At 48.4% G+C, this 515,608-nt stretch overlaps 9 protein-coding genes and 2 long non-coding RNA genes across 26 annotated transcripts; 6 read left to right on the top strand and 5 right to left on the bottom strand.

Annotated features, from left to right (window-relative positions):
- Positions 1-6,668: 6,668 nt before the first annotated feature.
- SLC24A3 (solute carrier family 24 member 3) lies at positions 6,669-119,593 on the bottom strand. 2 transcript variants are annotated; one of them, XM_038133170.1, is made up of 17 exons: positions 119,456-119,593; positions 101,391-101,528; positions 64,131-64,207; positions 57,061-57,135; positions 52,963-53,047; positions 51,018-51,121; positions 39,919-39,993; positions 36,224-36,249; positions 34,572-34,625; positions 32,879-33,024; positions 30,208-30,368; positions 29,381-29,657; positions 27,918-28,084; positions 26,994-27,108; positions 26,032-26,144; positions 17,679-17,744; positions 6,669-16,742 (listed from the first exon to the last, which is right to left on the bottom strand). In XM_038133170.1, the coding sequence occupies exons 1-17, from the start codon at positions 119,589-119,591 to the stop codon at positions 16,593-16,595; spliced, it is 1,965 nt and encodes a 654-aa protein (XP_037989098.1). In that variant the 5' UTR covers positions 119,592-119,593; the 3' UTR covers positions 6,669-16,592. The 2 variants fall into 2 exon arrangements, with proteins under 2 accessions (XP_037989098.1, XP_037989099.1); XM_038133171.1 differs by having other exon boundaries at positions 16,593-16,742; positions 32,891-33,024.
- Positions 119,594-148,887: 29,294 nt separating this feature from the next.
- On the bottom strand, positions 148,888-159,257 carry CRNKL1 (crooked neck pre-mRNA splicing factor 1). Its single transcript, XM_038133762.1, has 14 exons — positions 159,117-159,257; positions 158,793-158,945; positions 158,164-158,255; positions 157,904-158,062; positions 157,396-157,562; positions 156,736-156,914; positions 155,936-156,106; positions 154,611-154,802; positions 153,868-153,927; positions 152,710-152,790; positions 150,962-151,201; positions 150,100-150,201; positions 149,350-149,598; positions 148,888-149,147 (listed from the first exon to the last, which is right to left on the bottom strand). Exons 1-14 carry the CDS (start codon positions 159,162-159,164, stop codon positions 148,980-148,982), a joined length of 2,061 nt encoding a protein of 686 aa, XP_037989690.1. The 5' UTR covers positions 159,165-159,257; the 3' UTR covers positions 148,888-148,979.
- Positions 159,258-159,346: 89 nt separating this feature from the next.
- Positions 159,347-253,807, top strand: CFAP61 (cilia and flagella associated protein 61). 3 transcript variants are annotated; one of them, XR_005256535.1, is made up of 31 exons: positions 159,347-159,381; positions 160,231-160,337; positions 160,960-161,029; positions 161,167-161,322; positions 161,974-162,124; positions 164,174-164,250; positions 164,656-164,723; positions 166,177-166,318; positions 170,160-170,292; positions 172,241-172,394; positions 177,784-177,875; positions 178,233-178,417; positions 181,499-181,538; positions 182,739-182,878; positions 185,914-186,040; positions 186,355-186,432; positions 187,560-187,766; positions 189,590-189,724; positions 202,055-202,182; positions 211,841-211,939; positions 215,515-215,683; positions 217,507-217,663; positions 222,566-222,855; positions 226,066-226,393; positions 226,618-226,712; positions 228,381-228,586; positions 240,109-240,199; positions 242,590-242,725; positions 250,055-250,157; positions 253,109-253,351; positions 253,696-253,807. XR_005256535.1 is itself a non-coding variant. In XM_038133760.1 (30 exons), exons 4-29 carry the CDS (start codon positions 161,180-161,182, stop codon positions 250,135-250,137), a joined length of 3,654 nt encoding a protein of 1,217 aa, XP_037989688.1. In that variant the 5' UTR covers positions 159,347-159,381; positions 160,231-160,337; positions 160,960-161,029; positions 161,167-161,179; the 3' UTR covers positions 250,138-250,157; positions 253,696-253,798. The 3 variants fall into 3 exon arrangements, 2 of the variants coding, with proteins under 2 accessions (XP_037989688.1, XP_037989689.1); XM_038133760.1 differs by lacking the exon at positions 253,109-253,351 and having other exon boundaries at positions 253,696-253,798; XM_038133761.1 differs by lacking the exon at positions 253,109-253,351 and having other exon boundaries at positions 250,058-250,157; positions 253,696-253,798.
- On the top strand, positions 244,133-246,321 carry INSM1 (INSM transcriptional repressor 1). Its single transcript, XM_038133763.1, is given in 2 exon segments — positions 244,133-244,175; positions 244,178-246,321. Coding segments are annotated over 2 exon segments (1,437 nt in total). The 3' UTR covers positions 245,572-246,321.
- On the bottom strand, positions 253,360-348,692 carry RALGAPA2 (Ral GTPase activating protein catalytic subunit alpha 2). Of its 4 annotated transcripts, none has more exons than XM_038133757.1 (41): positions 348,467-348,692; positions 343,683-343,793; positions 343,163-343,212; positions 336,105-336,162; positions 334,809-334,852; positions 334,209-334,383; positions 333,172-333,287; positions 331,829-331,967; positions 331,188-331,387; positions 329,534-329,764; positions 328,645-328,818; positions 327,667-327,804; positions 326,971-327,119; positions 326,683-326,794; positions 325,793-326,030; positions 325,128-325,292; positions 323,821-323,961; positions 322,414-322,551; positions 321,823-321,905; positions 320,902-320,992; positions 320,604-320,783; positions 318,691-318,884; positions 318,146-318,244; positions 317,757-317,912; positions 307,572-307,700; positions 306,172-306,300; positions 305,450-305,508; positions 305,051-305,159; positions 304,581-304,691; positions 304,198-304,266; positions 303,892-304,029; positions 303,273-303,459; positions 301,740-302,514; positions 301,392-301,463; positions 300,291-300,414; positions 299,315-299,470; positions 292,799-292,957; positions 288,621-288,748; positions 264,388-264,509; positions 257,356-257,393; positions 253,360-255,122 (listed from the first exon to the last, which is right to left on the bottom strand). In XM_038133757.1, exons 1-40 carry the CDS (start codon positions 348,570-348,572, stop codon positions 257,389-257,391), a joined length of 5,760 nt encoding a protein of 1,919 aa, XP_037989685.1. In that variant the 5' UTR covers positions 348,573-348,692; the 3' UTR covers positions 253,360-255,122; positions 257,356-257,388. The 4 variants fall into 4 exon arrangements, with proteins under 4 accessions (XP_037989685.1, XP_037989684.1, XP_037989687.1 ...); XM_038133756.1 differs by having other exon boundaries at positions 320,902-321,007; XM_038133759.1 differs by lacking the exon at positions 323,821-323,961.
- LOC119699797 lies at positions 255,142-257,348 on the top strand. Its single transcript, XR_005256543.1, has 4 exons — positions 255,142-255,396; positions 255,591-255,703; positions 256,057-256,272; positions 257,093-257,348. It is a non-coding gene; the product is annotated as an uncharacterized LOC119699797 (long non-coding RNA).
- A 5-nt stretch (positions 348,693-348,697) lies between the features above and the next one.
- Positions 348,698-417,262, top strand: LOC119699796. 7 transcript variants are annotated; one of them, XR_005256541.1, is made up of 8 exons: positions 348,698-348,914; positions 349,938-350,038; positions 358,593-358,710; positions 360,145-360,467; positions 378,820-378,915; positions 393,952-394,040; positions 415,467-415,650; positions 416,296-416,712. It is a non-coding gene; the product is annotated as an uncharacterized LOC119699796 (long non-coding RNA). The 7 variants fall into 7 exon arrangements; XR_005256542.1 differs by lacking the exon at positions 360,145-360,467 and having other exon boundaries at positions 348,705-348,914; XR_005256540.1 differs by lacking the exons at positions 358,593-358,710; positions 360,145-360,467 and adding an exon at positions 416,766-417,262 and having other exon boundaries at positions 348,714-348,914; positions 416,296-416,578.
- Positions 417,263-419,595: 2,333 nt separating this feature from the next.
- KIZ (kizuna centrosomal protein) lies at positions 419,596-448,321 on the top strand. 3 transcript variants are annotated; one of them, XM_038133203.1, is made up of 13 exons: positions 419,596-420,234; positions 421,422-421,484; positions 422,794-422,941; positions 424,758-424,850; positions 428,290-428,605; positions 429,331-429,529; positions 432,850-432,984; positions 433,467-433,631; positions 434,764-434,899; positions 435,609-435,753; positions 439,814-439,913; positions 446,513-446,556; positions 448,084-448,321. In XM_038133203.1, exons 1-13 carry the CDS (start codon positions 420,035-420,037, stop codon positions 448,185-448,187), a joined length of 1,848 nt encoding a protein of 615 aa, XP_037989131.1. In that variant the 5' UTR covers positions 419,596-420,034; the 3' UTR covers positions 448,188-448,321. The 3 variants fall into 3 exon arrangements, with proteins under 3 accessions (XP_037989131.1, XP_037989132.1, XP_037989133.1); XM_038133204.1 differs by having other exon boundaries at positions 422,794-422,938; XM_038133205.1 differs by lacking the exon at positions 419,596-420,234 and adding an exon at positions 420,248-420,862.
- Positions 448,322-451,917: 3,596 nt separating this feature from the next.
- On the top strand, positions 451,918-484,827 carry XRN2 (5'-3' exoribonuclease 2). 2 transcript variants are annotated; one of them, XM_038132814.1, is made up of 30 exons: positions 451,918-452,055; positions 455,947-456,074; positions 456,168-456,279; positions 456,561-456,672; positions 457,416-457,474; positions 457,554-457,643; positions 458,643-458,715; positions 458,813-458,863; positions 459,021-459,178; positions 459,565-459,639; positions 459,726-459,859; positions 459,946-460,003; positions 460,092-460,199; positions 460,877-460,921; positions 461,212-461,343; positions 462,349-462,467; positions 464,616-464,751; positions 466,882-466,989; positions 467,076-467,165; positions 467,639-467,711; positions 468,474-468,557; positions 469,137-469,234; positions 469,312-469,391; positions 470,514-470,570; positions 471,129-471,197; positions 471,296-471,430; positions 472,272-472,399; positions 476,651-476,711; positions 480,692-480,848; positions 484,056-484,827. In XM_038132814.1, the coding sequence occupies exons 1-30, from the start codon at positions 451,981-451,983 to the stop codon at positions 484,116-484,118; spliced, it is 2,868 nt and encodes a 955-aa protein (XP_037988742.1). In that variant the 5' UTR covers positions 451,918-451,980; the 3' UTR covers positions 484,119-484,827. The 2 variants fall into 2 exon arrangements, with proteins under 2 accessions (XP_037988742.1, XP_037988743.1); XM_038132815.1 differs by having other exon boundaries at positions 480,710-480,848.
- Positions 484,828-487,211: 2,384 nt separating this feature from the next.
- Positions 487,212-488,371, bottom strand: NKX2-4 (NK2 homeobox 4). Its single transcript, XM_038133063.1, has 2 exons — positions 487,996-488,371; positions 487,212-487,876 (listed from the first exon to the last, which is right to left on the bottom strand). The coding sequence occupies exons 1-2, from the start codon at positions 488,366-488,368 to the stop codon at positions 487,212-487,214; spliced, it is 1,038 nt and encodes a 345-aa protein (XP_037988991.1). The 5' UTR covers positions 488,369-488,371.
- Positions 488,372-509,485: 21,114 nt separating this feature from the next.
- On the bottom strand, positions 509,486-511,111 carry NKX2-2 (NK2 homeobox 2). Its single transcript, XM_038132397.1, has 2 exons — positions 510,505-511,111; positions 509,486-510,124 (listed from the first exon to the last, which is right to left on the bottom strand). Exons 1-2 carry the CDS (start codon positions 510,758-510,760, stop codon positions 509,562-509,564), a joined length of 819 nt encoding a protein of 272 aa, XP_037988325.1. The 5' UTR covers positions 510,761-511,111; the 3' UTR covers positions 509,486-509,561.
- Between the last annotated feature and the right edge of the window lie 4,497 nt (positions 511,112-515,608).

The raw sequence follows: 515,608 nt of genomic DNA on the forward strand, positions 1-515,608 counted from the left end.
CTGCAGAACAGCGGGGTTTGTTTGTTTTATTCCAAGCCCTGAACAGCTGGGCTGTATTTCCCATCATACAGGTGTGGGTCAGAGGCCAATTTGTAGGCAGAAGGATTTAAGGTGGGATGCCCCAGAGCACCTGACCAGTCTGGACAAGACTGGTATACAGCCTTCCCCAAGCTGCTGCTCTGCTCTGTTATAAACCATGGAGAGGTGAGGGAAGCTTTCCCATGGAATTGGGGGTTGACTGGGCCAGGGCAGTATGCACTTCAGCTATAAAAATCATGTCCCAAGTTCAAAGGAAAAGCATGTTACCAGGATGGATCTCCAGCGTCCTGAGAAGACGCCACAGGGATAGAACACAGACTTGCTTATCTATTGTCACACGGTGGCAGCTGCAACAAGGAGCAGAAACTGTTAATTCTTTTGGCTAGCTTCTCTCATGGCAGCCAAGATTCCTGCATCAAGACACTTCCCTCTTGCTCTGGCTCCTGCCCTAGACGCCTGTCACACTGCTGTGAGCTCTGCGGGAGTGAGAAGAGAAACCACAGCCCAGGAAAAGACAGAGGAGTCGCTTGGATCTCCCTCCTGCGAGCTGAACACATTGCTGCTGCACCACGGGAACAACTGTGCCATCTCCCAGCCACAGAGGTGCATCCACCCCAGCCTCCACAACCAGGTCATGTCCACCAATGACTTCAGAGTGACCTTTTCTCACCTGAAAACATGATGTGTGTTTCATTTTATAGCATGTGATAGCTATTACTTCAGTGCATTCCAAATCTGGCCCTTGGCAGCATTATGTGTATTATACTTTCGGCTTCAAGCTGGATTTCTTGTTCTGATTTGCACTCAGCTGTTCCTTATAGCAAGAGAGGAGGGAGATGGGAATCAAACTGCATGAAGTAGGCACAGCAAAAACTGCTTAGGAGCAAAACAGACTGAAATGTTTAGTACAGTTTTCCTGATTACTTTTTCATACACTGTGAACACATCAAAGGGGACGTAATTTCACACATACAAAGAAAATAAGCCACCAAAAACCCCCACTAACCAACAAGTGAACAAAGCCCCACAGAACTGAGCCAACTAGTTTTTCTGCAAGCCTAGTTTGTTGCAGCTAGGCTAGTACTGAGATCCTGAGTTGTTCTGTGCTCTGTTCTGTTGCCTCACAATGTACAGTGAGGCAGAATCTCTCCTTGTTCCACCTCTTTCCTTTCTCTCAGCCTTGTCCCATGAAGGTAGATCTGGCCAACAGCTTTCCAACACTGCCTCACATCAATTCAGATCTCCATGGTGGGTTCTGATGAGAGAGCTGACAGCAGCTAAACTTCCTGACCAGCCAGGAAATGAAAAAATGGAAAAGCTGCACAACTGCATTTCCAGCTGAACAGCACTTACTTTTTACCTTCCCTGTCATTTAATTTCAAGATTTTTTTTTGACAACAGTATTCAAAGAAAATGTATACTTATACGGGGATGCAAACACTTGGACATCTCAGTTCCCAGAGAAGGTGTGCAGCAGAAGCCCAAGTTTCTCAGCCCCTGCAGAGTCAGAGCAACACAGAAACACCACACGTCTCTGAGCACTGTGAAAGGAAGATGTGAGGGCCATGGCATCTGAGCCATCTCCTCACCAGCAACCTCACTAGCTCGGGGAGCAAGAAGGGAGGTGCAATAATGAGCCTCCAGCTGCCCATGCAAGCTCATTCCAGCTGTGTATCTGCCAAAAGCTATTCCTTTCTCTAAGCTGTTCCTTTCTCTATAGTCCGAGCCAAAGTAACATGGCAGCAGTGATGAGCCCTCTGTCAAGGGAGATGGTGACTGCCAGACACTTGCTGTGAATAATCCTCAGGAACTTGGGAATGATCTGAGCTGTATTCTGATCCCACTGCTGAACGTGTTATCTTTTTTTGGGTGACACAGTGTGGGTAGGAGAGAAGCAGTGGTAGGACCTGTGTTTGGGTAAGGACTTCCTCAGTGCACCCTAGTTCAGCATCCCTGATTCTGTCTCTGACCCACCACTGAAACACAGCAACTTGAGTTGATCCAAGTTTGGACTTGGAAATACCAGCTACTGAGTAAACCAGCCTCTGCCTTCACTATGGTGGATGGAGTCCTGGCAAAAGCCAGCATGCTCTCATCACCTTCAAAAAAACCAGGCTGATATTTCCAGTATTTCTCTCACAGCTGTCTTAACTTGCAGGAAAGTAATGATTGTGATTCATCCTTTTATCTTGACACTGAAGAGGGAAAAAGACAGTGGTTTTTACCTGGCTTTAAAATTGTTTTCTAAATAAAGTAATCTGTGCTCTAGATCTCCAGTTACAGTGAGGAGCCACATACACCATACCAATTTATGGGACAACAGATCATTAGGGACAACTGTGACAAACCAATTTGTCACTTCAGCATCATGTTTTGACAGTGCACTGTTCAACTAGACCCTACAAAAATTTAATTACTAATGTACTTTATGCTTCTTAATTAATACTGTTAATAGCTAATCCTTCCCCAGACTTGGAGTGCCCACAGACCATGCTGTTCTACGGCAGCAGCAGGCATTTGCTTTATTACCTCTTGGCAGCCAAACCAGACCACTACGAACCTGGAGGAGAATCAGGCCTCCTCTATTCTCAGATAGCAACAAGAATGCCATTATTCCAAGGGAGGAGAAAGAACTCCTGCAACTACATTAAAAGCTCTTGTGTTTATTAGTGAAAGTACTAACATTTCCCAGTATGCTTTCAAATTGTGGTCAAGTATTTTGCCTTTGGTTTGGAGCTGCCTGTAAAAACAACGAAGTCATACCCAGCCAGTAACTTGAGGATCATCAGCTGCAAATGTAACTCTCACAGAGGCAGGCAGAAGCTGGATGGTCTAGAACCTGGTGAGCAGCCTTGGGAGTTTGAAGAATGTCCTGAGACTGGTTTGCGAGCTAAAGCACTTGTTCTTCTCTAATGGGGAGCAAATTTGTGTACATAGAACAAAACCCATTGCAGAGACAAACAGTATTTGTCTAAAGTGCCACTAAATATTGCTACCATTCCCTAGAAAGGCCAAGCATTATGAATTCAAATGGCAGGAAGCAAGGAGATGGTACCAAAAATGTACTACCCGTGAGTCCAAGTTCATTAATCATTACTGCCACAGGCCTTCACAAAACCCAGCAGACTGTTACCTTGTATTTGGCATTTCCTCTTCAGCCTGGAGAGAGCTGCACCAGCCAGCAGGGAGGACAGGCTGTGACTGGGCCAGGTTCTTGGGGTGTGTTCAGCTAACACAGACCAGCACTCCAGAGGCAGCTTGGTTCAAACAGGAGAGCCTCAGCGACACATTAAATAGCTTTGAGTAAGGATGACAAGACCTGGCCTGTTAGGCTTAATATTTTAATCTACTGCCCGAGTGTACTGTGCCTCTAATCACAGCCAGGGCAGATTCCTCGAGTAGCTGAGGATTAGAGAGACCATCAATAATCCCTGCTGAGCTGCACGGATGAAAGCTACCAAGAGGATTTAAGGAGGAAATAAGATCTATCCAGAAATTCATTATGTTCCAGTTGAGACAAAACAATCCACTAATACCTAACAACTGAGCATAGTCCAGAAAACTGGAAACAGATATTGAAAATGAGCAAATTTCAACAGGCCTAATGCAAATGTGATGAACCAGTTATAAATATTCAATCCAGGAAACTCGGTCACTAAGGATGGATAGCATTCCTGTTGGTAACTGTAAGGCTCCATGCCCTAGATGGCATTGCTCTGCAACATTAGAAAATACACTTCTGAAATCCAAGCTCTCCCTGCAGTTAGCACAAAAGGATTTCAGGCAGGACAAGTGTTGATTTAAGTTCACACACAAAGCAGAGTTCTCTTTTTAAAATGTTACTTGAGACATTTGCACTGCAGCTGATATATTAATTATGCCACTTTTTTCTTTTCCCCAGTTATTTTTAAAATGCTCACTTGTAAAATCTTCTTGCGTGCACAGTTTGAAGCAGTTTCACTGCACCTGCTCTCTCCAGGCTGTGGCATTCAATTGTTTTTATTCTGTGCTACTCTTCTCTAGTGAGATGCTTGGCACTGTAAAGAGAGTGCTGTTTGTTCCCCGCAGTCAGAGGCTGAAGATCAGCCTCCTCCTCCTCCTCCTCTCTGAATGCTGCAGCCTGCTCAAGGCAGCTGGATGGGAAGTGGGCAGGAGCTCAGCTGTGCCCAGAGGGCTGATCACTGCTGCAGCAGGGAGGAAAACCACACAATACCAACATACCTGCAGCTCATCCCAAGTGCCATGTCTCCACACAGCTCTCCCCAAGGCCTGGCCACATGTTGCCTCTGCTTCAGGTTTCCAGCAAGCACAGCGTCCTGGGAGCACCTGAGTGCATCCACCTCCCAGCACCAGGGGTTGGGAGCTGCAATTCCAGGAGCTGTGCAGCCCAGCAGCAACCCGCAGGCTGCCCAGCTTTAGGCAGCAGAATAATTTGATTTTGGCATTAAAAGCTCTAACAATTAAAGCCCTTGTTTTCCAGGGTGTGGTTAGCATGTCTAGGATGTCCATGTCCTGGCATGCCTGTGCGAAGACAGGGAGAAGCTTCAGGTAGGAAGTCTCACCTGGAGCTGGGAGGTGTGCACGAGGGCTGTATGGAGATGCACCAGTGGAATGCTGTATGGAAATCCTACAGCGTAAAATCCCATTGCTTTGGGATGCCAAGCAGCCCCACGACCTGCCCAGCATGCACACACTCTTTCTGTTGGAATAAACAGGTCAAAATCAAGTGGGCAGAGCCTGGAGGGAGATTTTTATCTGCAATTTACAGAGAACAGATCTCTTATCTCTGCAAGTATTATTTCAAAGCAAATAACATCTGGGGTGGCAAAAACACAAGTCAGGCCTCTGTAAAGCAAGCTAGAAGTGACCTCCAAAGGGGAAAAAAAACAAATTTGTGTTCTAGTTTTGCATATTTAAGGTAGTCATGTGGGAGAGGAGGGTTAGTTTTCTTTTAACCAGTTTGTACTTTTGCTCTGATGCTTTTTTTTTTTTTTTTTTTTTTTTTTTTTGACCTGCACTAAGAATTCACATCTTTACTTAGGGTTTGTGATGGTTGAAGAATAACTGTAAAGGCAACACAGGAACAGCTTCTAAAGAAGCAGAAGTGAATACATGAATAGGAATACATGTTCATCCATATCTACTCCATTGAAAGCAATGATGGCTTGCCTTCCCACTCTGATTTTCCTAATTTCAATGAAAGTGATTAGAAATTCAAATACTCACCTGATCTCTGAAAACCAATTTCTAACTTTCTGGGCTGTAAGCTACATAAAAATTTTCAGAAGCGAAGCACACAAGGCAGAATCAGAAAAGATGCACGCTTGGCATATCACCATGGCACGGGGCAGGAAGTGAGAGTATCTTCAGAAACCAACAGCCAACTGGAGCTGCACCAAACTGTGACAAGAAGCAAGATTACCTTTGAACCAGAAAACCAGTCATGGGGAAATATCTAGAGAGATGGAACATCTGTATGGATTCCAACATATGCTTTGGGTTGCAAGCACACAGAGATGGAAAGCAAACAATCACACCAATGGAAAATATTTTCGAGACAACCGCTGGGCTGCCACTGATCAAAGCCATTTTCTGCATTAACATCAAAAGCTGCACCTGATCCCTGCGCTCGTGGACAGAGCTGTAGGATCAGCATGTGTAACATTTAAAGTAATTCATTCTGTTAAAACTTTTCTGCACTGCAGGACTCTTCTGTACCTGGAATGAGCTGTGGGTGTGTAAATAAGCTGCCCAAGACACAGCACTGCTTGTGGAGACACGGCGTGTGCTTCAGAAGGAACAGATCCTTCGGTCAGCGGATGTTACAGACACAAGAAAAGGTGGTTAAGGTGAGGCAGCCAGACCCAGTTACCTGCCAGGATCTCAAGCCCTTCCTTCAGGGAAAGTACAGTGGGAGGGAGGGCCTGCTGAAGTGTCCCATGGGATGAGGTAGGAGCATCCTCAGGGCAGGTTGAGCTGGGGTGGGGGGAACTGCAGCTCCCTAGCCGGTGCAGAGTGGAAAAGCAGCACAAGTATTTCCCTCTGAAAGCAGGGGCTTCTGACCAGCCCTGCCGCACTCCAAGGGAAGCTGCCCGCCCCCTCATTATTATTCCAAGCATTACTGAAAACATTACTCCAGGAACTGCTTCCGAGGGAGGACGGGCTCTCATCACCACGGCTTCAAAGGCTGAGCAGGCACAGGCACGGGCTCCTCCAGGTGGGAGAGTGACAATCAACACCTGCTTCCCTTTGCTAGGAGAGATTTAACTAACGCCAGTGCAATAATTTCAGACCTGTACTGTTGTAACAAGAGCAGAATTTGACTCTTTATGTAGTAACACATAAAGTTCCCAGAGTGTTTGTTTCTGTACAGATTCCTATGTGTACTGGATGATTTCTAAAGGAGCTGCTGTGGAGCACACACCTTTACAGCAAACACAGATTCAGTTGCACAGGTAATACAAAGTATAAAACCTCTTCTCTTCTTCCTTCACTCCCTAACCCAGTGTTCAGGTCAAACAAGGAGTATAAAGTACTCTCAAAATTAAGCCAAAAATTAATAAATCATTGGGATTGGAACCCAAAGGGGTGCTCTAGTCCTATGTCCAAGCACACCCTGAAATGTTAAGTTAGTACAAAGAGAGGATATTTTTATTGATAAACATTATATTGTCTTAGTGTAGATGTCTGACACATTATTAAATCAATTGACAAAACATTTAAAGTAATTCATTCTGATAAAACTTTTTGATATTCCATAGACAATAGTGCTGTGAATTTTGTTTATAGTATAACACATTAAAAACACAGAAATACAAGTTGCTAATTTCATAGGTTACCAGCAAACAGAGAAAAATGCATGCTTTCATTTCTGTTAGATTGTAACTTACACAGGCAAGTGGAACAGCTATGCATAGAAGACTACTCTACAGTAAGTTGTAAAACATACAGAAAAGGCTGACCTTATAACACTTGTACAAGTATGACAAAACCATTGCAACTAATTTCAAAAGGTAACAAATGTTTTGTCTGTGGCTCCACCATTTTAACACTTTCAAGCTGACTTAAGAGAAAGCTATTTTGAGTAGAATTGTATTACTAGAAACCACTGCTTGTTTTGCTTTCTGGCTGGTTGTAAATGAAGATACATTTGCATACAGTTCCACCTACATTTTCTTCCTTATGATTAGAAGCATCACAGAATTGCCCAGAGATAAGGGACCCAGACAGTGTTGTTTGATCCCCAATCAAACAGAAAGTGCTCCTATCAGTCACTTTTATTGCTGTGCTTCCTGCAGCTGGGATGCTGTGACTATATCACAGAGACCTCACCACGCCCACAATTCAGAGACTAGTACATTCTCAGCCCTCTGTTTTAGAACAACCCACAGCAGGGATCACATTCAGCAGCCTAACCCTTCAGCAACAGTACAAACCCAAATTTTCCATTATAGCTCTATGAAATTATCAGATCTCAGCTGACTCCTGGGCCCTGAAATGATTTAAACACCCCCCTCCTCACCCTCAGGACGGAGTGCTGGCCCTGGGGCTGTCCCTACATACCTTGGTGATGCCAGGCTGACTGCGGCTGCTGAGCTTGGCTGCCTTTGGCTTGGCACCCATGTATACACATCAGTTTGGGTTTGGCTTGGAAAAAACACTGGAAGGGGCTAAAAGTTGCACAGCATACTAGAGGATCGACAGGTCTGTCTGCTCACCTTTTTGTTCTCTGGAATCCCGATTTACCTGAGTCTCAGCTCCCAGTGCCAGGCCTGTGCCGGAGTGCTCGGCAGAAGTGCCCCTTCTGCTGCCAGCCACACACCCAGGAGAAGAGGCACTCCCACCCTCCCACACGTCCCACTGGCTGAAGCTCTGACGAGTGCACCAGCAAGAGGAACACCCAAACCATTGCCAGACCTTGCCAGGAGGGTTCATATTGCACAGGACTTTGACAGACAGCAAAAAAAATTTAAAAAAACCAAACCCAAACAAATCCCCCAAACTGTTACAAACATCTTCCGAGTAGTGTTTCAGTCTTGAAAGGAAAGATACGATGCAAGGATGAAGGTAACATTTCATCAGTAATCTCACACAATACTGCCTGCATAGTAGGGATTCTCAGCTTTACAAGGCGGGACAGTGAAGTCAATCACACTGCTCCTCAAGGGAACGCTAAATGAAATTCACCCCTAAATCTTCAATGCACACCAGAGAACTCTCAGGCGCACAGAGTGTGACTGGCACACTTGTGCAGCCAGGGTAAGAGTTGGAGACTTTGGGTTAGGCATCTCTCTCCCTTCTCCCTCAGAAAGGGACAAAGTACTTCTCACCTTTACTGACCAAAGACCAGGGGTTGCAAAGATCAAGTAGCATCCAGGAAAATCTTCATGTAAATGTGACCCTTGTGAAACTTGCCAGTATCTGAATTACAGACAAATTTTTGTGATGCCATACTACTTTCACCTGCACTTGCTCTCCACTGGTGCTGTATGATTAGATTCCCTCTGCGTCCTTTGCTCCTGGCACCCTTTTAAAAAAAAATACCTCAGAACAAAATTACTACACAAACATACTTGCTTTGGCTTCTTTTAAAAACCTGTTGTGGTTCAATCTCTGTGCTTGCTCACTTCACCTTTAAGCAATTTCACAAGGCAGTTCCATGATACAGAAATGCATGTCATGCTCAGAGGTCCTGACTGCAGTGAGAAACATGAGAGAAAAAGGTTGTTTCTGAGAACCAAGGATAAAAAAACTCAGCTTGACAGAGCTCTATGCTTGACAGAATATGGGAGGAGCTCACTCTATGCAAAACTTGACCATAATTACAAATCTTCATGAAAGACTGAGGCTGTACTTTGAACCAGGCTTTATCTTCCATTTTTTTAATTTCCTGATCTAAAATTGCCCCATGTCTTTAAAAGATGGCAAAATAAAGTCCCCTCCAATACACTGTCTGTAAAAGGACTCCATTGTTGCTGTTGTGTTTTCCCCAGGAAGCCCTACTGTATCCCCAGTGACAGTGATGATGTGACAGATTCCTCTACACTGGAGATGTGCTGACCCCCTGAAACCAGACCAGTGTGGTGGAAATAGGGGAGAGCTGTGTTTGTGACCAGTGGGACTGTTTTTACTGCAGGATTTCAAGGTGGGAGGTCCTTGCCTGCTGTAAATGGGAACGAGCCTGTCATAAAGCTGGGACAATAAATGCCAGCTTCCCCCAGGCATTAGCTGGCACATGACACCTGGTTTAGGGGGATCTTCACATTTAACCAGAGCCAGTCACTTACTGTTGAAAAGAATTGGGGAAAACAAGTCAAAGGAAGATTAATTCCTTAATGAGAAAGGGGGAACAAAAAAAAAAACCCTCTAAAAGTAATAATAAAAAAGTCTGCTTGTGGGTAGGTTATGAAATGTGGATTTTGGTTATTGCAAATGGTACCTCGTGACAGTGATATTACAAGTATTAAAAGTGCAAGGAGTATTTACTATTTACATATTTCTACTCTTACAGATCACCTGCAGCAGCATCTTTGGATCTCTCAGCATTTCTCACAGCTTCTCTACTAATAAAAGGTACAAGAACCATTTGAGAAGGTCTCACCCCTTTTTGTGGCCACTTAAAAGGACAGAATGATCCTTTAAATAGCTTCGTCTGCTTGGCCCCTGATCCAGGGGAACCTGGCATTAGCTTTACGAGGGGACCAAAATTAGGTTCCTAAATCTTCTGCCAGCATGGGGATGCGTTTTCTTGAACCAGGGGCTCAGCACTCTGTGTTTGATAAATAAATAAATAAATAAAATGCACAACTACTGCAGTGCAGGACTTTCTGACCTCCTCGGTGTCTCACATGTGCTCTTTTTTTCCTCCCCAAAGCTGAATTTATATTCAGCTAGAATAGAACTGGAATTTCAAATGACTAACAATAATTAGAAATATTACTCAATGTACACAGATGTATTACACAGATGCATGGCAACTGCCATGCACCACTCACAATACCTTGCTAAAATAAAAACTTTGCTTCAGTTTATAAATAGGCATGTGTAAGACTGTCTTAAATACCCATACACCTATAGCATCTTAGCACTTCTCATGGTAAGAATTTATTCCTATGCAGAAACAGCTGGTTACCACAGGGCTTCAATTTAACAACAGTTAACACATATACTTTACTAGGTAAAGTGTATATATATGTATAAATACTGTATTTTGCTTGAATACAAACCTATGTTCATACATTAAAAAAAAAAACCACTAAAAACCTGACAATGAATTATATAAACTTGTGACCAAGTCCCTCAGTAAAACTCCCATAGCATAATCTGGTTTCACAAAGTGTAAAAGGCCCAGGTCAGATCTAAAATCACTTAATTAGATCAATTATATTTATTGTATAATGGATGTCTTTGCACAGGGTGCAAAATTCCCTTAAGGGAGTCTCTGAAAACACACGGGAAGTGTTCCCATGTCCTATGCAGTGCCTGATTATCCCAGTGGCACTTTCCAGGCACTTTCCAGGCAGGCAGTTTGTGCTGTTTGGAGTCAGGTGCTCGGAGGCTGGCATGCCAAGCATGGATCTCCTTGCATTTTCTCCCATCAACTTACCAGATCAAAACCTGCACCCTATTTGTGCTAGTCCAATGCATTAATTCTGTGTTACAGAAAGCAGCACGTGGGCCAGAGGGATACAGCTTATGAGAAAGTGGAAGCAAAAATCTGAATCCTGGCAACACAAGGAGCAAGATGAAATAAGGAAGCAAAGTGGGTGGCTGCTGGGTGTACAGGGATATCTGCCCCTGGGAGAAATTTCATGGAACATCCCAATATTTATACAGGCTCCATCCAAAGCCCTCCTGTGGCACAGCATCTGCCACTCAACATCCTCCTCTACACACATAAAGTGAAAGGAGCCCTTGTTCCCTCCCCTGCTCCAGCATTTATCAGCCAAAAGCAACCTGACCAGAGCTAAGGAAAGACTTGGTCCTCAGGAAAACACATGCCCCTGCTCTGAAAAAGGAGCAAGTGTAATCCCAGGCTGGTAGCAGTAGCTAGTAGCCAAGGGGCCTGTGCCCCTGCAACCCTCTCCTCTCCTGACAGGACAAAGTGTTCAGCAGCAGGCATCGCTCCTCCGGGAACCCAAGGTCTCGCTTTGCTTGTCAGGCACGCCAATGGAAAACCTCAGTGACAAATGCACTGGGGAGGATCTGTAACCAACTACAAACATCCTCACAGGGTCAGGCATACAGTGGTGTGTTTTTCCTCAGCTGGCAGTAAAAATGTTATGTTGAATTGCTGCTGTAAAATTATCACGTTGACTTTTAGCACCATTCAAATCCTACCTGGCAGAGACAGATTACACTGACAAGATTTCTGTCAGGTTGTTCTGGTGTGAGGGGGTTTCAAACTTGTTCTGTAAGTCTATTAGAAAAACAGAAACCTATCTAAAAAATACCACAATCAAGTAAGTTTTGCTACATAAATATGTTTAAAAATGTGTTGCTTTTTTTGGAAGCCTTCCTGAAATTAGATGCTTCTACCCAAACTTGGATAACTTGGCCGAGATGTCAGACTGTTTCAGGCCAGCAAAGAATCAATTTCATAGCCAATTGACATCCCCAGGGCACAACAAAACAGACTTTTCTTATCCTATTGCTTTCCCAGAATAAAGTGAACTCCAAAAGGCAGGGATCAAATCCTCACCAGAGCTTGATTCTGCAGATTCAGCCAGACAAGTGCAAGCAGTTTGGGCAGAAGCTGATGCTTTTTGGAACTGTGCTTCAGATTTGAGGCCACTAAGTGGTAACAGAGTATTTATGTAAATTCCCTTAAAGGTGCTTGGTCTTATTAATTAAGTCATTTATCTATTCAGGTAAGAAAATAAAAAGGCCACTCACCCAAAAAAACGCAGCGTCCCCATCCCTTCCAGGGCTCACTGCTACAAACACATCACTGACCCTACAACAGTCACAGGGGTTCTGCCCCTGATTTCACAAAGGTCAGATTTCACTCAAGTCCCTGAACACTGAAAACTCTCTTCCTGAAACTAAGCCTGGCATTCTGCTTGGTACATCCATTCAGCACACTCTGCAGCTCCTTAAATCTGAAGTGGCTGAGGTCTTTCAAATGCTCAAACTTCCACTGCTTTCCTTAAAACCATGGTTTCAAACTGATTCACTTGAAGTTGCACCAATCTAAAAGGGGCATTCTTACCAGGATTTCTGTCTCTTTTAGAATAACTTGCAGTGGCTGCTGATCAAGTGAAACTTTGGAAGTGCAAGGCAGAATTAAATTCAGGTAAGCATGGTCCACTGAGATTGATTTTTAAAATATATTTTTAAACAAGTTTAAAGCTCCAGTGGTGTAACTTTGAAAGTGACAAACCTCACACTATTGCATCTCTGTGAACTTTAATTGAGAGGATTAGGGTTTCCAAAAATCTTGATGTAAGAAATATTTGTCAGTCAGCAGAAAGCTATGGTTTTCTAAAAAGTTATACAACAATACTAAATGTACATTTTATCTCACAAATATCAATTGGAAAAGACATAAAAATCCCTGTTCTGACAGCAGGGTATTTATTAAAAGTTACCTTCAGGTTACTTGACCTGCCTTGAACGTTGTTTTTTTCTAAAATATAACTGCTGCTCTACCTGATTTGTTTTGTCAAGAAAAAAAACCCAGTCCTGCACCTCATTCTCCACAAGCACCACCATCACAAATCCAAAGCTAATCAATTGATTTCAGTGACACAGCTGAGGACAGAGATCTGGAAACTAAGCATGCAAGTGGCATCACAGCAAAACCAACAAATTATGCAAATGAAAATCTCCTACACACACATTTCATATTGGTGTCCCTATCACAGAAAAAGTCTATTAAAAAGCGCAGCACATGAAAAACAAAAATTTAAAAAAAAGGGGGGGAGAAAAAAAAAGGCAAGTAAAAAGTTCACCTTTGGTAGGGACAAAAGCAGCTTTCCCAGCATGTCTTAAGACCATCTCTTATCATACCCTCTCCTGTCATTCTGCCTTTGAACCACTGTCCAAGGAAGGCCATCCATGTCAAGCAGATCTGAAGCCAGCCAAGGGTCACATATTTAAGTCAAAGTAAGAACTGCAGTGAAGCCTCTCCACGGAGAAAAAGGCTCTTTAATCTCCCTTTGAAATATTCACTGAAGATCATCTGAAATTGCTAGGAATGGAAACAAAAACAGTTGACTGGTCCAAGAACCAGAGCAGCCTCGGACGCGAAGGTGACCCTTGCTTTCAGAAGATGAAAACCGCCAACGAATCACAGTCATGCCAAAAATACCCAACACAACCCAGCTTCCCTGGTGGCTCCCTGCAGCCCCCCCAGCTCTGAGCCTCAGAGCCCCTCAGCTCCCTCTTCCCAACCCCAGTGGCTGTGCCAGCCCGGCTGGCTCCTGAGGCCCTGCCTCTGGTGACGGCTGGCAGCTCATGCAGCCACGGGCAAAGCAGAGCCTCCCACGGGGACACTGAAGCCAGGCACTGGCTGTCCTCCAGAGTCTGACCTCGGCAGGGGAGAACCCCCCTGGGAGGAGAGAACTCCTGGGAGACTCAGTCCTCTGCAAGGCCCAGTAAAGCTCTGAGTATGCCCTGCATTGGAAGAGAGCTGTCCGTGCCACTTTTGGAGACAGCGGACAGGAAGGATGCCAAAAATTGCCGGTTTTTTGCTCTGGGGCCTTCTACACAGGCCACGAGCGTGCTAACAAGAATGAGAGGCACACTCTCTCCTGGCACACTCAGTCTGCTCTGTTCCAAACCAGGCCTGGACCTGACGATTTCGCTGCAAATCAACAGCACACCTGGCAGAAAGCATTGCTTTAGGACGTGCTTATCGAGCCATCTACGGCACAGATAACGGCAGTTCAAGGTACCTTTTGCTTCTGCTTAGAACAAGCTGCTTGCAGAACATTCTGGCAACACACACAAGTATCAAAGCAAGGTATTTCAGGTTTTACACACAACACAAAACTACAATTACTACAGTATTTAACGCACACCAGTAGGAAAAGTTCCTAAGAAATACATGTGTAGTTTTTGTGCCATGGGATAGGTAATGGCTATTTCGCAGAAATAGATCCAACTGGCTCCATTGGAGCAGCAGTATAAATATTCAAAATAGAAGAAATAATAGGCCCTGATATGAAACTTCTTTTATTCCTTCTCCCTATCAGCAAGGGCACACTCTGCTTAGAAGCAACTGCATCTCGCTACGAAGTGAAGCTGTGTGTTTGTGGGGTGGCTTTAGTGACGCGTGCCACATCGTTGCAAACATCATTTGACTTATAGAAGTATTTTAGGCATTTTAGTGGTTGCTATTATTATTATTCATCTCATTAACAACAACAACAACAAAAGAAAAAAAACCCAACAACAGGAAAGTACAGTGGGCTTCCTAATGCAAGAAGATGTCCCGCGGGCACAGGTAGGAGAAGGCTGCTCAAACCTCAGCTGCAGACCTCAACAAGCAGCAACACAATTGCTTTCCAGGATGAAAACTGGCAATGCAGGCATGTCATCCACTCTCTCTGCTGTCTGTCCCTGGACCCTTTCCTCTTCTTCTTGCCAGAGATCCACCGGCACACGTTGTTCCCTGGGCGAGGCCAGCGGGACGTGGCTTTTTCCACAGGACTTTGCTGCCACGCGCGGTGCAAGAGCTGCCAGTGCCTCCACATGTTTGGTGTAACAAACAAAGAAAACCAGCTGCTGAGCTGAAGGGAAACCACAGGGTGTAAATATTTTCATTTACAACATTTTGCCCAAAGAAAATCAGATTGGAAAAAAATCAATTCCAAAAGTGCAAATTAGAAAAAAAAAAAAGGCTTTTCATCTGTGAACACAACGTGGCTCTCTTCTTTTTTCTTTTAAACCGGAGCGCTTTCTTTTCCTGCTGTAGTTTAGGGTTTGGTGTTTCGGGTTTTTTCCTTTCTTTCTGTTATGTAGGGTTCGCTGTACCTTTACTATTATTTGCCACTGTTTGTACCATAGACAAAAACATTCACCTAGCTGGTAGTCTCTTAATACATTTCATAGCAGAACATATACAAGAGGATCAGAAGTGATCAGTGCTTAAAGTAAATACAAGAGCCGCAGTGGCAAGAACGCACAGTATCAATACATACAAATGAAGCAGTGATGGTGTTTCTCAGGGGTGGAATCTGCCTGCATCTTAATACAGAATTATACAAAATCTAGCAGGGATATTGGAACAATGAATAGCAAAACTTTCACAATAACTTAAGATCCGTGAGCGAGTCTGCATTGAAGATATTCCACATTTTAAAATGTGCCATCTCTGTCTGTGTCTTCCTCCCTCCCAAAAGGAGAGGTGATGAATCCACATGATCTGTTATCAGATAAGTTCAACTGCTTAAGACGAAAAATATCTGGCCAGGTCCAGTGTATTCTTTAAAGAATGGCAAATTATGACTTCAGTAACTATGTCTGTGCAAAATATGCCTCTTTCCTCTTAAAGAAACCAGTGTCTGTAACTCATTTAGAAAAGTTTTCACATGTACTTATGTCCTTCTCAGAACGAATAAGACATGAACTATTGAATCCCCCCAAAACAAGAAATCTGATGAAGCAGAGAAAAGTTCTGACCTTCCATTTCCATGCGCAGACCATTAAAAACCAGGACACCTCCTTGGTGGCCCTTCTGGGCTGGCGATCAAACTATTGCTTGGAAATAACAAACACCCTAGTAATAAAACTCCAACATTCATAGTAAAATGGTAGCAGTGTTTACCCTTCGAATCCACATTTAGCTTGCATTCTTTAACAAACCTGTACAAGGTTAATTATTCATAGTAAAAAGTCATCAGTTTTTTTTTTCCTTGACAATCTTCTTTTATCCATTCTTATGCTGAGTACCTTGAATTGCATTTCCATTTTACACTGCCCTGTGGCCTTTGGATTGTTACAGGAGACCCAGCACTCAGGAGGAGAAGATGCAAGAGAGGACATTGATCTCTGGCAAGTAAAAAAACAAAGAACAAAAGCAGCACCCCCCCACCCCCAAACAAACAAAAAAAACCTGCAAACCCAAAACTAAAAGCTAAAAACAAACAAAAAAACCACTCCCCACAACCAAAAAAAAATTTCCCATGATTCTCCTCAAAAGTCAACCTCCATATGACGTACCCTCTCCTGCATTGTAGCAATAGTCTTAAGTCATAAATTAATTAGTCTTCCATCAAATAACTTAAAAAAAGAAGGAATTGTAGCAGACCAGTTTTGACTGGCTTAACGCCAGTTAGCAGCCAGTTCATCTTGAGTCTCAGTCACACTGTTCAAAAACTGAGCAAGGAAATCACATGGATGTTGAAAAAAGCTCTTCACATCGATGAAGGATTGTTCCAGGCTGTGGGGGCCAGGGAGAGGGCAAACCTAGACGGGGCCACGGGTCCTATGAACAGTGAACAGGATATAGGTCACGACTTGGAGGTGCACTGCATCCAGGAAATGCCAGCCGTGGCTTGTATTGCACAGGTAAAAAGGAAGCTCCTCCCGACAGTCTGCCACCTGGGTTAGTGATCTCTGCACATTGGCAAGTTCACAAAAGTGAAAACATTGAATTCTGTCATGATGGAGAAACACAGGAAGATGCCGTAAAGGGAAAGGCACACACACCCTAGCTTCTTATCCAGTTTCCATTTGTTCATGTGGACACCAAAAACCTACAATAAACACAGAGTAAGCCACCAGAGCAGGAACATTTTGAATAAAGTGGTAAATCCCCTCCTCAGCTACAGGAGCCAAAAGAGGGCTGTCCCCCTACTGATGATGATTAGTTGGAAGCAATCACAAACTGCACCAAGGGAGCTGAAAAGCACAGCTCAAGTAAATCAGAGCAGCAGTCACAAAAGCCACCCTGACTTCCACCACCTCACCTTAGGTTTCTGCAGTGAATTTAATTTTGGCAAGAACAATCCCATTTAATTCAATCAGAAATTGATTCAAAGGCCAGGTTCCTTTATTTTTTTTTAACTCAAAATGCTTCATGTGCTCCTCTGCATCCCAATCTAGAGCCACACAGTCTAAGACTGTTTGACTTTGCATAGTTTGCTCCCACCAAAGATTAACATCTTGTGTATGTGGGAATTGTGTTGGTGTGCATTGCACAGGACACTCCTCCCATCTCAAGATTTGGAAGATGTCACATCATTCCTCCTCTATCATTTCTGGGAAAGGTCAGGGAACACCAAGTACTGATTTCAACAGAAACACTGTCAGGCACTGTTTTTTTCTGGACTGTTGTTGTATTTCAGAAGGATCCTCGAGAAGGCCAAGCAACCTGCTCAGCATTTTGTCTGCTTGTCTCACAGGACAATGGATCCCACTGTGCTTTAAGGAACCTGCTTCAGCTCTAGCATAGAAATTCCTAATGATTACTAATGAAAACACACAGGCAGGAGTATCATCCTGCGGGAGTGACAGCTCCTGCAAAGAGCCGAATCAAGGCCTTGGGAAGCTTTTCAAGCAGGGAGCACCCCTATCCCATAACAACACACTTTGCAACCACTATTTCAGCTGGAGGTGAGAAAGGAGCAGGTGAAAAAATGTCTATAAAAATCCCTCTTTTGGAAAAGAAGAACAAAAGACTATATACATACTGTGACAAAAACTGATGCCAGCAGGAGACCAACAGAATATATAAGTCCTCTGCTGTTTAACCGAATCTGTAAAAGAAGGAAGTTTATCAAACCATCTCACAATTTCAAACAATATTCCTCTCTGCTTTTATTTCCATAATCCTAAACTGCTGAGCTGCTAAACAGTGGCTTGCAAGCTGCAAATGCCAAGTCAGACCAGCTTTGCAAGCTGCAAATGCCAAGTCAGACCATCACATCACAGAAAACTTTCCCTACTCCCTATTTTGCCAAAGAAGGAGTGTTATTAGAGGAGAGTCCTTAGGACCTGATAACATTTCACAGTGTTCCGCTTCCACGTGAGCTTTGCCACCCCTTGTACTATTATATCATGACAATTTCTAACTCTATGAGTCCTGTAAGAACCAACAGGGGAAAGGAAATTTTGCATTCAGTCACCAATTAATGCTTCACAGTGGGGGAAAATAAACAAGGAGACACACAAGCACCTGATTTCTTCCCCACGCTTACCTTATTTCTTCCCTATTCTTACTCCTCTTGGTGAAGGGAACAAGTCAGTAATCTCAAAACCAGAGCCTCAGGGGGTGAAAAATTGTCTGTATCAATGCATCATGGCACACTAACAGAGGCTGGACATGACCTAGCACCGAGGCAGATCAGACAAGGAGACAACTTACTGCCTGCAGGGCCGTGTACCAGGCACATCACAGGCTCTGGCGCAAGCTGTCTTCATGGCAGAGCCCCATTTACAGTCACTGTCCAAGAGCAGAACTGAGATGCAGGTCCACAAAGCTGGGAAGCCATTAAACTGCCACTTTTAGAGGCTTTGAGCCTAACCCAAGGAAGTCACCTGCATCTTCAACGCCCAAATACTTTTTAAAATGTGATTTTTTGTGAGACATAAACCTAATGTTCCAAAGGAAGGCTACAGGGAGTAAAGCCATCTCTCCAATCCTGCTCCTCAGCTAGGATCACGCTTCCCCTTGGTTTCCCATCCTTCTTTTGGGGAACTTAATGATTATCCTTTTGGGCATTTTTATATGACCTCAAACAGCATCACCTGCAGCATCATCAGGGCAGCACTCAGGGAAGTCTCTCAAGGCACTTCTCCAGGAGCTACTGTGTGGAGGGGATGCCCTTCTAGGAAAGGCTGGCTTCTCAGTGCTCCCATCCTTCTAGTTAGATTATAAAGACTCCCATTTGCAAGTGAAGTGGGTATTGCTAATGTGTCAAGCAGCACTACAATTTTAAGAATGCAGGAATACAGATACACTTGTATCATTTTGCACCGCAGCCAGCAAATCCTTTTAACCCCACTATTGCTCCTAAACCCAGAGTAATGACTTAGGTTCAATCCCCAGGGACCACTGAGGGGAGAGTCTGACCTGTAGAGTAAGGAAGGATGATCAGTCCTGACACTTAGGAACTCTCAGCCTGCACTGCTCTGTGCACACCCAGGACCTTTTATCCATGCTGCCCGAGCTTTGCTGTTCCCTTTGCAAATGCTAAAATACCAGCTCATACAAATGGCACACTTTCCTTCCTTACTGATTGTTGACACCATAAAAAAGGCTACAACCACGATGATCATTTTGTCTGAAAGGTACTGGAAGATTTCTTTGGGATGAACGTGCTGTAAGGGTATGGATGGACAGCAGGACCATTACATTCCTATGGCCATTACATGTTAAATACAATATTCTCATTAGACTGCTCAAAGAAATGGAGGATTTGGATTGCTTCAGGGCACGAACTCAGATTTTGGGACCGTCTGCATAACTGAAGATGAAAAATGTCATGATCCCACTGCTAATGTAAACTTCAGAGATGGACCAGCCTGCTTGGCTGTGTGCAGTCATTCCTGTGCATCCACTCCTCCCCTCTTGCTTTCACCCATCAGAATGGCCCACACGTAACAGTTAACCTGCATTTCCATTATTATCAAGTTCAAAAAAGCCCTACACTAACTCTGTGTACTAAAACTAAAATACACATTTAAAGCTGCCTTCCCTGCTATATCCCAAACGAACAGCAGCTGGCTAAGAAAGAGAAAATATTTTACAATAAATTCCTTTCTGGATTTTGGTCAGGAATTTCGTTTGACTAGTGCAAATATTTTTTAAAACTGCCAGTATAAAATGTATCAATTAGAAAGGGATCTACAGGAAAAGGAACCAAATGAAGACGATGGAACTATTTTACCACGGAAAATGTCTAAATTTAACCTAAAGTGCAAAAATTTAACCTTAATGCTGCTTCTCAGTTACAACTTCATGGTCCATAAAACCAGTAGAGCATTCCAAGGGCCTCTGTGTCTAATTTGCTGAGGACACTGCTTCAAAAAAGAGATGTTTGGTGCTGCTTTCTTCAGGCTATCTGCAGTGCTCTTCCTTGGAGGTCGTTCAGGGGAACAAAAGATGCTATTAGGGGTAATTCAAAAGCAGAAAATGTATGCTAATTATTACAGCATTCTGTTCCTATGTGGGCCAAGCAAATGTGGCAACCCCTTCTGCAGCTTGAGCACCAAGTTCCCCTCACAGGAGCAGGCTGACATCAATGTCCACTTGTTCCAACTGTCCTCCTGTAATTTCCTACTTGCTTCTCAGTTGTTTTATGGCCCTTTTCATATGTGGTTTCTGTCCTTTTCTGTCCTTTTCCTACCTGCTCCATGGCAGGGAGGTGCCATGCATACATCACCTCCTGAGCCTCAGAAGAAGCATCTGGAATTCTTCACATCTTTTCCAGTACTTTGAGCTCACCAGGAATAATTTTTTTACTCAGTTGCACTTTTTCTTCCAGAAATTCCAGCTGTAATGTGTATCTAGTTCAGCCAAATGAGCTTCCTGACAAACCCTTTCTTTTCCTGAATTTGACTCTGGACTACCCGCTGCTGTTTCACAAATCTCCCATGAGCCTACAGCTCTGGAAATACAGATTTAACTGATTCCACTCCTGTGGTAATCACCAGCCTACCCCATTTCTTATCATGACTTTTAACTATGAGCACAGAAGATTCTGAAATTTGAAACAGAAGCTTAAGAAAAATGTGTCCTTGATCTGTCAAATTAGGGCAGAAATAGTCAAGCAGCTCTCTCATGAGACGAGTGGCATTTCCTGCAAGAGGCAACAGAAAAAATTTCCTTGGGATATGTGAAAATGTGCAAGTTCAGGGAAAAAAAGGGCAGCAAATCATTCAAAAATCACAGTAAGGGAGGAGATAATTTCAGGTTTTGGCAAAGATCAGAAAAAGAGTCTCAGCTGGAGTCCTTTCAAGTGTATAAGGAAAAGTCCAGTCCCCTGTTAATTTAAGAATAGGAAATGCCTCTCCCCCAAGAGAAAACAGGCTGCAGAAGAAGCACTCCCTCACACTGCAAGGAGGAAAAATCAATATTCCCAAACTCCCCTTTGAGGACTGGCTTGTGTGTAGGGGCTGAAGCAAGGCAGAAGAATGCTGCTCTGGGTGATCATGCACAGAAGGTTTGCACATTCACAGCCTCCTCTGTCAGAGTTTGAGGGGGGCCACATCCCTGCTGCTTGTGCAGCAAATGCAAAGGGGCTGCCACCAGCTCCAGCCATTCCCATGCTGCTGTGGTAACCAAGGCTGAAGCCAAACAGCAGAGGAAAAACAATGGATATAAAAGTTATTCTATTCTTAAGTTCTTTTCTGGCAGCTGCTTAAGGGAAAACAAGGAGCTACTGCCAAAACCCACACTGGTTTTGCTTCAGGGTCTTAATATGACAGAAATTACCCCAGTAAGGAATTTCAGAAGGGCTATGCTTTGTTTCCAGTCCCTCAGCTGAAAAAGCTGCAGGTCTTCTGTATGTCTGGGTATCCTTCTCCTTCAGTGTCTCTGCCTGGCAGTGGAAATTTAGTCTAAATCCTGCACAGAGGTCTAAGCAAACTGGAACTTCAAACATGGACGCATTGCTGCATGTTTAAATGGAATTTCCTTCTTAAACCTGTTTTTAGACTCCTAAGAAAGTGTCCCCGTTTTTCTCTAGATCACAAAATTCATTTTGCAGAGGATATACACCTGGAGTGCTGCACATTCAAAAGACTATACTACTGCTCTGCTACTCAGAGTATCATGCAGGAGCTATAGCTGGAGAGAACTCCTGTAATACTAGGAGGATTGACAGGGACACTTCTGCTCTACTGCAGTATAATCATCCCAATAATCTCCCTGCCACAAAGCCAGGGAGCCAGCTTTGTCCTAGCAAACAGTGCCTTGGAATTTAACCAGGGGAAATCAACTGGTCAGCGAGGAGCAAAGCAGTGAGGCTTCCCCTCTCCATTGTGTGCTCTGCAAGCATTTGCTTCCCTCTGGATTCTCTGCTCAAATAAGATTGCACTGGGATTATTTCTGCTGTCTCAAGCTGCTTGTTTTGGTGGAAGGAATATCAGGTCTCTCAGACTTCTAATGTGCTGTCAAATTTTGCTGAAAGTGCCTGAATTTATCAGGCAAAGGAGCAAATTGGACTGACATGATGATAGTCCCAAATGCTGACGTGATCAAATCAACCTGGCTCTTTATCCTTAGGGTAAAATTCCTGTTCTCTAAAATACTGCTGGATGATGTCTGGTCTACATGCAAAAAAAAAAAATATTCCAGAGGAATGCAAGTGGATGGAAGATAAGGAGCAGAAATCCTTCCACTCTGCATATGCCAGGTGCACTGGGGAAAGATGCTTACTGGATTACAGAGTCAGCAACGTGTCCAACACTCAGTGCTGGAAGAGAGGAGAGAGTGAAGATGTCAAAGGACTCTCAAGGTCCAGAGGGATGCTGCTTTTCCTCCAAAAGCCCTGCTGGCCTGCCAGATTAGCTGTGTACACAACAGAAGGCAAGAGCTGCTGCAAGAGGGTGGCCAAGTGAGCAGTGGAGATGGAAGCTCCAGTGGGAAGCAGAGGAAGGCAGAGTTAGTACCTGGACATTAATGAGTGTTCAGAAACACTCGTTTATTTGAAATAATAAACATATGGTTGTGTTAAAAGACTTGGCATTTTAAAAACAGAAGGCATCTGATGTGGAAAGTTTAATCCTGCATTTTTTCATGGAAAAAGGGTGGGTGGCTTGGTCCAAGCCAGGAATTCTGGAACTGACACTTGAGCTGAAGGCAAAGGGTGAGGCACTTGCAGTGTAACCACATCCTAGGGGAAGATGTTTCATTTAAAGCAGGAACACAGAAGGAAAACCTCCTTCTCTAGACCAGGTAACAGATGCTTCCAAGATGCAGCCTGAGAATCATAAGACAGTTTTAATCTCCCTTCCTGTAATAAGAAAACCAGAATAAAATAAATACTAAGCTGAAGCATAAACTGACAATGGGGCTGGAGAAGCGGCAGTCAGAAGAGAGGCACTCAATCAAAATGCGATTTAGCAACCCAGCACCAGGACATTTTTCCAGGGATTCACAGCTTATTTCCAGTGCTGACATTCACCTACTGTGACTCCAGCAAGCCCATCTGTCTCTCTGACAGGTCGCCCTCTTGTTCTTTTCCTGACTCGTTCTGTTAAATCACAAAGCTGCCTTTTCCCCACTCAGACACTATCCCATGGAGTAAGCTTGTTTAAACAAGTCCCAGTTCCACGTGAAGCCACTTATAAAGACTGTTTTGAGCAGTTCCCCAGTTGGAGGAGATACTACAGAGACACATCTGGGTCCTGCCAAACACCAAAGGAGCAGCACTAAATCCTGGACTATTAGCTCAGAAATCACCTAGTACTTTTGACTCACAGTGACATCAGTGGACAACCAGGCTGGCCTGAGCCCACGAGCCCCAGGGCAGATAGCAGGGCCTGCTCATGCAAGCAGCCCAAGGCTCAGCCTGACAGACCTCAGGAGCTGGAGCTCCACTGTGCTGCCCCCCTCTGACCTGGGTGCCAGGGACAATGGCCACACTCCTGGAATAAGAACCAGCATCTTGGAGCTCTAGGCACTGTCACCAAGGTACACCTGACCCAGCTAATGCCAGCATTTGCTAGCAACGTAATACTTCAAAAATTAATTACTTATAACAGGGTGAGGAAAGGGGCCTTGCTTTGTTTTAAAGTTTAATTACCCAAGAATTTGGAGAGAAATCCAAACAGCAAGTGAAAACTGAGGAAACTCTTTTGCTAATTGTGGGGCAGTTTCCAAGACTGCCTTTTCTAACCATGTGATCACACTGTACAATGGACATTCTGGGTATGCAAAACAGTAGTGATACTGTTATGCCTCCATGAAAGTTGGCTGCTTCTGTTCAGCCACTCATTTTCATCCTTTTTCACAAAAATATAGACGAGCTACAGATAAATTGCTTGTTAAAGAAAGGGATTTTATTCCTACAGCATTGCTTCCTTGTGGCACTCCTATATTCAAGAAGAGGGAAGATGTGAGGAACTAAAGGCTGGTCAGCCTGACCTTGATCCCTGGGAAGATGACAGAGCACATGATCATGGGAACCACTTCTAAATACACAAAGGACAGAGATGTTAATTTATGGAGGGGAAATCCCGCTGACCCTGCCTGACAGCCTTGTAGGATGAGGGGGACTTGCAGGGTGAGGGGAGCACAACAGACATTGTTTATGTTGACTTTAGCAAGGCTTCCGGCATCCTCTCAAACATCCTCAGAGACAAACAGAGGAAGAACAGCCTAGAAAAGTGGCCAGTGGAATGGCCTGATAAGCAGCCAAAGCACTGTGCTCCAAGTCCAGCTGGGGGCCAGTCACTAGGGCCTTACCCCAGGGGTCAGGACTGCTCAGTGCCTTTTTTAATCAACTGGACGATGGGGAGAGAGCAGGCTCAGCAAGTTCACAGCCCAAACAAAACCAAGGAAGGTGGCTCATGCTCTGGAGGACTGTGCTGCCATACAGAGGGGGCTGGACAGGCTGGAAAAATGTGCAGGCAGCAAAATCAGTGATATCCACAAAGGGAAATGAAAAGCCCTGCACTTGGGGAGGAATATCTCCACATGTCAGCATGGGGTGACCAGCTGGAAAGCAGCATGGCCAAGAAAGACCTGATGATCCTGGTGGACACCAAGCTGAAGTCAGCAATGCACCTCTGTGCCATGGAGCACCAACAGCCTCCTGGGCTACATCAGGAGAAGTGTTGCCAGCAGGGAGAGGAAGATGATCCCTCTCTGCTCACACTAGTCCAGCTCTGGGCTCCCCATTACAAGGAAGATATGGACTTCTTGGAGCAAGTCCAGTGAAGGACCACAAGGAAGATTTAAGGGATGGCAGCATCTGACATACAGAGAGGCTGAAAGAGCTGTGACTGTTCAGCCTAGAGAAGAGAAGATTCAGGGGGATCTTAGCCATATGGATAAATACCTGATGGGAAAACACAGAGAAGGTGCAGCCAGACTCTTCTGAGTGATATCCATTGAAAGGACAAGAGGAACCTCACAATTTTAAATACAGAAACCCCATTATAATATAAGAATGCTTTTGACTGTTGAGTATGGTTAAAAAACAGAGCAGACTGCTGAGAGTGGCTGTGCAGAGGTACTCAAGACCCAACAGGACACAGTCCTAAGCAGGGAACTTAGCTGACCCAGCTTTGAGTAGAGGGCTGGGGACTAGACAATCTCCAGAGGTACTTGTCAAGCTCAGCAGTTCTGTCATTCTCCTGCCTTTTAACTTTGCATTCACGCCGTGACTGTTATCAACAGTCTTCTCTCTGCCCTACACTGCTGTCTGAGTGGTGTCCAGGTAACAGCAATAGCCACAGCCACTTCCCTCTAGAACTCTGTGGCATCTCCTGCTTTTACTTCTCAGAAGGAACCTTGTAGCAACTCTGGGGCAGAGGTTGGCTCTTTTATCACTTGGGAAGTAAAGGATAAGGTCATTGGTGTTTGGTAGTTTTGTCTTAAACAGGAAAGCTCTGCAGAGTTTCCTGCTGATGGTCACGCTCTGAAATATCCAATTATTTAACAGTTTCCTTTACTTTGCAGTGTGTTAACGGTTTAGTAATGCAAGAATTTTTCTTAGCAAGAGCCCTACAGAGCTCATCTACATTTTATATTTCACCTGTGTGTTTATTCCCTCTGCCTTATTAAAAACAGGGTCATTCCTGGAATATATTCAAGAGTATGAAAATTCAGTGCACTCTAATAAGCTAGCTTACTTCAGCACAGACTTCGGTCTTCAAGGAAGAAATGGAAGCACTTGTCCTCAAAAGGATGGGAAATGTCCAGTGAAAATTAATTTCTACTTCTCCCATAACAAAACGGAGAAAATTACTTGTTTTTTCAAATAAAATCCACAGAATTTTGGACTTTTTTTTTCCTACCTAGATCTGGCTTATTAAAAGTAAATAAATAAATAATAAATAAGTAACAATGATGTGAACAAATGTAGGACTTACGTATGATCCATAATTCACTGCTAGGGTCTGCAAAGCCCATGGAAGGCCTAGGCCAATTAAAATATCAAAAACATTGCTTCCGATGGAGTTGGATACGGCCATATCCCCCATACCTGCAGGAATGGAAACCACAAACACTCAGACATGTCTCAGAAAAGTCCTGCAGCTTTAATCTGAGGTAATCCAAGCAATTTCCCCTGATTAAGGCCAAGATTTATGGAAGATGCCCCTCACTCCCTCCCTTCACCCTCCCATCATACAAGGCTAGCAGGCTTAAAGGGGCTTAATCCACATTCCAGGATCATCTGAGAATTCCCCTCCACTAATCCTCTGCTGCTGAGGGGACCCACTGGGCTGGCTGTGACCTGCCAGTTCCCTGCTGCCATGCCCAGGGGGACTTTTGCCCCTTTACTGTGACCATGACACATGAGCTTCTGTACTGCACTAATTGCAAAAGGTCTTTGAGTCATCTCTTCAGTAGCTGCTTATTTCAGTGACAAGCCACTGGTTTTGCTCCCCAAAGCACTACTGGCTACTTGCTTTTCCTCTTTACACACCTGTTGCTCAAGCCACAAATATGTGGGAGCTGCTTTCCTTAAAAACAGTAGTATCTTCCAGTCCTTATGACTGTGAAGAAAAGCTGGAAGGTGGCCTGAAAGATTCTTATGCCATTAAATAATTCTATACCACTGATACTCAAATTAAGAAAATTACTGTGATTATTGAGGAAGGCTTGAAGTTGACAATACTGCCAGAACTTGTTCCACACTTCTGTTGAGAACCTGTAAACTGCTTTGCAATAGCAGCACAATTTATTTCCTTCTATGTTCTTGTTTTAAATTCCAGGCTTGTGGAAAGAGCTCTGTATATTCTCCTGTTGAGGAAACATCTGTGCTACCTGAAGAGGAGGAGAATGTCAGGACACAGTTCCACAGCAGGATGCCATCCCTGCAATTACCCACCTTGCCTGGCCACGATAAGGCTGGCCATGCAGTCTGGCACGCTGGTTCCTGCTGCCAAGAAAGTGATGCCCATGATGACGTCTGGGATTCCCAGTGTGTACCCAATGATTGTCACCTAAAGAGAGTATGAAATAAACTGTCAAGCTGCTTACAAGAATTAAGACCTGACACCAACTTGGCCCAAATCTGCAAGATGCTGTGAGACGGAGGTTATCTCTCAGTGCAAACTCACACTTCCTTTAAATAGAGGCAGTGACAGGCTTTTTTGGTACATTCATCAGCTGGCAGGGGATAGCACTCACCTGCTGTGTAGCCTCTCAGGTTAGTTGTTCCCTACATTTCATCCACAGTTTTCCTGATACTAATCTGGAAAAGAGACTATATGGTCGCTCCCTACCCTGGGTAACTTTCTCCTGATCTTGGATGGAGTTTGTAAACATTGTTATATACAAATACTAGCTAAGCAGACACAAAACCACCCTATGGCTCTAGTTCTGCAGGAATTTGACTGAATGCCATGCTGTTGTTCATGCTAAGTTCAAAGTGTTATCATTCACAACTCCATGTCTCTTGAGCTTGCTTGTTCCAAGAAAAGGAAAAATTGTTGTGGCCAGATTGTCACTCAGCACCCCTCACACTACCCTGCAGGACTAGGAGGTGTTCCACTGCTGCAACTGTAATTGTTGCCCAAGGTAAAGAATCTAGATGAAATGCCAGCCCTAAATCAAGCTCAAAGGCCATGGCTACGGGCCCCTAATTTTCTTCTCTGAGTGTGGACAGGTCCAAAAGAAACAGAAGCAAACCTAAGGTTTCTCACCTGAAAATTCAGGTGTGTAGAACTTCCTATGCTTTTCTCTAGACTGCCAAACCCCCTCCTGCTGCTGCTTCTCCCAGGCAGTGGTTTCTGGGTTAGTTGGTACGTACCATCCACACCATCATGTAAGAAAAAGCTGCAATCCACAGGGTAGAAGAAGCAAAGGTGACCATGAACCATTTTTCCAGGTGGGGTTTGTTACAGTTGGGCACTGTGAAGTACAGGACAAAACTCAAGGGCCATGTGAAGACCCACTTCAACATTTCTATCTTGCCAGCTGCCAAACAACAAAACAAAGGGAAACAATCACACTTCAGAATGCTGTTCTTTTGTTAGCATGTGCAAACAAGATGCCAGGGACACCTCAGCCTGTTATGCCAACATGCCATTCTTATTCAGAAGATAATGATGAGATGGTAGATAGGAGGGCAGAGACAGGCACAGGAGTATGAAGGGCCTCCCTGAGAGTTTAAGCAATGGGTCAGACCACATGTGCACCCCAGTCAAGTTCTTACAAAACCACATAAAATGCAAGCCCAAGAAAGAGATCTCAATCACCTAATGGGAGGGTACAGAAAAGATGGAGGCAGGTCCTTCACAAGGGAATTACAAAATTCCTTCCACAAGGGAATTACAAAAGCCAATGGACTCAACTTCCAACAAGGGGAATTCAGAACAGATAGCACATTAAGTTGTGCATTTTCTCTTTTTTTCCTGCTGAGGTGGGGGGAGCAGGGGGTTGGTCAAACATTGGAACAGGTACCCAAAAGTCTGTGGGATGTCCATCCTTAGAGATAATAAAACTCAACTGGACACAGGCTTGGAGGAGGAACTGCTCTGAGCAGGGGGTTGGAACCAGAGATCTCCAGAGGTCCAGCCTTTCACATACTATGGAAGTCCACAGGACATCTAAACTACTCTCTTTAAGGCTCAGGTCTTTTCCTCACTCAAACTACAGAAATGCTGTTTGAGTGAGACCAGAACAGGAGTTCCCAAAATTGTATCTTACCTGCAAAGGGCCAGACCACTCCCTACAGTATTCCAGCTCATCTGCAACACAGTAAATCTTGCCAGCTATGGCAACTGTGACTCAAAGGCAGGACAGGGATACATTATGGTCACCCCAGGACAAGAGCCCTGATGTGGTAAGAAGCACTAGGCTAAAAGGAGATCTCCATCCTGCAGGTGCAGTGCTCAGCAGCCTGAGGCACACGTGGGTCCTCACTCTGACCTTCACTCAGGCTCCTCACCAGCAGCCCAGCCACCCTCAGGCTTCCTCCAGAGTGAGCAGAGATCGATCTCTCCAGGGGGTGAGCCATGTTTTGGGGGCAGAACCCACGAGTGCTCCACAGCAGCACAGGGCCAACACAGGAGCTGCAGCAGAGGTGTGCCCAACCCCAGGAGTCTGCACCCTGAGAGGTTCTTGCTGCTTCCCAGTTCCCCATCTCTTTTACATGTGGCCAGGAGCCTCGCTGCAAAGTGAAAGCTGATGGAAGCTCTCAGAGACACTTCTACATCCATCCGCAATGCTTTCCAGCATATCCAAACAAACACCACACAAACGCTTACTTACTGGGGAGGTCAAAAGGTGTGTACGGCCCTTCATGGTCGTCATCGTCGTCGTCATCGTCATCATCTTCTTCCTCATCGTTTTCGTTGTTCTCGTTATCCTCGTTCTCATTCTCGTTCCTGGCCTCGGCCACGTCCTCGTCGCGCCGCGTGCCGTTCACGCCACGCTCAGCAGAGTTGCTGGGGCCTGTTCCATTCTCCACCACGTGCTTGATGGGGATTTTGATTGCTACTTCTGACTCACCGTTGGTGTAAGTCCTGCTGTTGATCAGCCTCTGTCTCTGTAAATAAAGGCAGCCTTGCTGAAAAGCAGGACTTTTCTAAATTTGAGGGTTTTTTAAGCAAAAGGGAGGAACAGAGAAAGAGAGGTGTGTAGAAGTCTTTAAAAATTTATCTTTAAAAGCAAAAAGAATGATTTTCAACAGGTACAATGTGATGCTTACTTGCAGACCACTAGAAAAATCTCACATGTACAACTTTTACAAGAGAAGGTCCAGTGGCTGTGGAATTGACTCCAGGAGTACTCCAAGACAAGTGACACACTAAGTGCAGTCTCGGAGTAGTACCATATTATTAAACAGATCTATGCAGGGGACACCTCCTGTGAGCAATAGATACATGTAACATAACTGCATAACCACCTCTGCTAAAATCTCCATGGGCACAGAGAGCAAGGGACGTTCAGTGAAGTCAGTGCCAGAAGGATAAAATCTGGGAGAGCGCTATCAGGGATCCAGAAGAAACACCAGAGGTGCATTTCAAGCTAAACACTGCCACAGGAAAATGCAGATTCGGGAGGAGAAGGGCAGGTGGGGGAGATAAAAGACACACCTCATTGATTAACATGCGGCTGGCCATGGAGAGACGTGTTTTGGGAGGGAAATGGCTGGTTATCATGATCCGGAGCCCAGCCTCGGAAAATGAAAGCTGGTGTGGGTAGGCAGAGAGCAGCTCATCAACCATGATCACTGAGGCTTTACGGTGGAAATTTCCTGCAGCCAAGGAACAAAAACAAATTGAGGCCGTCTTCCAGCAGTCTCTCCTTCTGCTCTATGTGGCTCTAAGAAGAATGAACCCAAGGGTTCCAGAATTTCTCTGTAAGAATCATTCCTTCAGCTATACCGTTCAAAATAGGCCTCATCTGTCCTTAATTTCTGCCTTCTACACACCTTACATTCCTGGTTTTAAATGAATTGTCAACATAGTATGACCACTCATGCTCCTTACAGAGAATTAAATTTGCTCTGCACACTTCATCACAGGTCTGTGTTAGCACACCACTGCTTCAACAGCAGCTATCCCACCAAGGCAGTGACTTTCAGTTGCAACCTGCACTTCTGTGGGGATACTGTCCTCATCCACTGCTGTGTTCCTGCAAGGTACCAACACAAATGAAAAGAACATTCCCGCACCCTGGGCTTGCAGCTCATGGCTGGGAACTGCCACTGCTTGTGCCAGAGCAATTCACAGTGTGGGAGCAAAGGGACAGGGAGACAGAGGCCGGTCCCTGGACTGTGCTCCACCTGGAGCACAGTGCCGATGCCCACTGCCTCTGGGGTTCATCCTTCCTTCACCTGGATGACACCTTGGGCTGTGATTTCTGTGCCAGGACTGCAGGGTAACCTGAGGCCTTATCCAATACACTTCTGCACAGGTTTATTAAAACCAGTGTTAAACACTGGCCAATGTTTTGTGGCATTACCATTTTTAACCATCACTGCTAGTCTTACAGAAGACTATCACCTCGGCCTTTATGTTACTTTCTTTTGCCTACTGAGGCTTCCATGGAGTAGGGTAGATATGTGAGCTCCTCCATATTAAAGAAATAAAAATGCAAACCAACAACAAAAACCAACTACACAGCTTACAGCTTTGCCTTGTGAGTTTTTCCACACTGGCACGTGTTGAATGGCACCTGGAAAAACTGCCAAACATAGAAATCTTTCTGTTTCAGACTTTCTGGTCCTCTGTTCAGAAAAGGTTTCAGAAAAGGCCTCAGAAGACAAACAGTGTCTGAAACCCCCAGGCACCCCATTGCAACAGGTGCTGTTGGTGGCCCTGTACCCCTGGCTGGGACACAAAGCAGCACCACTTGCCTCTCCAGGCCTCCTGTAGCCCAGTCCCCAAAAAATACAGGAACAATCTGCAAGAAGATGAAGCAACCCTTTCGTCTTCCTTCCTGGGCCAGTGTGAGTAACCACAAGTGCCCAAATCAAAAAGTTATCAGCAGAGTATGCAAAAAACCCATTGTGGGAACATTTAAACCAAATCCCACTGGGTAAAGTTGCATGTGCAAGGCCTGAGCTTGTGCTCACTGAGTTTTCCCAATCCAGCTTTCCTGGTACAGAATTGCCAGCAAAGTTCTGCTGTGGCGTGCTCCAAGCGACAGAGAGTTGTCCCCAAAAAAGCAGCTTCCTCAAATCAGAGTGCACAGCACTGCTGACAGCCTTCCCTCTGCAACAGGCCCATAACTGAGAGCTGGCAGACTCATCTGCTGCTGCAAATAAACCCCAATACATTTCATGTTTAACTGCTTGCTGTATACAGACTATGCCTCTCAAGCTCCATTTGCAGGAAAAGAGACCTATTTTTGGTTGGTTGGTTGGTTGGGGTTTATTGATAGACTAGCTAAACAAAAGAGGCAGCCCATCTGTGGTCAGAGGCCAGGACTGATTTTGACAAGATGGAGCTTCTTCTCAGGCTAAGTCAGTGCCTCAGGAAAAGGGGAAGTGTTATTCCTGAGAACGAGTACATATACATCCCAAGCAGATACAGCACATGCTTGTTGACTGTTTTAAAGACAAAATAAATCCACTGTGAATAGAGTTTTTAGGACATCCTTGCAAATGCAGACATTGAACAACTGCTGAGCTATGGGATGGGCGAATTTTTTTTTAAGCTGAAGGAATACAACCATTTTTTATACATGATCATGACTAAAGTCAAACTGGAACAGATTTCAGCCAAAGTCAAACACCCTTAAAGACCACTTACATGGAAAAGTTGGGCGTGGTAAAGCCGGCATGTGCAGTAAGAGCACAGTACCCAGGCCCACACAGAGTCCCCACCCTTCCTTCACTGGGGATAAGTGTACACTGGTCTAAGTAGGGCCTTTTTTCTTACTCAGTTGATGTCCCTTTGGAGTAGAGTTAAATTTAACTGGACGTGCTGTAAATGAGCAACTTCAGTGCAGAGTAACAGAACCCACAGGAGGAATTAAAATGGCTGTAACAGGCCAGATAAGCAGCCCCTGGGCTTGAAGGAGTCCTTGCAGCCAAGCAACTTGACCAGGCAGCAAGAATCAGCCACAGGAGGCCTCAGCCACCTCCAGTGGCATAGGCTGTGGTGGCTGGCATCACCACACCGTGTCCCCCATCTGGGAAAGGGGTTCCAAAAGGACCACCTGGCCCCTCCTATTTTGTGGCTTACAGAAGAGCAGCAGTTCCCACCGTGTGAGCAGGGAGAGAACACCCAGAATGATGCAAGCGATAGGGTGACTTACTGGAACAGTTACCTTTCTTTAGTAACACCACTGTGGCATCACAGTTGCTGTTGTCATCCATCTCTGCGTTACTTGCTAAGCCATTCACCATATTTGCAGAGTTTTTTGTCTTCCTCTCAAAGAACTGATGTATGGTTGAGTTGTACCTGCACAAATGAAACAAACTCAGGATGTACCTTTAATTATTGAGAGTCTTCTTTTCCTAGCCTTGTATCCTGTGCAATACAGCTAAGGGAGGGAAGTAAACTCCTCTGGATTTAAGGAGGATCCCAGAGCTCCAGCTAAATTGTACATCACACAATCTCTCTATACCCAGAAGGCTATGAAAGACAGAAGCCATGGATCTTGAATGACATGCATGTTTATGTGTTAGGTGTGATGAATATTCTGTATCATGAGTAATCTTCGCCTCCCATCATCCAAGTATATTTTTTTATCACACAATCACACCTGAGTATCAGCATTATTTTGCTGGGAGGACTCAACCCAGAAACACAACACCTTATGCTAAATTCATCTCAACTTTGACACGGGTGGGGAATGATTCTTGCTTCTTGGAGCATCTGGGAGCTGACACAAATATGAGCCAAGGCTCTCCCCACGACACTCAGAGGCAAGGGTAGACCCCTTTCAACACCTGGCAGAGGTCCCTAAATGGGCTGGCAACCTTTCAAGCTGTATCCAAATGGGTCTGAAAAGCCTGTTCACATTACAATTCTATTTTTAGGGAAAAAAATTGCACACATTACAACTGTCTTGCTGGTCAGTTAATTGTTCCAAGAGTAAAAAGCTACCCTCTATGTCAAAATTTCTAATTAATAGGTAAATTCTGACTTGTGTTCCCTTCAGCCAGCCTGAGTGTTTTGCTGTTCTCACTGAGAGCTGCTCTCACAATATTACCCTATTCATCATTTCAAAACAAATCTCTAGTCTTACTTGTGGAGACAAGACCACTGGTGTGTTTGGCAGCTGGAAGGTTTTGTTGAATGTTCCAGTTTGAATCTGGGTTTCCTTTCCACTGGCTTTTGAAAACAAGACAGGAGGAGGTGAACAAAACAGCAGAACAGACCAGTTTTACTGGCAAGAATTTGTGTGGAAGGAGTCACACAGGCCAGATGCTCAGAAAATCACTGCTGACAGTGCCGTAGTTTTACATGGATCTCCAGGCAAGCAAGAACTGCTGCAGAGCTTCACACCCATGAAAAGTGGACTGGAATCTCACTCCTGCTTATTTCTGAGTAGGGATGCTAAAGTGAAGTCAGAAGAGACTGTTTTGGTGGGACTTGAGGACAGATGCAGGTCTCTGCTCTACCACAGGTTTGCTGCATTAGCCTTGGTCAGGATGCGATCCGTAAAGCCCAGATTCACAGGACAATTTAGGTTGAAAAAAACCTCCACAATCATCAAGTCCAATGTTGATTCAGCACTGCAAGCCCACCGCTAAGCCATGTCCCTAAGCACCATATTTGCACATCTTTTAAACCCCTTCAGGGACAGTGATTCCACCACTGGCCTGGGCAGCCTGTGTCTGCACCTGACAACCCTTCTGGTGAAGAAATTTTCCCTAATAGCCAAGCTGAACCTCCTCTGGCAGAACTGGAGGCTGTTTTTTCTTCTTGTTGTAAGGGCTAGGTGAGACAAGGGGAGCAAGGAGCCTTTGAATTTAGAGAAGCTGAGGGCACATTTGACTTACTTCATTATAAAGATGTAGATGACATACATCAGCACCAAGACTAAGGACTCCCACCTGGAAACAAGAGCAACACAAACACATCAGAGCAGGGCATGACATCAGCAGCTCCTGTTCAGCCACTCCCTCATCTGACATACCACAAGCATTCAGAAAGGCTTGACCCTCCTGGGCTGCCTTAACATTCCTCTATAAAAAAGGGATGCACAAAGAAATGGCTCACACATCCATGCATGGTGCCTCCTTTGTTTTCCTGACTTCAGTGATTTTACTCGGCCAAACTGACCTGTCAGCTAAGAACACGTGACAAAACCCAGGAGAGTTCAGTGAGCAAATCGCACACCCAAGGACCACCAACACTTCCATAAGGACAATAACCATGGGATGTGGCCAAGGGAGAGGAGCAGCCACCCTGCTCTGCCTGCAGGAGTGTAGAGCAGGACGCTGGGCTTTGTAAAGCCAATTGTGCTGAGACAACCTGAGCGTTGGCTTTGGTGTCACTCCCAGCTGCTCTGCCACTACTGCTGCTGCATGAGTGCTGAGAATGCAGCAGGCAGCAGGTCAAACTGCTGATTAGATACTGATAGGTTTTTCCCCTCTGCTGTTTCTGTGCCAAACCAATGGAATAATGAAAATTGTGTGAAACAAATTACAATAGGACTTTTAGAACTTATTTCTAGGTGATCTTTTTCACTGTCCAAAATGCTGTATTCTGCTTAGTTCCCCATGGCAAACTGCTAGTCCTTGTGGAAATCATCCATTATCAAACTACGGTATGCTAAACTCATGGAACATTTTCTCCACAAGGATACTGAGATATTGCACTAACTATATCAATGTCTCATTCCCTGCTTCTTAAGATTCAACATTCAGCTTCTGTCTTGTGTTTTGGGCTTCTTTTTTAGACCACAGTTAAATACAACTGGCCTTTGAGTGAATTTCAGGTAAAAAAAAAAAAAACACAAAAAATCAACAAAGAAAACCAAGCCATTGTCAAGAATGGGTGTTTGAAACCTGCCTCTGAAATGGGCAAGAGTCAGTGAGAGAAAACACCAGCCCAAGCAGCCTGACGCTCCCTAGTGCTTGTAATCCAAATGACAGCAGCTGGGAGTGACACCAAAGCCAACGCTGTCACCTCCACTGTCACCTCCAGATGTCACCACATCACCTCTGGGATATGTCAGAAACAAAACCTTTGAGACCAAAGCAACTGAAAAGTATCTGCAGGCCTCCTAGACTACCATACCTACTGTGCTGGTCTTCAACACATTAATATGAAATTTTTTAAAAATTTCTTTTAACTGGCCATTCACTAAATTATGAAAAATCCAACTATACACTCATTTATGACTGCTTGACTGGCTCCTTCTTGCACACCCACAGCTCTGCTGAGCACACTGTCATCCCCAGACTGCTGCAGGGCATGCAGAGGGCACTGACTGCTGCCACTGTACCAGGAACAGTCTGATTCTCCTGGGCTTTCTTCTCTAGCTCAAAAAATTAGTTACTCTAGCCCATCTTGTGCTGACATTTCTCACACAGCAGCAAATAGCTGCCCTGCAGAACTTTTTAGCTTTCTCCTTCTCATAAACACTAATTATGGCAACTTTTGTGGTATAACCAGAAAAAAATGAAAAGAAAACGGATTCACTTACCAGGAAACTCTTTCATCATAAATAAACTGTGGAGAAAAGATTTTAAAATAGCACGTTATACACAAAACCACAGTTGAAAACAACACATCACCTGAGGCAGGGGACAGAGTAAAGCAAGCCAGGGCTCGTGGCAATGGCATCAAGCTCAGGTGTATTTTGGCACTGCCCTCCTGCCAAGCCTTTGAACTTCTTAACCCTTAGTTTCTCTCACCTAGTCAAGGCTAGCAGGTACTCCTTTCCCAAATGCTACTGGATCCTTGTGCAGCAGTTAGAGGGAAAGCAGTGGTGAGCCAGAGACAGGACTGCACCCCTCTGATCCACCCGGCCGTCTCACTGGACATGGCCTCCACCCTGCCAGCTCCTGGCTGGACACCAAGTGACCCACCAGCAGATCCACAGCAAGCTCTGCAGCTGCTGCTGTGTCCTGCTGGGCCCAGGGTGTTGTTCCCATTAGCTGAGGGTGACCATCACCCCAGCTGACTGAGGCTACTGACAGCCCCTTTGGCACCCTGTAGATGGACAGGCACTGTGGCTTCCCCAACAGTGCTGGGGATCCAACTCCTCCCTGAGGGAAGCACCAGCGCCATGCTGAGGTGTGTCAGGGAAGGACCAGAGCAATGGCGAAGGGTCATGAAGGAAGGGGTGTGAGGGAAGGACAAGCGCCATGCTGAGAAGTATGAGGGAAGGTGCATGAGGGAAGGACAAGCGCCATGATGAGGGATGTGAGGGAAGGTGCATGAGGGACGGAGAAGCACCATGCTAAGGGGTGTGACGGAAGGACCAGAGCAATGGCGAAGGGTCATGAAGGAAGGGGTGTGAGGGAAGGACAAGCGCCATGCTGAGAAGTATGAGGGAAGGTGCATGAGGGAAGGACAAGCGCCATGATGAGGGATGTGAGGGAAGGTGCATGAGGGACGGAGAAGCACCATGCTAAGGGGTGTGACGGAAGGACCAGAGCAATGGCGAAGGGTCATGAAGGAAGGAGTGTGAGGGAAGGACCAGTGCCACGCTGAGGGGCGGGAGGGAAAGGGTCTGAGGGAAGGACTAGCGCCATGCTGAGAAGTATGAGGGAAGGTGCATGAGGGAAGGACTAGCGCCATGCTGAGGGGTGTGAGGGAAGGTGCGTGAGGGAAGGACCAGCACCATGCTGAGGGGTGTGAGGGAAAGTGTGTGAGGGAAGGACCAATGTCATGCTGAGGGGTGTGAGGGAAGGTGCGTGAGGAAAGGATCAGAGCCATGGTGAAGGGGCATGAGGGGAGGACCAGTGCCTAGGTGAGGGGTGTCAAGGGAGAACCAGCGCCATGGTGAGGGTTGTGAAGGAAGCAGCAGCACCATGGCAGGGGGTGAGGGAAGGGCCCACATTGGCAGCAGCTTAAGGGCTGCACTGGCAATGGCTGAAGGCTCACACTGGCAATGCCTGAAGGCTCACAGGGGCAGTGGCTGCTGTGCTCTGTGATCAGGCCCTTCCCCTTGCCGTGCTCCGCCAGCCCTGCTACTCCCCGTGCCTCCAGTTCTGCTCCCGCCGCAGCAGGATGGATGCAGAGGGGGCCTGCGATGCCGCTGCCTCCACAGGAGGCTGGAGCTGGAATTGCATGCAGCCCTCTTGGCCTCAGTGACAGGCTGTGATCCATTCAGCCCTTCCAAAGCACCAGCAGGGAAACGCGTGCCCGCACCAGGGATCACAGATCCACGGCTGTGCCCCAGGGAAACAGGAGGGAAAAGGAACGAGGCCCCGAAAGCACACTGAACATTTCCCCTTGGCCATACAGCCATAAATAGCAACTCCTGTATGACAGCCGGCACGAGGCAACACTGGTTACTGGAAGAAAACATGACCACAAAACGTTGTAAATTACAGTTCCCCGTCACTGTGATCTAATCTGACAAGGCCTGTTTTAGGTTACAATGTTTTGGTGTGATGAGAGGTGAAAGAGTGTGCAGTGACTTCTGTGACTAAAAATAGCAGCCATCTCAATTTTGCCTCTAATGACTCTGCCCATGTCCCTTCAAGTTAAGATACACATGCATCTTTTTCCTTTCAAGAGAATAAGGAGTAAGTTTTGCCAAACTCTACTAGAAGACCAGGTAGCATTGTAATATTATTATTAAGTTAAAAAAAAATCATAGGGCTGAATCAAGATGAATTAAGTACAGTAAATATGGTTTATATCCACTTCTAAGCTCTGCGGTTCAGAGTTCACTCTCTCATTAAATGGCCTGGAGCAGCAAACAGGTGAGTCTATATTGCTCTGATTCTTACAACAGCTTTGTACTTCCTTTTCTGGTGCAAACAGAGACAAAGTCATATTGATTTACCCAGCACAGAATCAAGCTTTTTAAAGTTGCTGTATCTCAGCATTGGAAGGAATATTTATTTCCCCTCAGGTGTATTTATGATTAGTAAAGATACCAGTGGAGTGCAATTTTTAACACAGCACCACAGGCTGTTGTTTAAAACACCATGAGAACAAACTTCTACAAACAATATAATTCTTCAAGATTGATGACTCTATTCCAGCTGCAGAGAAGTTTCAATGCCCTCATATGGAAAAATTATCCCTGCATACAAAGCACGGAAGCATCTTCTAAGAGGTTAACCATCAAGCTGTCGAAACAAAACAAAACAAAAGCTTTTTGTTTTGCAGCTCATTGCTAGTAATTATCTAGAAGAGTTATTCTTCACCAGGTACAAAATGGGTGGCCTTGCAGTGCGGGGAATAAAAGTACAAACAGGTTGAGAAAGATCCCCTCCTTGGGATAAGGCAGAGAGAGGCCTTTGCAGCTACAGAGTATATCTGGAAACACGGGCTTGTTCAGCAGGAAACAAACCAAAACCCACTGCTGAAACACACTAACCAAAGTAACCCAGACTGCAAGCGACTCTCTTCTGACTCTAAAGTCCCCTTCTTGCTGACATAAGGAAGTCAACCTCCCAAAATCACTCTTCCTGTCTTAGGGAATCTAGGGTACTAGGCTAGAGTGGGGGGAAAAAAAAGATATGCACTGCTACCTGAAAACTCAATTTATACATTTCCTGGCACTGTTTGGTATTGGTTGCAAAGGTAATGCTAAAATGATAGCAGTGTCTTTATTTACCTCTTGTGCCAAAATTTTTTCACCAGATAGCCCAGTTCTGAGAGATTTGGAGCATCTTCTGAGCTTGATGAAAATCAGGATAGGCACAGCACTAAGAATTGCTGAAAGTGTAGCTTTTATTGAGGACTTGCTGTCAGCATGCACTGAACCTGCCCCTGGTATGTGTGGAAAACTAATCTAAACGTTTTGTAGTAGCTGTTCAGGATGTCTCTCCTCTGGGCACAAGTGCTTCCTCCTTACAGGTTAGTGACATGTATTTCAGGAAGTCCTGAAGGCCAGGAGAGCACTGGCCCACCCACTGCAGGGCTGCCGGAGGCTCAGAACGTGGGTTTAGCTCTGCACCCCATGTCTGCCTGGGGCAACCACATCCTGCCCCAGCTTTCCCTCTGGGCTCTCCAGACATTCCTCCATCTCCTGCCCTCGGGCCAAGCCTCCCAGCAGAACCAGGGAGACCACGAGCAGTTTTCCACAAACAGACATTCCCGTGAGCGCTCGAGCTGGGATCTTGTCAGCTACACGACTGTTACACCATGGCAGGTTCCCTTTAGAGGTGGCAGTAGATGTGGACTCCCTCAGATGAACAACCTCCAAAAACTTACCACGATGAGTGCAACAACAGACAGCGTGTAGTAGATCGAATCTCTCAGGAGACTCCACGACGACAGCGCAACAACCTGGAGAAACAGGCAAAGACAGGCTGTCAGCTGGGCTCCCTCCAGCACGACTGCCACACCAGCAGAGTGTGCCCAGGTGCCACCTGTCACTCTGTGGGAGCTGTCCCCACACACTCTGGGAACTGGAGGAAGAGGCCTAAGACAGGAAACACTTTCTGTGGCTGCTGGGGGAACAGCTGAAGGGAGACAGGAACCGCCACATCGGAACTACCTGCAGACTCAGCTGTCCCCCACGCTGGGCTGTGTGTCCCCATGCAGTCTGTGTGCATCTACACAGGTTTTGGGACAAACACTCAAGTCAACACTCCAGCAAAGTGTTACGAACAAAACCCAGTAATTTGTACGCAATGGAGAATAAAAAGGGATCACTGTGTAGTTCGTGTCACTTGACACTTTCCAAAGCCACAGAAATGAGGAAGAATTCTCCCTGCAGGCTGCACGAGCCTGCAACTCAGATCTTAGAAGAAAATACCAGTGAACAAGTAAATCTTTAATTTCATTAATACTTTTCAAAAGAACAGATTAAAAGCAGTTATGTGGAGGTAACATCTTCAATATGATTCTATTTTTTGCAGCTCTAGGAAGTCCCCTCAGTAGAAGCTTCTCCCCACATCTGTATTTCCCAGTTCTGGAGTGCATTTCAAACACTCTGGATCACATCCTTCAAAGGTGTAAAGTTGAAGGAGGAAGATGGGAGATGGTTAATTTTCACTGATTTGGATCTGAACATATACATTAATTTTCTGACTGTACCCTCCAGTCATACTTGTGCATGAATTCAGTCACATGAACAGTATCATTTTCAGTTCTATTTCAGTGTCAGCAAAAATAGTGTTCCAAATTTCTCTAATATTGAATTTTGCAAAACTGCTAATGAAACAAATGCTGTAAAAAGATACTGACCATTATACCTGAAAAAGCTCTACAGTCTCTTAGTAGCATGGTTTTCTAGAAAATTGATATATTTTATGCCCAGTGTAAAGTCTCTTTATGCAACCATTTACATGTTAAAAACACCTACATGAAGCAAAAAAGCAGGCTTTTAAAGCCCTTGGGTCAAACCAGATTTCTACCAGCTGACAATACATTTCAAGGCACACAGACATAGATAAATGGAGATGCTTTCTGATGGAAATTTCCAAATGCAGGAACATGGAGCTGGGTTCATAATTCTATTCCGAGATCCTCAGTTAAATCTCACATTTTTCATCAGTATGCCCCTTCATTCTGATTGAGTAAATTTTGCAAGAAAGCTTATAGAATGATTGGACATTATTCCACTCAGCTTTCAGGATGCTGCTTAAGGTCCTCTGCACTTGCCTCAGCATGGATGCTGATGGGGATTTTACAGCTGTGGCTTCAGCTCTGCACACAGAAGTCACGTTTCTGAAGCACAGGACAGCCCCCACAGGAAAAGGCTCTGTCTCATAACCTCTGTCCCTGGCCTAAGGGGTGTCACCATGCAGCACAGCACACCAGTGAAAGCAAGGTGCCTGGCTACAAGGAGTCAAGCTAGTCTTCCTCTTTGATATTCTACAATGATCCTGAAGGGGCAGGATAATATTTTCCCAAGGAATTTTCCTCAGGCACCTGAATGAGCACAGTGAGATCCAGATACCTAAATGCAGCTTTCTAGCAGGGACCTACAGCACAGAACTGATAGATCAAGATCCTGTGGGAATCACAAGGACCCTGGTGCTGATTCCAGATCAGATTGTAGGGGAATGTGCTCATGCCTGGCACCTGTACAGGCTGCTCACATTTCACAGACATCAGAGTGGGTCTCCCTGATGCAATAACTGTCAGGCAGTTAAATCTCAGACATCTTTAGGGCCCAAGTTACCTAGCTTTAGGGCCCAAGTCACCTCAGACATCTTTAGGGCCCAAGTCAAATGGTTGAAGTTTCTCAACCATTTGATCCATGTGAAAGGAGCTCATGAGCACTGAGAGCAATGGCAGCTCTCAGCCTGCTGGTCAGAACCACATCCTGAGGCAGAACTACCAAGCTCCTGAAGGCCTAAATTGTGCCTTGCAGGCACCAAGGACTCCACATAAATCTTGACATGCTGGAAATTACCGAAACTACAGATCAGCAAGGCAGAAAAGAAATCAGGAAAGGAATCAGCTTGGGTAAAAACATGATCAAATTTGAGTTTTAAATCAGCAATACTGTCATATTGTAACCCAGCAGCGAGCTGGTCCTGCAGGAGCTGAGCATAAGGAGGCATTTGTAGAGCCACTGATTGTCAGTGCAGTGACGTTTCCTGCTGTTGAAGTGAGTACCTGAAATCCAAACACCAGACAAGTGCCTCTTAGCTATCCCTTGACCACTTAGTGGGGACTGAACACAGTTCAGCTGAGCTGAAAAGAAGAGCTCTGAAGTCAAGGCTTGCACGAGAGCATCCCCTGATGGCTCCACACAAGCCTGCTCCCCTGCATGCTACAGCATCACTGCTAAGTGTAAACTTACCCACAACAGCTACTTGGTTTCTCACAGGTAAACTTTCACCCTGCAAAATCCTACATATAAAATTTACTACTCAGAATGCTTACTTCCCTTTTTGATGGGCTGGAGAGCAGAAAAATCAAGGTTTTCTCAGTTCTAGCTTGATTTCTGAGGTTTGTAACTCCTGAAGCCGTGGCCCTATGCAGCACACACCACCTCCTCCACTTGGCACACATGCAGAGATCAGCCACCAGAGGGAAAATCTCCCCTAAAATCAGACACTGGTGTCTGCTTTCTGTAGCACTGAAGTTGGCTCAAGGCAACCAACCAGGACCTCCATGGCAATATGCCCCACGCCTCATCCTAGGACTTCACCTTTTATCCTCTGTAAAACCGCCCCTTCTCTCTTCTGCTCATCCAAATTGTTTCTCTGCTCTTAGGAGCATGGAAGCTCTTCTCCCTCCCAGGAGATGTCCATCACCAGAGGCCACCCAGCTGGCTGTTTTCCAGCCTGCTCTGCCCACAGCAGCAACAGGCCCGAGACAAAGCACATGTGGCAGAACAGGGCTGCTGCTCCCTCAGCAAGGATGTCTGCACTCCTGCTGCAGGAGTCCAGAGGCATGTGCACTCCTGAGCATTCTGGCTGCTAAACTTCCAGGGGAAGCATGTTCTTCAGGGATCTTCTTCACTCTGAATTGTTTAGAGGGTTTTCCTCATCTCATGGCCGGTTCTTTGCTTGACATTCTCAAGCGCTGATCAGCTACTAACACTGCTGGGAAATGCTAGGCTTTGGAAGCAATCTCCCTAATCTTGTTTCTGTTACCCTCTGGCACAGAAGGTCTAGATTTTGAGGTATTAAGAGCTAATAACCTAATTTGCTGATATGGAGAGGCAGGAATGCTTGGACTAGGGTGTCAAAAGATTAAAGACAATCCCTGCAAGCGATTAGCCGTAAGAGTCTATGGAGGTCAACAGAGATGTGCCAGCAGTGAATCCACCACTGTCAAAAGGCATCCAGAAGCAGAGAATCTGGGTCAGTGCTCATGCTGCCCCTCTTTGATGTGGACTGCACAGAAGTGATTAGGGAAGCTCTTACACCACCCTAGCAGATGCAGGGATCTGGCCTTCGAGCGCTGGTCTGTGCTGCCTGAAAAGCTGCTGCTCGCCGTGATCCCTCGCAAGCCCCTGGCCCACAAGAGCCGTCTGGCAGCGCGCTGTGTCAGCCCTCTGGGTGAGCTGCAGCCAGCTGGGCTGGGGAACCTCCTCACGTGCTGCTCCTGGTTGGCAGGAGCTGCCCTCAGAGCCACGGAGGGGCCTTCTGAAGCCTACTGGGGTCCCCTCCAGAAAGGGCTGTGCTCCTGACACTCCTGTTCTGCAAACCCTCAATGCAATTTCAAATCAGTCCCGTGGTAACATAGCAGGATCTCATGCCAAAGCAAGAGAAACGACCAACTGCTGGCCACTGTTGCAGGAAGCAGTGAACTCAGGTGGAGATCTGGGACAGATTTTCAAGGAATCAGGCTGGCCATAGTTTGCAGTTAATCCATGTCTTATGGATTCAGAATTATACAGAAATAAAAACGGCTCTACCTCAGGTATCAGGGCACAAGCTCTGCCTTTACACTTTGCAGCTGATTATTTTGCTCAGCTCAGGTAATTCCAAGGACCTGGCCACCTGCCTGCTCATTCTCACTGGTCAAGGTATCAGTGAAGCATCACAGATTAATGGGAGAGTGTGACAGTGCCTTACTTGTATTCATCTTTACATTAAATTAGGCTGTAGATCCACCTGTGGCTGTCAGCAACAAGCCATTGTGGAGCCTCTGCATGTTTCCTGGGAGACACACAGAGGACTTGGTATGGTTTGGAGGGTGGTGGGTTCCTGGTGGCACTTTTGACACATCCATAATTCAGACAGAGAATCAGCCAAGCAGGTCCAAGAGGATCCTAGAGGTGCCATCTCCCAGCACAGCAGGAGTCCTGATCCCACATCCCCAGTCAGCATCAACCAGAGGGCCCTGTGCTGGGACTGACAGCACAGCAGGATGTCCTGGACTAAGTGACACTTCCTCTATACCCCATGGTCGTGTCCAAATATCCCAGGACATTACAAGTACCCAGCTCAGTCTCCAGACCATAATTTTGGCCAAAGGCCCCAGGGTCTCATGATGCAGCATTCGGGCTTGCTCAAGGCTTTGACCGATACTAACCAGAACTCCCAGCTTCAGCAAAGCACCAAATACAAGCACAGGTCAGGCCAAAGAAACATCCAGGCCTAATCCGTCTCTCTCAGGCAGTTAAAGCAGCCATGATCTAAGGGACCTGCTGTGAGGAAAGCCTCCTTCGAATTACCAGCCCCCTAACTCCACCTCTGGTTTGCCATTCTCTGCAGAGCTCAGTTGTCACTCTGGCTCCCAGTCTGTACACTGTGCACCAACTCCATCTATTCTCATTACTTCCCCAAGAATATTCGCTTTTTTAGGCCTCTCTTGATATTTTCATCACTGCTGCAGCAATCAGTCTATGTGACATTCTCAGAATGGAAACAGTGGACACTCTCCAAACCTCAGGACAAAGCCAGAAATATTTCCCTGCTCAACTGGTGGTTATAATCATCCATGAGTTATTTGGACCAGCATGTCTCTTTAGCTCAGATTCCCACAGTGCTGAGGCAGCAGGACCCCAAGGCCTCTGCTGGACCACAAGATCCACAGCAGAATTCAAGGATAGCTGTAGACAGGAAGACATGCACAGAGTAAACATCTCCTGGTCTCTTCAGACTGGCCAGTCCTTGCCAGAAGTAAAAACCAGATTTTATTATCTCCCTTGCTTTTACACTATAAGTGATTTGATAAAATATCCTACAAATGGTACATCCACAGTATTGATCTGCGTGTCAATTTTGACAGAGAAAAATTAACCGAAAATGGTGATGGTTTTTGTGACAATTAGGAAGTTGCCTTGGTTTGATGCTGACAGGAATCCATTTACAACTCTTCTGATTGCCTTGGGCAGCATCTCTGAATTAATGGCACCTCTCTATCCTGAAACTCCATCCACACCTCTCTGTCCTGGCTGCAGTCTTGGCACCTTACAGACCACCTGATGTTCCACAGCATCCTGCATCATCCCCTGCTTTCCCTGTACGTGGGCTTTGACACACCACAGCCATGCCAGCAGCTTTAGGTACCCAAGGACCACAGCCTTGGCTTCTGCACTGCTTTAGTCTGACCTATTAGTCTGTCCCACATCTGCAACACAGCCCTGTCAGTGAAAGACCAGGTCATGGTCGCTATAAAACGCTGCCAGCGCCAAACCCCAACGTGCCCTGAGCTCTGAGAGCAGTGAGCAGTCCCAACAGCTGGCACTAAGTTCTCCTTTAACTACTTCCCCAGAGTTTTACATGTTTTCCACCTATGTTCACAGACCAATGAAGAAAAAGCAACAGGATTCCAACTCTCACCTTTTAAAACTTCTCCACAGTCAAGGAGAAGAAAATAAAAAAGCTCATGAGTGCAATCATAAAGCCCAAAGTCAGTAATGGCTGCAGTCTGAGTTGTGAGTGAAATTAAAGCTTAAAAGATTAAGAGGCATGCAAGCTGGCTGAATGGCAGAAGTGGGGTAAAACAGATTACAGAAGTCCCAGTTGCTTCATTAAAAAAACATTCTACGAGGTTATTAAACTCTCTTTAGTGTCCTGGTCAACATGCCTAACACAGGCGTATTTTCCACTGACATAACCCATGGCAGCTGATTAATTCCTAGAGGCACCTCGGCTGGCACAAGGGTTCTGTGACCTGGACAAAGGAGAGCCTGCTGAATTAAGTTTAGTTCCTGAGGTAAAAGAATCCCACTGGAAAAGAAGAAGGCAGGTCAGGCAGTCACAGTCATCCTTTTCTGCTCCAGTATATTGAGGAATGATGCCTCGCCACCCACCAGACCCCTTGACAGAACCAGTAACTGGAAGAGCATCTGTGGCAGAAGCCAGCATTCCTGGTCCCCTGCTCCACCCAGAGAAGCCTGTCTATTTCTGGGGATAGATAAAATAGAGAAACTTGGACTCAACCGAAAAAACAGCAGTTAAATACTAATTAACAAATCAAGCCATGCACATTCAAAATTACATGGTAATGCTGGAGTGACTTGCAACTCATGGTTATACTGCTCTCACATCAGCCTCCTCTGCAACACTGCAAAACGCTGTGGGTCAGTGCTGGGAGGACAGGATGGAGAGGAGAGAGCAGCAGAGCTGTGAAAACAAGATGAATCTGGATGGGGGAAATGTCCAAAACCGAACAAACTCTGCTTGTGCTGGCCTGAATGAGAGCTGAATTAAGCAAGGACAGCTTCCGAGAATGCCGCGTCCTTGCCGCCAAGGACGGCGAGAGGGCAGGGGAAGGAGGGGAGAGCTTGAGAAGCACAAATATGAGCGTGAGAGAAGACAGGACAGCACAACCAAGGCCTGGAGGAGACCCCAGGCTAAGGTCAAGCTCCCCATACACAGCTGGCTTGCAAGCATGGAAAAAGCCCGATGCAATCCATCACAATGCAGACAGCAGCCTCCTCGCTGCTATCCAGCCTGTGTTCCCGTCAATGTTGCTGGACTACTGACTGAAGGGCTGCATCTGTTGCCATTTCGTTTTCCCTCAGTGTTCCCTGACCTCCTCTTTCCCCCTTTGCCAGAAGGAAGCAAAGCAGACACGGCAGCTAAAAAACAACAGCTGGGTTATGTGCCTTAGCAGCTGCCTACCTGCAAGGAGAAGTGCTGGTGTCCAAGGTGTAGGGACATAGGAGGAAACAGCTGCAGACACATCCAATCTGTACTGCACAGGCAAGTGGGGAATGAGAAGAGCTCCTAACATATTTCCATATACTGAAACCATCTACAGCTTAGAAGTTGCATCTACTGCCTGGATGAAATAAGAGAAATCCTCTGGGTGTGAATGCTATGCAGAATATTTCAACAGGCTGCAAGAAAAAAGCAGGAGGAGCTTCTAAGGCTCACTGCCACAGGCACATGGGCAGCATTCACTATCCACGGGGAAAACTTGAGCTCTCTCTCCAAACATGCCTTGGTCAAACACCTCAACACACACCAGACATGAAGTCCTTCTGCTTCTTCAGAGGTCCAGATTAAGCTATATTTGAAAGCTCTGATTTTCAGAGCATGGATGCTAATTTAGAAAATCCAGCCTTTAGGGGATGGTTCTTATCTGGCCATCAAAGACACGGGCAGCCTGCATCCACTGTCTCTTTTTTACTTCCTCCAATCTAAAATCTCTGGAGGAGATGAAAACAGTAGAAAATATAATTTCCCTGGCTGCAGAGCAGACTCCTGTATCTCAAGAGGTGCCTCCCTGGCATGGCTAACATTAGCCAGGAGAAGGAGACATAGAGCAGAAGACTGGAGAGAGGAAAAGGGATCAAAACCAATGGAAGAAAGCTGGATGCTCAGAAAGCAGCTATGGGTGGATCCATTACCCAAGGGAGGAATCTGATGAAAGCTTTCCTCTCAGGCATCCAGAGCTGGAGGGGGAGAGATGAGAAGGAACACCATCACCATCACACTGGCAAGAGCAACCACTAAATGTTAGGAGATGTAGTTAAGTCACTTGCTTAGCTCCAGACAAGAACAGCCCTAGGGATGAGGGCAGGGCTCAGGACAGAGGCATTCTGTGTGGTGCCCTGTGGAAGGAAGCAGGAGTGAGGAGAAGAGGGGCTCATATGGCTCAAGGAGCTGAATGCTCCCAAGGAGACCTGGGCTGTGTGGAGACCGACATGGCCACTCAAACCAAGGCTTTCCAGCACGGAGAGCCCTGTGGAGCAGCAGGAGCAGCACCTGGAGCCAAGACCCACGAGCATGCCACAGAATGCGATGCACCAGGGGAAAGAGCAGGCCTGTGCCAGCTCTAATTGGCCCCTAAAAAGACAAGTTATTCTTTTTTATTTAATCTTTCTGTGCTTTGTTTCCCCATCTTTAAAGCATCCCTTCATCTCACAGAGGTTTGGGGAAGATTAATTAACTGCTCATCAACTGCTCAGATACAATAGCGCCGAGATCGGCAGAAGTTCAAGAGGAAATTAATAATTCTGCTGCTGGAACAGGGCTTGAATAGAGCCTGGTAAATAAGGCAGAAGGGCAAGAGTGAACAATAAGAGAAAACAAAATCCTGAATATCTGCTCATTAAGTGAGCAAAGTCCATTCTGTGTGCAGAGGGAGGCAGGGAGCCCGTGGAGAACCCGGCAAGAGACTCCGTAATTAAAGCCTGGATAATAACGCACGCACACCGGGGGGGCAAATTAAGGGTGCACAGGGAACCCTCACACTGCTATTTTCTAACTTTACAGTGTTTGACTTTCAACCTTCACAATGCTCTTTCAATGCCTTTTTTAGGTGTGCAGTGTCGCACAGAGGCGTGGGCACGCTTCCCTTCTCCTGTTCCAGCAGTGGGATGCTTATTCTGATTTATTCTGAAAAGTGTGTGCATACAGCCAGTAAAGGCTTGGAAGAATAAACAATTAGGGCTGGTGCTCCAGCAAATGCATACCAGCTTTTTGGGGCTGTGCATTTGTTTCTTTTTCTAAACACGGTGCACATAACCAAACCCAGTTTTTTCTTAGGCCAAAGAAGAATACATCCAACACGGCACATACAAACTACAACCTAATTTAAAAATAAAACTTATCCTGGAGAGGGCTGGACAGTATTTAACAATTCAACTGTTTACCAGTCAAAAATAAAATTAAAACCAAACCCAAAGAAGGCTTTCAGAAACGAAGGAGAAGGCCCCTGCAGGTCTGACCTCTGGGATTCCCAGCCCGCGAGCAATACATCTGAAAATCTGAGGGCTCCAGCTGCTCAATCCACAGGTCTGAGCTCAAAGAAAAAATCCTGGAGCATAGCAAGCAGCTTTGACCAACAACCAGCCAGAACTCACTACTGAGATCCAGGTCCCCAGCAGAACAGAAATCTCACCAACAACCAAATTTACCACCTATGTTAGTGCCTCTGTAGAGACATTGTTGACAATAAAACCAAATTCCTTCTCATACTAACACAAAACAAATGATGAATCACACCACTAAGAGGGAATGACTTTTTGGTGAAAGGCTGGGAAACAATGAAAAGCATAAACTGATCCAGAGTTTTATCTAAAACATTGCAATTATCAACACTGAAATTTCTTCTTTGCTCACTAAAATCACAGTTCCACACAGTGACGTCAATCATTCCAGCAGCTCACCCACCCTCTGAGGGTCAGACTGCAGCAAAGAGAGCTTATGTGACTTGACAAAACCACACACAAATCATCAGCAGAGTCTCAAGGAAAACAAAGATGGGGCAAGGCAGTCAAAATCTCAATGCTTGGCTTGAAAGAAACTCACAGACTATGCTTAGGATGATTTGAACTTCTGAAAGCTACCAGGGCTGAAAGGCTGAAGACGTTTTACAAGAGCACTTTGGCTGTGATTTATCCTTCTGAAACAACGATCTCCCACCTGAACAAGGCCTCTCGAGAAGACTGACATTCTCTGTCAAGCCCCAAACTCTAGCAGGCCTTTTCCAAAGCTGTGGTTTGTAGCCATTTTTAGCAGGTTTGAAGCATGCAATCAATACTGTGGAGAGTAAAAATCAGAATTGGCTCCTCTGCCATCATTAACTGCTAGACAGTTAATCACCTTCATTTGCATGAAAAAAGCAGCCTGAGAAGAAGTCGTATTGATGACAGGAGAATACCTCTGGGGAGCAGAGCCTCATGCCCTGGGAAGGCTTTGGTCATTAAAAATTTACCTCAATTAAGTGGGTTTTTACGGCAGAACCACTGACACATTGAGCATCTGTAGCTGCCAGCTGCATGTTGCATGCAAATCAGGACACGTGGGTGGTTAAAAACTACTGCTGTGACCTTATCCTGAGGCCTCCTCACACCCAAAATGTTCACCTTCAGCCTGCAGAAGTTCCTTGATAATGAAAACAGAACCGGATCATAAGGAAAACCCCATCTCTCTGCATGCTTTCCTGACTAACCCAGGTCTCTTCTCCTCAGTTCTTCTCCCATTGCCCTGTGCTGGTACCATGACCCTGCTTCTCCTCTTTACAAATAAGTCTGCACAGTAACACACCAGAGAACATTTATGAGATTGTAAAAATACTTGGCATGTTGGCAAGTGCGAAGGTAAATGCAGATTCAGGTATTTAATTATACAGTCAATCACGTCTGCAATTCAGACAGCAGCTCACATCTCACAACATAATTGCTTTAATTTCAGATGAACAGCTTGTGTTGTCACGAGCGGTTTGACATGCTGGAGAGCAGTCACAAGCTACACGAGGAGCAAACAACCAACATTTATTCCTCTGCCACCCACACACCTTGAGCAGCTCAAAATGCCTGAGCCGACCTTTGCTGTTCTGTTTTTCATTTCATAAATGCAGGAGGAACAGCACAGGGCCCTATTAAAAACAGCAAAGCCGGAGAAATTTGTGGCGAGGTGGTGAACCTGGCGTCTGATTTTGCAGTACAGCCAAGGCACAGGGTGAAGCAAGAACTGTAAGGAATCATTAAATGCTCTTACCTGTCCTGCAAAAAGCCCACACACACCAATAATACAGAGGATGTTGAATACAGCCGAGCCCACGATGGTTCCAACGCCTACGTCTCCTTTTGTGATAAAAACACCTGAAAAACAAGTTCAAGGGAAGCTGTGTAAATGGGAAAGAGCTGACTTTTTCACATAGAATTGCAGACCTCACACACCCTATTAATGAATCTAAAGGCAGGTACTAGGCAAACTGCAGAGAGTTGCTTTCTGATGGGACCTGGATGGATTGTGTGATGGAAACCAAGCACCTCAGGCACATCCAAGTTACTGACTTCCTGGTATTGTGACCCAACATTATGGCAATACACACCACAAAACACTGCAAGCTCATGGTAGCAGCTGGTGGGACACAAATCCGCAGGAAACTGTCTCACATAAAATATTCCCAGAACAGTACTCTGGTCCTTCCCATATCCCCATCTCAACTGGCTTCAGTAGGGATGAAGCTTCAGTAAAAGCTGGAGATGATTCAGAGCTGTCTGGCCACAGCTACTCACAAGCCAAGTGATGCCTCTCAGGATGAGTTATGGGGCTATGCTACAAGCTTTTTTCAGAGCTCTTCTGTCAAATTTGGTTAAAATTGGCCAATGAGGTTAATGGTGAGGGAGATGAACTGACAGACACATGCATCACAGTGCTGCACAAAGTCCTTTCCTTAGGAAGCTGGCCTAAAAATAACACTCCATCTCCTGCTAGCTGTCAGTCTGTTTAAATTCACCTCTTGCTTTTAAGGTTCCAACACTATTTATCTGGCCATACGTAAACTGGCCAGTGCAGTTCACGTATTTTTTCCAACTTCATCCTTTTCTCAGAAACACAGAAGCACTCACCTGCCAACTGACACACGGCACCTGGCAGGTTACACCACAGCAGGAAAATGATCCTGATGACCATCAGGGCTTCTCTAAGTCACCTGAAGGAATCTGGTTTTATTTTCACCCTGGTACTGCATTACCCTTAACCAAAGGACAATTCCAACTTGGTCCAATTTAAGTTCCCAAATGATAAGGCTTTGCTCGTGCAATCAGACCTCTGCAGAGCACACAGCGTTGCGTGAATTAACTCGTGCTCTGCATCTGGTAGCTGTGACTGAAAGACAAGTGTCTCCTAGACAAAGTATCTGAGCTGAGAACTGATTCTGTTCAGTGATGGAGAGCCCCCGTACCCTCCCAGGTGCTGCCCTGACGATCCCCCACCAACAGAGATGTGGGTGAGTCAGACTGCAGGAATACTTCACCCTCCTAATGTGGTTAGGTAGAACATCACTTTGTAACACTGCAGTCCCCTTTCCTGCAGCCTGCAGTCCCCTTTCCCCACTGCTGTGGGGGCACTGAGAGTTTCCCAGGTTTTGCACACTTAAGAACAGCTGAATCACACTTCCCAAAAGCAGAGAGCTGCTTTGGAAATGTGATGCTCTGACCAACCTGTTGCTGTAAGAAAGCATTTCAAATCTTCTTCTCCTCCCCACTCTGGCTTTTCCAGGGAAAAGTGGCATTGGAAGACTAACCAGAGGGGAGGTGATGGCAGAGAAGCTGCCACTGAGGACATGAACAGTGTGCCAGGGTACCAGAGAGGGAAATCTAGGGGAAATCCTTTCCCACTGGGCCCTGGAGCTGGCGTAGCAGACAGGACAGGAAAGTGGACAGGAGAGGATAATGCTGTAGGTGAAGCCTGGCTAATGGGCAGCTATGGGTAAAGTGCCCACTGGTCCTGGCTTGGCAGGATCACATCCAGACCCTGCTGTGAGATAACAGTACTCCCAGAGTCACTTCACCTGGTGAGGACTCCCCACAGCCAGTGCCATGTGTGCCCAGGAAGAGTTATAACAAACCTCGCAGGCACACAGCAATCCCATTTCAGCTCTGAAAACAGCCAGGGAAGCGTGCAGGTTTTGGGAAGCAGCAGCAGGGCTCCTTACCTATGACAGATGTGAACAGCTCGGGAGCAGAGCTTCCTGCTGCCATGAAAGTTGCCCCAGCCACATCTTCGCTGAGATGCAAGCGCTGCAGAGAAACACAGAGTCACTGATTACCACACTGAGCAGCTGAAGGAATTCCCAACGTTAACCTGCCTGCCGAGAGCGGGTACCTGTAAAGTTTTGTGTAAACAAAGGTTAAGTATAGGGGAAAAGCCACTACAGGCACTGGCTACTGAAGTGAGCATCACCCGGCAGAGAGGGTAGGTTATGCCAGTGACACTTTTAGAGAGGAGGGAAAGGTCACCACTCCAGCCAACAGGGAAGGCAGCTTCACCACTCATGGGTCTGTCTGCTCCACAACCCCAGCAACACACACTTTATCTTTCCCATTTTCACCTGTAAAGGGCAGAGCCAGGGCTCAGGCTTCGTTCACCTCCAGTTACCTTCCCTGGTACAAGTTATGTCTTGATTTACCCTCTCCTTACCCCCCTTCTCCTGGACTACATCACTTACCTCCTGTACCTGTCCCTCAGCAGTACCCAGAGGCTTCTGGAAGGGAAAGGACCCACTGTTCTATGAAAACTTCATCAGCATATGCTGCTTCCGAAGATTTCCTTGGTTAATTACACCCTCTATGTTGTCTGCACTCCCACTGTTCCATCTGCACCAGCTCCCATGGACCCAGCACTCATCTGCATCTGCTCAGCAGATACCACAAGGCACCCTTCCCTGCTGAAGAGGAGCACCAGCTCCTGCCATATGGCCACCACCCCGAGCTGTTACTACACCAAGGCAGCAGCTGCCACTGTGGGAGCACAGGAAAGGCAGCCAGGAGCATGGGGAAAGCAGATCAGGGTGGTGGGAAGTGTCCCTGGCAGAGCTGGCTTTTGAGGCAGCCCCCCCAGCCTGGCAGGACACAGGAAACCTCCCTCTGTCTCCATTCCCCTGCAGCACTGAGGGCTCCTCTGCTGTTCAGCCTTGCCCAAGTACCTTTGCACAGAGACAAGAGAGCAGAGATCCTCACAGCAGCCTTTTCTGAAGATTCCACAATGGGTATTCCTCGCCCCTAAGGGAGGGTAACTCTACCCATTGCCCATACAGAGGTAACAACCCTTTGTACACAAATTATGGGGACAAGGGAAAAGGACAGGATGTGCCCTCACCAGGAGTGCCTTTGAAGCAGAAGACCACAGCATTGCTGGAGTGCTATAAAGCTTGTGGAACCTGATAAAATACAGATTTATGGAAAATGATTTTAAACAGGATTAAAACTATCGTGAAAGAAGTTCACAGGACCAGAAGCAGATGCCCGAAGGCCAGGTTCTTCTGCAGGATGCGCTATGAAACTATGGAGACATCCATCCTACAATAGCTGCTGGAACTCACGGTGCCTCCTGAAAGCAAAGCCACCAGCCAAGGCAACCAGCTGTGCTGACTTCCTGGAGGGGTGGATGAATTCAAAGCTACAGTAGGTGTCCTTGAGGACAGTTTCTAGAGAATTCACTAAAATGCACGTGATGATAAAGCTGATACAACAGAGCAGAAAACAGCACTCTGTGTAGACAGCAAAAATGTATTTGCAGACAAATGTTTGCCACTGACATAGTGTAAACTACCAGGAGTGGGGCAGCCAGGCAAGTGCAAGCAGAAACTGTTTTAGAAAACGAAATAAAATCAGGGTTTTTTTGTAAGTCTGAACTAACACAGAAAGTGGATGTCTACCATAGCGAGTGTTCTGGAGAAAATTCCCATGTCAGCACACATTTAGGAGTGAAAATGGCTTGCTGGTTCAACTCAACAACTGCTTCCCAAACTAGATGAAGCTAAGCCAGAAAAAGGACATTTGTTTTAGAATTAGAGCATCTAAACTGTGAGAAGATGTACAACTACAGGCAGATCTTCAAGGCCAAAAAAGCCTTCAGGCAGGAGGCCTGAATTCTCGGTGCGTAAGAATATTTGAATGTCTCCAAACATCACCTATGGGGTGAGAGAAGACATTTCTGGGAGAGAATCAAGCAGGAGCAATAGAACAGAAAAGTCTGATGCATTTATGTGGCCCATTTGGATAATCCCTAATGCCACAGCATCTTTCTCCTGCACAGCAACTTCTCAACACAAGCACTCCAGATCTGGTGTTCAGTTGCTAAGCTTTCTCTTCTACACACAGTTGAATAAAAATTGTTACTGTCATCTTATGGTGCTGGATAACAGAATGATTCAGAACCACTAAGGCACACGAGGAATTGCTGTGTACCATTGAGGAGACGACAAATAACAAAACAGCAAAGATCTAAGCAAGCAAAAACTGCCTTCTAGGGCCCAGGGCGTGCAAATACTGCAGTACATCACACAGAGAGGGTGTTTGCTTTTTAGACATCAGATGTCGGCACAACCCCAAGCACATCTGAGAATTTGTCAGAAGAACAAATGGCATTGTAGGGCTGGCACTTGTTAGACCAGCTTCTGGGAGAAGGTGGAGACACACAGATCCTGCATGTGCAGAGAGTTAGTGACCATAAAAGAGCCCCTCGCTTGTGACAACTAAGTTTACCACCAGTGAAGTTACAAACTGGTAACAACATGCGCAGTGTTTCTGACTGTCATCTGTAAACACAGTCAAGGATTAACTTTTCTACTGAGCAGTGCAGGAAACAGAGGCACAGGGAAGTGATGGAGCTTGTCCATGGCCTGTCAGAGCCCCAGGCAGAACTGCAACAGGAGCCAGTGCTCCACAGACCCAGGTCAGGCCTCTGGGCCACGAGTGGGGCTCAATCAAAACACACTCATGGGCGGCAATTAACGAGTGTGCAGACAAGAGAAATAACAATCTCCCTCCATCTCCCGTCTCCCTGTGTCCCTCTGGATTGCTGTCTTGCCCTTGGGCATATTGACAGCACCCCAAAATACTTTACCTGTCCTGGACACTGCTCACTCAGCTCAGGTTTTGCTCACCCACAGACACCTGAGCCAGCTTCTAGAGCCACACTTCCCAGTGAGGTTCATTTGCTCGGGAGAGGGGAGGTCCAAGAACTCAGCATGTCTACATCCCCCAGCATCTCCTATCCCCATGTCCACACCCATGTTCCCTCTCCTGAACTTTGCAATGGGGTTCCCCAGCTTTAGCCCCAAAAGGTGCAGCAACTTTGCAGGACAGAAGCTCCTGCCTTACGTTGCTACCTTTCAGTTATCTCTGTACTTAAGCACAAAAAGTGGAATTTCCTGGGGGCTTTTATCTTTGATGATGCAAAAAAGGCCTGCACAGCAGGGTGCTGGACTTCAAATATCAGCTGAGTTTAGAGACAGCTTCCTCAGTGCTGTCAGCACAAATGACTTGCCCTGTCAGCTTCCACACCTCTCCCAGGGCCAGCAGAGCCCACACCCTGATGGGTGACACTTGCTCCCAGGCACATGGACAGGTGTCTTCTACAAATGGCATAGACCTCTCACTGCCAAGACCAGCCGTATTCTCCCCACACAGAGATTTCACTGCCTGGAACTGACAGCAAATGTGGCTCGCAGTAATTTTGGGCACATGGTCTGTGTTCGCTCTGTGGCCGTCCAAACTGATTTAGGCAAAAATGTACTCCTTGTCTTCTAAAATTTAGGCATCCTGACCTTACCAAAGAGAAACAGAGTCCTTTGTCATTGCTGGAAGCATTCACAAGCTTCTTTACAGCTGACCTAGCTGTCCCTGCTGCTTTACAACTTACACCCACACAACACAAGGTCTGACAGTCATGACTGTGAGGGCAGGGTACAAGATCCACGGTTTCTACCGGGGTAAATCACCAGAGGTTTTAATTTCTGTCAGCTAAGGCTAGGGCCTGGTGTTTCTGCAGAGACATCTGCAAAGACACACAAACAAGAGGCAACAGCAGCCACCAGTGTGGCTCCAGTGTGAATGCCTGGAGCACCTGGAGAGCCTGTCCTGCGAGGAAGAACACGGAGCTGAGTCAATGCACACACCTCATGTTGAGCAACAAGACAAGCAGCACAGGCAACACTGCAGGACAACAGCAAATACACCATCACCACACCCCAGGGCTCTCCAGAGCTGCTGTGAAAGCAGCACAAGAGGAAGGAACATCTAACACTTACTTCACAGATCTTTTCCAGCGAAGGGACAAAGAAGTCATCGCAGACGATTGCCAAGGCGTAGAACATGTACACAGCCTGCAAGAGACAAGAAAAAAGGCTGAGTCTGGAGACTGTCACACAGCATCCCAACCCATCTCAGGTGTGATTTGGTACAGACTTTTCAAGAAAATAAAATGCTTCTGCAACAAGAATTCATAGAGCTGTCTTGGATTTAATTGAAAGATCGTGGAGTAGTCATCCAAAAGTTCTTCTAAACTATCAACAGCTGCCAACATTTTATTTTCACCATATTTTTTGCCTTTTTTTTTTTTTTTTTTTAATCTCTGGACATTGCTAAGCCACACTGAAGTATATTTGCCCTCCTTTCTTTCCCCGTTGGGCAGTGCAAGGCTTTTTTATCACTGTGTTCTGTGAACATCCAAACCCTGGAGGAGTAATTTTTGAAATCTAGTGTTCAGGAAAAGGGAAAAGGAGCTTGTTTTTCTGGACTGAAGTGCCCTGCCATGTCACCTGAGTCCGAGTGGTAAATCTTGCTGAACTTCACATAGGAACAAATAAAACCAAGGGGGAACACAGGACTCTAAATGACACTGGGCCAATCAGTTCTTCCATTTCATGCAAGAAGCATTTAATCTGGGTTTCTGTACTATTAAACAGAAGGTGCTGGGGCCCGATCTCTGCCCCCAGAGGCACACAGCACAGTGTGGCTCACATCCACACAGCAAAGCCCTGCAGGGCAACCTGGCCCATCCTGCCCACAGGGAAGAAGCTCACTCCTCACCTCAACACAAAGGCTGCCACGGGATGGGAAAATGCCCACTGGCAGAGGGGAAAACCAGGGTAAAACATGCCAGGCACTCGAAGAGCACACCCTCCCAGCCAGGCTGAGTCTGCCTCCCAGCCCACGCTGCGTTTCTGGCATGGACACATCCGAGACTTGCTGCAAGATTCAAAGACAGCCCCACCTTTCTGGTGACACCTGCCAAGCACCAGCACAGAGTTACTTCTAGAAGTAGTGCAGCTCCAGTGACTAACTACAGCTGAGAGAAGGGGCCCATATTTGTAGAAAAACAGCGTATTAATCCTAGGGAACCACAGTTCCAAGCATATCACCAACAGATCCTCTGGCTTTGCTTGTTGTTGAAGCCCTGCAGAAGCTCAGGCAATGCGAGGAGACCTGAGTATTTTTTTTCTGGAGAGAAAGCGGCAATAAAAATATCCTCCAGGTTTGGTTTTTTTTTGTTCTTGTTTTGATTTTCCTGGAACAGGTTTAAATCCCCCAGCCCCACCAAAAACACAGATTCTAATTTGCCAGAATTACAACTTTGCTGCAAAAAAACCAGTAATTACTGTACATCTCAGCCCATGAAAACTTTTTAAGCTCAAAAATAATTCAGGTGTATTTTTTTTTTCAGGATTAGAGATGGAAATTTCATCATAACAAATGATTTTGACACAATCTTGACATAACAGGTGCTAGAATGTCACTTGGAGAGTTTCTCTGCTTCATCAACATGAGTAAGTGTAACTCAGGCTTTTTGAAAATCTTACACTGCAAAACAGCCCCAAGGATCACAAGAGTAAGCAAAATTCCAGGTCTCCAACTCTGTTGGGTGCAGCAAAGAACTGATCTTGCAAACGGAGCACTGGCTGCTGACACAATACCAACTGTATCAACAGAGATAAAGGAAGATAGGAACAAGGATCAGAGAGGCCTCCAGAGAGTGATATGGCCAAATTCCATTGAAATACAACAGAGAGCAGGTACCCAACTTCAGCCTAGATTTTTGATCTGCTAATCATATTAATCTGCAGTGAGTCATGCCCTTGCTGCCCTGTCCAAACACACAGTAATGCCTCCCAAGAATGCTAATCTGTCCATCAGCATCATTCCTGTAAAGTGAGCATGTCCCCTCTGTTTGACACCATCCACGCCCACCTGGGCTTCCTGCACCTCCTGGAGGCAGGCAAGGGAACGGGGGCCAAGGGGAGGCAGCAGCCCACGCTCCAGAGCCCAGGCAGCTCACCCCAGATGCCCCCACACGCAGCACACATGCACTGCACTGCACTGTAGGTGTCCACAGATGATGCCAAGCTCCACAGGGCTCACAGAGGCACCGGGGGCAAGGCACCCACCAGTTTTTCAGTTTAGTCAATTCCTTCTCTGGATTTTTAGATGCGCATTCGAATGATCCCAGGGGAGGGCTTGCGTTGCTTCCAGTGCACGCAAGACTGCCAAAGCATCTCCACATCCCAGCACAGAAGTGGCATCTCATGGTGTCCAGGTTTTTAGAGGGCACAACAACAACCTTCAAGGCTGGCAAGGGAATTTGCTTTTGTCTACCTGTGCTTTCTCATTAGTAGGATCAGGTAGAAGACAAAAGGCAAAAAGGGCAATGAAATGAGTAAGGAACAGAAAAATAAATGTGAAGGAACTGCCCCTCTAGGCTCTTGCTCATCCCTGCCAGGAGTGGGGACTGACCCCCTGCTGCAGAAGCTGGAAGCACAAAGCCAAACCTGCTACACTCCTCGGGATGAGTGCTAGCACCAGGCTGACAGCACTGACCAGGCTGAGCCCACTTGACCTGCACACTCCAGCATTTACTTTAATGACCTCACTGCTGTCACCAATCTGGTGCTGGCTGTGAGTCTTCCCTAAGTTCATTCAAGTGGCTTGGGTGCAATAAAGTGCAAAGTGTCAGAATCGAAGGAGTACCTGGGGTACTTGTTCAGCCTTGTTCACAGACCAAATCACTGGAAGCTACCCACAGCCAGGGAACACATGAGTATAGTAACTGATACTTCCTTGGAAGTTCTTCGGGCTTTTTGGTGGGGCTTGTTTGTTTGTTTTTTAAACAAACAAAACAAAGCAATCCTTAGCGTTTGGGCCAGCAGGAACACAAGCAGGAGAGGGCTTCTTTATGCAAGAGGGAGGAAGGCAGGAGCATCAGGGAGGCCAGTCTGCACCCCATGTCCAGTGAGGAGAGGGCCAACAGCACAGCTGAGACACTCAGCACGATGAGGTGGAACCAACTCCCACCTAAGTCATCGCGAGATTCCACCAAGGAGTTGGATGGAGTTTTCCTTCAGCACATGGCCCCCTGTCTTCACAGGCAGCACGGGAGCAGCAGCTCTGGAAAGGAGCAGGGCAGCACAGACTGAAAGCTGCTCCACCTGAAAGTGCCACTGGGAATTAAGGAAGTGGTTGGGGGACACGGAATATGACCCGTGCAATGGCAGCAGAGTACAATGTGGAGGACTCAACGCACAAAATAAGGCTCAGCCTCAGCTTGACTCAGTTGTTTTCAGCTCCAAGTGATGATAAGGGAGTCTTTAGGCAGGCAACACACTTTAAAAAACACACTCACTCCTCCTTCCCCAAAGGACATTAAAAAATTAGGAAAATGAGATGGCCCTGCATAAAAGGATTACAAATGCCAGATTAAGTACCACATTAGGACTGATTTTAAAATGACAATTTTAACAAACAGAGATGCAATCTCTGCATCAAAGGTGATTAAATTTCTTACTCAAAATACCTGTTCCACTGCACAGCACAGAAATGGTCATTCTTCATGTTTGTCCAGCAGTCCTTGAGCTTCCTATGACAGTCTTCACATTCAAACTCACTTCACTGAGAGAATGAGGCTTTTCACAAGAGAGCAGAATGCCGTAGAAGCAGCAATCCCTACAGCCCTGCCTTCTTCCCAGGGAGCTGTGAAAGGCCCAGGTTGTTGCTGGCAGCAAAGCAGGGGTGGCTGCTGCTGCCCCACAGACCCCTGCTCTGGGGGCAGGACTAGCAAGGGGCCACCCTGAAACCACCTTAACCAAGCACAGGGCTTTTCTCAATTCTGACTGCGCTACAAACCCACCTAAAACTCCATTGTTGGAGGGAAATTCAAAACCCCAACCAAAGCAGGAAGCCACAGAGCCCGGGCTGACTCTGTCCAGCAGCTTGTGTACCATGATGTGCCCAGCAGTGCTCCACAGATGGCCAGGGCACCAGAGAAATCAACCCCCTAAGGAGAAACCCTGTGCTGCAGAAATGAGATGTGTCTGGGTATTGACCCGATGCAGAAATAGACAGAGACAGGACCTGTCCAGGGCGACCTACATTTCCCCAGTGCCTCGCAGGAGGGAGGCAGGGGCCTGTCAGAGCCCCCGTTCCCATGGCTACGGGAAGCAGTGGCAAGCCAGGAGCAGGAGGGATGGCTGAGCACAGACACTGCTCCTCCACCCTGCTCAGTGTGGAGAGCCCAGCTCTGCCCAGGGACAGGCTCAGCTCTGACCATGCACAGGCTCCTCACGCTGGCAAGCCAACATATCCTGGCACTGCACTCCAGATCTGCTGGAGGAGGCTGGGAAAAGAGGAAGCAACACTGTGCTGTCAGAAACACAGAGGTAACGCAGAGACCCAAACCCCCCATTCTCAGCTGCCAGCCAAAACCTTGGGAATTTCTCAGCAAAGCCATTTCCCTCCTGCCTCGAGGGGGTAACTGGTGCCAGTGCCCCTGAGTGTGGCAGGGCTGAAGATCGGCACGGGGACGTCAGCTGGAACAAAATATAAACAAGGCAAAAGCTAAGAGAGCACCTACACAGCCTTCCAGTACCCAAAGGGACTGCAGGAGAGCTGGAGAGGGACTTTGACAAGGGCTTGGAGTGACAGGACAAGGGGGAATGGCTTCATGTTGACAGAAGGCAGGGTAGATTGGGTATTGGGAAGAAATACTTCCCTGTGAGGGTAGTGAGGCTCAGGTTGCCCAGAAAAGCTGTGGCTGGCCGTGGATCCCTGGAAGTGTCCAAGGCCAGGCTGGACGAAACTTGGAGTAACCTGGGATAGCGGAAGGTGTCCCAGCCCATAGGAGAGGAGCTGGAACTGGATAATGTGTAAGGTTCCTTCCAATCCAACCCCCTCTATGATTCTACAAACAGTAATGATAAGATTGCAAAAAGAAGCCCTTGGGTGCTGGGGAGCTCCCAGGCTGCAGGAACAGCACCAGACTTCAAATCCAGACCCTGGCCCCTCCAAACTGAACATCCCAAACTAGTGACTTAGTGGGGAGTTACTCAGCAGCTCAGCCTCTTCTCAGAGTGGACATGGAAATAATGAACAGCAGTGAAGCAGTCAGCTGCTGAGCTCTGAAAAAGGATCCAGGAGAAATGAAACACCATGACTACAACCTGTAATATGCCCTCAGTAGCCCACTTCTCCTTCAAACCAAAGTATTTTCAGTTCAGACCTAAAACTATTGCTGGCCTGCCCAATTTTTCAAGTGTTTAGGGATTAACTTTCATCTTTGTGAAGCATCAGATCATGTTTAGTAATTCACACAGCCCCACTGTGAAGATTTGCTGGGGTCTTCTTTCCCTTTTTATTAAACAAAAGGGAGAAGATGCCCTGGGAAGACTCCTGCTCTTCCCCAAGGTCCCAGTGATAGCTTTTGTCCCATTCCTCTAGCTTCTGGTAAACCAGCTTTGCCTTGATGCCTTTCAGAGTTAAACATGAAACTGCGGGCAAAGGGCAGAGAACAGAGAACAACATTTTTACTGAAATGAACAGAAACTGCCGGGGAGTTTAAGGGGAGGTCACTAACATGAGAAGCATGGTGATGACCTCTAATCACCACTGCATTGTTCTCCCTACCATTACAGAGTTCCTTTTACAGTCCAGTTTCCTCAAACCCATGAAAAAACCTCAGTAGAGGCAAAAAAACTCTCTCTGTATCCTCTTTCCCCCAAAAGAGTGCATTTCTGCTTCTCCTCTGATTTCATCACACGTTTGGTAACTGTATTTCTGGGAGGTAAAAAACAGAACTGGAGGCCAGTACAAAGAGCACCCCTTCCAACCCAGGCTAGAGGCAGGTTGCTAAATGCTGACAGTTTTCTGTTTTCTCTGAGTATCATTTTTTTCTTTGAGGTTGTCTGCAGCTACCCCAGTACTAGAGAGGCTGAATCCAGCCAGGTCCTGCACCTCAGGGACTCCAAGACAAAGAGTGGTCAGTAAATTTTCCTAAGTCCACGGAACTGCTCCAGAGAACAATGGAGCACCCATGGAACAATGGATGGAGGGAGCTGCCTTGCTGTTTGCTAGCAGGGAAGAAACTGAGTACATTTCTGCTGGGACAGTGGATGCTTTTCTACTTCTCATTAAAAACAGATTTTTCTTTTTATTCTGAACTAGACAGTTCAGTCCTCCAGACTCCATTTTGGTACATGTTAAAGGCACATTCAGCACATTCAGAACTGAATTAATATATGAATTTTCAGGAGTATTCTTGTCGGTGATATAAAATCCAGCTCGGGTCCAGTGCTCAGTTTCCAAAACATTTCAAAGCTCAATGTTCCCATGGAAACTTGAGATTCTTGAACTTGCCAGGCACGGTCAATAGCAACGTTACTCAACAAATTTCTGCAGCTATTTAGTCAAAATAAAATCCTTACACAGAGAGCTCACATTAAAATATGCAATACAATCTAATTCATACTCAAGAAATCATGAATCACTTCTCACAGCTAATGGTGACTGCTCATTTAAGCTGACTAAAAATTGTTAAAAGCTTCTAAACATTCATTAGGAGCAGGTATTTTCTTGGCTGCTTAAGAATGCCTCTAATGTAACTCAAAGAGCTGATAAAGCAAACTTTCCAATCCACATAATGCCATGGATATTTCTATGTCAATTATTCTATCCCATAAACTTCAGAGTGTTCCAGAGTTACTTCTTGCAGAACTCTTGCATCTTTTAGCTCTCTGACATTTAGTTTTCATCTTAAAGATGACAAACTGTCCCATTTTCACAGACGATTTTCTCTTTCCTAAGGCCTGACATTCTGACGCTGTCTACAGAAAAAAAATGAAAACGGGAAGCGAGTTTAAACCATCCTTCCATTATTGACTCCTTTTTATCAGAAGATCCCAAGAACAAAAAAGCATCACATCCCTGACTTCACAGTCCATAGAGGAGATGAAAATGCACCGAAGAGAAAATAACTTCAATCGGAGCTCTTGAGCACACCAGGCCCTGTCCATGGCAGCAGGAGAAGAAAGGCAAAGTCACAAACAACACTTACACAGAGGACGTGCAGGACGACAGCTCCATGTCTCCTGTCCTCGTTCGTGAAGATGTCATTGGGGAATTCATGGAGAGCTGCAAAAAGCAGGGAGGGGGGAAAGAAAGCTCAGATGTTTAATCAGCTCCTCACACCCACCCCACGAGCTGGTCAGTAACACAGTGAGAGGCTGCCCAACCCAGCCTTGCAGCCTTCTGCCACAGGCTCTGCCTCACCTCCCTGTGGCTCAGCTTACCTTGTCCTCAGGCACCACCTTCCCCTAAAGTTTACTGTGCCATTTCCTTCTGTGGCCAGCACCACCCTGTGACCCACAGATGCCCCCCTCGAGCACAGCACGGCTCCTTCCTTGAGGAAAGCAGTCAGAGCTGTCCAGAGCAGGTGAAAGAACTCCTGGAGGGGCTGGCAGCTCTCTTCCCACTGCCCAACAATCCACAGAACCATCAAGAGGAGCACATCAAGCCCTTCACAGCCTTTGCTGCAAATGCACTGTCGCAAGTCACTGGAAGACAAATTCCCTCCATTTGCTCAAATGCCTTATTACTGCTCTGGATGTTAATTGGATTATAAAGCTCTTAAGAACAGCCTGCCAATTAGGCAGCAGGAATGGCTTTGGGTTATAAATCAAAAAGCCAGTGTGAAGACGATGCTCTAGCATTCAAGCACTTCTCAGTAATTCCAGATTTTGAAACAACATTTCTTCTAATGGTCAGTTATTCACATTCAGCCATCAGCTGGAAAACATCAAACTGCCTTTCACATCTTCAGCAGGCTTTTTCTGCCTTTCACATCTTTAGCATTAATAAAGCTCCAGCAATAGGGACTTAATTAGCAATTGCACAGAAGATTAAATGGAAAAACAATCCAGCTCACTCTCCTGGTTTTGCTGCCTCTGAAGCAATAACTGAGCAAAAGGCTCATTTTAATTTTGTTCCTCATGCAAGCAACAGCTCTACCCAGGCACTGCAGCAGAGGAGGAAACCACTCTTTTTTACATACAGTCTTTTCCCTAAAGGCTCAGGTTATTACTGTTAATTGTATTCCTATGGATTTGTAAATTCTACAAGGAGTCCTAACAAACTAGCAGGAGCTAGTGGAGCAGTACAGACAGCATTTTTAAAATATCCGTAACGGAGGAACACAGCAATACCCTTCTCCTTTATGAGAACCAGCAATGCCTGTGACTTTTTATCACCAGTCAGAACTCACCCACCAGGAGCTGTGACTATTTCCAAGAGCTGTGACTACTTCCAGGAGCTGTGACTACTTCCTTCCAAGGCAGAACTCGTCCTGCCAGGCTGCCTTCCCCTCCCACCCCAGCACATCTGCCGTGTTACAGCTGCCAAAGGTTGCCAGAAACACCCGTAGGTGGGCAGCCAGGGAGGTACCAGCACAAGGACAGGAGTGAGGAAAACCCCAACAAGCAACACAAAACACTATGGAAGCTGGGAGACAACGAAGGTACATCAGGTGGAAAGGATTCATCCTTCCTCAGCAAAACATCATTATGTGAAAATCCAGTGTTTCCCTCAAAGCTTTAAGTAACATTCCTGACCATTCCCCGTTCCACAAGCAAAGGAAACACGGGGAGGTCTGCCTGCAGCAATATGCAAAATGGTTTGCCAATACACGTGTGTGTGCTTCCCCTCCTCCTGCAGCTGCCTCTGAGATTTTACATTCATTACAGACAGATGATAAAAATACAATCCCTTTATCAAGAGTCTCCGGGAGGTTCAAGGAGCCTAAAGTGCACCTAAGGTAAAGGCATATGGGGAAAAAAACAGCACATAAATAGCATAAGCTGTCTCTAGTGTAGTGGCTGGGAATCTGGCCCTCTTTCCTGTGCACAGCAGAAATGCTCAGTGCTCCCTCAGGTTCAGGCTCCCGCCCCACACTGGCAGGAAATGCACCTGCTTTTCAGAGAAAATCCAAGATGTCCATCAGCACATCCAGCACAACATCGTCCGAACACAAGCGCATTTAGTGGGTTACACTTGGAAACATGCAATTATAAACTAATGTATGCAAATTTGAAATCTGCTGCATTTTTATTAGCTGCATCAGGTGCAGATGAGTACAGATAAGAGGAGAGCTTCGCAAAACACAGGAGCTCTATTCTAAGAAGAAATAAAGGGTGCTGCTGGAACACCACTCCAACAACAGCTGCCCTATTTAGTGGATTATAAAAGCTCAGACAGTTTGTTATTTCACTAAAAGAGTCCCCAGCCTTTGTCAGAAAATAGGTGCAGATTTTGCCAGGTTTATTTTGTTTGCACAGAAAAAACCCCAACCACCTGCCAACGAACCTAAACTCAAAGAATAAAAGACTTCTGCCTAATAATCCACTCTGGTCCTGCAGACTTGGCAGGTATCAGCCTGGAGCAGTGAAGGGTAGGATCTTCACAGGGTTTAGCACCTCCCCAGTTACCTCCTGCATTATGGGCACTAGGCATAATTCCAGGAGCAGTCCAGCCCCCAGCACATTCCCAGTGCATTTCCCATTTGCAGCCCTTGGACATACACAACTCAGTCTCAGCTTTCAGCTCCTGAGGGTCACATTCCCAGAAAAGCGAGGGCTGAAGCCTGCAGCTCAACACAACACTCCTTCCAGGGGTGCAGTTCTACCTTGCACTGGGGCAAATTGTAGAACTATGAATGAACATAAGGATTATTCACATTTAGAAGTAACTGGAATTAGATGGCCATTAGCAAGGTATGGACTGGAGTGGGAAAGGGAACTAAATATTGCAGGAACAGATGAGCATTAGGTGTGAGAAGCTGTGCTTTTTTGCACTTGACTCCAGGTGCTCTGACAGGCAGTGGCTGCTGTGCAGCACAGGGAGCCCACACCTTTTGGAGACACCATCAAAAGGGTACGGCCAGACTCCAAGGAAAAGTCTGGATCTACACCCGCCAAGAGAAAATTATTTTAGCCATAATACGAGCTGGAATTATTCCTGTCCTGTTATTCTCAATTAGTGTGCAATTCTGTAAAACTGGAACCCTATTCAGCCCAGGCCACAGGTGACTTAGAGAAGGTTCTGCATTGGCTGGCACAACACAAACCTGCCTCTGCCCAGGCCAGGTGTGCAGGCAAGGTGCTGCTGTACCATTCCTCAGGGGGTGGCACTTTTCACAACCCTCTTCCCAGCTCCTCCTTTCCCTCTCACATTTAATGTTCCCACCTCTCCGAAAGGATTACTTTTCAAAAAAATCCAGCACTGTACTGGATCAATAGTTCTAAATGCTGTGGCATCACTTATTTTTTTTAAGTAGTCTTTATATTGCTAGCCAGCTCTGGGGACAAGAAAACCCTTGGGAAATTCTTGTATTTGCTGGGTTCCCAGATGAAGGAAGGAATGATGAATCTGACTCCATGTTCTCAGAAGGCTAATTTATTATTTCATGATACTATATTATATTAAAGAATACTAAACTAAACTGTATTAAAGAATACTAAAGGATACTTACAGATACTTACAGATTATTATTCTTAGAAAGAATAATGATGAAAATTCGTGACTCTTGCCAGAACCTCGACACAGCTTGGCCCTGATTGGCCAGAGAGTCAAAACAATTCACACCTGAAATCAATGAAACACTCACCTGTTGGATAAACATTCTCCAAACACATTCCAAAGCAGCAAAACACAGGAGAAGCAAATCAAATAATTATTGTTTTCCTTTTTCTCTAAGGCCTCTCAGCTTCCCAGGAGAATAATCCTGGGCAAGGGGATTTTTCCAGAAAATATGACGGTGACAGGAAATCTCCCACAGCTTTAAGAAATAAAAGATGTTCAGCCTGGCCAATGAGTTACCAGCACAGAAAACTCACAAATTTACAGCCTTGGTTCATTTTCTCATGCTGTCCCCACAATTCTTTCCTTGAAAATTCTGCTGTTGTCACCTATGAGGGACAGATGTTAGTGGAACAGACCTTGTGATGTGAACCCAGACAACTGCATCCAGGCTGATAGCTTTTTACACAGGGAAACAGAAGTGAACTTCAAAGCACTTAGTTACCTTTCTCCCCATACACTCAGAATCATTGCTTGAAACTCAAGCTCAAAATTGCTGCTGGGTTCAGGATAAACAACAATACCACATTTACCACCTGTCTGCAGAGCGCTTCACCCAACTCCCTGACCTCCAGCAGCACCCCTGGACAGCACCAGATCTGCTCCCTGCTGTCTGTCCCTCACAGGGAGCAGGGACCAGCCAGGGTGAACCTGCAAGTGCAGGAGGCAAGAGGGCTCAGGAACTGCTGGATCTGTGCAGCATCAGAGCTCCCACTGGCTGGAGACCAGCTCAGGCACACAGAGCCCGGCAAACCCTGCTCCCAGGGGGAACAATGTTAAATCACAGAGCACGGGCAAGGGACTGTGAACATCTTTAGCTGCCTTCAAAATCAATGAGGTCAGTCAAATTCTCTCTGAAGGGAGGGCAAGTACCTTTCTATATATATATATATATATATATATATATATATATATATATATATATATATATATATATAATGTTTTACTGTCTACTAAGTGAAAATGGTGTTTGCATTGCAGTGGCATGAGCTAAAATGCAAAGAGAGCCAAACTATGGTGATATATCAATAATAGAACATTTTGCTAATGTTTCACTCCTGTCTCCACTTAACTGCTGCAAAGCAGCAGCTGAAGCAGCACAGGGCACAGAACCCACAGTAAATCATGCAGCATGCCCAGAGGCACCATCCCACACCTTGCAGGGGCTTTTCCAGGCTCTGCGCCTGGCCCCTGGGAGCAATCCCTGGGGGGACAGTCATGCAACAGAGGTGGCAGCAAGAGGCAGAGTGGTGGGAACACCCCTGCTGAAGCTACTGAGGCTGGCCAGGTACCTGTTCACAGGTGCCTCTTGGTGGGATGAGCCTGACAGAGTAGGTGTGGTGTGAACAGAATGGGAGAGGTCTGTGTTTCTACTGAGTAAGTTATGCATGGGCTGGGGGAAGAAAGGAGGGAGGAGATGGAGGAATATGAGATGGTGAACCCCGTGCACCACGGGGAATTCAGAACTGGCAGCTCATTTGCATGGGAAGTGAGAACAAACATTATTCCCTGCTACTCTGGAGGAAGCACTCGAGAGAAATGACAGCCTGCAAACAGCCGGCAGAGCAGCTCCCAAGGCCCTCCACGCGTGGATCAGCCAGCATTGCAGCTCCTGGGAAGCCCCACTGCTGCTTGGCAGCACCAATTCCAGGAAGGGCAGCTCTGGCCAGGCTTGTGGGATTGGGCTGCAGGGGTATTTTACCTGGGTGTAAACATGCACACAGCTACAGCCTGCATGGTTCTGTGGGTGTCCCCAATAGCTGAGCAGCTTGTCATTCCATACACATGTGGCTGACAATTCTCCAGAATTTCACATGTTCTGAGCTGTGCAGAAATTGCAAAATGCATTTCCTTTGAAAGAAGCACGTGAAAAGCCCAGCCCTGCACACTCCATACTGTGTGGTCCCTCTTTTCTCCACACTCTCCTGGCTGTGTGCTGGGTGACACTGTGCCCCAGACTCAAGTCCTGCTCCATCATGACGCTCTTTCTCTGTGCCAGCTGTACACACACACTCTCCTGACGCTTTCCTCTGCTGCAGGAAGTAGAACCTTGAAGGAACAAACCCCTGAACATAAGCAGAGCCCTTGTGAAGTCAAAAAGATTCTGCCTTGGCTTCAGTGCAAAAGAGTCACTTGCAAGGTCAGAGGTGCATCGAGATCCAAGGACAGCAAGCACATATATCCCAGCAAAAATGGGGGAGAAATCAGAAATAATAAATAATATGCAACAGCATATGGTTCAGAGAGAGTTTAAGTCAAATAACAGCAGCAAGTGACCTTTAAAGAGAAGGTTATACTTTCCTTTGTTCAGTACAGGAACTAATTTCTGTCACAGCAAGAAGCTGGCAGTTGTTCCCCAAGATCTTTGAGCTTTTATATTCCCATGTTTCACTTGACCATGCTATAGTTAAGCTGCCTAAATATATATACATAAAAAAATGTATGCTTAAACTGACAGAGGGCAGGGGTAGATTGGATACCAGGAAGAAATTCTTCCCTGTGAGGGGAGCCAGGCCCTGGAACGGGCTGCCCCATCCCTGCAAGTGTCCAAGGCCAGGTTAAATGGAGCTTGGAGCACCCTGGGATAGTGCAAGGTGTCCCTGTCCATGGCAGGGGGTGCCACTGTACAGGTATTAATGTCCCTTCCAACCCAAACCTTTCTGGGATTCTGCGGTAGATTTTGCTCTGCTCTGCGCCCCCGTGCCCCATCCTGAGCAGCAACTGCTCCCTGTGAGAGGCAGCACAAGCAGCTATCAGCAGAAATGCCAGTGGTACAACTTTTACAGACCTAAGCACAGTTGGTGTTGGATCAAGATGTTACCCTTGACAATGCTTCTGCAAAGTGATCCATTATCAGCCACGCACTCCGGTCAGAAATAGCTGGTACAAGGAAGGCTCTTAGCAAAACCAAACAAGAAGAACAAAAAAACCAAGCAAGAAAAGAACAAATCCCTGGCTGGTTCCTGTCCTCACACGAACTGCCAGAAATTCCTAATAATTTACTGGCTTAATTACAGCTATTCTGGAGTTCCCAGACTACTTCTGATTTGGAACAGAATACAGTCCCTCTTTCATTAGCTTTATTTTGGGTAACAAATATTTATATTGTGTTCATATCCATGGGCAGGCTAACCAAAAAAGGCAATTTTACAAGAAGCACTTCTATAAAGCTACCTGGAAAGGAAGAGATGCTGCTGTCACCTCTCTTCTTTTCTGGGGGGGGGGAGAAAAGGGAGGGACTTTTTAATCTCTCAGCATCCCAAGTACTGGGTGCAGGGATGCCATGAGTTCAGAGGAGGGGAGCAAATTCCTCTGTCTGCTTCAGTCTTAGCCCCATTATAGGGGTGGCTGGGAACCTGGATTGGAGCATACAAAAAAACCAAAAAAAACCAAAAAAAAACAAAAAAAACAAACAAACAAAAAAAAAAAAAGAAAAGAAAAACAAAAAAAACCACAACCTTCTGCAAAGAATTAAACTTTTGGATTTTGTCATAAACATGCTTAGTGTTGTGGCTTAAACACGTGGTCCAGGAATAAAGGCAGCAGGGAGATGCCCCTGTGAGCACCTGGAATGTGGCACAGGGACAGCACCTTGGGCCAGAGGAGGATGTGAGGGGCATAGAGACCCTAGAGTCACAGACCCCTTTAAAAGCCTCACAGGTCACAGAGCCCAGCCCCCAAGGCAGCACTGCCCTCCTGCCAAAGCAGGCTCTGCTCCAGGCCACCCCTGCCCTCCCAGCCTGGAGGCTGCCATGGGCTCTGCCTCCCACACGCCATCAGGGCAGGGATTTACTGCCTGCAAATGAATTTCAACATTTGAACTGTCCAGGCTCATCTGCAGAGCAGCTCTAATATGCTTTAAGCTCCATTGAATGTATAAATGCTTAAAGCTATTACAATCTCTGCTATTTTACATCAGGCATCCCATTAACTATTTTCTTACTTTGATATAATCAGTGTTTACCATTATTTGGAGATTAGTTCTGGATAATGAGGACACACGGCCTGTCTCCTCTAGAGGCCAAGAGTTGGTTGAAAAGGCAGGGCAGCCCTGCCATGACAGGGAGCCCCTGTTCTGACACCCTGGGGAGCACAGGACAGGACCCAGAGCATGTTAGGAGTTTCCATTTAAGCTTAAATGATACCCAGAGGATCTGGTCCCTTCCCCTCTCAGCCACAACAGAAGCAATTTTCCTTTCCCATTTCCACCCCAACACAAGGTGCCTAAAGTGCTCAGGCACTTAAATCTTATGAAAATTATATTTAGCAAATCAGAGAGAGTTCCATACTTCAGACATCCATCATTTGGCTCTTTGCATATAAAACTGGCAGGGAAAATTTCCATTCCAAGATTGCAAGGTTAAAATGCTACACCTACCTAAAGCATCTATAAAAGGAAATTAGAGCAATTCTTTACTTTGATGGAGCAATAAAAGTACATTAGGAGGGAATTCTTGAGGGTGTAAACATTAGCATGGGAGGGATTTTCAGGTGACAAAGCAGCACAGCTCTCAGGATGATAGCCAGCCTTATCCAAGGCATCCCAGCATCTCTGGCTTCAGTTTGGCTTGGGATCAGCCACAAGCCCAGCTCTTGAAGAGAGCTGCAGTCAGCTCTCTGCCTGGCTGAAACCCACAGCATAGGGGACTTCACTGCGCCCTTTCAGCACCATCACATCTTCTCGAGCTCCTTTTTCAGTTCATTGGTATTTCTGAACACCACTCTGCTCCTCCAAGCGTTCCTCAGACCCTCAGCTCACATCAGCTGCACACCTGACAGGTTCCCCAGAGCTCCCTGCTCATGGTCTGGGCATTATTTAATCCAATTCTTCACCTACTGCACTGTGAAGTTCATCGTGCACGGGTTCAACTGGGAGGTTTCTCAGCCTGCTTATTACCCTGCCACCAGCAATTCCCTTACTCCAGGCTGAGATTTCAACAATTTTCTCAGTGTTCCATGCATTCATCGTGCACTCAGCAATGACCATCTCAGAGAAGACTGAGACTGTCCCAAGAAATGGGATGAACCACGTTATTTCTAAAAAGAGTCCGGGCAACTGCACACCATTCTGCTGAGAGGAGTCAGATGGGAACTGAGGATGGCTGTGGAAAGAAGGGAATGCAGCAAGCAAGATCTTCCATGGATGGGAACCACCACAGCCCTGTCTAAACAAACTAATTGCTTTCCAGCAATTAGCACTGACTGAGGACCTCCAATTGACTTCAATCTGCTGCAATGTGACTCCCACAGCAAGGCAGTCACAACCCCCTTTGGAATCAGTGCCCTCAGAGGGCTGAGGTCAGTGAAACTGGGGCTTCTGGTCTCCAGCACAGGCCTGACATAGTGCACACTTTCTGTTCCCCACACCTCAGCCTCTGAACTGCACAGGAAGCTTGAGAGATTTTTGTCTCCTTTGTAATTATCTATATAGTGCCACTCTTCCTTCTTACTCTCATTTAGTCCAGGAGAGCATCCCTGATGGAGGAGCTCAGGGCTGCTCAGGGGACCAAGCCAGAGAGTGAGCACCATCAGGGTCCAGATCTTGGAAAAACCATACCCAGGCTTTGCTCTGTCCTGTGTCACATGGCAGAGCTGGGTCCTGCCCTTTCCTCTGGGGTCCCACTGACAGATTTCAGTTTTGCTTTCCTGTTTTCCTCCTAGCTGGTTCCTCCATGGAAGAAGACGTGGTTCAGTTTATTCTATGACTGTGGGGAAAAGTGAACACGCAGCACATGCAGATGAAGCAAAGTACACAGCAGGTCCCTCTGCAGTTATGCATTTTGTTTTATGGTGACAGGCAGGCTTAGAGCCCAATCTCCAGCATAAAAATCACGTCAATCAATGTCAACGTACTATTCATACATCAGAAAGACAATACTGGCTTAAAATAGGTACCAGTGGTTGCAGAAGACGAGGCGTTTCCAGAACTCCATCTCCAAAGCGCCTTTCATCTCACCCAGAAACTGAAAGCCCCTAAATATAGGACTACTGTTAAAAATTCATGAGCTTCAGCAGCTATTTATCAAAGTTAGGGGAATAGGATATTTTCGTGATGGTGAATGGCTTGACATTCATTACTAATAAGCAAATGTGCCCTTTATTACCATTTTAGAAGAGAACATCGCTACTGATACCCAAGGAACACTGCATTACCACTGGGCCTTAGCATTAGCTTTGCTACAATACACACATCATTCCTGCCATCTGGATGCCTCATGCTTATTAATTCCCAAATGATGATGTGCATGAGGCCAGATCCGTGGAGCTTGACCACACAAGGCTGCTGGGAAGGTCTGTCCCAAAGGTGAGACTCATCTCCATGAGCCGTACCCCAGACCACACCTATGCTGATCCCTCCTCCCTACAGGCCCCTGGATGACCTCAGCAGAGCCCGCTGGAGAGAGTCCCAGCTCCTCAGTGGCAGTGGCCACTGGACACAGGCAACACCCCCTGCTCAGGGCTGTAGATCAGCAGCAGCGACACTCACGTGGCCACAGCCCCATGGCAGGTGACAACGCTGACTGGGGCATCATCAATGGCAGCTCCTTTCACACCCTCCTGCCACAATCATTTGACCTTAAAGGATCGATCAGAATGCAGAAGTGAAAGAATAGGTCCTCTCTGTGATGGCTTACCTTTCTCATGTCTTTTACACATGCAAACATTTATACACTTTCTATGTTGACATGGAAAAAGCATCCATTGCTGTCTGCTGGAAGAAAGGAGAAGCAGAGAGGAAGGAGGAACCCCCTCACCTCCCTCACACGACAAGAGAAAGCTGGACACAAAAACAGTTTGATTTCAGTGGATCCCCAAGAATTTGTTCTTCCAGACAATCAGAGGGAGCTCCAAGGGCAGCTGTAATTACATCTAAATCCCCACGCAGGCAGAACTCTTTTCCATGCGGCTGGAGAAAGGACCATCTGTTTTACTAAGGTACTGCTAGGCTCTTCTTTAATTTTCTTTTTTATCCCAATTATATTCTTTTCCTCCCCTTCCTCCCTAAATGGAAGCATTGCATTGGTAATATCCAGAGTCTTAAAATAAGATTATGTTTTCAAATGAGGGAGTCTTTAAAGTCTTTAAATACCTTAAAACGGTGAACCAGTCTTTCAATCAATTCCAGAGGATACACTTACAAATTCATTACTCTGGAAGAGCCTACATTTACCAGGCAACAAATGAGAAGCATCCAGGGGAAGTGCCTCCCGCCTGTCTTCTGATGAGCACCCCAGAACTTCACTCTGGTGCTCCTCCAGAGCTTCAGACCTGCCAGAGGAGGAGGGAGGCTGTGGTCCTGGTTTCAGAGGTGCCCACAGCTAGCAGGAAGGGAACCATGACACAGCAATCTGTGGGGGCTTTTAAACTATTTCTCCTCTTGCAACCCCTCCTAGCTCTGTTTTCTACAGCAAAATCCTGTGTCATCAAAAGGTCAGCTTGTCAGGGTGGTGCTGGCATTGCTGGTGTTACAGCTACAGCTGCAGAGCACCCCAGAGACGTTCTCCCATCAATGCCATTTCATATTGTAAATTCACAGTCCAACTCCACTTCGTAACAATGCACATATGTGCTGCAGTAAGAAGTGGCCCAGAGCCCCTGAAAGCATTAATACAGAGAAAGCCCACTTGCACAACACGTGGCTTTTAGTTTTAATGGCTGCAAGGAGACAAAATACACTTAAAGCAAAGCTAGGGAGGATGGCAAGCATCTCCTTGCATTTCATCAGGCTACAGAAAAGCACTGTACCACTGACGATGCAGAGCCAGAGACCTAGCAAAGGCACAGGCAGCAGGAACAGCCAGGCAGCCCAGCAAAGGACACAAACCAGCTCGGGATGTGAGCAGGGACACAGAGGGGACGACATTCCAGGACGAGTTGCAGTGAGCCAGCCAGGCTGTGAGCTGCTCCCAGCGATTCATCCTGTCAAGAGGAGGCTTCCCTCAGCCACACAATGATCCAGGCTAATTTCCTCTGCTGACCTATACACTGCTGTGTCACACTCGGGGAACACATGCCAGACACTTCCAAAGAGCTTTGGGGAGGTTTAGCCAGAAGGGCAATGGATTTCAGTGGCAATCACACAGCTAAATACCACGTTTCCCTTGGTGGCATAACCTTTGCATAACTGTTACACTTCCCTGCCGTCAATAATCTGCAAACAGCCTTAAAAAGGCCTCTCATCTCCCTTGCATGAGCCATTTCAGGGGCACACCTGCTAAGGGACACTGTGCACCCCAATGCAGTCTCTGGGGGGGTTATTTCCAGGTGTCATTCCAGCCATGCAGAGACCCAAAGCACAGCACCTCTCTCTGCCTGGTTGCTGGTGAGAACCAGGGCGAAGATCCCGTGGAGCTCCAGAGATGGGTGTGCAGAGCAGCTGGAAGTCCTTTCAGCAGGGGAAACTCTGGGTGTGTGCAGAGACCGAGGGCACAACACAACACCATGCACTGCCAAGCTCTGGGCCACGTGGCTGTGTGCTGTGCCAACCTCGGGTCAGCGGGCACGAAACAGTGAATCCTGTGGCTGCTGTGGGCTGGGAAAAGGGGATTGCTGAGAGCCAGGCAAGGCATGCCCCTGCATGCTAACAACCTGCTGCATGGCAGGGCTCTCCAGAGCGCCCTGGTGCCCTGTGAGGAGAAGCACTGCTGGCACAGCAGCCAGCAGTTCCTCTGTGCCCTGCCCAGCCACACAGGCAGCAGGGGACTCTGCACAGCAGCACCTTTCTACTCACAGCTTCATAGCCAAGGCTCTTCCTTGGGCTGTACACCCCTCTCAGCCAAACCACAGCCAGCACAGCCATGAGATCCCACCCAGGAACAGAGCAGGTCCTGATTCAGGCTTTGCTGGTGGAGGAAGGAAAAGCTCTACAACATTTTAGCTACACGCTGCAGCTGGCATCTCTGTGACTAAACTGGACTTCCTAAAGCACAGGGGGCAGCAGCAGACTTCACTGTCACACAGGTGAGATGCAGGGACATCTCAGAGAAAACAAGATGACAACACCACGGTGCTTGGCAATCTCCTGCTCAATTCTCCAAAACAGCCTGAGATTTTAGAGGCTTTCAAAGCCAACAAGCTGGGACTACAGTACATCCAATGCATCTGGCTTGCCAGGAAGCAGACTGGATGCAGAGGGAAGGCAGAGGCAAGGAATCATGAGCAACAAGGCAGTTGTGCTCCTCTGTAAGCCCACTGAGGTGCCAGGGCACAAATCAGGCATGCAGAAAACAGGGCATGCACCAGCACCTTCCAGTGCTGCCTCCTTCAGCTCTTCCAGCTCTGCCTCCTTCAGCCCTGCTAATTCCATAGATGTCCCCCTGGGTTGATAGGCATCCCTTCTACTCTACACAAAAAATCTGGATGCAGGAGACATTCAAAATGCAGCTCATTTCCTCCCCCCCAGTGATGGTTCCACATCAATCAGACAGAAAGGATTGTTACAGGGTAACAGGGTTGAGAAGAGGGTCGCTGAGAAGGGGCATGGCAAACCAATCCCGTTGTTCTGCAGGAAGGGACAGCACAGTTTGCTCCTGCTCCTGTGTGCAGGTTAAAGCACAGCAGCCTGGGAGAGGGGGGTCAGCTCATGTCTGAGGGGCTCTGCTCAAGTCCAGGCAGCCTCTGTGACCCCTGTGCAGAGCCACAGCCCCCCCTGCCCTCAGCACAGCCCAAGCCTTGCCCTTCCTGCAACCCAGGCAGCAAACAAAACAAACAAACAAATAAAAGAATATCTCTTTTTCCTTTCTGCCTCCTGACACTCTCTTTCCTCTTTCTCACAACTCCAGGGTACGGATTCCACCACCAAGGCGCCTCTGCTGATGCCTGAGCAAGGAGAGTGTCCCCCCCAACCTCCCTCCTGCCCAGGGGTGCACAGCTGTCACTGCACACAGCATGGCAGGCTGAGAAAGGAAAAAGCCCCAACTAACAGAGGCAACAGCCACAACTCTGACCCCCTCCCCTGTGCTCAGAGCTGCCCTCAGAAAGTTCACGTGGTGAGGAACACTCCTCATGCCAAACACACTGCAAGGTGGGTTTGCAATGAAAGGCTTTGATAGAAGGGGCATCTCCTGCTGCCAGCAGCCCTTGCAGCAGGCAGGCTGTATGGCAAACACAACACGGAGAACCCCACAAGTGGAATTGGATCCGTGCTCCTGTAATCCAGGATGAGTGCAGAACTACTCACACAGGGCCCTGGTAAAGAAATAATTACTGGAATCAGTTGGGGGCAAGATCTGCAGGAAAGCTTTTCTCTAGTGACCCAAGGCTGCATTTTCTCTGGGCATATGGAAAGCCCTTGCACCTTCTCTCTAGATTCCTTCAGCATCAACTTCTGGAGATAACCAGAAACACCTCCAAACCAGGAACACCAGGAGCAGTATCACCCTTAGCAGGGTGCAAACATCAACAACAACAAACTGTAAGAAGGCTGTTGAAACAAACACAGCCCTAAATGACAGCAGAACCCCAGAGACCCTTGAAACAGCCCCAGCACCACTGCTGGCCATCCCTGGGCTCTGCTGGAACCACAGCACAGTTGAACAGGAGGAGATCCATGACAGGAATGACAGCTGTCCCACAGGGTGGCACAGCCCTAAATCTGGCACCAACCCTCAATAACCAGCCACATGAAAGTGCTTCTTCTGGCCTGGTCAAAAAGTGAAATATTGCACAGATATTGCCAGGCACTAGGGATTGACAGTACCTCTGCTACAGGCCCTGACAGAACAACCATAGCCACCTTTCCAAGGAAGGTTTAGCAAAGCAAAATATCACCAAAGAGCAGCTGAATATTAATTAATGAGACTGGAAGCCACAGATCTTCACCCAGGAAAATCCTCCCAACTATTTTGTGGAACATGACAAACACAGCCAGGAACAGTATCTGCTCTATTTCCCAGCACTGTTCATTCCCAGCAGCAAACGGGAGAGGAAAGCACCCCTGGGTAGAGGAGCCTGCCAGCTTTGACCCTCCAGCCCTTTCCTGAAGGAGGCCCAGAAGCTCCTGAGCTGGAAAACAGGAATGCTTCTGGATCATGGACCCAAACATCCCCTTCCAACAGACAGCACAGCTGGAGGAAGCCTCCTCTCCCTGCCCTAGCTGTAACTCAGGCCCCCTCTTCTCAGCTCCAGGCACCCTCCAGGTCCCACTGTTCAACACCACATAACTGGGGCCAGACTAGGTGACCTTCAAAGCTCTCCTCCAACCAAACAATGTCGTGATTCTATGACAATTAACATAACAAACAGAATTCTATGATAATTAACATAACAAACAGAAACCTGCCGTGCAACAGCAATGACCAGAGTGACCCAGCACATCTCTGCTGACCACCTGGAGCCCAGCAAGGAGACTGGGGTCACCAAACCAGGAGGGTGACAGCCTGCTGCTGGCCAGGATTAGTGCATCCCTGCATTCCTCCACAAAACCAGCTCCAAAATGATGGATGGCCATGCCCTGCACGAGGGCATGCAGCTGCTGCTGGCAGCTGCAAATTTGGAACTGGGCAAGAAGCGACAAAGTATCTGGATCACAAATACCCATTTGTTCCAATTCTAAGGCTCCCTTCCATGAGATTTCACTCAACTGCTGCAAAGAGCTGACAGCATCACCCCTGTCACTCCACTGAGCAGCACAGAGGTGCAGGGGGGTGAAGTGACTCATGAGATGGCAAGGCAGTACCAACCAAGGGACTGCCTTGCACACTCACAGACTGAAACACTTTCTCTCGTTTCCACCAGGCTCAGCATCATCACCAGAAATAGCCCCACCCCTTCCAAACCCCAATAAAAACCCTTCAAGCTTGATTTTATGGGACTCAAACCACAAAGCTTTTATGGAAAACTAAATTATTTTCGTTAAATGCCTCCCTCCTGCCTCCAAAAGCCCTGATTTTATTCAGCTCTTTACTGAGAATTTCCCAATTGTAATTTGGCGCAGCCAGAGCAAACCAAAACCAAGGGAAGTTTTTCTGCTGACTGCTTTAACCCACCTGAACATAAACAGCCTAAACATACAGGGTTGGCTGATTTTTAGGGCAACAGTGCAAGCTAGGGATAAGATATCTCCAGAGGTCTGGACCCCTTGGAGGTGACCCGGACGTGGAATACAGCTCAGGCATTGAAGGACAGAGGATCTGACCCATCCCAGTGCGGGGTTATTCTGATGGAAATCTGGGATGTACACTTCAGCTTGCTGTCAATGCCATAATTTAGTGTTGAGGCTTAGAGCAGCAGCTGACCCCCCAGAACTACCCAAAGGCATCTCCATTTGTACAGAGTGACTGGATGGAGGGAAGTTCTCAGAGCAGGAACATCCTGGTGCAAAGAGATCTGGCACGTGCCAGGCAGGGAAGCACATTTTCCCTCTTCCCTTTCCACACCTGACTTTTCCCTGGCCCACTGTGCAGGTGTCTGGGACAGAGGCCTGGATCCCACAGAGCAAACACTCTTCCCAAAGCACACGCTGACACTGTGCCACAGCCATGAGAACAGAACACACTTTGTGCTTTTCCCACAGCAAGGCTCCATTGATCAGCGAAGCAGAATATTTTTGCCCCAGCCACGGGGAAAGAATTCATCTGTAAAGCAGCACGCCCTTGGATGATGCCTGGGGAAGGCATTACCATCCCCATCTAATGCATTTTCTGATGAGTTTCCTGAAAGGCTTCCTGGCTCGTGACAGGTCAGCCCTGAGCAGGGTGGCTTTTCCTGCACAGGACGAGGCTCTCTGGCACTCCACCACAGCAGCCTGCTCTCCATCCAAGCACTGCAGAGGCCAAGTTTTCCTCTTTCAACTGTACGATACACACAGCTGGAGGTCTAATATGTGGATAGAATCCCCAGGGAGGGTTTGTGGTTGGCTGGGAACATTTCCTAAGGTGTTTTTGAAATCTCTTTTAACTCTGAGATTTTTTCCCTCTTCCCCGTTGTTCCTCTTACTGCTGCCAAGCTGAAACATAATGAGTTCATTTCAAGTGGAAAGGTTTGCAAGGGATCTGTGAAGTTTTAGCTGTTTCCATGTCAGGGACAAGGGCGAGCAGGTCTGGCTGAAATGTCTCTAACAACAGCTATATTTCAAACAGAAGAAAGAACCACCCCAACTCCCTAACACTGAAATTTCCATTTCAGCAGTATTTCAGTGCTTGCCAAGCTCCCTAACGAGGCTTTACCCGAGCTGACCTTCCATGATCTCCCTGGCACCAGGCCACAGAGGGAATCCCCAGACAGTTTGCTAGGGTCCCATCACTCAAAGCAAAAAAAAAAAAAAAAAAAAAAAAAAAATCAACAGTTCATAAACACTGGAGAAACACCAGGAATACAAAAGAACTCCCAAATCACAGCTCTTTCTTGTCCTTTCCTGCCTACTATGCAATTGACAGCTCTACTTTTAATGCCTGGCCACCCTCAATGCCACAGGAGTGCAGTCAGCAACAGCAATCTGCCTTTTGCTGTCACATCACAGACACGACAGGGATTTGCTAATCAGCCACTCCTGCTCACTGCATTTTCCAGGTTAGACCTTTCTCCACCCAGAACAGGACATGAGGACAGAAAAAACACACGGTTAACATCCTCACTGGTCAAGAAAGAGTCAGGAGGAGGCTTCACCCAAGAACCAACCACACTCTGCTGGGCCCGGCACTGAGAGCAGGACCAACTTTGCACCTTTTATTAATGAACAAAATACACGTGCAAAAGGGTTCTAACAGTCTCACCCAGCTGGCTGGCGGCAGATCTGGAATGCTAAGCTTCAAAATTCCTGCTCTGCTCATTTATTTTGGCTGCCAGTGCTACATCTGATGAGCCCTGTGTGACACAAAAGGCTGCCCCAGCTTCCCTGTGATTTTAGAGATGGCTAACACTCGTTGTGTTGGTGTTGCATTTCAGTACACTGCAGAGACCGAAAGGTTTAGATGCGTTTAAACCAAAAAGTTTAGATTAATTTTAAAAGCACACTAGACTAACTCATGGGAGACAGGTCCTCTCAGCGCCCATCAGACTCCTCAATTTGGATGCAACTGCTGAAGAGCAACTAGTTCTGCTGGAGCTGGGATAGTAAAACTGATCTCTGGCTTAGCCCACTGCAGAAACTCTCTACACCTCCTAAATATACCAAGCCACACACCTGCAGCACTTTCTCTGCGGGGCAAGATCCAAAAATAGCCAGATTCTGCATACAATGCCTCCTGAGCTGGCATCCAGCGGTGGCAGAGGTCAAGTGTGCTTTGTTTTGGCACTGCTCAAGCAAGCCTGCCCCTTTCCAGAGAGGGCAGCCAGACCAAAGATCCTATTTCCAACACCAGCCACAAAGTTTATGTTTCACCTCCATCCTTGGCAGCTGTTTGCAGTTTTTACTGTTTACCCTCATATTTATTCCAAAAACAATACAACGTGCTCAACGAAGATATGTCAGGAGAAGGCAGCACACAAAATAATATCAGCAGGCAGGTCACTGGAAGTTTAGTGGCTGGATGCCAATCAGATAATGATTTGCAAGCTGTTTCTCAACACGTGGGTGAGCACATGGGACCCTGGGCTGCAAGCAAAAGGCATGTTTTTTCTAGGAGATGAAGCCCTCTCGGCACACAAAGGTACCAGCCCACAGAGTGATGGAGTTACCTGAAGCTGTGCTCACCTTTTTGTCTCATGGCAGTTCATTAAACAGAAGAGAAACGCGTTCCCACCTGAATACTGAGCTCCCACAGCTCTCTCCTGGTGCCCCAAGAATGCCACTCAGCTTAGGAATGAAACACAGCAGAGCATCCACAGGGTCCTTGAGAGCCCTCAGCTCCCAAGGCAGGGATTTCTCCACCTGAGGAAGCTGCTCCAGTCTGGCACCCTCATGAACATCTCCCTGCAGTCCTGTAAAGCCCTTCTGCACAACACTGGATTTGAGCTGGGACCTCACTGCTCTCAGTTTGGGGCTGGGCTGGTTTTCCCTCTCAACCCTTTCTAGGAAGCTCTTCCACACTGCCCATCTTGTGGCTAGAAATCTCTTGTTTCCAGCCTGTGTTTATCCATTGCCCATTCCTATCCCCTGTAGTTGTGCCAATCCTGCCCACAAGTTTAGTGCTAACCCCAAGGTATGCACAGATAACACTTGAATTTTTTTTTTAATTATTGCACCAAATAAGACCAAGGTGTTGTTTTCTTGTTCTGAGCCTCCACAGTCCCCTGATTATCCCAGTGTTTTACATTTACCTGCTCCAGCCTGAGTTCCTTCCTCAGTGTGCTGACACTGTTGCAGCGAGCAGTCCTAACAAGCTCTCGGTAGAACAGCGGGCTGTGAACATTTTCTGATCCCTGCTGGAAATGCTTCATGTGCCAGAGCTCAGGAACTGGCTGCCCTCTCTGCAGGAGCTGTGCTGTGAGAGGAGCTCACGGCTGTTGTGCTCATCCTCATGGCAACCCTGTTCTCCATCCCAACTCACAGCTGCTTGCCTTCCAACCTCTGTACACAAACCACCACCAATCCCAGGGAAAATTACCAATCCCAAGACCCAAATCTGGACTATCTCATCTATTAAATTGTTTCCAAGCTGCCTACTTCTGCAGGAGCATAAAACTTCAGGGCCAGGCAGTTGGGCAGTGCAGATCCTACCTGAGGGATTGATTTACTCCCTCAGTGGTTTCCCGGAGAGCTTGGAAAAGGCATGGACTCACCCTGTGCATCCTTTCCTGTCAGTCATATTTTCTGAAAAATCCCTTTGCCCAGGATTTTCTCCTGGGAAGCTGAGAAGCCTCAGAGAAAAAGGAAAACAAATTCTGATCTCATTTGCTTCTCTTGTGTTGTGCTCACATGTGGAATGTGTTTGGAGATTGTTCACCCACAGGTGGTTGTTTCATTGGATTCTGCTGTGAGTTGTTTTGACTCTCTGGCCAATCAGTGCCAAGCTGTGTTTGAGCTCTGGAAAGAGTAATAAGTTTTCATTATTATCTTTTTAGCATTCTGTAAGCATCCTTTCTGTATTCTTTAGTGTAGTTTACTTGAGTACTCTTTTATATAATACAGTATCTTAAAATAAAAAATTAGCCTTCTGAGAACATGGAGTCACTTTCGTCATTCCTCCCTGCCATGAGGGTCCCCACAAATACAATACTTTCCCTACTTCACACATCCGTAAGACCTCAGAGTGCATTTCATCCAACAAGTTCCACTTCACAGTGACCCTCTCTCTGTGCTGTGGAAAGAGGCCAGGGGGTTTGGATGGCTCTCCAGAGCCACCCAAGCTCAGTGACAGTGACACAGGCCCATGGCCAGCACTGCAGTGGGCATTAATTCCTTTTGGCCACCCATGTCTGCCTGGGACCTGGCTCAGAACACACCTCACAGAGCTGTCCCCTCTCTGATCCACGCCCAGCACAAGGGTGAGGGCTGAGGAAGCAGCAGAGACCAGACAACATCACTGAGGATGCCCAGGCTGCAATGAAACCCCAAGGTAACTCCTCCTCGTGCTGCTGTCAGGAGTGAAGAGCTGCTTCTGACAGCAGCGAGGGAGAGTGGACAGACCACACAGGCACAGGAGGACACCGGGTAAGAGCTGGCACAGGATGACAAGGTAAAGTGGCTCCTAAAGGGCTGGCTTGGAAAGGTTACAACTGACCCCTGTCTTACTGAACATAACCATCCTCCTGTTCAACAAGGTAGTTGCAATTATTTCTGGCTACAATTATTGAACTGCAGCATTTTTGACCCCTTAAAAAAGCAGACTGATCTTTCCTAACCATAATCTTTTGCAGAAAAGAAAGGCTGCAGCCTTCTTGCTACCTGCACAGACAGTTCTCTCACTGGAGGCAGTCCCAGGAATGTCTTGTTAGCAAAACAAATTTTTGTATGTGCACTCTAATGATATTAGTAAAGTAAAAAGAGGGGTTTTGATAATTTTCCCTCAAAATAACCATCTGAAATACACAAGCGCAGGTAAAAGACAGACTAGGAGATTAACTCTCCAGAGGCAGACAAATGCCATCTGGATTATGAATCATATTCTAGGTATGACACTCTTCTGGCAGATGATACATCTTTTGACATACACAAATGTGTTTTGCTAAAATAAATAAATAAATAAATAGATAAAAATAATGCTTAAAAGCTGCCTTCCCTCAGGTAACACTCCATAAACCCCCAAAAGCTGCAACAGAACCCTCCATTCCTCAATCAGGGCTAAGGAGTGATGGTTTTAAGCAGAAGGAGGGTGAGTTTACATCAGATATTAAAAAATGTTTTTTTACAATGAGGATGCTGAGGCCCTGGCACAGGTTGCCCAGAGAAGCTGTGGCTGCCCCTGGATCCCTGGAAGGATCCAAGGCCAGGCTGGATGGGGCTTGGGGGAACCTGGGCCAGTGGAAGGTATCCCTGCCTGTGGCAGGGAAATGAGAGGAGTTTTAAGGTCTCTTCCCACCCAAAGCAGTCAGGGATTCCATTCTGAGCCCTGCCTGGCACTTGCTCCTGTGGCTCAGAGGCACATCTGGCCCTGAGACCCTGGCAAGCAGAAGAGCTTTGGGCCCTTCAGCTGGAAGAAAGACACCAGGAGGGGTCTTCACACCATTTACTGTGGATTTCACTTTTTCCCCTCCCTTTCATGCTGCACCTCCTCTCAGCAAAACAAGTCATTCCTTTCCAGCCCAGGCAATCTTTTTGTTCCAGGGAATCCTAGAACTAACTCGCCTTTCACTGCTGTAAATTGTTCCCATCAGGAATGCTGAGTCAGGAACCCCAAGTCTGGAGCAGTTGTGCTGTGGTTAAAAACAAATCCATCATCTTTCAAGACTTTCCCTGCGTTATCTGCAGGCTTTACTGCCTCACTAGACGTTATTACACCATTTCCAAATTTCCCACAAGGAGCTTCAGTCTTGAATGTCTCACAAAAACACAAAGTTACATTTCACAGAAAACCACCGAGTATTTTCCTCAAGTTCCCATATAAGAAAAGTTACTGGGCAGAACGATGAAGACAAACAGCTACTAGGAAATTATTACAGATACCTAGAAGCAAGATGAAGATTCTTCTTTTGCTGCAAGGAAATAAACCTTGACTCAGCTACACCAACATTTATAAAGATGGGTGTCAGTGTGCCCAGCCTAGCAGCTCCTGCTGCCCCAGCCCCTGAGGCTCCAGGGTTTGCAGAGCCTGCCCAAGATGCCCAGAAAACCACTGCTTGCTGCTGCCACCACTGCTGGCCACTTTTGGACTGGGGTGTTTGGATTTTCTAAACATTTAATTCGTCTAAGACCCTGAATACTGATTAGATCTAAGCCCCAGCCTAACCCCTCCAATGTTATGTAATCCCTAAAATCCAAAAAGCCTTGAAAAGCTTAAATGTGACAGTGCTGGTGATGTCATGCTGCTGAAAGGTTTCCATGGAAACCCCTCCTACCACTGCCATATGCCTGTGGCTCTCAGTGCCCCTGCCCAGCATCCCCTGCACAATGCCCCCAACACCACAGCTGGGGAGGACTGGGAGGGAATTCCTGCAATATTTCCTGGAAATTCCAGGAAATACAGCCTGCCAGGTGCACCTCAGCTCCCCGTGCTCCCCTCCCAGCCGTGCCAGCATAAAAGCCATCAGCACCCAAGACATCTCCCCACCAGCCAGAACCCCTTAAAAGACCAGGCAATGCTTCTGAAAAGGGGACACTCAGTCCTGGCTCCCTCTGAGGCACATCCTTGTCCCCATTCCCAGCTCCCACGCCAGGCAGCAGCAGGGCCACGTGCCAGCTGCCCTGCAGGACAGCCTGGCAGCCTTCACTCAGTGCCACCACACACAGCCAGAGCGTCAAACCCATTTTCAGCACAAGCAAGTTAAAAAAACAAAACCAGCAAAAAACAACTGAACGTCAAAAAGCGTTCCCTGAATCCTCGTGTTTGCGGAAAAGAGCTTAAAAACCTCCGGTTTTTCAGGTTTCTCAAACCTAAAAGCAACTAAAAGAAGAACTCTACTGGCTTTAAAAATCTCCTTTTCCCCCTCACTCCCCTTCACCAACCTTGCTATTCCTGAGCAAACGCAGCTGTAAGGCTTTGTGGTTTTTTCTAAGGAGGGAAGCATCATTTTCTGACGTATCTCTGCCAGGGCTCACCCTTACCCAGCTGACAAACTAAAACAAATGCAACAAATTAAACTCTGGGTTCATTTAAGATGCAAGCAAAGGGATGGCCCTTCCGACTTTATTTTTTCCTCAAAGAAATTGAGAAACTCCCCCTGTTAAAGGGTTCTGCACATTTAATCACCCAGGGCCCTCCTGACACACCCTTATGTAAGGGTTATAAACCAATTCCATGCACTCAGAGACATGCAGTGGCTCTGCCTGGCTTTGGTGCCCACATGCAGAGGTAAGAAACCTCTGAGGGAGTTCAGCTCAGCCCTGACACCGAAGACGACCCCACCTAACTCCAACTTTTACTGCAGATCACACAAATTATGCTCCCCAATGGAGCACAGATGGCCAGAACTTCTCCTGCCTCCCTGAAGACCGGGTCCAGCTGAGCAGAAGGGCCAGACCCTTCCTTGCCAGGCTTACATGCAGCCCCTCACCCTGCTTTTCAAAGACAAAGCCCTGGCAGGGAGCAGGGGCATCCAGGATCTGCTTTGTCCCACATTTAGCCTCCAGAGCAGTTTCCAGCATGAGGCCAAGGAACCCAAGATGGACTTTTTTAAGAATGCATCACGTACACTTTGGCAAAACAGAGAATAGTCTCAAAAAAGCTTGAGGGAAGCATCAAGCTGCTGTTTCCTCATCTCCCATGAAATCCCTGCCAAAAAGCCTATAGCATAATGCAACAAAACCAAACTACAATTGTAACATTTTTTTTTAATTAAACGATGAGTCCAGATTTTTGAGCTTAACATGGATTCCCTTTTTTGGCATTCACAACTTTAACAGTTACACACATGTTCCAGCTTAGTCACCCCCAAAACATTATCCAAACATTACTATTTCAGGACATGCTGTGGGGCAAATAAATGAACCCTTCTGGATTGGGGGCTGGCTGCTTTGGACCAAGCGCTTCCTGCCAACCAGACATGGTTTACTCACATCCCCCTCAAAAAACTGAACAACACCCTCTCTTTTCCCTTTGGACACAAAGCCCAGGGGGGTTTTGCCTTGCTTTCTCCCCTATGTTCTCTGCCAGGCTCAGTGCACCTCCACAGGTACCTTTGTCATTATTCAGTGCAAGCAGAGGACAAGTGAAGCCACAGTCAGGCACAGAACGGCCACAGCAGCCACCTCACTCACACAGCCTGCCTGGAAAAGCAATGGAATGGCCAAGCACCAGTGGAAAGCACACCAGGGAGATTTTGGGCAGCCTCCCACGTGTGCCAGGCAGCCCATGGGAGTCTGCCCTGTGCCACACGCGGCTCCTCTGCTGCCACCTCTTCCCCTCCCTGAGCACACCAAAACCTCCCTGTGAGCCCTTATTCCTGGCTGCTTGCTGTGTGTTCCTGCAGCTTTCCAGGGAGCAGCACACAGTGTTACTCCGTGACTGCCACAGGTCAGTCCTCGTTCCCACAGCAATGATGTTCAGGAAGGTTTGCAAGTTCTCTGTTTAACACCATCCTGCCGAAGCAATGCTCATGGGTCTCACAGCTCAGGCTGCTTGTTGGTAGCTGCATTTTGCTCAAATTCATGGCACAATTTCCTGCCAGCTCCTGAGGCAGCCAAGGACCTGCTCCCAGGGAAGTTCCCTCCTGATGTCTCTTGTTCTGAAACTGATGTTCTGAACTATAAGGATGTATTTTCCCCCATATTTGTTTTCTTCACAGCTCCAACCCACTTACTCCATTTGTTCCTAAGACAGCCCAGCTCTCATAAACATCGTTTGGTGGCAAGTTTTTGCAGTCAGCAAGCAATAAAATCACCTCTGAGCCTCCTTCTGTAGCAGCACGATTCCTATGGCATGCCTCATCCCAGACAAGGGCATGCTGCTTGGCCCCAGCTCTAATCAACATCCTTTCATTCACAAGCAAAAGGAAAAGAGAACAGCATAAAGAACTGTGCATTTCTCAGCACGGTGCCTTATAAAAGAACTCCCTCAAAAGCACCATTTAGCAAACCTAACCAAAGAAAACCCACTCCTCCTCAGTTCCTCCCAAACACAGCCAGCCCAGTCAGGAACCATTCCACGCATCCCTTCTTTCTCTGGCCTCCATGAAGCCAGTAACACCAACAACAGAGAAGTCCCCAGCTGCTATCAGTCCCCACCATCCAGCAGAGAGAGGGGTTTCTGTAGCCTTTGTGCATTGGCCATGGAGCACAAGGCCTTGCGGGCAGAGGGATCACCCACACACAGGCAGAGGAAAGTCCATTTATTGTCTGGCTCTTCCCTTACAAGTTAATTGTGCCATTTCTAACACCAGGAGAGTTCTTCTGAATCTCTGGCTAAGCTATCCATACAGGCTTTTCACTGACTCCCACTTATTCTTCCTCTAAATATTCAGGCTGGTAAATAAATGTTTTGCCTTCCCGAGCTAATGCATAATGTATAAATCAGCCCCAAACACAAAGAAACCTAAAAACAGTTCTCATAAAAAAGATTGAGATTTTTTTTCCATAAACAACAGCTGGCAAAGTATCTCACAAAAAGAAAAAAAATAAATCTTTGCCGATACATTTAATTGCTTCAGGATTTAATGCTTCTCCAGACTTGTTTGCTGCAGCCAATGTTAGAAACGAAGTGTTTCAATCCAAAAACTGCAGCTTCATCTCCCACTTCAAGACAAACTGCCTGAGGAGAACTGGAACAGCACAGGTTTCTCCTCAGCTGTTCCAGCCTTCCACAGGATCCTGGAGCTTGCTCCCAACCTCCTGAGGGGACACTCAGGGCTGGGAAGAGGATGCATCACCTGTGGCACCATCATGCTGAACCATGAAGATGAGGGTCTCAAGTACTTTCACCCAAAAATTAAAAAGCATTAAAGCAAATTAAAGCAAATTAAAGCAAAGGTGAAACTGTTCCGTTTAAATTTTGAGTGAACAAAACAGTATGACACAGAAGAGCATTATTTTTTTTTTTAAAGAGAACAATAAAGGCAACAGAGGAAAGTATTTATTCTGACTTTCCTCTAATTATTTTCACCCCCACAGAAACAGCACACAGCCCCTCCAGAGTGTGTGTTTGCCTGTGTCAGCACTCTGAGGGCCATCCCACTGTGCCTGCTGTGAAGCACGTCAAGAAACAAAGATGGATTTGCCCTGACAGCCACACCTGAGGCTCTGTACAGAACCTCCCCAGCAGTTTCTGTTTACCCCAAAAAGCAGATGACCTCGTTTTTACAGGCCTGAGCGCCCCAGCCCTTGCTGCTGTGCCACACAGCTTGTCAGATGGGCAACACCACCCCCAACCATTCCTGAGCCTCCCACAGCCCGTCCTGCCCAGCAGGGGAATCTCTGCACCCCAGAGAACCTCCCTTCACTGCCATTTCCAGCACCACAGAGCACAAAGCTGGCATGGCACACAGCCTGTCACCTTCCCAGCACCAAGCACAAGTTGTTTCAGTTTTCCAGACACTCACAGCAATATCCTTTGAGTGATTCACTTAGCTCTTTGAGTTTTACAGATAAACTACAAAGTATGTGTTTCTTCTACTGGTCTTGTGGGAGTAGAAAAATAAGGCAGTAAATTAAACCTGCTCTGCTTGCAAAGCTCCTCCCTCTGAAATTGGGCAATAGGCTCTGCTTTAACCCCACCAGCCCTCTGCTTGCCCAAGCTCCGGCAGGATTGACAGCACCCTGCTTGTGGGAGAAGGGGATGGCTCCAGCCCTGTCCCCCAGAGTGACACCCCAGCTCCACCTGCTGAAGCAGTGTCACCTGGGGAGGCTCTGTGGGGCCACCATCCGTGGGGCTGGGAAAAGGAACCAAAGCCACAGGACTTTCTCTAGTTCCGCTGGCTGCACCTCCACTGGGAATGTGTCATGGATCTGCAAAATCAAAATGGGATGGGAAACCGACTGATAGCACACACCCTTAAAAGGCCATCTGATGCTGATTTATAGGCTTGAAGCAGCAGGGAATTTCCTACATGGAGAAATCTGCCAGGGGAAACATCAATCCTGTCTTCAGCTCTGCTGTCCCTGGCTGGGCAGAGCACTCCAAGTGCTCCGCAGAGCAAACGAGAGCCAGGCTCACAGGCCTGCTCCAACACGGATGGATGCACACATACCTGCACACCAAGATCCCTCCAGCAGCCACCAAACACCACCAAGAGCTCCAAGGAAACCTGGCCACGCAGGTCGTGGGTGATGATGTATCACATAACTCAGCTGTGTGGGCTGCTGGGTCCTCTTGGCTTCCTGTGTGCTCACCTACTCCTTGATTCTGTTCTGAGGGCGGGTTAAATATCCCTGCAAGTCTTTCCCAGGAGACAGAGATTCAATCCAAGCCATTCAGCACAGATGCAGTGGAGGTAGGGCAGAAGACACATTGGCTTTCAACAAAAGCTTCACTTGGAATTTATGGGTGGTTTTTTTAAAGAAAAAGTGATTTTGGAAAGACACGTCCAAAGGAGGAACCCAAGTGCAAGAAGAACATAAAATTAATTCAAGCACGGAGGCTGCATGAACAGCTCAATTCTCCACTGCCAGCTTTCCCCCAAGCACACAAGCAGTGGTGGTGGCTCAGTGGAACTTTCCATCTCCCAGTCCAAGTATTTGTCAGCTCCTGCATCCTGATTAAATCTGTAATCCTGGTAACTGGGGATGGGGGAGAGGGCGAGGTTCAGCACTACCCACAGCAGCCTGGCTCCACAGGGATCTGACAATCTCACTCCAAGACACGGTTCGTGGGATGGGATCCATCTGCACTGCCCTGTCCACTGCTCTCTGAGCTGTCCAGTCTGGTCTCCTGCCCACCCCTCAGCTTTGGGGGCTGTCAGGTGTGGGGGCACAAGGCAGTGACCAGAAAGGATGTGGCAGCACAGCTGGACAGTCTCACCACGCCTGCCCTGCTCACCTGGATGGCTGTGGGTCACTCCACTGCCTGCCCTTGCAGCCACACCTCTCTTACAGGCCCATCAGTCCAGGGATGCTGGCAGTCACCACCAAATCTCCAGCTGTTGCTATGGCTACAGGAAAGTCACTGCATCCCTGCATGAAGCATCCTGCCTCGCTGAGGGTCCTTGCAGCAAGCAATTGCCCCGGAGGGCATCCTTGAGATCCTGCTTGCCTCAAGAGTGGCTCTGATGTCCTCTCACAGAAAATCCATGCCCCCTCCTTCCCTTTTCCTCAGCACACTGGCCTCCTCTCAAGAGGCAGCTCGAGAGGAGCACAAAGCTCAGCAACTCTTACTGCAGAGCACAAGGCAAAGGGTACAGGAAACACTCAAATTCCCAGGGAAAATGAAAGGCAAGGAGCTGTTTCATACAGAGATACCAGTTACTGACTTGGTAACTGGGAGATGCAAAAGTGCACCGGGGAAGTGTCACTCAGTCCACTGGCCCAATCCCAGTGGCAAACACATCTCACACCTTGGTTGCACTTTTCCCAGTGAACACGGCACTGGGTGTACAGGGAGCCCAGAAGGCAGCGTCAGACATGCCCCGCCAGCCAGAGCAGCCACCTCTGCCACTGCCAGGACCCTCCTCCAGTGGCACATCGATATGGCACGAGCACAGGCAGGGATCCCCTCAGTCACCCCGCTTGCGGCCAGGTTTTATGGAGTGTCGCTGTCATATTTTATGAAAATCTCTTTGCCAGGATTTTTTCTCCTGAGAAGCTAAGAAGCCTCAGAAAGAAATGTAAACAATAACCATGTGATAGCTGTAGAATGTAGTCTAGAGATGGTTTACCAACAGGTGCATCTTTGATAGGTCTGATGTGAATTGTTTTTACTTAGTGACCAATCACAGTCCAGCTATGTCGCACTCTCTGGTCAGTCACGAACTTTTATTATCATTCTATTCTATTCCTTTCTAACCTTCTGATGTATCTTTTCTTCTATTCTTTTAGTATAGCATTTTTCATATCATATCATATAATAATAAATCAACCTTCTGAAACATGGAGTCAAAATTCTCATCTCTTCCCTTGTCAGGGTTCTCTACAAATCCCACAATGGAGCAACAGGCTTAGCTCCCGTGGGCAGCAGCCCCAAGAGACCCCAAAGCAGCCTCCTCCTGAGGGAGCCATGCCTGCAGAGTGACAAGGCACAGGGCTCCCCGTGCCCCAGCCCACAGGACATGTGAACCCCGACTCTGCTGAGCTGTGCTGGAGTTCTGACAATGAATAATTAATCGCCACTTTGTTTTCCGGTGAAATTCTATAGCAGTAATTATCTCTGTTTTAACATAAAATAATGATCACTTTCTCCTTTCCTCCTCCTCTGCTGCCAATTAAGAGATGGGAAGACAGCACACCTCTGGCTCATGATTCCTCAGAGCACTTCAGGACTGGAGTTGCAGTGGTGGGAATCACCGGGATGCTCTCCTGGGCCACACAGCTTGCCAGGCTTGCAGCGCTTGGGTCACGGGGGACTCACACTCATGGGGGCAGGAGCTGATTCTCCAGTTGGTTTCTTCTGAGACTTCTAATGAGTGCTAATTAGAAGTGGCCATTCAGGCTGTCAGCAGCTGCCCATCCATCACCAGGTGCCTGTGTTTGTGTTCACCAGGACTGGCCTTGGTTACAAACACACTGCTCAGGACTGCTCGCTTCCTTTGAGCCCACCTCTCTTTTTCTGTGCATATACATACAAAACCAAGGAAAGGGTTTATTCCAAAGTATTTCCCCCTCCAGCAGAGAGGCACAACTGTGCAAACAACCTTGAGAGTTTCTGGCAGACCCTCATCGAAGCTCGTGCCTATAGGGGGACAATGCCAAGACCAGTGGTAAGGACAGAAAGCATTGCCTGGACACTTTTGGTCACTGGCAAAGGCACACAATGAGCTGGGGGGCAGCAGTTCCCCCGAGAGAGAAGCTTGCCAGACAGCTCATGAAGCACTGGGGTAGCTGCTGCCCCACAATCAGTACTTTTTTCCCCAAAGCAAAAGCCTTTTAAAAGATATTTGACCTTATCCCGAAATTTTAGGGTATCTGACTATATCCTAAAATCCTGACATTTAGGACAGAAATGAAACCAAATGTGAAAACCACCCAGTATCTCTGGATGAGCATCCAGAGAGCGTTCTCCATGCTGGTGCCCATGGGGTGTGTGCCTGGTTTGAACACTCCAAGCAGCTGGCATCCTCTTCTGTTACTCCCCTGTCTGCCTGGAGCGTGCCCTGCTGGCACGGGCAGTTCTGGATTGGAGGGGCAATCCCTCTTCCTGTGTGCTTCATCACACCCAGCACAGAAGACTTTGATCCCAACAGGAGAGCCCCTGAAGAGCCTGGGCTGAAGCAGGAGCTTTCCACCCCTCTGCCAGCACTAGGCATCTTGGGATCTTTGGGAAAGAAAAATCCCTCACCTCTCTTATTTTTTAACAGGAGCAGCAGGGAAATGACAAAGGACATGCACATTTGGGCAACCAGTATCTAACCTGGGAATTCTTTTTAATGCAGTCCACAAAAAAAGGGCATTTCAATTAAATATTTTTATTTTACCCACTGCTGCACACTAAATCAAACTGCTTCAGCATCAATACATGAAGCCATTATTCTGTGCATGCGTAAGTGAATTTACGCACTTGTCTGTATATAAAAACTACACAATAAAGCACTGCTTAAAATGCTGATTGCAGCTGATAAAAACTCCACCCTGACTGTATTAAAACCTGACTTGGGATGTTTTATTTGATTTTTGGTCATTTAAATCTAGTGTAAATGCAATGAAGTCAATGAAGCCAGTAATAATTTACACTAGTGGAAAATCTGGACCTTTGATTTTTAACTACTAACTACTGGCAAGAACAGACAAACAAGCAACAAAAATCCAGCTTGCAACATGGGGCCAGATGTTATTTTTCTTCCTTTGCAGTAATAGCTCAAAAATACCAAATTTAAAACAAGAACCTTAAGAAAGGCTTGTCCTGGATCTTGGAGCTACACCATCTTTCAGCCCTGGAACTTAAGTTAATGCTTGAGGCCCCTGCTTACACATTCAGGTTTGATCTGTGAAATACTATAGACACACCAAAATTTCAAGCATGTGCTGATAACTACTTGCTCTGATTTCCTTCATTATCAAGCTTATTCCCTCTACCCTTCCAGCATCACAGAGAAACTTTCAAATAGCTTAGGAAAGACACTGTTGTTCACAGGATCTGATCAGGAACCTCATTCTCTGTCCCAACAAAAACAACTCACACATTTTACATGGCCTGGGGTCAACAGGCACCGAGGCAAATTCCTTCATTCCCAAATGCCTTGGTACTGCAAGTCTAAAATTTTTAAGAACCAAAAATTTACAGCAGCACAGATTTTTCTGGGGATGATTAGGACATTTGACAAAAATGCAGCAATGTATTTTTTGTATGCCGAGTGGACAACTTGCTTTTATCACGCCAGGCAAATAATTCAGGTGTGGAAAAAAAAAGAAACCATTCTGGTATCTGGCCAGTCTAGAACCATCTACATCTGGTACACAATCACTGCAATGTTATTGCAGCTGTGAGCAGCCATCTGCACCTCAGCAATGTGCTGAGGCAGCCAGAGCCACCAAACAAGGGGACCACACTGACTCTTCCCAGTTGCCAGCCCAGAACCCTCCACTGGTGCTGCTTTCCATGCTCAGCATGTGAAAATCCAAGTGCATTTTCTTCCCAGAGAAAGGAGCAAGTCTGACTTGACAATTTTTTTTTTTTTCACTGCCTCCTTAGAAATTCAGGTCACAGGCTTCATGGAAGACTTCTCAGATTACCAGAGTGATGCACAGCAGCAGCCTGGCATCCTCAAGTGTCAGGGAAGTAAAACCCAATTCAGGGAGGCACAATGTGATATTTATTCACGTCTGAAGTCATGCTTTGTTGCTTAACACCTTTTAAATGCAAAGGCATTTAAAGATTTGGAAGCAAGGGTCCCCTTTCAGTATTTCAAGCCTCTCTGCTGCCTTTTCCACAACGCACAATAACCAAAGGAGTAACCCAAGCTTGCTAAAAGGTCAAGGAAGCAAGCCTCATTCCTCTAAACACAAAGAACAAACAAAAAAGTAACGGAGGAAAAAAGCCAAAATAAATCCAAAAACCAAGAAAATTTCTGGGTGTTTTAAAGTTATTCCAGAGGGGAAAACATAATCATAAATCATAAAAAAGGACACAGGGCTTCCCCACTCCACCACTGGAGAGCTACCATGCAGATGGGGCTGCACTTCTGACAGACCCTCAAATGTCCTCCTCCTGTGCCTTTGGCAGCAGCAAGTGTACAAGTTCTGTTCCTTTTTGCCTACAAGGATTATTCCTTTCTTCCTCCCGCCTTGCCATCATTCCTCAAGACTATGAACATGATTCTTGGGTAGCAGCAGGCAATTAACCTTCGGTGCTCCTCACTCCCCGTGCAGCGTGCCACACTGATCTTCCCCCAGAGCTCTGCGAGCCCTCCCTGCCCAGCCAGCCTGTGACAACACGGCATTTTCCACCAGGAACAACAACTAAAACAGGAATTAGAACAGTTAAACAATTAAAACAGGCTCATCACAAGCATCACCAATCCAGCAAACAGGTCGCAGGCTGAGAGATCTGCCCACAGCACAGGTGCACATCCCGGCTGTGCTGAAGGCTGAGCCAAGGTTCTTTTCCTTCAGAACAAGCAGTTTAATTACTGTGCTGCTGTAAATTTTTGGTTCTTAAAAATTTTAGACTTGCAGTACCAAGGCATTTGGGAATGAAGGAATTTGCCTCGGTGCCTGTTGACCCCAGGCCATGTAAAATGTGTGAGTTGTTTTTGTTGGGACAGAGGTTCCTGACCAGATCACACAAATGACACCATCTTTCCTAAGCTATTTGAAAGTTTCTCTGTGATGCTGGAAGGGTAGAGGGAATAAGCTTGATAATGAAGGAAATCAGAGCAAGTAGTTATCAGCACATGCTTGAAATTTTGGTGTGTCTATAGTATTTCACAGATCAAACCTGAATGTGTAAGCAGAGGCCTCAAGCATTAACTCAAGTTTCAGGGCTGAAAGCTGTTTGATACTTGTGTAGTTATGGATTCTGGAAAAACTGGCAGCAGCTTTCTGGAGAAGACACTTTGGAGCTCACCACCTTCTCCTCAGTCTGCACACTGCAGAGACAAAGCTGGCTTTGGAATCTGGAGTTTGTTTTCTCCTTCTTTTGTTTCACTGATGCAATAGAACACACCGAGGATGAACTGGGTAATACCACTGCCACCTCTTGATTTTAATCTCACAAGCTTTGTGTTATTTTCCTCCCTGAAGCTCTGGCTCTTGGAGTTGCATGCATAAGCACATGGGAACACTGGCAAAATTTTAGCAAAAAGAACACCACTGGCCTCCTGTGTATGCCCAGAGGGCCCTGCTTTACAGGGAACTGCATGATTTTGGGGATCAATTCAGAGTTTTCAAGTACCCAGCCAAAAGCAGCTGTTCTGAGCTTCCCCTTTGGCACACAGTCCAGGTACAGCCCTGCTGCAGAACACACCAGGTCCTGCCTCAGAGCAATGGTGCTCAGCTACTGATCCCCTGCACAGCAGCACAAGTCAGCCACACTTGGATGCTGCTGCCCCCTTGGATGGCTGAAAAATCCTAGAGAAAACACTCGTGACCACCTCTTTTTGCTAAGAGACCCTACAATCCAGCAGTGCCACCAAAAAAGCCCAGCCAGGAAGGCGAAGCCCAAGCTCTGAGCCAGCCCAGAGGGCAGCACAGAAAAGGAAAAGATCCACTGTGGTTTCTAACAAAGGAAGCTCTGCAAGGAGAGCTCCACAGCCCTCAGCTGCCTTGCACATTCTCCTCAGCCAAAGGTGCAGCTGTTGGGACACAGCCAAATCCAGTGTCTGGACACAGCTTGGGCACCAGCACCCATCTCCCTGAGCTCCTTGGGGTCAGAACCAAACCTCAGCCCCTGGTCCCCACCACCAGAACATCCCTCCTTCCTGGCTGCAGCCAGGGAGAACCCAGCTCCCCACCAGCACAAGAACCCAGAAGAAATAAGCATGTTTTTGTTTCTATTTCTGAGGTTTTAACCCCAACATTCTGGTTTTCTGACGATTTAGGTCTGAAGTTGACAAACAGAAGCAAAGTGTGGAAGCAGAAGTTCAAGCAAATTTCTGTCAAATTTCACCAAACTTATAGCTCAGTGAGAGAAGAACATCCTTTTTGCTATTCCTCAAGGATATTTTGTTACTAAACTTACAGCAATTTATTTTTCTAATGTTCCCCCAAGTGAAAGCAAGGCTTGGCAACTCGCAAGGCAGGAACAAATTTCTACTTTTCATTTTGCTAGGATAAAATTAATTTTGCTTGAGGGAAGGCAACTTACGATTGGATTGTGGCTCAAGGAGGAACAGGAAAAAAAAAAAAAAGGAAAACACAACACGAAATCACTCATGTGAAGGGTGAATAGGATGTTGTATTTGCTTGGGAAGATGGCCTTTCTAAACTGTGCAGTTCTCTGGACTTCATTCAGGGCATGACAGCCCAGCAGAACTCACACCACATAAAGCCCACCACGTGCATAAACAAAAGAGAGGAAAGAGATCAGAATGCTCAGCTCCACCCGAGGGGGTCTGGGTGTGTGGCTCAGTGCCAAAGGGGCTCTGAAGACACAGCCACAAGTAAGCAGTCAGCAAGGGTTACCTGCTCCACAGCCAAGCACTACAAATTACACTACCATGAGCTATGACTCACCAGAGAAATATTGATAAAGGGAAAAGTTGCTTTTGAAATAAGACGAGGAAATGTAAAAAAAAATAATTGCACAAAAATTTCTTTGGCTGTTTAATTTAAGCACTTTTATGCCTGAGGGTCTAAATGAATGCAGGGAGATCTTTTTGTTCCTGCAGCAATCAAGTATTTCCTGCCATTACTGATAATGACTTTAAAACAGCACCCTCAAGCAGGGCTGTTACTTTATTTTCAGCCTTTCTGAGGCAGGAGTGGAAGAAAGGCTAAAGAGGGGGAGGAAAGAAGGTGACGACAGCTCCTCAGAGGAAGCATATGTCAGTCTGGTGAGGAGCTGGCACCAGGACCTCGGCTACCCCTTCCCACCTGAACCTCCAGACACGTGACGTCCCATCTTGACACAGCCCCAGAGCTTGTCACCTTCTGGCAGCTAATGAACCCCATCTAAAAGAAGAGCAAGCTTTGGAGTTCCTCCAGTGCAATTTGAGTTCTGAATCTGGTAGCACAGGGACCTGACCCAACATTAAACCAGCTTTAAAACATCCTTTCCCTTGGCTTCCAGTGGGTGAACCACATTTCTGAACAGGACTGGGTGAGTCAAGGATACTTTACCTGAACTGACACAAGTAATTCTCACTCTTCCCTCGTCATCTTTTGCATGAGCTAAAACTGTCAAACGTGGCCCAGAATCACAAGTGTTTCATTCAAACAGTATCACTGCTTCAGTGAATAAACCGTCCCATTCTTTCTTTGTCTATCTCTAGTTCCACACACCTTCATGTGGATACCACAAGGACAAGGGGAGGCCAGAAGAGCATCTGCTGTCTGACAGCAGACACTGCCATGAGAAGTCACCAAGATCCAAGAGGGAGGGGACAAGCAGCTCTGACTGCAGGGCTGGACACTCAGAGGATAGGCAGCAAGAGACAAGAGGCTCCTTAGAAAAGACAGCAGGCTGCTCTGTGGTTCTGCTTCCACAGGCACTCAACACAACCTCAATCAGCCACAGCACCAGGCCAGAGCCCATGATGGGCATTTCTCAGAAAAAGGTCAAAAAACAAAACCAAAAAAATCCTAGAAATGGTCTTTAGGCTGGAATCAGTCCACTTCACCACTTTAATATTCCCACAGTTTTTGTTGCAAAGGCAAAGGGACCAAAACCCCCACTATCTGGAGCAGTTCTGACGATGAAATGATACTAGACAGTGGATCAACCATTAGGGAATGAAAGTTGGAGTTGGCAAATGCCATGGCAGGCATTCCAATGAGCCTGCAATCACCTGAGCAGCTAAAGAACCCAGATCTTCCCTTCAGCACGTCAAGGTGTGTTTATTGCCACCACAGCACAGAAGCCAAGCACTGCAAAAAACCACAGCACATTTTACCAGGAGGCATTCCACTTCCCTCCACCAGCAGGTGAGGGAAAACTGCTTTCTTAAACAACCCACTTCTGCCAAGTTGCAAGGTGTTTCTACAGGTTCATTTGGGAAGTAAGCAGGAAAAAAAACCCTTTTCAGGCAGCCTTTCCCTCCTGGCACCTGCTCAAGGGAAGGAGAAGCACCTCACGGCCAACACGTGGTGCTGTGGGGATGCTAGGGAGCTTTGAGCTCTGCTGATTCCCAGGTCACAGGGGCCCCTAGGCTTTGGTTATAGAGCACTCATGCATTATGCTCAGCAGCACCACAAACTGCCCCAGTTTCCCTGAGCAGCCCTTGGAGAAGGCAGAGGCAGCTGTGCTTGGTGAACCCCCAAGTGCTGTGCCACCATTTGGGGCCTGATCCAGCACCAGCACGGCCAAGGGAAGGACTGTGCTGCCCTGGGGCCCTAGAATGGAGCTTTCCAGCAGCTCTGCCTGACAAGCACAGCTCCTGCTGTCGGGGCTGTGCCAGGATTTGAGCCACCCTACTCCTGGCCACACTTTCAGACGTGAAAGCAGAGCTAACACCACTTTGCTCTCTGGTGCTGCAGGATCACAGGCAGCATCACTGTCACTGACGTGCCCATGCCCTCCTGCCAGCTCTTTTACTCACTTGTTTGCTGAGCAGCACAACTGATGCATCCTGCAGGTCATCCTCAGCCCACTGAGCTCAACAGACACTGCTTTTTGGGAGTGTCCCATTCCCAAATGCTTCTGACTGCCACCTGGCCTAACACCAACAGTGCTTAACACTACTTAACGTTATTTGCATTTGCACTATGACAAACCCAAACAAAATCGACAAAGCCACACGCAGGACCTTAACTCCGTTACTTTCACTTCCTTTCTGCAGTACTTCGCGTCAGTTTCTACTGTGGAATGTCACATCGTGACAATTTCAAGAAGGAACAGTGATTTCACAGATCTACGTATTTCTGCTTTCTCTCTCCTGGGAAAACACAGGGTACTCAGTAGTTATTGCTCTACTTTCTGAAGAAAAAAAAGGGGGGGAACCCACAAACCACAAATAAAATCTCCCATGCTTCCTACAGACCACTCTGTCTGGTGAGGGCAGCAGGAACAGCTGCAATGGTGAGACAGAAGGTGCTGAGGTACTGAGCACAGTGGGGGAAAATATTACTGCCAGTGCTGATGTGAGGCTACGAGACTGGGTCTGCACGGTGCCAGAGTTATGCAAACAAGCAAAAATTGAGGAAGAGGAATTTTTGTACCAGTTTTTGCTGTCTAAAAAAGACCATAATCATCCATCTGTCCAGAAATGTTATTAAGGATTATGGCAGAGGAAAAATTATAGGCAGAGAAGTGCAGCCAGAACTGGATTTGTTACAATTTCTCCTGGGGCACGTAACCTACATTAGTCCTGAAGAACAGAGAAAAACCCTTCCCCTTCCTCTCCCCAAAACCTGAGGAAATGATATCCAAGCTCTGCTGTGAACAGCAGCATTTAGGGACTTAAAAACAAGCAAGTACAGATGTGAGGAAGCCATGAGCAGGACTGAGGAGCTAGAGGCACCTTTCATTCCTACCTGGCTCAGTGCAGTTTCTGATGTAGAGCTGCCCCCCATCCTCTGGAACGTCGCTCACGTTCTGCTCACGCGCCTGCAGGAGCTGCCGCCCGCTCCACTTGTCACCATTGTCCACAGGATAGCTCAGGGCATCGTGACCTGAAGGAAAAGAGCAGCAGACACATGAGGAAAGGCAACTCCTGATCATCTTGAAGCAGCCAAAATATTTGCCTTTTAAAAATCCCACAGCCCCTTGGGTTTAAAAGGGCAGTGTTTCTAAGCCCACTGGAATGGGACACTGCCAGCAGCTCCCCATCCCACGGGAGCCATGTGCATTCCTCCACAGCTCCTGAAGTTCATCCTAAGAGAGCATCTCTGTTTTCCTACCCAGCACCATCTGACTGAAGCCAGAGCACGCCTCTGACTCATTTCCACACCTCCATTAACAAGAAATATCCATGAACAGGAGGGGCAGCACTTGTCTCACTACCTTTGACTCCACCCTTGCTCTGCTTCCCCTTCAGCTCTTCCTTGGTGCTGCCAAGTGAAGCTCTGTTTTAGCAATGTCAGCAAAGACAGCTGGCTGATTTCTACAATATTCCTGGCACAGGGCTGGTCAGCCCTGGACATGCCATGTCTGCCAAATCAGCTGGACAAACGTGCTCATGTGTCAGTTCCATGCCTCCTATGCTGGTTCAGATTCAAGGGAGGAAGAAAAAACTCTATTTTTTTTTTTTTTTAAAGCCAGAAGTTATCCACACACATCAAATCAGCCCTCTTGCAATGGAGACCTTGCAGGCCTTCAGTAACAAACAACATCTGAGAGGGATTTCCTCCCACTCGTTCATCCCCTTCCCAGAACAGAACATGGGCTCTCTCACAAGGACTTCTGAATTATTCCCAGTTCTGTCCACTACTTTGGAAACAGATCACAGGCAAAAAAAGCAATGGGACAGAGATTCAAATCTTGGGCCTATGCCTCAGAGGGTGATAAAGGACAAAGGAAAAGGTTCTCGGCAGGTCCCAACCCTTGTGTTAGGTTCCTTGGCACTCCCAGTTGAGAGGGCTGCCTAACCTGAGACTTGTCTGCCTTGCCCAGATCATGCTCTGCTCAGGCCATTCCATGCCACGCCAGGAGGGAATGTTTGGGAAAGGGCTGTCTGGGAATCTGCATGCCAGGCCACCAGCAGTAACTGGGACCAATGCTCTCAGGATACACAGGAGTCATCTTGGGGGAAGAGCTGCAGCTGCACAGGCAGCCTGAAGCACCCCTGTTTTCTAAGCAAAAAAAATCCCATTTACCTTGGTAAACCAAATGCCATCATTTGAAGGTTCAGGCACTTTGTCCTTCCAATGCTTTGCAAATGTTAGAGAATGGAATTTGCTGTCAGTTTAGTCTGTGAGCACCGGTAAGATGAAGCTGATGGAAGCGGGCTGCATTTCCAAGAAGGAGCGCAAGCTGTAGTGCAGCATCAGGGATCTCCCCTAACAACAAACACTCTGGCAGCCTGAGCAAAGCAGTTTCAGTTCCACATACAAGCTGCTTTCAAAGCAGAGGACCTCTTTCCCAAACCAGCAAGGTTTCTCTGTGTCACTGCATGGAGCAATGGCATGAGGGAGGGAGGACACAGGGACTGCCACTGCCCCCGACCTTCAGCAGAACCTCTGCCTCTCTTGGGTGGCAAAACTCTTCCAAGCGAGTGGTAAAGAAGAAGAATGTCATTTAAGGTGACTTTGGAAGGGGAAGAGCTTAATTTGGCAATAGGAGTGTTTATAAAGGCTACATCCAGCATTGACAAAAATCAGAGTAAATAGCAGTGGACCTCGTCCACGGCCGAGCTCGACGCGGTGACTGACACCAGGAAAAGCTCTCCCCTGGCACCTCCAGGTTTGAGCAGGGCCAGCTGTCCCACAGCAGAATTTGCAGCCCACAACCCCCAAAATACTGCTGAGGCATCTCCATTCTAAAACACATTTCACTCAACAGAGCAGTAGAAAATAGAAGTTAGAGATGAACCTTTTCCAAAGCTTTGGCCTTCCAAGGGCTTCCCTGTGAAAACAGGGACACGTGGAGAGTTTAACCTTGCTAACAAGGACACTCAGTGACACATAAAAGGGTCCCTGTGGTTTCCCCATGTGCTGGCACTGGTCTCCTCGTGGTGTGGTGGAGGCTGCTCAAGGCCTGCCCTGCTTTAGGCGCTGGCACAAGGCACAAGCACCAGGGGCATCACCTCGGCCACAGAATTCCACAGCGGGGCTGCCAGGCCACCACCACCATGGCCAAACTCTTCTTCCCAAGGAAAAGCAGGAAAACTTATAAAAAAGGAAGCTAACAGTTTTCTCCCTCAACATTCAGGACTGGATGATTTTTAATGGGAAGCAAAACAAAGAGTTTTGTCCATTTCTCATCAGAGGTAAAGATTGCTAAACATCCTGCCTCAGCTACAGTGCCATTTTGGGCAAGCGAGATGGAATGCTTTTTTAATTAAGGTTCTAGCTGCTGGCTTTATACTAAAGTAACACTGTGACATCCTCTAAAGCTCTGGTACAATGAAGAGTTTCTCCAAAGTTCTGTACCATAGCATATTTCAAAGTGAGAGAATTACTTTTCCAAGCACTGAACGTCGCAACAAGGTATTTTCCACAACTCCAATTACACAGCACCAGTTTTACATCACACACTCAGAACCCAGGTTCTGGAGAGCTTTACTTGCACTTCCTCCCAGAGATATTCCCATGGACAATAAGCATATGAGTCACTTTTCCCTGTCTTGTGCCTGCTCTGCATTTCATAACAGAACTAAGACAATGCAGACGGTGCATTTCGAGGAGTCTCTTTCCATAAGACAGGGAGTACACGAGTGTGGGCTTGCTGGGAGTTCCTGTCCCTGCTAGGCTGGGGTGGCAGCCTGCTGGGCACAGCCTCTCCAGCAACACTGCTCACCTGTTCCACTTAGGAGCATGGAAAATGAGGTGGAGTGGAAAAAAAGAACTGATCAGTCTGCTCAGAACTCCTGGAAAGGCTCTGTGTGTGACCCAGATCTCCACGTGGGAACTCAGGAGCTCCTTATGCTATTCCAGATGGCTCTGGCTGGAGTTTACAACTTTCAGTGCTGCAGAAACACAGCCAAACTCATCCTGGCTGCACTTCCCAGCACGAAGAACACCACCTTAAAATGCTGAACAACATCCCCACGTTTCCCAATTGCACTCTGACCTCATAGGCACATTTATTTTCAGCAGCAAGCAAGGCACAGGAACCCCAACGAGATGGAACAGCAGCAAGAGCTCAGAGCAGACAGCCAGCTCCTACAGGGTACAAAGCAGGCTGGTGTGGTGATGGGGGTCCCACGGGACAGGGAGGTCCAAGCAACCAAAGGAGGCAAGAGCACCCAAATCCAGAGCTGGAAGAGGAGAAGAAACTCATCCACTGCAGTGGAGGGTTTGGCTCAACAATGCTGAGATGAAGAAAGGCAGCAAAGATGGAAGGTGCTCATGAGCAGCCAGCTGGAGCAGGGAAGAGCTGATGGGCAGAGGATGGAGCAGGGAAGAGCTGACGGGCAGGGGCTGGAGCAGGGAAGAGCTGATGGGCAGAGGCTGGAGCAGGGAAGAGCTGACAGGCAGGGGCTGGAGCAGGGAAGAGCTGACGGGCAAGGGGCTGGAGCAGGGAAGAGCTGACGGGCAAGGGGCTGGAGCAGGGAAGAGCTGACGGGCAAGGGGCTGGAGCAGGGAAGAGCTGATGGGCAAGGGGCTGGAGCAGGGAAGAGCTGATGGGCAGAGGATGGAGCAGGGAAGAGCTGATGGGCAAGGGGCTGGAGCAGGGAAGAGCTGATGGGCAAGGGGCTGGAGCAGGGAAGAGCTGACGGGCAGAGGATGGAGCAGGGAAGAGCTGATGGGCAGAGTATGGAGCAGGGAAGAGCTGACGGGCAGGGGCTGGAGCAGGGAAGATCTGATGGGCAAGGGGCTGGAACAGGGAAGAGCTGACAGGCAGGGCCTTTCTCTGGCACAAAGCACTGCTGCACAGGAGAGCTGGCAGGTATCCACAGCTCTTGCTGACAATAAACTACTTTCTATGCAAACTGCTGGCCAGAGCCAAAAACAGCACAGCTTTTCCGAAATATGCTTGCCCTTCCTCCTCTCTCGTCTGTCCCTTTTATCTATTGTTTTCATGGTGGCAGCTTTGGGTTTTGGAGGGTTGGTTTCACAACCAGCTGAATTATCTCTGTCTCCCTGAATCGTTCCTGCAGTTAATACAACAGGGAAATATTTCGGAGGAAGAAAAAAAGCTGGAACAAGCACGAGCTTCCGCATAAGCCAGCGCAGAGGTGGAGAGCAGTGGTGTGGTGGCCTCAGGACAGAAGAGATGAACCCTGCTGGAAGATCAGCACACAGCTGATACCTGCTCCACAGCTGCCCTCCCATGGCAGTGTCCCTGTGGCTGCTGGCACCAGACCCTCAGGGACATGTCCAATCAGCCCCTGCACCATCAGACCTACTGCAGCCAGCCACCACAGGATCTGAGCTTGTGATCCCATCATAAATGGATTAGCCCTTTGCCTAGGCTGATTTGGGAGATGCTTTTCTTCCAAAATCATCAGCAGCGAGGACCATAAACATAGCACCCTCAGGAGAAAAAAAATCCCAAACATGCGTTTGGATTCCAAACAAAAGCCCCAGAAATCCTACACCTGGCTTTGACAAGCAGCCTGCTCCTTACACCTGGTTTCAAAGCTGTATTTCCATGGATCCTGACCTACATGGAAAGGGGCAGAAGGGCAGGGAAAGCACACTGCTGATAATACCTGTACCACAAGAGTGAGGCACAGAGGCCAGAGCCAAGCAGGGCAGGATCCCTGCACCGACAGCCCCTCACCACACACCCTCGCACATATTTTCTATGTGACCACCAGCAGAGAAAAACCCACAGCCCCCACAAAACCTTCAGCTCCCACACAACTCCAGGGAGGCTCCCCAACTCCCTCCTAAGGAGCACAGAGCCCGCTGAGGGTCCCACAAAGCTTCTGCCCCTCCCAGCCCAGCCCTGCTCTCAACAAAGCCCAGCTGGAGTCGGGAGGGCAGAGCACACTCCGAAGGTCCAACAACAGCTCCGCAGTTCTCATGGCAACAGCAAAATGTGACTTTTGGTTTATTTTAACTCTGAAAAGCTGCCCAACCTCTGGAAGTGAAATTTCCACACGCATGCTGCTGCGGCCTGCCTCTGCTCCACCCTGAGAGCAAAGCAACTTCAAGGACAGGCAGCGCTCAGCAGAAATGCACCCATGGCTCATCGAGCTCCAGGTGAAGTGCCTGCACTGCCTCAGCAAAGCCCAGGGGATGCAAAAGTATCCCTGCAAGAGATGAACAGACTCCCCAAGAACTCCTTGGCTCCTACATCCCAAAGAGTGCTGGGTTAAGCTTAGTTAAGTGAAGATAAAATTCTGTCTCGTGTTCCCTGCTACGTTGTGCCAAAAACTGTTACCGGGTATGTGACTATTCCAAGCTTCCAAGATTGTTCATTACCAGTTTGTGCAGAAACTTCTGTTTTGTTTAGTATTTGTATCAGCTTGACCATGAAATTGACCATTCTGTTCTTCTTGAGCTACACCTAAGAGCAAAAGGAACAGTTCTGCACCTGGTAAAAAATACCACTTTTTACTTCCCCCTATCACAGCCCCGTGTGACACAGCTCCTCTCTAAAGTAAACAGAACTTTACTTCTCCTGACAACGTTTTCACGCTTCTACAAATTCCCCAGCTTCACCACAGACATACTTCTGTGACCCTGCCCAAATTCAGATAATTCTCAAGGCAGCACCTTCCCGCTGCTCCGTACAGCAGCACTGGCTACCGTGAGCCCGATTCCCTGCTCTGGTTTCTCAGGGATATCTCACTCCCTGCTGCCACTCTCATCTCATTAGCATTTCACCTGGCACAGTGCAAAGTCTGGGCACTGCTGACACCATCACAGCCCTGGATTGCCCGGCGTGATTTCCAGAGCTCGCTGGCACGGCACATTTCCCCTGGCAGAGCTGCTGCCCATTCCTTCTGCCTTCTGTCCCAAGCATGGGACAGCCTCCTAACACCAGCCAGAAAACTGCTTTTGCATCCTCCTGCTCTTATGGCTGTCATAGAGGAACACTGCAGTAGTGTGAAGTAGAGTAGGTGATGCAGCATCCTTCACATTACCCTGCTGCAGGCGCCAGCGCTTTCCCCCAGCCCCAAATAAACAAGGAAATAAAGGAAATTTTCCCCAATAAAGGAAATTTTCAGAGGCAGAAAAGGGAGATGGAGAGCAGATTCCCCTTTCCAACACATCCCTGAGGCAGCTCCTCTCCCTGACCAAACTCCTTCCCACGCGTCTCGCCCTCATCCCTGCTCCCTGTGAGGGATGCCAGGGAATCCTAAAGCACATCCAGACCCCCTGCTCTCTCCCTTTCCCACATTCCACTAGAAAACCCTGCTCACAGAAGGCAGGAGTCACAGTAGCAAGGCTGTGCTACAGGTGGCTGCACATCTGGGTCATCCCTATCAAAACCATCCATCACCCTTTCCCTTCTTCATGGCAGACAGCGAGGAAAAAAAAAAAAAGAGCAGCAATGAATTAATCTCCAGCTGACTTTCCATCACTGACAGAGCTACTTTTTATACCATTCCAAGATCCTGTGGCTGCTTGAACCTGGCAGTCATGACCTTACAAGGCTGGAAAAGCAGCACTCGAGAGCCTCACAGTTACCAGCCAGACCCTTGTTTCTGGGAAGGATTGGGTAACGTGTTACAGAAAGAGCTAACTCTCTGGAGAAGGCATTTATCTTTTTAAAAGCAGTGAAAAAAAACAAACTGTATTTCAAGCCCCTGTGACAGGGGTGAATACCTGGCGTTTGTGTTCAGGAGCTGAACAGTCCCTGCTCCTTCCCCCACATTTATGTATTTCTCTCCTAATTTTCAGCTGGCACAGTGGGAGGAAAGACGGTTTTGGGTCAGATGAAATGTTTTAGTGGAATAAAAGATTTCATTTTGGTTTGCTCTCTTTTACACTTCTAGCTAAATAGAATTCCGCAGAATTAAATTTAGTCCGAAAATACCATAAAAATGTGCTGGGAAAAGAAACATAGCAGCTCTTCCACCAAAAAAAAAAAAAAAACAAACCAACACAAAAAACAAAAACCCTAAATAAAAAAATGGGGGAAACCATTACTTTATCCCAGTTAAACTGAAAAGTGACAGCCTTGTAGCTTTACTTGAACAATTTCTGACGGTGTCCAAGGCCAGGCTGGACAGGGCTCGGAGCAACATGGTTTAGTGGAAGGGGTACTAAAAACAAGCCACCCCTCCAAGGAAAGAAAGGAAAAGAAAAAAAGACTCTCATAAGCCCTGGCTCCCACTCTGGTATATCTGATGGTAGGGGAAACATCACAAAAGAGAGATTTTTTTTTCACGCTTTTCTCCACAAAAGATGATGAAAAAACTGGATCTTGCATAAAAGTAAACAAGCATGAGGGATAAAAATACTATTTCTCCTGTCCTTTTGCCTTACATCTCCTTTCCCCTTGTGTTTCCCTGCACCACCACCACATGAATCTGTAATTGGTATTTGTTTAATTGCTGTTATTTACTTCTTCCACAGAGCTGGAAAGGCACTTGGGGAACAGAGACAAGTCTCAGCCCCAGACAAGAAAGTGGCTCTGGTATTTAACCCCACTGTTTGGTACCACATCTGGATTTGCTGCCTAAAAGCACTCCTAACATGGGGTGACACTCAGGAAAATTCACTCACAGCCCGCCCTCCCAGGCAGTGCAGAGCTGCAGGGGACAGAGTGAAAGGACAGGGATAAAATACGGTGGGACAGGAGCGTGGAGGAGCTGGGAATTGTGAAACAAGCAGCTGGGGACGGAGGTGTGAACCCAGGGACAGGAACGTGGAGGAGGTGGGAATTGTGAAACAAGCAGCTGGGGACAGAGGTGTGAACCCAGGCCTGGCACCAGGGTAATTCCCCTTTCCCTGCATCTGCTCAGAAAACCCCTGAGATGGTTCTTGTCAGTGCTAAGGACATGCTGAAGGGCAGCTGCTGGCCTGTAAGTGATGCTGTGCCTTCCTCCCCAGGAAAACTGAGTTCCTGACACCAATGCAACTTGGCTCCCAGGAATTAACAGCTGGAATTAAGACGGGAGAGCAAGGTGCTCCAGAAGTTGCAGGGTGCCTGTGGTCCTGTTCCCCGCCACTGGCCAGCAAACGGATCTGGTCTGGAGCTGCTACAAGTCAGGCACAGGCAAAGGGGCTCTGAGAGCAGGAGGGAGCACCCACCCCACTGAGCATCCTCGTGGAAAGCCTGGCTCCAGAGCCCTCTGTCCCCACAAACAGTGCCCCCCACTGCACAGGGGTTCCTGCCCTCCCTTCAGACCCATCTGTGTGTCCCCAAGCCTAGCTGAAAATTACTTTAGTGACAGAGAGTGTTTTCCCTCAGGTAGCCACTCCATTAAATATTGAAAGAGCTATTACCTTTCGGGGATGCCAGTACACTGGCTGTGTCCATTATTTATAAGATAATGTATTCATTATGCATTTTATCCCATGCTTCTATCTGCTGATCTCATAACGGGCCCTTATACACAATTTTAAGCAATTAATCCTACCTTAATTACAGACAAATATATATATAAGCCTCAGGAAATCTCTTTCTTATATTTATTAGGAGTAAGCAAACATATCTAGAAATAAATCTGGTAGTCAGGGAAGAGAGCAACGTGGCCAAGCAGCCTGGGAATGGCGGAAAGGAAAAGGGGAGATGAAATAAGAAAAGGAAAAGGGAAAGGGGAGAGAGGGGAGAAGGGAAAGGAAAAAGGGGAGAGGAAAAAGGGGAGAGGAGAGGAGAGGAGAGGAGAGGAGAGGAGAGGAGAGGAGAGGAGAGGAGAGGAGAGGAGAGGAGAGGAGAGGAGAGGAGAGGAGAGGAGAGGAGAGGAGAGGAGAGGAGAGGAGAGGAGAGGAGAGGAGGAAGGGGAAGAAGGAAAAGGAAAAGGAAAAGGAAAAGGAAAAGGAAAAGGAAAAGGAAAAGGAAAAGGAAAAGGAAAAGGAAAAGGAAAAGGAAAAGGAAAAGGAAAAGGAAAAGGAAAAGGAAAAGGAAAAGGAAAAGGAAAAGGCTCTCTGGACACATCCAGGAAGCTCCTCATAAATCACCAGAGATCAATACAGAGAACTATCAAAAACTATCCTTGGCTTCAGCAGATTTTGCACTGGTCCTTATCAGAAGGGCCCAGGAGCACAAAGCTGCTGAAGCCTTTCAAGGGAGATCTCTCTAAGGCTTGGCTGGAGTTTGAAGAGGCTCCTTAGCAGATCCCTGAAAGGTCCCTAAAAGCAGATAACATGGATGCAATCCCTGTCCAAACCGGTACCTGAACTCTTACTTCTTCCACCTGGGAATGTTCCCTCCCTGCTGGAAAAGACAGGCACAAAGGCAGCAGGTACCAGTCCCCAGCAGCAGCCCTGCCCTCCTCTGAGAAATGCAGCCAGCCTGGAATGCTACAAAATGTTTCAAGGAAATAAATAACACTATAGAGGAGAAAAAAAAATCTTTTTGTTTTTAACCAGAGGTCCTGGAACACAAGGATAGCACTCCACATCATACCAGAATCAAGTGTTTGAGGCTGTCCTTTCTTTATAAGGCTCTAAGACAGGCAGACCCTCCAAGAAGCTCTTCATTCTTTATTTACCCTGAAGTGAGACACTGCAGACCCAGATTTAATCCACCACTCTGCTCTTAGCCCGTGAGGTGACCTTGGACAAGTTGTTCTGTCCAGATTCTCAGCTGGTGTCAGCTGGCACTGTGCCACCACAGCCAATTTAAACAATTTGAGATGCCAGCCCCAGAGCCCCGGGTCCTCAGCCTCCCTGTCCCGAGCAGCTCTGCCACCCCCACACCCAAGGGGCACCGAGAGGGGGGGAAGGAGAGAACTCATGCTTCCCTTGGATAGTACATGGTTTTCATACAATGAAACAGAAAGCCTGGTTTGGGTTTTCGGGATTTTTTTAAAAATAGCCTTATGATCAAAGTTTTAAAAATACTGCTGTGCTCTAGTGAGGCCCCACCTGGAATTCAGCTCGGGGACCACCAACACCAGAAGGATGGATGGACCTGTGGGAGCAAGTCCAGAGGAGGCCACAAAGATGCTTCTGCTATGGAGACAGGCATGCCTGCAACCTCCCTTTAGATCATTTCTTCATTCAAGAGGCTTTTACATTACTCAGTTACTTTCCTGGACAACTTCTGAACAAGCTTGATTTGCTGCCTCCTCTGATTTAGTGCGAGAACAAATCCAAAGAACACGAAACTCAATTTGTTTTACTCTGTCAACAGCCAGCAGCAAAGTTAACTAACTTGAGGGTGTTTTTAAGCGCTGCCTGCCTCTCCTGCCATGGAGAGGCTGTCCCACTGCTGTCCCAGCTGGAGCACAGAGCCAGCAGCACCTTGCTGGGAGCACAGCTGATGGGAACTGCCAAACAAGCGAGCTGTGTATGGCTGGGACCAGTTCCCCCGGCAGTGAATTGCTGCACTGTCTCAGCACAGGCATCACTCATTTAACAAGAGTTTCTTTCTGTCCCCATCCCCTCAACAACATAGAAATCAACTACCAAGTAGAGGTGCGCTGAGAATTGGAGGGTAGGTCTCGTCAGAGGAAAAAGGAATGTCCATGTAAGGCTCGCTTCTCCTCCTGCTTTATGTTACAGGATGTTCTGGCCATCTTAGGGAAAAAAAACCAGTTGAGTCTATCCCTGAATAAGGATGATTTTAACAGCAGACCCTTCAGTTGTTTGTAGCTCAGTTAGCATGTTTTTGGCTTGCATATCAGAAAGATTCTTTTCCTGGACTTCAGCAAGCTCTTTCCCAATCGAACCATTAAAATCTGTTTGCAGTTCCCACTGGCTAGGTGATGCCTGCTGCTGTGCTCTGCAGGCCCTCAGCCACCACAGGGACAGGCACACTTCCCAGGGCTAATCCACAGGGACAGGGCAGAACACTTGGGGACCAGAGCTCCATCTGGGTACCTGTCCCTCCCGAGCCTGGAGAACCCCATAAATTCTCCCGTGCCTCAGTTTCCCTCCCTCGCAGTGTGCGGACACGCTTGCTCCCATTTCCCCTGGCAGGACTGGGGGCTGAGGAATGGCCAGAGTGAGGAAGGGCTGGGGTAACCAGCAGAACTGGACCCCAGCACTTGACACACTGCAAAGTCAAGCCCTGATCCCCACTGCCCGTGGACACAAACCCAGCCCTGAGCTGAGCTCTGCACACACAGTCGGAGAAGCAGCGAGGTCAGGCCAGGCTGTGCATCCCAGCCACTTTACACGGCTGCTTGGCCAGCAGCTCAGCACAGGAATGTCCCAAAACAACCAAATTCACGCCTCCAAACCCCATATGACTCTCCTTTGTGCCCAAGAGGGTTTTTTGCTTACTAAAAGAAGGTATTTCCCCCTGCCAACACACAGTCACATCCACCGACACAGGACCCCGTGCCACGGCCTTGCCGAGCTGAGCAAGAGGACAGTGTGAGGCACGAGACACAGCTGGAGACACACCCTGCTCCCCTCTCCTCCAGGCCATTCCCAGGTCCCAGCAAGGACCTGGGGACCATCTGCTTCCCACAGACAAGGCTTATAGGCAGATGACATTCCATGTTAGCCAAAAGAGCCCATAAAAGGCAAATAAAGTCCCAGCAAGTACTGTCTCACACGGCTTTCTCCCTGGACACCACATCTGGACTCCTCTTCAATGCCTCCCTTCCAGAAGAACAAGGCCCAGGACCTTTCCCTGGAGTCCTTGGTACAATGCTCCTAGTCCCAGGAACACAAAAAAAAAAAAAAAAAACAAAACCAACCCCACCCCACAAAAACAAAACATCAAGCTTAAAGAGAAAAACAAAACAAAAGCCCACAAACAAACAAACCAAAAAGAAAGACAGCAAGAAAAACCCAGCTTAAACATCTGCAGTTCACCTCAAGCTTCTGTCTTTAATCTGGCCTGGGGTCCAGCCCTTTCTGCTGGATGCAACATCCTGTCCCACTCCCTTCCCTTCTTTTCCCTCCAACAATCAAGCACACTGAGAAATCCTGTTCTTTCCAGAGTCTTCTCAGCCTGCTTCTGAAGAAAAGCTTAGCATCTAGAGACTGTACCCACTTTATTTTTAAATCTGAGCATGAAGCTGAAATCCAGCCATGCAACAGTATGGGCACAGGGACTGCACCTGTCTCACACAGGTACAGCTGGTCCTCTGATTTAGCTGTCTCCTAAATCAGTGATGGAGGCCTCAACATCCTCCCAAATTCCTGGGCACAGCAGGCTCATCCCACGGCCATCTCACTGTCCCTGCAGCTCCACTGCTATAGATCCCAAGCTGACAAAATCGGGCCTCAGTCTCACCTGAACATTGCTTTGCTGGCTGCTGTGGAGACCTGACCTCCTGCGGGAGGTGATGCAAGGAAAGGGAATGTGAGCCTTGCCATGAGACAAGACAGAGGGAACTGACCCTGAGGGATCTCCATCTCACTGCAAACTCCCCATCCAGACGCCCTTGGCAGTAAGTAACAAGGACAGGCTGCTCAGGGCTGCAGGAGTCTGACAGCCCAGCAGGGATCCCACAGGGAGCAGACACAGAACACCTGCATCCCTGTAGGGTCAGCCAAGAACCCATTCACGAGCTGCAAATTACACACACTTACCACCTTGTTTCCACAGGCTTTCCCTTTGATGCTGTGAGCAATGCGGAGCAGCCACAGGGATTGACTCACCGTGCAGCCCTGCTCTCCTCAGAGCATGTCTGCAGGAAGGGATGATTACCATGGAAGGAGCTGGAACACGATGCCCACACCTGGGCATGCCTGACCACTCCTGCCCAGAAAGCCACAGCAGCGGAAAAAAATTAGGATGAGGTTACCAGTGGCTTTTGGCATCGGCCTGACTTGGCTCCTGCTGATAAAACCCAGAGCAGAACAAAGCTTTCCAGCATCCCCAGTGCTCTCCAAAGCCTCAAGCCTAAAGACTGCTCTAGAGAAGGGCAAGGAAGACAAGGCTAGAAAAAGAGTAAAAACTTTAAACTCTCTAAATTTGTTTTTTAAAATGCGCTGCTGTAGCTCAACTGCCTGGCTGTGGGGCTGGGAAAGGAGTTGGGAGAGAGCACAGCACAGTACAGCTCCCATCACCAAGCTGCTGCACTGGATCCTAAGGTGTATCCCTCAGACCCTGCACTTCTGCAAACCTCATGTGGTTTCCATTCCAAACCACAAAATTCTGAAATTTTCAGGCTCAGGTTTCACGAAACCTGGCTGTTTTCTTCAGCTTTATTATTAGGGAAGGATTTATGAAAACTAAATTTTCTATGCTCGTCAACAGGAAGTCCAGAAGGGGTAACTCAAAACCACTCCAAAGGAACAGAAACCAGAAAAAAATCCTAATGATCTTCCTAGCTACCAGAGAGTTGCCTTTAATTTAAAGAACAGAGACAAAACGGAGTGAAGTACCCTGGGACAGGCTAACACCTAGAAGCAGGTCAGGTCCAGGGTGAGGGGAGTTTTCCAACTGCAGGGCTGGATGCTGAGCTCCTAAATCACCCTGTCCCACATCAGCACAGACTTTTTTTAATGTCTACATCCTCCCAAAGAGGAAGTAGGCACAAATACCTGCCACATGAATATATTACAGGTTCAGCCAAGTCTTTTGAGCATCTCTGACCAAAAATGGACAGTGGGACCAGCCTGCCTGTTCTAATTATGGACTACTGAAGATTAGCAGCAGGAAGGAAGCACTGGGAAAGGGCTGGGACAGAACCAACCAAGCATGCCCACCTCCTCATGAGCTCTGTTCTGACCACAGCTACCACCCAAGGGCTCTCTGTTAATGCCCCTCACCAAGTCATCTCAGTGTGCTGATCTGGCAAGAAACCTCCTTTATTTATCCTGGGCTAGTTTTCTGCTGGGTTAGCCTGCTGGAAAGGCTCAGCTAAGGGCCACCACCATGCCAGAGCCCAAGCAGGAGGCACCAATGAGGGCAGGAGCAGCCAAAAGCCATGGACAGGGCAGGACTGAGCCCGCACAGCTCCATCAGCACTGGCAGGCATGCAGCAGAAGCCTACCTCACCTCGACAGGCACCAAAGGAACATCAGCTGCTGAGTCCTTCTGCAACCCACCCTCTGCCAGCCTGGTGTTCTCTCTGCTGTTGAGCAGCTGGGGCAGCCAGCAGCCCTCTGCCCTCACATCCTGCTGGAGCCAGAGCTCCTGAGCATCCCACGCTCCGAGCATCCCACATCACCATGACCCTGCAGTTCCAGGTGCTGTGCCAGAGTCCACCTCAGCCTTGGCGTGCCAGCCAGCCTGGCATGAGGCCTGGCACTCCCACAACACTTCAGTGAAGTGCACTGCACACAGACCCTGAGATAGGGGAGTTCTGAAGGCAGTTCTTCAGCCACAGCCAGGTGTGCAAGCCCTGCTCTGCCGGCACCTGAAGCTGATGCTGCCAGCCAAGCACGGCTCTGATCATGTCCCCTCGCCCTGCAAGCAGCACCACATGTCCCATCCCTGCTGCTCTCCGAGTTGCTCGACACAAGGGCTCAGTCTCAGTCAGCTGTGGGTGCAGGACCTTGAACAAGTACTAAATAAATGAACAAGTCATTTCCTGCAAGGCCAAACACGCTCCCTGCCAAAGAGGTCACATACCACGCTCTGGCCTGATGCCTCTCCCGAGTTTGTGAGGGTAAATTCCCATATCCAGGGGTCCAACGATTACAGCAATACATCTGGGCTAGGATTACTCAGGCTGAAGCTAGGATTACGCTCCGCTGAAGAAGTGAGGAAAACAACTGCTCTTGTGCTTTCATTGCGTGACCTCTAAAGTTCAGTTTGGGTTTCTTGGTTCGCACAAACCAAAACACTCCAATCAGGGAGTTTTCACTTTAACTCTCAGCTAGAGGACCGGGATCTGTCCCACCAAGGTTCTTCTGAGTTATTTTGGCAGTAAGGAGATCTGTAAGGAAAAGCCCTTTGAGGCAGGGCCTGTGACAAAGTGGTCAGGAGCAAACAGCCTACGTGGCTCATTCCAGCCTTGCGAGCTCCTCCAACCAGCACAGGGGTGGAAGGCGGACGTGCCCCGGATCTTTGCTCCCCATCTCTCATCACACCACCCAGAATTGCTCAGAGGCTTTCTAAGAGCGTGTTTTCACGACATGGATGCTTTCAACACACCACAGCCCACAAGGATCGGGCAAACACCAGTCCTGTGAAAACAACCTGAGCTGAGTTTTTAGGGTAAGTCTCAGAGCCAGTCAAAAAGCATCTGGCAGGGCCCTGCTCCACCATGCTGAACACTTCACTCCCATCAAGTTAAAACAAGACTTAAAAGAAACCCGAATCTTCCACACTTGAATCATGCAGGCACACTCCATGTGCTTGGATGTGCCCATCCCCATGAGTAAGGGCTGCAGAATCAGACCCAGCTTTTCCTCACCATCCTGCCAAAGACACAGACACAAAGAAGAAGAGAAAAACCCCACTGACTGATGCCCCTGCTATTTCTGCTGCCCGCGACAGCAAACTGGTAAAAGGCCTGACTCAGAAGCCTCCCTTGAAAAACCTGAATCATTACAATTTAGAAGACAGCCTCATCTAGTGAAGTCTCCGCTCCTCCCTTTCTTAAGAATAGAGAATTCGAGTCAGACTGATGGGGGGATAAAGAAGGGGGAGGAAAAAAGTAAACCCAACTTCACATTTTGTGTGACCCTTTCTGCACAGGCAGCCAGAGGCTGGCAGCTAGATCTGGGGTCTGCAGGGCTGTGCTTGGTCTCAGTTACACCTCTCGGTTACCAGTGTGACCTCCTCAACGCCAGAGCATAACCACAGACTTGCACTGCCAGCAGCAAGAAAGGGGCACCCCAGCTGCATGATCACTGCCCAGACACACAGTGTGAACTTGGATTTCTTCTTAGCACCGTATCTATTTCCAAAAGCTTGATCCGTGTGGAATAGAGAGATCATTGGAATGAGCCTCACAGAACATGATAATGTTTTAACACTTTGTTATTACACATCATTTAGCATCAGGAGATCTCAAACTCACTTCACAAAGAAACCTTATTTTCAAGACCCAGCCAAACAAGACATGGAGAGCTTTGATTAAGGCCCTCAGAAAAGCAGCGGGAGCCACCTGAGCAGAATCTCAGAGCTCGTGCCCTGTCCCCTAGAGTTGCTTGCTCCAGATGGTTTATCAACTAGACTGCTGTGGTTACCTGCCTCTTGTCTGTTTCCTGTGGAGACATGCCAGCCACACACCTCACAAGGAAGCTCTGGCACCCAACACCCTTTACACGCACGCACACACAGGCCTGCAGTGATCCCAAAAGCCTGGCTCCTCCAGATCCAGGCCATGGCTGAAACGGTGCCTGAGGGGAAGGGGACAGATGAAGAAAAACTGCAGCACAGAAAATGAGCATGCATCATGCAAAGAGGTGATTCAAGCCTAGGTTTCTGAGCTGGATCACACCTCGACACCAAGGCTCTCCAGGAGGACCAGTCACTGCAGCACCCTGGGGATGCCTGTGCCCAACCTCCCGCTGCCATCAGTCCCTCTGGCATCAAGGATGTTGAGAGTGGCATATGCCACGTGCACTCCAAACAGCACACAGCAAAAACCACCCCAGAGCCTCCTGCCAGGGCAGTGGAGAGAGAGAGATGCCAGTCCACACAAAAGCACCACAGTCTAGTCAAAAGTTTATACTGTGGATCCTAAGTGCTGATTTTATGTGGGGAAAACACTGAAACAACTACACAGAAATCCACCTTTCCACCTCCTGAGCACAACACAAATGCTGGAGAGCATCGGGCTGTATCCAAGGCTCCCCAAGAGCTCGCTCACTTTGGGCCGGTGAAGCGCCGTGGAGAATTTCCCCCTGTGACAAGATTCTTCTCCCTGCCACTCCTGGCTCTGTGTGGCCAATGCCTCACCTCTCGGATTAACTTTGAGCAAACTCTGATGACATGAGACAGGCTCCCAAACTGAAGCAAAGAAGCCAGAGCCCTGACACAGAGCACAAAAAGCACCTGTGGCACCAGCCTTTACAGCAGATGGAGCTCCTTCTGCACAGGCAGGGACCCCAAAACACAGCATGGGAAGGAGCACTGCACTTAAGAGAGAGGAGTGCACTCTTCATCTTCCCGCTGACAGGGAGGGGGAAGAGAGCACAGGTGTGGCCCCAGCACCACAGCCCTTCTCACCGGCAGCCTTTGAAGTTTAGGTAAAGGAAGGATGGATATTGGTGTCACACATCTGCATCTTCTGTGCTGGCAGAATCGAATACACCTCCGTACATACATAAACTCCTGTTTACTTACAAGATGCTCATGTTTTTCCTGGCCTTACTTCTTGGAAGCAATCACCACGTTTGTAAGAAAAAGCGTAAGTTTAAGAAGACATGTAAAAAAAAAAAAAAAAAAGAGAGACAATTCGATTAAATTGAGGGCATAAAAGTCCCGAATCTTAAAAACGCATCCCAACATCGTTACACTCCACAAGAAACACTGCGTTCAAGCCGTAGCTGGTGTTTGTGCTCTTCTCTGAACATCAGAGCATTCCTCACACCATGCTGGACACCGTGAAACCCTTCAGACACGTCTGTTTATTTAAAAAGCAAATTCGAGTCACGGAGGCGTTCGCTCTTCTTTCCTCAAAGACAAATAAGCCTTGCCTCAATGCCGCTTACATTCACGGCTCCGCAAACCAACAACGCGAACCGCTTCCGACCGCCCCCCGCGCAGCCGAAGCGCGGCGGGCAGGGCACCCCCGGACCCCCGGGGGCTCCACAGGAGGGCTCCGGGCACCCGCTGCCCGCCGGGACCCCCGGTGCGGGCGGGCCCCGCTCCGCCCCGCCGCACGCCGAGCTCCGCCAAGTTTCGCGCCGCTCCCGCGGCCGCCTCCGCCGCGCAACGCCCCGGCCCGGGAGGGCCCCGGCGCGGAGCCCGTCAGGGAGCCCCGGCCGCCCCGGCCCCCGCGGCGCCGCCCTCCGCAGCCGGGCTCGGCTGTGCCGGCCGCAGCCCCCCGCCGCGGCCCCGCACTCACCGCCGCGCCGGGCCGCGCAGCCGGCCAGCAGCAGGGCCAGGGCGCAGAGCGCGCCCAGCGCGCAGCGCTGCCCCCTCAGCAGCTGCCCCCGCCGCCGCCGCCGCCGCCGCTCCGCCGCCGTGCCCGGGGCGCCCATCGCGGCCGCTCCGCTGCGCTCCGACCGCTCCCCGCGCCGCGCCGAGCCCCGCCGGGCGCCGCAGCGCCGCCTCCGCCCGCCCACCGCGGGCGGGACGGGGCGGGGGCCGCACGGCGGCGGCGGGGCCGGCGGGGCCGGGCCCCTCCTCGGCCGGCGCACGGAGCGGGCACGGCGGCGGCACGGTGGCCGCTGGCAGCTGCCTGCAGGTGCCCGGGCGGGGAGGGCGCTGGCTGGGCATCGCCTTCGCTCGGCGTCGCTCCATCGCAGCCGTCGCACCTCCCGCCACCGCTCGGGCGCTCGGGACCCCTCGGCATCGCCGCCTGGGCTACGGCCTGTACCGCCCGTGCGGTGTGGGACACAGGAAAGCCCCAGCGCGCCACTGAACCCTCAGCAGTGATCCCGGGCACGGCGGGAGGCAGCCCTCGCTGCCATCCCTGCGCCTTTCAGACAGCCGGGAGGTTTCTTGTTGCGGGTGGCTGGGGATTTTTCTCCCTTTCTCACACTCTGCCCTGAACTTTTTGCCGGGTGAGCACCCACCTGCTCTTCATCCCGGTGCTGTGCGAGCCCTCTTGCTTCCCATCACTTTGCTGGGCACCCTGGCGCCCCGGCTCAAACACCTGTGGAGAGCTGTGCCAGCTGCTCGGGCGCCCGACAGCCCACGCACAGCCGCTCCAGCCCTCCTCTGCTGGGGCTGCTGTGCTCGAGAAACCTGGGCCAGCCAGAACCTTTCTTCCCCCCTTTCTTGTAATGTCGTAATTGCTGCTGGAACATTGACACAGACGCCTGGAGGCTGTGCTGAACCCGGAGCGCTGTGCACACACGAGGGAACAGCTGCCCCTGAAGGGCACACGCTTGTGGAGACACACCATTATCCAGGAGGGGCCCTGGAGTTTCATGAGGGATCGACCTTTTTGGCTGGAGAGCCACCTTCAGCTGAGATGAATGGGACAGCAGAACGAATATCTGTTCCTAAAGTCTGACTGTTCCCCAAGAGCTGCCATGGCACGCTCGACACAGACTGAAATGAAAGTAAACGTCACTGTCAGTAGTTTTGGTCAGTTACCAACCTTTCTCAATAAAGACAGTCTCAGTCTGGGGCAGCAACAAATTACATGCACCCACCCTCTCCTGAAAGGGTTTCTGCCAGTTCTGAACTTAACCAGGATGTTAGTTTCCAACTCTACTCTTACACATTTACTGCTTATGCTCCTACACACAACTTTAACAAGGCTGGTGTCTCTGTTGGCCCGGGGTAGGCAGAGCCAGCTCCCACCCAGACAGTAAACGGAGCTGAGAACTGACCTAGGATATAACCATGGAAGAAGGGTTTTGTTTTGGTTTGTGTTTTTTTTTTTTTTCCGGGTAGGATACACTCCCTTCCCCCTGGCAGGGCAGGTTTTATCCCACGGTAAACAACACTGAAACCTGCAGCGCTGTCAAATACTACAGCAAATCACTCCAGCTGAGGAAAGAGATCCTGTCTGTCACCAACTGATGCCATGGGAAAGCAATCAAACCACTGCGGAGTGAGAGGGGCTTGGGGGGAAAAGCCCCCATTGCTGACACCACAGAGCAGTGTGACAGTGCTCCCAAAGTACTCCCTTTAAATTTAAATGTCCCTTTGAAGTCTATAACCTCTTGAAAATGTGACCCTGAGAGTCACTACAAAATCATTACTCGTGCCTCCATCATATGCCTCCTCTGGTCCCTTTGCAGGGCTGCTTGTAAATACCAGGTGAGAGCTCACTGTCTTGAGAATGGAGACTGGGACTATCCAGGAAGATCAGGAACAAATTTCCCACTCAGAATTACGAGGTAAATTAGCGAATGCCTTACTAGTGTAGTGACTACTAGCTCCTGAGGCATGTGCATTCCTGGGGAGCAGAAGACAGGAGAATTCCCTCTTCTGGTGGATGGATGGAGCAGGCTTTGAGCGGCTCTGGAAGAAACAGAAGGAAGGGAACCATGGTGGACGTTTCTCTTCTGGAAGAAACTCTATAGTTACCTTCTACAGGAGTCTTCTGCACCAAAAAAAAAACCTGCTTAAGACCAGACATGAGTGACTAGCATGCTGATGAGCATTACAGGGTTTGCTTTGTGGCACCTCTGCCACTGTCTGCCACACGTGCTGCCACACAGAGCTGTCTCCGTGGAGGGCCACGGAGGCTCTGGAGAGAGGCCCTTGGAAGGCTCCCATGGAGCTGGCTCTCAGAGGGGCAGAAAGATGTGCTTTTGTTCTTTCCACAGTGCAAAACCACATAAAGCACTGGGAGAAAACTGTGTAAATCACAGGATACAGATGTGCAGAGATGACAGCCAGATGTGGCTTAGCAGAGCTGAGGAGCAGTCGTGACTGTTGCAAGGAGAGCAAGCAGCCCTCGCGTACTTGGCATCTTCCCCTGCAAGCCACGCCAAGTTCTGAGCTTCAGACCAAACAGAGATTTTTCTTCTGTTTGGACTTGCAGATTATGCTCACAAAGAGCTTTCAACCCTGGAGAAAAATATTTGGGATTCAAGCAGAGCACAATCGATGCACATTGGCCGAGCAGAATGCAGCTGCCAGTGAGGGTGATCCCCAGCTGGCAGGCAGCACCCCAAGCCAGTTTGAGGGGTTGAAGGGAGCTGCGCTTCAGAGTGCAAACATGGACAGGGGCACCATGAGGCTGGGGCTGGGCAGTGCTGCCCAGCAGAGAGCACCTGCCTGGCAGAATCAACAAGTCTCACAGCTGATGCTTTTCACATACAGAAAACTGCAGCGGAGGCTCGCCTGCAGCGCTCCAGCTGGGTGTCAGAGGACAGCAGGAGGGTTCCCTGCCTTGGGTTCCAGTCCTGGGCCCTACCTTTGCAGCACAGCTCCTGTACCCTCCCTGCCAGTGTCTGCCTACATGGAAAGCTGTGCCCTCACCTCAGGCGGGTGCTGCTGGATGTGTTCGTCGCTTGTTCCTCCTCTCTGAGCAGTTCAGTGCCAGGGCTGCGGCCGAGCACAGCTCCAGTTCCAGTTTAAAAGCAGCAGCGAGGGTGGCTTGGCATGCTTGCCTCTCCTGTGAGGTAAGAGGGGCTGGCTTAAACCAGCCTGTTTAAGCTGCAAACCTTAGAGACACACATGCATCCTCTGCAAGCCACAGAGAGGATGCAATTAAACACGCCGCTGATTGCTGCTGCTCTCTCCTTCCTGCCTGCTCAGCGAGCAGAAAGCCTGCCCAAGTGCCCTGCTCCCAGGTAGAGCTGTTAAAAACGGGAACAGACTCCTGGCACTAAAGTGATTTCAGCATTTATTATAATAAAAGAAAGGCCTAAAGCATGGGGGCTTGTGGGCCGAGCAGGAGCGTTCCCATCAAGGATGCTGCGGTGCTGGCACTGGGTCTTCTTCAGCAGTGAGCAGCACTGCTTCCCTGGGTCAGATGCCCCTTTTTATCCTGTCTTTTGTCCCTTTGGATTGGTTTCTTTTTGGATCCTTCATTTGCAGGAAGGTTTTAAGCGCTTGATTGGCCCATTACAGTTCTGTCCAGGTTGCTTGGGGAGTGGTGCACTTTATTTAGGTGTAGTAACAGCCGGGACCTATTTCTTATAACTACCCTTTTAACCCTTTTTACAATATAACAACCAAACTAACAGTAGGTGCTTAACCATCATCAACGATTTTACAACAGTTTCTAAGCTATTTTTAGCAGGGCTACCCATGTGAATGAGCTGGTTTCAGCAAATCCAGCCAGCCGTGCCCCGAGGGAGCCCAGGGAGCGTGTGTACACCGGGATGTCATTGCTGTTTTGGTCAGCTCCTGGCATGCCTCATGCAGTGATGACAAACCTCCTCCTCCCAGTCACACACACCCGTACTCCAGGTTCAGGCTGGTTCAAAAGGCTGCCCAGCTGATGTGATTTTAATGTAAAAGCAGTTTACAGAAGTTTAGGCTACGCCTGTTCCCATTTTGTTGAAGAACATTTAAATAAGTTTGCATCTGCTTAGATAAAACAGCTTAAGGTCACAGCCTTGGATAAAGCTGGTGTCCTCCTCCTGAAGGCTGGCAGCTCTCTCCTCTCTCTGAAAAGCTTGAACAGAAGTGTTTGTACTTACAGGCTTTGTGGTGAGCTCAGGGTTTCAGGGAGGGCTGTTGCATGGGAGGGAGCAGAGGGGACACACTCACCGTGTCTCAGCTCTCTGGGAAAACAAACTGGGCTGTGACAGAGCTGGTTTCTGGCTCTCCTTCTGCCAGAGAGTTTTGGGGTCTTTGGCATTTAAAGGAAAGCAGCAGCACCCAGCTTGCTCACTCCTTTTCTGGTCTGTACCCTTTCCTAGACAGAATTTTCTAAAGCTTCCCACATCTTGATTCACAGCTAAACACACACATGAGCAAACAGACTAAAGAAAACTGTATTTGTACGTGTATTTGTCCCCTTTTTGAGGCTTGGAGGCATTTTCTCCTGCAGCCCTCTTTTTGGGTGCTGTTTTCTCTTACTGAGGCCAGTGGGGTGGGAGCCAGAGAGGCAGGATGGAGCAGGACAGCCCTCCCCTGCTGGAGCTGCTTGTCCCAGCAATTAACCCTCAGCTACTGCTGAATCTTTGGGAATATCTTGTGCTTCAGTGGTGAGGAGAAGCAATTACCAAATTGAGTATGCAGTGCATAAAAGCCAACTAGGGTTCTTTCTGGATGAAAGAGGCAATAAAAAACGCTGGTATTTATAGAAAAATATTTATTACTTCATGGGATATCAGGGCTTCCTGTGGTTTGAGGCTGTGCCTTGCATAGCTCATTGCTGAATGCCTCAGGATGACACTTTCTTTTTTTTTTTTTTTCTTTCAGCAGCAGCCTGTTAGCTCTCCAATCAATCGTCAGGTTTACAAACAGAGTGATTCTCTGTCCCCTTATGGGCCATCCTCGGTGCTGCCCTCCCCTTCTGTGGGCACAGGGCAAGCTGGGGGTGTGGGTGTGCACATCCCACCTTGGAAAAGTCCAGGGAATAACAACTGCTCCAGAGGAAAGAGCAGCTCTTCTACCTGCCTGATGGCACTGGAAAAAAAAGCAACATTTAATAAAATTAAAGGGCAGACAATTCAAAACAAATGCAAATGAAACCCTATTACATGCAGTGAAATTGCCCTGGAGGACCCTTTGCCGCAGGAAGATGTTTCTGAAGCCAAAAAAAAAAAATGCAGAAATGCAAAAGAAGGATGGGTAACTGTGTAAATATTGAAAATAGCAGTGTCAGAATGAATCCTAACATTGGTACATCCAGAGCTCACAGTTTACAGCCCGTAAAATCTGAGAAAACAAAAAAAGACCATGAAATCTTATATAAATCTTAGATCATCACCAATGCTTCTGCCCCCCTTTACTGCTGGACCCCTCCCCAGTGGCCTGCCCGTGAGGGATGCTGTCCTCCAAAAAGCACCATCACACTGTGCTGCTCTGGAGGATGCCATGGCAAGCACATGGGAGAGGCTTTGCCCACCAGAAAAGTGATACATCCAGCAAACCAGCACTTGGTTCCTGCCAGCCCACTGCTCCTCCTGGTGCCCTGAATGGCAGCCCTGCCTCCTTCCTGCTCTCTGGTCAGTTCCCCAGCTTGGGAATGTCCTTGGGCGTGCTCTGACCATCCCCAGGTCTCTCACAAGGACTGAGCAGCACCAGCCTGCGAGCAGAGCTTCCCTCCAGGGTCTCCATCGCCTCAGCTCTGCAGAGCTGGCTGCCCTGGGGTGATTCCAGTGGCCTCTCCCAGGCCACTCTGTGTGACTTCCCTTCAGACAGCAGATAAATCTTCCCCTCCACCCTCCCAGCAGCGTGCCTGGATTTAGAGAAGGCTGGAAAGGGCCACTGCCAGCAGGAGTGGAGCACACAGTCTGCAGGAGAGGTGCAAGAGCCTCCAGCACCGCGGGCTGTTTATTCCCTTGGCACTGGAAGGACCTGTACACAGATCTCTGAGATCCCTGGCACTGGCTCTGGGTCCCTATCTGAAACCAGCTCATCAGCACTTCACACATGAGCTGATGCAATCGGAGCGCAGGGCTGCAGCTCCGTGAGATAATTCACAATTACAAGGAGGAGAAGTGCTGCTGCTTGGCTGAGTGAGCTGAACTTACTGGCCCAGCCACAGTGGCTTAATTAAAGTCACTGGAAGGAAGCTGTGATCATCCTTCCTGTGAGCAGAGATATGGTTTATCGCTTACCATTTACTTTCCTCATTTCCAGATATAGGAGAAGATGGAGGAGTAGTTTATGTAGGAGGCTTTGTTGGCATCCTAAACTGTGAGTGAAACCTCTCTGAAGACCAAGAGAGAGTTCATTGGGATGTTTCCCCCTGCCCAGCTGTAGCCCTCACCTCTCTGCCTATAAATGTGTTACGTGACAGAATTTGTCCCCAGTTCTCAGCAACAAAGCATGCTGCAGGGATTGGTTCTCATTTCCAGGAGAGGCAGGGTCAGCATGCAAACAGGCCAGCTCCTGCTTGGACTCAGTTCCAGCCCCGTTCCAGTCACGGATTTATCAGGCAATGAATCTCAGGTTGCTCCTGGAGACATCTAGTGAGGCATCAGCGTAGTGCAAACCAGCACAGCCACCCAAAAATATCCCTGTGGGAAGAGAAAGAGAGAGCTGCTGTGGGAGAGCTCTTGAACAGTGCTGGTGAAGCAGCTCCATCGCTTCTGGTCACTGATCCTGCAGCACTCCAGACACAGCAAATACCAGGGGCTCACAGCCACTGTTTGGGCATGTCATGGAGGAAGGAAAGAAGAGAAAGAAAGGAAGGAAAGGAAGGAAAGGAAGGAAAGGAAGGAAAGGAAGGAAAGGAAGGGAAGGAGGAAGGAAAGGAAGGAAAGGAAGGAAAGGAAGGAAAGGAAGGAAAGGAAGGAAAGGAAGGAAAGGAAGGAAAGGAAGGAAAGGAAGGAAAGGAAGGAAAGGAAGGAAAGGAAGGAAAGGAAGGCTTCTTGCTGTCTCAATGACACCTAATTTAGCCTAAATATCTGCCCAGGTTCTGACACACAATGTGCTTCTGATGTCAGGAGGTGACAGGAGCAACACTTGGTCACTTTCTGAAATGCAGTGGCCTGACCTACATAAAACAACTACACTCTGACATACATTACTGTTTTGTTTAACTAGATTAACACCAGTTCTTAGGCATAAATATATCTGTGATTTAGCCAAATTTATTTCAAATCGTTATTGTAAAATGAAGTTATATTTCCAAAGTCTCTCAGAAATTAATATCCAAGTGCAAAAGTTCTGCTCTGTTTTCAAGAGTTCCTGTCACCAGCAGGTTTTGAGCATGCAGCACAACCCTCTGGCACTTTTAGCCACAGGGAAGAGGGCAGCAGCCCTGCGAGGAGCTGATAATCCCAGGCTGGCTCCCAGCCGGCCAACACCGCAGTTCCCAATTCCCAACACGTTATCACAGCCAGCAGGAAACAGCCAGCACATCCAGCCCAAACAACGAGCTCTGCTGCCAGCCAGGGAAGTCTGTGAGCCCTGGGCTTGTTCCTCAAATCCCTTTTCATGTAACACCTCTCACAAGCTGAGCTGTTCCGCCCGAGGAGCTGCGGCACTGAACTGCCCAGGGCTGGCACTTGCCAGGGCGACCCTGACGAGAGGACACAGCCTCAAGTTCTGCCAGGGGAGGTTTAGGGTGGGTATTAGGAAAAATATCTTCATGGAAAGGGCTGTCCAGCCTTGGCACAGGCCACCCCAGGCAGTGCCAGAGTCCCCATCCCTGACGGGATTTAAAAGCCATGTGGATGTGGCACTTGGGGACATGCGTTAGTGGTGGCCTTGGCCGTGGCTGGGGGAATGGTTGGACTCAATGGTCTCAGAGGGCTTTTCCTACCTGAGTGATTCCATGTAAAGAAGCTGTGCTGGAAAAGCAGCACAGTCAATCCCTGCTTTAAAGAGAGTTAATTTGTGGTGAAATGAACTCCTAATTAAACATCCAGGATCCCACTTGCTTGCACTGCTAAACAAAACTTCTGCTTACCTTAAGGACAGCACTTTCACCATCTCCTGAGCGAGCAACCCCACCAAGAAGAAAGGCAGCCACATCACCCACTTGTGCTCTCTATTGTTTCAGTGACAAATTAGCCCCAGTTCTTCTGGGTGACCTGGAACAGCCTGCCATGCAAACATCACATATAAGAAGCTGACACTCATCAGGACACTGTATTTTGTAAAAAAAAAAACAGATAAAGAAGTATTTTGAAGGCAGGCGGGACCATGAAATCACTTGAGACCCTTACCCAGCTGCTGCACTGTGCACTGCCTCAGGGACAGCAAGGACAATCTCTGGACTTGCTTCAAATTCTTGTCCTATGTACTGTATTTTTCCCCAGATAGACACGTGCTGTATTTCTACTGGCTGTTTAGAAAGGAGAGAAACAAAACCTCATCCAGACCATGACTTCATGCTCCCAAATATATATTTTGTGTTTAATTTCACACTTTGGAACCCAGCACTGGGATTTGTGTTCGTGGATTTAATTCTGCTGGTGGCACACTGCTCCACCAGAGTGAAGCAGGATGGGTTGGAAAGCAGTGCAAGGTCTTACCTAGACAGACTTGCTCAGGAAAAATAATCTAAATTAAGTCACTGCTTGACTTTAAGTGGATTAGTTAAAATGCATTCAATCCCTCAATGCAAGTTCTTATTCAGAAGCAAAATGACCTAAATTTGATTTACCTCCAGTCATTTCCAAACTTAAATAATATTAACACAGCTTTCAATCAGAGAGGACTGACCCCGTGTATGTTAAATTCAGTTTAAGCAATCCACTTACACAGACAAGAAAAACAAAACAAAACCAAAACCAAAACAAAACAAGAAAATATTTCCAAGCTCTAAGCATTAAACTGCTAATTGGTGGGCCTGCTTTTCCGTGAGTTCAGTGGTTAATGGTGGCTGCTGAACAGCCTTAACAGATGTATGGCTAGTGTCAGGTGTGGGTCAGGGTGAGAAGAAGGCGTTGGAACCCGGATTATTCCTTTGTCTGGGACAGAGATGGCAGAGCAATGACCATATTTGGGTCTGCCTACACGCTTGCTGCTGTATTTTCTCAAATAAATGATGAATGCTGCAGAAATCTAAACATGACTTTTTATAGTCACTCCTCCAGGCACACAGCTATTAAATGCTGAGCTGCCAGCCCCAGCTATGCAGAAATTATGTGTCAAGCCCCCCAAATCCTGGGGCTCCCTTGAGGGCTGCGAGATTCACGAAGCAGGGCTCGTTCTTCATGTTCCACAAGCTTTAGAGGGAGGGAAGGGATGGGGATAAGCACCCAAAAGCAATAGAATGGATCCAGAAAAGGAGCACCTGATCCCTGCTCGCTCACAGGCTGGCCCAAGGAATTATGCTGATACAATTTCCTGAGTTCCTCTTTTCCTGTTAATCTTCCCTGCTGAAGCAAAACAGCCTTCAGAGAGGGCAGAGCCATTGCACACCTTAGGGTTGGTTTTCCTTATGGCAAAAGGAGGAACAAGCAGCTTCCTGTTTGGCACCAAAGAAGAAACAGCAAATCTTTCTAAGAAGCAGAGGTACCATGACCCAAAATCGATGTGCTGGCTTGCCCTGCAGTTCCATGATGTCCCTTCCCTGTCCCACTTCCCAATACTAAATGCACTTGTTTGTAAAGGAAAAGCAGATCAGCTCAGGCTGATGTGTTTTTCCACAGCCAGTAGGCACGGCTGGAAAAGCCCAGGGATCAAAGTGACGGGGTCAGGGAGGAGAGGGTGCGTGTTTGTACCCTGCCACAAGGAACAAAGGACATTTCCACTGCTTGGGAGCACCGGGAGCAGCCCAAATAAGTGAAGGGATCCATGTGCTAGCTCTGCTCCAGGCCAGCCAGCTGCATAAGGGGACTTCTGCACAGTTGCCATATTTGTGTGTGCTGGCCCCTCATTTTACCCCCAATGATCTCTCCAGGCAGTGAATGAGGACTTGACACAATTGAGGCCATTTCCCCTTTTCCTGCCACTTGTTAACCAGGAGAAGAGGCTGAGCCCCACCTGTGGTCACCGCCTGCTTTCAAGTAGCTGTAGAGATGGAGAAGATCTCTTAATGTTTGGAAAAAATTACGAAATTTGCTCTTAAATCTGCCCCAAGCCTTATTCCATCCCCTCACTGTCCTTTTGTTTATAAGCCTTCTCCTTGTGCTTAACAAACTGCCTCAGGCGAGATCCCAACCCATCCCATTCTTTTCCTACCCACAATAAAAACTCATAGAAAACAGCAGTGTTTCATTTTGGAGCTATTTTGTAAAGGAATGTAATCTCTAAGGAACACAGTAATGTCAGAAAGTGACCAAACAACACCATAAATTGCACTTCGAGCTCCAGAACGGTCCAGGCTGAGCACTGGGCTCCAGCAAGTCCCTGTCAGCAGTGGCACAGGAAAACTTTTCAAAGCTGTGGCTAACACTCCAAGAGCAGATTTTAACACTCTAAGTGCAGATTTTCAAGCTCCTGGATGGGAGGCAGCAGTGCAGCAGGAGGAAATGGGGCCGCCTGAATTCAGCAGGCATTTCCCTGCCTGCCTCCAAAACCGCTCCTCACAGTCTTTAGGAAACTGAACAACTTATCCACAGCCTCTCTGGCACTGGGAAAGAGTCTCCCTTGGGATCACTGGACACACTCTGGGCTTTCATCAGTACAAACAGGGTTTAAGCCTCCACTTTAAAGCCTTCCCTGTTTGCCCATGGAAGTGGCCATGCAGCTGGGCTCCTAGAGCTCAAAATCTGGGACTGTCTGTCCCAGGAACTTCCCTGCTTGGAGAGCAGCAGGATCTCCAAGCTGCCCACACTGAGAGGCATCAGCTGTGCTGGAAATCCCTCAGGAAAAAGCCCATGGGAGAGCCTGGGACTGCAAGGAACATCCTTCTGCTAGTCCGGGTTTTTTGTGGCTGTCCTGGCTTGCCAAGCAAACTGTATTCCATTTGCCATCTGTGTGGCAGCTGTCTTCTGTCAAGTGGGCAGTTTTCCTTATCTCTTCCACAACCACTCCTCCCTCTGGGGAGACATCTGCTGATAACAGGCTATTGAATGTCACTGCACGGCTGATAAGAACTGCAGCATCCCATTGGGAGATGCTCCACCCAGAGGGAGGAGCCAAGCATTCCTACCTGGATATATTCTGGAGAGTCTGGAACACCAGCACGGCTTCTCCACTGGATGTCCCAGAGGAACAGCTGCCTCTTCCACTGGATCTTCAGAGGAAGACTACACCTTTCTACAGGATCCCTGCTCCACCAGAACCCCCCTGACACTCCAGGAGGACTGCAGCCACAATTCCAACGGGACTGCTCCCAACACCCTGACCAACAGGGTGTCAGGTTGTGTTCTGACTCTGTCAGTGTTGGTTTAGTTTACTGCACTGTTTATTTTATCTTTTAATTTTCTTCCCTAGTAAAGAAGTGTTATTCCCACTCCCATATTTTTGCCTGAGAACGCCCCTTAATTTCAAATTTATAACAATTCAGAGGGAGGGGGTTTACAGTTTTCCATTTCAGAAGAGGCTCCTGCCTTCCTTAGCAGACACCTGTCTGTCCAAACCAAGACAGCGGCTCTGCTCCAAGGATGTCACTGAAACTCTGGCTAAAAACAAAAACTCTCCAACAATTTTTAGTGTTAGAAAATGAAGGCATTACTTTGTTCTATCCAGGATGTTGTTCTGGCCAGGATGTGCAACACGAATCATTTCATCCACACATTGCCTGGGTTGTGCAGCGAAAATCATTCCATCACACAGAATTTCTACTGGATCTTTCCCATACTTATACAGTCTAAACCCAGAGAAATTAATTGGTTCAATGTTCATTGGTCCCGAGTTAGACAGTTCTTACTGTTTGGTTTCCTATTTGTTATTATCCCTTTACCTTCAATGTTAATTAGGTTCTCATTCTTCTAGGACAGAGGCTCCATGGCCTGGAGCAGCTGGGATGGATGCAGTGGGATGCCCAAGGCCTGTGTGCTCCCTGAAAACCTCTGTCCTGGAGATGAGAGTCATTTCCATCAGCTCACATACTTTTCATGAAGCCCTTTTCTTGGGAAGAGTGACTCACTTGCAATATCCATCTGAAATGTTCTCCTGAGGTATTTTTAGACAACAGTAGTGGGGGTCCAGTGAGTCATGGCTCTATCACTGCCCATTAATGCAGAAATCCATGGGATCCAGGGCAGTGGATTGCTGTTCAGGGCTGCTTCCGTGGAGCTCTGTCTCACCAGTATGCCAGCCTTCGTTCCCACCGCTGTGTTCGAATGGTGGAGTTTGTTCCCTCCTCACGAACAAGGCAATTGGAGCAGGCATCCAAAAGCCCTTCAGCTCCAAATCGCTGTAATCCAACTTGATTTCACTGCAATCCAGCTTGATCTCACTGCATGTACCAGCCATTACTCTGACTGCAGGAAAATACAAGATAGAAGTGACGGGGAAGGAGGGAGGAAGGGAAAGAAGGCAGCCTGGAATCAGGCAAGGGAATGAGCTGGCTCACTCCAGAGTGTGGCAGGGGGAATAATTGAGGCACCAGGAGTGCCTGTTCCTCGTGCTAACAAGGGAACAAGGCATGGAACACTTTAAAGAGCCTCTGTGGTTTACCTGCAATAAATCTCATGTTTCAGAAGGCTGGAGAAGCTTGTGAGGAGAGCAGAGCCAAGTGAGAGGAGAGGCTGCTCTGCAACCTCCTGGCGCAGGATGCATGCAGCGGAACTTTCTGTTTGCTCATCTCAGGAGTGCCCACTGAGAGCTTTGTCAGAGCTCAGCCTCAGTGATTCTGTGGTTCCATGATGCGGGCCTGGGCAGGAAAGATCCCCTGGTTCTGTGACATGGGCCTGAGCAGAGATATCCTGCTCAAACATGAGTTTGAGCTCAAACTAAGGCATGCCAGCAAAGTTGCTTTGAGCTGCTCCATTTCTGCATTTTAACAGCAAGAAGCCCAGGCACGAGAGGTCAGGATGGGCTCTGTGCAGGCAGGCAGAGAGGGCCTGAACCAGATTCAGCCTGGCAGCAAACTGCTCTTAGGGAAAAACCAGAGGTGATGCCCTAGGTCTTCCCTAATACCAGCAAAAGGCAGGGAAATGAAGGAAATTTTTCCCTGGAAGCTATTCCCTGGTGAATCCCCAGCCAGCATTAGTTGTTGGAGCACAGAGGGCATTTCTCACGCTCTCAGAAATCTCCTGCTCCCCAGCCAGAGTGATGCCAGGCTGCTTAGAAAGATGCTGTGGCTCAAAGTTGCTTTTAAAGCTGGTCTGACCAACCAAAATGGAGAGGGGCAGCTGATGCTCCCAACAGGGATCCAGCATAAACCACACCTGTGGCAGCAGCTCTCAGAAAGGCTGTGAGAAGATCAGAGAGAAGAGTGATAAACAATTCTTATCTTCACTTGCTGCGCCTGTTGTTCTGAACATGTGGAATGTGTTACGGAGATTTGTTTACCAGAGGGTGGTTTCCTAATTAGCCAATGGTGATGGTGTTTGGATTGGAGGACCAATTAGGTCTGCCTGTGTTGTAACTGTCTATAAAAGCAATGGGTTTCTTAATAATAATAATAATAACAATAATAATAATAAAGAGAGATTGACCAGCTTTCTGTGAATCATGGAGTCTATGCTAATGATTACCCAGCTGCTGCAACACACATCCTGTGTAAATCAGACCATTTTTTATTTCTTTGCTCACACTGTCTTCAGGATTGGAACCTGCAAACTCATCCATTCCACCTTAATCATGGCACTTGGAGATTGTTCTTTTTGACCAGAGCCAGAAGTTATTCCCCTTTCAGTCCATCAGTAATTGTGCATCAAATTAAACCCCTCCAATCCTTTTTACCAGTACCTTTGGCCTGTCAGAGCAGCATCATTTCTTCATGCTGTTCCACCCTTAAAATCCTGATTTTTGGAGCCAAATGGCCCTTCAATTCAGCACCTGGACCGAAACATTTGTGAGATACCAACTGATCAGGATTTTTTACTGGCAAGATTATTTTCTCTTCCAAGAGTCCACGAGAACCAGCAGCACATTTTCATCGGACCCCTAACATAATCTCTGGTTACCATGGAGATTTCCTTGGGGAATTTTCTATTGAGAAAATAAAAACAGTTTTTTAAGAAAACTACAGTAAATTGCTCAAGCAGGAATAAGAACGTGAATTTCAATAGCAGTAATTTGCAGCCACTCTGTTGTTTGCCAGCACTTAACTGAAGTCCTAAAAAGGGTTTTTATTCAGATTGGCATTGTGTTGGTAACTGGTGGGCATTTCCAACAGGAAAACTGCCTGGCACACGTGAGCACCACGGGGGCTCACAGACATCCCACCAAGAGGCCCTGGCTGGAGTTTTTAGAACGTGTTCACTGGGAGCACACAACCTCTCTTTAGAGGAGGTGAAAGGGGCAGCCAAAAACGGGGAGATGGAAATAGCCAAAGCCAGAAGCAAACCCTCAAATTTATGGGGTTGCTGTGCTGGAGGGCTGTAATGCCTTTCCCCACTTGGTATATTTATGATTTGCATTGCACTCATAATCTTCTTTGGTGACTGGCACAGGGGTGCCCAGAGAAGCTGCGGATCCCTGCAGGTGTCCCAAGGCCAGGTTGGAGGGAGCTTGTTCCAGTGAAAAGCATCCCTTGCCCATGGGGGTGAATCCATAGGAGAGGGGCTGAGGGAGCAGCAGCTGACTCAACACCTGTGAATTTCCTCCCCGAGAGTTTATAAACGCATGAGCAAACCCACATTCGTGCTTATTCTCTGAATAACAACATTGGCAGCATTAGGAGAAAGTAATGCGAGAAATGCTAGTCACTTCCAAAAATGTCAAAGGTTTATCAAAAATACAACAGAAGACTGAATGCAGAAAATATTACAGCACCAGGAGCAAAGGATCTTTCCCACCATGTGCTCATCCACACGAGGGATGTTTCACCTTTTAACTCTTTAGTCCCTCCCAAAGTTCTGCCCCCATCGACTCCTTCTTCACTCTCCAGGGGTGGAATTCATTTCCTTACACCTTGATTGGAGGTCGGGTGCTGCCATAATACAAGCCTCCCAAATGTCCCGACTACCCAGGCCACCCCCTGATAGCCATGCAAGGTGGGGGGGGGAACATGAGTGTAAAACTTCTCCTAACATTTGCCTTTTAATTGTGGGAGTTCAACCATCTCATTACTCATCTGTCACAGTAACAAACACTGCCCTGTGGGCTCCAGAAGAGCCTGTGGAACAGACAATATCCCAAACAAACTGGAGCACTGGGAGTGGGCAATTGAAGGAGATCAGTTCCCCAGCACCAGTTCAGTCCAATTCTCAGCCGTGCTCCCAGGCAAGAATGCTCCTGCAGGGAGCAGGTGCCAGAGCAGGGACTATTCCCTGTTCTCTTCTTTCCCTCAAGACTCCCCTTGTACCTGGAGGGGAAAAACCACGGGCTGCAACAGGGATGTGACTTCAAACAAGCTGAGCTGCAGGCACTGGGCAGATTTGAAATGGTGTGAATAATAAAAACCAAGATGAAATAAACCCTTCACAATTCACCACAGGCCCCCAAAGCTTTACCTGCATCTCAGTGAATTAAAAAAAAGCTGAGTCAGAGTGGTTGTGTGTCCTCCTGCCTCCTATGAATGACCTTTCATGGGGGAATTTGTAAGCAAAAAGCTTCAAGGGGAAAGCAATCCCCACCCCCAGTTATCCCAAACTCTGCAGCTACATGAATGCAATGAGCAGGTGGATTTAGGACAGCAAACACAGAGGAGTTTGCCTCATTCCAAGGTATGACAGATGTGCCATCAGCTTCTGCTCCAGGGTGGCCCCAACAGATGGCAAGGGAAAGGGACAGGAGCGAGGTGTGCCTGGCAGACAGAGTTTGTCCCACCTCAGCCTTTCCCAGCCACAGGACTTTAGGATTTCCCAAGCTGGAAGCTGACTCTCAACCCACTGCAGAAAAGCCAGTGATTTTAGGTGATTCCAGAGAACCGATGATTTTAGGACACTAATTTGTTTAATAATTTTTAAAAACATTTTTGTTTCTGGCTCTCCTACACTGCCAGACTGACTGCAGGTGTTCTCCTGGAGCTCCTCTGCTCCAAGAACCCAGGAGCCAACACTGCCCAGACCTGCCCAGCTGCCCCATCCTGCCCCAGCATGCAGGGATACCGAGGAATTTTGCAGTGAATCGTGGCATTCACATTCCCTGGAAAAATCCCTTCTCCCAGGATTTTTCTCCTGGGAAGCTGAGAAGCCTCAGAGAAAAAGGAAAACAATTCTTATCTCATTTGCTTCTGCTGTGTTGTGCTCATGTGTGGAATGTGTTTGGAGATTGTTCACCCACAGGTGATTGTTCCATTGGTTTCATGTGAATTGTTTTGACTCTCTGGCCAATCAGTGCCAAGCTGTCGGGGCTCTGGAGAGAGTCACGAAGTTTTCACTATTATCTTTTTAGCCTTCTGTAAGTATCCTTTCTGTATTCTTTAGTATAGTTTAGTATTCTTTAATATAATATAGTATTATAAAGTAATAAATTAGCCTTCTGATAACGCGGAGTCAGATGCATCATTCCTGCCTTCCTTCATCTGGGGGCAACACAAATACAACAGCGGATACTGAGGAGTTCTGCAGTGGATACTTAGGAATTCTGCAGCAGTTCTGTGCCTGCAGGAGGCACCACAGCCAGGAGAGAGCCACTAACCCTCACAAACACCATTGTATGGGAACCACGGCATCTGAGAAAGACAAAGACCCAACCACCTCCTGCAATCTGTCTTTCCAGCCCATCCCAGCAGCTTCCCAGGACTTTATGGATCCCTGATCTGGGCCCTGATGCTCCTTGTTGGCCATGCTGCCACACGTCAAGGATCAATTAATGATGCACAGCAGCCCTCACAGGCACCCACCGTTGAAAAAACTCTGCTCTGGCCCCTAAAAATGTTTACAAAATGAGTGTTTTCTGCATGACAGGTGACTGGCAGCTGACCTTTTCCATCAATAACTCAATTCCCATGGAAAGAGCAGAGTGCCCTATGGGGTGTGACAGAAGCCCAGTATTGTATTTGCTGGGAATGTCCCGATGAAGGCAGGAAGGATGAATCTGACTCCATGTTCTCAGAAGGCTAATTTATTATTATATTATATTATATTATATTATATTATATTATATTATATTATATTATATTATAGAATATTAAACTGTACTATACTAAAGAATAGAGAAAGGATACTTACAGAAGGCTAAAAAGATAATAATGAAAACTCGTGACTCTCTCCAGAGTCCTGACACAGCTTGGCCCCAGTTGGCCAATGAGTCAAAACAACTCACACCAGAATCCAATGGAACAACCACCTGTGGGTGAACAATCTCCAAACACATTCCACACGTGAGCACAACACAGGAGAAGCAAATGAGATAAAATTGTTTTACTTTATCTCTGAGGCTTCTCAGTTTCCCAGGAGAAAAATCCTGGGAGAAGGGATTTTTCCAGAGGATGTGAATGCTACAGCCCAGTGATAACCCTCTGCATCCAGAGGTGGCCACAGGGATGGGCAGGATGTGGCACTGCAGAGCAGGACTCTGTGTGGAGTATGCTTGGCAGCGCTTGGGATTGAAGTTTAAGGAAAAATTGGGATTTCTGCCTGAAGCAGAGCACGTGCAGCAGGAACCCTTCTCCCAGCAGCAGCTGCCTGCAGACATCTTCCTGCTGCTCTCAGCCCCAAGCCCAGCACCTGGCTTGGGACACTCCAGCACCCTAAGAAAGCGTGGCTTTCTCAGGTCCTGCTGCTCGTTCCTCATTTTCTGTCCTCTTCCAAAGTGCCAGGGGAATGGGCCTGAGGGGAGCAGTGGCCAGGCCTCCTGTCAACCCTTCAAGGGTCCTTTGGAGATTTTGCATGAGGAAGAGCTGCAGGAAAACAGACAGAAAAAGAGAAAAATGGGATTCTTTCAGCTGAAAAAAGCATCTTATTGTCATGGCATGAAAGCCAGTGCTGAACTGTTACTTAACATTCCTCAAGCATCCCAGCTTCCGTGTTTTGAAGTGCTGCTGGGAAGAAGAGACTGATGGCAGTGCTCTTTTCCCAGCAGACATCCAGGAGCAGCGGGGGAAGCCCCAGCAGCTGCTGATCAGCAGAGCCTTTTCCCCTCTGTTTTCTGCGGTTACCTTCTCCTTCCCAGCAGGGCCCTGGCCTGGAGAGGGGCTCGGATGAGCATGCTGGCTGCAGAGCACAAAGCCCACGGGATGCAGCTGAGCCCATCTGATGCAGCTGCTGAGTTACACAACTGCAGTGTCACAGCCAGTCCAGGGAATGAACAGCCCTTCCCATGTGGCCAGGGCTGCTCCCTGAGCCCAGGGAAAACGGGAGCAGTGGATTGGAAGTTGTCCTGATTCCTTCTGAAGCTCCAGCCTGAACAAGTTCTCGCCTTCCCAGAAGTCTACTCAACACCTTGTGCGAATTCATTCAAATTGACGCCCCCCCAGAGGAGATGACCTTGTGTAAAAACAGGCATTTCCCCCCGCTCCATCTCTGACTGCCAGGGAGGATTTAAAAAGGAATAAAGAATAAAATTCCCAGCAGCTTTGTGAGCAGTGTTTGATGTTGGGTTGTGTAAATCACAGCCCAGACTGAGCTGCACGTATGGGAATAGGAAGGAAGGGCTTGATGAGCAGCTCAGTGGAGCTCAGATCCAACTGCACAGCCAGCTGAGAGTTTAATTACCCAGATGAGAGAAACACTGATCCCTCAGTGCCTGGCACCGTTTCCATGCATGTTTGACAGTCTGAAATCAGGGCTGTTTTAGGCTGGAAGGGACATGGGGCATCCACAAGCAGCTGGGAGGCATCGGGAACATCGCAGGAAGTGGTGCCCTCTGCAACCCTCACAAAGGTTTCCATTTTGGTTCCTCAGGAAGGATGGAGAGCTGGACAAGTCACCTGCCCAGACGTAAGTGCTGAAAGCACAGGAAGATGGAACTAGGTGGATTTTGGGGTCCCTTTCAACCCAAACCATGCCACGATTCTACGGACATCTCCACCAATGAGGAGCAGTTCAAGTACAAAGGACACCAGACTCAGGGGGCAGGAATTGCTTTCAAAAGGAAAGGAGTGTAGTTGTTAATTTCCAAACATCACACTTAGACATCTGAGGAACAAAAATGTAGGGCACCCAAGGATTTCCCGTGATTTTGAAAGCAGCAGTAGTGTAACACACCCCGGGGCTGGAACATGAGCAATCCGAAACGTATTCCCAGAAGGAGCTCCCAGATTGCTCTGATGAACAGGAGGCTGTTTACTGCAGGCTTTCTGAGCTTTTGACATGAGTCATCTGGCAGAACCGAAGCCAAATGAGGGAACCAATAAGTGAAAATACATAGGCATCATTAGCAAAAAACAAGGAAAAAGGAAGATGGTCTGCTTTCATGCACTTTGGGGAGCTGGCAGACTTTTTAAAGGGATTGAAATACATGGCTCTCCTTTACTTCCCAAGATCATGGCACCTGCTTCCAGGGGTAACAGGAGCAGCCCACCCCAAGGCTTGCTCTGGAGTCAGCAGAAGAGAAGCCCACTCAGGCACCTCCACTGGTTATAGAGAGCAGGTGGGAAAAGTTTAACATCTAAAATTAGATGGGAGCATGGATGATCTTCAAATTTGAAGTTTAAATTACATTTTGAGTGCCCGGGTTTAGATGTTCTGATTCAAGAGAAAGCCTCAAATCCATACAATTCATTATTGATGAGCCTGAGAAGATAGCCTGACACATGCTGAATGTCCAGGTGCTTTTCAGCTCCCTTCCCATGCCGTGGAGTCCCAAGCTCTCTGCCCAGACACCTGGAAGCAAAGGTTTGAGTCAGGAGAAGAAGGGAAAAAAACCCCCAAACCTCACTAAGCATCTTAAGGACAGCTCATGTAGTGCCTGGACCTCTGGACTCAGGAGCTGTCATCTGCTGCAGAGGGTGATGTCAGGGTGAGGGCACCTGCCCCAGCCCTGCTGCCAGCCCAGAATGAACAGCATTGTCATAATTCACCCTTTGGCACATCCTGGGCAATTCTCCACAGGCTCCAGGTTCTGCTTCACTGCAAAGAGGGAGACCCATTCCTGGGGCTCTGTCCAAGGGTCCTCTCTGAGTGACATCTGCTCCTGCTGGGCTGAGGTCACCCTTGTCACGGGATGTGTGTTGCTGCCTTTGTTCTGGTCTTCTCTCTTCGCTGCCTCTGTTTCTGAGAGGTTTCATTAGTTATGCACAAAGAAAAGAGAGGGAAAAAACACTGAAAGTAATAAAAATATCTTTGCGGGAGATTTAAGAAATGATAAATTTTAACATTTCTATAAAAATGGCAGCTCAGGCTCCCAGCGCATGCAGCAATAAAGCAGACAAAATATTCCATGAGATGCTTCCTGTGATTGTCCCAGGTTTGGCTGGGGTATAGTTTTCCCTTTATTAGCTGGTACAGTGCTGTGCTTTGGATGCAGGGTGGGATGATGCTGGGTGGCCAGGCAGCTGCAGCTGGCCATCCCTTCCCCTCTCTCCCCCATTTCTCAGAGGAGCAGGGTGCAGGAGGCTCGGGGAACACCAGGGATCAACAGCTCCTTAAGTGGTTGTGGATGCTCTGCTGGGACACTTCACCAGCCTGGCCAGTCTCTGTGATCTACTGCATCTCTCAGCTGCTTCCACCACAGCCACCCCAAGTCCAGCACAGCCAGAAATCATTTCAGGGCCAGCAGACATCTTCAGGGGGGCACCCCGAATCAAACTGGCACCGTGGAGTCAAACTGGCTTCTGCAGAGCTAACGAAGGTTGTGGATTTTAGAGTTTCAGAGCTACAGAAGGGACCTGCAAGTTGGTAAGACCTTTGATACAGAGTCTTAATTCTGCTTCAGCTCAGCCCAACCCCAGGGTCTGTGCATTTGGTTCTTATTTAAACACAGCAGCCACCTTGGGAAAGGTCAGGATTGACACTGGGCTCACAGCTCCCCTGCCAAATTTAAGCCTGACAGGACTCAAGAGCACACAACAGACACAAAGCCCTGGGAAGTGGATGCTGCTGGTGGGAAGCCTGGTGGCACTGGGAGAGGGGTCTTTGCAGAGACAAAGGTGTCACATCACCTCCACCATCCGTTTGTCTGTTGCAAAAACTCTCAGAATTAAAAAACAAACAAAACAAAACCCAGCCCAACAAGAATTCTCTAGGAATTGGATGCAGTTTCTTTCCCCAGTCTGAAATTCTCATGTGCAGGCCCCTTTGCAGGGGCTTGGTTTCCTGAAAACAAAAATTGTACAGACAGAAACCACCAGCAACTGCTGGATGTGTATCAGCAACACATTTAACAACTTAAATTGGGTAGTAAAGGTGGAAAGGTAATACCTGGCCTTGTCTGCACAGAAACACTCTCATTTCACCCTTAAAAAAGTCAAAAGCACATTGGAGAGAAACAAGAGGGGGGGTTAAGTGTTCTCCTGTAATGGTCCTATAGTGTGTTTGCTTAGATTGCTGGATTAACAAGGGAACTGGATTTCATTACATGCATGAGAAAATGAATACAAAATTAAATTAATGCCATTATTTATATTACTGCAACAGAGCAAAATGCAGAAGGAGCAGTGTTTTTAAGCGGTGAAAGGGCAATGTATTCCTTCTTCAAATACAGAAAATTATAGTTAGGAAACCACTTAAATTGGAAAAGACATCTAAGACCATAGAGTCCAACTGTTAACTCAGCAATGAAGTTAAAAATAAATCATCTTAGTTCCCCTTTGAAATTCACATCAGCCTCGAGAAGGAACAAGCACATTTATTTCCTGCCTGCAGCCTGTGGCACCTTAGACATCTGAGTTTGCAGAGATTGTCCTGGGACTCCGAAATGTTATGTAAACCAGGAAATAAGCCAGTTGGGTTCTAGACAGCCATAAACTAACCCCACGAGCATCCCCCAGCTTTATGTGATGGGATTTGGATGAGGCACATCCCTGATGAAAAGAGGGAAGAGGTCTGACTGGATGACGTGGCGGCACAGCGTCATTCCCAGCGGCGACGCGCGCAGATGTAGCAGCTGTCAGATAATCTCCCTGATTAATGCCCAAGAGCCCTTGCATTCAGCTCTGCTGCTCCTACAAGACGCAACAGCCACGAACCGAATCAGCAGGACCGCTCCAGAGCACAAGAGATGCAGTTCTGTCCTCTTCCCATCTCTTCTAGAGGCAAAAGACACCCAGGTTTTGCTGCAGTTTGACCTCCAGCTTGCATGGTTACTTTGAAAAGAGAAGTGTGCAAAACTGCTGCCATTTATTTCTAAAATCCACTTGGTATGTGTGTGCTTTGACTTCCAAAGGATTAAGCAAACGATGTTGTGAGAAACAGCTACTCACTTTTCATAGTTTAGGAAGGTTTAGTAAACCTTATCAAAAATACAACAGAAGACTGAATAAAGAATAAAGGTTACGGCGCTGGGAGCAAAAGACTTTCCCTGCCATGTGCTCAGCCCCCTCACAATGGAGGTTTTCCTTTTTTAACCCTTTAACCCATCCCAAAGTTCTGTCCATTAACCCCTTCTTTGCTGTCCAGTGATGATCTCTTCCTCAAATCCTGACTGGAGGCCAGATGTCACCAGTGACAAGCCAGCCCTCCCAGATATCCCAACCCCAGCTGTCCCATGATAACCACGCGAGGGGGTACAACATAACTATAAATCTATACAACTTTTCTTAACCTATATGCATGATATTTATCCGTTAATTGTCAGAGTCAATCATTGCATTACTCATCTATCACAATGTGTGTGACTTTGGGCTCCCAGAGCTGTGCAAACCCAACTGAGGATGCTCAACTAAATCAGCAGGTGGCCACAGCTCGGCTTCGGCTGGAAGCATCTCCTCATCATCTCCTTGGCCATAGTAATGCCCCAGAACTGAGCCTGAAGCTCATGGGGAGCCCGGAGCCAGCTCTAGGAGCAGCCCAGCTGGCCCCCAGCCGTGTCCCCCAGCAGCAGCCAGGTTCTGGGATACCTTGGGTGTCCCAACCCAGCTGCATGCTGCGGGCTCGGCCGAGTGAGCAGTGGCTCGGGATGCACGGAGGGAGCTCACTGTCAGAGGAGCCTGCTGGGAATCAGGACTGGCTTTCTCCAGTGGCTTTATAGGGATGGCTGTGAGATGGGCTGAAAAGCCCTCTGGGACTCTGGGAGCTTTGCTACAGCAGCAGCAGTGCTTCAGCCTTCATTTTTCCCTCGGCGTTCTCTTTTCAGCACGTAGCGCATTTATTCATGGCAAAATTAAATCGGTTTCAGTTAAAAATCGATTTTTATGTCAAGGAGTTTTCGGGTTCCCAAGAGGTTTTTGGGACAGCAGTGGCCAGCAGTGGCCAGCCCAACAACATCTGCTCTAAGATGTTCCATCAATAGCACACACACAGGGCTGAAACACAGATGTGTGGATTGAATCATTCAATAACTTCCATAAAGAACAAAGGCAGCCAACTCACACTGGAGCAACAATCAGGCCTTCAGTGAAAGCCCCCCTAAACAGTTCTGTAACTCAGGAACATTCTATTTTTTCCCCACTTTTTAATTTTGTAGTTGCCTTGTTTTCTGCCATTTATCATAGGTTTTCACTTTCTGATTCCCTGAGCCTTCCACAGAAAGAATGCTTGATCACTTCTTCTAAAAACCACCGATAAGAAAATTAAATCCCTTTGGCATCACTGCACAGAGTAGTTGCATAACAAACCGAGTATATATAGAAATTGCTTTCCAAGTATTTACATAAGAGCTCGGAATAACACAGATGTAAAAAAAAAAAAACTCCAACTCAATTTACAAACCAGCCCTGCAGTGCTTTTGTGTCTGATAAAGTGGAGCGAGCGAATCAGCTTACCAGTGGTACACAGGGAATATTAGTCTGGTGCTATTTACATAACTGGGAAAGAAAGATTAAAATGGGGCAGACAAGTGTGTATAAAGGGTGATTTCCTTATCTTGGAGAAGATCCTCTGTCTGGCCAGAGATTGGCATAGAAGTTGATACTTTAAAATACTTCAAGCTGTCCAAAATCTCCTCTGGTCTTTTTGTGCAAGCTGATGCCCATTCTGAGATCAGAACTCCACAGACACCTCTGCAAACTCTTCTCAACAGTCTCAGTCACAACACCCAACAAGAAAATCCAGGCTTGTTCTACCAACCTCTCTAAAGACTGAGCAGCACAATCATTTGTCTCCAAAATGTGCCCATAATTTAAGTTCCGGGACTTGGAGCATGCTGGGCACCAAGCACACCAGTCCAACCAAATGTGAAATCATCTTATGAATAAAATGGCTCCTCTTGAGGACCTTTAGATTTTGAGCTCGGCCTAAAGGTCCTGTGCACACTCCCAAAGGAGATCAGCACTCACTGGTGTTGGTTTTAACTGAGCTGCACCTTGGGCTTGTTATGTTGATGTCACCCAAACATCAACTCTCTAAAACCCAGCTTTCCTTCTTCTCCCTCTGCAGCAGCTGGGTCCAAATAGAATAGAATAGAATTTAGAATTTAATAGAATCTAATTTATTTCCTTCTGGACAGTGATGGAACAAACAGGCCCACGGAGATCAGTTCAGCCCTCTATTACTGTACATGCATTAAACATTAGGGCTGCTACACTCCTCCTGGTAAAGAGATGAAAAATGCACAGAACATTCCCAATTTGAATTCCGTAGTTATCCATAATGCTCTCAAAGGTGTCTATTCTTTTCAGATGTCACCATGTCACTTTCCTGAGAAAGCTCATAAACCTCTCCCTCTTCCCTTTCTTACTGGCTGCCTCTCACTGGGTACAAATTCCTCAGAAAACAGACAGATCCCACCACTCCCAGCCTCCCCCAAATGGGGAGAATCAAAAATCATCCCTGGGCAGAGCCAGCCTAAGCTGAGCCCTACATGGACATTCATGGAGAGAGCAGAAAGATTTGCTAGAGCCTCTGGATCCAGATCCCATCCCAGAGCTGCTGCCCCAGGTCCCTGCTTTCTCCATGAAAATCAGTATTTTCCAATGTCATCCAAATGGATACACCTAACTCCCAAAAGGCATTCTCTGGACCCACTTCCCAGAATAATGCTGGGAACTGCAAAGCTGCTGCAGACCATTGATGGAGATGTGACATTTTCTGCATCACAGCCAGGAGCAAAAAGAAATCCCCTGTGGCGCTGTGTTTGCGGGTCCCAGGACGAGGGAAGAGATGAGAATCTTGACTCCATGTTTCAGAAGGCTGATTTATTATTTTATGATATTATATTTAAAATGCTATAGTAAAACTATACTAAAAGAATAGAGAAAGGATACTTGAGAAAGGTAGGCAATAATGAATAATAAAAACTCGTGGCAGATGAGGGAGTCCTGACACAGCTGGCTGGGATTGGTCATTGGGTAAAAACTATTCACAGGAGACCAACCAAAGATGCACCTGCCACATTCCACAGCAGCAGATAATTGTTGGTGACATTTCTTTTCTGAGGCTCCTCAGCTTCTCAGGAGAAAAATATGACAGTGACAATCCCTGATCTACCCCTCTCTTGGGGATTCTCCCCCATCAACAATGGCACTACTCCCACCCATGCTGCCCTGAATTTGTCTCTCCTAATGTTACATGTTCAGCCAATTTCCTCACATTCCCATGAAACAGCTCAGATTTTTCCCCATTTCTACTCAAGGGCCTCACTGCTGAGCCCCACCTCTTTCCCTGGACACGTGGAATCCTTGTATCCACTAGGGATTTGCCCACCTTTGTGCCTGTGGCACAGGTAGGAGGGAACAGCTCAAATTGCCCTCAAATTGCCAGCAACAGAGTGACAGAAACCCTCACCTCCCACCTGCACAGGGCTCAGCTCCCACTGAGGAAGGAAATTCCACACTGGTCCTCGGATTTATCTTGCTTCTAAGCTCTTGTAGCAGCAGATAAACCATCCACTAATAGAACACAAGTTCCAAGCACAGACAAGCATTTATCTTCTTTCAAACGCAGCATTTCATTGACTGATGGTATCTACAGAAGTGGAACGGACACTAACACTTTAAATCCGTCATGAAGAAGGATATTTTTCATAAAAGCAGGTGAGAAGGCAGCTTCACCAAAGATACCATGCAGAACAGAGTCAGGACATAAAAAATATGCTCCCTAAAAACCCAAGGGTAGCCTGCAGCCTGTGAACTCACTAATTTCCAGACCCCAACACAGCAGCTGCTGTTGCTCAGTTGGTGGGAGACGGGGACAGTTTAAGTTGTGCCACACAGGTTCCAGAGCATAAAATCTGTTTACTCCTTACTCAGTGATGGAGTCAGCCTTCTCTTAAACAAGCAATTCCATGTACAAATCCGGTTTGAAAGAGCTGTCCCAGAATAAATGCACTCTAAATCCCGATGTCTTTCCATTGCCCACCCCGTGGACCCTCCTCTGCCAGTTGAGCTGATCACCTTTCCACTACACAAATCCACATTCTGTGTTCCCTCTTGCACATGAAAACCCAAATCTTGATTTTTGCAAGATCTGAAAGCGTGCCATTCTCCCAAAGCCCCTCAGATATCAGGCTGCTGCAGGGTTAAACCTCTGGGTGCCATTTCTCCAGAGGGCTGTTTCCCCAGTGGGATGTCCCTCTTCTCCTCTCTGCTGCCAGAAGCCTTTCCAGCAGGAGTGTTTCTCTTCCCCCCAAGCCTGGTGATAAATCCAGGCACGAGCCAGGAGGGCACTGGGGTTTCATAACTTAAACATGAGAACCCACGGCTCTGCAGGAGCGAGGCAAATGGACATAAACCAAATGGGCAGGAACATCTCAGCACCTGTTAGAGCACGAGCTCAGAGAGGACAGAGGCTACTGGGGGTCAGATAGCAGGGCACAAAGCACTGCGAGAACCCCAGGACGGTTTGGGTGGGAAGGGACCTTAAAACTCATCCAGTGCCACCCCTGCCACGGGCAAGGACACTTTCTATTGTATTTGTGGGGTGCCCAGATGAAGGAGGGAATGATGAATGTGACTCCATGTTCTCAGAAGGCTAATTTATTATTTTATGATGCTATATTATATTAAAGAATACTAAACTATACTAAAGAGTACAGAAAGGATACTTACTGAAGGCTCAAAAGATAATGAAAACTTTCCAGAGCCCCAACACAGCTTGGCCAATGAGTCAAACAATTCACATGAAACCAATGAAACAATCACCTGTGGGTAAACAATCTCCAAACACATTCCACACGTGAGCACAACACAGGAGAAGCAAATGAGGTCAGAATTTGTTTCCTTTTTTCTCTGAGGCTTCTCAGCTTCCCAGGAGAAAAATCCTGGGCAAAGGGATTTTTCAGAGAATGTGACTGTGACACACCTTCCACTATCCCAGGGTGCTCCAAGCTCCCTTCAGCCTGGCCTTGGACACTTCCAAGGATCCAGGGGCAGCCACAGCTGCTCTGGGCATCCTGTGCCAGGGTCTCCCCATCTTCACAGAGAAGAATTCCTTCTTACTTCAGTTCAGCAACGTAAAGCCTGAGTGAGGGAAAACTGCTGCTGTAGATCCATGGAAAACTGAGCCCCACTGTTGAGCTTGGCTTCCTCATTTTGGAAGTGTGCAAAAGATTAATGCTGGAATTGTTCAAAGAACACTTCAGGTTCATGCTAGGTGTAACAGAGGCATGAGTCTGGACAAGGGCTCCTGGAGAGCCTGACATCTCTGGCACAAAGCTTCTGCTTCACAGGTGCCTCACACATTCCAAGGGAAAGGAGGGCAGAAATCTGTGTCCATTATCACTCCTGAAGTAATGCTTCAGCCATGGAACCATTCACTGCCCAGAAGTCACGTGAGCAGGTATGTTTTGTTTTACTTGTTATGGAATAAAAACCTCCTGTTTGCCCTTTTCAAGATGGGCTTGTAATGGGAGGGCAGAGGGGGAGAAATGGGGTGGGAACATGGCTGTGGAAGGAGAAAAATCCATGAAACCCCCAAGTCTCACCAGTGTTCCAAAGGGGGAATAGTTTTACTCCTGGAAGTGCTGCGTTCAGGGTGTCAGTCCAGATCACTCCTCACAGAAGTTTCAGGGTTTGAAAAGGCAAAAAAATTCCAAATCCTGTTCCTACAAACAACCACCTCACAATAATCAACCTGGCTTGAAAATCCAAAAGTCTGGTTCATTAATTCAGAGTAACAATGGCTCTTTCCCTGCAAGACCCTGTGCCTTGCAGCCCTGCTGCTTTCTGGAGAGCTGCTGAAGCTCTCTGTGCAGACACAGACAAGATGCTCACCTGAGCCCCTGCTGACAGCCTCACTTTTGGCCTTATTAAGAGAGATAATACCAGCAACTGACACAGCACGCAGCAAAGCTGGCCAAAAAAAAAAGAGGCAAGGTTCCATGTTCAAAAAAGGAAGGAATTCCTGGAAAATGCAGTGCTCAGAGAATGAAACAAAAACAAACAAACAAACCTCTCCCCACACGCACAAAATACAAGCAACCCAAAAAAACCTAACCAAAATATACACAAGAAAACAATCTTGGCACCACTGAAAACTCCATAATTCAATAAAATGAAAGTAAAAAGCAGAGATAGGGAGTAGGACAGAGGGAAACGCCAAAATAAAGTGTGAAAAGTAGTGGGGCACAGAGCAGCAGGAGGGATTGGAAGAGGGAAAAACAGAAATGGGATTTACAATGTGATGGGGTGTAAGTCAGCAGAAGCACTCGGAGATGAGAGGGCAGGGGAGGGGAGGCACATGTTATTAGAGGTGCAGGTGGGGCAGAAAAAGGCTGCTCCAGCCACAGCTGGACAGGCCACATCTGGACAGGTCAGTGATGCCCAGCCCAGAGCAGTGACACAGCTCTGCTGGGGCCTGCCAGCACATGGAAGTGTTCAAACACAGACTCTGTATGGTACTGATGTCTACAACTTTGTCCTCTAGGGCCTGCTTTCAGTGTATGTAACTTCTAATATTGTCTCCCCTTATTTTTTGGGAGAAAAGCATCCTTCCTTGGATAAGAAGTTGACCAGGCTGTGGTCAACAGGGGTTTTTGTTTTCAACTATTCTCACAATACTCCTATATTTAACGGAATTACTGGAGAATTCATCAAGGATGATGGCTGGAGACCTCTCTCTCACTCAAGGTCTGCTGCCCTGGCACAGTAATGTCCTTGAGCAGCACTGGGATGGGCTGTGGGAGCCTTGGACAGGTCCTTGTGCTGAAAGCAAAGTCACTGCCTAGTTCCCCCAGTTCTCCTGTCACTGGTGCCAGCTGCAGAGCCCTGCACTGCTCCCAGGACCTCTCCTTTAACTGATGGACACCTGCAGGACTGTTGAAGGGAATCCACCCCAGGATGGTGCTCGTCTTCCACACAAACTCCGTCTCAAGTCAGTAATACTAAAACTCTCCAAATACATTTATTTATCACCAATGAAAATACTGTACAATAGCCCAAGAAAGGGGTGTAAAAAGGCAAGGTATTAAGTCTGGCTTTCATCAATGTCCTTGTCAGGATCCACGGCTGCAGCTTCGCTCTCCTGCTGCTGTTTCTTCCAGAGCTTTGCCATAGCCAGGAGTTTGAGGTTGGGCTGATTGGCAGTGTCTTCTGGGAAAATGTAATCATAGTACTCCTCCCATCCAGCATCAGACTAGAGAGAAAAAAATACCACAAAGCGAGTTTAATTTGCATGTTAACATTGGCTATTAGCAGGTGCTTCTAACAAGAAAGAGAAATTAGAGAAATAATATAAAATTAAAGCCCATGTTTGCTATCCCCTGCCCAGCACCTGCTTACATAAAGCTCAAAGCCACCGAGGGCTCACAGCCACTACTGCCATCATTTTTCCTTACCCCATCTTCGGCCTGCAGCTTCCTCCTCTTCTTTATTTTCTCAGGCATCAGTTTATCTATCCTCTCCTTCGTGGCATCAGTGCCAAACTCGTCCTCGAAGCTCCTCCAGGACTCGAGCAGCATGACCCTCTCCTCCTTCTCCTCGCAGCTGCGCATGGCCTTGTTGGCCTCCTCGTAGATCTGCCGGCAGCGCTGCAGCCGCTCCTCGTGCCCCGCCGACAGCTCGAACTGCGCCAGGCTGATCCACACCTGCGGGCACAGCACACAAACCCCAGCTCCAGCCTCTGCTCCACAGGTTAGAAACAACAAAGCAGCAAAAGAAAATGAAGATCAACGGCAGCAGGTGCCCAAAAAATCTTTTTTTTTCATAAGAGGGAGATTCGCCCCACTTCAGCAGGACACAACATCACGTAAGGCATGTGGATCAGTTTCTTGTGGCTGTTTCAAAACATGAGAAATCTGTGTGAATTCTGTCAATGACAGCACCAAGCGACACTGGAAAATCCCAGTTTTCCTTGCAATGTTTTAGCAACCAAGATCCCAAAGCTGCTCAGCAAAGAGGGCTGCTTGGAAAAGCTCCTTTCACCCGAGATAGGCCTGTTGTTGTATGGAACTCAGGAACTTCCCTCCCCCTTTCAGAGCACAGGCATGGGCCTGAACCTGGGCTGATCTGAGCCAAGGCAGCTCAGGCTTTCCCTGCCCACGGGCCAAGTTCAGGGCTGGCTCTGTGTCCTGGGTGCCCACACACACCTTGACGTGCTGCGTGCGCTGCAGCAACCGCCGGTAAAGGTTCCTGGTCTTCTCATACTCCTCTTGCTCAATCTCAAAGTCAATGTAGGATTTCCAAAGCACCTGTAACAGAGAAGCCTCTCATCATGTCCATTCCTTAGAACACTGGGAGGGGAAAAGAACAGATAAAGGTAAAATTTCCCTAAGAAAATGTCACCGTCGTATTTTCTGAAAAATCCCTTCGCCAGGATTTCTTCTCCTGGGAAGCTGGGAAGCCTCAAAGAAAAATGAAAACAATAATTATTTGATTAGCTTCTCCTGTGTTTTGCTGCTTTGGAATGTGATCTGGACATTGTTTACCAACTGGTCATTGTTTCTTTGGTTTCATGTGAATTGTTTTAACTTAATGACCAATCACGGTCAGGCTGTGTCGGACTCTGGAGAGTCAAGAGATTCATTATTTTTTAGCCTTCTGTAAGTATCCTTTCTCTATTCTTTAGTATAGCATTTTATAATATAATATAATATAATATAATATAATATAATATAATATAATATAATATAATATAATATAATATAATATAATTAATATCATATCATATCATATCATATCATATCATATCATAATAAATGAGCCTTCTAAGAACATGGAGTCAGATTCAATCCTTCCTCCCAACGATGAGGAACTCTGAAAATACCACAAGAAAAGGTTCAGGGATCAGGGTGTTTGGCAGCACAGGCTGGGATTAGGGCTGAGCAGCACCAAACTTGGTGCTCATCAACCACTCTGCTTTCCCTTCATCTTTCATCTGGTGGATTACTGACATGTTCATCAGCCACACTGTGCAATAAATACCCTTAAATCAATCCCCTCCCCGCTCACCTCTGGCATGTCCAGCCGGGGCTGGCCGATAGCCAGCTCGTAGATGGCCCGGGCACGGTCGATGTCCCCAAGGATGGTCTCCAGCTCAGCAAATTTAATCCAGGACGTGCAGTTTTCTGGTGCGAACTCCAGGAATTTTTCATACAACTTTCGGCAACGGTCAAATTCACGCAGCTGTAACTCCAGCTCTATGTAACCTTTAAACAGTTTGTTTTTTGGACATTTACCTATGGATGTCCCCTGTTGTGCATGAAAAAAAAACCCAAAAAACCAAACCCTTAGTGACCTTGCAGGAAAATAAAACCCCCCACTCGATTTTTTAAGTGTTTGAACTACAACTTGGTTTTTTGCACTGTTTATTCAGCTCGTTCAGGGGCAGTAGTAAATTCAACCAGTGTCTGCAGAACAAATGTGCATCCATGAACAGCAAGAGCCTGGGAAGCAGAAGACATCTGTCACTTGTCATTCTTTTACAGAATGTGGGCTCCCCATGGAGTGTGAGAGGAACCTACCCTGGTTTATCAGCTGAGCACCTGAAGGAAGCACAGTACCAGTCTGTGCCAGCCTGCCAGGTGAGCAGTTCCCAATCATCTCATGAAACAAATGATACCAAACAAACTGTGGCCCCTCACTGCTCCTCCTGGCACAGAGAATGGCTGCCCACCCCTGCCTGCTGGCTGGCAGCAATGGACAGGTGGAGAATAATGTCTTTACAAAGTACCTTCTTTCTGATACGCCTCTGAAGAAAACTGTCTGTCCTGAGCCAAGCTGTGAGAGGCAATTCTGCATTCTTAGTCTGGGAAACTCTTGTTTTAAGAGTTAAGAATGGGCTATACCTCAGACAGGCTGTAGTGATCTTGGCCTTGAAGTCACTTCTATAGACAATATTGTTTTCCAAGCAATGTGGCTTCTGCTCCCTCAAGCAGAATTGAGAAGGAATTCCCTTACCACAGTTCTCCTGCACAACATTCCTACATGTTTAGTACCTTGGAATTTATGAAAAATGGAGGAAACCACCACTTGGGATTATCAGTTTGGTCACTGTTATGGCCCTCCAGCTCTGCAGATGCCACTGGTATTTCAGAATATGCTCAATTTTTCTCCATGTGCCCATCAGTTTGCTCTTGGAAGTCAAACCACCTCAACTGCTACCAACACTGGCTTTCTCTCAAAATGCCTGATGCTATCCCTGAGCTTACTGAGAATATCTGAACTGAAAGGAAGTTTTTCATTTCAAAAGATGCCATTTCTTGCTGCCCCATCACACCCTGCTGTCCCCTCGTGCTGACATTCAGAGTGAACCTGCTCAGCAGCTCCTGAGCCTGCCTGAAGTCCCTGTGATTGCTTCTGTCAGCAGCTGGGACTGGCACACGGTTTGGCAGATCCTAATTTCCTAGAGGCAAACCTCCCATTCATCTACAAGGCTTTTTAAGACACTGTTGTTAAAACAAGTATCACTGTAAGCCATCAGCAGCAGCTAAGAACTTGTAAGAGCACTGAGCTGATGTGGGTGCTCTGCATTCAAAGCAGCACTCTGTCGTTTCTGCCCGGGGCTAATTCATCAGAACAAGCTACATTTCTTTTTAAATCATACATGACAGTAAATGCTGGCCCCTGCAGACTTCTTGGATGCTTTATTTTAAGTGGATTAAATCAGCAATTTAAAAAGGACAATTTAAGATCTTTTAATGCCATTCCTGTGTTACTATTAGTTAGTGGAGTCAATTATGGCTCTGACAAAAGCTTACCAAAGCCCTTCTGGCAAGGGTGAGGTTTTTCTGGCGAATTTCAAACTGTGCATACAGCAGCCACATTTTAGCAAATGTAAACTGGAAGAAAAAGAACAAAGTGCTATTTAGGCTGGAAAGTCAGTATATAATACTGTACACGTTGCTTAAAAAAAAAAGCATTTTGTCTATACAAGATAAGACTGCTACTGCAGGTGATCTCATTTGATCTCAGTGTTTTCCTGCTGAAAAGTTTAGGGTTCAATATCTAAAACAGCCTCTAGTACAGGACAATATATTGGGGTGAAAGCAAAAATGGCCAGGACAGAAGTCTTTTAAACCACAGAAAACAGTTTTTTAACCAATCATCAACTGGCAAAACATAAGTATTGCTGAATCAATTAATAGCTAATCAGCTCTTAATAACTAGGGATTAATCAGACACTCAGATGACACAATAAATGACAAACTAGAAAAAGAACACGAACAAGGATTTTCTGACATTCCAAGGCAAAGCAGTTGTAAGGGTTTGGCTACAGAGATGTTTCAAATTAAGTTCACAAGCAAAAACCCCAGAAAACCCCAGTCAATCAGCCTTGGAGACCGATTGTAACGGGGAAGACAGACCTGACAGCTGTTTTGTCAAACGCAGCTACCTCAGGGGTGGTGACCATGGAGGCCACTGGATGCTATAAAAGGTGTTAACCCAGTTTAGCAGAGCCTCAAGGGCCCTGCAAGAGACTGCCAAGACACCGGGCTGTGAGCAGCTACAAACGATCCTGCCTGAAGAGGAATGCAAGCAAGCAAAATCTAAGTGGTCTTCCCTATTTTCTGACTATGTGCAAGGTCATCCTCTTATGGTCTACTTAGCAACTACTTAGTAACTAGAAAATACTGTAAAAAACCCTTGTGTCTGGTGTAGGAGGGCATCCTGACACCAGTGCTTGCTCTGCACTTTCCCTCTGTGATGCAAATTACAGACATCTTGCACTCTTGCTTGAAAACAGTTTTGAAAGGTGGAGAAACTGGAAGGAATACTTGGAAGTTTTAAGCAAATTCTTCATGAACCCACTAGCAGCCGTTTGGAGCTGCTCTACACCCCTGAATGTAGCAGGGGAAGAGAACTAAAGGATCTTATTTTAACCCAAAACTCAAGCCAAACTGATGGAGGAGCCATACCTTCTTGTGGGGCAGGAGCTCAAGGCACGCCTGGTACACCTGTCTGGTTCGCTCTGCATCCTGTAAGAATTTAAATCAGCATTTAAAACACTTGGGTTACTGCTGAGATCATGCTGAATTTGAATCTTGCAGTGACTGCAAAACTGCAGAACGGTATCTAAGTCAAGCTGGTTAGAATCAGCAATGCTTATCTACTTAGTGTGCACAATTCAAAGGTGGTAGCTTCTGAATCAACAAGACTCACCTTTTCAAAGCAAGGTTCAGTGCCAGGAAGCCAACAATAAAACAAGGAGTGTCCCAGTTGTGGGAGGAAAAATAAGTATTTTCCTTTAACAGACACTGAACAGGTGTTCCATACTCAGAGAAGCTCTAGTGTTCCAATAGATACTTGCACAGCCTCTAAGGTCACAATAGCAACAACGTGGCTGCTTCACAGTTTTTGTTAACTATATAAAACTATTTCACAAGTTCAGGTAACAGTCTGCCACGTGCAGTTCAGTCAGGGCCACCAGAAATCCTCATTCCTGCTTTTGTTATCAGTGTGTTTCTGAGTGAATTGGAGTAAAAAAGTTTGGTTTTTTCCCAAGGGAAAAGTGGAAGAGGAAAAATTCTCTGTATTTAAATAGTAAAGCACGTTACACAAAACCAATAACACAGAGAATACTTAGCTCTTGGTTTTCCTATTAAAACACCAGCACCTGTTTACTACAGAGAAAGGGAAAGCCCGAATTGTCACTACTTGCCTTTGCCTCCAGCTCCTCATAGAGTGCATAGTTAATCCAGAGGTAGATGTACCTCTTCCAGTGGCGTTTCTCCTGGATGGGGGGCACGTTGGCGATGGCTCTCTCGTACACCTCCCGCACGGTCTCGGCGTCCGTGTCGCTCTCCACCAGCCGCAGGTAGTCGAACCACGCGTCATAGTTGTGGGGGTTTGCCTTCCAGAGACAGGGGACAGGGGCAACAGCAAACAAACTGCAGTCACTAAAACCAACACAGCCTCGTCCTTTACTTAGGCAGAATTTCACCTTTAAAACGGATCACTGGAATATTGAGGGAAACTGTCAGTCTTGGGGATGCTTACGGTAGAGCTTTTGGGTTATAAGGGACTTTGTTTTAAATTTTGGTTTTATTTTGCCCTCAGCATTGTGTCAATGAAGGCAAGCCAAGTGTGAGAAGGGACGAGGAGTGATGCAATGCGCAGTGTGAATTGAACAGCAGACAGGTGTGTTAAAAATAGCTTAGAAACTGTTATAAAATAGTTGATAATTGTTAAGCATGTACTGTTAGTGTGGTTATGGTAAAAGGGGTTAAAAGGGTAGTTGTAAGAAATACAACATACCATATTACACCTAAATAAAGTGCACCACTCCCCAAGCACAGCGAACCAACCTGGACAGAACTGTAATGGGCCAATGAAGCACCTAAAACCTTCTTGCAAATGAAGGATCCAAAAAGAAACCAATCCAAAGGGACAAAAAGCAAGATAAAAAGGGGCATCTGACCCAGGGAAACAGTGCTGCTCCACCTGGAACATCGGGGACATCACTGCTGAAGAAGACCCAGCACTGGCATTGCAGCATCCTCAAGGGGAATGCCCCTGCTTGGCCCACAAGCCCCCATGCTTTAGGCCCTTCTTTTATTATAATAAATGCTGAAATCACTTTAGTACCAGGAGTCTGTTCCCGTTTTTAACAGGTGTGGCATAAGTGTTTTCTCACAAAAAGGTATTTATGCACAGGTGAGGTGTCCTGTAATGGCTATTCCCTAACTTAAGTAGTAACTACAAGCTAAACTGCATTATCCTTAAGGGTACCAAGCCTTGAGTTCAATCCAAACCCCTCACCTGCACAATCTAGATTAGAAAGTAGAAACAAAGAAAAGCAGTGAATGCAGATTCCATCCCCAGGGATGGAATTCTGGCTCTAAAATGAACATTCCCTTGGTGGTTTTTTGGACTGACTTTCAAGGGTAATTTGAAACTCATCAGCCTTGATATCACAAAATACTCATGGTCCCTCAAGCCCCAGCTGGCTGTACAGTGAGCCTGGAGGATACCTGTCCCACATACCTTCACTTCCTCCTCATACTGGAATCTCCTCTTGCTGACAATGATGTCCTCAATTCCCCTCCTGTCTCCAAACTTCTTCTCAAAGATGGTGTAGTTCTTGAAGAGATTCTGGGCATCCTGCTTTGGAATTCTGTCCAAGGCATACTTGTAGATAACCCTCACTCTTTCAAACTGAAAATATTAAATATCATTTGAAAAATATTTACAAAGCAGTTTCTGCCCTCCCTGACAGTTTTTCAATGAGCTTTTAACAATATTTAATAGAATACAGAACTCTGGCACATCCTAAGGTAAGCAATTGTTTTAGAACAGGATGAACACAGATCTCCCTGAAGAGTTAACTTTGAGGGGGAAAAATAAACCTGAAAATGCCAGCCCCCATCATCTCTTACTAATTTACAGGTTTAGAATATTTTAACCAATTCCAGAGGTTGTGGTTTGGGGTCCACAGAATGTCTCCAATTTCATAACAGCCTGGGAACCTTAGAGACTGTGAAAAACATCTGGACCAATCCAGTTTTCTATCACGCAGGCCCATAACCTCTCAGAACCTCTCCAGTCTGAGGACAGAGGTTTGAGCCAATGCTGTTGGTCCTGGGGCTTGGCAGATCTCCCTTAGAGCATATTTTACTGATGTCACCAAAAGGCAACTAGAGGTGACCAAAAAACTGTCCCCCTAACCCAGACTACAGCCATGAGGTGCTGGGAACTGCAAGTACTGCAGCGAAGGTTAAATGGCTTCAGTTTTGATATTCAAGCAGAAACACTGGCGTGACTCAGATGCGTTGTCAAGTTCTTACCTCCTTCTGGTTCTCCTCAAACTTGGCAAAGGCCACGTACAAGTGCTCATCCATGTGCTCCTCCCCGAAGAACTCCACCGCCCTCTCGTACACCTTCCTGGCGTGGGCAAAGTAGCTGTGCTTCTCCTCGAAGCGCGCGTACTTGATCCAGTTCTTCACCTCGGGGTGAACGAGCACAAGTGCAGCTCTTGTTAAAGAAACAGCGCTGCCTGAGTGGCACATCCCCAGCTGGGCTCTTCCCAGGGACACCTCCCAGCATGCTACACCTGGGGAACAGTGAGTGCAGCTGGGAAGAAGACACTGACAGGTATAAGCATGCAAAAAGGTCTTGTGCCTTACTGTGACTTTTAAAAGGGATAAGGGTCAGGGAAAAATCTGAGGAGTAACCCGAAACAAATGATGGCTACAAAAGCTGGGTGCAGGAGCAGTGCAGTTGAACAGACTCTGTTGTGGCAGGACCCACAGCCACTGCACTGCATGTGGAGGCTTTCCCTAACAGGCTTTTCACACCTCCTGCTGGCTCCCAGGGTGGTGGCTCATTCCCAGCACACCACAGCAAAAAGGAGTACAGCGACGTTGCTGGACATGGAACACTTGGGAAGGAAATGATTATTGGAGACCTTAACCCAGGCAGGAGTCACAAGGCTCTGAAAAGGATATATCTCTCATAAATGCTTCGTGCTCTGTCCACCTCCTTGTATCTGAGCTCGAAGTTGATGTAGGAATGCCAGGCTTGCTCCTCTGGCTGCCACTCCATCCACCGTTCAAACACCTGGCGGGAGCCAGCAACGTTCCCCAGCATCTCCTCCATGTACGTGTACTTGTACCTGGGCAAAGGAGATGGACTTTCTGCAACCACATGGTGAACATGTCCATGCAAGGATTTCTGGAGTGCTTCCCAAGAGCATCCCTGAGCTCCCCTCACCTATTTCCTCCCAGCCCAGAAATGCCTCTAAGCACATCAGTGACTGGCAGCATCCAGGCACACCAACATCCTTCTCTCCCAAGGCTCTTGCCACTTAAAAACTACAAAACCTTCCCAAAACTTCAGCCTTCCTCCATTTTTTTTTCCAGACTAGCCTCAAGACTTGGAGCAGCAGGATAATCTGTATAACCCCGGGGGGGGTCTTTGGGGCTAGAAGGGGATCTTGCTGCTCAGCCAGCATACCAGAACTGGTTCACCCTGGGCAGGGTGGTGATGGCCCGGTCCCAGATGTTGCGGGCGTGGTTGACCTGGCGGTTCTTCATCTCCATCTCGGCATACTTCAGCCAGAGGGTGACGTTCCTGTAGTCCACATCCAGGGCACGCTCGTAAATGGAACGGGCTCTGGAAAACATGAGTGCAGGGCAAGGTCAAATGTGCCTCCCAGGCTTTGGTGTGTGTCTAAAAAGGCTTTTAAGAGATGCCTGCAGCCACATCATCCTTACCTCTGGATTTCCTTCAGGCTTTCCTCCCATTGTGCGTACTTTATCCAGTTACTGATAACAGTCCTGTTCTTTCTTATGTTATCTTCAAAAGTCTGAGGAGAAAGTTACATCTGTAAGTCAGAAATCCTTCTGCAGACCCCATTCACATCAAAAATGGCTTATGGGGTATTATAATAACCATTAGGAATGTGCTTACTTTGATTAGGCATTTTCAAAGCAAAAAGCCAAGCAAAACCATGGCTAAATCTGCACAAGCAAAGCAATTATTTCAAATGAAGATTTATAGCTCAGCATTCCTGTAATGTTATTTACTTTGTTCATTTATAGTGGCTGGCCAGATACTGCTGGTAATGAAGGAAACACCTATTAACTATGTAAGTAATTAATCTTTCAGTCTTCTGAACGTAGGCCCGGGGCAGATGTTGCTTGCTACCAGATTTTGTCAAGCAACACATCTGTAAGGTTCTGCTGAAGAGTAGCATGAAAAAGGGGTTTTAAAGAATTGGTGTCCACCTGGAAAGTCCACAAGGAATACGGACTACCTCTTGCTTAAGTTAAAAGTAATGGAATTGTAGTACTTTATGTGAGTGTCGAGATTAAACCAGTTAGGGGAGTTTTTTTTACTGTACCTTCCTCTTCCGGAGTTTATAGTCATTTAGCTCTTCAACATCTGTGATCTTCTGCTGCGGAGGCGGCGGCAGAAGCTCGAGTTCCCTCTCCTTGGCCTCTCTCAGGAGCTGCTCCGCTGTGATCTGAACTTCGGCGGGCGCCTTGTTTTTCACCTGCAAGGCAAACACAAGCGGGGCTCGGCTCACGTTTCCCGACACCAGCCAACTTCCTCCGGCTCCTCGCTACGTGCCGGAGCCCGCCGGGACGCGACAGCCCGCTGCGAGTGGAGGCAGAGTGGAGGGAGAGTGGGGACCGGGGGGTCCCGGGGGGTCGCCGCCGCCCACCTTCGCCACTTTGGGGATGCGCTGCTTCCCGGCCGCCGTGGACGCCATCTTGCCGCCGCTGCGCGCGCAGGCCCCGCCCCGCCACCCCTGACCTCACGCAGCGCCGCCCGAGCGCCGTTGCCGCGGTAACGCCGACGCGTCCCCGGGACTGTCCCTTCCGTCCGTGGGACCGCCTGTTCGGTCCGTCTCGTCCGTGCGCGCTCATCTCTTCCATCTGCGCGGTCTTTCCTGTCCTTGGGACGCTCTGCGGCCGGGGACGGAGCGGGTGAGTGGCCGGTGGTTCGCGGGGCGCCCCCTGGCGGCTCGGCGGTGCGGGTCTGTCCGCGTGCGTGGGCGTGGCCCGCCTGCCTGAGGGGGTCGTTCGCGCCCGGGGCTCCGTGAGGACACCTCGGGGGTGTCCACGGACAGTGAGGGTGCCCAGTGAGGGTGTCTTGTCCCCGGTGTCCCCAGCCCCCGCCCCTACCCCGCGGTACCGCCCCCAGTCCGGCCCGACCCCGCCCCAATCCACCGGGGGTGCCCCTTTAGAGGCGCCCGCAGCAGTCTTCCCCTTCAGAGCCCTCCCGAGGCAGGTGTGCGTTCGGCGTGTTTTGGGCTATAAACACCACAAAAAACCCAGCAACAACAACAAAAAAAAAAAAAAAAAACAAACCCAAAAACCAAAAAAAGCCACCGAGGAATCTTACTTCTACTTCAATGGGACGAGTGCAGGAGGTGCTGTAGGAGCAGCGCATTTCCTTACGGAGTTGGTGCGTTTTTACCGTGGGAATGCTGCTTTCGCCGCCTGCGGGAGCGCTTAGGGGGAGATGCGGGTGTATTTTTTGGGGTTTTTTTTGCGTTAAGTTAAACAGTTGACAGTGAAAATGTGGCAAAGGGTTTTCCTCGGTTGAAGTCATCTTAGCGCGCTAAACCTCAGCCGGTGAACGGCCCTTTAAAGTTCGTTTTAGTTTTCATTTTTAAACTGACGCGTGTTTGCAGTGGATGTGAGGCTTCAGGTTAATTTCAGGACCCGCGCTGGAGTGTCTTGTTAGTCTGTGAAAGATGTAGGAGTGCGTGTGACTCTTATCTGTATTTAAAGAGTGTGAAAGTCTGCATTTCTACTCTTTTTTCCTTTTAGTTGGGAATTGCGGTGCCTAATAACCGAGCATCGTGTTTGCATTTGGAGTCACTGTTGGAAGCGGCTGTTGTGTTTGGCAGAGTGGTGAGATTGCTCTGCTGGTCTAGGTGTGTTGGTTTAGGTTTTGGGATTTTTTTTTCCTAGTTAGTGCTGCTATAATTTGCGCATATATTTAAGGAAATGCGGGAAGCCGTTGTTTGGTCGCTTTATTTCACGTTCCTGATTGCTGGCTGGGGTCATAGCAAGCTGAAATACTGAGCAGAGACACACAGCTGAAGGGTGTTAGACTCGAGGGGATGGTCACAGGTGCTTTGAGGGTCTGCTGCCCCGTGTGTTCTGAAGTTGTTGGGCGGATCAACAAATCAGCTGTGCCTGGCACATTTTGTCAATTCGGAACCACAAAAACCCCCACTTTTTAAAAAAAAACTTTTTTTGTTTCCATGTAGGGAAGTAGTAGAGCTTTGAATAGCCACAGAACTTTGAATTCCTTCAGAAATTAAAGCCCTGCTGTTGACCTCAAAGGAAATTCGAGGAGCAGTTTTGCACAAAATAGAGTTAACTCACCTGAAGCTGCTGTTTAATCGGGAGCTTGTGTCCCTGATTGTTTGCAGCTGAGCCTCCCACTGAAGGCCTTTGAGATTGAAGTTCTTGGTGATGACCTGGTTAGCATGCAAATGAATAAATAGGAAAGCAGCTGTAGCCTATTAAAACAATTAATTTCCTCTGTAGGATCCAGACCGTAGGAGCGATTGCCTGCTGCAGTTCAGGTGTGCACTGGACAGGCAGTGTCTGTGTGGAGGTATGCACGAACTAGGCACCAAATCTATAGAAGCTCCCCCAATTTAGAGTTGTTATGAGACCCCCCTGAAGTGACTGTGTCGGGCAGGGGGTGGCAGTGGGATGGCTGGAGCCAGCAGTGTTTTCCTTGGCTCTCAGGGCAGCCGGCGGGATGGCCACAGTGACCTCCTCAAGGGGAAGTACAGATGTGGTCATTGCCAGAAGGACAGAGTCGCATGATGTCCCAGGCATTATCAGCCTCTTCAGCCCTGTCACAGAAGACCTCTTTGGAAGGATTGATGTCACTTACCTCTTGTAAGTAATGGTGTTTTGGGTTGTCACCTTTCAGGAAATTGCACCTAAAATAGCAGAAAACCTTCTGAGCCTTGACGAGGTGTGACATCATGACTTTTTGTGCTGTTTCTAAAAATGGAAAGAAAATGTACTTTCGTGTCTGTCACGTCCATAACTGTGCAAACCTGGGTGTCTGCCATGGCGGACAAGGTTTAATTCTACACTAGTTTCCTTTTGTTAAAAGCTCAGAAGAAATGCTCTTGAAAAAAACTATCAGCAGACAGGCTGTGTGACAGACAGGTACTGCTGGGTCACTTACATTTTTCCCCCTTAATAGCAAAAATTCCAGGTAACAGCTGTTTGGGGGCAAAGAGATGTGTGAAGAAACATACAAATGGAAGGGAATGTTGAAGTTTTTCATCTCAAATTTACTAATATGATTGAGGATTTGGAAATCCACCTGAATTTTTATAGTGTTAGGACACAAATATGTGGAACTGAAGCAATAATTCCAAGTTGGAATGTGGATGAAGAAGTTTTACTCATCAGGCCTGATCCTGGGAACCCTCTTGAACGTGGCTAGTTTTGCTATTCCAGCAGGCTGAGTACACAATCAGTTTCTTTTCTATGTGGATTTTCTTCAACTTGTGCAAAATTAAATTGTTTTCATAGAGAATTATCAAATCTCGCTTTGACACTCTGCAATGAGAAGAATGAGGTTATAGCCCATGCTGCCTTTCTGGACTATCCCAACTGGAATATCACTGATCAGGCTGAATGGGAACCATTCCTGCGTGAAAACTACCGTAACAATAAGTGCACTGTAAGTAAATTGTGTGATTATTTTAGTTGAGTTTTCATTTAAGGCTCAGGTATGGAAAATACACATGGGTGTCTGCAGCCTGTTTCCAGTAGATTTGAGGCATTCAGGAGGTGATGGAGTCCTTGTCAAACCCTCGTGCTGACAAGGGGAACCTTAGTTCTGCAGTGCACTTGTTCAGTGCAGGTGGGGAGAGTGCTGCTTGGGCGAGCTTGTGACTTTCTGGTAGGATCTGCAGAGTAGAAACAGGCCCTTATGAGTTTAGCACTCAAATGCTCCCTCATTATCAAGTCCAGCTGGGAACTAGATCGTGGGATTGTTGAGAAAATACAGAAAATGTTAAACGCCGAGCACTCATGAGGTGTGCAGCATGTGCCATAATGATGATGTGATGTGCCATAATGGTGATGGCAGTGCTGCTGTTATCTCTGGACATTTTGCTCATCGGTTACCCAGGGTCTTCTGTGATGTTAAGCAGTGGCTTGGAGGCAAACTGACAAAAACAGGGTTTGGAAATGTGTGCTCTTAAAGGAAACACCACCGGTGCAGCCAAAGGGAGTGTGCAAAAAGGACCTGTGATTTCCTTGTAAAGGACTGTGTTTGTCCCTTGAGCAGCACTTTGTGGGCAGCCACTTCATTCAGGGCACAGCTGCAGCTGCTCCAGGGGTTCTGCTGTGCTGTGATCTCCCTCAGGCTGTCTGGTGGCTCTGCAGAATCTGGTCTAGTGGCCTACAGAGAAAATGCAATAAAAATTAATTACTGCTCAGAACCAGTAGTGCAAAATACCTTGAAACACAGTCAGCATTCTATTTTTTCTAGAATGGAGTTTACTTGCTAAAGTAGGTGTGGAAGATTCAGTGTTTTATGCTTCTGCAGAAGCTCTGAACATATTCTGGGGTGTAACTTGATGGGATGTCCTTGGTAAACTGTAGGTTAAATCCATGCAGATGTTCTGTTCAAAACTGCGGTCATCTGAACATAGGAATTCTGTGAAGTGTAGTTGAATCTGAACATAGGAATTCTGTGAAGTGTAGTTGACTTGTCTTTTTCCTAGAGTACAGAAATGATTTCAGGGTCTGAAGTGAGGGTTGACTTGTGCAGAAAGGAATAAGTGAAGATGCTTTACTGAATTGTCTGGTTACCAGCACTATTCAGAAACCATTGCCATCCACATCTGGTTTACTTGGTGTCCTCTCAGACCTCTACAGTAATATATTTATTTTATTTCTTCCCTTTGCTTCTAAAAAAATAAACTGCCTGATGTTTAGGGACGTCTTTAGATGTTTGTTACAATGGCTTGTTGTCCTGATGCTGGTCCATGTACTGCAGCCTCTATCGAAATCATTCTTGCTCTTAAATTGCTGAACTTTGTTGGTGCCTCTAGCTATGGTGTTTTAGTTGAATATTATACTATTCAGAAGATGTCAGGTTTTCCATTTAAAGTATTTTTATCTACAGGCAGACCTATACTGACCCAGCATTTGTAATTAATATGCTAGAGAGCAGCTGATTTAATAGCCCTTGCCATTCCAGCACAGGGATTTGCCATGTTTGTTGGAGGTGCAGTTTGTTAGTCTGCCCTGTTTCTGCCTGGTATTTGTGTCTCTAATGATGCCATCTCAAAATATGTAATTTTTCTTACTACCTTTAAAGAAAAACCGCTTTAGGATTATGAGAAGCAGGTGAGCTTTTGGCTTGAGGGGTTTTTTAAACCTAAAAAGAATGTCTTTGTCAGACACATGTTGAATGTTTAATGTGGTTGAATGTTGTTAGTCAAGGATTAATATTGTTCAGTATGAAATGTACAGTGTACATTGCAGTCAAACAATAGTAAACTGAGTGGAAAGAAAAAATGTTGCAGAAACACAAAATTATATAAAGCACTTTAATCACATCATTTTACCCACAAATGCTTTGAAGTCACTTATGTATGTTTTGCTGCTCCTTGAGTGCAGATCATGTATGTTGGAAATGTATATGCATACTAATACTTGGCCTGATGGAATAAACATAAGCTGCATGGTGTGTACACTTTCACTCCTTGTTTTGTAGCCTTTGAACACGCTCTTTGTGCATCTCTTTGTGGCAAAGGAAGATTATGTGGCTGGATATTTCCAAGAAATTCTTAGGTGAGTTCCTGTGTAGCCTTGGGTAGTGAGGCACGTGTCCTCTCCTGCTGTCAAATCACGTCTGTCAAGTCAGTCTCATCCGGATGCCCCCTCAGAGATCTGCCAGCAGAGGCCTGATATCTTAAATATTTCACCACTGGGAAACTGCTGTAAAAAAGAGGATGTTTGAAATGTAAAGATTTGGAAATTTGAAAGAAATAAGGTAGGAATAACCAGTCAAAATTACCCAGATAAATTTCACATGATATTATTTGTCAGAAATGTTTTAATTGTTGAGCCATGTGGATTTAAGAAGGAAGGTTAGAGACACTGGAGAAAAAAAATGTGTATATTAAAAAAGCTAGCTGCTGTCTGTCATTGATGGGTGTAATAATGAAAGACTGAATATGTTTGTTATTTGTCCAGGAAAGCTTTCATCTTACTACCAGAACTGCAGTTTATACTTCTCTTTATACCACCTGAGGAGAGGTTAGGTAAGAGCTTAAAACTGTTTTATTCTGGAAGTGAGAGCAATTGCAAACCTAATTAATATGCACTGTGAGTTTGTTGTGGTGTTCTCTTTTTAATATGAGAACAGTTATCAGTTTCTAGACATGTGAAAAACATAATCTAAAAGTATCTTCTGGTGAAGATCCCACGTGCAAGAGGTACCTGTAGTTCCATGCTCACTCCAGCAGCCATTCAGCAGTCTGTTTGTTCCCTGCAATCTTAAAATTTGCCAGAAACAGGACATCAGAAAGGAGTAGAGATCTCAAAAAATCAATACCTACAGATTTTGTGACGATTTCTGGTTGAATAGAGCCAAGAGACTTGAAATGGGGCACTTTCTCTTACTTAGCCAAGCCAGTGCAGATTGGAAGAGGACACTTTGGTGAGGCTCAGAAGGGCTGCTGGAGACATAGAAAACAACTCTGATTATTTCCTCTAGAACAGGGGTACAAAGGTAGAGAATACATGTATTAATCAGAGAACAGCACCAGATGTGGAATTTTGGTCCTGAATTCCAGCTAATAAACCAAGCATGCACTTAATTGAGCTGAAAAAGGAGCTGGAACTTTGCTGATATGCTGGCTTCTAGACATGTTGGTTCCAAGTCACACTAAAACACTGTAGTGGTGTGTCAGCTACAGAAAACAAGGCTTGAATTAATGGTTTTGTCAAATCTACCCTGGCAACCAACACCAGCTTTCCTTCAGCAGTGTGAGTCCTGACAGAGATTCTCCACAGGTGTCACTGTCATATTTTCTGAAACATCCCTTCACCAGGATTTCTGCTCCTGGGAAGCTGAGAAGCCTCAGAGAAAAAAATGAAAACAATAATTATCTCATTTTGCTTCTCCTGTTTTTGCTGCTTTGGAATGTGGTCTGGAGAGTGTTTACCAACACGTGCATGTTTGATTGGTTTCATGTGAATTGTTTTTACTTAATGACAATCACCATCAGCTGTGTTGGACTCTGAGGAGTCAGTCACGAGTTTTTCATCAGTATCTTGTTAAGCCTTCTGATGTATCCTTTCTCTATTCTTTAGTATAGTTTTAGTATAGTATTCTTTTATATAATATTATAGTAACATAAAATAATAAATGAGCCTTCTAAGAACACGATGTCAGATTCTCAATTCCTCCTTTCTCCTGGGGACCCCAAAAATACCACACACAGGCATAGAGAATTGGCTGTATTATTCTTACAGGGATTGTTTTCTACCAATTTCTGATTGCTTTAATGCATATTCAGGTTTGGAATGCTGGATTAATTAGATGACCTTGGTGATGATTCTCACACATTTATGCTACCGTCATTTCAGCCTGCAGCATTTTACTTGGAACTTTTTACTATCTGTGGTTTAAGTTTGAAAGTCCATTTTCCTCAGACAGTTTTGCTGCTAATTTAAAGCTTGCATAATGAAGTTTCTCTGTTGCCCCGACAGGCTTTAGCCATTCAGAGCTGGACATGGGGCCTGTCTTTGAAAGGATCATGCCTGTTCCAGGCTCACCCATGAAGAGGCGTTTCACCTTGCTGGCATGCCCGAGGCATTGGTGTCACCCACGGCTGTACGTGCGCCAAGCAAGGTAATGCAGCTCCTTGCTTCTGCTTCCCTGAGCACATCTGGCTGGGGGAAACTGAAGCGTTTTCCTTTGGTTTGCAACATCAGTAGCTTAGCTTGGCTGCTCTGGTTTTCTGTGATAACCAAACTAGGTAGTTCTAGGATTATGCTGGTTTTCTTCTACTTCATCAGAAGATGTATTTTTTTGAATGCTAGTTAGCTATGTAGGAAGACTATTTTTTGTCAGTGATGTTTATTCTGTGATCTGCTGGCTGAATTAGACTGCTGTTGCCACTCTTGGTTTTTCCTGCCATGTGTGTTCTGCCTGTGCCAGTGTTGCATCCAGGACGTGAGAAATGCCAAGTTTTCTGACCCAGGGGCCTGGAGATTTTCCTCTTGTTGTTGCTGTGGAGATGCTTCCTTCTAGTGTGGATGAAAAAGAACATGTATCCCTCAAATTTTGGGTTACTTGTTGTCCTGTTCACTGTGGGAAGACTGCTGGTAGGGTAATGTTTTATGAAGCAGTAGTTTGATTAACGCTAATTTATTCTGGAATTTTTGCAGGTAGTAAATGTAAGTGTTGTTTTGTGGCTAGGTAGCAGAGTGGTGATTAAATTAGCATTTCTGATGCCTGCAGTGGAGATTGAAGTTTAGGGAGAAGTGTATTCCTTGGAGACTCTAGCACATGGTATGGGTTTGGGGGGTCTGCACTGACCAGTGCTTGCAGAGGCTGATGCCGCATTGAGTGTGGTGTCTGATTGGTAAAGCCACACTGTTTGTTTATGGGCTGATTCATGCTGCCAGCTTGGGCTGCATTCTGACAGAAGCCTGTCTCTGAGAGGTATTTTGTTGTATATATTGAATTTTAGTGCATGGGTCTGAAGCAAATCTGCAGCTTGTGCTCCTCCTGTTGCTTGACTTTTAAGCATTTTAAGAAAAAGGCCTGAGGCCTGACCTTTGCCACTTCACATCCTCCTGCTGTAGCTCTGGATGTTTCAATATGTTAAACATCTCTCTCATATTAACTTGATGTACAGTTGTTAAGCTTTTTGAGTGTTTCTTTTGAGTTGTCTATATAAGTGAATGGACTTTGTATAGAGAAGGCATCAGTAGGTGAGTTAATGCCTGAAGATTAAAAATCTTTCCATATGTCTTGGTTCTGACTATCATGTTTGTCTTTTTTTCAGTTTAAGCTAATTTTTTTTTGGTGGCCACTGAATGTTGTCAATTGAAATGTTCTTTTGCATGACTGGAAATGTCAATTAGGCCATAGCAATAATCCTGATAAGACCTGCCACCTTGTCTGGGATTTTGGTAGTTTGTTATAAAAAGTAAAAATTGCTTTAGCTTTGGTATTAATAGTAAATTCACTGGGAGACTGGTTTTCCTCTTACACAGTGGTGATACAAAATTCATACTTCAGTGTTGTCCATCAGTGGATAACAGGTAAGGCTAATTTCTGTTTGCAGAGGGAGCTCTGCCTTTCCCTTCTCTCTGCACTCACCCCTGTGCTTCCCTGGCATCCATAGTAACAGTCAGTGGGAGCCCTTGGAGACTCCTCTGTGGATGCTGTCCACAGCCACCTGCCTAGCAACATGTTCTGGGGCAGTGAGAGGAGATTAGCCTAATCTCTGTCCCCTCTTCCCCTCCTTACAGAGGGGGAAGAGCAGCTGTAAACTGATACTTTGTTTAGCCATCGATTTGGAAGTTACTCTCTGTCTGGCCTCTATAATGTGACAATGTGTCAGAATGCAGCCCACTAAGCTGTGATGTTTAAGGTTCTTGCTGGTGTCTTGTCTAGATCCTGCCATTCTTGGGTTTGTGCCCTGTAGGCAAGAGTCAAATTTGCAGCTCTGTGCTTGCACTCACAGTAGAGGAATTTTGTGGCATTTTTATATTGGAAAGCTTACTGGAGTTTGGAGGGTTTCTTTACTTTCTTAAATATTGTGGTACTGGTGAAAGATACTAAAAGCAGAATAAGCAATGTGTTCCTACAGATTAGTGTGCAGGGAGATGAGTGGTTGTGTGCAGAGTCCCATGGACTGGCACAGGGTCACTCTTCAGGAATTGCCATCTGCACCTTTGTGTGTGATCATGTCCTGTGTCCCACAGAGCAGAATGACATAGGGCACTCAAAACTCTTGGCACAATGTTCCGCTTGGAGGAGGTGTGTGTCTGTTATGGACTCCACAAAATAACAGGGTTCAATTAGGATACAGTCTCATTTTGTTACCCCTCTTCATTTGGTTTTTTGAGGTTGGAGAGCTTATTAACAGATTTGCTGTACTAATTAATTGTGCTGAAGTGGTGATGTTCTGATAATAGAAAACCTCACTGCAGGTTTTCCCTTGGGATACTTCCTGTGAAGGAGATGAGGGTAACCATTTTGGTTTGAGGGATAAGGAATGAGTTACTGTAAGTTTTTATGGAGTTTTCATGGTTGCTGGAGCTTCATTTTAGTTGAGGGGGGGAAAAAAAAGCAGGAGCAAGGTCAGCATCCAAGGGGTCCCTCGCCTTGGTTACAAAGGTGGTCTTACCCAGAGGTCACATCCATTCTGCTGTGCAGGAGCAGCAAAAGCATCCAGAGAGAGACCCCCTGACCACCTCTCCTGTGCTGGAGTCAGGCAGTGCTTAGGAACTCGGACAGTGCTTGGTACAATGAGAAACAGAACCTCTTTTGCCCAGCTGTGTTTTCTTTAAGGCTCCTTCCAAATCTGGACATACATAAAAAGTAGCAATGAGAATGTGTTTATTGTTTCTGAGTTCCTGCCTGTGTGGAGCAATCATCTCCAGCTTACAGGTATCACATACAGGCACTTCCCTACCTGAGCAGTGGGACCCTAGAACACGACAGGATTTTCCCCCAAAACCCCGGGAAGCTCTTGAAGTTCCTGGTTCTCCCTGGCGCAGCACGTTTGTGCATCCCTGACAAGCGAGGGAAGCGCCGCGGCCGGTCCCGGTTCCCGTGCAGGCAGAGGAGGAGGATTGTGCATCCTAAGCGAGCGAAGGAGCCGCTGCCCGTGCCTGGCGGGGCCGCCGGGTGGCGGCAGAGACCGCGCGGGGCTCCGCCAGCGCCGGTGTCACCGCGCGGGACCGGAGCCGGGACGGGCGCCAGGGGACGGTCCAACGCGACTGTCCCTGGGGTGTTGGTGTGACAGCCGAGGTAGCTGCCTGCTCCCGGCCCAGAGCAGGGAGGGTTTCCCCTGCAGTTTGTTGCAGTTGCTCCTTCTGGCAGCCCAACACAGCCGCAGGTTCCTCTCTGCTGCTTTTGGTTGCACCACTCAATTCCGGCATTTTTCCAAGAGATAAATACAAGTGGCTTCATGTTATTGATAGCAGCTAAGTGTTAAAGCTGGTGTGCCACCTGCCTTTGCGCCATAGTCTCAGCATAGGTGACTGATGAATTCTGCCACTGTTCTGGTAAAAGTGCTGAATTTTCTTATTCAGAGTTACATTGACCCTGGCTTTAAATAGCAGTCTAGTGGGAAAGAGTCTCTGTTGCCTGTTTAAATAAAAATCCATGTAGGTTGGGACCTGTATGAGTGCTCCATTACAGTTGTAGGAGAGTGAGGCAGAACAATTTTGAGCTGGGATTCCCATATATTTTCTTAGTGCAAGAGAAGCACCTCCACTAAGCAGCGCAGGTTTTGGTGGATTCTGCTGGCTGTTGGGTGTGGCTGTCTCTCTGGTGCTGAGACTCCCACTTTAGTGTGCACTGGGAATGTGTCCTAGGTGCAGTGATTTGTGGGTGCAGGCTTTGGAACAAGCATTTGTAATATTTTTCCATATGTTAATGGAGTAGAACAGAAGTATCAGGGCCTATTAATGGCAGAACCATAGGACATTACCTGGTCTCTTTCTTGTAGGATGGAAGATTATGACGATCTCATGCTAATCTGGACACCTCAAAGTGAGACTCTGAAGGAAACCTATGGTGAATATCTGCTTGTTGATCTCCTAGAACGTGAAGGTGAAGAAAACCAGGCAGCTGTTTGTGAGGTCAGTCTGCCATGACCTCTGGTTTTGTCTGATTAGTGATGTCCTGTATGACAGCTCACTCCAGCTCAGGGGATAAAAACAGCAGCCCACCTGTGAAAAGGAGAATTCATGCTCTATACCCACACAGTGAGTGCCCTTCTCAATGTAGTTTGTGTCTGTCCTTGGGAGTGATGTTTCCAGTACAGAAATGAAGCAGCGATTCCCAGTGGCTCGTGCAGATTATTTTCAAGTAATTTGGACAGACTGTCTTGATGAAGCCATGTTGTCATTTTAGACATTTGCATTATAGCTGGCCTGTTTTCATTCCCAGTGAAAGCTAATATTGCATGTGAAAATGAGTAGCCAGTAATCCTTTCACAGTTTTAAGTCCTGTAGATAATTTTTCTTTCTCTTGGCTCAAATGGATTTTTGCTTAAATAAAGACAAACCCAGGAATTCATTTAAATAAGAAAGGAGTGGTAATAGTTCTCCTGCTGAAAATTCCTGTTAAGATTTTCACGTGTTGGTAATTGTGTGTGGTAGTGCAAGCTGATAGGCAATATAACCCCCTTAATTCCTGAAATCTGCTTTTTGTGGCAAATGGTTTTATAAAATTGCAACATGTAATCACTGCCATTGGGAGCCAAATGGGAAACAATGCACCATTAGTGTAATGGCACATTGCAGAGGGCTGTTGCTATAAATAAGACATTCCAGTGGCATGTTCAGAGCTCAATGTGAGACCACCAAAAGGTGTTCCAAGCCCCCAGTTATCCCAGCTGCCACTGCCACGGCGGGCTGGGAAAGCGTCTCCACGCAAACCATGATGGATGCCAGCTTCCCCTGTGGAGAAGGAAGCTGGCAGCTTCTTTTTGCACATATGGTAGATGGATTGGTTAATCAGCCTCTGCTGAGCCTTGGGCCTGAAATTACACAGCAGCCAGGCAACTGTGGCACCCCGGCTTTGTTGGTTACGCAAACAAGGCAAACAAACAATCACTTGTTGTTTGAGGGCAGAAAAATTAAACGTCACACTTTTTAAAGTCTTTGTTGATGTGCTGGTGGCTTGATAAAACAGCTGTACAAATCCAGCGTTTGAGTTTTCATTAGGTTTATAAAGGCTTTCATTATGTGTATTGAGGAGGAAAGAAAATGTGTTTTGATAATGTGTTTCACCAGAAAGTTGCATGCACTACTGAGAATTTAAGAGCTTCCTTTTCTAGACCTGTCCCAGGTTAAAGCCAGAAGCTCTCCAGCATGCCAGCTCTCCGTGGTCTCAGTGTGTGTCTTGCTGAGAACTCCAGCAGCAATCGGGCATCCAGAGTACCCAGGGTGCCAGCATTGCAGGGATCCCATCACTTTCATGTTTGCCGGAGCATCTGGGTTTTAAGACTAGCTCTTGGATTTTTTTCAGAACACAGAAATATTTGGGGCTTACAAGTGCTGCAAATAATATGTACTGCATTAGGTACTCCTTATATTATATGTAATTGATTTCTTGACTTAATTTCTTCGGAGAATTAAATACACCCTTCAGTTTGACCCCAATTTGGGTCGAAATCAATGTCCAGTAATGAGCCAACTATTACAGCTAAGTGAATGCAGTTACAGCAGCACTGTAACTTTAAACAAAATGATATGTTTTTGGAAGCATGTTGTGTATTTGCCATAACAAATGTTTTACTGAAACTCAGGTCATTATTTGGCCTATATATAAAAACCTAATACTCTTGCAAGTCATAGCTAAAAAAAGGATTAGAACATCTACTGTAGAAGTCCTAGTACATACATATGTTACAAGGAAAAACTAAAAGAGGATCTTTAACTTTTGCTGAAATAGTTCCTATATAGTTTTCTATTATGCACAGTCAGAGATGGAACATAAAAGATGTTTCAGAAATTTTTTGTTCAGTTTTTTTTGTCCTTTCCTAGAATGACGGGTTCATGTGACTTGGCTTTTATCTTCCAGGTTGGTGGCACTGCAGTAGGATTCATGAGCTTATGTTCTGACGTGAACATTTCCTTGTTTCAAGAGTGCTTTGACTTAGGGCCTTTCCATGGACTCTGTAAACCACATCCTGAGGATATTCTCAAAGTGCCACGGAAGCCAAGTGTTCAAGGAGGTATCTATATTCTAAAATGCTAAATAAATTCAAGGTGTGTTTGTGTCTAGCTTCTGAGTAGGTTTTGCAGAAGGTTGGAAAAGGATATATAGGTTTACTAGAAGGAAAACACAAATTACCATACCTGTTTTTGAAGTAGGATGCCTGGTGTTTTTTAATTGAGGAGGGGAATTTTGATAGCTTGGTCTCTGACTCAGAGTTGATTGTTGTTTGTGGGGAGCTGACCTGTACCAACTATGGGCTAAATGTGTGCTTGAAGTTTCAGAAAGCTGTCATGTGGTGTATACTGTCTATCAGATACAGTTGTGCTGCTAAAGGAAGATGTGATTGTAAAATCTGGTGGTGAAGTGAGGCCTGTTGGTAGCTGAGCAGCTGGCTAACTGTGCCTGTTATGTTGTCCTGTTGACTTATGTCATCTTTTTTCCTTGTGGTTCAGCTTCTGCTCTTTGCTTATTGTTTGCAGTCTCCTGGGTTACAAGATTTTGGGAGATCAGGGGCTGTCTCTTTATTCCGCTTTTATATTGGGCCCACTACAGCAACACATGTGCAAGCCACTTCCTGCGAGTGATAAAAACCAGTAGCACAAATATGTCACCTGTTTGTAGAACAGAAGTGTCATGTGAATGATTTACAGTTGTTGTCTTTATTTTTCAGTGTCAAAGGGCGTTTTGTGCAGAAGGGCAGCATCTTGCTGTCTACTAATTATCAGTGGTGGAATAAAACACTTCCACCACTAGATTATGTATCTGCTTTTCTGAACACAAAGCAGCAGGCAAAAAAGGCAACCAGGGAGCTGCAGAGCTGTCACCAGCTGGTGCCTTGAAGCTGGCAGTCACAGAACAGAAAAGGGAGAGAAACAGGTCTTGTAGCTGCTCCTGTGGACTTCCCCTCCCCTGCAAGGAAGCATCTTGCACATAGGAGATGGAGGAAGCTGCATGTCTCCTGTTTGATCCCGTGCTCCTGCAGCTCGAGGAGTATTAGTTCAGAAGAGGTGACAGACGTGTAGGAGGAGGAATGAGATTGAGGAGGGAGAGAGATCACTCAGGAGCCAGAGCCCAGTCCTGGGCTGTCTGCTCTGGGTGACCCTGCTTGAGCAGAGGCTTGGGCAAGGTGACTGACCACCAGGGCTCTCTCCCAGCCTTACCCATCCCAGGGCTGTTGCTGGTTCTGGTGTTCTCTCTCCTTCTCCAGAGCCTGCAAGCTGTAGGTCTGTGTATTCTGGCAAATTCTGTGCTGCTGAGCTTTTCAGTGAGAATGTGTTTACAGGGTTTGACAATACAGCTGTTACGTGTGTTTTATCATTTACGAAATCTATGGAACTTGTTCTGAATGTTAAAACTTAGCATGAGCAGCTGTGTTCTGTTCAGTTTCTTGAGAATCTGACATCTGAGTGCTTTTCAGAAATGTTTTAAGCTGCATGGTTAGCAGATCTGTCAATCTATCTCCCTTCTTCCCTCTCTTCACTTAAAAACTTTTGAGTTTGGATGGTAGTTGCAGTCCTGTGGGTTGCCTTCAGGTAAGACTTCTTAAAGAAGTATCCCTTTTTTTGGAATGACAAGCACAGCTCTGGGGAAAAATAATTATTTGTAGACTTTCAGGTAGCTTGAGTGCAAATCATTAATGATTGTAGAGGTTTTGGCTTGCCAGTTGTTCAATTTCCTGGCCAATGCACCAATTTCATAGTGGGTCTAGTGCTGGCTAGGTGCCAGGGCACTTAGTAGAATATATTTACTTATTTCCTTGCTGTGAGATGAGCATTAGGAGAAGGAGGGCCAAACAGGCACAAACGTTAAAGGATCTAAAGAAAACTTTATTAATGCAATTAAGAGAAAAAACCAGAATAAAACCTTCAGAACACTTTTCCTCTCCCCTCACCTTTTATCCTTTCCACTGACAACGTAAGACAAAACTTAGAATAGTCTTTCTTCAGGCTGCTTAGGGAGAGTAATCTCTCTTGTTATGCTATGAAGACTTGGCCACAAGAAACAGTTCTCTTGTGGTTTCAGTGTCACAGCGAATCAGCTGTCTGGGAAAGGAAAAATCTGCTTGCAGTGTGAAAAGTCCCTCCCATACCTTGCAGCTATCTCACAGCTGCTTTCATGGGCCATGTCAACTAACTAGGGTGCTATTTTAAGGATGAGCTGTTCTAGCATAAAAACAGAAGTTCTTTTAATGCATCTCTGGGAACAGAGGTTTTGTGTTCCTACCTCTGGGGCAAAGTTTCTCATCTCTTTCTGTTCAAGTTTGTTATTGGACTACAGAAACATCTGTCTGCTTCAATACTGGTGCCTTGGCTTTCAGTTGTGGTAGAACACTACGTCCCCTTAATGCATTTCTACAAGTCATAGGGAAAAAAGAGTCTGTTGTATCAATTATATCTTCTCTATAGCCTTACAAGAGGATTTCAGCCCAAGAATAAGTCGTCTTCTCAATCTGCTCCCATCTAGAATTTGCCTCTTTTTTCACTGATCTCAGAGTCCCATGTTGTTGTTGTCTCTACGTGTCTTCACTCTTTCCTTTTCCTGATTTGGGAGAGAATTGGTATTTGTAGGTTTGTTATCAAGCTTTATCAACTGAAGCAGTTTTTTATAGAGTTCTGCAATGCTGAAGGGTTGATCTCATCCAGGATCTGCGTCGGGCAAATCTTGCCTCCCGCTGCTGCTCACCTGGTCCCCGCTGGCACCGTGCAAGTCACGCTGCTGCCAGTGCCACCCCTGTGTCTTTCTAAGACAGCTGTGGCCATGTGGCACTGCTCCGGCTGCTCTGATCCCGGCTGCACGGCCCCAACCATGTGGCTGCTCCTGGCCCTGGACCCTCCCGGCCTCAGGGCCACCCCAGTGCTGACCGTGAGGCCATTCCTAGTGCTGGTCCGCAAGTAAGCAAAGTTCATTTTGCGAGCCATGCTGAAATAGTCGCGGTCGTGCAGTGCTGCCTGGACATGTGGCGTGGCCCTGGCTGCGCTGACCTTGGCAGAGCAGTCCTGGTCGTGCGGCATTGCCCCAGCCGTGCTGGCCTTGGCTGAACAGTCCCGGCTGTGTGGTTGACAGCAGTGCCAGGACAGTTCCAGTGGCATGGTGAGGTGGCAAAAATCCCAGCCGGACAGTGCGCCGACCTGGCCACACCGGGCTGCGTGAGCCCAGCTGCACAGGGCCAGCCCGGCCCAACATGTTCAAAGGCTGGAAGCCAAGAGTGTTTTTCTTGGTATTCCTTCCTTTTTAAATGTGCTAGTGGTCTAACCGGGTGTCAATCTCCAAACTTAGCCAGCTGATTGGCCCATCAAAACCAGCCAGTTCATTAGCTCTGGCAGGTCCCCACAGGGAACCACCCTCCCCCTCTCCAGCTGAAACACCAGGCTTTTGTTAAGCCATGACGATGATCATGGACACATGAGGAGAAACTTGAGTACCATAAGATGAGATCCTGACTCTGGTGCTATTCATAGAGAGAGACACTAGAAAACTAATAGCAGAGTTGTCTCTTCACTGCTCAGGAACATTAATTCTGTTATCATGGAATAGTAGTTTAAAATTTTTGTTGTAGCTTTGCACACTTTAGAATAGAAGAGTTGCATCCCAGTAGTCCAGTGCTAAGCCTTTCCAATATAAAGGCCAGACTGTGTCCTTGAAATCTCTTGGGCTGTTAATCCCGTGTAGTTTGCATTTGTGGGTATTGCAAAGCCATGCCCATTCCATGAAGGCTGCTTTAGGGGCTGCAATGAGAACTTGCTGCTGGATGGTGTCCTGCTGTGAGGGCAGAGCAGGTTCTGTGGCCTGTCATCTACAGAAAATCTGGACATGGCTTTATGGAATCTGAAGGCTGGAAATTTTGAAATGTAAGCTGCATTCCTTCATAATTTTATGTTCCTACATATAAAAAGGTTATTTTTTCAAGCTGTTTAGCTTTTAAGTAGAGACCACAGGTTGATATTTTTTTTCCTTTCAAAATGTAATGCTGAATAATAATGAAAGAGTATACAACAGTCTGTACTGATATGCCACTTAGGTTTCAGGGTAATTACAGTAATTTGGTTGTTACTCTATATGGTGTCATGAATTAGTTGCTAGAAAACACGATGCAGTGGGAATGATTCAAGGGCTTTTCATCAGGCCTCATGGTGAACTGGCTTCTTGATCCTGATGACTGTACCTCAGCTAACAACCCAGCAATCACAGAATTATTTTAATTTTCTTTGTTTGTGGTGGTCTTTACTTGATTTAGTGGTAGTGTTGCAGTTCTTCACATCACTCGTGTACAGCATGTCTGTAAACAGCAATGCAGCCACGTCTGACAGGAGTGGATGGTGGAGCCATTAAGTCAGAAACAACATATCAATATTTACACGACAACAAGAGACTTGTATTAATTAACTTCTGACACCTGCAAGGCTGTTGGTAATGAGAAATGGAGCTGGTTAATCAAGACGACATTTGATCATTTCTGTGAAGGCTCACATCTGTGATACCCCCAGAGAATCCATGATTCCTAACCCCCACATTTCTCTTTGCCCTGCATGTTGCATCTGCACTCTTTTAATGACAGAGAAACAGATTTTGAAACAGGATTTTTTTCCTAATTACTTCTGGCTAAATTATTTTAAACCTATGAGGTATTTTTTAAAAGAAGTGCCCATCACTGTGTGAAGAAATGCTTCTGTCTATGAATGTAGCTTATGTCGGTGTCCCAAGGCAAAGTTCAGAGGGAGAAGGGATGAATTCTGTTGTTTTCTGAAGCTTATTTTGTGTTCTTCTTGGAGCTCAGAAACCTTGATTTCCTTAATGTTACTGGATTTTCCAAATGCAAGGGTGTCCTTGTTTGATGTGTTTTCTTCAGCAGTAGCACCTACACCTCGAGAGTTTATTGTGTAAAACTTTAAAGGAACTGTAATTCTGTTATAAAGGAATTATAATCCTTGTTTCTTGTCTCTTACTGCAGTAAGAGCTCTGGTTTGACTGGGATTTAACCTGAATTTCAATTGTTTTAGGAGAACTAATCTGATAATGAAGAGCCCTTGCTTGTCCTTGTGATCACCAGAAAGCAAGTTAGCAACACATGGGGCTTAAGATATCAGTCAATACACTGAGTCCTGTTTTTCAGTTCAGATAGGGTAAAGATTTGACACAGGGATAAACACAAGTTAGGAATTGCTTCCAAACTGTCCTGTTCAGGTCTTATTTTACAACCAATTCTCTGTATTTTTGCGGGTTTTTTTAAAAATCAAATAGTCTAATGAAGCTCTAGCCAAGTAACTTTAGGAGGGTCTGCTTTAACAGTTGTGTTAAAATTAAACCTTTTGATGGAGGTAGCCTGGCCCACTCCAGCTATTGCTGTGATTCTGAGAGTAAAGCTCACATTATTAAACCTTGTGCGCTTTCTCTTTTACTTTACTCAGATGAAGATGAAAGCAACCAAACAAGTCAAAAGCCAGAGTCTGTTTCTTCTCTGAACTTCGAACATGTTCCTGGTGCAGATGCAGCTGTGCAGGTAATGCTGCACAGTGCTGCTGTGCACACACCCAGCAGTGCTGCTGGCTCCCAGAGCTGATATGGAGCAAGGCTGGCAGAGATGAGGACAAGCAAATGCCGCTGATTTCCCTCCTGCCCCGTCCTCTGCTCTGGCTCACATGTGCCTCTGCTGTGGGGCACGGATCAGAAGCTGCTCTGGCTAGGGTCTGAAGGGAGGGGCTCAGAGTTATTGGTCAGGGTGAGTTTACCCATCCAGTTCCCCATGAGCAGCCATCAGAGTGGGAAGAAAGGGTCACAGAGGAGAGAAAGGATGGGGCTTAACTAATGAAAACACTTTGAAGTGTTGTAAGTGAGCCCTTGTCTGTTATTGTTGCAGAAAGATGGAGCCATGACCGTTTCCCCCACTGAACTGCCGGTCGGTAATGTCATCAACATAGGCTCTAAAGGCTCAGCAGCACCTCTGCTGGAGACTGAGGAGGGGGATCTGCATCCTGTGAACAGAGGAGCTTCAAATGTTTTCAGTATCCGTCTGTTTTGTATTGATGAGGAGTTTGAAACTAGGTAAGTGTAGAGGAAGAGTCACTGCTCTCCCATTAATAACCATTTTCAAGGTTATGTTTTCAGGACAAATCAGAAAGTGACAGCACCTGCAGTGGTTAGATGGGATTTTTTCTGACCTCCTTCTTGTCTGCTTCTTTTATCTTCAGTAATAACTTTTCAACCTCCACTTGCAACTTCCTGGCTCTGACAGGTCTGTGGGGGCAAAACATGATAAATTCATTTTTGTTGGAAAAAACGTGAGTTGAGGTTGTGGAAAAAGGCTGCTGTTTCCTTCTATGGAGACACTCATTCTGAACTTGGCTAGCTGCAAGAGGAGCTACATGTCACAGTAGTTCTCATCTCATTGCATGGGGCAATAAAGCTGTTCTTAGCTCTGCAGGTAAATGTTCCCACTCTAAAGACAGTCTCTAGTTACTGAAAGAAATTATTCTGTGTTCTAGAATCCTCAACAGCTGGGGGAGACAAAGGGATTTTCTCTTAACACAATTGCTGCTCCTGACCTCACACTCTTAGATCCTGGTGGATTAGAATAGTGCTATAAATGGGGTTTAGACTTTTTTTTCTAAAATTTCTCTCCACACTTCAATATATTCAACCACACCAGCAGAAACTTCTCCAGGAACTTTTCCTTTTCAATGTGATGGTGGAAAGGAAGATACAGGATAGATGAAGCAGCTGAGCACACCCAGGATCTTCCATGCTTTCAAATCCATGTCATATCTGCAGATAGCAGGCATCAGGAGAAGGGCTTGATAGATGAGTTGAACATGTGTAGTACAGTTTGAAAAAACATCTGTCTACTCAGTCATTGGTGAGTAGCAACTTCTGAACTCTGGCTTTAAAGAAGTGTAAGAGTAAATTTCACTGAGAAGAAAAATTAGAATTCCTTGAAAACTGGTTCTATTTATTGAGCAGTTTCTTGATTAAGGAGGGCACCTACCCAAGAGGATCAAACACTGAATCTGCTGCAAATGCAAATATACAAAGTTACCGAAACAAAGCAAAGACATTGCCTTTTGTGTACATATTTCCAAAGTGATATACCCAGTGACAGAGCTCAAGTTTGTTAAGAACTAGTTTAATTAGTGAAGTGCAGGAAGTCAGCATAGAAGATCTGTGTTGTACTTAGAAACATTGACCAACTAATGTGGGATAAGAACAATTGCAGTGCTGAGAGACTGTGCCAGAACAGTTAATTGAGCGACAATCTAGTGTAAAAATTCAAGCAAGATACTTATTGCAGAATAAGAAAGCTTTATATTAAAATATTAGTGATTGCTCTGGAATGATTCCATTATACTGAAACAGCAGTTGAGAGCTTTGCTAGAGATTTATGTCAGCAAATAATCTCACTGTAGACTTCTTGAGTTCTCTGCTCATAGTTTCCTGTCCTAAGGATCTGTCTGGTTTTTTTTGCCTCCTGATCTCTGTGCTTTGTTTACTGTTTCTGTTCAAGACATTTCTCACTGCATTTATCATTCAGTGCTGTGCTCCCAGATTGTTTTTACCTGGAGACATCTGTGGAGCAGTGTGGATTCCATGATGGGTATCTGGAGGAGACAGCACTCCTGTCTGAAGACTTTTCCTAAAATTACCTCATGCAGAGCTGAGCAATCTGTAGATCTTGGTGTCTTCAAACATTTTGCTTGCATGCTTCTCTGGCTTGCCTTTGCTTGATCCACCTGCCTGTAGAAGAAATATTAGCAAAGCAAATATATGTAAAGGAGGGCACAAGGTGATGCTAGCTGCTTCCTGGAATCTTGTCCTGAGGGAGCTCCTGCTGGCCTTGCACAGCATGGACCCAGAAACAGAAGTTGGCTCGAAGTGTAGGTGTGATTGCATCTTAGCCCTGAAGAAACTTTGGGAGGAAACTGAAGGAAGTTTAGCTCCTTGGGAGTTGTAACCCACTAAAGCTGCTGAATGTTTCCATCTCCTAAACCCAGAACTGTTAGTGCATTGAGAGTGAAATGGGAGGGAACTGAACTATTGGCTTATCTGCTGATATTTGGTACTTTTCTAAGCCCCCTGAAAAATCTCCCACCTCAATTCTTGTGTTCCTTGCTGTCAACAAGGTCCTGGATACCAGAAAGAAAATTGCAGTGCAGTATAGTTGCAATGGCATTTTCCTTTCCCCCGATTTGCTATTCAGTTAACTAGTCTTAGTTATGTATTATATAGGTGAATATATAATGCCCTAGTCCTGATCTGTACTTGCAGCTTTAAGTTTACATTCAGGCATAGATATTGCAATTAGAAATTAATTCTCTTTTAAGTAATATTATTAAAGAGGTAATTAAAGGGAGCTTAATTACAATTCTGAAAGGAGGAGAGGATTTATCAGTATTTATAAGGTAACATATATCTGTATGAATTTCTTCAATATATACATCTTGTGTGGTGGAAAAGTGTTTTATGAAACTTCAGCATAACTGGGTTTTGAGCTCTTTGATAACCTTAGACATGGGAGAAACAGCAGGGGTTCAGTGAGATTTCTCAGGTCTTTTTAAACTGAAATGTCACAATTTGCTGTCACCATGGAAAAGAGACTAGGACAGCTCTAAGTCAGTGGGTGAGAAGTGAAAAGAAGTGTTTAAAAACAATTCTGAGTATTGACATTCCTGTTAGTCTGTCAGAGCACATCAGGCAGGTTTTCCTGTGTGGAAAGTCACAGAGCCCTTGGTGCTGGCTGAAAATAGTGTAGAACATAGCAACAACTGTTTGCAACCTGAAGTAATATTTGCTGTATACTAATGCTGCTGTGATAGTCTAGGAATGGCTTCTGAAGAGGCTGGAGTCAACAACATGAGAGCCAATGTTTTGTTAGTTCCTCCCCCTGCCCTTTTAGTGAGGAGCCTCATGTATTATGTCAAACATCCTGGTTATTCTTGTTAACAATGATGCTTTAAGCACTGGGAGTCAGAAATTGCAGCATGCAACATCAACAGTTGATTATTGACGATCTATCGGGATTGTCTGATCAGCTCTGAATAAATGCTCCTGCACTTGCAGGGATGTTAATATCACAGTGTATCAGATCATTCTGATACGTGCTTTATTTACCAATATTTGCTCTTGTTGCAGGTCACTGGACTTTTTGCATTATGCTTTCAACGTTTTCCCAGTGAGTATAATGAAAGTTGGAATGATTTTGTGTGGTGGGACAGCAGTGCAGCTGGCAGCCAGGGGATGTGGGTCTGCTGCTCCAGTGAGTCTGCCCCACATGAGTGTGCTGGGCCTGGTTACCCTGGGCTGAGCTACTCCCCTCCTTGGCTGCTTCTGGACTTCATGGAATGCATACCTAAGTCCTCTCTTTGTCCTAGAATCCTGGAAAGGTTTGGGCTGGAAAGGAACTTAAAGATAATCTAGTTCTACCCTGCCATAGCCAGGAGACCTTCCATTAGACCAGATTCCTCCAAGCCTTGTCCAACCTGCCCTTGGACACTTCTAGTGATGGAGCAGCCACATTTTCTCTGGGCAGCCTGTGCCAGGGCCTCCTCACACTCACAGGGAAGAATTTTTCTGTACCATGGAATCTAAACCCTGCTCTCTGTCAGTGTGAAGGCATTTCCCTGCCACTATGTGCTCTTGTAAATAGTCTCCCTAGTTTATGTTCCATAGGGACTTCTCTAAGATGCAGATTTAGAAAAAGAAATGCTTCCAACTCCTTTAAAACCATGTACAATCCAGACCATACCTACATTAAAAACAAAATCAGCACAATTTATTAAAGGAGATGGAGCTAAAGCCTATAAAACAATGGTGTTAAGGAGATCCATAATATTTACCTACAGACTGAACTGTGGCACTGTGGATTCACAGTGCAGTAGCTATTTCCCACTCATGCCCTGTGATCACTCTGTCTGAGGTAGCAAAGTCCACTTTCTGAGACTTTCTTAATGCACACCAGTGTTGTAAAGTCATATGACAAATAACTGCATGGCAGTGTGCCTTAGAGACAAGCCCTGGGTACCAGAGACACTGTCTTGGCCCTAAGAAGCAGCACACTCAAAAACACTGCTTACCACCAAAGAGTTCCTAGAGGGAGCTGACCCAGAAAGCATTTCAAATTTACGTAATTTATCCATCCAACATCAGTCTTTGAAATAAAATGTCACAATAGAATCACCAGATGTAGTAAGGAAGGTTCATCCCATAGTTTGCCTAAAGTGAAGCCATTTCTGAGCTGTCAGTTCCTTGGTGCTGCCCAGGCAGAGCAGTTCTTGGAGGTGTGCATAAACCCTGCATTCAGGGCTGTCTGTCCCCTCAGAGGGCTTTGGGTAAAGCTTAGAGAATGCTTTTATTGCCTGCCAATGTCTTTCAGGACAGAGACTTCTGTGTCATCCTGGTGCCACATCATGTCCCAGAGTTCCCACTGATCCAGAGCTTTGTTCGGGCTGTCCCTTCCTGCACGTCCAGGCTGGGTCGGGAGCTGTACGTGTTCCACCGAGCAGGATTGCTCACGTGAGTCATGCCTTGGGACAGCCCTGCTGTGGGACACACCTGCCAACATTTGTAGGGAGTGTCCTCTCAGAACCCAAGCACAGTGAGAGGAATCATTTGGGATTTGTGTATACAGTACTAAAGGAGGGAAGATGGACATCAGTACAGATCAGCAGCTCCAAGTTCCCTGGTTGTGGGCCAAGGCCAGCAGGGAAGCGTGTGCTGTATTTGGCCTTGGGGATGTGGGTCAGGTTGTGTGACAATGGCACCTGATAGCCTGGTGTAGGTTTAATTCTTGGAAATACACTGTAGCTTTCTTAAGAGAAATGTAGTCATGTGTTTCTGAGACATACAGATCACAGCGGGAACTGTTGAGTATCTGTTCTATATAATTTCTCTTTTACTTTTGGTGTTGAATCATTTATTTCATGCCTTCAGTTTCTGTGATCCTCTGAAAACTTCTGTAGGCTGAAATATCAGTGAACTGCAACACCAAACCTTTCTTGCTGTGATTTCTGTTACAGGGAATGAGTTTTCCAAAGCTTTGCTTGTATATCAAGCCTATTCTGGCCCAAACACCAAGCTTAAATTGTGGTGTAGTGAGATTTTCTTTTTTTGGTTTTGGTCCTAATGTACCTAAATACTATGTGGTTTTTAGCGAAGTACTTCTGGGTTTAATTGTGTACCTAATCACCTCTGGTGGTACACAAATGCTTTGTGTAAGAACTGGCCAGCTACTCTTGGACTGAGGCAGAAGCTTTTTGCCCTGGGATGAAACTTCTCCTTCTGGGTCCTGAGTAAAAATCCAGCTGGCTGGAGAGAGAGTTGCTGGAGTAATTCCTGGTAATCTCAGGCCCAGCTGCTCAGTAATCCACCAGTAGGGCTGGGAGTCATACGTCCTCTTGCAATTTTGGGCAAAATTCAAGTTGTTATCAAGGCTGTTTTAAAAAAAAGTTACCATCCTGATTACATTGTGCATATTCCAAATGACACCAGTCCTTTCATGAAAACAAAATAGGGTCATCAGTAGCATTTTCCAAATCCCCCTGCAGCTTTGCAGGAAAGTAAAGGAAAATAGCTGCTCATTGAGGTTCAGGATCAGAAAAGCTTTGGGAGAAACCAGAGTAAGCTTTTGGAAAGTTTCTCCAGAACAAAACCCACAGGGTGCAACAGCAGATATCCTCTTGGAAATAACCAAAATCTGTGGAAGTGAGAGATCAACACGTTGTACTTGCACCTATGGCTCTCAAAAGCATGTGAGTGAAAAGGAAGTCACAGAAAATGGACTAAAAGAAAAACGGGGTAAGAAGAGGGGAATATGAAGACATGAAAGGGCAAAGTCAGAAGAGGCACAGGTACAAAATGAGCTCTTGATTAGTACAGGTAGTAAAAAGGAATAAGAAAAAGTGTTAAGTACACAAAAAGCAAGAGTGCAGCAAATGGAACTGTGAGTCTGCTACTTAACAGTGAAGGAGAAAAAAATAACAGATGACAAGGCACAGGCTGAGGTTCTTAATGGGTACTTTCCCTCAATTTTCACTAAAAAGCATGATAATAATAGTGTCCTTGTCTCTGAGCAGTCAAAGGACTTGAGCATCTAGAATGAGTTAATTCATTGCTGGGAGAGAAACGAGTACAGACCTTGGATAGTCCTTCCTCCTGTTCCATAATCCCAGTGGAGTTGGTGGATCTGCTTATTAAAAAAAAAGGCAGTTTCAACTTTTCTCATGTTCTGTTTTGTCACACTCCAGATGCAGCTCCCTGTAGGCACAGCTGCTTTCCCTGGGCATGGGTGGGGCAAAGCTGGTGGGCTGGGCTGGGCAGCAGTGGGAGGAGGGCACACTTGGGCTGCAGTGAGCTGTAGCTCTCTGCGCTGTTGGGTCTTGGAAACGTGTGAGAAGCTCAGCTGATGCTCACTTAGAAGGTCAGGATTAGTTTGTGATTTAGTAACCAAACGTTTGCTTTTGGGCAGTCAAAGATGATCAGTGAATTCAGCTGTGAAATTTCTCATAACATACCAGAATCTTGGTTTATTCAGTTACCAGTGCTATTCATTAAGCTTGTATTCCACAAGATGCCTCCCAATGTGACTGAGGCTGAAGAACAGCACATCCACTTTTAAAGTGAAAGCCAGAAGAGCAGGAATAAAAAGATTATACTACATGAATCACAACTTTTCATCTGTGGGTGAAAGAACTTATTTCTTGGAACTGAAGCTGTAGTTCAGCTTCTTGAACAGCACTCCACAAGTGTGGGTTGCACGAGCTGTGTGTGTCTAGGAAGAGGTTGCTGCCTTTGACAGACACTGGGAGAGCTCCTCAGCTGCTGTAGACTGTCAGTGTGGAGTGAATTTTCTTCCTAACTACTAGGTGGGAAGAGGTTTGCTAAGTGCCAGGTTACTGCTGTCTGTAGGTAAGGTGTTCCATGTGTGGCACAGGCATTCCCATTCCAAGTCCATACTGTGTCATTGCAAACTGGCACTCCACGCTTAGCAGAGGTGTTGCAGTCATGTAAGTTTATCATCATGTGTTACTGCTTGAGGCACCAAGGCCTAACACAAAAATTGATAATTTTGTTCTTGGAAAAATTCATGTTCCTGCTTTATTTTGTACCATGATAGCTGGCTCAGTTTTATTTTTCTCTGTCCTTTTCTCATTTTTTCTTGCCTTTCCCTCTTTTAATCTAGCTCTTTTCCCCATGTGCCACAATGTTCATAGATACAGATTCCACATCCATTTTATGGTTCTTTGCCTCCCTTTATTGCTGACTTTTACTCACTTGGAGACAGGTGATACCTGGGGTTATAGATCGGGCTGAGTGTTTAATAGCAGATAAAGCAGGGTTCTGGAGTTGTCTCAAGTAGATGCTCTGATTTTTTTCTATTACCATGCCCTAAGTTCATATCTGCCTTTGGAACAAGTGTCATTTAGCAATCAGCTACAATTTCTGAATGGTGTTGTTTGTATTTGTGAAGGGCGTGTTGTCTTAAGCTTGGCAGTTTTCCTCATTTTGTCACAGAGTCAACTTTTAATTATTTTTTTTTGTCCTTTTTTTAGATCATTTAATGTAAGAAAAGCAGCAACCAGTGACTTAGACGGTGTCAAAATGCTTGTTGAAACTCTTAGCTTGAATGAAAGGATATGGAATGACTCAAAGATATTCACTGAGACTCGCATGGATCCAGTGAGTATTTGTTGCTGATATGTGTTCAATTCTGTCCTAAGATCAGGACTGAAGCAGTGGCTGAGCTTGCAGCACTGCTGCAGCAGCTGTCCCCAAACTGAAGTATCGGTGAGGAAAGGTCTGTGTGGTCCAGAGTCCAGCCACACACCTGGCTCAAACAGGGCCCTCTTGGGGAGCAGGCTGGTTAAACTGGGATGGTGCCTGGGAGCTGCACTGGGAGGAGAGTGTTTTAACTGGGATTCTGTGGTGAACTACACATAAAAAAGAGATTCTACTGAAACTGAAAATCTGCATCTGTTGCCTTTACCTTGCAGGACGGGATGCCAGTACAGGCTTTTGTAGCAGAAGTTTTGGATCAAATCGTTGGTGTTTCTGTCATCAGGGATGAAATGGTAAATTCAGTTTGTGTTCCATGAGCTCTGTGCTGCTTGGTGCTCACAGTAAGGCTGAGTTTTGTTCTTGGCACTGTACTTGTGCCTAACAAAGTGTCTGTAAAAATGCTGCCTGTAAAAACTGTCCAGCCTTTGCCCACTGCATTGTTTCTCTGCTCATAGATAATGATTGACACACAGATAAAAAAAATGATCCTTTTACTTTCAAGAAGCTGCTGCTATGTCCTGAAAGTTTTCCTCCTGTACTTCTTTGTGCTTTAGCACAAAGCCATTCTGCCTCTAAATAGGTGTTTAATCACCTCTTTGCCTTCTACTTTCCAAGTCAATAATCAGCTTTGCCACAAATCCTGCAAAGAGCAGTAATTCTTCCAGATTTGCTTTCATAACTTTTTCATCCAGCAATAGAGGCTAAGTAATTGTGAATCATGTACTTGAAAACAAAAGCCTATTCCCTGATGGAGTAAAAAAAGACATTGCACATTATTATTGAATAGTAAACATTCTCCAAGTCTTACTTTTGTGGCATTCTGCTAGGACTGAAAAGGTGGATTTTAGGTTGTTCAGCAGTTCTAATGCTTAGTTTTCACAATAGAACAGTCACTCCTGTTTCTGAGAGTAATTCTCTTGATTATATTAAGAGCTAAGAGGGATAGATTGAGTGAATAAATGTGCAAAAATATCAGCTTATCACTTCACCAGGGAAGACTTGTCAGAGGGCCTTTCTTACACAGCTCTGCCGTGTGGAATTCCCTTTTCCAGCTGTAGTTTGGTGAGAGGGACAGCCTGGGCTTCTGTGCCTTGAATGCAGAAAAACAGTTGGGGTTTTTTTTCCTCCCTCCTTGGATGTCTGTTAACTTGTATCAGGCATTGGGGGGTAAGGGTCGGGTGTGCATTCAATGTAAATAAGGGCAAGCTGCAAGGAGAGATTTTGAAACAATGAAAAGATTTTAAAGAAAAATCTGTTCAGTCAGTGCCCTTCAGTTGAGGACAGCTCTCAAAGACACTTGATTTCAGTTTTCAAATGTAGTTCCCTGATTGATAGGAAGTGACTCATTGGTTGCTATTTGCTAAAATCCTATCAAGGTAGCTGCTGATCACTGCTGACTCACAAATTCCTAATTTTCCAGGATATTGAGTATGTTCGATCACATTACGATATTGAGGACTTCATTCATTTTAATCACCACCAGCAAGAGGAACATGGGCATCTTTGCCACTTTGTCTTGAATCCTGCATTTCATCACTATGCAAAATACTTTCTAAAGGAGATTCTTCGCTTGGGTCACAAATCTTCTCTTTACTACCCTATTTATCCAGAATATGTGGAGGGCAAGGTAAGGAGTGTGTGATTAGTATTTCTTGTATTAAATATTGCCATATTTTCTCACTTTATTTTTTCTTTGCTTCCATGAACGACTGCAAACTGGGATTTTCTTGTCAATCTGCAGCAAACTGTACCTTCTTTTCTTCCTGCCTGACATATTCTGGACCCGTGGACACAGCTCTTGCAGAGCAGGGCTGATCCATGGTATCCATCAGTGTCTTCAGGAAGTGTGGTGGGGAGCAGAAAGTGGAAATGGCCTTGGCTCCCTGCCCAGCACAAGGGTGATGTAGCCTGAGTAAATGCAAGGGGATCATCCTGAACACATCCCCGTGGTTTATAAAAACCCTTCCAAAGGGATTCAGGTACTCTAGACTGTGTTTCACCAAAATTCAGTGTGACCCAGGCACCTCATTGGCTTTTGAAGGGGGGAACTTGTGTTCCTGCAAGTGTCATGGGAGAACTGTAAGAACTGAACTTCCAATGGAGAAAATCCAATTCTGAGAAGAATGCAATTCAGAAGCGCTCACATATGTGTTTTGTCATCATGTCAGAAAAGGGAACACAAGGTAAAATCTGCTAGCTGTCTGAAGCTGCTGCCTGTCCCAGGCAATCACCTGGGCTCCTGGCCCCACTGATGGAAGCACACGGGGCATCCCAAGGGCAGTTCATCTCTCGGTTGTACCTGGCTGTCTTGAGACACATGGAATTTTCCCCTGGAGACTGACCACCAGCTTCAGCTTCTGCCTGGCTGGCTGGACTGGGCACCGGGTGTTTAGATGGTGACTGAGATGAGTTCTGCCCTTGGTGACTTGGGTGTTTTTGAAACCACCACTGGCTTTCATGTGGGAACTCTTTGACAGGTTAGACTTGGGTACATTTGCAGGCGGATGTGTTTTCCCATGCACTTTTGTGGAGTTCTGAGTGTTCCCATGAGGAACCAATGTTCCTGTGTAACATTAGGCTCTCAGATTCTGAAGAGGCACTCACAAAAATGCAGTTTAATGGCACTGGATGGAAGAGAAGCTGAATCTTACCAGTGATTCCAGTTTTGACTGTTTCCAGGCTACAGAGTTACTCTTAAGTTACTTAAGGTTATCTAATACTATTATCTAATAAGTGCTAAGTGTGATATTTTACTTAGTTCTCAACATAGCAATCTCAAGTTTTTAGTATTTGTGGATGGAATGGCACTTGAGTGTAATTTAATTTGCATTAATGTTAATCCTGCGTTTCCTGTAATTCTCTTATTTTCTTCCCTTTCATATTGTCAGTTATGCCAGAGGCAGTCATGGGGTAATAGACAGATACAGCTATTTCTAATGATCGAGGCTGTTCAGATGAGCGTTAGGGTTTTGTTCATTTCAAATTTCTGACAGTTTATTAACATTTATCACTTGGATGAACCAGACATTTCAGTCGGTATAGAATTTCTATATAAATTCATCTCCATTCCTTGCCAGGCGAGCAAAGGTTAGCAGTGAGCAGATAACACAGCTTAATGAGGTCAAATCAAGCTGATTCATGATCACTATGGAGAAAAATATCCTCCTGGGGAAAATACTTGTGCTGAAAAATCCCATAAACCAAACCACTTGTTTATCTGTCATTCCCACAGAGATAGTAATGTAATTACTCTCATAATTATCTTCATTAGTGTCAGGAATTATCTGCAATTCATTTCTCTGCTCTGAGTATGTTTGTTTATTTGCTGATTTTTGTCTCAGATTTAGCCAACAGAACTAAGAATTGTGTGTTTGTGAAGCCATGCAGCAGACATCTGTGATGCACTGCTCTGACATTCTCTCTGCTGAAATATGGATTGCTGTCTTTCAGTTCCAGCATCCCTGCGCTCATTCCCTGACATCTGCCCTTCATTACATGGCTCCCGTGCGGCCGAGACGACAGATTGTCTATCCTCTGCAAGGGCTTGGCGTGAGCGCTCCGTCGGAGCAAGTCTCCAAGGATCAGGTGGGTAACAGCAGTGGCAGCAGGCGGGGGGCACGGTGCCAGCTCGTGCAGGGCCTGGCAGATGGGCTGGCATTAACCTCCCTGTGCTCACGGGCTGCTCCTTAATTACAGCAGCCGCGCTGGCTGCCCGATCCCGCTCTGCTGCCACGCCCGGCACACTTGGCGGCCGCTGGAGCAGAGCCCTTCCCACTCCGCTGCCCACCATGGCAGCGCTTTGTCATGGCCTCCCAGCGTCTTCTAAATGCTCTGCCTGCTGCTCCTGCTAGCTTTGTTTAGGTGTCACACTCTGCAAGCGGAAAAAAGACAACGTCATGCTGTTGCCTCTTTCTGTAGAGATTGCTTCGGTGCGTTTTATTTTTCAGTCCCAAAGTCAGGTTTCTTCCATGCACAACATACCCTTAAAACACCAAGTGAGTTAACAGCAAAGGAGAAGGTTGTTTTCACTAGCAAATGGTTTTACAAAGAACTGGTGTGGCCTGGAGGTTCTAAACGAAAAGTCTCTTAAAATTTCATTTTTAAAATAACTTACACCCCATTCCCTTACATTTTTTAAGAAACTAAAATTTCGCATGAAGGTGATTCCTCAAAAGAGTAACTACTGAAGCTGAAATATTAGGAAAACACAATTAGTGATGGATTCTCTCAGCAGGTTGTAGTAATTTTGTGGAGAAACATAATTAGGGAGCTTTGTCTGTCTGCTAACTTCCAGTTGGCTGAGATGGGCTTCCATATAATATTTTTAGAGCTGTCCTTTTCTCAGTTAGTCGGTAGGTTTTGGCACCTAAAACTCTTAATTAGGCAGCAGCTGGCAAAGCGAAATCCAGAACATGGCTAAGGCTGTTGGTCTGCGTTCGGCTTTGTTCAACAGCCTTCCCTTCACATGCATGTCTCCTGCCTTTCTCTTCTTTGCAGAAAGAACTCTGATGCTTTCCTTTAAACTGCTTCTTATTCCTGATCTTTGAAGTGGTTGCTCTCTTCCTAAAAGAGCTCATCTTAGCATTTTTGTTGAAGCTGGAAAATCACAGGTGTTTGAAAAATTTGCAAATCTTTTGTCTGCTCATGTTCTTCCCAAGGTTTTCTGAACTTCTCTGTAGGTAGTGGCATAATGGTTTAAAATCTCAGATTCAGATTTCTATTTAAAAGAATGTGTGAAGTTTTTGCTAAGAAGTTGTAGTGGAGAAACCCCAACTCAAGTCCAGCCAAGCTTCCATGCATCTGCCTCTGCATGAATTATAGATTTTTGACAGACTGTGCTCTATCAGAATGGACATCTGGGGCTAAGTGCTGGGTCGTAACTTGAGGATAAAGCTAGTCTGCTGCTGCTGCTGGCTTCTCTGAAATATCAAGAACTCGAAACCACATAAAGCTAAATTGACTCTTCTGTCGAGTGAATGAAGCGACCTTTGGCCACCCTACGTTGGGAAGCTGTGTAACATAAGGAGCAGGCTGCCATGGCAAACTGAGTGTACTCATGAGTAAGGAGGGGGTGCTGCTTTGAGACCTTGGTTTGCAGCCAGGCACAAGGCACTTGCCATCTCTCTGCTCAGATGCCTCGTAAAGGAAGATTGATCCCCATCAATGATCTTGCACTACCTTGCCAAATACTCTAGTGAAGTTACAAATAAACTGAGGTGTGTCTTATAAATGAATATAACTGAGTTTCAGTAGGCACAATATTATCTTTCTGCCTTTTTGTAGAGATTAAAAGGCTTCTCAGACCTACTGTAAACAGTAAGGTGCAATCTGTGAGGCAGAGAACAACCTGTCTCACCAAGGAGATAAATGTGCTAGCTCTGCAGAATGGAAAGGCTGAGAAGCATCACCTTATGAAATACAATGAGACAAGGTGAAACACATTTTGGTTCTAGAAGCTGCTAACGGTCTGGGAAGTGAGGGAAATAGGACATGGGAGAACAATGTTGTGGGCAAAGTGTGGAGAAGAGAATGGAGAAAGGCAGACAAAGGGTCTGGAGTAGGAATTAGTGGGAAGCTGTCTGAGGCCAACACTTGCAGAGGAGTAAGGAGAAAATGTCCCCTATCATCTTTGTTTTGATGGTTTCAAATGAGATCAGGGCAGGATCTTGCAAGATGTTTAGATTGGGCAAGCAGGGATTCCAAGCATTTGAGACCACTCCTCATTTCTTTGTCATGTCTCTATCCCAGCTCACCTAGCTGGTTTAAACTGAGGGGGCTTTGCCCTCTCCTATTTGAAAGCAGCTGCTCTAGAGGTGAATTCATGTGTCCCACAGAAACTGTGTTCCCATGAGCTGGAGGGCAGGTTATCACTGTAATTGCTGCTTTAGAGTGCTCTGCAGTAGTGGCAGGATTTGCCACATGAACTACAGGATGAGGACTGTAAATGCAAGTTGATTTCAGAAATGTAAAATTTTCATTGATTGCCTGCCCTAACTGGTTGCTTGAGTATCTGTTGCTGGTAATGGGGATAATTGTGGTGATATTCTTGTTTTGATACCCACAAGATGCCCCTTGATATCTAGTAATCAACAAATCAACATCTGCCTCTCATCTGTCGCTTTTTCAGCAGCCTTCCTCTTGTTCCAGCCCTTCTCGAGCTCTTGCTCCCCTTTTCTAGCTGCAGAGTGTCTTTTTCCCCAGTGAGAGCTTGGGGCTGAGCAGCTCAGCAGTTCTGTGTGGGGCACAGCTCCTGATTTGTGTGTGGATGTCTGTGGGCCCCCAGCAGCTCTGTATCTCAGCGAGCACGGGTGGGAGCCCTGGGGCTCCATCAGTCACTGTCTCCCCCAGACATTCCAGCCTGCTTAGGGCACGAATGGAATTCACTCATAGATCCAGATCCAGGGCACACACGAGCACTTTCCTGCTTCCTTCTTCCAAAGCCAGAAGAGAAACCATCCATCTAAGCCACAGAAGCTCTGCTCTCAACTAATTCCTGAGCGCTGCCGGTCCACATGGATCTCGTCTGTGCTGGAGAGGTGGTTTTCCTGCAGGTCTGGATCAGTTGAGCACAATGCGTGGCAACTTGTTCTTGTTGTCCCTCTGTCAACTCTCTATTCTTCTGTGGTGCCTGGAAAAAAAGGGGAAGTGCCATGTGTTGCTCTCCCGTGGATTGCTGGCCTGTTCCCTCCTGTTTCATGCAGGGAGCATGACTTGTGCCTTGTGGTTTTAAAGGAAACATAGATCATTCCTCCCGTGGGCTCTCTGGCAGAGCTAGATGTCAGCTGGAGAAACCTTACATCCTAAACTCCAGGAACTTGCCCTATAACTCTACAGCCAACTGTTACCTGTGTGGCCATTTACCTGCAGTTCTCCTCTCATCCTGTTCTCTCCAGGCCCTTGTGGCATTTCCCCTGGTTCAGTCGTGTTTCTGGTTTGAGACAGGCTTTTGGTGTGTGTTGTGGCTTATTGCTAAAATGACTATGACTGCAGAGAAATACAGAGCTCAGGAGCTCTCCCTGCTCCTCCCCTATTTGCCATCCTTTTCATGAATGCTTTGCTGTAGGTTTTAAGGCCATCACACGTTTTTTTCATTTATTCTCTTAAACTACAGCTCTGTGCTGCTTCATCTTTGCCTCAGAAACCCTGTCACCTCCCAAGCAGTGGCTCCATTTCCTGAAGGGCTGTAAATTTTTCCTTACTTCTTATGCTTTGAGATTGGAAGTACATTTTGCTGCTGATTTTGTGTGTCTGTTCCTACCAAACTCTGTCTCCCATTGCTCTGCTGAAGAGATTCGGATAAACTGGGTAAGACTACTCTGAGAAGGCACAAAGCAGGAGATGTTAAGCTTGCCTCCCATTAAGTCTCCCACTGCAGCCCTCTGGAATGACACAGTTGCTGATTTGCATCTAGTCCTGAGGTGTCCAGACTTGAGGATACTTGTTGAGCAGCAAGTGTGGCAGAGGTGCCACATCTTGGCTCAGAATTGCATCAGCCACACGTCTGCTGTGCTGGAGTTCAGGGCACAGACCTGACAGAGCTCCTGCCTACTCATTAGATCAAACACTTTGTACAGCTGTGCCAAAGCAAAAGGAAATCTCTAATTTTTGTATTCTGGATCAGCAACCAGTGCTGGAGTGCCAACTGGCAGGAGATGCAAAGATCCAAACTCTTAATTCCCTCAGTGTTAAAACAGATTAGATTATTATTCTGGTTTGCACATCTGTCAGTCACTGCAGCCATGTTACAGGAAAAACAGTCGGTTACAGCAGAATCCTGAATATCTTATAAAGTGCTCCTGGCCTTCACGGTGCATGTCATTATTGGTGGAGTAGAAAGCTATAGGTAATGAAATAATTCTTAATTATTTCTTCATAAATAAACAATTTATAAACTTGTTTGCTTTCTCACCATCTGGGAGCATTCTGTTCTCCATCTGCTTCATGTAATTATCAATGTAAGGGAAGAATAGGTGATATAATTAACAAGAATAACTGATCCACAATGAAGAACAAAAATGGCACACATCTGTTGAATTATTTCCTTGTTTTTGCCCTTTTATTATTTTTCATGCTATTGGGTTTATTATGTTTTTATTTCATGGCTGCATTCAAGCTGTCAGGCTCTATTGCACAGTTTAGAATTGTTTTTTCTGCTCCAGCTCATAAAAAGACAGAACAGTTGCTGAAGCCCATGAAGTGTTGTATAAATTTAGTTAGTTCAGTGTGAGGTTCAAATAGAAAATGGAGGCCAAGGCACTGCAAAGTCAACAGTTTCCAGTGCAAGTGTGGTGGTATTTTTGTGTGTTTGTCTGATTCCAGGATGATGGTTATGGTAAAGGCTATGAGTAAATGGCCTGAGAGCAGTTTAAAATAATAATTAAAACAAGAATATGAGAGGAAAATGCATCCTTGCTTTTAGATTCATCCTAGATCTAGTTCCATTGCAGTGTATGTTCACAACTACATACTGAAATGACTTGTGAATGTAGGAGCCTTCCTGGATGATTCTCTATTCTCTGGGCTTTTTATGTCCATTATAAAATTGCAGGACTCTAAAAGAGTATGTATTTACCATGTTTTGTAAAAAGAAAAGCAGAAATTAGCTATCAGGTAAAACCAGAAAAAAAATCTGAAACATTTTTGAACTTGACGAATTTTCTCTTCTGGGGAAACTTGTTTAAAAACAAAAATGAAACTGATCTATAGGAGTGTTTCTATAGAAAACTCATCTTTAGATGCTGGTGTCCCCTCCAACAAACTCCTGGGGCTCTATTTTATTTACTTACTCTCTGTGGCTTCTATTTCTGGTGTTTAGACCTGTTCATTACCAGCTGTCTGAACCTTTCATTAGTGCCCAGACTGAGCACAAGCCTTTACCTTGACCTGTGCAGGCAGAGAATCAGAAAGGACTCAGAACTGATGGTTTGACTGACTGTTAACAACACCTTGCTGTCCAGTCCCAGCCAGTCCACAGTGTACAGCCTGAAAATTTTAGCTCAGTTGTAATTTAAAGGTAATAAAAACAAGGACTTAAAATCAAATTTTAAAACATGGGGGAGAGGCTTCCACAGAACAATCCATTCTGAGCGAACAAATCTCTTTGCTTCCAACTGCAGCTGAGAGTGCAAACTGTGTGGTTTGTCACCTTATGTGTCCAGAGAAAAATGTCAAGAAGGTGGAGAGGGAGAGGCACAAGTTCTGTGAAGCAGCAGAGCCTCTGCTTTGAAGTGTGTGCCCATCCTGGGCACTGGCCATTCCCTGTTCTGGTCTGCAGGCACGACCACAGGAACAGCCAGCTCTGCTCCTGGAGGTGCTTCTGGAACAGCAGTGCTTGGAGTAACTCAGGGGAAGCAGTCACTGCTGTTTTCCCCTCTGTCTGCCTTGGAGCTAAGTGTGTGCTGGCTTGGTAGCATACCTGTAGCAAATAAAGGTTTATTCTGTCAGTTTCAGCTCTATTTATGTGTAGTTGAAGCACTGGAATGTATTGAATATGGCTAAAATATGGAAGGTTTTTCAGGGTTTGGGGTTTATTTTCATCATTAGGTCTCTACTAAGATAAAAAGCAAATATAGCAGAGAGCTTAGGGAGGATGGGCAAGAGAATTCCCCGCATTTTAAATATCAAGGCTCATGTATCAAAGTTAAAATGGCAGAGTTCCTTCATGTTACAATTTGTGTGTGGACACTGGGATTACAAACAAAGGCTTGTTGTGGATAGTTTTCACTTAACCAGAGGAGTAGTATTAATTTTTAAAGCAGTAACTGTTGCTTAAGATGTTCATGTGCTTGAGTAATGAATTTTTAATGCTTTTGTAGTATGTGCATGGATGAAAATCCATTATTTATTGTTCTTCCCCTTGACTGGTGAAGGTGATGGTTTTATGGCACCAGCAGGCACACAAACAGGCATTCTGCAGTGAGGCTGATAACAAATTTCCTCACTGTAAATGTCAGTGGGGTTTGTGCTATGCTGCCATTACATTTTGTTTGGAAGGCTGAGTGTCACACCGTTGTGGGAGGCACCAGATGGCATCATTAACAGGAATGTTTACCACTTATGTGCATGTGTGAAATTAAAAGTAAGATGACCTATCTTTGTTTTGAAAGCGTGGTGTCAGTGCTGTACAGGTGTTAATGACATTTGCAGTAAACTGAAATAGGCACTTCTGCTTACGAACAGGTCAGACTTGGCTTAAAGCTTTTTTAAAGCTGTTTGTTAGATTGATAATTACAGCTTATGAGAAGGAAACAGATATTTTTTTCCACAGAAAGGTAACGTTTGCGGTTAAAAAGTGGAGAAGTATATCTGCTTTCACTAAAACACGATTGGCTGACCCTGTAAATCAATCTCCCTTCATACCCTGGACTACTATTTGTTATCTCATGTCCATTATTTTCAGTATAAAATGTTATGATTTTTATTCTGTTTTTTCAAGCTTTTGACTTCATACCATTTTTACATTTTTCATTGAGTTCAGTATATTTGAATTGCTGAGGTGCCTGTGCCTTCTCTTGCTCTGGCTCCACTCTGTCACTGGTGGGTGTGTGTGTGTGGGCAGCTGCCTCTGCAGGCTGGCTCAGTGTGCCCAGAGACCAGCGCAAGCTGCCCCTTGTCTGCTGCTCCTGTGCTCAGGCCAGGGGTCCCTGTAGGGCTCCTTTCCCCAGGGACTGCCAGGCATGCTTCTGTCTCATAGGGATGTGGAGCTAAGGGATGTGAGGTCAGTCCTTGGCCAAAGCCCAGGTTTGTGTTTGCCGCTCTCTTTGCTCCTGCCTTGAAGAATAAGCCACAGACAGATGAGCTGGGAAGCAATGGCTGCTGTCAGAGAACGAGAGCCAGCCATGTGCTTTACCCCCTTGCCAGCTTGAATGCTTTGATTGAATTCCTGTGCCTTCCTGTCCTTCCCTTTCTTCCCAGAAAAACAGGGGAGAACTGACCTCTCTGGAAGTGGCACCATTCTGAGTTCATTTCTTTGGCCTTTGAGGCAGAGCAGCAAGCAATAGTCAGGTCCTTACGTGAGTGTGAGCTTCCCAGCCCTCTCTGGGTGGGGATCCAAATGTCAGTGCTCAAAGGAAAAAAGCGCATCTTTTTACCATGGAAACAGTGGTTCTGTGAGGAAATTAAATAGACGTGTCCATGCTCTGCTCTCTTCTGCTGCTGGTTGGAGTCAAGCAGGAAATCCCTGGTTTCGTATGGAGCCATAGGGACTGGCGTACGATTGCTTATGAATATAGAGGTGGCTTTTTCCAGAAGCTGAAGATCAGCATTTACCCACATAGGCATAATAATGGTGTAATAATACTGACTTCATTAATAAAGGCTTTGGGGATCTGTGGATGAAAATATTCTGTAAAGGTGAGCTGTTATCTCTCCAAGCCACACTTCCTAAAGAAGGGTTCCTTGACAAAGACAAAACAATTAAAGCTGCACTCTTCATCACTGTTTCTTTTTCTGTTTTCATTTACTTCTGTTTCTGGTGTTTGTATACATCTGTGAATGCTTGGAAACAGTTTTTGAAAACATGTTTGCAGAGATTTCTAATGAGGCTTTTTGGAATGTAGCTGGTATTTAGAAAACAATTCCTAATGCAGGCTGGGAAAGCGTGCATTTTCCAACCAGTTTTGTTCATATCGCCTTGGTAAACATTGATGTTTCTTTTTTTAACTTGTGGTTCAAATGGAGCTTGAAATTAAAATAGCTCTGTTTGCTCACCTTCTTGTTTGCCTGTCACTGTCGCTGAGCTCAGCACTACTCTGCTAACAGGTTTGTTAATTGCTTTCTCTGCTTCTGATGGTTTTTGCAGTATCAGTTCAGATCATGCGGATTCTCTATCGCAGTAACTATCGCTGGGATTTCTCAGTAACAAATGTTGAAGTAAAACAAAAGCATTGCAGGTAGATGTAGAATCCTGCAAGCCAGGGCTGGGAAGGCCCCTCCAAGTAGGGAGAGATGAATGAAGTCACCAAGAACAAAACAAATGAGGCTGCCCTGTGTTTGCCATGCAGTGCCCCGAGCAGCCCTTCTGAATGTGGACCACTGCTAGGTACTTGAACTGCAGCCAACGCTCCAGTGCTTTTAGCTGGGCGAAGCCCAAGTCCTCAGGGTCTAATAAAGTCAACTCTAAGTTTAATGGCCAGAGTTGATAGCTTTAGAGGTCTTTTTCAAATGAAAGGATTCTGTAATGTTGCAAATTCTGCAGCATTATGGAGCCTTTGCATGAGGAGTCCCAGAGAGGAATGCAGCAGCTCTGACACACCACTGAGTGTTACTGGGATAGACTTTCCAGTGCCCAGCTCAGAACACAGTGTCAGGGCTGAAATACTTCATCAAAATTTTTGGGTTTATATTTTTAGGTGTTCAATTTCCATGGTTTTGTTTGTTAGGACGAAGTTTAATGTAAACCCTGACTTATTGTAGAACAATTATTACAAATATATGTAGAGAAGCTAACGTAAACCCTGACCTATTGTAGAACAATTATTATAAATATATGTAGAAAGCCTACAGCTATCCAAGGGTCCAATGTCTAAAAACAGAACTAAAAGGAGCCTCAAAATACTCTGGATGTGAGTTTGTGCCATCAACATCAAATGTGAAGTTGTGGGTAAATGTACCATGAATCCATTCCCAAGGCATGTGCAAAGCAAACAAAAGCTGGACATGAAGCTGTATGTGGTTGGAAAGTGCAAAGGAAATAACGTGTTTGCTGAAACCTAATCAATATTTCATGACTCTTTTTCCATTGGTTGCTTGGGGTAGTAGAATGTGTGAATTTTGGATGCCGTAGATTAATCCTGCTCTGGCCCGTGTTGTGTTGTGAAATTGTAAGTGAAAGCCGTGGTTCCATGCAGGGTGTGCGATGTCGGTGTCTGGGGGCTGCATCAGTGTTTTAACAAGGTCCAGTGTGAAGGCTCAGAGTGATGGCACTGGCTGTCTATGTGCAGGAATAGCCCCATGGGCTGATGCCAAAGGGCCACCCCTGTCCATGGCCACCCCTGCCAGCTCCTCTGTCCCTCTGCACCCGGACAGGAACAGCACGGGGGGTAGGGGTGCCAGTACCACAAATAATCATCTGATAACCAAAGAAAATCCTCCTTTCTATATATGCCTTTTTACCAATGGCAATTAATGCTTTTTACCTAGCATTAGTTAATGATTGCTGGTTTATTTAATAGATTGGATACATAACAAACATGTTAGCTTGCTATTGACCTGTCAATTATGATGTCTGATTACCCCTCTGGAGAACACAGTTTGTCCTCACATTTTGTTAAAATAGGTGGTATTATGGGACCAGTCCACCTAATTCCTCACTCCCTGGGGCCATTTAGTGTACTTAGCTGTAGAAAGGTGATTTCTGGAGCATGACAGCTGTTGGTGCTGGGGCTGTTGTGTGGGGAACAAACCAGGTTATATTCTGCTCATAGGCTGCCTTTGTGTCACTGATACAGGAGCTGTTTTGTAAATTAGACAGCTCTTTCCAGGGAAATTGTGTTCCTGCTTTCATTGCTGCAGTGCATTAAAATAAACCACCAGCACAGCAGTAGGAGGAGATGTTTGAGCTTGGCATTGCCTTGAGGCCTGTTGGGTTTATGCTGTTTGCTGCTGGCATTCCTGCCTATTTTCATTGATTTGGTACATTACAAGTCGTTTCTTTTCATGGTTTTTACCATTTTATTAATTTATTAAGAGCTGCATTTTAACACAAATATCACTTAATCATTTTTCCTCCAGAAGGAGGAAAACTCTTGCTTTCCTAGGAAGTTGTAAGTCTGTGTGTGCAGCAAAACCCAGCCTGTCAGAATTGCTGTCTGCCAATCCCAGGAATGTGATTGAGGTGAGGCCACAGAATCCTCCACAGCTGATTGTGGGACTGGGAGAGCTCCACACGTGTCAGCAGAGCACCAACTCCTGTAGCTGGGGCATAACCATTTAGCATGTTATAAGAAATGCAGTCTGAGTTTGGTTTTAAGTCGTGGAGGATGTCTGTAATACTTGGCACTGTTTCTTCTCATTTCCTAAAATCTTTTCTAAAGATGTATGCTTCCAGGGAAATACAAAGGGCTTTTTCAGCTTCTGAAATGTGGAAATGTTACAGATTTAGTCTGTATTATTTAATTTATGATTAAAACCATTTTTGCTGGCAGATCCTTGTGTAAGGAGTGTTCAACCATTTCAAGAGCACTGGCTTTAAATGGGATGATGGAGGTTCTCTGCAGGGATTTGCCTGTGTCCTGTGTAAACCTGGTTTGGAGTAGCAGGGTGGTTCTGTCTCTCACCAAGGCATTCTTCACTGTGGGCCTGTGCTGTCTGCCACACAGCTGTGTGTTAAGCAGCCACTCTGGGCTGGCATACTTTTTGAGATATCTTCTGGAATCTTCCCAGAGCAGTCCTGTCCCTGAGCTGAATCTGGCTCACCACTGGATGTCATCGTTGCACTGTGGTGAACTGCAGCTCAAAGAACATTTATCTGGCAGTAAAAAATAATGTTGCCTGACCAAAGGTGACATTTAATTTTGCCATATTCTGAGTGACTTGCTGTGCAGTCATGCCACTGGGCAGGGAATTGATCCATAATGCTTCCTTAAGGGAACAGGACAGCACTCTAGTGAGTTACACAGTGTAGTGGAGCTGTGCTGAAACCTCAGCTGTGGAGCTCCACCAGTGCAGAGACATGGCATTAAAGATCTCTTGGGGATCTCAATGTGCTATGTACTTATTGAGAAGGCCCATATAATTACCACAGCTTTTAAAGAAAGTACTCATCATCTAGTGATTACTCTGTCAGCTGATATATGGAGAATATATTTCTATTGTACTTCCATAGGAGGAATTTAGAGGACTTAATTTTACTAGTGCTGTCTCCTATTTGTAGTAGAAGAAAACCTGTTAGAAGCCTTAGATTGCTTCCTTCCTAAGAGCCACAGCAGGAATTTATAGGTGAAGTGTCTGTCAAATAACAAAAGTGGCTCAGTTTTGTATTGGTCTTCCTAGTGCATTTATGAACCTGCAGTTACCCATTCTGTGACATGGGAATGTAGGCAATAGGCAGTAGGAAAAATGCAAAGTGTGTTGTACCTTGAGATGGAAAGTATTTCCTTGTCTTTCACGAGAAATTTGAAAGCTAAATATAGTCAAGGTGAAAAAAACCCAACCTGTCAAATGCAATAATATCTCTTGTCTCTTAGCTGCATAATTGTTTTGAGAATCTCTGTTAGGTAGCGAGACCTAGACACACATGGAAAAAACCCACGTGGAGTTTATTCCTCTAGCCAGAATGTGCATGAAGTGGTGTGGAAGCTGAAATTAGTAACTACCAACGTGGCAGTAAGATTTGTGACTGGAGTACTGGTCCCAGTGGCTCTGAGCTTCTCTTTTATTTGTGTGGCAACCTGGCTTTCCAGGTAGCTGCTCTGTAGTTAAGTAAAGAGAGGGATAATTTTGGAAAGGGAGTTTTCAATTAAATGCACAACCACTCAAAACGTAAGTTCCTAATTCATTTACAAGTAAAACCATTTTCATAAATAAACCAGCAAGAGTAAAAACTGCTCTAGGAGGTATAAAAATGGCCTTAGCAGTATGTAAATACAAATTCTTGAGGTATTTGATGAATGGCAGTGAGTGATAACAGGCAGTGTTTTGTCCTCTCCTGCAAGGATTACAGAGCATCTTGCTCAGGAGAAGCCAGACCATTCAGCTCTTGTAATTTTCTGTGACCTATTAAACATGCATATATTCCCCATGTTTTAGTACCACTTATCTGGTGCTGTGCACAGAAAAATGGTATTAGTCATGTCAGTGAGCCATAAGAAATTTTGTGTGAATGCAAGGTAATGCATCACTGAGAGTTTAATGATTCCTAGCAGGCTTTGACTATTTTTTAATGCATTTCTATGTCTTACGTATTTTTTTTAACAGCTGAAATATTCCTTGAACCACACAAATCGAAAGCTGGTGCTGGAATCAAAAGTGTGTATCAACAGTAGAATTGTGGTGGTTGGTGCATCTGATGTTGGAATCTCTTTTCTGGAAACACTGATTTTTTGGTAAGTTTTTAATTTTATTTCCTTTGCTGAAAAGGATGTGTTCGCTGCTGTATGAAGAGATTGTTTCTTGCATTTAAAGCATTCCTTGAGTCTGTCTCAATGTCCTGAGTGTTAAATGTCTGAGCATGTGTAGATGGAGAGATGGGTGCTGGCATCCTGGGTGCCTTGGGACACAGGATTCCAAGCAGCTCTTGGTTGCATGTGGACCCTTAAGAGGAAGGCATGCTGAAAATGTGAGCTGAGAACACCTAAAGTTGCTTTGGCCATTGTTCTTAAACCACAGTCTTGTTGTGGGTCAATGGCCCCAAGCAGTATTGGCCTTTAAAGTCAGTTGTCCCTGGTGGGATCCCAAACCTGTCTGAATCCCCCTTTCCCTAAGTCTAAGGCCGAGAAACGTGTGGATGAGTTCTGCTGTTTAACAGCCTTCCTGACATGAGGACAGGGTGTCTCTCTGGTGTCTCACTGTTGTACTTCCCAGGGGCTTACTGGGCAGTCAGACTGTGACAATGCAGTTCCTTTGATGCAGAGTTTAATCACACATACTAGAAAGACTTGCAGAAATGAATATAAAATTCAAAATCTGAACATGATTCTTACGAGATGCAACAAGAACTGAGAGAGTGCTTTTATGGAGGGTGGAGAATGGAAAATTCTTCCTTTTTTTCTTTTTTCAGTAAAGCCAGCAGTTTGTATTTCTACAACAACCATTGATAGCATCACAAATGATATTTTCAATACATCAAGAGAGGTATAAGTTTAAGTGCTTTATAGATGTTGTATTGCTGGAGCAGTGTAGAGGAAAATTTCTGCTTCTTGCCCTCCTCTTAGTTCTTGACTTCCTGTAAAGGATCCCATCTCAGGGTAAATAGTTTCCCCTCATCCTCTTGCTGTCAGCACCTTTTAGGCTTTCAGTTCCACCCCAAATTCAGTTAAACATGTCCTTTAGAGCTGCGACTGTCTATAGTGAACAGGCCTTTGCAGGTGTGGCCCTCGGAGCTCCCTTGGCCGAGCCTTTGCAGCCAGGGCTTGAATTTGAACCAAGCTCTGGCAGAGTTGCTGCAGGACACATCCTCCTTGAGCTTGTTTTGGCACCCAGCTTCAGACATGGGGTGCTGCTCAGAGAACCACAGAGCCAGCACTTAGTGCACTGTCACAAAATTTATATTAATAGAGGGATAAATTTGCAGAAGATTAGGTTTTAATTTTCACATCAGCAGCAAATAGCCTCCTGATCAGTGTGAAGGCCTTTTAAAACAATTTAGTTTAATTTACTCATAATTTTCTAATATTCCCTGCAAAGGTTACATGCACTAAAAATAGCTGGACTGAATCAATTTGTCAGCCCTAATCCTTAAAAAGAGGAAGTCGTTTTCTCATCATTATTCTTCATACTTAATTATTTTACATTACCAGTCACCATGGAAACACATAAATGTAATTCACTTACTGATGTGGCAATTATTGGAACTCGATCTTGCAAGTGTTTTCAACTTCTTTGAGACTGAAGAGATCCATTTTTCATTAAGCAGAGAAATGACCCTGAGAATGAGCCCCGCTGCCCCATGGTAGGACGCCTCCCGCTGTGCCATGGGCAGCACATCTCGGGGCGCAGTGCCACGGAGCAGCCACGGCACCACTGCTCACCCACCTGAACCCCAAAGGAGCTTTAGACTTCTCCATGCTGCTCGGGCAGCATGTGCAGGTAGACGTTTTCAGCTGTAGAGCTGCTTTTCTTGAGGATGCACAGGGATTTCTGGGGTTTTTGCCAAAGGGCCAGGTGCCCAGTGGAGGCAGCAGCGCTGCAGTAGCAGGGGCAGACCTGTTGCCTGGCCAGCTGTTGGTGTGACAGCGGCGGCTCTGGGGGTGCAGGTGTGACAGTGGGTGGGTTCTTATTTGGTTGCTTGGTTTTGTTTTTTTTTTTTTTTTTTTGTCTTCATTCCTTTGCTAATTTCAAAGGGATGGGCAGGGCAACAGGGTTAGACGAGAAGGACACAGGGTTACAAACTCCAGTGTTTCCACTTAGTCCCAATGCCTGCTTCCTGGAGCAGAACACAAACCTAGGCAGGGATGGAAGTTTGGCTTAAGGATGGTGGTGCTTGCTCCCAGCAGTGTCTTGTCACTGGTTCCAGTGCAGGGAACCCATTGGCTTTTATCCACCTCTTAGCATATAGCTGTGGAATTGCTATTGTCTTCAATAATAGGGAAAACTGGTTTTAATCCATGGTCTTGAAAACCTCCTTAATCCAAACAATATAAACAATGACTTCTTCTCTGAGGACATTGGAATGTACATAACATGCTACATCAGATAGCCATAAATAAATGGTGCCTAAGATCACAATATTTAATGTGAAATGATTATGAAATTTATTTCCTTCTCCCTGTGGGCACATGAAAATAATGATTGCATTGAAGAACCAGATGGAATTAAGTACATTTTTATCAAAGGCCTGAATTTTTTTCTCAAAGTAGAATTGGAATCCAGCACAGTAAGCCTGAATTTTTTACTGCAGGACAGTGTCTCCTGCTGGGAGCTTGGGGTACCCAGGATCAGCTCTGAGGTGGCGGGGTTTGAACAGGGCTCCTGTCAGAGCCTGTTATCTGGCAGCACTGGGGCACACAATATCCCACACATCTGGCCTGTTTGGCTGTAGTTAGCATAATGCTTGATCGTTAATTAGGCTTTTTATCTTTGCATTTGTCTGGGAACATCTGAAGCCTTCCATGTTGCCTTCACTAATTAGTTGACTAATTAAATAGTTAGTGCTTACTTGCTGATCACAGAGCTAACATGCAATGAATGGGTTAGTGATGCCTACTGTTTTGTCCTATCTGTCTTTGCCACATGAGCTGACACGCATGTGCTTCCCTCTGCCTTCCCTTCAGAGCAAGGCGAGCCCAGGCCATGTGCTCAGTGTCCCTGGGCTGCATCCCTCAGTCATTGTTGCCTTCCACCACTTCTGGTGAGCAGAGCTCAAGTTGTGACAGAGATAAATCAGATGGGTCAGAGCTGGCCTTGTCACGCAGTCGGCATCACAATGAACGCTGGCAGTGACTGATACAAGCCATAAACAGGGGAGAGGATGTGGGTCAGGATCAGCTTTCCTAACAGCCTCTGCCAGAAAATGAGACTCAATTAGCATCAATATAGGCTTATTTTATAGTTACAATCTTGCTTTTGAGACTGTCTGCAGTTTAAAATAAGATTATTTCAACTTGAAATACTTGTCCTTTGAACATATGTAAACACTTCTCTGAGCCCAAGCTGTTCTTTCACGCTTGAAATTTGTAAGTATTTGTAGATTTTTTTTTTTCTTGTTACTATTTATATTTGAATACTCCTAACTGCTTGGTGAGTATTAAAGCTGATCTTGGAAATAGTAGTTTTCTTATAAAATGCCTGCTCAAAATTGGAATGAGTCACAAGGGTTTTTATAGAATGCCGGGCTGCATCCGTCATCTCTTCCTGGTGACTCAGCAGGACGTCCACAGCTCTGAGCCTGGTAACCTGGTACCTCTGATTGATGCAGTTCAGAGCAAATACAGCAGCATTCCAAGTGCAAACACTACTCTGAGGCTCTCCAGCTCTCTGCTAAATCTGCGGAGGAGATGTCACCACTTTGTCTTCTGTTCACTGGTTTGAAGTTTGTCCCCAGGGCTGTGGAGAAGACACAGTGCTGAGCCCCCCAGAGCAGTCTCCAGGCTGGCTGAGGGTTGGCTTGGAAGCACAGCAGACTGGGCAGGCTGCTGCAGAGGAGAAAAAAATGACTCGTCTGGCTAAGCTGTGATCCTTCCCTGTAGTGTGATTAATGTGGATTTGATTCCTGTTTTTGTGTGTGTGTACTGTGAGGGCCAGAGTGAGGGCGCCGAGATGTGGAGGTCAATAATTGAAAGATAGATGTTTGGGATCAGGAGTTTTGGCCCCGCTGACTCCTCTGCCAGCTGTGTCCCTGTCCTTCCTGGCCTGTCACCCTTGTGTCGTGAGGACCTGGCACTGCAGGGATGCCTCAGAACGTGCAACTTCAATGAGTTTTGTGTTCTCCTGCTGGCAGGAGTAGCACACGTGGTTAAACCTCAACCCTTCCAGGTTTAAGGGCTGTCTGCCTGGTGGCATCTGGCAACATTTTGAGGGCACCCACTCTGAAGGCAGCATTGCCAGATTTGCACCAGATTACATCATGGAGTCAGAATACTTATCTTCTCTGCAATAGTTTAGAAAATTGGAGTCTAGTATACAGCCATAAAAACCCCACCACCTTAGTTTTAAATGTAGGTAATTGGCCAACAATATTGAAAATGTCCTATTAGCAAGCTGGAATCTGCACTGTGTGTTACTCGCTGAAGCACTCGCACAGCAGTGGGCAAAGCAGTGAAGTTTCTACCACACTTTAGTTTTACTGCCCAATTTATGGGACCCTTGTTTGTGGGAAATGGTGTTGATGTCTCTCAGCTGTGGTTTGGAATCTGCAAGGTGATTAAACAGCAAGAGACTCTAACAACCAAGGCCATCATCAGATATCCCTCATTTTCTATCTAGAAAAATAATTGCCATTTTTGAAGAAAATAAAATGCTGGAACACTTGTGGAATGGAAATTGCAATTTTAGGAAGGAAGTGCTCTCACTGAAGCAGTGGTTGGATAATGCTTTGATTAGGTCTGACTCAAAGCTAACTTAGATTTGGGATGGCAGGGCTGCCTTTGTGAATGCTGTAGCTGTGGAAGGATATGGATGGGTCTGATTTAGCTGTGTGTTTTGAGTGGGCAAGGAAAAGAGCTCTTTTGTTTTCCCTGCCCTGTTTTAGAGCAATTCATACTGTAGCAACTTTGCCATGTTGGTTTTAGTAACCTAGGCTGTGAAAATGCTGCAGATCTTGAGTGGATGCTCTAGTTTTTGTAAGCAAAAACAGTTTCTGGGAAGTGAGAGGTGAGTGGAAGGGACAAAAGCAGTGAAGCCACAGGAGGGGGCTGAGGTGTTTCAGAGTAATGAGCTATTTAAGGTGGATGGAAAAAAAAAAACCTGGAAGAAAAAAAGAAACTGGAAAAAGACATGTTTGGTAATGTTCAGCAAGAAATCAAGATTGTAGACTGATGTATAGCTGCCTAAAAAACTAGGAATTAGTAAAGGAGTTGGAAGGCAACAGAGTCAGAGTTGCTGGTGTTTTTAATTATATTGTCTAGGAAAAAGATCAGCACAGAGGACGAGACACAAGCAATATAACCACAGAGAAGGAAATGTAGGGCTAATCACTTGAAGGGGGAAGAGTGAGAGGAGTAGACCTAGTAGGAGAATCCAAATTTAACTGGAGAGGAACAGCTTCTAAGAGAGAATTGCCCTAGGTGTGGCTGGGATAGAGTTAATTTGCTTTCTAGTAGCCGTGTTTGGATTGAGTATGAGAATAATGTTGATAACTCGCTGACGTAATTGTTATTAAGTAGTGAACCATCAAGTTCAAAGTTTGGTGAGAGACCCAGCTACCAGTGGTGGAGAGAGAAGCATTCCCAAGCATCCTTGAAGGGTATTAGTCAAAGGGTGAAGGAAATGTTCTTTAGCTCTTTAATGGATTCTTGCTAAGATGTCAAAAATGGTGACAGTGGCTTTTGCAGCCTGGGCTTAGAGGGTGCTCTTCTTAGGATGGCAGCATCTAATAAAATTACCAATAAACCGGCAGGAAGTTTCTGGAAAAAAAAAAAAAAAACAAAACCAAAAAACAAAGCACTGTTTCATCAAACTAGAAGTTTTTGAAGGGACCCTGTTGTTTTAATACCAGGAGGAAGCAACTGGGGCATGATGAAATATTTTGCTGAGAAAGGAGGAGTTGTCATGGGCCAGGTTGTGTGAAAAGCCCCTTCTTGACCCTTACATTAACAAGTGTCCCAGTGAACACTGTGCTGTTATCCCTTCTTTTGTTGAGCAAATTCATTCACAATCTTAACACTTTTTCCTAAGGTCAATCCAAGGGACAACTGGCTAATATTTGTTTACTGGTAATTGAAGGGGGATATCTTGGAAATGGACATCTGTTAGCCAGCAGTGAATCTGGAATCCTGCTCTGGGGGCTGTAATTGATGCCCTTGGAGTAGGTTCTTGAGAAGAGGTGCTGTTAGTAGGTGTTGATACAAACAACAAACCCTTCTGCTGCTGCTGCAGCTAAGTATGGCTGTCTGGGGAGGCAGAGGCAGCAGAGGGAAAGGAAAACCCTGGGGCTGGCAAAGGAATTCAGTGGAGAGACCGCATGGGAACACATTGCTTGGGGAGGGGCTGCAAGCAAGGCTATAGTACTGAGCAGCACATTTATCCTAGAGGGACAACTGGAGTGAGTGGGGTTTCTTTCTAGTTATTTGTATGGGCAACCTTTATTAAGCTGGGCACTCCCAGCTGGAGTTTGGTGTGGAGCTGGGAAATCTGTTAGAATACCTTTTCCTTTTGGAAAAGTGTCTTCTCCAAGTCGCATCCTGACTGCTGTGTTCTTGAAATGTTTCCTTAAAAAAAAGTCCTGCTTTGGATAAATTGTTCCATTTGAGGGGGAAGGGAGAACTGTCTCCATCCGGCTTGTACAGTGAGAGTGACACATGGACATGCCGAGCTCCTGTGCCTTGACCACAGGTTGTGGCTGTTGGGACTCTTATCATCATCTCTGCTTCTGGACTCCTTCCTCCCTGCAAAAAATTAGTGTTCCTTTTTTGTTTCAGGACAGAGATTTTTCTAATTTCAAAGTTTTGTTAATGCAAGACTTTATCGCATCTTACTTTTCAGTGTTTAGTGCTGAAATCAGATTTATTTTTTTACCCTTTTCAGAATGATCTTGAGCTGCCATTTTTATAAGGGCACTGCTGCAGTGAAGCTGAGGATCCAGTGTCATTAGGGCTTTACTTTTGGATAGGTTGTAATTTCAGATATTATTTAAAGATCGTGTACACAGGAGAATAGTTCACATAGTTACCAACTTTAGGAGGCAGATAGAGCATTATCTACTGTCACTTCTTTATTTTAGTTTTTATTGATAACTGGGACAATAATCTTATAAAATGCAAGATTTCAAATAAATTGAAATCTCGGGTTCATGGAGGCTGCTTTGCTGCACTTTATTTTTTGTAACAAGATTGGTTTGACTTGTGATAATGAGAGGTTAAATGAAAGCAAGTAATTAAATTATTTGCTCAGGCACTTTCCACCATCTAAGCCTCCATCATTATGCCACACACAGAAGGAAAAAAAAAAAACAGATAGAAGATATCAGGCAAAAAAAATCCAGCAAAATGAGTAAGGAATACTCTTAACAAATTCACAAACACCAGGATATATGTAAAAACTGTACTAAAACTTTTCTCTGTCCTTTTGATTATGCTCAGTAGATTGGTAACCCTGTTTTATTTTGAGGACAAGAGTGTTCAGATTCTTTTTGTAGCTGTCCTCTAGAGCTCTGCACTGAAACCTAACACCTTTTACTTATTTCCCTAGATACTCTAATCCCTCCCTGCTCTACCAGTATCTTTGAGCTGTTCTTCCCTCTGTATCCACAGCAACGTGAATCCCTGCTGGAATTATTTGCTTCTAAAATGCAGGTGCACTTGTTTAACGTTGCACTGGTTTGGGCTCTTAACTTGAAGACTTTTTCATCAAATGGGAACCTCCACTTTGCCCTGTTTCAGCATCTAAGTCAGTTCCTGTCCTGACACCACTGCCCATATCCAGGCCCTTGGTTATTCTTCAGTTAAGAGCTTTTAGGCACCAGTAAGGAGCCCAAAGCTGTAGTAAATGAGCCATCCTTTTGTTAGCCTAGAAATAATAAAGCACAAAATCCCCCACCTGTCACCCCGTGGTGACTCTGCCAGTGCCAGCAGGAGCCGCAGCTCCCCTCTAGTTCTCAGGCTTGTCCTTAAGTGCCTGTGTGTGTGTTAATGTATTTTAAATCCTGGGGTCACACGTGCCAGCTACGCTTCTGGAGCCAGGCCTTTGTAACACAAGATACGACATTTGTTACTTATTTAAAGATTCTGATAATTTGCACAAACACCGCCAGCCTGTGCTTAAACAGTGACCAAATTCTGACACTTAGCAGCAGCAGGGCCTTGCCTCTGTGTGTGGAAATGGGGACATTGGTTGTTTGCGTGGAGCTGTGCAGCACTCGGAGCGCAGGCACCAGCCCCGACGGCTCTGCAGCTCTGCCCCTGAGCCACCCTGCCCTGGGGGAGCTGCCAGCCACCGTGCTCTGTGCCTGGCTTTTCCTCAGTGTAAAGGGGAAATCAAAGATACAACTCGTTTCGTCTCATTCCATCCAAGAAGATGCTAATCAACATTTTGATGCCTGTGAGATGAATGAGTGGTAGCATGGATTAATATGGGGATGCCGTGGGAACACTGAGGTAGAAGTAAATCATTAGTTAGTAAATTGTACTGGCTGAAAGGTCTGATTGAAGCCTCCCACTCAGTGGGGAAGAAGGGAACAAATACCATATGACTGGGGAAATCCTGGATGCCTGCATGGGGACTCAATAGAGGTAGAGCATCTGCAGAGGAAAATGGTATGTGACCAGATCAATAAAGTGCATCATTGTGCAGTCATGCAAAAGAGGCACATTGGTAGTGCCTAGAACTTTGATTATGCCATGTTTCTGATGCTAGCTGACAAGGTTTCCATCCTAAATATTAGCAGTATTTAATGTTACTGTAGCCCCTGGATTTGAGCACCTGTTGGTAAGAGACCATGCAGCATGTACAGATGACTTCAGCTCCACACTGAAATGAAATCTCCTTGCTCTGAGGTTGGGAGGATGTGTAGGGTGTTTATGTAATTGATCCCCTGTAAATAAATGCCAAGGAGCTGTGCTCTGTCGATGTGTGAAGTTCCTGTAGTTGTTCGCACCCCGCGAGCGACGTCCCCGGTGTGCAGATGGCATCACTTCAACACTCTGCTTTCAGCTTTGTGGATCAGGCTCACTCTCATTTACATGAAGACCATTTTGTATCACTCAGGCAGCATAAGGTGGCCATAAATGAAAAGCAAATTCTATTTACATCCACCTTTGCAGAGTGACCTTAATTTAAATGAGAATCAGGCCCATAATCTGTATAAATATATGCACTCTGTTACATTAAGGTTATTTATTACTTTGTGTTTGGCCTGAGTATGCATGGAGATTTACCACAGATAATCCATAATCCAGAATTAAACTATTAATATGCATTTTGAGAGGGGCAGCCATAACCTTGAAATTCCTTGGTTTAAGTATGACCTTTAACTTTGTTTGAATATATTTTTTAAATGTATGAATAACAAATTAACATTGGTTGATAAAAAACATTCTGATTCCTTTGTACCATTTGCATCAGTCCATCCTTAACTTACAGAAAGCCTTGAAGATTAGAAGGCTTAATCACTCATCATATTTACTTGTTTTCAAATGTCAGATCACATTTAGTTCAACATACTGTCAGTCTTGTCCCCCTCCTTGCCTTGGCATTACTGAAACTGTGGTGGAAATTGTTCTTTTCTTTGTATCCAGAGACACCTGCATCTGGGCAGAGTGAAACACTTGGACCCTGTGTAAAGGAATTGCTTTCTGTATCCTCCTGAACGTGGAATTCTGAGCTATACTGTTCCTTGGATGTGCCTTCTGAATTTCTTCCAACTGGGGCTGTTTGCTTTTCTTTCCACAGGCCACGGGTGAAGTTCAACAACCTGACCTTGATTTCCACTCATGGCCTTCCAGGAAAAGACCCACAGAGCTCCAAGTATAGAAGATTTTTAATTAACAGGTTTGACTTCATCTCTTAACACTTCTATAGCTCCTGCAGAAAACATAACACTCTGTAATTCTTGTGAACTTGTCCTAAATTTTAGATACATCTGTAGAGAGCCCCAAAATACTCTGGTCTGTCTGTCCAGCATGCAGTCACCCACAAGAGGAGTTGGATAGGATTATAGGTAGAGAAATAGTGCCAAAGCAGTAACTTCAGGACAGCAATCCACTGTGTTATACCTGGACAGTGGGCCCTGCTTTCTGAGGCTTTTTAGATTGTTTAAATCTACAGGCTGAAGACAAATGACACAAGATGTCTCCTTGCTTTTTAAATCTTGTTTAGTTTTTAGCTTCCATGAGTTTTGTTCTAAATAATGCTGAACCAAAGAATGTACAAGAATTAATATTGGTAACGTGACAGGGACTGACTTTGGGCAGTGTGTGGTGGGATGCAGAGCCCACCAACGCTGATGGGGATTTTGCTGGGTACAGGGGGAATTGTTGGTCAGTTTGGCAGAACTGTTCTGCATCAGTTCTGCTGCTCATGGGCTGTGAGTGCCAGTCCCTGGGCTGTGGCAGTCTGTCCCCATTCTCGGCCACAGCGCTGTCCCACACCAGGGCTGTGTCCAGCTGAAGGGAAATGATGGAAGAGCCTTGTCTAGGGACTGTCAAACACTTTTCAGGCTTCCTTGTTTGCCAGTAAATATAAATAGCTTCCATTTAGTCATATCAAATCTTACCTTTTTAAAATTCACAGTACATAATGCTCATTTATATACAGTATTTTTAGGTTTTATTTTGGACTAAATCATCGCTGTGGACTTGAACATGATTGTTTTGAACATTGAGAAGCATAGAATTAAAATGGATCAGTTATTCTGAATATGTTATGAAATGTAATGAATATATGTATATGTAATGAATCAGTTATTCTGAATTCTGAAATTCTGGGGAATGAACATATACTAAATTATTTAGATTTGGCCTGTGACTCTTTGGAGCCTTTACATTGTATTTTGCCAAATCTTTTCCTCCATGAGCTGCAGTGCACTAAAGGGCTGGCTCTTTAAATGACAAAGCAGCTCCATGTCTGCTTGCTGAACCTTACAAATGGAATCTCTACAAAGATGTGAAAATAATGTAGTGGGAACCTGCTTAAAATCATCTGATCTCATTTGGAATTTTGCCTTGGCAAGATATTTTGTAAAAGTAGTTGCCTGTGTTACTTTTTGTACTGTAGAAAGGGGTGTGTTCAAGTGCAAATCTAGCAAATGAAGGAATTATATTCTCACATAAATGCACATAGTTTCTTTCCTAAGTTCACTGTAGAAAAGAGTTGTACTAACAAAGCATCCTTCCTGACAGAAAGTTGCAGTTCAGAGCCGCCTCAACAGATTTAGCTGTTAAAATCTGAAAGCAGATTAAGAGTGAAAATTGAACTCTGCAGGGTATGATTTCTAAAAGCATCCCTGTGATTTTGGAGTGTCAGTCTCCTGGGAGCTGTGCACCTCAATTATAGAGGTGCTTTTGAAAACCTTCCTCTGTCCTTAATGTCCATTTTATTTACAGATTTCTGCATTACTGCAGTTCAGAATTGTCAGTGGTTTTCTTCCCTTATTTTTTTTTCCTCTGGTATCTCTGAGTACAGAGGATGCAGAGCATCACAGAAAGCCTGGCTATTCAATCCTAAAATTCCCCAGGTTGTGAAATCAACTGTATTTGTTCCTGTGGCATCCTGAATATCAGTTTGGGGAGTTTAGTAGCAACAATTAACATGGAACCAGGAGCTCTGTGTTGGGATGTGTGTCCTGGTGTTAGTGGCAAAGCAGCAGCTGTCAGTGCCTGGTCTCTGCCTGCACTCTCTGCTGCAGCTGCTGGTGCCACAGAAAAGCATCAAAGCTTGAGCATGGGCCCAGCTCCTTCTGTTTAACCACTTTGAGACCTGTGGGAGGAAGGGGAATATTTTTCATCACTAAGTATACATAGAAAGTGAAGGTTTTGGGCCTCTGAATGGCCATGTATTTTCTGTGGTGACTTGAGCTGACAGCCTGGATGAAGCCCAGGGTCTGAACTGGCCATTCCCCTCCTGAGGCCCTGGCAGGGGTGAGACTCAGCTTCTTTAACCGAGCTTGTTCACAGTGTTTTTTCTTGCAGTGCTGCTCTGGTCTCACAAACCAGACACCTGTGTGACACCAGCCATTCTTTTTTTGTGTGTGTTTTAAACCTGTTGCATTCTTTTTCACTAGATCCTGTAGGTTTATTGCTCTACAGAGCTATAACTGTGTTTGCCCAGTTCTACTGTAAGAACCTAACTGAACAGGCTTTGCCTGGTGCAAGTTTTCAGTATTGGGGAGGGATGGAGTTGAGCCCAGCTGGATCTGCACAGTGGCCAGCACCCTCTCTTGCATTTCCATGGTGGGCCATTGCCAGGCTCAGTGGCATTCAGGGGTCACGATGGACCTAGTTGGGAATGTTCTCCTCAAGTTTTATAGTGATGTGTCTGTTGCACATCTGTATGGAAGTATTTTGTCTTCAGGAATCTTTGTCTTTGCTGAAAGCTATTATTAAGCAGAGAGGGTGGTAGAAATGCAATAACAAGTGTCGTGGTATTTACTTGGTTGGACATCCTTGGTGGGGGCACACTCTGGGCCTTTGGGAATTATTGTAGTTTTCATTGCTGAGGCATTAAAAGAGGCTTTGTTCCATTTGGATTTTGCTTGAAAATTGGCTTTTTTAAATAGCAGCTTCCAGATCCTTTATACTTCTCCCCCACATAGGGATATCTGATGCTTTTTGCTTGGATCAGGCTGTAACACCCCTAAAACATGAGAAAAGCAAACTTTGGCTGAGATTGTCAAAGCCAACTCATGATTTCTAGGATACTGATATGGATTTCACACTGTCAGAGCACCTTGCATGCTATGTGTGCTCCATGCACACCCAGAACATCCTGGAGCACACTGCTCAGGAGCAGTTTAGTGTGCTTTCAGTATTTGTCATTCTTGCATTGTGGAAAAGTTCTTTTGGAAAAGGGCCACCAATAGGAGACTTGAGATGCCTGCCTTTTACTTCTAGCTCTGACAACCATTTTCCTAGCTTTCTATTTATTTTTAAACTTTTTGGACTACTACTTTGGAATACGGTTGCTAAAATGGTAGGGTGCATTCCCTGCATTTGTGTCTCACCTTAGCTATGACTGGTGAAGCTGAATAGCAAAGGAAGGAAAGTTGAGGAAAAGCTGAATAAAGAAGTCTTATCTCGGAGAAAGAGTTGTACTGTTGAATTATTTTCTTTGCAGGTTCAAAAGCTTCTACTGCCCATCAGCCTGCAAAGGAAAAGCGGAGTAAAGCATAGATTTCTGATTTTGTTCTTAAATTACGTGATTGTAAGGCCTTGTTTGGGTTCAGCAGAAAGCTGTCAGTCTGTAACTGAGTATTTCCTAATGCCTAATCTTTTACCATAGACTACCATAAACTCACAGCAAGGGAGCAGGCAGAACCACTGGGGGCCTGGGCTGAGCTCACCAGATGTCTAATTAATGCCTGCTGTCAGCTGCCGAAATGTCACTTACAGATATTTTTTTCTTTGCAGCCACTGTTTTAATGATGAAGATTATGCACAGATGTCACTTTGTTCCTGGGTTAATGTTGTGGTTGGTAAAATGACGGGCATAAACCGCAGTGCCAAATACGTTGTTGTTTCCGAGGAGAAGAAAGTGCCCTACGACTACCTGGTTCTGTGCACAGGACAGAGCTACCAGGTGAGCTGTGTGCAGAGTGAACCAGCACAGTGTTCCCAGATTTTCTACAGTGAGTGGTGTTCCTGGGATGAGGCAGAGCAGCCTTAGCACGGGTAGCACCAGCAGTTTGCAGCCCTGTAGTGCAGCAGGTTGTAGGGCTGGGTCGGTGGTGCTGCCGAAGCTGGAGGAGAGGAGGCTTGGACAGAGTTTTCCATCAGCAGTTTGCTGCTCAGGGTTGGGCAGGAGGTTAAAGCTGCCAGTGTTTTTGCCACCATAACCATTGAACCTGCTAAAGGAGCAGGCTCAACTGACATGTGGTCCCAGCCACAGGAGACTTAACTCCAGCTGGTCTAACACCGTTTGACCTAGTTTTGGAAATGGAGAGAATTCCTTATCAAATTAATTACTCATCTCATGTGACGACCGTGCCTAGGCACATCCATGGTGCTGCTTGGTATTGTAGCACACGGCTGAGTTTCCAGTGAGATTGAAGCAGACCCTTGGCTGCGTGTAAGGTGTGGAATCAAGTTGAGCTCCAGCCCCACAGGGTCAGCTTCTACTCAGGCTCCCTGGGCAGAGTGGCTTCTGACTCCTGTATCCCCACGAGGCCATCAGGCCCCATAACCAAACGTGCAGCTTGGTACAGCCCTTTTGTTGCAGGGCTTTGCCTTACCTGGGTGGTTTGGGGTAGAAGTTGTGAGCAAGACATTTTGCCTTTAAAATCAGGAGATGGATGTGAGCAATGTCTGCAGCTTTGCAGTGCTGTACCATGTCCCACAGCGGTGTCTGGCTGCCTGTGTGCAGCAGGCTGTGTGGTCTGTGATCCCTTCTCAGAGCAGAGGCACACTTAAACAGCAGCCCATGGGCACTGCTCAGCAGGGATGAAAAAAAAGCTGAAGTGTGGGCTGGAAAAGTGCTCCTAGGAAAAGGTGTTTGGAGGTAACTCTGACTTGCAAAATAATTTATGGCAAGTAACTGCAGTGGGGGAGAAAGCTAAAGATAGCAAGGGAAAGGCAGGTTTTATCTGCCTTTGAGAAGAAATTCCATCATTATCATCTATTCTCACTTTCAAGCTATACAAAAGGATAAGAAGAAATGAGTGCTTTCTGGTTTTTTACACAGAGCTCTAGTCCATCCTTTTTGTAAGTTGTTCCTTATTTGGTAAGCAGTCAAATTAATACTGAGTAAAACATTATGTGTTATGATTGAGAGATTTCATTGTTGAGTAAGATCTTTTGGTGTCATGCCTGGTTTTATATGACCCAGCAGTATTTCAGTTAATCTGGCTGGCAGTAAGAGCAGGGTTCAGTGGTGGCTGAGGAAGTCAGAGATGAGGTTCCCTTTTTGCTTCGTACAGCTCAGACTGAGTTTGTTATTGTAAAGCAGCATTACACAGTGAACGTGTTACTGGATCTTCACATTTGAGCTATCAAGCAGGTTTTGATCCCTTTCTCTGGGACAAAATCTGTCATTGTAGAAGGTTGATTTATGCTGACAAAATGTGAAGGCAGAGCCGTTAGAAGTGATCTGTTTTTCAGAGAGCTGCTGAGATTCCCTGCTATATGTTGGGACATCTCTGCTGTTTGCTGTGCAGTCCCTGGCGTTTGCCACGTGCACTTGCACTGGCAGTGCTGTTTGAAGTGGTCACTCACATCCCACAGGAAACAGGTAACACATGCACACGTGTGCACTCCATGTTCCCTGTGGCCATGGGTGTGTTTGCTGCTGCTGAGTGTGACAAAGGCTTGGGAACAGCAGCCCTTGGGTAGCCAAAGTAAGAGTGTCATTGTGTTTTAACATCTCCAAGGTCTGTGCCGTATCCGCTCACCGACTCATTTCTTCAGGCCTTGGCTCCCATGGGAGCAGATATCAGTGAAGTCACGAGTCAGTGGCCACAGAGATACATGGAGAAAGTCCCTTCCAATCACTTCACTCTCAATGACGCCCAGGACTGCTTGGAGGCAGCGCTCTGGCTGGAGGAAAACCTCATCAGCTCCACAGGTAAGGGGCTTCGTTAGCACACACACTTACAGAAATGTTTCCTAGGCTTATTATTTCCTTTATTCCCTGGTATAATTGGCACCTGATGAATTCTAACAGTCTTTCATCTGCTGTGCTTTGTTTTCCAGATTAATTTGGAATTTTTCGTTATTTTTGATACCCAGCATATTTAGCTGGGAAAGAAAGGTTTGAGATAGATTAATTATCTGCACTTATTATAGAAAACCAAATGAGTCCCAAATGCAAATCTGTCTAGAGTCATTAATTCACCAGCAAAATAATAACTTAATTAGTGGATGTGGTTTTCTACTGTATAGAAAAATATCTAGATTTGTGGCATAAGACAAAGAAAATAAGCCTAAATTAGGAAGTGTCTGTCAGCATTGTATTCAGCTGCATCAGTGAAAGATTTTCACATAGAACCGCAAGTTCCTGGTACTTTTTAACCCTTAAAATCAGCCGTTTATGCTGATGTGCACCATCCCTGTGTTTCCTGAGCCGTGTGGTGTGTGCTCTGTTTGTGTGTTCGCTAGTTCATCCACTGTGTGTGCGCTGCAGAAAATACCTGGGATTATCCAGGTTTCTGAGTCAACTTTGAACTAGAAAAACAGAGACCAAAGAGTGAATGAGTTCATTTAATGTCAGTTCCTGCTGGCTCTGAGTCAGAACAGTTGAGAGCAGGAAAGCTGTCTTTGTGGGGAATTCCTGCTGGCAGAGTGCAAGAGCACACTTTCCTGAAGATGTGTTTTACCTGCCTTGTTTGTGGAGCGTGATGAGAATTGGCAGTGTTTTGGTGTGGTGCAAGGTTCACGCCTGCTTGGCAGTCCTTTAGGGAAGTTCTAAAAGCATTGGGAATTCCTTTATCATCCTCCAGGTCTTGCTGTGATCAGCACAGGGGTTCATAAACCTGACAGTGTTTCTCAGCCAGCTTCCTGGCCTCTGGAACAGTCCAGCTCCACCTGTCCTCCAGCTGGTACCAGCCCTGCCCACATAGCCTTACCTGGTATCCAGCTGCTACAGCAGCTGACTTTGCATAGACAGATGAGGGTGTTAGCTTTCCCTGTTTGCTGCTGCTAGTCCTTCATGTAACTCCCTGTGTGCCCAGTCCTGGAATGTCCTCCGGTGCCCCTGTGCAGGGTTGTGCCCGGAAACAGCCGCTGGCTGGGATGCACAGTGCCAGGAGGATCAGTCACTCTGCAGCAAATGGCACAATCATGTTGTCTCACCTGCCTTGGCATGAGTGCACCTGCTCCAGCAGCAGTGCTGGAGTCATGGGATGCTCATCTTCACTTTGTTCTCGCTGCTGGCCTTGCCTGCAAGGTGGAGCTGCATCTCTTAATGAGGCCCTGGCCTGGCTTCATGCGTAGAGAAGGTAAATTCACACCACCATGAGGTTGGTCTGGAGGCACTTTTGGAGATGAGGTCTAGGAGAGATGTGACACCTTCCTCTTTTCCCCTGCTCTGGCTTCAGTTCCCTCTCCTTGCTCTTCCCATCACATTCTCTACTGCTGTGCCGAGTGCCCAGCTGGAGAGGTCTTCCTCCACTGATCTCAGTTTCTCTTATTCCTCACCCTGCTGCTTCCTCCAGCTGTGTTTCTTACAAACATTGTTCCTTCAGTCTTGACAGTGGTGCCAGGGCTCTGGGAGGGCTTTCTGCTGCTGAGGGCCTGGGAGCAGGGCAAGCACTGGCCCCACGGCTGCCACTGTGGCTTACTGATGAAACCCAGCCACCTAATGCATGGAACCTATTACAGCTGTAATTGGGACTAATTGAAATTCATCTCCTATTAGCTCTGCACTTTCCATGAAAATAAAAGTAGGATGGAAGTAAAGGAAGGAACAAAACTGATTTAATGGCCCAAAATGAAGCAATTATTTTTTTTCTCTTCACCTAAGCATGGTTTACTGCCTTATTAAAAGTGTGTTTGTAGGAATACTCTCTTGCATTAAAATTCCTGTGCATGAATCACTGACTGGAGCCACCAATGCTTTAGTTCATACTGTGTTTCTCCTTTAGCTTTTGCAAACTGCAAAGATTCAGGTCACATTAGGGTCACTGAAATCTTGTGCTTCTTACTTGTGGAAAATTAATGAGTCTGCTCTGCAGCAGGACACTGACATTCAGGTAATAAACGACAAAACTACTGTAATGATCTTTATTTATGACTGTTTTCTCTGTAGAAGGTTATTATGTTTACTCACAGATACATACATTTTCATGTAGTTAAATAATAAAAGCATCCTGAGGAACTGCTCTCTGTTCAGTGGACATAATTTCAGTCCATAATGAATATCTGCAGTTCCTAGACTACTAGCACTGTCATCTAAAAAGCCACTAATATTGTAATAAGCAGAAGCAGTAAATTGTTGATTTACAAGAGGTCAATAAAGGAGCATTGCTTTCCCTGATCTAATGCAGTTGTATTTAATATTACCATATAAACCAGAATTTTAATTTTCCTTGAGAAATGTAGTACTCTCATCTGATCTTGTCCATCCCCAAATGCCAGTGTCTAATGCAGGAACTGAGCTTCTCTCTGAGGGGGCTGTGCTGCCCAAGGGTGAAGAGTCTCAGCCCAGCCTTGCTCTGCAGTCAGAATGGAGCTTTTCTTGGCTGTGCCTCAGGGGAAGCCCTCCTCATCCTCCTTTTCCAGCCACAGCCACAGCATCCTCTTCACTCTTCATACCTTTCACTCCTTGCAAATTGAAAATGTGTAAATGTAGCACGAGGCTGTTGGCACCATATCCTGGCCTGCACTGTCAGCACATGGCGTTAATAAAAATGAGTATAGCAAAGCTGGTCTTTACCCACGAGTTCTGCTGGGCTGCTTCTTGCATTACACCCTGCTATAGCAGGGAAAACACAATCAGGCTTACATCTGTCTTCTCTTTTGGCACTCTCCTGAGGCCAGTGTAGCTGCAGACAGGTGTCCTGGCAGGAGCAAGCTATGGGATAGATTCTTCTGGCTTGGGAAGTCGGGCCAGTGATGGACACACTGGAGCACTCCTGTATTCTATATGATATTTATGGAAGTAGTAAGATCTTTTTTTTCTTATGTTTTCTAATTGGTACATTTGCAGGTAAAACGGTTCTGTCCCTTGTGTCATGGCTGTGAACAGTAGAAACATGTTTTCTGTCATTGGTGTGCAGTGTCCTCATGGGGCAAGTCTTTTCTCTGGCAGCTATGAGGAGAGATGTTTTTTGGCACCTACAAGTACCCAAACTGATGGGGACGAATGAAATAACCTTGTAGTCAAAGGGGAATAGTAGAACATCTGTTAACATTTTTATCATTAATATTTTTGGGAGCTGGGGCTGTGTGCATGCTCAGATTAGTATTGCCCTGTATTTCATGCAGTAAAATGTGGTCCAGTGAGATTAGTTTATCCCATGAAATAATACAATTCAGGGCATTGGGGATGCTGTCACTTGTGGCAAGATGCAAATGTCGCCGCTGAGACAAACGTTGGTTGGTTGCAGCACTGCCCAGGTGAGAAACATGAAAGCACTGGGAAGGTGGTTTTTGGGCATCCTTGTACTGACAGGTCAGATGTGAAACACAGGAGCTGACGTGGACACGCGCAGGCAGGTGGAGGTGTTCCTGCCTCCCTCTAGACCCTGCCACTTCCTCAGGGCTGGGGCAGCTGTATGTGGCATGGCTGTGGGGCGTGTGGTGCGCAGAGAGCTTGCAGGGCTGGGCTCTGGCCCTCAGATGGGGGTCCTTAGCCCCAGGAGAGGAGTTCCATTTTGCCTGGCTTGCTTAAAGGCTTAGTGGATCACACAACAGACAAATGCTTCCTGTTCCAGGAAGAGGGCAGAAGGAATGAAGAGGAAAGGAGCACGTCTCAGTCCTGCTCAGAGGAATGTCACTGTTTTGTAGGAAACCATCCTGAGATGAAACACACAGCTGTTCTGCTGCCTCCCAGCTCTGCCTCTCTCATTGTCAGGAGGGCTTTAGCCCTTAGGCTGGAGAGCTCCATCGTGCTCACACAGAACAGACCCTCCCCTCCTCATGTTCCTGCTCAGTTCTGACTGTGCCGTTTGAAGTGGCAGCAGTTCAGGACAAGAATGAGCAGGGCCCTGCCCTGCAGCTCTGCAGTGCCAGGCAGGAGGGATTGATCAGGTCTGAGCTCCCTTTGCCCAGGGCAGGAGGATGGAGCTGGATTCAGGAGTTGTTTCTGTGCTGGTGCTGATGCTCTGCAGAAGGAGCAGCAGTTCCTACATGCTGCTGTCATGGCAGCTGCTGGGATGGATGGCTGTCTGCAGCTTGCTGGGCTCCCAGCAGTGAGCAGGGCTGGAACTGGCTCTGGGCTGGGCATTGTGCCATGTGCAGCTGCCTTCAGAGTTGTGCCGAGCTCTCCTCACCACCAGGGACAGGTACCTCTGCGGGGCCATCCCTGTTCTCTGGAGATCAGGCTTTGGCAGAAGGGAGTGGCAGCACTGGTGACCTCCATGTGGCACGAGGGCTTGTTTTCTATAATTTGGCATTTCCTTGGTTTGTGGGGGTTTTCTGAATGCTGTATTGAATTTGATTCTATCCGCTCCCCCCTCCATCAGTCCTTTGAATGAGCAAAATTAGGGAGAGAGGGAGAACAAAATAAAAATGGTTATTTATTTATTTATTTACCCCCAGAGGCTTTTCAATCAAAATAATTCAGATTATGGGGTCAGGATGTATATCATACTTCTGTGTTAAGTACTTGCCTACTTTGTGGGATGTTTTGTACAGATTCTTCACTAAATTATCTTAGCTGCTGTTGCTAGGTAACATTGTTTGCTTCATAGCATCAGAGAAACAAGAGGGTCAAAGAGTGCAATTCCATGTTATTATCATCTGAGTTATACTAATAAGGTTTTCATTGTATGTCTTTGAAATCTTTCGCCCTTTTTTTTCCTCTTAGGAAACGTCATTGTCTATGGGAATACAATTGACATGTACACCACGGTAGAAACCCTCTTATCCTTTGGGATTGATGGTTCCCGCATCCATCTCGTGCGGGCTCCGCTGGGCTCTGCCAGCCCCTGCCTGGCCGAGGCCACCCTGGAGCGCGCGGTGGGGGAGGCCCTGGCAGAGGCGGGCGTGGCCCTGCACCCTGAGAGCGTCCTGGCACACTGGGGCCAGGGTGACCATGGCCTCCTCACCTGGGCTGCCTTCAGCACTGCCTCACACCTGCTCCACCTGCAGTGCTCAGTAAGTACACACTTCCTTTCTGTGCTTTTCCTTCAGGCTGGTTTTTTAACACAAAAGCCATCAAATGTACCTGCTCCCTCACAGATTTATCTATTCCCCCATTGTCTCTAGGAGATTGAATGTTAGCTTGTTAGTCTCAATGATTATTTTTTTAAAAATCCAAATAAACCTACTGTTAATGCCCTGACTGATTTGGTTTAAAATGTATTTAAGTCACCTGACACACAAGTAATTGTGACTGCTGAGTGACAAATACTCTTAATTCATTTTCAAAGTAATTCCAGAAGTCCTTTTCTTATTTAAATGTACAGTTACTCCTGTCTATAGTTATGTGCATTTAATTGTCATAGTAGAAGCCAAAAACACTGGGAGAGTATGTAACTTAATAAAAATATATTTTAAGCAACTTCCTTTCCCTCTACATCAATGATTGCAGTTTTTTTCACTTCCAGTACCAATATCTTATGGAAGCTGTTGGCATGTTCACAGTTATGGCTCTGCTCTGAGACTGGGGGCAGGTTCTAGCGTTTCCTAAGGGTCAGCATAGTTCTGTTTTCCATTATTGGGCTAATCCACAGGAGTGAGTCACTGCAAGACCTGCATCCATGGGGAGCCACCACGACCCTCTGCACTCCCCGCTGTGCATGCCCTCCTGTGCAGCTGTTGGGGTTAACTGTGGAGAGGGTGAGCCCTGTGCCTCTCCCAGAGAGCTCCCCAGGTGCTGGGGTCCCTGCTGGCCCCCCTGCTCTGCAGCCCTTCTCTTTTTCGTATGGGGATGGTTAAGCCCTTTGTGATGGGGGTGAAGACCTCACACAGCACTTCTAACCATAGCTGTCTCCTGACTTTGGTCTCCAAATCAGTAGTGATGTTCCTTCCACTCTCTCCCTGTATGCAGCTTTTAAAGTTCTCTCTTTTTTCCTTGAAATCTATTTTTATCCCTCCACAAAGATCTCAACGTGGTTCTTATTTTTGTAACTTGGTATCCACTGACCAGCTCCCTTTCAGCCCACCACCTTGTCTGCATGGCCTGCACTGTTCCTTCAGATGCCCCTTGCCTTGGGGTTTCTTTCTCCTGCCCATTTGTGCCCCATGCTCCTCCTTCCTCCGGTCCTTCCCTGTGGAGGTCTCTCTTTCACAGCCTCTAAGATGAAAGACCTGCAATTACTTGTGATGTCAAGGGCTTTGTATTCTCCAAAACCAGTTCAGCTGCCGTGCAAGGCTCCTGTATCTGCCTCCAGCCATGTGGGAGGCTGGACTCAGAGGAGGAGCGGGCTCTGGAGAGCAGCTCCACCAGCAAGGCAGCTGCATTCACGAGAGACCAGGCTCTGCAGGAATTGTGAATGCAGCAGCTCTGGGCCTTTTGGGATTTCAGCCAGTATCAACTGTTGATTGGCAGTTCTTGGGGACTTAATTTGTTGAGTCCTGCAGGATAAAAACAACAGGAGAAAATCTCTTCTTTCCCTAAAGCAGCAGCTTCCCTCTTCCCTGCCTCCTGCCCAGGCTGACAGATGGCTCCCACCTGGAGGTTGCAGCCCTCCCCTCTAGTGACACTGTCCTGCCTATCAGCCGGCAGGATTTGGGGCTGTGTGGTCCTCTTGCCCTCATGGGCAGAGCTTCCTTGATTTTTGGCTCCCTGAGATGGTCAAAATTCCCTTAGCTGTGCATAGTTAATCACTTCGTTTATCCATGAACAAGCCTAGGGGCTCTGGCTCCTTCACTGCCACATCTCTGCTTATGCCAGTGCTGCTAAAATTTCCAACTCCCTGTGCTTTTTCTTTCAGGCAGTCGAGTATCTGACACTTGCCCTTAGTCCCCAGGAAAGCTCTCTGGGGTACAACTGGGTAACAACTTTGCCCCCGTCACAGATTTATCCTGAGCCGGTGCTAAGGGAAGGACAGATTACAGATGCTGCTTTGGCCTGGCACAATTAAGTCTTGGGCTGTTCACAATGAAGGCAGCGAGGGAAAATGTGTTCATCAGCAACCCTTCCACCCTTTCCTCGGCCAGGAATATTTCTTGGAATTAAGGAATATTTCTTGCTGGAGGGGCAGCAACTTGTTTGATGGTTTTAAAAGCTGAGGGCACACACAGTACGTGTGCTGAGGGCACTGAAACGCACTCTCGTGAGTTCCACTGACACAGGAAAGGCTCTGTGTGAGGGCTCTGGGACTTCAGACCTTTGGAGCAGTGGGACAGTGTCTTCATCTGAGCCCTTTGCAGACTGTGGTCTTGTTCAAAACATCTCTCAGCCTTGTCATTCTTATTCTTTTCACCTCTCTGTGGCCAGTGGGCACTCTTACACTCGTTCATGGATCATGTTCTGCCAGCTCTGAGTTTATCCTTTGCCAGAGAAAGCTTTGAGGATGCTGCTCATGGTTGTTGCTTCTCCTCCATCTGCTGTCTCCTCCCAGCACCACCTGCTTTGCAGTGCTGGTTGTGCTGTCCCAGCTTCTGTGGGGGGGAGAGGAGCTTTGCTTCCTTGTGCCCCAGGTCAGGGACTGTGCCCATGCCATGAGAAAACGAAAGGAGAGAATTATCACTTGATTTTTTTCTTTAAAACTTAGAGCAGGAATTTATGGATTTAGGGTCCTTGGCCTCTGCAGCTTCCACTGACTGAAATTCCGCTGCTATAGCTGGAATGAGGATGACATTTCCTTCTGAACAAGTTTAATTTCTGATCTTTCCATTTCGTTGATTGTCCCTGTGCTGGTTAGCCAAAGTAACTCAGTTTGTTGGTAAACAGGCTCACCTGTTGGGAAAACACTTGTAATGCACGATTATCCTGCTAAACTCTAAATACATTGGTGCTTTTCTGTTCCTTGGGGTTTCAGGTTGGCTTGAACATTTGAAAGAAAACAAACTTCACAAAAGCTTCACGTCCATGTTCCCTGCTTGGACTAACACAGAAAATATGCAGAGCCACTCAGGCTGTTTGATGTGGCAGATTTTTGGAGTTTTTAACTGTCTAATAACCAGAAGCACATGAGTCCAGTTTAGTAATTCTCCTTTCTGCTGTTTTAGTCTTAACTTTGGTAGCTGTAAATGCTGGATCAGAAGGATCTCTCTGCTCTGATAGTGTGGCTAAAATCACACTGTATTTCACATTCTTGTTTTGTTAAATAACATTCAGAATAAGGTCTGGGTTTTAATTTATGAAATCAGCCAGTAAGTAATATACAATTATCTTCACTTATTTACGTCTCTTTTTAGGCATTTTTTAGCTTTGCCTACAGGACACTGGATTATGATATCTTTAAGGCTGTCTGTGATGCTTACCTTGTTTTTGATGGAAAAGTCGTGATTGATGCCGAATTCCACACCAATGATGCCAGCATCAGGGCTGCAGGTCCTCTGACAAAGTTCTCCAGGAGATACTATAGGGATGAATTAACACACAGCAACTTCAACTCCAAGGAGATTGGCTTTGAGCTTGCTGCTTCCATGCTGAGTCTCTTTGATTCAACCCCTCAGCCCAGTTCCGAGCTACCAGAAGGCTTAGACAGACTCGTCCCCATATACAGCAGGTGTAAAGTTCAAGGTATGTCCAGCTGGATTTCTGTCACACTTCCATCCCCTCTCAGGTGTTTTTGCTCTTCTATAGTACAGGCAGGTCTATCTCACCTCAGGTGCCATCTCATGGCAGTACAGCACGCAAGGCTCCTTATGTACTGGAAAAAGATAATAGCAGAAGGAGGACAAACAAGCACATTATTTTCTTCATTGTTAATGACTTAATAAATCTCATATTTTCATTTATGGCAGGTGGTGTTCTTCCTGGAGGTTATAACTACTTGCACATTTCCAAGCCTGGAATCCCCATGCCCCCCTTGGATGTAGAACATGACCCACGTGATCATGTAAGTTAAATAATGGAACTTTTCTTGTTTTGTCCTCCCTGTTTGTTTGAAAAGGTGTTCCTGTTTAGGGTAGCTGGTTCTGGAGGCACACTACACACCAGGTTTAGCTGGAGAGAAAACCAGGAGCAGTCACAGAACTAACTGAACCTCTTGGGTGTTCCTTTCCACACTTCCTGCTATTTGGCTTTCTCCAAAGACACCTGGTTTCCACGCAGAGGACACAGGACAGTATTGGCAGCATTTCATGCTTTCAGCCTTCGTGATGGACTCCCTGCAGCATGGTGCTGCAGGTGCATACAGATGATGGCAGTCTGGCAGGGAAATTCAGCTGATTTCTAGAAGAGCAGGAAGTATTGTGGAAGAGATACTCTGTGCTGTTAGAAAATAGCAAGTCCTGCAGCTGTGAGAGTTGTTTCAGAACAGGGCACGGGGAAGCACTCCCCATGCTGGGCTACATGGGAGATTTTCCCAGGATACAAACATGGGGGTGTTTCTCTTACTGGAGAACCTGACTTGAGGTAAGAAAAGGACTAGATTAATGTCTTTTAAAGCCAGGGAGGACTTTCCACCTAGGCAAGATCCTCTTTTTATAGATTCTACCTTTTTCCTTGGGAATTTCTGCCTCAAGCCCATTTTTGCAGCAGCTACTTCAGTGCTGATTCTAAAACCTGAACGGCAATGAAACAAATGGGCTTTTTAAAAAGAAAATGGTGTAGGGAGAGGAACCAAAGAATGGCTCACCTTGCTTTTTAGATCCAGGATGAGCCATCCAAAGCAGCATGTAATGGAGAGCAGAAAGGACTATCAAAGAGAGGAATTGGTTTTGTTACTCCAAATTGCTAGAATATGATTAGACTTATTTTGCTGCCACTCTGATTACCTGCTGATTACCTGAAAAGGAACGATATTTTTTAAAGCCACTCCAGAAACTTTATGTAAATCCTGAAAGAATTTTCTAAGAAAGAAGTAAGAGAAGCTAGTGAAAGGTACTGGCTTAGGTGTGGAAATACTAAAGGTTTCTGTTCCCTAGCAACAGGTTGTAGAAATGTATAAAACCGTGACAGGAATACAGCTGGAAAAAATAGCTTCAAGCTATCTGATCATCTCACTGCAATGTGAGATTTGAAAGAAATTTTTACATTTTTGTCTAAGTGATTGATTTGAGTGGCTGAAGCTAAATGCTGCAGTTTGACTGTGAACATCCAATATTGGTGTTCTTTTATTGACAGTAAATGTGATATGTCATGCGTGTGCTCTGTGTGGTAAAGGAGGCTGAACAGAGTTCAGAGAGTTACCCAAACAGAGCTATCCAGTGTTGTTTGGGATGCCCCAGGTCATCCCTCCTGACTCCAGCTGCTGCTCCAGGAGGTCACAGGTCCCTGTGGATCCGGTGTCACGCTGCCAGCACAGCCACAGGGCCTGTGTCCCCCAGGTGTCTGCAGTGACAGTGGGATGGGCAGTAACCAAACCACATGGAAAATCTGTGTCCGAGCCACAGCAACATTTCTGATGAACTGCTGTGCCAGGAGTGTTCTCTCAATTTTAACAGGAGGATTGTGGATATTAAGCAGTGAGAACTATGGGCTGAGAAGGCCTCGCTGACCCTGTACATGTGCCAGGTCAGGTGTTCTTCTGTCTCCACAGCTTTCCTGGTGTTTTCTGTTCCAGGGGATGGAGATTGTAACTGGGGAGGCCAGTCATGGGAATTACTTCAGGATACACTTCAACAGGTACAATATGGTAGACAGCATCACCTGCTTTTCCAAGGAGCCCTTCCCTGTCTCCAACTACATCTGCCTGTACGGACAGCACGAGCGCCTCCTCAATGACCTGTATTACCGCTGGAGGGCCGGGCAGCTCACAGACCTCTACAGGTGAGAGGAGCTTGTCCTTGTGCACTAAATCTACCTTCTGGCAGAATTTAAGGTTTGTCTTACTGTGCTTTGTCTTTTGGCTTTCGTTACCTTGGAACAAAAGATAGAAAAACAGATTTTAAAATATTTTCCAATATTTAGCAAAATTGTCGGTTAAAATGTAAGTCCCAAAGATCTTCCTGGAAAGAGCTGTGTGTCTGAGATTATTTAGAGGAGGAGCAATGGTTTACTTGACTATCTTTCATGTGAATGAGCATTTCAGTGTCTTTATCACTTTTGTTTAAAATATTCAGTAGGTTAATCATTAAGCTGAACCTGAACAATTCTTTATTACTGCAGATTCATGTTCAAAAGTTGTTTTTAAAAGTATTTTTGTTGCTTTGAATCAAATTTTTAAGCCAGAGGTTTGTAGGGAGATTTTAAATAACTCATGGTGATAGTGGTACTCAACAACTTGCCTATTTTTATCTGGTGAGAGAGACTGAAGGGCCTGGTTAGTTCTAGTCATGTGCCATCTTCTCTGAGAGAATGTTTCATTGCTTTTGATTTTCATATGAAGAAATCCCTCACGGATGGTGCTTTGGAACATAAACTGTCACAGATGGAATAGTGAAGTATTGCCTTACATCAGCTGGGTAGAGACAGAAAGCCAGGCTCAGGAACAAATGATCAGTTTTTATTGTGATACAAAGCTGATAGTGGCGCCTGAAACATTTCCAGGTTTGATTTTTCTCTACTTACAAGTGATTAGAAGAAAGGCACAAATGATATCAAAATTTTCAGATTAAATGTTATTTAGAGAACAGTTTGTAAAAGTGAAGAGTGAAGGGTGAAGTGCTGTGAAGGGTGTGCTGTGGTCCAGAAGATGCTTGTGAATATTGCTGCCATAGGGCTTGGTTATGATTTACAGCAAATGTTGGGGTTAATTTACAAGAGAGGAACGGGGCCCAGCAGATGTGAAATTCACCTGAAATTCACTGTCAGTGAGTGTTAAAGAGGAACTGAAGGAGGGTGACACAAGTGCATGAGAGATGGGCTAAGCAGTTGATTTCCTCTCCTTGTCATGGCTCATGCTGATGGTACATTTGGAGCACCAGAAGAACTCCTTAGGCTGTGCAAGGTGCCATCAGTCCTTTGGGGGCATTGCAGTGTGCACACATACTGTGAGCTCACCTTTTCTGTGAACCACACTGAGGTGTGGTCAGGGGCATGTGTTAGATGCACCAGCAAGTTTCACACCAGTAGTAACATCTGGGAGAATAAATCATCCTGCCTTGGGATTTCAGCCTGCAGCACAGCTAGCCGTCAGTATTTTCCTGACCTTGACCAAAGGATCACTGGTGTGCTGCACAGAGGGATACCATGTATCAGGGCCTCATCACATCCCTTCAGCTCTCCTTAATTAGTGGTGATGAACTAATTTTGGACTTGTCTTTTACAGCCATTAGACAGTGATGTTGTTTGGGACCTTTTGCCTCATTATTTTATCTCGCCTCTCATTAGCCTGTGGCAGAATTCCTGAATTACAGTTGCCAGGTTTTTGTTATCTGTGGTTTTTTTTTTTATTGCCTCCAGTTGTTTTCAGTCTTCTTTCTACCTTATCTTTAGATAGATTTGTTGCTTCTCTTCTTGCTCTTTGGTCATATGAATGAAATCCCATATGTTGCTCTGCAGCAGTGAACATATGCTGCTCTTTAATCCTTGCTTGTGTGGCTCTTGTGGCACTTTAACACACACACAGACACTCCCACTCATCCCAGCTTGGTGTTCCTGTTACACATGTCCATCCTGTGAGGAGGGAGCATTCTCCAACAGGTGTAACAGGTAAACTGCCTGGCATCCCCACGGAGCAGTCCTGGCGCACAGCAAGCTGGCACAGAAATTTGCTGCTTTCAGAAGGACATGGAGCAACAGAGGAAGGCTGGCAGTGTAATGTACTCTCATAATATATCACAGTTAAAACACATCTGCCTCCCCACAGTACAGAGTCACATAAAATGTGCATACATGTGCATGCAGTGTGCAATAGACACTGTTAAAACCAAGCCATGAGAAGACTGTTTGTTAGAAAACCCACTGAAAAATGGTTTAGCATCTCTTGTGAGTTGTCCTGAGACTTTTATGTAGAGAAAAAGTGGTGCCTGGTTGGCTTTTGGTACGGAATACGAAAATGCATTCACTGATTTCTATGTGTGTGATAAAAGAACAATTGTTTTTGGCCTCGTTCATGTGCTCTGTAAGGATCTCACATGATGTGGATTTCAAACCCTTCCTTATAAACTAGTACCTGTTACACTTGCATCCACGTTTACTGGCAAGATGTGAAGTGCCCTTAGTGAAATGAAAATATAGACTGTGAAAATGTGGTGTGCTAGTTCAGCTTGTAAACTTGATAGTTTGAAACATCTGTTCCCCTCCTCTCTTCTTTATGCCTCTCTTTTGGGAAGAGCTTTCCTACAAGGCAAGAAAGTGCAGTGTTTTAATCTTTTGGTCTGCATTTAGATTTCCCAGCATGGCATCTCGTTCCAGGAATGGACACAGTGGAACAGCTGTCACCTGGGAGCTAATTTATTTCTGTGTAGCATGCAAATTATCTTTTAAATAATTAGAGACTGCACTAGCAGTGAATTTCCTCACTGATTTGCGTTCGGTGTAAGAGCTGAAAGTTAACCCCATGGTACTGAATTTCCTGGCCAGAATGTGCCAATGCCATTCTCAAATTAGCTTTAACAACCGGCCCCTGAGATCCAGCAAACTTGACAAACTCATTCCTTCTGGTTGTGTGCCTGGAACCATAGCTAATGGGAATAATGAGGGAAACAACATTTCCTTTTGTCTGGAGAAAAGTTCCATTGATTTGAGTATGAGTTCAGCAGGATTTGAAAGCTGCAGGACTTGACCCACAACCAAAGGAAGGATTGGTCACTGCTCTGCCTCAGTACCTGGGCTCTTGGAGGAGGTGAAGCAGTGGGAACACATTGCCCTCCCTTCTAGCTGCCTCATGCCATGCAGTGGGTGCTCTCCTTGCACTTGGGCCTGCAGCCAGTGCATTTCTCAGCAGAGGGGTCTGACACTGCAGTTCATCTATGCCAAGGCAGGAAAAAATGTAGGAGCCAAAGACTCATCACCTGTGAGTTGAATGGCATTACTCACTAGATTTGGAATCTACTTCAGGAAGGAGTTTTCTGCAATTTTTATTCATTTCCCATCAGGCTGCATCTCAAAAAGTCAACTGGAATTTGAGTCCCCAAGAGCAAGGCTCTTTCTTGCAGGGAGTCTTTTCTTGAAGAAAAAAGAAAGGGCACACCCCCCAGAATTTGCTGAAAGGATACCATGCTGTACACCATGCTCCTGGCCCCCCTTGCTGAAAGGCCTTCAAATTATTTCCATTATTATTGCCCTAGCAGCAGATAAAAGAGAGGGGTGGAGAGAGAGGTCTGAAGCATTTTTTTCTTCTCTTTTTAAATTTATAGATTTACTGATCATCAGTCCTCCACACTACTTCACAGAGGAGGAATGCAACCAGCATTCCTTTTGTGTCCTCCTGAGCTGAAGGCAGCTGCAAGGCAGTTGCCAAGTTATGGAACATGTCCACAGAGCAGTGGAATCTCCCTCTGCAGCATCTGAAGTACAAAACAGATAATTAGAGGGGTCTCCTGATACTTAGCAACCAAACGAATGCTCACTGGCATCATGCCTTTAATATGAGATAGAAGTGCTTCATGTAAGGTTCATTTGGCATTAATGAAAATCAAATCTTACATAAATGCATAAAAATATGACCCACTAGTTTCTAAAATACTTAAGGAGCTTGTTTTGCAAATGAGGTGTGAGTGGCTTTTACTTGGGATTTTGTGATTGTGTATTAATGAACTCGTTGTCAGCCATGACCTGCAGAAGATGCTGGCTGTGTCTCAGTCATGTGGCACTCACAGCAGCGGTGAGGTGAGGGCAGCACAAGGCAGGGGCACAGGGTCAGGCCTGGGGAGCAGTGCACAAAGGCAGGGCATGTTTTAACAAGGGATGAGCAGAGAAACCTCACAGGCATGGTCATCCAGGCAGAGCTCAAAACCACTCAGTTATTTTTTGTTTCAATAGCTTTGTTTCCAGAACTCATCAAACTGGACAATTTGCTTGCTCTGCACAGGGGTCTTGGGCACCATGAAGGGGGGAGAAGCCCCCAGCAGACACGACCAGGGCTCTTTGGCAGGAAGGAGTTGGGAGAGTGGGTTTTATGGCAGTACTTGAGCGTAGGAGAAAAAGCACAGGGGATTTAGGTGAATTGTAGTCACAAAGGAATGTTTTTTTCTCCAGTGCCAGAATGCAGGTAGGATTCAGTTTTCACTGAGGAAAGGAGCAGGTGATCCATGCATGGATCTATGGAGATCTGTGCCAGGTGGTTCTTGGCAGGCCTGCGTGCTGCTGTCCAGGAGCAGGGCATCCTGAAGAAAATCACACAAAGTGGCACAGCTTCAACTGCACCAGGTAATGACAGGCCATGGAACGTGAGGCTGCCAAACATGCTGCAGGAATATGTGAAGGGAGTCAGGCTCCCTTTCCCTGAGAGGCTTTGGAAAATCCACCCAGAAACTGTAAACATGGATAACAGCACCAGATGTTTCCTTAGCTGCTCTCTTCAAACCCTGTCTTTTATTTTCACATTGCATTTTCGTATTGGCTGTACAAGCTAAATGCTCAAAAGTACTTTGAGCTGCATGAACTGCATTCACTTATTTTGAAGTAACCATTTAGGTTTTTCCACTGAAGTTCACCTCCCATATCCTGGTGCTGTTAACATTAGGCTGAAGGTGATCTGTTGAGCAGTGTCATTCAGCGAGACTGTTAAGCAAAAACACCACACTGGACTGTTTATTGACTCAACACGACTAAAGCTCACAATATAACACATGCATCAAGGAAAAGAAGAACATTTGATGTTTTCAGCATTGTTGTTGAAAGGTAGAGAGAATTTCATTGCTTACAGGCTGGATAATCAGTGATTATTTAAACATGAAATGCATGCTACATGGAAAAGCTGGTTTTAACCCAAGCTTTCCGAAATGAAGAGTGGTTGTTTGTTAAGAGGAACGCTAGAATGCCCTGCTGCTCTCTGGAATCTGCTGGATCCCACACCATTAGCACACTGGGATTACATTTGAGGGGACTTCACTTTAGGCTTTTGTTCATCGGGCAGACAGTGAGACATTTTTTCTACAGGGTTAAAAAAGACCAGAAAGGAACTGTAACAGGTAGTGAGCATGACTGAGAGGGATGGTGCTGCTCTGTACATTCTGCAGCCCAATTAGAGGGAAATGTGTATGCTTTTCCTGAAGAGAGAGAGAGACAGGGTAGGGAAGGAGGAACACGTTAAAGGGATATCAAAGCACTAACGGCTTTTTTGCTCTCGGATTTAACTGCTAACCCCTCAGTGCACTGGTACAGCTGCACTTACGGAGCAAATCGATACAAATGGCTGGAGATTTCCAGATATTAAGTAGCTTTAAAGGAGCAGCTAACTTGCCAATGAAGAGCCGTGTTACTAAGAAACCCCACATTCAAATTAGTAAGTTAAAGCTTATCAGCTGAACCCTGCCACATTAATTTGCAGCCAAACCTTGCTGATTCATATTAGTAATTATGCAAACCATTATGAATGATTGAATCCATAAACAATTGCAGAAAAGCAATCATACTCCTGCACACAGCCTGTTTGATGGTTTTGTGCCTCGGGTTTAATTTCCCCTAAATCATTTTCCATAATACATTATGTGTGAAATAACACTACGTGAAAAAAATGCAGTAAGCCTGATTTCAGGGTCAGCCACAAAGTGCTCAGAGAGGGAGCACAGACAGCAGCACTTCTGTGTCAGCTTTAAAGAGCACAGAGGTTAGAAAGTTCAGAGAGCAGTTCAGTCAGAGTTGGTACACCACAACTGCTGTGATATACTAAGGTGTCTAAACTTTACCAAATACCAGTGCTGAAATCACAGAGAGTCTCTCCTGAGGCCACTTAGGAGAACAGGAAAAGGGCTGCATTATCTCAATACCAGGATCTGTTTCTGAAGGTGCCTCTGGGTATGGTGCTGTAACATTTCCAGGATATTAAAACTGCAACAGAGCTGATTTATCAGTCATGATGGATCACCAGCATATTTGGAGGGAGGATGCTGGTGAGTGGTGCAGTGTCACCCCCTGACGTCAGCAGGTCCCTGCAACAGCCCCGGGGGGGGGCTGGGGCTGGGCCAGCGGGAGCAGTGTCACCCTCAGCAAGATCTGGAGTCAGTGGCCATTTTTCCAGAACAAGGATTGCAAGAGCAGTTGTCCTTTGCTCTAGTTTGCCATTGCAGCTGTGTTTAAAAGGGGATTGTAAACCACGAGTTTTAAACCAGTCATCCTCCAAAGACAAGACACTGCAGGTTCTGTGAGAAGAGGTAAAAAAAGCACCGGCTTCCTCTCCAGGATTTGCTTCTCAAAAGGGACAAAAGAAATGTCAGCTTGTGAATTTGTGAGCACCGTTGTTACTTTGTGAACCTGCTCAGTGGATTCACTCACAGATTTGTTGTCCATAAGGCTGTTGGTTTCACTAATTACTGGCTGAGAGCAGTAACAGAGTCCTGGATCACTGAATTTAACAGGAGATATTCAAACACCTGGACAAGCAGGTGTTCAGGGAGCAGAACTGCAGAGCAAGGAAGTAAAGACCCTTCTTGCTACAAACAAGCTGTTGGTTTGCATTTGCTGTTCAGCAGTTGTAGGTGAATGTTAAGAAATTGCAGGTCAGGGAATATGTTATGTCCTTTGTGCTGAAGAACAATGCTCTCAGGTGGTGCTCTAGGGGATTTTACACAAATAGGTCTTGCTTTTTACCTATGTAAACAAGCTGTCTTTTGAAATTATTGGTCATATGAATGCAGGAAATGCTCAGCGGAGCATTTATTTATATTGTCTTTAAATTAACACACTATGATTCCTGGTCCAGCTAGCTAAGGTATATCAGGAAACATTTTGTATCTTTTGCTGGTATTGCCATATCTTTGTAATTGAGAGTCTTAAAGACATGCATATCTTGTTCTCAAAACAACACATTTTGAATTTTCCTGGCAAGAGGGGATGTTCCATCTTGTGTGTTGGAGAAAAGACTTTTGTTCATCTGCAAGCTGTGGTTGGGAAGTATTGTCAGGATGGCCTGAAAATTGAAATTGCATTGCATCCCATCACTCCACAATACTTTACTCTTCCCACTCTTGAGAAGTGGAAGTCCCTGCTCTGTGTAGGCACTCCTGGCATAATTGTGTTCCACTTGAGCCCGTGTCAGCTGAACAGCTTCAATCTCCTCTGTGCTTGTTCTCCTGGGGTGATTCTTGGGATGTGTGAGCAGCAGCCTTTCTCTGCCTGGCTGGGCTCCCAGCTTTGACCATCACACACCAAAGGCACCACTGAGAGACTCAGCTTCCACAATCCACCAGAGCCATCCACATGTGCTGGAGAATGACTTTGTATGTCCTGAAGGCTGAGGATTTGAGAAGGGACAGAGTATCTTCCAGATGAACAGCCTGGAGAATTTTGCATTTCAAGCATTATATTTCTTTTTGGAAAAAAATTTCAACCCAGGAAGGTGAATGTCTATCTTAAAAACTCCCCATGTTGTACAAAGCTTGAGAAGTTACAGAGAGGAAAGGAGACTGTCCACTCCTTACAGATTACCAGGAGATTAAGTTGATCAGTGGCTCTGCTTGTGTTGTGTACTAAAAGCCATGCTGCTGCTCTGTGTGTGCTCACAGTGCTGGTGCTGAGGGCACAGCCATCACCACAGAGGGCCACTGGGCTTAATGGCACTGAGGGCAGGGCACTGGTGACTTGTGGATGGCTTTGGGAAGAAACAAATGGGATTTCAAGAGATGTGTATTCAGGATTGTGTGGAGACAGTTATTGAGAGCTGCAGATTCAACCCACATCACAGACTGTCAGAGTTTCTGAACTTCCCTTGAGTGCTTGTGTTGGTGGAAGAACAGGTAGGAGGGATGCAAGGAGTCTAATTTGGGTTTGTTGTTTCCATCCATGCAAGTTGTGAGTAGCAAGATAAGAAGAGACACATCATCCTCCAAACCTGTAGTCACTGACACTCCAGTCTGCAGTGGGATTTTTCAAAGGCACCATCACAAGATGCCACCTGCCCTTTGAGCAGTGGGAAATCCCCTCCTCATCCCAGCCTCCTTGTGGTGAGAAGGCACCAGAGCACAGGCACAGCTCGGGTCAGGATTGATCCCTAGAACTAGACCCTGGGCCAGAGCATGGGGCATTTGGCATGGACAAGCTCCCCTGGAGGTAGGGGATGTACCACAGAGCTGAAATTACTCATCTCTTTTTTTATCTTTATAACTTCCTTTTTGTTTTGTCCTTGCACAAAACAAGGGTGTTATTCTGAAGGTTTTTCATTCAGTTTTAAAGATTTTCTGGCTTCACACCTTGCTGCCAGTGCTATACCCCCGTGCCACCAGACCTGACTCAGATGGCAGGTCACTGTTGGGTCCTTGCTGCCAGGACATAGAACCATCTTCCACAGGGGCAGAGGCTTCTTCTCCTAATGTGGTGTGTTCCTGCAAATGAAATGGAGAGAACCTCCAGGCAGCTCTTGGATGGACAGCCATGTGTGCACTCCATTTTTGCTTGCTAGCACTGCCCAGCTCTGTCCACTTTATTTATATCTCTTGCAAAGGGAAAGATTCTGTGCCTTCTGTACAGGATACCACAAAATATTTCCTTCCTCCTTGCCTCTCATCTAATGTAGGCTACACTTCACAAATGAGGCAGAACAGACTTGAAATGTTGTTTGTCAATGAAAGGTGAGACCAGCTCCTTAGCAACGCAAAGGATGTTGTTCATTGTCTTCTGCAGGAGCCCGTTCCATCCCGCCCGTCACAAACGCCTTCCCGCAATTGCTGTCATTGCCATAAAGGCTTCCAGCAGGGATCCCCACTAGGAAGTGCCCAAGTTTGCACACCCCTTATGTTCCTGGCAGACACTGTCATCTTGTACATATTTAGCCTGATCACTCTGGCAGGTTATGAAAGACTAAATGGTGCAAACACATGTGGCAGATGCCGTTCTTGTGATAGCGGAGGAGCCGCTGAGCCCCTGTTGGGAGTGTGCCAGCTCCGTCTCGTACACTGAAGAGCGTTATACTTTGAAGCCTTCCACGGCTTGCCCTGAGGGACTGCTGCTGAAGTGGTAATAAAATTCAGAATGAGCCTCAGAAAGTCAACTTGTTGGTTTCAAATAGGGTTTTTCATTATTAAGCTCCCCTTTAGCAGCCATATGTAGAGCTGCTCTGTCAAAAAAACCCGTGTACCCCCTGAGAAAGGTGATTTGAACTGAAAAGATAAATAGATGGAAGCACAGAGCCAGCAAAGAAAGTGAATTGTTTGTGTGAGCTGAATCTCCAAATGGCCCTTGGTGTTCTTCAGGTAAAGGGAAGTAAAGGAAGTCTGGGAGTAAATGTTGGTTACTAGGAGCTCCTTCTGGCAGTCTGTCTACAAAATATGGTCTAGGCATTCTCTGCTCCCCAAAAACAGGCATTTTATTTGCATTAAAGATTCCAAACTGGGTGGCACATTTCAGTTTTTTAGCTCCAAATCTGCGGATATTTACTGGAACAGTGAAGTTGTGGTTATAGAGGGAGCTGGTGACAATAGCAGGAATACATAGTGCCCCTGAAACATTTATAAAGAGCATTAAGTGCAACACCTCAGTGAGGCAGGTGAGCCCCTTAACTGAGGTAAGGCAGTTGGGAAGGTTGCACCTCACTTGAGAGAGGAAATCATCTGCTCAGGAATAATCTAAATTAAGATGCCAGCTTGAAGACAAAACATTTTGCCAGCGGAACATGGCTTTTACCCCACAGCATATCAGTAATAGAGTGTTTAATTACCTTAATGTATTCTTGTGTAACACCTCCCTTTCTCTCTTTGCTGTTTGTCATCAACAGTGAGTTAAAGGTTTGTGTTGGGTGAGGTTTTTCTTCTGAAATTGAAGAGGTTTTAAATATTGGGGGATATTTTGTTTTTCTCCAGCTCTCTGCACACCTTTGGGGTGTGCAGTTAGTGAAACAAGGATCCTTAAAGTTGAGCTCATCCTAACCTGCATATCCAAATGAGCAGGCAGGTGTCAGTCCCAGTAACTCCTGGGCTAGGCAGCACTTGCCATAGCAAGGATGCGATGCTTGGAATGGTGTCCATAAATATTTATACTTTGAAAAGGTCTGTGGGAGAGAGAGAGAGCCCTGCTGTGCTGCAGACCAAGCAGATTCCAAGAGGCAGCTCCAGCCAGCCTGGCACTCAGAGGGCAATGAGGGTGATGGGGCAGAGAGGGGCCAGGCATGTGGACATCCAGCCAAGCTGTTCCAGGTGCACGAAGCATTTTAATGGATGTGAGGGAGAGCTGAGGTGTCTTTCAGAGCAGGAGAGGGAAATCCTGCCCTTGGACATGGAGGAAGTAAAATCTGCAGAGAGGAAACTACGCATTAGCTCTCTGTGGACAGCTATCTAAGGATTTTTAAATCTGTGTGGCTTGTTTAAGTTGCTTTATGCAGGTGCTTACTTAAAGGCCACACAGCTGAACCAGGCGAGACGGTTCCTCTGCTCCAGAGGGCAGTGCCAGGGTCCTGCTGCCATGCCCAAGGCATGAGTGTTGGTGGCAGCCACGCAAATGCCCCCTCTCCCAATTTCCTGGGTGAGCCTGCTGACATCTGCTCGGTCATTATGAAGATGAGCATGGGGCACCTCCTGACCACTGTGAGCATTAACGAGAATTACACTCCGAGCATCTCACCCGAGCTGTAAAATTTATCTTTCATTATAGAGAGAAGTAAATCACAGCTTTGTAACCTGGCTGCCCCCAGTTAAATTTACAGCCATGAGGTTCTACAGGGAGCAGTGCCCTCTCCATCCTTTTCCTCCTTTTTCATGGAAGAATGCTGCTGTGAATGCTGTCACTGAAAGAAAAAGTTACAAGAGCTTCCTCCTAGAATCAGTTCAATTTAGCTTCATCACACTAGTGCAAAGAACATATTGCAGCCCTGTGGTGGCCTGTTTTTCTGGCTTTTATTAATCCAGAAACCTTAATGATGAACAACATTTGTGTCATTGTCTACACAAATTTAATTTGTTTATGCAGTAGTTCAGTTAATCCTGCAATCTGCTTTTCTCAAATGAGGACAGATAATGGAGACACCGTTCTTTACAGGTCTTCAGGCTTTTAAATTCTGATAAAATCAGGATTCTTCACTGGGTCTTGCCACAGCTCTGAATTAAGCCACTTTAAATGTAATTACTGAAGCTGGCTGTACATCAGGAACATCCATTAAAAGAATTGATTGACCATGCTGTTACAAGGAGGCATTTTATGAACAAACGATCATGATGGGTCCAGAACTGTAATTTATAAAGGCAAAAAAGCAGGTAAATACTTTATTAGTGGTTAATGAGAGGTTCACAAGATAACTAAATTTCTTCTTTTTTACCCAGCTACTTCAGGGAACCTTGGTCCTTGGCCATCTATCACGATCGGTTTATTGATCTGCAGAAGGAACTGCGCCAAACCCTGATGTCAGAACAGGTAAGAAAAATGACTGGCGAGTGCATTTTATTATTTAGGTAATTTGTTGGTGTTGGTCACTTTGATTTCTGCTCCCATCTGTATCCTGAAGCTTTATGTTTCTGTTTACCTCTCTCTTCGGGGAAGCCAGAGTAGACTGTGTACCTCACAAGGAGGATCACCGTGTACAGCACAGTGTTCAGTTTTCTTGTTTGGGTATATTCTCAAATCTGCCAGTAGAACTTAAACTTGCTTTGTTGTCCATGAGTGCATTTTTGCATTATAGCTGCAATTTTGTACATGCAGAATCTGGAGCCTGGCTTGTCCATGTATCCCCCCTGGGGTTTAGGAGTGTTCCCTAATAGGAATATGCTATGGGCCATCCTATACCTCTCTCAGCTGAGCCTGTGGGTAGGTTTTTTAACACCTACCCACAGGGAATGGCTTTTGTAGTCCAAAGGGTGAAAGCAACTGGCTTTTTCAGTGATAAGTGGATTTCCTGAATAAGGGTGGAATTAAAATGTTTGCTAATGCTGTTTTACAGCTTTGGTCCTAGCACCATAACAGAGGCATAAAGACTCAGCAGCCGGGAACTGCCTGCCCAAAATCCAAAGGCACTGTGCTCCATGGGGAGAACTAATAACAACAGCAGCCCCCAGAGCTGCCTTCCCCACCTCCTGAGGAACTTGTGGCTGATCCCAAACAGAATTTGTGGTCTGATTTCGGTGCTTCCAACCCAGGACCAGTTCACCCTGTCCCTGCTCACATTGCTTCTGCCTTTGTTTAACCCCATGTGGTTCCAGATGGTGGCACTGGGTTTTAAACATGTGCTCACAGAGTTTTTAACTCTGTGAAAAACAAATGGAATTGAGTGTAAATGGAGGCAGGGTGGCAGGAGGAAGTGGAGCCCATGGCCCACCCATCTCCAAGGCCAAATGCTGCTGCATCCTAGCTGCAGCCACATGTGCTCAGCCCTGCCTTGTCCCCAAAGGGGGCTCAGAGCTATTTGTCTCCTGTTGTCCTGACCCAGAAAGGGCCTTGGTGCAGTTTAATTTGGGTTCTCTTGGAAGACCTCTATAAGAGTACAAAATTAAGTTCTGTGCAGAATGAGGGGCCTGATGTGTTTTTCTTGTCATCATTCAAACTTATTCGTCACGCTGTAAGCGTGAACAACTTGAGAGGGGAATTTGTGCCCTACAAATGAAGGACTCACTTGCCTTACCCTGTCTTTGTGGCAGCAGTCCTGACACGGAGAGTCTCCCTGCATGGCCTGGAAGCAGCTCTGTGTGAGTCAGGATTCCTATGGACATAGGAGATGATATCTCCATCTGAATGAAAATTTGGCATTTTGGGCTTTTATTTTTTTTTTTCACAGCGATTATAACTATATTTACTAAATGTCACAATTTATGTTTTCATTGGGTGTTCCTTCTGGGCACATTCCCAAATCCAGAGCTGGTACCATGTGCTCTTGGAATATCTCTTAAATGCCTCAGGACTGGTTGTATTTCTGTATGAAGTAAGAGACCTAATGTCTTTGCCTCCTGATGCTCACATTCTAGCTCATTTCAGCATGCAGAAAAATTACACTAATGAAGTGTAAAAATGAGGGAAAGAGATGTTTAAGAGCTGTGGGCATAAATGCACAGAAGTCAGATATTGCTGGTCACTTTCCAGAGAAGGTGGAAATCAGCGTCCTGCAATAGGGGTAATATCTGCTAATCGAAGCCCTAACTGCATAGAAAAGCCAGTTATGTTCTGGGGACGGGGGCTGTGCATTTAGTCTGTGTTGAAATTGTCACCCGAGGCTGCCCTGGCAGCGCGGGGCTCTGGCAGGGCCGCTGGCACGGGCATGTTTACCCCTCGGGGATCGCAGCCATGTGTTTGTGGCGGCGTGCGCAGCGCCGGCGATGCAAACATGCAGATGGCAGGGCTGGGGGCTGCACCTCCATCAGCTGCTGGATGCTGCCACACGCCGTGGGCACACGCGCCGTGCCAGACCTACTGGAACAGCACTTGTCGTCCATCAGGAATAATGGCCTGGTGCTCTGGCTGCAGCTGGGCTGTGCCGAGACTCTGTTAAAAGCCACAGTAAATGTAGGGCACGGCGTGGGGGGAAGTGTGGAATTCCTCTGGCAAAACCCTTCTGACAGGGGTTCCACACGGGTTTGTTCCACACAACTCTTACACCTGTGGCCGGTCATTTGTGAGGGAGAGGTGAACAAACAGTTGAGCACCACTGGCCCCAAGGTGTACTCAGTGCCATCAGTGAGCCCCACTCCTCCCCCCAGTGCCGCCTGTATCTTAGCCCCGACACGTTTTCAGGCCGTTTTGGGAACCCACTGCCACGCTCCGTGTCTCCGGAGTGTGCCCCGAGTCCCGTTTGTCTGTTTGACACGTCTGTCCTGCAGGTGCCCGGGCAGCCCGCTGAGCAGAAACCCGGCCTGCCATCGCTTCAGGAACCCGTCCTGCGCTACCTGCGCTACTACCGTGCCCAGCTGCCCATGTACGCCCCGACCGATGCCTACAGACTGCCGTCGGCTGCAGGTAAGAGAGAGGCAACGGGGTCTCGGGCCACAGCCTCCGCCGTGGAGGGGGGTCCCGGTGCGCAGCCTTGGCAGTGATGGGGATCTCGGTGGGGAGGGGGGGGTCTCGGTGTGCAGCCCCGTCGGTGAGGGGAGATGTCGGTGCGCAGCCCCGTCGGTGAAGGGGACTCTCGGTTCGCAGTCCCGGCGGGGAGGCGGCGGCGGCGCGTGCCCGCGGGGCCGCAGCTGTATGCTAATGCGCCGCGGGCCGCCCGCCCCGCCCCGCCGCGCCGCACGCCTGTCCCACCCGGGCGGGCGGGGCGGCCCCTCGAAACCCCCCCGTCCACCGCCGCCTGGCCCGGCCCGGCGGGGGGGTGTCCGGGGGAGCGGCGGCCCCCGGCGCCCCCCCGCCCGCCGCCCTTTGTGCCGAGGGTCGCGCAGCTTTATGCTAATGACGCGCACAAAGGCGCGCGCGGGGGGGCCCCCGCTCGCTCGCGTGCCGCCCGCGTGCCCCGCGCCCCCCACAAAGGGCCCGGCGGGGGGCGGGGAGGGCGCTGCCCGCACGCGCCCCCGGCCCGGCGGCGGCTCCGCTCCCCCCCCCCCCTCCGGTCCCGCCACCTGCGGGGCGGCCCCGCGACCCCCCGCGCGCAACCCCGCGCCGCCGCGGACAAAGGGCTGCGGGAGCGGGGCCGCGGCCCGGGGCTCTCCCCGCCACGGCTGCACCTGCCGCATCCTCGGGGGCTTCGGGCGTGTTTGCTTAGACACCGAGCGCGGGGACCGGGGACCCGCTGCCCGTTCCCCGTCGCAGCTCTTACCCCCGCGCAGCGTTTCGTGTTGAAACCGAGCGCTACCGTCGCCGTCCCTGCCTGTACCGGCAACCGGGCCTGACCCGTTAGGGTTAGAGTAACAGGTTCGGTTACCAGCGGGCCGGGGCTGTGGCTCCGCCTGCCCCGACCCCGCAGCAGCGCGGAGTTGTTCCGTTGGCAGGGCTGCCGGGCTCGGCCGGGCCCTGATGACCCGTTATTCCTCCCGCTCGGACAGACCCGTCGTTGACCACCTGCTGCCGCCGCTGGGCAGCACCCCCGGGGGCAGCCCCGCTCCCCTCTGTGCCGCCGCCGCCACAGGCGCCACTTTCGCCTCCTCCTGCGCCGAACTCCCCTCTCCCCGCACCCCGGTGCCGGCCGCCCCCGCAGACAGAGAGCGGCCGGTGCTCCGTGCCGAGCTCGCCGGCGGCGCAGCCGTGGCTGGCGGGCGGCCCGAGAGCACCGCCCGCTGCCGGCCCCGCTGCCGGCGCGGGGGGCGGCACACAAAGGCCGCGCGTGCCGGGCGGGCGGGGGCGGGGCCGGGCGTGTGCCGGTCCGGGCTCAGGTGCGGCCGCGCCGCCGCCGCCGCCGCTGATTGGCCCGTCCCGCCGCCGCCGGCCCGAACAATGGCCCCGGCCCGCTTAAAGGCGGCGGCGGCCGCGCCGCGGGCAGAGCTGAGAGCCTCCGTCGTGGCCGCCGCCGGCCCGGAGCCGGCGCGAAGATGCCCCGGGGCTTCCTGGTGAAGCGCAGCCGGCGGCCCACCCCCGTGTCCTACCGAGCGCGCTGCTGCCGCGAAGCCGCCGCCGGCCCGCCGCTCCCCGCCGGCGCCGCCCAGCCTCCCGCCTGCCCCGCCGCTCCGCCGCCCCTGCCGCGGGAGTCGCCGCCGCCGGTGCCGTTCGGGACGCCCGATGCCGCCGTGCAGGCGCTGTACAGCCCCACGCGGCCCGTCAGCAGGGACAAGTACCTGGAGCGCGGCTTCAGCCTGGGCTCGCCCGTCTCAGCCGAGTCCTTCCCCGCGCCGGCCGTGCCCGGCACCATGGACCCCATCCTGTTCGCCCCGGCTGACCTCAAGCTCTGGGCCGCCTCTGGCCACGCCGAGCCGCCCGCCGCCCACCCCGGCCCCGGTGGAGTCCCCGCGCCGCCCGCCCCGGCCGCGCCGCCTGCCTCGGGCCGCCCGGTGCCCGCCAAGCGCCCGCCGGGCGCCTCCGAACCTGGGCGGCAGAAGGCCCCGTCGGGCAAGAAGACGAAGGCGATCCGCAAGCTGACCTTCGAGGACGAAGTGACCACGTCGCCCGTGCTGGGGCTGCGCATCAAGGAGGGCCCGGTGGAGGTGCCGGCCAAGGCACGGGGCGGCTGCGCCCGTCCGCTGGGCGAGTTCATCTGCCAGCTCTGCAAGGAGGAGTACGGGGACCCCTTCGCGCTGGCGCAGCACCGCTGCTCCCGCATCGTCCGGGTGGAGTACCGCTGCCCCGAGTGCGACAAGGTCTTCTCCTGCCCCGCCAACCTCGCCTCCCACCGCCGCTGGCACAAACCGCGTCCGCCCGCCACCAAGAGCGGCCCCGAGGCGGGCCGGGCACCGGCCGCGGGCCCGGGACCGGCGCCGGCGGAGGAGACACCGAAGGAGGCGAGCGGTGGCAGTGGCAGCGAGCGGGACACACCGAGCCCTGGCGGAGCCTCGGAGGCGGGCTCCGAGGAGGGGCTCTTCGAGTGTCCCCGCTGCGCCAAGCGATTCCGCCGGCAAGCCTACCTGCGCAAGCACCTGTTGGGGCACGCTCCACCGGCATCCACGCCAGCCCCGGTACCCGCCCCGGCCCCGGAGCCCAGCGCCGAGGAGCTGCCTGCCGCCGAGTGCCGCCTCTGCCCCGTCTGCGGGGAGACCTTCCCCAGCAAGAGCAGCCAGGAGCGGCACCTGCGCCTCCTGCACGCCGCCCAGGTCTTCCCCTGCAAGTACTGCCCGGCCACCTTCTACAGCTCTCCCGGCCTCACCCGGCACATCAACAAGTGCCACCCCTCGGAGAACCGGCAGGTCATCCTGCTCCAGGTGCCGCTGCGCCCTGCCTGCTGAGCCGCCCGTGCCTTCCCCGCCGCCCCGCGCTGCTCCCCCGGGGCCGCCACACGATTAGCTTTAATACGGCTTGTGACCTGCTGGAATCTGGCTTTACACTTACCTTCCCGGGGTCTCTCTCTTCTTTTTTTCTTTTCTTTTTTTTTTAATTTTAATTTTAATTTTTTTTTTATGTTTTGTTCCTTTGCTCTTGTTTTTTATCGATGTGAACAGATCAAACTGCTTGAGAGAAACAAGCGTTTCCTTTAGTGTAGCCACAAATGCCTTGACTCTGCTGTTGATGGTCTCCAGAAAATGCTGTAGAAACTGCCTTAACTGTGACATGCCAACTTTCTGTTTCTGTTCGTTTGCCCTTATTAAGGTAGCTCATGAGTTGTCTATCTGTATATGTTGGTTTGAGTAATTATGTTATTTATTCGTTATTTATTTATATTAATTATGAAGATTGATATTATTTGATTGCAGATATTCTAATGCGCTTTTTTGTCTCCCCACCTGCCATTTCACTGTGCATTTTAGAAGATCTTTTTTTCTTAAGGGATCTGCTAAAAAGGTTTTAACTTTTATACCTAGAATAACACATGATCTTAACCATTTTATCCCGTGCAACCAACAGCTCTTACTTTTAGATGCAATCTCTTTTTCTACACACATTATTTTCTTAACTGTTAGCTATTTATAGAGTGCTTCGATAGAACTGTTTCAACTGTATAATTATTTACTATTCGAATAAAATATTTTCAAATTCAAGCATGCCCCCACCCCTCCTGCTTCTCCCTGCCGGGCTGGCCCTGGGGGCTCGGGGAGGGGGGGGCTGGCACCCGGTTCTGCACTGCAGCTGGCAGGGTGCCTCCATAGGCACCAGCCTGCTCTGTGCCGTTTGATGAGATTAATTAAAAAGGAATTAAAGGGAGGAGAAGAGCAGGGTGCAGTATGGCTGCTCTATGGGAAGGCTGCCCCCTGAGCAGAGGGGTCCCCTGGCCATGGGCTGGAGCTCCAGCCCTGGCCCTGCTCTAGCCACCTTTGGGCACAGCCTGCCCTGTGCTCTGCTGCTGGGGAGAGATGCCAGGTACCTTCCCTGGAAGGTGTTGCAGGGAAAGCTCGAGGAGAGGCAGCACCTGTAAGTGGAGAACTTGTAGAAATCCCTGCCTGCGAGGGCTGTGCTGTTTGCTGGTGGGTGGCTGCTGCGGGTGCTCAGCGCTGAGGCGTGGGGCTCGGCAGAGCAGCGGCACGCTGCTTTGGCCGTGAGCTGTGGAGCTGGTGCAAGGAAGGCCAGGCATTTCTCTGCTTCTTGGCAGGGCTGGAGGCAGCTCCTGCCTGGTGCTTTGTGCCCTGCAGTGGGGTTTCTGCAGCAGCCTTCAATAACTGTATTTATAGATATATACGTATCTATGCAGATCTATCTCCAGAGCTTGTGTTTGTATGTGGGAATCTTGACGGGTTTGGTCAGAATTGTTGTAAAAATCTGTGTAAGTGGGGAAGGTGCAAGCTGGGTTTGTGAAACCCCTATAAAAAGACAGGTGTTGTATGCACCTATACGATCTCCCCCTTTGCCAGCAGGAGCAGGTACAGAGCCAACTTCACGGCATGCAAATCTGCTTGGCAGCCCCAAGAGCAAATCCCTGCTCCCAAACTGGTGTACGAGGGGCCAGGGGGCTGTGAGGGCTTGGTGTGGGTAAAGGGGCTGCTCCGGCATGGGGTAGCAATGCTTCGAGGCTTTGGTTCCCCGGAAGAGGTTTCCAGCCTGTTCCTGCCATCTTCTCTCACCTAAAGACTCCTAACCCTAACCCTGATTCACTGTGGGAAAGGCAGGTGGTGCAGGTTCCTGGAGAAAAGTTTCCCAGGAATGGGCTGAGGATTTTACAATAAAGGAAAGCTTGTAGAGAAATATTTGTTTGGGTTTTTTTGGGTTTTTGGTTTGGTTTGGGTTTTTTGTTCTTTTTGGGTTTTTTTTTTGTTCAGGCAGGCTGATCAGTACCAGTGTATGGGTATGCTCCTGTTGTCTTGATTCCTAGGAAACCGACTTGGTAGTATTAGGGCTGACTTCAGGCCTAGGCAATGCTGTGGTTTTAGCTGTAAATCAATATACTGGAAAAGAGCACAGCCAGAGAGACACAGGCAGCAAAGCCTGCCTGGCAAGAGGTGCAGTTTTGCCTTTCCTGGCTTCCCTGGCACTGGAAAGCCCCAGATCCTGAGCTGTTGCAGAGGGTGTTGCAGCTGTCCGTGGAGCAGGCTCTCTGTTCCCTGAGGGGACTTTGCCAACACACATGGCTGTCCTCTCAAGCCACTGGACACCATTTCCAGACGATGCCCGGCACATCCTCCAGAGCAGCCTAATGGCTCCATCCACACTGTCACAGCAGTGTGCTGAAATCTGTGCTCAAAGCCTGTGGCACCAGCAGGCCACAAAACAACAGCTTCATACTGCTGTCGATTTCCTAATAGTGAGATAAATCCATGTCTGATCTGCTAAGAATCAGTTGAAATTTCAGAGGGCCAGAATTCCCCAGGTTTTTTGAACTGTCTGGGTAGCCATCAGCACTGACGTGTTGCATCTCCTGCTGAGCAGAAAGGGTAATTAGTGGAGACTCCTGTGTTGGGGAGGAGTAAGGAGAGGTGACAGCAGAGTACGCTGGAAATGGCTCTGTTCACAAACATCCTGTAAAAGGGACGCAATTTGCTTTTGACATCCCTGGGCTGCAGCAACCTGGGCAGAGCTGCTGTGCTTTTGTGTCTGCAGCCTTTCTCCCCTCATCTGCACCGCTGGGTCCTTGTTGAGGCCGAGCCCTGACTGCCCAAGGGCTTTCTGGAGAGGTTCCTTGTGAGGGTGAGCCCTGATGGCCTGAGGAGTTTCTGAGGAGGTTCCTTGTGAGGGTGAGCCCCAACTACCCGAGGGGTTTTGCAGGGAGCCATCAGCATTACCGTTTTGCATCTCATGCCACCTGGCAGTGAAGGGCATCGCGCTGCAGTGACAGGTTACAAAGCCTCCCAGTATCCTTTGGACACTATTTTGGAGATGGATCTGTCTTTGCCCCTCACCAGTTCCTGCCTTGCACTGTCCCACTGCCCAGGCCCCCAGCACTGCGCCTCTGCTGGGCTGTGTCTCCTGCTCTGTGTCTGTGAAGTTCCAAGCTGATGTGTGGCTTGGTGGCTGTCCCAGGGGCCGAGCAGCACGGCTGAAGGCAGAGTGCTCTCCGTAGCAGAGCCTGGGAATGCAGGTGTTGCCTGGTGGGTGCCATGTCCCGGCCACCTGGCAGCACGGCCGGCCAGCGCTGTGCAAACAAAGCCTCCTGCTGTCAGCTAACAAATCAATTGCTGATGGCTCTCAGTGCATCCAGCAGGAACAGGTTTGGGCACCATGGAAAACACTGATCCTGCCCCAAATATGACGCAGTGGAGGCAGCTGGTGCAGAGGTTGCTCATGCTCTGTGCATTCAGGCAGAGGGGTTTGCCGGCTGTGCTGGAGGCTTCCTCATCTCTGAGCACTCTGAGAGGCAAATGTGTGGTCTGGGACCGAGTGTTGCAAGCACAGGGAAAGGAGCTGAGATCAGATAGAGGAACCTGCAGGATCCTGAGAAATACAGCATGGACACCATCCCTGCCCCATGGGCTCAGAGCTGGTGGGGAGCTGGGGCAAGCTGCTCCTGCCTGCAGGGGAGGACTCTCCACAGGGTGCTTGTCCCCAGGGAAGGGTTTTATGAGTTTTGGTACCAGCACCACGGTCCCTCTTAGCCATCAGTTCAGTAAGTCAGCTGCCTTGCTGGATGTGCTCACTGGGAAATACAGCTGGGCACAGCTCAGGGTTTTGGGGGGCCCTGCCCAGCACCTCCTGGTCTGTTTCTGGGATGGGCAGCTGGGAGGTATCCATGGGATTGGAGCAAGCCTGGAAACAGGACAAACATTGGCTTTTGCCTTGGATTTCACTCTTCCTCACACAACACATGCCTGTTTAAAAAAAGGTATTGCTGTTGATGAGCTGGGAAAGGGCTCATGGAGTCACAGGTGTTTCTCTGGGGTGTGCTGTGCCTGCAGGGTGCTACAGGGTGCTGTGGTGTGCTGGTGCCAACACACCTCCTGCCCCATTGCTCCCGGGTCAGGAGTGCTGGGTTGTGGTGAGTGTTTTAGGCTGAGTGGGACAGCAGTTCCCTGAAGCACCCAAGCATCTCCCCTTGGTGAAGGATCTGGGTTTGCAAGTGCATCCTTGCAAATGGCATAAAACACCTCAGATCCTTCCATGCAGGTAAGAAGCCTCATTAGGGCTATAAATGGTTTCAGTAAAATGTCATTTACAGTCCATGTAACAAAGGTCTGCCTCTGGCAACATTTGCTGCATTAATCATTGAGATGGGACATGCCAGGCGTGGGCTGTCCTGTGGTACCAGCTCCACACCGGACACTGGCAGGCTTGGTTCTTATGTGTGCCATTGGATCCAAGCGCTGGGCTGCCCCCGGTGCCGTTGTGACCATGCTGTTCTCTCCTCAGCAGGCAGCCAGGGACTGAAGCTGGGCAGAGCTGGGCACAGTGGCAGCAGCGGGAGCCCCACACCCGCACAGGAACCCTCCTAGGAGCGCATCCTCCTGACACGGTAATTGGGACATTATTTGCAGCAGCCAGGTCCAGTTAAACCACTTGTTTCTCTTAAAAAAGAACCACAGTTTTTAAGGTCTAATAAAGCCCCCTCGCCGCTCTGAAGGCAAGGGCATGCACAGCCCACCCTGGTCCTGCCTGGCTCTCGTGCTGTACCGCTCTGCTGAGGCTTTTCAGCCTTCCTTAGGGAATGGGGAAGGTGAGTGAAGGGAGGATTTAACCAGAGCAAAGGCTCTGCCTGGGCTGGGGGAGAGAAGGAGCATGGTTCAGCTGCAGGTTAAAACAGGTTCTGCTTTCTCAGGGTATGGGACCACGGTGGTTTTATTGGCTCACTTTTACACTTTCTTAGAGGGAAATTACCTACAGTGCAACACCAGTTCAATGACAAATGTGAGGAAAATGATATACAGTTGAGGGTGTTTGAGCTGGGAGATTTTAGGTTTAGTTACACACACACAGAAGAAAAACAGAATTTATTACATACAATAACTTGTATTTTGCATTTGCCCCTGGATCCCTGGAAGTGTGCAAGGCCAGGTTGGATGGGGCTTGGAGCAACCTGGGATAGTGGAAGGTGTCCCTGCCCATGGTAAGGGTGGAATGAGATGAGCTTTATTGTGCCCTTCCAACCCAAACTATTCTAGGATTCTGCGATAAAATTAATGTAAAAAAATGTATTCCTTTTATAAGTAATATATATATCATCTATATTCAATATAGATGATATAAGTAACTTCAGAATATGTAGGTAATAACACATGTAACAATATATTACATGTATTATAAGAAAGCATATTATATTATATAATAGAGACTAATAGATGTCTGTTATATATTGCCATTAGGCAATGCATATTAAATATATTATCCACAGTACACAGTATCATCTATGCATTATACATAATTACTGATTCATTACCAATGTTAATGTAGTGAAACACTCTTGTCTGACAGGAGGTTCTGCCAGCTCTGCTGCCAGGGTTTGTGTGCTGTGGAGGACAGAGCGTAGGTGTGCACACCTGGCATAGCCACTATACATACATGTCAGTCACGGTCTGCAATGCTCTTATTGTATCTATATAGTGCACTGAATACTCCATGATGCACATCATATAAGTGCCAAATGTTACATGTTCATTATACCATGTTATGTAGAATTCATACATTGCTGATATGATTTATATAATTTTCTTATATACATTTTAAACAAAAGTATACTGCATGTATTTGCACACAGTATTGCAGTTAGCAAAGTAATGCTATAGTTTTTGTCATGATATGTACACATAGCTAAAATATATCCCAGGGATGTGTGCATATGTAGATATACACATATAATATAAAGGTAATATGTTGTATTTATATAACTTATAACCAATTTTGGAATAAAATTATTACCTTTATAGTAAATATTTCATATTCAAAACCAGGTATTAATAGGATAAAATATATAATGCATATATGATATAATACATTGTATAATATATAATGCATATCACATTACATATCTTGTATTACACCTAGATTATAGATCACAGATCACAAATATTTTCCTTAATGTAATAACATATACGTATACACATTGTATCTGTGTGTATTTAATACCTATAACATGTACTCTAGCTAATAGAAACATATAGACATGCATAGCATCAAATATCAGATATTTTGAAATACTGTAGCATAAAATATATAGAACATAGGATGAGATCCCTAATATATTTTCTCTAGTTGAAGAGAGCATATTAATAGGTGTAGGAATAAGATAATACCTATACAAATGTTTGTAAAAAATGTTGGGCATCCTTCTAAAGCTGAAGGAAGGTATAACTAAAGGGGATATTGAGAAGAAATTCTTGGCTGTGAGGCTGGAGAGGCTCTGGCACAGGTTGCCCAGAGAAGCTGTGGCTGCCCCATCCCTGGAAGTGATCCAAGGCAGGTTGGACAGGGCTTGGAGCAACCTGGGATAGTGGGAAGTGTTCCTGCCCACGGTAGGGGTGGAATGAGATGAGCTTTAAGTTCCTTTCCAACACAATCCGTTCTGGCACTCCATGGTAAGTATAAACTAGAATATATATTATTTAATTTAGTAAATTATTTTTAATGCCATTTTTGCAGCTGCTGCCATCAGTGCAGAGCTGGGGGTGCCTTGGGCCCACGTTCCTGCCCCATGCTGGACCGGCTCTGCCAGCATCGCTGCTGCCCCTTGGCTGTGGCTGTGTCCTGCCTGTGTCCCCTGTGTCCCCAGCCCTCGTGGGTGCCAGTGCCACTGCCAGGCCGTGCTGGGCACGCATGCCCTCGGGCCAGAGCCTGCCCTGGCCTGCCTGCTGCCAGGGTGCCAGCCCTGGTGAGGGGCACTGCTGGCTCAGAGCGCTGCCAGCACAGCCCCCGAGTCCACGGAGCATCTGGCCCCAGCCTGCTCTCCACCCACTCCAGGGGGCTGGTGCTGGGCCTGGGGCAGGGATCCTCCTTGGGAAAGGTAGGTGGAAGCTGGGTTCCCAACAGCTCATCAGTGTGTGCAGTGACTTCTGCAAAGGGACCTTTATCTGGAGCTAGCTGGATTCACTCTCCATTTCTGGTTAGAGCACCTGGAAGCAATTGAGGAAAGGACTTTGCTGTGGCTCTTCAGCAAAGGAAGGGAACAAACTTTTGTCTTTTTAGACATCGTTATGGTTGAGTGCAGCCCCCTGCATTTGCTTAAGGAATGTGGCTGTAGAGTACAAGATCACCACTAAAAACCTCTTATTTTTAGTGCGGGTGGTGGGGCCATGAGACATTGCAGAGAACAGGTTATGGACAGTGGCTTCTGGGGGGCCCCAAAAGTCTGTCTCTGTGCTTGGCACCGTGGGCAGGGCCGGGCTGGCAGGAGGTGCCACCCTGCAGGGTGGCAAAGGGCACTGCTGCCATGTGGGGGACCACAGGGCATGACCGTGGGTGCCCCTGTGTCAGTGACAGCGTGGTGTGAACTCCTCAAGAGCACTCCAGTCTGGGAAGGCCGCTGCCTGCTCCACACCTGGCGGCTGTTCCTGCAGAGAGGGACAGAACCCAAGTCCAGCAGGGACTGTCCCTGTCCCCCGTGAGCCAGCCCTGTATACCCAAGGCACCTGCAGCAGCCGGGCCCAGCAGCACCACCAGTGTCGTCAAGAGTTCCAGCCCTGGCACCTCCCACCCGCCGCCACACACACCACACAGGTACTGCCTTTTATTGCTCTGGGGAGAAATTTTATTGTGAGCAAAGATTTATTAATTTTGTGAGGGGTGACAGAGTGGTTCTGTCATCCAGCTCAGGGTGCAAAACCACAGCGGAGTTTATACAAATTAATAGTTTTTTGACATCAGGAAAACATGATTTTCATTGATGTCTTAATTCTTCCCTGAATTAGAGGTACATATTGCTCTAAGGAGAAAGGGCTCCTTACTCAGAAGGATGCCTTTGAAATTGTTTCAGACCAGCTATTGGATAACTAAGTGCCAGACAGCCTTGCCTGTCCAGCCCTGAATGTAAAATAAATTAAAATACAAGTTTTATTTTCTAGGTTCCTTCACTGACAGAAAATCAACAGAAAGCAAAACCCAACTGTGAGGCAGAAAATCAAACCAGTTGTCCAAGCCCTCAGTGACAGAGGCCTCTTCCTGCAGCTGCACCAGGTGAGTTCCTGTCGGGCACTGAGGCTGAGCTGCTGCCCCTCGGGCACAGAGTGCAGGGCAGAGCCCCAGGGCTGCCTTGGCATCACTGGCCATGGCTGGAATGTGCCCCACACGCACAGGGTGGCCTCTGGCCAGGTGCTGGCACTCAGACGGTCAGACAGACAGATGGCTGTAACACCAAGTGTAAGTGCAAAAACAGATGGGGGCCCAACGGCACATTTCCCAAAAAATGCAATCCCTTTGCTTAAAGCAACTCCCATTCTGTTGGGAGGTGTGCGTGTGTGTGCCCAGGAGCAACCAAGCAGCAGCAGGACAGGGCTCTCTGGCTGCTGGATCTCAGATTTCTGTTGCTTTAAAATACCTGGGATTTAACTATAAAAATTTTTACCCCATCAGCCTATGACACGTATAAACCAAAACACATCAGCTACTGCCAACACAAGCTCTGCTCACTACAGCAGGTGCCAGGAGGACACCCTAAGTCCTCAGAAGCCATCAGCTGTGTTGTACTGTGGCTAGAGACAAGTCACAGCCTGCTGGGACAAGGTGAGGAGGTTACCCAGGTCTTCACACTGTGCTGGGAAGGGGTCATGGCAGGAGGGTGGTTTTTGTTCTTCTAAAAGGGATTTGCTTATTTTTGTTTTTCTCGGGAGCAGTTCCAGTGCACAGCCAATGCACACACCACAGAAAGGCCACAGCACTCCTGCAGTGGGACAGCACCAAAGGGACAGCTCCTCCCTCATCCACCTGCGCTCCAGCAGGGAACATTTGCTACCTGGCCAGTCACAGGAAAACCTCTCTTTAGAAGAAATTTCCTAATGCACAGGTAAGTGCTGCCTGGAATGACTAAAGCGATGCTCTAAGGGTACATTAAATAACTAGTTTCAGTGCTGGTTCATGACCTCTGGCTGCAGCACCTGCACCCAGGGCCTTGGGGCCCTTGCTCAGCTGGTGCCAGTGCAGTGGTGATGGTGACACAGGTGACATCCAATCCCCAGCCATGTCTGACCAGACTGGGGAAGGGCCATTTCACAGAGCAAACCCCTCACCCGGCCCCTTCAAGACGTATTCACCCAGACTCCCCATTCTGAGCTCAGGTGCTTAGGTGCTGTGGGCTGCCCCAGCCACAGCTCTGTTGTCCAGGGCCTCAGGTGGACACCTGAGGTGGACACCTTGCTGAGGGTGCTAGCAGAGCAGCAGAGCATCCCGGAGATCCTGCTCCTGGAGGCACGTGGCAGCGAGGGTGAGGGCGGCTCCACCAGCTTGATGCCAGTGGTGTCAGCGAGGTCAGCGCTTGCACTTGTGGTGAGGCAGCCTGGAAAACAGAGCGGACAAGGAAAACCCAGGTCAGGGAAAAAAACCAGCTTGTATCCTCAGAATAACCACAGCCCCTCCTCTCACCTCTTCCCAGCCTCTCCTGGGGATCATTCAGGTGAACTTGACCTCCAGAGGAGGAATTTGCTGTAGGCGGCTGAAGAACTGCCGTACTGCGCTTCCCAGAGAAATCAGGGAAGAAAGAGAAATCAATTCTCTTTGCCAGCTCCCAGAAGTGAGGAGCAGCGAGGCCCTGAGAGGCTGTCAGTGTCCAGGTGAGCACTGAGCCCCCCACATCAGCCCCTTTTGGTCTGCACAACCCTTGCAGCCCCCGATGGCTCTCAGGGCCCCAACAGCCCCATGGGAGGGAGGTGGGAAGCTCCAACATAAAATAGTTCTGTGTGGGTGATACAAAACTGGTTTTTGTTGTGTGTCATTAAACTGTTCTTGTGTATTTGGCCTGTTACAGAGAGCTGGAAACAAGCATTCCCAGCGTGAGGGCTGGCACAGATTTCTCCCTGGAAGGTGCCTTAACCTCTGGAAAAATCATAAAGAATCACAATTTCTTCCACTACATTACAGGTACCCTTGTTACTGGTGCTTATGGTCACCACTGGGAAAGGGTCTTGGGGGGCTGTGGGTATGGGGGGGTTACACTTTGTTGTTCAGTGGAATCACCTGTTGGTTATTCCCTGGAGACCAGGCCTGCCCAGGCTGGCTGAGGGGGAACAGGTGAGCACATGGTCATTAAATGAGACACTAATGACCATAACCAGGTGCAGCTTCTGTTAGGGACATGCCCTGCCCTGCTCCTGAGGGCTTGACCTGTCCCAAGGCATTTCCCGGGGGAACAGTGTTTCATCAGCTCCATAAGGAAATGGTATTTTTTAAACCATTCTCTTCCGAAGTGTGAACACAAGGTTTTTTTATTACAGGTAGAGGGAGGAACAGCCTTGGAGCCAGGCAGAGAGAGCACAGGAATGTTCTGAGCCCTCTCTGAAGGCTGGCACCATTGGCACCCCTCTGAACCTCCTGAGGGATGGTTGTGTTTTGAAGCATAGATCTACTTCCAGTGCAACAATTGACTCTATTCTCAGCTGTGCCTGGCCAGACCACAGCTCTTCAATCCTCTCTTCACCTTCCTAGCCCAGGTAAATCCCAAACGTGTGCAAAATGCCCCAAAGCACAGCCAGGGCCTTGGGTAAAGCTGCCCACGGCTGAGCTGGCCCACGGGTACAGGTGAGCAGGGCACTGTCCTTGCAGGACAGCTGGGGACATGGCCATAGGTCAGTGTGTCTGAGGACAAAGACTTGCCCTGGCTCTGGGCTGCATTTCCAGGGTGAGGTGTAACCTGTGCTTCTGCTTGAGCGGCTCTGGGTGTTTGAGTGACTGAAAGCAGGAGTGGAACAGCAGCAGCACAGCCCGAAGTGTGAACCCCCTCAGCCTGCCTGCAGCCCCGCGTTTGCATCTCAAAGACAGCCCTTACTTACCAGATTGGTTCTTTGAGGAAAGTGACTGAGGGGAAATAGCACATTTTAAAAAGGTGGAAAGTGTGACTTAGCCTGTAAAGGCATTTTCTGTGAAAAATGGAGAGCTGTCAACTTTGGATTAAAACAAAACCTGTGGTGCTATTGGCTGGGGAGAAAAGCGTGGGGGAGGGAAGGGCTTCTCGAGGGAGGTGTTGTGCTTGACATTCCTGCAGTGAGGCAGAATGGCAGATGGTCAAAATAATAGTTTTCTCCAAATGGACAAACTGAAGCAGCTTAGAAGTAAAAAATAATTACCAGGCGCGTATCGTGGGACGTATTACCGCGTGTGGATCACGGGAGGCATTGCCTGGCACATAGAGAGTTTTACTGCTCACAGATCGTGGGAGGCATTACTGGGGCCATTACTGTACACATGTTGTGGGAACCACTACCACATAGGGGAGGCATTAATGTACAGGAGGGCATTCTGTGTTGTTTGTAGGAGGCAGAACTGCACCCTGGAGGCAGAAGCACGTGCGGAGCGCGGGAGGCGCGCACAGAGCAGAGGAGGCAGAACTGCACACGGAGCATGGGAGGTACGAGGCGAAGGCAGAGCATGAGAGGCAGAGCAGAGGAGGTGTGAGCTGAGCATGGAGCACAGAAGGTAGAACATGGAGCAGAGGCAGCGAGGGAGGAGGAGGAGGGGAAGGAGAGCTGTTACTGATGAACCACAGCAGAGAGGCCTGCGGGAAGCATCGCTCTTACCTGTGGCCGTTACTGTACCGAGAGCGTAACACTCTAATCTAAAGGGAGAGAACAAAACCACGTCAGTGAAGGACCAAAGAGGGGAACAAAACCATGTCAGTGCAGGACCAGCACCCTGTGACTGCTGCTCTTGCATCAACCTGACACAGCACACCCTGCTAAAGGTGGGAAGGGGAGCTCCCCTCAGGGACCACACCCATGCACCTTCTCCTGGCATCTGAGGACTGAAACAACCCAGGGAGGGAATGTTGGCAAAAATTGGAATGAATATTCATTGTGCTTCATCTTCTGTGCAACCTGCTGCTGTGGGATGATGGCGTGCAGCTGCTTCATGCCTCAGCTCCACGTTCAGCACTGTTGCTGGTCACACCATTTGAAACTGGCTAAAGTTTGAGGCTTCATGAAGACCTAAATGTCTGTGACACTGTAGCCAGGTTAAAACTCCAGGAAGTGAGCAGTCTAGTGATCCTGGTGCCAGAAGAGGAAGTCCTTGAATGCATAAAACCTGTCCATGAGCTGTCACACACTTGCACTCAGACACCACACACACACAAAGTGGAGGGCCTCTCACAGGTGAGGCTGCTTAGAGAGCATTGAGCTTTTAAAACACATTTCTTGCAGGAGGGATTAAAATCAGAATTAAAATATAGATGATAGCATTTCAAATGCAAGGTTATCTTGCAGGAAGCCAGAGAGAGATGGTGTATTGCATCTCAAACCCAGTCCACAGAATAAACCTGGTTCCTTCCCCAGGGCATGTGCTCTAGGAATGGCATTTTAGCCACTGCTCATGAAGCAGCTGAACACCCCTGAAAGCAAGGGTAGGTAAGACCTTGACCTGTAAGGATGCTGAAGATTGGTACTTGAGAAGAAGCATGAAATTTTCACATGGGCTGTCACCTGTTCCAACCCCCTGTTAACCTTTCAGCCAGGACAGGTCTGTGGAACTCTTTGTTTTCCTTCCTAATAAATGCAAAGGTGGTAAACTTCCAGAGAGAATCGTTGTCATAAATCTGCACAGTGTTCTGCTTCCAACTCCCAAAGACAGGCTCCAAGTACACTGTAAGCAGCATCCTGAGCCTGCGTAGAAAAATCCATGGATAACTGAAGCTGGGTTAATCGAAGCCACACACCTCCTCCAGTGCCCTGGAAAGCTGTACGGGACACAGTAAAGAGAATCTGACACTACAGGTTAATAACTGGGGCAGAATGGACCTTAAAATGGCACCCACAGCTCCCAGCTCAGGTGGGAGTGCCTGGCACTACTATGGGCCTCCACAGTTTGAGTGCCTCAGAAATAAGCCTGAAATGTACACATTCAAGTTTAATTACTCTCAAGGTGGAGCAGCTGCTGATTAGTTTTGCAAGGCTCAGCCTCAGGCAGGGGGACGCCACCAAGTGCTGGGGATTATGTGGGTGTCACAGGTGGGGCAGCCCAAGCCCTCACACGAGGCTGCAGGTCGGTTCTGCTCTGGTTCTGTTCTGCCTCTGCTGCAGGTCTCTGCCAGCTCCTCAGAGCAGAGGGAAAATGTGAAGGGGCCACATTGCCTCGAGCCTTCTGCGAGCTGACAGCTCGAGCAGCTGGAGCTGTCACCCGGCAGAAGAGACGGCCCATCAAGCTCATATTTTTGCCCATCCCAGCGCTGATTGCTAGGATAAACCCTCCCTCACCACCTCCTCTCCTGGAGAGCGTAGCTGGGGGAGCACCCTCTGAGCCAATTAATTACATGGAAAAGGCAGGGGGCCAGGCTGAGAACCCTGATGTGGCTCTCACACCTCCCTGCACTGTTGGAGATCCCGAGGGAAGCAGTCCCAGCACCTGCCCAGCCTCGGGAGACAAGTTCGGACTGTCCACCCTCAGTGGTGGCACAAGGGACAGCTCCAGCACATCGGGCAGGCGGCCACTTCCTTAGGGCTCAGCGTGGATCTGGACCCTCTGGAGCCAGGCCTGAGCTCCTGGGACTATGCCTGCATCAATCAGCCTGTTCAGCCACAGGAGCTGGAGGAGGGACAGAGCTGCTGCCCCAAACACTTGGTGTACCTGTGACCCTGCCCTGCTTAATGCCAAGACCATTCCTGACCCTCATGGGGACACTAAGGCAACAGCCCTGCCAAATGGGCAGGAAAATTATGGGCAGAGCACTGATAAGCAAGAGCACACAGGCAAGGAGCAGCTCCCACATCTGCTGGTGCACTGCAGGAACTGCCCAAGGACAGCCCAGCTGTGGCAGGCTCCAGTCTGCTGAGGATGAGGAGGTCCCCACACCTCATCCTGAACAGTCCTCACAGGAAGGAGGAAGAAGAGAAAGCCCTTGAGTCCTGCCTCCTGTGGTAACTGTCCTGGCTCCTCTGCTCCACTTCCCTCAGCTTTTCCTCTTTGTTCACTGCCTGGACAACCTGCACCACCATGGCAGCAGCAAGGGCTGTAGAGTGTCCCACCTCACCTGCTGAGCACCACGCCCACCACACCTCACACGTGCTCCATGCTAGCAGCAATTCCCTGTTTTGCTAGTAACCAGGACGGTCAGGAATGACCTAAATCCCATATATTAGAAACAAATTGTTCCATTTCAGGACACCCTGACACGCGGATTAAACCCAACCCCTGGCACACACTGCACGTGCTCCGATACTGTGGCACAGCTACTCAGTTTCAGACGTGTATGTTTTTAATATTCCCAGGAACAGAGGCAAAAGTACTACATATATATCTATATCTATATCTCTATATCTATATCTATATATATCTACAGGGCTTCAAGGAAAAAGACAAAATGACAAAAACCCCAAAGTAGCATAAAAACCCCAGAAAAACCAAACTAAAGCAAAATGAACCCTTGGCTCAATTACCGTTACAAAAAGCATCAGTCCTGTTTAAAACAAAAATTACTCTGGGTTTGGTTTTGTTGCTGTCAAAAATATATTTTAAATTTGCACGTCCAATTCAAGTAATCCTTTTGCTTTAAAGTGGGAAAGATAAAGCTCAGCACTGAACAAAAAGTGGTTTAAAATAAACCAGATCTTGTTTGCTGTACATTCAAATATTTTCTACAAGAACTTTACGCGTGTAAAAGTCCAGAGACAAAAGAAAAGCATGTGTCACCTTTGCAACAAAAAGGCTGCAAAATCTCGGTTTTATGTAAATCAGCAGGCACAGCTCCCAGGGCTTTAAAACCAGGGAATGCTGAAAACCTCAATAGTTCCCCGACTCAAGTGTTGCGCTTGGGCAATGCCATAATATTCATTTAAGAATCCATTTATCAACAGATACCACATGTCCCAAGTTTTCCAGCACAGTTCTTCTGATGATCTACTGAAAAGGATTCTTTAAAAACATTAAGCTGGAGAATCCGAGATGCTTTCTCTGCCCATTCCACACTAGCCATTAGCAACTAAAAAAGCCAAGATTTACACTATATCCTCCCTGATAACGCTGAGCATTGTGCTTTATTTTCCAAGTCATTAGCATGCACAAGAATGACCTCATGGTGAACAGATGCACTTGGATATGGCAGTGATTAGATCAGTCCTCTCAGCAGTCAAGTGTGCCCGTTCCCATTAACCCCTGAGGCGCCGGCGGCAGCGCTGCTCCGCTAGGGGGTTCCCTGGAACGCAGGAACCTGCCGTGGCCAGCACAAGCTCCCTCAGACGGGATCCTTGTGGTGGGAAAGCTATGACTGGATATAATCCTGGAATATCCAGCGGCCCCTTTCACTTCCAAAGGTCAACACCGTGCTTCTGGCTGCTGATCTTACACTAAAACAGACCAAAGCCCCAAGGAGCCACAGAGGCACAGTTGAAGTCGGGGTGCTGCTCTGCCCACTTCAGCTTTACCAATTTTTTTAAAGAACACACAAGTATTTCGTTGAATTACTATTTCTGGTTTTGGCTGAGAGAGCAAGAAGGGCAGCTTAAAGCCTGTTCGCTAAAAGGAGAGAAATCTGCAGAGGGAAAGAATGAGAATAATTCAATAGTGTTGGATTATGGAGGATTTCCTGGGCTGCCTCTCAAACCCTGCCTAATTAAAATACAGCATGTAATGCACCAGTTTAACAACAAAGGGCCGTATTCCCAGCTTTTGTTCCTAATCTGCACATCCCCTGCATGAGTTTGGGGATGGCCATTCTGCCTAGGAGGCTGCACTTTCAGCGCTGAAGGTATCAGGGCTATCTGTAATCCATACAGGGAGCTGGAGGCTCTGCTCCTCAAAACAGCAAAGGAGATCAACTGGACAATTTTCCTGCAGAAAATGCAGCACCTGCAAGACTGGTCACAGGGAGACTTAGCCAGGGCAGGAAAACCACTTCCCATGTGAGTCTGGGGATGCATTCCCAGGGGCAGCATCAGAAAACACAAAAACATCCAGTTGCAAGAATTATCTCATAGTCAGCGGTACCCCAGTATGTCACTGAGAGCTGTTTGATTTCTCCCTGTGCCGTGGTAACTCCCGAGAACACTGCACTGTGATAAGCAGCACCCCTTACTCCCTGACCCTCTCTGCTGCACGCATGCATTTGCAGCACTGACAGCATCACACCTGAGGGGCATTATAAGAATCAGGTCAGATGAGAATTAATCTTAAATTTACTGAGCAGTTTATGCTCGGCAGAGTCAGCAGTACCAGCTGGCTTGTACTGCCACCTGTGCCAGCTCCATGCATCCCACAGAATCATCAAGGCTGGAAGAGATCAACAAGTCCAGCGGCCAACCCAGGACCACCATCATCACCCCAAGATCATGTCCTGATGCCTCCTGAACGCTTCCAGATACGGGGAACCCAGTGCCTCCCTGGGCAGCCTGTACCAGTGCCTGACCACTCCTTCAGGGAAAAGTGCTTCTTTTTTTTAACTGCTCCCTGACTCCTTTTTTCTGTTTCAGAATAGAAAAATGCCCCCTGTATTCCAAAGCGGCAGACAGGTGATTCCTGCAGGTGCAGGACAGGTGGATCTATGCCTGGAGCACGCCTGGCTGGGGAACAGCGGAGCTGCCGGGACTGCATCCAGCCTCCCTGCTGATGGGCATCTGATGGAAAACACATCCCCCTGGCCACAGCTGACACTGCCCCTGCTCATCACTGACTAAATATGCAGGAGAATCAGCAGGTAAAGTGAGGAGACTCTCTGAAGCGGAGATTCTGACACCAGAAGTCATGGCCAGCCTCCAGTTCATGAGCAGGTAATTAATTCTGAGGTTCAGAAGTCTGAAAATTGGGACCTGACTGGGGGAGGCTTTGCACTTGAAAGCAATTAAAATAATAAAATCATACCCGGGTACTCCTGATTTAACAGTTCTGAAATCCTCAGCTACTGAGAAACAGTTTAAATGTGTTTGGCATGCACAGCTTATCCTTCAGAAAGTGGGGCTGCGGAGGGGTCTGCCCTGTCAAACCACATGCGACACAACACCATGTGCTAAGAACGACATGAAAATGAAACACAGCTACGCACAGAGCAAAACCAGATCACTATATCTACATTTCTATTTGCTGATACGTCGACAGATAAATGATTCAAGTGCTAACAACCAGCCCTGGGCACGCGCCGCGCTCCTATTGAAATGAGCGATTTTTTTGTCTCAGACTTTTGGCAGAGCGTATAAAAGAATTTAATGCACAGCTGTTCTACTTTTTAATGTAGGAAACATTAATCAAAGCTTTAAGTTATAAGCTTTCCTAGCGTTGTTTAGTATTCCAGTTCAGCAGAGATCAATAGATCCATCCCATGTTCCCTGACGCCTCTCCAGGACGGAGAGGTGCGATTATGTAAATGGCCCCGGCTTCCTCCCCCCTCCTGCCAGCGCTTATCTCCAAAGCCTTCTGCCTGCTGCTCCTGGCCACCACTGCCCGGCCAGCACAGGCCTCTTATCTCCTCACAAAGCTCCAAACACGCCAGGATTGGAGCCAGCAACGCCAGACAATGCTGCACGGCTGGTTTTATTCCTAAGTGATTTATGTGAGCAAATTTAATTTCTTCCTTCAGTGTTTCAGTTTAGATGGAAGATATCTGCTAACAAGTCAGGCTAAAGAGAAACAGAGCAGATGTCCTGCAACGTTTATACAGGTTGGAAATAATCTATTCAGCAATCCAAAAGAGAAGCAGGGAATGATGAGAAAGTGCCAGTGTCACCCTAGGAGTGTCAACGACGGATTAAGGAATCTTTGTTAAAGAGTCCAGCACACAGTGACCAGATACTTTCTGGATGCTGGAAAAAAACACATTTTGAAGGCACTAAAAATGTGCCTTTCAGTGCCAAAGCTCCCTTTCAAGGAGAGGTTCACTTAAACTTAATCAAACCAGGCGGACAGTGACTGCACACTAACCTAACCCTCCACAAGGCACACGAGGAATGAATTCCCAGAGTTCGGCACAATGCTGTCACCTCTCAGCAGGAGGATGACTGATGAGCACTGATGTGCATGCACACACACACAGACACACACACACACACAGACACCCCCAAACACCCACACCCCCATCACAAACCCTGCAGAGGCTCCAGGCCAGGTGCTGCAGGGCAGCCTGCAGCGCACTCGCCTGCATTGAAGGGACGCGCCTGCATCCCGCACGCCGCTGCGATTCCCTAACAGCACCCCGATCCTGCGTTTCTTGTGCATTAATCCCTGACCCTGGTAGCTCAGCAGCATAATCCCCATTTAGCATTAACAGCAGCTTCCCCTGCGAGGAACTATTTCTGATAAGTGAGCCCCGATTCAGGCCTCACTTTTGAACAACATATTCCCAGCTCAGCAAGAACCCGGAGTCCTGAATGAGCCCGAGCCCATCGCTGCGAGAAAGTTCATTAACCTTGCTGGAGTAGGAGGTTAACAGGATAGCTGAAGAAAGGAGCAGTGTGAATAGCTCTGATGCAAAACAAATTAAAATGAATGCCATCATTCCTTTTGATATTCATTAGTTGATTCAGGGGAAGAATAGTAGTCTTAAATTTGCAAGCATTTATCTACAAAAAACAGGTGTACATCTGCTGCTCAAGTGCTTCTTTGGGCTACAGAGAAGAATAATGCACAGAACTCACCAGTTCCACCGAGGGAGTAGCTGGGAGAGGGAGAGAAGACCTGAGCGGCAAAATCCTCAAACGTCATCACTTCTTTATGGTTCTGGATGATGGCTTCGAGGTACAGAGCTCTCTCCTCGTAGCTGCGATGCCCCGTTAAGGAAAGGTGTGTGCAGAACTCAAGGCATCCCGAGCACCAGCCCCCAGCCCCACATCCACACTGACCAGGCTGGAACAGGCAGGGAATGGACCAGAACTGCCCAACGGTTCTGAATGGGAGCAACAAGGAGAGGATACATTCAGGCCTGGAAATTCAGGGTAACACCTCTTGAGCTTCCTGACTGAGAAGCTGTGACCTGGGAGCTGCCGAGTACAGGAGCAAAGCCCCAGATCAAAACCCACCATCACAGGCTGTGGCACTATGGGATGCTCCTGGCACTCAATATTCCAGTTCCAATGACCAGAAAAGTAACTAGATTGGAGAAAAAATGCTACAGGACAGAGGGATACACCCCCCCCTCCCCCCACATTCATTTGATCACTGGACTTCTTAGGAGAAATTAAGCACAATAAACCAATTCCAAAAGCGGTTGTATTTAGGGCAGGTGCTAGAAGGTGCAACCTTATGTATCCCAAATAAATGATGCACAGTGGACAAACCCAGCCCACAACTTGCATGCATTATGGCCTGAATAATGCAGACAACAAAGCGAGCTAACATCGAGACTATTGCCTTTTAATTAAAACTCGGCAACCTGGAACACACAGCATTCAAATGTGTAATCAAAAACCAGTCACCAATAAAACTTACAAGCGTAACAAGCTGAAGCAACTTTCCAGCTGTCTTAATAGGACCCCTGCTTGCGGCAGCCTTTCACAGCGGAGAAAGCAAATCTTCCCCTTTTGTGTGCAGCTTCTGTCTGCTCAGAAGGTGAATCATACACTTCCAATAACAGGATAACGCCTGGGACAAACCTACAATGGGCTGGAGAGCCTCATGTATGACTTTATGAATTAGGGCTCGCAGGAGCCAGGATGACATCTCATTCTCCGTTTCCTCAGTGAAAACAAAAGTTTTCAGCGCCTCATTGTGTTTCTGTTATGGGGAAATGCACTCGAGCTCGGCAAGGCTGTTCGGTGGGAGCAAAGGCCAAGCTGAATTTAGAAATTAGGAGCAGGAGAATAACACCAGTGACAACAGAATGCAGGTGAGGGTATTTAGAATTGAAAAGCATTACTAATTAATATTGAAGTGCCATTTGTGACTTGCAGTACATTAACAAAACCACTCTGAAACACTATTAAAAAAAAAATCAGAGAAAAGCAGTGCTTAAAGCCAGGAGACTGTGGTGTATTCTCGACCTCGAAGGGAATAAGCAAAGCACTTTCTCATTGCACGGCGAGTTCCTGCAGGCGTGGTGGCAACAAAGGGAAGAGAAAGAAAGGAAGAATTTTGCATTTAACGCTCGCAGAGGACGATTGATATGTGATAAATCTTCTTATAAACTTCCCGTGGAAGCCTAAAGAAAGAAAATCAATAGCCAGCATTTCAGCGTTTGCACCTGCTGACAGCGTTATTTGCTCAGTTTTCCTGCCTTGCCCGAAGCCGGGGAGAACGCATTCCTGACAGCGCCAGCCCGCAGCGTGCGGGGCTGCCTCCCCTTTATGGGCTGAACTCCTGATGACTCTTGTTAATGAATAGGCTGCCAAACTTCCTCGGAGAGGAGGCACACGCCTGGGCCCAATTCTAAAGGGACTGATGGATGCCATTCACTCCTCATTATGGAGATGCTGATTCCTCGGCGCTGGGCTGTTGCCAGGGCCGTGCGGAGCGCGCTGCTGCCGGGCGGGCGGGCGAGCGGCGGCCGGGGGTGGCGGGGGCTGCGCGCCCGTCTGGCAGCAGCCCCTGTGACATGGAGCTGGCACGTGCTGCCGCAACGGGAGCGGAGCCGGCCGTGACAAATTGCTGAAAGGGCTCAGCGACACCGGGGGCTAGCGACCACCTGAGCCTGCGGGCCGGCCGGCAGCGCTCGATTCATCGCTCGGCCCCAGCCGGGGCTGCTCGTGGGTTTCCAAGCAGGCTGGGGGGTAGGACGGGAAAAGGGTCTGCCTGATAATGCCCTGCTGCTGGGTCCCGAACGGCTCCGCACATCTCACACGGCAGCACTGCCCGCTTCAGATAGATGCTGCGCGGAAACACCGCCCAGGTTTGCTCTGCGCCCGGTGAAATCCTATGGATGAGCTGCAGGATGCTGCTCACCACACAAAGACTGGGAAAAACCGCCTGGACAAACAGCTGAGCAGCTACAGGAGAGGCAGCTGAGGAAGAACACTCCGAGATGTGGAGAGCCCTGCAGATCCACCAGCGCTTTGGCGGAAGGCAAGGAAGGCCCCAGCTCAGCACCTCTCCTGCACGCTGAAAAGCCAGAAGCAGTGGGTGCAGATACTGCTGGTGCTGCACACCCCAGCGCCACCCACCAGCCACCTTGGCTCGGCGCTCCCCGTGCCCCCCGGGCTCCCTGGAGCAGCGGGAGCACAGCAGCTCCTGCCATACGGGCAGCGAGGGGGATGCCCGTGCTTGTTTGTACTCACAGCTTAATCAAAAGAGAGTTAAGTGACTGCAGCAAAGTGAAATTAAACTCCCTGCTGTCTCTGTCTCAGTATACACGCACATTTGGGAGAACAGTTGGGAGTCACTAAAAAAAGAAAAAGTCAACTGAAATTTTACTGAAGTTTAGGAATTTGAATGTGGAGGCATCATGAACAAGTTGTAAAAAAAACCCTCTGAAAAACACCTCCGTCCTATAAAAAAAGCATCACGAGGTTTCCTATTTATTGCCCTGTAGGAATGAGTCTGTCCCAAAAATCTCTGGAGCAATACTTCTGTCAGGGTGGCCCCACGGAAACGTGCTGTGCCTTCAGCCTAAGAGCCAACCACAAAATATCACCGAGTTACAAACATTAGAACCTCACCGAACCTCTTTAACCTGACCTTTGCATCACAGCTCTCCTGCAAGCTCTGGGCACAGCCCACCTGTCACCAAGGTGCCCCCAACACCAAGCAGCATTTAGATCAAGTGCCACATAAACTACTGGTTTTAAAATGCAACCATGGATCAGCAACCCCTCAGCTCTGAGCACAGAGTGCCTGGCTGGCTTTCCTAGAGCAGCCTCAGGGCTGGAGCGCTGCAGGGAACGCACAAATCCACTGCTGCAGCAGGCCTGGATGCAGAGGATGGGCTGTGAGCTTGAACCCTACCCCGGCGGAAAGCTGGACAGCTGGCTGCCCTGATTAACTAAGTCCCCCATTATCTGGGAGCTTGGGGCATCCCCTGAGATCTGCAGATAAATGGAGTTATACCAGACCCTCAAAGAAGCTGATCAAAAGCTCCTCTTTTAATATGTACGGCAATTTGACCCACCCCTCCACGGCTTCATTATTTTACATTTTGCTTCTGCCAAGGCAAAACTCCAGAGCAAAATATGTTAGACAGACAGAAACAGGTTTGGGTTTTTTCGTTTTATATGAAATAATGACATTGAGAGCCATGACAAGGTGTGAATTATTGATATATATTGACATATAAAACTGTGGGAGAGCATGAATTTAGGTCCCATTTGAATACAGCAATCAAATCTCATTATTTAAATATTATGAGCTTCTAGTAGTGTTTTATCAGCATACCAATTATTTTAACATTTCAACCACACATTGAAGGCTGTTTGAAAAAAAAGACCCCGACATATTAAAATATAAACATCAGCTATTTGCAAAAAACCACAACATCTTATTGTATCAGCAGATGACCTGCAAAGTGAAACACACAGGACATCCTTCCAGATGGAGGATGCAAAGGAAGACAAAAGGCAGAAGCTGCTGAAAATTCACTGGAGAGGCAGATACCAGCCAGCACTCGGCTCTCACCCACCAGCATCACTTCCACGTTTAACCTCTACAACACAGAGCCAGCTTCAGACACACAGTTTAAAACATAATGACCTTGAAAACCCTTCGAAGTCCTCATAATCTGGGCTCTGCAGGTGACCTGAGCCATCCCAGGGCCCGGATCTTGACACTGTTTCCCTCCCTGCACACGAACACAACACTAAACCATACCAAACTGCCCTGTTGAGAAACAAGGGAATATGAAGATGGTGACTCAAGCAGATCCTGAAAATACAGAACTTTTTCTTATTAACCTTAACTCCATGCTGACCTCAAGCAAAGCTCTCAGGGCCCTGCTGCTGCTGACGGTAATGGCCAGCCCATCCTGCCCCACGCTACTGTTTGAAAATAAAAAACATTTTGGCAGCATTTATATACTGTCACCGATACATGGAAAGAACAGTGCGCTCTGCTGCCACAGCGGGCAAATAAAAGCGTTTGTAGGTTTGTGGCCAGGCTGGGGAGAAATGCCTGGCTGCTCTCCATGGCCCACAGGTCGTGCCAACACCACGGGGCACCAGTGCCATGACTGGCACCCAGGACACCGGCAGGGTCTGCAGAGAGCACTTGCTGCAACGCCTGTTCCTGCAGCTCCAGAGGGACCCTAATGCGGCCTGCTGGCATGGACCTGCTGCAACTCCCATCTGCGATGTACAGCCCACCCACAGAAGGGCTTGTGGGGCATCAAGCCAGTGGAGAAGCTCAAAGTATAGAGGGAGACAGCTCTTTCCAGCCCATCGGACATCAAGGCTGGCTATACGTCCACAATGCCAATTCCTTCTTTATCCAGTTAGAGACCTGCAGAAAATCTTTGAATTTACTGTTCAATGCAAGACACATCTATTCCAGTTTCCTCCTGATTGTATCACAGGGCCCAAAGATGGTTCACAAAAGGGCTTGCTCCTGACACCGTGGCAGCGGTTTGGAAAACAACAAGAACATAAATGTTCGGGACTTACCAAAGCAGATTAAAGCCAGGACCATAAAACTGAGGTTAGCAGAGATGTGTCAGCTGATGACCTTTCTGTACCTAATTGTCCTCCCCAGCTCTGAAGAGGATGGAGTTACTGTGCTTTTAAAATGTGGTGTTAGGCAGTTCTGGTGTGAAACTCAATCTCCTTGATTGGGCTCGCCATCATTTACGGTCTAGTGACCACCACCACCGCACGAATTTCACCGAGAACTTTTGGGGGAATTTTAGTAACATATATCCTTCACTAAACAGGTGCAATTAAACTGTACCTGTCAGCCACCGCAGACTTATGTGCTTTTTATAAACCAAAGCATCCGAGATGGAAACTTTCCAGTGACGCCTGCCTTAAATCGGTCCATGTAACACATGAGACGCACATGAGCAGGGGCTGTGTGACCGACGGGGTCTGTGGGCCCCCTCTCCCCACGGCCAGCCCCCATCACGGCCATCTGTCCACGCTGCAGCCGGGGGAGCCAGGGCTCCCTTGGCGGAGCAGGGCCGGCCTGTGCCAGGGCTGCTGTTCCTCCTCCTTATCCAAAACGGGCAGATGATTCTCTGCTGCCAAAACCAAGAGCTCATCCTCTCTGCGGCATAATTTTCTGCTGCTGTGCCACCAATCACACTGACAGGCAGCCCTCTGTGCTGGGGGAGATGGCTGGAGCCCAGAACACCCTGGTGTGGAGGGGACATGACTCTCCCTGAGACCGACAGGTACAGAGAGGTCTGCAAATGGATTCCTCGCTTGTGGAGCGTTTGTTTTCCCAGCACCTCAGCACGGTGCTTGTAGCTCTGCCACCTCCCTCCCCACAGTGGGACCCGGGTCCCTCACAAAGATCACAAAAGAACTTGGTGCTGACTGATAGAGGTGAGCCTCAGGTCCCCGAGAATCTGCGAGTGCTCCGAGTCACAGGGCACGCTGCCACGGCATTTCCCAGCGCGCACGGTGTGAAACGGCGGCTCCCACGCAGACGGTCGCCAGTAATTGTTTTAAAGGGGAAAGTGCAGCAAAACAACAACAGAAACACGTTTCACACGGTTTTAAAGCATCTCTGTGGAAATCAAGCAGTGTAACAGCAAAGCCATAGTGAAGGTGCCCTGAGGCTAAAGGCTCCAGCTCACATTTGTCTGTGGGGAGCTCCACGCCAGCGCCTGGCTCCTGATGCTGTTGGGCCCAAGGTGTGCTGCGAGCACCTGTCTGGCAGAAGCACTTGCCTACCGCTCTGGGATAGCAAGAATATGTGGCACATTAGTCATGCCAAGTGCTTCAGGGGAGAATCTTGCATTTATTATGAATAAGGCAGAACAGAAGCTTTCATCTTAATTTCCAAGTGCTCCTGCAGGCGGGAAGCCCTCGGGAGCAGACACACGTACCATTACAGACCAACAGCTGCAGCAGGAGCAAAGGGACACCGGGTCACCCCCTGCTCCCATACCACTCTCTAATGTGACAGCACCAGAGCTCATCCCTACCCAAAGCTTTTTAATTCTACCAGAGTCCCTGCAATGCTCTCCTCCCAGCTAGCTGTGCTTGTACCTTCTCTGTTGAAATAAAAGCTGGGCCTGTGCCTCATTCCCTTTATTAACTTTGTTCCCTTTAAGCATGTTCCTCATGTGCTACAGAGGTGACAAACCACACAAAACTGCGCCTAAATCATGGCACTCTACATTTTGCATTGTGCAACCAGCCCTCTGCCCATCCAAGGTCCAGTTGGCCACTGCGTTCTGTGCTTACCACTGTACTAACATGGCTTGGATAAAAATATTTCAATTGCAATGGTGACAGAATGGCCTGTTACCAGTTCAGAGCTGCAGGAGCCCTGACTGGTACCTCATTCTGCAGGGCACACCGAGATCTAACCACTGAGAGGCTGCTTATGAGAGAGTTCTGTATCGTGACACCTGGGCACAAGCTTTTTACCAGCAAATTAGTGAGGCATGACTCCCCCCAAATATATGTTCTCTGGAAGTAGCCATACAGTTCCCTACTCAATCCTGAGAGATAAAGGGACAGGAGTTGCCTAGGTCTAATTGAAAGCCACCTTCCCAGTGCCCCAGAGCAGTGATGCTGAGCTCCTCTCTCCTGAGGGCACCGGGGAGAGCAAGAACCCATGCTGAGACCACAGCGAGCCACTCAGCCGGGATCCGCACTGGTGATTTCACCTGGATGGTGAAATTCCAGGTGGAGCTCACAGGGAACCAGCCAACCTCCAGATCCCAAGGTGGTGCAGCCAGGACAGCTGGGCAATGAGATTCTCCCATCATAAATGAAGAGGAACTGCTGGCAGGGGGATGCTGGGCCAGCTACACCTTCCTATCCTGTACCCAGACATGAAGGAAAGGCGTGGACTTGCCCACAAGGTTTGTGAGTTTGTTTTATGAATTATATCTGTTGATGAAAAAATGCTGTTAGTATTCACTTATATCTTAAAATTTTATAATTAAAAAAAAAAAGCCCAACAAAGCAAAAGACAGAAGGTTAGAAAGGTTTTTGAACTGGTGCTATTATGCTTTGGTCATTGCACATACACAAACACACAGACTTGCAGTGTCTCCAGTTTAACAGCCATGTATATTTTACATTCCTACACTTGTTGCCACTCCTCTCCCCAAACACAAGGATATTCTAAAGCCAGAAATGTCACCAAAAGAGTTCACATGCCACACGAGATCTGCTCCACAGTGCACCCGGAGACAAGGAACAGGTGAAGCTCCATCACAGCAGTACCCAGGTGAAGGTACAGTTGGGAATCGCCTGGGATAATGCCATACTCCAAACCATTCAGAACCTGAAGGTGCCAGCCTCTGCAATTCTCAGCTTTGAACATTAATTGCCAGGGAAGGGGACATAATGCTAGACTCTTTCTAAATAAGGATATGACACAAAATTGTTTACACACAGTCTAAAACAAAATTATTTGCACTGCCATTCATGGGGTGTGATTCCCACCCCCGTGGAACAACTGCAGTGACACTAAGGTGGCTTTGTGTGCTCAGGAGACCAGCCTCACTGAGCTGCTGCTGAGCAGCACACAGATAGAGGGATTCTTGGAATTATATGGAATATAAATGCACATGCCAAATGAATTTGTTGCTAAAAGAAGCTCAATTAATTTAGTTTTAACTGAATCACAGCCAGTGGAACGACATCTCAGAAAGGGGCACCTCTGTGCCTTGGATATAACTGATGGACTGTCAAAGCTCACTCATTAAGGAACAAGTCTTTTCAATGTACAAATATATTTTATCACCTCCTAAATGTTACCAAACCCTGTCAGTTTGATAAGAGTATGATGATCTGGCAGCTACAAGCAGAACAAAATACAATTACACAAAGTAATTTTGCCCCTTCTAGTTTATTACAGATCTTTTCATTATTTCTGGGTCTAACACTAAATGGCTCAGTTTCAGGTCTATTATAGGTCTATATATTACATTTATTACAATCAGAGACAAGTAACTGGGGCTTATTATCACATCCATTATGAGTGACACCATTTGCAAGATGCTTAACACGAAACAGACTTGTTGCTGTGGTGAGACAAGCTGGGAAATTGCTCGATGTTAGAGGGTAGGAAGGAAGAACAAATTAGAGAAAGCCAAGCAAGAAACCAGCGGGGAATTCCCAGCTTTAAACTAAAACCAATATAAGGAGGACAGAGGTTTAAAATTATCACCTGACACATTTGTGGATATCCCAAAGCAGGGACTGAGCGTGGGCTGCCCAGGGCACGGGGCTGTGGGTGGTACAGAAACACCTCCCAGGTCTGACTGAGCACCAGAGGCCACAAGAGCTCAGCAAGGGCTCCATTTCTCAGTGTCCTTTCCCTGCTGTACTTGTGCCCCCCAGCAGGTTCCTCTGGCCACCCTGGCCATGCTGACCAGTGGCTGGCATCACACAGCAACACCTGGCACTGCCTCCAGCCGGGCCCTGCAGCAGCTGAGGCCAGTGCACCCTGCCAGGTGGCTGCACTTCAATGACACTGACTGTCATTGTAGGGTTAACAAGGAGCACGGGGAAATCTTTTATTCATATAACACAGAATGCCTTCTGTTGATCTTTGAATAATGTTGCTTAAAATCCATTAAATGAACATAGCCTTTCAACAGACAGCCCACAACAGGTAGAGCAGCACGCACTCACTGCCGGCTGCCTTGGCCAAACAGCATCCCCAAGAGCAGATGATAAAGTCAGCATTTAAAATAACATTTTTTTCCCCTGAAAGTGACCTCCCAGTAGGAAAACTGGATTCCGCTTCCACAGCACAGCTCAGCCAGTGTGTATGCTGTGATGGCTCCCCATTTTCCCAGAGGAGTAAATTAAAATTCTGGTGCATGTTTATAAAATCTGCATCTTTTAAACTTACAAGGTGGGATGTGTGAGTGGAGAGGGAGCAAAACTGAAAGTATCAGTGAATCCTCCACAAAAAGGTAAGTCAATGCATTGGTTTCACTGCTGTTAACTTCCTCTAATTCTACTGTTTCTGAAATAATTTTCCTGTAAGTTTCTAGTAACTCAGGATGGCCATGAAGTCTTATCAGTACAGTTAATTACAGGATAAGTTCCTGAGTGAGCGGTCCAATACACTATTAAACAATCAAGTTCCAAATCAAGGCACAAGAGAAATGGTGGTGGAAGTGGAGAAAGGGCAGTGGGGAGGGCTGCTTGGCTGGCTGCACACCTGAGCTGACAGCCTGCTTTAGCACCCAGGACTGGCCAGGTTCAAACCAGCTCTGCTGAAAAGAAGTGAGAATGAGACCAGAAAACAGACTATGGTATACAGGTACACATTGTATACAGGTATTAACACACAGGGGAAGGGGAATGGAAGTGCTGAACCCCAGAACAGTGCAAAAGGAAAACTCCTGCCTATTGGAATAAATATGGCAGAAACAAGAAGTGACAAAACACAAGGTAGTCTCAAAGAAAAACTGAGGTGCTGCTGGAGCCCTTCCCGGCTGGGGGCATTCTCTGTGTTCAGGTTAAAAGCCACTGAAGAGCAGTGCAGGAGCAGAGCAAGCTGGGGCTGGGCCCAGGAAGCTGCACGTCACCAAGTCACCAAGTGGAAGGTGCAATGGCCTGTGCCCGTATGAGACCCCCAGGTGCTCACAAGGTCGGGGGTCACACAGATACACCAGGGAAGAGCATCAGTGGGCAGCTGTGCTGTGCAAGCACTGGGGCTGTGCACTCCTGTATCCCCGAGGTGTCTGGGTTATGGAGCACCCACTTCCACCCCGATGAGATTACGGCCGACTCGCAGAGCGGCAGCACTTTGTTAAAATGGACAATTAATCTGATTTGAGATGGCAAATGAGCAAGCCAGTGCTGCTGCACAGACAGCTGTGATGGGAGGGGGGGGAATCCTGCAGGAAAGTCACCGGTCCCTGCAAGCCAGTGCAGGCAGGAGAGGTGGATGGCAACTGGTGACATGTGAGCCGCTCCAGTCATTTTTTCCAAGGCTACCAAAAACCTGCCCCGGAGCCCCCGGCGACAGCCACTCTGCTCTGCACAGCCCCTTCCATCTGCTTCCTGCCAGGCCCTTCTGACACGTCTCATTCTGCAGCCAGCACAGAGACGCTCCTTTGTGAGGGGACCACAAATCACGGCACAGGCCGACCCTTCCCCGGCACGTGCCTCCAAGCACCGTCTGCAGCTCCACACATCACAGAAAGGGCCCCCAGGGAGCGTGTGTGCCCAGCAGCTCCGTCCTGGTGCCCAGGTGGCACAGCCTCCCCGCAGACCCAGCCTGAGCACAAACCTGGGAAGCTTCCGCTGAAGCACATCACTTCCTCAGTGTTCTCACTGCTGCTTTCCAGCCAGTGCCCTTTAAGCTAAACTTCTGAAGTTCTTTGACATCCTTAACTGCTGAGTCATGTCGGGTATAAAAGGAGATTGTGAGGATCCCAGAGAGAAGGCACGGAGCACAGGATGAATTTTTAATCAAGCATCAAAGTTGGTGGAAGAGGAGAAGGGGGGATATGCGGGGACAGCGACCCGGGGAAGAAGCTACACAGCAGGAACACTGCATGCTGCTGTCAGGTTTTCCTGTATTCAAGTTTTATTCCAGGTTTTGTTTAACTTACTGTCTCAAATTTCATCCAGTTTGAAAGGAAAGGCTTTTATCATTCAAATACCATCTAATCCGTCTTTTGCGGGACACAACCAGCGCTCCACTCGCTCCTGCCCAGTTACACACTGTCTCTTCCCATACTTACATTCTGAGGAACTCAGGAAATCATTTCTTCCCAGTCAATTACAAAAGGAGAATTGGTGTCTTTTGGCATAAGAAAGGCTGTTCATAGCTGCTCATTCTCCACACACCTTTGCCACTATGACTGTCACCACTCACATCAGGCCCCTGCTACATCAGCTCAAGCTGGTCCCGTGAGCAGCCTGCAGATTTTTATCCATTAGCTGGAAAATGCCTACTGCAACCCAAGATGAGCCCATACAAATAATTTCACTTGCCAAATAACTTTGGAAATACATGACAGCCTTGTCTTTGGGTGTGATTTCAGAGCCTACAGTGAGCGCCTCTTGCACTGCCAAGCTTTCCAGTTTGGGCTTGCGGCGTGTGACTCGGTGTAACAGCAGGAACACTGGCACACAGAAGTGGGATATTGGATATTAAATATTTGGCTTTTTTGGCAACACCTCTCCTTGCTGCCTGCCCTGGTGTTTATCTGTGCAGGCACACTGCTATCTGATCCCCTGGACAATGCCAGCGGTATCGCTGCTACCTTGCGCAAGGTTCGGCTCTGGGGCGTTAGAATCTGCCTCTCTGAAGCAGACACTGCTCTGCAGCCCGAAACAATGCCCAGCACTTCGCCATGAAAAGAGAGAAAAGTGAACATTAGCACATCAAAGGCCCCTTTCTGAAAGAGGAAAAATTGCGCGATGCACACTTTAATCTTTCTGACAATCTATGCATAGCCTGAGCTGAATTCTATTTTTCACACAAATGGGAATGCTCCATACAGCAACAAGAACAGAGAAACACGAGCTAGCACAGACTTTGAACTTTTAAAATATGGATTAACATGCAATAATATTTAACAGCTGATAGAACAACATCCCTCTTATCTCCCTTAATAAACCCAAATAACATCAAACATTTTACAGGCAACCTACAGAAAGGCTGCTAAAATATTTTAATCTAAAAATAAAAATAAGTCAGTATTGAACAAAATGCAGGTAATATTAAAATCTTAATGTAAAGGGCTATTGTATAAAATCAGTTACCTGACGGAGAACAACCTTAAGTGTAATTCCCTTAATTAGCACTTCAATTTAGCTAACTAAAGGTGGAATGTGACCTCTGCTTACAGATTTAAAAGAAAATATTGCTAAAATACGTATGCAGCATCTAAACTCATGCTGTTGCATTAAAGCAGAGATTTGTGCCTGTAGGTGTCCTTGCAGCAGGACTCACATCCATCAGCCCCGAGAAGTCAACGTCCAGAAAACCAGAGCACAGGCAACAGCAGAATCCAACCAGAGAGAGGCAAGAGGTCCCTCCTCTCATCATTCCTTCACCCGGATGCCCTGTTTGCTGCTCAAACCTCACCAAGATTGTCTGCACATTTTTTCATCTGAAAATGTGTTAAACAGAGTGCCAATGCTTGTGGAGAGCAGGAGAGGACTGCCCAGGAAGAACATCTCAGTTTTCTTCACGTAAACAGAAGTGCACCCCCTAAATATCAGCTGTAATGAGTGGTATGATTCACAAACACACCTTAGTAAATGCACATGCTGAATGGATTTGTTTCTAACTAAATCTCAGCCAGAGGAACAACATGTTGGAAGAACTTCAACAAGATCCCAGCCTTGGACTTGCAGAACATCAGCAATGGAGAAGAGGCGGCACCATGACTGAGCCCCACACACCTGACACTGCACACAAGCCAGCTTATTCCCAGACAAAACACCTGCACTTCCCAAAATGCTTGAGAAAGGAAGCCATTTTTCTTGCAGATCTGCCAGTAACTTAAAACACTTCAGTCCTGAAAAGGAGCAGGGAAGCACACATGGATTTGCCAAGCAGACTGTTTGAAACGTGGGATCAGTGGTGAGATGACGAACTGGCACACAGAAATATTGGAAAAGGAATTAAAAGTAGCTGTTCTGGAAACCTCTCCACAGAGAAGCCTGCCTGTGCCTTGGACACCCACCGTGCCACAGACCAGCATGCTGAAGTACCACAGGACCAGGGGCTCTCTGCACTTGTTTCACAAAAATTATCTGCAATTTACAGGGTTTGCATTGCTAAACATGGCCCGAGGCCCAAGACCTTTATTTCCCTTCATATTTTGCTTCTTCAGGATACAGCCTTGCTCAAAGCACTGGCTAAAACACATACTGGGGGAGGAAAGAATGGCTGGACCAGACAGATGGTTGGCCTTTGGATGCTGAAAGGGATTTTGAGGGAGTTGAGTAGTATGACTTAATTCTTGTCCTGAATATTGAAGGTAAACACAGATCAATCCAAGTGAGGCAGAGCACAGCTCCAGCCCTACGCCACCATCCTGTGTGTAAAAACCAGCAGCAGATCACAAATGCAACAATGCACAGAAACCCCAACATTTTCTTTAAACTCCTGCCACTGGAAATGCTGCCTCTCCTGTCTGCTCAGCAAACAGAAATCGAATGAATTTTTTAAAAATGCAATGATTTATTCTCTGCACACAGATCACTGATTCAGCATGTTACTGCACAGTCAGAATGCACAGAGGGGAAGCAGAGAAACTCTCAGAAGCTTGGGTCCTGCTGATTTCTCCCAGTCCTGGACCACAGCAGTCTCTCTGACGACTCCAGCAGCAGTGGTGGATTCTGCTCCACCCTAAATATCTCCTTGTAATGAATGCTACATAAAACTAGCAAAGCTGTCTCGGGTCTGATGCTCAAAATGTAACAAAAGGATGAAATATGAGGGCAGGAAAATGTAGGTATCATGTTTCTAATGTTCTTCCAGTAAGTACTACCATGAAAAATGAAACATTTGCTTTACTGATGTCTGTGTATTCTCTTTAGCAATACAACAGAAGATTCAAACCCGTTGGTTTGGGCAGTAAAGAACACTGGAGACCCTGTGAGGCATTTGTTTGCAAACTGCAGTTTCACAGATACTGTAATTGATGCACAAAGTGGGAACAGAAAGTAAAATCTCTCCACTTTGCTTTCCGAGATCCTGGGACTTTGTGTGTTGACTTTTGGGATTCCAAACTGCACGTTGCTGTGGCATTTGAAACAAACGGAAATGCTGGCATGCAAATCCTATTCAGCAACTTGAGAATACTGAGGGCTTTTACAAGGCAAAGAACACGTTAAAAGTTCATTAATTAACCAGTGCTTGGGAACAGATGGAATGGCTATCTGGGCTCTAATTACTGCAAGTTGGGACAGAGGTTCACAGACCTTAATGAGGTTCAATAAAATGAATGATTACACATCAATCACAATTAGAGAAACCTGTAAGATGAGCTGAATTATCATGGCAACAAGTCATAAAACATGGGAGCACAAAACCCAACAGGTTCTGCAAAAGCCTAGAAAGGAAAGGTTTCTGAATTCAAACAGTTCTCCTGGACTGGAACAATCCTTCTCTGCTGCCAGGCTCGGGGAGTTAACGATGAGGGTTGTGCTCTCCCTCGATTACTCAGCCTGGTACATGTGGGTGTAACTGCTATTCCTACTGCTTGAAACCTTCAGATAATACAGACTTGTACTCAACAGTTAAGGACAGAAAAATCTTCCATTTCTTACCACCAGAGCTGCCTGTGAAAAAAGGTGTTTTCAGAGCCTCACACTTCCCAGCTTTGAGAGAGGCTGGCAGTAGGGAGAGGAAGGTGGTGGGCCAGAAATCCAAAGTGCAGAGCCCTGTTCACTTATGATCTGGGGACTGTCTGAGCATCAGCCACAGGGCTTGCTCTCCAAAGTGCTCTGGGCCTCTGTGATCCTGCCTGCACTGCCTGAAGGGTGCCAGTCTGGCAAGCACAGTCCTCACAAGCCCCTTTTCAACACCAAGAAGCCAGTCAGGGTCACAGGGATGGCACAAGTTCAGGGAAGAGCTTTCAGAAATACAGAAAAGCAAAGGGCCTGGGAGCTTGAGCTCTCTCCCTAAGCTGCCATGGATTCACTGTCACGGCACATTTTTGGTGTTGAAGCTTTGCAGGACTGAGACGCTGAGCTAAGCCCAAGTTTGTTAAACAGGTGACACTAAGATTTCAGAGAAATAACTGCTCCTCAAACAACCCTTCAGGGGTTCCCAGCTGGAAGGTGAGCAGGGGAAGGCCTGTGTTACTTCAGGAAGCCACAAACCATAGGCCAGCAAGGTGACAGATAATCCACACTGTCTCACAGGTAAAAATCAGCCAGGTGGATGACCCCAAAGAGGTGCCACAAATCCAACAAGTTACAGATACAGTTCTCCAAAAAAGTGACCCAGGCCAATTCAGAGAAGTACTAAAACCCAGAAAATTACCTGAGACTTTGTTTAACAGGAAATACTGTACATGCACTAGATTGTTACTAAATATTAGGTTTAAGAAATCATCAAAAGCCATCTACTCCTGTTTATACACTAGAACCTGACAGTTCAAAGCACTGGGAAATACACACAGAATTATGATGCTGAGGAAAAAAACCCATAAATTGAATATGCCAGCCAGAAAAACTGCTACAAAAAGTAGCTTTCTCCTATTCCTCTCACTTGATGCCACCATGTTCATGTCCCCAGTAACAGGATGGCTGTCAAAGCTTTTCAAATCCAGGTGGAGGGGAAGCCTTCCCTCTCTAAAGGACGATGTAGGATTATGGTGCTGCCCATCAAAGTATCTTTTATATAGCAGGCACAGAAATTTTTATGCCTTCCTCCTTTTGGTATCAGCTGCACAGAGCCAGTCAGGCTGGAGGGGAGTCAGGTCTGTCTTGCCTCCTCAAAGCATGGCCAGCACTCAACTCAGCCACTCATTTTCAATAACAGAGAAACAAAGTCATAAAGAAAATACAAATCTAAGCCTAAAAAGCCGTTTTTCCTGTTTAGAAAGTTAGTCCTTAACTTTTCATTAAGCAATTTCAGCATGCATGGCTCATGAGAACCACACACTGAAGTCAGAGTCTCTTCAAAAGAGAAAAAGAGAAGTTTGAAAAATGACATAAACCTGTACTGGCGATTGCATGTTTGTGTTACCAGCAGTCCCTGGAGCGCTGGGAAGTACCCACGGAAATGCCCACATATAGATCTGCTCTCCTGCAGCCTTTGAGCCTTCCCACCACTGTTTCTGGGACAAGGGAACAGCCCTGCTGGATGGAAACTGCCTTTCCAAGGCCAGCACCTGGGCTTTGGCCCTGGCTAGGACACAGTGCATCCCACCAGACCCACCGCAGGCCGCCATGGAGTTTTCAAACCATTCCCTAGGAAAGATTCTTCCTAAATCCCTGCCGGCAGGAGCCTTCACCTGCTGCAGCGCTGCCCGCAGGGGACCCCGTAACAAGTGGCTCCTGGGGAGCCTGAGCACCAAGCTCGGCCACCTCGGTGCCTGGCCACAGGTCCCTTTGTTCCTTTGTTCCGCCGGAGGGAGCGGGAGCAGGCGCTTCCCGCAGCGCCGCCGCCGCTGCCCCGCACTCCTGCCTCCCGCACGCTTTTTGTCTCGGAGCGCTCCGCGCCAGCCTTTTCATGACCTATATAATTCCACAAAAAGCAACGAGGATCTGCTTCAGCGTTCCCCGAATTTCGCAGTTTAATTTGATGATTGCACTGCAAGAACTGAGACGCGTCCTTTTAATCTAAATGACTCAGGGTAATTTAACTTGATTTTATTAAAACATCGGAACGATCTCCATACGTTCCGCACAAAGGAATTAGACTGGGAGGTTAAGAATCAGCATCAGGGATACCAGCAGCTCCCTCTAGTTGGAAAGTGCATTATTATTGTCCCTGAAGAGCCAGTAAATAGCAAAGATCCCCAAATGCTACAAACTGCTTACACCTAGCGGCTCGGGAACTTGTGCTGGAATACATAATCCTTGTAGATCCACTGGCTACAATGCTCAGATTCCTCCTCTTAAATGAAAATAACCTTTTATTATCTATGGTGGCGACTTCAGATTATTTTTTTAATAACTACTGAAAAATCTGAAAATCCCAGCATTTGACAACAAATCCACTTTGGAACAAAAAAAAACCTGCCGCACGTTATAGTGGCAATGTGCAAACCGGCTTTCACTGAAATTTAAAATACGCGTTAGAGCGTGCATATGCTTTAAATAAATATAGGGTTTCAGATATTGATCCAGAAGCCACCTCCTTACATTTCCATGGCTTTGAAACTAAAGAAGAGGCTTTTTAGCCTGAGGGGTTAAAAGTGTGGGTGTGGAAGTGGGCTTTTGTTGGAAAAATTAGCAATGCTATGAGTCATTGTGCATTAGCGGCAGAATAGTTTTGCATCTTGTATGAATCCAGACACCATATGCCATGCGAGGCCGGCCGGCGCTGCGGTGCCACGTGGGCATCCCCAGCGGAAAGGCTGTTGGAGCGCAGCGGCGGCCGCGCAGCGCGGCCAGCCCGGCCCGCCGGACATTGTCGGGAGCAGCAGGAACAGCTGGTAAGCCAGCAGAGCCCCGCTCGCCCGGCCCGCATGCTAATGAGCCGGCCGGGCCGCACAAAGCCCCGCGCCCGGGGGAGCGACCCCGGGGCCCGCGGGAGCCGGGCGAGGGCTCGGCCTGCGCCCCCGCCGCCCGCTCCGGCAGCGGCAGCGGCCCTCGCTGGCAGCACAGCCGCAGGAACGCGGCTCGCCCTGCGGTTCACCGAGCCGCCTGCGATAAAACCCGAGCGGGAATTCACGGTGAAGTTTGTGAAAGACACAATGGAGCTTTGGCGACCACAGCGCTTCGAAGTTAACTGGGGGGGGGGAAACGGTAAAAATTGCTTTGGAAAGACGCAGAATGTGAGCCCCTTGCAAACCGGCATGAGGCACCACAAGATGGGATGAAGTACTTGTTAGTAACCCAAATATACCAATTTAGCTTCTGTCAAAGAACCAAAGAGTGAGCAAGCGCCTCTCGCGAAACACAAATTGGAGGCTCTTTGTGTAAGCCAGGAGAAAACACCGTGGGACAGGTGTTTGCACCTCTGTGTACTCCGCACCTTGTCGGGAAAGGGATATTTGCTGCTCATAAACAAAGCCCTGTACCGCATTGCGTGCCCCTGCAAGGCATCCCCCATCCCGGGCTCCTGGGAAGGGCCTTGGCACGGCACAACTACACCACCCAAACCTCACCATTTCCAGCAAGATCAGAACTTCCCAGTCTCTGCAGGGCTTAAAGAGTTGTGGCTGTGTGGTTTAGGACCCTTGTTTGCAAGGAGTACACACATACTAGTACACATGTCATTTAAAAATCCAAGGCTGAGTTTGTTTTGTTGGGTTTTTCCCCCTGACACAGTGAACTCGCTTCATTTACAAAAAAAAACATTATATTCTCGATGTCACTTAACTCCAGGTTTCTCTTTGGAACTCTCCATTACATCAGCCAGCAAAGAAGAGCCTCTACTACTGCTGGGGTTTATTTAGTGCTACTGAAGAGCACAGAAACCCCGTGTCACAATCAGCCTGACACTTTCTCAACAACCCTCAGCAAACTTGGCAGCTCTCAGCCGTGGGGGAGGATAGTGGTGCCTCGTGTTATAGTGATAAAATAAACTGCACTGCTGCCGTGCAGCCCCCCTGGCTGCTCCCTGCTACCCCAGCAGTGCCGGTACAAGCTGTGTGCCTAACAAGGGCCCGCCAGCAGGTTCAGGAACGGACATGAAAGAGAAAATAGAGAAATGTGAGCCCATTGTGTCTGCACAGTGCAGCAGCATGTGGAGTTTAGACCTGCAGAAGCATTTCATACTCTTTAGATATGCACCGACGGGACGCAGTGGATTCTCTGCGAGTCCATGAAGAGCTCTATGAATGAGAGCTGAGGAGCCGCCTCCACAATCCCATGTAATGCCACCTAAAAGCTTTGCCTCGCATGACTTATTACAGGCTGGAGCAGATTAGAGGCATCGATCGCTGCCTGGAGAAGGTTCTGGCTGTGAGGAGGGAAGGCAGAGGAGACAGCCAGCCTGGCCATTGATCGGCTGCGGCAGGGGCCGCGCAGGATGAAGGGCAGAGCTGCCAGCGCCCGCCCGCGTAGCCCCGGCCCCCCTCGGGCCTGGGCACCCCTGGCCAAGGGCGCTGAGCGGGACCTGCTGCTCCCCACAGACGCTGGCCACTGACAGGCACTCGTGCCAGCCAGGGCCGGCCGCTCGGCAGAAAACCGTCAGGTGCCATGTCACATAAATTGTCACAGCGCCTGTGACACATGCTTTAGAATTTCATAGCCATTTCTATCAGCATCGATATAGCTGGAGGGCACCACTTCTTGGGATGAAATAAAGGGGACAAACTGTGAACCCTCTCTGAAAGGAATAACAGGCTTTCCATCTCATTTCCCCGGCAGGATCAAACACTGCCTTGTACCCACAGCAGAGCTCCAAATGCCAGTGCCACAAAACACACACTGAGAGGGACACAAAACGTGTCTGACACCACACGAGCCTCCAGAACATCTGACAGCCATTCACACAATTAAGTCCATCATAGCAAATACCTTTATTTCACAGATAAAGCAGGTAAGCAGATTGGGCACTCTCTATTAGGTTAATCAGAAATTGGCTTAAGCCAAGAAAGGGATTTAATTCAGAATTTGAAGCTGATGTTCTTGGCTTAATCTTCTTGGTTCCAGATATTAACACATCTAGGATATATTAGTATGTCAATATCTGGATGAGTTGTAATGAATTGAAGTTATGGATGTCTTTTTTGTTATGTGTTTAGATGGAGTTTTGGCTTTACCCCAGTGAGCTGCTGGCTGGCACAGGTCAGCAGGCACACCACTGCCATTACAGTAGAGAAGACAGTGAGAGAGTTACTCATGTATCAAATTACTCCTCCAGGGTGAGGGCTGTGTTTTCCTCAGGTCCACAAAAAGGAGGGCAAACTGTGAGCTAGGAAACGGTGACATCCAGTGCTCAGATATTACATAGGGAACCCTCAGCCCCACCGTGCTGGTTTGTGCTTGCTCCAATGCACAGACACCTCCAGAGCCTGATGTCACAGCAGAGTGCAGGAGTCAACAGGCAGCATGAGATCAAACCCCTCTGCTGCCCATAAGCACAAACAACTCATCCCAAAAGCGAGATTGTGCACAGAGATAATTTTATAATTTTAATCAGTGAGTTAATAAACCCCAACAAGAACTAACTCCCTATTTACCCATTCACAGGAAGTACATGTAATAGCGTGAATTGCCAAGAACGTAACTTGAAGAATACCAGAAGTCACTGAAAAACACAGGGAAGAAGCCCACTGGTGCTGGCACACAGGACACATTCCACCCTCCCCAAAGGCAGATTACAAAGAGCTCCTCAAAGCTGAGGTAACGTTTCAGACATGTTGGGGTACTTCCTACTTTTCTCTAAATTCACTTAGCATCCCCGTCAGGAAGGACTGAGAGTACAAGAATTATCTGAAACGGTGGAGGAAATAACCCAAAGTGGTAAGATACTCAAAATAACACTGAAACAATTTTTAAATTAAACCAGTTCAATCCAAGAAGAAAAGAAATGGCTCCATTTGGAAAAATAACCTGGGCAGTGAGAATTGCATTTCCCTGGCCATTCTAAGAGGAGCTTTTTGCTCAGACATCACTATCTCCAAATCTCAGAGTCTTTCTGGAGACTGGGATTGAATTATGGGCCAACCAAAAGGCCTGATACCTGCCAAACTAGCTGCATTTTCATGTCTGAAGGTTAACTAGCACCTGAGCTTAGGAACTGTCAGCTTAGACAGCAGTTGCCAATCAGACCTGTAATACTTCAATCCAAACCCTGGTTTTCCCCAGTATTTATCCTCAGACAAGAGCAGCTCCCAGAGTGGAGCTCTGCTGCAGCTTAGTGCCGTGGCACTCCAGATCACACAAGTGTTCAGAAATCCTTCCCAGCACACAGCTTGTGTCACACAAGCTGGAAGAGCGTTCAGAGCTGCACTTTTACAGCCCCACTCCCACCAGCTTTTGAAAAATTCTGCATTGCTGGAAACAGAATAGACCCTTGCTTAGTTATGACATGTAGTAATTGTTTGCAAGACAATTGTTCCTTCCTTTCCCCAGCACATACAAAAGAGTCTCGGATGTGCTCAAAAACCTGCATAAATATATTCCTTTCAATACAACAACTGTAGTAAGCTTAAATATTATTTTTTGTTCTTGTAAAATTTAAGTTATCTTATTACTTATGATTTCTGTAAGTCCCAGTCATTAAAAGTCAGACACTGCCTGAAAAAAGCAGCCTGGAGAGGCTGCTGGAGGCACATTGCCTCATGCTCAGCAGCTACTCAAGGATGGCAAGAGTCCCAATTAGCAGGGGCTGCAGCCACTCAGCCTCTCTGCTCCATGGCACCAAGGAGGAATAAAATGGGAATTTGGAACATAAACTGATGCACAATCATCCCCGCCCATGGAAGCACTGCGGCAGCAGCAGAGACAGCACTGTTCCAAAGACAACTGAGCTGTGCATGCAGCCCCCCGGGAGTGCCATCATGTGCCCTTCGATGGACACAAAGAACCTGTAGCCAGAACGGCTCTAAACCGAAGTTTAAATATAGTTAATTGTTTTTTAATGAATCTCTTGCCCTAATGAATTCCTTAAAACCAAAAGCATTGCATAAACGTAAAAAAAGAGATTTAAAAAAAATCTCATGTGGTCTGCCGTAGTTACCTTCCTAATTTTCAAAGAGATTTCCAACAGAAATCTGCATTTGGGCACGGCAGTGGAATTTGTGTCATCATGACCAAGCGGCTGCGGGCAGCGAGATGCTCCCGCGGCTCTGCGGTCCCGGTCCCCATGGAAACCAGACTCAGATATTGTCCTCCGCTCGATGGAGCACCAAGTCGGGAGCCTTTTGTGCCTGATGAGATTTCTTCCACAACCTTCCAGCAACAGACCCTACAGCTTCCTCCTGACTCTTTCCTAATTGAGATGCAAATTAATCTCTGTGGCTGATTACACTTCCCTTACAGCCCCTGACAAGTGCAGCTGTAGCCGGAGTTTACAGACTTTCCAACAAGTGACTTCAGCTGTCACTGCTGGCAAAATGCTGCCCCGGCTTCCCAGCACCACCAGGGCAGAACAGAGATGAGTCCCTGCAGGTACTTCACACCCTGCCACTGCTCCAGCACGGATGCAGCACCTCATGCCCATGGAACACACCAGATGAAGTCTTTGATTCGTTTGTTAACCACACCGGAGTCCAAAAGTCTTCAGCTACTGACCCTTAGCAGGGATGTTGCCTTTTAACATGACCCATGTGCCAAAGAGAAGCTGCAGATCCTCCTCAGCTCTGCCTCACTCCGGCCTGCAGCCCTCATCCCAGCTGTAGTTATGACTGGGGTGTGCCAAACATCATCCCTCACTTTGCCAGGGATATTGCTTGCTATTTCTCCCTCTCACTGACATTTTTTTGAGTTATTTCCATCTCCAGTCTGATAACAGCACTTCCATTTACTGTTTGCCCTGCTGGGCCTGCTTGCCTCCTGTCCTGCTCACAGCAGCTGGCACAGCAAACACCGGACCTGAGTCACTCACCCTTTGGGAGCTGCAATGGACAGGCCCAAACATCACCTTTACACACCTACACACTCACGTTCCAGCTGCTGGCTGCAGTGTATCTCAGAGTCTGCATTATCTAGGGAATGAACTACAGATAGCTTTCTCTCCTGCTCCAGTATCGCCCCGAAGGGATCTGCCTACCGCATCCCCTTTGTGCCATTTCAGGAGTTTCTCAACCCACTTTCATTTATCAGACAGACAAGTGGCAGTTGATTCACTATGGACAGCACAGGTGCAAAAGCAGACGCAAAAAAAGGCGGAAAAGAACGTGGGGACAGATGCTGCCTCAGACCTGTGCAGAGCAGTGCCCTATGCCGCAGTGTCTGTGCAGCTCTGTCACCCCAGGGATGCACAGGGACCCTCAGGGACACCCCCTCGGACAGCAGGAGCACGGCCAGCTGGTGAGTGCTGCTCACTCACAAAACGCTCAATGCCAAAACCTGGGAGGACTCCAGCTGGGAGTGAGGGGCTGGGACAGCTTCCTTCTTAGATGCTGCTACTTGTGTCCATTTCACTACACTGTTAGTTTAGTATTAAACACTGAGAAACAGTTTAAACTAAATTCTGCACAGCACAGTTTCAGGAATTTGTTAGATTTCTCTCAAATAACAAGAAAACACAGCGAGCTTTGACTCACCTGACAGTTTGCACAACCACCACCATTTGCTTTACAATGAGTAAAACAATTAGTTATTAACACAAATCTATTTAACCACAATGCTACTTTTAATTTCTGGTTACTTTTGCAAAGCATACTGGATAAAATTTATTTTAGTTTCGTTTTTTAAAACAAAACCCTAACGAGTGGTTTGAGGATATCCCATGTTTTAAAAATGTGCATCCTAAACTAATTCCTCAATGCTCTTTCAAAGATCAAAACATTTCACAAACTCTTTCTCAAAGCCATGTGATTAGAAAAATACTCAAATCAAAAGCTCCCCGGAGAAAGCAAAGTGCAGTGAGTGTTTGTCCTGAGGTAAGTGATGTGATTAGCAAAACAAGCTATGAAATCTATGATGGCATTATGAGAAGACCCCAGCGTGGGTGCAAACCAGTGCTAACTCTGTGGGTCTGTGTAGCACCCAAGAACCACAGTCTGTGTCACGACTCCTGTCCCAGAGAAGCACATCCTCCAGCTACCTTCCAGCCACTGGTGGAAAAAAGGTTCTGAAAATGCCCAAACACAGGCGTGACTGGAAAGAAACTGGAATTTGGGACCTGAAACATCTGCATCTGAGGACAAATCCCATCTGTCTTATTGATGCAATGAGTCCAAGTAAAGTTAATTGGATAGGATAAGAGCATGGCTGAGCTCTGGCTAGCAGCCTGACATCCACAGTCCACAACTTCTATCAGAGTGAAAGCAAGCTGGGAGTTACCATTTCTCACAGATCAAAGCCCAAGCCCACCAGCAGCGAGAGATGGAAGCTGCTGGTGAGAGACTCCAGGGCCGTTACCATTCCAATTTGGAAAACACTGGATGGCAGCTGGGTGTGAACAACATCCAGCTGCATGCAAAGAAAGCTCTGACCTTTGCCAATGAAATCAAACAGCAAGGATTTTCATCCCGGCCTACCTCTCTGCAGGATGATGCTCCAAGTGAGAACCCTACCAAGGGGAGCCTTGCCCCGTGGAGAAAGGATACAAGCTCTGGTAGAGTGGGATGAGGGACTTGACGGCTCTGCTGGCGTTGATGCACGTGGCACAGATCAGGCTGGGCAGCAGCTTCGCGGTCACGATGGCGCCGTCAAAGAGCGGACCGAAAAACGGCACCTGGGCACCCCAAAACAGAAAAGCAGGCTTCAGAACCACCACAGGAGACTGGCACAGCATTTTGCCACGAAAACAGTGTGACCACATTGTTTTCCACACTGAGACTTGCAGTGTGACATTCATCTCCCAACTGGTGAGTGTTTAAATCTCCCATGACTGCCCTCAGCACACTACACAGACACACACACACGTCTCAGAACATTCTGCTGGCTAAGCACGAGCTTGGTACTCGTAGAAACTGAGGCCATCTATGAATCTGCAATCAATACGCCTTTGGCAGTGAATATTAGGAGCTGTTTTCCATCTGGGATCCCAACAGGAGACCCTGATTCACTGGCTGACTCCAACATTGGCAGGAGGCTTTGCAAAGACCTATTTACTTCAGATAATCCTCTATAAACTCCTTCCATGGACTTCACAGAAGAGAAAAAAGCCTTGAGCTGGTCCAACATAAGGAGGTGTGCGGAAGGCAGAGGAGATGGCAGAGCAAGGGCTCTCTCAAGGGCAGGACACAGGGTTGGGACAGCCACAAACGGGCCCAGCCCAGTGGGTCAAGGTGCCCAAATGCTGCTCCTTCAGGGCCACCCCCACAGGAAACCCCTGTGTGACGTCCTCTGGTGACTTAAGGCTCTGCAGGTGAAGACCACACTACAAACAAAAGATGCTTTCTAAAAATAAACCGTGTCCAGAACTGCAGACACAAAACACAAAACTGACCTGAGCCTGCCAAACCCAGAAAATTTTGATGTTTAAATGCACAACTTTCAGTACTCGCAAGTACTCAAATTAATTTCCCTCTCAGAGACTCAAAATGAAAAAAAAAACAACCCCCCAACTAAAGCCCTAGACAGAAGCCAGCAACAATTATCAATATTTAAGCTACGGATTTTTTCCATCTGTACAGAGGCTTATCACATAAATAAATACCCTCTATTATTCTTCTCCAACTGCTTGTGGGTGACTGTGACAGTCATTCAATAAATGGACAAAGGGAATAATATAAATCCCCTGCATCTAGGGAATTCCTCTAATTAGAAGTGGCAATGAATTACAGAAGAAATTTTGGTTTAATGTAACATCTGGAAATGACAGCTGTCCCTGTACACACTTATTCTGTCATTCCTTTACTTAAAATAATTACCCACCCCCCAATAAAACGCAAAAGTGTAGAATGTTTCCATAGTGGTTTTGCCTTCTTTTCAATTTTTTTTATTTACTGCTGGCATTACTATCCAGGCAGTTGCAAGGGAAGGGGACAGAGGAAAATCAATGCCACCAAAATGACAACATTATGGAGCATCAAGTTTTGCCTCTCTAGGCAGTAATGTTTTCAAGTGAAATTTTTCTCCCATGCACTGTCTAGAAGCATTGACAGCAAGAGAAAAGAATGCAAAAGTAGAGATAAGGAGGTTAAGCACATACTAGTATTAAAGTGATACCACCACACAAATACCAGATATGTAAAGTCAGATCAGCAGATGCTACTGGGGCAGGGAAATTCCCTGCTGGGCTTTTTGGACAAGTAGGCTTTGCTTACAGCACTTGCATTCACGGTTTCACACTCACCAGGAGCTGGGGAGCGGGGCAGACTTTCTCAGCACCGCACTAGAGAATTTACAGATGTAACCCAGGGACAGGGTGTGTGTATCCTGGCCAGGGAGAGCGGCAGCAGAGCCGAGGGCTTCAGAGCCCGCCTCGATCCGAGCGCCGCGCCGCCGGACCGCGCGCACGCAGGGCTCGGAATTATTCATTCCCCAGCACATCCAGTGGCCTCGCCAAGGGTCATTAAAGTCACTGGAGCTGCATCTCCTCAGCTTCCATCTGCACGGGGGCCCTGCCCTAACAAGGGGAGGGGGGAAAGCCAGCGGAACGTGCAGGGCGCGCTCCCCGCTCGGCTCCGCTCCGAGTCTGGCAGCCGACACCCCGCCCGGGAAAGCAGGGCTTCGGTGGCCACCACAAACAAACAGCCTGCTTTGACAGGAATCAATGAAAAAAAAAAAAAAATAGAGGGAAAGATCCCCTTCTGTGAGCACTCCAAATGTCACTGCAAGTTATCCGTGAAGCAAAAATTAATATTCAGCCCACTGCAAACACCTGCTTCGTTCCAATTTCCAACAGCAAAATCATTATTTCTGTTGCCCGCAGTAAAAGTAGGCAAGGTTAAATAAACCTTCTGAGCACAAAGACTTCCCCTCTACAGCAAGCAGCACTAGTTAAAAGAGTGGGGAATGGGTAAATTATTGTACCAAATGGCTGAGAATTAATCTCTGATGACGAGCTGCAATCTAACGAGGCATCTGTGTCCCAGGGAACCCGCAGCATGTCCCTGGCGGTATGTGCAGTGCGGAGCTTGCCTGGCATGCTTTGTCCCCTCTCGCAGGCAGCTTTTCCTCTCATTGTTCCCAATATCCTCGTGCATCTGTGACGCGTGGAATGCATTCACACTAACAGACTTACTATTGTCTTCCCTCCGAAGCTTTGTCGGGCAAAGACTGCAGCACAGTTCCTGATAATTATATTGCTTAATTAATCAAGACAAAAAAATTTGCAAATCATTGCCGGGTTGCCAAGCAGGGAGATCAAAAATGAAAACAATACAAGCTGAAGCAATATAACAAAAGTAACAGCTATCTGATCAGAAATTCTTCTATAATGAAGCTATTAATGCTAAAGCGGTTAATGTTAACATTGCTCCAGGTGTCTCTACTTGGCTGCAAACAAAAAGGCTAACATTATGGATATAAAAGGCCAAATGTTGCCATGGATTCTGTAACCTGATAGAGAGGACAGCCTTTTCATTTGATTAGGGAATGCAATTTAAATGCCAGGGACTGAAGCCAAACAACAGACATTTCTCTCTGCAAGGCTCGTTCATTCACCCTGGGGTCAGTAGCTGGTGAACAAAAGGTCAGCCACACTTGCCCTGGAAATGTCTGGATTAATTTTATTACATTGTAATGGTTTGTACTTTAAATGTAGGGATAACACTAAATTTCCAGTTAGCTCTTATTCTGGCTGCCCGTCGGGTGGTTTTGACTAATATGTAAGATGACACAGCTTTTCTCCATCGCTCCAGAGAAGTCTCAAGCGTGTTCCTAACGCTAAATTCTCATTTCCCTGATGGAACATTAAAAAAAGCTAAAAGCTAAAATGCTCAAAAACTAAACTGCACAGCTCAACACCAAGCGTAAAAAAACCCCAATAACCCACTATTAGAAAATGTTCAAGTTTGAAAAGTCTACTGACAAAGCACTGGTTGTCAACATCCAACAACTCCATCATGCACAACTCAAAAAACAGTGTTGACACCTGGTCAATACGGGATATGATGGAGGCATTTATCACAGTTGGCTACTCCTTTGGACAAATACTGTCCCTTGTACAAGGCAAAGAGTATTTATCACAATGACTACTTTCACAAAGTATATTTTACGCATATTTTTGCATCCATAATGTACCTTGTCTAAGCATTTACTGCAGTGGCTTTTTCACACACATGCACAGATGTATATTCACACACACCTCTGACATTTTGCAAAAAAATGCATTTTTTTTTCCAAAAAATGTCTCAGCTGTGAACCTCTCATACTTTGTTTGATGACAGGATGTCCCATGTCTGCATCATCCCACCCAGGCAGGTGACAATGACAGTCCCACAGACGTGTGAGGTTCTGCTTGGTGCCGTGTGTTCAGCAGCGAGCCAACACCACACGAGGAACTCAAATCATGAATGGTTTGCTTTCACTGCCTCAGAGGACATTCACAATGGCTTAAAAACTGTTCTTCGCCCAGTAACTTCTGTGGGTTCAGTATTCTGGAGTGTTTCACTCAGCGCTAAGTATGGCCATAAAATGAATGAGCAGTCACTGTGATCACCATGAGTAAGCCCAGCTTTAAAGTCAGCTCAACGCTCAGCTCATCTTTCACCTGACACGGACAGACCGATTTGGGAAAAAACAGCCCCCGAACTCTAAACCACTGAGCCCTGCTTAAAGCAACAGAACTGCTGCTCACCGGCACGGCAGAGCCAGTGAGGCACCCAGAACGTACCTCGGGCTTCTTCATGATCTCAATGAAGAACATGTGGTTCTTCATGGGGTAGATGACGATGAGGACGTCCCCGAAGTCGGTGGGGATGATGCCCCTGCGGTAGTTGCGGGTGTGCTCGGACCACACGATGTGAACCTCGTCATTTCCCAAGTGACGGAGCTGCAACGGTAAATTGGCTCTTTATTAATCCCAGTGATAACCACGCCGCGCGAGGGGTCACGGCTCACAAATTGAATTACAATGCTCGATAGCAGGAATATTTCATTACAGAAAAGTTAAAATATTGTTTTTCTCCAGTTGCTCATGAAAGCATCAGCTCAATAATTTGCTTCATTTAGAACTCATTGTTGTCTGATGGCTTAATTAAGTCATTATCAAACTAGCCATTAGCATGATATGTAAATGTACATTACCTACAGTGATTTAAGATGGAAAACTGAATTACTGGAACAAAGCATTAACCAATGGAGCATTGTATTCCAGCTAAAATAAGGCAACTGTCACAGAAATATGAAATGCCTTGACTCAGAATGTCAAGGAACTGCCTGTCATGAACCACTATAACTGAATTTATTATCCACAAACATCTCCTCACTGACTATGTCTGGAGGGGTCTCCTGCCTGAAACGTCAGCAAAATATCTGAGCAGTGTGAAGTACAGAATGGGAAATACTGTGGGAGTTACACCTTCTCATTTGGAGCAGAGCTGCATAAAATACAGATAAAATTTAAACATGACATACACAGAAACCATCTGAGAGCCTGTGTGTGTGTGTGTGTTTGCTCTGCTGCTGGAGGAGCTGGAGGTGATCTAACAGATGGCAAAAACTATTTGGCAATCACGTACAAGCCTCACACAATGGTTTCAACTGTAAGCTTTAAAGTTAAAATGTAATCCACACACACAATGCCAGCTCCAGGCATAAAGAGACTTTAAGTCCCACTTAAAGCTTAAAAGACATCCCCCCCCCTCCAATTTGGTGCTACCCCCGGAACAATGTGCACAACAGACCGAACAAAGAAGCCAAAACGAAGCTCTGCTACTTCATTCTGTGTAGGGGGAGAGAAAAAAGGGAAAAGAAGGTGGTGATTTTCACTGGTAAATAACAACTAACCCCAACACGCTTGGGATCAGCCTACACTGTGCTGATGAGGCTTCCCTATTCAGAGCCAGGCAGTGCCTTTAGGAGGAAAAACTTTCACTCCTACGTGTTGGTGGCAAACTGGACCCCTCGGTCACGAGAGAAACGTGGCAAAACCAACACACTGTGAAAAATTTTTAAAAGTTACAACTGTGAACTTGGCTTACAGTTCATGTTCCGGCAGAATGAAGTAAAGCTCAGTTCCCAGAAGGACTGAGATTCGCAGTTTATTTTAAATTAAACAGAAGATAATAATTCTGTTTTCTTTACACCCATGAATAAAGGCAATTTTAGCTCTGTTTGAAGAAAACATGAACCCTTTTAATCTTGGAAAAACATGGGAACATTACCAATACTATTACTAGAGCTTCTTAACATGTACAAAGCAAGTAGAAATTGCTGTTCTTGTGGTCACCTTGATATCTGTGCAGAAGCTTAGTAAAAACAAAGCAACACACAAGAAAACACTCGTGTTGGGAATGTCACGGACTGAGACGTACCAAAGGCAGCAGGAATTCACACACAGGACAAAACCCTGATCTCAATCTCCGTGACCAGGTGCAGCCAGGTCACCCCCAAAGTGATCAGAAGCGAGATGTCAAGTTTAGTCAGATACACCCCTAAAATCCATCTGGGTGAGCAGATCTTGTGCACAGCAGGCCCCAGCTGCTGAGGATGCCTGGCCAAACTGTCCCACTCCAGGACGGACCAGGCTCAGCCCAGCTGAGCTCAGGAAATCCCCGCCAGGGATTTGGAAGCGCCCACGTTTGCCAGGCTGAGCCCAAACCAGCTCTGGCACTGGCTTCCCTGCACAGAGAGCCTGCAGTGGTGGCACCCAGCAACCTCTGCTGAAGGAAGCCCAAGAAATAAATGTGGACACGAAATTCCATAAGGCAGCTCCGTTGCCCAGGTGCAGAGGGCAATTCATAAACCCAGCTCAGCTCTACTGAAGAAAAGGCTCTGTACTGCTGTGCCTCCTACGGCTTCTGGGGTGAGAGACAGCACATACTGCTATAAAAACAGTCATCAAAATATGTCCAAATACTGCCTGAGGGACCCTTTTTAAAATCCCAAGGAACTGTTCTGATAATAATCAAACACTTTGTACTGATATTGTAATGATATTGCACCCTTCAGAACAAAATTTAGTGAAGAAGGGAACTTAGCTGAACCAACACTTGCTGTGCCCATGAGCCTGCCACAATCCCCAGTGTGTGCCAGGAACTTGTTTTAGAGCTTGAGTTACTGCCCTTGTTTTGAAGCCACACATCCTTAAGCACCACAGTTACAAGGTACAATGTTACAAAGAAAAAATTGGCATTAATCGAAAATATTTGTTACTGAGAGGTAACTCCATTGATAAAAAGCCGTTACAATAATCTCATCAGTGACAATAAGCCAGCTGCTATTTTCCTGTGTTGTTTATTCAAAACAGCAGCTGTGGGGCAAACTCAGTGCCCTGAAGGACTTCAGCAAGTTGTGCTGAAGTGTCCAAAGCCCCACGGCCAACATGCGTGGAGCCAGAGCTCCAGGCTGTGCTCCCCACCCAGTTTAGGGGCGGGGGAATAAAGAAAAAAGCTACACTAAAATAATCCCAAAGCAGACATGAAATCAGATTGGTTTTAAAACCCCAACAGCAGTCTGGAGCTCTGTGCACACCGAGGGAAGGCAGCTCTGGCACTGGCAGCACTGTGTCCTCCCCGCTGCACAGGAATTTGCGGCGGGCACAGGAATTGGCCCTGCTTTGGCTAACGGGGTGCTGGGACACAGCCCCAGCCCCAGCCCTGGGTCAGCCCTGCTGTCCCTGCCCGGGGCTGCACTCTCCAGCCCTGGGAGGGCAGCTCCAGCCCCAGCTCCAGCCCCTGCGGGTGCCGGGCGGGCCAGCAGCGCTGACACTGGTCACGGTGCACACCTCCAGCATGACCTCCTTTCCCTCCTAATTGCATTACACAGCCAGCTGGCTCCAGAGAGGAGTCGTCTGTTTGACTGAAGAATTCCTGCTTTTGGGGAGGCATGGCTGCTACTTTTGCTAAGTAACAGTGGGGCCTGACATCCCCATTGTCTGGCTGACTGTGCGCCCATCCTAAAATCTAAGTTTTATTTGTAAATTAAGCAAGAAACTTCCTGCCAGAGCAGGGCTGCCTGGAGACTGATAATGTGTGCCTTTCATTCCCTTTCACTCTCACTGTATCACTGCCAATTTGTTTTTCTGCTGCTCGCCAGCCCGAGGCCATAAAAGCCTTGTAAGACATAAGTGCAATTATAGTCCTGGAGTCAAATGAATTGGACAAATCCAATAGCACAGCTCTGTCCCCACTCTGCAAACCCCTACAGCAGTCAGATTAGCTGCTAAAAATCTAATCTAGCCCCAGCTAACAAATTTCTGCAGCAAAGGAGCAAGAGTTCAGTATGGGGTTGCAACCAGATTTCTGAATTGAAAAAGTTCTGCTCTGACAATGGAGAAGATGAAATAAATCACTGAGAAAATCGGCAGCACATCTTTAAACCGTTAAGCACAATTTGAGCAGAACGAGACAGGGACGGTAGGATGCCATTCCTGGGATTGATTTTTACTCTTGCCACACGACAGGCAGATAAAGTTTGGAACCAATGATGCTGAACCCTACAGCAGCAAAAGAGATCAGCTGAATTTTGTTTACTCCACTAGGAAAGATTTCTGTAAGGGCCAAGACTTATTTGGAGAGCGGTTTTTCTTTTTTTTTTTTTTTCTTTCTTCCCTCCTGAATTAGCAGTATAATGTCAGCATATACCTCAGATAAAAAAAATGCAGACTGCAAAACACAGCTCTACTGCCCAAAAACAAGGGGCCAAGCTCATCCCCAGTGGAAATGCACTTATTCTGGGAAATTCATACCAGAACTTAATTTATCCTTGCCTTCAGTAAAAACAAAGAACCACAATAACATATTTAAGTAAAATTACTACATCTGCTGAATTCCCCAGCCCCCAGAATTTATGGCCTTGCTATGGCTCCCCGGGGCAGCAGGTGGTCAGTCCTTCTGTTCAGCTGGGAGTGTGCTGACAGGGATGAAACCTCTCTTAGTCTGAGGCAAAATAAGCAGAGAAGAAACCCAGCAATCACAAAGATTTCAGAGATTAGGGGGACCTTAGATCCCAGAGGGAGGGCAAGAAAAAAGAAGCTGTGGCCCCCCACTGCATCCTGATGAACTCTTCTCCTCCCAGCACCCCTGTCCTCTATCACCAGGTACAGTTCAGCTGTAGGAGCAGGAACTGAATGAATGCCATGGGCTTCCATCTTTCTCTCCTACACTAAAACAAAAGCATTGATGGCAAGAAGTAATAAATATGAAGTAAGAAATAAATCTTTTTAACTTGGACATTCTGCCCCAACAATGTGAGGTAAGGACCTAATCCCAGAGATCTGTCCATCTTCCAGAAAGCGCAGTGCTTCTGAAATGCACCTTTTCTCCACTCACAGCTGCAGGTCTGTATAATCTGTCAACAATCCATGCTGATCTGCACAGAATTGCATGTCTGCTCACAACAGAAGCTGTGACAAACTGAATGGAACTGTTGGTGTGGAACCATGGATGAGTACACACTGCAAAATCCTCTGGAAGTCATCTGGTCCGAGCCACTGCTGGCAGCTCCTCGGGTCCATGAGCCTGCTCAGAGACTCGTCCTTCGCTGGAATTCCCAGTTTGATCCCTGCAGGGTTCCATTCCTAGAGCAGATCTCAGGTTTTCTGAAAAGGTCCCAGAGCAATTCCTTTGCAGTTATTTTCTGTAGACAGCATGTGCTGGAGCTGGCCTGGTTTCCTGGCACTACAAAACTTGGAGACTGACAGCTACTAAATGCTTTTGGTTTCTGTTTCTCCCAGAGAAGGAATTCTCTTAGAGCAAACACAGGGAAGACAAATAGAATAACGAGACCCTCAGTGTCTGTGATAACCCATAACCTGGATGAAAATAAGGAGAATAAGTGGACTGTTTGCAGCTAAATCCCTTTCTTCCCGTCGTGGTAGCTCTGCCACACTGTGCTCTCCTCTCCCAGGTGATGAATTACTCAACAGCCAGATCATATCCCAGTGTCTTTGCCAGGCTTCCACAAAACGCAGGGCTTACAAGGGAAGGTTAGACTAAACAAATGGCCACAGTTTGTGTAGGAGAACCAAGTCTGGGAAAGACATGGCAGCAGTTCTCAGACATGCATACGTGTGCTGCAAAATAATCTGCCCTTCATACCCATGTGAAATAGGATGAGAATCAATGGGCTTAAAGTGAAGCAAAGTAGGCACTACCAGAGATTTTTTCATGGTACAAGAAGTGGAGCATAGGAATATGGAATATGTTGCCTAGAGCAACTGTAAATCATTCATCACTGGAGTTTTGGTCTAGCAGCTGGACAAATGCTGGTCAGGAACAAAAAAAATACAAACAGTGCTACACTGGTATGGTCACAGAGCCTCTACAGCCCTGTCCTACACACCACTACCCCACTGCTCCATCCTGAAGCACTCAGAGTACTTTTCTCTGTAGCCTTGCATCCATGAAGGCAGTGAGTTACATACAGAAAGAGAAACGTGTCATTTTGCTGATTTTCCTTTTTTTTTTTTAATGACAGATACCACAATAAAAAAGACAAGATCTGACTTTAGTACGTAACACTGGGCAGTTTTTCAGAACTGGTAATCAGAGATTCCACCTTTGTATTTCAAAGAAAAGCACACATCATTCTGAAACCACCTGGATGGCTGCTGCAGCATTACTGATGCATGCTAACAACCTCTGCAGGACAAGCTGCCCATCCTGATTAAAAAGGCAGAGATCTCATGTGCCCCAAAAATCTCTGAGTCTAAGCAGCAGCTGGCAAACAGCAAAACCTGAAATCACTCCTCGCTAGAAAAGACAAACAATTAAGTACCAACACCAAAAGAATTTTGGGCTGGGTTCTGGCTGTCTGAAGCAGAGGCTGCCTGGCACACTTGTGCCTAACTGGCTACTGTCTTGAACTCTGAGCTGGCTGCTTGGGCTCCTGAGCCTGTCAGCCCTTTTTTGCTTCGCTGTTCCACACAGGATGGTTTGATGATGCTGCATTTGGTTGCTTTGTTCTACCAACCTACAGCAGTTTTGGCAGGCAGACAATGTACAAATGAAATTATTGCTAATATTATTACTCACGGTGGCATTTGAGGCTACCATGGAAATGTTAATTGTGTTTCAGAACCCAGAATTTAGATGCCATTTAATTCAGCTAACCCAGCTGCAGAAACACCACGTGGCAACGCAGGGACAGCCTGCCAGGGCCACTCAGCAAAGGCTGCTCCCAGTTCGGACTTTGATGGAAGCACTTGGTGACTGCAGCGCTGTGAAACACACTGCAGAGCCTTTACCTTTTTGGTCAGTGAGTCGTCTGAGTCGGAGGGCATCCTGGTGGACACGTGGAAGATGATCTCCACGGTGGAGGTGGCGTAGTAGGGCGCGGTCTGCCCCGTGCTGCCGTTGCGCTGCAGGCCGCCCATGAACCCGCCGTGCGTGGACAGGTCGACCTGAGGGAGCCAAAGGCACAGACAGCAGCCACCTGAAAACACTGACACAACACCAGGATTTGCTTCTCTATCAAGGCTAATGAAATCACCACCCTAGGTTTCCGTAGCTGTCCCAGACAAAAAGAAGTCTTCCCCTACAGCTCTGCGATCTTTCCATTAGATTTGTTTTTTCCGTGCCTGTATTTGACATCTACTAAAAGTAAATCTCCCTGAACTAGGTTCTGAGTTATTATCTAGCCAGCTATTTTACCTTCCTCCAGCAAACAGCAGCAAGGAAACAACAGCATTCTGCCACAGACTGCTGGCTAAGGGCTCTGTGGGGCTCGGAGCTCCCACTGCCAGGAGCATCACAAAAGGCAGAGAGAAAACCAGAAAAAACGCAGAAGAAACTGAAGATTGGTACAGAAAAACACCCTTAGAATAAATTATTCCAGAAGTTCATTCAGAAGAAACACCTTTCTTAAGTCAAGCCTGAGTCCAAAGGCTTGTTTGTTTTCCCAACAGCACCAGTCCGGGGATGCTGCATCTCGCTGTGGCACTTGGATCCTTCAATGTGACATGAAGCTACTCTGGATTTCCCAAACACCAAGATGTCCAAGACATTTAGATTATGACACACCATTCTGACAAAGCAAATTAAACCCACACATGTCATAAAGAACTCCTGTGCTGAGTGTGCTCTGACCACGGCAAGAGCTCAAAACAGCTAAGCATCAGCGTGTAGCAAATTTTTCTTTTTTTTTTCTTTTTTTTTTTTGTGAACTGAAAACTGCACAGTGCCACCAGCAACAAGGTAGCTTGTCCAAATTATGGCTGTTACCTCCCAGCCCAGCCCAGCAACAAAATCTTCATAGGCTTGGCTTCCCCTGGCATTGGCCAGGATGGAACACTTGTCCTCCTGTCCCTCAGCGATGTAGAACACGGCGATCTTGTGAGTCTCACGACTGCCACAGGATAGAAAAAAGAAATCAAAATTAAAGAAGCTTCAACTCAAAATTATTTTTCAGATCCCCCTGCACTCCAAACACATGACAAGGTGCCCACATTTAGCTCTGTGCGTTGATTTCATTTATGCACACAAATACATCGCTCACTTTCAGATTTCCCCCCTTTTTTTGCCACCAAAACCTCACTGCAGAGACACCCCAGTTCTGAGAGCAGAGTCAAGCCTGGTCCTCCTCTACATCAGCCACAGAAGTGGTGGCCAAATTCTAATTACAGGGTTAATGACTCAGATCTGTGCAGCACTGCAGAGACAGCGAGGTGGCACAGGTGTTAATGGGAGCATAATTTGACCTACAGAATTTTAATTACAGGGTGATGACATACCAGGCAGAAGAGGCACTATTGACTTTCAGACCCTGGGCAAAGTTTTACAGGGCTGACAGGGACAGTTGGCTTATCTGAAAACGTGTAAAGTGCATTTGATGTGGAAAATGTTGGGACAGAAGAAACTCAGAACTCTGCAATGCTGCCAGATGTTTTTCAAGCAGCTCTATGTCAAGTAATGAAAAAAACTGTAAGATTCATAACTTCATTCTGCCACTTCCTGCCTGGGGAGCAGTTCTGGGTGGATCACCCCTCAAAGTACCGCTCCTGACACAGGGACCACTCTGTACAAAACACTGTTTTGTATCAGCTGTACCCAGGTCACAATCAATTTGATTCCCTCCCCTCTCAGCTAAAGCAAACTTGAAAAAAATCTCTTCTTCTTTGCCACTGATTTGGAGCTCTCTGTACACAGAGAATGGGCCAGCGCAGGTGGCTTCTCCATTCAGGCTACAGAACCCTGGAGAAACAAACAGTCCAATTTTCATACCAGTATTTGGATTCAACAGGAATGAAGTTTTGGTTCTGGTGACTCATTCTTCCTTGGGAAACACGAACCTTATCAATGGTGTGTTCAGTACCCATCACCTACCATTGGCGGGAATCCAGATTTTTCAGTTCTCGCAGCAACTTTGAATTTTTCTTCAGCAGATGAAAGCTCTTTCTAAAACCAAACAGGAAAGGTTTGAAGGCAAATGCAACACAGCGGAGACACAGTATTTCATCACCCAAACTGCTAAGAGAATTAACATCATATGATTTCTCAGAATTATTGTTGTACACAATCTATTGGTTTGTGTTTCAAATCATCACTGAAGGTGATTCAAATCATCACAAAACTCTGCTCTTACCCCCAGCTATATGATCCTCATTTTCTTAAGTGTGTCGGGGGTAAAAAGTGAGAAGAGTGAGAAGCACGTTGTGGATCCTCTCTTCCTACCTTCTATCCCAGGAGTTCATTCCCAAGTCGTTCAGCAGCAGCCGACAGAAATAGAAGGAGGCTTGGGGCTGGGCAGGAGGCGGTGGCTCCTGGCGGGCCACGCTCATGCTGCAGTCCGAGCTGCACTTGAGAATGAACTCCCTTTCCCGGGCGCTCTGCTGCAGCAGGGCCTCGGTGATGGCACGCTCCTGCTCGGGGCTCATCCCGCAGGGCGGCGGCGCCGGCTCGTTCAGCTTGCGCTGCGGGTGCGGCAGGCACTCGGGGCTGCTGCTCCCGATCCTCTCCAGCAGCTGGTCCAGGGCATCCTCTCCCTCCTCCAGCTGGGAGACATCGTCACTCTGGGGAAGGACGTGCTGCTGCGGGTCGCTGGAGATGACGAAGGCAGCGGGCGCGCTGCGCTGCGGCACGCAGCCCTCCAGAGGCCCGTACAGGATGCGGCCATCCCAGGAGTACTTCCCCGAGATATCCCGGACGATCACCCGCACGTCCGAGGGCGCCGCTGCCGGCTCGGAACCCGCCTTCTTCTCGGCGGGGATCTGGAGGTAGGAGATGAGGGTGCTGTCGTTGAACACGAAGAGCTGCAGGTTGGGGCCGCGGAACACTTCGGAGCACAGCTCGGAGGACTCCACGTAGGAGTTGTCGTGGTTCTCGCTCAGGAGGCTGTGGAGGATGGCGGGGCCCCCGCTGAGCGGGTAGTGGCTCAGGTGATTCACCAGGTGAGTCATGACCATGCGAGCCGTGAGGGGGATCAGCTCCAAATTCCTCCTCCTCTTCTCTGAAACCATCAAGGAAAACACAATGGGTTAGTAAGAGCAGCAAGAGGCAGTGCAAAAGGAGCACCTGCAGATTTCTGCCACGTTGCAGCAGCTTGCCCTGTGTGACCTGCCGATCCTTCCTGTTCAAGGAAACATTTCCTACAGCTTTCCAAGAAATCCTACCTATTCCACAGTTTTATTTTACTTCACCCCATCCCCAGAGCTGTCGGAGCAGGAGGGTGACACGGCAGAAAAGCCAAGGCAAACCAGAGATGTCCCTGCAAAGCAATGCTCCTCCATCCCTGGCAAGTGGGAAAGTGAGGCAGGGAGAGACTTCCTGGATGCTCAGACGGTCCCCTCAGCACAGGCACATCCATCAGTCATTTCATAAAGTGACTGTGCTCTGAGCTACTGCTGTGCCTCCACTCCTCCCATGGGAATGCTACTCCTTTTATAGCCAGAAACCTCCTCATTTCTAGGTTTTTTCATACTCAGTCTAAAACTATTCCTCTGTGGTTTACAGCGTTTCTCCTTCCCTTTACACCTTCTAGACATAAATTTGTTCTAAGGAGCAGCGCTGGCAACAACCTCAAACATCCTATCACAGAGGCAACTGGAATTCACCCAGAGAGAGCCGTGCCCAATCCTGAGGGAACAGTTGCTACGTGCAGTAATGGGGAAGCCCATTTCAAAGGCAGAGATGGAGCCTGGAACTCTATTTCTATTTCACTACTGCACACACATGCTGGCCCAGCCCCCACTCTGGGCACACCCTTACCTTCAGCCACGGTGAGCAGGTTGCCCAAATCGGTGGAGGAGGGGCACTGGGCTGGCTCTGAGGAGCTCCTGACGTTCCCCAGTGGCAAGAAGGGGTCATAGTCAGAGCAGGAGAGGTCGGCCAGGCTCAGCACATAGTGGCTTTGCTGCGTGTAGGTGCTGGAGCCGTTGATGCAGCAGTGCAGGACCTGCGGGGACACGGAGCCAGTGACAACCTGGGACAGTCCCCAACACACCCAGCGAGCAGGACCCTCAGTTCTGACATACTACACAACCCACCCGTATCCAAATTCAGCATTTCTAAATTAACAGTCTCCATCTGCACCGATTCTGTGCTTTTAACAGTCTGCTTCAGGGCTTGTTCTGTTTTTAACAGCCCACTTCAAATAATCCAAATATTTCTGCAAAGATTATTTTCCCCAGCTCGTTGTTTTAAGAATTTTACCTTTGTCTGTTCTACATCTCTAATCTTATCTTCTTAACATTTCGCATTCATAACTTCTCACCTGGATGACATGATTTTCTAGGGCTTGGCAAAGCTGCTTCTGTGCCTTCTGGGTGTGTGAAAGGCGTCTTTAAACAGCCAGGCAGAGTAAATCACCTTCCTTCCCCCTACTCACTCTGTAAATATAATCCAGCAAAGGAGCTCTGGATGCATGTTGATCCTCCGCAGCACCAGCAGACACGGGCTCCAGCAGCATTTTCATGGGCAGTGCCATGCACCAGTCCAGCAAGCAAAGCAGCAGTGAAACTATGAACTGAACAAGAACACAGACCACGGTGCTTAGGTACACTCTAATAAATTCACCCAGACTTCAGGCTATGAATTGGAAAGTTTAAAATTCAGCTCTGGTTCGGAGCAACCTCATTTAAAACCCCCCCTCGAACAGCACAAAGAATGGAGCCAGCTCTTTCCAGTGACACACCTTCTTATCAGCTTCCATGGAGGAGTACTCGGCACCGGGCAGGAGGAACGCGATGGTGGCCACCAGGATCTGCAGCCAAACAAACCAAAGTGTCAGAAAGGCACTCAGCTTCTTGCTCTGAAGAGACAGACCTTCACTGCACAGGGCATGGAACAGGTTAAGTTCTCCTAGGAGCACCCAACTGCCCGTGCCAATCAACGAGAACATTTTACTGAGCATTTTGCACACAAGTCGCTACAAACAAGGGACCTACACTGGTCCAGGGAGTGTAACAAGTACCTCCCTCACAATAAAAAAAAAAGGAGGAGTTAACAAAATCACAGCAGCCCAAGAAAGGGATTAAGACAACTTTGCATACAAACATTTTAAAGAATCTGACATACTTCTGTGATTTTCCGGCACAGGGAGGATTCGTACTCCTGAAGCTTCTGCCAGTAAGACACCAGGAGCTGAAGGACATCACAGGCTACCTGAGCTACCAGCTTGTTGGAAAACTGGGAGAAAAAAAGGCGATTAAAAGCCAAATAAAATATTCAGATGCAATACGCTGCATTCAGGTTTTTTACATTTCATTATTTTGCATCTCTGCAAAGAATAAAAAACGTTAGTGTTGTGAGATCCCATGGTCAGCATTAGGAACCAGCAGGTTTGACACTGTCTGTGTGATCTTTTATGGGAGTTTGCTGGGGAAGGAGTCCATAGGCACCACAGGCTCTTTTTGCAAATATTCTGCATGCTTGCACAGGACACCACAGCAGCAGCCTGTGCCTCAGATCAGCAGTGATGATTAGCAAAGTGGAAATGCCTTTTTTTTCCCCCAAAGCACGTTGATCAGAGCCCGCCACAGCAATACCTTCAGTGTCACACCTATGACATTGATGGCTTTCTTCACGTGGGGGTGGCTCGTGCACTGCGTGAGCTCCTCACAGATCCACACGCCGAGGCCACAGATGGCTATGCATCTTTGTGGAAAGGAAAAGGCAGCTGGTCAGGAGATTTAGAGCAATATTTAGGGGGAAAAAAAATGTACAAAGATGAGATCTCTCTTTCCCCTCCAGCATGACAGGCCAGCACCTTCACGGTGCAGAGTAAGGCTCAACTTCACAGGACCAAACCACAAGGCAGCAGCAGAAGATAAGCAGCAAGAAAGACTTTTCCAAGCCATAAATGGTTGGATTTGATAATGTTAGAGGTGTTTTCCAACCTAACCAATTCCATTATATTTTCCCATTTCTTTTACTCAGTATTTTACCTTGCAGCTTCACTTGGCTCCTCTGCAGCATTCTTCAATAAAATATTTATGAGGCAATACTAAAATAACAAAATAAATTAGAATAAGCATCTTTTTCATACATCTACTTTAAAGTTGTTGAATTTTGACACAGTTACAGGGGAAGTCACTTTAATTCTCCTTCTGTTGCTAAAGCATCTTTACCTCATGCCAATTGTATTTTGTCAAGGGAGAAACACCAATTACAACTCAAATATACAGGCCCTTGAGGACAAATCAAATCAGCTTACAACTAATGTACAGGCAGCAACAGGAAATCAATTCATTTACAGTGTCAAGGGGCAGTTACAAACAAGTGGTGGTCACTCCACACAAACTGTAGTGTTTAGGTTCTAACCAAAACGTGTTATGAAAAATTGAGTGTATTTTTTAGTAGGGAAAAGACAAAACCGTTTTAATTTTAGAAGTAAGACACCTCCAGTGACTCTCCAAGGCCTGATGAAGAAGCAAGAATGGGAGCCAAGCATGTGAAGGGATTTCTGCATCCCCTTTGGTTCTGCCTGTTCAGGCCAGAGATTCCTCCCCAGCCATCCCTAATTTTGAGCAGTGGATCACTGTGGTGCCTCACATTTATCAAAAGCAACAGGGGCTCGTGTGAGGGCAACCACTTGAGCAGGAATGAAGTCACTGCATAGGGAAACCAGGTTAAGCTACCTAAGGATTTACAGTAAATGTGGCTTTACCTTCAAATCTGCGGTTCCTGTGATGCTCTCACCAGCTTCTGAGATGGGTCCCAGCTGTGGGATTCCTTGGTAGGTGTTTGGAAAGCACACAAGAGCACCAAGGATGGTGTGAGCTTCGGAGCGGGGAGCCTGGCGAAGGGCAAACAGGGAGAAATAATCACTAAAAAAATATTCACTGAAAACCCTTCACATGTGGAGATGCCTCCAGCTCTGAGGCCAGCGTGCTCTGCCATACTCAGCCTGCTAGATTCACAACACAGCATTCAGCTGTCCCAGGGAACACAACCCAGGAGCTTTTCCTCTGCAACTCCAGCAAGAGCTGGGTGTGAGCAGTACCTAACACACACCTTCCTGCCCCTGCTTCCTCTGCTGTCCTGGTGAGGCTCAGGTGCCCTCCACTGGCACCTGGCCCCATTCCTGAGCACATCCTACGTCTTTAATACTTCCCCTCATTACCCAACCTGACAATCAGCCCTTTGATGCCTGCAGGAAGTACAGAACCCCCTGAAGAACAGTGAGTGAGGAGGTGAAGCACTAATGCAGCACTGCTGTGAGGTGATCCTGTGGCACAGAGAGGAGTGGGGGCAGAACCAGAACCCACTCACACTGCACAGGTGATTCCAATGTGCAGAGAGATCCCTGCTCCAGCAGAGCCATCAAAAGCACCACAGCACAACCTACAAACACATTAACTACTGTGTAATGGTGAAAATGCAACACACACCCAGTTTTATACACACAGGAGAAACAGAAGGGGATGTTTTGGTTTGTGTTTTTCCTCTGGAAAACTGAGCATCCATTTCTTATTAGCATTTAAGCTTTGGATCAACAGTGAGGCTGACCAAGCTCTTTGAGGGCCGATGGAAGAAGCGTGGCTGGATAACCATTCCAGCTCTGCTGAAACAGGAGAGGGCTGTGGCCCTGCACAGGGCCACCTGCTCAGCCACACAAATGTCAAGAGCAGCAGCAAAAGCCCTGAGCCGGAACAGACCGAAAGGTCTCCAGCGAGCTGGTGCTTCACATGCAACAGAGCCTTCCTGTCTCTCCCAGGACTGCCAGACCTTTACCTTTATTTTGGCAACCCCTCATTGACTTGCTATTTTACTTATCCTTCGATAATTTAATAGTTTAGAGTCACATTTCTGTTAGTGCTGACATTTAGCCTGAGATGCTGCGTCACCCAGAGAGTTCCCCGCTCTCTCTCGCTGTCTGCTCGCTGCAGCGGCACCCACGGGGCTCTACAGGCGTGCAGGACACGCTTTCCTCACGCCTCAGCCTTTGGATCAGACACCTCTGCAGCACCAGCGTGTTGCTTTCCCCCAGGATTTCCCACCCCAGCTGCCCCAGTATCCCCCCTGAGAGCCCAGTGAGCGTGGCTGTGCCGAGCCAGCTGCGCTCACCTCCGGCGTGTCGGCGCTCAGCACGCGCGCCGCCGCTCCGACGAAGTCCCCGATCAGCATCGTGAAGCCAGGCAGCCCCAGGAAGAAGAACCACGGCAGGCAGTGCTTTATGACGGTGTTCAGGATGTCCTGCAAGAGAAGGCACCTGTGAGAAAAGCCAGGAAGCCCGAAAGCAAAAGGCAGAGCGGCAGAAGATTTAACTTTGAGGTTCGAGAAGATTTAACTTGGAGGTTCCCTATCCCACACTGACTGAGGTGCAAATTCCCAGAGCACTGTGTGCAAACTGACCTCCGTGTAACCACCACCTTCCACTTCAGGGCGTGGAGTAGCCAAAGTGCATTTGGTATTTTGGAAACATCTGTACCCCTAAATTCCTGTTCAAAGCCCACACCTCCATTCATGTCTCTTCGTGCCTATACACAACCATTCTGTTAAACAAGACTTCCAACTCAAGCATCCAAACATGTAATGGACTTCAGATGAAGCACTGCAGCAGTCCAGAGGAGTGAGTTCCCTCAAATCTCTCAGAATTCCATGCCACAAGCACACAAGCTGCCCCTCCAGGCCTGCTCCCTGCTTTGGGTACCCTGAAAGAACAGAGCAGCAGCCCCAGCTTTGCTCACCATCACCCTGAGGTACAGAACACATTTCAGATAAGCCTTTCATCTTTAATCCTTGCACATTTTAAGTCTTCACAGTCTCTCCAAACCAGAGCAAAGTTCCTGTATTTGAGTTAAGATTTCTTCCCTGCAAGCTTTCAGCAGGTTTAAAATTAGGCATAAAATCTCTATAATCCCTTACCTGTGACACTGCATTTGCTGAAAAGTTACATCAAGCTATTTCTATACTGACTAGATAATTATTTTCCATTCAATAAAATTTTGCAAAGCTGCAGAGGAAAACCCTTTTCCATGTCCATCCTTACTGGTTTCATGATGTGTCAAAGACAGCCTGAGCTAGAGACCCCCATAATCTGTCCACATGCTCAATGTCTACGGCAGAAGCTAAAGCTGACAAACCAAATTTTCTCTTCACAAAGAGATGCTTGAACATTTTCTCAAAGCTCATATTTTCTCAAAGCTCTCTAAACACCTGCACAGCTCCTACTTAGTGTTCCACGAAGTGTTTGCAACACCAGTATCCTATGAAGAAACTGCTACACATTCAAATAAACTGTATTAGTTTTCAACATAGTAGCAGATAATGCTTTCACTTTCCTGAATAAGATAAAATGCCACTCAAGTTAATGTTTAAACTTGTTTTAATCACTTCCTTTGATACATTTTAAGTCAATATGGGTCAATGCAAACATTGAGAAGCAGAGCAGATGGATGCAGCCGCTCATAAAGCGGGTGGTAAACTCTGGGTCGGCGCAGAACAAAGGACATACCTTGTTGTAATTAAGGGCTGATTAACGCTCCGTGCTGGTCCAGCACAGCACACCTGTACAGCAGGGCCAGGTAAGGCTGGGCTGGCCCTGAGCAGGGCAGCAGATGGGAGCAGGCTGCTGCTGACATGTGCCACAATAAAAGAGCCCGGGCTAACCTGGCCAGGGAGGCGGTGGCACAGGGAGCTGCTCCAAACAACTGCATTAACTCCCGTCCTCAGCCCAGAGCTCCCATCTGTCACACACCAGGGCGCGGATCCCTGCACAGAACACTTCCCTCGGGGGGCAAGGAGAACCACAAAACATTGCTGTCACACACGGATGCTGTGACAGCACACACGGTCCAAAAGGTGGCAGGGATTTACTCGCCAGTTACGAGATGCAGCGCTACTAAAAATAAATCATTTTCCATGGTGAGAAACCTTTCAAAAATCCCCTTTGAAAAGCTCTTGAAGCTTTTCAAAGGTGAGGAAGTCCTCACCTTCCCTTCAAATTCCTGGCTGCAGCGACACACACCCAGGAACCATCTCCCGAGGGAGGGCACAACACAAACCTGCTCAGCCCGGCTCACCCCAGGCACTGAGCACATCACCCTGGGCATTTTGGGCCACTGCACCTCAACCGGGGCCGGGCAGGCTGTCCCCTGCTCTGCTCGGGCAGGGTCAGCGCCAGCCCAGGACAGCACTCACAGGTAGCCTGCCAGGTCTGTGCCCTTTTCCCAGCCAGCAGAGCGCACAGCTCACAGCACCACAGGATTCGGGGCAGCAATCTGGGGGCTCAGGGAGCTTATCAGCAGAGAGAGGCTTGTGAGAGGGCGAGGGAGCCAGGACATCTGTGCTATCAGTGATAGGGCAAAATCAGGTAATTCAAACAGAGCCGGGCTTCCTTCCCTCCCTGCAAACGTAAACTCCGGGTAGCAGCTCCCAGCCTGGTCAATGAATCACTTTAATTGAATGCTATGTACACAGCAACTGGAAAACACAAGCCATAAGAAAAACATATGGCGATGGCCGTGGAAATTGGTTTACTCATTCTGCACAGTGTTGTTGCTTTACTTCTTTCATAATTGACCTTTAGAACGACAAATGTGTAAAATAATTTCGGTTTATTATGGCTCCAAACCTTTCAGCAATTACACAAAATGAAAATTTAAAAGGAAGTATTCATTCTGGAAGCATTTCCATTGTTTACATAATTGCACAGCTATAATTTAGTGTTCATGTTGTTAAAGAAAAGTGAAAAAAAGGACCATTATGGACTATTTCAATTCAGAATGATGCTCTGTGGTGTTAAAGCTGAGGAAGAGGGGAGAGGAGGGGGCAATTGCATGCATGTCCTTCTCAAATGTATTAACCCTATAAATGGCATCATATTTCAGTGTAGGTTAATCTAGTAATTCAAATTATAAGGTCGTAAACAGCCAGTGAGTAAGCGAAATAAATTTATGCAAGTTCACTGAAAGGTCAATTGCAAAAATATTCTTCACCTAATTTTTGTTCAAGATTTTGCAGATTACAGGTGTAACCAAATAGCCTGCCAGCTGCCTTCCTCATGTTTCCAATTGTCCCTCGACAGGAACAACATGGATTTTTCACTGAAAGTTCACTCTGTTCCTCACCGACAGACACCTCACTGGCAGCTGAGATCTATGGCATGGGAAAGATTATTAATTTACAGAAGGCTTAAGCCTTCCCTTTTCTACTTTAAAGGAATAAATGCTTCCATTTACTTATGCCAAGTTTTCCTACCTACCATGAAGATTCAGGTAAGAGCTAACTTGTCAAAAATGCAGTTCCAACACAAATTTATGAAGTATTTTGACAACTTTAGGAGATCCAGGATTAATTTATCAGAAAGCTCAATTTCAAGGCGCCAGGTAAAACCTAACCCCAAAACAGTTACATTTTATAGCCCAAGTCCCTCAAGGCTGGAATGAAAACAGAGGGAGTTTTTTTTAATTTCTCCCATTTTGGAGCATGTCTGATGCTTTCACAAGTGGGGAGAGCAATGGGATAAAGGACCAGAATAAATATTTTGGTTTGTGCACGCACAGAGCACGCAGTGGATACAGGTACAAGGGTGTGGGTGCCAAGGCCACAGCACTGCCTGGAACGTGGAGGTGGCTTTGTGTCCCCACACACATCTCTCCCAAGTGCCCATGGCAGCACTGCTCGGAGCTCTGACAGCCAGAACACCGGCCACGAGAGCAGAATTCGGGTGGGATGGATGCAACTTAGGCAGGGCAACTGAATTACAGCAAAATAAACAGGAAAGAGCAAAACTACCAAAATCACTCCCAAATGCACAGCTCCTGCAGTCGGCAGGACCTGGCTCCCCCTTGCTTCCAGTCAATCTTGCAGCTCTTTTATCCAGCACTCCCCACTTAGCCTGCTCTGGGCAAGCAGAGGGGGATGTGAGAGTTCCTATGAGACCCTGGCATTTGGACTTTTGTTTGTCCCTACTGGAAACATGCTGTCTGTTAACACTTTTTCAAAGCACTCAAAGCACATAATGGGAGCACACAGGCAAATTTTCCACAGGAAATGAGATAAGGGGTGGATTGAAAGAGGGAGAAAATCATGGCAGCCGTTGGAAAGAAGTCTCGAGAAGCTAAAATAGGGGAATCTAAGCCTTAATAGACTACATTAAGGTGATTTCCTTTTAAATGGCAGTTTAAAGAATCTAAAGGGCATGAGGGCTTCTGTACAACTAAGGGCCCTCGTGTGCAACGCCATCAGGCAGAAACCCAGGCAAGGAGCACCCGTTCCACAGGGGACAAAAGCAAAGCCACTCGCTTACTGCACCTTTACCCAGCTGCTGCACGCTGCTCCTGGCTGCTGAGTGACAACTGGGCAGATGTAGGCACTCAGTCTGTGGTGGTTGGGAGTGGGGCTGTGGCTGAGCCCCATCCCCAGTGGGCACAGCTGTGAGCAGAGGAGAGCAGCACTGACAGCAGTGAGCCATGGAGTGCCCAGGTGCGCTGAGCCACCACCAAAGGGAGCACAGGGCACACAGGGGCACTGCATGCAAGATGGAGGGTATGAAAGGTTCTACTGAAGAACAAGAAAGTGCTGTTTCTTGAAGCCTTCTTTGGTCTCATGCAACAATTACAGTTTGTTTGCCTTAGAGTAATAAATGAAGCCTCTTATTCTACTGAAGCAATAAAACTAAAGACACTTCAAGAGAAGCCCTACCAGACTAAAGAAATTGACTTCACAGCTATTAATATTCACAGAATCACTGGGCTGGAAGAGACCTTAAAGATCATTGAGTCCAACCCATGCCCTAACACCTCAACTATAGCACTGAGTGCCACATCCAGTCTTTTTTTAAACACATCCAGGGATGGTGACTCCACCATCTCCCCAGGCAGACCATTCCAGAACTTCATCATCCCTTCTCATAATATCCAGCCTATATTTCCCTTGATGCAGGTTGAGCCTGCGTCCTCTTGTTCTGTCAGCCGCTGCCTGGAGAAAGAAACCAACCCCAGCTGACTACAACCACCTTTCAGAGAGTTGCAGAGAGTGATAAGGTCACCCCTGAGTCTCCTTTTCTCCAGGCTAAACAAGCCCAGCTCCCTGTGCCTAGCTGTAGCTATTACAGTGTCAAAACTAAACAACTGGGATTTTTTTTTCTAACAAAACTAAGGGATAGAGTGCTAGATCTTGCAGATAATGATCCCATTGAGGAAGCTGTTATGGGTCACTTGTGTCATCTTCAAATCTCTAAGTGTGACCTATATTGCAAATTAATAAAGATACTAAGACAGAGTGTAGCACAGCACAATAAGGCTACTTGGAAAAGGTTAGGCCAAGGCACTGTATGTATTCAGCACTTTTTGCAAACCTGCTCTATTTTACAACCTCATCTATTCTCCACTAAGACATGCTAGGGATAAACATTGCAGGTGCCTTTGTGTGCAGAAAGGAAGGAGAGATAATTAAAAGTCTGCATGATGTGAATCCCCTAGGTACCAGCACTCTATAATGCAGTGGAAGAACCCGGGGCAGGGCAGTATCTGGTGTTGGCCTCCACCATGGATGAGGACAAGCACAAAAGGACAAACACTGAATGGTGAAAAAGATGTCATGCTTTTGCAGCTTTAGGTGTACCACATATTGTCAAGACTGATAATGGACCCGGTCATGTAGCTCAGCATATGTTACTAGTATTTCACATTCTTCAGCTGGTCTAGCTGTGGTAAGACATTTTCATCCTACACTTAAAGCCTCTCTTCAAAATCAAAAACGGGGGAATGGTGAGTGAAACCCCCCAGGCAAGAGTTTGGAAAGCTGTGTCTACATTGAATATCTTACTATTCCTCCCCTGTGCACAATGCCTGCTCCCTACATTCAACCTGTGCTGGATAATGCTCCCCAAAGCAACAAACCTGGCTGGGGCTCACCTGACTCCTTGAAATAAGCAAAGACATGGGGGTGATGGGAACATACAGATCCTATCTTATTCTTGCATGTTACTTTATGAAGCTGTATAGCTATTGATGGAATTATACAGCTGATAATGAAGTTTTGTAGTTACTGATATTGTTAAAATTCTGTACCTATTGATAGAATTATATAGCTGTTGATTTTGTTAATATCCTAATACAGAGCCTTTGGCTTATTCTTGTATGATGCTATTGATATTGTCAATATTCTAAAAATATAGGTATAAGGATTTTGACTGTCAATATTCTATAAGTGTAGGCATAAGGATTTTGATTGTCAATATTCCATACGAGTAGGTGTAACGATTTTGATGATATGCAGTGGAGGTTTGGGGAATGAATCAAGGTCAGCACACAGATGAATTCAGTGGTAGTGGAACCTACATAAAACGATACTCGACCACGTTTGCTATTTCTGCTGCAAGGGCCCTACAGGAGGATGGCAGACATGGCATTTATTTGAAAGAAAAGAAAGGGAACTGTAGGCACTCAGTCTGTGGTGGTTGGGAGTGGGGCTGTGGCTGAGCCCCATCCCCAGTGGGCACAGCTGTGAGCAGAGGAGAGCAGCACTGACAGCAGTGAGCCATGGAGCGCCCAGGTGCGCTGAGCCACCACCAAAGGGAGCACAGGGCACACAGGGGCACGGCATCAACACGAGGGGCATAAAAGGCTCTACTGAAGAACAAGAAAGCTTCAAGAATCAGCACTTTCTTCGGTGTGAGTTGTACCTCCACCGTCAGGCAGAAAGATACAAAAGCCCACAAATGCTGGTTGTTTATTTTTTTAATGTCAGACTAATGATAACAAAAAGAGGTAATGGATTACTTCTCTGGTAGCAGCTCTGCTGAGAAATGCTTCCTATTACAAATTAGCCATTTTCCACACAGAGGGCTCCAGTGGGTGTTTCTACAGAAGCTTAGAGCTGCTGCAGCTTCCTCTCCCTCATCACTTACAGTGCCTTTGGAACAAATAAAGAGGCTTTGGGACAACTTTGGGACAATGGGCACTGGTACCTCAGCACCTCTACTGACAGAGCTTCCCATTCACGGCATCCTCGCACTGCTAAAAGGAACTGAACTAAAACAAAGATGCTGAGTGCCCTGGCTGGAGCCAGGCTGTGCTCCACAGGCAGGCCTGCTGCTTGTGCTGACATTTAATCACCCAGGACATCTGCCAGCTTGGCTGGATTGTGGCGATTTTCCTCTCATTCCATATTTAAAGTTTGTTCTGCTCTTCATATCACTGAACTGAAAAAGCCACCAGCAGAGTCTCCCTCCCCTTGGCCATCCATTGTCCTTTCCACAGAGAACCTCTGAAGTCTCTACCTTTGATTATGTTCTCAAAAAACATAAGTGTCCAGCTCCAGAGGTCCTCTGGTGAGCAAGCATGACTATAATTTAAATTTATTAGTTAAACTCACTCCCTAAGTCAGGAATACAAGTGACCCCCTTGCTCACTGTGCAAGGTAACCTCCGAATGCCAGGTGACACCTCAGCGTTGGTGACAGGTGGCACCAGGCACAGTAACTGATTCTCACCCTGGTAATAGGGTGAGATGGCTAAAAAATGACACTGAGCAGCAGAGGGCTGAAGCCTGAAAAAGGATTGAAAACCTGCCTCTTTTTACAGTGTCCCCACGAGGTAAGCACCTCAGCTGCACTTCCTTCTCCTCTCAGACTACGAGCAGAAATTTAGACAGAAATAAGAAACGGCAACGCCAAAGTCCACAGAATTCTAAGGACACAAGCACCAGCAACCTCAAAGGATTATTTAAGTGCCAGAAAGACTCAAGCTGAAGAATCCAAATTATGCCATTTTCTGAGAAGTGTTGGTAGCTTTTTGGGATTGTGTTTTGGTCCTTTTGTTATTCAGCAAAAAGGAGGAAGCTGTGGAGCAAGGAGACGCCTGTCAACTTTTTCAGGTGAAGGAAGCAACAAGTACTGTTACAGTAAGCAGCCAGCAACAGCAGTAAAACAGCAATAATGAAATACATTCCTTTTCCTAGTTCAGGTATTTGTAAAACCTGTGCATTGCAGTGTCAAATTTTGGGTTGATTAACAAAGCTGCATTTATTAGCCAGACCAAAAGACACACCCAGTTGCAGTTGCTCCATCTGGAGTTTTCTCACCATCAGGCTCACCTGGCAGCAGAAGGCAGCTATGCCCACCCAAACTGCAGCAGGCTATCCCACAGCATCCCCACCAACCACTCCCCAGGAATATTTCCTCATTTCCAACCCTCTACAAATAGGTAAAGTACCTTTCCTAACCCCCAGTGGGGTAGTGAACATCCCAGTTCTCTCTCCTTCACGCTGAAGGCCAGGGAGGGAAGGCTGTGAGCCTAAATGAATGTCATTCACAAAAAAAAGGGAAAAAGCCCATTCTAGGCCAGCAGCAGAGCAATGCCACAGGCTGGAGCAGTTCAGGAGGGAGGCACCCCACAGATGGTCACTTGGCCCTTGACCCTGGGCCCCTCCTGTGCTCCCTGCAGCCACCGGTGCCAGGCTTCTCCCACCTGGAGAGGTGATGCAATTCTTGCAGAGAATTGTTCACTTCTCCAGGGATGTTTGTTGTTAGACACTTCCACATGGACAAATTAGCTGCAGCTCATTACCCCGCTGCCTCCTCTGCTGAGCTAATTGCTACATCCCGGGCTCGGAGAGCCAAGGGAGCCTCCTATAAAATACACCCTCCTCACACTGCTCTTTTATGCACCCCCCCCTAAGACCAGGCTGCAAAGCTGGGAATAACACTGTACTCATTTATAGCACATTTAAAATCAGATTATTTTGTTTTTCTAGCAGCACCACAGCAGCAGCAATTTCCTACTTTCACACCCTTAAGCGAGTGAAGAGTGAAAAGAAAAATACAGTAAAAACATTTGTCACACATACCAAAATACTGAAAACCATTCAGGTCGAAGAGGTTCCTGACTGTAATACTTTTAATTATGTAACCACCTAAAAAAGCTCTTCTGAAGTAGCCAAGGGGATTGTCTAGAGCTGGGCTGTCTTTCTGTGACTTTCCCACATAAATGCTAAAAGTTGCACTAGTGATCCATACAGAAGGAAAATTCCTCCATGAGACACCTCCTACCCTTCCTTCTGGGAGCATTCCTTGCAAGGGAGAAATTTATGCCTGTGCTTAGCAGACAAACCCACTTGGTGTTAAAAAGGCCACCCTAAGATTACTTCATTTCTGAAATCCTGGAAAGCATGCTAGGATCCCAGTTCTAGTGATCCTGTTCCCTGTGATTCCACATCCTCTCTGATAAAAAGGCTCCCACTCACTGAGCACCCAGCGAGCAGCTTGGAGCCAACTGAGCTAGAAATACAGGAGCAGGAATAAAGATCCTGCTTCCCCATCAACACCTTGCTCCAAGGCGCTGCCAGTTAACACCTCATCCAGTTCCACAGCCAAGGAAAGCAGGCGGGAACGACACACACGCAGCAGCCAACCTGTGGTCAAGTGTGCCACCAAGAGGCAAATGCAGCCACAAGAGTGGGGAGCAAGAACAAAGAGCAGCAGCCTGCAAAACAGCCAGGGAAACCATGGAGGGATTGCAGTGTGGGGCTGCAAAATACCCAGGGAAACCATGGAGGGATTGCAGTGTGGGGCTGCAAAACAGCCAGGGAAACCATGGAGGGATTGCAGTGTGGGGCTGCAAAACAGCCAGGGAAACCATGGAGGGATTGCAGTGTGGGGCTGCAAAATACCCAGGGAAACCACGGAGGGATAGGCAACGTGGGGGATACAAAATACCCGGGGAACCCTGGAGTGATGGGCAGCCGCAGCAGGACTTCTGGGATTTTCCAGGAGAAAACCCCTGTCTCTCTATCCTTATCTATCCAAAAGGAGTGTTTTCCAAATGCTCTAACTTCTCAGGAGGGAAAGCAAGGGGCAAGAATCTGGTAACAATTCCTCCCTTCCCTCTATCATCTCAGAAACAATCAAACCTGTCTGGTTTCCTAAAAGCACAATCAGTAACTCCCAGAATTTCCTGAGCGGTCCCTGTGCCCTTTGTTGCCAACCTCAGCAGAGCTGCAGCCCCTGCTCTCATTCCTACAGCTAGAAAAACATGCAAGTCCTCTTAGACAGTCTTTATTTCGTCCAAAGTGCATTTCTTAAGAGTTTCCATGAGCACTGAGCTGCTTCTGTGAGACAGCCATCATTTAACACCTCGACTAAATCTTTTCCTCACCTCCCACCGAACGCTTGATTCCTGAGGCCACCCCAGGACAGGCAGACCTGGAACAGCCGCTGTGCCCACAGCAGCAGCAGCAGCTTTTGGCAGCATCTCCTGCTGCCCTGGCACGGGGGCAGCAGTGGCACAGGAAGCACAGCTCCTACCTGGTCCTGGCTGGTGAGCCCCAGGCGCATGACGAAGTAGAAGTGCACCAGGAAGTCGGAGTTGGGCAGCAGGTCCTGGCGCCGGCTCATCATGGCGCAGAGCAGCCGGAATGCCTGCAGCTTGCCCTCCTTGTACTCGCTGGGCAGCATGGCTGCCTGCAACAACAACGAACCCTGCATCACTCCTTGCCTTGCCCACCAGCCAGCGTGCCCAGCAGCGCTCCCACAAAGCCCGCGTTACCTCATCCTCAGCTCCAAAGAGCCTTCGGAGGGCACTGCTGTCCTGAGCAGCAGTGATGGTAGAAGTTAAAAATAAGGCAACTAAATGCATACCCGCTCAGCTCTGATAGAGAAGAAAATACTCCTGGTGTGAGAACTTCAGAACTGACCTTGAACAGCCATGATGCAAATATCCTGAGAGGAGGGATCAGGACGGGAGGAGAGGGAGTTGACTGATTGTCAACGCTGATAGCGAGGTTGTCCCGGATCTGATGGGTTTTAAAGAAGAGCGTTAATAAAACCAGCACCTTTTTTAATGCTCTTTTTTTTTTTGCATTATTATGTTTTACTTTTACTTTATTTACATTCAGGTACTACACCTGGGGCTATACAGAGCTCCCACTTCAGCCAAAGCCACCAGGAAAGCTTGGTCTATGCTGCTGCTCCCTGGCCAAAGCAAACATTGCCAGTTTGAGTCACACTGTGGGCCTTTTTTCTTTGCTACTGTTTCCTCACCCCATTTAAATTCTCTTGTCATTGGACAGGACTCTCTGTTGGAGTTTGCTGGTGGAAACCAAACAAGATAAAGCTTCCTTTACCACAGAGCCCTCCCATGCCATGTTTATGCTCCAGGTGCTAACACTAAATCCCATTTAATAATCATTTCCACAACAAAATAAATGTGTCATTATCATCAGCTGTAAGTACCACATACCTTTGCAAGTTTATACCACAGCTCGTAAAGGTAGCCAAAAACTTTTGCATGGATTTTAGGTGACTGTATGTTGTTCACATCTCCAAGAATTCCCAGAATCCTCCTCCACAGCACAGCAGCAGAATCAGGATGCCAGCCAATAAGGCTTCCACCAGCAATTATACTGCAATCGTCAGCCAGGAACTCACTGCTGTCTGTAAATTTCAAGTGTTCCATTTCCACAAGTTAGAAGTGCAGCCCAAGCATGAACTTGGTCAACAAAATCTGGTCGTTACTCCTCCTAACCATCTTCCACCTCACAAGAATTCCCTCCCCTAAATCTATCTCTTTCATGGCTGGAGTCAAAGGAAAACATGGCAGCAAACGTAGGCAAAGGGGCTGGCAGGTGACAGCACCACAGGGCACAGCACTGCCACACCACACTGTCCCCACCCCAGAGGGCTTTTCAGCAGGGAGGCAAATGCAGCTAAATGCAACATTCAGGTACCTGAGGGATGTATTCAATCAATAACTCGCTCTTACAGGTAACGTTTCCACATTTATAAAAGTCCTTTCTCTTTTTCTTTTCAAGATCACACAGTGTAGCAAGGCCTGGCCACGCAACTGGACAAAGGAATAAAAAACCATGGCTGAAGAGTCTTGAGGAATGTGCTCAGGCATCACCACTCATGCAGAGCAGCTCCTGAGAGAGCAGAGCTTGGAGAAGGCTGTCAGGGTAATGGGATTTATGCTCTTAAACAGTACAAACCCACACTGAAGTGCACATTTTAATGGCAAGAGCTGGTAGCTGCTCTGCTGTCACAGGCAGCAGCACAGCCACGCTGCTCCAGGCACACCTGCAGCAACCAAGGCATGGAAGGAAGTTGCAGGGAACCTCTACACAGGCAGAAGGAAATAACTCATGTCCTCCCAGGACTTAAGGAAGGTTAGTGAAATAAAAGGCATTTTAGATGCTTTTATGTTTGAATGTATTTTAAAAAACAACTTGGGGGATTTTCCCCCCTTTTTGTTTTGTAGCATTATGAAGTCCCAAAGTGCTAAACCACACGTTATTTATTAAGCACATTAGAATGACCTCCTACAGATCTGTGCTCAGGGAAGTGGCATCTCTGCTGCTCAGTGGCAGTGTTGCTCTGCCTTGCCCTATCAGGTTTCCACAGCAGAGCGAGCTGCGACTTGGCTGAGAGGCAGGAATGCAGTCAAGGGCACTTTGGCTCTGCTGGGCAATGACACATCTGTTACCCACTTCTCCTTTCAGCCCACATTACCTGCCAGGTTGCTACACGTGGTTCTTTCTCTTTGCACCCCTCAAGGAGCAATTCTTGCGCCACACCAACAAACAATGAATTTATCATACACGATCGCTCTTACCATGGGCAGCATTACCTTTTTTACACCAGCAGTCCCAGCAGTTGGACTAGGTGTGCTGCTTCATTAAAGCACAGATATTTCAAAGGAAAAGTCAGCATGAAAAAGTACCCTTGAAATTGTGCATCCATTAGGAAAGGCAGCCTGTAAGACATCCCTGCATTACTGCAATAAGTCCTGACCTAATATCTGACTCGCACTACCAGATGAAGGGTACCTTTACAAATGGCAAAGAACGAACCACTTATTTCCTATCAGTCAAAAAATACAGTCAGACATTTCCTCAGACCACACTGCTATGAAATAAAACCCGTTCACTTGAAACATATCATAGCTGGGCACTGTAAGAAGCCCAGTTATTTTCAGCTGGGCGGGTGCTGGCTTTCTGGATCATTGTTTACTGGCAAACCAATGGATGATCCAAACCCCTTCCGCTCTGAGCGAGCACCATGACGGGTCCTTGGTGCCACACAAGCCACGCGAGGTACACAAGCTCCTCTCTGGGGCACGGCGTGAGCTCACACACAGCGTGGGGCCCACGGTACCTGTGAGGTTGGCGGGCTCCTGCGAGGGGCTGAGCTGGAGCCAGCGCGGCGCTGCAGGATCCCCGTCCGATCCCGCGGCCGGCCCCGCCTCGGGCTCATCCTCGGCCGCCTGCCAGGCCACCAGCGCGATGTCCACGTCAGCTGCACAGCCCAGGGACGTGTCACTGCTCACGCTCTCACCTGCAAACAGCACGGTGCTGCTCACACCTCGCCCCAGAGAAGCGTCTCGGCTGGCTGCACCAAAATCACAGCAGGTTTCAGGCGCTGTGCCTGGCAAAAGCGCTCTCGGGGCACTCACTTTTCTCTCTCTCTCTGTAATACCCGTGAGATTGCTGCAAGTCTGCTTTCAGATCCAACTCAGCTGTACTGCTGCTCCTCTGCATTAGCACCTGCAGGGAAAGAATCCACCTCAGCTGATACAGCTCTGAGCACTACATGGCACTCCAGCAAATTTCACACCCACACAGCCATTAGAAATTAACCACAACCCGGTCAAGACATTCTCATGAATATTCAGAGTACTCAAGTGTTTGTCAGCGTCCTTAGGAAAACATCAGGCTTTCCATTTCATTCTTTATCCTCCCTTTCTCGACCTCACTTTTCACACCAACAAGCAGGATTTTTTTAACCTACGATTTTCAAACACATCTGAAATAATTTAAGGTATTAAAAAAAAAAATCTTTCAGCCTTCATATTTCACAGAGTTGATCAGGCTAAGTCATTTATTGTTTCAACCGTTCAGTCAAAAGTTGCCATTAAAAATGTATGAAGTTTGCCTGTGCTGATGTCAACTCACACTAACATCTGCCATGCACGGCTGGTGATAGGAACTGTGCTGAACAGAAGCATTTTCATCAGTGCTTTAAACCATCAAACATTTATTCCAGTGTACTGTAGCTCTGTAACAGCCATGAATTATTTATCTTTTAAAAGTTACAAACTTCTTGTTGATAAGTTCAAAAAAAGACCAAAGCCTTGTGTAAGACTAGAACGGAGACGCAACTGCAGAAGCAGCTGATGAGATCAGGAGACACAAACTGATCACACCCAGCAGGACAATAACCTGCTATGGGGCTCACTTCCAGATGCCACGCCAGAAATGGGATTAATCCCTTTTCACACTTCCACCTCCTAGAGTTTCTGAATGCTAAAGGACTTCTGATTAGAAAGAAAACACTGCTAGGATCTTCACAGACATTACTTTTGGGTTTGCCTTACTTGCTCAGCTTCATGCTCCTTTACATATCCCTTATTTTCCTGAACGGATTTGGAGTCTGAAGTTGAATTTCCAGCCTTTTTACCTAGAGGTTTCAGAAAGGAAACAAGAACTATAAACATTTGCAGGACCAAAACACACAAGAGGTCTCATGTAAATTTCAGCTGTGTTTACATGTCTGATATTTACAGTTAAGGGCCACACAACACTTAAATGGGATACAAGAAGCTCTGAAAAAATCCTTCAAAAGCATAACATACTTACAGGAGAGGAAGTGAACTCCAACTGCAGCTTGAACATACAAAATTCAAATGCAAGTCAGGTGAAAAGTCAGAGTTACATACAAAGTGCACACACATTCCAGGTTTCATTTTTGGCCTCCCTGTTCACATCCTGCATTGACAGGCTCTAACTTATTTTAAAAAGTTCTTTCAACAACTTGCCAACTAAGCAGTGACTAAGAAAATGAGCTGAAAACACATTTTAGAGGAGAGCTGGAAACCAAAGTAATTAAGAGCAGCATTTGAGAGGCTGAACAAGTTTCAAATCTTTTCCTTGAAAAACACAGCATTGCTGCACTTTATTAGAATTACCTTGAAAAAAATCAGATGGAATCTGATCTGCAATATCTGAAGTGCTGCTGCTTCGAGTTAGCTGCTGTTCTTGGTCTGCAAATGGGCCTGCAGCTTCTGTTCCTTCTGAATTTTCCAGCTGTTGAGATTCTTCAACTTCTGTTGATTTAATTACAACACCAAATATTTGCAGGAGCTCATATGTACATCTGTGAACTCCTCACCTAAGCTCTAGGAAAAAGCAACCCTTGCAAATATTTAAAATTCCCAAGATAAAATTTACAAGTTATAACTTCACTTATATAAAATAGCCTTAGAAAAACTGAAGTTCAGAGATGCATGAGCTGCACAAAAGGTCTGGAAAAGGAGAGAAGTGATTTTGGGAGTCAACAAACAGGAGCGGGTCCCATGAACAAAGCTGGGTTTTCAGTGCTGGAGACCCCAGCTGGGCCCTGTTCATTCTCGAGACAGAAAGACAGAGCAGACAGAACTCCCTTAAATGCACTGTGGGGAGAAGCTGGCTGTGCTCCCTGAGTGCCTCCAGAAACAGGGGAAGGGAGGAGGAATAAAGAAAGGCAAAAACTTAAGAGTAAAAAAAGCTCTGAGCTGCATATAACTTGGGTTTAGCTTGTGAGGACAAACACAACCAGGCAGCTTTTGGTTTGGCTGTAACTGCAAACGAGAAACAAAAGGAGGAGAGAGAGGCATGAAAATCCCCAAGAGGAAATAAACTGACATGATGCTGGGGAAGGAGCAACAGGAACCCTTGAGATTGCAGAGCAACACAGTGCTTTGAGAAATTCATTTCTCTTAGCATTTGGGAAAAAAAAAATAACAAAAAAAGCTAGTAACACTCCAATGTTTCCATCCTGCAGTGTGCAAGTTTTAACATTGCTTTACTAAACACTGTAGGTATTTCAGAAAGTTCTCTCAGGAGGCACGTGCACAAAAATGAACATTTCTGCTACTGACTGACTTCAGCTGACTTTCAGTGTCTTACAGAAAGCAATAAAATAAAACTTTCAATGCAATTCACCAACTGGAACAATTTCAGCTTCCCCCCCAAAAATAACTTGAGATGAAAAGACACCAAAGATGTTTCACTGAGCAGGAATCCCCACAGGGCCATAAAGCACCGTGTACAGAACTCTTTTCTCTTGCCACTGCAGAGAATGAGCCTGGGCAGGACTCAGGAGTCACAAATCCCTCCCAGGGAGTGAAACACAGGAGTTTTTACTTTAGTTACGAGGCAATAGAGATCTAATTGCAATTAATGGCAGTCTTTAATATCAACATGAACAAAAATTGCTTTGCTTGCAGTGCTGCAAACATTCTGAGAAGAACCAACTGGACAGAAAGAGACCAGACAGAGAGCAGTTTAAAAATATAAAGAACACTGATATCAAAGATGACTTTAAAGTACAGTACCTGACAGTCTGTGAGAGCAAGAAGTGTAAGAGATACCAGGGAAGAGAGAGCTCACAGTGTGAAGCAGAAGAGGTACACTTTTAGTGGCTGGCAAAGCCTCATAAAGATGGACACAGTTGCTGATAGACTGGCTTCGCTTAGCTTACAGGAAAAAATAGAGCAATAATTATATCAGGAACACAGTGAAATACTGCAGTTCTGAGAGTCACAACACAACCAAACCCAGAGTTTCAGATAAAGCTTTTCAACAGTAAGCCCAGGGGTTTCTCCCCTGAGATGGAAGTTAATATCGTGCAACATTCTCTCACACTAAAAGGGTAATAATCAGGGATTTCTGATCCACAGCAAGTGTGGAATTGCCTTTTATTTGAATACACACAAACAAGAAAAGCCGTGGATCAACACTTCCAGGTTCTCCCTGCTGCTCTGGCAGGGTGTCAAAGGGGAAAATGCTGCAGCAGTAGAGAGAACCCTTCACTGGAGCACAAACAGGGACTCACTGAATTTATCAATAAAACTCAAGACTGAGCTGGCTCTACTGCCAAAGCACTCTGTGATCCAGGCTGGAGGCTGTGGCTCAGCCATGGAGCCACAAACCACCCCGAGTGTTCTCCCTCCTTCCAGCTCTCCTGGAAAGGAACTGGGGAGGGAGCTGTGCAGCCCAGCAGCTCGTGCTCAAAGCACGGGGCTTCCACAGGAGCCCACCCCAGCAAGCCAGCACATGGAAACATGCTGACATGATACACAGAAAGGCCAGGTTCAGGCTGCTGAAATGCTTGAACAAACAGAAATATGTTCCATGGCTGGGGTCTCAGTCATTACCCCAGCATTCCTCACCCCAGTCTCCCTCCTGCTTTCCTCTTTCCAGAAGTAAACATGAGAGAAAAACCTCATCATGCCAAGAAAAAGAGAGCACATAATGCAACTATGAAAGGATAATATTTATTAAATACCTGGTTTACCTTGTGCTCCCAGGAAATAGTTGTATCAATAACTGCTATCTGCCTGACAGTAATAAATGCTCTCTTAGGAACTGATAAAAATAGCCATGTACCTCTAGAAAAACCCATGAAGTGAACAGGTTTAACTCACAATTCAATGTCCTGGAACTAAAAGCTTATATAGAGAATTTCCCAAAATACTCTGTGATTCACACTGGCCAAGACATCCCAACACGGACATGCAACCTCTCTGTTGGGGCAGTTAATTATTGAGTTGCTTTTGGCAGCAGCCACCCCTCAGAGGCAGATTTAAAACCTGAGTGTTACTGAGTATCTGGCTACCAAAGCACTCAGCTGTGGTCTAACCTGTGGCTCTCTGACGGACAATGTTTCTTGCTTTCTCCACTCCTGGGGCCCCAGAGGTTGTGGCACTTCTGAATCTCATTGGCTCCACAACTTCAGGGGGACTTTTCCAGCTTAAGGAAAAAGATCTTCCTACTACAGCTGTCTTCTGAGGCTCTAAAACACCACCTTGGGACAAAGAACAGAAAAATTTTCTGGCACTGGATGGTTTGGCATGTATTTTTGCTGAAGTACAAATAGACTCAGACAAGGCAAATATTAATACTTTAAACAACACAGGTTAACTTTTACTATTAATCAAAACTAATTGGTAGTTCAAACTATGTGCATTGATCTCAAGGTGGCATGCAAGTGCAGCTAAAATACTGTCAATTAAAAACTTTACTAAAAATACACAGAAGAGAATTTTTACAGAGTTGCCAGTGCCAGCCAACAGCACAAGAAACCACATTTAACCTCTGCCATCCAAAAATTCCTGACTGTGGGTGCCCCAACTACCTCTCCTCCCCAGTGAAGGATGACAACACACAAATCCCAAGTGCTTCACATTTGGTTAAACAGGTTCTTACACCAGATTAAGCAGTGTTTAACATGAAATTAATTTTTAAGATTAAGCTTCAATATTTAACCGGTTTGATACAAAAAAGCACTGAAGCACAAAGACCAACCTTTGCCTCTCTGCTTTTTTTCCTTCTGCTCACTGAGCTTGTCCAGGGGCAGGTTTGTCATCTCCACACCATAGACAGTCCTGGCTAGCACTGCTGTCAGGGAGTCCATGATGTTGGCCCACTCGTTGATGAGCTCCTCCCAGTCCGTCAGGGAGGACAGGACACTGAGCAGCTCGTCCCACAGCTCCCGGGAGATGTAAACGCTCAGGTTGGCTCTGATCCAAGCCACAATGAGGGTCTGAGGGAAGAGACACCAGTGGCACCTCGGGCAGGGCTGACAAGATGAGTTCAGCACACCAAGCCCAACCCACAACTCTGACCTGCACGTCAGCAGCACTCTTAGCGCTGCGCATCAGTTGTGCCTCACCATTTTCCCTCAAAAAACACTCCCAGAAATAATGGGGAAAGTAACTGATGAAGGAAATTTTTTTAAAAATCAGGCTAAATGTTGTCTGGCAAACTGAAATAAGATACTCTATAATAACAGCAGAATGAATGACTGCCCTACACCCACAGAACGACTGAGCCGTGGGGCAACACTACACACCCAGTTACACTATCCAGGCTGGAAGTATAGGAGGAAGCATGAATGTCTCTTTCAGTGTGACTCAGTTTTGACTTGCCAGCTGGACTTTTAGGAAAACAGTTACTTGATTCTTACACTTTAGAGACACTCACTGAAAATATCCCATCTGTGCTACCAGTTTGTAACAGAGCCCTGAAGAACAGAGCAAACCCAACTCTCCCTCCATTAGTAACAGTTTACAAAAAAAATTACTAGCAAGACATAAGAAACCCCTCCTTCACAGTAATACAAGTAGGTTTTATAGTACTCAACTAAAACCGTGGGCAGTTGTGACAGAGCAAACCAACCAGCCCCACTCACTCACTCGGAACAGCAGCCCCGCCATGCTCTGAGCAAACGTGTCCTTTGTCTGGTTCTCCTTTGGCTTCTGCATCACAGCTTCTGTTATTCTGAGCAGTATCTGCAGCATCTGTTCCCTGGTTCCAAAACAAAAGGTGTTCTATTAGCTGTACCTGCTCATTAATCCTGCGGCAAAGCCTGACTTACTGAGAACGCAGTCACACTTCAGACTTCACAGATCATTTGTAAAACAGCTTGGTTGGTTGTGGACTGTAACAACTTTTTCTCTTGAATGACAGTATGTTAACCTTACCATGTCTTTCTGTTCATGGACAGCTCCATTATCATGCGCCTGAAGATGCTGAGAACAGCTTTGCAGGCATCCACCTGCTCCTTCAGCAGCAAAGGGACCTCAGTGCATGGCTCCAGCAGGAAAACGTTCGCCGAGTTTGTCAGGAATACCTGGCGTTGACAGTCCATTTGCACAGTGTTAGGAATGAAAACAAGCAAGACTTACAACAAAATACCTGTGCTCCTTCGGTTAAACCTTCCCCTTTCCTTAGAGGAAGTTTCATGTTTTACCCATCACTTTATGTTTTTGTTATTCCAGCAAGGAGCCAGGCTCCCATCACACACCCACCAGGGCTCAGCATGTGATTTGTGGGTGTCTCCTCTGCTTGGGCAGGGAAGAAGATATTCCTTCCAGCCACTCATTTCCTGCCATCATATGCTTAAACAACCACCAGTATTTTCAATAAATGAAGTTCAGAAAAAGCAAATGCATGGTTCTGATTAATTCCTAGTACTTACAGGAGGAAAAAAATTACCCTCCTCTGTTAAAATACAGATCTCTGGCCTTAAGACATGAAGTCCAAATTGTGTCTTACAGAACCAATCAAGCCCTGGTGGCTCTTTTCCTCCATCTCTGAGATTGCATTGGAATTTGTAGTGCAAGTTGTGTGGCCAGGCAGGTCACAGCCCCCCCGAGTCCCCCTCCCAGCCAGCTCACCTGCAGCGCAGCCTGAGCACCAGCCTTCACATCCCTGTCCTCATCCTCCAGCACGCAGCCCCTGCTGACGGCGCTGGTGAAGGAGTAGGTCCTGCCCCAGCTGGAGGAGCGCTTGTGCCCGCAGGGCTCCGAGGAGAGCTGCCAAACACAGCCTGGTTAGCAGCAGGGCACAAAGGAGCACACCAAACTGAAACAAAACCATCCCTGAGGTCAGCAGCCTAAGCGGGGGAACTGGAGTGGCATACACTCATTTCCACAGGGAATTCCTGGCTATTATTTCTTTGTTTCCACACATGGAATTTGAAGGCTCATAAAAGTTTTAGAAGGTGCGTTATTTAAAATATTTTTCACCACTTTTCATGGTCACTGATTGTATTAATAAGTGAATTTAAGTCTGGCAAAACCATAAATTCTCTACAAAACAAAGTAAAAACCTTGTAATTTTCACTGTTTTACAAATCAAACCTCTTATTCAGTACTAGAAAACTTCTCTTTAAACAGTGTCACAGTGTCAACAGTGTCAAAGAACTTTTACTGATGGTTCAAAACAGGATATTAAAAGATGATGCACAGAACTGTAGCTACCGGTAAATTTTCTAGATTAAGGTATCCAGTTACAATATACAGAAATTAATACATATTGTCAAGTTTTTAAGCACCACCAAAATGAAATAGTTCTCCATGTCTCAGGCCAGCAGACAGTCACTTTTAGCACTGCAAAACCCATCAGTGTTTCTTCCATTGAAGTTCCTGCTGCCATATTTACACATGCAGGGAATAACCACAAATGAGGTTTCTCAAACCAGCTACAACCCTCTCCCTGCACTCTAAGTGCTGCTCAGTAACTATTTCAACTGTGAGTCCTTAACTAAAAGCATTTTTTAACCCCTATTCCCCCCACACTTTAAACTGTTACTCCTCTACAGAGCGAGGTGAAAAGCCCCATATTGCAGCAAAGTAAGGAACAGGATACCATACATGTTTACCGTCTGTTTGCACTGAGGAGTCTTCCAAGGGAGCAACAGCATCCTGGCTGTCCTCCTTCTTGTCTGGCTCCTCCATGAACACAGGTTTCTCCTGCAGTATCCACTTCTGGTACACTTTCACCACCTTCCGTGTTGCAGATATATCAGAAGGCGGCAACAAAAAAGCCTGAAAAGGAAAAGTTCACAGATTTCACTCCACACAGGACACAGATGCGGTTCATACAAACACACACTCCACCACCCACACTGCCATTTTAAGTACCAAGCTTCAGCTCCCTCAACAATTCCATAACCTGGTCATTAAACTAGACCTAGGAAGGAGCCCAACCTCAAAGGCTGCTGCTGTGACCAGAGTAGTATTTGCTGGGGTCCCCAGGATGAGTGAGGAATTGATGAATCTGACTCCATGCTCTTAGAAGGCTCATTAATTATTTTATAATATTATATTATATTAAAGAATGATACACTAAAACTATACTAAAGAATAGAGAAAGGATACAGACAGAAGGCTACAAAGAATGATAATGAAAACTCGTGACTGCTTCCAGAGTCCTGACACAGCTGGAATGTGATTGTTCATTAAGTTAAAACAATTCACATGAAACCAATCAAACAATGACCAGTTAGTAAACAATCTCCAGACACATTCCACACATGAGCACAACACAGGAGAAGCAATCAGATAATTACTGTTTTCATCTCTCTCTGAGGCTTCTCAGCTTCCCAGGAGAAGAATCCCGGGCAAAGAGGATTTTTCAGAAAATATGACGGTGACAGAGCAGCACCAAGTGTGCCCAGCAACCAGCCCCCCCCAGGGCACCTCCCACACCCGTTCCCCTCAGAAACAAGCAGCAGGGCAGGGAGCGGCCGCGGGCAGAGACCTGGCGGAACACCTCGTTGACGAAGTTGACGTATCCGCGCGTGGAGAGCAGGATGCCCTGCACCATCTCGTAGACGCCGCGGTGCTGCTCCTCCACGCTGCAGAGGCTGCAGCCGCTCAGCCTCCTGTCCGACAGGCTGCCGCTGCTGGAGTGCCCGCGCTCCTGCTCGCCCGCCGGCGCCGCCGCGCCCGCCTCCAGCTCCACGCTCTTCTCCTGGCCCGCGGCGACTGTCTGCGGGCACAGCACAGCACAGCCCATCACCCACCACACTCTGGGATCCTCACGGAGAGCTCCATCCCATGAACTCTCTCCCCCTTGGTCAATCCCCATGCCCTCAGCCCTGGAAACATCAGTAACTACTCAGCATAGAGTTAGTCCTCCTGCGGGGAAAAACAGACTTCCCCGTGGACCTTCTGTGTCATAACTTCCTCTGGTTTCTCCTTCCCCTGTCGCCTGACTGGCTTGGCATCCCTGGTGGGCATCCTCCTTCCCCTGGAGGCCAGTCCCCTCTGCCCAGCCCTTAGCTCTGCCCCTCACCCCTTCCCCTTTATAAGCTGCCTGCTCCACGTGGTTCATTCTCTTTCCCACCTGGTTTCCTTCAGCTACTGTGTTACTCTGCTGGAACAAAACCTTTCAAAAGAGCCTTTCTTGCCTCTATCGCTGAGCCAGTTGCAGTGAGCAGTGAGTGGACGTTTGACTGCCTTGCCTGAATGTTAACTCAGCTTGCTTTTCGACAGGAGAGGTTTGTTGGGGACAAGAGATAGGCAGCAGCACCTAGCATTCTAACACCTGCATTTTTAGGATACCCTGTCTGGCACAACACTGCCATCCCAGCAGTCAGGAACGACAGATTTCAGTCTGCCACTCCATCCAAGAAGGAATTTGGTGTTTACAAACTGGTCACTTCCTTACAGCACACAGCAACTGAATTGTCCATGCCATGCTAAGAGTGTAAAGAAAGGCACGGACACAGCGGAGAGGAATCCTCAAGTCCCTCTGTCTTGGGGAAAAGATGGATTGTAGCACTACACATAAGGCCTAACACCTTTTTGCCAGGTTTTGCTCTGGCACTGCCTGTGTTTTGCAACCTCTCATACTGTGTTGCTTCTCTGCTGAGCACACAGCTGACACTCACCTATGGTTCAAGACCAAACGTAAGCTGAGATTGATTCTAAATTCTTAACAGGAAGCCGGAGAGTCTCTCAAAAGCATCGATTTATAAAATTCATTGTGAGGCATCTAACGCCAGAGGAGTCCCAACCATGAGTTTATAAATGAAATATTTCTCTAATATCTCATTGTAAACAGCTGCTATAACTGAGAGGAAAACAAAGCAGCCTTTGATGTCACTGGGAAATGGTCCATGGAACCACCAAGTATGACAGTTTACAGAGTAGATTCCAAAAGTCTAAATAGAATACTGCTGAAGCTGGTAGTGAAACAAGTTATGAAGGAAAAAAAAACCTTCTAGTGAATTACCTAAGGGTTTTGCTTGGAGATTCCCTCCTCCATCAAAGAAAAAGAAAATCAAATAAACAGCTACATCATTTATTCACTATGGGGTAGCATTTCTTTGTGCTTCAGCTGTCAGTGTAGTGAGATCACCTGCAAGGTTAGCACGCATGCAAGAAGAGAGGTAAACTTTAAAACCTACCTGAATAATTTTAGGGAGCACTTCTCCTCCATTTTTTGTATTCTGGACAGCAGTTAAATACTTCTTTTCAAGGAAGAAGGTAACGAGCCACTTGATAAAAACCACTCGAGCTGCCATGTAGGGGATTTTTGTGCAGTAGACACTCTCATTGTTCCGTGTTGCAGTGACATACACTGGCCTTGGCCTGATATCAGGGATGTCTGAGGCGGGGGGGGACAAAAAGGAAGAGAGAAACAAAGTGGAATCTCAGTAATTTCTTCCCAACTCTGGCTAAATGTACAGAATACATCACCAAAAATATAACAGATGCAATGGCTGACTGCTTTTATTTTATTAATGCTTGTATTCTATCCTAACTTTATCGCTCCTCAGATATTAGAACGTAACAGCACAGCTCTTTCCTGAGGTTATCACTTGCATCACTCAAAACAAAGGAAAGCCGAAGAGAAGGGCTGCGAAAGGAAGGGCAAAAGCTGAAACAAAGAACCAGCCCTGCTACAATGTAAGTTAGTTTTACATGAAACCAGGGAGAAAAAACTCCTCATCCCACAGAGCTGTAGCAATATGCCAGCAGGTAACAGAGATCCTACCAAGAGCAGGCTCTGGCTTTTTCTTCTTCAAAGGCAAAACCCACTACTTACCCAGCACAGGTTTGTAGAGGTTGGTTAGCTTTGTAAAAGATGGGAATAAGTGAGGAAGATAGTATTTTCTGAACAAAGTAAAGAGAAACTTGAATCCAGTGTCTTGGTTCTCCTTGTTCTTCCACTCCAAGCTGGCAGCCTTTCTCAGGGAGTTAGAGAGAAACAAACAAAAAGCTTTCAGTTAATGTGTTATACTGACAATTGTTTCCTCCGAACACAAAAAAAAAACCAAGCTGCTACACTTTAGCCAGAAAAGAAAAAGCAGCACAGCCCCAAAACCACTTTTACGAACTGCAGTAAGAATGGAAAGTAAGAACAGAGCAACCCCCCAAAGCCAGCAAGCTCAGTGGAAGCCAGTGGATTTGAGCTGTTCTAACCAGAGGAGGACAGCAACTGTCCTGCTCTGCTCTCAACACATTTGCTTCTTGTTTTGACAAAGTCGCTTTGAGCTCTGCTTTTATCGTTAATATTTTCTTTGTCAGAATAAACACAAATAAACAAACACTGCAACCACTGCGCAATGGGATTTGTAGAGTAAGCAGTTTTGTTTGGACCCCACACAGGTAATGAGCATAAAAAGAAGAATGACATTTTTGTTTTTAACTGAAGTGTTGGGAGACTCTGATACGTAAAACAAAGGGTGCTGTGGAGGAAGCTGATAATTTCATACGGCCACTTTTTAAAATAAAGCATTTATTCAAGATGACAAAACCCTTTCCAAATATTATTTTGGTCTTGCCTATTCATACTAGAAAGTGTATCTCAAAGTATTTAATTATAATTTATCTTTTTTTTTAATAACAAGGCTCTTTAATGTTCATTGTCTGCACAGTTTCCACTTTATTTCAAATGTTGCTTAATTTGTACTTTTAAAATATATACATTATCTTATTTCCTCTACAGATTCATCTGATCTACTTCTAATTAAATTTTATGTACATGTTACTTGCATCCTTTTAAAAACATCACAGAAGCCATCTCTCTTTATCTCTTCCTCCAGTGGTCCTTTACATTCCTTTTCATCTAGGTATGTGTCCAAAGAGAACAAACTGAATCTTTACCCCACATAAATTTTCTAAACGCAACCACGAGCACATAAAACAGTCAGTTATTCTGCAAGTTTGGATAACATTCATTAATTCTTATCACAAAAGTGTGACAAACTTCTTGTTTTCACCAAAAATGGCACGAGGAAATACCTTTGGGATGATTTTTCACTTAAGAGTAAAAAATGTGCTGTGGATGGGTAAACCCAGCTCCACACAGATGCAATGTAGGCTTAATTTTTTTACCACAAATACATCCTCCAAACATAAACACTTTCAAACATCCATCCTCCTCACCTGAATTACCATGTATTTTAGCAGGAGCTGGAGAAAATAGCAAGTCTGGTCTTCTGCAATTTTCTCTCCAGAGACAGCTGGCAAAAGCGGTGTTATTTCTTCTGGAAATATCTTGGCTAAAATCAAATATTTTAAGCACAGAACAAATTAAAATACTGAAATAAAAGCTATTTTCGCTAAAAAATTGATTTGAAAATATCCATTAGGGCACTACCAAGCTGTAGAAGTCCAGCAGCTGCTTGGATGTCCAAAGTCCTGGCACATCCCAGCAAGGATGACACCAGATTCCCAGTGGCTTGGAAGGGCAGACACCAGCAGTGAGCCAACAAGGAGGAAACTGCTCAAGGGGCATAAAATGCTCCTGCTGCTGCTGCATCTGGATTAAAACCACCCCAGAGCCAAAGAGCAAACCCTCAGAGGGACAGGAGCAGGCGGCTCTAGAGCTGCACTGCAGCCAGCTCGGAATTCCAGGGGCAGCTGGCAGCATCCATTGTCCCCTCCTCCAGGAGAGGCACCCCAGGAGAAGCTTCACCAGCAGCACCACCCATTGTCCCCTCCTGCAGGAGAGGCACCCCAGGAGAAGCTTCACCAGCAGCACCCATTGTCCCCTCCTGCAGGAGAGGCACCCCAGGAGAAGCTTCACCAGCAGCACCCATTGTCCCCTCCTGCAGGAGAGGCACCTATCAGTGAAATTTCGCCTGATTGGCAGCAGGAATGATGAGGAGGACTCCATTGATATCAGAAGGCTAATTAATTACTTAATTATACTATTATTCTATACCATATTACACTACATCTAAACTGAAACTGCACAAGAACTCAACAAAATCTCCTGCCTGTCTCCTGGCCGACGGCCTGCACACGCGCCTCGGCCCCGCTAGGCCAAGGAAACAAAACACCACTCTGGGTAAACAACCTCCATACTGCATTCCGCTTTGGCAGGACACAGGGGCAGCAGGTGAGACAAGAACCGTTTGGATCATCCTTTTCCCTGTTTCTCTCGGGTGCAGAGAGCGTGACTCCCGGGGCAGGCTCACCGTCGGGCGCGGCCGGGGGGCTGACCAGGCTCTCCAGCGTGCAGGGCCCGCGCGACGACGGCAGCGGGGGGAAGCCGGGCACCAGGCAGGCGAACATCAGGATCTGCTCCTCGCCACAGTTGGTCTGCAGGGCTTGCAGCCACAGCAGGAACAGGCGGATTCCTTCGCACCTGAGCTGCAAGGGGGGGGCGTTTGGGCAAAAAGGGCAGCGACACAGGTCTGTAAGTGCAGTAACACTTCGCAACAGGCAGGGCGAGAGCTTCATCCCAGCTAGGTTGTTGCAAGGTGTTGCCATCGTACCAAGGGTATTTACATTATTAACATAACCCTAGCTCTAATGCCAGAGAAAGCTCAAAAAATTAGGCACTGAGCAATATGCATTAATATCTTCTCCAGGTAACTTCACCAAGGTCATGAGAGCAGCAAAATGACTGAAAACATGTTAAAATAACCAAGGATCACCATAATAAAGATTAAAAGGTGAATAAGAAAAAATTACAAAGCCTAACAATCTGGAAAACATTGCCATTGGAAAGCTGCAAAGTAGCATACTTCACGGGAATTAAAGTGAAAAGAAATATGAAAACATTAACACAATACCTTGAGAGAATTTCCAGTGTGCAAAAGCTTCTTCAGAATCGACCCTGGATTAGGAAAATTAAGTAGGCCTTATCAGACACTTCCCACCACAATGTTTTCAAAAATATTTCACAAAAGCCTACTTGAATTTATTCTAGGGCCACTGCACTGGGTTTTAGGACAACTATGGGAGAGGAATCCCCCCAAGTGATTCTAGCTACAATTACCACCACCCAAGATTAACGGTGATGTATCTTTCCAGTGAGGTCCTCTGGGTTTTGCCCAGGACCATGTCTCAAATTATTTTCATTAATAGTAAGATCTGTGAATGATACACATTCCTTACATGGGCTCCTTCCCATTTAAGGAATGTGTACAGTGGGAAGATCTCACCATTTCACAAGATTATATATAAATTATTAACATATATAGGAAATTCACATTAATGCACATGAAATGTTAAGCAAAAGGAAATCACAAGGCTGAAGGGTAAATAAATGCTCTGCCAAATTTTGCACATCCCTTTTTGGACATTGATTAAAAATTCTGCCACTATGACCACTCAGTAGAAGCATAAAGAATGTATCAGCTACAGAGCAACCAACTGGAACCAATTTGGTCTGGACTAGTGCAGCTGAACCCTTATGAAGTGGCCAGGCAGATGTCTCCTCTTGTTTTTATCAGTGCTGAGTGGAAATGTGACAACAGCCCCTCCCCTGACCTTTAACTTCCGCTCATTGTTCTTCTGCAAAAGCAATTCCTTGTTCTGATGACAAAAATGGCAGCTGGTCAGACAGTGCTGCAAACCAACCCCAACCAAAAAGCCCTACTTGGAAGGAATAGAACCTCCCCATAAAATTTTAATCAGCAGCATAAAAACCCATTGGTGCCACACTGGTGGCATTAGGAAGCAGAATTTGAAAAGCACTGACGAATCCAAGGCATTTGATTCAGAGGAAATTACCAAGTTAAACCACTTCACGGGAATTCAAGGTGTTCTGGCCACCCAAGGCTGCTCTCTGCCAGACTCCTCCTATTCCCTCCTTTCTTCCAGAAGCTTCAATACCACCAGGGCATGGAGAAAGAACAGTCCTGGTCTGAGGAAGCCATCCATGAGTATCTTGTCATGGCCAAGGCCATATTCTAAAAGGATGCTGGGAAAATCCTCCATTTCATGAGAATCTGGGAAAGACAGCTGGGGCCAAACTTGCACAAATACCATGTGTTTATAACTCTACTAATATTTCCCTCATTGAAAGAAAAATTGATCTGAAAAGAATACTAAAAAGTCCATTTTTTTTTTAAATTTCTTCTTACCTATACTGCGAAAATGCCATCGATAAAAAATCCTCTCTGGTAGCAGCTGCAGTATTTTCTGCAGGAAACAAAACTAGTCAAATTTGCTATAATAAAACTGGTTCATCAGGGGATACAGAGAAACAGATGCACAACATACAAATGAGATGGGAACAAATACACAGTTTCTTTTTAAACTACTGGCAGCAGGGACTAGGGCTTGGCCAGAGGTGTGGCAGTAGCACAGCTCACCTACTGCTGCCTCACAAAGATCTGGCAGCACACAGGGCTTCACACAGGTTCCACACAAAAAAATGTCTCCAACGTACAACTTTTCAGCCATTGAAATAAGAAATTAGGATGCTGAAACAGGAAACCAGTTCTGAACACTTCCGTTTGGAAATCAAACGAAATTAAACAAGGATATAAACGACTGGCGCTCATAGTTCCTTGCAATTATCAAACAAAATGACTGGCACGAATTTCTGCACAACAAAGCACCTCTAAGTTCTCAGAAATACCACATGCAAGATGCAAATGGATGATAGGTCACCCAAGCAACAGTGGCACATTTGAGGGTGTTCTGCACACAGAAGCTCACAGGAAAAAACAAAGCATCACAGCCCAGAAAGCAGCTGGCACTGTGGGCCACCCCTGGGAGCCGGGTGACCGAGTCACCACCGCTGCCAGAGCATGTGCTTGAGACGTGGAGCAGGACAGATCTCTTGCTTTTGACAATAAAGGGCTTCAGAAATTACATTCGACACTCAGAACAGTCTTGTTGGACACGGAACACTCCTTTCTCCACAGCAGAGGATGGTAGTCATGGCAAGTTCGTGGACATAGGGAGCTAGACCTCGGGTCACAGACAGGCTGGTCCTCCTCCACACCTTCACCACAGCACGTGCTCCCCACACAGTAAATAGCATTTCTGAAAGGTTAACTAGAATAAAAATGCAAACCAGGCAGGTCCTTTCCACGTTCCTTGTATTTTGTTTCAGTGTCACTCCCCCAGCTTCCTCTCCAGCACACCGTGGCAGTGGGACCCCAGGAGCACAGGGTCCAGAGGTCGAGCTCCCTGTCCGTGGGCAGCAGGAGTGCTTGGGATGAAGGATCTGACTGGCTAAAAATGAGGCCACGACTCACACTGGGGCTTTACCTGTTAGTTAAGCACCAGGCTTCTGCCAATCAGATTGCAGGATCCATGGACAAAGAGTTATCGTTATCCATCTAAACATTAAAACACTGGCAGCCCACCACTCCTCCAGACTATTTCTGGCATTAATCATTACTTAACTTGGCACAGGGCAGAAAGGAGTCCTAAGCTAACCCAGGAGCACTTCTAACCCAACCTAACTCTGCGTAGGAGCTGGGTCTGTGCCCAGGCTCATCACAAGCCGTGTGCCCGAGGTGTGAGAGGAAAAGCTCCAGGAAACAAATCCCTATGGCAAACCAGCAACAAAAACTGGGCTGGGTTCAGGTGTCACACAACACACTGCAGGAAGGAAGCTTCGTACATTGGCACATTTATCATGGAAAAGCAGACAAAACCACACGTATTTTGTTTCCATTGTTTTAGTCTGTTACACAGTTTCATCCAAATTTGAACGCGAAGCTCCTTTCCACAAAGCGAGCTGTGAGGAGGTGCAAGCTGCAGGGCTCAATAATAAAGACCCATTTGAAAAAGAATTTAGTAACAATTTTCACATCCAAGTCTCAGAGAACTTTAGGTTGTATCCAGAGGAAAGCAGAAAAACAAATGCTGCTGCACAGTTCAACAAATAGCAGGAAAAACAAGCCTAAACTCTAACCTGCACAAAACTGGGGGGGGGTAAGGGCAGAAAACAACACGCTTACCATTCTTTTGTCTTTACAAAACACAGAATCCAACACCCTTGTCAGGTGACTGAATCAAAAACAACCCGAGGGTTCAAACCATCAGTAAGAGAAGTTCCTATCTTAAGAAAAAACTCCCATATCCCAAAGCCTTTTCACACAGCAAAAAAAATGTGGACACTTAAGTCACTTCCCTTGCGTTCTCCTTTTCAGCATCTCAAAACCAGGAAAACAATAAATATATGTATTTTGAAAAAATGCAAGGGTGTGACTGATCACCTGCATGGTCCTGCCCCACAGCAAGCAGGCATTCTCATAGAGCAACCTCGTCCCCCTCCTGCGCTGCAGACAGCACAGCTCTGCAGCAGAGCAGGGCCACTCTAAATGATACGAGTGCAGAGCCCACCGCTGCTCCTGCAATGCGAAAAGAAGTCACCCAGGGGCAAAGTCTACATCATTAAATATAAACTCTGAAGGTTACAAGCCAAGCCCCAGTCCCACCAGCACAACTTCCAGCTGGTGATTTTTGCCCCAAGCACTGCAGTCCCGGACTGAGGTGGTGTTGCAGCGTTTCATGAGATTGCACAAGTCGTGAACCAGCTCCAGCTGCTCCCTTTGCAAATTCACGTTTCCAGCATCATTTTGTACACCCTCCCCACCCCTGGTGCTCTAAAGAACACACACTGCTACTGCTATGTAACAAATGAGAGTTTCTTCCCCTCCAGCCCAGGCTGTCAGCCACACTGCTGTGAATCCGAGCTGGCTATTGACATCTTGTTCCTAGTTTCACACTACACTAATAAGAAATATTTTAAGAAACCCCACAGTGCAAAATAATATTGCTTTTTCAGAAAACACATAGATCTATTTAATGCTTAGTGCTTTGCTGCATCTATATGGTAATCCATTATAACACACTTGAAATAGAAATTAGGTATTACTACTGATCAACACATCAGGGTATCTGTCAGTTCTTTTAACTGATTATCCATAGTTCTTTTTCGTTTGGACTTCCTGCATGACTAGGAATAATGTTAAGTTTAAATCTTAGTTTACACAGGATGCTGCTTTTTGAAAGCTGTGTCTCTCTCTTTTATTGAAGCAAAATAAAAAGTCACCGAGGCTCATATTTCGACAGGCTCCCTGTGACTTAACCAAAACTGCTATTTCTTTTTAAAAGCCTTTTGCTTTTGCCCCCCTGGCTGAATCCTGCTGTGACTGGCCGCTCTGTGCCCATCACCACGTGCTGGCTGCCCTGCTGCAGGACACAGGGCAGGCTGAGGCTGGGCCAAGCCTCACCTGGGATCCCAGGGGATGTTTCCCAGCCCCATGGCCATGGGGGGACAACGAGCACTGCTGTTCTGCTGCTCTGCACGTGCCAGGCTGGTCTTGGATCAGTGACAGCCAGCCCAAGGTGCCCTCGCTGGGTAAGAAGGAGTAGCAGTGCCAGTGGCAAGTCTGCAGTCACGTCCCCTCCAGGGGAATGGATTCACAATTTCCAGGAGTCAGTGGCAGGTGGATCTACTTCGAGCCAAGTCAAGGCATAAGAGCTCCTCCAGGCCTCTGTGCTGCTGGTGGTTTCAGGGTGTTCAACTACCAAAGCTTGCATCAATTTAGAAATTTTCCATCTCCAACTCGCAGGCTCAGACAAGCCAAGAGGCCAATGGAGTCAGTGTGCCTGCAGCAGCTCAACCTCAATGGAGGGATACTCCATTTATTGCATTAATAAATTATTTACAGTTATTTGTTGTGAGAAAATGTCTGCCCAAAGCACACAGGGCACTTATCACTGCCCCAGGCATAACAAGAAACAGTAAGATCTCTGAAGTAAGATATGTAAAACATATAGCTAGAATTTACCACAGAATGCTGTAAGAACAGCAGCAATGTTATTGGAATTATGGCAGAACAAACTGTAAATGGTTCCAAAAGTAATTTTTTTGTGTGTAGAAAAGTAGAGCTATAAGCACTTTTAGTGCTATAAACAAAAAAGCTCCTTTGTTACTCCACTGAGCTTGAGACTCAGCAGTCACATCTGCACCAGGCTCAAGAAACCACAAACTCCACACAAAACATGGACTTGGGGAAGCTTTTCTACATCTTAAAAATTCTGAGCTTTAAACATTTCATCCAATGAACTTGTTAGATCAGTGGAATGAATTTCATGACACCATCAACACGACAGATGTGGCTGTTCTTAACTAATGAAGAAAAATTATAGAGACTGGGAAGAAATTGATGTATGTATCTCAAAACCATCAATCTGCTTTTACTTCATTACAGATTTTAAAACCACAGTGTCAGAGGAATCAGGACCTGATGCTGCAAGAAAGAAAAAAACACTTTATTTATTTTAAAAAAAGTCCCCAAACTTTCACAAACAGGTATATATATATAACCAATAATACTGTTACTGGTGCCAGAAAATAGACATAAATCCAGTGCACCTCCTGGCAGGTCTGTGACACACAGGGCTCAGAGCTGCCCTCAAATCTGAGGGTTTGAGCTGCTCCCTCAAAAGGGAACAGGGACACGGGGAACAACAGCAACCTGTCCTGCAAATGTGCTGGAAACAGAGAGAGCCACGCCACAGCAGAAAAAAAAAAATGGTTTGTCACATAATTTTGGGATTTTAGCTGAAACAGGGAAAAATAACAGTACTGCTGCCATAACACTTCACAAATATCTATCTGGGAAAAGACAAGGCCAAAGCACCTTATAGAGGTAGAGCCAAGCATTTTGCAGTATTAATTGCAACAGTTAACCCTTGGCATTCCTCCCTGCTGGTTAACATGTCTTGTTTCAGTAACATGTTGTTTGAAGCTGTTGCTGTGTGGCCAAGCTGTGCAGCTTATGTGTAAAATTAGAACTTCCATAAATTACTACCGAGACAAGTCGGTTTCCAGAGGATTTGTGGGAAAAGCTTTGCTGCCCAATACACACACTAGGTGTCACTCCACAACAGCAGCACAATCCCACTAAACCTCCAGGAAAGGCAAAGGCAGCAAATTCCCTCATAAATATTTTTATTGATTTTTAAGCTGTTGACCCTCAGCATGGGGACTCAGGATTCGTTAATCCTAAGTAACTACCCATTTAGCTAATTAGCAGAAAATGCAGCATCCCCCTGGCTCCTGCTGACATCACGCTAAATATGGAAAGCTTAACAATCAATTAGTTCTGTTTCCTATGGCTTAGGGTATGAATGTTTCATCACTTGGCATTTCTGACTCCCTGTCCTGTGCTGAGGCTCTCAGGCTGTTCTCACCCAGGGTTAGCTATCCACGGACTGCACACTCCACCCACGAAGGGAATCACTCTGAATTCCACACAAACACTGAAAGGATCTCCTCTCCCCCAGGGTGACCAGGCTATTGCACAGCTCTCCTCCACTGGGACCCCAAGCAGCCCCTGCTTCAGACACAACCATCCATTTTTTTCTCCTTCGGACAGCAAGTTCTCCCACTGCTTTTAAGAAGTATTAAGGGGTGGTTATCCACCCCTTTCCAAGCCCTGGGAATGCCCAGTTATTCCCTCCACCCAGATGAGCAAGCACTGGCTATTTCCTATTCAATGGCACAGGCACAGAAATGTCATTCCTTATTCAAGGCTCAAGCGTATTAACGAGCTTCCATTAACCTGCACAGCCTTGCTCAGCTACACAGCAACACCTTCTCTGCTGGGCTGGGCGCTGAGGAGGAGAAGGAAGAGTTTCTCCTGCCCCAAACAGTCCTGGCAAATTTACGAGGTCGTGTTCTTTGCCACTGCCTCGGGCACAACCCCAGAGCAGACCCGTGCTAACGTCACAAGGAGCAGAAAGCACAGCTCGGGTCTCAGGGTGAAAATCCGGTCTCACAGAGGGGGAAAACGAGGGAGAAGAGGAAAAGGGAGGCAGCAAAGTGAGAATTCAAGATCACAAAAGCCCAGGATTCCATGGCATCATTCTCATGGCCATTTTCCCCACAACAGGCACATTAGGCTAAACAGCACCATTCTTCTTGTCACTATAAATATCATTTCAACCACGAACTACTCATTAATGCAAAACCATGAAGCCACACACTTCTGAGGGTCTGGGGGGTGTTTCAGAGGGAGTGAGAGGAGTTGGAAACAATTAACCTTTAGCTTCAATTTCTAGAGTCCCACTGAAAGTCTGAAGGGCTTTTTCCTACCAAACAAACCCCAAAATATAAACAAAAATGACATTTCTGTGATGCAATACTCAGGTAAAAAGTTAGTAGTTGGAGTAACAGAGAAAGAAATAAAGAAAAGAGAAGGAAATCAGTAGATGATGCGTGTTTAACCTTAAGAGAGAAATCTGACCAATTATTTACCTAATTAACTACCAGAGCTTTTTGACTAGAGACAGGCAGAGCTTAAGCTGAGAATTTCAGTGTGCATCATAAGAACATTTTTGTGTGTCAGGCTTTCACCTGGTCCAGTGATATTTTCTCACATCCAAATACATTTAGGTAATAACTCCAGTTAAAGAGGTACCTTGGAAAATTATCTATCCCAGACTATTCTCACTTAAATTAAAGCAATCCTAATTTGATTGTGCAAAAGTTAGCTAGGTAACATTTCTTCCCTAGACACTGCCAAGGCTCTGATGGCCAGTGCCGGGCAGGAGGGAAGGATATGGAAATGAAAGATGTTATACTGAACAAAAAAACCAAAAAACAAACAAACAAAAAACTAATTAGCAAATCAGCATTTCACACACTCAGATCAAACTGATGTGCAGTAGCTGACAACTCCTGTCCTTTTGTTTCCCTTGAGCTGCAAGACCCAACACTGCAATCACAACAGATGCCTCCAAGTGAGGGGAGCAGAGCCCAGCCTCCTGCAGTGACACATGGGAAATAAACACAGAGGAGGGGGAAAGTGCTGCTCTTCTCAACTGGCCCTCCATGAAACACAGGAGCAAATTCTTATTTAATTAAAACAGAAAAGCACCAACAGAAAGCAGACTTGCTGAAAGCCTTAGCATAACAGAGACAACGCAACTACTGGTTGCAGGAGTGCTCCCAAATTCCACCAAACCCCCCCCTTGTTTTCAGAGCATCAGCTCCCAGATGCTCAGGACAGAGGTGTTCTTGCTGGATTTCCAGGGAATTTTGATAACATCTCTTAACTCAGGTGACTGACACCTGGTTTCACCCCTCACTGTGAAGCTCTAAGTAAGCACAGAAAGACAGTGAGATTTAAAACACAAATTAGTTTTCATGGTATGGAAAACTTACTTCAAAAAGAAAGAGGATGGAGTCCAGCTCCTCCCTTTGTGATTTATTCCCTGCAAGACACAAAACAACGTTGCTTGCCAGAAACGTACAATAAAAGACAGCAGAATGAGGCTGCTGCTGTTCAGCTAAAGTCAAAGATGCCACTCAATTTATTTCTCATCTTAAATAAAGATCCCAAGTGCGAGCTGTGCCCAGGCTGCAGTGCCCCTCTCTGCTCTGGCCGTGTCTCAGCTGAGCAGAGGGAGCTGCAGGAGCCTGGAGCAAGCTGGGAGGATGGGGATGTAAATGCTGAAATGAACCCAGAAATGTGATCAGCTGCCGCTCTCATTTCAGAGTGATTTTCCATGCTCATCTCTCCCGCTACCATAAAATCAAAGTGATTAACGCTCACACTGTACTGCAGGAAGCTATTGGTGTAAATACAGAAAACTGAGGACTAGACAACCCTTGGACAGGCTTTAATGGAATGCCCTGGAGCACAGTTATGACCAACAGCTGCTGGAAAAACTCTAAGACTTACCTTTTTGTTTCAAGCTGTTTTCCAGTGTTATGAAGTTTTCATAGAATATAAAATAAATTTGAGAATAATTGCTGTCAAAAAACTGCTTCAGGTCACTTCCATCCACAATATCTGAAAAGAGGAACAGAGCAATTACACAAGAGCAGAAAGACAAGAATTTCAGGCATTCTGCAAATTTAGAATTAGAGAATGAAATAAATGCAATATAAAACTACTTTAGTGAGTTCACTGAGTAGTCTGTACTAAACTGTCGGTCCATCCTTGCAAAGAATTTCACTGAATTTATGAGAGTCTGCAGTGGGGCTTTGGTTCATTTGCTTCCTACTAAAAAATAAATTAAAAAAGAAAAAAGAAAGAGGAAAAAAAAAAAGGGTTGAGTCTTAGCTGTGTAACCAAATGGCCTCTGCACCATCAAAACAAGCAGGTACTGCTGGAGAAAAACACCAGCAAAAATTTTTGGATGCAAATTCAGCTCTTGCATTCACCTGGCAAGCAGATCAAACCAGAAAACAGCATATTCTCAATTCATTTCTTTGAATAATGGCAACCCGAGCATGTAGCACTTTCCTAAGTGTTAACTTGGGTTTGAAATTTTAAATAAGTTTATTTTCTACCAAAGAAAAAAGTCCACTGTTTTCTAAGCCTGACACTTGCTAAACACACATTAATTTTCTCCCTTTGGTCTTTACTGCAATTGATTTGGTGAAGGAAAGTTGGGTCATTTCCCCCAGAAGAGGATGAAGGGCCAAAACGTCTCCCCATTGAAGCCTCACCTTGCAAGAAACCCATTTGTTACCCAAAATAAAGCTGATTCCAGCAAGAAGGCTCAATAATATCTCCCAGCTATGGAAGAAAGAATAATTTTAGCCCTGGACAACCTGATTTTTATTTAAATTAGTACCTTTCCAGCAGTAAGGCTCTGCTTGGCTGCTTGTACTATGGAAACAATTAGAGCAGGGAAACTCTTTAACATGATATTTGTTTCCTGCAAACTACTGGTCTGAATTTGCAAGCTAAGTGCAATTATTCCTCTCCATGAATGCATCCTGTTAAACACAACTCCAGGGGAAAACAAGGCTTTCATTTACAGGGATTTCATATGAGGGAATGAGGTCATTAAAATCTAAACAAAAAGGAAACTTTCCCTCTAAATTGCGCAGGGAAGAGAAAGGAACTGCCTCACCAAGAAAGCAAATCCTCCTTTTTTCTAAATGTGGCATCTCGGTGGTGACTCAGGGGTGAGTGTGATTTGAGCTGCATCCCCACAGCCACAGCCCTTTCTCACGTTTAACTTGCAGCAGGGCTCATTCCTGCTTCTCACATGGAAAGTAACATCCATCAGGGAAAGTTTCCTGCGCCATTTATCACTTGAGATAACAAGATAAAACCCTGACTTTGGGGAAATGCACTGCCTGGAGGAGTATTTAGAAGCACCCCAGGAAATGAGGCAGCAAGCTTGGGGCTGAACTGCAGGAATTTGGGTTTATTTTTATGTTTACTCCCAGACAGCTCCCAGGTTACTGCAGCTGCACACAGGCACCCTGCACTCACCCCACAGGCAAGCACCAGCAGCCATCCCAAACCCAAATAATTTCACCCTTCCCCACACAAGACAAGCTCACAAGTCTAGCTAACACCTGACAGTGGCTGCTGCAGCAACACTCAGGAAACACTGAGACACTCACCAGGGTCACACCCTATTTCCTCTCTATAAATAAGACATGTTGGCTCACTGCATAACTGTCAGTCACACTGACTTGCCTTACTATTAAATTTAAAATTCAGAGTAACACTCAGGTACCACTTCGTAAGAGCCTGAGTCCATTGACAAACTCTCATTGTTCTTCCTTGGTACTAAAAAAAACACCCCAGAGGGGACACTAAGCCTGTCCTAAGCACATGGACTTGCCTTTTATTTTCCTGTTAACTGCCAAATGTTATCACAGTCACCTGTTAGAAACCATCCCTTAATTCCATGAGCTTCCAAAGTCACTTCATGCTATTTTCTCAAAGCTCTCTTAATCCTCAAGTACTTGAAAAATTAAAGGAGATGAAGAGAATTTTGCAGCCACGCCCTGGTTAATGATAAACTTTTATGACCAGCTTCACCCCAGAAATAACGCACAATTCTTACTTATCTTCAAAAAAAGTATGTCAGCATGAAACAGCCCGTTACCAAAACACCCCTCCAACTGGAACAACTTCCAAAATGATGTTAACACCTCGAATTTCACACAACTCTATGGAACAATCCCAGCCCTGAATTCAGGAGGAAGTCTGCACACATCCTCTCCTGACTGCCAGTAAATGAAATTTCTACCCAGCCAGCACTGGTCCTGCAGTTGTACAGAACTATGAGGCCAAGCAGTGCCAGAACCAAAACCCCACTACTCTCCTTTGCTATCCCATCTCTGGGCTTTCCTAACAGGTATGTTTTAAAGGCAACAATTAAGGATTGCATTTGGTAACCTTAAAAATTTCACATTCAGTCTTAACCCTGTGTGTCTCCCCCGTATTTGCTCAACAGAGAAAAGACCGAAAGCACTGGACAAAGCAGCATCCCACATCTGTTAGCAGCAGCGCTTCCAACTCCTGTGCCCAAGGAGGAAACACTATTGAAAGAGAAGTTTCAATGTAAAAAGGGTATTTTTACCCAAGAAGAGCCACAAAAAAGTTCTTAAGGCGCAGCGATCCGTTTTTGTCCTACAAAAGTCCCACAGAAACCACTCTGGGAAAGAGCAGAGGCTTCACTTGTGGCCAGGCAGTGGGGAAGAGCCAAATCTGTATATCCCCACCACTCTTGGTCAGGCCATTACTTTTTAAGTCTATCTTCAAAAAAAAATAGGCCACGCTACTGGCACTTCTACAAACTGTATTTAGAACTTTACTAAAGCTAACAGAAGTTCTGGCCATGAGTACGTCCCCGTAGCAATAAAGAAATAAGGGAAATGTTCTGGTCATTTCTCAAACACAACTGAACACCCAATTTTAAGTCCTGCTGTTGATCTGCGCAGCGTTTTGTCCTGCCATGCGGACAGAGCACCCCACAGAGCCGGAACTCGGATCCTAAAGGCCATTGGAGGCTTGAGAGATGTCATAACCAACACCAACTAAAGCGGAATCTTTTCGTTCACTTTGGGCACTGGACAAACTTACAGAGGTGCCACTAAGGGAGACCGGAAGCAATCCAAAGCTCACATGAGCCCTTATTTATGGAAACACACATTCCTTTTGCTCTTCCCTCCCCTATGATCATCTTCCCTCTGATCTGTATCCTCCTGCACCAGTGGGATCACAGAAGAGTAACTGACATTTTGTTTACAATTAAATTCCCGTGATTTAAACTAACAAAGGAAGAGGAGTTGGCATCTCCCAAGGAAACAGGGGACCAGGAACAGCTATTTGGGGAACATGTGGCACGGTGGCCCAAGGGAAGCAGCTGGAGAGACAGACACACACATTCCTACCCCTGGCCAGGGCAAGGAGAGACATCTGAGGAGAGGAAAGAAAAGAAATCAAACCACTTTTGAGCCTTCATACCAAAAGCTTTACATGCTAGAGGTTTGGTTTTTTTTTTCACAACTCCCACGTGTGGAGTTTTTTTCTGCGCTGAACAGCACCACAGAAGACACCCAGGCGAGGGCGTCTATCAAGAGAGCATCTTCCAGAAGCCGTTCCTGTGCTACCTCGAATGTTTACACCGGGGTTGCCAAGAGCAAACATACCCAGAGCAGCTCGGACAGTGCCTGCACTGACCCGCTGGGCAGCTGGACACACCACAACATCCTCCACCTGAAACCAGTGCCCACAAACACCTTTCATTAAGAAGTCACCAAACTCAACAGCGTGGCACCAGGCCAAATCTACCCCACCCTCTGTCCCCCAGTGGCTGCTCCCAGCCAGCTCCTTAAGGAGCTCACAAGGAACAAGGGCGGCACATGGGCGATGACCGCCGGCACCTGGAACAAACCGGCATCACTTGGAAACCAGCAGGGTAAAGCCCTAACCGGGCACAGCCTCTTTCCCTCAGGGTCCCAGCTCCTGCCGCGAAGGACAGCGAAGAGGTGCCACCCAAACCCTCCCGAACCGCAGCTCACAGCTGGAACCCATCGGCGCCTTTCCACCTGCAGCAGGATCGCAGCTGGAACCCATCGGCGCCTTTCCACCTGCAGCAGGATCGCAGCTGGAACCCATCGGCGCCTTTCCACCTGCAGCAGGATCGCAGCTGGAACCCATCGGCGCCTCTCCACGATGATCGGGGTGGAAGCCGGCACCTGCAAGGCGCTCCTGGACTCGTCCAGCCTTGCCCCAAACATGGAGTCACCACAAAACACCACACCGCGACTTCTTCCAGAGTTTAAACACCCGGCAAAGAGCCCCGAGTTGATGTTATTGACAAGAGCAGAGTTTCTGCGAGCACGTCTCCGAAACTCACCAGGGCTGAGCATTTCCCCGCGGTTCCGCGCCCAGCCCAAGGCGATTCCCGGGACAGCGGCACACGCCACTTTCCCCGGGCACCCCAAACTTTCTCCGGCAGCGCCCCACGGAGGGCACCGGGGCGCACCGGGGCTGCCTCTGCGGCGGAGAGAGCCCGGGGCTGGGTGTGGAGGCTCTGTGCCCGCAGCACGGAGTGCTGCTACCCGGGCTCGCTGCTGTCTCCCCAGACACCGCAGCGGAAGGCGAGCAGCGCCCGCAGACCCGCCCGCGGCCGCGGCTCTGCCCGGGCACCCCCGAGGGGCTCAGGGCCCCGGGGCCGGGTCCCCCCGCGCCCACGCCCCGCTCACCCAGCAGAGCGCGGAGGTGCTTCAGGCGGGTCAGCACGTCCCGCTTGGGGTCCAGCGCCTTCTGCGTGGATTTCCTGACGTCGGCGTGGCTCTTCCTGGAGAACATGCCGGCGGCACGGCGGGCAGGGATGCAGGCGCAGCGCCGGGCGCGCTCCCCGCGCCGCCGCCGCTCCCGCCCCCCGCTCTGCGCGGGGCGCGCCGGGAGCTGCCGCCCGCCCCGCTTCTGACGTCACCGCGGCGTGGCGCTGACGTCACCGGGGCGGCCGCCGGGAGCCCGGGACCCCCCGGGAATCCCGGGACACCCCCCGGGGCAGCTCCGGGCGGAACCCCCGGGCACGGCGGGGCTCCAGGGACCCCCGCGATGCGCAGCGGAGCATCCCGGGAGAGCCGCGGGAATGGCCCGGGCGGGGCGGCTGGAATGGAGGCGCCGTAGGGAGCTGGCTCCTAGGTAGGATCTTGATTTGCCATGGAATCACTGAACCACAGGTTTGGGTGGCAGGGACCTTAAAGCCCTTCCAATGCCATGGGCAGGGACACCTATGGCTATCCCAGGTTGCTCCAAGCCCCACCCGTCCTTGGACGCTTCCAGGGATGCAGGAGCCACCCCATCTTCACAGGGAAAAAATTCTTCCCGGTACTCAGATCTCCATTGGAAAACATTCAGGTTTTGAATAGTCACTTGCACTGTAAGCATATAAATATATAAGTATATAAATAGTACATGCTATTTACCAGGAAGGTACAAGAGCAGGCTCGTAGCTATGCAACAAAAGCACAGTCCATCCCAGAGGCAGAAGCCAGCAGATGCTCTCAGTAAAACTCCTGGGCTAAAAAGTTAATTCTAGTAAGTTTCAAAGCGGGCTGTGGTCCTAAAAAAGAAAACAAGGGGTTTCAGGGAAATGGCTTGCGTATGTGCGTCTTAGTTTTTAACGAAATGGCTTAAGAATCAAGTTACACGTCACATAGAAATTGTTTTTTCAGCCATGAATTGGTGTAGAAAATAAAACGTCACAGGAATTACTGTTATTAGAAGCAGAAATCTCACTTCCTCTGAGCCCTCCCAGCGATCGTTTCTGCTGCAGAGGCCCGAGGTCAGCAGAGCAGCAGGTCAACAAGCCCTGAACATATCCCCCTGGGGACAGGGCAGTCCCAGCTCCTCCAGCCCTGGGATGGCCCTGTGCATGCAGGAGCAGGGAAAGGCTCAGCTTGGAAGTTGCAGTGGGCAAATAAATAAACAAAGAAGGAGGTGGCTGCAGGCAGTGCTCCTGCACGCCCTGCTTTTGAGCATGGCACAGCTCTCCCCCTCTGCAGCACAGCTGGATTCTGGAAGGGGCAGAGCAAGGGCTGGCTGTGCCACCAGACCCTGTGGTAAGAAGTGAGAAATCACGTGCTGGAGTCAGGAAGATGGGTGGTGATGATGCACAGCGTTGAAAATGAAAAAAACAAAAGAGTAATTCCTTTTCTTACACAGAATGCTTGGAGTCAGAAAATTTGCTGCTGTCACGTCGTCCCTTGCCTTGGAGCCCGACTCAGGCTTACAGCAATTCCTGTAGCACATCCTTCCCGTCACAGGTAATTCTTATTGCACACCATTCCCATCATTGGTAATTCCTGTTACACACCATTCCCATCACAGGTAAATCCTATTGCACACCCTTCCCATCACAGGTAAATCCTGTTGCACAGCCTTCCCATCACAGGTGATTCCTGTAGCACTCCCCATCACACCATGAGACACCATCTCCTTCTGGAGCAGTTCTCATTCTCCAACAATTGTCTCAAATTTTGGGTCATGTGGTGTGATTTCAGCATCAGCATCTTCCTGAGGAGAGTAAATTGGGCTGTTCTGGCTCTCCCCTTCCACTGGCACAAATCAATTTCTGCAGTTGGCCGAGGAAGCACTTGGCTAAAGTCTTGGCTTGTTCTTGTTTATTTTTTTTTCCTTCCCTTTTATTTTAATTGATTTACAAAACTAACAGCTTACGGTTTGTCTCTTCTGACAGTTTCTGATTATTCCACATTGTTTTTTTTCATGTTCTGCTTTGTTAAGAAAGGAGCCATTGCAGATTCAGGAATTGTGGTGCTACAGCTGCTCTGATGTCTGATAACTTGTGTGATAAGCAGGGCATCGTTATGGCACTTAGCACCAAACTGCATAGCTTTAGGCACTCAGTGGTTTGAGGTGTGCTGGAAATTCTGCCTGTGAAAAGCTCCAGGGAGCAGAGATGCCATGCTTGGAATCACAGTGCTTGAGGACAGTCCATGCTCTCCCTTTGAGTTCAACCACATCAAATACAACTTTTCAAATTATTCACTTAGGAGCTGGCTTAGGACAGCACAAGCCAGAGAATGCCAGTAAACCTGCAGCAGTGACTTCAGCCTGTGCAGGAGAACCACTTGTGAAGCCCTGTGACTTGTGTTTTCTAACAATACAACATTTGCCATTTCCCAGAAAGTCAGATGATGCATTTCCGAAAGCCAGTGCTTAAGGTAGAATAATTTCCTGAAAGAGATTTGGTCATTCAACTTTCAGGATCTGAGGTAAAATCTATATAAAGCAGTCACTTCAGGCAACGGAGCAGTAATCACTTGAGGCAGAACTGAACTGTAAAGTCCCCAGCACTGTGTGGTGTCCTGAGGGAGGTGACAATACCAGCACAGGCATGGCAGTGCTGGGCACGGGTCCAGTATTCCTTGGGAAACTCCCTCCTCATGCAGGACCCTGCCTGCCTGGCTGGGCCCACAGGAGGAAGAGCAACATCATCAGTCTGGGTGAGAGTTCTGGGGTGTCACAGCTCAGCAAGACTCACTGAGCAAAGGGAAGGGCTGACCTTGCAAAGGCTGTCCCTGCAGTGCCCGCCCTTGCCAGCCTGCTGGCACTGCCCTGCCAGGCTGCTGGCACTGCCCTCTGGGCTGCTCCTACAGGAGTTTCTATTTCAGGCATTGCCTTAAGCAGTACAGGTGAGGGGCAGCACATTCCCAGTCCAAAATAGAATGGCCTGAATTATTAATATGTGTTTGCACCACAGGCCAGCACGCTCTCCCTGAATTGCACAGCTCATGCCCTTCCTTCCTCCCCCCCCATTCTGGAAGCAGCCTGGTGCTGCAGAGTTTGTGGAGTTTGTGGAAATGTGACACCAGCTGCCACCTGAATTTCGCTGGACCTGATGAACAGGCAGGGTTTCTTTTCCCGTGCGGCCTGAAATTTTAATGGCAGAGATTGAATTACGGAACTTCTCCGCTTGCTTGTGTCAATATAACACTTTATACTGAGCTTAGGGAAAAAAGTAGGGGAAAAGCAAACACAGGAGACAGCCTACAGGTGAGGTAATGGTTTCCTTAGCATGGAATGCCAGTACTGACTTTCTGTCCTTCGAATCAAATGCTTCCAGTTGCCTTTTGAAGGTAGGTTTTGTGTCCTCTTGCATATCCTTGGTCCAACACATCCAATAAGGTGCCCGAGCTGCTTATCCCTGCATTGCAATCAGCTCCCTGGATGCTTTCTGGCTCAGGTGCAGGGCCTTGGCAGAGCTTTGGTGCTGTGCCAGCGTGCTGCTCTGCCCTGGTATGACTAAGCATGTGGAAAAGATTTTTCCAGTGGGCTCCAGGTTTGAGGGGTTATTTTCCTCACAGTGTTCCTGTAGGGCATGCAGGCGTGGAGCCCTGCTCCTGCAAAGCTCTGCTTCAGGCTCAAACCACACTGTAAATGCTGAATTTCTGCCCGATTTCCTCTAAGCCTGGACCCTGTGATCTGCTTTCCATGGATCAGCTTCTGCAAAGGTTTGGAGTTTATGGAGGCAAAGGTGTCTCATCCATTTAACCCCCACTGAGGGTCTCCTCCAGCCCTTCTCATTTGGCACCCAAAGGAGTTCTCACTGTCCCTTGGCCTGTGGAGGTTTATTTAGGAAAATCCTGGTGGAAAATTTTCCACCCATTGCAGTATATGAGGCAGTCAGATGTCATTCTTATAGTAAAAATTATAGACAAGAGAAATCCACTGTCAAAAAACCCTGTCAGATTTCCTTCTGCCAGAACCTCCAACTGTGTAGAGGGGGAAAGGGAAGGATTTATGTCTATTGATGGAAAAAATTCCAAAATAGAAAGAACAGGGATTGCATGTCCCCTGATACCTTCCTTAAGGAAACAGTATGGAGAATGTCAAAATTTCATGGAGTAAAAATACCAACCCACTAAGGAGAGCTCAGAGTGCCTTTGCCAAAAGTTGAGCTGCGCCAAGAAGTTTGTGGCATGTTGTGCAAGCCCATAACCTGTTCCAGGAGAGATCTTTCCACGAGGAAATGTTTCAGCTCAACTTGAGGCTGGGCTAAGAGATGGCTTACATGGTAAAAACAGGAAAATCATCCCTGTGCTTCCCTGCTCCTTGTGGTGTGGAGCGGAGATAAAGTGCTGCTTGTCTCAACCGCATTAAATCCGAGATAAGTGTTGTTTACTTCACCCCTCTCCAAGAGGAAAGGTCACTTGTGATCTCGGTGGAGCTGCAGCAGCAATTTCCTCCTGGCAGCGTTCACCTCTGGCCGGGTGAGGCAGAGCCCCGGTCCCCTCCTTTGGGGACGCTGTTAACCCTGTCCCTGCCGGCTGTGTCCCCGGGGCTGGCTCTGAACTCATGGGCACAGGGTGTGGGGTCTGAAACAGCGCTGAGATGCTGAGGGCAGGCTTGCAGAAACACTTCTGGTCCCAGCAAATGATGCTCAGAGGGTGAAATAAGGGTCACTTGTCCTGCAAGTTACAGAGGAAGGGTCCTGCCACATGCAGAAAGAGTCTTTGTTTTCCTCTTGTCCCCTCCTCGGCTTTCTTGGATTTATATTGCTGTGTATTTGACCTAAAGTCTTTTTTTTCTTTGATTGAACGTTATGTTCGTACTTTCATTTTTCTCTCATCTTGTGTTGGGTCTTTATCACTCAGAGGAAAAATAAATGAGGGAGGAAGCAGCTGACTGGGATCGCCCTTAAGCTGGGCTTTGTTAACGCCCGGAATGACCACTCTGATTGTCTTAGAGCAGTTTATTCTGCCAAACCAGGCTGTGTGGTATCTTCAATTCCCCTTCTGAAGAGAAGATTTCAAATGCTTTTTGTACATGAGAAGGAGAACAAAAAATCCTTCAAAATGAACCAGTGACACACAAAGCAACCACTGGCCACTGATGTTCCACACATTCTTCCTTCTTTTCTTCCTTTGCAAATGAAGGACTGCAGAAAGCAGTGCAGTAATTACAGCCTGCAGAAACAGCTTGGGTTTTCTTCCGTGGACAAGCAGGACAAAAAATAACAGAAAATAATTTTTTACCGACGCAGCTGGTGTTCAGATGAAATTATGTGGTTGGCTTTGAAACAGTATTAAAAGAGAAATTTTAATTAACCTGTACCACTGAGTCAGAAGATAATATCTGATGCATCTAACAGGCCTACAGACAAAATATGATAAAATAATTATTTGCAATTAGATATATGCATTACAGACAATGTTGTAATTAAAATGTACTTAATGTCACAGGAGGTCCCTTATTATCAAAATAATTTGTAGAACGACCGTGGAAACAATGTGATGATTATCCATCCCTCTGGCAAAAAACAATCAGAATTTGCCAAGAGCCCAAAACATCTCTGGATTTGGAGCAGACTCCAGCACGGTCCACCAGCCCAACTCCTTTCCCCCAGTGCTGAGTTGTGCTTGTCACCAGGCTGGGCACAGGGCACCCATTTCTTGCTGTGCCTGTGTCCCTTAGTGCCCTGCCAGGAGATGTCCCTGTGCTGCCACACAGCTCCAGCCAGGAGTGGATGCAGTGCAGGTTGGATGAGGGAAAGATGCCCCAGGTGCTGCACTGTTCTTCTGTGGGGAAAATTGATGTCTGTGTTCCAGTATTTGCTTATGAGCTGCACTACAAAGGAGTGATCAAATTTACTGGGGCTGATTATTTTTCCTACTGTGGCCCTTCCAAAGTGCTTGGACCACGAAAGGACTCAAACCCAAGGAAAAATTAGATTTATAGTTGCTTGATACTTAGCATTTACATCTCTGGAGGAATGAGAGTGAGGGCCTGACAAGCACTAAATCCAGGGGGATTGCTCAGGCAGCCTCTGAGAGCCCACCACCTTCAGAGCCACCTCTGCCTGAGCCTGAGCCATTCCTTGGAGCTGCCAGGAAGCAGTGCCAGTGCCAGCTGCCTGCTGCAGGCCTGACCTCATCGGGGCTAATGAAAGCTTTGGCACAGCTCTCCCCCTGATTAACATTTCCCTGTCAGAGCTGCTGCACTGCAGTCAGGGGGTGCTTGGCTGTTTCTCAGGCTTTTTCTCATGGCCACGGTTTGGATTTGTGCCCCCACCCCCACTTGGAAAAGGCCTCTGGACATGGATGGAGGCTTTGCCTGAGCGCAGAATGAAGAGCCAACCTCGTCACAGGGTGCACCTTATCCTAGGGACACGTCCTTCTGGGAAGGATGGGGGGGCAGCCAACAGTGGCGTTAGTGCTTCTTTATGGAAATAGATATTTCTTCACAACTTAAATAGTGAGGAAAATTGCTGCAAAATGTATGAAAGTGGAAGAATGGCTCAAAGAGAAAACACCCCCCCCAGTATATCATCAGCTGTGTCTTTATCTTCCTTACGCTTCTCCACTTCCCCGTTTTCAAGAGAACAAAGGGAATGTGCCAAAGCTGCTTTGGGATTTCAATGAAGAATAATGAGAATTCATTGCTAATTAGGGCTCCAACTGAAAAAAACTGATCTTTGCAGGGACACTGTTAATGAACTTGTAAATTGAAGCTGCAGACTTGCATCCCTACAAACATTCCCTGGGTTGATTCTGCGTGTGTGTGCAGGAGCAGTGAGCAAAGGTGCCCAGAACTGTCCATGGCACTTTGGTGGCAGCAAGTGGCCAGTGGCAAGGCTTAATGTAAGGAGTTGCTGAAGGCTAAGCTGAAGGCTTAGGTGGCAATGGCATTCATCTCACAAAGTGTTTGTCTTTGTAAAAAAGAAGAATGGAAATTCATTGCGTATTTTTGATCAGCCTTAATCTAATTAAGAGACGTCTTTATTTACTCATGTCGTGCGCTGTTGAGAGTGGTGGACAGCCACAAGTACTTGGGGTACTCAGATGTCACTGCAAACAGCCATGTGGTGGGGATCTGCACCTTTATCCACTCCCAGGGCATTTTAACCAGGATAAGTCTGCCAGGACTGTGGGGATTTCCCACAGCCTGGGCTGTGTGCTCCAGCTCCTGGGTCAGGAAAGGAGGGGCTGCTGAGAATTAAACGAGAATGTAAATGTTTTGGGAGCAAAACCCCGTTCCTTTTGCCCAGCTGCTGATTTGGGTAAAGGCAAGCAGAGGCAAACCTGGAATGTGGCAGCCACGGCAGCAAAGCCCCCTTGTCTGACCCTCTCTCCCTCATTTTTGGCTTTCTGGCATTCGCAGGAGGCACATCCCCATGGCTTTTTGTGCTAGCCCTGTTTTCCCCTCTCCCAGGAGAACAGTGTGAAGCCATTGGAGGACAATTAGAAGGAGTGTGTGAGACACTCTTGAAACCTGATCAGAAGGTGGAGATGGCAAGAAGCAGATAAAATTCATGTTGATTGTACACATTTTCCGATGAACTTACAATGAAACGGGAGCTCACACAGTGGGTGGTGCCAGCAGCTGCCTCTGGGGATCAGCTCAGGCAGGGAGACCCAGAGTAGGGAGCTCAGAACCATGCCTGGTTGGCTTTTGGAATATGTCCAAGGATGGAGCCTGCACAGCCTCTGCAGATAACCTGGGCCACCAAAAAAAAGGGGGATTTATATGCTTGAATGGAATTTTCTGTGTTGCAGTTTGTGTGTTTTCCTCTTTGAAGGAGGTCTGAAGAAAAGGTGCAGAGCACTAGGGATGAAGTGCAACATGAATATGAGGGGCACAGGAGGGGAGTGAAGCAGTTCATCCTTGTTCTGGTATTAATTTTTTCTGTTTCATCCAAATGCATGGATTTTATTTCAGAAAGCGTGTCACATCTAATGAGATCCATAATGGAGCCATTCAGGGCCATCTCTGAACATGCACTTTCCCCACATATAACAACGTACCTGAAATTTTGAAAGATGGAATACTCATTTGCCAATTTAAAAAGAAAATGGAGAGAACAAGAGAGAGAGGCTCATGGAGTTCTAAGTCTTCACAGGAAACGGATGGAAAAACACATGTACATTTAGAATGATGTTGACATTTCTGAAATCAGAGATATGGTGTTTTATCTAAATTACACCAAAGCCCTCCAAGATAATGTGCCGTGTAATAGCTGCAGTTCTAGGCACTATTTCATTTTCAATTTTCTGTACAAAAAGCATGATTCTTATCCACAGTTCCAGTACAGTGTTAGACAAATTATTCTCATGTACTGCCCAGCTGCACCCCATGTAGGAAAAGCTGCATTTGAGGGGAAGAGGCTGCAGCTCCCCCCTGCTCTGCCCTGGCTTTGCCAGCATTCCTGGTTACCTGGAGAGGAGGCAGAGGGGCAAAACCCAGGGCTGGGGTTGCTGTGCTCTGAAGGGCCCTAAGGCACAAAGGAGCAGCAGAGAAGCCTGGGGTGCTGGGAGCAGGTCCTCAGGAGCCTGTGGAGGAGCTGCTTTGGTGTAAAAAGCAGGTAAGGACCTGGTAAAAGCAGGTCCTGCCCCGTGCCCGTGTACCCCCGGTGCTGCTGGCTGCGAGCGCTTGTGCGTGGCATGTGCTGGGCTCACATTACAGAGGTGTTTCCTTCTTCTTGGCAGCTGGAAAGGTTTAAATCCCTTTGGCACCTGCTGGGCATCACTGGTGATTCCACCAGCAAGGCCTGGTCTTTTCCTGGGAGTGACCCACCAGGAGGTGTGGAGAGCAGGATGCAGGTGGACCTCATGGTATTCTGCAGGATGTGGGAGGTCCCTGCAGTACTGCTCTGACTCAGGGGTCCTGTGCTGGGGGTGTGAGAGGTAAAATACCTGCCTGCCTTCAGGAGCTCCCTCCGTTCTTGTGGGTATCCACAAGAACCAGCCTGTGCTGAAACAGGATGCCCTGGGAGGAGAAGTGCAGTGGTCTGACCCCCTCCAAGTCCCTTGGCCCAAAGCTCTTATTTGCAGCACTACTTGGCCAATATTCTAGAAAAGTTCAGCAGTATGGGAAAGTTATTTCCCATCTGCAAGTGTGCCCCGTGCCAGTGGTGCTGAGTGAGGGAACCTGGAGCCCGAGTCAAGAATTCTGTTTAGTTCCCACACAGAGAGCAAGGTGCCTGATGGAGCTGGCAAGGGACTGCAGGTAATTTTGGTGACAAATGCCATGTGCTTATCTCAAAGGAGGGATTTCCACTCCCCTCCCCAGCTGTGATGGGATGGAGAGGCTGCTCCCTCTGCAGGGAGCTCCAGCTGCATGGATTTGTCCTCAGTGTAGAGGCAGGAAAACTCCTTTCTCCTTAGAAGTCTCCTGTGAGATACCAATGGATGAAAGATGTTATTTTTGGCACACATGCTGACAAGTGAGTGATCCTTAGCAAGCTGTGGGTGCAGTCCCAGGGGTGGAGGTAGAAGCTGGGATCTGCAGAGTGGAAGCAGGAGGCTGCAGAGTACCTTGTCATTAGCAGGGGAAGGAGGGTTTTCATGACAACCAGACAGCATCAAAATATAAATTAAACTCTGCTAGGAAATGAAATTCGGGGGACAGAAATAGTTTTCCTTGGCAGGCCAGGAATAATTCTGGCAGCACTCAGACTGGTTGCTAAGTGAGGGGGCAGAGCAAGGGAAGGGTAACAGTGGCTGTGATTATGGTTGCTGCCTTAACAAATATATGCATTAAAGGTAGTAAGAGCCTGCTTTTAAACCATGCAGGATTCTGTGTTTGGAAACAGAATAAGGGAACCGAGGGTCAGAAGAGCCTTGGTATGCATCTCAAAGTGGTCAAAATAAATGTGTCTGTTTCAGCTGGCCACTGGGAATGAATATGTGTAAATATATAAAATTGTGCTAAGGTTTCTGAAGAAGGTTTAACTGAGCATCTATGCCTTGGCAGCACAGCATCAGGAGGGGCAACTGTTGTGAGGAACAGCTCATTGCAGACAAGTGCAAGGGAAATGGCTTTCATTAATTCCTGCCTTTACGTTGGGCCCTGATCCAGGTTCCCCTGGGATAGAGGCAGAGCTTCCCCCGGACTGCAGCAGGTGTGGGATTGAGCCCTGCAAAGAGCCCGCTGGAGGGGACAAAAGAAGATGGAAACTGCAGAATTTTGGCCCTAGGTGTAAATGGTTTATGGTATTTATTTGTCTTTGTCAAACGCTGAGAGGCACAGCTGGAAAAGTGTGTCAAGTAGTTACAGTAGTTACAGAAAATGCAGTGGCCACAGCTCATGCCAGCTTGCCCCAAGTCTGGTTTTGTGCATTTTGGACTAGTGCAAGAGCCACGTCACCGTTCACAGCCAGGGCATAGCAGAGATGCTTCTGCAGTGGAAGTTGCTGACTAAATTGAGGGAGCTGCTATTTTGGGGCAGATATCCCTTTCAATAAGCATGACAGGGCAGAGATCCCTAGGAAAGGATGTTAAAGGTGTAGGTCCTTCTGAGCCTGCTTGGCTCACGGGCTTGGGGGCAAACTTGGAGTAAAAATACAACTGGTTTACTTGGGGAAGCTTCTCTGTCCCCCTGTGTGTTGTGATTTCTCTTTCATACACAAACCCCCACCCCTAATTTTAGGGGTAGGTTGTGCTCAAACATTCACAAAAGTAGAAAAGGAAGGAGGAGAATCTCTGGGCAAAAACGAGATTTGAGTTTGTCAGGTCCTACCCCTGCACACGGTGTGAGGTCTCATTGTAGCTCAGGCTTGAGGGATGTTGTGAACATTTTGGCTTTGGTGTGCAGCAAAGAACTTTGTGTTTAGGGCAGCAAGCTCACAGCTGGACAGGGGTGTGTTCATACTCAGATTTATCTCTTAAAGAAACTGACTTGGGCAAAGCCAGGCTCATGTGTCACAGAGCTCTGGAGAATTTTCTCTGGAGGGTTTGTACCAGTCTCAGAATTGGTGATGGATTTGTTCCCATCCTCAGGAAAAGGAAAGACATAATGGGATGGCAAAATGATTAACCCATATAGAGAACTTGCAAAATTAGATCTCTCCTGGGTCATTAGGCTGGACACTTGTGCAGCCAGAAAAGCTACAAAAATGGCTTGCAGTGTAAAAGATGATGCTCTTTAACTACCTGCTATAGCTGGTACCGCTGTAGTACACTATAATTTGATTTACTATTGATTTTCTGTCCTGCAGTTGTTGGCAGCAACCACACAGACCCCTTGGTTTAATGCTTATTTGCATGTTTAATTACTCTATAATAGTGCAATAATTACCATGTAGCTACAGAGGAATTACATGGTTGTCTGTACTCCGTAAACCAGTGTCAACCTCCTCTGCAAACAAATAATTATGCAGCTAACATACCTGTTTAACTTCCCCAGGAATTAGCAGAGGAACAGGAGAAATGCAGAAGATGCAGTTGCTGGGGTGTTTAATTAATTATTTATAGTTTTTCTGTGTAAAATTCTTTAGTTGCCTGATTCTATCTCCTACCATAATGTCAGACAATACAAACTGGAACCGGGGAAAACTTTGGTAAGGAATTAAATCTGAGCTTTATAACAATAACCAACGTTATTTCAGAGCCTGCTCATTCTGCATCTGCAGGTTGTGGTGGAACAAATGGAAGTATTTCCAAACTATTTCCCATGTGCAGCTCTGACTCCTGCAGCCACTTCTGGAAGTCGGAGGAAAGCCACGAGGTGGCAATGTGCGCCAGGAAATAAAGCTGCTTGGCACTTCTCAGGGATCAGTCACTCAGCCCTGAAATGCGGCTGGACGGACACTTGGCCTCCCACAGGAGCTGGAACAGGATTTCAAGCACCTTTTCCATGTAAAAAGTGTACATTTGTTTTCCCGGGACTCATAAAAAAGCTGTAGGGATGAACATCTCCTCCTCCTGCATTGTTTCACGCTGGTGGATATACTCAGTAATTTTGTGTGTTTGCTTCAGGCTCGGATATTCCCTGTGGATTGTTTGGAAAACATCTTGCCTCATGTTTCCCCTTTCCTCCCTGGGGATCTCTTTTGGTTTCTGTGCATCCAGCATTGCTGGTGCTCATGGCAGGAGCTCTCCAGCTTCTGACCCAGCCACCCCTCTCCTCCACTTTCCCTGGCTTGTGGTGGGAAATGTTTGCAGAGCGTGGCGAAGGAAGGAGTGCATTTCTGGGGCACAGCAGGACTTACCAGTGTGCTGTCCAAGCAATAGTGTACTGGTGATGGGGACAAACTGGTTTTATCCAGTGTAAATCAAGTGGCAGATCCAGTGTAAATCAAGATCTTGATGATCCCCAGGGATGCTGGGAAGCAGCATCCTGCAAGATCTCCAAAAGGTCGCTGAGTTTATTTCCTGTTGTGTTGCTTTGGAGATGGCAAAATGGGCTAAATTTAAGGGAATTCTGTGTTCTCCCAGGACTGGCGTGTCCCCAGCTATGCCTGCTGCAACACCCAGTACAGGGGAGGGACCTGTGAGGTGCTGGGATCCTGGGGGGACTCTGGAGGGTGACAGGGCCAGTCAGAGCAGCTTGCCTGTGGCCACTGTCCTGGCACAGGGTCTGCTGGCCACCAGCCACCCCCTGCACCAGCCACAGCCTGAGGAACACCCTGCACAAAGCTGCTGCTGTCAGGTCCTCGAAAGCCCACCTACCTCATAATCAGTCTCATTTCTCAGAGGGAAGGAGGATACTTGGCTCCCTGCTTTTCTTTATGAAGTCAACTCATTTATTTGCTCTTCAGAAGGGCTCTTTACAGCCCCTTCAGGACCACTGGTGTGTGGCTGTGGGATGGGCGGCTGCTCTGGGGCTGCATGCTGTGCCAGGGCAGCTCTCCAGCAGCAGATATCCAGGATATCTGCAGTGCAACACTGCCAATCCCCATCCAGGGGGGGCAACAGCAAAATTGGGTGTGACTGTTACCCCGTGTTCTCCTTGCAGCCCAGCCTGAGGCATTCGGACACGCTGGTGCAGTGCAAAGGCAGTGTTAATCTTCCAGCAGAACAAATGCTGTGAGTTATTGCCTGGGGACTGTTGATTCCCCTCTGAACATCTCCCAAACTCTGCCCAGGAGAAGCCCTGGCCGTTCTGCCTGTAGGCACCAGATGGCATCGTGGTGGAGCGCTGGGAGCTGGCAGCCAGCACAGGCAGGAGGAAGCTCAGCTTTGAGTTTTTCTGGGCATGGTTCCAGGCAATAATATCTTTTCCTACCAGTTGTGAAGGATCTGAACTTTGGTTCACACCAGAAGCTTAAAAAAGCAACTGTTTAAAAACTTGAATCCCTTCTCCAGCTTGCACGGTGCTTGAGGCATCCAAGTGCTCATGGGCTGCCTGTGGGGACACAGCGTGTGAAGGGACATGGCCTGTGAGCACAGCAGTGCCAGGACCTGGGGGCTTGGTGTGGGGCTGTGGCTTTCCCAGATTTTTGGAGGGGGGGTCGGTGCCTGTGTCACTGTCACTGGCAGCACGGGGCTCTCAGGACATCCCAGCAGAGTTTGGGCAGTGCTGCACAGCCTCGCTGGCACACCTCCTGTGTGTGGCTGCCTTCTGCAGGTGCTTCTGCCCCTCTGGCCACTCTCTTGTGTTTTTCAGCATGTTTTCATTTTGAACGTTTTTGCCTGTAGGCTTTGAAATGCAAGGTGGTGTGTCCCAAAAAGTATTTAGGTGCAAGGGTTTTTTTTTCCTGTGGAACAAGTCATCCCTTTAATTTTGGCTGTCTAAAGAGTGCAAAGCCAGGATTTTCCCTGTGTGGCCCCTCAGAGGGACAAGCAGAAGCTGCACACTGCCAATACATCCCCAAGCTTCCAGCCCTTTGATTTGAAACAATTGGTTTTTCTGTGGCTTGATAAGGGTTCCGTTCAGCACGGGGACAAACAGCAAAGCTGATGTTCTCTCCCACCAGCTTTGTCCCACGACAGGAAAGCGAGCTTCAGCAGCCCAGATGATTTCCAAAGGAATCGCCGGGCTGGGTGGGGAAGTCAGAGGCGCTTCCCTGAAGAATAGAGCCCGCAGTGTCTTCGCCGCAACACTGCTGCTGTTCTGTCCGTCTGTCTGTAGCTCTTTGTTGTGTCAACATCTGTAGCTGTGAGTAAATAGCTGCAGGCCAGAACGCAGCCTGTGCAGCCGCAGCGCCGGGCTAGGCCCGGGCCGGAGGCCGGCCGCACTGTGCCGCCTGTGTCCCGGGCAGGGCACGCAGGGGACAGGGCTCCCAAAGCCCTCAGCTGGGATGGATGGTGGTGCTCTGTGCTCCTCTGGCTGGCTCCTCGGCCTGTGTTCGATCCACAAGAGCCTCTGGGGAGAGGCTGCTTCACTGGGCTGAGCACCTGGGCCTGTGAGTACGGCAGGGCACAAGCGCTCGTCTGGTCCATCTGTGGAAAACATTCCAGTTTTCTCTTGTCACCCACCGCCAGAAACCTTTTAGGCCACGCTGTTTTATAAAAATTGTAAGTCTTTTTAAGTGTAGAAGTGCTCAGAACTATTAGGAGAACTCATTTTGGCAAGGGCAACCTGCTCTCCCTCCCTAAAATCCTGCTCTCCCTGCCCAGTGGCACCGCCTGCCCTCAGGCAGTTGCAGGCAGAGTGGCTGCAGGGCTGGACTTGGAGCAGAGGGTCTCAGTGGCTTGTGTGGAACCAGGCGGGCAGAGGGGCAGGGCTGGGAGGGGGTGCTGCTGTGAGGGGCTCCTACAGCCCCCAGGGATGCAGGGTGGAAGATTGACAGCCAGGGGCTCTGTGGCTCAGCAGCTCCAGGGACTGGCTAAATGTCACCGGCCGTAGGAGGGACACAGTCTGGGCAGCTGCCTTCCTTCCCCCCACTGGGAGCAGCCTGGCAGTGCTGGAATCACCCCGTGGCATTTCCCTGCTCGGGGACCTGCTAATGAGCAGGTGATCGTCCGTGTCAGTGAAACCTCAGGGTTGTTTCCAAAGGAAAAATAAGGTCACAGCTGCTTGCCAAGGAAGTATTGTTGTGAGCTGTTAGTTAGGCTGCAAGAGTAAACTTTGGAAGTTGTGCTTCATCTTTCTTCTCTGCTGGCTGCTGTTGTATCTGAAATCAAAATGCTGTTTTCCCTGGAGCTGTGTCTGGCAGCCCAGGCCTCTTGCATGCAGGGGGTGTTTTCCCTGGGTCCTGCAGTGTCCGAGCTGTTTGGTTTTCCAGGCTCAGCGTCCCTCCTGTGGGAGTTCCCATTCGAGATGGCTTTGCAACATCCCAGGACTGTCAGACAGTGCAGGAGAAAGCTGGGAGGCTGCTGACCCCACAGTGCTGAGGAACATCTTGGGAAAAGGGCAGGATCCTGGGCACCTGCCTGGGGCCAGGCAACAGTGCTACACATGGAGATGAAATGTCCAGGCTGAGGGCTGGAGCTTGGCTGAAACGTGCTCAGATCAAGTTTTGCCTAGATGTGTGATCAAATGTGCCCAGGAGCTGCCTTTGAGCAGAGCCACAGTGCCAGTGGCTGGGAGGCTGCTGGGGGAGCAGCTTGTTCCAGACCCCACAGGGCACATTTGCACCACAGGGCATGCAGGCTGGATCAGCTGTGCCACCATGGATCCTCGTGCCACCTGTCCTGCCCGGCCAGGTGAGGAGCTCCAGGGTTCCTCTGTGCTGCTGTGGTGCACAGCTGGAGGAGTGGGCTTGGGTAAATACGCTTATGTTGTGCTGTTTACACAGCACTTAGTTATTTTTGATAGCTAATTAGTGTTTTCTGTGTTTTGCTGGTTCTGCATTGATCTGATACACGGTACAAAAGACTGAACACGTGGGATAGGGCGTCCTTCACTTTGTCAGGAGCCTTCACCTGTCTTTGTTCTGTTGCGTTCAGAAATGCTGCACCAGGCCCACCAACCATCTCTTGGTTGCAGCTGATTTTTTTTTTCCTCCTTTGTAGGCTTGGCAGTAGATTTTGCTTCCATTGAGCATAAGGGGAAGACTTAAAAGCACAGAGGACTGTAAGGAATCTCATTTCACTGGAAGGTTGGGTTCCTAATTGCCCTTTGTGCCATTAAAAAAAATCTCCCCATATGTGTTTTGTTTTGTTTGTGGGCTTTTCCCTCCCCACGCGGGCGAAAATCGATTGATCAATGTTTGTTACAAAGTTATGAACAAACGTCTCGGGGCTCTTTGCTGCATTGATGTCAGGCGCAGTGTGTTCTCCTCGCTAACAAAATTAGTTGCAAAGTCAGCAGGAGGTTGGGAGAACAGAGCGTGGGGTTTGTTTGCATAGCACACAGTCTGGCTGCTGCTTAAATAACAAACCCTGCCTCGCCGCGCACACATCTGACCAGGGGCTGGCTTTTGGTTTTGTTTTAGGAATTGTTGTTTGAATAAAAGGTCATTTACTGCCTTACTGAGGGGAAAACAACAGCGTAAATGTACAGTGGTGTGCTGCACACTGCGGGTTTTCAGTGGGGCCACAAAGGAGACGGTGTGCGGGAGCTGTAAACAGCCCGCGGGCACACCACGGGTGGCTGGGCAGGTGACACCTCCACGGGACCCAGTGACACAGAGATGGGCTCTGGGAGGGGTTACACCTTCACCCAGGGTCACGGAGATGGGGTGTGAGGGGTCACTCCTTCACCCATGGTCACGGAGATGGGGTGTGAGGGGTGCTCACACCTTCACCCAGGGTCACGGAGATGGGGTGTGAGGGGTCACTCCTTCACCCATGGTCACAGAGATGGGGTGTGAGGGGTGCTCACACCTTCACCCATGGTCACGGAGATGGGTGTGAGGGCTCACTCCTTCACCCATGATCACAGAGATGGGGTGTGAGGGGTCACTCCTTCACCCACGGTCACGGAGATGTGGTGTGAGGGGTCACTCCTTCACCCATGATCACAGAGATGGGGTGTGAGGGGTCACTCCTTCACCCATGATCACAGAGATGGGGTGTGAGGGGTCACTCCTTCACCCACGGTCACGGAGATGTGGTGTGAGGGGTCACTCCTTCACCCATGGTCAGAGATGGGGTGTGAGGGGTCACTCCTTCACCCACGGTCACAGAGATGGGGTGTAAGGGGTCACTCCTTCACCCATGGTCACAGAGATGGGGTGTGAGGGGTCACTCCTTCACCCATGGTCACAGAGATGGGGTGTGAGGGGTCACTCCTTCACCCATGGTCATGGAGATGGGATGTGAGGGCTCACTCCTTCACCCACAGTCACGGAGATGGGGTGTGAGGGGTCACTCCTTCACCCACGGTCACGGAGATGGGGTGTGAGGGGTACTCACCTTTACCCATTTTTATGGAGATGGGTGTGTGAAGGCTCACACCCTCCTGGGTCCTCAGGCACCCTACAATGTAAAACAGGTGTCTTGGTGTTTCCAGGCTGGGCCCCACCTCCCTTTACCTGCGGGTGCATCCAAAGGTGGCTGTCCCCTGCCAGCCTTGGGCTGTCAGGGCACACGGCCTGAACGCCTGAGCCCCTCCACAGGTGCTGCTCCACGTGCCACCTGCTCTTGTATTTGTGGGGTTCCCAGATGAAGGAAGGAATGATGCATCTGACTCCATGTTCTTAGAAGGCCATTTTATTATTTTATGGTATTATATTATATTAAAGAATATAATACTAAACTGTACTGATGAATATATAAAGGATACTTACAAAAGGCTCAAAAGATAATAATGAAAAGCTCATGACTCCTTGTGGAGTCCCAACACAGCTTGACCCTGATGGGTCATTAAGTCAAAACAATTCACATGAAACCAATGAAACACTCACCTGTTGGATGAACAATCTCCAAACACATTCCAAGGCAGCAAAATACAGGAGAAGCAAATGAGTTAATACTGTTTTCTTTTTTCTCTGAGACTTCTCAGCTTCCCAAGAGCAAAATCCTGGACAAAGGGATTATTCCACAAAATATGACAGTGACAACCTGCCTTTGGCTAGGCGGGAAACCAAAATGGGTCAGGCACCTGTGGGACATCAGTGCCCAGTGTGACAGCAGAGCAGGCCCAGCAGTGCCTCCTGGCTGTGCTGCACCTGCTCTTGGCTCCCAGGTGGGTTCTGAGGAGCCTCTTATCTCCTGTTCCACTGCAGTCTTCATCTTTCTCTTCCCCTGCTAAATTTCAGCCTTTAAGTCTCGCTGTAGTATTAACCTGTCTTATGTTTTGCTTCGCTTACTTTCAGTGTTTGCGTGTTGTTTCTAATGTATGGAAACAAACGCCTGAATGTTTACGTGTTATTTCTAATGTGTGGAAACAAACGTGTGCAGGGAAGCTGTCACAGAATGCCGTTATCACTTCCTCCCACCTCTTTCTCCAGCGTTTCTCGTGGTTCTGCTGGAACAGCAGGAACCCAAAATGTGCCAAATGAAGAGATATCATTTTAATTTATGGGAGTTCTTAAAAGGCTCCTTTAGGTTCAGATTAAACCCTACTGCAGGTTCAAGGGAAAGTTTAAGAAAATCAATTTTCCCAGGCTAAAAAGAGCAAACCCACTGTAGTGTATATAGTGCCCTTTGTTACTGGAATCAATAGCTCTGTTCCCAGGGCTGAATAATCACTTTTTTATATAACATTAGTACACACACAGACTTATCTCCTCCAGACTTTGTTGTTGAACTGGCAGTAAAATATTTTTGACATTTAACGGTTTCTTGCTCTTATCCTTGTTTAATTTTTCCCTATATCTGAGCCTTGCTCTGAGCTTGAAATGGGGCGATTATTCCCTGCTGTGGCACTGGCATGGAGTACAGAAATGTTTCAAATTAACATTTTCCCAAGAAATCATAAGAAGTGTCAAGCATGACAGTAGCTGAATGCAACATCTTTTGGGTCTGGTTTTGGCTAGGAGTGTTTTCAGGCTGCCTATTCCAGAGTGCTGGAGTGAGAGCACATGTGGACAGGAGCTGTGTTCTGGAAGCAAATGGTGTGAGGAGGAGCTGATTGCCCCTGTCCTGCTCTGCACTAGGGGGTGTTTATTCCAGTGAGCATGGGCTGCAGGTGCTGTGAGGAACTCTGTCCCCCTTGCCCTCAGCAGGATTTTCCTCCCAGACGCTCCCACCCCTGGATGGGGATGGGAGCACTCACAGAGCAAAGGTTACAGACCCGTAGCAGAGCAGGTGTGCAGGTACCTGGGTGTAGGGGTGGGACAGGAGGCTTTTCATGCCCTTAATCTTAGTTAGAATATTGCAAATCGCCTTGCGAGGACACGAGCCTTCCACCAGCCTAGGAAAGGCTGACAGGAACAAAGGGGTTTGCTGGTTTGTTTCAGTAATTCAGGCTGATTTCCTCTCTGTGTTTTAAGCATCACCTTTCCCACTTACTGCCAGCAAGGCCATGATTAGGAGGGCGTTGTGCGCCGGTGGCGGTGGCTGTCGCAGATAATGGTTTGACATTTCGGATCACCCACAGCTAATCAGCCCGACGTGGCAGCACATCCCAGCTGGCCATTAGGGACGTGTGGCTGCCAGTCCCCTCGCTGCTAGGGCATGGGGCAAGACCAGGAGGGTTTCCATAGGGCTGGGGAGCCAGCAGGGCCTGAGCCACATGCCCTGCTCCGGCCAGAGCACCCCGGCTTCCCTGCCAGCAAGGGACTTGCTCCATCTCCTGAAGGACTGGAGGCCTTCCACCCAAAATAATGTGAACCAGTGCTTTCCACAGCTTTCTGATGTTCAAAGGGATGTTCAAAGAAGCCACATGCCGTTGCCAGTTTCTGGAATCCTCCCGTGTCCAGGCCTGGAAGCCCAAAAAAAAGAATAAAAAGGAAGAAATAACTGTCTTGCTTCTCAGGCCTCTTGCATGGCAGAGTTGCTTGGGATATTTCTTAAAGCATTTGAGCTTGTCTGCTGCTGAGGAAACAGGATTTCTGCTGAGGTGCTGGCCGGGCTTGGGATCTGCAGCCAAGTGGGGAAGAGCTGGGCACCCTTTGGGAGCTGCCTGAGCAGCAGGATCTGGCACGCGCCTCTCCAGGCTCTGATTTTGTGACAGAGACCTTGTTCTGCAGATTGCAGGGCTTTGCCTTTCAGGGGCTTTGCTGCTGCAGAGCATGCCCAAAACATGCTGAACTGCCAGAGAGAGATGCAGGTGAGGTCTCTGCTAATCTCCACTTAAACCTTCAAATGATTGAAGTATCCAGTGTTAGCGATGGCATGAAGAAGTCAATGTTGAGTGTGGTTCCTCCAGTGCCCACTTAAAGATAATGTGTTTTCATGGACACAGTTCAGCATATAAAAGACAAGTTTCTACCTGGTTACAGCACCTTGGAGTAAATGATGAGTGCTAGGACTCCTTTTTTGCTTTATTTTTTTTCCTCTTCAGAAACAGTGAAATCAAAGTCATTTACTATGGCTGGTGCTCCTGTCAGTAAACATTTGCTCAGCGCCCAGCTGAGGCTTTGGGGAGAAGGTGCCAGGTGTTTGCAGAGCTGGCTGGGTGTATGGGACAGGCTTTGTCCCCGAGCAGCAGCACTGCCTGTAGGTGACACTGGGACTGGGGCTGGCTCACCCAAGCACATGTATCCTATAATGCCATCTTCCTGCTCTGCACAGGGAGGTGATGCCGTGCTACCTGTGCTCATGTCTTCCAGATACATCAAAATGCTCCAGAGGCATATGGAGCTTGGGCTGGGAGAAGGAAACTATGGGTGGGTGCTGAGGAGATGAGGAATGAAGATCTCTGCCATAGTTGGTGGGAAATCCCCTCCGGAGTGCCCTGACGTGTCCTATTCCATCGCCAGAAGGATGTCTGGATGCCCATACTGCTTTTGGCCGCACCTCGTTCCTCAGAGCAGTTCTCCCTCATGTGTACCATAGGGAAACCACTTGTTAGGGAGCTGGCTGAAATCCCAGCGTTTCCCCGGGGCTTTGTGCTGCTCCCATGCTCCTGCAGCCCCTCCAGCTCATGGAAACGCTTCTTCCCCTGCACTGCCCTTCCGTAACTGCTCGGCTTCTGCGGAGAGAACACGGAGAAAGCAGCAACGACACATCTTTGTTTTCTGGGGTTTCTCCTCATCGGCTTAATTGCAATAACATTTATATCACATAATATAGTGCAGCAGGGTTGTAATTTTCCTATCATCCAAATTGCAGGCTGAAAATGCTGTTAGGAAAGGACTGTAGAGACTGAATTGCTGCTTTCAAAATGACTCCTGTTAACTGACAATGTGACCGGCAAATGGCTCCCAAAGGCGGCGTGGCTGGGAGCAGCCCGTGGAGCTCCAGCCTGGCGTGGCTGGGCACACGCTGAATAAAACATTGGGGCCTGGGAGCAGCTGTCTGTCTGCAAGCACTCCTGCTCCTCGCAGGGACACGCCAAGCCCCGTGCCTGCTCCTTGCTGAAGGAAACGCGGTTCAAACGGCACTTGTGGAATTCAGTTCCTGCTGTTGCTTTGTGAATGCTTCTGTGTCCCTGTGAGCCCCGTCAGCTTCCCCTGTTCCCTGGCTTTCCTGGGGCTGGGATTTCAGTGGTGTTCATGTGGGATGCAAGGGGCTGCTTCCCAGCAGGTGCACAGCCAGCCGGATGAGTTAGAGACTCGTTTGTGTAATTTAGGTCCCTGATGAAATGCCAGTGCTTCAGCTGTGACCTCTGAAATCCCTGTCTGCCTTGGGAAGCGCTGAGAGATGGGCTGCAAACTGCTGGGCCAGTTGGTGACATTTTCTTCTACCTATACCTCTGACTCCAGATAGGCTTTGGAAGTCCAAATGCCAGCAGTGCAAAAGAGGGTTTCACCCAAATTAATCCTGTCTGGTACTGGGGTTTCAGAAAAGCTTGTGGAGAGGCATTTTTGTGGGTTTTGAGTCAATACCTTCTGGCTGGGGTTGGGATGTTTGGTTTTTTTTTTAACATTTTGGCTGCTAATAGAGGGTTTTGCTTGATTTCCCAGTGAATAGTCCCACCATGTGTGTCTCTGTCTTGCTTCCAGGTTTAGTTTTAGCTGTAAGAAAAATAAAATCTGGTATTTGAGTCTCTTTTGAATTGTTGTATCCTGTTCCACACCACCATCAGGGTTTCTTTTTTCTCCTAAAGACCCCAAGCAGGGTTAGTGTAGCACAAACCATGCGGTGGCTCTTGCTCGTGCTCTGACTGGTCCACAAGTTAGTTCTGTAAATGTTACTTACAGTGAGTATTAAGCTCCTTTTTCCAAGCAAAGTAACTAAATGTGCTGGTAGTGAAGCCTTCTGCATGTATAATTCTGCCACAAAAAGCCCACAGAGGCTTTTGTTTATCCTTCCTTCCTTCCTTCCTTCCTTCCTTCCTTCCTTCCTTCCTTCCTTCCTTCCGACACTTCCGACACTTCCGACACTTCCGACACTTCCTCCTTTCCCTCCTCTCTTCCTTCCTCCCTTTCTTCTTCTTTTTCTCTCTCTTTCTCTCTTTCTCTCTTTCTTTCTTTTTCTCTTTCTCTCTTTCTTTCTCTCTTTCTATTTCTCTCTTCCTTTCACTCTTTCTCTCTCTCTCTCTTTCTTTCTCTCTTTCTCTCTTTCTTTCTCTCTCTTTCTTTCTTTCTCTCTCTCTTTCTTTCTTTCTCTCTTTCTCTCTTTCTTTCTTTCTCCTCCCTGGAAGAACTTTTTTTTTGCACATCACCAGAGCCGAGGCCTTAAAGTTTTGAAGCGCCAAGTGAAGAAAGCAATTTCATGCTTCACGCCACCGCTAATTTGTCCTGTTGTAATCTGCAGCCAGCAAGCCCCTTCCGCTGAAGTTGGGGATAATGAAAGGTTTAACTTTTCGGTTCTGTCAAATTAGTTTGGGTGGGGGGGAACGGGACGGGGGTGCAATGAGGCCACTTCCCTTTGGGGCTGTGGAGATTGTCTGTGCGGACAAATAAGTGAGCATTACAGGTGATTCCGTCCCTGCAACGAGGCAGAGAGCTCCCATTTATCGCCATCAAATGCATTAAGCTGCGAGTCAAAGCCCTCCGCTTTCTGCTCGCAGCGAGTCTGGACCAGAAGGCAATCAAGCCATAAGGGTCATTTTCTGCATGAGCTAACCTTTTCCTCTCGTAGGGTTTGAAGCCTTTGTTGACAATGAGATGCTCAGTGGGAACATTAAATTAACACTTCATATTCGTGGCTGTAAATTTACTGGCAAGCTGAGGAAAAGTCAGGGAAAACAAACACTCCATCATTTCTGCTTCATTTAGCTGCTGAATGGGGACACTCTCACCTGCAGAGAAAAGAGGTCAGGGCAAACAGGGATAATTTTAATCTGACTCTCAGCCTGGTCTTTAGTGGCGGTGGATTGTGTTGCGTTCTGCGCTGAAAGTAAAGGTGAGAGCGAGGTGAGAGCAAGAAAATGGATAAGTACTATGTGAAATGCTTCAGAGACCTTGCCACGGGCAGGCAGGGAGGGATGGCAGGCTGGTTACTACGGAAACTAGCGGGCTAAATATTATTAATTTTGCAAACTACAGAACCAGTTTGCTCTCAGATAATGGCTGCACCAAGATTTCCTTGTGCGGGCCAGCAGATAACCTGGATAACCTAGAATTCCGCCGGCAACAGCTTTAGAAACGAGCTGTTTTTCACTTCGATAACGATGCTCTGCGTGACTCCATCCAAGCCATGTGTTCCGTGTCTCTGTCTCTTTCCCAGGTCGTGGCGATAGCTTTCAAGGCTGATGGGCAAATAATGCTTGTCTGCTGCAGCGCTGACTAATGTGACAGCGCTGGGCTGTCACCAGCTGTTAATGCGTGTGACATCGCTGCCCCAGCTCCTGAAATGCTCAGGGTGTCTTAAAAATGCCTGTTTGTGGGTTTTGCCTTATTCTGTCGGCAGACGAACACAATAAATTCTGTGGAAAGGAAAACCTGGGTTCCAGAAAGGTGTTTGGAGGCACAACACATCTGACCCGCAGCAGCGCTTGGATCTGCTGGGGCTGCTGAAGCCGTTTGTGTCAGAGCAGTTTGTAATGGGGTTTGGATATCAGAATTATTTTTGGTGGGAGTTTCTTCTCTGGCAGGAGGTGATGATCTTGTTAGGGAGCTGAAGGGGCCGTGGGCTCCCCAGTAGGGCTCACCCAGAGCATCCTGCTGGCCTGGCTGAGTGTTCTGGAGCAGCGAGAGGGAGGCAGGGAGCAGAGGAGAGGAGGAGATTAAAGCAGAGACAGTGACAAGCCTGTAGTGAGGAACCCTTTCAATAGTCGTAGTCCTTGGCCTGCAAGGACAAACAGCACTGCTTTTGTTCTCAAACTCAGATTAACTTTTGGTTCAGGGGTAGAACTTGGAGTGACTCCGTGCAGCCGCGTCTCCCAGAGGGAAAAGCATGGGCAGGTAACAGGTGAAGTGCAAAGCACAAGGTGACTGCCACCCATCTATTCCTCCGACTCGCATTGGGGTGGCTTGTCCTCTGCTGCAGGGTGCCCAGCCTGCCTGTTCACCCCCAGCACAGCTGGAAGCATTGTTAGCACAGTTTTTAGGGCACTTGGGAGAAAACAGCCTTCACCAGGAGGTCAGATTTGTGTGGACACACAGCCCTTCAGGAAGGTTTGTGAGAAGAGACTTCCATGGAGGGGGGACATTTTTGTGATAGAGATGTTATGGGGAGTGGTGGTAAAGAGGTGAACTGCATACAATAAAAATACAATAAAGTCAAATACCGCTTATTTTTGGCCAGACAGTTTTCTGATCCAGCTACAGAGGATTGCAATACCATCCAGCAGTGCTACAAATACTTTAATTAGCTTTCCTTGCCTGCTGACAGGCTGGAATGAATGTCTGTTTACCTGTGCTCAGGAATTTGGAGTGTGGGCAAGGAGAGGAAAAGATGCTCCCCTGATGGTGAGAGGGGGAAGATTTTAAGATCCTGAAAGCAAATAAGGGGGAGGAGGGTCAATTAGCTAAAAAGTCTCTCTGAAGGAAGCCTAGTGTGTCTGGTAATGCTGCCCACGGCTTCCCCCCGGTGCCGTGCAAAGGGCAGCTGTGACATGGGCCGCCCAAGAGCTGAGCTGCTTGGGGTGGACAATGAATTCACAGATTGTCCATGGATGAGGGCTCCTGACACCCTCACTGAGGAGGGCAGCAGCACCACAGCACGTCCCCATGCCCGGGCATTCCTGCTGGTAGCCAAGGAGATGAGCTGAGGTGCCCTTACAGGCAGCTGCCAAGGGAAGGGAGAAGAATGTGGCCAGGCGAGGTGGGCTGGGCACAGCTGGGGCACGGGCAGTGCCCCTAGGCTGGCAGACAGAGAGACTCCCCTTGGCAGGGCTCCATGCTGGGGCCTCATCCTGGCAGGACAGCAAACAGCCTTCCCCTGTCACTCTCAAGCTGCTGGGGACACTCCGTGTGGCAGAAGAGAGGAAAGAGTTCTCCATGGAGCAGAGCATTCCCTCCTCTCTACCCTCCTGAGGAAAGGGGAGTGGGGTGAGGGAAGAGAAGCAGTGGGGCTCTCTGGTGTCCCATGCTGGAGGTGGCTCGATGTTGGAGATGCCTGAGCCAGCCATGGGTGCAGAGCAAGGGTTGCTTGGCCTCTGTAAAATATTTCCATTTATTTTACTGGCCTCTTCAAAGATAAGGCTGAAACACACAGTCCTGCAGTTGGGAAGGGAAAATAAAGAGGATCAGGCACGACCCCCACGCACACGTGATAATTTCTCGTCTTGGCTTATCTTGTAAGAATTATAAGATACTGAGTAGGAAATAAATCATGATGTCAGGACCAAATGCCATTTTCTTGCCTGGTGTGATTTGCAGCATCGCAGTCAAACCGATAGATTTCATTGCCTGGCGTAGGGTTCTCCCCTTTAATTGAATTATACCCCGGCGAGCGAATGGGATTCATTCTCTGAGATACAAGGAAATTACCATTTGATGAAACAATGCCTTACTCCTCGCTCACCTGCACAAACATCCTTCAGGAAAACTATTATGCAGATATCCTTGATTACAGACTATTGTTGCTTTTGATCTCCGTTTGCTGTGGCGGCACCCCGGGATCGCACCGTGAGTGCAGCGAGCATCTGAACGGCCCCAGCAGGGTTTGCTGCCTCTTCCCCCAGAACCTCAGAAGGCTGTTTTGGTTCCACTCGATTAAAATTCTCTCTGCTGCAGGCAGGCAGGACAGGCAGGTACATCAGTGCATCACTGGGTGTGTCACAGTGTCTTCAGTCTCTCCTCAGTGGCGGAGCGTTGCAGAATAATTTATGTTAAGGACCTGCAGGAACCCCATTTCCTGCTAAATTATTAACTTGGCTAATCAGAAATGACAGAAAGATTTCTGTGCCCTCATCTGTGTTGCTGCCACAGCTGAGCTGGTGAGGGCTGCACTTCTAGATCTGGAGTATTGGCTCCTGTCCCTGCAGCCTTTGAGGTGCATTCCTTGGATTTGGAGTGTTCAGTGGTCTTTGGAATTAAAACTTTCACTTAATTCCTGGTGCTCACAGTTGCGAGGAAACAGAGAGCCTTGAGTTCAAACCCCGGCAGGCAAGGAGAGAAGCCAATCCACGTAATCATGAATTTCCAGCTGAAGCTGTGCTTTGGGAGGGGAAAGGCTGATCCCTGAGCCTCACGTTCTTGGGGCCCGCTACACTGAGATGCTTCTGCAGCAGCCTCGTGTTGTCAGCTGGTTTGTGCAGGAAATACATAATGCTCTTAGAAAGACAGATTAATTACCTTGAATAAACTGGCCTTGACAAGCTCTGAAGGTTTTCAAGCCATTTTCTCTCAGTTCTGAGCACATGCCCAGCACTGCAGGTCCCCCCTTCTGGATGGGCTTGCTCGAGTGGGCTTCTAGTGGCGTTTGAAATGTGAGCTGGTGACAAAATTACAAGGTGGAAGGATGGCAACTAATCAGAGCACAGTGATGCCGTTTCCTAATTAATTTACCAGCAGCAGCCACTGATCTGTGCCATTATTAGCAAACTTATTAGTGCTGTTTGCAGGAGTTGCAATAAGCACATGGAGCTTCTCTGGGAAAACTCTGCCGCTGCCTCACCACCCTCACAGGGAAGAATTTCTTCTTAATACTGGAGCTTTTGAACCCATAAGCTCCTTCCGGGAAGAAGATTTTGAATCCAAACCAAAGTGCACCAACCTTCCAGCTGCTGGGAGGTTCAGGGAAAAGCAAAATATTCTTCCATTTGGGATCAGTGGAGGGCACTGCTGATAGTGATGGTCCAGCAGCTGTCCGGAGCTTTGCTGTGTCTCCCTTTGGCTGGTTGGGGAGCTGTGCTAGACCTGGGATGCAGCAGGGGGAAGTCCTAAGGGCTTTGCTGGGACTGGGCAGCCCCCCAGCCCACAGCCTGGCACTGGGATTCCGGGCAGCACCGTGTCCCTGCCCGTGGGAGCCGTGTGCCGGGCTTGGAAAGCTGTGACTGGAGCACACGCCAAGGGCTGCGTTTGATTCCTGACAATAAACTCGTGTTTGGCTTCCAGGCCAGGAGCAGCCTTTGGAGAGAGACTGGGCTTTGGCTGGGGCTGAGACATGAATGGCTCCAGCCAGCCTTCCAAGTGAGGAAATTACATTTTGGGGCTGGATAGGATTAGAGGAGCAGGCTCATTGCAGCCGGTGCATTCACAGAATCGAGCAAACTTTCATTTATGCCCCTTGCCTTGATCAAGGCTTAAGGGTTCGTCGCTGCTCTCTCATCCAGGGCCCTGTGGAGCTGACAGGGAGAGCAGTGCCTTGTAGGTCTGGTGTTTTCCTGCTGTGCAGTGGGCAGCTTATTTTCAAATTTGTGTCTAAGGGATGAAAATAGAATAAATTTTGGCTGGATGCGCATGTCCTGCAATTAATCTTTCGCACTAATCTGAGATGAGCAAGATCTCAGCTGAAGGTGGGATGGTTTTTAATCCCTGTTCATGTTCTGCCCGGCTCTGAGGCCTTGGGGTGCTCAGATCCTGGGTGTGGGTGGGCAGAGGCAGCATTCCTGGAGCAGGCTCTGTTCAGTCTCCGGAGGAATGCGAATTGCTCCGCTGCCAGTGTTTTTCCTGACCATCCAGTAACTTTGTAATTAATGTGTTAGCTTGTAATTAATGTGTTAGCTTGTTGCCAATTAACAAGCAAAACCGTCTTGGCTGCCAAAGGCTTTTCCACTCCCAGTGTATTCCCTTTTCTCTCCTGCCTTTCATCTCTGCAGTGGGGGGAATGCCTCCGATCCAGCCATCTGCCCCTTTGCTCCAGGAATTGTTGTTGTGGCTCCCGGCCTCCTCCTACCTCAGAGGCAGCCAGCCCTTTCCAGGCTTGCCGTACTGCTCCAGGAGTTTTCTTCCTCCTTGCATCTCTGATCCTGCTTTTCTTCCCTCTTGGCTGCTTGCCCAGCTCTTTGGGACCATCTCCCTCCATTTCAGACACCCAAATCCTGTTGCTCCATCCCAGACTCTCCCCATCCAGCTCTGCTCTCCTGCTCCATTGCAGCACCAGCGCTCCCTCACCGCATCTCATCCAGTCACCTCTTTATTCTCTCCATATGTGCTGTGTGTGTCTCTGGCAGGATATTTATATAAATTCTTACTCGCTGCCTCCATAAAATACCCGTTCGGAGAGGGGCTGGGTGGGGTGACCCAGATGCACAAGAGGAAATGTTTCATATCTCGAGGAGCACCGTCTGTGCCCCTTGGCAGCCCCTCCCGCCCGCCTATCAGATGTAGGGCTTAATGGGCTTAAGAATTAGAGCAGCTGCTTGGTGCAGAATTTATTGACTGGCTGTGCATAACGAGGGGAATTAAAATCCTAATTGGCTGAGCTGCTCCCCGTCACCTGGAGAATTTTTACTTTTCTCAGGGCTCCTGGGCTCTTCCCTCCCTCCTGCCTTGCTCGGGTCGATAGCCTGACCCAGGGAATCGCAGAACGCTTTAGGTTGGAAAGGGCCTTTAGGATCATCCAGTTCATGTCCTTGGGATGGTGCCACCCTCTTCCCCAGTGGTATCCAGGAGGAGGCAATGGTGACAACAGTGTCTGGTGTCCAGGCCCCGCTGCAGTTGGCCACCTGCTGCAGCTTTTGGAGGAGGCATTTTCAGTGGATTTCCTGGTGTCACCCTGCACCATGGCCAGCGAGGCTCTGTTGCACAAAAAGGATGTTAAAGTGTGCCTCGTGTAGCTGTGGCCACCAGGCTTTCCTGCTACCTCTCCTGAGAGCCAGAGCCAGGCCTCTGCTCTGGGCTCTGCTGCAGCTTCCAGAGACCATGAGAGGCTTTTCCTCCTGCATCCCTTGCTCTCAGAGAGCCTGAATGGGCACGGAAATGGCCTCACTTAAGGCTATGTCTCATTACTACATTAAGTCAACAACCACTTGAGTATCCAAGGATTTTGATCAAAGCTAGATATTGAAAGGGGGACAAAGAGTGGCAAACTTATTTGACTTCCACTTATTTCCAGAGCCTGTTGAGCACTCGGCTGTACTCCTCACTGGCCTGAAGTGTGCCTGGGAGAGCAGCCGCCTGCTCTCTGCTCCTCTGTGGTCAGAAGAGAGGCTCTAGGCTGAGGGGAGGGAGGGCAGCCTCCTCCCTGCCTGTGCCTCGCCTCTGGCACCCAGCAAAGGAGAGAGGAGGTGGCCCCCTGTCCTGTCTCTGGGGACAAGGGACCCCGTGGTGTGGCTGTCCTGCAGGACCCCCCCCCAAAGCTCACAGGGCTGCGCTGGTGGGACAGGCACCAAGAGCTGCTGGGATCTCGAGTGGGCATAGTCCAGAAAAAGGCAAATCCAGATTTCTGCCTCTTTCAGAGTCAGGTTTCTTTAATTTCATTTTCTCAGCGTGGGGAAAGGCAGCTGGCTTCTCCTGCCTGCCTGCAGCATCCTCTGGGGATGTGAAGAGTAAGGAGGCAGGAGGAGTTCCCAGTGTGAGCCTCAAACTCGGCCCAGTGCAGGCTCCTTGGGGACCTGCTGCACATGGGGTTTGCCCCCAAAAGAACTCTGAAATTTTGGGCATCCATCGTGCTGTGCCACATTCCCCATCTATAACACAGACCCTCTTCTGCCTCTGCCAGCCTTGTCAAGGCTGTGCTCCTGCAAGATGTTGGTGCTGCACCGACCTGCCAGCACAGCAGCACAGAGTCTTTGGGATTTTTTACGTGGAAATCGATCAGGATTTCGGATTCTGCTGGAGGCAGGACCAAGGGGTTTTACTGCAGAGCGTGTCGTAGTCAGCCCTGTCTCCTTAGTGCTCTGTACCTAACGACTCTGCAGTAAAAATAAAAGTAATCTACAGTAAATGTATCCCATGTCCTTATTTAATGATAAAACCCCCTCAGTGCAGTGAAAATAAACTGTTAGTGAGTCTCAGTAGTGTCTACAAAGAGGGTACTATCTCTTGGATTAATATGAAGTCCCTTCCAACAATTCTCAGTGTTATTTGCAGAGGGCTGGGAAACAGCAAGAGGAGCAGCAGCTTTCATGTGTTTGGTTTTTTCTTTCCCTTTAGGCACGTCTCAGCATCGTCACTCTGGGCTGAATCAGACCTGTCTGAGCATTCACCCTCCTGTCACAGAAGAAGCAAAGGATGCAGCAAGGCTCAGAGGTACTCCTGCTTTGCATTAAGCCCCACTTTTGTTACCATCCTGAAAACCCGTTGGAAATATGAAAGCAGAAACCTGTTCTGGCTGTGGCTGAAAGGCCATTGAAACCCAGAGAGCCCCCGAGTTTAACGGGGGAAGTCATGGTGAAGGCAGAGTGCAGCATGGGAATTTGCATTCAAGAGGGAGGAAAATGAGGGATTTGGGCAGAGAATAACTGATAGGTGCTGTGAATTCATTAAAAATGGGCTATAAAAGATACACTACAAGGTTCTGGTGGCAGACCAACAAAGCTTTTTTCTTCCCCTTCATTGTTTCTACTGTCACAGGATCCTCACAATAGCGGATAGTTTAGCCTTGTACTCCACGGTTCGTTATCTATTCTTCTATTTATTAATGCATTCTTGGGTCTTAGTGATGTGATAAACCATCCACGCTTTTCTTTTATGGTTTAATAGGATTCTTCTGGAACCCCCTCCGTGTTTACATAACCTTGCAATTCACAGTTATCTATCATTTATTTCCTACTTTGTGCAATCTTGATAAAGCCGTGGCGGCGAGGGGCGGCAATGCCCCGGCTGTGGGGTATCGCCCGTTTGGGCTCCTCAGAACAAAGCCTTCCTTCAAAAACAGGGTCCTTTCCAGAGGGCTGTCCCTCTGCAAGGGCAGCAGGGAATCCAGGTTTGGTGCCCTCCATCCCTCTACAGGAAGGTGGTCCAGGCTCGTGAGGGTCTCCAGGCAAAGGGACAAGGGTCCTGTGAGCCCCCAGTGCCAGCCCCGGCCCCGTGGAGGGGCTGAGCTTGACTTCAGTGGGAAATAAACAATTCGGTGTTTTCTCTGGGAAAAGCCAGAGCTCCTTTCGAGTGGTTTGGCTGCTGGGACAATTTTCTGCCCAACGGAGCTGGGGCAGAAACTTTTTTCGCCAAACAGCCTTTGGAGAACGGAGCGCCGGCGTCACTGCGGGGCCGTTCTCCATCAGAGGCAGCAAATCTAAATATGCCATCTAAATATGACACCAAACCTTTATTAAGCATACCGGGAAAGGGATGCGAGACCTCATTTATGATTTCATTCATAATCCCTTCAAAATGAGTTGGTACCAGTATGTGATAAGTGGATTATGTGTTAGGCCCAAGTAAAGCCAGACACAATTAGTGCTTTAATAAACCGGTTGTATGCATTACTAACAACTAAGTCATAAGGGAATTGGCGTATTTACAAACCCTAATTAGTAGTTTGTTACTGTGATACCAAATTTAAACAAATCTGTAGCATTGCTGACCATCTGGGTTAGAAATCTCTGTTTTGAATTTAATTAGGAAATAGTTGTGACAGAAAATTGGTCCTTATTAGTTAGCTAACGATCAGCATTGCCCTAATTGAAATGAAGAACTGGCTGGCGGGTTTGTGAGATGTTTAGATACAAGCAGAGACAATCAAAAAATATTCTCTCACTTAGGACTTTGTGAGCTGTGGTGATTGATTAAGTAACATCCCCTTGATATTTTAGCAGCTAAAATGCAAATGACCCAGTGATGAGCGTGCAGGACAAAAAGCCTGGCAATTAGAGCTGTGCATTTCAGGGTTTGCTTTTAAAGCAGTTCTGCGGGAGCTGGCCTGGTGTGGGTGCTCTGGGGGTACTGGCTGTGCCTTCACCTTCCTCCCCTCTGGCATCCTCAGGAAGGGCATTGCCCCTCCTGGAGTGGGAGCCCAGCTGCTTTTCCAGTCCTGGTGCTTTCCCAGAGAGCAGCTCTGGCCCGCTGAGGCACAGCCAGCCCGGTCCTGGCACCCGGTGCTTTGGTGGGAGCTGGCTGTGTCCAAAACCTGCAGCTCTGCCCTGTCTGTGCCGAGCAGACCACGGGTGTCCAGTGGCTGATCCGTGTGGGGAATGATTGGTCCTGGAAGCACGCACGGGGCAGAAGTGAACATCCCAACCTTGCCATCAAACTGCAGACAGGCCCTTCAGGACACGGGCCGCAGTTCTTAATTCATTTGCACTTTCTCCCTTTATGGTGCTCCACAGGATGTTAGGATTCCTGGTAATGTTTCCAGATGAAAGAAAGCACACGTTGGCAATATCACCCACACCAGTGCTGCTGTCGGAGCAGCAGTGGATACCGAGGAACTCTTTCTGTCTTGGAGCAGACAATGAAGTTTCTGTAGGGGCTTTAAATCACTAAATGTTGAAAGGAATTCCCCGACGGCTTCATCAGTCACTGTGTAAGATTGTTAGAGATCTCCACCAGCTAATAAATTTGATTTGGGGTTTGTTTTGCTGGCATTTACACAAACCCTCTGAGAACTATAGTTACTGTATTCCCATACAGTGTCTGAATTCCGAATTGAGATGCCCGTTCCCCTCTCCTCCGGGAGGCCAAATAAACCTTTGCCACAGAATATGAATGTCGGTTGTTTTTCCTGCTAAGCTGGTGCATTATTATTTGAGGAGATATAGTGTTTGACAAAACCATTTATTTTGTTTCAAATATTTTATTGAGTAATAAAACTCGTTTGTGTTGCTGCCACATGGGGGGATTTGTGCCTGTTAGGCTGTGAGGGACGCGACTGAAGGAACGGGGGCCCAGCCCTGCCATGTGTCCCTCGGTGCTGCTGTCCTGTCCCGCTGCACCAGGCTGTGCCTGGGGAGCTGTGCAGCCTGGGGGTGCAGAGGGATGAGCTGAGCCCCCCAGCCCTGCAGGCTGAGGGTGCAGGGGGATGAGCTGAGCCCCCCAGCCTTCCCTGCCCCACCCATCAGGGTGCTGCAGGCTCAGGCGGCCGCACCGAAAAATAAAGGCCGTGTTGTTTTCTGGGACGAGTATTTTTTTTTTTTTCCTACCCAGCGCTCACAAGTTTATTATGAATGATCCCTTTTCACAGATGTTCCCGTTCTGAATGGGGGAGCAGCAGCGTTCCAGTCTAGAAAGATCCCCTGTGAGCAGAGCCAAGTGCAGCTGGAGGAGGGTGTGAGCCGGGCTGCAGCCACCCCACCCGGCTGGCCAGGAGCCCCTGGCCGTGGGCTTGGGCTGGGGGGCTCGGGCTCACCAGCAGTGCCACCCAGAGTGTGGCTGGGCTCTCTGGGTGCAAACTCGCTCTTCTCCCTGCCCTGCCTCTGAGCTGGGGTTCAGCAAGGCTTGCTGCAAACCCCGCTGTGTTCTGCTCTTTCCTGGGGCTCCCTCTCCCACCCTAGCATTGAGACAGCGCCAAGGGGAATTCTCTTCCAGCCCAAGGCTGCCCAGGCCTGGGGACACGATGCCCTCAGAGATGTCTGGAGCAGCCTGCGTAGGAAGGGGTTTGCTCAAGGGGAAGCCAGCAAGCCCTGGATTTGGATTTTTGCAGTGCTCTGCTGCTTCACGTCTCTGTTTTACATGAAGATGTGTTTGCTTGAAGGGCTCCCAGCAGGCAGAAAGGTTTGAATTCTCCTGTTTTAGCACAGTCAGGAGCATCCTTTCCGTGGGTGGCAGTGCACAGGAGGCCTCATGAGTGTCCATGCAGATGTGCTGCTGTAGCTGCACCTCAGTGCTGGTGCTGGCAGCTCCTGGGGCCACCGAGGCCACCTCGTCCTTCACCCGCCAGCGGCTCGGGAGTGACACTGATGGTGTGCAGCAGGAGCCCTCCCGCCCACCCCCCCGTGAGCAGCATGACAGCTGCCACCGAGCTTTCCGAGGGGGGATAGGGTTTAATGCCCTGGAAAATCCAGGACCCCGTGGAGCATGCAGAGCGTTGGCAAATGGGGGCACGGGGAGCCTTTGCTGGGGAAAGCAGCACGTGGTGCTCAGCCCCCGGGTGACACGACATGTCCTCGTGCCGTGGTGTCCTGGGTGCCATTCGCTTTGGGGAGCTGAATCCACACGCCCTGGGTAAGGCAGGTTATTGTTCTGAGTGCTGAGGCCCAGCCACAGGTGTTGCCCAAACAGTTTTAGTGTTTGTGGTGGATGTTCAGCATCGATTTCAGCTCACCCCTGAAGCACTGATTGCTCCAGCCTGGTTCCAGCGGGCCAGGCAGGAACAGGGTGTGCACGGACTCCCACCTGGGCACCAATCATCTTTTTGGGGAGGTTTAAAAGTATTTCCTTTGGTGGGTGCCTCGACCCACATGTTTCACTTCGGTATCCATCTGCCTGACGATGGCCTCAGGCACTTTCTGTCGGCGTGGGCGTCTTGGCCACTGCCAAGGTCATCACCAGCGGCGTGTGGGGACTCGTGACTCGCCTAGGAGATGGATGGGAGGCATCGCTTTCCTACAGCTGGTCATTAGTCCTCGCTCTGGAAAGGCTTAGCAATTCCAACCCAGTAAATTATGTGCCATTCCTCAAAAAAGTGGATAAATAAATGGGGCTAGAGCATGTCTTTTTTTTTGTCCTGAGCTTCGGTGTATTGATTTGGACATATTTCCAGGCCGGGAGTAATCAATTCTTGGGCAGAATAAAATAATTTCGGGCAAACTCTTGGAGCGACCCGTCATTAATTTGCCTTTGCCGGCGCTCGCTGGGGCCGGGCGAGATGCGCTCGGCATCCTCGGGAGCGGTGCCCTGGGGATCTCCCGGGGCTGCCAGGAGGGAGGGCGGGGGCCGCCGGGACTAATGAATGCGCTGTGTTTGCTCATCTTTACAGAGTCCCTTATTACTGCTAATTGGGAGGGACAGTTCAAACAGGCACAGAGGAGCAGTTGTCGCGGGAGCGTGACTTGCTTCCTAAGGAGCAGCCGGGAGCCCCGCGCCCGGCGCATACCGCCTTTGTCGGGGACCCCTCCGGAGCCGAGCACCGCGGGCAGCACGGGGCGGACAGACGGACAGACGTGCAGCTGTCCGGGACGCGGAGGAAGTCAGCGGCTGACGGAAGGGGTGGGCTGCTGGCTCTGCGCATGGGATCGGGGATGTGCTCCGCATTAATGCGCCCCGCTGCGCCCGGGATGCTGCTGCTGCGGAGCCCCTGGGGTCTGGGAGGGGGCACGCTGTGCCCTGCCGTGTTTTGGGGCTCCCTGGCAGCAGGGAGATCTCCCCCTCTAAGCGTGGCCGTATCTCGCCTTTCCCGGTTGTTTATACGTTTGAGTGTTCTCATCCAAGCTCATATTCCTTCATTTATTGCTGCTTTGCCTAATTAAAACCTTTTGGATTATTCCCCTGCACGCCGAGTGCTCCTTGCAGCTGGGTACCAATTCCGTTTCTACAGCAGGATTGACCCGCTGCACTCATTTTTAAGAGATTTTTTTTTAACGTTACTCGGGGAAAACAGCTAAGCATAAATGTTTCAGAAATAAGAGGAGGATGGGCTTTGTTTCTCAGCCACATTTCGGGTTTGTAGTGCTGGACAGCAAAGGGGAGTGAGCTCAGGGAAGCGGGTCCGTGGCAGTGCCAAGGGTAGGAGGGGCAGTGTCCCTCTGTCCTTCCCGGGGTCGGGGGTGTCCCCTCATGCTGAGTGTGCCCACACATGTGGTAGAGCAGATGGGGTCCCCTGGGTGGGCTCAGGGCTGCTGCTGAGAGCTGGGAGAGGAGGGAGCTACTGCCTTGTTTTGAGAAATCGGGTCTGGCTCAAGCCTGCGTTTTAGTTTTTGCCTCTTCTTTTCTAATATAAAAATGAAGGTTTCCACAGTGAAAACTCGGTTTCTCTTTGAACGAATAATTCCTCTCCCTTAAAAAAAAAAACCAAACCAAACCTCCACATCTCCTGTTTGTGGTGCAGGAGGATGGAGATTATGTGCATCTGCAGCCTGGCTTTAAATGCGTTCCAAAGGCGTATTGTGCACACGTTGTCCCTGAAGAGGATAAACCTAAGGGAACAATCTTAATCTCAGAAGTTCGCACCCACCGCAAAAGCACCGCTAGAAAACACTCTGTGTGTGGCTGGAATCCTCGAGAGGAGCCCTAGCCCTGGCAGAGCAGCCAACAAGAGGCATTTTTTCCTCTTGCGTGTGTGGCGCAGATAAATCGAGTTTGTTTTGCAGCCCATTCTGCTTTAGATTTCCTGTGTCATAACTGAATGAATTTGTTGTTCATTGATACCTTAATATATAGGTTGTTGGGGAGGGATTTTTTTTTTTTTCTTCAAGGGGGAAAACAATGTCCCCTTCACTCATGCCTGAATGGATTCATTTATTCTCCGTAACCTCCGGAAGTCATTTATTTTGCCCCGCGACAGCTGCAGGGTCTGTTTGTGTAGGAGGGCTGGCAAAGCCCAGCCCTTCCTCCTGCCCGTGCCCAGCGCCAGTGGGGCCGGGATGGGCTCCTGGCCTTTGGGAAGGGCTTGGGACAAAACTGCTCTCAGAAATGGCTCTGCTGTGCTCGGAGTGAGGCCACAGCACAGCGCTGCTGCTCTCCTCTCCCCAGGGATGCTCCTGGGCATTTATTTCAGTCCCTCTCTGCTGCTCTCTTCTCCCCAGGGATGCTCCTGGGCATTTATTTCAGTCCCTCTCTGCTGCTCTCTTCTCCCCAGGGATGCTCCTGGGCATTTATTTCAGTCCCTCTCTGCGCACCCTGATGGGTCCTAATCAGCAGCAATTTAATTAATATACATGCCTTTGCAGAGGTTGTGCTTTACTGTAACTCAGCAGTAACTAGGGGCCCTTTGGTGAGAATGTGGGATCTGTTCCATTTATTAAGGAAGGAAAGGAATTGCTCTCTGAGGAGATGTCAGTGTTGGTCCACTGCGCCCTACGGCCCAGTTCAGTGAGGCCAGAAGCTTCTGTGTGTTTCAATGATCAAAACCAATTTTAAAATCTCATGCTTCCCCAAAAACACTTCCAAACACCCTAAAGCCATTTCCTGGGAGAAACCAAACCCCACACGTGTCCAGGCTCGGCAGTGCCAGGCCCTGTGGGTTATCCCTGCAAACCTGGAAACAGCTGTCGGAGCTGGTGTAGAAACGGGAAGGGAGTTCCGTGCTGCCGTTGTGTCAGGCGTGGCCACGCATCCTTTGGTCCCCTTGGGCACATTAAAAGTGTCCCTTAATGTCACTACTGAGCTTCCTTTGCTCGGGGGAGAAAGGTGAATTTCCTTCCCTCTCAGAGGAGTGAAGGGGATGAGGAGGGAAGCCCTCCACGGATCTGTGGATCTGTACTCAGCGCAGTGTGTGATACCCACTGACCTGGAGCTGCTCCCCTGGGCTCCCCCGTGTGCCTTGGCACATCTTTGACTTCCCCAGAGCCCCGTGGAACAGGTGTGTGCCAAGTGTCCAGCTGGACACTGAGACTTCATCCCTCCCCTGCTAAAGGACTGCAGATCATCCACGGTCCAGCCAAAATCTCCTCCTTCCCCACTGCGCCTTGTGCCTTGGCACCTGAAAGAAAACCCGGCTCTGGAGGTTTGGGGTTGTGTTCCCAAATTCTGAGTCAGCTCACCGCCCGTTGTTGTCCCCACCTGTGCTGTGGTCACCTCCCCGGGCAGGAGCTCTGAGGCCCTTGTGACACTTCTCCCTGTGCCACAGCAGCCCCATGGCAGCACGTCCAGGGAGGATCCATCCCCCTGAGCAGGGGCTCTGAGGCCCTTGTGACACTTCTCCCTGTGCCACAGCAGCCCCATGGCAGCACGTCCAGGGAGGATCCATCCCCCTGGGTCCCTGGGAGCAGGGTGCCCACAGGTGGGGAGGGAGGATGGAGGCGCTGGCCGGGAGCTGCTCTCGGTCATCCCCGGGCTGCAGAGGCAGCAGCACCGGCCAGCTGTGCTAATCAGGAATAATGTGCAGCTCAGCAGAACTTCTCCATTAAAAGGTTTTGAGAATAATGTCTAAAATGAATGGCTGGGGAGGTGGGGAGGGAGGAGAGCCCCGGCAGACCCCGGCTCCGAGCGTGCAGTCACGCTGTGCCTAAACCTGGAGCTGGGAATTGGTTTGGTTTGGCTTGGGTTTTTTTTTTATTTTCATTTAAAATTCAAATGTCTGATGTTCTTAAATTGAACAAATGATATTTTAAAAAAATATATCAGGCTCCAACATCTGCAGATTATGATTTGCATTTTGAAATTGGCTGCTTGAATTGAACAAGGATGAATACTGTCACTCTTCTTTCATTCGCTCCATTTATTTAATGAAATGCTAGAGGTCAACCCTTTGTCCTTAAATTAGTTACTATAAAAATCTTTTTGTACTTTTCTGCTTGTTATGATGTCTTCTAAGCAGAAGAAAAGGTTGCCATTAATTATGTCTTTGTTGAATATGGATATCTATTCAGAGTTAGTTAAACAGTTTCAAACAAAATTAGCATCGAGCAACTCGAAGGCCAGCTTTAGGTTGGTTATCAAGAATTTTTTGCTAAGAGAATGCTCTCCTGCAAGTGTGCATTATCTAATATATTCAGCTTTCAGTTGCTAATTTTTTTTCCAGATGAAGATGGGCTTAATTGAGGTTGTGCTTTTAAGTTTGTAGAGCTCTTCAGCATCTCATACAAAAGCATCTAGAGGCTTTTCATTTGTCTTGAGTATGTTTTAGATGTACAAATATTATTTACTTTAAACTCCAAATCAAAAGGCACGCTGTAACTATTTTAAATAAAACATTATTCTCTGCTGAAATATATATAAATTCAAAGGGAGGCTTTTTTTCATTATCACTTAATTTATGTGAAAGAGCCACTATTAGCAAATTTTAGGATAATACTGTGGGAGCGGTTTAGTGCCTGCCTCGAGCAGGCATTTAGTTGTGTAATTTCCTTGTCAGAGACAGAGGCTGTGAGTTGGGGGTGAGACAGAGCCCCATTTTCAGGCGATGCTCGGAGCTGAGAGCCTCTGGAGCAGGGTTTGGAGATTGCTGCTTGCCCGGGGAGCGCGGGTTTTTGGGAACAGCCCCCCGGGTGAGTGCCTGTCTCTCTGCTGAGGGGTTCAGGCTGGTCTGTTCTCCACTCCCTGCCAGTCCCAGGGCAGCCCAAGGTGGCTTTCAGGGGGTGACAGGGCTGGCTGGTTCCTGAGGTGCCCATGCCAGGGGTGGGACACTGCTGAGGCTGCTCTCTGCCTGCTCCGTGCCCCAGGCACCAGACAAAAAGCCCTTCCTTGCCCCCAGAAATGTTTCTTAACAAACCCTAACAGAGCCAAGCTCCTTGGCGGGTCACCCAGGCTCTGTGTGTGCGTGTGAGGCACCCAGGCTTTGCCTGCTCTGGGGCCTGGGCAGTGTGGAGGGACTGTCAGACTGTCAGCAGCCTCGGGTGATCCAGCCCCGAGCCAGAAAATAACGGGCTGAGGAGCTGGGTACAGAGACGGGAGGAAAAGCTGCAAGCAAAAAAAAAAAAAAAAAAGAAAAAAAGAAAAAAAGAAAAAAAAAATGGAGACAATTAGGAAAAGTAATAAGAAAATATAAACGTGGTAGCGGAGGATTAGTCCTAGTCATTGGAAATGCAAATGATCTCCGTGCTCGCTCCCAACATCTTTTTTCTAGGCTTGTGTTTCAGAAAGGATTTTTCTCTCATTGTGGTTTTTTTCTCCCTTTTCCTCCTCCTCAGAGCAGCAGAGCTGCTTTCCCAGCAGCATTAAATATTCCCCAAGCTGAGACACTAACCTTGTAATGCTTTTAGGTATAATATACAGATTTTTTTTTTTTTTCATTTTAAATGGTAGCTCATAATGACATTGTGGAGTAGGGATCCCGAGTCAGCCTTATTATCATGGTGTCTCCTTGAGCTGAACCTCTGAGAAATGTGAAGGGGAGACCTTTTGGAATGAACAAATCCTTTAGCTGCCTATAATTATTTATTAAAATAGGCGGCCGGGATAAAGGGCCGGGGAGGGGGAGGGAGGAGCAGCATTCCTCTCCCCGTCCGTCCCTCCGTGCGGGCACACGTAGATGCACACCCGGGCAGCCAGCAGGGCCGCTGCCGTGGCCGGGCTGGCACTTGAGAAATGTAAAGCAGTGGCTGTGCAGTGCCAGGGACATGAGCCGTGCCCAGGTGACACGCGTTGTTGGGCACCGGAGGGACACGGCTGCTGTCGGAGCATCCCGCGCTGCTGGGGGAGTCTGACGGCGGTGCTGGGCAGGCTTGGGAGGAATGTGGGGAAAAGGGGGATGAGGATGGGAGCAGCGCTTTCCCACTCTGTGCGCCAGTGGTGAAAGCGAAACCATTCTGCTTCATTAGCCGGCTAAAAGAAAGGGGGGAAAAAAGGGGGACAGGAAAAAAAAAACAAAAAAAAACCAAACAAAACCCGACCAAAAACCCGACAAAACGCAAATCAAACAAACAAGAGACACACAAAGCAAAAGCCCTCCAAGGCACCAAGCAAACCTTGCTGGGGTTTCACGGCATGCTCGCTCCGGTGGCCGCAGACGTGTCCAGCTCCGGTGGCCGGCCGGGAGCGCCGCGCTGCCGAGCGTGGCCGCGCTGCCGCGACCCTCTCCCTGCGCCGGCAGAAATTTTATAAACTTCGGCTACTTAAAAAAAAAAAAATAAAAAAAATCTTTGGGGTCAATTTTCCACTTGTGCCTGTAGCTCTTGAACAAGTACTTTTATGGTTCCTTCTAGCGCGCAGGATTTATCTGCAGCTCTGTGAAGGGCTTTTACATTTAATCCAGCGCTGAAGTAGTAATTTGTCGCCGGCGCTTCCTAGCAGGCTTTTCTTTTAACTTAGCCGGGATGCGGGCCCTTTGTGCGGGCTAATCTGCGCCGCACAATGCCGGGGCAGCTCGGGGCCGGGGCGGCTCGGGGCCGCCCCTCGGATGTCCTCCCGGCCGAGCGAGGGGACGCGGTGAGTGCCGGGCGGAGGGAGGGAAAGGGGCTGGGGGCACCTCGGGGCTCCCCAACCGGCCGGGAGCTCAGCTGGCTTTTCCACGTGTGCGCACGGAGCCGTCGCTGCACGGAATTTGTAGGAGCTCCTGTGCCTTTTCTGCAAAAGCTCTACTTTTTTTAGGTGTTGCTTTTTGGTTTGGTTGTTTGTTTTTTTTTCCCCATTCCGCTTGGATAATCGGGTTTTTAAATCAAATTTAAAGTTCCTCTTACATTGGGGATAACGTGCTTGGGTTTGGTTTTTTTCCTGCTTTATAGCCTGCCCGTATAGACTTTTCAGGGAGAGGGAAATATCACGGTAAAGGAAAAGAATCTTTTACCAGTTCTTTATTTTAATTGAAGTATCACAGTTTTTAGAATAATTTTAGAAGCGAGAGCTTCACCCTTCTGCCTTGCAGATGCCTGTCTATTTTATTAAAAATAGTTTTGTTCTGATACCAGTATTGTGGACGAATATTTTATTGCAGATATGAAAACATCTTATGGATGAGTTTGGACATAGCAGAAGCGTGTGAAATAGTGCCCGACAAATATGAAATAGTCTCTCATAAATAAAGATACCAAAGCCACAATATTAAAAATGGGAGCGGCTCTGCCTGCCTCCCTTTTATCACAACATTTCTAAACTAGACTGATACTGCAGGCGGCTTTTTGGTGATGGCTCAGGAAAGAAACGTTGCTGTATTTCCATGAATTATGCCCGTACTTTATACTCTGTCCGGGGGCCAACTGGATCCCTTTTCTACGTTGGGTAAATGTCAGCGCGCAGCAGCAGCACCTCTAACTAAAAAAAAGCATTAAAAAAGCTGCTTTTGGGAGCCGTGTGCCCCAGGTGTGGGCAGGGCCAGCCCCCCTCTCCCTGCCCAGTGCTGGCACGGGCATCCCTGAGCTGGAGCCCGAATCATTCGAGCCGCAGCCCGCTAGCAATCTCCGTGAGCCGCAGAGAGGGGAGCCCGCAGGTACGGCAGCGGCACGTGGGGAGGGAGCTTTATGGGCATGATTTAGTGAATATGAGAACATATTTTGTGCTCCATTGTTTAGACTCAAGAAGGCATAAAATCTTTAACATCTATTTATCACGTAGCTGTTTTAATGTAAACATTTGTCTATTTGGATGAAGTGTTTTCATTATTAAGCTAATTTCCACATGTTTCAGATAGACTGATGAGTTGGAAGCAGAGCACTCGCTGATGAGAAACGAAATTCGGCCGCGGCTCAGCCTGCTGTCAGATACATCTTCATTAGTTTTTGTCATTCACTGATGGCAAATGCTCTATAAATGAGATGACGATCAGGTCCGCCTTGATAACTTGCCTTATCTCATTAGTTTTCACATCAAAGTTAATCAGCAATGTGAATTGTAATTGCTGGAAGAGACAATGCAATAGATCACTCGGCCTTTTTTTTCTGCGTGGCATCTTGAAACATCAGCAGGCTGGTGTGAGTAGATAGGCTCCGAAGGAAAATGATGTGGAAAGCATAATAAGCAAGCTGCTCGGAATTAATGAGCTTACCCAATAAGAAAAGAATAACCAATCAATGTGAGCTGGGCAAATATAATTTAGGAATAATTGCTTGATTGGTTGTCTATAGTAGGCTGATTTGACCACACACAAGGATTAAGAATTAAGATGTCAAGGCAAAAAATAATTTGGCAACTGAGGGCATGTAATTTTTTGTTCCCCTCCCTTTATGACTGAAAGCGATTGCTGTTTGATATGTTATTCCCCGGGAATGAAAACATTAGACGGGCGCGCACCGGTGGGTGGGGTTCTTCCTCTCCTTTATACGCTCCTTTTATCATACAAGGTCTTTCAAACCTCGCCGGGGATATTGCGGCACGGGACATTAAAAACGGATGGGGGAGGTGGTGGGGGGATGGAGTAAAATAAAACTACAGAAAAGCCCCCCAGACGTCTTCATTTGTGAGCGCGGCACAGAGAGGAGCAGGGGCTGCGCGCTCAGCCCGGTGTTGGCAGAGCCCGGCCGTGCCCCGCTCCAAACCCCAATCCTGCGCGATTCCTGCACTTCCCGTGTAATTCTCCCCACAGCCATTGGCCAATTAGTAAAGAACCCTTATATTCTTCTATCTAAACTACGGGGAAGGTTCAGCCAGAAGGTAAATTTGCTTTGATCTACATTACACCTAATTGAGTCACCACCAATGTCTCTATCCCAACATCAAGAAATGTGAAAATGTTAGATTATTTCACTGGGGATTAAACCTAATTTTCGCGTGTTCTGCATTAACCTATTAGGCTGACTCATCTGCATTGCTAATGCGGCTCAGGCAGCTGTCACCGCTAAAGAAAAACATGATCATGCAATCCTTGAATGAATGATTCCAGCTCTGATTAGTGTTAGTGAAGTTAGCTGAGCCCTGGTGATAAGGCAGGAAAATTCCCAGGTTGCCAATAGCTTTGAAAATTATCAGACTCCGGGCAAAATGTAGCTGGCGGCGCGCAGGGCCTCCCTCCGAAGGTGGCATTATTTAAGGCCGTCTCTCTCTTCGGGCTGCTCGCTGGAACGTGGCTGCTGCTGCAGCTCCGTCCGAGGGGCTGGTGCCAGGGGTACGGATTAAAATGCTAATGGGGAGCGACCTGAGCGTGGACAGCCGCAGGTTTTTTTTCCTGCCTGGCCGCGTCCGGGCTTTAAATGCGTTTTCCAGAGGGCAGCGGCGGCGATGCCCAAGCCGGGAAAGGGGCCTTGGGGGGCCAGCACCAGCCACGGCCCCGGGCTGGGCTCCGCTGCTCTTTGTTCCCGTCAGCTCCAATCGTTCCTCATTCTATCTGTCAGATTCAAATAAGAAAAAGAGGGGGGGGGAAGCAACAATGGCCCATCCCCTTGAGATGGGAAAAAATTTAGGAGTGAGTTATCCCCGAGCAATAGAGCCAGGAGCCAATTTAATCCGATTAGCGCCTGCTGACAATGGATGCTCCTCACCCATTGTGGACAGAAGCTTTCACTTTATTTGTTTCTATTAGCCGAGAACCCAAGATATTGGAAAAGTGGAACTTTGCCCCAACAATTGAAGAAAAAACAAATTGAGAGAAATCATCTAAAGTGTCAATATTGATCTTTTGGCCCTGACTGTGTGCGGAGAGGACTTGTTGAGTGCCCAAAGTTTGCTGTGTGCTCTCAGTGCTCCCCGAGCAGGGGGTGGTGGCGGCTCTTTCCGCCGGGATGGTGGGTGCACAGGGCAGGAGCTGCCGAGGCAGAACAGAGGGGTTTCCATGGGAAAAGACTCAGAGCTGTTCACCAAACCACAGCGCTGATAGGAGATGTAGCAGGGCTTTAAACTGCCAGGCACCTGCTGGTGTTGACTCCCAGCTCCTCAGCGCAGACGCTCACTGCAGGTGTCGGCAGAGGTTCCTTCCCATCACATTTCATGGGGAGAAGCTGCTTTCCACACACCTGGAGTGCATCCTCCTGTCTCCCAGCACCGATATCCATGACAGCCACAGCTCCGTTTGGTGTCGCTTGTGGCTCCCCCTGTCCCTGTGTGACTGTGGCATCACTCCAGCAAGGACAGGCCACACCTGGGCTCCATGTGCTGCTGCTGGAGCCACCTCCCTGAACCACTGGGGCATGGCCAAAGTTGGGCAGGTTGGTGTCACCAGACCTGCTGCAAGGCCTGCTTCGTTTTCAGGAAGGAGGATTCCCCTCGGTGCTGCCCTGCGCATCCAAACCCTGCAGACATCCCCAAAAACCCTGGGAATGCCACACTGGAGATGTCCAAGCCTGTCAGGCATTGCTGGGCAGTGAGGGGCAGGATGGAGGTGGACACCAAGGTCAGCACAGGGTGGTGACCTGTTCCCTCCAGATCAACACTGCTGGCATTAAAACACAACCTTCAGAGCCACAGGGATTCCAAGGGGAATGGGAGGAGAGGGATGCGTGGCAGCAGGAGCACTCCCTTCGCCAAAGGGCCTTCCTGGGGACCCCCACCATGGGCTGGCAGTGCCGGCCAGGGCAGCTCGGGTGGTGCAAACTGTAAGATTTGGGGTTTTACCCCCAAGTTTTTTGCTGTCTGGAAAAGCAGGGACCTACTGAGAAAAGCAGTGTTCCCAGGAAAGGACCTACACTGCAGTTTGGGAGAGGTGCCTGTTAATATCCCAGGCTCCAGTAGTAGCTGCAGATTGGAATTCTGACCTGATCCACACCCTTGCAGGTCAGGGGGTAATTCCCCTGAGCACCCACCCCTCTCCTCCCTGGTGGTGCTGCCCTGTGAGCAACAGCCTGCCTGGGAAAATTCTCTCAGGGGAGAATTATTTCACAGAGCTACCCCACAAAAATTACTTCTTATCCTAAAATGTGATTTTTTTTTCCCTCCCCTCTGTTCCAGTGAGCGGCTCCAGGTGTCAACTGAGCAAAGTCAGGATCAGCTGCAGTTATTCCAGAGTACGTGCCCACGTGCAGAATATTCCAGAACAGGTATTTCACTTTAAATTCATGCCCCGTCTTATTCCAGAATATTTTCCCTGCATAGAGGAGCACTTGGCTGGGGTCTCTGCTTGCTGCCGTACTAGTGATAAGATGGATTGGCTGATCTAATAGGTCTTTTCAATCTCTGATTTTGAAAGCTAAGATTGGGAAATTAATTTCAGAAAGGTCAAAACAGAGCAAGGCTATCCTGCTGCTGTGTGATGGATCCTATTTTTTTTTTAAATCTGCCTATTGAGGGAAAGGTTAGTTATTCAGCATCCTGCAAAAGAAAGAAATAAATAAAGCAGGCCGAGGAACACAAAAGTGTATAGATCTGCTGACCCATTCGCAATCCTCAGTTAATGAGAGCGCCGGGGAGCGGCAGCGCTGAGAGGCTGCGGAGCTGGGGGCGCCGACCCCGCGGGTGGGGAGCGCGGTGTCCCCTGCGCCCGAGCCTGGGAGGTCTGCTCCCACCCCCCGGCTGGGAAAACGCTGAGCACATCCCCGGGGTGTTCACAAAAAACCCAGCCCGAGGCACGCTGGGGGGGATGGAGAGGGGCAGCGGCGGCGCTCGGAACCGCCGCGGTCACGGGGAGGTTTGGGGAGTCGTGCCGTGGGGTTTTGGCGTGTAGGGTCACGCTGAAAGGTCACTCAGAAGGAAAGGGGGGGGAAAGAAAAAACAAAGACTTCATGTAGGTATTCCCCTGCTTTTTATTTGCTTGTTCTCTTCCACACAGCCGAACAGTAAAATGGAGAGTAAATTGCTTTAGTGCTTTTAAAGACCAGGGAATCAGGGGGAGAGCAAAGGGGCCGTTTAGGAGGAAACGACTTCTTAATTAACAACAAAATAGATTTCTCTTGTTTGTTTGCCTTTTTTTTTGGCGTCTCCACATGGTATGTTCAGCAACCTGCTGAGCTGTCCTTCCTCTGTCCACTTCTCTTCTTGTGGAAGAATATAGGATGTTGGATTTTGGGAAGTGGGGAGAAATCCGCCAGTTTCAGCAGCACTGATCAGATTTTGTCCTGACAGCCCGGGGAGGTTGAGCTCTGCCTGGGAGGTGCCACCTGCGGGGAATCTGGTGGCTGCTGCTGTGCCTGGGATTGCTGTGCAGCCCCATCTCTCAGTGGGATCCCCGTGGGGTGTCCCTGAGGGGCTGCTGCAGGGAGGAATGGGGTGAGGGACAGGCGGAGGCAGCTGAAGAGCTGAGCTGCTGCCGGTCCAGACCCCACAAGGCCCCTCTCCCTGATATAAGGACAGGCTGTCCTGTGAGCACTAACCTGGGTCTCCTCGGAGCAAACCCAGAGAATCCTGCTGATTGCTCTGGAGATGGGATCCTGACCGGAATACCTGGCCAATGCAACATTAATTAACACACCCATCTCAGGTGTAATTCACCCCTGAACCTGTATGAGCCAATGTCACTTCACAGTTCCCTCTTTGCAGACAAATCCTACATGTGTATGGATCCAGGGCCATCCCTACCATTCCTGGAGCTCTTCACTTCCTGCTTTTCCTGGTGCTTTCTGCAGCCAGTGTACAAAACCCAAGCAGGAGTGATGGGTAAAATAAATATCTCCAGTTGAGGATTCTGCTCCCAGGTTCAGTAGTAAATGGTAATTATTAGTCAATATACACAAACCACTTCACTTCCTTAGCACATCAGGCCACACTGGAGGTAAAGCATAACTTGGGAAATGGGTTGCGGATCTCATTCTGAACACGAGATGCCAAGGAAAATGCTGGAGCACACAAACCTTAGCATCTGGGTTATCCTTTACCAGCAGAGAATCCCTAGCAGGTTTGACTGGACACCGGAGCACCTCTAGGCAGAGTTCTCATACCTTGGGATTTCTTCCTGTAACTTTCAGAGGAATTTTCCCCAAGTCCTCGTGTTTCTCCCATATGAAAGTGCATCTTTCCCTGCAAGAGAATCCAGGTGTCCAATACTCAAGCTTAGGGTCAAAAAGAAGTTTGGGGCTTTATTGTCCTCTTTTTTTTTTTTTTTTCATGTGTGCTGTGGACTTTTTCAAGTTCAACCACCGCTTAACTGTGTAATTTGAATGTTTTATTATCATTGATGCAGTAACTTCACATCGAGTGTGCACTTGTAGCAAACAGGCATGGAGAAATTCTTGGTGAGGGCGCCAGAAAGGTGTGGCTCTGTTGGCATGGCCTGGGGACAAGAAGAGTGTGAGGAACGAGGTCCCCAAAAACTGTCCCTGCACCAGCACATGCTGGCTTGTGGCTTGAGCTGCTCCATGGGGATCTCTCGCCCTGGGAGAGTCCCAGCTTTCCTGGGAGCTTTGCCCTGGCTGAGGGCCCCACCCCAGAGCTGCTGTGTGGGCTGTCGGTCCTCAGCCTCCAGCAGATCCCAGGAACACCGGGGAAATAGCCATAAACCCTATTTAAATAGGGAGCTGGTGGGAGGGAGAGGGGAACATTTATTACTGTCTAATCCCGCTCAGGTTTTCTACACCATATGTCTGAGCAGCAGAACATGTGAAATGTGTACTAATTACTCTGCCTGTGTCATGTGTGTATATTTTATATGCAGTCCCTGACCTTTTTGTTAATAACTTCACATTATATTCATTGACCTGAAACAAATTGAATTCAGTGGCACTCACTCCAGAATTGAATTACATAGTCTTCTTAATTGGTCTCTTATTTAAATGTGGAAAAGTAACAGTTTACCACCTGTAATTATTCTTTTCCTTAAGAAATTCCTGTGGAGAGCGTGTGTGTGCATGTCCGTGGCACACGTGCTGGGCTCGTGTCCGGGAGGAATTCCCACAGGAGCCCCAAGCCCAGCTGGCACCATGGGGCAGGAAAAAAAAACCCCTAAGAGTTCTGACCATCCGAAGCAAAACCACTTGTAAAAGTGTGTAAAAACCCCAGAAGGATCTCCTCTGCTGGGGGAAAGGGTAGCCCTGGGCCAGCAGCCCTACTCAGCCCCAGCCCCCACCAGCCAGCATTCCCTCGCTTTGCCAGGTCCCATCCCGGGACACGGAGAGCACGGAGAGTGGAGGTGGGAGCTCTGGGAATGCTGACCCTCCACAAGGAGAGCACAGAGTGTGGAGGTGGGAGCTCTGGGAATGCTGACCCTCCACAAGGAGAGCACAGAGTGTGGAGGTGGGAGCTCTGGGAATGCTGACCCTCCACAAGGAGAGCACAGAGTGTGGAGGTGGGAGCTCTGGGAATGCTGACCCAATGCAAGGAGAGCACAGAGTGTGGAGGTGGGAGCTCTGGGAATGCTGACCCAATGCCGTGGGAGAGAGCCCGGCTGGCTGGAATCTCCGCTCGGCTTTCATCCTTCCGAGGAGGCTGAGTTAATTGCCGAAGCCGAGAGGAGGAGACTTACTCTTTACTTACTATATTTAACTTAAAAATGCAAATGTTATTAGTGTCCCGATCAGTGATAAGAGTGCCTTTGTGCCAGGCTTTAACCTCCATTAGGGGGGATTAGGAGAACGTATCCACATTGGCATTTTCCAAGTGTCACTGTGACAGCACTTGCTGCACAAATGCCTGGCTGTCACACTGAGGTTTATCACCAGGTTTTTTCCTGCGAATGCAGACTAATAAGCCCAGAAATTACAATTGCCTCCCTGCCGAATCTGTGATAGGCGGAAATAATGATATCAGTGCCCTGCTAATCTCCTGCCTCCGCGCTTGGCACCAGCCTATTGAGTCACCTGTCATACGCCGCTTTGATGAGGCGAATTCAATCTCTCAGCTATAATGACAATGGAGCCATTTTAATGTTTGGAAATGATTATGTGAAGGTTTCTCTTTGCTCTGTCTTGGCAAGCAAACCAGGTCAGCGTTCCGGCTGTGTCTCCCGCCGCCGCTAACGACTTGGAAGGAGCTGGCCTGTATTAAGTGAATATGCCAAGTTATTAGAAAGGAGATGCTGAAGGCAGCTGGAGGGGGGAGCCTCTTTTTATTTCCTTTTTCACAGCAAGCGTGAGCCTGAGAAGATGCTTCACACACGTGAGCATCTCCCACACACCCATGGTGCCCGGCGGGCCACGAGAGCCCCGTGCGCCGTGTGCCGGCAGCCGCAGGCTCCTCGCTCCAAAATCCACCCGGGAATGGCTGGCGTTGCACAACAGGCCGCATGGAGCTGGCTTGGTGAACAAACCAAGCTCCCAAACCTGTTCCAAGCCCTCCAGCCTGCTGGTGTGTTGGGAAGGGGGCTGCTGGAGGGCTGCACCCGGAGCCTGGTTGGGCAGCCGTGGAGAGAATCTACGGTGCTGGATCCACTCCTGCCTGGGTGTCCGTGTCAATTCACTTTGGGGTAGAGACACTGAATTTCTCCTTCCCTCAGGTGTCTCTGTCTGTGAAACTAGGTCACACTCCACCTTTGAACAGGAGCTGAAACACTTGGTTTGTGTGTTTGAATACAAAAGGAAAATGACTAGGTTTCCTCAAGCTGCCAGAGGTCCCAAATTCACGGAGGAAAGCATCTTCAGCTGGATGAGGGTTTAAGTCACCTTGGAGAAGCGCAGGGTCTGTCAGAGCCCGCTGCTGGAATTCCATAGGTTGGGTACAACCTGGGGACTCTTGGTGCTGCCCAGTCTTCCAGCCGGATGGCCTCTCCCTGGCATCTCTCTGCCAGGATCCTGTGGGTGTGGGTGACGCGGCTGTGGCCCAGTCCTGCAGAGAGGCCGGCACATCCCAGCGGGAAGCGACGCTTCCCACGCAGTTCCATCATCACCACCCTGCAGGTGCCTCTGGCACTGAGGTGTTTGCCACCTTCCCTTGGCCTTCCCTGCCAGGGGATGGGTTTTAACCAATATATTAATTTTCCAGGATCTTGACTGAGTCTTTGCTGGGGCAGGGGTAAAGCAGCAGAATTTCAGATGTCAAGCTTTTTTAAGGCGAGCATTCAAAGCTGGCCCTGGATGGGTGTCCTGGGCCACTCTTCAGTGGGTGAAAGGCAGTTGTTGGGCTGGAGAGAGGATGGAGCAGAACCCAATTGACCCACACCGTGCAGGGAGCAGCGCTGAGCCCCTTTCACCAAGGGTCCTTGCAAAGAAATCTTTTTTATTAGAGCTGAGTGCTGAAATTATTTCAAGGAAGTGATTATGTGTCTAATAACAACTGTGCCCGCGTGAGCGACTGCCGTAGAAAGAACCAAGGTTTGGAGATGGGCTGAGCAGGCGTCAAAGCAGCGGGGACACAGGCACACGGGGCTGTCCCCTCGTGTGTGTTTGGAGGGATGCTCCTGCCGGGAGCTTGGCTCTGGCCCTTCTGGTGGGAACGGGATGGGCGATGGCATCGACGCTGGGATGTCCTTTGGTTTTGGAAGAGCCCAGCTTGGGCCTGGGTGTCATGCTGCTGCCCTTCCAGGCTGGTGCCTGCATGGCGGGGAGCTGGGCACCGCCACCCCCACGCACCCCCACATCCATCTCCCCTAATTAAGGCAGCCAATCTAATTAGGGCGGTGCCCCGCGCAGCCACCCCATGGGGGCGCATCAAAGCCAGCGTGGGGCTGGCGCACGGGCAGCGCAATTACCCAAGTTAAGAAAACATCCCTGTAATTAGCCAGGCAACTCCGAGCACAAGGAATGGAAATTAGTCACAGCGCAATAAATTAGTCGGTGCATACATTACGTGCCGGGAGCACCCCGGGGGCCTCATGTTTTCAAAGCTTTGGTTTGCAGCCCCATGCCTCTCAATAAAGCATTCATCCCTAGGTGATTATGTGCCAGCAAAAGGAGTTTTTAACTGAATTACAAATTTTCTTTTCTAATTCTTTTGTAGGCAGAATTGGGATCCCTCACTTTTTTCTTTTTTTTCTTTTTTTTTTTCTTTTTTTTTTTTCTGAAGGTCCGGGGAGCAAAGCCACTTCCCTCCCCCTTCAGCTAATAATTAATTTTCAGCTTTTCAGGGTGCTTCAAGACCCTGCATTGTTTGCTTTAATTGGGAGCGGTAGTTAAGGAACTATTTCAGAATCCCTCCCCAATTCTGAACTATTTTAGCTGTCGTTTCTTTCCTGGGGGAAGAAAAGGGGAGGGCGAAGCAGGAAATTGGACTGTAGCAGCACATAACATTTGCATCAAAATAATACAGCCGGCAACAGAAAATCACAATCACATCACTCAGAAGGAAGGAACAGAATACAAATTAAAGGAATAATGTAAATTTTTTGCCATTAAGCTTCAATGACCATTTGAAATGGTGCAAGGCACAAAGGTTTTGATGAGCATCATCCAGTTTGATTATTCATACTTGTGCTTCTGCTTGAATTAAAGTAGGAGTGCTAGAGCCTGTTAGAGCAAAATATTTGAATTGGTAGTGAACTCTCACCTTTACTTGCATCCATTTACTTTTCAAATGAATACCAGATAAGTTAGTGCATTTTATAATCGGCCTGTTTTCCAGTGAGTGCTGTCATTACATACCAATTTCTTTTAGAAGTGCTTCCTAAGAAACATTAAATACTTACGAATAAGGATGTGTCCATCACCGGCAGCAGCCCTCTGCGAGCAGGCAGGTTGTGTGTCCTCCCTGCCAGGGCTGTGTGCGTGGCTTCTCCGGCCTCGGGTGGGGCTGCCAGCGATGTCTGACCTGGAGAGGGAGCTCCCTGTGGGCTACGGGAGATGTTGGTGTGTGGGTGCTGCAGAGCCATGTGCAGGAACATCCCTGCCAGGCTTTCCAGCAGCAGCCATGGGAGGAAAGAGCTCTCCCTCCAGCCTGAAGCTTTCTCCCCTGAGCTATCGCTGCTTTATCCCGGTTCCAGCACTCGCACACACAGATAGAGGAAAAACAAGAGGAAAGACCAGGATTGATGTGAGTTTTCAGGTGCTGCCCTGTGAAGAATTATGGATGCAGGGGAAAAGCAAGGAGCTTTAGGGTAGGGTGGCAGGAACCAGCCTGGAGAAGCTTCCCTGGGGCCTGGTCTGACCAGCGTGAAGGGCTGGCAGGTTTGCTGGGTGCCTTGAGAGCAAAACTGGCCGGCCAGGTGTTCGTCTGAGGTGGTACCGTGGGATTAATGGCCTCAAAAGTTGCAGCGGGAGAAATTTAGATTGGATATTGGGAAAAATTTCTCGTCCAGAAGGGCTGTTGGGCATTGGAACAGGCTGCCCAGGGCAGTGGGGAAGTCACCATTCCTGGAGGGATTTAACAGATGGGTGGATGTGACACATGGGGATGTGGGTTAGTGGTGGCCTTGGCAGTGCTGGGGGAACGGTTGGACTTGATCTTGGAGAGCTTTTCCAACCTAAATGATCCTATGGGCTTCTGAAAAAGCCAAAAGGCAGACTCCAAATCAATGCAGAGAATCCCAGAAAGATTTGGGTTGAAAGGACCTCAATGCTCATCTCATTTCACAGGCAGGGACACCTTCCACAATCCCAGCTTGCTCCAAGCCCCATCCCGTCTGGCCTTGGACACTGCCAGGAATCCAGGGACAGCCACAGCTTCTCCGGGCAAAGCTGGTTTGCTAATAATTAGGTTATTCCTAATGAGCAACGGGCTGGTGATGCTGCTCAGAGCCATCCCCAGCTCCATGAGCTCGGAGGTGTCAGCAGAGCTCCTGTGGGCTGGCAAACACCCGCTGCCGGACCGGCGGGAGCTGCGGGATGCCTCACCCTGCCCCGCTCCAGGGCTCGATAAAATGCCTTTTATTAAGATGAGGGAGGGGGAAATCAATGCGACTACACATCAAACCCGAACAAACCTCCGGTTTAGCAATTCCCGAGCAATCCCTCAGGAGCCAATGAAGGCCGGGTTATTTAAATGAGAAAGGCCGGGATGAATGCTTGCCTTTGTCCGGGCGCTTCCCCAAGGTGATCTGGGTTAAACCCGTGCTCTCAGGGTTAATTATCAGCTGCTTTTCTTTAAAAAATGTTTTTTTCCTTATTGACACAGGGGGGTTGATTTATGTAATATCCATCATAATTCCCAGATTTCTGTAGATTACAAGGTTATCCCCACGCACCGCTCTGCTGGCGGAGGGGCTCCGCGCTGGCCTCCTGCCTTGCTCCGGCCACCACCGCCAGCCCTCCCGCTCCCTGGCCCTCCTTAATTAGGGATGTTTAATACAAGGGGCTCTGGGGTGCAATTAAAACCAAATAAAACAAAAAGGCGGCGTGGAAAAGCACAGCCCTGCTCTTTCCTTCCATCTTCTCCCCCTCCCCGGTGTCTGTGATGCCTCTCCAGCCCACCAGGGATGGTTTTTGGGGACCACCAGCCCCAGCCCAGCAGAATCCCAATCCCCTTCTCTCCAAACAGGGGGAATGGCCCCCCATGCACCTATGGGGTCAGAGCCCTGCGCGTGAGCCTGGAGGTGATGTGGGGCCTCTCCAGTCCTCAGCATAGTTCCATAAGCCAGCTGAAGAAGAGGCCAGATTGGCATCCAGCTCTCCAAAGCTGGTCTCCCAGTCCTGAATCCCTCAGTCCTGGGGAAAAGGAGCAGTGCCTGGCCTCTCCAGTCCCGAGGTTTGAGATGCCCCTGTGGTGTTGAGGAGGTTTCCCTGTGCCCAGGCTGGGGAGGGAGGAGGGAGGAGGCACGCCTGGCTCCCAACACACGCAGCACCTCATAGACTTTGGGAAGGAGCGTTTCCTTGGGCCTGGCTGCTCCACGTTACTTGTCTCTCCATACTTATTTTTCTTCCTCCCATCCTTGGGTTTTTTGCTGCTTCCCCCCTGCTCAGTGCCTCGAAGCCCCAGTGCCTTTGCAGGCCCTTTTCCACATCCTTGTTTTCCGGCTGCTGGCCTGCGTGTGGGCAGCCACGGATTTCTGACAGCGCCGAGAGCATCCCTGCCGCAAACCACGGCTTTCAGGGATCATTCCACTCGACTGGCTGAGAAGAAAACTGCTCTGATAGAAACTATGTCATAATAGTTGGGAGCTGGATAACAACGCCCCGCTGCCGGGGCTGATCTATTCTCCTACGCCAGTGCGGGGAATTGGTCTCCACCAAAGCAGAAAATGGAGCTGGCTTTTCAGAAGGGTTTAAAATTAAGTGGCTCTGGAGTCACCAGATGATGGTTTCGGTAATATTTCCATGGCCAAGCCAGTCCTTTCGTTCTGGGAGGTGCTGGTCTGCAAAGCAAACGTCCCACAGCATCAAACCAGAGCTCCTCACAAAAGTTTTAAGTTTGGCTTTCAGCTCCCCACGGCCGCTGCCTCTCGGGAGTGACTGGGGGGAGCTGGTGAGGTTTAAGAGCAGCAGCCTGAGAGATGATGAGGGGAATGACACACGCTCTGGATTTACTCAGAAATGAAGAACGTCTGCCTAAGTTTGCTTTGGAAAGGCAGAAATGAGAGGGCTGCTTGAGAGTGAGGGCTGGGCACCTCTGGCGATGGCAGGCAGAGCGACACAGGGCAACAGAGCCATCACCGGAGCGGGGCTGGAATAATGGGTTCCTCCCATGTCTGGCTCCTGCACGTGGCACTCCACCCCAGCTGGCACCCTGGCAAGGGCAATCTGAGGAATTAGTTTAACTCCGGCTCTCCAGTTTGGTTTCGCAGGGGAGGAGGTGCAGTCACCGCACAGCAGCCACCGAGCTCGCAGCAGGTCCCTTCCGGTGCCTCCCGGCGGTGTCCCAGCTGGAGGCTGCCTGAAAAGTGACATTTTTCCATGATCCGACGCCAGCCCGGCCGGATGCTGCTGCCATCCCCGCACAGTTGGCCGCTGCTCCCTTTTCCTGGCGCTCTCTGTGCAGCTGGAGTTGGCTCGTGCGATAAATGGACGCGGTTCAAAAATATGACTCCTCTGAACTTTTTAACCTTGCACGAAAGGGAGGAATTCTAAGAGCAATGGGTAAAATTCAATTAACTGAGATGACAGAAAATAATCTACTGAGCACGTACATCAGGCAATTGGAAGCTTTCATACCTTTCAAAAAGGAAATAACCTATTTCTTCCCTTGTTATCTAATGACACAGGAGTTTATTTCTCTGGAAGCAGTTACAAATCTACCTAATGGGGCCTAAATGCTGTTGCCAGGCAATTAGGGGTTCATTGTGTGGCTAATTCTTTCATTTCCGTGGCGGTGGTGATTGCGGTGGTGGTGGCGGGCAAGCCGAGGTCCCTGGGCCATGCTTGCTCCTGGTGGAGCACACCTCTGGCTCTGTTTGCTCCTGTGTGGAGCACACCTCTGGCTCTGGGTGTGCCCCTGCTCCGTGGCTCTGCCCCGGGCACTCCTGGCCTTGTCACGCCGTGACTTATTCCGTGTCTGATCCATGAGTTATCCCGTTCCTCTGAGCTGATTCCAAAGGTTCCTACACAAGCAGGAACCTCTGTGCAGCCCGGGCAGCTTTTGGTTATGAATGAGTGCAGAGAGACACACAGGGGCATTATTTATCTAAAATATATAAGCAGGAGGAATCTTCATAAATCACAGGCTGCTGTTATCCTGGGGTTCATGACAGCCATATCTTTTTTTTCCACAGAAACCCAGAATACATTAAACACCCCAGGCCTTGGAAAGGGACCTTTCAAACATGTAGAATTGCTCTGTTTATCCCATTTCTTTCGCATTTAATATTTGAAGTCTGTTCTACACAATCAATCTTAAAATTACACAATTGATCTTCAAATTAGGATTTAAGCTGGAATTTATTGAGGGAAGCTCCTGTATCTGCCTGTAGGAATATTGTTGTTTATGACCTGAGGAGTGGGGTGGTTAATCCTGGAGGGAGAGCCTTTTAAATCCTGGAGGGAGAGCCTTAAAACTGTTTTACATTGGGCCCTGCTCATGTCAGGCCTGTTGGGGAGCACTGGCAGGCGTGGGGGAAAGGCTGTGCCTGGACCAGGATGCTGCAGGAGACCTGGGATGCTGCAGGAGACCTGGGATGCTGTATGACATTGCTGCCCTGCGGTGGCACCTCACAAGATCATTCCAGAAGGCCCCTCCTTGGGCTGCACTAATCAAGGGCTGTGCCCAACAGTTTACTACAGCATTTAATTAAACAAATTTACCTTTTGAGGGAAAATCCTTCGCAGGCAATTTGGGTTCTGGTGTATCAGAGCCTTTTTTGAGGTGACTAGTGCTTTTAACCACTGTCTAAAGTGCAGGCGGTGTTAATTAGCATATTTAGGATTAAGTAGATTTAGCATGCAGTAATCATTCCCTAATTCAGTAAGAACTATCTCTGGTGAATAGTGGACATTAATGACAGTTGCAAGAGCTTAGATATTACATAATCACTAATTACATTCTGCACAATTAGCGGAGACTCCTCAGTGTGAATGGCTAATGGCTGATTTGTGTCAGCAGCCTGTTCTGGCTGTAGAGAAATATAAACAGTCTGCATAATGTTCTGAGGGAATTAGCATAGGGAAGGAGGTTATCTGTGGAGGTGGGAGGCCAGAGGAGCTCTGATGGATGGGCTGAGCCTGGAGCCAGCCCAGTCGTGCCTGGACACACACCTGCCCTTCCTCACGGATGGCCTCAAAATGCCACCACACGCTTCGAGGCTCTCAGCTCCCACGGGCAGAGGATAAATCTGGCACCCAGGGGCCTCTGAGGGAGTGGTGGGGTGTCCTACTCGGTGCTGAGAGAAGCAGTGCAGAGCTGGCACCCACAGCCAAACCCTCAGTCCACGGAGACATCGTGCTCCGTGCCAGGAGTGACGCACGGCCTGCCAGGGCAGAAGTAGGGCAGGAGCATGGAGCAGCAACATGCAAGTTTGGCTGCTTGGTTTGTTTGGGGGTTTTTTCCCACCACTTTGTCTCTGAAAATAGGAATGCTGTAGTGTCTTGCCCTGCCACATTTGGCATTTCCTCACCATTAACCATTTCCTAAAAGGATGAAAAAGGCTTTCCACCCATTGTGCGTGTCAAAGCTGCCCCTCAGGAAGGGGACCTTCCTTGGGCAAACCTTCCAGGGACTTGGGCAACACTGAAGTGGGAATCAATCTGTGCCCCATTAATTTTTAGTGATGGATTCTTACAAGCAAATTCATGCTCCCACATTTGGTGCGTGATTAAAACGGGGAATAGCGGTATTAAGCTGAGGGAACAGTTTTGGACAAATCCCAAGCTGGAGACCGGCACTGGGCCCCTATACCTTGAGGTATTGGGTATTTTAAATTAAGATTGCATGTGGTTTTAAAAGGCATTGTCAGAGCAAAAGCAATTTAACAAAAGGCAATGTATCTGACGGCGACTCTCCTGTCTGCCAAGTGCTCTTCTCTGCGAGCGCATTGTAGGGAAGCAGATTACATCTCCTGAATATTTTTGTCTGTTGCTCGGTTCATTTTCATAATAATAACTCGCATCCGTCTCCATCCTTTCATGTTGAAGGGTTGCAAACTATTACACAAACACACCCGCTCCTGATGCAGCCACCTCCAGGGGACAGCCAGCGGCTTTCGGCAGCGGGGAGCGGGATGTGGCCGCCCAGGGGGACACTGACCCCCTCTGGTCGGGGGCATGAGGGGTTCTGGGGAGCCCCTGCCTGCAGCACACCCCACCTCGTACCTCCAGCATGGTCCTGTGGGTGCGTGGCTGCTGGGGAAACGTGGGGCGGGCGAGTCCCGGTCCCGCCTGTGCCTGGGGGGTCCTGCAGAGGACACATGGGGCCCAGAGAAGCTGTGGCTGCGCCTGGATCCCTGGAAGCATTCCAGACCAGCTTGGACAGGGCCTGGAGTGACCTGAGATAGTGGGAGGTGTCCCTGTCCATGGCAGGGGGTAGAATGAGGTCTTTAAGGTCTTTCCAAGCCAGGCCAGTCCGGGATTCTGTGTCTGAAGGAAAACACCTCAAAGCCCTGGAAGCCTCAGCAAGACTACTTCTGCCCCAGCACACGAGTGGCTGTGCCCCATTCCACACCCCCAAGCAGGACTTGGGGAGGGTCTATAACACTCCAATGTTGTTTCCCAGCTGCTGGGATGTTCAGAGTCGAGGCTGAACATACTGGCCTTCGGGTACCTCGTCTAGAAACCCCATTTTTTCATCCCTGTGGAGCCAGCAGCTGGGCTGGCACGAGGTAAGGAGAGCAATGGTGGGGCTGAGGCCAGCAGGATTTCTCCTCGGCGTGCCGGGGAGGAGCAGTTCAGCGGGGCACACGTGGCACGGAGAGCACTGGGTTCAGTCAGGGCTGCTCAAAGCCACGCTCCTCAGTGTCACCGGTGGCTTTTCTGTAGCAACAACCAGTCCCTGCCGCTGGCCTCGCATCCCGGCTCCTCCAGCCTGGTGCTGGGGGTTGGAGGCAGGTCTCAGGCCCCAGCACGGAGCAGCATTTCCCTAAGTGCTGTTTGCCAAGGCAGGTGCTATTCCTTACATTATCGCCAGGACATTTAAATCTCACTGATTGGCATTGTTGTCTCAAAGACAGTGTTTTTCCTGCTGAGAAACTGCATTAGATCGGCGAAACGGAGCTCATTTCCATTCACTCAGCAGTCTCTCTAGAAATGACATGCAGTGCTTGAAACTGTTTATTTCCAAATTCAGGCCTCCTCCGCATCAGTCATCAGCTTCAATTACCAGTTTTCCGGAGCCGAGCCATCAGGCAGTCTGACACGAGGGTCCAACCTAATTCCCACCTTCTCCAAAGTCAAGAGCATAATGTGCAGATGAAAAGGTGGAAAATAGCCTGGACTTCATTAGCATGCAGAGCCCGGCTGTTCATTTGCTTGCTGCGAATGGAAGTTCTGACACTCGGCGCCTTCTGCAATATGAGAAAAGTCCTCTTCAGAGTATATGATGTCCTCACCAGCCAGCAAAGGTCATCAAAAAGGCAGGCGCTGACCTTGCTCCCTGCTCTTCATGACTAGTTTATTGATTCCAGGAACACCTCATTACATGCCGGATCAACATATTATTGCCATGTTCAGCGGCTGAATTGTTTACAAGTGTCTTTATAACCAGCAGAAAGCCTTCCGGATGATGCATGACTACACTCATTTGGATGTGACCTGCCAATTAGATGTTATCCGATCTGGTGCCGTGTGTCCTGATCCCTGACCGGGCCCGCTGCCCTGCATCAGCACGGGCCCATTTACTACTTCTTTCGAACGGCTCTTTGGCAAAGTGTCCATTAGCCTGTCAGTCTGTAAATATTTTATTTTTTTTTACCTCGGCAGCGGTGGAGGCGCCGCCGGCGCTCCCGCTCTGTCATTTGCTATGCATGAAGTTGATAATCAGCTGGGGGAGGCAAGGGGGTGTTTTATGGCAGCGTCTGATGGCCCACCCCATTTGCAGTCAGCGTGCGCGGCCCGCGCTCCCGCGCCGCGTGCCACCCCGCCACAGGGACCCGGCATATTTTATTCCGGCGCCGGCACCGCGAGACTGCTGATTTATCGGTGGGGGGAAGGCAGGAGCGACCCCCCCCCGTGCTCAGCCTCCCCCTGCCCTGCCTCCAAAGGCCCCATAACTTACCACCCAGCAAACGCCTTCCCCCTTCTCCATCTTTCCGGCGCTTTGTGTTCTCCCTCGTTAATATATTGCGCCGCGTTATTTATCCCGGCCCGCAGCCTGGGGTATTTACACACGCGGAGACGCGAGAACTTCAAAAATAAATCACGGGGCACGACTACTATTTTAATCTCTCATTACGGACACTTCTGTGGCTCCATAAAGAAAAGAGTGGCGCGGCAGCTTGACGAGCGAGTCCGTAAAGAGAGATCTTCTGTGCCAAAAAGCGGTGCTGGGATCGTGGCTTCCAGGCACCACAAGTCTGCACAGGCTGGGGTTTTGATTTTTCCTCCTCAGCTCTGGTGGTGGTAGGGTGGCTGAGATGGCAAAGGAAACTCCGTGCAGCCGTGGATGTGGCTGATGTGGCAGGGCCAGGATGTCTGTGGGGGCTGTGGCCTAGCTGGAATATGATAAAATGTTCACACACGTGGCACTCTCTGCCCAGAGCTCTGCAAACATTAATCAAGTTGCCCAGCGCCCCTTGGCAAGTGTCAGTGCTGAAATCTCCTTGCTGGGGTTAAATCCAGGGACCAGAAGGGCTAAAGGGCTCCAAGGGTGAACCCACAGCCCCAAAAGAGCCACATCTCCAGCATCCTGCTCTCCAGAGCCAGCATTGCATCTCCCCAGTCCCAAAACCCACCGTGCCAGGCCCTGGGCTGCCAAACCACAGGAATGCGTCAGGAGGGAGGGATGTCCGTGCTGGGTGACAGAAAACAGCTGAGGGTTCAATTCCCTCCTTACAACATGAAGCGTTGGGAATTGGGGGCTGGAAAAAGGGGGAATTGAATTCCTTAAAACAGCACAATTAGCTTCCAAAATAAAAACTGGAATGTGTTTGTTTAATTAGAGCTGAGGCAAAACACACACTTGGGTCAAACCAGCCTCAGGCTCCAGAGACAACACAGTGCATTGATGTGAATTTTGGAAAGGAGGGGGAAAAGCTTCCATTTCCTAGCAAATCCCTGGCTCTGGGCAGCCCTGGAGCTGCCGGTGTTGAATATTCAGAGGGCTGATTCCCCACAGTGAGCGGCGCTGCAGCCAGGTAACAGCGCAGGCTGGCACAGCGGGAATGGAGCCTGGGAGCTCCAAATCCCAAATGTGGGATCTCCACCAGGGTGCAGGGATCTCCCTCCCCCGGGGAAGGTACCAGGTCTGGCCTGCCCCATGGTCCCAGTGGGGGGATCTGGCCTTATTTTGGCTGTCTTAAGCCTGCAGTGGTTTATCGAGTCCCAGACATCCCTCCAAATTTGGCACCTCATCCCTTTGCTTCTGTTTGTGTCCCTGTTACTGGATTTCTTTTAAATGGGAGAAAAAACAATCAGCTCTTTATGACAGCGGACATGAAAGCTGTATGACTACGGAGAAGTGCATTAACCTTTCCTTTAGCTTGGAGAACTTCATAATCTTTTAAAAATCAACTTTTTATTAATTTCAGAATGCTGCTTGATGCCTGAGGGGAGTGAGGAGCAGTGGTATCACCAGTGGAGTTCTTTGCCACTCTAACTTAAGGTCAGGCTTGCAGGTGCTGCAGGAACCCCGGCCCATGCAGATAGTGAATCATGGAATTGTGAAGGTTAGAAAAGCCCTCTAAGATCATTGAGTCCAGGCATTCCTCCAGCACTGCCAAGGCCACCTCTAAACAGTGTCCCCAGGTGCCACAGCCACACATCTTTTAAACTCATCCAGGGATGGGGACTCAACCACTGCACAGCTCCAGGGCAGGAGCAGCCAAGCACTGCATCTTCCCATACAGCCCATGGGGGTGAATTAAACTGGTGGTGCTTGGCCAGCCTGGAGCTGGACCTCTGCATCCATGTGGGTAAGGAGGAAGGAGCCACCTCAATTTTATTGCAAAACTGGGTTTCCCTGAGAGAAAATCAGGTTGTCCTTGCTGGGCTGAAATTTGGATATAGCAGGGCTACTGTCAGCCGTTCTTCCTTGGAGACTGGGGCAAGGAGACAGCCAGGAGAACCCAGCCCCTTTCCAGGGAGTTGTGTAGGGAAGGAAGCAGCTGAAGGGCTGCGAGAGCCCAGCGAGAGCAGTTCATGGGGCCACAGACCCCACATGGATCATCCTGGAGCCCGGAGCTGGGGGACAGAGCCTGGCCCCGTGGCACATGCGAGCCTCTCTGGGTGATGGGCACACACTGGGCAGGGTGGGCTCTTATTAATTACTACTAATAACTTATTTCACGTATGGTTCTCGATGGGATTTTGCTGCAGAGGGCTGCTGATATTTTAGGCATACGCGGGGTGAATCTCTGTCGGCGCAGCCAAATCCCCGGGCCGGGGCTCCGAAGCCGCCGGCACAGCCCTTGCCGAGTGTTTCCAAACTGAATAGTCATTGGTTTGGCAGATAATTCAGAAACTATTTGTATGAGCTGTTTATCAAATTATTAACTGCACAGATGTTGTTTGGTTGAAGAGCAGCTGAACCTTCTCTCTGCCAGCCGGGGAGACAAAGGTCTGCAGGAATAATTGGAGATGTGCATGGAATATTAAATTAATTTACTGCTCTTAATTCTTATGCAAATCCTGACCTCTGATAGAGCCTATCAATTACCCTGCACACAGGGAAAAGAAAGGAGAACAGTTTCTTTCTTTTCTTTCCCCCCCTCTCCTTTTTTTCCTGTTGTTCTCCAGTTTGGGGTTTTGTTTCTTTGTTGTTGTTGGTTTTTTTTCCCTTTTGAAAGGGAACTTGGGAAAGGAAATATTTGTGGGAAGAAAAAAAGCCATTTATTTGTGGTGCAAAGGGCCAGGATTATTTAATTGAATGTCCCAGTTGCAGCGATGTCCCCTGGGAGACAGGGTGCAGTTTTTAACATTGTGGGGTGCTCAGGGGAGGCCTGGGAATGTAGGCCAGAGCCGGGCTGGAATAGCTCCACATGCTTCCCCAGGAGGGGCCCCACTCTGCCAGCACCGTGGTGGGCTGAAGTGGGAAAGGACTGGAGGCCCGGGCTGATCCCAGCTGGATTTTGGTGGGGTTGGGGGCAGGAAGGGGCCCCTGGCTCTGCTGGAATCCAGCCGGGGTTCAGGTGGGTTATCAGGGAGCTCTCCCTGCCCCTATAGCGGGGCTGATTCTTCCAGTAATTACCAGGGAAGAAGAAAAGGAATTTGTTGTGAGATCCAGGTAAAATGAAGCAGGATTTAATTGGTCCTCGTTAAACAGAGCTGGGTTTCCAATATGGAGAAAGGCCTCGTCCGGGCAGTGTTTAATTGGGGCTGTGTGTGCGCTGCTCAGCCGGTGCTTAAAGGCAGACGCCGGGCCCTGTTCTTTCATCCCATTTTCTAATAAGGATAAATAAACAGGATGAATAATGCCATCAGTCTCTCCCTCGACCCCTGTGAGACCCCAGCAATGCAGTGCTGTTCACCCCAGAGCTGCTTCCTGGGATCCATGAGCAGGATCCCTCGGCACGGAGCACCCGATGCGGCACCGATGGGCTCCGTTAGCAGAACCCCCAGGTCCAGCTACGGAGCAGTTTGGGGAATTCTTTGGTTAGTGGCTGTCAGAGGGGAGCCTGAGGAGGGGATGGGGCTCAGGGGGCAGGACGGGAAAGGAGGGAGAAAAGAATGAAAAATAAAATTATGTCTTTCCCTTCTATTTTTCCTTTTTTATTTTTTTTCCCCCGTAAATCCTGGGAAGCACTGGGAGACTGCACTCCCCCTCCCACACCGCCCACTCGGGTAATTTCATTTATCCTGCAAATCTAATTAGCAATCCGTGGCTGACATTAATACAGATCTAATGAGGCCGGCGATGACCAGATTATCAGGCGAGCGCTGACAGAGCCTTAAAGGCACATCGAGCCCTGCAGTCAGTGCGACCCGGCAGGGGAAAAACTGCTTTAAAGGGGGAGAAGAAAAAGGGGGAAAAAAAAAAAAAAAAAAGGAAGAAAGAAAGAAAAAAAAATTGCTGAGGGAGGGGGAGAAGAACATGAGGAAAAGCGGTGCGGGTAGGGCTTGGTTGCTTAGCTTATTAAGGGAGCTGGAGCTTTGCTGGACGCAGTTTATCCACAGCATCGGGCCTCTGTCCCTGCTTCTTCTGAAATACCGTTCTGCAGAGGAGAAAAAGGAGGGGGGGAAATAAGGGAAAAAAAAAAAATAAGAAGAAGCTGGAGCCCAAGGAGTCGCTGTGCAATTTATTCCAAGGGGTGGCTTTTGAGAAGGCGGCAATTTGCGGCGGCCGGGGGTTATTTAGTGCGATATGAAATCAAATGATCCTATTGCTCAAATAACAGTGTCTGGGAGGAGAAGCGAGCGCGCTCCAAAGGTAATTGTCTCCAGATGATATTCCTATTATCCCCCAATCCCGGCCTAAACGCTGCCAGCGCCGCACTGGAATCGATACGGGGGGAGGACCGGGGGGATCCCGGGTCCGCGGGGAGGCATCCCCGGCACTGACCCCCCTCGGGAAGGGCGTCAGGGCTTCGGGAAGACCCTAAATTCCCTGTGGCTGCCGCCTGTCCGTGCCTCGGCGGGAGCGGCATCACCGGCGGGGGAGCCGAGCCCGGAGCCCAGGTAAGGGACCTACGGGGGGACGGCGAGCGGGACCCCGGGCCCTTCCGTGCCCCGGCGGGCGGCCGCTCTCCGAGCGGACCCTTCTGCATCGCTTCACCCCAAGGCTGTCGGGTCCGGTGCGACCTCCCGCGGCCCCGGTCCAGCCCCGCCGCGCTCGGTCAGCCGCTGCCTGCGGTCACCGATGCCTGCGGTCACCGGTGCCTGCGGTCACGGCGGCTGCGGTCACCGATGCCTGCGGTCACGGCGGCTGCGGTCACCGGTGCCTGCGGTCACTGCCGCCTGCGGTCGGTCCCGTTTGCCCGGAGCCGCTGGAAGCGCAGCCAGACCCGGGGCGGTTTCACTCTGGATCCCCGGGTAGCGGATGGAGCGGCGGCGCCCGCTCTCCGCGGCGCTGCCCGATGGTAAAATCGCCGGAATTCAACGGCTTCAGGGAAACGGCGGCGGAAAATCCAAGGGGACGGAAGGCGGTGAGGGGGAGACGGGAGCGAACCGGCGGCACCTACCTGGGCGGGGGTCCCCGGGGCCGGGCTCGCTCCGTGGCCGCTGCGGCAGCGGGGACCGAAGGCTCGGGGTGCGGCAGCCCGAGGCGAGCGGCGGCCCCGCAGCTGCTCCCCAGATTCCATCGGGGCGCTGCCCGTGGGGTGGCCAGGGTTCCGCCCGGAGCTGCGGCTCCTGGGACGGGGCTTTTCCCCTTTCCGCCTTTCTTTGTCAGCCTTTCGCCCGGGCGGGCAGCGCGTCCCCGGCGCTTCGGGCACAGAGAACGAACGCGCTCCTCCTGCAAAATAAACAATGCGAGTTTTGAGGGAGCGAGACTTCGGGCTGGGGCGCTCAGGAGTGTCCCGGCTGGGGCAGCTCTGTGCTCCCAGGGCCAGGGTTTGCCCCGGACCCGTAACATCGGGAGGTGGCCGTGCTGAACTAGCAGGGACACTGCGGGGAGCAGCAGGAGGAGAATGCTCGGGGTCAGGCGCCTCTCTCGGGTCAGGTCCTGATGAGAACAGGGCACAGGTCATCCCCCCGGGCCGCCAGGAGAGGCTGGTGTGGTTTGTGTGTCTGCAAATGGGCAAAGCATTTGGAACCTGAAGCCTGGAAGTGAGCCCCAGCCTTTGCCCACCTGTGTCCACCCCATGCCGCCTCGCAGGTACGTTAGAAAAGCGGGTTTGAGCACTGTCAAAACGTGCTGTTGGAGGATTTTTCCATCTCTGCTCAAGCCTTTTTGTCAGCTTCAGCCTCAGGTTCCTATTTCTGTTCGGCGTGTTCTGAATGGAGTGCAGGGCCCAGGGGTGCTGAGCTCCGAGCAGACACAGCTTAATTGAATAGTCCTGTGCTTGTTCTCCCACTTTTTACAAACAAATGAACAGTTGATGTGTATGGATCCTTTCATTCACCACCAGAACAATCCTCTGCACAGGACGGGAAAATGCCTAATCAGTCACAGCAAACCAGCACAGTGGTTTGGGGTGGGAAGTGAAAAATACCATGTGCACTCAAACCTGGATTTCACAGCACTGGAGGACTGGAAGAGGCAGGGTGCAGGTGAGACCTGGGCTGGCTGCACAGGCAGCGCTTCTTCAAAGGCAAGCCAGCTTCCCCAGTGCTCCCAGGTCCGGGCACTCAGCTCCAGACCCCTGGCAGAAGTGAGACTGGAACAGAGGCAGCAGCCAGGCTGTGCCAGGCAGGAGCTTGGGGTCCCCTATGGCGCGAGCTCGGAGCTCCACGTTTGCTCTCCTCCTGCACGGCGCTTTTGCTGATCCGCTCAGTTTTATTTCCCAGAGTCGCTGCTGACCCGCGGGTGTTCCTGCTGAGACACAGGCGTGGTGGTGGGCAGTGTTTGAATGCTGGGCTGGGAGGAGGCCAGGGATCCTCTAGGGACCCCGTGTTTGTCTGTGTGTCTGTCCCAAAAGCCGCACCCCGCTGCCCGTGCCGCCAGATCCCGGTTCCTGGCCCCACAAACCACACGGCTCACCCAAGTGCCTCTCTTTGTTTCAAACTCTTGGAGCCTGGAGCACTTGTTGAACCTGACAAGGAGTGCATCAGAGTGGCTGACAATTAGGAAATAAACAAATATCATTTGAGGTGTTTTTGGGCGGAATCCAGTTATACATAGATGGGCTCGTTGCTGTTGTTATCATATTGAATATTCCTCATAGTTGGGATATTTGTGCTGGGCAGCAGCGTCCCCGGCACGGCAAACATTGCATTATCTCGCGGTGCAAAGGCTTCATTAATCAAACCAGACAATGGGCCAGACACATCCCTTTGAGCCTGGCACTGGGATCCTCCGGGCTTTTCACCTTGTCCAAACGCTTCATCCCTGTCAATGCAGGCAGCAGCTCTTCAAAACCGATGGCTCTGAACTGTGGGACTGACAGGAAAATGTCTAATTCAGTTAAAAGAATTCCCCAGTTATTTTATATTCTCCCTTTAATTTTTCATGGCTTGTAGAAGCTAAACTTTTTCAGTCTTTCCATCTGTGCATGAGATCAATCCAGTCATTTGTTAAAACACTAATGAAAGAGCCTGATAGATCTGTGTCTTTTAAAGCAGCAGCAGCAGTAGCAAGCACTGAGATCGAGCAGGATGGAGCGGCCTGGCCAAGCCATGGCCCCGCTGGCAGGAGCTGCAGAGCGGACAGCGGAGGGAACAGCTTGGTGGTGAAGATGCTGTTCTCCTGAAAGGGGATCCTGGCAGAAGCATGGCTTGGTGCAGAGGACGGCACAAAGGCGAGGTAGGACCTTGTGTGCTGGGAACAGGTGTGGGTGCAGTGTCCCCTTTTCCTCACTGCAATGTCCCCTTTTCCTCACTGCAGCACCGCGTGCTCCGGGCGCAGAGCTGGCGGCAGGACAGTCAGGCACAGGCAGTACTGAGAGCCCCCGGAGGGATGGTCTCCATCCCACATCTGTGAGGAGGGCAGCTCGTGGTGCCTGTGGCAGGCTTTGCCTTGTGCTGGGTTCTGTCTCTTTGGGTCAGGCTGCAGCTGAGCGGGACCCTGGTCCCCCCAGCCATGGGACCCCAACAGGCGCTTGTGGCACTGAGCTTGGCTGTGTGTTGTGAGCCATTTCTCCCACTTGCAGTCTGGTCACTGCAGGCCTGAAGGACGTGCTCCAAAATGAGCCAAAATACCCTCTCCTGAACAGAAATACACCAGAGCTGGTTCAGCTTGGGGAACAGAAGTTGGAGGAGCCGTGGCACAGGGTGCTCACGAGTGTGAGGTGTAGATGCTTTCAGGGAAGATGAGAGTTGAGCCCTTAGGCTGTGAGTGGTCGGGTTCGAATTCAGCCTCTGGGCTCACATCTCAGAAAGCCTGAATTCAGTTCTCATTTTTCCAGGGACAGGGAAACTCAACACTGTCAATCTCCTCTTTCCTCTTCAGACAGCAGGAGACACTTGAATGGAGACTCCTCGTGTTTACAGCCTGGTCACACAAGTGACTGAGACCCGAAATCTCCCTGACATCCTCTCTGGATGCCTGGCCTTGGAACAGCCTCATTCGTGCCACGCCTGCTCCCTTCCGCTCGTGGAGCCTTCTGTGCTGCACAGGACACTGGAAAAGCACTTGGAGATGGCTGGAGAAGGAAGGGGGCTTCCTGGAACATGGTCTCTAAACCAGGCCCTTCCCTGTGCCGTGGCTTTTCTGGGGCTCATTAATATCTGTGGTATGTGCTTATATCTCAATTCTCCAGGATTAATTCAAAATCCACGGACAGTGACATGCCTAGGGGCTTTTCAATTATGTCACTCGGCTTTGGCTAAGGCCCTTACATTTGTAATAAACATGACATGCTTGTAACTGCTGCAGTCTCCAGGTTTTTGTGTACTCAGCCATTGTGTTCTGCGTTCCAGGTTCCTGCTGGAGGAACTCTGTCACCTTCCCCGAGGCAGCAGATCTGAGGCCAGACATGGCGTGCGCTGCTTGTGCGTCAGACACGAGTAATAACAAGTTTCGAGGAACTGTACCACTTAATAAAAGCATTTTATTACATTTAAATGTATTAAAATGTGAACATTAAATTCAACGCGCTAATTACTGTTCCCAGGCATTGCCACTGACAGGAAATGGATCCTCACAATTGCTCTGCTGAGATCGCTCACTGCTGTTACTGCTCTTTGGTTCCTGATGTGTTATTAGCGCTCTGCATTTGGGACGTGAGTCATTAACAAAAAGGACTCGTATTGGGCATTATGTAAATTCTATATGTTTTCACACAGCTACCGGGGCCTGTGTTATATGTCTCATTGACAAAAAGAAAAGCAAATGCATTCGGCTCTGCCCTGGCTTGTGGGCAAGGGATCTCAGGGGTCACCGAGGCACAGAGAGAAAAAACCTCTTCCTAACATATCTCTGTGTTTCTGCAAATCCCTTTCCAGGGCAATTCGTCGTCCTCCTCCCCCCACCACCACTTGCTGCATGTCCCATGACACCCTACCACGAACAGCAACAATTCCTGCTCTGCAAGGAGTTCCCACTTTTCTGGGAGCGAGGGGCTTCCCATCCCTGCAGCAGGCATGTGCAGTATGTGGATCCATTGCCCTGGAGAACTGGGAAAGCCTGCCAGGGGTCTCTGGCAGGTGAGAGGCCTGTGGCTAGGTGCTCAGCTCCATGAGGCCAATGCCACACCTTCTGGGATATGCTTACTTCCCGGAGGAAAGGGGAATGCTAAAGGACACGTGGTGGCTGCCTCCCTAAATAAAAAGGAGAGGAAAGCTGTTCAGATTACTGCACATCAATCCCTGCACTGGAATCAAGAGATGCTTTGGTTTGGCAGCACTGGGGACAAAGCCACCATTTCGTTCAAAGTGTATTTAATGCGACAGAAGGAGGCAGCTTCCTTTGACAGTTTTACAGCTCTTATCAGATTACTTCAAAATTAAATTAAAACAATCTAAAAGAAGTGTGAAGTACTGCAGGGAGAACACAAATAAAACACTCCTCTTTGTAGGCTTTGAGGGAAGGGACCACATTCCTTATCAGGGAGATAATTCTTGAGTCAGTTATGAGCCCAGGGGCTGCAGTGAGCACGGGGACATGGAACAAAGTGGGAAATACATCGAGGGGACCAGGCTAATGCTCCTTATTTCCTTATTTTTTGTTAAATAAATAGCAAGATGTTGAGCCCTGCTGCTGTTCCAACACTCTCAAGCCCCAGCCCGAGGTCCGTAGCGAAGAAAAACCTCCCAGGGCTGCCCGGGAGACAAACTGTGCAGCCCAATGGGTCAGAGACCATCAGCTCCTTTCCACCAAACCCTCAAAACTGGAATAAGGCTTCCCATTTTTTTCAGTTTGGGAAGAAGGCTTCCAGTGGGCTCAGGATTTCAGACGCTTGGAAGTTTTGCACTGTTTTAGGTGTTCTTTTAGCAAGCACAAATATTTCTGAAAGCAGGGCCAGATTTCACCTGTGGGCTCTTGTGAAGGTGTGAAGGAGACCTCCAAAACACATCTTTGCTTTCAGTAAACAGAAAGAGGGGGGAGAACAGTCTTCATGACAAGTGCTTTACATGGGAATGCCGTACTAACAGGCTGCCAAATCCTCTGCTGGGCATTCCTGGAGTGGGAAAGCTCTGACTCAAGTCAATATTCTCCATACTTTGTTGAGCCGGGTATGTAAAAGGACACTTGGGGTCTGAGCCAGGCTAATTTGGGGGCAGCTGGGTGCCACTACATCCATTCCACAGAGCTTTTCACTCTGCGTTTAAATCCATGAAGCTGAGCTGGAGGCTGCAGGTGTTGGGAACACCAGGAACGCTGCTGCATCACCAAACCCAGTCTAGGAACCCCAAAAGCTCCCGACCCCCCAAGGCCAGGGCATGTCCCCAGCCGCATCCTCCGGCTCCAGCTGAGCTTTCATGTGTCTGTTCTTGGCCAGAAGTTCTAACGAAGCCTAATTACTGTGATGATCTCGCACTAATTGTACTCTGATTGCCATCCTAATTATGCTTAAGCATTTCACTGCTCTCCGCAATTTTGTCTATTGATGTGTCGCTTCTCCTTCATTTCAATTATTCCCGCGGTATTCAGATTTTATTGGGGCCCTGGAATTTAAGCGCTCATTTGGCAACTTCATTTCAAAGGGATTGAAGTTTTTATCTGGGAATGAAAGGCAGGCGTTCTGTTTTCATTCTCCAGCTGGAGATGTGAATGCAGGGCTGGAGATGGCTGTGCCTAACTCTGGCTTCCCTCATATGAATTTTGGAGAGGTGACAGCACCAGAGGGACACAGCGGCACTCCAGAGGACGAGGAAATCAGGGTGTTTTGTTGTTTTTTTTTTTCTCGAAAACCATGGTGTACAATAAACTCGGCAAAACCAACTGCAACTGTTCAGCAGCTCCCAGTTATTTTTTAGATTGGCGGTTTGCAAATTTCCCCATTTCCAGCGACGTCGATCCTGCGTCGCCCCAGCTGCCCTCCAGCACCAAGCCGGGGGCTCAACACCTGCGGTAACAACGTGGTGATGACAGGTGGGCTGATAAATAATTATTAAAAAAATTTAAAAGTCTTCCAGGCTTCCAAAGCGCCTCTGGGCGGCGCAGGCCGCGCCCGCCCGTCCCCATGGCAACGCGGGGCGGCACTTCCGGGGTCCCGCGCGGGGCACGGCGGGAGCCGCACGTGGGCACCGGCGGAAACCGCGCGGGGCCACCGGGATCGGGATCGGGATCGGCTCCGGGATAGGGATCGGGATCGGGATCGGCTCCGGGATAGGGATCGGCACCGGGGTCACTGGAACCGCCCCCAGGCCCGGCCCCCCCGCGACCGCCAGCCCAGCGCCAGGTGAGCCGGGTCCCCCCGCGGGGTGTGTGGGTTCGGTTCCTGCCCCGGGCGGGCGGATGCTTTCCCCCCGCCTTGTTCTCATCTATCTCCTTTTTATTTTCCCCTTCGATGTCTAAGTTCTGGAGGGGCTGGGAGGTCAGTCACTAAAGATTCGGCTCCTGACCGATGGACCATGCCGGGATGTGTAATTAGACTTTAAATCACCCCTCAGGCTCTGCTGGCCGGGGTTTATTGCTGGTGCTGGGCCCTTGCCCAGCCTGCACATGGGGGTTTGTTTGCTGTGCCTGCCCCAGGAGACCTTCCCTGGGTATCCCTGGCTGCTGTGGGCTGGCCAGTGGGGAGGGAATGGGCTCTGGGGAGCTGAGGAACGCGGTGTGCTCCCTGCGGGATGGCGAGTGGGAAATGGGATCAGAGCACACCTCAGGTCACATCCATCGGCTTCTCCATCCTTTAGGATATCGGTGTTCTCCGCCGAGGCAGGAAAATGACTTGGAGAAGTGTAAAAACAGGATCTGGAAATCTGCGTTTGCATGGCTGTCTGTCACGTAAGGGGAAATTGAAAGGGATGAGATCCCAGGTGGAGCGTGGCTGTTAAATTGTGCACATGACACGCAGCCCTAATCCTGCTCCAGGCGCTGGCAGGATCACATGGCTAAAAAGGACGCCTTGATCTCTCAGGCAGAGCAGCGGGAAGGGTTTTTCCTGTCTCCCTTCTCTGCAGGGAAACTGTAAGGGGTGTCTCTGTATGTGTAGGGAGAGCCCAAACCCACGAAAAAGTGTGCCAAGACGTTTTGGGATGTGTGATGTCCCCTTTGCTGCTTCATGACAACCTGATGCTGTTCCTGAAGAGGCACTTGGCTTTGCTGGTGGCAGGGTTTGCAGTGGGAATCTGATGGAATTCTCTCATGGTTGTTTTCAGTTTTTCCCTCAGGGCACGGTTGTTCATCCTCAGGTGCAATTTGGAACTATTCAATAGTGGCAGCTTTGCTCTGTTCCCAAAAGCTCCTTCCCTATGGGATGGCTTTGGGAGAGGTGTGGGTGGCTTTGTGGTTTGGCACGTGTCCATCCCATGCCTGGTGCCCTGGCTCTGCTCCGGGCAGTTCCGATGGCTCCAGAGGGTCTCAGCACCACCAGGATTCCTGATGGACACTTGTTCCTGCAGCAGTGCTGCAGGTGGGGCTCACCTGCCTCTAGACGGACCTGGCTTGGATGCCAGCAGGGAAATAGGAGCTTGGTTTCAAGTTCAGTTCCTAGATAAAATACTTGGCTGGCGTGTGGGGTCTGTGAGCTGGGAGGGGTTTTGGAAGTGTCTTCTAATCCATCCCTGTGGCAGGTTCAGGACAGCTGTCCTGGGAGCAACTCCAGCCAAGGATTTCTTGCATGGAAGGGGGTCTGCTGTGGGATTGTGGGGCAAGAAGGGGAGGGATGGGCTTGGGAACTGCCCGTCGTGGGGTTCAGAGCTCTTCCTGGGCCATCTGGGGTCTCTGGCTGTTTTGGTGGGTCCCATGTGGATGTTCAGGCATCTCTTCCCCTCCTGTTCCAGTGAGGAACAGAGAGAGGGGTGAACATTTGGGGTTGTTCAGAGCTGGGCTGCCAGATGAGTCTGTAACCCCCAGAAAATCCGACCTCTCTGCTCAGCAAGGGCTGTGCTCTGCAGAACCCCTTAGTCCTGGTGTTTGAGGACCTCAGATGGTGAAATACTTTTATCTCACTGTGTGTTCTTTTCTTCCAGTGAAGCCACAAGGCTGGAATTAGGAAGGCAGAGAATGGAACACACCATGGCTGATCCACGCCTGTAAGTCTGTTTAAAAGCTTCTTAGGGGTTATTTTATTTTAGTTACAAAGGTTTAGTTATCTTGGAATGCCTTTAGAATGTTGTCTTCAAGGTTTGTCAGTAATAATACATTTATATTCGTGTTAAGTGTAATGCAAAATTCATGTCTTCAAGGTATTGATTGAATAGCTGCAGCAGTAACATAAATACCTCATTCTGTGGATACTAAAATCTTGGGAATAACCAACACGCAGGTTGGCTTTATCCTGTTTTTTACAAAATCACCACAGCTTAGTCCATGCTGGAGAATCCCAGGGTCTTAGAAAGTTGAAAGCCTTAAGAAGCCCTAGGGAATATTCCAGGTTCTGGTCCTGCTCTTTGGATTCTTTCTGCAGCATCTGTTAAATGTAAATCGCACGGACAGTCTGTACAAAAACAAACAAAACAAAACAACAAACCCAAACCCTAAACAGCAAACCAAAGCAAAAAAAAAAAAAATCCAGAAGTCCCAACAACAAGGCAGGACTGAGAAGTGTCATCCAATGTTCCATTCCTTTCCTCAGAGGTGTTCTGTAAAGCTCCAGGGACTGAGTGCTGGGTGCTGTGGGAGCCCCTCCTGTGAAAGGGGCAGAAAATGCAGATACAAATTAAAGGAAAATTGTCTGGACAGGTGGGGCAGCATCACATGTGCTTTGTTTCCTGGGGTTTTATTTGATTTGGTTTAATCTAGTAGGTTTAGAACTGCAGTTTCTCTGAACATCCTGGGGGCTTGGGGTTGCAGTTTCCCTCCTGGCTGAAGTGGAGCTGTGAGCCAGGGGCATCTCTGAGTGCCCGTTTCCCTGTGTTGGCATTAATGCTGTGTGGCTGCCCTGGAGGCACATCAGGAAAGGGAATCTGGTTTGTAGGTGGGAGAGAACTGGGTCAGATGGATTTCCAGTGCCCCTCTTGGTGGCACCATGGATTTAGGCAGCTGTGAAACCTCAGCTTTGCCGTTCCTGCTGGGGTGACTTTCAGAACACGTTCCTCTGCTAGTTTTCATTTTGATTTAATGGGATAGGAGTGACTAGCACATAATCCATTTAAAACACAGTTACAGGAGATTTTTTTGTGTGTTTACCCTTTGGAACACCAAAGCCCCCGTGTACATCTGCAGATAAGTGGCACATATATATTTATATAAACGCAGGTGTGCAGAGGAATGAGTCTTCTCCTTTTTGGTGTCTGGGGCAGCTCCCCCTCAGTGGTGTTGTGTGTATCTGAGGCAGAGTGATTGTGATGGATGCTTCTGGTTTATTTTTGCACCTCTAAGTGCCTATTCTTTGCCCTGCAGAGTGAGGCAGAAGCTGCAGAGGCACCTGGAAGCCGTGTCAGCGCGGCAGCAGCTGGCCCTGCTCCGGAACCAGGCCCTGCGCCGGGAATTCCTGCAGCTGGAGGCTCACATGGAAACCACGGGCTGGGAGAGCATCTGGAAGATGGAAGTAACTTCCTATAAGACTTGGTCATGGGTGTTTGCTGTTGTTATGCAGGAATCTCCTGGTATGTCCTAGAGCTGGAAGCAAACTCCATCAGGGTCTGTATTTCAGGCTGTAGGATAGGCAGGTCTGAAATACCCCAGATTCAACAGATGCTGTAAGAAAAAGCCAAGCCCTGAGGTTTCTTGAATCACATTATTATTATTATTATTATTATTATTATTATTATTATTATTATTATGTTGCTGTTTTTCCCTAAAGTACAGTTTGGGATGTTGCAAAGCGATGATTCAGGATTTTCAAAAATGAAATTGCAACGTCTGCTTATGCCACTGATGCATAGAGCCAGGTTTTTGAGGGATCACAGTCTAGGAGGAAAATGAGTTCATTCCTGCTTTCTAAGAGCAGTGGCACTCCTCAGAAACATTTGGCTGTGTATATTCCTCACACAACAGTAGTCTGTTTCATCTGGTGACATTCCCAGAGCACCTTTTCCTGGCTGCAGTGCAGCAGCCCAGAATTCAGAGCCTGTCCCTGGGGTGTGCCATTCGCTGCCTCTGATTTTTCCTTGTTACTTGAAGCAGAGCAGGAGGGGGGCTGTGCTGCAGTGCCAGCTTTCCCCTGCTGCTTTGAAGGGGATTTTCCTCCTCAGCAGCCCTGGTGCACACCAGTCTGCCCAGTGTCAGGGCTGGTGGTTCTGACACCTGCAGCAAGTGCCAGTGCCACAGGTCGAGCTGCACGTGGGGTTTTTGTTCAGTCCTTCCATTTCGGTGTTCCTGTGCCACCCATTTTCTTTGCCAAGTTACAGTTACTTTTCAGAGCTGCTGAGCAAATGACATCTCCTCCGTGTTAGTTATGGAAAGCGGGAGAGTTATGGAGCATGCAATCATTTAATCTATCATGGGAGTACACAGAAAGAAATTATTGCTGCCTTTTCTTCTTTTTTTTCCGTAGAGAATGCCCTTTAGGAGTGCTTTATCACAACTCTGTGCACATTTATTACGTGGCTGTAGCTCACAAAACTCCTTTTGTTTCTGAAAGATGCACTTTCGCTCCCTGTGTTTGGTCAGTAATTTTTAGGAGTATAAATAAATTCACTTCAGCTTTCAGCAAAATCCAAGAGTTACATCCGAGTTTCTTCTGAGCATCTCCACTTCTCACGTGGTGAGGTTTTCTTCCCTAAAATTCCAAGGGAGCAGCTCCTACCTGGCAGCCGAGCGTGCTGCCGGAGTGAGTTAATTTCTGAAGGATTCACTCCCATGCCCATTCCCTGATGCAGCACGGGTCCTGCAGTGCTTTTAGCCTCGGTGTGCTGCTGCTGCTGCTCAGTTAGGAGCACACAGGATTAACTGCAGGTGTTGCCCAGCTCTGCTCCCAATGCTGCTCCAATAAACCCCGGAGTGCCGCGTTTGGAGCAGCCGGCACAGAGCCTTCCCTGCCGGGCTGCTCCATCCCAAAGAGGCCGAGTCATTGTCCGGGGGCAGCAGCAGCAATACTTCGGTGCTACAGGTGCTGGTTGGGATGCAATAAATACAATAAATACGAGCCAACAAGTTATTGCTGTTCTGTGGGATTCGAAATGATGGGGATGAATAAAAATGCGTATGAAAGCCCTGCAGCAGATTGTGTGCAGGCCACGCTGCCTGGGCAGGGGAGCGGAAAAATGAGGAGCAAATGAGATGCCTGCTTTTAAATATAGTCTGAGTTAAAAAGGCTGTGGGGGCTTTGCATTTAAAGGTGCACGTTTTGCAGAGTGGTGCCTCTTGGGTTGGGGGGGGCTGTTCGGCCTCCACTTTCGTGTGACGGATTTGTTCCATTTTAGGAACGGTATGGAAGGGAAATTAAAAACCTGTTATCCCTTCGAGAGGGCAGCTTGTCAGCAGGAGGTGACAAGGAGGAAGGACCCAGCGAGCAGGTAATGGGAGGGAAATGGACTTTATTCCAGCCGTGCTCTCCTCGGAGCTGCGCAGCCTTTCCATAGGGATCGCGGGGCTGGCGCGTGCAGTGTGAAATTGTGTGTAGCACCTGAGAGGAGGAGAACACCTGGGTAAAAAGTGCAATAGTTTCATCCAGAGAGACAGAATTGAAAAAAAAAAAAAACCCTCTGACTGTTTGCGCACGTCTTCTTGTTGGCTTTTCTAATTCCTGTGCTGGATGGTGTGGAGATGGTCGTGACCGAGGAGGAAATGTTCCTAATGAGGGATATTTGCAGAGCTGCAGCCGAGGAGCCGTGTGCTGTGTTTATAATTTTGTGTGTTTTGACCTTTCCTCAGAAGGAGCAGAAGGAGATTGCATATCTAAGGAACAGACAAAAAGACTGACAAGGAATACTTAAATATCTGCTGCCATATATCTGCAGTAAGGCAGGCTCCTAATCCCTCCTCCTATCTCCATATAAATGATACAGTTCAAGACCAGAGCTGTTTTCTCCACTAAAAGCAGCAAAGCTCTTTTAGATGAAATGTCTAAAAACATCTTGTAATAACTTGGAGCATGCTGGCAAGAGTAGTCACTTGTGACTGTGTGTGGAAGCCCCTCAGCCAGGCGGCGCCGGAATAGGCAGGACGGGAGCATCACTCCATTATTCCGAGGAGCCGGCAGCACGCGCGTCCCTTAGGCTACAGCATTCATTAAGGAAAGCTTACTGGGCTGAAAGCTGGGAACAGATGATAACGGGATATGATTTTCATATTTAATGCATTCCTTGGAAGAGTGTGTGTGCTGCAGATTGATAGAAGAATCAACTGCTACTTTACTAAAAGACTTTCTAGTTTGCCCTATAGCTACCGATGGAATCATTCAGCCAAGAAATTAACTTTTTCCCCTTTTACCTGCTTTATGTATCTGCTAAGCAGGCTGCTGGCTGCCAGGGAATGTTATTATGCAGTTAAATGTTTGGTATTTAAGACTCTTATCAGAAAAGAAACAGAGGCCACACTATTTTGTTTTTATAGTAGGAGGAAGGTTTTTGGTTTCCTTTCTTCAGTGCATTAGCAGTCGTTAATCTGAGTTTATAGGAAGTTTTCCCCATAGATTAAAAAGTTAAAAACCTTGAATTTAGAGCCTTCTTTAAACTGTAATACACAAAGCAGTGAAGCCTAGCAGCCTTGACCTATATAGGCAGGCCTGTGGCAGGGTGCAAATCGTGGTTTGAATTGGGAGGTGTTGTGGGGAAAGGTGAGTTTATTTTGGAATGTGAGCTATCCAATTAGGGCAGGCAGTGTGGGAGATGGGATTTCCAGCTGATGGAAAAGTTGTCATCAGTACTAGAGCATCAAAGGCTTGTGCTGTGACTTGAGGGTTGAAAAACTGTGGGCAGGTTTTGGGCACTATGACAATGTGGTGTGTGTACCCAAAATGTCAATTTGTGTATAATAATGGAGTGGATTGTGGATTCCTTTATCCCCTGTCCTCTTCCTCCTCCTCCTCCCTCTTAAAAAAACAGAGGTAACTTCAGCTACGTTGTGCATTTTTGCCGTGTCCCTGGGGTGTGTTTCAGCTCTTAATTCTGGTTTTTTCACTTCAAATGTGCTGGTTCTTCTGTCCAAAACACAGGAGCTTGTTCTCGGTGATGTGGCACCGAGTCAGTCACAGAGAGAGTGTGCAGTCAGCACGTGGGATGTCCAGGATACAGCTTGTGGAACTGGTTTTATTTCCCAGCCCTGGGATTGGGATGGCTTCCTTCAGGCTGCCTGGGATGCAGTGACTATGTGATGACTCCCTCAGTGACATCTTGGGGGTCATCTCTGGGCCTTGGGGACCCAGGAGGACAATCCCAGAACCAGCCTTTCTACAGATGGGCAGTATCCCAGTGCTGAAACACCTTCAGGAATGTCTGGCACGTTCCTGAGCCGTGGGAAATGTGCCCTTTTGGGCTCTCAGTGTCAAGGGGAGTCCTTAAATTCAGAATTCCCACCCTGAAGAGCTCCTTCCTGGCTGGCAGAGCTGTACAGCCCAGACTCCTGGATCCCCTGTGCTGGGAAAACAGCTTGGAACCTCTTCCTTGGAGCCTTCAGAAGATTTTGGACTTGGGCATGCTGGACCCTCCTGGACCACTGGAACACCTGTGGGTGGCAGAGTCCCTTCCCAGGGAAAGGGATTGACAGGAATGTGTGCTGTGCCTGTGCCTGTTTGAAATCCATTTGTTTTGGAACACTGCATCCAGGAGCTGCCAAAGCCGTGCAGGGACTGGCAGGAGGCATTTGAAAGCACCAAATCCCACGCCTGAGAAGTAATTAGGAGGAACCTGAGAGCAGTGGTGATGGAATAAGCTGTGAACTTAATCTGAGTGGCAAACCTTTGCTACTGCTTAAAATGACTTCATGGCTTTTTGTTCTGCTCCTTGTTACGTGGAATTTGAGCTTTTTTAAGGAACCGTAGTCACAGAGCAGACAAGATGCCTTTGTTTCCTTTCAGCTGGGCTTGGCAGCTGACTTGGTGTGGGAGGAAGAGGTCAGGCAGTGAAAGAGATGGGAGCGGTGCGGAGGTGACTGCAAATTGTGCTGCTGGAATTTGGGGCTGGAGAGGAAGCCCTGCTCAGTGTGAACAGTGGCATTACGATGGCTAATTTTGGCTCTGCATGAACTGGCCGTGACCCTACAGCAGTCGTGGTGACAGCAGCCACTCCTCCTAAATTGTCCTCATTGAGTAGGTTTGCAAAGGAGAAGAGGCGAGTGTTAAAACAAAGGGATTTGGCAGCGGAGTGGTTGTATCCTGGAGCTGGTTTTGTGCAAGTTCAACAGTCCTTGGAGGAAAGCGCCATTCAAAATGTGTCTGCTCCGTGTCCCGTGTCACCTGGTGGGAAAGGCCATGTCACTGCCATGGGAAGAGCAGGAGGGAGACAGTGAAACTGAGTTTTGCCTTGTTCCGTGGTGTGAGGGAAGCTGGATCTGCTGAGTGATTCACACATGGAACACGGTGGTCCCTCTGGGCTCTGGGCCTTGTGGGCAACTCTAAATGTGGTGCTTTGGTCCGGGGTCTCCAAACCTATGTAGGATCCTAATCCCAAAGGTTTTACTCTTTGTAAAATCCAGTCACCATTTGGATGGGTTTGAGTCCTTGGTGTGTGTGTGGGTCCCTTTTGCCTGGGCTGGGGGTGCAGGCAGCTCCTGCCACTGGATGTTTTGGCTCATGGAGCTTTAATGCAAGCCTGGGCCCTCATTTCCCACTGGGATGCACGGGCTGTATGCCAGGGGTTGTGTAACATCAATGCCACAGCAAAGTCTTGAATTCTGTGACGCTTTTCTCTTCAGAGCCCAGCATGCCACCCTTGAGAAGCTCCGTGCTCCACACACAGTTTGTCTCCTTCAGCCGTGTCCCTGTCTCCTTCAGCCATGTCCCACTGTGTGTTTCAGGTGCTGCAGGCCGGAGGACAGGTGGGAATTGGCACCAATGCAGCCGTGCCAGGAGAGCTGGGCTATCCAGCAGCAGCCTTGCTGGGCTGCCCCACATCAGCTGCCTCAGCCGCAGGAGGTTTGGGCTCTCAGCAGGAGCCCCCTCTGTGCTCCCCATCCCCTGACGGGCTCGGTCCCGAGACCGGCAGCGCTGCTGGAGAGAGCGAGGAGGGAGCAGCAGGACACGGGGACCTGGCTGCCAGCGAGGAAGGCTCTGAGCAGCTCACCTCAGCTTCTGGTGCCACAGCAGCCTCCCCAAGGGCGGGAAGTGTTCCAGGTATGGCAGTGGTATGTGTCCCTCTCTGCCTCCACCCTAGCCAGAGCCTGCCCGCCGCTGCTGCTCCTCCTGCACCTCTGCCACTGGGCTTGGAGCGTGGTGGCTCTTACTCCTTTTTTCTCTTTGTTCCTTTCTTCCTTTTGACTCCGTTTCCTCCCAGGCTGTTCAGTGGGACAGGGAAGGATGCACTGGGGGCTGATCCTGGTCAGGGGTGCTGTGAGGGAAGATTTCCTCCCTGCTGTGCCCACAGAGGCCCTGGCATAGTCTGTGTCTCGTATGAAGAGGTGTAATGTGAACCTGCTTCACCAGAGGAGTCACTTCTGAGTCAGGCTGATTCCCTTCTCCCTCAGAGCTGGTGCATGATAGCTGATTGATTCCCCCAGAGCTGATTTGGTCAGGTAGCTGGTCTCTGTGGCGAGGGGATTTCTGAGAAGTGCCAGGTTTGTTCCCAAACCCCAAAGGCTGCAGCCTCTCTGGACTCCCCCTTGTGAGAGGAGCGTGGAAGGACAGGGGCTGAGGGCAGGGAAGCCCACAGACAAGAGGAGCAGATGGATGGATGGATGGATGGATGGATGGATGGATGCTCTGTCACAGAGGTGAACAATGTGGGTAAGCTCCGTTTCAGTCCCTACACTGTGAGCTACTCCATGGTCCTGCTAATGTTTTGAGAAGAATAATTACAGGTTTTATATCTTTGATTTATTCTTTTTTTATTGTTATTACAGGGGCAAAGCCTGGCCTGAGCAGGGAGGGGAGCAGTGCCAAGCTCCCGGTCCCTGCCGGCGCTGAGGAGGAGGCGAGGCCAAGCGTTCCCAGCATGCGGCTCCGGGGCAGGGATGCCCGGGCTCCAGAGTGCTCCCTGCTGCCCCCACTGAACCCTCCCGCTGCCCAGGAGGAGTCCTTGGACAGCTCAGCACCACACAGGTACCAGCTCCCAGTTTCCTGGGTCAGCCGGGCTGCTCAGGGCACCGAGGCTCACACCAAGTTCTCCCCTGTCCTTTAGTACCTTATATCTTTGCTGGCCATTCAGGGGCTTCGGGCGCCTCACTGGGGTCAGATCTGTCAAGTGAAGGATTTGTTACCAAAATGCAGATGATGTTCTTTAAATGTACAGAAATCTCATTCCAGTCACTCCACTTGGTAAAACTTCCACTGGTTGTACTGTTTGAGCATTTTGTTTTGAAATAGACTTAGAGAGGACGAGGACAGTGTGCTGCAGACACAGGGCCTGTCCCCTGCTGCGGGATCTTGTGGCCAGCAAATGCAGCGCCGGAGCATCGTGCTAAATCCATCCCGGCAGGATTTTCAGCCCCGCAACGCCCTCATGAGACAGGGAAGTGCATCCCTGTCCTGGTGAGGCAGTGCCCACGGCAAGATGATCCCTGGAGCTAGCCCAGGTCACCCTGGAGAGCTGGCAGCAAAGGAAACAGTGCTTTTACCCCTGGAGAGCAAGTGCTCCTGCAGAAGGAGTTCTCTTCTGCCACTTGGTTGGGTTCTCCCATCTTGGTTGTTACTGTCTGTTCCTGGGCGTGTTGTGTGTTGTGGTGGTGCTGAGGTCAGTGCTGGTTTGGGTGTTGACACCTGAGCAGAAACAGGGGGCCACGGCAGAAACTTCAGTAACTTTATCCTTTTCCTATTTGCATCGGGCTGTTGCTCACTATGGAAACATCATCTAATTTACATGTAAAAAGCTTTCCCCCAGTCCTCCCTTTGTATCCCACCTGTTAATCACAGCAGAGCAGGCTAGAGCACCGAGTGCCTGTCTCTGTGAGAGGAGTCAGAGCCGACCCGAGCACCAGCAGTTTAACCTTGTGTTCCCTCCCCTGCGAGGCCTTGCTGTGCAGTGCCTGATGAGACACGGAGCAGCTCTTGAGGCCCGGGGAAAATTATACACAAGGTTTGAGCGCCTGCATTGTCCCCGGCGCGCGGCTGGAACCGCGGCGCAGAGCTCTCCTCCCGTTGTGCCAAGCTGAATGCCTCCGCTTCTCAAGGCCACGGAAGTGGGATCACCGCTGCTTGCTGGTGCTGCAGAAAAGATACAGGTTTTAATTTGCTTTACCTGAAAATGAAAAGGCAGATCCACCGGCAGGAGCCGCTCCCTTGTTGTGCTCACAGCCAGGTGAGCTTTCCAAGGCACCGGGAATGCAGCGTGCACGCTTGAGCTGTGCAAAATTAATTGGCCAAAAATCTTGTGGAAAAGCTTGCTAGTGATTAGTACGTGAATTTCAATTGTGCACGTTACACACAGTATGGGAATGCAGCTTCCTCTGCTCTGTCACACCAGGGATTCACAACATGTGATGTCCTCCCAGTCCCCGTGGTTTTCTCTTGCGAAATTCCTGTGCTGGCTGAAGAAATGTGCTGAAATTCGCCACATTCTGTGTATTCGTTGCCTTAAGTAGAAATATCTGTAACTTGGACTCTCCCACTGCAGCAGTGTCACTGTGGCATCAGAAGGAAGCATTGTTCATACACTTCTGGTGAATTACCTGGAATGAGTTCAAGGGATGGTGTTGAAAGGAGCAGAGACCATGGCTGACTCCAGAGGCAAAACCAGTCCTTGTTGTGTGCCAGGAAGCCACAAGTTTTTATCTTTGGAGCAAGTGCCTCTCTTGTCTCACTGCAGAGATGCCAGCCTCTGTTTTTTAGGGTTTTTTTTCCCCTGCAGTGAAGTGTTTGCAGCCAAGGAAGGGAGATGTTGTTGGGAAAGGCGATTGAGCCGGTTTCCATCTTGTTGCAGGTCACAGTAGGGTGCTGCAGCTTTGCTGCCTCAGTTATCAGAACTGGTGATTGTTGGGCAGTAATGTCGGTGTTCCAAAGTCAGTGTTCCGAGCAGAGGCTGCTTCCCTGCCTTCTCACACCCAGCCCCACGGGAAGAGCCTGGCATGGGTTTCCTATCAGCAGCCCCCTGGCAGCACAGGGGCTCATGAAGGCTCCCGGTGTCCCCTCCCATGGAGCTGCTGATCCAAGGGGAAAGGCTCCGTGTCCCCTTACCATTCCCTGCAGCACCCAGCCCTTTCTTTGAGGGCTTAAACCCGGGGGGCAGGAGGAGGGGAGAGAGGGTCTCTGAGAATTAGTGTGGAGAAAGATGATGACTATTTTAAGGCCTGAGCTGAGGGGGTGGAAAAAGGCAGAGCTAATGCCTGTGCTGCTTCAGCTGCATTGAGGAGGACTTAGCACAGATGGATTGTGCATTACAAAATGTAACACATAATTCAAGCTGTCAGCTTAATCAGACTGTTTCCAGGAAGCAACCTGTAAAAGAGAAGGACCTCTTGTTTGCTGACCTCTGATCCGTAGCCTGCTGCAGATTGTCATACATTTTGTTTTTCTTTATGTTGGTGTCCCTTCCTTCCCCTTCCCTTTTTATTATTGTATCCCTCTCGAGTGGCACCCTGGAAGGACCACCCAGCGGGAGGAAAACAATGGGAAACGAGCCGGCCGCTGGAATACAGGGTTTGTAAGGCTGGGGGAAAAGAGAAAGCACTGTTTAACTGCCTATGTGATCTCCCGGGCATTGTTTTGCTTATTAAATGTCTAGGAAACTCGACTAAAGACACAGCAGCCCCCACTTAATTGTTCACTGTTGCCCAACACTCGGAGGGAAAACACAGCTTCGGGCGCAGCTCAGCACGAGTGTGCAAATGCTGCAAGTTTTTGTGCACGGAGCTTCTCCCTGGAGGCAGAGCAAGCCAGGGTTAACTGTGGAAACATGTCAGCTCCTGCATGTGGGGGAAAGAAAGAAAGAAAACTCTCTTTTGCCCCAGCTGCGGTGTTCATTGCTGGCGAGACCTGGGCTGGGAGCCCCACAAAGAGGCAGCCGGGGGCCTGAATAGCCATTTACACCTCTGTCCCGGGATTAGCCCGCGGCATTGTTTCAGCGGTTAAGTCCTCATTTGCATCATCATAGAGGTGCAGCTTCATCAAAACCCCTCTGAGGTTCCAGGGCTGTCCCCATACCTGTAGGTGGTCACCAGATTTGTTTTGCTTGTGGAGGTGAAGGAATTAAAGTGCTCGGCACGGGGGTAATTTCCATGCAGCGGCTCAGCCCGGGCTGGTTTTTGGATGGTTTGTTTGCTCGTGTGCTTCCCCCACCCCTTCCTACAGAGCTCGGGAACGTGGTTCTTGCCGTTCGCTTTGGAAAGCTCAGACGAAGCTGTTTTCCCAAGGGATGCGACGGGAATGCACTGACGAGCCCTGTCACACAGTCGTCGGTCATTCCCACCCTGTCTGTCCATCCGCAGGTCCGGCGGGATGCGGGCCGAGCTCCAGGAGCTCTGCCACGCACTGCAGCTCCTGGAGGAGCTGGTGGAGAGGACGAGCCCCCAGCACCGGGCGCTGTACCAGGGCCAGCCCTCGGGGACAGCGGAGCTGCCCAGGTGAGTGAGTGCAGCCCGGGCAGCAAATGGCCCGTGCCAGAAAAACACAGCAAATGGAGCAAGAGAGCAAAGGGAATCCCCAGAACTCGGGTGTTGCCAAAACCAGTGTCAAGAGAGCCCTTGCTGTCCCTCCTCAGCCTCTGGGCCCCTAGGTGCAGAACTGGGAATTGCTGGTAACTTAATTATTGACAGTGATGCACCGCTTCCACAGCCTGAGACTCTTGTAGGCAGTTGATGATTGGAGGATTCCTTGGGAATTAGGGAAGAGGAGCCCCAAACAGGCCTGCCCCCCAGCTTCCCACTGGAGGGGATGTGCTCAGCTTCCCTCTCCCTGGTACATTCCAAGTGCTGAGTGTGACCTCCCTGTCCTGTCCCACTTGTGTCACAGAGCACCATGGATGTTTGTTTGTCCCTCTGGCTGTCCTGTCTCCAGGCTGGGACAGGCTGTGCTCATGGCTTGTCCCCCCTGCTTTGTGTTGCAGTGCTTGTGCTGGGGCCAGCGGGCTGGCTCAGGGTGACCTCGAGGTGATGGAAGCCGTGGTGCTCCGGCAGCTCCAGGCCGTGTCCCGGCGCGCACAGAGCGGGAGCCTTCCGCCGGAGAACACTGGCGAGGACGAGAACAGAGCGGGACACGAGGAGCACACCAGGTACGGGGGACAGAACCCACCAGGGGTGAGGAACATCTTTGTCTCTGCCCTGGACCCGTGCTGCCCCTCTGGCACCGAGGCAGCCAGGCCTGGCAAACGGAGCTGTCGGAGCACGGAGCCTTGTGGCACTCGCAGTGGGAGCATTCAGGAGTTCATTTATGTCCCTAGTGGTGGCTCCTGCTCCACAGGGCAGCCCCGGGGTCCCCCCAGCTCATCAGGTCCACAGTGTCTCCCACTCTCTGGCTGGCAGGGAATTGCAAGAACTCCAGACACCTCTCAGGCAGCCATTGCCAAGATCTGAAAGTAAGGCTGAAAAATGTAATTCAGAGAAGCAAATTATTCTGTTTGAGACAGAAGATGCACGTGGCCTTTGAAAACAACAAAGTGCAGTTATTCAAAATGGGCTTTTTTTCCCGTGCATATGCCACAAGGACAAGTGAGAATTACTTTTTTTTTTTTCCAGGTCTCTTTAACCCAGGAATGAAAACAATTTCCATTCTGTTTTGCTTAGCTTCTGTCTAGACCTCCCTCCCTGTCGAAGGCTCCGCAGTGCTCAAGTGCTGGCAGGATCGGGGCACTTGTGAGCTCTGCAGAAGGGTCTCTCTGCAGTACCTGCCTCTCTTACGAGGCTGATACGCCTGCGGGCACCAACAGCTCCTTGTGTCTCCTGAATGGTTTCTTAGGGACAAACACTCCTGGAGTTAATTGGAATTCACTCCTCTGAAACTTCACTGGAGCAGCAGGAAAAAAAACAGCTTTGGCAAACAAAAGGATTGCAGCATTGAGATTTTCTGCATTAAAAGACACCTTAGTTGCTTTTTTCCTTTTCCTTTTTTATTCTTTCTGAGCAAAAGACAAGCCTGGGGCAGTGGGTGCTGGGCTGTGCCCCAAGGAATAAGCGAGGCCATGGTGCTGAGACCAGTCTTTGGATCCTGAGCCTCATCAGGACAGGGCAGGCATGATGATGATGATGATGATGGTCACCCCTGTCCATCTTGCAGAACTCACACGCGGCTTCCTACCTTTGAACATTTTTAAAAGAAAAAGTGGGAATTAAGGAGCAGATGGGCGGTGGCTTTTCCCAGCACGTGTGGGTGGGGTGTCTCACTGAGGGCACCGGTTTGTTCCTCAGGGACACGGACGCGCTGCGGACTCTCCTGAGCCGCCATGGCTTGTTCCTGAAGCAGCACTGCATTCGGCTCCCGGAGAGGGTGGCAGAGATGTTTGAGCAGCTGCTGGCTTCGGGAGAGGAGGAGCAGGACCGCCAGGTGGGCACTGACACCTTGGGTAAATCAGGGGCGCTGCAGACCCTGCACCGCTGCGGCTGTGCCCTGGCGGGGTGTGGCACCCAGGGCAAGGGCAGACAGCCTGGTTAACCAGCCCTGGGGTCTCGGGGAAATATGTCCAGTGCCTCATCCCACAGAAAAAGGGACTTTTTAAGGTTCCCACCCTTTATGCCAATCAGGAACAAGCTCACCCCTTTGCTCTGGTGCAAGCCATCACGAGGCTTCTATCTCCGTCTTTCTCTGTGACTTTCTCATGAATGATGTATTTTGACTTTTTTAAAGCACAGTGAGGTTTGGTGCTGAACACACAGAGCATTTTATAAATGGTAGCACACTCACAGTTTTTCTAAGTTAATGCAAAAGTTTATAGCAAATTATTTAAATAAATCAATAGAAACGGTATTCCATAGGCTGTGAGTGCCTCAGCCCCTTGCTGTGCTGTTAATCAATTGATTTACGAAATAGTGAGAGTTAGGGCAGAACATAGAGTAGATTTTACAGACTCAAGTCCATATTTCTGTCCCTAAACCAGCCCCAGAGGAACACCCTAGATGTCAGGTAGTGGAACATCTAACAGAAACACCCTGAAAGCAGATTACCCTGGGAGTGTAGATTAGCCAGAATGTGTGTTGGAAAACGCTTGAGGGGGAGGATAACGGAGCTGTGGCTGTTTTCTGTTTCGAATGCTCAGACTGTGCTGGTGCTGAGAGAGGCCCTTCCAGGAGAGTGTGGGGATGAGCCACCTGTCCAGAGTGATGAATCCTCCCTTGGCCTGCCATCGATCCCGACCAACAGCGGGGAAGGAAAGGAGGAGGAACTGGCACGGCAAGAACCAGGTAAGGGGTGTTCCAGCTCTGGCTGCCACTCCAGGTTCCTGCTCTGGACATAGGGGAGTCCTGTCCAAACCCCCAGGAGACTGTGCTGTAGCTGCTGGTAGATCAGTGTACATTTGTGGTGGATTTGGGGGATTTTCCTCAATATCTCTGTATCGTTTGTGATTCTGGCTTCCCAAAATAAGTGATGCCTGTAGTGGTGGGCTTTTCTGCCGGAGAGGAAAGGCCAGGCCCTGTGGCTGCAGTAAAATGGATCAGTGAGTTCTGTGTGCATGTTTACAAAGCTTCTCCCATTTAAGAACTGGGGGATGCATTTGCTGCCTGTTGTGACAAAGCCAGACCGCAGAAGGAATTGCCAAAAGGAAAGGGTTCATGCGGGGCCATTTCCCAGCTCAGGATGTGCCGGTGTCGGGGAGAGCCCAGGTCGTTCCTTCACACAAGGAGGGAATACATTATTCCAGTGATGGCAGCTCGCTTGCTCTGCTCCTGGAGCACCCCTTCCATTGGAGTCTGGCAGCAGCAGGCAATTAGGCTGCTGTGCTCTTTGCACAGCAAATGCAAACAGGCTCCAAAATCCACGCCACTCTTATGAGCAGAGGCAACCAGACTTTGATTGAAGCTAATTTCCTGCAGTGGGTCTGGCACACGCCACCGCCATCAGGCATTGCTGCAGGTTGTTTGTTTCCCAAATCCACGGGGTCTTCAATTCCTCGGGACATTTGGTCGGCTTGTCCTTCTGTGAGGAAGCTACAGAGAGGCAGGGTAGCAAGTTCCCAGTGGGCGCTGCTTTTATGAGCAGTAATGGATAGTTTAGATCAATAAACAAGAGATAACAAAAGTGGGAAATTAAAGGGAGTAGGGCTTAAAAGCAAGCAAACCGGTCTGATGGCTGCCGCTTTGAAATGGTTTCATTACGGTGTGCTCACATCCAGAAGTCACAGGCTGGAGCGAAGATGAGAGCAGGCAAGAAAGTGTGGTGGGAAAGATTTCCCATTACAGGTGGAAGGGGTGGCTGCATATTAACCTCAGGCCCAGCATTCGGCTGGGTTATACAATCACACCCCAGCGGCTCCGTGCCGCGGGCGACTTCAGAGGGAGCGAGCCCAGCTGCTCGCCCTGAGCGCAGATTAAATGTCACATCACAGAGCCCACGTTGGCTGAAACAAAGGTGGGGAGCACGGTGCCTCTTTAATTCCTTGTGATCGTGTTCCACGTTTGCACCCGTGTGAATATCCTCTCCGCAAGCCCGTCGGGGCCCGCCGTCGGTGTTACAGGGGTCAGTCTCTGTGGTGGAGCTCCAGTAATTAAATGGCCAACTCCAGAGGGTGCTGGTTTGATTCTTTCCGTGAGTAATTGACTGGGGATCATTAGAATAAGCGTGGGGCAGATCCCTGCCAGGCCGGAGCCTGTGCCAGCCAGGAGCCTCCTCTCTGCCTCCTGTACCAAAGCTGTCTGAAAACAGTGGCTCCTTCCAGCCAGTGCCATCACCAAGACTTCCTGACCTCTCCTGGCTGTCTCGTGGAGCAGACGTGCAACTGCTAATGCTTCCTGTGTGTAAAAATGCCAAGAAGCTCCTCAGCCAAACCCAGTAACTCCAGTTCCAGCCCCTCCCTTGCGAGGGAGCTGTCTCTGCTGTTCCTGTGTCTCCAAGAGTGAGGCTTCTCACACCTCACTTGAAAGCCAAGCTGCTCCTTTCAGACATGATTCATCTTCAGCCCGTGATCTTCTGCTTCTGCGGGCTTCTTATTCCCCTCCCCTCTTCTCCCTGCCAGGCAGCTGCTCATTCCCTTTTATCATCACCATTTGCTGTGGCCCCGGGGCTCTGGAGTCATTATGGGCCTCAAATAGAAGCCACATCTCTTGTGTGTTGGCTTTTGGGCTCAAACGACTTGTTTTGAGGGGTTTAGATGAACTGCTATTTGATGGCCATCCATACATGATTGTTTTGCTGTGTGACTTTTTCTGAGGTTAAGGGATACAAATTTGGGTTGATTTTTTTTTTTTAATTTCAGTATTTGCTGCATTTTTAAGTGTTGGTTTGAAACACCAGAAGCCTTTGGGGGCTTTGGGATTTGATAGACTTCACTGTGAGAGCTGTGTGGACGCTCTTCCAAGCAGGGTTTAGGACAGCACTTTGGGAACGCTTCTGGAGTTTTGGTTTATTTTTCTTTTACTTCAGTTACATAAAGAGAGAACCAAAACATTAATTTACTTGAATATCTGTAAATATTCCAAAAGTATTTTTGTTGGCTCTTTAATGCCCTGTCCAGAGCTCAGGGGAGGCCACCTGTGGGTAATGGGCTTTCAAGGCATTGTACCTGGTCCACAGCTGGCCCAGAGAGGAGCTGGCTGGTAACAGCAGCCTCCTGTGGTACCAGGTTATGTCAGGATACAGGGGGAGAGCGGGGCTCATTCTCAGCTCTCCACGGATGCTTTGTTTTTTATGGGGAAGACTCAAAAGAAATTGTTCAGCTCTTGGGCTGTTCCCGAGGTAGGCGAATAATGCGAGATTAAGAAGGATAAAACCCATTATTTCTTGTTTTGCTGGATGACTGTTTAAGAGTCTCATTTATGAGTAGGAAATTGCTGATTTTATTGAAGGGGCAGGTTTGTTAAATCTTTAACAAAACCAGATTCTCTCTCTTCCCTTCACTTGTCTTTGATTTGAGCAGGCGTTAAGGCTGGAGAGGATTTAAATAAAAATGGTGTAACTGCTCCACTCCTTGGGCTCTGCTTTACAACAGCTGGAACCACCCCCAGCTGCTCTCCAGGTCTAAAATCTCCTGTTGGAATAAGGAAGAAAAGCCCTATTGCAAAGAAAAAAAACAACCCTTCTTTATGTATTACACGGGAACGTGAAGGGGCACAAGCTGGATTCTGCCTTCCTTTTCAGGCCACCTTTAATGAGCCAACAGTCGTGCAACCACTTTTCCCACACCCACGTGTCCTTCCTGGCGAGGTCCTCCTTTGAGGATTCCGAGGTGCTGCTTGGAGTGCACCAATCAAGGCATTTAATAAGTCTCACTCAACCCTTTGCTCCGTTTGATATCATTTGATACGTTTGGGATGGAGGAAGTTCCCTCGGGCCAGCGCCAGGTTGGACACTGCCCTTAGGTCAGTCTGGATGATGCCACCCAGCAGCTCACGTTGGACACTTTAAGTTCCTAGAAGACCTCTGAGTCTTTCTGAAGTTGTGAATTATGGGTGGAAGTTCTTCATCCATCTCGAAGCAGAGGGAGCAGCAGCTTGAGCGCTGGTTTTGGGGGAGAGGCAATGCCTTGAGCTGTGATACATCATGGGAAAGGGGGGGATAATTTTTCTTTTAACCCCCTTTATCTCTTTTCCCTCTCATTCTTGATTTCTCTCTCCTCCTGGGCAGGCTCTGGCACCTCTTTGCTGGAAGTGCCTGAGACCGAGCAGGACTGTTGCCCCTGCAATCCAAAGTGCAGAAGGGACTGGGAATGTGCACAGCCAGTTAGGAAGTGGAGAATCCAGTGTGGACAGAAATACTGAGTTGTCCTGGGTAGGGACATTGGTGACAGCAGGGCTTGGTTGTGGTTTCAGTGCTATAGATAAAAACACATATAGAAAATATATGTATGCAAAGCAGCCTTTTAAAGTGGGATTTGTGCTTGAGCATCGTGAGCTTTGGAAACGAATACAAAGATGAGCAATTGTCTGACTCCAGTGAATGAATCCATTTGCCTCTTCTTTTTTTTTTTTTTTTTTAAATCAATCTTTACAGAATGGAAATGAGATCCACAGAGCAGGGGGGGAGAGGGAAGAAAGGAAAGTGAGAATAACAGGTTTTGAGATAGTTGGGTGTTCGGCTGTTTAAGTCACAAAAATTCCAAAATATGTGTTTAATTAGATTTTTCTATGATTTATTTATTTTTGTCTAATTCCAGAGAATGGTTGAAAACACAGAGGTATCAAATAGCATTGACAGAACTGTAACATTCCAAAATAATCTACATTTAAGGGGAAGGAGAACAAAAATAACCTTTCTGCTTAATGTAAGTGGGAACTTGGAAGGTTCATAGTCCCTGTTTTTCCTGCACAGGTGGAGATCACGGCCCCAACAGTCCCGACGGAAGCGACAGTTTGGGAACGCATTCGGAAAGCAGCTCCTTGTCGGATGGAAGCACTCCTCCCTTCTCCAGGTAAGGCTGTAACACTGGAAATGGTTCCATGAGGGAGAAACCCTCGTGGAGAAAAGGGGTGAAACTCCCCTGGTTTGTTTTTGTACTTGGACCAGGGTTAAGGTTGCTGTTTCTGTAATCAAACACTGCAGGTTTGGAACACTTCAGGATATGAGCTCCTCCTTGCTTTTAATCCTCCTGCTCCACGGAGTTTTAGGTTGCTGTGGGTGAGGCCAGTTCTGATTCTGCAATCACTGTTAAAATCACTGAATTTCTATGATTCAAGCACATTAAACATGAGCTGTAACCGAGCATTGATGACTGGCGTTCCCGCTTTTGTGTGGGATTCATTCTTACCATCTTAGGTTCAATTGTTTTGTCTTTTCGTATTTTCTGGCACTCTGAGAATGACGAGCCAATGATTATCCTGCCTTGTGCTATGAAATGCAAGGGTGTTCCTGTAGATGAGTTTTTGAAATGTTATATTTTAGCCCTTCCCTGAAGCCTGGGACAGCAGGAAGAGCAGGATAGGGCCCTGAGAACTGACTTACAGGATGACTGCGGCTGAGTAAAATGTGTAATTTAAAATGAACTATTTTTTATTTAAAATAAAAACTCTCCAAACTAAACCCCATTGCTGCTACACTCCCAGCCAATCATGCCTGCAGCCACTTCTGCCTCGGTTAGACGCTGTACCTTTTTTTTTTTTTTTCTTTTTCTCCAATTTTGATTTGTAATAGATTTCAAATAACTCCCTCTGGTCTATAATTCCAGGCCTCTCAGTGCTCGGCAGCAGCACACTTTGTGCAGGGCTAGGCGATGATGCTGCTTTACAAAACCATGGTAATAAATCTGTAAGTCAGTATAAGAGTTAGTCTCTGTTAGTTTCTCAAAGCCACAGCAGGGTTTGGGAGCAGCCCCGGGTGCCGGCTGCCCGGAGCACGGCACGGGAAGGAGGCAGAGGCAGAGCTGTTTGCCGTGCCGTGCCGCAGTTCTGCGGCACTGCAGCTCTGCTCCCGGCAGCCACTCCTTGGGCTTTATTGCTTTCACAAGTGGTCTCAAACCCACTACTTGAGAATAAACATCCCTGCGAGCTCGGCCGTGGCACTTTATAAATTCTCCTTTGCCGCGTTTTGTCACTGAGCTGATGAGTGACCTCAGCGCGGACCCCGCCGGACCGGAATAAAAACCGTGGCTCCTCTGATGTCCCCCAGACAATAATTATCATGTGCCAGTTAAGCCCAAACTACAGCTGAGGGATTTTACTTTAAAGCGGAGGCTCGGGCGCAAAAATGCATTTATAGCTCTTTGTCTGGCACCTCATTATGTGTGGGCCTGATTCATTAAGTAATTGGTTTGCAGTTGTTTACATGAGTATTAAGGCTTTCTATTCAGCAGCCTTTGAGATACACATTGTGCAAATGTTGCATGTTATGAATGCGGAATGAGGGGCCGGGGCCCGGCCCTATTGGCTAAACACTGCGCGCTGTTGAAAAGCAAGAGAAAGAGATTGGGTGCTGTTTTGCATAGCAATGACTTTCTTAATAAGCTTTACAGATTGATACACACAAGCTATAAAAGATGCAAAGAGATACTCTTAGCACATTTATCCATGCTCGTTTCACTATTATGGGCCTGGAGAAGGGAAGAATTGAGGGCTTTCATACTCGGGTTTTCAGTGCATGTCTTCAGTGCATGAGACTTAATAGAATCCGATGTTTATTGTATTATAAATCATGGGGAAGTAGGCAGATCTGCAACAGTTTATTATTAAAGATTCTTTCAATGTAAATCTTTTTCTGCCATTGTATTTCCTACAGCAAAATCATTTTGTGGTTGAGTGGGGATGAAAGGCATAATGTACGACGGAGTGAGTCTTAATAGGAAGCTGCTCTCCGAGTAAAGACCACTTGTTCCCTTTTGTTCAGCGGTGCATGCCAGAGCTTCCTCTTCTCCCACAAATGCCGCCTGCTCTACCTCCAGCAAGAAAACCGCTTTTCCCCGGCTCCTTTACTTTCCCGGGGGAATATTTCTACGCACGGAGATGCACCTCTGGGTGGGGTGTCAGGGTGCTGCAGCAGGCGAGAGGGCGTTAAATGGCCTGGTCCTGGGGGGAGAAGGTATCAGAAGTCAGGGCTGAGGATGCCGGCGAGTGCAGGCGGGTGGGCAGCTATGTGTGTGGCATTCCGGGGGGCTGTAGCGATGGATGCAGCCAGTGGAGGTCACTCGCTTTCTGGGAATTCCCCATTTCGGATGCAGGCGTTTTATTTTTCTTTGACTTGTTTGCGCTGTCTCGTTTCCAAATAATCTGGAGATTAAAGGTGCGTTATCAGCTGAGAACCAAAGCCCGCTTTGGATTTGTCAGGACACCAACGCAGCATAGAGTCTTTTAAACTTTAATTAATCTGCTGGAAGGACTCTGGGGGGGGTCTCTGAAGGCTGTTTTTCAGCCCTGTTGCCCAACACAGCTGTAGTGACATGCAAATAGAAGTTGGCAGAGTCGAATTCATCTCTTAATCGTTCCTGGGCCCGTTGGCTTTGGCCATCGGGGGGCACTCGGGCTCTGTACATCCCCCACTTCCCCCTTCCTGAACCAGTCCCGACACCGAAAACTCCACTGTGCTCTGAGGAGACATCCCAGAGCTGTGGGGCTGGCAGCGCTCAGGATGCGCACAAATGCATTTCCCTTGGAAATCCAGGAGAAGTGCCATTGTGTCGGTCTGGATTCCTGGGAGGTGCACCCAGAAACAAGGCAGGATCCGCTGGTTTTATCCCCCCAGTTGTCCAATGGCTTCTGTAAGAAGCTGACTGAAAATCCCAGCAGGATTGTCTGCTGTTCCAGCTGTTAGTGTGAGCTTTGTTTCCTCTGCCTGCACCCCCAGCTGTTGCAGAAGCAGTGCTGCTGGGGTGGCAGTGCCCTGCCAGGTGTGTGGGGAGAGGCACCAACATCTGCCAGCTGAGCACAGAGGAAACAGTGGATTTTTTGGCACTGCCCCTGCTCTCCTGCACAGCTTCCTTGCAGCGCTGTGATGCATCTTTGTGTCAGTGGGTTTTTTTTCTCCAGCGTGGTGAATCCAAACAGAGACCGGTCTCAGACGCAGCTCGACAGAAATCTTTGTATCCTAAAATAAGCGTCATCCTACTCACAGCGTAATTACTGAAATTCAGTGTTATTACTCCAGCTCTGGCATGATGAATGCACTTTTGAGTTTATACTGCCTATGAGACACTGTGCAGAATATGTACTGTAGGTACTTGGTTTCCCAGGGTGGGAAAATTCCTCCCTTGGCATTTAGGATTTCCCAAATTTTTTGGGTGTCTTTTTTGCTTGACACTAAAATGTAGAAGTTCAACAGGTGCTTCAGCAAGAAAACCCTCAGGCCACAGTAAAAGTTTTCTGCTGCTTTCCAGCAAGCCCCCTTGATTACCTTGGCTTTTGTTGTCCTGGCATTTTCCTTGATGCCTCAGGTTTTAGCTTTTATATTTTTCAGATTCTGTGCTGCTTTCGTGTGTAGATCTGAGCTTCATATTAAGGGACAGTAAGCTGTCTTCACAGAGTAGGGAGACAAAACAGCTCCTTCTCTAGCCAGGGCCCAAGAACAAATGATCCAAATCTCAGGCCCAAGAGCACAAACAACGGCGGAATGAAGAGAGAAAAACAAGCAGGATGGGACTGCATAACCTAAAGCTGTAATTGGACAATTAATTCCAATATACTAATGGACCAGAACTGATAAAAGTGAGGGACCTTGTGACCGGTCATCCATGTTTGTGACCATTTTGGGTTCATCTTGGGTGTAGCCCTGGCTGGGCTCTTGTACTGCCCAAGGTGTATCCATTGAGGCCTTTTAATAAATGCCTACTTTATTTATTCTTTAACTCCATCTAGCCTCTGTTCTGGGTCAGCCTTCACAAGGCATCATCCTCTTCATATTAATTTTCATTATAGAGGAAAAAATATTTTCTTGGAGCTTTTTCATTCCTTACTGTTGCAGCATCTTCAATACAAAAAGCCTGTTTCATCAGAGAAATTGAGAGATTAAAAGGCTCTTTGAAGTGAAACTGGTTTGGGTTTTCTCTTTGTCAGAGCCTGGGTTCAGTTTGGAATTATTTTAGGGAAGAAGCAAATGTGTAAATGGATATTGGAGGGTCACGACGGGGGATTAGTGGAGGCGCTGGAACCGGCCTGGCTCCATTTACAGCCCGAAGATGTCTCGGCGGAGGTCTGTGCCCATTGTGTGCTGCGGCCGCGGGTGAGCGCTGCCGGGGCTGCCGAGCGCAGCTGCCGCGCGACGCCAAGGTGCTGCTGCACCTCTGCAGCTTCGCACGCCTCAGCCCAGAATTTACCCCCTGCTGGATTTCCCAGGTTTGGGCTGGGGGAGCTGTCATTTCCCCTTTCTGAAGTCCTCGCTCCGTTTTCTGTATCTGCCCAGCATTTCCCTGTGCTGACGGCTCTGCTGCCGAGCCTTTGCTGCCACCCTGTTCCCTTCCCTGGGGATGGCTGTGCTTGGCCTTGGCTCCGGGCTCTTTGGGGAGTGAGCCCCATTCCACATCGGGTGGGTTAGCCCTGGGAAGATGAACCCCAGGGAAGAGATGGTGTTCAGTAGAACACAAATATCTCTCTCCCTGCTCTCCTGCCACCTTTGATCTTTCTCTTGGTGGGAAGCTGGGGTGGCAGTGGGAAGGTCTCCGGATGTTTCTGCAGCCATGGTGGTCCTTTCTCCATAGATCCATCAGCTGGAAGACCAAGCCCTGGAGATGTGGACAGTCCTCCCTGGTGCTCCTCAGCACTGGACCCAAAGCACTGATCCACTGTTGTTTGTTGTGGAGTTGAACCATGGAGAGAAGTGTGACAGAACTGAGAAAAACTCAGTTTTCAAGTGCCTTTTGTGAGAAGCTAACTGAAAATCCCAGGAACCCCACACTCCCGCAGCAGGCTGGGATTTGGCCAAGGGGAAGCGATGGCTGCTGCCCCCTGATCTTCTCCTCAGCTACTTGAAATGGTTCCAGTGCCAGCATGCACAGGAGGAACCTTGCCAGCTACAGCTCACCAACAAGTGGTTTCTTGCTCCATACCCCAGGGAAAACAGTGCAGCCTCTTGAGCACATTTCCATAGGCTGAGCCTGGGATGCGTGGAGCACCTCCTGGGAAGTGCTGAGGACCAGGAGATCTGGCCAAAGGGAGCAGGAGCTCAGGGTGTTCAGCAGGATCAGCCCAGAGGCTCCGGCTTCAAATCCTCTCTGGGTATCCTGTCAAGTGAAGGCCTTTGAAGGAGAAGTGAGAGGATAAGGCAGTGCGGAGTTTTGTTTAGAATAAAAGGGAAAGCCGGTGGGATGGTGCACTAAAGGAATGTTGGAGAAACGTTTGAAGCCCACGAGTTTAAAGTTTTCCACTGAATAAGGTCATTATGAGTTACAGCACTGTTAGTACTCTGCTAGAGCTGTCACTTGGTACTGGCACTTCTGCCTTGGTTTGGTGCCTTGGTGGAACCTAGGCTGTGTTTAATATTCTGGGAATTTCTATCCACAAAGCAGGAGCCTTTGGAGAGGAAATGAGATTTAAACAGTGGGAGCTTTCTCTGGGTTAAAAGGAGGAGTGCCTGCTGGTAGCTGCAATGTGTGAAACTTTACATGTTCCTTTCCAGCTGCAACCCCAAATTCTGACTGAATGCTGAGGGTACCGCAAGCAAGGAATCATCTTTGCTTTTTTTTTGTCTCCTTCACAAATGCCTCCACAATACTGGAATATCTGCAGCTCCCCACTTTAAGCACCTCTGTATCAGCTGCCACATTTTTAAATGAAACACAGCAAATCACAGACATTTCAGAGAATCCCGTTGTGACTGAGGCCACAGCTTCAAACTGCACCTTGACATTGACTTATATTTCACTGATTGGCTCGGTGATATCCCAAATATCTCCTGTTTGATTCTTCCTTATTAAAATCAGCTGAAGCTTTATTTTTGGAGCTTCTTGCAGGACTGCTGCTGTAACAGTTAATTCTCCCCCATGTTTGCCCCCCGTGTGATTATTCCCCAGCCCCAACACAATGCACGCGCTGCACACAAAAGATCAAAATGATTCCAGCTTGTTTGAGAGATTCAAAAGGGCCTGTGATGCTCCAGACACAAGAGCAGCCATTTAGCAGAGCAGGCTCGGGCTGCACACACATCAAGGTAGATCAAAGGCAGGGGAGATTGCACATTGCCGTGGGGCTGGGGGAATAGTGCCGGGACCTGGAGGAAGTGCAGGGAGCAGCACTGAGGGAGATTTGGTTTTGTTTGGATTTTGTCTTTCCGTACTTTGCGTGCTCTGAAAGGCGGCAACAGCTTGGCAGGGCTCTGCTCCTCTGCACCTTAACTCAGTGCTGGTGTAGATCAGTGCTGTTAGCAGGGAACGACTCCAGGAACAGCTGGACCGGTGTCCCTCCTGCACAGGAATTTCTCCACCTTTTAGGTGAAGAAGTCCGTGATTAAATAGTTATTTGGAAAAAAAAAGATAATTACAGAAGTTACTGGGTTGTTGTTTTTTTAAACCATTTCACAGTATTTTTTAAAAAGTCACTTATTTATTTTTTTTTTATTGGAGACATTGTGCTGATTGTTTGAAATGTTTTACAGGACTGAACTGCGGAAGGAAACAGTAACTGCCATAAAATCCAAAGGTAAGAGACTAATGTTATGCTACTGAAAATTAGTGTTTTCTAGTTAAATTTGTACTGTAGACGCCCTCCCAGAACAACGTTATGACCTGTATAAGGTAGAGAGATGGGGAAACATGGAATTTCCCTGTCTCCTGTGGGAGCCAGCAGGGAGCTGAGGAGGACAGATCCAGGGCAGAGAGGAAGTGTTTGTCAGGGGTTGGTGTGGAATAGGTTGGGATCTTTGCAGGGTTTAATCAAATGCCAGTTAACAGCAGGTGGAGGGAACCTGGAGAAGGAGAAACCGTGGGTTCCCTGGTCTTCCCTGTGACTTGGGATGTGGTTGGGTGCAGCTGGAAGGTTTTGTGTGTGGCCAGGCTGCTTTTGTTCTGAATTGGTGTCTGGACCCTGTGTGTTTTTGCTGCCCACACATTCCAGTTCCCCCTTTACCCCCAACAGGGCTCTCCTGCCAGCGGGGCAGTGCTGGGAGCCAGGATCTCTCTGCCTGGAGCCCTGCTCCGGGTGCTGGCAGTCCCTAATGGCCCGGTTTTAGAGATGTGGCATTGAACTGAGGTACAGATGCCATCAAGGCAGCTGCTTTGGTGGCACTTGAAAGGCTCTGGCGTGCCTGCCCCCTTTCCTGTCTTGGAGCCGTTCAGCGTGGCAGCCAGCACAGGGCTGGCTCTGATGTTCCCGCAGCCCAGGGGGCCGGGGATGGAGGATGAAAGATGCAGATGCTGCATTTGTAGATAAGGTGTTCATGGAGCTGGTGCCATCGGAGGCACCAAAGTGGCTCAAACACGAGCTGCAGTGTCTGCGTGAGTGTGACAGCTTTCCTTCTCCCACTGTCCCTGGTCGAGCCCTGAGCCTCATTCCAGCTGCCTTTGGACAGCCAGCAGCCTCTGGATTAGGTGGGAACTGAGAGCATGGCTCTGTCAGCCACTGTGGCCCTGACTTCATGTGTCACGCTTCCCGCTCTGCCCTATCCATGGGTCAAAAGAATTCACATCTCCAGAAATCTCGCAGGCACTCTGAACTGCCGTGGGATTCCGCTGCTGTCAGTGAAAAGGTTTGCCGATTCCCAGAGCCTAAGGTCAAAGCCGTGTGCTCCACTGAGATCAGGCCTGCCTGGATCTGCTCTGATCTCCAAGTGGTGATTTTTCATGTGTGACGTCACTGCCATTTTTGTGCCAACTCTGATGTCATGGCCCGCTGGTGACTTCATCGCAGGGTCAAGTAGTGGGGAGAAAGGGGAAGAGAGTAGACAAAGCTGCAATTCAGGCAGCAGCTGGTCAAGTAAATTGCTTGGAGTGGAAATGTTCTGCCCAGCTACCTTGCGGCACAATGGAGTGGGAGCGCTGAATGAGCCCGCTGTCTCCAGCGCAGCCGCCCCGCTGCCGGACACTGCGCCAGACACGCACACCTGGGGCTGGGGCTCCCAACTCCCAGCCCTCGGTCAGCCTGGGAGACCCGCCCCGTGCTCATGCCTGTGACAAGCGCACAGCCACAGAAAAGGTTTTACACCTCTGCTTTCCTTCTTCTCACCCGCAGCGTTCTGGGGCGAATCTGACGACAGCAGCTCCGAGCTCGAGGCTGCTCTGCGCCCACAGATCCACGGCACGGATTCAGACGACTTTGATGACTTCTATGGCTGAGATTCTCCCACTGGCTTTTGGGAAGAAACAAACTGTGTTTTCTTTTACACAGTGAGCGTGCCACAGGCTGAAGTACTGCCTGTTACCTAATTGGCAAAGAAAATTTAAATGCCAAATAAACATGATGGGTCCTATGTCTGTGTGCTGTGCTCTCTCTGACCTGCAGTGTTTTCCTGCTCTGACGGGAACCCTGTCCCGTGACAGTCCCCTCTCGAGGCTTGTGGCATCCCAATATTGTGACTCCAGTGCTAGATGGGGTTTGGGAAGAAGCAGACAAGCATTGTGGGTATGCAGGCAGGCGCTGCTGGGGTGGGCTGGCATGTTTGATCTTTATCTTCTTCTGCAACAGATCAAGAAGAAGAAATGCATAAAATGTCCATTTGTAATTCAGCACATTTTGGAACAGAGCAGCATTTACATGTGGCAAGCCCCAGTGCTTTCCTGCTTTTCCCTGCTTTGTGAAATCCGTGCTGGCGTTGCTGTGTGGACATCACAGTAATTGGATGACTCCAGGAGCTTCATGCATTTTTAATTTTCTTCTTTTCATTCCTTTTATGTAAAATTAAGTTCATTAAACATGAGATTTTCTTTGGGAGGGAGAAACCAGGGGACATGTTAAAGCTGTTTATAAATGACGACAAGTTCAAAAGCAGAAAGCAGCACCCCAATTAAGCTGTGCTGTGCTGCAGCCCCACGTCTCCCAACACAGGCACCAATCTCTGCACCCCATCCCTCAAAACCCAACTAGAAGTGGGAACAACATTCATTTTAGTAAGAGGAACGTGTAGGCTGAGAGCTCAACAGCACAAAATGACTTGCAGAAGGCTTGGAACTGAGCAGGAGCCCTTGGCACAGCTGGCTGCTGTGGGTTTCAGTCTGCCTTCAGTGAAGGTGCAGCCTGGAATGTTCTGGGAACTGGGAAATCTGCACCAAGGATGGAGCTGGGTGAGTCTGTGATTAGGGCTGACATCCTGGGAGACTGCTGGGCTTGACTAAAGGACTGCAGCAACTGACAGAATGAGAGGACACAGTCTTAAGCTGCACCAAGGGAAATATAAGTTGGATATTAGTAAAAGGTTTTTTATGGAAAGAGTGATAAAGTACTGAAATCGTCTGCCTGGAGACGTGGTGGAGTCACCATCCGTGGACGTGTTTAAAAATAGACTGGATACGGCACTTGGTGCCATGGTTGAGGTGTTAGGGCATGGGTTGGACACGATGATCTCGAAGGTTCTTTCCAACCTAGTGATTCTGTGACTAAAGCCAGACTTTACTGAGGGCTTTAATGTCCTCTTTACCACACAACTCCCCGTGTCCTGTGGGACTGCTGCCTTCTGCCTGTGCTGTGGGGTAGGCATATTGCTCAAGGCCTAGGAGGAGCAGCCCCACTGGAAAAATCCAGCAGCTTGCACTGCCGAGGGACATTGCCTCAGCAGCACAGTGTCTCTGCAGCTCTGAGCTCCTCCTGAGTGACTCCGGGCTGCTGATGTCAGCCCACTTTCTGTCTGCTGCATGACACCAGTCTGCGGGGCTTTTCACCGCCACAGTCCGGCCCGTGACAGGTGACAGATGGCTGCAGAGCCACATGCAGGCAATCTCTGCCTCTTGGTGTCGGAGCGATAGCCGGGTTCCTCGGGAGCGTTATTTATGATACTCTTATTGTGCACAGACTCATTAGATGCAAAACATCCTGCCAGTCAACTTCCCCGCGCTCCTTCACAGCTGTCACGCCGGCAGCCTGGCCCTGGTGGCAGGTGACTGTGACAGACAGGGGGGACTGGAATCAGTACACCCCGAGCAGATTCCCATCGGCACGCCACTCATCCGAGGAAAGTGCCCGAGCGGGAAGCCTTCCCTGCTCCTGCCCAGGGTGCGCCGCTCTGTGCTGTGCTCGTGGATGTGCAGGTGAGCCCTGGGCTCACCGCCCGGTGTAGCTGCTGGTGCTCGGAACAACTTTTCAAGGAATTGTCTGCTGCAGTATTAATTTTTCCAGCACTTGTTTACCCAAGCAATTATAAGATAAGAGGATCGCCTTTCATTTGCGTCCACCAGCCTTCTGTTCTCTTCGTCATTATCAGAAAAACAACTGATTGCCCATCAATACAAACAAAATGCTCATGCTAAGCTGCCGTGCTCCCTACAAAATTCTGGGAGGAGAAGCACTGGAAGGAACACAATAGGAAGCTTCAATCAGGGAACATTTTGTAAGGAACAGATAAAGGACAATCTTCAGCTGATACCACAGGTGTGGTGCCACTACAAAGTTGCAGGGGAAATTTATTCAAGTCACAGATTTTACTGAGAGGAACGACAACAGAAAACGGCTTAACAACAGCCAAGTGAGGATAAGAATAATGAGACAAAATATTGGGTTAATTTATTCTACAGCAAATTAGCCAGGTACCAAGGTTCCCCTCTGCTCCCCAAATCGGCGGCGTTGACTCAGCAAGCACTGCTGAGATTTTGTCATTTTTGTTAATGACTCCCAGGCTGCTGTTCCCCGTCCTCGGCCCTGTGGCTGCCCTGCTAACGGAGCTGATGTGTGGCAACGGGAAACGGTGGAGCAAAACCCGCCTCGTGCTAATCCCGTTTAATTCCCGACCGTTTAATTCCATTTGGGTGCCCTCAAACGGTCACAAATTAACGGTATTTGCTTATGCCACGGGCAGAACAAGGGGACGGCAGCTCCTTTGCCTCGTGTTGATCTCAGGATTCACGTGGAGCCATTTCCCACCGAGGGAAACGTCCCCTCAGAGGGCACAGAGCAGCCGTGCCCTGAATCGCTCCTTTTGTTACCAAATGCGGGATAAGCCAAAATTGTCCGAAGTCGGGAAGTTCTTTAATGTACGATCTTTGTATATTTTCATGCAGAGACCTAATTAGCGCATCCCTTCCTCAAGGACACCCTGGAACCACCAAGCTTTAAGGATGTAGTAAATCCAGATGTTGGTGCCTATGCGTGCATTCCTAACTTGCCGAAACACCCAAATCCCATGTATCCTATAGCTGAACCGTGTTTGTTGTAACACTGAAACTCATGCCTACAGGTCCAAAAGGAGGTGCAGACCCTTCCCCATAGCATGTTGAAGAGTTGGCTGGGGTTATGTAACTCATGTGGAAATTACTGATCAGTCCTGAAAGAGGGGCTGTGCTGGGGAAGTTGCCCACTCTGGATTTCTGAGTATAAGTAACAGCGGTTGTGCTGGATTTAGGGAATATATTGAGCATGCAGCTCATGCAGCACTGAAACACATCATCGATGTCTCTCTTAATTATTGACTTGTTGGGCAACACTGCCTGTGTGCAACCTAAAGCACCCCACAGCAGCACCCCATGCTTGCTTTTTAACAAGGTGCTAAGGGAGGGTGATTCTCCTGTTTAACTGCTCGTTTGTGGCCGGTTTTGAAGAGAAGTTGTCACATTTTGCTGTCTTGGCTGAGTGTGAGGGCAGCAACAGGGCTGTCTCAGGAGTAACCTCCTCTCAGCCTTCGCGTTTCCTCTTGGACATCACTTATGTGCCCTCTGCCTTTGCTTTTCCCCTCTAAGCGTCCCCTTCGTGCCTTAGGAGCTGCCCAGACACGTTTAACGGGGCACTATCCCCTCACGCTCCGGGCCTCCCCTCAGGCCACCATTGCGCCGCCCTCAGCCCGCACCCAAGATGGCGGCGCCGGCTCCGCCGCCGCGCGCGCGCGGCCCCGCCCCCCCTTCCCGGCGTGCCCCGCGCCGCCCCCCGACCCCGGAAGTGCCGCCGTCGCCGCGGGTCCCGCTCGGCGCGGCCCGTCCCGCCGCCGCCATGGGAGTGCCGGCCTTCTTCCGCTGGCTCAGCCGCAAGTACCCCTCCATCATCGTCAACTGCGTCGAGGAGAAGGTGAGCCGGCCGCCCGGCACCGCGCGGGCCCGCTGGCCGCCGCCGCGGGGCTCTGCTGGGGGGGTCAGAACCGGTGGGGCCTCACCGATGCTGAGCCCCCGGTGCTGAGCCCCCGGTGCTGAGCCCCCGTGGGCTGCCCCGGGGCCTTTCCGAGGCGGATCGGTGGATGGGTGGGTGGATTGGGGCTTTGTTTGGGTTTGGTCCGGGTGTTGTTTAGGATTGGGGGTGGTTTGGGGTTTTTTGGGGTTTTGGAGTTGTTTTTTTCCCGGATTTTTGGTCCCGGTGGGAGCGGCCGCTGTGCGGGAGGAGTTATCCCAGCGCCGCTGGAAGGAATGGGCGCGTGGAGGAAGTGGGAATGGGCGGCGGGGCAGGGAGTCGAGCTTCTCTTCCCATTTCCCCTTCTCCGGCCGCTTCGCTGGAATTCCAGCCCTTCCCGACGCCCTCGGCTCTGCCCTCGTGCGACTTCGAGCCGGAAAAGTAGGATTTGAGACACTGGTGAAATTTGAGTAGGGAGCAGCGGGAGCGCTTTTTGTTTCTTGAATGTTTTTCCCAGTCCTTGCTTTTCCACTTTTTTTTTTTTTTTTCTTTGTTTTGGGCGGTATTAGAAGCCGCAGCTTCGGGATTTGCTGGAAGCACGAGTGCAGCTGCCTGCGCAAGGCTCACGCCAAGCCTGTGCTTGTGCTCTGACCTAGAGCAGCCTCAGGGGCTTTTGTCTCATTGCTGCTGTTTTCCAGTTCAGGGTGAACATCTCCTGGCCAAACAGGGAGCTGATTATTCCAAAGGCGTCCTCTAAAATCTGCCTTTCCATGGCAGTGGGAGTTTTTAGGGAGGGCTCTGACTCAGGATTCCACAGGTGCCTTTCCAGGCAGTGTTGCAGCTGAAATTATGTTTGTTTACGTGGGTTTTTTTGGGGCTGGTTCCTTCAGTCACATCCCTGCGGCCACGAGGGTGTTGTGCCATCCTATGGGACACGGTGGGAGGGGACAGGGAGGATTGGGGGGGGTCTCCCTTCAGCAGCAGGCTTGGAGTGGCTGCCCTGTGATGGATTTACTGTGCCCTGAGCGTGGCAAGTTCTCCTCCTCAGTCCTAATTCGAGCCTTTCTGAGGAGGCAAACTCAGAGGAGTTTTTTTGCCTCTGGAGTTCTTGCTTCCCAAGCTGCTTTTCCAAACAGTTTGTGTTCTGTTTTGTTAGACTGTGCCGGCTGCAGTCTGCTGGTTTGGGAAGTTCAGGCCGTGTGCCGGGGCTTCTGCCTCTCTGCTCCTCCTCCTCCCAAGGTGTGCTCACCTTGGGGGAACGCCTGGAAGGGGATAAAATGTGGGAGCACGGTGGAGGAGATCAGGGAAAAGGGGGTGGAGTGGTGGAATTCCGTGTTGAGGCTGCGCCTGTGCCCTGCCTGCAGCGGGATGTTCAGCTCTGTGCTTTTCCAGGGTGTTTTTTGTTTCAGGTTCAGGCAGTGAAGCGCGGGTTTGGTTAAAACTGTGAGTTGCTGTTGTGGTTTTATTGCAGCTGTGATTTCAGGCCCTCTCAGCAAGGTGGGAAGTTTATTTTACCTGTCGCTGCCAGAAGTGAATTTTTAATGGGGGATAATTAAGATCTAAGAATCTGCCTGGGAATTTTTATGGAAAAAAAGGGGGGTTATGGGCTTAACAGTTTCCTTTAGTGCTGAGCTCCAGCAGCGCTGGCTCTTGTGGTCTCTGCACCAAACTCCTGGATGTGACCTCTCCTGAGGCTCTGGGAGCCCTCATTTTGGGGGCTGTCCTAGATAACCCTTTAAGATGTGTCACTGAAAAGCAGCCACAATTTAAGCAGCTGTTACATCTGTAACAGTTTGGGGCAGTTGTCTCTAAGAGCAGATTGGCCTTTTCCAGCGCATTTGTTAATGTTAGATTAATCTCTCTGTGTAATCAAAGCTGCTCTCACATTCAGGCAAAGCAAAGGTTTGCATAGCCCTGGTTTTACTGACTGTGTGTCCCTTTTTTCAGTCTTCAGTAACTGAGCTTGTACCAGCCAAAGTTATTTATTAAAATAAGTGGGAAGACACAACAAATTCCTTGAGTTGGATTTGCCGTAAGTGAAGTGTCCTCATCTGTTGCTGTCCTCATCCACGTTGCCTTGTTCCAACTCAAGAGCGCGTTGCAATTACAGCCGGGGCAGCACGTGGATAAATCATATTCATTAACATTTTTTTATATTCAAATCTGGTCGTAAATCTGAGAGTGGACTAGGACAGCCGGGAGAAGCTGCGGTTTGTCTTACTGTCGATGAATTTAAGCTTCTCTCACGATGTAATCAGCTCCGTGTGTGTTTTAGGATTGCTGTAAATCTCTCTAATCAGAAATTTTGTATCTCCCGGTAGCTTGTCTCTTTGAAATATTGAAAAGTTGATCCTTGTTCTCTTACCTTGCTAGATTAATCAGATTTAAGAAAAAGAAATAATCTTCTTCTTAAGCTGAGCAGGAAGAATGAGAGGAAGATCTTGAAGATAATAAAAAAATCCAGGAGAGAATATTCTTAATCAAATGGATAGGAATTAATAAAGCTGCAGCTAAAGTATCATGTTTGAAGATCTGTTTTCAATGGTTTCAAAAGAGGCTGTAGATGAGAAGTGAACAGTTTAGTTATATCACAAGAGATATCGCTGCCACATACTTCAGCCTTCCTTCCACACGGCTGCTGCATGAGAACCCCGGTGGGTTTGTGAAGGGGGGCTCCTTTCTGCCTCGCGGAGCTGGGATTCCTTCTGAATCCCATTTAGCTCTGGAGAGAGGGTGGCTGGGGATCAAGGAGAATCCAGGGGGGTAGCCCAGAGGAAGGTACAGCGTTTGCGCTGACACTTCGTTTCTGCTCACCTTCATTTGAGTCTGTGTGTGTGTCTGGAGAGCTCAGTAAGGGAGGAAAACAGTGGTGCTTTGGGGGTGGCATCTGTCAGGATGTGCCAAATGTAAATACTACATCAAGACTTGAGAGGGTTTCATTTTGGGGGTAAGAAGTCAGACAGTCCTGCTGCTGCTTTAAGCAGGAAAATTGTCCAGAGTTGACAGCATAATCTCTAAGTTTTGGGTTTTTTTTCTCTCTGAATCTCCATCAGAGATGTGGGGAACTCACTCAGTGAGTAGCAGTCTGCAGACAGAAGTTTGGGAAGGGCTTGATGTTGGCTCAGGAGCAGCTGCTGAGCTCCATGTGATGGGAGACCCAGCGGTATCCCGGTTTTCCCCATCCCAGGCATTCCTGTGACCGTCGCTTTCACCTCAGAACATGCCATTCAATTTTAAACTTGGCTTCATGCCCAGCTGTTGAAGAGGACACTTTGTTCCACCTTTGGGTGTGTTATAACCCATTCCAGCCAGAATTCCTCTGAAAATCATCAGGCTTTTCCTTGCTCAGGCCCTGTCTCTTCCGTGCTCTTGGGGTTTAATCCGTGTGCGTTATGCCTGTGGCTGGTGGAAGGGAGAATCAGTGTTGCTGATTGCCCTTTGACCAAACTAACCACAAAACCAAACCACAAGCCCAACAACAACAAAGGCCCAAACAAAACAAACCTGAAATTATGGTAAGGAAACAAAAGTGACCGTGGTTGTTGAGGATGTTGAAGAATCTGCTGCTGGAGCAGTCCAGGCACAGGTGGCTCTAGGTGGTTTAGGATGAAGAAATAGTATGAGATATGGGAACTTCTTGTCAGGAGAAGAAAACAGCTCTTCCATAACCCACCACTTTGTTTTCTGGTTGAAAGCAGCTGTAGAAAGAAGTGCTGTTTAATAGTGAAAAGTGCAGTTGCAGGTAGTGTGGGTACTTATTGCTCTCTTTTTCTTCTGCTGCCTTTAAAACCAAAACAGACTTAGGATGAGTCTGTGCATGAATAGCTGAAATCCTTGTCCCCACTGCATCCCCAGGTCAAAGAGTGCAATGGTGTCAAGGTCCCCATTGACACCAGCAAGCCCAACCCCAACGAGGTGGAGTTCGACAACCTCTACCTGGACATGAACGGCATCATTCACCCCTGCACACACCCAGAGGACAAGTAAGGCTCTTTGTTTGGCTCTCTGCAGGTGCCATATCTCTCTCTCCTTGCTGACAGCATTTCAGGGGTTAAATTGAATGCTCTGTGTTTTAGGCCAGCGCCCAAAAATGAAGATGAGATGATGGTGGCGATTTTTGAGTATATCGACAGGATCTTCAACATTGTGAGACCGAGGAGGCTCCTTTACATGGCCATAGATGGAGTGGTGAGTATTGCCAGACTGGGTTTCCAGCTGGAAAATCCTCATCTCCCCTCAGGGCACGGAATCACAGAATGGTTTGTGCTGGAAGGGACCTCAAAAATCACCTGCTTCCCCATGGGCAGGGACATCTTCAAGTGGCACAGGTTGCTCCATCCAGCTTGGCCATCAGTAGGTCTGATGAGAGGTCAACTCTTTGTAATAACTTGTGATCCAAGGGAGCTCTCAGGACAGGAGAGATTGTCTAGATGCAAAAAGTGACCTAAGCTCTCCTATACTTTTTTTAGGCCCCACGTGCCAAAATGAATCAACAGCGGTCCAGGAGATTCAGAGCCTCAAAGGAGGGCATGGAAGCAGCTGAGGAGAAGCAGAAAATCCGACAAGAAATTCTGGCCAAAGGTAGGGCGGTGGCCTTTTCAGAGGTTTTTCCTTGAGAATCACCTTGTTCGATCGCCTCAGTAAGGTTTAGAGAAGGGCTGCATGTGCATTGCTGGGAGGAGGAGAGAACAAGCCTGGGGAAGGCTGGATCTGTGTTTTCCAAAGTTGAGAACTGAGACAAAACAAAATGTCATCTTTTCTTCTTTGGTCTCCTGCCTGAAATGAGTTTGTGTTGAGTGCTCTTAATTCCTTTTGAAAATAAATTGAACAGAAGAGCAGGGATAAATGCGGTGAGAAACAACCAAAACCCTTCTGGAAGGAAGTACACGTTTGTAGGGCTTGATGAAAGGAGGATTGAGGCTTAAAAGCAGGGATCAGATGGAAATACTCCTCTACAGGGATAATAAGCTGCCAGCAAGGGGAGTTACTTGACAGCGAAAACTCTAAATTCAGTGAGGAAACAAAAGTCAGAGCAACTTTGAGGGTGGTGGTGACACAGCTGGAGTGAGATGGGGGGAGTGTGTTACTGCTGGCTGGGCTTTGAAATCACCTTGATGAAGTACCAGTGTTTGTAAATGTGGCAACACCGTGTAGGATGGAGTTGATGCAATGGTAAGAGTTGGTTTGGTTTGGTTTTGTGGGAATTTTATTAAACAAACTGGTTTCAGAGAGTTAATTATTCCCAGGGGAGCTGTCTGGGTTTTGCCATGCAAACATGTTGGCAGTGGTCCATCTGGATGTAACTCTGCCCTCTGTTGCTCCAGGTGGCTTTCTGCCTCCAGAGGAGGTGAAGGAGAGGTTTGACAGCAACTGTATCACCCCGGTGAGTGGCCTGGCCCTGTACCCAGCAATTGCCAGGGGCTGAATGTTGGTTTAATTCCTTTCCTTCCTTCCCTCTGTAGGGAACCGAGTTTATGGACAATCTTGCTAAATGCCTCCGCTATTACATCGCTGACCGCTTGAACAGCGACCCGGGCTGGAAGAACCTGACAGTGAGTTTCCCACTTTCTCACTTGAGGGAGATGGAGGAAGTGTTTGGGCTAGGCTGAGATCCAGCTGAAGAGTAGAAATTTAACAGATTTGTCTCTTGGCCTGGCTGTGAGCTGTTATTAACAACGGGCCAACGTGCACGTCCCTCTGAGGCTCCAGAGATCCATTCCGTGCTGATAGCTCCCTCTCCCAGCACCATTTGCTGTGATTTCATTGAAGGACAAGGAGCACGTGTGCTGCTGAAAGCCACAATTTCACATAATGGGGAGACAGGGCTTTAGGAATACTTTTTCTGCTTTCGGGGGAAGTATCAAGATACATTGTAGTTGTATCTTTTCTGCTGGTTTTTTTTGTAATTGCTCCCGCAGCAGGCTGCATTTTCTCTGTTGCTCTAATGGCAGGCAATAAAAATAAGGCATGCCAGCTTTCTTGCCTTTCTGGGCTGGGAAGTTCTCCTCTGGTCTTGCCCAGCCACTCCACTCCCCCAGTTCTGTCTGTGTGTGCTGCACACAAGGAGCAGTGCAGGCAGAAAATGCAGCTGCCTGTGCTGTGTGCCACGAGCTGACTGTTCAAGTGCTCTAATTAGAGGGCAGTTGGCTCTGCTTGATTCCCCCCATCAGACAGGGGTTTTATAACCACTAATTCTCGTCAGGGTGAGGAGGGGGGTGATGAGATCATGTTTCAGTGCATCAATGAGCTGAATCTGGGAGTTCTCTAGTGCCCATTTCATTGGCCTGATAATTTATTGGACACGTCAAACGTGACGTGATCATTTCAGTGGAATCTGAAGCAGTGTCAGCTTCAGCCTGGAACTGGTAGAGCAAAGTGAAATTCTCTTCACTTGCTCCTTGCTTGTAAATAATTTCATCTTAAATCACAATATTTTAGCTCAAACCACAAGTTAGAATTTCAAGTATTCCTAAGTCAGATGCTGTGTTCAGTATATCTGCTTTTTTTCCTGTGACAGCATTAATTGTTGCCATGATTTGAATGCTTTTCAGGTTATTTTGTCAGATGCCAGTGCTCCTGGTGAAGGGGAGCATAAAATCATGGATTACATCAGAAGACAAAGAGGTAAAACTCCAATTAATGTGGACATTTTGCTTTAAGTTAAGCTCAATAATAACTTACCTAGCACGACATTAACAAAATGTAATTTTCTTTTGTGTAGCTCAACCCAACCATGACCCAAACACTCACCACTGTCTGTGTGGGGCTGATGGTAAGTTCTCTCTTGCTTGTGGTTCCTGGGTAATCACATCAGTATCTTGCTTGAAGCAGAATCCACTTTGCTTCTAGACATTAAAAAAACCCAAACAAACCAGAACTTGATTATTTTTATCCTTAATCACATTTTATTCTTCTCCCTTGCTTGGTAGCTGATCTGATCATGCTTGGCTTAGCTACACACGAACCAAACTTCACCATCATCAGGGAAGAGTTCAAACCAAACAAACCCAAGCCATGTGCTCTCTGTAACCAGATGGGGCATGAGGTTAAGGATTGCCAAGGTCTGCCCAGAGAGAAACAAGGAAAGGTAAGAATTTTGCTATTTCTAGGATTTTTTAATCTGTAGTGTATAAGGAGATTCTCAAATGGTCCTTGCTGTTGGTTTTAGCTGAAGCATGGTGCAAATTGTTGCTGGGAATACCTAGCTGTCCCCTTGGAAGTAAAAGTACAGAAGTGTCATGCCAAACCTGATATCCACTCTTGTGGTGTTTTGTTGTTTGGGGTTTTTCCCACTGCATGAGAACAAACAATCAGTAACTGAACAGATGTGCAAAGCACAAAATACACGCTTGGCACAAGGGGCTGGGAGCCTGGTTTTGGATCTCTCAACTCCTCTTGAAGCAAGCCTTGTAAGTGGGGCTGGGGAAGGTCTGGAATGCACTTGGATCTGATGCGAGTCCCCTCTGGTTTCAGCACGATCAGTTTGCCGACACCCTGCCGATCTCAGAGCAAGAGTTCATCTTCATCCGCCTGTGTGTCCTGCGAGAGGTGAGGTGCAGCAGCTGCTGGCTGTGAATTCCATCCAAACCCCTGCAGTGTCCTCTGAGCTCCTTTCCCTTCTGTGTGTGTTGCAGTACTTGGAGAGAGAGCTCACCATGGCCAGCTTGCCTTTCACTTTTGATTTTGAAAGGAGTGTTGATGACTGGGTCTTCATGTGCTTCTTTGTGGGGAATGACTTCCTCCCTCATCTGCCATCTCTGGAGATCAGGTAGATGAGAATCTGTGTTCTTTTCCTGCAAGAACGCCTCCTGTGCTTTTCACTACCAGGAGTCTCACCCTGTGGTTTGTGTTTAGGGAGGGAGCAATCGATCGCTTGGTTAACATCTATAAAAACGTGGTGCACAAAACCGGGGTAAGAGTTTTTCCTTTTCCTTAAAAAATATCTGGGTCTTTGCCACAGAACAGGCTTGCTTTTTAACTCTGTTGTTCTCTGACTGCAGGGCTACCTGACTGAAAGTGGGTTTGTGAACCTGCAGCGGGTCCAGATGATCATGCTGGCTGTTGGGGAAGTTGAAGACAGTATTTTCAAAAAGAGGAAAGATGACGATGTAATTTTTTTGTTGTTGTTGTTCTGACATTCTTGGGGTTAGGTTTTAATCACTTACTGTTAGCCAGAGAGTCTCCTTTAAGAGAATAAGAAAAAGAAAAAAAACCCACAAAATTTGTATTTTAATTGTTATGTATTTTCATTGTTATCTCTGGTGAATTCTTCCAGGCTCAAAAAAGAATCTTGCTTCCAGCTGAGTTTCTTTTCCTGGAAATGCCAGTTTGACGTTCAAGTTTTCAGTTGGCCCAGGAATCACAGAATAAGAAATATCTTTCCTTGAGTCTCTTCTGCTATTTCTAAGACTGTCTCTCTGACTTTTTTTTTGGGCAGCTCTGCTGTGCAGGCAAGGAGTCTGTGTGCTTTGACACTGCTGTCACCCCCAAATAAGGCTGCAGCTAAATTTAGTAGATCATTTAAATCCTTACCAAAGGATTTAAAACTCCAAAGTTTTGGAGCTTTGGATACCCAGCTGGTTTTATTTTTCCCCTAGATTTTCAGGGTAGGGTAGAAAATTCCATCCCATTTCTGTTGGATTTACAGACACAAGAATTGACCCATGTCTTATTCAGAACATTCCCTAAAAACCTTGTGCTGTGGTCAGTTGAGGATTATAATGAAATCATTTGCCAAGGAGTATGTGTCCTTGACTGACTTTTTTCCCCTTTGTTCTTCATTTAGGATAACTTTAAAAGACGACAAAAAGAAAAAAGGAAGAGATTGAAGGTAAGTGAATTCCTTACCCAGTGCAGAAACTAGCAAGAATTTAAATGTCTACTTTAGTTTTTGGATGTTGGAACTGCAGGTGTAATCATGGTGTTTTCTGGCTTGTGTGTAACTATTTCAAAGTTAAAAAAAAAAATTAGGTTGATTTTTTTATTTTTTAATTATTCCATATTCAAAAAATGTGCCTTTGTACATTCATTTCCCCACAATGTTAATCTGAAAATTGTGAGGGAGCATCATCCCAGTGCTGGGGAGATCACAGGGCTCTTTCAGCAGTGTTTATCTTGCAGAGGGATCAGCCTTCCTTTATTCCTGGTGGTCAGTTTTCCCCTCAAGCCCTGGGAAATCGATCCAGCCCTCAGGCAATCTGTAACCCTCGACAAGCTGCCTTTGAGATGAGGATGCACGACAGGCAGAACTCGGTGAGTGGATGTTCAGAGGGGTTTGCACAGAGAAAGGAAAGCATTGCAGAATAGCAGCGTTACTCCAGGCACCTTTTTGGCAGCTCTGTCGAGTTTTCTTGGAAAGCTGGCACCTCAAACATTGTTCTTCAAGGAAGTGGCTTTTAATGAGTGATTTTCCCAAGAATGCTTGAATAAAATTGTCTCCTTTATTTCTGCTTAGAATGATGCTTTTCCCTGGGGAAGGCAGAAACTTGAAGTTTTGGGCAAGGTATTATTGAGGGGAAAACTGGAAAGAAGTGCTCTGTTAGAAGTCCTGTTAGCTTTAAATAACAATTATGACAAATATTTTCTTTCTTGGTATAAATCTTCATCCAAACAGCGAACAGATTAAAAGTTCCTTTTCATCACAGAGATGTGTGTTCTGTCTCTGAAGTCTAAATACAATGTGCCTTTTCAATTTCTGATGCTCTTCCCTTTTAATCTGAAAACTTTTTTGCACAGGAGTAACACAAATTAGTTCCTTTATGGAATGGGAGGCGTTTCTTTTAGGCTCTAATATTAAAATAGATACATTTGAGAGGAGTTTAAGAGACCAGCTGTCAAGGAACTCAGAGTATTTCTGCCAGTTCTGAGTTGGAAGCACCTTTTTTTTCACTAGTGCCACGAAAGGAAGTTGCAGCAGAACCTGTAGTGGTGTTCCAAAATGGGACTATATCCAGAATGGCATTTTTTAATCAATTCATACTGTGTTTATTGCACCTGTTTCTCAAAGCCAGTGACATTTTTGCCCCTGTGCATCAATGCCTGCCTTTTAACAGGGATGTGATTTTCCCTTTTGCCCCTTGACTTTATTGATGGGTTAAGGGTTGTGCAGCCTTTGCCTGGAGTTTTTTTTGGAACTGAGGAGAAGGCTTGTGATTATCACAGAGCTGTTAATTTTAACTTCATTTTTAAAAGCCCAATAAATCTTTCTCTTCTCCCCCCCAACCTTCCCCTGTTTATCTCTAATAATTCTGACCCTAGACAACTTCAGCATCTCCAAACACCAGCCTGACTCCTGACAGCAGCCCGTCCCTGGGAGGAGGAATTAAGCGGAAACCTGAGGACAGTGACAGTGAACCCGAGCCAGAGGATAATATCAGGTGAAGCCATTTTTTGTAGCACTTTGTTAGCAAATTGCTGAGATAGATGCAGCCTAATTAATGCCATTTAGCTCAGTGCAGCTCTGCCTTCGGATGCTTTAGTGATCTTTTTATCCAGCGGTAATTAATGTGGAGGGTGAAGATATCCAGTAAATTCCAGTGAGATGGGTGAGCTCTGGCTGTTCAAGCTAAGTATCCAGATTAGTATGCATGCAGGTTTGCAGCCTCTGAGCCACTGCTCCCTCTGAGACCGAGCTTGGCGAGACATTCCCTGATTATGTGAGCGGAATGCCGCTGTTCCTGGAATCTGGGAGCTGTTTAAGCCCGCACAGCTCGCAGGTGGACAGCAGGATCGGTGCTCTCCACCATCTTTGGTTTGCAGCAGGCCCTGGTTTGCCTCTGACTTCTTGCTTTGTCTCAGGAGGGCTGAGTCTGGGATGGTCGAGACAGGAATTTTCTAGGAATTAACCACCAGTGAGTCTGCACTGGTCAAGGATTTCAATGAAACTCTTGCTGTTTGCGTCGAGGGTGGAGGCCCTTATGACTGTTCCTGAGAAGTGCAGCCACAGGGGTTTGTTTTCTGTAGAGCCAGGTCATGGGTGGATGTGGGAAAACACTCAGGGTTCTTTCCTTGGGGAGTTCTGGTCACAGTCATCACAGTGTATTTGTGACATGTGGCCCATCAACTCCAGCAATATCACTTGCTCTCATTCTTATTTTCTTTTCAGTGTGTCTATATCTGAACAGACTGTTTTGTTTTTTTTTTTTTTAAATCAATCAACCAGTATTTTTATATAAAATCATACATTTTAAGGATAAATTACTCCATCTGATTTCCATCTGAGTGTTAGCAGAGCTGCTAAAAGAAGCTTGAACAGTATGAGTGCACTGTGGTGATTCACGAGCAGCAGTGGTTCTGACAGGGTTGGTATTGCCAAGGAAAAGGATGTGCTACACTCAACCACAGTTTTTCTAAGCTTTTGTAGCTCAGAATATTTTTTCATGTCCTTTTCTGAGTGGAAATTAATTCTATGCTTGCCATTGTAAATAAAAAGAACTGCATTGATGTCCTAGATACGACCACACTGTTTGTGAAAATAAATTCTGTATTTAGAATGACTTTGAAACCAGAACAAATTGCTGCAGTCGGCTACAGATGGGTTTTATCTCACTGAAAGGTTCTTTGAATTTATGCAAGTGTCTGTGTGCCAGGCAGCTCAGAGCCTGCAGATGTTCTTGACTCCATCCCTCAAGCCTTCAGTGCCAGGAGCTCTGTTCTTGCTTACCTGCTTTTCTGGAAGTGTTGCAAGCATCTCTTGGCTTCTCTGCCTGCTCATCAGTGTGAATCGTCTTGGAAGGATTTAGGAAGTGTCCTGAGCAGCTGTCTCAAAACAGAAGCCAGGGAAGATCCTCTTTGCACAGCCAAAGGGATGTGCATCCTGTAAGGAAGCATAAATGGATCATGGCTCTCTCTTAAAGCTCCATACACAGGATTTAGGCTCTGGGAGATCTGACCAGTGTCAGCTTGAGGTGACCTCTTGGAGTGGTTTAGAATAAAATTCCGTGTAAGAAAACAAATCATTGTTAAGGGATTATGTGGTTTAACCAGTTTGGTTCTTTGCTGACATGATACAGCAGAGCTGAAGGGTGCAGCTGCCCGTGTGTGAAAGAAGAACCAGCCCCATCTGTTTTCCCTGCCCCATCTGTGGACAGACATGAGGGGGAGCTGTGTGAAGGAAGGATGAACTGTGGCCAAGGTGGCTCCTGTGATCCCAGTGTCCACCTCTGGCCTGAGAGACTGAAAATCCTGTGTGAAAGGGAGCTCATCTGATGTGAGGCAGGGTGCTGAGCTGCAGAAGTGCCTCTGGTAACCACAGCTTGTCTGAACAGCAGCAGAACACAGAAACTGTTATGCATTTGCTTGCCTTTATATTTGAGGTAGCAGGAAAACTCTGTCAGTTCTGCCAACAGTCCCATTTTATTCTGTTGCTGCTGAGCGTGGCTTTTTCTGCTTCCATTTAAACTGTATATAAATGGCAACTGAAGTAGCAAGTGGCTTTGTTTAACACTGTATTTCAGACCTGCCGATGTGCATTTGTTGAGGTGCCATCCATGTTAACATGTTACTTGTGCCTGGTTGTGTTGCAGGTTGTGGGAAACTGGTTGGAAGCAGCGCTACTATAAAAACAAATTCGATGTGGACGCCTCAGATGAGAAATTCCGCCGCAAGGTTGTGCAGTCCTACGTGGAAGGGCTTTGCTGGGTTCTCAGATATTATTATCAGGTACCCCAAAGTTTCTTGTCTGAAGTTGTTTCGGTCTGTTGCTCGTTTTGGAAAAGCTGTGGGGTTTTTTTGAAGGTGTAAAACAAATGTGTGCCCATTCTGTTTGATACTGGGGATTTGAATGCTGTTTCACCGTCCCTGGAGCTGCTGAAAGAACAACTGGACGTGGCACTCAGTGCTCTGATCTGGTTGACGAGGTGGTGATTGCTCCCAGGTTGGACTCTCATCTCAGAGGTCTTTTCCACCCTCGGTGATTCCGGGATTCTGGTTCTCACATCCAGCAGCAGCACTTGGTGCAGCAAGAACCGCTGCTGTTTTCCCTTTCCCACAAATAATGACGCTGCAGGTGACTAAATGAGAGAACAAAGAACAAAGCTCTTGAAATGCCAGCAAGAATTTGCAAGGGACAGAGTTGTCAGTCTCCTCTGTAGATTGTAATGCTGCTCCATGAAGTGTGTTGTGATTGAAGTAATCTGTATCAGATTTAAATCTTTCGATAATTGAGATGTCAGATTGGCAAGAGATTAGTGGGCCATGGTGAGGTTTGCTGCTCTGATGGTTAATAAGGAGCTCCGTGCCCTGAAGGCAAACTCAGTTAGACTGGCAGTGTGACCTGGGAGCACAGTGTGCTCCAGCCCAGGGAGTTTATCCTGTCTCAGTAGGAATTTGGAGCTTCCACACGGGGCTGTGTTCTTAAAACTTTGTATTTTTCCTCAGTGGCTGCCACCTGTCCAGCTGGGAGCACAGGCAGGGCAGATACCTCTGGTGCCTACAAAATGCAGTTTCCAGTAGGTTTCTTCACTCCCCCCTTGGAACAAAATGGGAATGTATCCCCTTCCCTCCTGCTCTAACCATTCCTTGAGTTTGAGCTCTGCTTCATCTGTTATGGGGGATGAAAATCATCAAGTTTGAGGTTTGCAAGCTCTGGTGCAGCTCGTCTGCAGGGAAGCTGAATTCCCCACATCCTTGTGTGCATGACCTCCTTTTGTGAAGGACAGATGTCACCTGGATGCCTTTATAGGTGGGAATTATCAGGATCCTGGGCACAAGGAAACTGTTTTTTTTAATCATGACAGGGTATTTTCCCACAACACTCTATGCACCCACCTGCCTCCAGGGGTGGAAATGAGCCTTCAGGTGAGCTGTAGGTAAAAGTGTCCCCTTCAGTGGTACAAGAGCACAAGACCATTCCAGTCTGTTGTACGGGGATGGAGCAGCTGGAAAATCACTCCCTGCTGATATGGAAATGAGGTTAGGAAGCTGTTGGGCTGGGGGAACATCAGAATAGGTTTGCTTGAGGATCTTTGTGTGGCTTTTTTTTTCTTTTTGCCGTGATAAAAATTGACTCCAATAACTACTGCTGGCTGTCCATAAAACTTGTGCCAGAATATATTGCATGCCTTTCTGCTCCTACAGAAAGCTAATAATGCAGGGCATGTCCCACTAGAGGGAACATCTGTTTGGAGAGAGGGGGAAAAAAAAAAGAAAAAAGAATGAAAGCAATCCACCTGGCTTTTGAAACATTCCAAGTCTGTCCAAAGGACTGCAGAGAATAATTATAGGTGCTGTACTTGTATACCAAAAATATCAGTGGAGGAGCCTTGTTGACATTTAATCGTTCAGAACTGGAAGTCAAAATAGTAGTGGGCTTTTGTTTCAAGTGGTGCTGCTAAGAAAAATAGCTGAGGAGGTGAAAGCTTGACTTAGACCCTCTGGAGCCACGTTTTCTTTACGAGGTGCGCGGTGTTCTGGTGTGTTTTGAGTTTGCTTGATTCTCTCCTTCCTGAGGAGACACTTTGTATTCCCCACTGCTCAAGGCAGGAGAAGGAGAGGGGAAGAGCAAAGTGCTCCTCCAAGTGTGCAGTAGTGCTGCTACTGGAGAGAGGAGCACCAGTGAAAACCAGAATGCTTCTCAGCACGTCTGCAGCAAATACTGTTCACATTTGCACACCCAGAAGGGCATGCTGGGGGTCTCTGCTCCCACACCTCCCCAACTTAGCATTGGGATTTTGCTGTGGAAAACAGGAGTGTAAACTGCTCTCTGCCATGTTGTCATGTCTGGTGACTGGGCTGCATGATTTTCACTTGCTGATATGTCTGATTTTGGTGTCTCCCGCCTCCCTGCCCCAGGGCTGTGCATCCTGGAACTGGTATTACCCTTTCCACTACGCTCCCTTTGCCTCGGACTTCGAGGGCATCGCAGACATGCCTTCAGACTTTGAGAAGGGCTCCAAACCGGTAGGGCTCCTGATTTATCAGTTCATTCACTGCTGATTTGCCCTCTCATTCCAAGGGTCTCACACTTGCTTGTCTGTTCTCAACAGTTCAAGCCTCTTGAGCAGCTGATGGGAGTGTTCCCGGCCGCCAGTGGAAACTTCCTGCCGCCAACGTGGAGGAAACTCATGACAGACCCAGTGAGAATCACTCTTGTATTCCTGTCTGGGAGCTCAGGTCATCTTGCACTGGTGTGAAGGAGACCTGCTGCTTCTCACTTCGGGCAGAGAAATGCTGCAGACCAGGAGGGAAAGGTTTTGGGAGATTGCAGTGGTTCTTCATAACCCTTAAAGTGATTTCTAGGAATTCAGATGTCATTTCCCAGCTCTCTTACGCTTCAGATGGTTTAGTTTCTTCCAGAAATCTTCCAAAACTTAGTTGGGGAGCAGATAACTTACCCTAATTAGCTCTCCTTATCCTAATTTTTCTCTCCTCCCTAATTTCTTGTTTTAAATCTCTTGAGTAGTGCAAGGGCCTATCCTCACTTTGTATTTAAATGGCTTTTAATGAAAGCTGTTTCTGTTATCAAAGACCTTTCTGTTTGGCACCACATGACATTCTGAACCCGTGTCAAAGTTGGCTTTAAGGGTGGTTTTTGTTTTTCCAATTCCAGGAATCAAGCATCATTGACTTCTACCCTGAAGATTTTGCTATCGATTTGAATGGGAAGAAGTATGCTTGGCAAGGTGAAACTTCAACTTTCCTTTTTTTTTTTTAATTTTTAGACATTAGTCTTAAAAACCTGTAAAAATAGAAAGAAATTGGAAAATTATCTTAGTGAGAAAACGCTGCACAAAGGTAACTTGTGTTACTTGTTGTGGGGATAAGTATTTTACAGCAGGTGTATTTTTGTGAAGAAATCAGTATGAGGAGCAAATTATGATTCAGTAGCTGGTTTTGGATTGGCTATGATTATTGGTAATTTCAGCAGTCATTCTAGATTTGTTCATTTGTCCTGAACTAGAGTAATCATTCTTCTGTTTTTATCAGCCTCAGTGTGTAATTGTCTTTTGTCTCCTTTGCATTTAATTAATGGATCTTGTTCTGCACAATCAGTGGCTCATTAGTACTGTGCCAAAAATACTTTGGGGAATATAGAAATATTTTGGAGCACAAAAAGAATGGTAAAAGAGCTACAGTATTTATGCAACTTCTCCTTTCTTTAGAGAATGTTAATTTCCAAGGTCTGCCAGGTTCTGTGACTGGCTGTAATTTACATTGCAGTTAAAAGTTTTAGGTTTTCAGTTTGAGTGCAACAGGTTTTGTTTGAATAAAGCCACAGAAAGATCTGACTTCTGAAGCAAAAGTGTGATTCCTTCAGATTCACACCGTTCTAGCTGATTCTTGGCTAAGGTGTCTTATCAGAGCTTGCCATGGTGGTGTTTGTTTTTGGGGATGTTCTGGGTTTTTTCAACAAGTGGGAGGAAACACTGTTTTGGTTTTGCCAGGTGTGGCGTTGTTGCCCTTTGTGGATGAGCGACGCCTCAGAGCTGCCCTGGAGGAAGTGTACCCTGACCTCACTCCTGAAGAGAGTAAGAATTGGGGTGTTGAGCTAAAGAATTGGGGTGTTGAGCTAAAGAATTGGGGTATTTTGTTGCCACCTACAAAATTCACCGTAAATGAATGAACAAGGTGTCCTCAATGTTTGGTTGGGTTGAGTTTATGACAGATTCTTCCTCAGGGGTGCTGCTGGTAATCACAGTGATCCTCAGTGGATTTGTTTTGAAACACTTGTTCAGCTTATAAAGGCTAATGTTTGTTTCTCTGTTGTACAGAAATAACATTTGGTTCTTGTGGGTAAAATGTGGAGGTGTGTGGGGTTCGGGGTTGTTTTTTATCAATTCTGTCTGTATCTGCAGTGCTCCTCTATTCTAAATTCAGCATTCCTCCACTGAACACAAGATTCCCATTATTTTACTGCCTGCCAGCTGTCCTTGGGACCAGACACATCCTGCTCTTGGAAGACATGTGTTCTCAGGGAACATATAGAGCTTTCTCCTAAATCACAGTGAAACTTGGCTTTTGTGGAGGTGTCACCAGGACAGCCTTTGCTGCATTCCTTCCTTCCCTCTCTCCTCTGAACTCTCGCCCCATTCCCATCATGTCTCCAGGCAGGAGGAACAGCCTTGGCGGTGATGTTCTCTTTGTCGGGAAGCACCATCCACTCTGTGACTTCATTGTGGAGCAGTACAAGACCAAGAACACAGAGGTAAGTTGCACTTGTTGTTCGTTGGAAATGGCCAGATGGGAGGTCTGAAGTGCTGCAGCTGAAAACTTCTTCCCTAGGCAGTGGACATCCCACCGGAGCTGTGCCATGGCATCCAGGGAAAGCTCACCCTGAACGACAACGCCGTCCTCCCGGATCAGTGAGTGTGGCCTTTGGGGTGGGTTCTTGCTGCTAGAGGACCCCTCCTATTCTTAATCAGCAGAAGTGGTTTTGTGCCCACAAGGAGTAAATTAAAGCTCCAGACAAGGCCACGTGTGTAGCTCTGAGGGTTCAGAGCAGGCCTGTGTTACCTCCAGCTCAGGGGAAATCCCCAGCAAGTGAAATTTGCATTCTGTGGTCCCGTTTTTTAACCTCTCAGCTGGGCTTTCAAAGCAGCCTCAGATATCTTTAAAACGCTCTAATGCATTTGTTTGTTTGCTGAGGAACCTTTGTTTGTTATTTTGCCTGTGGAAGGCTTATTTTCATGTGTTTAGTTATTGTTTTATGAGATAAACAAGGCTGGGGTAGTGCTCAGTGGCCTGGTTCAGTAGGGTCATGTTTTGGCTTCTCTGCTTTTGTGTGGGTGTTAATGTGGGCTGATGTGATATCCCCCTAGTGCACATTGCCTAAAAACCCCAAAACTCTGCTTTTGATATGCTAATCTGCACTACATCCAAGAAAAATCCAGGTAGTGACAGCTTAGCTATATTTTGGCTTTGTCCATTTAGTCTGCGGCACTAAAATCAGGGCTGTTCCCAGCCACACATACTAAGAATATTTATACTTTTAGTTTTCTTGAGAGTGCATCCAGTCTGAGGAATGATCAGTGTAATCTTCCCCTTGTAGGATGCACGCTCATTTCTCTGACTGTGCTCAGAGATACAAGCAGGTGTTCAGTGCCTCGTTTGCCTTAAGTCCACAAACACCAGCTTGGTTGGACAGAAAATGTACCTCAGATCACTCTAAGAGACATTTCTCCATTCTTGCCATGGTTGAGAAGAATATCACCACGTTAGAGTTGTTCTTGGAGGGAACAGGAACAAGAAACCTCTTCCAGCCTTGCCTTTCCTAGACAGACCCTAGAGAATCCCCACACATCTGCTGCAAAAGAGGTGACATTAAGAAATAAGGATTCGATCACTCCAGCGCTTAGGAAAGTACTTGGTGTAGGGGAAAGGCAAGTTAACTTTGAAATAAATGTTTTGCAGGCTTAGTTGGCAGAACAGCAGATGGTGAGAAATGTGTTTGGTGGTGTTTTGACAGAGGTTTTTCTCTTCACCAGGGTGGTGCAGTCTCCTGTTCCTATGCTGCGGGATCTGACACAGAACTCTGCCGTCAGGTCAGTAAACTCTGGGCTTTCACACAAGAGTGTGCCAAGTGCAGCACCCAAAACGCTGAAAATCACTGTGATCTGTGTCATTTTGATCTCCAGAGAGGCACAGCTTGCTTCCACCAGAGCAGCAACTGTGCAGAGAAGTAATAAATGCTGAGTTACACTTTGTCAGGACACTGTAGGAAGGATGTCCTAAATGGGGATGTAGTTCCTGTGAGTGGTCAGTTAAAGGAAGGGTTTGGCTTTTCCATCTGCCCCTGTCAGGAGGTCGGAATTGTTCTGTGCTGCTCCCCGTTTCTCTGTTACAAGGATTTTTCCTCCTGTCTTTGGAGGTGGTATGTGCAGTCAGGGCATTGCTCTTCAGGCTGAATTTTCCAGGGAACCATTATTCTCTTTCCTTGTAGCCTCATTCTTTCTCGATCCTGGAAAACATGAATTCCAGCTGAAAGAGAGTTTATTCTTTTCATCTGTTTGCTTTTAGCTTTCTTGGATATAGAGCAGTGACTGCTATTTCACTTTGTCTCCATTATGCAATGAACCTAATCCTCTAATACTTTCTTCTAGCATCTCATTCAAAGATCCACAATTTGCTGAAGACTTTGTTTTCAAGGCTACAGTGTTACCTGGGGCAAAGTAAGTGTCAGCTGCCAGCTTTCAAATCATTCAGTTCTGATTTATCCATCTGAGTATTTGCTCTGATAAGTACTTATGGAACTGTTCTAATTGTTCAGGAAACCTGCTCCAGTTCTGAAGCCAGGAGACTGGGAAAAAACCAACAATGATGGCAGGCCTTGGAGACCACAGCTTGGCTTTAACAGGGACAGGAAACCAGTGCATTTGGACCAGTCAGCGTTCAGAACCTTGGGGTAAGGCTGTGGGGTTACTGCTGCCTCGCTGGGGTGACTGGCCTCCTTTTTCCTTTTTAAATTAAAAAAAATAAAGGGTTGGGTATGGAGAGTCCAAGCTTAGGTGCTGGTTTTCCATGTTGGACACCTCAGCGTGTGATATTTAAATTCAATATTGCTGAAAACTGAACATTACAGCAATTTTGCAGTAATGCCTTGTTTGCTTTTTGGGTTTTTTTCCCCCCTCCTAGATAGTTCTAAGTCACTTTCCTGTTGTTTGGGGTTCTAAAAAACTGGTGGATGCTTGCTTGTAGGTACAATGAGAATATTATGCACAAGTGATAATTAAGACTGCTAATGAAGAGAGGAATGTATTTTACACTTTTATAACCAAGCTTTAAAAATTAAATGGGCTTCCACTTTGGGGAGTGCAAGGAGCCATGCATTTATCAGAGTGAGAGAAGAGAATGTTTTAAAGGAGACTAGCAAATAAAGTTGGACTCTGGAGTGTCTCCTTAGGAGGAGAAAATACCTTCTTCATCCTGTGGCTCTGGGGGAGCTGCAAGAAGGAAAAGCACTTCCCTTTTAGGAAGGAAAAGCAGAGCTGTCCTGGGGCTGCACTTGAGAACCCTCTTGCATGTCACAGTCACAAGAAGAAGCACGGCTGTGCTACTGGAAACCTGAGCAGCTCCCCAGGCTCTGTGTGTGTGTGTCGGGATGTGCCTGGGCCCCGATCCACCAGTGCATCCCTGGCCCTGAGGAAAGAGAGGGGATGTGGGATGGGCTGGGAGGCAGCTGTGCTGGGAGATGGAGCTCAGCGCAGCATCCTGACCTGCTGCCTTGCCGTTTCTTCCCATGACAGGCACACGATGCCGAGGGACAGGGGCATGCCAGGGATGTACCCCAACGCTGTGCCGCTCGGAGCCTACGGCAGCCCCTACGCCAGGCCCCTCATGGGCAGCCAGCAGCAGATCCCCAAACTGCTGTCAAGTGAGTGCCCTCTGCTTCCTGCTTCTCACAAATGGGTTGGTCTAAACATCATCCCTCTTCATCTATTTCATTTATTTATCTGTGCTTCAATACAATCTGGAAAGAAGAATATGGGGAATGGGAAGGCAGAACTACCAGACAGGCGTCGCAAATTCATCTCCAAAAAGAAAATATTTACGTGGTTTTGGGGAGGTTTTTGGGAGCCCAGCAGTCCCTGTGCTGCCGTTCCTGCTGAGTCCTGATGTGTTGTGGGAAATGCTCCAATGTGCTCTGTCTGTCCCACGTCCCTGGGCCTGATCCTGCCAATGAGGCACTCCCAAGCTCTCGTCTTCACGTGAGCCCCTTGTGCTGAACAGGCAGTACTCTGCAGGCAGTGCCATAGACTCCTTCAAACTGAGGAGGCTTGGAGCCACTGCTAGAGGAGAAATCCCAGTCCATCTGTTGGCCTTGGAAAACTGTCTGGTGGCTTTCTTTGACGCAGCCTCCCTCCCCCTCGGAGCGCCACAGCCATCCCCGGTCACTGTTCTGCAGGTGTGCCTGGCAAACTTCAGAGTAATTGGTTGGGCTTTTCTTCCTCCCTGTGCTGCTTTTTCCACGAGGCAGGGCTTGCTGTGCTGCTGTTGTGTGGAGCAGCAGGGAGAGGAGCCAGGTGGAGCTGCCTCGTGGAGGCTCCTTCACGGCGCAGGGTCGTGCTCCAGCCGCGCTCTCCGGAGCCGCTTCCTGGCGCTCTGCTTTCATGGGACACCGCGGTGCTGCACGCTGCAAACGTGTCCTCTGGCACTGCACTGGGTGGTGGTGTTCCTTCTCTTCTGCTAAGACTGTCCTAGATTAGACTTAATTAGAATTTAACTTCTCATTTGCGCTGACTGCGGTGTCGAGTCTTTGCAACGGATTATGGCAGCGCTTGACTTAAGGTTTGGAGATTGCTTCTTTCAGTGCCTCGTTATTTGGGGCCCGAGGACAGCTCGTGTCCATTGGGAGGATGGGTCAAACAGCCTGAGGGCTGTGTTGCTCCCTAGAACCATTCCTAAAACCCATCCTGCTGCGCAGCTGGAGGGTTAGGCCTCAGCCTAGCACACCTGGGACTGTCAATGCCAAGTGAACCACTGTGTATGCCACAGCTCCTCTTCTACCAGGTAGAGTCAGACTTGCTTAAACCCTTGTTAGAAGAACTACTCCAGGTGGCATAGCTCTGGATTTCTGCTGGGATCAGCCTTGTGGATGTTCACCTGCCCAAAGATCATAACACATCCTGGATTACAGATTGTGTGGGTCTGGTGCCAAGCAGACCTGTGAAGATGAGGAGTGTCAGCAGCTCCCCAAAACCCCTCTGGTGGTGAGGTGTCAGCAGCTCCCCAAGCCCCACTGGTGGTGAGGCTCTTGCTGAGTGGGAGCAGTCTGCCTGCTGCCTGGGAATTCACAAGCCCTTGGTCTGATTCCCTCCAACAACGTTCTGCCTGGAGTCCCCAGAGCTGTTCCCAGAGGTGTCTGGCAGCACAGCATCTTCTTCCCTTTTGCAGTCACCTCTTCAGTCCCCTAGTGTCTTCATCAAAGCACTGGTGTCTTCAGCTGGAAAATCAAACCAGGAGAAATGGGGAGGCCTCTTGGATGACACAAGGTTCTCTCCAGTGTCCAAGTTTTCATCAGCTGTACTGTTGTGAGAGAACTGCAGTTGAGGTGTAGCCAGGCTGGGAAGCACCTGGAGCCCACACATTCATGAAAAACCCCAACTGATTTGGTCAAAACCCCCACATCCAGTGGGACTGAGGCAGAGCAACTTTCCACTTGGTGGGTGGTGTTTTCACACACATGCTGCAGTAAAATCAGCCTCCAGAAGGGCGATGCGGTCAAGCCAGGAGCCAGCTCCTCCTCAAGAGCCTCGGGGCTGGGGGTGTTCCTCACCAGTGCTCCCTGATTTGCCTTGGATGTGCCAATTTTCAGCTGATGAATAATTGTCTGCGCTGATAACTTGGGGAGTCAAGTGCAGGGTGGCAGCGCTCTGGGAATGGCAGGTTTGGCTCCTGCAGAGCAGGACATCTGATTTATGACTTGCATGGCAGGCAGTAAACTTGTCAATTAGCTGCCTTGGAAAAGTGATTTTGATTAGTGCAATCAGTAAACACAAAATCTTCTCTTTGATTGCCACCCTGATTAGATAAATTGTTACTTGAGGAGCTGCTAGACAAGGCAGTTTCTTTGGCCTTATAGCTCTGGGAAATGCCTAAGTTTTGCAGCCTAAAGAAAATATTAATTGTCATCCCTTCTCCCATTTTGTACCTTTCTGAAGTGCAATTCACTGCTCCAGACTCTCTCCCTCCAAGGCTGTTCTGTCAGCCATACAAATGAAGAGGGGGGGGCTTTGAATGTTTTGATGATGATTTCGTTCAAGTCTTGCTTAAACTGAGCTGCAGAAAGGTCTGGTTACAGCAGGAGAGCTGGGTCCTTGCTCATATGGAGAGGAAGGGTCTGGAAACAAGATGTTGCCTGTGTTTCTGTGCTGCTGCTGTCTGTGAAACTTGGAAATGATCAGAGAGTCATTTTAGGATATTTTTGATTGAAAGTTGTGACACTCAGGGGCTGTCCCAAACTTTTTAAAATATTTTAAGCTCCAGTTGAAAAACTGCTCATTTTCCTCTAAAACGGCATTGTGGATTCCATTGGCCTCCCCTTGTATTCCAAAATAAACATGGCTTTGTGTGGGTGCCGCCTGTTCAGGCCTGGAAAAGCCCTTGAGATTCCCAGGCTGATCAGCGGGGAAGTGTCACTTCCCTACCCTCAGTCCTGGTCTGCTTCAGGCTGGAAATCGGCTGGAAAAGAGGAGCTGAGGAGCATCGTTGATAGCTCTGTGTGTGTCTGGGGGTGTAAAACCAGGCTCATATCCTGGTTGATTTATAGGTGTAAAACTGAATAAATAACCCTGCATGGGGGATAAATGAAGAATTATGGGCTGGATTGGCTTTGCCCAGCAGGCTCCCAGGAACAGCAGAGCTGCTGGGGCTGGGAATTTATTTGGTGTTCTCTTCGCTGGGGCTGAGACTGACAATCCAGCCAGAGCTAGGAGAGAGGCACAGACTTATTTATTTTATGTTTCCCCCTTTCCAAGGGAGGCCAGGCCTCCATGTCCTGGCCCCTGGCGGCACAGCAGGGTGTCCGTGTGCCGGCCATTATCCAGCTGCTGGAACCAGCTGTTGGAATTAGGTCACACTTGAAGGCCATTGAAAGCCATCAAAGGTGTCAGTGAAACTGGAGCTTTTGATTGACGCTGGCCCCGAGTGCCGGGGGGCTGCCTGGGTGCTATTGAGGAGCTGCTGCTTTTATCCTGTTTGCTGACCAGGTTATTTGGAAGGACAACAAGCGTTTAATTGCGGGCCCTGTTAAAGCAGTGTTGCTCCTGCCTGGCCTTTGTGCAGGGCTGGTTTGGGTGGCACGAACAATGGGTGAGTGGGTGGTCTCCTGCACGCCAGCACTGGGGCTCTGGCCAAGGTTTCACCCAAAAAGGCTTAATTCAGTCTGATTCCATTATCTGAGACATCATTAATAGGTTTTTATTAGTGTATTATCACTGCCCACAGTAACTTTTAAACGTATCTTTAGTGATAATGTATTTATATTTTGTTTTGATGAATGCTTTGTCCTTTGCATCCTCAATATAACTATATTTACCTAAACATGAATAAAACAGAAGCATCCACTTTATCCCATGCTCTGGCCATCGTTTTAGTTGCCTTTATGGAATAACTTAGCCCAGTCAGAGGGAAACTAGCCCATATTTTGACTTTGACATCTTTGTTGGTCACGAACGGGGTGTGTTGTGGTAACACAGTGGTGGGTGTGTATTTGAGTGCCTGTATTTTTTATATAGTAATGAATGTACTGGTAAGATACATAAATATTAAACTGAGTTGTTAGGGTGACAGACGAGGTTTTGCATCTTCAAAAATTCAAGAGGAGGCACCTGCGAAGCATCTGAGCACTAACCAACGCTAGCTCTCACAATTAAAATTCATAATTCTCTGTTATGAAGATTGTTGGATGTGCTAGAGCCAAAAAAGTTGCTTTTTCTCTGTTGGCAGCAGGACTCCGTCCAAGCCAGCAGCAGGAAGCCATGACTTGGAGCGTGTTTGTGGCACATCCAGCCTGAGCTTTCCTGTCTGCCTTCTCAAAAGCTGCTCTGGGGCACGCAGAGGAGTGAGCACGGCTCGTGAGTTGTACTTGCTCTCTCTTATTTTGCCATCTCATTTTGCCCTCCAGATCTTCGGCCCCAGGAGTCCTGGAGAGGTCCCACGCCCTTGTTCCAGCAGACACCACAAAGGTAAGGCAGGAGGGATGTGAAACGGGCCCAGGAAGGTGGACTGGGTTCTGCCAGCCTTCCCAATGTTTTGGTTTTCCCTTCTCTGTTTGCAGTATTGTGGTTTAAAATTGTGGAAATAATGCTGTACAGCAGGTTTTTTGAGTTAATTAATGTCCGTGATTTATTGATGTTTTGAGAGCCCACTATGTGGTGTTCATCCTTTAAAAGGCTCGAGTACTTTGTATTAAAAAAAAGGAGGGAAAAACACTTTCCATTAAAACTCAGGCTTCAAAATTAACTTTACTGTTGGTGCTTTGGTACCGTTCTTGGTTCTTTGGCCTTTATCTTATTGAAGCTTTTGAGATACTATGAAATTGAACACAGAGAGCTTAAAACTGCATTAGATTTTGGACAGGCTAAACAAATTTCTTTTTAGGAGGGCTGTGGAGCTTAATGAGGCATAACTAATGGTGTTCCACTTTTATCATTCCTGTGCCACAGCCGCAGCATTAGCACAGACCAGCCATTGATTCTTGCTACAAACCTCTTGAAGTCCTAATCAGCTTCTTTGGTACAAGTTTTTCAGGCCTGACAAGCCCATTGTAGGGCAGTGTCACTGTAGGTCAGTAGTTATTAGTTGCCACTGAAAACAGTTTCTTTAACTACTTAAGGCTGAACTGAATTAAATGCAGAAGGGACTCAGGGAAGGATTATGGAATCTGCAGCCCAATAAGTGCCATCGAATAGAAGGAATGTGACATGGTTTGATAATCAGGGATGTTTTACATGCATCCCCTCATTGATGGCTTGTGTGTCCTCCGGTGGGGTGGGCTCAATAAACCCAGCTACCTGTGTCAGCTATGAATAATGACATTTATTTATGTTTATGGACGAAGGAGAGAAGTTTCTGCTCCAACACCCAGCTTTTTTTTTTTCCTCTGGGTTTATTTGCAAATGTTTCACCATTGAAAATATGGGCTTTGGGGGAATTTATTGAGCTCTCCACAGTCACTTTCCATGGCAACCATTTTGATCCCCACTGAAGTAAGCCTGGCTCCCTTGTCCTGTGCCTCATCTGTGTGGAATATTGTAAAGCAAGATTCATTCATAATGCAAACTTTAATACTGCTTGGGCCATGGGAGTTGCCACTCCCACCCCTTAATTAAATCCAATTTATATACTTTTATTTGTGAAGGGCTGCTGCAGGTCTGTCACTTGTCACTGCCTTCCCTTTGTTACACTGTGCAGGGTTTTTGAAAAGCTCTGCCAGCACTGAGGATAAGTCGTTTTGCCGTGTTCTTGGAAGATTTTGGATTTGGGGAGCAGATCAAACGTGCTTAGAGCTGGTGTTCAGTTGCTGCGCAGAGACTTAAGCAGAAGGTTAAACACAGAGACACTTGGTACAGGAAGAAGCATCTGAACCTGTTCTGAGTTTCCTATTCTTTCCCTGGGAGCTGCTGGTTCCCCAAACTCCTGCCCTTCTTGCTGCTGCAGCTCTCCAGGAGCAGTAGGTGCAGTGGGGGAGAGCAGCCAGGGATTTCTGCTCAGGGAAGGAAGAAACTGAGGGAGAGGCCAGCCCTGCTCCAGCCCTGTGGGATGGAGTGGCTGGGCAGGAGGCTGGGATATCCTGGATTCACCACTCTGAGTAAGGGATAAGCAAGGAGCCCTGTCCCTGCCAGGTGTGCCATTTCAGGGATGGAATGGTGCAGCAGGGGCTAAACTGGCTCTTCCTTCCCAGGCCTGGGGGGAAAAAACAGGAGTGTAAAGCTGCTTCTCCATAATCCAGCTATTGCTGTCTCCTGTGCAGGATTTCTTGCTTTTAAACCTAGTGGTGCACCTTGGTGTGCAGCAGGGAAACTGAATTTCGGGGTCCCTGTCTCCTGTCCTGACATTCCTGGGCACTGCAGAGGTCCTTTTCATGCTCTCGAGCCAGCCCAGAGTTTATAGAGAGAGAGATTTGCTCCCTGGCTGATGGAAATGTGTCATCTGCTTGAACAGATCTTTTTTTGCTTAACCTGTTCATAGAAATAATTTCCAAAGTGGGTGGGCTGTGAAGACAGGAATGTTTTCCTGCATAAATTCTCCTGAATTTAGCTGACCTGGCTGAATGTGTTTGAGTTGATGTAACTCTGGGTAGTGCCTGTGTGAGCTCCTGGGGTGTTACAAGTGGCACAGTTCTTTTTTTTGGTTACAGCTTTGCTGTGTACAGATCTCCACCCTGGTGATTTAGATCAACCAGTGCCCCAGCAAAGCAGTGATGGCAGTGGTGTTGCGTTTAATTTGTTGAACATCTCAACTTTTCACTAAATAGCACTTAAAAAGTTTAAACTCTGTGCCAAATAAAAATCAGTGTCAAAAGAAATTTGTGTCAAAGTTCTCCATTCCAGGCATGGAGCAAGAGCTGGCCTGTGAGCCTCAGTGATATTTATCACCAGCACTTGTTGTAGAGGCAGAATGATTGTTAATGAAAGCCCCAGAGCTGGGGCTGTCGAGGTAATTCTCTGCAGTTTTCCTTATGGCTGAGCAGTGTATTTTTCCTGGAGAGTCTGCTGTTTTCTAGGAATCATGAGGGGAAAGAAACTTAGTACTCAAAATACAAAATCAAAAGAAGCGAGTATGAACGAAGGATGAACTTGGAACTTTGATTTTCAGAGTTCAGTCCCCACAAATGTAAAGTGCTCTTAGCTTTAACTACAGCATGGCTCCTTCTGAGGGGTGGTGTGCAGTGCAGCAGGTAAACCTGGCATGCAGAGCCTCTGTTCCTTGCTGTCCCCATCCCAAACCTGGCATGCAGAGCCTCTGTTCCTTGCTGTCCTCATCCCAAACCTGGAGCCTCTGCTGTCCCCATCCCAAACCTGGCATGCAGAGCCTCTGTTCCTTGCTGTCCCCATCCCAAAGCTGGCATGCAGAGCCTCTCTTCTTTGCTGTCCCCATCCCAAACCTGGAGCCTCTGCTCTCTGCTGTCCCCATCCCAAACCTGGCATGCAGAGCCTCTGTTCCTTGCTGTCCCCATCCCAAACCTGGAGCCTCTGCTCTCTTGCTGTCCCTGTTTCCCTCCAGTCTGGCCCTGCTCTGCTCAGCCAAGTCCCTTCTTCAGGAAGGATTAACTGTCTCCACTCTCCATGTTTTTCCCTCACAACATCATATTGTCCTGCAGGACCCACCTGCTCTGAATCCTTTAAGGAATTGTCCCTCAGCCGTGCTCAGCTGTAACAACCAGATCACGGCTGCAGCGTTTCCCTAAATATTTTGAATCAAACAATATTGGACGTGTTCTACCTGTTGCTTTCTAATTATCATGTCAGAATGGGTACTTGAAGGAAATGAAAACATTTCTTGCTGTGGGTAATCCAGGATGGCAAACCGGGCCATAATGGATGTGGGATCTGCGTTCCCATATAAACTGTACACCAAATGTCAGTCAGCCCGTGCCAATTAGTGCTTATGTTGCTAGGTCACCGTGGTCAATTGAAAACGGCATCAATAGAACTTGAAAAGGTTTCTTCCCGATCAGACCTCCTGACATATTGAGCAGAATAATGGATGGGAAAAAGCAGCCAAGGCCCCTACCCTAGATTCCGAATGCTCGCCGTAAGAATTCATTTGCAACCTGCAATTAACTGGGAAGAATGGGCTCCCAGAAAGAGTCTGAGCGTTCAAAGAAAGCCCCCCTGGCTCCCGTGTGGCACATGTTTACTCCTGGGGTGCTGGGGAGCCTTTGGGATCAGCAAATCTGCCCCTGCAATAAAAGGTGCACGGAAGCCTTCCAGGGAATTGGAAAAATCTGCTGCGTGCAGCCGAGTTCGCTGCTCGTGGCAGTGCAGCTTCCGAGCTGTGCCGAAGGAAGGGGTCAGCAAAGCGGCCTTTGGGAGGATTTGGGAAGATGTCCCCTGCTCCTGGTTTCTCTCTAGCGCTTGGCTGCCCATGCTCAGCTCAGAGACAAAGCCAGGAGCGGGTCTGTGCTGTGGGACGCTCTGCAGGAGCCCGGTTCCCACTGCAGCGTTCTCTCCTTGCGCAGAACCGCCGGAGCTGCTCCTCTCCTCGCCTGGAACCGCATGCTGCAGTCCCCAAACCAGTTCCAGCCAGCTCAGTACCAGGGCCTGGGGCCCATGGGATACCCCCAGAGACCCGAGGACCGCATGGACAGGGGCAGACAGGTAGGAAAGCGGGGCCCCACGTGATGTGCTGTGCTCCCCTCCCAGCCGAGGCTTCCCCCTCCTGGGGCTGTGGAGAGGGAGTGTGGCGTGGGCAGGCGTTGCTGAGCAGGTTTTAGTGTCACTGTGTCACCACGCACAGGTGGGTGACTGCCCGGCCTTGGCCACCCCTCTGGCTGCACCCCTGGCACGAGGTCCCTGCTGGGACTGCACCACCAGTATCCATGACGTGGTCACTCTCTTCCTGCAACCTGAGGCAAGCCCTTTCCCACCAGTCTTCCATAAGGAAATCTGCCCACTGGACCTTTTGGGTTCTCCCCAGCGTGTTTAAAATGTAGATCCTTACAGCTTCCTGAATGTCTGCCCTGAAGTGCTCATTGGCTTTCTCCGAGCTGAAAAACTGCTTAATGCAAATGTTGGGTTCTTCTAGCCAGAGGAATAAACATGTGGAAATAGCTCTGTGCACTTAAAAGGAAAGAAGCAATTGTGAGGGGAGGACCTCATCCAAAATCGCAGGTGACTTGGTCAGCAGTTCATGAAAATGCCACAGAGTGAAAATGCTGCTTGAAAGTAGCAAGTGACGACTCTGCTTAGGGAATTTTTTTGGGGGGTGTGATCCCAGTAAAACATGATCTGCATATGCCGTTGTACCAGAACTCTGGGTGTTTACACTGCTAAACACTCATTTTAAATACATTTTGGATATCTAGGTTGAACTCCTAGTTCTGCTGCTGTTTGTGGAAGTCAGAGCTGTGGGAAGGTTAGTGACCAGTCCCGGGGAGAAGGAGGAGGAGGTGACAGCCCCATTGCCCTGTGCTTTGTGTGGAAATCAGGGCACAAACTGTTGGAAATGTGCCTTCTGCTGGGGCCTGATTCAGCTCAGGACAAGTCACTTTTTAGTCACTCCTAGTTTTATTTTCTTCCTCCCAGGCTGCTCACCTGCCCAGTACCCAGATGTGTGTTACACGGCACAGCACCATTACAAACTCTGCCAGCACTGGTTGTAACTGGAGGCAGAACTCAACACCATGGGTCATAATCACAGGAAAATAATGGGGCCTGAACCTTGACCCAGCCAGTGGAGCTCTAAAATACATTTTAAATTTGGGTGAGGTGCATTGACAGCATCAGATTTCAGAGATCTTTCATTTGTGCCACAGTTTACCCAAAACCCCAGAGCCAGAGGAATAAATCCCTGATTGCACTAATCCATAGCACAGGGGCTGCTGTGCTCCTGGGGAAAAATTGGGGGAGGATCTTTGTGCTGCTGGAGTCTGGGCAGGGTTTAATTAGTCTGGGAAATGGACTCCTGGAAAAGTCTGTCTGCCATGGCACACCCTGCTCTGCCCTTCATCCTGGGCAGGATATACCTGCTAAAGGAATCTGTGCTTGGAGCACTTCATTCCCAGCCTTAAATTGTGGTGCCCAACAGCTGGAATCGTGAGGGGGAGCAGGAATGGTTTCCCAGCAGGGTTTGCAGTGGGGGCCCAGGGAGGGTATCCCTGTTAATTCCCACTTGGGAGCCCTCTGGACATCCACAGCCTGGGTAAAGGTGTGCTCTTGGCCAGAACAGAATTCCCCTGGTGCTGGCATGGACCCACCTGCGGGTGCAGGAAACATTAAACCCAGCAGTGACAACCTTTCTTTTATTCTTTTTCACATACATTATGAATTTGTGATTGAGCACTAATCTTTTAGCTCCAGTGAATTTGCTTCCTTAAAAAATTCCCATTGCAGTTGTGCTGCAACTGTTTATCTGCTTTTAATTTTCTTTTCCTTTTTTTTTTTTTTTTTTTGCCTTTTTTGCTTTTTTTCTGTTCTTGTTATTTTTAAATGAACTTTCAGATGTCATTATTTCTTCGAGGCCGGAGTGAAATGAGAAAGTACCTGAAAGGGTTTAGGGTGCCAGCCTAATCATTGAATCCGGCCTTGCTGCCTGAAAATTTCAAAGCTTTAAAGCCTTGAAAAGGGATTCAAGTGGAAGTGGTGACACGTAGCAGCATAAATAATTATCTTTGGGCCCTTTCACCTCTGAATTCTTTTTTTACAGCGTACAGAACATGGTCTGAAGAGGTTAATAAACGCGCTGCCGCAGAGTGCTTACAAAATTAATGCAGCTGCCATGGATCTGGGGGGCTCCCTGGGAGTGGGGCTTTGCTGCCTTCCAGCTCTCCCAGAGAAGCAAAGAATGAGCTTGCTGGGGTGGTGCAGGTGTTGGGCAGTTCTATTCCAGCCCGGAGCAGCACACAACAGAGCGTCCACATCCACGCTGCTGCAGCGCTCCCAGACCTCTGCTTTGTCCTTCCCTGCTGATGGTTTGGAAGGGTTTTTTAAGGGATGTAGCCAACTTGTTTCCTTTTTTTAATTGAGTTCATCAAGCCTGGAAACAAACCTTCCCTCCCCGGGCAGGCTGCAGGAGCCTCCCTGGCAGGTCTGCTCACCGGCTCCGTGGTTATCCCAGCCGCCGTGTGCTGTGACGAAGAGAGATTTCTCTTTTAAAGGAAGGAAGCCCCTTTTTCCCTCCACACCCAAAATCCCTGAGCAAAGAGCAAACCGAGCCTGTAGCTGATGTTGGTGCATCACTTTTAATTAACTTGCTGGTTTCTGCAATGCACCAGGTTTGGAAATAATTTTAAATGCTTCAGGGGCGCTCTGTGAAATTTTCAAATGGATTTTTCCCCTGGATACTTGATGTACCAAATGCCTGAATTTAAGTACAAATGCACATCAAATTTGGAGTCTTTTCCAAAGTGAGATTTGGATCTCTTTGACCTCTTACTGAAGCGAACAAGTGCTGGAAAACGCCTCTTCTGCAACAAATACAGCTTTCGTTTTTCCTTAAAACACTTCTGTGTGAAACTGCTGAGTGCGAGCTGCCCCGCGTCCCTGGCTCCAACATTTGTTGTGCCTTTGCAGCAGAGGTGTCACAGGTGGGAAGTGCCTTGCCCACGGTGCTGGCTGGGGTTGGATTTATTTGGGATTCCAAAGCCGGTGCTGCGCAGCTCCGCTCTGCACCGGGCGATCCAGCCCCAGCCCGTGTTTTTGGGAGACTCCACAGCCAGATGAGGGATGCTCAGCCCTGCCCCTGGCACCTCTCTGTGCAGAGGATGTTTTGTCCCCGTTCCCTCTGGCGCCTCCAGCTCACCCCACTTGTTTACTCGTGCTGCTAATCCCAAAAATAAATGCTTGCTTTTGTTTGTTTGTTTGCAGGCGTACGGCCCCGGGAGGCCCTACCCGCTCCCGCATCCCGCAGGAAGGTACAGCTGGAATTAGCTCCTGCCTCCTGGTTTTTTTTTTAAACATGGAAAACGTGCGAGTATTTTGTTTTTGTTCTTTTTATTATTTGTGGGGTATGGGGGGGGGTGGCAAAAAGAAAAAAAAAAAAGAAGTTGTTAAGCACCATCCCTGTAGTTTTTAAACGGATGCCTGTTTTAAATGTGCACATTTCTTACGGACCTGAGGATGATTTTTGGGAGGGACTGGAAAGAGCGGGTTGCCGTCGGACAAGGTGGGAGTGCTGCGTCGTCCTCCTTACATATCCAAGCCGTGCCGAGCGCTGCCCGGCCACTCTGAACTCCGAGCACCCTCTACTCCACACACAAGAGCCTGAAAACAGACGAGGAGTTGGAAAGAATGCCCAGGAATGGGATTTTATGAACTCTCGGGGCAGACCCAGCAGGCAGCCGGCGGCGCTGAAAGAGACACGGCCCTCGCTGCTCCTTGGCGGATGCTTCCTTCGGTTTCTCGGACTCTGAAGTAAAACATTTCAACTTTTTGGATGTGTGCCTGTTTCTGGCGTGGGTTTTGTCGTGGCAAAAGCAGGCAGGGGCCGTGGGTTTGTCTGTTTGATACCTAATTTAAAGCGGCTGCGAAGGGCAGAAATTCATTCGTTTTTAGCACTCTTTCTAGGGATTTTCTGTGTGAACGTACCAAGTCAGTAAATATTTTTATTTGCTTTATAAAGTGGCTTTTGAAATTCTGAGCACTGGCGTGTGGTTAATTTCCAGCCCTCTCCAGAGCCTGTTTGTATCTTTTACCTGCGTGCACACATTCCTGTTGATTTATTGAAAAATAATTCCACCCAACCTCTAGCATTTAAAATCTTTGTTTAATTAAAAAAAAGAAAAGAAAATGAGGAGAGCATCCAGTTCAGCTTTCCCTTTGGATTTTTCCATTAAATCCAGGTATTGTGTAAATCAGTAAATTTCCCAGCCCCGCTCTGGCCCTGACTCCTTGGAGCTCCCTTCTTTCCAAACATCCAGGTGTTAATCACCAGCAACTGGGGGAAAAGCCCTGACAGCCCCGTTTAACTTGGAAGGAAGAAATCAACCTGGATTCATTATTTTTGAGTGATGGAAGGTGGAGCAGAATCCTTCATTGTGATGCAGCATTCCCGGGACTGGGAGCCGCCAGCCTTCCCCAGGGCCTTCTCCCACGGCTGGGAAAAGATTGGGGGCTCAAAAAGAGCCATTTTGCTTTTCCAGCAGGACAAAAACAGCTCCGAGGGTGAGTTTTCATGGGAATGGGCTGGAGAGGAAGGATGGGGTGGGTCACCCACGTTCCAAAGGTGAACGGACCCGGGTGCCGGTGGCTTTGTGCCTTGCTCCCATCTTTTGGGGCACAAAACGTCTGAGTAAACATTTGGGGGGGCTGCTGTGGCTAAGGCTCATCCCTGCAGGCTTCACTTTGCTCAACCCTTCCCCACCTTGCAGTGTGATCCCGAGTGGAGCCAGCCTGGGCCCTGGGAGCTGCGCTGCCCACTCGGACCCTCGGAGCGCTGCTCGGAGCAGCCTGGGGGCTTCATTTCCTCGGCTCTGCTGCAGGGCAGGGATGCAGGACCTGGCCGGGCAGCACCACCCTTCCTGGGGCTCTGCCGCAGCTATCTGTGCCCCCAGCTGCTGGGGGGCCTGGGGGTCACCCTGGGACAACATCCCTGTGGAGCTCCTCAGGCTGCTTTGCTGACAGGTTTTTTTTTTTCCCCAGAGTTTGAGGGGGAAGCTGCCCACCAGGCTGGGCTCGGTCCCACCCCAGACACTCTGGGCCGCTTCCCGTGGGATGCAGCAGGGAGAAATTCTCCCTCATGGAAAGGGGAGGGAGCCGGAGGGGAAGGGGGGGTCTCTTTCCAGAAGAACGGTGGAGAGTCCCTTCCCCTCCGGGCTCGGGCAGGGGTCTGCGAGTGGATCTGTGGTCTTGCAGAGGCCAAAATCCCTATTTTTCATCCCAGAATCTTCCTTCATGGCACAGCCGGGAGTGGAGCGGCCCCCGGTGCTTCCCGGGCCTCGGGTTCAGCGGGTCCCCCAAGGATGTGGGAGCTTGGGAGGGGCGTGGAATTAAATCCTTGGCAGCCGACAGGCAGGCAGAAAAAAGGGGATTTTGAGGTTGTTCTTCAATCTGTACCCCGAGAATGAAGCAGCCGCGTCGTGAGAACAAGGCTTCCTTTTATTGTTTAAAATAAAATTAAAATAAAAAATAAAAGAAAGAAAAATTCGCCGGAAAGTCCCGAGGAGCGTTTCCCGACGTGCGGGATTTCCTCGGAAAGCGGCGCGGGGATAAATCCCGCTCCGCCGCAGCGCATCCTCCGGCCCCGGCTGCTGCGGGGTCCGATCCCGGCGGGAAGCGGGGTCCAGCCCCGGGACTTCCCCGGGCTCTCCGTCACCTCCGCAGGGCTCTGAGCTCGTCGGGAGCTGAGCCAAGGGCCGGGGGCTTGAGGCGGCTCCGCGGGACGCGCGCCCCGTCCACGCACGGGCATTCACGAACTGCGCGGTATTTAATAACAACAACGAGAAAAACGGGGATTTTTTCCCCTTAAATCCGAGCACCGGCGCTGCAGGGCTCTCCTGCCACGGCTCCCGCCTCCGCTGAGCTGCGACTCGATTTACCTCGGACGGAGATAAGAACGGAACGGCACTCCGGGGCACCCCCACGAAATTAACTCGGCCGAGATGAGTCGCGCCTCAGAGGGTTTTACCGTGGCGCTCCGCGGGGCTGTCGCGGTACGCGCCGCGGCTCCCGGGCCGCGCTGCCGCCGGGGCGAGGGGCCGGGCCAGAGCGGAGCCCCGCGCTGCCCCGGCTGCCCCCGCCCCGTCGGGAGGAGCTCTCGGCGGCCGGGACACGGAGGCGCGGACACGCGTGCATGCCGACACTCGCACACATCCACACCGACTCGCACTCACGCAAGCGCTCGGCGCCGCCGTCGGGGCCGTTCGTCCAAAAACGGGAGAGACTTAAAAAAAAAACTCGAAGGGAGGCCGGGAGGGGACCGGGGGTGGGGCGGCCGTCGGCGATCCGCGCGGGCAGCGGGCCGGGCCGGAGCGTCCGGTGCCGGAGGAGCGGGGCACTCGGGGGAACACACACGGGACGCACCGATTACCACGTCCTGCCGTAGAGCAGGTTGGGGCTGACCATGCCGCCGTTGTAGTCGACGCCGGCCGAGTCCAGGGGGGCCAGGGGAGCCACGGGGCCGTGCAGCGCCGGCGGGCTGGGCGACAGCTCCTCCAGGTCGGCCGCCTGCCCCAGCGAGCCGGGGTGCGGGTGCGCGGCGGGCGCGGCGGCGGCGGGGGCCGCGGGGGCGGCCGGCCCGGGGCCCGGCGTGGCGTTGCCCGGCGGCGGGCAGGGTTTGCCGTCCTTCACCAGCACCGGCACGGCTACGCGGCGCGGCGAGGGCTGCTGGCACAGGCCGCCGCTGCCGCCGCCGCCGCCGCCGCCGCCGTCGGGGTGCAACTGCTGGGCGGCCGCCTTGTCCTTGGCCTGGCGCTTCATCTTGTAGCGGTGGTTCTGGAACCAGATCTTCACCTGCGTGGGGGTCAGGTGGATCAGGCTGGCCAGGTGCTCCCGCTCCGGCGCCGAGAGGTACTTCTGCTGCTTGAAGCGCCGCTCCAGCTCGTAGACCTGCGCCTGGGAGAAGAGCACCCTCCTCTTCCTCCGCGGCGCCGCGTGCAGCGGCACGATGGCCTTGGCGCCCTCGGCGATGCCGCTCAGGCCGCCCATGCCGGCCACGTTCATCCCCGCCGACGGGCCCATGAACCTGGAGACTGAGCCGGGATGGCCTGCTCAACGCCGGCCGGCGCCCGCCCCGTCGGGGCCGCGGCTCCCCCCGCGCCCGGCCGCCCCCCTCCTCCTCCTCCGCCGCGCCCCCCGCGCCCGCACTTACTGCTGGAGTAGCGGGGGTCGCCGCCGGGCCCGTACCAGCCGCCGCCCGCCGCCGCGCCGCCCCGCATCCCCTCGGGGTAGGCGGGCAGCTCGCCCACGTTGCCCAGCCCGCCGTTGCAGTAGCCCCCGACGGCTCCGTGCGGGAACTGCGAGACGCCGTGGGGCATGTGATAGGCGGCCGCGCCCGCGGGGACGTGCTGCGGCACGGCGGCGGCGGCGGCGGCGGGGGGCACGGACGCCTGGCGGTACGGCCCGAGGGGCGCGCCCAGCCCGCCCGCCCCGTCCATGCCGCCGAACTTCTTGTAGCTCTCCTCCATGGGGCTGAGGATGTCGGTGACCGAGAAGGGCGTCGTGTGCTTGGGGCTCAGCGACATGACGCGACGGGGCGGGCCGGGCCGGGCGCTGCCGCCGGCACCGGCGAGCCGTCCGCGGCGGCGGCCACCAGCCCCGGGCGCCGGTAGCTCGCCGGTTCTTTTAGCCCGGCGCCGGGTTTACGCCAGACGCGGGGGGGCGGAGCGGCGGCGGGCGGCCCCGGCCCCTCCCCGCCTCCCGCCGGCCCCCGGCCCCGGCCCCCTCCTCCCGGCCATTGTCCTGCGCCCGCCCGACGGCTCTTAAGCCCGGCCACGCCGGGGCAGCTCCGGAGCGGCTCCGAGCGGCCCCGGCCCCGCCGCCCTCGCCCGTAAGTACACGCCCGGTCCCCCGATCCCCTCGCCACGGTGCGCGGCCATCCCCGGGCTGAGCGTCCCGGGGCGGCGCGGCCCCGACGGCAGCAGCCGGGCAGCCCTGTCCCCTCTCCCTGCCGAGCCCCGGCGCTGCACGGCTCCCTCCCGGCCCCTCGGAGCCGCTGCCGCGGGGTGCGAGGCCAGCGGGGACCCCCCGCGACACCGGGGTCCCTTTAGGGCCGATGCTTCGTTTGCCGTTGCGTTTTCGGGGTTTTTTTCCGTCGTTCTTCGTTCGTTCGTTGGTTTTGGCGCAACGAAAGGCTCGCCCGGGGCAGCCCGAGCCCGCGGGCGGAGGCCGGGCCGGCTGCGGGACTCGCTGCCCCGCCCCGGGAAGCGGCTGCGGGGCTCCTGCCCCGGCACCCCGCGCCCGTCGGGGCCGCACCCGGGGCTGAGCGGGGTCTCCGCCGGGCTGAGAGGCCGGGGCGCAGCCGGACCCCGCGGCCGAAGCTGTGCCCCGCTGCCCCGGGCCGGGCGCCGCCGCGACGGGGCGGGCGGAGCCTGTGCGCGGGGAGATGCGCTGGGTGCGCGCCCGGGCCGGGCTCGGGGACCCGCGGGGCTGCGCCTTCCCCACGCATTGATCAAGCTCGGGGCGTTCGGTGAGCGGCCTCCCTCCGGAGCGGCACCGGGTCCCGAGGTGCTGCCGGTGTTCGCGCTCGGATTCCCCTCTGCGGGGATTGAGGCCGGTTTTGGGGAGCCGGGGGTATCCCACACCCTCCAGACTGGACCCTTCCCTTCTCCAACCCCATCTTTTCCCTGATCTTTTTGGAGGCAAGGCACTTGCAGCTCTGTGATGATTGTTAAAAATAAAAAATCAGAGCGAGCACAGCTTTGCGTTTTAAACTTTGTGCTCCACGCTGAAACTCTGAGAGCCCGGCGAGGGTCAGGAGTTAAACGGGTCCCGAATCTCCACGCACTGCCATCCAAATCCCGCCTTCCCGAGAGTTCTGTTCACTTGCAACCTTCCCACTATTCGGGCAGAATTCCTGGCACCTCCATCCTTTTTTTTTTTTTTTTCCTGTACCTCTTTTCCCCTCCCCTGCTAAAAAAAAAAAAAACAAACCCTACAAAACAAAACCAAAAAAAACCCCAACAAAACAAAAACCCCAAAAGCCTCTGTACATCCTTGTGGGGCTGCCCCGCGGGTGGGGACACTGCTGCCCCTCAGGGTAACCCAGGGCAGGACACAATTCTGTCCCTGGGGTCGGGCCCCCAGCACTGCCCCCGGTGCCCACCAGTGTCACCAGTGGTGCCAGTGAATTGCTGAACCATGTCTGAGCCCAGCTCTTCCTTCATCAGCGTCTTCCTCCAACGGCTGATCATTTTATTTTATTATTTTTTTAGTTTTATTTTTATACTTTATTTTTATTTTATTATTTATTTTTGTTTAGTTTTATTTTTTATTTGGTTTTTTTTTGGGGGGGGGGATTTATTTTATTATTTTGGCACCTGGAGTTTTCCGTCCCTACTGCAGCAGGTCCCCTCCTTTCTGGGGCTCACATTCCAGGAAGGAGCTGCTGAAACCTCCCTCCTCCCCGGACACAGAGGTTCCCGGCCCTGGGGATGGATGGATGGATGGATGGATGGATGGATGGATGGATGGATGGATGGATGGATGGATGGATGAATGGATGGATGGATGGATGAGAGGCAGAGCGTGGTGTCCCTGCTTCCCTCTGGGAAGGGAGAGGCTGCTCCTGGTGCTGTAGGGATGATTCCCTGCAAGTCCCTGGGGCAGTTTGGGATCTCACCAAGGCCTCAGTGCTGCTTTGGGGTCAAACCAGACAGAATAAGGTGAAGGGCTGGGAGGGACTGGTCCTGTTTGTGTCAGACCGGCCCTGTAAGCCGGGATTTTGGGATGTGCCACCAGCGAGGTGGTTTGTAGGGATTCAGGGCACAGGTGTGGCACCAGCCCCTGCTCACACACCAGGACCCTGGACTCGGCGCCTGGGGCACAGGGAGAAAAATCTGGCAAGGGTGTCCCAGGGCAGCAGCCCAGGAAGGGGGAGCTGGGGGAAAAGAGATCCTGCTCCCAAATCCTGCTGCTGGAGCTGGGATGCGGAGCCACGTGGAGCTTCCCTGGTGGCAGGGCTGGGACAGGCTCCTGAGGGCTGGGGCAGGTCCCTGGGGCGCAGCGGGGGCTGAGCCGGGCCCTGCCCACCGGGATACCCCTCACCTTTATCCTGGGGGCAGAGGCATCGCTGCATCCCCTGACGGAGCCCAGGGAGAAGCACAGCCCAGGGGGAGCTGGTAGAAATGCGGCCAGCAAAAAGTCTCATGGCCGTTTTGCACTGGAAACACCCCAGAATTTGTATCCCACATCAGTAACGTGATGCTCGGGATAAAAAGCATCGCATCATTTCGGCGGTGGGTGTAAGGAAAATCCTTTTGATGTGGCAAATGTCTCACGAAAAACAACCCACTAGCCTTGAAATCCTTCTCCCTCGTGGAGCATGTTTTTCTGACCTAACCCTCCATCACCTGGACGTTCCGCACAAAATAGGACTTTTTCCTTCCCTGCCCGGGGAGGATCAAGCCGCAGATTCCAAGTGAAGTAGTTTAAAAGCAAATTAAAATAAAATAAAATTAAAAAAAAAAAAAAGAGAGAGAAAAAAACCATACCGAACCAAAAAACCACAAAACAACAACAACAAAAAAAAAACACCAAAAAAAACCCCAAAACCCACACACACAAAAAAAACCCACAAAAAACCAAAAAACCCCCAAAAAACAAACAAACAAAAAAAAAAAAAAACCCAAAACGAACAACCCCCCCTCCAAACCCCCACCAAATATGAAGGAAATGCAACAGCGAAGAGCAGAGAAGCCAAACTCTTGGGTTTTAATTTTTGGGGGTGATTTTCCCCGCTCCCTGATTACCCCCATTTTTGCAGAAGGTCGCCCGGATCCCGGGCTGTGCAGATGTTATTTCCAGGAGTGCAGATGTTATTTCCCAGCCCGCCTTATCTCCCGGCTAATAATGACACATTCGGGGCTCATTTCCACACGTAAGTTGTCCTTTGCCGTGCCAGCCCGTGCCTGTCGCAGCGGAGGTGTTGACCTCGGTGAGCCACAATTGACACGGAGATGGAGGCTGATTTTTGGGGGGGTGGCGGGGGGGGCGTTTTTCAATAATCCAGTATAAATGCTAATTTATTTCTGGGCCCGAAAGCGATGGTTTCCTCTAAATAATCAGCGGTGGCCTCTCTCAGCGCGGTGACAGCGCTGCGGTGGCAGTTTGCCTGGATTCAGCTCTCACCAGTAATTTGCGGAGATTAAAAGGGTCTCGGCAAACGGAGGCTTAAGGAATTGCTTGCTAAAGACGTCTTGCGAGATTGGAAAAGGAACCCGGGGTTTTCCAGCGCACTCTCAAACCATTTCCACGTAAACCCCAGAATTAGGAGTTTGAAGTGGCGCTAAATGGGCTGTTCGCAGGCGAGGCGGGAAATTAACCCGGCTGCCGGGACACCGCCGCTCCTGCGGCCGCCGCCTCGCCCTCGCCTGGGCAAACCGAGCCTTGAAACGAGGGACTGCGGGCTGGCATGCCCGGCAGGAATGCCCATCAGGAATGCCCACCCCCGGTGACACGTCTGGTCTGCCCTAAAGTCAGGTTTGAGGGGTGGTATCTCCCTGTGCACCCGTAGGGTTCCTCTTTGCATGATGGTAACTGTCATGGCATGGTGCTTATCCTTGTGGTTGTAGGTTTTCCTTAGGCGGCTTTTTTGGGATAACCACCTCCCCCCAACCTCCCCCTGCCAATAAATATATTGGTCTCACACAGCCGTCCCTGGAATTCCTGCTTGATGGAGGGATGTGTTTTCCCATGGGGCTTGGGTGGTGGAGAGGGGACAAGCCAGCTTTCATCCTGCCTGTGAAAGGGGATCTTTCCAGCTACTGAGCTCCCAGCTCAATGTCCTGCGTCCTCAGATCCAGCCGGGAAAAGTTTCTGGAAAGGGAAAAGTGTGTGGATGGTTGCAAAGCAGGTTCCAGTGCGGGCAGCAGGAAAGCGAAATATCCCAGAGCTGCTTTTAAGGTTTTCCTAATTACTGAGGTGGCAGAAAATGCTCCAGTGCTGCGTGGTATTCCTGAGGCATCTCTTCCAGCTTTTCCTCAGGTAACAGAAGGTGGATGTTTCTCTGGCACCACTCTGTGCCTGGATCCCCGATCCCCAATCCCCGATCCTGATCCCCAGTCCTGCACCTGCCCCATTCCTGCCTGGCAGCAGCGTGGCCATGCCACCGGCTCCTTTGTGCTGGGCCCGCTGCCTCTCTCCCTTTGTTGAGGCTGTGGTTTTCATTCCGTATTTTTTCCCCAATTAATTAGTGGGAATAGCAAGGCTGGCTTTCTCTGTGGCTGCAGCATGGGTGCAGGGAACACCAGGAAAACCCGGGCTCCTGAGTTACTCCCAGGTTTAAATTCCCTCCTGGTTTGTGCTGCTTGTGACTGCTCCTGCCTTTGGAATGGGAGCCCTTCCTCATGGCCCGTGGATGTTTTCCCATGGGTTTTACCTGGCCTGGGCTTTGAGATCACCATGGAATTCCTGCCTGGTTTGGCGTGGAAGGACCGTCCTGTTCCAAGCTCCCTGCAGTGGGCAGGGATGCCAGCTCCAGATTGGGTCGCCAGGGTCCTGTGCAGCCTGACTTGGAGCACTTCCAGGGTTATCCAGCATTCCCATGCTCCTGGCAGCTGGGTTCAGCGCATGGCCAGGACACTGTGCTGCTGCTGGGGACTTGGGCTGAGCTTTATCCCTGCCTCTGCTGCCCAGAAGAGATCCTTGTGCTGGTGGGGAGGGCGAGGGAGCCAGAGGCTGCCTGTGTCCAGCTAGGAAGTTCACTTCCTGACAGAGCTGGATCTGCACAAACCCCCAGACGAGCACGTGGGTTTTCTTGAGAAAGGAAAAAAATAACCAAAAACCCAACAACTCAATTTGGGTTTGGTTTAGATACAGTGTGAGGAAGTCATGAAGTAGAGAGACTTCCTGAAGGATAATCTCAACAACTTCTAAAATCAGAGCAATATCCCATGTACAGTAACCATAGTGACTCAGGGCCCTGGAGCACCAAAGTGGGGAGAAATCCCCTCTTTTGGAGGAAAAATCCATCCCTCTTTTCTGTGCAGCCTTGAGGAGCAGGATTGTGTCTGATGGATGCAGGACCTGACAGGGGAATAGGGAGTGTGTCGTTTCCCAGGGATGTAGAGAGCCAGGGATGATGGTCCAGTGGTGCAGCTGTGGGTGTGAAATGGGGATCAACTGGGATTTTGGGATGTTTGTCCCCCTGCCAGGGGCAGCTGAGGAGCAGCTTCAGGGCTTGCTCCCTGTCACTGGAGCTGAAGGAGCTGGAGCCCAGACATGGCAGAGGTGGGATAAACCCAGGACAAACCTGTGGGAGCTGAGGTGTGACAGCCAGTCCTGCGGTGGGATCACCTCAAGACAGGACCTGGCCAAGGGCTCCTGAGCCCCCGGCTGGCCCTTGGTGCTGCTGGAGTCTCCATGGTTGGATATTGACTCCTGCTGGCCCTGTTGGCTCCTGCCAGCAGCTCCAGACCTTGCAGGGCTGGGAAACACCACAGAGGCATCCTTTAAATCCCATTCAGGGACCCAGGGAGGAGCAGGACAAGACAGGGGCAGGAGGAGTCTGTTAAACTGGGTTTGTGAAGGATGTGGCCCCGAAGGAGATGAATTCCGCTCTCACACAAGCATGTGGTGGTGGGAGATGTCTCCCTGGCTTCCTCCACAGAAATCCCTGCTGCTGTAGCCACCTTTGCCTGCATCCAAAGCTGTTTCACAGGGAAATTCCCTCTGGGCTGTGGGAGGCAGTGGCAGGATGAGTGCCCTGCTGATGCTTTCCCAGCTTTGGGAATCTGCTGCTCCATCGTGAGGAGCAGCATTCCCGTGTGGAACTCTGCACGGTCCCTCATGACTGATGGACATTGTCCAACCACTGGTTTGGGGCCCTCACTTGCACTTTGAGGGGACAGAAATCCCTGCAAACGTCCCATTATTGAAGTGCTGGAAAAAGCCACGCTTGGAAAAACGGCGGAGAAGTTTCACACTTGAACAAAGCCCCCGAGCAGATGTTGGAGAGGTGCTGGCCTCTTCCAGATGGGGTTAATAAAAGACTTTATTAGGTTAAAAAAAGAGGAAACTGAAGTTAAGGACCTTCTCCTGCGTGCCGTGCGTTTTCTCCTCCTCAAGGCCATCCTTTTTCCCACAGCCCGGGTTCCTGCTCCGTCTCATTGTTCCCTCCCGGTGCTGCCGTGCCGGCTCTGACCCGCCGGTGTCACGGCTCCCGGCGCTGTTTGTCACCATGGAGTTGGCTCTGCAAGGCAGGAGTGGCATTTCAATAACCCAAACCGGGCTCAGCGCTGCCTTCCCCGCCTGGCACAGCCCGGCACTGGCGGCGGGATGATCCCAAATGGATGCGGGGCTGAGGGGCTTCATCCATTGCTTTGCTTTTCCCCCTGAAGATCTCCCACAGTGGAGGGGAAGGGAGTGGAGCTGAGGGAGCCGAGGATGGAAGGAGACACGGATGCCTGTAAGTCCTCCCTCTTATTTTCCTGCAGGAATCTGCCCTGCTCTGGAGCCCTTGGGAATCATGCTTGAGTCCTGGGGTGTGGTATTTTTGGGGTCCCCAGACAAGGGAAGGAAGGAATGAACCTGACTCCATGTTCTTAGAAGGCTAATTTATTATTTTATGATCTATATTATATTAAAGAATGCTGTACTAAAACTACACTGAAGAATAGGGCAAGGATACAGACAGAAGGCTAAAAGATAATAATGATAAACCCACATTATCATGATAATAATGTGACTCTCTCTTCCAGAGTCCCAACACAGCCTGACCGTGATTGGCTATTAAGTCAAAACAATTCACATGTTGGATAAACAATCTCCAACCACATTCCAAAGCAGCAAAACTCAGGAGAAGCAAATGAGATCATATTGTTTTCTTTTTTCTCTGAGGCTTCTCAGCTTCCCGGGAGAAGAATCCTGGGCAAAGGGATTTTTCCAGAAAATGTGACGGTGACACTGGGGTTTTTACTTCCAGGGCTGTGGATCTCAGAAGGTGTCCCATTGGAGGTGTCCCATGGGGAGCTGTCCCCTGCTGGGCTCCAGGCATGTGGGATACACTCCCCAGTGCCCAGCAGCACTGGGAGCATCTGCTCAGGGCACAAGGGTAGGGCTGAGAGTTTTCTCAGGGAGTTCTTGGGTTTTGGCTCTTGCCAGGAGCCAGCCTTGATGATTCTAACTGATTTGGTTTCAGTTGTTGTGGCAGGTCTGGTGCTGGGCTTGCCTCAGGTCTGACCCTTGCTCTGTCAGCCTTGGTCCAGGGGGAAGCTGGTAACTCCCTGCTGCTGAGCCCCTGCTCCATCCCTGGGGGAGGAATTGCTGCCCATGGGAGACGTGTGACAGCTTTGGATCTGTGTGACAGCTTTGGGTCTGTGTGACAGCTTTGGGTCTGTGTGACAGCTTTGGGTCTGTGTGCCAAACACACCCCTGTCCCCACTGCCAGGTGGCCTGGGAGAGGGGCTGGCATCTCCCCATCTTCCACCTCTTCTGGTGGCCACTGGCAGGGTCATTTTCACTGAAAATAGGGAAACAAAAGGTCCTGGTGGTTGAGGGAGAGGTAGGGTGGATGTTGTCCCTGGGAAAGAGCAGAGCCTGGGGCTGGGCACGCCCTGTGGTGGCACAGGGACAGCGACAATCCCAGCCTGACGTGGGCTGTCCCTGCCCGGCTCCACAGGGGGTATGACAAGTTATTCCTCATGTCTCAGTGATTCCAGCTGAGCTTCCAACAGTTTGGGGCTCTGTGGTGTGATCACAGGACTACCGAGGCTGGAAAATCCCTCCTGGCTCACCAGTCCAAGCTGTGCCCAACACCCGCCTTGTCCCCAGCCCGGAGCACTGAGTGCCACCTCCTGTCCTTCCTTGGGCACTCCAAGGATGGCCACTCCAATCCTCCCTGGGCACTTCCAATGCCTGACCACCCTTTCCATGAAGAAATTCCCTTGCTGTCCGGGCTGGATCTGCCCCAGTGCCTGGCACGTGGAACGCTCCCCAGCCGGTGCCGGGATATTGACAGGGCACCTTGGCCGTGTTCGTTCTGGCGTTAAACTGCTAATTAATTACGACATTTGTGCTGCTTCGTTCTGCACCCTGGATCTGCAGAACCTGGCAGGCAGTTAATTAGCTCTCTCTATGCAAAGGATACCGGGGAAAAAAAAATAATTGCTTGAGGAATTGTCACGGCCTTCTCTCAGCAAGGTCCTACCTACGAGCTGCCTCAGAGCCTGCCGGAGCTGCGCTCCCGGAGACGCCTCTGTCAAAGGCCAATCCTTTGGAAGAGAGATTTGAAGGAAAAGGTTATCTGGGAGATGTGGCTCTCTGGCTGTTATTTAGTGCTGGTAAGTCCAAGGGAAATCAATTATCTAAACAACTCCCGTCGTGGAATGGGTTTCTTTATTCTTTTCTAAATACGTTCTCATCTTTGTCTGCGCGGGGCTGTGTGCAGCCAGCGAACCTGAGAGCGAGGGAGGAGCCCTGGCCTCTCACAACCCGTGCCTGGCAAGGCTGAGGGGCTTCCCCGCCCTTCCTGGTTGTTCGAAAATGGAATTTATATTCCAAAAGAGCTGAGGAGGGATGGGAGCCCCCGGTTTCACACTCCCAAATTCTCTTCCCAAGTGTATCCTGGTTTCCCAGGCACACAAATGTGCCAAACCCCTCCAGGGGCTTCTCTCAAAGTGCTTTTGGGGTGGTGCTTATGGTACCTTCTCCCTGTGGGCAGATCTTGCTGATGTGGGGGGCACCTGTCCCCAAACCCCCCTCAGAGGGCTTGGCAGCGCATCCCCCTGGAGCAGGAGCCCCAGGAAGCTGCCTCTCTGCTTTTCCCACCTCGGCTGCTGCTGGAACAAGGGGACCTTTCAGGTGCCTTCAATCCCAGGCTATTCCACGATTCTAACCCAGATTTTTTTTTTTTTTTTTCCCAGCACACCAGGCAGCGCTCTCCCCATTTTCCACCTTCTCTAATGAGGAAAGGTCCGTGACCAGCGCAGGCTCATCAGGATACAAGAGCAGGTTTCTACTTTGGGGCCAACAAAGACGAGGAGGAAACCAGGATAATGGAAATGGTGTTTGTGCCTGCAGGGATAAACAGGAATTTTCTTAACCAGATTGGAACCTCCAGCAGGTAACTTGCCCTCTACTCCCCCTGCGAGAAAGTTGTTTTATTAGCAGATAGTTCCATGTTGAGGCTGCCACAGGAGTGTTGCAGTAATGGAGTTGACATCTATATAATGGAGTTGACATTTTATTCAAAAGGGAAAAGAAAAAGCTTTAACAAACAGGGGTGGCCCCCTCCCCCTTCCTTTCTTCCCGTGTTTTGCTGCCATCGATCACATCAAGCCACACAAACTTTGAGCGGCCGCCCGTGCTGGCAATTTAATAAAATTCCATACAGAGCTGGGTGCTTCAGGGACGGGGAGGGGGACGATCAGCCTGCTGGGAACTTGAACTTGGCTGAGAAATCAAGGCGAGGGCTTTGTTCAGCAGCAAAGCACCACGGTTCCAGTTGGTTCTCAGCAGCACGCTCGTGTTAACGTCGTGTGCTGGTCCCCGTGTGTGCTGGATGCTTTTGGGATAGGGAGAACAGGGATTCCTGGAGAACAGGGATTCCTGGAGAACAGGGATTCCTGTCTAAACTGCCTCGGGGATGGGCTGCTGCTGCAGGTTCTGGGGTGGTTTGGGTTGGGAAGGAAGCAGAGCAGATTTGGGACAGCAGGGACAAACAGCTGGGCCCGTGCAGGTGACAGAATGAATTCCAGGAAAAAGATCTGGGATGGAAACACCAAAGCACCTTCAGTGCGTAACATTCCTGCAGCCATTCCTTCCTGTGGGGAATGAGCCGTCTGGGCTTTGTATCCCTGGTTTGGGTGAGCAGGGAATGACCCACAGTTGTCCCCTCTGGTTGTCCCTTGTTCTGGGTGTAGCAGAAGGATCGCTGAGGGAAAACATGAGCTCCCAGCTCCCGAAGCGCTTCGGGGAAGTAGAGTATTTTTAATTAACTCAAGTTAAAAGTCCCTTGGTGGCATCTTTCCCCTGGTGTGTGATTTAAGTCGCACATCTCCCTTTCCCCCCTCTGGCAGCTCAGTTGCTGCAGCCCGTTGACATTTGTGTTTCTGATGTAATAATCAGATGCTAAAACACTGAGATTACATTTGGATCAACACATTTGGTTCTTAAACCCCGAAAGTAATTATCTTTTCCCATCTACAACGTATGGAAATATTATTCCATTAACCATTAAGCAGCTCTGAGCCGGGGCTGGTGTCACCGTTGCGAGGCCTCCGGGGATTTTAACCTCAGCTTTTCCCCATGGCCAGAAACTTTTCGTGGAGCTGTGGGTGATCCTGGAGAGTTCACGGGTGAGAACTGCCTCAAGAAGGTTTTCAAAACCTGGCCTCGGGCATTCCCAGGGATGGACACCTACTAAAGTCATGGTTAAATTCCTTTGGTTTTGTCTGGGTTTTCCTCAAAGGAAAACATCCTGCTGGAGCCCAAGTTAGTGAGTGCTCTCCGTCTCTCAGTGCACCCAGCTCTCCACTTGGCTCCCTGCAGAACACGGATGCACCCAGGGCCCCTCAGGCACCCTTTGGAAGGGATTCCCAGGGAGGAAATTGATAAGGAAGTCAATAACAGCACGTGTTTGAAGTGGGACTTCAGCTCAGGGCTGGAAACACTTGAGGAAGCTCTGGCCACAATTAAGCACTCAATCAGGAGAGAGCGGCAATTTCCCGAGCGCGGATCCAGAGATGGGAGGGAAAAGTGTCTCTGTGGCAATTAAGATCCCTTCTGATGGAGCCTGGCAGTGGTCTCGTGGAGTGACTTCTGTTGCACAGTGGGTGCCAGGAATTTTCAGAAACGCAGACCTTGGTGCCTCAGAGGCAGCTCGAGGAGTAAAACTGCTCCTCCCGTGCCGCTGCTGCTCCGTGGATCCTCTCCTGCTGGCACTGCTTCCCCTCCTTTGGAATAACAGCTGAAATTGTCTCTTCTTCCCACCCCAGGTGCTGGCTGGAGACCCCACACAAGCATTCCAAGGATGACAGGTTTCCCAGGCGGTTTTGTGGATGCAAAGCTGCCTGAGCAAGGTGCTGGTCCCTCAGGAGGATGCACTGGGGCGCCTGCCCTGCTGCTTTTTGTTGTTTTGGGGCTGGTTCCTCCCCTGTGCCTCACCCAGCAGCTGGGGCTGGGCTGATGATCTCCCTGCTCCCATTTTTCCCTCCCAGGGAGCTGCTCTCTGCCCAAGCCGTGGCAAACTCAGCTCCATGTGTGAGTTCTCTGCTCTCCCCCTCCTCCCTAATCCCAAAGTTTTCAGGGCGGATCTGGGAAGCACTTAGTGCTCTCTCCAGCCGTTCCATACTCGATTACAGCCAATGCTGTCGAGGTTTACGGTTGATATTTTCTGGTTTATTGCCTCTGTGGCTTCTCAGAACCTCTTGTTCCATCTCCAAATGGCAATGAACACGGATCCTGTCACCACCAGCGCGGCTCCTCCTCCTTGGAGCACCTGATTCAAAGTCTCCTGAAGTCACTGGGAGTTTTTTCCAGTGGATCTCAAGTCAAGGCTCTTCCAGGCTGGCGCTGGCTTTGAAGGGCTTCGAGTGTGGCACACGAGGCACAACGGGCTCCTTGTTCCTCTCGAGTTCCCCGGGAGCTGTGCTGAGCCATGCTGAAATCATCCCAAATAAATGCAGATTAAACCCTTGTCGTTATTTTTGGGGGGGGTTTCAAGGGGCACAGACAAAGCTGGGATTGCTCTGAGTGCAGTTACCTCTGAGAGCTGCGTGGGCAGCTCAGGAGGTGGAAGAAGCCTGGAGTGGTGGGAGTTACTCCTTAAAAACTGACAGTATGGATAAACAACGTGTCAAAGCAGGTAGCTGGAACATTTTTAGCTGCTCCACTGTGGTGTTCCTTCCCGAAGGTCCCTAAAGCAGCCAGGGGAGGAGTTCAGGGTAGCTTTTCTCCCTGCTGACTCCCAGGCTGCAGCCAGATGGGATGGAATAAATCTCTCCTCACATACAGCCGAGCCAAAACAAATATTGTGCAGTGATTTAAGTGGCAACCCAAACAGAGGCAGGCATCCTGTGGGCTGAGGCAGGAAACCTCGGGTTGCAAACCTCAAGATACCTTAACTTAACTTGATTACATATTTGATGGCTATCTGGAGTGGCCCGTGAGTTATTGATGGTGAGGAGGAAAGCTGCTGTTCGCCTTTAAAATCAAGCTGCAGGAAGTAGAGACTGGGTGTTTAGGGGCGTAAATGCTGTCTGCATGGGGCACTGAGGAGGTCCAGAGTGTCCCTGCTGGTGACCAGCTGGGCAGGAGCTGCTGGAAGGACAAGTGGAATTCTCCCCGTCTGATAATCAATGGTTACCATCAATTAGGGAGCAGGAACAGCAAAGCTCTGCAGCTCCCCCATGGCTGAGCTGGAGCAGGAAAACCCCAAACCCAGGTAGGTGCTGTTCCCTGCCCTCACCTGCCTCGGGGTGTGAACAGAGCCTGGCTTTGGAACAACGGGGTGGAGCTAAACAGGGATTGTTCCCAGATTCCTGTTTGAATCCCGGCGCAATGGCAACAGCCACATGGAAAATCTGGGCTTGTTTATCGTTTTCTTCATGCCAGTGGTGCAAACCCGACGATGTGCCCAGCCAGATGGCTTCAGGCACACCACTGAGTTGATTCATCCCTTTACAGGTGCTGGGGAAAAAAAAGATCCAGGGAAAAAAAGACTAACTCATTTTCCAAAGTCAAAACCTCCCAAAGGCAAACGAGGTGAGCTGGTGTCTCTGGGCAGCCACGCAAACCAGGATAGATGGAGCTGGATGTCACATGGGTTTTCCCAGAGCCGGTCCCCCGCTGCCACAACACCACCGAATCCTCACTGAACGCCTTTGCTGGCACTGGAGGTGACAACATTTTGATGATGTGGCTGTGTGATCCAGCTGGGAGCCACTGATGTCTTCCAGAGGGACTTTGGACAGGCCAAATTTTGGGTTTTCTGGTTCAGGCAGGACCACGCAGCGCTGGGGCTGCTCTTCCACAACGAGGCATTCGTTATTTGTTGATTATTTGCAAACCCATGGCTCAAGAGGAAGGGAGGAGAGTAAGAATTTATCCTGAATGGACTCCACCAGGGCAAAGTGATTTCCAAAATTACCATTCCTCTGACTTTTTAGCTACACTGTGTGATCTATTTATTGATTAATTTTCCCCAGGACTTCGTGTGGGAAGGGAGGTTGGATTTCCTGTGTGTGGGGTGCTCTGGGATGCTGCAGGGAGGGATTGGGTGCACACTGAGTGACCATTCCTCCTCCTCTCCCTCCCTCCTCGCCACAATCAGCTTGGTTTATTCTTTGATGACTCTGGGGTGTTTTGTTTTCGCCTCATTCAGAAACCCTTGAGAGAACTGAAATACACAAAGCTGGGGATGTTTCCATTGCCTTTTTTTCCGTGTAATACGGAGTTTTAAGTGGCCTCACTCGAGAGGGACCGATCAAGGAGCTGCCTGAAACCCACAGCAAACAGCTGCCACCCCAAGTCACCGCTAATGACAACGCTGAATTCCCTTTTGTCGTGGGTTTTCATCCAGCTGTTCCCTAACTCTGAGAGGGACATCAAAGGCAAGTCCCGCATTTATCCATAGCTTAAAAAGCATCCCCTGAGCCAGGAGAGAGTTTTGTCCTTTAAGGCCTTTGTCTTTGGGCATTTGGGATATTTAGGATCACACAAGGAGTTTCCATCCTGGCTGCAATGTGGCAGGAGGAGCTGGATGAGGTGCCTGGCACTGCCAGCACTTCCCTTGGGTGTGGAAATCCGTGGATCTGGTGCAGATGAGCACAGACAGATTGGGATGGCCTCGATGGATGAGCACCCGTGAGGCCAAGGGTAGAGGGGGTGGCAGGGAATTCCCAACATCACCCCCTGGGAGGCGTTGAAGGGGCGTGAAGGACGGCTGGGGTGGTGCCCCCTGGATCTGGGTTTGTGTCCAAAAGCACCACTGATCCCTTCCCTTCCTCACCTGCCGTGGGTCTGATGCCCAGCCAAGACTTCTCTGCCTGCTGGGGGAATTCCAAGCCCCTCTGGATACGTGTGGGGCAGCATCTCCTCTTGCTCCTGGGGCAGGACAAGGCTGGCCTAGGAGGCCTGGGCTCACCCCATGGGCTCTGCCTTACACCTGCCTCAAACCAAAACCACTTTCATGGGATTGCTGCGGGATCTGGGGGAAACACCTGGGGAAAGAACTCAGGGGTCACTTCCCTGCATCTCCCTTGAAATGTGTCAGGCTGATCCCTGCCACGCTTTGGGAAGGAATAATGCTCCTGCTTGTGTGCAGGCTGTGGAAGGAGAGTCCAGCCCTTCCCAAACCACTGGAGTGGCAAGGGAAGCGTAACGGGGAGGAAGAGGATGAGCAAAGCCTTCAGCCATGCATGGCCTGAGCTGCTGCACCCCCAGGGAACACCTGCACCAAGGAGGGGTTGGGAAGTTGCGTGACCCATGGGATGTGGTGCCAAGAGCCCCTCCGTGGTGTGGCAAAGGATGGAGACACATCCCCGAGGATATGAGGGATTTATGGCCATTTCTACCCCAAATTCATTGAGGCTGAGTCGCTCGGCCTGATTTGGGGTAAAGAATCCTGTGTAGTGCTTTTATCTCTTCTAGGAGTCAGTGACTTTTTGTGGGACAGCTCCAACTGAAGAGGAGAGAAATAATGTCTGGATAACAGCTGGGAAGTTCCGCAGTGGGGGAAATCTTCCAGGGATTTTGTTTTTAGACTCTTGAACAAGCAGAGCTGAACTCTTTTCCTTCAGACACGTCTTCCCTGCAGGACGTGTGTGTAGGAGCCAGGAATGGTGCATCTCACAGGTGGTGGGGAGGAGCAGCTCCATCCCTGCACATCCAAAGACACAACCACTTCTTAAACCTGTTTTTTTTTTCCCTGAAATAGTTGAGCCTGCTTGGCCAGACCCAATCTGAGGCGGTGACAGCATGATTTGACACAATTTATTGTAGTTTCTATCCCATGGAGAACTTTCTCCCTGAACTGGGGCTAAATCCCATGGAATGCAGCAGATCCCGAGGCAGGATCGAGGCACTCTGTCCAAGTGAACGTAGAAAAATCCCAGGGAGGTTTGTCTGAGCTCTTGGGTTTTCCCAGCAGACCTGGGACGTTTTGCATCGAGAGCATGGATGTGATTCCTGGTGGTTTAATCCCAGATATGTCAGTGGAACTCAGGGGCAGTGCACGAACCCTGCTGAAAGTGCCCAAACCTTTGCATGGCCCAATAAAATATGTTCAGACACACTTTGAGTTTCGTGGCTGGTGAGGGCTGTGGGGCCTGTGGGAGGGAAGGATGCTGCTCCCAACCACTCTGCAGCCTTAAATCCTCTTTTTTTTCTTTCCTTCCCCTCGATCAAGTTCTTGTCCTTTGCAGCTGAAGCATCCCAGGTGCCCTGACTCTGCTGGTTATTTAAATACTGGGGAGGGAGAGGAGGTGGGGACAACATTCACCAGCCAGGGGCAGGAGAGAGGGAGGGAGGAAGAGAGAGAGAGAAAGAAAAAAAGCAGGAAAGAGGGAAAGAGAGAGAGAGGGAAAGAGCGAAAGCAGGAGAGAGAGGGAGAGGGAAAGAGAGGGAAAGAGAGAAAGCAGGAGAGAGGGAGAGAAGGATACAAGGAAAGAGGGAGGCTGCTGCCTGCAAGGGCCGTGGAGGAGCTGAAGGGAGGGCTCTCTCCTGTGTCTCTCTCCTCAGAAATTCCCAGTTCCTCTGCATAATTACCGTTAATTAACAGCACTGTGCAAAATGCAGTAAATTCGCCAGCACTGAATGAAACCCGAAAATCAGTGAGGGAGAAGCCCAGGGCTGTCCTGAGGCACTCACCTGTCGTGCCCAGGTGCCTGGTTCCCTCTGGGCGTGCAGGCTGCACTGTCCCCAGTGTCCCCAGTGCAGGGAGGGAGCTGTCCCCGTGCCTGTGGCTCCCTGTGGGGCAGGAGGGCCGGGAGGAAGCCGTGGATGTGCTGCCTCATCCTCTCCAGCTCTCCGGAGTTCCACGCTGTCCTCGCCGTCGGTTCGCTTGTTCTTCCGGCGTGGAAAGGGCGAGCGCTGAGCACCAAACCCTGCCCGGGGTTTGGGGACACCCTGCTCGCCCCAAAGGTGGGGTTCTGGGGCTTGGGGAGTTTGAGGGGTGGCACCAGTCCCTGCTGTCGCGGTGTCCTGCCCCCCATGAGGGTCCGGGGCCAGACCTCGTCGCTCCCCTGCGTTTCAAAGCGACGTCCCCGGGCCCGTCGGTTTCGGGCTAAGGCCGCTCCTCCTGCAGCGGGGCGAGGCTGGGGGGGGCTTGTCCCATCCCTCCAGCAGCCCATCCTTCCTCTCCGTGTCACCGAGCGGCTGCGAGGGTCCCCTCCCAGCGGGGTCCCCTCCCCGCGGCCCCGACGGCGCGTCCCTTATCCAGCAGCGCCGCCGCGCGGCCATCCCGGCCCGGGGAGGGGGGTGTCTCTGGGGACAGGGACACAGGGCCTCGGGGTCCCCCGCTCTGCAGAGCCCGGGGGCGCGGAGGGGCAGCGCAGCCTCCGCCCCGTCCTGCGCCGGGCTCCGCGGGGCTCTGCTGCCTCCCCGCGGCCGCTGCCCGGGCTCGGCTGGTAAACCAACCGCAGCCCCTCGTCTAGAGCAAGGAACCCCTCCAGGGGGGCTTTTCGGGGAGCTTGGGGGTTGTCGTTTGCTGGGGAGCCGGCGCAAATCTCCCGGAGCGCGGCGCCGGGGTCGCGCCTCGCCTCGCCGCTGCAGCGCCGCCCGCCGGGGCTCCCCCCGCAGCCCTGTCAGCCCCCCCGGCTCCTTAATGAACCCCGCCGAGAATTGCCCTGGCGGTCGGTAAATATTGGCTTAGCTTCCCCTTGAGCGGCTCCTCGAGCAGCCCCGAAAAACCCACAGCGCTGCCGCCTAAGCCCTACAGTCAACAGGGGACGGGGGGAGGCACCGTCGGGCTCCGCGGGGACCGGGGCGTCCCGGAGATCCGGCCGCAGGAGAAAACAGGGAAAACCGGGGGGGAAAGGAAACGCAGCAGGGCCTGAAGCTCGGCCTGAGCTCCCAAATCCCTAAATCCCGACCCGCGGGCCGTGTCCCCGCCCTGGAGGCCGGGAGGGGCTGGCCGGGCTGCCGGGGGCCAGAGGGGCCGGACCCCCCTCGGGGAAGCCTCGTCCGAGCTCTGCGGGCCCGCTCCGAGCCCGGAGCGGCTGCGGGCGCCGCAAGGATCCCGCGCAGCGCTGCGCGCCCCCGCCCCGCCTGGGGAGCGGAGGATGCCCGCGCTGGGGGCTTCTCGCCGCTCTTTTTCTCTTTTCTCCCCCGCTTTCCTTCCCATCCGTTGTTTTTCTTTTTCCGCTTTCTCCGATTATTTTTCCTTCCTTCGCTTTTTAAAAATTTTGTTTTGTTATCTTTTCCGCTTTCCTCTTTTCCTCTTTTTCTTTTCCTTTTCGTTATTTTCCCCCTCTTCTCTTTTATTTTTCTATTTCCTTTCCCCCCTTTTCCTTTTTTCCCCCTATTAATCGTTTCCCTTTTAAAATTTCCCCTTTCTTTCCTCACTGATTTCCCCACTTTCGTTCTTTTCTCATTCTCCTTTTAAAATCGAATAGGGTTTATTTCCCCTATTACTTTTTTTTTTTCCTTTTTAATTTCTGTCCCTCCCTCTCCCTCTCCATCTCCCTCCCTCCCTCCCTGCCTCCCTCAGCCGGCCCGCCTTGCACAACCAGGAGCTCGGACAAGAAAGGGCCATTTCTCCGGGAGGCAGCGGGACGTGCCAGCCGGGCTGGCGGTACGGCCGGGCCGCGCAGGGAGGCGGCAGCTGCAGCCCAGCCCGCCCTCAATGCCGCCTTGTTCTGCCCCAGCCTCCGCGCCGCAGCGCGGCCGCGCAGCGCGGCTCCGCGGGCTCCTGCGAGGGGACGCGCTCGGGGCTTTTTTTTTTTGGGGGGGGGAATTTCCTGTGAAATGAGAGAGAAACTTGTCAGCGGACGCTGGGAGAAGAGGAGAGTCTCTGTTGGCCTTCAAAGAGAGAGCAGAGAGCGGGATTCTTTTTCCTTGCGCCCCCTCTTTTTTATTTTATTTTTTTTCTTTCTTTCTTTTTTTTTTTTTTTTTTCCAGAATAGATATAGCACGAATTTTTAATTCGCCTGCCTTTCACAGACAACAATGCCGGGTTTGAAAGCTGGGCACAATTTGGGTTTTGTGAGGGGGTCCCCGGCCCAGCTGGCCATATGGGATACAACATGTAGAACATGCCGAACAATGAGCGCGAGTGACAGCCCGAACAAAACGCGGGGGACACCGCTCCCTGACTCCGCGCTCCGCATCAATGCCGAGCCCCAAAAAACAGCCAAGGCCGAGGCAGGCGAGGCGCAGGGAGGGCGTCCCACCCCCCACCCCGACTCCGGCACCGTCTCTCCCGGTTTTTCGCCGTCTCCTTTGGCTCCCTTGGCTGCGGCTCGTTAATATGCACGCCTCTAACATGCTCACCTCCCTGCCTCCCCCATTGTGCTGCTCTCTGAAGTCTACTGTATATTGTGCGAAGATAGACTGGCCCGGCAGCACGGCAGATATAAGGCCACGGAGGTTAGGGCCACACAACTGGTTTGATAGACTCGGCGCAGCCCGAGGGGAAAAAAAAAGAAAAAAAGAAAAAAAACCCCAACCAAACCAAAAAAATACCGAAGAAAAAGGGGGGGAAATAGGGATTTTTTTTAAATGAAAAAAAAAAAAAAGTAAGGAGAAAAAAAAAAAAAAAGTGAGTTTTCCGTCTGTCCGCTCCTGGCTCGCACGCCGGAGCTTGGAGAAAGGAAAAGCGGCTGTCGTCACTGTGTCCCCTCGGGTGTGGGACAGCAGCGGAGCTGCCCAGGGTTTGGCAGCGGCTGCCCCGCGGAACGGCCGCGGCTGCTCCGCCGCTGCGCGGAGCCTCGGCGGTTCGGGGATGGGAAAAGAGGGGAGGAAAAAGGTGCAATAAAAAAAAAAAAAAAAAAAGATAAAAAACCCCAGAGGCGGCGCGGAGGCTGCAGGATGCGCTGGCGCGGAGAGGCGCGCCGGGATCGGCGGGGCCGGGATGTTGCAGGGCCGGGATTTTGCAGGATTGGGATGCTGCGGGGCCGGTACCCATCGTCTCTTTGGCATTGAACTGCCCCGTCCTGGCCGGGCTCAGCCCCGCGGGACGGGGCGGGCGCTGCACCGGCCCCGTAGCTCCTGACAAAAGCCTGTTTGGATTTGTTTTCGTTTTTTTTGAAGCATCTTTAGCAGCCTGGAAGCCGCAGGGGCGGGCGAGGGAGCCGCTGCTCTGCCGCAGCCCGCCCCGGGCCGGGGCTGCTCTCGCCCGGTGCCGGCCGGGCTCGGTCCCGGTCCCCGTTACAGCCCGGCAGAGCCGCCCGGCCCCGCCTCGCCTCCCTCTTGTCTCTTCTCCCTCCTCCTCCGAGTTTTTGGGGGGGTTCTTCCGGTGTTAACCCTTTCCCCTGCCCTGCCTGGGCCGCCGGCGCATCCCCCGAGGGCTGACCCCGAAGTTTCGCCCTCCCTCCCGTTCGCAGGGGCTGCGGCCCGGGGAGGGGGCACCGGGGCGATGCCAGCACCCAAATCTCAGCAGCACCGAGGAGCAGAAAAGCGCACTCACAGACGGAAAATCGGAAAATATAAATTCTCCCCGCTCCGGTTTTTCGCCGGCGGATGAAGCCCACTGGCCCCACTAAAAAAAAAAAGCCGATTTTTCCCGAAAAAAGAATCTCGGCGGGTGGAGGGGGGAGCGTGGGGCCCCGCTCGGCCGTGTCACCCCGCGGGGACCCCGCCGTGCCCCGGCAGGGCTGGGTCGGGGGATGCGGGGCGGCGGCCGAGGCCGCGACTTTCCGTCGTTGTTCTTGGTTCCTTCTCTACTATTTTCCTTCGAAACGCAGACTTAAAAAAAACCCAAAACAAAACCAAAAAACAAACAAAAAAATTTTTAAAATTCATATTAAATGGCGGGGAGGCCAGGGCGGGGCGGGGGGGTGCCCGAAGGGCCGCTCTCCGGGCGGAGAGGGTTTCAGCGTCCGCGGGGCTTTTTCCTCCGCTCGGGAATGGTTAAGGCGATCCCCCAAATCGGAGAGAGAGAACGGAGCGCCCCGGCCGCGGCTCACGGCAGCGACAACGGCAGCGACAAGGTGCAAAAACACCCCCCGCTAGCAGCTGTCGGGGCCGCAAATTGCGCTCGAAGGACAGCGCCGGAGCTCCCCTTTTGGGGTGCCCCGTTCGGCGGCCGCACCCCCGTTCCTCACAAAGTCACAGGAGCAGCGGGGGGATTTTATTCTTTATTTTTTTTCCCTTTTTTTTTTTTTTTTTTTTTGTATTTCTGACGATCTCCCCCCCCTTCCCCTTTTTCCTCTTTTATTTTATTTGTAGGTAGACAGGACCACTCTGAATGGCGCAAAAAATTTCTGTAAACAATGACGCACAAAAAACACCTCCCTTCCCTTACCCCCCGCCTCCCCCCGAAATGAAACCGAACCCCCCCCAAAAAAAAATGGAGGGGAAAAGAAACGGCAGAGGGAAAGAACCCATAATAATAATAATAATAGCAATAATAATAATAATAGCAATAATAATAATAATAATAATAGCGTTTCCCTCGCCATTCCTTCCCCCGCAGTTTCGATTTTTTTTTTTCATTTTTGGAGCATCAGTCTGTCTCCTTCTCTCTCTCTCTCTCTCTCTCTCTCTCTCTCTCTCGGTTTGTGCCTGTTAATTCTGTGTTTTCCTCCGCTCCCGGGGCGTGTGCGCGGGGGCCCGCGGCCCTCACCAAGTCCATTGCTGCGCCTGTACCAAGTGGTGCGCTGTGGGGTACTGGGGGCTGCCGGCCGCGCTGTACTGCGCGTTGTACTGCATGTGCTGCTGCAGGGACTGCGCGCTGTACGCCGAGAACGGGATGCCCGCCTGGAACGTCGCGGCTGCCAAGTCCTGGGCTTTGAGCGTGTGGCAGGGCTTGCCGTCCCTGACTAGCACCGGCACGGCCACCCGCCGCGGCGAGGGGAGAGGAGTCACTTCCATACCTTTCTCGGCCCGCGCCCGCTTCATCTTGTAGCGGTGGTTCTGGAACCAGATCTTCACCTGCGTGGGGGTGAGGCGGATCAGGCTGGCCAGGTGCTCCCGCTCGGGCGCCGACAGGTACCGCTGCTGCCGGAACCGCCGCTCCAGCTCGTAGGTCTGCGCCTTGGAGAAGAGCACCCTCCTCTTCCTCTTCTTGCCCGCGTCCCCGCCGCCCACCGCTTCCTTCTCGTTGTCGGGCGACTCGTCCGCCGACGGCTCCGGGGACTTGGCCGAGGGGTCCTGGCCGCCGCCGCCCGCCGCCAGCCCGTGCACTGCGGACAAGCCGCGCCCGGTCAGCGGAGGGGGACGGGCCGGGGGAGAGCCCCTCCGCCGCCCCCCGCGTCCCTCCCGCCGCCCCCCGCATCCCTCCCGCCGCCCGGCCGCGGCGGGATGGAGGCCGGCCGTGGAGAGCGGCAAACCCCCCATCCATCCATCCATCCATCCATCCATCCATCCATCCATCCATCCATCCATCCATCCATCCATCCATCCATCCACCCGTCCGTCCGTCCATCCATCCATCCATCCATCCGTCCGTCCATGGCTCCCCAGCTCCCAGCTAGAAGCGGCGCTGCCCCGTTCCCGGCCGGGACAAGCCGCATCCCTCCCCCATCGCCCCCCGGTGTCCCCTGCCCCGTCCCCCGCCACTCACGGGAGTACTGGATGCCCTCGGCGCTCGCCAGCCAGCGCGTGTAGGGATTATCGCTGTTATCATAGAAAGGGCTCTTCAAAGGCAGCGTCGGAACAGTGTCCAAGGGGGTTTGTCCCAAAACTCCCGCTTTCCTGGGCGGCTCGGGCGCCTCGCTCTCCTCCTCGCCGCCCTCCGCCGAGCCGTCCTCATCGTTGGTGTCGGGGAGGTCCAAAATGTCCTTCACCGAGAAGCCCGTCTTTGTGTTGGTCAGAGACATGTTCCGGCCAAATTCCGCCTGGGAAAGTTGGAGCCGCAGCTTGGCCGAGCCGCCGGGTCACGGCTGGGCACGCACACGCCGAGCGGCGACAGCGACACTGCGCAGGGACACGGGGAGGGAGCGGGGGGGGGCACGGCACGCGTGGAGAAGGGGGGAAAAAAATAGAATAATAATATGGATTTATTAAAAAAAAAAAAAAAAATCAGCGGCGGGGTTTGTGCGGGAGGAGCGGCCGCAGCGACGGGTCTCTGCGGTGGTGGTTGTTCTGCCACGGGGGAAAATTCCGAGAGCGGGAGCAGCAGCTGGTTTCGGGAATAGTTTGTAACTCCAGGGAAAAAAAAAAAAAAAAAAAGGGGGGAAGAGAGAGACGCCAAAAAAAAAAAAAAAAAAAAAAAAAAAAAAGTAAAAAAAAAAAAAAGAGATCACTTCTGGATCTTGTTCAGCCGCGCCGAACCCGCGCCTGCCGCTGGAAAATCCCGAGCCATTGCTGGAGCGAGGAGTCCATATAAGGCTGGTCCCCACACATGAACCTGCCGAGAGGAGGGAGGAAAAAAAAAAACCTACATTAAACCCAGGAAAGGTTGGCCACGTGTGGGCGGGTCTTGGAAGTCAAGTGGATGAAGACAGTGTTTGCAGATGTGAAATTGCGGGTTTTGGGCGAGCTCCGAGCTTCCACCATTGGTGATGAGTGGTATAACGTGTCAGTTAATTACCGGCGCGGGGAGGGTCCTCGGCGCGGGGGGGGCGGGCGGCGGCGCCGGGGGGGAGGGAGGGGGCGAGGGAAGGAGGGAGGGAGGAAAGGAGAGAGGGAGAGAGGGAGGGAGGGAGGGAGGGAGGGGGCGACTTCCCAGCTCTTTTTAAGGGCACTATTTACATACAAAGAGCTCCGCACCAGCCCGACGCTCCGGACGCTCCGAAGTGTGTTTGCCACCCGTGTTTGCCTCCGAGAGAGGGGACGAAAATAATAAAATAATCGTAATAATAATAATAATAATAATGACGATGGTGATAATTTGCCAGGGGGGCTGTTCCCACGGCGCGCCCCGCGCTGCCGGCCCCGCTCGGGACCGAAGCGGCTCAGATGGCAAGAGCCCAACTTATCTAACCCGCCTAGGTCAATATTTTGGTTGGGGCTTAGGGATGAGCGCTGGAAATTAAACAGCGAGTAATTGATTCTAGTTTGCTCCGAAATTAAGCGAACTGGCAAAACGCGACCGTCAGGCGCGACCCGACGAGATCCGGGAGGTGATTATTGGGGAGGGGGGGGGAGTGTGTGCTTATTTGAAGAGGTCTCATTGATTTTGCCACCTTCTTCCAGGGGAATGAATCCAGCCCGTTGGGACCATTCGATGGGCTGCAGCCTGATGGACTCATACACGACTGAATTATTTTTTTCTTTTCCATCTTTCTTTCTTTTTTTTTTTTTTTTCCTTTCTTTTTCAGGACTTGGGGAAGGAGGGAGAGAGGCAAAGAAGGGGTTCCTTCCCAAGGGAAGGCCGGCACCCCAGGTGTCACCACGCTCGCACACAGCCACACTCGGCTCCGGCCCCGCGGAGCCCGCAGCGGCTCGGAGCGGCTCTGGGGACTCACCCGGCCCGGCGCGGGATGCAGAGACCGCCCCTACTTCTCTCTGTCTGCCACCAACTTTTATTTTCTTTTCCTTTCTTCCTTCGTCCTGTTCTCTGCACCTGCCGAGGAGGCACACCCTCACGGGGCAGGGCCAGGATCGTTTTCCCTTTCCCTTTCCCCTTCTCTCCCTTCTCTCCCTTCTCTCCCTTCTCTCCCTTCTCTCCCTTCTCTCCCTTCTCTCCCTTCTCTCCCTTCTCTCCCTTCTCTCCCTTCTCTCCCTTCTCTCCCTTCTCTCCCTTCTCTCCCTTCTCTCCCTTCTCTCCCTTCTCTCCCTTCTCTCCCTTCTCTCCCTTCCTTCCTTCCTTCCTTCCTTCCTTCCTTCCTTCCTTCCTTCCTTCCTTCCTTCCTTCCTTCCTTCCTTCCTTCCTTCCTTCCTTCCTTCCTTCCTTCCTTCCTTCCTTCCTTCCTTTCCTTCCTTTCCTTCCTTTCCTTCCTTCCTCCCTTTCCTTTTCCCACTCTTTTTCCCTTTTTCTTGTTTTCCATCCCTTTGCCTTCCCCGAGCCCCGCCCGGGCCGGGCTGGAGCGCGGGGACGATGGAGATGTGCGGGGCGATGCGGGACACGGGGTTTGGACAATCTGGGAAGAGGCTCCCCCTCACTCCCCTCATTTCTGGACAGGAAAAGTTGCCCGAGTTTCCCTTCCCGGGGAGGGAAGGAGCCGCAACGCCGCCGGCCGCGCTGGGGAGACGCCGCCTCAGGCTTCCTCCTCCGCGCCCATCAATGGATTCGCACCTTCCCATCCTCTCCCTCGCCGCTCCCCCCACTTTTCCTGCCCCAGCCCCCAGCCCCCAGCCCCCAGCCTGCCTCCCATAAAGTATGTGATGTGGCTGACAATGCCCAGGGATTTTTTTTCCCCTTTTTTTTTTCCTTTTTTTTTTTTTCTTTTTTTTTTTTTTTTTTTTTTAAGCGAGCCCCAGCGCGCATCCTGGGTGGTCGGCCCCGCGCAAACACAAATACAACCCGACGGCTAAGCTGGGGACAATGTCCGCAATGTAGACAAATGTCCGGCTCCTGTTGGAACCCTTTGTCTCGGCGCAGTTTTTGCATTTATTTCAGTGGCGAAATAATACGTGATTGACGCCCTCTTTCAGCGCGCCCTAACTGTTGGGAATAAATCTGAGGTTGTTCCTAGTTGTCATGGTATTCAACCGCACTCAATGGCTATCTCTTCATCCATTGCGGAGTCCTCCTCGATATCGAGGGAACCCCTTCGGGCCGGCCCCCGCCCCGCTCCTCTGCCCCGCGCCCGCTCCGATGCCGCCAATTCCCACTGAATCCCGGAGTTACCGATGGATTCAGGCGGCCCCCCGGCTCGGGTGGGGTGTAGGCAAAAAAAAGAGAGCGGGGAGAACGGCGATAATCGCGACAGCGGCGGGACGGAGAGCCCCGACAGAAGCCGAGCCCGGGGAGGGAAGGGCAGAGCATCCCCGGGGCAGCCGACGTGGGCCGGGCGCCGCGGGGGTGCCAATAATAATAATAATAATAATAATAATAATAATAATAATAATAATAATAATAATAGTGATGATGATGATGATGACGACGACAAACACTCCCGCACCCGAACCTGAGGCCAGGGCACGGGCAGAGCTGCGCGGGGCCCGCGGGAGACGGCCGGACACAGCCGCGGGGGTCGCGGCCCCCTCCCCAAACGCGGACCTCGCTGCGCACCGCGGGGACGGCCCGGGACACCGTGACGTCACCGGCGGGGGTGTGACGTCAGAGCTCTTTGACGTCAGGAGGGGTCGCGAGGCCGGGACGCTGCCCCGCGCCGGGGTCGCGCTGCGTGGGGCGAAAACCCGACGGCAGCGCCGCGGCTGTCGCGACAGAGCCACGGCCCCTTGTCCCCCCCCAGCACCCGCGGGGCGCCCGCCCCGAGCCCCCCGCGCCCCCCGGCTGGTCCCACGCGTGGCGGGGATGCTCCAGCGCTGGGACAGGCGGTGACAATCCGGGGGGGCTGGTGCCCTCCTGCCCTAGCCCCCGGGGATGGGCGGCGGCCCTCGGGGACAAGTGTCTCTGCCCACGGGGACCGATTCACGGGTGGCTCCCTCGCCCGTGGGGTTAAAGCTGATTTTTCTATTTCCCAGAATCGGGGAAGGGACGGTCCCCGCGGGTGGGAGCGGGAATAAGGCCTCCCGAGCAGCTGCCCGCAGTCACGCGTGGGCCGCCAACGCCGGCGGGCTCGGCGGGCTCTGGCCACGCCACGGGCGGCCCGTGGGGCTGCTTTAAGCCGTGTCCTCGCCTTTCTCCTCCCGGCCGCGGGCCGAGGGTCCCGCTCCCCGCACGGCGCCGGGGCTCCCCCTCTGCCCTGAGGCGGCGGCGCCCCGGCTCCGTTCCCTTCTGCGCCCAGCGGGATCCCACGCACGCTCCGCGTGTAGCACAGCGCGGTGTCACCGGGTGTGACAGCAAATGTTACAGGGGGAAATGTAGGAAAGGGTGCTGGGCAGGAGCCTGCCGCTCTCCCTCCCCTCCCTACCCGCACCGAGCCCGGCTCCATTCCCATTCCCATTCCCGCTCCGCGGCTCCGGGAGCGGCCGACAAGTGGATCAATTTATTGTTTGATGGAGCCAAAGATGCGAGACATTGTTTTGCCGTGCCTCCAGCCCGCAAATAAACAAACGGAGCGGGGGGCTGCACCTTGCCGCTCGGCCCGGATTAGCGGAGCCCGCACAAAGCCTTTGTTAAGGGACAGGTTGATTTTATCTCCTAGAATGAGATCCACTTGGAATGAATGGGGAAAGGGAAGAGCAGCCCGTGTCCTGATAATTGTCGTGAGGAGCTTCACCTCGGGAGCATCCCTGTAAGTAACACCCCTCTTTGTTTTAAAGTGTGGAGGAGGGAAGAAGAGCCGCCACACGAGAGGGGACAGCTCTCCCCGGCCGTAAAAATATGAAACCAAAATTAAAAAAAAAAAAAAATCAGAGTAAAACCATCGCAGCGAAATAAAATCCCGCCCGCGGAGGGCTTTAAATCGCATTTTTCCAGCCCTGCAGAGAGGATATTCTGCTGCTGCTCGGCAGCGGCTCCAGCTCGGAGGGGACAGGCCATGCCAGGCCGCGGGCACGGAGCCCCACGCCACGGGATTGCCTCGCACACCGGCAGCCCGGTCAGGAAAAGAGAGAGCACCATTCCAAAAAAAAAAAAAAAAAAAAAAAAAAGCTCCCCCCCCCAAAAAAAATTAGTATTTCCAAAAATCAAGGGGAACCGGAGCCTCCCGAAT

Source organism: Motacilla alba, chromosome 3, assembly GCF_015832195.1.
Source record: "Motacilla alba alba isolate MOTALB_02 chromosome 3, Motacilla_alba_V1.0_pri, whole genome shotgun sequence".
Classification (NCBI taxonomy): domain Eukaryota; kingdom Metazoa; phylum Chordata; class Aves; order Passeriformes; family Motacillidae; genus Motacilla; species Motacilla alba.

Bases quoted from the DNA above. Each gene is read 5' to 3' on its own strand.
- SLC24A3 (XM_038133170.1), bottom strand. From the start codon at position 119,591: ATGGGCGCCCCGGGCACGGCGGCGGAGCGGCGGCGGCGGCGGCGGCGG. The intron at 39,994-51,017 runs GTAAGAGCATTT...CTGTTTCTCCAG, and splicing joins GTGGGCTTTTTGCAGGACAG to GTTGTTGCGCTGTCGTCGTG. The intron at 28,085-29,380 runs GTAAGTAAGCGT...GTTGTTTGGCAG, and splicing joins CACACCTTTTGACCTCCCCA to CTGGCAAGATAGAAATGTTG.
- CRNKL1 (XM_038133762.1), bottom strand. From the start codon at position 159,164: ATGGCGTCCACGGCGGCCGGGAAGCAGCGCATCCCCAAAGTGGCGAAG. The intron at 158,946-159,116 runs GTGGGCGGCGGC...TTTGCCTTGCAG, and splicing joins GCATCCCCAAAGTGGCGAAG to GTGAAAAACAAGGCGCCCGC. The intron at 150,202-150,961 runs GTGAGCGGGGAG...TCTCTGTTACAG, and splicing joins CCCGGCTGGACATGCCAGAG to GTGCTTTGGAAATCCTACAT.
- CFAP61 (XM_038133760.1), top strand. From the start codon at position 161,180: ATGGCCACAGTGACCTCCTCAAGGGGAAGTACAGATGTGGTCATTGCC. The intron at 187,767-189,589 runs GTAAGGAGTGTG...GCTGTCTTTCAG, and splicing joins CAGAATATGTGGAGGGCAAG to TTCCAGCATCCCTGCGCTCA. The intron at 189,725-202,054 runs GTGGGTAACAGC...TTTTTTTAACAG, and splicing joins AGCAAGTCTCCAAGGATCAG to CTGAAATATTCCTTGAACCA.
- RALGAPA2 (XM_038133756.1), bottom strand. From the start codon at position 348,572: ATGTTCTCCAGGAAGAGCCACGCCGACGTCAGGAAATCCACGCAGAAG. The intron at 334,384-334,808 runs GTATTGTGTTAA...CCCCCCTTGCAG, and splicing joins ACACTGGAAATTCTCTCAAG to CTCAGGTGCGAAGGAATCCG. The intron at 301,464-301,739 runs GTAGGAAGAGAG...GTTTGGTTTTAG, and splicing joins ATGAACTCCTGGGATAGAAG to AAAGAGCTTTCATCTGCTGA.
- KIZ (XM_038133203.1), top strand. From the start codon at position 420,035: ATGGGCTCTGGGGAGCTGAGGAACGCGGTGTGCTCCCTGCGGGATGGC. The intron at 424,851-428,289 runs GTAATGGGAGGG...TGTGTGTTTCAG, and splicing joins AGGAAGGACCCAGCGAGCAG to GTGCTGCAGGCCGGAGGACA. The intron at 434,900-435,608 runs GTGGGCACTGAC...TCGAATGCTCAG, and splicing joins AGGAGGAGCAGGACCGCCAG to ACTGTGCTGGTGCTGAGAGA.
- XRN2 (XM_038132814.1), top strand. From the start codon at position 451,981: ATGGGAGTGCCGGCCTTCTTCCGCTGGCTCAGCCGCAAGTACCCCTCC. The intron at 456,075-456,167 runs GTAAGGCTCTTT...TCTGTGTTTTAG, and splicing joins TGCACACACCCAGAGGACAA to GCCAGCGCCCAAAAATGAAG. The intron at 476,712-480,691 runs GTAAGGCAGGAG...TTCCCACTGCAG, and splicing joins TTCCAGCAGACACCACAAAG to CGTTCTCTCCTTGCGCAGAA.
- NKX2-4 (XM_038133063.1), bottom strand. From the start codon at position 488,368: ATGTCGCTGAGCCCCAAGCACACGACGCCCTTCTCGGTCACCGACATC. The intron at 487,877-487,995 runs GTAAGTGCGGGC...ATCCCGGCTCAG, and splicing joins CGACCCCCGCTACTCCAGCA to TCTCCAGGTTCATGGGCCCG.
- NKX2-2 (XM_038132397.1), bottom strand. From the start codon at position 510,760: ATGTCTCTGACCAACACAAAGACGGGCTTCTCGGTGAAGGACATTTTG. The intron at 510,125-510,504 runs GTGAGTGGCGGG...GCTTGTCCGCAG, and splicing joins CGAGGGCATCCAGTACTCCC to TGCACGGGCTGGCGGCGGGC.